Source organism: Furipterus horrens, unplaced genomic scaffold (assembly GCF_987537825.1).
Source record: "Furipterus horrens unplaced genomic scaffold, mFurHor1.1.pri manual_scaffold_2, whole genome shotgun sequence".
In the NCBI taxonomy this organism is placed as follows: domain Eukaryota; kingdom Metazoa; phylum Chordata; class Mammalia; order Chiroptera; family Furipteridae; genus Furipterus; species Furipterus horrens.
This window is the reverse complement of record NW_028327172.1, coordinates 138,067,160-138,603,278: the sequence shown is the minus strand read 5'-3', so window position 1 is coordinate 138,603,278 and position 536,119 is coordinate 138,067,160. Positions and strand designations below refer to the sequence as shown.

Genomic DNA, 536,119 nt, shown 5'->3' with positions numbered 1-536,119 from the left:
AGCAAACAGGACAGAAACAGTGGAGAGAGGCTTAAACTACAGAATGGAACTAGGTTAGATATAAGATTTTACGACAGTTAAGTGATCAGGATTACATTGTATGTGTGTATTGTTAATAATAGTGCTCTAGCTTGAATATTATAACTAGTGGTTCATATAGAACAGGATTTTGTCTATAAGTAATAGATACCTTTTTCCTGGGACCAGTCTACCATGATCATCATATTCTCAAAGGCATATGTGAACAAAAATGCTAAGAATTACTATACTTGATTTGATGTGGAATAACCTTCATTCCCAACTTCAGAAAATTATAATCCAGATTTTTTAGGAAGTGGGGCATTCGATGCTGCTGATACTCACAGTTTAGTAAACTGTCCAGAGCCCCTTCCACCTTTTTCTTTCCATGACTTCTGAACTCTTCTCCCATCTTCTCTCTTCTCACAGCATGTAGGTTTCTTCCTGCCCAGTGGGTCAAGTGAGATGAGAATGTTAATCTATTTGATATGATGCTCTGGAAAAAGTAAAATAAGGGTGTTAGTTTGCCATACCATCCGGAAAGTTGATGCTTATTGAACAGGTCAGTTTTGGCCCCAAATGTCCACTGTGATTACAGTCCCAAATCTCAGGGCATTTTAAGAGACAAGTTCTAAGAAGGGCCTACAGTGTTGAGAATAGGGGTTTCTCTTTCTCCTTCTTCTTAAAAAACAAAACAAAACAAAACAAAAAACATTTATTGAATAATGTCAGTAGGAAAAATGTCCTTTCTCACTCTGGTGAGTTCAGTGAGGTGTGTGTGCATCACATATTTAAAGGTATCTAGCTGGCTAGCTGCTTTAATATATCTCTTTAAAAAGAAATAACCTGTCTCAGCTCAACACTGGGGCTTCAAAGCTGAGTATCTGTCTTGCTCCAGCTGTATTTCCTGAGCCTACAATAGAAGATGGCATATGGTGCTCAATAAATGACTAAATTAATTAATTTTATGTTAGAAAAACTCAGTTGTAAGAAAAATTAACCACTTTTTGATTCTACAGAGAAAAATAACACAAATTAAATCAACAAATAAAATGACTTAAATATCAGTTTTAACCTCCTCCTTCTCCAAGATTCTTAAGAGAACCAGGCCAAACATGAGACCCAGGATGCAGGGAAGCTAGCAGCCCTGTCCTCATGAAGGCCTGCCCAGAGGCTGGCCAGGCTGGCACCTAGAAATTTAGATTTCTGGGAAGTTCCTACTGCCTACATGGTTTGTACAAACAATGTGGTTTGTGTTGAACACAGGCTTTCCTTCTGGGGTCTGGAACTTGGCTGTGTGCCAGGTAGGGATGCCCACAGCACAGGAACCCAACGGAATCTCAGGGCACTGAGTCTGCTGGCAGCCTCTCACTTGTCCCAGAAGTCCATGCTGGGGAGTTAAGTGCTCCCCTGTGATTCCTCTGAGAGGGGACATTGGAAGCTGGTGCCTGATACTCCCTGACTTTTCCCCTGGAGCCTTTGCAAATGTTGCCTTGTGCTTTCCCTGTAATAAATCAAAGCCATGAGCCCTCCTAATGCATCGGCAAACTGGGGGTTTTGAGGACTCCAATCCACCTAGCAAAACAAGTCTGTGTTTCCTCTTGCCAACTTTTCCTCCCTTTGAACACAGAAATGGCTAAACTCTGTTTTATACAATAAGTTGCCTATTATTACTAATAACAATAAACTTGTGTGCCTAAGTGCATACAGATGAACCTGAACAGTCACCAGCATTGCCTTCTGTCTCCATGTGGTTATGCCTGTCTTTCTAAGCTGAGACCTTTCTCCCCAGCGCTCTGGGCCTGGTCCCCAGGGTGGGACTGTGAGGACCCCCTGGGCTCCCAGGCATGCTCTGGGCAGAGGTGGCACTAACCGCCACCCTCTGAATCTCTCCAGGACTCTTCCCTCCGCACTTGTGTCCAAATGACTACTTTACTCAGATTTATTATTTAGTGCTTGTTTGAATAGCGTTTCTTCTACTTTAAATCAAACCTGCTCAGGCGAAACTTTGTTTCTGCTAACCTCTGCTTACTGGCCTGAATTTCTTGCTTATAAGAGAAAGAAAACAAGAAACCGCTCCAGGCAATCGCACATCCAGATGCTTGTCAGCCTCGAGTAGAGAACAGGAGTTATAGAACTCCGTGAGAGGTTGGAGCCCCCACAGCTGAGCGGGTATTCGCAGTGAAGGCATGTAGGCGAACTGCAAAGCAGTGGTGGTGGCAGCTGTGTTATTTTTCACGAACTTTGTACCTCTGTTCTGCTGGTGATGAAGAGGAATGTTCCTTAACTAGGACGGATATGGAATGAGTTATCAAACTGTTGAACTCCAGGGCTGGGCCTGGGGGAAACGTGGGGTCGGGGGCTCAGCCTGGCGGCGGGAGGAGGTCTCCGCGGGGATGCTGAAGGTGTCCTCCAGGCTCCAGGGGAGATGCAAGACCAACTTGGTCCGCGCCTGGGGTGTGCCTGCGCTGCCCACCCTCGAACGCCAGGAGCGGCGCTGCACCTCAGTCTTCAATCTTTGCGCAGCTTGGGTAGGGGCGTGCCTGTCTTTCTCAGCAGCATCTGGTGCAGCTCCTGCACGTGGATGTGGCCCAGGAACTTTGCCAGCAAAGCCACCCTGGGCCAGCACGAGCCGCACTGGAGCAAGTACGAGGGCACCGACTCCCCTCCCCGCTGCTGCCTTCTGGCGCTCCGCTGCTCCGCCCCTAACCGCTGCAGCTGCGTTTACTCACCTTTCGTCGTCATCACCAGGCTCAGGTCCTGAAGCTCAACGTAGCCTTCCCCAGCACCACGTCCCCCAGTGCTTGTGCCCGCGCGGCACCTGTGCCCAGGGTTCCACACATACCGGCGCCAAAGGCAGCACGGGCCGGGCCGGGGGCGAGCAGATGCGTTCGGGCGTCCAGGGGAGCACCAACGGCGGGGCAGGGGGTAGGGGTGCGTGGACAAGCTAGGGGTGCATGGGCAAGCTCTGACGGAGGTGCCTGCGCCAGCCGTGGGGAGGCGCGAGGGAGGCGGGTGGCACGCGGACGTGCTGCGCGTTTAGGTGCCTACGCCAAAGGCATTGGACCGGGGGCGCGTGGACGCCCTCCAGCAGGCCTAAAGGGGAGGGGGTGGGGCGCGAGGACAAGTTACGTACGGGCCAGGTGCCTGTGCCAACTACACGGTTTGGGGCGAGTGGGAGGGAAGGGGTGGGGCGCGCGGGGGCGTGGAATCGCTGGGGGCCCAGGTGCAGGCTCTCTTTGACTCTTGGGCAGGTAATTCTCTTTCTTGGCCTAAGGTTCTGTACTCTAGGGAGCATTATACACAATGGTTTTTAAACATTTAGTGGAAAATTTAAAGGAGTAGGATACTCATCAATCAAAACCGCATGTAGAAGCCAATGTAAAACATATGAGAATGGAGTTTTTCTGGTGAAGTTTGGGTGGAGCAGGCTGGGTTCCTGCTGTCTACTGCTATTGATTTCCTGTTGGGGAAAGACAGTATTCTTGGGTACTTGACTGGTTGAGAACCTCTGACAAACACCGGAATATCATTGGAATTGAATATAGTTTAAACTACCGTGGTTAGTAATGAGGCTTTATACATGTATTTTATTTTGGGTGCTCTATGCTACTCATAAGAGTAGATCTCATCTTCCAGGCATTTTCATTTCTTCCAGGATCCTCATTTCATTTCCCTACCCCTCCGGGAGCTTAAGCAGGAGGTAGTGGCCATCCTTCTCATATGAGCAGCCTTTAATACAACATCCCTCCTGTATGAATACAGCACATCTAGAAAGAACCACAATTGGTTTCTCATTGTTATTGAAGTTGACTTCTGTAGTTTTCTGTTGTCCTCAAAGTGTCCTTGGGGAAGGTCCTCTTCCCCTGGAGGCTTCCTTCAGATGTTCTTCTGTTGCTCCTGAAGGCTAGCCAACGTTTTGTACATCTCTGTGCAACTCTGAGTCTCAGATGTCTAAAGCTGGGCACACCTAGGACATTGTGCTCAAAAAATGGAAAATGGAAGGGAGAAACACACATTTTCTTTCTTTTTTAGTGTATTTTATTGATTGTGCTATTACAGTTGTCCTTTTTTTTCTCTCTCTCTCTTGTCCCCCTCTGCCCAGTACCCCCTTCCCTCCAGCAACCCCCCCCCACCTTAGTTCATGTCCATGGGTCACGCATGTAAGTTCTTCAGCTTCCCTATTTCCCTTACTATTCTTAACATCCCCCTGTCTATTTTGTACCTACCAATGATGCTTCTTAATCTCTGCACCGTTTCCCCTATTCTCCTCCTTCCCCCTCCCAGCTGATACCTAAGATTCTGTTCTTGTACTAGTTGTTTGCTTAGTTTGTTTTGTTTTTGTTTTTAGATTCGGTTGTTGATAGTTGTGAGTTTGTTGCCATTTTAATGTTCATAGTTTTGATCTTCTTTTTCTTAAATAAGTCCCTTTAACATTTCATGTAATAATGGCTTGGTGATGATGAACTCCTTTAGCTTTACTTGGTCTGAGAAGCACTTTATCTGCCCTTCATTCTAAATGACAGCTTTGCTGGATAGAGTAATCTTTGTTGTAGGTCCTTGCTTTTCATTACGTTGAATATTTCTTGCCAGTCCCTTCTTACCTGAAAAATTTCTTTTGAGAAATCCACTGAGTCTTATAGGAGCTCCTTTATAGGTAACTCTCTGCTTTTCCCTTGCTGCTTTTAAGGTTCTCTCTCTATCTTTAATCTTTATGATGTGTCTTTGTGTGGTTCTCTTTGGGTCCAACTTGTTTGGGACACTTCGTGCTTCCTGGACATATATGTCTATTTCCTTTCCCAGATTAGGGAAGTTTCTTTCATTATTTTTTCACATAAGTTTTCAATTTCTTGTTCTTCCTCTTCTCCTTCTTGCATCCCTATAATTCAGATGTTGGTACTTTTGGAGATGTCCCAGAGTTTTCTTATTCTCTCCTCATTTTTTTGAATTCTTATTTCTTCATTCTGTACTGATTGACTGTTTATTTCTTCCTTATGTTCTAATTCAATGATTTGAACCCCGGCTTTCTTCCCTTCACTGTTGGTTTTCTGTGTATTTTTCTTTATTTCACCTAGTGTAGCCTTCATTTGTTCCCTTATGGATTTGTCTCAGTGAGTTGTCTGAGCATCATTATCACCAGTGTTTTGAACTCTGTATATTATAGGTTGGCTAACTCCTGTTCACTTCGTTCTTTTTCTGGAGGTTTTCTGTTTGTTTGTTTGTTTGTTTTTAAGGTTTTCTTTATTTTTAGAGAGAGGGGAAGAGAGGGAGAAAGAGAGGGAGAGAAACATCAATGTGTGGTTGCCTCTTGTGCACCACCAACTGAGGCCCTGGCCCACATCCCAGGCCGGTGCCCTGACTTGGAATTGAACCGGCTACCCTTTGGTTCACAGGCCAGTGCTCAATCCACTGAGCCACATCAGCCAGGGCTTTTTCTGGAGTTTTGATCTGTTCTTTCATTTGAGCAATATTTCTTTATTTTTAAAGTATATTTTATTGATTATGCTGTTACAGTCTTTTTCTATTTCTTTTCCCTTTGCTCCTCTCTGCCCAGTACACTCCTTCCATTCAGCAATTCCAGCCCCCCGCCCCCCCCAGTTCACGTCCATGGGGCATGCATATTAAGTTCTTTGGATTCACCCTTTCCTATATTATTCTTAAATTCCCCTATTTTGTACCTACCAGTTATGCTTCTTAATACCAGCATGATTTCCCCTTTTCTCTTCCTTCTCCCTCCCAGCTGGTAACCCTCCAAATGATCCCCATACCTGTGATTCTGTTCCTATTCTGGTTGCATTCTTAGTCTGTTTTTGTTTTTATTTTTTAGGTTCTGTTGTTAATAGTTGTGAATTTGGTGTCATTTTAGTGTTCATAGTTTTGATCTTCCTTTTCTTAAATAAGTCCCTTTAACATTTCATATAATAATGGCTTAGTGATGAGCTCTTTTAGCTTTACCTTGTCTGGGAAGCACTTCATCTGCCCTTCCATTCTAAATGATAGCTTTGCTGGATAAAGTAATCTTGGTTTAGACCCTTGCTTTTCATTACCGTGAATACGTCTTGCCAGTCCTTCTTGCCTGCAAAGTTTCTTTTGAGAAATCAGCTGATAGTCTTATAGGAACCCATTTGTAGGTAATAACTCTTCTTTCCTCTTGCTGCTTTTAAGATTCTCTCTTTATCTTTAACCTTTGACATTTTAATTATGATGTATTTTAGTGTGGTCCTCTTTGGGTTTAGCTTGTTTGGGACTCTGTGCTTCCTGGACTTGTATGTCTATTTCCTTCACCAAATTTGGGAAGTTTTCCTTCATTATTTTTTCACATAAGTTTTCAATTTCTTGCTCTTCCTCTTCTCTTTCTGGCACCCACATGATTTGTATTAGATGTTGGCATGTTTAAAGTTGTCCTAGAGATTCCTAAACCTCTCCTCGTTTTTCTTCAATTTGTGTTTTTTTTCATTCTGTACTAGGTGACTCTTTATTTCTTCCTTTTGTTCCAAATCGTTGATTTGAACCCCAGTTTCCTTCCCTTTACCATTGGTTTTGTGTGGATTTTCCTTCATTTCACTTAGCTTAGCCTTCCCTTCTTCCTTTCTGCATTTGCTGTACTCAACTATACCTGTCAAGTCTGGGAGTATCTTTATCACCAGTGTTTTGAACTCTGTGTCTGTTAGGTTGGCTATCTCCTCATCACTTAGTTCTATCACTAGGACCTTGATCCATTCTCTCTTTTTGGCCATACTTCTCTGTCTCCTCATCTTGACAGGCTCCTGTGTTCGTTTGCCTCTGTGACTTAGGTAGAGCTGTCACACCTGCTATGTTGTGTTTTACCACTTTGTGGCACTGTATGTGGCAGAGGGGTCTGAGAGGGAACAATGCTGCTTGCTATGCCCTTGCCCCTTTTCCAGGCACTTCTCCCATTTCTCATATGTGACTCGCACCCCTCTAGCTGTTGCCCTGGTGATGGTTCCTAGAATGGGTGGGCTTGTGTATGTTCTAGGACTATGGAGGCCCTCTAAGCAGACTCTCCTGAGAGACCAGCGGTTTCTTCTGCCACCCCAGCCCCCACTGGTTTTTACAGATAGAGGCTATGAGGCTTTATTTTCCTGGCGCTGGAACCCTGGGCTGCGCATTCTGGCCTGGGGCTGGGATCGCTCCCCATGTGTCCCTCCCAGTTTTTATCTGCCACATATGAATGTGGGACTGTTCTTGCCAACACTGCCTCACCATCACTACATCTCACCCTCTCCATTCTGGCTCCCCAGCTTTGCCCTTTCTGCCCATCTGGATGAATATTTCTTCTTTAAATCCTTGGTTGTCAAACTTCTATACAGTGCTATTTTCTGGCAGTACTGGTTGATTTTGTTTTGAGATCAGTCGTGATCCTTCTTATGGTTGTGCGAGGAGGCAAAGTATTCCTACCTGCACCTCCATATTGGCCAGAAGTAGACACGTTTTCTTATTGGAATTAAATTTCTCTGGGAGGACACCAAGGGAAATATAAACACAGACTGACTGAAATCAAAGCACCATTTAAAAAACAAACAAACAAAAAAGCTCAATGGTCTAGGATTACTACTCTCTTATTGAAAGCAGCTTTAGGACTAGACAAAACAAACACAAAATTGGAGGAGGGTTATTAAATGGGAACTTGTCTGTGCTATATAGGAAAATTTTCTACTTGGTCACTTCATAAAGAAATACATAGAGAAAGATGAAAGGGTATTTTTTTTCTTAGTGTTGACACAATGTGTAAGACTCAATGGAGGAACTTCTTAAAATTGCAAATTCCTACATTCCTTCAAACCCAGAGATTCTGCTTTACCAGGTCTTGCATGAAATATTCCAGGTGCTTCTACTAGGGATGGTTCCAGGAGGTTATTCTGACAACCATCTCTGATTGTATCCTAGCTACTAAAGTGAAGACAGGATGGAGTCCAGGGGCTTAAGTCCACTCCTGAAAACTGATTAATGAAAAGGACCCTCATGCACATTTCTTATTTCCCACAGTGGCTCTCCTCTCCAAAATTGTATTAGGTGACTGCATAGTAGTAGTTTTCTAAGAAAAACCAAATTTTAGTATTATCATTTTAGTGTTGTATATCATTATATAGTGTTAGCTCTAAATGTATCACAATATAATTGAATCATTAGGTTATTCTTTTTGAAATTAATTGGCTCTCTGTTCTCTCTGCCCATTTAAAATTAGTTGAAGAACAAAAGGTTTACACATCCACTGTGACACCAGAATATATGAGGTTTGGAAAGTTCAGGAAAACAACTGAAGTTATTCACTAGTCTTTTGAATATTAGGGCATCTCCACTCACTGGTTCATTCACATTTTCCTCCACCCCCCACCCCAGCCCTCCACTTTATTCAGACTTCAACCCACAAGGGCAATCCTACCATCTCCCAGGGCAGCCAGATGAGACTCTTAGCCACTCCTGGCACCAACATGACTTATGCCATTTAGAAATTTGCAGCAGTCCTCTCCCATTCTGGATATAAACCAGTCACCACAGGGACAGCAGACAAACTCACCCCCTCTGCCTGCAGCTCCTCTCCTCCAGCCTGGCATCTCGTTTTCCTTTGCACCTTCTCCCTCTGGTTGCTTGCACTGTTGGTCTTATAGGGGAGGAAAAATAAGTTTCCCTCTACCCTTCTGAGTTTTTGGCTGAGAACCTGTAGTACAAGACAGATTAACTAGAGAAAAACTGAGGTTTATTAACGCAGAGACCTCATGTATACATGGATGCCACTCAGGAAAAGATGAGGAACTCTCCAAGGTGGCTTAGAACACAGACCTAAAGGTGAGGGGGACTTAGGTCTCCCAGATGAAAGGAAATGATTTTCAGAAAGGATGAGGGCCCTTAGAAGAATAGATGGGAGGCATGATAGTTTGTGACAAAATATATCTTGGTGTGGTATTGACTTCCGGTCTCCAGTGATGAGAGTCCATCTTCCCTGGCTGAGGAAGCTGCTCAGCAGGGGATTTATGACAACTGAATTCCTTTTGGAGGATCTGTCTGTAGGCAGATGCAGGGAGTTCAGAGAAAGCCTTTCCCTGCATTTTTCTGTTTTTCCAATGTCTACAGCTCAAAATACTCCATATACCAAAGTGGCATATTTTGGGAGGTCAATTCTGCTCTCCTTCTCCAGGAGTGTGCTGGCCTAGATAGGTGGGAGCACTGGGTGTTACAGAGCAAGATGCCTCTGGGCAGAGTCCCTGGCCCTTAGTCCTCCTTTCTTTGAGTGGATGCAAGAATTCTCAATGCTGAACAATGATAAAAAGCCTCCTTGCAGAGAGTTCCTTCACTCATTTCTTCATTTGTTCATTCATTTATTTGTTCTACAAATAATTGTTGAGTGCCTACTTTGCAGCAGGCATGTTCTTGTAATGAGGAATACAGAGTTGAACAAGACAGACAAGGTCCTTGCCCTCCCTTGTGAAGCTTATATTCTAGTGTGAGAAAACAGACAAGGAAGAGAGGGAGAGGGAAGGAAAGAAAAAGGGAGGGAAAAGGAAGAAACTCAGAGTTGTGATGCTGAGAAGGGAATTAACATAAGACAATGGATGGTGTGACTGTGGACTGTAGATTGGGTGGTCAGGGAAGGGCTGTCTCAGATTAAATGTCTGAGCTCTGAATGTCAAGAAATTGTTCATGCTAATATCAAAAGGAGGGTCATTCAGGCAAGAGGGACTATGGCCTCAGGGAATATAAATTTCAGATCAGACCAAAACGTATATAATTAACAGTATGGTTTTGTGCTCTCATTTAATAACTTTTCAAACATCTTTATTTCCCTTATTCATATCTCTGTCAAAATGTTTAATAGATTCAAATGTGGAGAAATACAGCTCAGCAGCAAACATGAGATAACTGAGAAAATTTTAGCTGCTGAATAGAATAGTCACTTCCTTGGTAATTAATTTGCCACTTTTCCTAGGCAGGAATCCTACCTTTTCTTGTAATCACAATAGGAAAGAAGAAGAAGAAAAAACCAACCAGTCAGCCTCAAACCAAGAAACCAAACACAGGCCAAAACATCTCACCTCGCCCCACATAGAAATAACCCCTATTACTCCTTAACTTCAGCAATGAGAGAAGAGATTGACATCAGGGGATGACATCACTGATTGCAGCAAAAGAGCAGAGAAGAGGCGAGGCTTTGGAAAGAATGCCTAAAGAACTACACCTTTTCTCCTTGAGTGTTTAGGTCACATGTACAATCAAATACTAAAAATATACCAGCTATAAATTGTTTGACCAACTCGCCTAATGGACTGAATTGTGTCATGCCAGAATTCATATGCTGAAGCCCCAACTCCCTCATGTGACTGTGTCGGAGAAGGGGGTGTGAAGGAGGAGATTGAGGTTAAATGAGGCCAAAGGGTAGAGCCCTGACCCAGTAGAACTGGTGCGCTTATAATAAGAGGAGAAGACGGCAGAGCTGAGCTCTCTCCACTGTGTAAGGACACAGTAAGAAGGCAGCCATCCATAAGCCAGGAAGAGAGTCCTCACCAGAACCGGACGGTGCCAGCACCTTGATCTCAGACTTCCGGCCTCCAGAACTATGAGAAAATAAATGTCTCTTTGGTAAGCCATCCAGTCCTTGGTATTTTGTTATGGCATCCCTAGCAGACTAAGATGTCACCTTACCTCTAGTTGGCATAGTGATGGTCCGGTAAAATGAGTGAGGGAGCATGAGCCCTCTCCCCCCAAATCCATGTTGGAAAAGGAGCTAATGACTCAAGGTTTAGTGTAGAATAAGACGAACAGTCTCTATTTTTATAACCTGGAATTAATGTATTGTTTAAACCAAAAGTTTAGTAATAGTTTAAAATAGTTTTTTCATTTGTAGCAGGCCATTTGAAATGTTCATTGAGTGAATAAATGGATATACGAATATGATACCACTAACCCATAATAGGTAAGGCCTGTACTTTTGCATTTCCCCCTGGAATTGAGGTTAGCTTTGTGTTTGACCAAGACCAGGCCCATAGCAAGTGGGTGTGTGTCAGCTATGCCCTCACCAATGATCTCAGGGCTGCAGGATGACTTTATTAGGGAACTCTAGACCCATTTGCCTTCATTGGTCCCTTCCTTTATTAAAAAAAATAAAAATTACATTTTAGAATGGCATTCTTCTTATTTTAAAAGAAATGAACATGAAAACTTTGTCATGACCCCATAAAATTGTCATGAGCCCTCAGCACTGTGCCCTGACAGAGGGGTCCCTTCTCTGTTTCTGGGTTCTGACTTTGACTTCCATCACCTGTAAGCTGTGAGATTTGGGAGAGTCACTTGGTCTCCTTATCTATAAAAATGAGATGAATGAAGGTGTAACAATATGAAGAAAAATATTTCTTGTTAGCAAGAAACTTGTTTGGTTGTGGGGAGACTTCGATAAGTGTCTTAGGATGGGGTGTGCTGGACGAATAGCACATTGTCTTGTGCCGGGTGCTGGGTGTTGGGTGCCGGGAGCTGGGTGAACTGGGGCTTAAGACAGCAGTTTGCTTCCTCAGAGGCCTGGTAAAGGAATTTTGGAGGGTCAAGAACAGAGGTGTCGAAGGGAGAATCTAACGAAGAGGCTTCTCTTCTTCATCTCCTCAGGATATCTTAGTGATATTTCCATTTCTCTTCAAAGCTTTCTGAGAGTTGAATCTATTTGTGGAGAATTAAAGATGCTGAGTTCTGCTCTGAGGTGAGCTTGAGTGCAGAACAGAAGTGGCAGCTCCTGAGTTACCTGGGAAGCTCTTAGCCCAGCGCCTGGAATGCCCAATGAATTCTTCCTTTTAATATTTCATCCCAGTGCAGGACTGAAAGCTCTTTTCTGCTTCATTGGCAACACCTATACCATGTTTAACAAATACACTAGCCTAGATAATGATCTCGGGCAATGAGTCATCTGGGGATGCTTTTGTGCCTTCTCCTGTAATGGATGCTTATCAGTGTCTGGAGACATTTTCGGTTGTCACAACTGGGTGGAAGAGTGCTACTGGCATCTATTATTTACGGAACGTGGGTATTACTCAACATTCTGCAATACTCAAGACAGCCCTGACAACAAAGAACTATCTGGCCCAAAATGTCCATAGTGTCAAGATTGAGAAACCTTGATATAGAGCCTCTCCTCTAATGACCACCCCATGGAATAAACAATAAGGGAGCAATGTTTATAGGGTGCTGTGAGGTTAGCTGACTCCATCATTTAAAGAAAAAATACAAAGCAAACAACTATATTTATAAGTTTCATTCTCTCCACTGCCTCAGATAAACTAATAACTAACTAACTTTAGTATATAACTTGCTAAATAAGTTACTTTTTTCCTATGATCGAAAAGCAAATGTGATTTTCCAGTCATAGGAACCTAGCTACGTTAGGCGGTGAAGATTTCTATCTTCCTCTAAGCTACCATTGCCCTCTGCTGGAGAAGGTTATGACTGCTGCTTTAAGTGCTGAGAACAAGAAATAATTGACCCTTGGTCATTTAAATCCAGCAGGTGTCTGGGCCACTAACTTTTTTCTTTGAATTTGTGATTGCCTAAAAAGGCTGGGTTTATACTAGTTTATAGGATCAGTTTCTTTCTTATGTAGTACCCTAAAATTTTAGACATTGGATAATAATTAAATGTTCCTCATTCTGTATAAGCACAGAATTAACTCATGAAAGAGTATCAAAGCTTAATGATAGAAATAACAGAAGCAGATCCTAGGATATCCTTTAAAATATTTTTAAAGAATTACTTATTTTTAGAGAGAGGGGAAGGGAGAGAGAATGAGAGGAAGAACAACATCAATGTGTGGTTGCCTCTTGTGCGCCCCCAACTGGGCACCTGGCCCACAACCCAGGCCAGTGCCCTGACTGGGAATCGAACCGGCAACCCTTTGGTTCACAGGCCAGCACTCAATTCGCTGAGGCACACCAGCTAGGGCTGAAAATTTTGATTACTTTAAAGTCATAGAAAATTTGGGAAAAATATAGAAATGTGAAAGGAAGAAAAATTATGTGCAGTCCCACTTCCAGAAAGAAAAAAAAAAAAACTTTTTTACATTTTGGAATATTTACTTCCAGTCCTTTTTTAGGAACATGAAGATGTTTTTTAAAATGTTCTTGACACACAGGAGACTTCCGGCCAAGATGGAGGCCTAGACTGACACTCTCTGTTTCCCTTCACAACTAAGAAGGAATACAACTAATGCAAAACCAGAAATAACCAGAAGTTCCAGGAAATAAATGGAAGTCCAATGTATGAAGTTATAAAGAAGTGGTGCTCATCTGAATGGGTAGGAGGGGTGGAGCTGGGGTGGAGAGGTCAGGCTGTGCTGGCAGTGGCAGCAACAGTGATGGCAGTGGGACAGAGGTAAGCACAGACACCCATATTTAAGGGGAGGCAAGAATCATCTGGTGAGTACCCCCGGCTGCAGACCAGACCCATCAACATTGTAATTCCAATGCCTTGGATTGTGAGTCCCGGAGGGGGTGGGGATAATGGAGGAGACTCGCAGTCTCTCAGTGGAGAGTGAATGACAGGAATCCATCTTAGACCCCCACCCCCACAGAAAACACCACAGCATGGTAAGAAGGGTTGCCCGGTTGTGACGAGTGTATGGGGCTCTGCCCTCTATAGCGTAGAAGGTGTGACAGCCCCACCCAGGAAGCAAAGGTAAACACAAAATTGTAGGATGGCACAGGTCATGATAGAGATCCCAGTGTCGCAGCTGACCAGCCAGCAAATATCTAATCTAATGAAGCAGCAGATAGGAAATCTTTCTGAGGCACAGTTCAGAGCTTTGGTTATATGAATACTTACAGACCTGACAGCAGATCTTAAACAAGACAGGGAAGGAATGAAAACTAGTCCTGCTGAGATGAACAACAACACATACGAAACTAGTGAGGGAAAGAAAACCAGGGATCAAATCAACAAATTGGAACATAGGGAAGGAACAAACAGTCAACCAGTGCAGAAAGAGGAAACAAAAAGTGAGGAAAATGTGGAGAGGCTCAGAAACCTCTGGGACAGCTATAAGCGGGCCAACATCTAAATCATAGGGTTGCCAGAAGGTGAAGAAGAAGAACTAGAAATTGAAAAGTTATGTGAAAAAATAATGAAGCAGAACTTCCCTATCTTGGGGAAGGAAATAGGCTTACAGGTCCAGGAAGCACAGAGAGTTCCAAAAAAACTGGACCCAGGGAGAACCACACCAAGACACATTATAATCAAAATGTCAAAAATCAAGGATAAAGAGAGAATCTTAAAAGCAGCAAGAGAGAAGAAGAGAATCATGTACAAAGGGGCCCCACTAAGACTATCAGCTGATTTCTCAAAAGAAACTCTGTAGGCAAGAAGGGATTGGCAAGAAATGTTCAAAGGAATGAAAAGCAAAAACCTACAACCATGATTACTCTATCCAGCAGAGCTGTCATTCAGAATAGAAGGGCAGAGAAAGTGCTTCCAGGACAAAATAAAACTGGAGGAGTTCATCACATCCAAACCACTGTTATATGAAACGTTAAAAAAACTTGTTTAGGAGGAGGATCAAAACTATGAATATTAAAATGAAAACTGTATCACAACAACCAACAATAGAAGCTAGAAAATCAAAACAAAGACAAACTAAGTAGGCAATGAGAGTGGGAAAAGAATTATGGGTATGGGGAACATTATGGGGGGAGGTCAGTGGGGAGGGGAAAGAGGAGAAAGGGAGGGAGATGGTACAGGAATTAAGAAGCATAGTAGGAGGGAGTGGAGTAGACGGGAAGATGTTGAGAAGAACTATATGCACAACCAATGGGCATGGACTAAGGCGGGGGGACAACTGGAGGGAAGGGGGGGTCACTGGGTGGAGGGGAACAAAGGGAAAAGAAATTGGGACAACTGTAATATCATAATCAATAAAGCATATTAAAAAAAAACCTCCAAAAAAATATGTTCTTAATTCTTTGATTTGCCCAGTTGTTACATACTATGGTAGATAAAAACTTGTGTCCTGTTTTTTGTTTTTGTTTTTGTCTCTTCAGACATCATAATTGTGTTTCCATGTTATTATGAGAATTTTTTTGTTACTTTGAGGGACATGTGGATGTGTCACCCAGTTCCACTTTCCAGGGGAGGACTTGGTGCCCCAGCTGCTGCCTTTGGCTGCCACCTCTCAGGGTTTGCCTCAGCTATAGGGAGCCACTTTTACCAGGCTTGTGCCCTTCCCAGCACAGCCCACATCTAGGGACTGGCAGAGGCAGGTATAATGGCCCAGCAATTTCAGCCCAGTGGGGAAGAACTCTGGTGGGCCCTTTTGGCTCTGGAGCTCCCCAGGGAGTCAGCTGAGGCTGGACCTCTGTCTCTGGCCAGTCCTTGCTTCTCCTCTTATCTTCCATGGCTGTTCATTGAAGGGCACTTCCAGAATACAACCGGAATACACACAAAATTCCTTCTTACCATCTGCCTCCTACAGAGCATACCTTGTGTGCCCATAAATTCTAATTTTTGAAATCAGTACTGTTTACATATATGTAAAAATATTAGACTTTTGGTCAAGATGGAGGCATAGGTAAATATGCTTCTCCTCCTCACACAACTACAGAAAAAATTACAACTAGACCACAAAAAAAGATCACTCGGAACAGTCAAAAAATCAAGCCGTGTGGAAGTCTGACAACCAAGGATTTAAAGAAGCCACATTCATCCAGACGGGTGGGGGTGGGCAAGGAGACACAGAGACGGGCAGAGAGGCATAAAGATGCGATGTAGAGGGAGAGGCAGCGAAACAGGTGGTCCCACATTCACAGGTTGTAGATAAAAATTGGGAGGGATACCTCGGGAGCATGGGATCCCAGCCCCAGGGCGGACCACACAGCCCAGGGTTTCAGTGCCAGGAAGATAAATCCCCATAACTTATGGCTGTAAAAACAAGTGGGGGTTGGGGTGGTGGATTTTCAGGAGACTCCTCTTAAAGGGCCTGCACAAACTTAGGACTTACATACAGTTGATTCCCTTTTCATTTTGCTGATGTTTTCTTTCGCTGAGCAGAAACTTTTTAGCTTGATATAGCCCCATTTGTTTATTCTTTCCTTTATTTCCATTGCCCTAGGAGATATATTGAAGAAAATATTGCTGTGTGGGATATCTGAAATTTTCCTGCATATATTTTCCTCTAGAATTTTCATGATGTCATGGCTTACATTTAAGTCTTTGATCCATCTTGAGTTTATTCTGGTGTAAGGTATAAGTTGGTGGTCTAGTTTCATTTTTTCCCATGTACCTGTTCAGATCTCCCAACACCATTTGTTGAAGAGGCTATTTTTACTCCATTTTATGCTCCTGTCCCCTTTGTCAAATATTAATTGACCATAGAGATCTGGGTTTATTTCTGGGCTATCTATTGTGTTTCATTGATCTATATGTCTGTTCTTATACCAGTACCAGACTGTTTTAATTACAGTGGCCTTGTAATATAGTTTGATATCTGGTATTGTGGTTCTTTCTACTCTGTTCTTCTTTCTCAAGATTGCTGAGGCTATTTGGGGTAGTTTCTGGTTCCATATACTTTTTTGAAATATTTGTTCTAGATTTGTGAAATATGTCATTGGTATTTTAATAGGGATTGTATTGAACCTATAAATTGCTTTGGGTAGTATGGACATTTTAATGATGTTAATTCTTCCAATTCATGAACATGCTATATGCTTCATTTATTTGTGTCTTCCTTAATTTCTTTCTTCAGTGTTCTTTACTTTTCCAAGTACAGGTCTTTTATCTCCTTGATTAAGTTTATTCCTAGGTACTTTATTTTTCTTGTTGCTATAGTAAATGGGACTTTTCCTCTGATTTCTGTCTCTGGTATTTAATTGTTGGTGTACAAAAATGCCTTCAATTTCTGGATATTGACTTGTATCCCACTGTTTTCCTAAATTCACTTATTAGGTCGAGTAGTTTTTTGGTAGAGTCTTTAGGGTTTTCTGTGTACACTAGCATGTCATCTTCGAATAATGAGTTTTACTTCCTCCTTTCCAGTTTGGATGCCTTTTAATTTCTTTTTCTAGTCTGATTGCTGTGGCTTAAAAATTATTTTTGAAAGCAGGTTCTGCCAATATCATAGTGAATTGGTTTTTGTAGTGAAAATTTTGTCCTCCTATCATGTGAACAATGTTTGATCTTAACACTTGAAAATGTTTTATCTGAGGTTAATTCCAATCATGAAACCAGACTATACACATATGTATGTAAATGTACACATGCTGTATCTGAGGATATCCCATTAAGCAAACATGACAGCTTCTCCTTAAACCCTGGCACTTGATTCTTTCCAAGTATATGAGGGTGGATAATGTTCTAGCAAAGATATAGATTTTCTATATATGAACAGGTATTAACCCCATTCAGCTTGCTGAAATTATATTGCCATTACTCAAGCATTTTTAGAATTCTGTAAAAATTTGCCGCAGGAGACTAAGTCACATCTTTTTAAATGGAGATAGTCCGTTATAGCAAATCTTCCTCTCAGAGTATATTTAATCATTAGAAACACCCAAAAATCATTTGAAATCAGACCAAGCTTATTAACATTGTTTAGCAGGAGAAAAATTAAACATGAAAGAATCAAAATAAGTGAACCGAGTAGTACTTTTTTAAAAATTAAACTGTGAAAAAAGGAGAATTAACATTGAAGCAGAAATTGATGAATTAAGAAACAAAAACATAATTATTGATCAATTCCAAAAATATTTTTCAGAAAAAAATAGGAAGTAGAGAAATATCTGGCAAATCTATTTAATAAAAGAGAATATATACATAAAATTTATAAAGGAGAAAGGAGATATAACACATATAGAAAAGTTTGGTTTCTTTTATTATGTGAGAACACTATGTGTGGTTAACTGGTGTGTTCTCTGGGAATTCGAACACAGTCAGCAGGTGGGTTTTCCATACCTGCATGTGCATACCCACCTCTGTGACCCATTTGATATTTTTTTCCAGTCGGCCAGGCAGTTGTGGCATTTCCACTTCACTTGGTGTGGGCTGTTGATTTCTCTAAGCTTCCAAGAGTCATCCTTGCACCTGGGGACCTTCCTAGGGTGATAAACCTTTATCCTGGGAGAGTGTGTTCCCATTACCAATAAACTCTCCCTAATCCAAATTTAGTCTTCATAACTGTACTGGTATGTTTGAGCTGAATTTTTCCCTTTTGTGTGCAAAAAAGGTACTATAATGGTCTCTGAATAAGGACTATCCCAGTAAATGTTCCAGGATGAAGAAAGGTGAATGGAGCCCCAGCAGAGCTGCTTTCCAAAGACCTGCCATCTTGCAATAATGACAATATTCTTGACCCAATCTTAAAAATCAAGATTAAAAGGCTTATCTGGATTATTCCAAAATGTGTTTTGCTTTTGCATACATAAAATGTCACCTGATTTGTTCTTATATTCAGTGTTTATAAATACAAGAGTAATGGCTTAATTAGTATCTCTGCTAACTTAAATTACAGGTTTTATTGTAGAACATAACGCGTCTGTGGGGGAAATGGGAACTGAGGGAAGCAGTAAGTTCAAATGTTCCAGGTTTTGTAATAAAGTGCTGATTATTTTTATAGAGATTAACCAACTCCTTTTTAAAAACGAATTGTTTCATGCAATAATAGTACTATCTGGAATTCTCTTCCAAACCCCACATAGAAAAGTGAAAAGAAGAGTAGCACATTCTATCTATGGAGCACTTGTGTGCACAGCTGTACAGGCTGTGATTGTACAAGGGCACCAACATATCTAGGGGTGTGGTTCACATTGTAAACATGATTATTTGCATATTTATTAAGAAAAATTTCCAACAGATGGCAGTAAAGTGTCTTGCTTGAACAAAATCAGAATATTACAATTTCTGCCAAATGGAAGTATAAAGTGTCTTGAGGACAGTACACCTTTTTCCATGCACATAAAGATATCATATAGACTAGTGGTGGCAGTGCTTACTGTGTGCCAGGGCCTGTGCTCACTCACCCTTGCTTAATCCTCAGGATCCTATGAAATGGGTGCTATGAGGAACTTACAGAAAGCCAAAGAGTCAGGTTGTAGTAGTTTTGAGATTCTAATGTGGGTCTCTAACTCTAGAGTCTGTCCTCTTTTGCACTAGTGAAGATATTTCAGAGAACTATGGCCTGGGGATTTAAGGAGACTTGACTACAGAGCACCTTGCTGCCCTAATACTCAGTCCAGCCTGCCACCTGTTCTGCTGTGTGCTTACTGCAGTGCTGGATACCATTAGGGACTGAAGAGCAGGGCAGACATCAGTCATCCTAGGAGAAGGTCATAGTTGAGTTGGTAAAGAAAAAATGGGAGAATGATGACATTCTCTTAGGCTTTTTAACTACATACATTTGTATGATTTAAATTATACATGCTACAGAAATTCAAAAAAACAGAGAAGCCAACATAGGTTACAGTAGTTCTCAAAGGTCTGTCAATAGGTGAGTGGCTAAAACTACTATGGGACCTTAACACAATGGAATACTACTCAGCCATAAAAAAGAAGAAAATTTTACCCTTTGCAACAGTATGGACGGGCCTGAAGAACATTATGCTAAGTGAAATGAGCCAATCAAAGAAAGACAAATACCATAAAACTTCACTCATATGTGAAAACTAATGAACAAACTGAACTAACAAGGAAAGTGGTGTAGGAAACAAGGACATAGTGACTCCCAAACCAGTACAAAATCAGTAATAACAAAGGGCAAATGTAATTAAAGGATCTCTGAGAGGGGAGTTGACAGCACTGGCATATCTACAAATCACAATAGGGGCATTTAGATAACCATGTTAGATTGTAACTCCGGAGTAACCGGTAATGGAGAAACGGGGAAGGGGGAGCTAATTGCGTTAGGGCGGGGAAGCTAATCACTCACACTTTAGGGTGAGGAAGCTAATCACTTTAGGGTGGCAATTTTAGGGTGGGGAAGCTAAGACTATAAAACCAGCCATCTTTGTCTACTTGGTGCGCGCACATTTTCCTGGCTGTGAGGGTGCGCCCGGCTCTGCAGATTCGTGAATAAAGGCCTCGCTTTACTGGTCAAGTCCTGTGTCCCAGTTTTTATTGTGAGCGTTTCTCACAGTGGGGACAGACTCATAGATGGAGAGCAGGATGACAGCTATTGAAGGGGGGAGATTAGAGGGTGGAGGGATTGAACAAAAAGGAAAAAGGACTCATGGACATGGATAACAGTGTGGTGATTGCTGGGGATGGAGGTATAATGGGACTAAAAGGTAATATAAAAAAATACAATAAGGATTAAATTTTAAAAATAGTTCTCAAAGAATTGAAATTCTTTATATCAAAAATACGTTAAGTAAGCACCATTAGTAATGTATACATTTCATATTTTAGTATAAATTCTAGCAAGACTGCATTACCACAAATTCTATATGCATAGGAAAGGCTATAAAATGTTAAAAAATGAAAATTAAAAGAAAAAATAAAATATGTAAATATCTATATCAAATGACCTTGCAAAATGACATATTATTAGTATAATATTCCTGATCCAAGGTTATAAAACTGGTAAGCCATAAATAGCACTCAGTTTAAAATCTCTATAGTAAACACTAGTCAATCATTAATAAAAGCAAGCCATTTATACATATTTTATAGTGATCCCTAATCTATCATTGAGGAGACCTTTTCCCTAAACCCACTAAAATGAAAACAAAAACGTTAAAACTCCATCTTCTGTGAAACAAGCAAACTGCTATAACTTTTGCTTTTTATTTTTAAATAGCATGTATAACATTAATACACTTTTCTAAATTTTTTCTATCTGTACAAAACTCAAAAAGGAACTCGGAACTATATTAACAGTTAATGACAATTATTTTCTTGGTTGTGAGATTTCGAGTGCTATTTTTTCTTTTTAATTTATCCTTTCATATATCCTAAATTTTGTAAAAAACTTACTTTTACAAACAATAAAACTCACTGTTCTTTAAAGCAATTATCACTGAATATGTGTCCAATTTTATGGTCTACCAAGACCTTTTAAAAACAAAACATTACTAGCAAATCAAATTTTAAATTTACCCTTAAACAATGGGTAAATGCAATAGTTACAGTTAAGATTGTCATTTGATCTGTTTAATCTCTGAAACAGAGTAAGTACAAATCACTCTTTTCTAGATGGTGGTGTGCAAATAAGCCAGAGTATACACAAGCCTCAACATTTGCTAGCACCTAACTCAATCAAAGGGTTGGCGATTTGAAAACACAGCAACTACATCCTTTGTTCTTTTAAGGTCAGTTTCTAAACTTGACATCTTGGATGGGAGATAGCCTGACCCAGGAATTTAAGGTCAGGGTTTATGTTAAGCAGGACCTCAAATCAAGTTTAGAAACAGCAGATCTTTTAATGGTTCCTTTAAGGGGAGAGTTTGAGAGGAAAAGTTTAGAAAAATATGAGGTCATCATTTGTTTTTTATATTAAATGAAACATGCCTGTTTTGTATTCAATATCTTGTGCCTATTTTGCACACTGTGTCCAGGCAAATGTGTTGACATTAGAAAACTCCATGAGGGCAAGAAATGTAGCTTTTCTTTATCATAAATCATCTGGTATAACTCCACTTATTTAAGAGTATGGGGCCTGCTCTGTCCACTTGCTTGATTTTTGGCCCAAATGTATAATCTGTCATTGACTGTCATTGCCCATAAGTGACATATTGGATTGCACAGAACGGGACAGTTTACAAAATTGTTAACATGCATCATTGCAGATTATTTTCACAAGCATCTTATTAGTGAGCTGAGCAAGTATCATCACCCTTACTACTTAACAGATATGACTAGAACCCAGATTTTCAACATCTCTTTCAGGCATCACTGATAGGCATCTATATTTCCACAACAGGTGAACTAAATGAACAAAGGTCAACCAGTAGTAAGATTCAACCAATTCTATTCCTAAACTGAAGTCCTTAAAATAAATTGTTCAGCTAAACGAGATATCCTAATAATAGTTGAATTTTAAATAAATTGATGGGGGTGGAGGAGGGTGGACAGTGAAGAGAGGGTTGGTCTGCTCAGAGAATTAAAACTAACAAAATTCAAGCCAGGGGTGAAATATTAAAGAACATCAGCAGCAGGAGACACTTTTTATTTTAGCACAAATAGAAAAATTTTTTTGTTTTAAAAAGTCTCATAATAGACTTTAAAAAACCAAAATTTCATTTTCTTTTAAGTGTTTTATGTCAAGAAACATTTCATAGCATAAATTTTCCAAATTGCATATGATTAAATTGTAGCACCCATCCATACACTATGAAATATTTATTACTTTCGTAGTTTAGTACTATTTGATAGGTTATGAAATGGTGTGTGTGAAGTGAAAACCTTCAAGTACAATATAGAATGGCTAGAAATACATTATAAGAAATTCATAACATCGGAAGAGATTTTATCCTATATAGACCAGTTTCTTCATTACCAACATGGTCATTAAGAAAAAAAGGTCTTAATGTAAGGAAGATGAAAACTACCTTTATTTTCTGAGATTCTTAAAAGGTTCATAAGACAAGCAGACAGACAGGAGAGAAAAATGAAAGGTACAAATCTGGGACTAAAGATACTTTCTTATGCAATAAGTCAAAGAAATCACTGCAAGGAAACAAAATAGGCCCAAGGAAGTATTAAAAAGTAAAACTGCAAGCAATTCTAGGCTGTATAAGACAGAAAGAAATGGTATAATTGTGGGTAAAATGACGTTCTAAAAGATGCAAAAAGCCATATGCACTGATAGGAAATGATTATAGAGATGAATCCAGAAAATACCCAAAGTAAATGGGTAAGAAAGCCAGCCAGACTGGAAGCACTGTGGCAAAGGGGCTCCCTGATTATCATTCTTCTCTCCAGTCTTCCAAAGGGAGGTCACTGTAGGGACTGTCCCTTTAGATCAAAAGACACACACATGCCAACTAATCAGATTCCTAAATCTAATCACATATTCCCCAAGGTCAGAAACACAGTAAATAGGAAAAATGAAAAGGACAATTCTAATGCTATTTTTATTTAAAATTTCATTGAAACCCCCTCTCACTCCATTTTAGCTTCCTAAGTGAATAAAGATGCATGTAAAGTCTCAGCCTGATGGTGTTCTTTTCAAATATGTCTGTAATCTCTGAAAATGTGACTTTTGAAATTTGGGAAAGTGACTAGGACAAGGGAATAATGATGACCCGTTTTACATGCCTGTTTCCTTGTTTATTCATGAGCAAAGCTAGACTTAGAAACCTTTCAATGAAAGCAGAAAGCATGTCTGCAGTCCTATAATGCTTAATGCTGATTTCTGCCTTCTCCAGCTCCATGAAAGGTAAGAAACAGTTTAGGCAGGGTAAGAAAACAGCTTAGAAAACTTGAGATGAAAAGTTTCCTCTTTCAGCTATTTTCCTTCTATAACCTACTATGGAATTTGCAAGGCCAGTTTTCCTTGCCTGTGCCTGCAAAGAATTGGCCAAAACAACTGAGTTTTTGAATACCACCTTTTATCTGTCTAGTTGGAGATGTGGTGTGTGTGTGTGTGTGTGTGTGTAGTTTTTAATAGAACAATAACAAATGCCTTAAAGTTCTTGAATGTCTTTTTAAATCTACCTTTAGATTAAATCCTGTGTAAATGACCATGAAACATTTCTCATAAATTCAAGCCACTAATTTTTAAAGTATTACATAAATTTAGAAAATATTATCTAAAGGTATTTCACATTGAATAAATCTAGAATGTAATAATTCAGATATTTAGAAAGAGGTTTAACAACTTTTATTCATAACTACTCTGCTCTGAATCTGAGTAGAAAAATGTAACTTTGCTTAGTTAGTAGGTGGTTGATAGCTGTCCACTCTCTGCAAAAGTGTATCTGAATATCCAGGAGAATAATACCTGAAAAAGAAAAAAATTTTATTAGATACTGGTGAAAAGATTCAGCACAGTAAGCGCCAAAGATTCAATATGAGGTTATTATCTGAAATAATTCTATAAATGAGACCTCTGAATAATTATGCTCCACTAATGCTTTGTGCACAAGTTTAGAGACTATCAAGAAAAAGAACATGAACCCACAAGACTGTGCTAGACAAATAACAAAACATTTAAGGAATATCAAAGCAGTGACAAAAAAATGGGTATCTTAAATCCAGTGATAGTACTTTATTAAAGCGATTTTGTTTTTATTATATCAAGTGACTGAGGTTTCTTTAATGACCATAGCTAATAGATTATTTATCATAAGTTAGGCAACACTATCATTACTAATCAAGTTCTGCATCTTGATTGTCTTAGAGATTATTCTCAAGTTATATTTTAATCAGATCTGGTCACCCATAAAAACACATTTCTGGGAGCATACTTCATATTAAAGAGCTATTTCATAAGTGGTTTACAAGTATTCTATTACACAAATATAGGAAATTAATTTCATTTGTTTTAGGCATCTATAGTACTATAAATTTATATTTATAAATAGAACATTTTATGAAACATTTAGTCTAAAAGTATTAAATATGTCAGTTAATGCATGGTGGGATGCTTCATATACCATGGACAGAATTTACATGCATATAAAATTATGTCAAATAAAATTTGGTAGACATTCTAGAATAAATTACTTAAAAAAATCTAAAGTGTAATTTAAAAATTTCCAAAAACACTTAAAATAAGTAAGTCTCCTAAGGTGTTTTCTCCAGATTAAACCTAATGTTTGAGACTTGCTTTGTCCTTTGTCAGTTATCTTTATCCTCAGAAGGTTGATTTAAAAACTCATAATTGATAGTATACTAATTTCTTCCACAATTTGTCAAGTTACAGTGGACAAAACAGAGCTGCATTCTTCTTGATAGTGTGCTTGTACAGATAGTCATAGTTAAACAGGTATATACATATTGTATAAACATAAAAAGCTACTTTAAAGAATGTTTTCACTCTAAAGGCCTCCTACTCTGGAAAAAATTGTCCCTTCAACAGTGGACCTCTTGAAAATAGTCATACACTGGGGAATTCATAACTGTTGCTCTACGTTAGTCCCAAATTTTAAAGTAGTCTCAACTTCTTAGGCCTTATACAATACATATGTCAGACACAAGGTAGGTATTTGTTTATGTAAATGGCAAGGAATAGATTTTTTAAAAGAACCAAACTTTGAAAATTGTGCTGCTATTTGGTAGCTGTTAACCATATACTCCTCATAAAAGAACTAAAATGAACCTCCAAAAAAGAGGAAATTCCTTTTCTATGCCTGTCAACCACTGCTATCCCAGTTTACCTCTAAAGGGCCTTTAAGAGTATAAGTGAATTAACCTCACCCTAGACCGTGTAGAATTTGGGATATTATACAGTTACCACATCAGAAATGTGCCAAATGGAAGACTGTATGCATGCCTCCCTCCCCAAATTAAATGTTTCCTAAAAGCATCTTCCTCTCCCCAGTTTAGATGAGATCCAGAAGACAAAGGAGTTCCCAGAACACCTCTGGCTGTGGAGTGGACAAGAACTAGAACTTAGAGATTCTAACATCTGGTCCTAGGTCCCTTCTATCTCATACCAACTACCTTTATTAGAAATTTTTAAAGACTACTAAAATTAGAAGGCAATAGGAAGTAAATGTTTAGGCTAATAAGAGCAGAGAGATGTAACCATTGATAAGCTGTCTTATAAAGAATAATTAGTTCTGAAATAGTTATAAAGTGATTCTTGAGAATAGGATTGTAAAAACAAAACTATTTTAAGATTATATTTGCCTCTTCATAGAAAGACATTTCAAAGGTTTCTATAAAACACCATTTTATAGAACCTAATGCTTTAAAAAATATATCAGAAACTTGAAAAAGTTAGCTAACCAAAATTCTTCATGATAACTAGTCAATTTTTAAAATAAAATTCAAGATTACAGAATGTTAGAAGTTAAAAATTTACAATGATATTTTGACAAAGCACCAAATTAGGTTCTATATAACAGAAGAGCTTTTTAGTTTCCATTCATGCCCTGTAAAGTAATCCTAGAAAGATTTCTATTCAAGAAAGTACTTTACCATTGGTTAATTCTAGTAGTTCATTCCATTTGGGGAGCCCTTTAGTTTGCTTTTTTTCATTTTTCTATAATTTTGTTTATGTTAGAATATTATATTAAAAGTTATTTTAAACTTACATGAAATAACATTCTTCCTAAAGGGATGTGTAAATGTGTAAAATTTCATTTTATCTACTTATCGAGAAAAGATTTTCATATTTCCTTCATTTAGTGGTCTTACATATATATGTTATGTAAACTTTTGTTAATCATTATATTTGTAAATTATATATGTTAGATATACATTTTATGATATGCTATTTCTTTTGTATATTTTATATGTATTATTATTTTCAAAGCTAACTTATTGGAAATATTTGGTCAAGGAGTTCTCATAAACCTCCCAAAAGTACCTAAACTTACATCTTTGAAAAGAATTTTACTTGCAGAATATATGTGAATAGAAAACAAATTATCTTAAATTTATTTCTGTTTTTAAAATCAGTGTTATCATATGTAGGAAAAACCACTGATATTAAATAGGAAGAATAGTTTATATGACTTTTATAAGTTTATATGTGTTTTAAAATTGAAATTCTCTAATATCCTCCAATATTAATTAGCAAAAATAAGAAATAAGTGTAGAAGTAGATAAATATGGCTTTTAATTCTGCATGTATTGTGGGTATTTTTCACATAATAAAAGGAAAGTTACCTCCTTGGTAACTTTGGAGTTAATGGTATGGTTATTTTAGGCTTATAAGATTTGAGACTTAGGTTTAGTGCTTTACAAATCAACCTCATTTAAAAAAATTAATCTTGAAAGTAGCTTCCTGCTCCATTACTGTGGAGCACCTGCATATTATAAACGACATTATTTATTTAAGTTCCTTTCAAATACAGACAGTAACTTTCTTTCTGATACTCAACATCTCTTTTCTATTTGTAATACTCCTATTAATACAAATGTGAGCTTAATAACAATAATATGCAGGGGATTTTGAAAATCAGAATCTATAAGTCCTTTCTAAATCAGGTTCACATTAAAGATTCATTTAATCTGAACTCTGTATTTGGGTAATCTTTCATAAAACATGTCTTAAATTAGTACAGAAGTGTCTCATATGACATTGCAATTGACTTGGAAATGTGTATATCAATCAGAACCTAATTTAACTTGAGGTAAATAAAGTGGTCAAGAGCAGAGGTAAAGGTGTACATTGGTCTTATGTAGTATTTCAAAGTCCACATTTTGACAAAGTGAATATAAAATCTATATTGGAAAACAGAAAAACCACATTATAATATTGACCTTCTCAGAGTCTATTTTTCCCACCTTACTATTTCCTCTGGGTAGCAGTTGTTAATACTGTTGATGTATTCCTGAAGAAGAGATCCAGGTTCTGCTTTTATCTCTTGAACCTTTTTAAGTCCACCACTTGTTACAAAAAGTCGTTGAGCTTTGCTATCATGTGGCAGCACCTTTAAAAGTGAAGCACATTAAAATGTCACCTTTTCTTTTCCAAGTTGGATTGTTACTACTGAAAAGCAACAATAGTGTAAAAGAGAATTTATGCCCAATATACCTGTAACAATGAGCCCGAATTTGCTTATGATTAGAAGTAAAAATCAGTCTTTCTAGAAATGTATGAACTTTTTATGTTGTGCAGATGGAATAAAGGCAATGAACATGAGTGGATAGTAGTAGCTTCTTTATATAGTATTATAACTGACTAGTCAAATAAACTTGACCCCATTCATTTTTATTAATTTTTAAATCAACCTTAATTACTTTTATGTTCTATATATTAAAAACAACTGTGTGTGTTTGTGTGCATTTGAGTGCTTAACATGTGCCTGGAATTGAGCTGAACTCTTCGTATAACCTCTCATTTAACTTTACAATGACCCTATGAAACAGGCACTCTTATTATCTCCATTTTATGGGTAATCATACCAAGGTTTAAAGAGGTTAAGACTTTGCTAAAGATATTACAGTTCCCAAATATAAATCCAGGTACCCCAACTCCACAGCCTGAGCTCAGAGCCACTATGGGATACTCTTTCCACAGACCCCATTTTCTTAAATCAAATCCCCTGAGGACAATTTAACCAGTCCTTGATAGCTTAGGGTCACCGTCCTGGTGACCAATGGCTGCGGCAACGCAGTCATTCTCAGCCTTTGCTATCAGCTGTCAGGCCTGCTGGCTGCTGGCCCTGCTAGCAGCTTGACCTTCCTACCCTACTACTTTTAATCTGCAATCATCTAAGAAATATTTAACAGCTACATTTGTTTAGATCGTTCATAAAATAAGTCAATAAACTTCAAATGACTGTCTGAGAGCATCTCTAGTAAGTGCATGAACTTTGTGAAAAATATTTCAGTGGCTCAGCGATCTTTCTCTTTTTCTTTTAAAGACCTTTTCAGTGTTCCCAGATGAATGAGACTAATAGATAACCGGGAAAATTACTAAAAGTTACTTAATATAAATTATCTATATTATGATGTTTTTATGTGTTGACATACTGTATATACTCCCTAGGAACATTAAAAAAGATGGTACAGAGATTGTGAGGAAAAAGGAAATGTGAATTTTATTAATTTATGTTTCTATCCCTGTCAATATAATCAGTGAATTAAGTAGGAGAACCCTGCCCCCATCTTACAGAAGAAAACATTGATCCAACAGAAAAAAAAAAACGAAAAAAGTTAATTTATTTTCATTTTCTTCCCCCACTTCCATGCTAAATGCACTTCTTACCTTACTGAACTGTCCAACCACATGCTTCAGAATATTAGGAGGAGCATCAAACAGAAATGGCTCAAGGGCTGGTAAATAGGTGCATTTTTGTAAAATATTCTTTATGGCTTTTTTACTCTATTGAAATACAAAGCAAAACACATACCAAAGTAAGCAATCAATTAAATCTTCACAAAAATTTATGTCTCATGTCCCAGGAATTTGAAAATGAAATCAATTTCCTGGTCTAAGCAGCAGTTGTTTTATTTTTTTAAATGCAAAATGAACATTTTAAATTTTAATTTACTTATATCCAGTAGATCTAAAATATATAAATTAGTTGAATATATTATTCATGATGAGTGAACTCAACTCAAAATACTTCACAATGGAGGATCTTGCTTAGTGAAGTTTCTTTTTTTATTCAATCTTTATTGTATCGTTTTTCCCATTACCATTTAGTCCCTTTATACCACTCACTCCCCAGCAATGACAACAGTTGTTTTATTTTTAAAAAATAGTTGTCAGAAAGACTCCTATCTTTCATTGGTTTTATCATAGAATATCCTGCCAGTTATCTTTGTGTCAACTTTTAAAATGTAGAGTGTATTATTGAGCTTTTAAAATACCTATGAGAAAATTAAAATTATAAATCATAAAGCTCTAGACTGAAAATTAATAATGTATTACATTTTATTAGTGTAAAAATTTGTATATATGAAACTCTGAGTTAGCTAATGCCCTACTCCTTCCTTCTAATCAACAAATTTGAAAAAATACCTAGTTTACTATAGAAAGCCATTATCAGGTGTTCTATATTCTCCAGAAGGCTCATGGCTTATGGGTATGTAGTCAGAAATATTCTACTATATGCAGTATTCAATGAGCATTTGTAGATACACTGCTATTGATCACTAGTAGAAATTGCCCCACTCACAGAAGCAAAACAAATCTACTCAACTATAGAGGAAAGCTCTACAAAAGGGGGTGGGTGTATCACCCACAAGCAAAAGAATAGGTACCCACAGGTACCTTTCCTACTGTCCCCCAGCACTCTGTATTTCATGGTGACACCATGTGGTGGTGCCAAAAGTGTGGCTGAGGAAGGGCTCTGATATAATTGCAGCACATTCCTGCAGCCAGCTCTAAGGCCATGGCTCTTGTGATTCTGTTTCTTTGTATTAAAGCCTGCCCCCTTCACCTTGGAAGGCTTCACGACTGGGTTTATCTACAGCTATTTTCCACTAGAAATCCACATCTGCTTGTATGTATGTGGTTTATGCTTCAGTCCATTTTTATAGCCTTTCCTCCGATCACCTGTTCTCTCTCTGAGGCCTTAGCTGACCTGGTCTTCTGGGATCTTGCTCTTCAACATTTAGCAATGCTCTTGAATGTCAAGGAGTATTTTGCTTTTCACATCATGAATTTTACAGTTGATAAATGGATTCAGCAAAAAACTTTCATCACATGTGTGCTCTCCAATTAAAAACTCTTGAATTTATGGTTTCCCAGAGACTGAGGCTAAGCAGTCTTGTAATCTCTTATCTCTTGACATACTTGTCCTCAAATATTGTTTTATAAACTAGATTAAATGAAACAACAAATTATGTAATGCAACCCAAATTTTGTCCACATGTAGTATAACATAAGTTATACCTTTGTGAACCAACTTAGGACCACAGTGACCCAGCAGGTCAACAAATTTAACTTAACTGGTGTCAAGGTCTACTAACAGGATAGCAGAGATCACATTCACTGTATCATGTGGACAGCCTGACTCTTAACAGTTCCAAATTGGTGATGTACTGTCAAGTTATTAATCAAGAGCCCTAGAGGATTAGATTCTAATGACCCTAGAAATTCACTGAGCTGTACTATCCTTTGTTAAGAAATATATTAGATTTATGATTATACGAACACAGGTATATACTTCTATATAGGAATGTATGTCATGATTAATAATCAGCTGTATTGTCCAGCATGAAAAATATTAATATATTAATTAAGATTTTGTTTACTTGCCAATTTCTGGGCTTAATATTTTTAACAACTTTATTGAGATACAACTTACATACTATAAAGTCATTCATTTCAAGTGCACAATTCAATAGATTTTTAGTAAATTTACAGAACTGTGCACTATCAGTACAATCTAATTTTTGAATATTTTATCATCCCAGATAGAAACTTCATGCCCATTTGTAGTCATTCCTTATTCCTTCACCCCACTTATCCCCACCATCCCTAGGCAACTACTAATCTAATTTCTGTCTATAAATTTGACTTTTCTGGACATTTCATATAAATGAAATCACATGATATATGAACTTTTGAGTCTGGCCTTCTTCACTGCTATTGATCACTAGTAGAAATTGCCCCACTCACAGAAGCAAAACAAATCTACTCAACTATAGAGGAAAGCTCAACATGAAGTTCATCCATGTTATAGCATGTATTAGTATTTCATTCCTTTTATTGTTACTAGTATTCCATTATACATATTTATCACACTTTGTTTATCCATTCACCAGTTGATGGACATTGGATTGTTTCCTCCTTTGGCTATTATGGATAATGCTGCTATGAAGATTCATATACAAGTCTTTGTGTAAACAGATGTTTACATTTCTCTTGGGAAAATACTTAGGGATGGAGTATTTGGATGCTGATGGTAAATTTATGTTTTAACATTTTGAGAAACTGCTGAACTGTTTTTCAATGTAACTATAACATTTTACATTCCCAATAGTAATGTAAGGAGGTTTAAGATTCTCCGCATGACGATCAATACTTGTTACTATCCATTTTATTAATTATAGCCATTCTTGTGGGTTTGAAGTATTATCTCATTATGATTTTGATTTGCATTTCCCTAGTGATTAATGATGTTTGACATCTTTTCATGTGCTGATTGGCCATTTTTATATTTCCTTTGGTGAAATTTCTATTCAAATCTTTGCCCAGTGTTTAGATTATTTGTCTTATTATTGACTTGCAAGAATCCTTTTATATATTTTTGAATATGTGCTTTCTCAAATATGTGACTTGCAAATATTTTTCCAAGTCTTTTCATTTTCTTCTTAATGGTGTCTTTTGAAGCATACAGGTTTTTAATTTTGATGAAAACCAATTTGTCAATATTTTCTTTATCACTTGTGCTTTAGGTGTCATATCTAAGAAATCAATGCCTAATCTAAGGTACAAATATTTACTCCTATGTTTTCTCTAAGAGTTTTATAGTCTTAAACTCATATTTATATCTATGATCTATTTTAAGTTATTTCTTGTGTATGGTATGAAATAAGGATGCAGATTAATATTTTTGTATGAGGATATAATAATTGTCTCATTATCATCTGCTAAAAATATTATCCTTCTTACATTAATTGTCTTGGTACTTTGTGAAAAATCAATTGACCAAAAAAGAGCCTACTTCAGATTCTCAATTCACTTACACTGGTATATATGTCTTTCTGTAAGCAAGTACCACACTATCTTTATTACTATAGCTCTGTAGTAAGTTTTGAAATTAAGCAGTGTAAGTCCTTCTTTTTCAAAATTGTTTTGGATAGTATGGGTCCTTTGCATTTCTATGTGAATTTTAGAATCACCTTTTCAATGGGGAGTGGGAGGGGGGCAGCGAAGCCAGCTGGGATTTTGATAGAGATTGTATTGAATATGTAGATCAATTTGAGGAGTATTGCCATCTTAACAATATCTAATCTTCTACTCCATGAACATGGAAAGTCTTCCCATTCAGATTTTCTTTAAATTTTTTTTCAGTAATGTTTTGTAGCCTTCAGTATACAAGTCTAATACTTCTTTTGTTAACTTTATTCCTAAGTAATTTACTCTTTTTGATGCTATTTTGAAATTAAGAAAATATATTCACATCTGAATTGATCATTATTAGCCTATGGAAATAAAATTGATTTTTATATTTTGACCTTATACCCTATGACTTTGCTGAAGTCAGTACCTCTGGTATTTATGTGTGTGTTTGTTTATTCCATAGGATTTTCTACATACAAGATTATGTCATATTTTGGATTTAAAATTTAATAGCCTTTAGTAAATGTGCTTTTTGTTAAGTTATTGCTGTAAGCAAAGTAAAATAGTTCTTATTTTTTAATTCAGTAAATCAAGTAATATCTTACTTTAAATTAATGAACAACAGATTATAAATTTTGCTAATGTCACCACATTTAGTAGCTATTGTTTATCCTTAGACATACATAATATATGATGACATCAGAGAAGGAACCATGGGTTATCTATCTATTTAGGGCAACTTGAGTTTGAGTCTGGTTTTCCTATGAACCATCATAACACCTACGGTTCTATATTTATTCATTTTTCTGTCAATTCTAAAAACTGACTCTGTCCACACTGATCAAAGCTGTTGTAAAAACCACAGTGACTAGCAACACTGTATTTCACCTCTTAACAATACACATAGAAATAGTAATTAACAAAATAAAATTGTCAGTATAAATACTTGATACCATTTCAATTGTTCTTCACAAAAATTAGAGGAATAATAAAAATTATTTATTGTTGCTTTGCTTATGGATGATTTTTAATAAAAACTTTAAAATTAAAAAAAAATGTTTTTTTTATTCAAAAGTGAATGTTGTTCTGAAAGCATTTTGGCCAAAAGAGTTATAATAAAAGGGGAACGTAAGAATAAATTTTGTGACCTTGGATTAGGCAAAGCCTTGTCAGGTATGACTCCGACTGCACAAGCAACAAAAGAAAAAAATATATAAATTTAATTTAATCTAAATTTTAAAGTACCATCAAGAAAGTGACATGATAATCCATAGATTGGGAGAAAATACTTATAAACCATACATCTGATAAGTACTTGTATCCCCAATATATAAAGAACCTTTACAAGTTGAGAATAACCTAATTTTTAAATGGGCAGCAAAGGGTTTGATTAGATCTTTTTCTAAAGAAGATGTATAAATGGCCCATAAAAACGATAACATTTTTTCGACATCATTAACCATCAGGGAAATATCAATACAAATCAAAACCACAATGAGCTATGAATTCAGACCCACTAGGATGGCTATAATAAAAAAACAAAGATAAGTGTTTGCACAACCCATGGGCATGACCTAAGGGGGCATTGGTGGGGGAAAAGAGGGTACTGAGCAGAGGGGGGCAAAGGGGGAAAAACTGGGACAACTGTAACAGTATAATCAATAAAATATACTTTTTAAAAAGTTCATCAATTGTTAAGTGGATAAACAAAACATGGTATATAATACAATAGGATATTTCTTTACAATAAAAAGGAAAAATAACAATATATGCTATATATAAGAATGAGCCTTAAAACTAATGCTAAGGGAAAATAGCCAGGCACAAAAGGCCACATATATTGTATGATTCCATTTAAATTAAATGTCATAAATTAATTAATTAACTAATTAATTAATTAAATGTCCAGAAGAGACAAATATACAAAGACAAAAAGTAAATCAATGGTTGCCTGGTGCTAGGTAGGGAAGATACAACAGAGTGACAGCTAAGGGGGGAATGAAAGTGTTCTAAAATTAGACTGTGGTGTGATCACACAATTTTGTGAATATACTAAACACCAAGGAATTGATCACTTTAAATGGGTAAATTATATTTCAATAAAGCTGCTGAAAATTAAACAGAACAATCATTATGATAAGAACACAATAAATCAAATAATGGCCTTAGAAATAGTTTTATAACTAAGGTAGTAGAATGAATTTATTCAAATGCCAAAAATAACATGGAACATTTCAATAGGATGTCTCTAAATCAAGACAAGTTGAAAATGCAATCACCTGAATAGTTTAAAAATACATGTAGGTAAGCTCATTAAATAAAAGATGTTTTGTTTTTGTTTTTGTTTTAGTTTTTAATAAGGTATTTGAAATAATACAGGCACAGGTAGATAGTAAGGCTATATGAAAATATGTAAGAAATTCCAAGGGGCTGCTCATTGGTTCTCTTGGATTGGAACCAATTAGAGAATGCTTAAAATAAGCTGACATGCCTTTGGGACAAAATAAACTTCAACATGGCCTTATAATTTGAAAGCTGCCGCCGAGTAACAAATGAGAAATACCATAAGACAGTTCCTGAAGCTCTTGGTTGCATTTTTCCCTACTGAGATAATGTCAAATCAAACAGACTTGGACTTTCATAACAACTGACAGGATCCAAGAGACCTTGATAAAGAAGAAAAAGAATGATGGATACCTACATTAAGAAAATCTTTGGCCCTGGTAGGGTAGCTCACCTGGTTACAGCGTCATCCCAATACACCAAGGTTGAGGATTCAATCTCTGTTCAGGGCATGCACAAGGTGCAACCAATGAATTAATAAATAAGTGGAGCAACAAATTGATGTTTCTCTCTCTCTTAAATCAATAAGTTTTTAAAAAGAAAATATTTGGATGGGCTCAAAGCCTTGGAAGATTGCTAATGAACAATAATTGATAAAGATCCCACTTTTAAATTTAAAATCCAGTGTATTTCTTGAAAATAAATACTGTATCAAATGTAGGCAGAATTTAACTTACTGTTGTTAACTTCTATTAGTAAACCTAAATGTTTTACTAAAACCACCTTTGTTAAAACAATAAAAATCATCTTAACTACAGTGATATTTATACATAATATCATAATAATTTAAAAGTAGGCAAAAGTAGGTTTACAGTTGTGGGTATGCAAAACAGTTTATTCTTGTATTATTTGTTAATGTATTATTTATTTGTATTATAGCTGTAAACCTACATTTGCCTATCCCTATACAGTGCTACCTAAAAAACTATTTGCAAGGGTTTCTCGGCCATAATTACTATTGACTCCACTATTAACTATTCATGCTCTAGCTCATGGATTCCTTTATTTCCAATACTTACAGGAAAATAAAAGTTGTTAAGTGCTGGAATCTGAGAGTGATAGTGTATTTGATTATGTATTTGTTGATAATCTAGAAGTTGAATATAATTACTATTATAGCCTGGGTAGCACAGCTTATGCCTAAAGAAACCTTGCAGAGGAGCCAGGTCACTGGTTCACTAGAAGGGGCAGGAGGATGAGAAGTGAGAAAGAGGGAAAAGGAAAGAAGAAGAATCTGTGGGATATGGGAGGAAGAAAAGACGATAATGATAATGGGTTAAAGAAATTTGAGGGCAAAAGAGGACTACATATATAAGCTAAAATTACATATATGTAAATAAACTGTCCTGAACAATTCAAAACTGAAAATGGGGCTGTGATTTCTCAACCAGAAAGTCAAAGAATCACAGAATTCTTAAATGGGAAAAGACCTTAGCACATTGTCAGCCTTATTCGTCCTACCAAGCATTGCCAAGGAATGCACTAAACATTGGAGAAATAGAAGGGAAGCCCCAAATCTACCAAATCATTGCTTTGATCCAGAAAGTCTTGTAAAAACTGAAAAAAACACTCATTTAGAAATCAGCTTCAATGAATTTGTAGAGAAATAACATGTAAACATAACCAAATATACATAAATTCACTTCTATAAAATGTATGTTGATAAATGATTCACTATAACTTTCAGAATCTCTGAACTTTACAGTTCTAATAAAATTTCTGCCTCATTGTATCATCTAAAGTTGTTTCAGCAAATATGTTTTTTTATTTGTTAATTTATTGTTTTAATTAAAATTTAAATATAATTTAATTTACTGTTGTTAATTTTATTTTGAATTATCATCTTTTCTGTGCACTTCTTTCAATAAAAGTTGATTCTAAAAGCTGTTTTAAAAAAGTTACATGTTTTCCTAACATGGTAGTATGATGGGAAACGTTTCCTTTTTTCTTTTTTTAAAGATTTTATTTATTTATTTTCAGAAAAAGGAGGAGGGAGGGAGAAAGAGAGAAAAGAAACATCAATGTGTGGTTGCCTATTGCATGCCCCCAACTGGGGACCTGGCTCACAACCCAGGTGTGTGCCCTGACTGGAACTGAACCTGTGACCTTTTGGTTTGCAGTCTGGCGCTCAATCCACTGAGCCACACCAGCCAGGGCGGGAAACATTTTCTTTCTTTGAAATTCTATAATTATTAAACAACCCCTCTTACTTTATACTCATGTTTTGTGAATCATTTCAGTAGCTAGTAATACTTTTTTCAGAAAGCTGGATTTTTTAAATGCATATTTAAAAATGTTTACTTTAGTGAATACTATGGACATTTTTCTTTTAAGGAACAAATTTAAGACATATCATTAAAAGACCAGGCAGACTTGCGGAGTTAGGAGAGGTAGATCATGGCTTCAGGAACACCTCCTGCTCAGTGGCATTGTACGTTTGAAAGCACCTTAAATTCCTTTGGACTCAATTTTATTAATGCAAGATGGGCTACAGTTCTCTGCAGCTAATTCTAACTCCAAAATTCTATTATTCTTCAATTCCTATTCTATAAGAAAAGTCAGCAAGAATGTAGAAGGCAACAACTAGACATTCATTTTACAAACAACTTTGCACCTACAGAAAACTTTCTTTAAAATGTATCCCTGATTTTTAGAGACAAGGGAATCCCATTTTCAAAGAAGAGTCTCCACAGGCAGTTCTTCTAATAAATTTGTTATTTCTTGACTCATAAAAGCAGTATTATCCATAATGAAAATGAAACAATTTCAAATTACATATTTTTAAGAATGCGTCAAAATCTTCACAAAACAATAAGAATTAAGCACTTACTTTTACTTGAAGATCCTCAGAGCTTTCTGTTGACATGTACAAAGAAAGCAGAACTGGCAACGTGTTTGTGACGGCAACAGCCCGTGCATGCTCCGGGGTGTGTCTCCCAATCTGTCCCAAGGCCCAGGCAGTAGCAGCCTTAATATGATCTTCTGATTCTTCCGACAAACAGACTGATAACTGGGGCACACCCTGCAGCGTTGATCAAAAGAGCAAGTGTTATGACTCTAGAGCAGGTTTAAAGAGTCTTCCATGCCTCTCAAACATTAGAAAAAATCATTTTGGCCTTGATCCTTTTTTCCTAGATGGTTCAATAAATGAACACATCGAAGTCAATAATATGACTAGAACTAATTTACTTTAATTATGTGTTACAATTCAACTAAACTAAGACTATCTCTACTGGCGTTTACTCCCCAAATAGATAGGCACTTAATCAAATAACAGATGCCACAGATTAGTACACAGGCAAAACCAAATTCCACTGTGACAAATTTAAAATGCTTAGGTTTTTCTTATTTTCCTTTGTTAAAGAAGTTAATTTGGAATTCCTTAAAATTGCCTTTTCACTAAGTATAATAATTCTGATAACAAAATAACTACTATGGATTTGAAATCCAATGAATAACATGAGCCAGAATTCTATTTAAATAACTTTTAGATTAAATATGTCCACTAAAATCTTTCCTGAAATAGTAAAAGATTTTTCATCAATTTTGGTCAACTTTAAAATGACAGTTTTGCCCATTTTAACATGACTAAATGTTAAAGTAGAAATAATTACTTTTGTTACATAGCGCGTGTTTATATTTTGCACTTTAGGACTCAATTTTATCTAAAGAATCAAAACCAAATTAACTAAAGAACCCCAAAGACCTTATAGTTTCTATATTTAAGGAAGACTCAAATAGCCAAATCAAATTATAGTTCCAGATTCTGTATAGGAATAATTTTTTAACTAATCTGAGACTATAATAATTATTACCTTAAATTTAGTACCACAAAAGTCAATGTCACATTGTTATGCTACACCATAGCAGAGGCCAAATGATCATATACACTTTTTTCCCCTGTACCTTTAAATTCGGTTATTAAGACCAATTTTCTTCATTGGCTTCTTTTTTCCAACTAAAAATGTTTGTCAATACAAAAGGTCAGATCTGTCTTCAGAATGAGACAACTCTCCAGAAAGTTCATATTCTGGGACATAACAAGACTGAAGGAGCAGGAGGAAAAGAAGTCAGCCTCTTCCACCCCAACCCCCAAACTCTTGACTTACTGGCCTTGGTTGTTATGAATACCAAATGAAGTAAGAAACATGAATGTGCTTTGAAAATTATAAAGCATCATTTAAATGTGAAGTCCTGTTTATTACTAGTCCTCACAGTATTATGTAGGAAAAAGAAGGACACAGTACTGTGTGGTTCGCCTCAAACTACTGCTGTCACCTTCATCTTCAACTGACAGACCACTGGGTGGGAGAGGCCAGCAGCAACCCTAGGCCCAAGAAGGGGAGTGCCTCCTTGTTATTTTGGGGAGGAAATAGAGGAAGCAGAAGCAATTGTTGCTTCTTTCATCATTCTTCCTATGTGTAAGCTTTCTGACAAGCCACAAAAGAACCAAGAATCAAAAATCCTAGTAATATCCCCACAGTGACCCTTCAGGAAACAGCACTGCTGTTCTAGTCTCTATCATAGTCTTCGGTAATAGAAGAACAAAATAAATGTGTAGGCTAAAAAGCGAGGAAAGCCAAGAATAGGTAGAAAATAAAGATCTGAGGCTCCCTTTTATTCTGAGGATTAGCGGGGAATTAAAAAACAGAAATCCACACTTCTGTTTAACATAGAACAGCAGGTTTTCTATGCTGATAAGAAACACATACCCTAGAGAGTTACCAGAGACACTGTTAGCAAACAGCCTGTAAGAGTTCTTCAGGAAATCTATCTTTAATCATCCAATCAATATTTCTGAGCACCTACCATGTGTCAGGGCTGCATTGTATGGTGGGTTAATACCAAGTTATAAAATGAGACGGGGCCAAATTCCTAAGGCAAGGACACAGTCTATGTGCTTTGAATTGCCCCCATCTAAGAAGAGAAATGAGTTCATGAAAGCTGATGAAAGCAGATAGAAAGGGATGCCCTAGCCATTGTCATCCCCTACCTGAATGTCAGGAAAGGGGAGAATGACTACTGGGCATGTAATGCCTTTAATCAAAGCATGCTTTACATTTTGTAAATATATACAGTCGATCCTTCAATGTAAAATACACTGAATATTTCAAAACAGGTAATCCTAATACTCAGAGGTATTGATATTTTGTAGATATTAAATACTGATGAAAACTTTAAACTGCCTACAAAATAAACCTTATTCTAGCATTGCTTTCAGAAACTTACTAATAAGCCTTGGAAAGAAGCTGAAAAAGTCTTCAGGTTTCTTTCACTCTGGTCAGTTAGATTTTATAATCTGTTGGAGAGTATTACTGTGATTCTTAGAATATCTTCCTACAATAACTAGAAGAAAACCAAGCAAGAACCAACCTTGGAAATGATCACTGCCATTGCCAGGTTCTCAGAATGAGCCGCCACATAACCAAGCATCATGATGCCGGGCAGCCTTATGTTTCCTTTGCAAGACCCGATGCAGTCAATGATGGCAGCAACTCCTCCTGCGTTATCTATCAAGTGCGAAAGCTAAGGGAAAGGAAGGAGAGCTAAGCAAGTGTGACCTGAAAGCATAAATTATCTTTAAATATTACTTTAGTATCGCCAAACAATTTTTACTTAGAACCTAAAAACACCTGGTAAGATTTGAAATATGATTTACTGAAATTACTTATTAAAGAGATATACAAGTATAATAATCCTATTTTATTTTATTTTTTAAAGATTTTACTTACTTTTTAGAGAGAGGTGAAGGAGAGAGAAAGAAGGAGAGAAACATTGATCGGTCGCCTCTCACACGTCCCCAACCAGAGACCTGGCCCGCAACTCAGGCATGTGCCTGGACTGGGAATCGAACCAGCAACCTTTTGATTCACAGGCCAGCACTCAACCCACTGTGCCACACCAGTCAGGGCATAATAATCCTATTTTAAATGTACAAATATATTTACTGTGTGGCGCTTACTCTGTGCTTAAATTTTTCATACATTGATGGCACAACTTTTATCCCTATTTAATGGCTGTCAAAATTCCTCTCCTAGACACAAATTCTAGGGCTAGTTCATAACTAGCTAACTACTGAAAGCCCCAATCACAATATGTGAGTATGAAGCAGATTAATCATTGAATGCTGAATGACAATGTCAGACTTGAAATAGTCTAACCTAATTATCCCCCCTTTACAAACAATGATTACTATGATTCAATCATAAAAATTTCAACCAAGTAAAGATGCTAGGTGAAATAAAGAATGAAGACTTTTAAACTTTAGTAAAATGAAATTGATTGGTCAAAATATACACAGAAAAAGGTACAACGTCAGAATCCACCCAGGCTGGCTCATCTCTATTCCTTTGTCATCTAAGGACTCAGAGTGGGAACCCCCATGTTAGGGTAGTTACACTGGGTGGGGGACCTGGTGGTCTCTCCCACCCTGGAACCATACAACCTCTCACTACTCTCAGCTGATCTAAAATGACAATAATGGCAAAGGACTACAGTCCCCACAATCTAGAAATGAAAAAAACAGGAAACGATTAAAAACTGAGGTTTCTGTCTCAAACTCCATCAATGTTATCCAGTAGGGTTCTCAACAAGGGGCGCTTTTGTACTTTGGGAAACATTTGGCATTATATGGAGACACGTTTGATCCTCATAGTGTGGGAAGGCATGCTACTGGCAGGGTCCAAGGAGGCTACTAATTACCCACCCTGCAGTGTACAGGACAGTGCCCCACAACAAAGAATCCAGTCCAAAACATCCATAGCGCTCAGGATGAGAAACCCTGACCTAACCAAACCATGAGGCACAGCACCCAGGCCTTTTACACAAATTGATGTTTTCCTTAACAATGAAAACTGACTAATATTTTTGCAGTTAAAGCTTTTTTCCTTTTTTCTTTTTTACCTCAGGTGTATGTTTTGCAATCTCTCTAATTAAAGTAGAAGCATTTTTCTTCACGTAGTCATCTTTGTCCTTCAGACAGGTAAGTACAACCGGAAAAATCTCTGCTTCAACTACCATTTCTGCCAGATCCACAGAATGTTTTGAGATCTGACTGAGAGCTGAAAGGACCTGACGCTGTCAAACAAAAACCAAAATAAAACAAAACATCATGTAGAATCCACTGCAGAATTCAGATATAATTGAAACAGCTTCGTACATAGTAAAATTCCTTTATAAAAAGAAAAAACAATTACATATCCAATATAACCTAAGATTTCTGAGTCTTGAGATATTCTCATCCTAGTCTTATACCTAAATACTCAATTTCTTAAATCCCCTAATTTCCAAATTAAATGTCTTAGTTTTCTGTGGACTATTTAAATGTCTATCACAGATGATCAAAAAATATGACCTTTGGATAAATATTATTTTTTAATTATGTAATACTTAAATTGTTAATTTACAATACATGTGATAATATAGTACAAAAAAGATCAGGCAGAACTAACAAATGCTGATAACATTTTGAAGAATTTTTCATTGCTTAATTAACATTAAATTTTTAAAAAACTTTTAGGATATAACTATTAGCATTTACAGTAGTCCCTCTCTATATCGCGGTTCACTTATCGCAGCCTCACTGTTATCGCAGGATTTTTAAAAATATTATATTTAATTATTTATCGCGGATTTTTGGCTACATCGGTACTGTATATGTAAGTTGTTAAAGTTACATAGGCTTAAGAGTGTAGACTATGTTTAAGAACATAAGTAATGTTTATAAAAGTATGGAAAAGGTTAATAAGGGAGTGGGAAAGGTTAATAAGGGACTGGGAACAGTTTGTAAGTGTGTGGAAAGGGTTTATAAATCCTTAAAATATATATAAATACTAAAATAAATGTAAGGTTCCTACTTCGCGGATTTTCACCTATCGTGGGGGGGTATAGAACGTAATACCCGCGATAAGTGAGGGAATACTGTAAAAGTATAATTGGTGAAATAATTAACTGAAAATCAGAATTTAGAAAGTTATAAAAATACAAATATGATAACTTTCATAAGAAACTTAAATATATAGTGGTGAGCTAGAAAAACTTTTAAGTGCCTTTCCATCCTCAGATTCAATCATTATGTAATTCCTTATTTTAGTGATTAATGTTAATACTGATGCTACCTCTGATATTTAGCATTGCACATATTTTTCCCAGTCATGTCTTTATTGTCTAATCCTTACACCATAATTTTCATATATTAAAAGACCAAATACATAATACAGTCACATCTGTTTTCAACAATAATTTACTAATTATTTTTGAATGTATAATATTAATCTATACACATTTCCATTTTCTTAGATTAACAGAAGTCTGTTTTTTAACTTATTTTTAAATACCTTCAATTGAGCATCAGGGTTCAGAATCATCTGGGCTAAGTGAGCGATAGCTCCTGCATCCACTACTGTCTGTGCTAACTCTGGAGAATGCTTTGCAATATCACTGAGGACCGAAGCAGCAATCCTTTTCAAAGCAATTTCTGGCTTCTGGATACAGAGTACTAGAAGAGGAACTGCTCCCGCATCCACCACAGCTTGTGACAGTTCTGTGGGTCCAAGAAAAGTAATTAAGTGAGTATGGGTGACTGACCTTTGTGCAAGCCATTTTTCACCCTGACAGATACAGCAAAGAAAAAAAGGGGAGGGTGTACTTCAATGTCTCTACATCTGCATTTCAAATCAGCCTTCCTGGTTTAATCAACCACGTGGACCAATCCAGAGCTGAAAAGCATACAGGTCAATAGGTGGACCTCCATTTACATGAACACATTTGAGGTAGATTAGGCTGAAAAGGCTTGCTGTTTTTTTTTTTTTTCAGAGGGTAAGCAAAGGTCAGCTGTTTAAACTCTGAAAGTTCTGCACTTTTCAACAGGCAAGTATTTTATGCATGGTTTACAATAAGAGAAAATTAAAGCACCAAAAATTTACCAACCACAGTAATTAAGCAGTATTTTGTACTATCTACATGAGTAAACAGTAATATGAATGTTGTGCTAATAATGTTGATTTTTAAATTCCATTCATCTTACAGTATTTTTAAAAGATTTTTAAAACTTCATACAAAATAAAAAGATGCATATTATATATATAAAAAAATTTCAAGACGATGTCTACAATTAAACAGCATACCTTAATATATATAAATGTTAATGTTTATTTAGGTAAGGGGATAAATTTATCTGAACCATTTTACTTGTCAGAAATAAACATCTTTGGAATACAGATGTTGATTTACTTGTGTGTCCAAGAATAAATAGCTATAAAAATAACATATTTTAGATCATAGATAATGAGAGACAGTCAAGCAGATCCATATAATACACATGTAAAAAGAAAGTCTTTTGAGAAGCATAAAGCACAATACATAGTTACAAGATTCTATTTTCACTTTCTCTGGTTTTCCTTTTTTTGTCCTCCCCCAGCGTTCTGGGACCTCAATAGCCATGAGGCCAGAGAGTGGCTCAGGCCATGGGGTCTGGTCCCAGGGCAAGGACTGGAGCCCAGGCATGCATATCTGGGGCAGCAGGCCTCCCACAATTCCCAGAGGGAGGGACAGGGGCTCAGGTTCAGGCAAAGGCATTATTTGTCATATCAAAAAACCTCAAATATTTGGCAGGAACTTAGAGGTTAAATTATGGTAGTTTACTTAATAGATTCTCATTCAACAGGCAACTGGGAGCAGCTGGGAAGACCCCAGCCAGCTGGCGTAGGATACAGATGACTTCCGGATCTTCTGTGGAGATCTGGGCATAAGGTGAAGGATGGCATCTTGGCATGTGTCTTCGGCCATTTCCCACTCTTCCTTAAGGCTAAAGTGATCTATGACAAGTACACAGGCAAGACCAGGGGCTATGGCTTCCCTACCTTTAAAGACCCCAGAGACAATGTACATGCCACGCATGTGATGAATGAGAAGTATGTGGTCTCGTGCCCCATCAAGCTGCACAGAAGCATGTGGAAGGGACAGAACCTAGGTGTGGTGTGCAAGAAGCAGAAGCAGAAGGAGAAGTTGGGCTTGAGATAGGGTCTGTGGCTGGGCACCTGCTCCCATCTGGCCGGGGTGCTTTGAGAAGCCTAAAGCACAATACATAGTTCTTTTTGGAAAACCCTCAAGTATCCATCTACCCATCACCCTCAAAACCAGTTTCAACAAACTTCTGTTCATTTCCAAATTTTTTAAAAATGCCACAATAACATTGGCATGAATAAAGTTTTTTATTCTGTGGAATTCTTTCCTTAGGATGAATTCCCAAAGCAGGCTTTTTAGAATAACCATAAACTATTTTGTGACTTAGATTAGTTTTACCAAACAACTTTCCACAAGTTTGTACAATCTGTAGTGTCTCCACCAATGGGCATAAACATTATCAAGTCCTCTCTAACCTTCAGTATTAATACAAATACCTTTCATTTTTTGAATATTTACCACGTGCCAAGCACTGTGCTAAATGCTTCACATGTATTGTCTCATCCTCACAACAAATCTCGAGGGAGCTTCTTTGAGCATCCTACAACAGATCCCTGAAGTAACTCTGAAGTAGTTACCCTTTTTTTTCAGATGAGGAAGTAAAGGTTCAGAAAGTCTAGAAGCCATAACCAATGTCACATACCAGCTAAGTGGTAGAACTTGGACTCAAATTCAGGTCCTGTCTAATGCCACAATGCTCTTAACCACTTGGCTCTATTTCTGCTTTACTCTTTTTTTCCCCCCCAAAGAATAAGAGGCGGGGAAAGATATTTGCACTATGTTTTAATATACAGTTCTTGATTACTAGAAAAGTTGGTCATTTTCATATGCTTGTTAAACTGCATATTCTTGTTGTGTTATTTGTTCATATTATTTAGCAATTCTGTTCCCTATGTGTTTTTTACTAACCAGGTGTGTCAACACAACCTTCACTCAAGAGGTCCAGGCACTAGGCTGTCAGTTTGTAAGAGAAGGTGGTCCTCCTTTTCCTCTTCCTTCCTGCCCAATATAGGCTGAATACAAACATGGTCTAGAAAGTCATGTCCTTATCTTTTTAACATTACTCACTCATATGATATGGCCCCTGGCTGATGTGGAATACCCTATATTATGAGTAAGAGTGAAGACTCAATTCCACTGAGGGGTGACAAACTAAAATTAATTTAGAGAATTACTTTTTGAGAATTTAAGAATTTGAGAATTAATATCTCATTTGCCCCATTTCCTGCCCCCCATCTACAAATTTCTCTTCTGTTAAGATAAAGACTAGATTTTGTGTGTGTGTGTGTGTGTGTGTGTGTGTGAGTTTGTAATCCAAACAACTTGGGCATCATTCAAAGCTTATCTCCCAAAATGTATAGAAACATTATTAAAAACTCACCTATGCTTTACTAAGCAAAGCCAGAATAGCCTAATAAATATTAACTTAAATAATTCTGTTATAACATATGCTCCATTACCTGCCTTATGTGTTGCAGTATTTCCAAGTGCCCAGGCTGCAGCCTCTTTGACGCCAGGGTCAAAATCTTCCAAGCATATCACCAGCGTATCCAGTGCCCCACAATCAACTATTGCCTGAGCTAGTTGAGGAGAATGTTTACCAACTGCTCGTAACACAAAGGCAGCTGCTTTCTTGTAAAAACGCTGCACGGGTAAAATAGATAAAATTCAAAGTGAGTTGAGCACTTATATAACAAAAAGTTTAAAAAGACCAAAATCAATATAAAAATTACATTAATATAATAAAGCTCAGCAGCTTCTAAGTAGAAAAGAAAAACATCTTGCAACATTTTTATTTTTTGATGTTCTTTATTGCTTTTGTTCAGTAACTAAACAAAAACAATGTAAGTCTTCTATTACATTTTAAATATTTTACTCTAAACATGGTTTTATAAAATAAAATATTATATTTCCTGCAAAATATATGTCCTACAAATTCATCAAATAATGAAATTTTTATGTATCTGCATTACACTAAAGGCATTTGACCCACAGGAACTCAGATTGTCAGAAAGTACAATCAAACTGTTGACTGACAAATATGTTTACTTTACTTGCCCTCAGACTCTAAGCCTGGTGGGCCTTTCATGACCTCAACTAATCTTTCTGGTGTTCTAAGTTATCCTGAAGTAACAACCATGTTTTGAGATGCACTTATCAACCATTGAATAGACATAAAGGCAAAACATTCATGATACATTTTAAAACTTTTCCTGGCAAAGAAACTAGTCAAACAATGGGATGTAATATTTATCCTTTTTTAGAAGTGCTTTTTTAAAAAGATAAATACAAATGACTTACCATTATATGAATTTTAAGTAGTGCTTCACATTTATAATATTTTCTACATATAAATTTTATTAGATTAAGAAATAAAAACCAAAACATCATTTTCTTTATATAGCTATATAAAGAAAATGATGCTTAGAAAATTAAATGCTTAGAAAGTATACTCTGCTGTAACTTTCACTGTAGTTTTATGGTTCACATAATGACACAGTAATGGTCTTCTAATTCCTCCTTTTATTGATAGAACTCAGTTAATCACATATTTTAGATTCTGTTTCTATTTCCATACAGCCACTACTAAAAAGTGCCTGGGACTCATGGCACCTGTTTCGAAAGCATTCTATTTATTTAGGCTAAAATATTAAGATACAAAATAATGTATAGGAGAGAGAAAATACATCAAGTATATTTTTAGCATTAAATCTCAAAACCTAGCATATATTGGTGACATAAGAAATATGCTTTTTAGTAATGATGTTTTTATTTTATATATTTCTTTAGTTTCTTAAATGTAAGATATATAGTTTTAAAATTCTTGTTGTAAAGTTTAATTTTATATGTCAGTAACCAAATAGCTACTAATTTATTGTAAAAATGAGAATAGAGTTTTAAAGTAGCTTTCTACAGATTTTCTTATAATTGTGGGAAAAAAATGGTGACACATTTCGTATCATTACATTAAACTAATTTGACTTTTTATGTTATAGAATTTTCTAATTCATAATTTATTGGGTATTAATAGTCACTGCTAACTACAGTGCCTATAATTTACACTTTCTGATCTCATTCCCCCTTTCTCCTAATTTCTGCTTACTCAAATCCCTCTCTTCTATCTTATCTCTCACCAAAGGAATTTCCTTAAAAAAAAAAAAAGTAAAAGGACTTTGTTCCTCATAAAGAGAGATTAAATCTCCTGTGAGAAATGAGTTAAAGGACTGGTAGGTGGAGACAGAAGCTTGTGAATAATGCTTCACATTCTCATTTTCTTGTCTTTTTTCTGCCTTAATACTTTGTCTCTGTATAACTAGTGGACATCATTCACACAGCAAACTTCTATTAAGAACCTTCTATGTGGGATACCAAAATACATACTCTGCCCTCAAAGGAAGGAGTTAAGCATTCAGGAAGAAGAAGGTCTAACACTAATTGATGATAGAAGGAATATCTACAAGAAAAATAAAATTTCTTTTGACTCCTTGTAGAGTTAAAACAGTCATTAGTAAATGACTCTCCAATTTATAAAAATGAGGCAAGTTTTTCAACAAAAGGGTTTGTGTTTACTTTTTTAAATGCTGGTAAAATACACGTAACATAAAATTTACCGTTTTAACCATTTTAAAGTATACAATTCAGTGGCATTTAGTGCACTCACAATGTTGTGCAACCACCTTTGTAGTTCCAGAATATTTTTTTGAAGATTTTACTTTATTTTTAGAGAGAGGGGAAGGGAGGTAGAAAGAGAGGGAACTATCAATGTGAGAGAGAAACATAAATCGGTTGCTTCTTGCAAGTGCCCCAGCCAGGGACCAAGTCCCCAACCAAGCATGTATCCTAACTGGCAACCGAACCTGTGACCTTTCCCTTTATGGGACAACACCCAGCCAACTGAGCCACACCAGTCAGAGCTATAGTTCCAGAATATTTTTTATCAATCCAACAAGGAACTCCATATGTGTTACGCAGCCATTCCTCATTCCCATCTCCCTCAGCCCTGGGCAACCTCTAATCTGCTTCTGTCTGTGGATTTGCATGTTCTGGATATTTCATATCAATGGAATCATATAATATGTAGCCTTTGTGTCTGGCTTTTTTCTCTTAGCATAATATTTTATGTTGTAGCATATATCATTACGTGATCCTTTTTATGGCTGATAATAGTCCACTGTATAGATATATAATATTTTGTTTATCCTGTAGTTCTTTTGGCTACTGTGAATAATGCTGCTACGAACATTTGTGTACAGTTTTGTTTGAACACCTGTTTTCAATCATTTTGGAAACATAACTAGGAGTAGAATTTCTGGGTCATATGGTAATTATGCTGAAGTTACTGAGAGAATTGCCAAGCTGTTCCAAGCAGCTGCACCATGTTGCACTCCTACCAACAATGTTCAAGGGGTCCGATTTCTCCACATCTTCGCTAACACTTGTTATTTTCCTTTTTTAGTATGGCTGTCCCAGTAGGTAATGTGCTATCTCATTGTGGTTTTGATTTGCATTTCGTAATGACTAAAGCTGTTGAATTTCTTTTCATGTTTGTGGGCCATGTGTATATGTTCCTTGAATAAATGTCTATTCAAATCTTTTTCCCATTTTTAATTGGATTGTTCATCCTTTGGTTACACAAATATGAATGTGATCTTAAAGATATTTCAAGAAAGATATATTCCTAGGTTATGATAAACTAGCAAACTGGAATGAACAGTCCAAGACCCCACCTATAGGAAGGTCCTTAACTACTGTTAGGTGCTGTTAGGTGGCTCTGTACAGAAACATAGAGTAGAACCAGAGAGAGGGCGAAACATATATTGGGGCACTCTTAGATGATCCTTAAAAGGCCTGACATGCTTGCATACCTGGTAAAATTCTTTATCAGACCTTCCATTAAACACATTCTTCCTTTTGGTTGTCTCTCCCCCTTGCTCTAAAGCAATCTCCTATAGTTACCATTAACCAAATTTCATCTGTATATAAAGATTTCTGTAAACAGCTTTTTGTTTGCCTAAGGCTTTATATTCCTAAGACTAATTCTATAATTTTAATACTCTGATACACAGAAATATTGCTTTATGTCTAACTTCATTACATTTTTAAATCTGTTAATACCATAATGGAAAAAAGCTGCATACCAACTTCAAAGCAGAATGCCCTAAAGATATTATGTTCAGTTTAAAGAATTGAAGGTGTATCAACATCTTAATAATTCTAAGGCCTATAACCTTGTAAATGTACCCAAACTATCAAAATTTTTAAGTCAAAAACATAACTTAAAAAACAATTTTTACATTCTGCTCAGCCAATGAATAAACAAGCTGTGGAAGGATGTCGCCCTTCACAACCGCTTCTGCTAGGTCAGTATTATAATCAGCCAGTCTCCCAAGAGCCAAAGCAGTAGTCTGTCGAATCGTCGGGACCACATCCAGAAGAAGAGGCCGCAGCAAAGACATCACACCTGAGTTAAATTATGAAAGAACAGAAATAAGCAAAATTTAAATTAAAAAGCAAACACAATTCAGCGTATATGCAAATAAGAAAATGAAGGGGAAAATCAGCAAAAACAAAAAATTAGCCACTAAAAACTAATGGGATGTTTAGAAGTATATAACTGGCCAAGACACAGAATAACACAACCTGTAATTATCAAAGTAGCATAGTGTGGAAATAAGAACAGTTCTGGGTTTAGAGAAGAGTTTAAATCCCTGATTTGGCAAATAGTAGCTGTGTGACCTGACGGGGCTGTCATGACGAATGTGAAGAAAGGTTGTGAAGCACATAGCATAATGCCTAGCACGTGGAGGGGTGAAGGGGCTAGATTTCCCCTGCTTCCCTCCCCTGGGCTTTGCAAATCCTATCTTTCAGGGCTCAGTTCAGATCCTTTTCCTCTCAGTGAAGTCTTTCTTTTCTTTTTCTTCCTGATTCCAACTGTTGGGTCTTTTCTCTGATTCCAAATGAAAGAGTTTATTGCAGAAATTTTATCAGGATCTACCTCAGAGCCAGGGGAGCTAGGAGTGTCATTTGTCCGGGGCCTCACATTCATGAAGGGCTGCAAATCGGATTTCTGTCATTATCTCCAAATAAATAAATTCTTTGATGTAAGAAAGTATATCATATTATCAGCTCTCACAACATTCATTTTAGGGTTGAGTACATAATAAGTATCTCATCCTCACAATAATAATAAAAGTAGCTTATATTAATGGAGCATTTATATGATTGCATTATTTTAAGGATTTGTTTTCCATATTATTAATTTACTGACCTCTCGTAACAAACCTATGATGTGGGCCCTATTATTATGTCTACTTTACAGATGAGGAAATTGAGGCTGAGAAAGTTTTAAAAATTGTCATACTTCTAATAAAAGGTGGAGCAAATTTAGAAATTCTGACATTCTTGCCCTGACCACATGGTTCATTTGGTTGGGCATTGTCTGGCAAGCAAAAGTTTGCTGGTTCAATTCCTGGCCAGGGCACATGCCTGGGTTGTGGGCCTGGTCCTTGGCTGAGGCACTTGCAAGAGGCAACTGGTTGATGTTTCTCTTCCTCTGTTTCTCCCTACCATTCCCCTTCTCTAAAGTAAATAAATAAAATCTTTTTGAAAAAGAAATTCTGACATTGTTATTGATAACTGCTAAATAAATAATATTTATTTAAAGTTGAGGAGGTAGGGGAAGGGAGACAAATAATTGCATTTTGGTCATCTTATTGGATATTCCAACTCTTTATATTAACTCTGCCTTACAAGAAAATCTGTAAAACAGTCAACTGTTATTTGTGCTTTAATGATGGTGTATTGGTCTAAGGTTACAAGAAAGGTAATGATGTAGTTCAAACTCTAACAAAGTGACCCTTGACTTTCTAAACTTTACATAATTTACAGCAGGCTATTCAACTGATGTTACCATATCTTTTCTATAAAAATATATTCCAGTGATCTATAAAAGCATATATTATAAAAGAATAATGTTATATCCAGAAACATTTGAGACAGAATAAAAGGGAACACTTAAAATAACTTTTAGTATTGGACTAAAGTATAATAAATAGCACTAGCAAATAACATAAACAGAGAATAATGATGCTTATCTCAGATACATTTAATGATGAGACCTGTGGCTTTTCATAGTTTCCAATTTCATTTAGTGATCATTTTTCTGTCTAGGTTGGCTTGGTTAGATCATATACAAGGCCACGGTTGCAAGTTTAAATCTCACATAGGCTGGTTAACTTTGCAGGCACAAAGCACTCCTGCTCATGCCTAGGTCATAGGTCCTGCTAAACAAATCAACATGTCTATGCTCATAAGTGTTGTTTATATTATTATCTATACTTTTTTCATGGAGATAATTTCTGAAATATCTCACAACAAAAAGTTTAAAGTACAGAGTAAGGTATTAGCATTACTACCAAGTATTAACATGGGTTCTTTCTAAAAAGTTGGGTTTAAAGCAACTTGTCAATCTTTTCTTTGTAGTTCACTTTATTACTTAATTTTTAGTTTGTTTCTTAGTTCTGGTTAAATAACATAAAAATTACCACTTAACCCATCTGTAGTGTACAATTCAGTGGTACTAAGTACATTTCAAGTGATGTGTAATAATCACCACTATCTAGAAACTGTTAAGCTGTTTCTACAGAAGCTTCACCATTTTACATTCCCATCAGTAAGGTGCAAGGGTTCAAATGTCTCCACAGCCTCACCAATGCTTATTTTCCATGTTTTTAAAAAAATAATAGCCATCCTACTAGGTGTGAAGTGTTATCTCATTGTGGTTTTGATTTTTAAATCCCTAGCATTAATGATGGTGAATGTCTTTTTATGTGCTTATTGGCCATTTGTACATCTTCTTTTTTGAAATGTCTATTCAAGTCCCTTTCCCATTTTCCGTTAGGTTATTTGTTGTTGTTGAATATAATGACATTTTTGATAATAAATATGCATCATTTAAAAAAGAAAAGCTGCCCTGACTGGTGTGGCTCAGTTGACTGGGTGTCTTCTCACAAAGTGAAAGGTCACTGGTTCGATTCTCAGTAAGGGCTCATGCTTGGGTTGCAGGCCCGCCCAGGTAGGGGTGTGTGCCAAAGGCAACCAAATGATGTTTCTCTCTCACACTGATGTTTCTCACCTTCTCTTTCTCCTTCCCTTCCTCCTCTCTAAAAATAAATAAATAAAATCATTTTTTAAGTAAAATAAAAAAAGAAAAGCTAAATCTGTTAGGATATATTTAAAGTTTCATAATAAAGAGATTAAAGAAGCCAAAAATATAAAGCAGCATATGTTTAGAACAGTTTCAAAAGAATCACAATTTAAAAAAAAGAAAATAATAATTTATGGTTTATATTATTTTTTTCTGATGATTCTGTTATTTCCTTTTTTTCTCATTTGATAAATTTATGTAAAGGAGTAGTTTATTGTCTGTTGAAATATAATTGGAAAATCAGTCCATACTGAGTTATTCAACCTATTTTAAATTAAAATCTCAAGAACTTTGAACTTTTATGTTAATGATTTGATGAATTTATCTATCTAGGTCTACAATATTTAACTTAATTATGTGTTTATTATTACAGTATTTAGCTAATATACCAAGTCTCCAATTTTGGAAAATTTCAGTTTGCAATTTTAGCAGTAAACTATTTTATCCCTGCAAAAGGTATTTCACTTGTCCATATATTAGGAATTTTCTAATTTATATATTTTTTCCTCCATTTCTCTACTGTATCTGGCCCAGGAAAAATAATGTTAATAAAATGACACATAATTTCATTCCTTCTGTTCCTGTATTCAATATCCGAGTTAGGCTTCTACATGGAAACTTCTATCACACTTTTTCTATATTGATTAGTTTAGACAGTAACACAATGAGAATTTTCAAAAATTTTTAATATTTGAACCTATAAAAGTAACAGCCCTGGCTGCTGTGGCTCAGTGGATTGAGCCTCGGCCTGCGAGCCAAGTGTCGCTGGTTTGATTCCCAGTCAGGGCACATGACTAGGTTGCAGGTCAGGTCCCCCGTTGGGGGCACGAGTGAGAGGCAACCACACAGTGATGTTTCTCTCCCTCTCTTTCTCCTTTCCCCCCTCTCTAAAAATAAATAAATAAATAAAACAAAATAATTAATTAATTAATTAATTAAAAAAAAAAGTAACAGCTAAAATTTCCGTTTAAAAATATGTTTGTCTTGGGGGTAGGGGCAGGTAGAGAGGGAAAGTAGGGGATAAATGGTGATGGAAGGAGCCTAGACTAGACTTTGGACAGTGAACACACAATATACAGATGATGCCTTATAGAATTATACGTTTGAAGCCTATATAATTTTAATAACCAATGTAACCCCAATAAATTCAATAAAAATAAATAAAGTATCTTTGTCTGAATAAGAGTATTCTTATTAGAGAAAATAATGTCCCAAATTTCTAGTCCTTAAATTGCCTCTTAGTACTTTATAATCATTAGTCCCCAGGGACATGCTTTTTTAATCTCTTACACAGCTCAAGCATGGAGACTGTTATTTAACGACACATTTGTCCTGAAAATACAGATAATGATGCAAGAGACACTGAGCTGAAGTAGTGGGGAGTGGAGAAGAGAAGAGAGGAGAGGAAAGGAGAGGAGAGGATAAATGAAGTATATATACCATAAAAAAAATTTTTACCTTAACTGCTTGTCCATTAGGACTCCATAGTAACTGATCCTTGATGAGCGAATGCATGAAATTTAGAGTCCATAAATTACAGCAGTCTGAATAGTTGCTATAATATCTGATACGTAGGGTCTCTAGGCAGCAGCGAATAACCTCATTGGGGTCTCCACTGAAGGAGCCAACAAGATCTATCTAATGTCTAATATTAAAAATAATTCATATATTATACTCTAATATCTATAAAACAATTTAGTCTACTCTATACAAATTGATAAAATAGTGTAAAACTATTTTTGAATTTAACTTATAGGATAAATCTTTACAATTCTCTCCCTCTCCCAATTTTATAGCTTTGAGTTCCTTTTCTATTTTTCTTGTTCCAGTGCCATACTGGCTACATTGCTGCTAATACACCAGTTAGACCCAAAACAAAAACAACCTTGCTGATCCTGCCACAATCATTCATTCAAAAAACAGATCAGGGTTTACCAGGTGACAAGGAATAGAACTACATATATGTGTTAAGCAGCTCCCATTCTCAAGAAAGAATCAGGTGGAGGAGATTGTAAAATAGTCTTAAAATGATCATAGCTCACTCTTTTAATTCCTTTCAATGCAACATAGGCCTAATTATTTTGATTTTACATGCTAAAAGTATATAAAAATTAGGAACGAAATGTCAAACATTTCCAAAGACAAAAAGAAATTATTCATTTTCATATTGCATATATACATATATACTCTCACAAAAACAGAATTTATTTATTAAAAATTGTATATTTATTATTACATGTTTAAACTTCAGTCACCTTCACAGTACACTCCATTTGATGCAATACACCTATTGAGATGTTTTTTTCCACTGCTCAAAGCAGTTTTTTAAAAGTATATTTTATTGATTATGCTGTTACAGTTTTCCCAATTTCTTTTCCCTTTGCTCTCCTCCACCCAGTAGCCCCCTTCCCTCCAGCAGTCCCCTCCCACTTAGTTCATGTCCATGGGTCGTGCATATAAGTTCTTTGGACTCACCCTTTCCTATACTATTCTTAACATCTCCCTGTCTTTTTATACCTACCAATTATGCTTCCTAATCCCCACACCATTTCCCCATTTCTCCCCCTTCCCCCTCCCAGCTGGTAACCCTCCAAATGATCCCCATACCTATGATACTGTTCCTATTCTGGTTGTTTGCTTAGTTTGTTTTTTTTAGATTCTGTTGTTGATAGTTGTTTGTTGTCATTATAATGTTCATAGTTTTGATCTTCTTTTTCTTAAATAAGTCCCTTTAACATTTTATGTAATAAAGGCTTGGTGATGATGAACTCCTTTAGCTTTACGTTGTCTGGGAAGCATTTTATCTGTGTGCCCTTCAATACTAAATGATAGCTTTGCTGGATGGAGTAATCTAAGTTGTAGGTCCTTGTTTTTCATCACTTTGAGTGCTTCTTGCCAGTTCCTTCTTGCCTACGCAGTGTCTTTTGAGAAATCAGCTGATAGTCTTATAGGAACCCCTTTGTAGGCAACTCTCTTCTCTTGCTGCTTTTAAAATTCTCTCTTTATTTTTAACCTTTGGCATTTTAATTATGATGTGTCTTGGTGTGATCCTCTTTGGGTCTAGCTTGTTTGGGACTCTGTGCTTCCTGGACTTGTACGTCTATTTCCTTTGCCAAATTAGGGAAGTTTTCCTTCATTATTTTTTCACATTAAGTTTTCACTTTCTTGCTTTTCCTCTTCTCCTTCTGTCATCCCTATGATTTGGATGTTGGCACATTTAAAGTTGTCCCAGAGGTTCCTAATCCTCTCCTTATTGTTGTTCAATTCTTGTTTCTTCTTTCTGTTCTGGGTGAATGTTTATTTCTTTCTTTTGTTCCACATTACTAATTTGAATCCTGGCTTCCTTTCCATCACAGTTGGTGCCCTGTATATTTTTCTTTATTTCACTTTGTATAACCTTCACTTCTTCCTTTATTTTGTAGCCATACTCAATATTTTCTCTGATCATCCTATCACCAATGTTGAACTCTACATCTGATAGGTTGGCTATCTCTGTTTCATTTATTTCTCTTTTGTGGTTTTGCTCTGTTCTTTCATTTGAGCCATATTTCTTTGCCTTCAACTTGGCCACTGCCCTCTGTTTGTTTCTGTATATTAGGTACAGCTGCTTTGACTTCATGCCTTGGTAGTATGACCTAATATAGTAGGTGTTCTGTAGGGTCCAGTGGCACAGCCTCCCCTATCACCTAAGCTGGGTACTCGAGGTGCACCCTTTTTGTAGGCTGAGTACACCCTTACTTTGTAGTTGAAACTTGGTTGCTGTTGGCAGGTTTATGGAAGGGATTTACCCAGACCAGTCAGCTGCAAGGACTGGCTGTGGCCACTGAACACCAACCTCTGTGGAGACTCAATTGTGTAGGCGTAAAGTGGTGGTGCCTTGACGTGGTTTGTAGCTATCCACTGGGTGCGCTGGCCCTGGGGTTTCCCAGGTGGTGTAGACCAACGTCAACCTCCATATGTGTTTTGCCCCGGGCACCCTGCCTGAGCTATAAAGCAATCTAAGATTGCTGCTGCTTGTGCTGGGCTTGGTGATTCCCAGGTAAAGCCAAGCTGGCTGCTGCTAGTGCTGGTCCTGGAGCTCACTGAGGCCAACTGCTGCTTGTTCCATAGGATTTAGGAAGCATGATCCAAGACCAGACAGTCCTGTGAAAAAGCAGTTTGGGTGGGCACATAAGTTGGGTTGTGTGGAGTCTCTGGTGATCTCCAGGGTGGGTCAAACAGTGTTAGCCAGGTTGATGGAGTCTCAGATATGCACCAGCTTGCAGGCTCCATCTCCATAGATGTGGTTTCTTTAATTCTGTAGTTGTCAGACTTCCATTCAACTTGATTTCTGACAGTTCTGGCTGATGGTCGCTCTATATTTTAGTTGTAATTTTGATGTGGTTGTGCAAAGAGGCCATCCATGTTTGCCTATGCCACCATCTTGCTGGATTCTCAATTTACATGTACTTTAGATGAAATGATTGGAACTTATATAAAGAAATCTAAAAATGAGCCTTTACTATAGTTTTCAAGTGAACGTGTAAGTTCCACAAATATAAACCTTTATTTCCAGCTAAAATCTCTCTCCTGGGCTCCAGAGCACTGTATGTCCAAATTGCTTACCATAGTCACTGGCACATAAATATCCCAGACACACTTCAACCTCAACACTGTTAAGAGTGAAATCACCATTTTCCTCTGCTTTTTGTATCCTCTTTCTCCAGTAATGAATGGTGTTAATGTGCCTAAGCAACCAGAAGCCTGGGGGTCATCCTGAACTCATCTCTCTCCTTACTGCCCCTTGCCCCTGCCCCCTTCCACTAAGCCACAAGTTCTGCATATCGCTTATCTGGCATGACTGCTACAGCAAAAATTGATACCTGGTTTCCTGATCTCATTTTAATCCCTCCAATCTGTTCTCCACACTACTGTGAAGATCATCTTTTAAAACATAAAAAGGGTCTCAATGTTACTCTAATTAAAATTCTTAAATGGCTTTCTATCAATTTCAAGACAAATCCAAGCTTCAGATGAGGTCCTTCATAATTAGCCTATTTTCCTCTCTAAACACTGACTTTTCTCTTCCTTGTCTTATTATCCCAAGAAGTTCCAATCATACCTAAACATTTGCCTTTTCTATCAAAAACATACTGTATTTTCTCTTGCCTCTGTGCCTTTCCACATAATTTCCTTCTACCTGAAGTCACTTTCCCCTTCCCCTTCTCAGCCTGGCTAACTCCTGGAAACTCTTCCTAAAAATCTCCTATAAACAGCACCTTTCACTCCCAAAGCCTGAGTTAAGTACCCTTCATATGAGCTCCATATGTCTATCTTTAGATGCTTATCAAAGAATATTTTATTTATGTATATATCTCTCCATTAGCAAATAAGCTCCTTAAGGGCTTTCTGTTTTTGCATGATCGGCATCTAAACATTCACCTGGTACTTGTACACTCAATAAGTGTTTATTGAATGATGTATGAACAAGCTGTGAAAATTAATATAGAGAGAATAAATAGGACAGTTCTAAAAGGACTGTCTGCTTCAAGATGTTTCATGAGTAATATCTGAAGAGGAAAATTTTAGAAGGTGGTCAGTTAAAAAAATATATCTTCAGATACATTAATTTTTACATCATTCATACTCCACCTACTCTAAATTCTTTTTAGATCATCTACTCTAAAATACATGTGTGCAAAGATAATTATTAAGAGCTATGTGGTGGAGACAGGGACTGACAATTTTAAGAGAAGCATGGGTTAGGGAGAGTTGCTGCAGTTGAGCTCTGAACACAGCACTGAGTTTTATGGTGGCAAAAGTAAAAGGGGAAATACTTTGTGAAATAAAAGAAAGTAGGAACAGATTTTTTTCCTGAAATTTCATACCAAGGACTTGCTTGACATATAATAGTTAATAAAGATTGGTTGAATAAAAGAGTATATGTATCTCCATATTAAAAACACTTCATAACAAAATGGACAGTATCTTCAATGACAGATTTAAAGAAGCAACGGGAAAGTTGTCTTTTTTAAAATTAAGACCTTGATTTAAAAATTGAACAGAGGGCGCATTGTTAGACTAATTCTACAAAGGCATTTCTATGAAAAACTGATATAATCTAGTAAATGTACATAATCTAATAGTGATTATGACTAGACAGAGACAGAATATATGAAAATATGGATAGAGATCATTTCCTTTGGAGGCACATACATACATACACACAAACGTAAGTGTTGCTTGTTTTCACCTAGACTTTTAATAGAACTTGAATAACAATAAAGTTTAAGTTGAGCTACCCTTTTGATAGAAAACATGGGGCAAATGGCAAAACCAAATCATTATTTACTTGGAAAATTAGGGAAGTCTGACTTGTGTTCAGATGCGCCATCCTACCCACTACAAGGAAAGGCCAAATTTTTTCTCAAGGTGGGGCCCTGGGTTTCCCCTACGGTCAGTATATCGACTCAGCAGAAACCCCAAAGTTCTACCCCAAAAAAAACATGGGAAAAAAATCCTTCACATAAAGTATGATTAAATGAAAAGCAAAGGGAAGTGTTAAGTATACAGTCACATCAATCAACCAACATTTATCAAGTGCCTCCCCCTTCATTGTGCTCTACCTCAAGTGTTCTCAAAAAGCCCAGGAGAAAAGGCTCTGATGAGGTTGCCTCTGCACCTTCCCCAATCCTGGCAGGCTCTTAGTCCAACAACCCTCTGAAGTACTTACTCCCTTGGATCTCAACTCCCAATGATTACACACTTTTCTCTGGGTGCTTTAAATGAATTTCTGGTTTGATAAAGCTTTTCCCTAGAAGCCACAGGAAACTGAAAGGTCTGCTAAAGCTCTGAGGCCAGTCTAACCATAAATACAACTCCTCCCTCAAGCCTCCAGGGGTTTATCAAAGTTAGTCACATGACTGAAAAAGAAAGCTTGATCAGAATATATAATTGATAATACATATAGTGGCTCATTCAAAAGCATTTTAATATCTGAGTGATTTTAAAAAAGAATAAACCATATGAATGTTTAATCGACTATTAAGAAAAGTTTTGTAACAAAAGTTATAGGTTATTTTTAATTAGAGGAATAAATACATTAGAATATCATTATCTACTTAAAATAACTAAAGAAGCGCTTGAATCTAGAAAACATGAACTATGTTAAAATAAATTTCTCAGGAAAAGAAAAATCTTAGTGTCCTGTCAAGATATTAGTCATCCTGGTGGCAATAACTTTAAAATGTTGTTATATTCCTTTTGTATCCTATCCCTTTATAAGCCAGACTATAGGTGGCTATTTAAAATGTCATATTTAAGTCACTTATACTTTGGTGATCACTTAGCCTAATAGTTTGAACTGATTAAATTCCATAATATATTCTATATTGTACACTTATGGGAAGAGAAAACCTGCCACTATTATACTAAAACATATTATTCTGTATCTTAAGTGTTATCTATAGTCCCATATTTCAGTATCAAAATTTCAATTTAATGTCAATCATGTTCCCCTTTTAAAAAGGCAAGGTGACATGCACCGGCACCCGGATAAAACGGGTCTCATTAGGGTAGATTCCCACTCACGTAAGATAACTTCCAGGCAATTACTTTGGCTTTGACTTTCAACCTGACATTTGCCTGGTGGCGATAAAGACGGAAATAGGGACGTTGGGCCTCTCTCACACCCGTCAGTAAGCTTCACCCTCTCAGCCTCACTCCCAAAGGCCCGCTCAAGAGTCTGAACGCGTCTTCGCGGTGAGTTGGAGGAATTTACGGACGCCGTGCTCCAGTCCCCGCCCTTCTCCTCCCCAGACCTCAGCCGCGGGGGAGGGAGGTGGGATGGGAGGCCGGGGTGAGGAGAGGGTCGAGGCGGGGAACCGGGGACTCAGGGCGGCGACTGGCCGGGGATACGGGTGACGGGCGAGGGAGGGCCGGGGACTCAGGGTGACCAAGGCCTCGAGGCGCTGAGCAAGGCCGAGGCACCCGGTGACACAGCCCCGCAGGTCCGAGGCGGCGCGGGTTCAGGCGAGGGCTCACCCGCGTTCTGCAGGGTCTCGATGTTTTGGGGTCTGGTCGCCAGCTCTGCCACCATCTGCACGAACTGAGTCCGGGCCTTCTGGTACCGCTTGAACACTGCGGGGAGAGAAACGGTGGGGCCGGCCGCCCTGTCGGCCCTGCCCCCGCCGCCCCCAGCCGTCGGGGCGGCCGGCCCAGCCCCTACCTTGCAGCACCTGCCTCTGACTCATGGCGCCGCCCCCGCAGCTCCCCGCCCGCCGCAGGCTTGTGGGCGAACAGACGCAGCTGCTGAGACGGCCACTCGTCCTGGGTCGGGAGCCGGCGCTGTCTGTGTACTCCCGCCTCCCGGTCAACCGACCGGAACCGGAACGCGGCAGTCTGGCTGCAACGGACAGTCCGGGGAGTGACGTCACGGCCGCGGGGGTGGGTGGGGGCGCATTTGGGAAGACGGCCAGCCCCGGGGGAACTCCGCCTGCAGGGGCGCCCCCGACGTGCCAAAGGCGCCCAGCCGCTGCAGGAGTCGTGCCCCGTCGGGTGTCGCTACCCCGATGAGTAGGGCGTCCCCGGGGGAGTGGTTCTGTGCAAACGGACCCCAGACCCGCGTTGCCGCCTGACTGCGTGCAACTCGTCCGTCCAGGAGCACCACGCGCGGGGAAAACTCCGCGCAAGTGCAGGGAAACAAGGAAACAATGCCACATGTGACACTGTATGATCTGGTAAATACATTGTCGTCAATGCAACCTTCAACTCAAACGTTCTCCCCTTTAGTCCAGCTTTTATATACCTGACATTTCGGTTTTTCATATTTCTGGTGGGTCAATGATGTTCATACACTTAATTATATTGCATTGAAAGCACTGGTAAGCCGTCCTAAATATTCAAGGAGAAAAGCAGACGAGGAAACTACGTGATAAATGTCCTGTCTCCCACGACTTTCTCTTCCTACTACTAGCTTTTCTGTTTTCTTACTTTTGTGTGATTTTTAAACGTTTCGGTTTGTCTTTTAAATTTAGGCTTCATTTGTTGCTTGGGGTAGGGTGGAGAAAGACAGAGAGGGAGAGAGAGAGAGAGAGAATAAGAATATCTTCACCTGGAAAAAGTCTTAATTCAAATTATATTAACCAGACGTCCCTAGCTTATATAACTTTAAGTCTTTACAGAGTTTCTTATAACAAAAATTAGGTACTTAGTCTATTACTGGTTTCTAGCTTCTCTAAACACTGTATACCAAATGTTTCAATCACAGATGTCAATTTAAAATGTTTCTCCATCAGAAACTACAATTTCACCAGGTGTCAAGTGAATAGATAGCCACAGCTACTGCTGAGTAAGTGCCAAGATAGGAAACCTCTGGATATCTCTTCTTCAATAGAAGGAACCAAGCAAACTTAGTTCTTGGAGATCTCATTCTTACTTGAGCACTCTGATGATGTCCTGATATTGTGTGGAGCCTCAAAAAGTTGGGGAATGGACCAGCAATCAGAGAGAGAGCAATATGTGTATTCAGTAAGGCAGGTTCCTGTCTTTTGCTCTGCAGTTCAGAAGAAGCCCATGATATCCACAATCTCTTTACTTAACTCTAAGGCATAAGTTTCACAATGATCACCACATTTCTCTAAGGAAACAGATGCTTTGAAATTAAAGACGTTAACCCTGGCTGGTGTGTCTCAGTGGGTTGAGGACCAGCCTGTGAACCAAAAGATTGCCCGTAAAATTCTTGGTCAGGGCACATGCCTGCGTTAATCATATGTAACTTAAAAATCATCTTTGCATTCCTCTATTTATGAATACGAGACTCAAAAAGATGACAGTATAAAGCCAGTTGAAAAATCCTGTTGTTTTTCTTCAAAAATCTGCCGTGAAAATTCAGAAAATCCCATTATCATAGGAATATATTCTACATATGCCTAGAGGAAATTTTAGTTTTAACCTACATATATTTTTTCTTCAGCACCTAGTTACATATTCAGCAGCCTGCCCTGTTTTAAGGGCTGTAATTGCTCTAAGCCAGTGATTTTCAACCTTTTTATCTCATGGCACACGTAAACAAACTAATTACTAACATTCTGTGGCACACCAAAAAATATATATATATTTTGCCACTCTGACCAAAATATAGGTATAATTTTGATTCATTCACACTGGATGGCTATTATGCTGGCTGTTGTCTTTTCTTTTTTAGCTAGTATAATGATAGGTTTTAAAGCATGCTATTCGCAGGCCGCCTTTATCCACTTAATATTACAACATAAGGCTTTCCCCATGTTTTAAAATTGCTTTGCCAGTATTCTTTGAATGGCTTTATCATATTCCATCAAATGATTGTTCCATAACTCACTGAAGCAGCCCACAGCACTAGACATGAAATATTGTGAGTAATGCTATGATGAATATCTTTGTGCATACATCAGGGGATCATTTGTAGACGACGGTCTTTTTTTTTTTTTTTTTAATTTGACAATCTAAGGGAAGAGGTCAGTGCCCCTAAATAAATAGTCAGGTGTTACATGTTTTAAAAATTCTTGTGACACACTAATATGCCTGCTAGGGCACACCAGTTGAAAATTGCTGCTCTAAGCACACTGTGGAAGCAAAGAGGAGGGTAATCTAGGTGAAAAGGTGAGACTACCTAAAACATCACTTAATTAATGAAAATACTGCTTGTTTTTAAAGAATAATTAGCTGTTGTATCAAGGTATGAAATCTCCTAAATAATTAAAACACATCGTTAGCATTTAAATAGGCATTCATTTGGCAACTGCACGTAATTCAAATTATGAGAATACAGTAATCATTTTGCCAACACCAAACCTAAAATTAATGAAATAACTCCATATTTACATATTTTAATGAAAAATAAAGGCATAACATAACCCCATAACCAAGTTAATGTATTCAAAATATTATCTATAATGAGGAAAGCAAACAGGTTACATCTTAAATGTTACATTGCTACTCTTTTGGGGGAAAAACATCAGGATCTTACATTTAGGTCTCAGCAGACCATCCAATTCTGCCATCAAATTTGTCAGCTGGGCAGAAGACTCTCAAACACTTCGGGCCAGGAGGGGAAGATTAACATTTCTATGCTTGTGTCTTATTTCTCATTCTTTGTTTTCGAGACTTTTTAAGTCAACTCTTTCCATTTTAAAGTTCAAAGTTTTTGCGTTTCTTTTAGTGTTAAGGTCTATAAAATATTAAGGTGACAGTGATTTAGCTGGCCCCAAAGTTCTGAAGATACACCTGTATCTTCTCCACTAATTCAGTGGATGTAGAGAGTTTTTCCCACTCCCAAAGTAGACCGTAGTTAGGGAAGTTACACACAAGAATAATTAATCTCCAAAGGCACCATATAGCACAAAGTGATTGATATTTAAAATTGATGCTTCTAATGTAGAAGTCTGTAATACAGCATACATTTTCTAAGACAACGGGACATACATAAAAATCATATTGCCGCTGGGGTGAGTGTGTGTTGAATGTCATCTTAATGAAGACTTAGATTTACATGGATGTTCTTTAAAAATTGTTCCTAAACCTCCTACAACCAGATAGAAATCTATAAGTGCCGGGCCAAAGTCTGTCAGCCGCTCCCTCTCAATACCACCCAGGCCCACGACCACTTTAAAATCTTGGCGTTGTTGGCTTTCTCTCGGAGAAGGTACATACTATTGCTTTCCCACATTTTTATTAGTACAGGACACGCAAGACAAAGATGGGAGGACCACAGAGGAAAGGAAAGAATCTGTGACGCCCACTACGCCCCGCAGAGGAGCAAGGATCTGGGAGGACGCTGCATCCCGCCTCGATGCCAGCCCCCAGCCGAAAGCTCTGCAGACCTGGACACAGAAGTGTCCCTGCGCAGCGTGGGCGCGGAGTCCTGGGTTCCACTGCACTGGCCCTGGCAGACCCCTGCGTTCAGTGTTGGCAGGGTTGCCGGGGCTGGAGAGGACGGGAAGGCTGTAAACCAACCCGACCTCCCTGACCTCCAAGCCTCTTCCTATGTTCCGAAGTTTCTAGAACCCAACGAGCACCTCCGTGCTCTCCGCGCACCTTCTAAGGAGGAAGAGGCACCAGGAGCCTGTTGGCAATGGAGTCAGGCTGTCGATCGGCTTACAACCTAGCGAGGCCCCCACGGCGAGTCTCTGGATTGGCAGCAAAGGGGGCGCGGGTGGGAGGACTGGCAGCGAGGCGGGAGGCTGTGGCCGCAGGGCGCGAGTGCGGAAAAGCGGCGCAGGCTCCTCCAGGAGGCGTCCGCCCGCGGGGCCTCCCAGGGCCCCGGGAGCTTGGGCGTGGGTCGGTGGGTGCCCCTCTCTCCAGCTTCCTCGCAGCCCCGCGGGCTTCAGCACAGTGGGACACCGGTGGGGGGCGGGTGCGGAGAGGAGAGATGAGGAAGGCCTCTGTTCTTTCGCTTTGCTTTCACGGGCAAGCCTGCAGAGGAACCGCACCCTGCGCGGGCTGCCCTGGAGCGCCCGACACGAAAGGGGGAGCCTGGAGCAGGCGGAGGCGGGACCCGAGAACCGAGGCCTCGAAGCGCTGCTGCAGCTAGACAAGCTCACGGGTGGCTGCTCACGTCTGCCTTGCTTCCCGCTGACATTCTGCCCTCGGGATTCAGAGTCCTGCTTGGGAGTCAAGGGTGGGGAGTCTTCAGACTCTCGCTGACCAGAATGGGGTGTGGGTATCGTGCACCACCTTACATCAGCCAGCTCCTTGGACCCTAGACCACTTTGCGTAGTGTGATGGGCTACGATGCGGCGTGCAGATGATGTTTATTGAGTTGTACACTTGAAACCTGTATGGTTTGGCGAACCAGTGTCAGCCCAATAAATTCAATTTTTTTTTAAATGTAACGGGTGTCACAAAAAAAATTGGCTATTTCAAAATGCATTGCCTTAGTAATTTTTCAATATCCAATACTAGCCCCATAAGTGTTCCTGTTGAACTGTAAGGTAATTAATTCCATGTGTGTGCGCTATAAAAGTAAGGAAGTAACTAAAATCTCATCTTACTTATGGCTGTTCAGCCAGTCTTCAGACACTTTTGGTGGGGAAACTGCAAAGTTACAACTTCTGATTTACAATTTATCATTTTCCTTAGAATTCTGGAAACATCTGTCAGGTATTTTTAGTACAATTCCACAACATTTGAAATATAGTTGGGTAAAAATACAATGAATGCAGATATTTGATTAATGCCACTAGCCTGGAAAATGTTCCATTGAGTTCATTAAAGATATCCAAGTTTTATAGTGGTAATTAGTAAGGTTTTGTTTTTCTAATGAGGGTTGTTGAACTTCAGGAATGCTCTGGAAATTCAAGTATTTGCTGTTATGTTAAAAGGACTCTGGGGCATACAAAGATAACTAAAACAGATGCTTGTCCTTAGGGAGCTTTAAACTTAGAAATTTCAGCACGAATGAAATTTCAACTGAATCAACGAAAAACACTCAACTAACTTAAAGACTATTTAAAGCCAGGACACTTATTAAGAGTGAGGAAATTTAGCAATGCACATATTTCCTGAGTTATCCTACTCACTAAGTAAAAGACTTTGGTAGATACTTTGGAAATTTTTCTTCAATAAAAATCGATTTTAAACACTAACAAAAGTTCTATTAAAAATAAATCAGTATCTTGCAACCACAGAAAATAGAAATGGCAGAAAAACTCATAAGGGTTAATGTCAGTCATTTTCTTTATGCATCAGAGGACTCAGTCCACACTGCTGAGGGGTATTGTGGTTCATCTAATGAAATGAACCATCCACTTCTGTATAACAAGTATATGGATATAACAGGAGTGTTATATTATGAATTTCATGCAGAATATTCATGGCAAAGACAGAAGATAGTAGCTTTTGCCTGTGGCTCTAACCCAGAGGAAAGCCACCATTCCCGAGAGCAGACACAGCCATAATAAGCTTTTGTTTTTGTCGATATTACTAGAAAGGGGGTGGGCATCTGGTGTTGACCTCTTTCTTTACCACCATCCTTATTTCTGATGTCAAGAAAAGCTTTCTAACAAAGTGGCCACCGACAAAGAATTCCAGCTCAAGGTGCAGAAGAGGGCACCTGGGGTTTGGCGACTAAGCAAGGCGCCCCTCTGTCAGGGGCTCGAGTGCCGGTTCGGTGTGGCGGACGGGCTCTGCAGTGTGCGCTCTCAGCTCACTCCCAGAGCTCCTCTTGTCTGCCTGAGGGGCAGGACCAAGCCCTGGGACCTGGCTTTTGAGTGGAGCTGAGGATTCTGAAGGGTGAGTTTTCGGGCGAGGGCGAAAGATGTCTAGGAGAGTCACCCCCGTAGCTGTAAATGCTCCACCCTACCCCCAAGGTGTAGGAGGCGGCAGCTGTACCGGTTGCGGCAGAAGCAGCCTTGGCTGCAAATGACCCTTATGTGGTTGCTACTGGCAACCGAGCCTCTGCGAGCGCGCAGCCACACAGTCCCTGGAAGGAAGGTGGTGAGGGGAAGCGGCTTCGACCCGTGGTTGGGCAGGCTGCCCAGAGGACTCTCCCTTCAGCCCCCGCACTGCCGTTTTCGGGGCCCTTGAGTCCAGCCGTGCGTCACGAAGGGCCAAAAGGCTCTCTGGGTAGGGTTGTCACTGCCTCGGGACTATCAAATTACTGTCCCCCTTCGTGAATGTAACATGACAGCTGGGCCTCGAAGACCAGGTTCGTTTTGTGATATCCCAACTTGTATTTTCGAAAATAGCACACACTAACTCAAACAAAAAACAAGCAATTAGGGAAAATTTTTAAAGTTGGCATGCTAAGAATATCATATTTTTTGTGATTGCTTTCATGGAGCAGCTTGGAATCTATGGTTTTAGTAAATGAGGCATCCAATGTAAAATAAAACTCAAAACATTTAAAATTATATTGTCATTAGAGCATTTATAATAATTGAAGCCATGGGTACAGAAGTGATTGCTTTGTGAAGATAGGTGTAATAACAAAGAGAAAAAGGAGACTTGGAGAATAGGGAGATTTAGTAGCATTTCAGTGAAGCATGCAGAGGTGAGCAGCGGGAGTAAATAAAGCTGAGTATTACCAGGAATGCCTGACCCGTTGAGCCCCACGAGGGTGGGATGACATCTGCCTTTCATTTCTGTTACAGCAGCACCTACCCAGTGCCAGGCCATAGGCACCCGGTGCATAATTTCCTAAACACAGTCACGTGTTGTGGGAGGGCAGGAAAGCTACAGATGCCGTGGGCTATGACAGCTGGTGGGCTGGGATGTGAGCCTGCCTGCAGGACGGCAGCCAGTGAGTGAAGCAGAGACAACAGCGGACGGCTTGTCTTCCCAAACATTTGGCTGAGAAGAGGGATGCGGTAGCAATTAATGGGAGATGCATTCCTAGCATTTTTTATTTTACGATGAAGAATGTGAGTTTTTATATGTTAAAGGGTAAAGGTAATGGAGGAATTTACAAAAGGATGAAGTTAGAGGAGAAGGGAGACTGACAGAGCAAGGCCCCCAAGGAGGCAGATGTGGGTGCCCCCCAGAGCAGGGATGGGTTCGTTTCAGGATGCCAGGAAAGTAAGGGGGGAGAAAGGACTGAGTGATCACAGAGACTTTTCTGGTGGAGGAGAGACTTAGGAAGAGCTCATCTGATGACCTCTGTTTTTCTCTGTTTAATAGGCTTTGATTTGGAAAGCTACTCTGGGAAAGAGATACAATGTGTAGAGAAGAGTACACTTCAGAAAAGCTCAAAATGCCTGACAAAAAGCAAATAATATCTTTCCTCAAAGGTGGGTAGATTGAAAAGAAATGTGAATGAAAACCAAGGCGCTCTACTGTTAATAGGTATGTCACAAAAGTAGAAGAGGAGGCTAATCATTTCCCCCAAATTATTAAAAGAAACAGCAACAACTTTTGGAGAAAAGTGAAGAAAAAAATTAAGAAAGTGGCATGTAATTGCAGAAAGGTGTGAACGTTTACAAACCCTTTAATCACACAGGGTACTAAAAGGACCAGCAGGAGTGTTCTCTTTTATTAAAAGAATAGCAAGAGAGAAAGGTCACCTCAAAAATCAGGGGAGCAGGGATGATTACTACTTAATTTAATAGTTTAAAAGATATAAGATTTGGTGACAACAATTAGCAATATATTGAAATGTGGGAGACCACCGTGGAATAGGAAAGGATTCGATGAAGTTCTGTTTCAGTAAGGAGCATCTAGTTAAATACTTAGGACCTAGTGACTCCATTCCATGATAATATTATTGTCTGAAGACCTAGGCATACCATTTTGAATGATTCTTGTAGATTGAGACAGTGCCCAAGATTAAGTTACCAAATAGTGGCTGCATTTAACAACAGACACACACAACAAATAGAAATGCATGACCTTGAATATTAAAGAATTTTAGACCTGCTAAGCAATATGTTTATATATATGGAGAAGAATTATTAGGAAAACAGATTTGAGAATATTTTGTTTGAAGAGAACATTGGAGAGCAGTAAGAAAAGTTCCTGTCCTTCTATAACCATTGCAAGTCTGGGAAACCAAAGGGAAGCTAACAGGAGTAATGTGATTTGAATTAAGTAAGAGTTTGATTTTGTAATAGAAATGAAGACCTTGCATTTGCTACTGATGGCTGAATCTCCCCTGGGAAACTTTTTGATCAGTAAACTCATTTATTCCTTGATTTTTCCCATATTCTCCCTGAGCCCTTAACATATGCCATACAAATTTTTAAGTGCTGGGGATATTGCTTTGGCAAAGATAAACAAAGTGCCTAGTCTCATGAAATTTATTTCTAATAGAAGGGTCAATACACAGTGTTGCCCTTCACACTTCAAATTCATGGCTCAGAATGGCTATTGATCTCCAGCTACTGCATCTTTATTCCAGGCAACAGGGCAGAATAAAAAGAGGGAGCTTTTTCAGAATATCCACAGAGCACTGTGCTTACACATTACTGGCTTAAAGCTTAGTCATGTGGCCACACCTAGCTGCAAGAGAGGCTCAAAAAATGTAATATAGCTGAGTAACCAACACAGAAGAGAGAGATGGTTTTTGAAAACTAGCACTCTATACCACACTCTGTAAGGAAAGATTAGAAAAGTTTAAACTTCAGGAATAATCATGATAAAATTTCATAGCTCTTTGCAAGCATATATGAAAAACGTATACAAGCAGGTCTGTAATAATCTTTTCTTAAGCAAACAGGACAGAAACAGTGGAGAGAGGCTTAAATTACAGAATGGAACTAGGTTAGATATAAGATTTTATGACAGTTAAGTGATCAGGATTACATTGTATGTGTGTATTGTTAATAATAGTGCTCTAGCTTGAATATTATAACTAGTGGTTCATATAGAACAGGATTTTGTCTATAAGTAATAGATACCTTTTTCCTGGGACCAGTCTACCATGATCATCATATTCTCAAAGGCATATGTGAACAAAAATGCTAAGAATTACTATACTTGATTTGATGTGGAATAACCTTCATTCCCAACTTCAGAAAATTATAATCCAGATTTTTTAGGAAGTGGGGCATTCGATGCTGCTGATACTCACAGTTTAGTAAACTGTCCAGAGCCCCTTCCACCTTTTTCTTTCCATGACTTCTGAACTCTTCTCCCATCTTCTCTCTTCTCACAGCATGTAGGTTTCTTCCTGCCCAGTGGGTCAAGTGAGATGAGAATGTTAATCTATTTGATATGATGTTCTGAAAAAAGTAAAATAAGGGTGTTAGTTTGCCATACCATCCGGAAAGTTGATGCTTATTGAACAGGTCAGTTTTGGCCGCAAATGTCCACTGTGATTACAGTCCCAAATCTCAGGGCATTTTAAGAGACAAGTTCTAAGAAGGGCCTACAGTGTTGAGAATAGGGGTTTCTCTTTCTCCTTCTTCTTAAAAAACAAAACAAAACAAAACAAAAAACATTTATTGAATAATGTCAGTAGGAAAAATGTCCTTTCTCACTCTGGTGAGTTCAGTGAGGTGTGTGTGCATCACATATTTAAAGGTATCTAGCTGGCTAGCTGCTTTAATATATCTCTTTAAAAAGAAATAACCTGTCTCAGCTCAACACTGGGGCTTCAAAGCTGAGTATCTGTCTTGCTCCAGCTGTATTTCCTGAGCCTACAATAGAAGATGGCATATGGTGCTCAATAAATGACTAAATTAATTAATTTTATGTTAGAAAAACTCAGTTGTAAGAAAAATTAACCACTTTTTGATTCTACAGAGAAAAATAACACAAATTAAATCAACAAATAAAATGACTTAAATATCAGTTTTAACCTCCTCCTTCTCCAAGATTCTTAAGAGAACCAGGCCAAACATGAGACCCAGGATGCAGGGAAGCTAGCAGCCCTGTCCTCATGAAGGCCTGCCCAGAGGCTGGCCAGGCTGGCACCTAGAAATTTAGATTTCTGGGAAGTTCCTACTGCCTACATGGTTTGTACAAACAATGTGGTTTGTGTTGAACACAGGCTTTCCTTCTGGGGTCTGGAACTTGGCTGTGTGCCAGGTAGGGATGCCCACAGCACAGGAACCCAACGGAATCTCAGGGCACTGAGTCTGCTGGCAGTCTCTCACTTGTCCCAGAAGTCCATGCTGGGGAGTTAAGTGCTCCCCTGTGATTCCTCTGAGAGGGGACATTGGAAGCTGGTGCTTGATACTCCCTGACTTTTCCCCTGGAGCCTTTGCAAATGTTGCCTTGTGCTTTCCCTGTAATAAATCAAAGCCATGAGCCCTCCTAATGCATCGGCAAACTGGGGGTTTTGAGGACTCCAATCCACCTAGCAAAACAAGTCTGTGTTTCCTCTTGCCAACTTTTCCTCCCTTTGAACACAGAAATGGCTAAACTCTGTTTTATACAATAAGTTGCCTATTATTACTAATAACAATAAACTTGTGTGCCTAAGTGCATACAGATGAACCTGAACAGTCACCAGCATTGCCTTCTGTCTCCATGTGGTTATGCCTGTCTTTCTAAGCTGAGACCTTTCTCCCCAGCGCTCTGGGCCTGGTCCCCAGGGTGGGACTGTGAGGACCCCCTGGGCTCCCAGGCATGCTCTGGGCAGAGGTGGCACTAACCGCCACCCTCTGAATCTCTCCAGGACTCTTCCCTCCGCACTTGTGTCCAAATGACTACTTTACTCAGATTTATTATTTAGTGCTTGTTTGAATAGCGTTTCTTCTACTTTAAATCAAACCTGCTCAGGCGAAACTTTGTTTCTGCTAACCTCTGCTTACTGGCCTGAATTTCTTGCTTATAAGAGAAAGAAAACAAGAAACCGCTCCAGGCAATCGCACATCCAGATGCTTGTCAGCCTCGAGTAGAGAACAGGAGTTATAGAACTCCGTGAGAGGTTGGAGCCCCCACAGCTGAGCGGGTATTCGCAGTGAAGGCATGTAGGCGAACTGCAAAGCAGTGGTGGTGGCAGCTGTGTTATTTTTCACGAACTTTGTACCTCTGTTCTGCTGGTGATGAAGAGGAATGTTCCTTAACTAGGACGGATATGGAATGAGTTATCAAACTGTTGAACTCCAGGGCTGGGCCTGGGGGAAACGTGGGGTCGGGGGCTCAGCCTGGCGGCGGGAGGAGGTCTCCGCGGGGATGCTGAAGGTGTCCTCCAGGCTCCAGGGGAGATGCAAGACCAACTTGGTCCGCGCCTGGGGTGTGCCTGCGCTGCCCACCCTCGAACGCCAGGAGCGGCGCTGCACCTCAGTCTTCAATCTTTGCGCAGCCTGGGTAGGGGCGTGCCTGTCTTTCTCAGCAGCATCTGGTGCAGCTCCTGCACGTGGATGTGGCCCAGGAACTTTGCCAGCAAAGCCACCCTGGGCCAGCACGAGCCGCACTGGAGCAAGTACGAGGGCACCGACTCCCCTCCCCGCTGCTGCCTTCTGGCGCTCCGCTGCTCCGCCCCTAACCGCTGCAGCTGCGTTTACTCACCTTTCGTCGTCATCACCAGGCTCAGGTCCTGAAGCTCAACGTAGCCTTCCCCAGCACCACGTCCCCCAGTGCTTGTGCCCGCGCGGCACCTGTGCCCAGGGTTCCACACATACCGGCGCCAAAGGCAGCACGGGACGGGCCGGGGGCGAGCAGATGCGTTCGGGCGTCCAGGGGAGCACCAACGGCGGGGCAGGGGGTAGGGGTGCGTGGACAAGCTAGGGGTGCATGGGCAAGCTCTGACGGAGGTGCCTGCGCCAGCCGTGGGGAGGCGCGAGGGAGGCGGGTGGCACGCGGACGTGCTGCGCGTTTAGGTGCCTACGCCAAAGGCATTGGACCGGGGGCGCGTGGACGCCCTCCAGCAGGCCTAAAGGGGAGGGGGTGGGGCGCGAGGACAAGTTACGTACGGGCCAGGTGCCTGTGCCAACTACACGGTTTGGGGCGAGTGGGAGGGAAGGGGTGGGGCGCGCGGGGGCGTGGAATCGCTGGGGGCCCAGGTGCAGGCTCTCTTTGACTCTTGGGCAGGTAATTCTCTTTCTTGGCCTAAGGTTCTGTACTCTAGGGAGCATTATACACAATGGTTTTTAAACATTTAGTGGAAAATTTAAAGGAGTAGGATACTCATCAATCAAAACCGCATGTAGAAGCCAATGTAAAACATATGAGAATGGAGTTTTTCTGGTGAAGTTTGGGTGGAGCAGGCTGGGTTCCTGCTGTTTACTGCTATTGATTTCCTGTTGGGGAAAGACAGTATTCTTGGGTACTTGACTGGTTGAGAACCTCTGACAAACACCGGAATATCATTGGAATTGAATATAGTTTAAACTACCGTGGTTAGTAATGAGGCTTTATACATGTATTTTATTTTGGGTGCTCTATGCTACTCATAAGAGTAGATCTCATCTTCCAGGCATTTTCATTTCTTCCAGGATCCTCATTTCATTTCCCTACCCCTCCGGGAGCTTAAGCAGGAGGTAGTGGCCATCCTTCTCATATGAGCAGCCTTTAATACAACATCCCTCCTGTATGAATACAACACATCTAGAAAGAACCACAATTGGTTTCTCATTGTTATTGAAGTTGACTTCTGTAGTTTTCTGTTGTCCTCAAAGTGTCCTTGGGGAAGGTCCTCTTCCCCTGGAGGCTTCCTTCAGATGTTCTTCTGTTGCTCCTGAAGGCTAGCCAACGTTTTGTACATCTCTGTGCAACTCTGAGTCTCAGATGTCTAAAGCTGGGCACACCTAGGACATTGTGCTCAAAAAATGGAAAATGGAAGGGAGAAACACACATTTTCTTTCTTTTTTAGTGTATTTTATTGATTGTGCTATTACAGTTGTCCTTTTTTTTCTCTCTCTCTCTTGTCCCCCTCTGCCCAGTACCCCCTTCCCTCCAGCAACCCCCCCCACCTTAGTTCATGTCCATGGGTCACGCATGTAAGTTCTTCAGCTTCCCTATTTCCCTTACTATTCTTAACATCCCCCTGTCTATTTTGTACCTACCAATGATGCTTCTTAATCTCTGCACCATTTCCCCTATTCTCCTCCTTCCCCCTCCCAGCTGATACCTAAGATTCTGTTCTTGTACTAGTTGTTTGCTTAGTTTGTTTTGTTTTTGTTTTTAGATTCGGTTGTTGATAGTTGTGAGTTTGTTGCCATTTTAATGTTCATAGTTTTGATCTTCTTTTTCTTAAATAAGTCCCTTTAACATTTCATGTAATAATGGCTTGGTGATGATGAACTCCTTTAGCTTTACTTGGTCTGAGAAGCACTTTATCTGCCCTTCATTCTAAATGACAGCTTTGCTGGATAGAGTAATCTTTGTTGTAGGTCCTTGCTTTTCATTACGTTGAATATTTCTTGCCAGTCCCTTCTTACCTGAAAAATTTCTTTTGAGAAATCCACTGAGTCTTATAGGAGCTCCTTTATAGGTAACTCTCTGCTTTTCCCTTGCTGCTTTTAAGGTTCTCTCTCTATCTTTAATCTTTATGATGTGTCTTTGTGTGGTTCTCTTTGGGTCCAACTTGTTTGGGACACTTCGTGCTTCCTGGACATATATGTCTATTTCCTTTCCCAGATTAGGGAAGTTTCTTTCATTATTTTTTCACATAAGTTTTCAATTTCTTGTTCTTCCTCTTCTCCTTCTTGCATCCCTATAATTCAGATGTTGGTACTTTTGGAGATGTCCCAGAGTTTTCTTATTCTCTCCTCATTTTTTTGAATTCTTATTTCTTCATTCTGTACTGATTGACTGTTTATTTCTTCCTTATGTTCTAATTCAATGATTTGAACCCCGGCTTTCTTCCCTTCACTGTTGGTTTTCTGTGTATTTTTCTTTATTTCACCTAGTGTAGCCTTCATTTGTTCCCTTATGGATTTGTCTCAGTGAGTTGTCTGAGCATCATTATCACCAGTGTTTTGAACTCTGTATATGATAGGTTGGCTAACTCCTGTTCACTTCGTTCTTTTTCTGGAGGTTTTCTGTTTGTTTGTTTGTTTGTTTTTAAGGTTTTCTTTATTTTTAGAGAGAGGGGAAGAGAGGGAGAAAGAGAGGGAGAGAAACATCAATGTGTGGTTGCCTCTTGTGCACCACCAACTGAGGCCCTGGCCCACATCCCAGGCCGGTGCCCTGACTTGGAATTGAACCGGCTACCCTTTGGTTCACAGGCCAGTGCTCAATCCACTGAGCCACATCAGCCAGGGCTTTTTCTGGAGTTTTGATCTGTTCTTTCATTTGAGCAATATTTCTTTATTTTTAAAGTATATTTTATTGATTATGCTGTTACAGTCTTTTTCTATTTCTTTTCCCTTTGCTCCTCTCTGCCCAGTACACTCCTTCCATTCAGCAATTCCAGCCCCCCCCCCCCCAGTTCACGTCCATGGGGCATGCATATTAAGTTCTTTGGATTCACCCTTTCCTATATTATTCTTAAATTCCCCTATTTTGTACCTACCAGTTATGCTTCTTAATACCAGCATGATTTCCCCCTTTCTCTTCCTTCTCCCTCCCAGCTGGTAACCCTCCAAATGATCCCCATACCTGTGATTCTGTTCCTATTCTGGTTGCATTCTTAGTCTGTTTTTGTTTTTATTTTTTAGGTTCTGTTGTTAATAGTTGTGAATTTGGTGTCATTTTAGTGTTCATAGTTTTGATCTTCCTTTTCTTAAATAAGTCCCTTTAACATTTCATATAATAATGGCTTAGTGATGAGCTCTTTTAGCTTTACCTTGTCTGGGAAGCACTTCATCTGCCCTTCCATTCTAAATGATAGCTTTGCTGGATAAAGTAATCTTGGTTTAGACCCTTGCTTTTCATTACCGTGAATACGTCTTGCCAGTCCTTCTTGCCTGCAAAGTTTCTTTTGAGAAATCAGCTGATAGTCTTATAGGAACCCATTTGTAGGTAACTCTTCTTTCCTCTTGCTGCTTTTAAGATTCTCTCTTTATCTTTAACCTTTGACATTTTAATTATGATGTATTTTAGTGTGGTCCTCTTTGGGTTTAGCTTGTTTGGGACTCTGTGCTTCCTGGACTTGTATGTCTATTTCCTTCACCAAATTTGGGAAGTTTTCCTTCATTATTTTTTCACATAAGTTTTCAATTTCTTGCTCTTCCTCTTCTCTTTCTGGCACCCACATGATTTGTATTAGATGTTGGCATGTTTAAAGTTGTCCTAGAGATTCCTAAACCTCTCCTCGTTTTTCTTCAATTTGTGTTTTTTTTCATTCTGTACTAGGTGACTCTTTATTTCTTCCTTTTGTTCCAAATCGTTGATTTGAACCCCAGTTTCCTTCCCTTTACCATTGGTTTTGTGTGGATTTTCCTTCATTTCACTTAGCTTAGCCTTCCCTTCTTCCTTTCTGCATTTGCTGTACTCAACTATACCTGTCAAGTCTGGGAGTATCTTTATCACCAGTGTTTTGAACTCTGTGTCTGTTAGGTTGGCTATCTCCTCATCACTTAGTTCTATCACTAGGACCTTGATCCATTCTCTCTTTTTGGCCATACTTCTCTGTCTCCTCATCTTGACAGGCTCCTGTGTTCGTTTGCCTCTGTGACTTAGGTAGAGCTGTCACACCTGCTATGTTGTGTTTTACCACTTTGTGGCACTGTATGTGGCAGAGGGGTCTGAGAGGGAACAATGCTGCTTGCTATGCCCTTGCCCCTTTTCCAGGCACTTCTCCCATTTCTCATATGTGACTCGCACCCCTCTAGCTGTTGCCCTGGTGATGGTTCCTAGAATGGGTGGGCTTGTGTATGTTCTAGGACTATGGAGGCCCTCTAAGCAGACTCTCCTGAGAGACCAGCGGTTTCTTCTGCCACCCCAGCCCCCACTGGTTTTTACAGATAGAGGCTATGAGGCTTTATTTTCCTGGCGCTGGAACCCTGGGCTGCGCATTCTGGCCTGGGGCTGGGATCGCTCCCCATGTGTCCCTCCCAGTTTTTATCTGCCACATATGAATGTGGGACTGTTCTTGCCAACACTGCCTCACCATCACTACATCTCACCCTCTCCATTCTGGCTCCCCAGCTTTGCCCTTTCTGCCCATCTGGATGAATATTTCTTCTTTAAATCCTTGGTTGTCAAACTTCTATACAGTGCTATTTTCTGGCAGTACTGGTTGATTTTGTTTTGAGATCAGTCGTGATCCTTCTTATGGTTGTGCGAGGAGGCAAAGTATTCCTACCTGCACCTCCATATTGGCCAGAAGTAGACACGTTTTCTTATTGGAATTAAATTTCTCTGGGAGGACACCAAGGGAAATATAAACACAGACTGACTGAAATCAAAGCACCATTTAAAAAACAAACAAACAAAAAAGCTCAATGGTCTAGGATTACTACTCTCTTATTGAAAGCAGCTTTAGGACTAGACAAAACAAACACAAAATTGGAGGAGGGTTATTAAATGGGAACTTGTCTGTGCTATATAGGAAAATTTTCTACTTGGTCACTTCATAAAGAAATACATAGAGAAAGATGAAAGGGTATTTTTTTTCTTAGTGTTGACACAATGTGTAAGACTCAATGGAGGAACTTCTTAAAATTGCAAATTCCTACATTCCTTCAAACCCAGAGATTCTGCTTTACCAGGTCTTGCATGAAATATTCCAGGTGCTTCTACTAGGGATGGTTCCAGGAGGTTATTCTGACAACCATCTCTGATTGTATCCTAGCTACTAAAGTGAAGACAGGATGGAGTCCAGGGGCTTAAGTCCACTCCTGAAAACTGATTAATGAAAAGGACCCTCATGCACATTTCTTATTTCCCACAGTGGCTCTCCTCTCCAAAATTGTATTAGGTGACTGCATAGTAGTAGTTTTCTAAGAAAAACCAAATTTTAGTATTATCATTTTAGTGTTGTATATCATTATATAGTGTTAGCTCTAAATGTATCACAATATAATTGAATCATTAGGTTATTCTTTTTGAAATTAATTGGCTCTCTGTTCTCTCTGCCCATTTAAAATTAGTTGAAGAACAAAAGGTTTACACATCCACTGTGACACCAGAATATATGAGGTTTGGAAAGTTCAGGAAAACAACTGAAATTATTCACTAGTCTTTTGAATATTAGGGCATCTCCACTCACTGGTTCATTCACATTTTCCTCCACCCCCCCACCCCAGCCCTCCACTTTATTCAGACTTCAACCCACAAGGGCAATCCTACCATCTCCCAGGGCAGCCAGATGAGACTCTTAGCCACTCCTGGCACCAACATGACTTATGCCATTTAGAAATTTGCAGCAGTCCTCTCCCATTCTGGATATAAACCAGTCACCACAGGGACAGCAGACAAACTCACCCCCTCTGCCTGCAGCTCCTCTCCTCCAGCCTGGCATCTCGTTTTCCTTTGCACCTTCTCCCTCTGGTTGCTTGCACTGTTGGTCTTATAGGGGAGGAAAAATAAGTTTCCCTCTACCCTTCTGAGTTTTTGGCTGAGAACCTGTAGTACAAGACAGATTAACTAGAGAAAAACTGAGGTTTATTAACGCAGAGACCTCATGTATACATGGATGCCACTCAGGAAAAGATGAGGAACTCTCCAAGGTGGCTTAGAACACAGACCTAAAGGTGAGGGGGACTTAGGTCTCCCAGATGAAAGGAAATGATTTTCAGAAAGGATGAGGGCCCTTAGAAGAATAGATGGGAGGCATGATAGTTTGTGACAAAATATATCTTGGTGTGGTATTGACTTCCGGTCTCCAGTGATGAGAGTCCATCTTCCCTGGCTGAGGAAGCTGCTCAGCAGGGGATTTATGACAACTGAATTCCTTTTGGAGGATCTGTCTGTAGGCAGATGCAGGGAGTTCAGAGAAAGCCTTTCCCTGCATTTTTCTGTTTTTCCAATGTCTACAGCTCAAAATACTCCATATACCAAAGTGGCATATTTTGGGAGGTCAATTCTGCTCTCCTTCTCCAGGAGTGTGCTGGCCTAGATAGGTGGGAGCACTGGGTGTTACAGAGCAAGATGCCTCTGGGCAGAGTCCCTGGCCCTTAGTCCTCCTTTCTTTGAGTGGATGCAAGAATTCTCAATGCTGAACAATGATAAAAAGCCTCCTTGCAGAGAGTTCCTTCACTCATTTCTTCATTTGTTCATTCATTTATTTGTTCTACAAATAATTGTTGAGTGCCTACTTTGCAGCAGGCATGTTCTTGTAATGAGGAATACAGAGTTGAACAAGACAGACAAGGTCCTTGCCCTCCCTTGTGAAGCTTATATTCTAGTGTGAGAAAACAGACAAGGAAGAGAGGGAGAGGGAAGGAAAGAAAAAGGGAGGGAAAAGGAAGAAACTCAGAGTTGTGATGCTGAGAAGGGAATTAACATAAGACAATGGATGGTGTGACTGTGGACTGTAGATTGGGTGGTCAGGGAAGGGCTGTCTCAGATTAAATGTCTGAGCTCTGAATGTCAAGAAATTGTTCATGCTAATATCAAAAGGAGGGTCATTCAGGCAAGAGGGACTATGGCCTCAGGGAATATAAATTTCAGGTCAGACCAAAACGTATATAATTAACAGTATGGTTTTGTGCTCTCATTTAATAACTTTTCAAACATCTTTTTTTCCCTTATTCATATCTCTGTCAAAATGTTTAATAGATTCAAATGTGGAGAAATACAGCTCAGCAGCAAACATGAGATAACTGAGAAAATTTTAGCTGCTGAATAGAATAGTCACTTCCTTGGTAATTAATTTGCCACTTTTCCTAGGCAGGAATCCTACCTTTTCTTGTAATCACAATAGGAAAGAAGAAGAAGAAAAAACCAACCAGTCAGCCTCAAACCAAGAAACCAAACACAGGCCAAAACATCTCACCTCGCCCCACATAGAAATAACCCCTATTACTCCTTAACTTCAGCAATGAGAGAAGAGATTGACATCAGGGGATGACATCACTGATTGCAGCAAAAGAGCAGAGAAGAGGCGAGGCTTTGGAAAGAATGCCTAAAGAACTACACCTTTTCTCCTTGAGTGTTTAGGTCACATGTACAATCAAATACTAAAAATATACCAGCTATAAATTGTTTGACCAACTCGCCTAATGGACTGAATTGTGTCATGCCAGAATTCATATGCTGAAGCCCCAACTCCCTCATGTGACTGTGTCGGAGAAGGGGGTGTGAAGGAGGAGATTGAGGTTAAATGAGGCCAAAGGGTAGAGCCCTGACCCAGTAGAACTGGTGCGCTTATAATAAGAGGAGAAGACGGCAGAGCTGAGCTCTCTCCACTGTGTAAGGACACAGTAAGAAGGCAGCCATCCATAAGCCAGGAAGAGAGTCCTCACCAGAACCGGACGGTGCCAGCACCTTGATCTCAGACTTCCGGCCTCCAGAACTATGAGAAAATAAATGTCTCTTTGGTAAGCCATCCAGTCCTTGGTATTTTGTTATGGCATCCCTAGCAGACTAAGATGTCACCTTACCTCTAGTTGGCATAGTGATGGTCCGGTAAAATGAGTGAGGGAGCATGAGCCCTCTCCCCCCAAATCCATGTTGGAAAAGGAGCTAATGAGATTGTGGTGACTCAAGGTTTAGTGTAGAATAAGACGAACAGTCTCTATTTTTATAACCTGGAATTAATGTATTGTTTAAACCAAAATTTTAGTAATAGTTTAAAATAGTTTTTTCATTTGTAGCAGGCCATTTGAAATGTTCATTGAGTGAATAAATGGATATACGAATATGATACCACTAACCCATAATAGGTAAGGCCTGTACTTTTGCATTTCCCCCTGGAATTGAGGTTAGCTTTGTGTTTGACCAAGACCAGGCCCATAGCAAGTGGGTGTGTGTCAGCTATGCCCTCACCAATGATCTCAGGGCTGCAGGATGACTTTATTAGGGAACTCTAGACCCATTTGCCTTCATTGGTCCCTTCCTTTATTAAAAAAAATAAAAATTACATTTTAGAATGGCATTCTTCTTATTTTAAAAGAAATGAACATGAAAACTTTGTCATGACCCCATAAAATTGTCATGAGCCCTCAGCACTGTGCCCTGACAGAGGGGTCCCTTCTCTGTTTCTGGGTTCTGACTTTGACTTCCATCACCTGTAAGCTGTGAGATTTGGGAGAGTCACTTGGTCTCCTTATCTATAAAAATGAGATGAATGAAGGTGTAACAATATGAAGAAAAATATTTCTTGTTAGCAAGAAACTTGTTTGGTTGTGGGGAGACTTCGATAAGTGTCTTAGGATGGGGTGTGCTGGACGAATAGCACATTGTCTTGTGCCGGGTGCTGGGTGTTGGGTGCCGGGAGCTGGGTGAACTGGGGCTTAAGACAGCAGTTTGCTTCCTCAGAGGCCTGGTAAAGGAATTTTGGAGGGTCAAGAACAGAGGTGTCGAAGGGAGAATCTAACGAAGAGGCTTCTCTTCTTCATCTCCTCAGGATATCTTAGTGATATTTCCATTTCTCTTCAAAGCTTTCTGAGAGTTGAATCTATTTGTGGAGAATTAAAGATGCTGAGTTCTGCTCTGAGGTGAGCTTGAGTGCAGAACAGAAGTGGCAGCTCCTGAGTTACCTGGGAAGCTCTTAGCCCAGCGCCTGGAATGCCCAATGAATTCTTCCTTTTAATATTTCATCCCAGTGCAGGACTGAAAGCTCTTTTCTGCTTCATTGGCAACACCTATACCATGTTTAACAAATACACTAGCCTAGATAATGATCTCGGGCAATGAGTCATCTGGGGATGCTTTTGTGCCTTCTCCTGTAATGGATGCTTATCAGTGTCTGGAGACATTTTCGGTTGTCACAACTGGGTGGAAGAGTGCTACTGGCATCTATTATTTACGGAACGTGGGTATTACTCAACATTCTGCAATACTCAAGACAGCCCTGACAACAAAGAACTATCTGGCCCAAAATGTCCATAGTGTCAAGATTGAGAAACCTTGATATAGAGCCTCTCCTCTAATGACCACCCCATGGAATAAACAATAAGGGAGCAATGTTTATAGGGTGCTGTGAGGTTAGCTGACTCCATCATTTAAAGAAAAAATACAAAGCAAACAACTATATTTATAAGTTTCATTCTCTCCACTGCCTCAGATAAACTAATAACTAACTAACTTTAGTATATAACTTGCTAAATAAGTTACTTTTTTCCTATGATCGAAAAGCAAATGTGATTTTCCAGTCATAGGAACCTAGCTACGTTAGGCGGTGAAGATTTCTATCTTCATCTAAGCTACCATTGCCCTCTGCTGGAGAAGGTTATGACTGCTGCTTTAAGTGCTGAGAACAAGAAATAATTGACCCTTGGTCATTTAAATCCAGCAGGTGTCTGGGCCACTAACTTTTTTCTTTGAATTTGTGATTGCCTAAAAAGGCTGGGTTTATACTAGTTTATAGGATCAGTTTCTTTCTTATGTAGTACCCTAAAATTTTAGACATTGGATAATAATTAAATGTTCCTCATTCTGTATAAGCACAGAATTAACTCATGAAAGAGTATCAAAGCTTAATGATAGAAATAACAGAAGCAGATCCTAGGATATCCTTTAAAATATTTTTAAAGAATTACTTATTTTTAGAGAGAGGGGAAGGGAGAGAGAATGAGAGGAAGAACAACATCAATGTGTGGTTGCCTCTTGTGCGCCCCCAACTGGGCACCTGGCCCACAACCCAGGCCAGTGCCCTGACTGGGAATCGAACCGGCAACCCTTTGGTTCACAGGCCAGCACTCAATTCGCTGAGGCACACCAGCTAGGGCTGAAAATTTTGATTACTTTAAAGTCATAGAAAATTTGGGAAAAATATAGAAATGTGAAAGGAAGAAAAATTATGTGCAGTCCCACTTCCAGAAAGAAAAAAAAAAAACTTTTTTACATTTTGGAATATTTACTTCCAGTCCTTTTTTAGGAACATGAAGATGTTTTTTAAAATGTTCTTGACACACAGGAGACTTCCGGCCAAGATGGAGGCCTAGACTGACACTCTCTGTTTCCCTTCACAACTAAGAAGGAATACAACTAATGCAAAACCAGAAATAACCAGAAGTTCCAGGAAATAAATGGAAGTCCAATGTATGAAGTTATAAAGAAGTGGTGCTCATCTGAATGGGTAGGAGGGGTGGAGCTGGGGTGGAGAGGTCAGGCTGTGCTGGCAGTGGCAGCAACAGTGATGGCAGTGGGACAGAGGTAAGCACAGACACCCATATTTAAGGGGAGGCAAGAATCATCTGGTGAGTACCCCCGGCTGCAGACCAGACCCATCAACATTGTAATTCCAATGCCTTGGATTGTGAGTCCCGGAGGGGGTGGGGATAATGGAGGAGACTCGCAGTCTCTCAGTGGAGAGTGAATGACAGGAATCCATCTTAGACCCCCACCCCCACAGAAAACACCACAGCATGGTAAGAAGGGTTGCCCGGTTGTGACGAGTGTATGGGGCTCTGCCCTCTATAGCGTAGAAGGTGTGACAGCCCCACCCAGGAAGCAAAGGTAAACACAAAATTGTAGGATGGCACAGGTCATGATAGAGATCCCAGTGTCGCAGCTGACCAGCCAGCAAATATCTAATCTAATGAAGCAGCAGATAGGAAATCTTTCTGAGGCACAGTTCAGAGCTTTGGTTATATGAATACTTACAGACCTGACAGCAGATCTTAAACAAGACAGGGAAGGAATGAAAACTAGTCCTGCTGAGATGAACAACAACACATACGAAACTAGTGAGGGAAAGAAAACCAGGGATCAAATCAACAAATTGGAACATAGGGAAGGAACAAACAGTCAACCAGTGCAGAAAGAGGAAACAAAAAGTGAGGAAAATGTGGAGAGGCTCAGAAACCTCTGGGACAGCTATAAGCGGGCCAACATCTAAATCATAGGGTTGCCAGAAGGTGAAGAAGAAGAACTAGAAATTGAAAAGTTATGTGAAAAAATAATGAAGCAGAACTTCCCTATCTTGGGGAAGGAAATAGGCTTACAGGTCCAGGAAGCACAGAGAGTTCCAAAAAAACTGGACCCAGGGAGAACCACACCAAGACACATTATAATCAAAATGTCAAAAATCAAGGATAAAGAGAGAATCTTAAAAGCAGCAAGAGAGAAGAAGAGAATCATGTACAAAGGGGCCCCACTAAGACTATCAGCTGATTTCTCAAAAGAAACTCTGTAGGCAAGAAGGGATTGGCAAGAAATGTTCAAAGGAATGAAAAGCAAAAACCTACAACCATGATTACTCTATCCAGCAGAGCTGTCATTCAGAATAGAAGGGCAGAGAAAGTGCTTCCAGGACCAGATAAAACTGGAGGAGTTCATCACATCCAAACCACTGTTATATGAAACGTTAAAAAAACTTGTTTAGGAGGAGGATCAAAACTATGAATATTAAAATGAAAACTGTATCACAACAACCAACAATAGAAGCTAGAAAATCAAAACAAAGACAAACTAAGTAGGCAATGAGAGTGGGAAAAGAATTATGGGTATGGGGAACATTATGGGGGGAGGTCAGTGGGGAGGGGAAAGAGGAGAAAGGGAGGGAGATGGTACAGGAATTAAGAAGCATAGTAGGAGGGAGTGGAGTAGACGGGAAGATGTTGAGAAGAACTATATGCACAACCAATGGGCATGGACTAAGGCGGGGGGACAACTGGAGGGAAGGGGGGGTCACTGGGTGGAGGGGAACAAAGGGAAAAGAAATTGGGACAACTGTAATATCATAATCAATAAAGCATATTAAAAAAAAACCTCCAAAAAAATATGTTCTTAATTCTTTGATTTGCCCAGTTGTTACATACTATGGTAGATAAAAACTTGTGTCCTGTTTTTTGTTTTTGTTTTTGTCTCTTCAGACATCATAATTGTGTTTCCATGTTATTATGAGAATTTTTTTGTTACTTTGAGGGACATGTGGATGTGTCACCCAGTTCCACTTTCCAGGGGAGGACTTGGTGCCCCAGCTGCTGCCTTTGGCTGCCACCTCTCAGGGTTTGCCTCAGCTATAGGGAGCCACTTTTACCAGGCTTGTGCCCTTCCCAGCACAGCCCACATCTAGGGACTGGCAGAGGCAGGTATAATGGCCCAGCAATTTCAGCCCAGTGGGGAAGAACTCTGGTGGGCCCTTTTGGCTCTGGAGCTCCCCAGGGAGTCAGCTGAGGCTGGACCTCTGTCTCTGGCCAGTCCTTGCTTCTCCTCTTATCTTCCATGGCTGTTCATTGAAGGGCACTTCCAGAATACAACCGGAATACACACAAAATTCCTTCTTACCATCTGCCTCCTACAGAGCATACCTTGTGTGCCCATAAATTCTAATTTTTGAAATCAGTACTGTTTACATATATGTAAAAATATTAGACTTTTGGTCAAGATGGAGGCATAGGTAAATATGCTTCTCCTCCTCACACAACTACAGAAAAAATTACAACTAGACCACAAAAAAAGATCACTCGGAACAGTCAAAAAATCAAGCCGTGTGGAAGTCTGACAACCAAGGATTTAAAGAAGCCACATTCATCCAGACGGGTGGGGGTGGGCAAGGAGACACAGAGACGGGCAGAGAGGCATAAAGATGCGATGTAGAGGGAGAGGCAGCGAAACAGGTGGTCCCACATTCACAGGTTGTAGATAAAAATTGGGAGGGATACCTCGGGAGCATGGGATCCCAGCCCCAGGGCGGACCACACAGCCCAGGGTTTCAGTGCCAGGAAGATAAATCCCCATAACTTATGGCTGTAAAAACAAGTGGGGGTTGGGGTGGTGGATTTTCAGGAGACTCCTCTTAAAGGGCCTGCACAAACTTAGGACTTACATACAGTTGATTCCCTTTTCATTTTGCTGATGTTTTCTTTCGCTGAGCAGAAACTTTTTAGCTTGATATAGCCCCATTTGTTTATTCTTTCCTTTATTTCCATTGCCCTAGGAGATATATTGAAGAAAATATTGCTGTGTGGGATATCTGAAATTTTCCTGCATATATTTTCCTCTAGAATTTTCATGATGTCATGGCTTACATTTAAGTCTTTGATCCATCTTGAGTTTATTCTGGTGTAAGGTATAAGTTGGTGGTCTAGTTTCATTTTTTCCCATGTACCTGTTCAGATCTCCCAACACCATTTGTTGAAGAGGCTATTTTTACTCCATTTTATGCTCCTGTCCCCTTTGTCAAATATTAATTGACCATAGAGATCTGGGTTTATTTCTGGGCTATCTATTGTGTTTCATTGATCTATATGTCTGTTCTTATACCAGTACCAGACTGTTTTAATTACAGTGGCCTTGTAATATAGTTTGATATCTGGTATTGTGGTTCTTTCTACTCTGTTCTTCTTTCTCAAGATTGCTGAGGCTATTTGGGGTAGTTTCTGGTTCCATATACTTTTTTGAAATATTTGCTCTAGATTTGTGAAATATGTCATTGGTATTTTAATAGGGATTGTATTGAACCTATAAATTGCTTTGGGTAGTATGGACATTTTAATGATGTTAATTCTTCCAATTCATGAACATGCTATATGCTTCATTTATTTGTGTCTTCCTTAATTTCTTTCTTCAGTGTTCTTTACTTTTCCAAGTACAGGTCTTTTATCTCCTTGATTAAGTTTATTCCTAGGTACTTTATTTTTCTTGTTGCTATAGTAAATGGGACTTTTCCTCTGATTTCTGTCTCTGGTATTTAATTGTTGGTGTACAAAAATGCCTTCAATTTCTGGATATTGACTTGTATCCCACTGTTTTCCTAAATTCACTTATTAGGTCGAGTAGTTTTTTGGTAGAGTCTTTAGGGTTTTCTGTGTACACTAGCATGTCATCTTCGAATAATGAGTTTTACTTCCTCCTTTCCAGTTTGGATGCCTTTTAATTTCTTTTTCTAGTCTGATTGCTGTGGCTTAAAAATTATTTTTGAAAGCAGGTTCTGCCAATATCATAGTGAATTGGTTTTTGTAGTGAAAATTTTGTCCTCCTATCATGTGAACAATGTTTGATCTTAACACTTGAAAATGTTTTATCTGAGGTTAATTCCAATCATGAAACCAGACTATACACATATGTATGTAAATGTACACATGCTGTATCTGAGGATATCCCATTAAGCAAACATGACAGCTTCTCCTTAAACCCTGGCACTTGATTCTTTCCAAGTATATGAGGGTGGATAATGTTCTAGCAAAGATATAGATTTTCTATATATGAACAGGTATTAACCCCATTCAGCTTGCTGAAATTATATTGCCATTACTCAAGCATTTTTAGAATTCTGTAAAAATTTGCCGCAGGAGACTAAGTCACATCTTTTTAAATGGAGATAGTCCGTTATAGCAAATCTTCCTCTCAGAGTATATTTAATCATTAGAAACACCCAAAAATCATTTGAAATCAGACCAAGCTTATTAACATTGTTTAGCAGGAGAAAAATTAAACATGAAAGAATCAAAATAAGTGAACCGAGTAGTACTTTTTTAAAAATTAAACTGTGAAAAAAGGAGAATTAACATTGAAGCAGAAATTGATGAATTAAGAAACAAAAACATAATTATTGATCAATTCCAAAAATATTTTTCAGAAAAAAATAGGAAGTAGAGAAATATCTGGCAAATCTATTTAATAAAAGAGAATATATACATAAAATTTATAAAGGAGAAAGGAGATATAACACATATAGAAAAGTTTGGTTTCTTTTATTATGTGAGAACACTATGTGTGGTTAACTGGTGTGTTCTCTGGGAATTCGAACACAGTCAGCAGGTGGGTTTTCCATACCTGCATGTGCATACCCACCTCTGTGACCCATTTGATATTTTTTTCCAGTCGGCCAGGCAGTTGTGGCATTTCCACTTCACTTGGTGTGGGCTGTTGATTTCTCTAAGCTTCCAAGAGTCATCCTTGCACCTGGGGACCTTCCTAGGGTGATAAACCTTTATCCTGGGAGAGTGTGTTCCCATTACCAATAAACTCTCCCTAATCCAAATTTAGTCTTCATAACTGTACTGGTATGTTTGAGCTGAATTTTTCCCTTTTGTGTGCAAAAAAGGTACTATAATGGTCTCTGAATAAGGACTATCCCAGTAAATGTTCCAGGATGAAGAAAGGTGAATGGAGCCCCAGCAGAGCTGCTTTCCAAAGACCTGCCATCTTGCAATAATGACAATATTCTTGACCCAATCTTAAAAATCAAGATTAAAAGGCTTATCTGGATTATTCCAAAATGTGTTTTGCTTTTGCATACATAAAATGTCACCTGATTTGTTCTTATATTCAGTGTTTATAAATACAAGAGTAATGGCTTAATTAGTATCTCTGCTAACTTAAATTACAGGTTTTATTGTAGAACATAACGCGTCTGTGGGGGAAATGGGAACTGAGGGAAGCAGTAAGTTCAAATGTTCCAGGTTTTGTAATAAAGTGCTGATTATTTTTATAGAGATTAACCAACTCCTTTTTAAAAACGAATTGTTTCATGCAATAATAGTACTATCTGGAATTCTCTTCCAAACCCCACATAGAAAAGTGAAAAGAAGAGTAGCACATTCTATCTATGGAGCACTTGTGTGCACAGCTGTACAGGCTGTGATTGTACAAGGGCACCAACATATCTAGGGGTGTGGTTCACATTGTAAACATGATTATTTGCATATTTATTAAGAAAAATTTCCAACAGATGGCAGTAAAGTGTCTTGCTTGAACAAAATCAGAATATTACAATTTCTGCCAAATGGAAGTATAAAGTGTCTTGAGGACAGTACACCTTTTTCCATGCACATAAAGATATCATATAGACTAGTGGTGGCAGTGCTTACTGTGTGCCAGGGCCTGTGCTCACTCACCCTTGCTTAATCCTCAGGATCCTATGAAATGGGTGCTATGAGGAACTTACAGAAAGCCAAAGAGTCAGGTTGTAGTAGTTTTGAGATTCTAATGTGGGTCTCTAACTCTAGAGTCTGTCCTCTTTTGCACTAGTGAAGATATTTCAGAGAACTATGGCCTGGGGATTTAAGGAGACTTGACTACAGAGCACCTTGCTGCCCTAATACTCAGTCCAGCCTGCCACCTGTTCTGCTGTGTGCTTACTGCAGTGCTGGATACCATTAGGGACTGAAGAGCAGGGCAGACATCAGTCATCCTAGGAGAAGGTCATAGTTGAGTTGGTAAAGAAAAAATGGGAGAATGATGACATTCTCTTAGGCTTTTTAACTACATACATTTGTATGATTTAAATTATACATGCTACAGAAATTCAAAAAAACAGAGAAGCCAACATAGGTTACAGTAGTTCTCAAAGGTCTGTCAATAGGTGAGTGGCTAAAACTACTATGGGACCTTAACACAATGGAATACTACTCAGCCATAAAAAAGAAGAAAATTTTACCCTTTGCAACAGTATGGACGGGCCTGAAGAACATTATGCTAAGTGAAATGAGCCAATCAAAGAAAGACAAATACCATAAAACTTCACTCATATGTGAAAACTAATGAACAAACTGAACTAACAAGGAAAGTGGTGTAGGAAACAAGGACATAGTGACTCCCAAACCAGTACAAAATCAGTAATAACAAAGGGCAAATGTAATTAAAGGATCTCTGAGAGGGGAGTTGACAGCACTGGCATATCTACAAATCACAATAGGGGCATTTAGATAACCATGTTAGATTGTAACTCCGGAGTAACCGGTAATGGAGAAACGGGGAAGGGGGAGCTAATTGCGTTAGGGCGGGGAAGCTAATCACTCACACTTTAGGGTGAGGAAGCTAATCACTTTAGGGTGGCAATTTTAGGGTGGGGAAGCTAAGACTATAAAACCAGCCATCTTTGTCTACTTGGTGCGCGCACATTTTCCTGGCTGTGAGGGTGCGCCCGGCTCTGCAGATTCGTGAATAAAGGCCTCGCTTTACTGGTCAAGTCCTGTGTCCCAGTTTTTATTGTGAGCGTTTCTCACAGTGGGGACAGACTCATAGATGGAGAGCAGGATGACAGCTATTGAAGGGGGGAGATTAGAGGGTGGAGGGATTGAACAAAAAGGAAAAAGGACTCATGGACATGGATAACAGTGTGGTGATTGCTGGGGATGGAGGTATAATGGGACTAAAAGGTAATATAAAAAAATACAATAAGGATTAAATTTTAAAAATAGTTCTCAAAGAATTGAAATTCTTTATATCAAAAATACGTTAAGTAAGCACCATTAGTAATGTATACATTTCATATTTTAGTATAAATTCTAGCAAGACTGCATTACCACAAATTCTATATGCATAGGAAAGGCTATAAAATGTTAAAAAATGAAAATTAAAAGAAAAAATAAAATATGTAAATATCTATATCAAATGACCTTGCAAAATGACATATTATTAGTATAATATTCCTGATCCAAGGTTATAAAACTGGTAAGCCATAAATAGCACTCAGTTTAAAATCTCTATAGTAAACACTAGTCAATCATTAATAAAAGCAAGCCATTTATACATATTTTATAGTGATCCCTAATCTATCATTGAGGAGACCTTTTCCCTAAACCCACTAAAATGAAAACAAAAACGTTAAAACTCCATCTTCTGTGAAACAAGCAAACTGCTATAACTTTTGCTTTTTATTTTTAAATAGCATGTATAACATTAATACACTTTTCTAAATTTTTTCTATCTGTACAAAACTCAAAAAGGAACTCGGAACTATATTAACAGTTAATGACAATTATTTTCTTGGTTGTGAGATTTCGAGTGCTATTTTTTCTTTTTAATTTATCCTTTCATATATCCTAAATTTTGTAAAAAACTTACTTTTACAAACAATAAAACTCACTGTTCTTTAAAGCAATTATCACTGAATATGTGTCCAATTTTATGGTCTACCAAGACCTTTTAAAAACAAAACATTACTAGCAAATCAAATTTTAAATTTACCCTTAAACAATGGGTAAATGCAATAGTTACAGTTAAGATTGTCATTTGATCTGTTTAATCTCTGAAACAGAGTAAGTACAAATCACTCTTTTCTAGATGGTGGTGTGCAAATAAGCCAGAGTATACACAAGCCTCAACATTTGCTAGCACCTAACTCAATCAAAGGGTTGGCGATTTGAAAACACAGCAACTACATCCTTTGTTCTTTTAAGGTCAGTTTCTAAACTTGACATCTTGGATGGGAGATAGCCTGACCCAGGAATTTAAGGTCAGGGTTTATGTTAAGCAGGACCTCAAATCAAGTTTAGAAACAGCAGATCTTTTAATGGTTCCTTTAAGGGGAGAGTTTGAGAGGAAAAGTTTAGAAAAATATGAGGTCATCATTTGTTTTTTATATTAAATGAAACATGCCTGTTTTGTATTCAATATCTTGTGCCTATTTTGCACACTGTGTCCAGGCAAATGTGTTGACATTAGAAAACTCCATGAGGGCAAGAAATGTAGCTTTTCTTTATCATAAATCATCTGGTATAACTCCACTTATTTAAGAGTATGGGGCCTGCTCTGTCCACTTGCTTGATTTTTGGCCCAAATGTATAATCTGTCATTGACTGTCATTGCCCATAAGTGACATATTGGATTGCACAGAACGGGACAGTTTACAAAATTGTTAACATGCATCATTGCAGATTATTTTCACAAGCATCTTATTAGTGAGCTGAGCAAGTATCATCACCCTTACTACTTAACAGATATGACTAGAACCCAGATTTTCAACATCTCTTTCAGGCATCACTGATAGGCATCTATATTTCCACAACAGGTGAACTAAATGAACAAAGGTCAACCAGTAGTAAGATTCAACCAATTCTATTCCTAAACTGAAGTCCTTAAAATAAATTGTTCAGCTAAACGAGATATCCTAATAATAGTTGAATTTTAAATAAATTGATGGGGGTGGAGGAGGGTGGACAGTGAAGAGAGGGTTGGTCTGCTCAGAGAATTAAAACTAACAAAATTCAAGCCAGGGGTGAAATATTAAAGAACATCAGCAGCAGGAGACACTTTTTATTTTAGCACAAATAGAAAAATTTTTTTGTTTTAAAAAGTCTCATAATAGACTTTAAAAAACCAAAATTTCATTTTCTTTTAAGTGTTTTATGTCAAGAAACATTTCATAGCATAAATTTTCCAAATTGCATATGATTAAATTGTAGCACCCATCCATACACTATGAAATATTTATTACTTTCGTAGTTTAGTACTATTTGATAGGTTATGAAATGGTGTGTGTGAAGTGAAAACCTTCAAGTACAATATAGAATGGCTAGAAATACATTATAAGAAATTCATAACATCGGAAGAGATTTTATCCTATATAGACCAGTTTCTTCATTACCAACATGGTCATTAAGAAAAAAAGGTCTTAATGTAAGGAAGATGAAAACTACCTTTATTTTCTGAGATTCTTAAAAGGTTCATAAGACAAGCAGACAGACAGGAGAGAAAAATGAAAGGTACAAATCTGGGACTAAAGATACTTTCTTATGCAATAAGTCAAAGAAATCACTGCAAGGAAACAAAATAGGCCCAAGGAAGTATTAAAAAGTAAAACTGCAAGCAATTCTAGGCTGTATAAGACAGAAAGAAATGGTATAATTGTGGGTAAAATGACGTTCTAAAAGATGCAAAAAGCCATATGCACTGATAGGAAATGATTATAGAGATGAATCCAGAAAATACCCAAAGTAAATGGGTAAGAAAGCCAGCCAGACTGGAAGCACTGTGGCAAAGGGGCTCCCTGATTATCATTCTTCTCTCCAGTCTTCCAAAGGGAGGTCACTGTAGGGACTGTCCCTTTAGATCAAAAGACACACACATGCCAACTAATCAGATTCCTAAATCTAATCACATATTCCCCAAGGTCAGAAACACAGTAAATAGGAAAAATGAAAAGGACAATTCTAATGCTATTTTTATTTAAAATTTCATTGAAACCCCCTCTCACTCCATTTTAGCTTCCTAAGTGAATAAAGATGCATGTAAAGTCTCAGCCTGATGGTGTTCTTTTCAAATATGTCTGTAATCTCTGAAAATGTGACTTTTGAAATTTGGGAAAGTGACTAGGACAAGGGAATAATGATGACCCGTTTTACATGCCTGTTTCCTTGTTTATTCATGAGCAAAGCTAGACTTAGAAACCTTTCAATGAAAGCAGAAAGCATGTCTGCAGTCCTATAATGCTTAATGCTGATTTCTGCCTTCTCCAGCTCCATGAAAGGTAAGAAACAGTTTAGGCAGGGTAAGAAAACAGCTTAGAAAACTTGAGATGAAAAGTTTCCTCTTTCAGCTATTTTCCTTCTATAACCTACTATGGAATTTGCAAGGCCAGTTTTCCTTGCCTGTGCCTGCAAAGAATTGGCCAAAACAACTGAGTTTTTGAATACCACCTTTTATCTGTCTAGTTGGAGATGTGGTGTGTGTGTGTGTGTGTGTGTGTAGTTTTTAATAGAACAATAACAAATGCCTTAAAGTTCTTGAATGTCTTTTTAAATCTACCTTTAGATTAAATCCTGTGTAAATGACCATGAAACATTTCTCATAAATTCAAGCCACTAATTTTTAAAGTATTACATAAATTTAGAAAATATTATCTAAAGGTATTTCACATTGAATAAATCTAGAATGTAATAATTCAGATATTTAGAAAGAGGTTTAACAACTTTTATTCATAACTACTCTGCTCTGAATCTGAGTAGAAAAATGTAACTTTGCTTAGTTAGTAGGTGGTTGATAGCTGTCCACTCTCTGCAAAAGTGTATCTGAATATCCAGGAGAATAATACCTGAAAAAGAAAAAAATTTTATTAGATACTGGTGAAAAGATTCAGCACAGTAAGCGCCAAAGATTCAATATGAGGTTATTATCTGAAATAATTCTATAAATGAGACCTCTGAATAATTATGCTCCACTAATGCTTTGTGCACAAGTTTAGAGACTATCAAGAAAAAGAACATGAACCCACAAGACTGTGCTAGACAAATAACAAAACATTTAAGGAATATCAAAGCAGTGACAAAAAAATGGGTATCTTAAATCCAGTGATAGTACTTTATTAAAGCGATTTTGTTTTTATTATATCAAGTGACTGAGGTTTCTTTAATGACCATAGCTAATAGATTATTTATCATAAGTTAGGCAACACTATCATTACTAATCAAGTTCTGCATCTTGATTGTCTTAGAGATTATTCTCAAGTTATATTTTAATCAGATCTGGTCACCCATAAAAACACATTTCTGGGAGCATACTTCATATTAAAGAGCTATTTCATAAGTGGTTTACAAGTATTCTATTACACAAATATAGGAAATTAATTTCATTTGTTTTAGGCATCTATAGTACTATAAATTTATATTTATAAATAGAACATTTTATGAAACATTTAGTCTAAAAGTATTAAATATGTCAGTTAATGCATGGTGGGATGCTTCATATACCATGGACAGAATTTACATGCATATAAAATTATGTCAAATAAAATTTGGTAGACATTCTAGAATAAATTACTTAAAAAAATCTAAAGTGTAATTTAAAAATTTCCAAAAACACTTAAAATAAGTAAGTCTCCTAAGGTGTTTTCTCCAGATTAAACCTAATGTTTGAGACTTGCTTTGTCCTTTGTCAGTTATCTTTATCCTCAGAAGGTTGATTTAAAAACTCATAATTGATAGTATACTAATTTCTTCCACAATTTGTCAAGTTACAGTGGACAAAACAGAGCTGCATTCTTCTTGATAGTGTGCTTGTACAGATAGTCATAGTTAAACAGGTATATACATATTGTATAAACATAAAAAGCTACTTTAAAGAATGTTTTCACTCTAAAGGCCTCCTACTCTGGAAAAAATTGTCCCTTCAACAGTGGACCTCTTGAAAATAGTCATACACTGGGGAATTCATAACTGTTGCTCTACGTTAGTCCCAAATTTTAAAGTAGTCTCAACTTCTTAGGCCTTATACAATACATATGTCAGACACAAGGTAGGTATTTGTTTATGTAAATGGCAAGGAATAGATTTTTTAAAAGAACCAAACTTTGAAAATTGTGCTGCTATTTGGTAGCTGTTAACCATATACTCCTCATAAAAGAACTAAAATGAACCTCCAAAAAAGAGGAAATTCCTTTTCTATGCCTGTCAACCACTGCTATCCCAGTTTACCTCTAAAGGGCCTTTAAGAGTATAAGTGAATTAACCTCACCCTAGACCGTGTAGAATTTGGGATATTATACAGTTACCACATCAGAAATGTGCCAAATGGAAGACTGTATGCATGCCTCCCTCCCCAAATTAAATGTTTCCTAAAAGCATCTTCCTCTCCCCAGTTTAGATGAGATCCAGAAGACAAAGGAGTTCCCAGAACACCTCTGGCTGTGGAGTGGACAAGAACTAGAACTTAGAGATTCTAACATCTGGTCCTAGGTCCCTTCTATCTCATACCAACTACCTTTATTAGAAATTTTTAAAGACTACTAAAATTAGAAGGCAATAGGAAGTAAATGTTTAGGCTAATAAGAGCAGAGAGATGTAACCATTGATAAGCTGTCTTATAAAGAATAATTAGTTCTGAAATAGTTATAAAGTGATTCTTGAGAATAGGATTGTAAAAACAAAACTATTTTAAGATTATATTTGCCTCTTCATAGAAAGACATTTCAAAGGTTTCTATAAAACACCATTTTATAGAACCTAATGCTTTAAAAAATATATCAGAAACTTGAAAAAGTTAGCTAACCAAAATTCTTCATGATAACTAGTCAATTTTTAAAATAAAATTCAAGATTACAGAATGTTAGAAGTTAAAAATTTACAATGATATTTTGACAAAGCACCAAATTAGGTTCTATATAACAGAAGAGCTTTTTAGTTTCCATTCATGCCCTGTAAAGTAATCCTAGAAAGATTTCTATTCAAGAAAGTACTTTACCATTGGTTAATTCTAGTAGTTCATTCCATTTGGGGAGCCCTTTAGTTTGCTTTTTTTCATTTTTCTATAATTTTGTTTATGTTAGAATATTATATTAAAAGTTATTTTAAACTTACATGAAATAACATTCTTCCTAAAGGGATGTGTAAATGTGTAAAATTTCATTTTATCTACTTATCGAGAAAAGATTTTCATATTTCCTTCATTTAGTGGTCTTACATATATATGTTATGTAAACTTTTGTTAATCATTATATTTGTAAATTATATATGTTAGATATACATTTTATGATATGCTATTTCTTTTGTATATTTTATATGTATTATTATTTTCAAAGCTAACTTATTGGAAATATTTGGTCAAGGAGTTCTCATAAACCTCCCAAAAGTACCTAAACTTACATCTTTGAAAAGAATTTTACTTGCAGAATATATGTGAATAGAAAACAAATTATCTTAAATTTATTTCTGTTTTTAAAATCAGTGTTATCATATGTAGGAAAAACCACTGATATTAAATAGGAAGAATAGTTTATATGACTTTTATAAGTTTATATGTGTTTTAAAATTGAAATTCTCTAATATCCTCCAATATTAATTAGCAAAAATAAGAAATAAGTGTAGAAGTAGATAAATATGGCTTTTAATTCTGCATGTATTGTGGGTATTTTTCACATAATAAAAGGAAAGTTACCTCCTTGGTAACTTTGGAGTTAATGGTATGGTTATTTTAGGCTTATAAGATTTGAGACTTAGGTTTAGTGCTTTACAAATCAACCTCATTTAAAAAAATTAATCTTGAAAGTAGCTTCCTGCTCCATTACTGTGGAGCACCTGCATATTATAAACGACATTATTTATTTAAGTTCCTTTCAAATACAGACAGTAACTTTCTTTCTGATACTCAACATCTCTTTTCTATTTGTAATACTCCTATTAATACAAATGTGAGCTTAATAACAATAATATGCAGGGGATTTTGAAAATCAGAATCTATAAGTCCTTTCTAAATCAGGTTCACATTAAAGATTCATTTAATCTGAACTCTGTATTTGGGTAATCTTTCATAAAACATGTCTTAAATTAGTACAGAAGTGTCTCATATGACATTGCAATTGACTTGGAAATGTGTATATCAATCAGAACCTAATTTAACTTGAGGTAAATAAAGTGGTCAAGAGCAGAGGTAAAGGTGTACATTGGTCTTATGTAGTATTTCAAAGTCCACATTTTGACAAAGTGAATATAAAATCTATATTGGAAAACAGAAAAACCACATTATAATATTGACCTTCTCAGAGTCTATTTTTCCCACCTTACTATTTCCTCTGGGTAGCAGTTGTTAATACTGTTGATGTATTCCTGAAGAAGAGATCCAGGTTCTGCTTTTATCTCTTGAACCTTTTTAAGTCCACCACTTGTTACAAAAAGTCGTTGAGCTTTGCTATCATGTGGCAGCACCTTTAAAAGTGAAGCACATTAAAATGTCACCTTTTCTTTTCCAAGTTGGATTGTTACTACTGAAAAGCAACAATAGTGTAAAAGAGAATTTATGCCCAATATACCTGTAACAATGAGCCCGAATTTGCTTATGATTAGAAGTAAAAATCAGTCTTTCTAGAAATGTATGAACTTTTTATGTTGTGCAGATGGAATAAAGGCAATGAACATGAGTGGATAGTAGTAGCTTCTTTATATAGTATTATAACTGACTAGTCAAATAAACTTGACCCCATTCATTTTTATTAATTTTTAAATCAACCTTAATTACTTTTATGTTCTATATATTAAAAACAACTGTGTGTGTTTGTGTGCATTTGAGTGCTTAACATGTGCCTGGAATTGAGCTGAACTCTTCGTATAACCTCTCATTTAACTTTACAATGACCCTATGAAACAGGCACTCTTATTATCTCCATTTTATGGGTAATCATACCAAGGTTTAAAGAGGTTAAGACTTTGCTAAAGATATTACAGTTCCCAAATATAAATCCAGGTACCCCAACTCCACAGCCTGAGCTCAGAGCCACTATGGGATACTCTTTCCACAGACCCCATTTTCTTAAATCAAATCCCCTGAGCACAATTTAACCAGTCCTTGATAGCTTAGGGTCACCGTCCTGGTGACCAATGGCTGCGGCAACGCAGTCATTCTCAGCCTTTGCTATCAGCTGTCAGGCCTGCTGGCTGCTGGCCCTGCTAGCAGCTTGACCTTCCTACCCTACTACTTTTAATCTGCAATCATCTAAGAAATATTTAACAGCTACATTTGTTTAGATCGTTCATAAAATAAGTCAATAAACTTCAAATGACTGTCTGAGAGCATCTCTAGTAAGTGCATGAACTTTGTGAAAAATATTTCAGTGGCTCAGCGATCTTTCTCTTTTTCTTTTAAAGACCTTTTCAGTGTTCCCAGATGAATGAGACTAATAGATAACCGGGAAAATTACTAAAAGTTACTTAATATAAATTATCTATATTATGATGTTTTTATGTGTTGACATACTGTATATACTCCCTAGGAACATTAAAAAAGATGGTACAGAGATTGTGAGGAAAAAGGAAATGTGAATTTTATTAATTTATGTTTCTATCCCTGTCAATATAATCAGTGAATTAAGTAGGAGAACCCTGCCCCCATCTTACAGAAGAAAACATTGATCCAACAGAAAAAAAAAAACGAAAAAAGTTAATTTATTTTCATTTTCTTCCCCCACTTCCATGCTAAATGCACTTCTTACCTTACTGAACTGTCCAACCACATGCTTCAGAATATTAGGAGGAGCATCAAACAGAAATGGCTCAAGGGCTGGTAAATAGGTGCATTTTTGTAAAATATTCTTTATGGCTTTTTTACTCTATTGAAATACAAAGCAAAACACATACCAAAGTAAGCAATCAATTAAATCTTCACAAAAATTTATGTCTCATGTCCCAGGAATTTGAAAATGAAATCAATTTCCTGGTCTAAGCAGCAGTTGTTTTATTTTTTTAAATGCAAAATGAACATTTTAAATTTTAATTTACTTATATCCAGTAGATCTAAAATATATAAATTAGTTGAATATATTATTCATGATGAGTGAACTCAACTCAAAATACTTCACAATGGAGGATCTTGCTTAGTGAAGTTTCTTTTTTTATTCAATCTTTATTGTATCGTTTTTCCCATTACCATTTAGTCCCTTTATACCACTCACTCCCCAGCAATGACAACAGTTGTTTTATTTTTAAAAAATAGTTGTCAGAAAGACTCCTATCTTTCATTGGTTTTATCATAGAATATCCTGCCAGTTATCTTTGTGTCAACTTTTAAAATGTAGAGTGTATTATTGAGCTTTTAAAATACCTATGAGAAAATTAAAATTATAAATCATAAAGCTCTAGACTGAAAATTAATAATGTATTACATTTTATTAGTGTAAAAATTTGTATATATGAAACTCTGAGTTAGCTAATGCCCTACTCCTTCCTTCTAATCAACAAATTTGAAAAAATACCTAGTTTACTATAGAAAGCCATTATCAGGTGTTCTATATTCTCCAGAAGGCTCATGGCTTATGGGTATGTAGTCAGAAATATTCTACTATATGCAGTATTCAATGAGCATTTGTAGATACACTGCTATTGATCACTAGTAGAAATTGCCCCACTCACAGAAGCAAAACAAATCTACTCAACTATAGAGGAAAGCTCTACAAAAGGGGGTGGGTGTATCACCCACAAGCAAAAGAATAGGTACCCACAGGTACCTTTCCTACTGTCCCCCAGCACTCTGTATTTCATGGTGACACCATGTGGTGGTGCCAAAAGTGTGGCTGAGGAAGGGCTCTGATATAATTGCAGCACATTCCTGCAGCCAGCTCTAAGGCCATGGCTCTTGTGATTCTGTTTCTTTGTATTAAAGCCTGCCCCCTTCACCTTGGAAGGCTTCACGACTGGGTTTATCTACAGCTATTTTCCACTAGAAATCCACATCTGCTTGTATGTATGTGGTTTATGCTTCAGTCCATTTTTATAGCCTTTCCTCCGATCACCTGTTCTCTCTCTGAGGCCTTAGCTGACCTGGTCTTCTGGGATCTTGCTCTTCAACATTTAGCAATGCTCTTGAATGTCAAGGAGTATTTTGCTTTTCACATCATGAATTTTACAGTTGATAAATGGATTCAGCAAAAAACTTTCATCACATGTGTGCTCTCCAATTAAAAACTCTTGAATTTATGGTTTCCCAGAGACTGAGGCTAAGCAGTCTTGTAATCTCTTATCTCTTGACATACTTGTCCTCAAATATTGTTTTATAAACTAGATTAAATGAAACAACAAATTATGTAATGCAACCCAAATTTTGTCCACATGTAGTATAACATAAGTTATACCTTTGTGAACCAACTTAGGACCACAGTGACCCAGCAGGTCAACAAATTTAACTTAACTGGTGTCAAGGTCTACTAACAGGATAGCAGAGATCACATTCACTGTATCATGTGGACAGCCTGACTCTTAACAGTTCCAAATTGGTGATGTACTGTCAAGTTATTAATCAAGAGCCCTAGAGGATTAGATTCTAATGACCCTAGAAATTCACTGAGCTGTACTATCCTTTGTTAAGAAATATATTAGATTTATGATTATACGAACACAGGTATATACTTCTATATAGGAATGTATGTCATGATTAATAATCAGCTGTATTGTCCAGCATGAAAAATATTAATATATTAATTAAGATTTTGTTTACTTGCCAATTTCTGGGCTTAATATTTTTAACAACTTTATTGAGATACAACTTACATACTATAAAGTCATTCATTTCAAGTGCACAATTCAATAGATTTTTAGTAAATTTACAGAACTGTGCACTATCAGTACAATCTAATTTTTGAATATTTTATCATCCCAGATAGAAACTTCATGCCCATTTGTAGTCATTCCTTATTCCTTCACCCCACTTATCCCCACCATCCCTAGGCAACTACTAATCTAATTTCTGTCTATAAATTTGACTTTTCTGGACATTTCATATAAATGAAATCACATGATATATGAACTTTTGAGTCTGGCCTTCTTCACTGCTATTGATCACTAGTAGAAATTGCCCCACTCACAGAAGCAAAACAAATCTACTCAACTATAGAGGAAAGCTCAACATGAAGTTCATCCATGTTATAGCATGTATTAGTATTTCATTCCTTTTATTGTTACTAGTATTCCATTATACATATTTATCACACTTTGTTTATCCATTCACCAGTTGATGGACATTGGATTGTTTCCTCCTTTGGCTATTATGGATAATGCTGCTATGAAGATTCATATACAAGTCTTTGTGTAAACAGATGTTTACATTTCTCTTGGGAAAATACTTAGGGATGGAGTATTTGGATGCTGATGGTAAATTTATGTTTTAACATTTTGAGAAACTGCTGAACTGTTTTTCAATGTAACTATAACATTTTACATTCCCAATAGTAATGTAAGGAGGTTTAAGATTCTCCGCATGACGATCAATACTTGTTACTATCCATTTTATTAATTATAGCCATTCTTGTGGGTTTGAAGTATTATCTCATTATGATTTTGATTTGCATTTCCCTAGTGATTAATGATGTTTGACATCTTTTCATGTGCTGATTGGCCATTTTTATATTTCCTTTGGTGAAATTTCTATTCAAATCTTTGCCCAGTGTTTAGATTATTTGTCTTATTATTGACTTGCAAGAATCCTTTTATATATTTTTGAATATGTGCTTTCTCAAATATGTGACTTGCAAATATTTTTCCAAGTCTTTTCATTTTCTTCTTAATGGTGTCTTTTGAAGCATACAGGTTTTTAATTTTGATGAAAACCAATTTGTCAATATTTTCTTTATCACTTGTGCTTTAGGTGTCATATCTAAGAAATCAATGCCTAATCTAAGGTACAAATATTTACTCCTATGTTTTCTCTAAGAGTTTTATAGTCTTAAACTCATATTTATATCTATGATCTATTTTAAGTTATTTCTTGTGTATGGTATGAAATAAGGATGCAGATTAATATTTTTGTATGAGGATATAATAATTGTCTCATTATCATCTGCTAAAAATATTATCCTTCTTACATTAATTGTCTTGGTACTTTGTGAAAAATCAATTGACCAAAAAAGAGCCTACTTCAGATTCTCAATTCACTTACACTGGTATATATGTCTTTCTGTAAGCAAGTACCACACTATCTTTATTACTATAGCTCTGTAGTAAGTTTTGAAATTAAGCAGTGTAAGTCCTTCTTTTTCAAAATTGTTTTGGATAGTATGGGTCCTTTGCATTTCTATGTGAATTTTAGAATCACCTTTTCAATGGGGAGTGGGAGGGGGGCAGCGAAGCCAGCTGGGATTTTGATAGAGATTGTATTGAATATGTAGATCAATTTGGGGAGTATTGCCATCTTAACAATATCTAATCTTCTACTCCATGAACATGGAAAGTCTTCCCATTCAGATTTTCTTTAAATTTTTTTTCAGTAATGTTTTGTAGCCTTCAGTATACAAGTCTTATACTTCTTTTGTTAACTTTATTCCTAAGTAATTTACTCTTTTTGATGCTATTTTGAAATTAAGAAAATATATTCACATCTGAATTGATCATTATTAGCCTATGGAAATAAAATTGATTTTTATATTTTGACCTTATACCCTATGACTTTGCTGAAGTCAGTACCTCTGGTATTTATGTGTGTGTTTGTTTATTCCATAGGATTTTCTACATACAAGATTATGTCATATTTTGGATTTAAAATTTAATAGCCTTTAGTAAATGTGCTTTTTGTTAAGTTATTGCTGTAAGCAAAGTAAAATAGTTCTTATTTTTTAATTCAGTAAATCAAGTAATATCTTACTTTAAATTAATGAACAACAGATTATAAATTTTGCTAATGTCACCACATTTAGTAGCTATTGTTTATCCTTAGACATACATAATATATGATGACATCAGAGAAGGAACCATGGGTTATCTATCTATTTAGGGCAACTTGAGTTTGAGTCTGGTTTTCCTATGAACCATCATAACACCTACGGTTCTATATTTATTCATTTTTCTGTCAATTCTAAAAACTGACTCTGTCCACACTGATCAAAGCTGTTGTAAAAACCACAGTGACTAGCAACACTGTATTTCACCTCTTAACAATACACATAGAAATAGTAATTAACAAAATAAAATTGTCAGTATAAATACTTGATACCATTTCAATTGTTCTTCACAAAAATTAGAGGAATAATAAAAATTATTTATTGTTGCTTTGCTTATGGATGATTTTTAATAAAAACTTTAAAATTAAAAAAAAATGTTTTTTTTATTCAAAAGTGAATGTTGTTCTGAAAGCATTTTGGCCAAAAGAGTTATAATAAAAGGGGAACGTAAGAATAAATTTTGTGACCTTGGATTAGGCAAAGCCTTGTCAGGTATGACTCCGACTGCACAAGCAACAAAAGAAAAAAATATATAAATTTAATTTAATCTAAATTTTAAAGTACCATCAAGAAAGTGACATGATAATCCATAGATTGGGAGAAAATACTTATAAACCATACATCTGATAAGTACTTGTATCCCCAATATATAAAGAACCTTTACAAGTTGAGAATAACCTAATTTTTAAATGGGCAGCAAAGGGTTTGATTAGATCTTTTTCTAAAGAAGATGTATAAATGGCCCATAAAAACGATAACATTTTTTCGACATCATTAACCATCAGGGAAATATCAATACAAATCAAAACCACAATGAGCTACGAATTCAGACCCACTAGGATGGCTATAATAAAAAAACAAAGATAAGTGTTTGCACAACCCATGGGCATGACCTAAGGGGGCATTGGTGGGGGAAAAGAGGGTACTGAGCAGAGGGGGGCAAAGGGGGAAAAACTGGGACAACTGTAACAGTATAATCAATAAAATATACTTTTTAAAAAGTTCATCAATTGTTAAGTGGATAAACAAAACATGGTATATAATACAATAGGATATTTCTTTACAATAAAAAGGAAAAATAACAATATATGCTATATATAAGAATGAGCCTTAAAACTAATGCTAAGGGAAAATAGCCAGGCACAAAAGGCCACATATATTGTATGATTCCATTTAAATTAAATGTCATAAATTAATTAATTAACTAATTAATTAATTAAATGTCCAGAAGAGACAAATATACAAAGACAAAAAGTAAATCAATGGTTGCCTGGTGCTAGGTAGGGAAGATACAACAGAGTGACAGCTAAGGGGGGAATGAAAGTGTTCTAAAATTAGACTGTGGTGTGATCACACAATTTTGTGAATATACTAAACACCAAGGAATTGATCACTTTAAATGGGTAAATTATATTTCAATAAAGCTGCTGAAAATTAAACAGAACAATCATTATGATAAGAACACAATAAATCAAATAATGGCCTTAGAAATAGTTTTATAACTAAGGTAGTAGAATGAATTTATTCAAATGCCAAAAATAACATGGAACATTTCAATAGGATGTCTCTAAATCAAGACAAGTTGAAAATGCAATCACCTGAATAGTTTAAAAATACATGTAGGTAAGCTCATTAAATAAAAGATGTTTTGTTTTTGTTTTTGTTTTAGTTTTTAATAAGGTATTTGAAATAATACAGGCACAGGTAGATAGTAAGGCTATATGAAAATATGTAAGAAATTCCAAGGGGCTGCTCATTGGTTCTCTTGGATTGGAACCAATTAGAGAATGCTTAAAATAAGCTGACATGCCTTTGGGACAAAATAAACTTCAACATGGCCTTATAATTTGAAAGCTGCCGCCGAGTAACAAATGAGAAATACCATAAGACAGTTCCTGAAGCTCTTGGTTGCATTTTTCCCTACTGAGATAATGTCAAATCAAACAGACTTGGACTTTCATAACAACTGACAGGATCCAAGAGACCTTGATAAAGAAGAAAAAGAATGATGGATACCTACATTAAGAAAATCTTTGGCCCTGGTAGGGTAGCTCACCTGGTTACAGCGTCATCCCAATACACCAAGGTTGAGGATTCAATCTCTGTTCAGGGCATGCACAAGGTGCAACCAATGAATTAATAAATAAGTGGAGCAACAAATTGATGTTTCTCTCTCTCTTAAATCAATAAGTTTTTAAAAAGAAAATATTTGGATGGGCTCAAAGCCTTGGAAGATTGCTAATGAACAATAATTGATAAAGATCCCACTTTTAAATTTAAAATCCAGTGTATTTCTTGAAAATAAATACTGTATCAAATGTAGGCAGAATTTAACTTACTGTTGTTAACTTCTATTAGTAAACCTAAATGTTTTACTAAAACCACCTTTGTTAAAACAATAAAAATCATCTTAACTACAGTGATATTTATACATAATATCATAATAATTTAAAAGTAGGCAAAAGTAGGTTTACAGTTGTGGGTATGCAAAACAGTTTATTCTTGTATTATTTGTTAATGTATTATTTATTTGTATTATAGCTGTAAACCTACATTTGCCTATCCCTATACAGTGCTACCTAAAAAACTATTTGCAAGGGTTTCTCGGCCATAATTACTATTGACTCCACTATTAACTATTCATGCTCTAGCTCATGGATTCCTTTATTTCCAATACTTACAGGAAAATAAAAGTTGTTAAGTGCTGGAATCTGAGAGTGATAGTGTATTTGATTATGTATTTGTTGATAATCTAGAAGTTGAATATAATTACTATTATAGCCTGGGTAGCACAGCTTATGCCTAAAGAAACCTTGCAGAGGAGCCAGGTCACTGGTTCACTAGAAGGGGCAGGAGGATGAGAAGTGAGAAAGAGGGAAAAGGAAAGAAGAAGAATCTGTGGGATATGGGAGGAAGAAAAGACGATAATGATAATGGGTTAAAGAAATTTGAGGGCAAAAGAGGACTACATATATAAGCTAAAATTACATATATGTAAATAAACTGTCCTGAACAATTCAAAACTGAAAATGGGGCTGTGATTTCTCAACCAGAAAGTCAAAGAATCACAGAATTCTTAAATGGGAAAAGACCTTAGCACATTGTCAGCCTTATTCGTCCTACCAAGCATTGCCAAGGAATGCACTAAACATTGGAGAAATAGAAGGGAAGCCCCAAATCTACCAAATCATTGCTTTGATCCAGAAAGTCTTGTAAAAACTGAAAAAAACATTCATTTAGAAATCAGCTTCATTCAATGAATTTGTAGAGAAATAACATGTAAACATAACCAAATATACATAAATTCACTTCTATAAAATGTATGTTGATAAATGATTCACTATAACTTTCAGAATCTCTGAACTTTACAGTTCTAATAAAATTTCTGCCTCATTGTATCATCTAAAGTTGTTTCAGCAAATATGTTTTTTTATTTGTTAATTTATTGTTTTAATTAAAATTTAAATATAATTTAATTTACTGTTGTTAATTTTATTTTGAATTATCGTATTTTCTGTGCACTTCTTTCAATAAAAGTTGATTCTAAAAGCTGTTTTAAAAAAGTTACATGTTTTCCTAACATGGTAGTATGATGGGAAACGTTTCCTTTTTTCTTTTTTTAAAGATTTTATTTATTTATTTTCAGAAAAAGGAGGAGGGAGGGAGAAAGAGAGAAAAGAAACATCAATGTGTGGTTGCCTATTGCATGCCCCCAACTGGGGACCTGGCTCACAACCCAAGTGTGTGCCCTGACTGGAACTGAACCTGTGACCTTTTGGTTTGCAGTCTGGCGCTCAATCCACTGAGCCACACCAGCCAGGGCGGGAAACATTTTCTTTCTTTGAAATTCTATAATTATTAAACAACCCCTCTTACTTTATACTCATGTTTTGTGAATCATTTCAGTAGCTAGTAATACTTTTTTCAGAAAGCTGGATTTTTTAAATGCATATTTAAAAATGTTTACTTTAGTGAATACTATGGACATTTTTCTTTTAAGGAACAAATTTAAGACATATCATTAAAAGACCAGGCAGACTTGCGGAGTTAGGAGAGGTAGATCATGGCTTCAGGAACACCTCCTGCTCAGTGGCATTGTACGTTTGAAAGCACCTTAAATTCCTTTGGACTCAATTTTATTAATGCAAGATGGGCTACAGTTCTCTGCAGCTAATTCTAACTCCAAAATTCTATTATTCTTCAATTCCTATTCTATAAGAAAAGTCAGCAAGAATGTAGAAGGCAACAACTAGACATTCATTTTACAAACAACTTTGCACCTACAGAAAACTTTCTTTAAAATGTATCCCTGATTTTTAGAGACAAGGGAATCCCATTTTCAAAGAAGAGTCTCCGCAGGCAGTTCTTCTAATAAATTTGTTATTTCTTGACTCATAAAAGCAGTATTATCCATAATGAAAATGAAACAATTTCAAATTACATATTTTTAATGCATCAAAATCTTCACAAAACAATAAGAATTAAGCACTTACTTTTACTTGAAGATCCTCAGAGCTTTCTGTTGACATGTACAAAGAAAGGAGAACTGGCAACGTGTTTGTGACGGCAACAGCCCGTGCATGCTCCGGGGTGTGTCTCCCAATCTGTCCCAAGGCCCAGGCAGTAGCAGCCTTAATATGATCTTCTGATTCTTCTGACAAACAGACTGATAACTGGGGCACACCCTGCAGCGTTGATCAAAAGAGCAAGTGTTATGACTCTAGAGCAGGTTTAAAGAGTCTTCCATGCCTCTCAAACATTAGAAAAAATCATTTTGGCCTTGATCCTTTTTTCCTAGATGGTTCAATAAATGAACACATCGAAGTCAATAATATGACTAGAACTAATTTACTTTAATTATGTGTTACAATCCAACTAAACTAAGACTATCTCTACTGGCGTTTACTCCCCAAATAGATAGGCACTTAATCAAATAACAGATGCCACAGATTAGTACACAGGCAAAACCAAATTCCACTGTGACAAATTTAAAATGCTTAGGTTTTTCTTATTTTCCTTTGTTAAAGAAGTTAATTTGGAATTCCTTAAAATTGCCTTTTCACTAAGTATAATAATTCTGATAACAAAATAACTACTATGGATTTGAAATCCAATGAATAACATGAGCCAGAATTCTATTTAAATAACTTTTAGATTAAATATGTCCACTAAAATCTTTCCTGAAATAGTAAAAGATTTTTCATCAATTTTGGTCAACTTTAAAATGACAGTTTTGCCCATTTTAACATGACTAAATGTTAAAGTAGAAATAATTACTTTTGTTACATAGCGCGTGTTTATATTTTGCACTTTAGGACTCAATTTTATCTAAAGAATCAAAACCAAATTAACTAAAGAACCCCAAAGACCTTATAGTTTCTATATTTAAGGAAGACTCAAATAGCCAAATCAAATTATAATTCCAGATTCTGTATAGGAATAATTTTTTAACTAATCTGAGACTATAATAATTATTACCTTAAATTTAGTACCACAAAAGTCAATGTCACATTGTTATGCTACACCATAGCAGAGGCCAAATGATCATATACACTTTTTTCCCCTGTACCTTTAAATTCGGTTATTAAGACCAATTTTCTTCATTGGCTTCTTTTTTCCAACTAAAAATGTTTGTCAATACAAAAGGTCAGATCTGTCTTCAGAATGAGACAACTCTCCAGAAAGTTCATATTCTGGGACATAACAAGACTGAAGGAGCAGGAGGAAAAGAAGTCAGCCTCTTCCACCCCAACCCCCAAACTCTTGACTTACTGGCCTTGGTTGTTATGAATACCAAATGAAGTAAGAAACATGAATGTGCTTTGAAAATTATAAAGCATCATTTAAATGTGAAGTCCTGTTTATTACTAGTCCTCACAGTATTATGTAGGAAAAAGAAGGACACAGTACTGTGTGGTTCGCCTCAAACTACTGCTGTCACCTTCATCTTCAACTGACAGACCACTGGGTGGGAGAGGCCAGCAGCAACCCTAGGCCCAAGAAGGGGAGTGCCTCCTTGTTATTTTGGGGAGGAAATAGAGGAAGCAGAAGCAATTGTTGCTTCTTTCATCATTCTTCCTATGTGTAAGCTTTCTGACAAGCCACAAAAGAACCAAGAATCAAAAATCCTAGTAATATCCCCACAGTGACCCTTCAGGAAACAGCACTGCTGTTCTAGTCTCTATCATAGTCTTCGGTAATAGAAGAACAAAATAAATGTGTAGGCTAAAAAGCGAGGAAAGCCAAGAATAGGTAGAAAATAAAGATCTGAGGCTCCCTTTTATTCTGAGGATTAGCGGGGAATTAAAAAACAGAAATCCACACTTCTGTTTAACATAGAACAGCAGGTTTTCTATGCTGATAAGAAACACATACCCTAGAGAGTTACCAGAGACACTGTTAGCAAACAGCCTGTAAGAGTTCTTCAGGAAATCTATCTTTAATCATCCAATCAATATTTCTGAGCACCTACCATGTGTCAGGGCTGCATTGTATGGTGGGTTAATACCAAGTTATAAAATGAGACGGGGCCAAATTCCTAAGGCAAGGACACAGTCTATGTGCTTTGAATTGCCCCCATCTAAGAAGAGAAATGAGTTCATGAAAGCTGATGAAAGCAGATAGAAAGGGATGCCCTAGCCATTGTCATCCCCTACCTGAATGTCAGGAAAGGGGAGAATGACTACTGGGCATGTAATGCCTTTAATCAAAGCATGCTTTACATTTTGTAAATATATACAGTCGATCCTTCAATGTAAAATACACTGAATATTTCAAAACAGGTAATCCTAATACTCAGAGGTATTGATATTTTGTAGATATTAAATACTGATGAAAACTTTAAACTGCCTACAAAATAAACCTTATTCTAGCATTGCTTTCAGAAACTTACTAATAAGCCTTGGAAAGAAGCTGAAAAAGTCTTCAGGTTTCTTTCACTCTGGTCAGTTAGATTTTATAATCTGTTGGAGAGTATTACTGTGATTCTTAGAATATCTTCCTACAATAACTAGAAGAAAACCAAGCAAGAACCAACCTTGGAAATGATCACTGCCATTGCCAGGTTCTCAGAATGAGCCGCCACATAACCAAGCATCATGATGCCGGGCAGCCTTATGTTTCCTTTGCAAGACCCGATGCAGTCAATGATGGCAGCAACTCCTCCTGCGTTATCTATCAAGTGCGAAAGCTAAGGGAAAGGAAGGAGAGCTAAGCAAGTGTGACCTGAAAGCATAAATTATCTTTAAATATTACTTTAGTATCGCCAAACAATTTTTACTTAGAACCTAAAAACACCTGGTAAGATTTGAAATATGATTTACTGAAATTACTTATTAAAGAGATATACAAGTATAATAATCCTATTTTATTTTATTTTTTAAAGATTTTACTTACTTTTTAGAGAGAGGTGAAGGAGAGAGAAAGAAGGAGAGAAACATTGATCGGTCGCCTCTCACACGTCCCCAACCAGAGACCTGGCCCGCAACTCAGGCATGTGCCTGGACTGGGAATCGAACCAGCAACCTTTTGATTCACAGGCCAGCACTCAACCCACTGTGCCACACCAGTCAGGGCATAATAATCCTATTTTAAATGTACAAATATATTTACTGTGTGGCGCTTACTCTGTGCTTAAATTTTTCATACATTGATGGCACAACTTTTATCCCTATTTAATGGCTGTCAAAATTCCTCTCCTAGACACAAATTCTAGGGCTAGTTCATAACTAGCTAACTACTGAAAGCCCCAATCACAATATGTGAGTATGAAGCAGATTAATCATTGAATGCTGAATGACAATGTCAGACTTGAAATAGTCTAACCTAATTATCCCCCCTTTACAAACAATGATTACTATGATTCAATCATAAAAATTTCAACCAAGTAAAGATGCTAGGTGAAATAAAGAATGAAGACTTTTAAACTTTAGTAAAATGAAATTGATTGGTCAAAATATACACAGAAAAAGGTACAACGTCAGAATCCACCCAGGCTGGCTCATCTCTATTCCTTTGTCATCTAAGGACTCAGAGTGGGAACCCCCATGTTAGGGTAGTTACACTGGGTGGGGGACCTGGTGGTCTCTCCCACCCTGGAACCATACAACCTCTCACTACTCTCAGCTGATCTAAAATGACAATAATGGCAAAGGACTACAGTCCCCACAATCTAGAAATGAAAAAAACAGGAAACGATTAAAAACTGAGGTTTCTGTCTCAAACTCCATCAATGTTATCCAGTAGGGTTCTCAACAAGGGGCGCTTTTGTACTTTGGGAAACATTTGGCATTATATGGAGACACGTTTGATCCTCATAGTGTGGGAAGGCATGCTACTGGCAGGGTCCAAGGAGGCTACTAATTACCCACCCTGCAGTGTACAGGACAGTGCCCCACAACAAAGAATCCAGTCCAAAACATCCATAGCGCTCAGGATGAGAAACCCTGACCTAACCAAACCATGAGGCACAGCACCCAGGCCTTTTACACAAATTGATGTTTTCCTTAACAATGAAAACTGACTAATATTTTTGCAGTTAAAGCTTTTTTCCTTTTTTCTTTTTTACCTCAGGTGTATGTTTTGCAATCTCTCTAATTAAAGTAGAAGCATTTTTCTTCACGTAGTCATCTTTGTCCTTCAGACAGGTAAGTACAACCGGAAAAATCTCTGCTTCAACTACCATTTCTGCCAGATCCACAGAATGTTTTGAGATCTGACTGAGAGCTGAAAGGACCTGACGCTGTCAAACAAAAACCAAAATAAAACAAAACATCATGTAGAATCCACTGCAGAATTCAGATATAATTGAAACAGCTTCGTACATAGTAAAATTCCTTTATAAAAAGAAAAAACAATTACATATCCAATATAACCTAAGATTTCTGAGTCTTGAGATATTCTCATCCTAGTCTTATACCTAAATACTCAATTTCTTAAATCCCCTAATTTCCAAATTAAATGTCTTAGTTTTCTGTGGACTATTTAAATGTCTATCACAGATGATCAAAAAATATGACCTTTGGATAAATATTATTTTTTAATTATGTAATACTTAAATTGTTAATTTACAATACATGTGATAATATAGTACAAAAAAGATCAGGCAGAACTAACAAATGCTGATAACATTTTGAAGAACTTTTCATTGCTTAATTAACATTAAATTTTTAAAAAACTTTTAGGATATAACTATTAGCATTTACAGTAGTCCCTCTCTATATCGCGGTTCACTTATCGCAGCCTCACTGTTATCGCAGGATTTTTAAAAATATTATATTTAATTATTTATCGCGGATTTTTGGCTACATCGGTACTGTATATGTAAGTTGTTAAAGTTACATAGGCTTAAGAGTGTAGACTATGTTTAAGAACATAAGTAATGTTTATAAAAGTATGGAAAAGGTTAATAAGGGAGTGGGAAAGGTTAATAAGGGACTGGGAACAGTTTGTAAGTGTGTGGAAAGGGTTTATAAATCCTTAAAATATATATAAATACTAAAATAAATGTAAGGTTCCTACTTCGCGGATTTTCACCTATCGTGGGGGGGTATAGAACGTAATACCCGCGATAAGTGAGGGAATACTGTAAAAGTATAATTGGTGAAATAATTAACTGAAAATCAGAATTTAGAAAGTTATAAAAATACAAATATGATAACTTTCATAAGAAACTTAAATATATAGTGGTGAGCTAGAAAAACTTTTAAGTGCCTTTCCATCCTCAGATTCAATCATTATGTAATTCCTTATTTTAGTGATTAATGTTAATACTGATGCTACCTCTGATATTTAGCATTGCACATATTTTTCCCAGTCATGTCTTTATTGTCTAATCCTTACACCATAATTTTCATATATTAAAAGACCAAATACATAATACAGTCACATCTGTTTTCAACAATAATTTACTAATTATTTTTGAATGTATAATATTAATCTATACACATTTCCATTTTCTTAGATTAACAGAAGTCTGTTTTTTAACTTATTTTTAAATACCTTCAATTGAGCATCAGGGTTCAGAATCATCTGGGCTAAGTGAGCGATAGCTCCTGCATCCACTACTGTCTGTGCTAACTCTGGAGAATGCTTTGCAATATCACTGAGGACCGAAGCAGCAATCCTTTTCAAAGCAATTTCTGGCTCCTGGATACAGAGTACTAGAAGAGGAACTGCTCCCGCATCCACCACAGCTTGTGACAGTTCTGTGGGTCCAAGAAAAGTAATTAAGTGAGTATGGGTGACTGACCTTTGTGCAAGCCATTTTTCACCCTGACAGATACAGCAAAGAAAAAAAGGGGAGGGTGTACTTCAATGTCTCTACATCTGCATTTCAAATCAGCCTTCCTGGTTTAATCAACCACGTGGACCAATCCAGAGCTGAAAAGCATACAGGTCAATAGGTGGACCTCCATTTACATGAACACATTTGAGGTAGATTAGGCTGAAAAGGCTTGCTGTTTTTTTTTTTTTTCAGAGGGTAAGCAAAGGTCAGCTGTTTAAACTCTGAAAGTTCTGCACTTTTCAACAGGCAAGTATTTTATGCATGGTTTACAATAAGAGAAAATTAAAGCACCAAAAATTTACCAACCACAGTAATTAAGCAGTATTTTGTACTATCTACATGAGTAAACAGTAATATGAATGTTGTGCTAATAATGTTGATTTTTAAATTCCATTCATCTTACAGTATTTTTAAAAGATTTTTAAAACTTCATACAAAATAAAAAGATGCATATTATATATATAAAAAAATTTCAAGACGATGTCTACAATTAAACAGCATACCTTAATATATATAAATGTTAATGTTTATTTAGGTAAGGGGATAAATTTATCTGAACCATTTTACTTGTCAGAAATAAACATCTTTGGAATACAGATGTTGATTTACTTGTGTGTCCAAGAATAAATAGCTATAAAAATAACATATTTTAGATCATAGATAATGAGAGACAGTCAAGCAGATCCATATAATACACATGTAAAAAGAAAGTCTTTTGAGAAGCATAAAGCACAATACATAGTTACAAGATTCTATTTTCACTTTCTCTGGTTTTCCTTTTTTTGTCCTCCCCCAGCGTTCTGGGACCTCAATAGCCATGAGGCCAGAGAGTGGCTCAGGCCATGGGGTCTGGTCCCAGGGCAAGGACTGGAGCCCAGGCATGCATATCTGGGGCAGCAGGCTTCCCACAATTCCCAGAGGGAGGGACAGGGGCTCAGGTTCAGGCAAAGGCATTATTTGTCATATCAAAAAACCTCAAATATTTGGCAGGAACTTAGAGGTTAAATTATGGTAGTTTACTTAATAGATTCTCATTCAACAGGCAACTGGGAGCAGCTGGGAAGACCCCAGCCAGCTGGCGTAGGATACAGATGACTTCCGGATCTTCTGTGGAGATCTGGGCATAAGGTGAAGGATGGCATCTTGGCATGTGTCTTCGGCCATTTCCCACTCTTCCTTAAGGCTAAAGTGATCTATGACAAGTACACAGGCAAGACCAGGGGCTATGGCTTCCCTACCTTTAAAGACCCCAGAGACAATGTACATGCCACGCATGTGATGAATGAGAAGTATGTGGTCTCGTGCCCCATCAAGCTGCACAGAAGCATGTGGAAGGGACAGAACCTAGGTGTGGTGTGCAAGAAGCAGAAGCAGAAGGAGAAGTTGGGCTTGAGATAGGGTCTGTGGCTGGGCACCTGCTCCCATCTGGCCGGGGTGCTTTGAGAAGCCTAAAGCACAATACATAGTTCTTTTTGGAAAACCCTCAAGTATCCATCTACCCATCACCCTCAAAACCAGTTTCAACAAACTTCTGTTCATTTCCAAATTTTTTAAAAATGCCACAATAACATTGGCATGAATAAAGTTTTTTATTCTGTGGAATTCTTTCCTTAGGATGAATTCCCAAAGCAGGCTTTTTAGAATAACCATAAACTATTTTGTGACTTAGATTAGTTTTACCAAACAACTTTCCACAAGTTTGTACAATCTGTAGTGTCTCCACCAATGGGCATAAACATTATCAAGTCCTCTCTAACCTTCAGTATTAATACAAATACCTTTCATTTTTTGAATATTTACCACGTGCCAAGCACTGTGCTAAATGCTTCACATGTATTGTCTCATCCTCACAACAAATCTCGAGGGAGCTTCTTTGAGCATCCTACAACAGATCCCTGAAGTAACTCTGAAGTAGTTACCCTTTTTTTTCAGATGAGGAAGTAAAGGTTCAGAAAGTCTAGAAGCCATAACCAATGTCACATACCAGCTAAGTGGTAGAACTTGGACTCAAATTCAGGTCCTGTCTAATGCCACAATGCTCTTAACCACTTGGCTCTATTTCTGCTTTACTCTTTTTTTCCCCCCCAAAGAATAAGAGGCGGGGAAAGATATTTGCACTATGTTTTAATATACAGTTCTTGATTACTAGAAAAGTTGGTCATTTTCATATGCTTGTTAAACTGCATATTCTTGTTGTGTTATTTGTTCATATTATTTAGCAATTCTGTTCCCTATGTGTTTTTTACTAACCAGGTGTGTCAACACAACCTTCACTCAAGAGGTCCAGGCACTAGGCTGTCAGTTTGTAAGAGAAGGTGGTCCTCCTTTTCCTCTTCCTTCCTGCCCAATATAGGCTGAATACAAACATGGTCTAGAAAGTCATGTCCTTATCTTTTTAACATTACTCACTCATATGATATGGCCCCTGGCTGATGTGGAATACCCTATATTATGAGTAAGAGTGAAGACTCAATTCCACTGAGGGGTGACAAACTAAAATTAATTTAGAGAATTACTTTTTGAGAATTTAAGAATTTGAGAATTAATATCTCATTTGCCCCATTTCCTGCCCCCCATCTACAAATTTCTCTTCTGTTAAGATAAAGACTAGATTTTGTGGGTGTGTGTGTGTGTGTGTGTGTGTGAGTTTGTAATCCAAACAACTTGGGCATCATTCAAAGCTTATCTCCCAAAATGTATAGAAACATTATTAAAAACTCACCTATGCTTTACTAAGCAAAGCCAGAATAGCCTAATAAATATTAACTTAAATAATTCTGTTATAACATATGCTCCATTACCTGCCTTATGTGTTGCAGTATTTCCAAGTGCCCAGGCTGCAGCCTCTTTGACGCCAGGGTCAAAATCTTCCAAGCATATCACCAGCGTATCCAGTGCCCCACAATCAACTATTGCCTGAGCTAGTTGAGGAGAATGTTTACCAACTGCTCGTAACACAAAGGCAGCTGCTTTCTTGTAAAAACGCTGCACGGGTAAAATAGATAAAATTCAAAGTGAGTTGAGCACTTATATAACAAAAAGTTTAAAAAGACCAAAATCAATATAAAAATTACATTAATATAATAAAGCTCAGCAGCTTCTAAGTAGAAAAGAAAAACATCTTGCAACATTTTTATTTTTTGATGTTCTTTATTGCTTTTGTTCAGTAACTAAACAAAAACAATGTAAGTCTTCTATTACATTTTAAATATTTTACTCTAAACATGGTTTTATAAAATAAAATATTATATTTCCTGCAAAATATATGTCCTACAAATTCATCAAATAATGAAATTTTTATGTATCTGCATTACACTAAAGGCATTTGACCCACAGGAACTCAGATTGTCAGAAAGTACAATCAAACTGTTGACTGACAAATATGTTTACTTTACTTGCCCTCAGACTCTAAGCCTGGTGGGCCTTTCATGACCTCAACTAATCTTTCTGGTGTTCTAAGTTATCCTGAAGTAACAACCATGTTTTGAGATGCACTTATCAACCATTGAATAGACATAAAGGCAAAACATTCATGATACATTTTAAAACTTTTCCTGGCAAAGAAACTAGTCAAACAATGGGATGTAATATTTATCCTTTTTTAGAAGTGCTTTTTTAAAAAGATAAATACAAATGACTTACCATTATATGAATTTTAAGTAGTGCTTCACATTTATAATATTTTCTACATATAAATTTTATTAGATTAAGAAATAAAAACCAAAACATCATTTTCTTTATATAGCTATATAAAGAAAATGATGCTTAGAAAATTAAATGCTTAGAAAGTATACTCTGCTGTAACTTTCACTGTAGTTTTATGGTTCACATAATGACACAGTAATGGTCTTCTAATTCCTCCTTTTATTGATAGAACTCAGTTAATCACATATTTTAGATTCTGTTTCTATTTCCATACAGCCACTACTAAAAAGTGCCTGGGACTCATGGCACCTGTTTCGAAAGCATTCTATTTATTTAGGCTAAAATATTAAGATACAAAATAATGTATAGGAGAGAGAAAATACATCAAGTATATTTTTAGCATTAAATCTCAAAACCTAGCATATATTGGTGACATAAGAAATATGCTTTTTAGTAATGATGTTTTTATTTTATATATTTCTTTAGTTTCTTAAATGTAAGATATATAGTTTTAAAATTCTTGTTGTAAAGTTTAATTTTATATGTCAGTAACCAAATAGCTACTAATTTATTGTAAAAATGAGAATAGAGTTTTAAAGTAGCTTTCTACAGATTTTCTTATAATTGTGGGAAAAAAATGGTGACACATTTCGTATCATTACATTAAACTAATTTGACTTTTTATGTTATAGAATTTTCTAATTCATAATTTATTGGGTATTAATAGTCACTGCTAACTACAGTGCCTATAATTTACACTTTCTGATCTCATTCCCCCTTTCTCCTAATTTCTGCTTACTCAAATCCCTCTCTTCTATCTTATCTCTCACCAAAGGAATTTCCTTAAAAAAAAAAAAAAGTAAAAGGACTTTGTTCCTCATAAAGAGAGATTAAATCTCCTGTGAGAAATGAGTTAAAGGACTGGTAGGTGGAGACAGAAGCTTGTGAATAATGCTTCACATTCTCATTTTCTTGTCTTTTTTCTGCCTTAATACTTTGTCTCTGTATAACTAGTGGACATCATTCACACAGCAAACTTCTATTAAGAACCTTCTATGTGGGATACCAAAATACATACTCTGCCCTCAAAGGAAGGAGTTAAGCATTCAGGAAGAAGAAGGTCTAACACTAATTGATGATAGAAGGAATATCTACAAGAAAAATAAAATTTCTTTTGACTCCTTGTAGAGTTAAAACAGTCATTAGTAAATGACTCTCCAATTTATAAAAATGAGGCAAGTTTTTCAACAAAAGGGTTTGTGTTTACTTTTTTAAATGCTGGTAAAATACACGTAACATAAAATTTACCGTTTTAACCATTTTAAAGTATACAATTCAGTGGCATTTAGTGCACTCACAATGTTGTGCAACCACCTTTGTAGTTCCAGAATATTTTTTTGAAGATTTTACTTTATTTTTAGAGAGAGGGGAAGGGAGGTAGAAAGAGAGGGAACTATCAATGTGAGAGAGAAACATAAATCGGTTGCTTCTTGCAAGTGCCCCAGCCAGGGACCAAGTCCCCAACCAAGCATGTATCCTAACTGGCAACCGAACCTGTGACCTTTCCCTTTATGGGACAACACCCAGCCAACTGAGCCACACCAGTCAGAGCTATAGTTCCAGAATATTTTTTATCAATCCAACAAGGAACTCCATATGTGTTACGCAGCCATTCCTCATTCCCATCTCCCTCAGCCCTGGGCAACCTCTAATCTGCTTCTGTCTGTGGATTTGCATGTTCTGGATATTTCATATCAATGGAATCATATAATATGTAGCCTTTGTGTCTGGCTTTTTTCTCTTAGCATAATATTTTATGTTGTAGCATATATCATTACGTGATCCTTTTTATGGCTGATAATAGTCCACTGTATAGATATATAATATTTTGTTTATCCTGTAGTTCTTTTGGCTACTGTGAATAATGCTGCTACGAACATTTGTGTACAGTTTTGTTTGAACACCTGTTTTCAATCATTTTGGAAACATAACTAGGAGTAGAATTTCTGGGTCATATGGTAATTATGCTGAAGTTACTGAGAGAATTGCCAAGCTGTTCCAAGCAGCTGCACCATGTTGCACTCCTACCAACAATGTTCAAGGGGTCCGATTTCTCCACATCTTCGCTAACACTTGTTATTTTCCTTTTTTAGTATGGCTGTCCCAGTAGGTAATGTGCTATCTCATTGTGGTTTTGATTTGCATTTCGTAATGACTAAAGCTGTTGAATTTCTTTTCATGTTGGTGGGCCATGTGTATATGTTCCTTGAATAAATGTCTATTCAAATCTTTTTCCCATTTTTAATTGGATTGTTCATCCTTTGGTTACACAAATATGAATGTGATCTTAAAGATATTTCAAGAAAGATATATTCCTAGGTTATGATAAACTAGCAAACTGGAATGAACAGTCCAAGACCCCACCTATAGGAAGGTCCTTAACTACTGTTAGGTGCTGTTAGGTGGCTCTGTACAGAAACATAGAGTAGAACCAGAGAGAGGGCGAAACATATATTGGGGCACTCTTAGATGATCCTTAAAAGGCCTGACATGCTTGCATACCTGGTAAAATTCTTTATCAGACCTTCCATTAAACACATTCTTCCTTTTGGTTGTCTCTCCCCCTTGCTCTAAAGCAATCTCCTATAGTTACCATTAACCAAATTTCATCTGTATATAAAGATTTCTGTAAACAGCTTTTTGTTTGCCTAAGGCTTTATATTCCTAAGACTAATTCTATAATTTTAATACTCTGATACACAGAAATATTGCTTTATGTCTAACTTCATTACATTTTTAAATCTGTTAATACCATAATGGAAAAAAGCTGCATACCAACTTCAAAGCAGAATGCCCTAAAGATATTATGTTCAGTTTAAAGAATTGAAGGTGTATCAACATCTTAATAATTCTAAGGCCTATAACCTTGTAAATGTACCCAAACTATCAAAATTTTTAAGTCAAAAACATAACTTAAAAAACAATTTTTACATTCTGCTTAGCCAATGAATAAACAAGCTGTGGAAGGATGTCGCCCTTCACAACCGCTTCTGCTAGGTCAGTATTATAATCAGCCAGTCTCCCAAGAGCCAAAGCAGTAGTCTGTCGAATCGTCGGGACCACATCCAGAAGAAGAGGCCGCAGCAAAGACATCACACCTGAGTTAAATTATGAAAGAACAGAAATAAGCAAAATTTAAATTAAAAAGCAAACACAATTCAGCGTATATGCAAATAAGAAAATGAAGGGGAAAATCAGCAAAAACAAAAAATTAGCCACTAAAAACTAATGGGATGTTTAGAAGTATATAACTGGCCAAGACACAGAATAACACAACCTGTAATTATCAAAGTAGCATAGTGTGGAAATAAGAACAGTTCTGGGTTTAGAGAAGAGTTTAAATCCCTGATTTGGCAAATAGTAGCTGTGTGACCTGACGGGGCTGTCATGACGAATGTGAAGAAAGGTTGTGAAGCACATAGCATAATGCCTAGCACGTGGAGGGGTGAAGGGGCTAGATTTCCCCTGCTTCCCTCCCCTGGGCTTTGCAAATCCTATCTTTCAGGGCTCAGTTCAGATCCTTTTCCTCTCAGTGAAGTCTTTCTTTTCTTTTTCTTCCTGATTCCAACTGTTGGGTCTTTTCTCTGATTCCAAATGAAAGAGTTTATTGCAGAAATTTTATCAGGATCTACCTCAGAGCCAGGGGAGCTAGGAGTGTCATTTGTCCGGGGCCTCACATTCATGAAGGGCTGCAAATCGGATTTCTGTCATTATCTCCAAATAAATAAATTCTTTGATGTAAGAAAGTATATCATATTATCAGCTCTCACAACATTCATTTTAGGGTTGAGTACATAATAAGTATCTCATCCTCACAATAATAATAAAAGTAGCTTATATTAATGGAGCATTTATATGATTGCATTATTTTAAGGATTTGTTTTCCATATTATTAATTTACTGACCTCTCGTAACAAACCTATGATGTGGGCCCTATTATTATGTCTACTTTACAGATGAGGAAATTGAGGCTGAGAAAGTTTTAAAAATTGTCATACTTCTAATAAAAGGTGGAGCAAATTTAGAAATTCTGACATTCTTGCCCTGACCACATGGTTCATTTGGTTGGGCATTGTCTGGCAAGCAAAAGTTTGCTGGTTCAATTCCTGGCCAGGGCACATGCCTGGGTTGTGGGCCTGGTCCTTGGCTGAGGCACTTGCAAGAGGCAACTGGTTGATGTTTCTCTTCCTCTGTTTCTCCCTACCATTCCCCTTCTCTAAAGTAAATAAATAAAATCTTTTTGAAAAAGAAATTCTGACATTGTTATTGATAACTGCTAAATAAATAATATTTATTTAAAGTTGAGGAGGTAGGGGAAGGGAGACAAATAATTGCATTTTGGTCATCTTATTGGATATTCCAACTCTTTATATTAACTCTGCCTTACAAGAAAATCTGTAAAACAGTCAACTGTTATTTGTGCTTTAATGATGGTGTATTGGTCTAAGGTTACAAGAAAGGTAATGATGTAGTTCAAACTCTAACAAAGTGACCCTTGACTTTCTAAACTTTACATAATTTACAGCAGGCTATTCAACTGATGTTACCATATCTTTTCTATAAAAATATATTCCAGTGATCTATAAAAGCATATATTATAAAAGAATAATGTTATATCCAGAAACATTTGAGACAGAATAAAAGGGAACACTTAAAATAACTTTTAGTATTGGACTAAAGTATAATAAATAGCACTAGCAAATAACATAAACAGAGAATAATGATGCTTATCTCAGATACATTTAATGATGAGACCTGTGGCTTTTCATAGTTTCCAATTTCATTTAGTGATCATTTTTCTGTCTAGGTTGGCTTGGTTAGATCATATACAAGGCCACGGTTGCAAGTTTAAATCTCACATAGGCTGGTTAACTTTGCAGGCACAAAGCACTCCTGCTCATGCCTAGGTCATAGGTCCTGCTAAACAAATCAACATGTCTATGCTCATAAGTGTTGTTTATATTATTATCTATACTTTTTTCATGGAGATAATTTCTGAAATATCTCACAACAAAAAGTTTAAAGTACAGAGTAAGGTATTAGCATTACTACCAAGTATTAACATGGGTTCTTTCTAAAAAGTTGGGTTTAAAGCAACTTGTCAATCTTTTCTTTGTAGTTCACTTTATTACTTAATTTTTAGTTTGTTTCTTAGTTCTGGTTAAATAACATAAAAATTACCACTTAACCCATCTGTAGTGTACAATTCAGTGGTACTAAGTACATTTCAAGTGATGTGTAATAATCACCACTATCTAGAAACTGTTAAGCTGTTTCTACAGAAGCTTCACCATTTTACATTCCCATCAGTAAGGTGCAAGGGTTCAAATGTCTCCACAGCCTCACCAATGCTTATTTTCCATGTTTTTAAAAAAATAATAGCCATCCTACTAGGTGTGAAGTGTTATCTCATTGTGGTTTTGATTTTTAAATCCCTAGCATTAATGATGGTGAATGTCTTTTTATGTGCTTATTGGCCATTTGTACATCTTCTTTTTTGAAATGTCTATTCAAGTCCCTTTCCCATTTTCCGTTAGGTTATTTGTTGTTGTTGAATATAATGACATTTTTGATAACAAATATGCATCATTTAAAAAAGAAAAGCTGCCCTGACTGGTGTGGCTCAGTTGACTGGGTGTCTTCTCACAAAGTGAAAGGTCACTGGTTCGATTCCCAGTAAGGGCTCATGCTTGGGTTGCAGGCCCGCCCAGGTAGGGGTGTGTGCCAAAGGCAACCAAATGATGTTTCTCTCTCACACTGATGTTTCTCACCTTCTCTTTCTCCTTCCCTTCCTCCTCTCTAAAAATAAATAAATAAAATCATTTTTTAAGTAAAATAAAAAAAGAAAAGCTAAATCTGTTAGGATATAAAGTTTCATAATAAAGAGATTAAAGAAGCCAAAAATATAAAGCAGCATATGTTTAGAACAGTTTCAAAAGAATCACAATTTAAAAAAAAGAAAATAATAATTTATGGTTTATATTATTTTTTTCTGATGATTCTGTTATTTCCTTTTTTTCTCATTTGATAAATTTATGTAAAGGAGTAGTTTATTGTCTGTTGAAATATAATTGGAAAATCAGTCCATACTGAGTTATTCAACCTATTTTAAATTAAAATCTCAAGAACTTTGAACTTTTATGTTAATGATTTGATGAATTTATCTATCTAGGTCTACAATATTTAACTTAATTATGTGTTTATTATTACAGTATTTAGCTAATATACCAAGTCTCCAATTTTGGAAAATTTCAGTTTGCAATTTTAGCAGTAAACTATTTTATCCCTGCAAAAGGTATTTCACTTGTCCATATATTAGGAATTTTCTAATTTATATATTTTTTCCTCCATTTCTCTACTGTATCTGGCCCAGGAAAAATAATGTTAATAAAATGACACATAATTTCATTCCTTCTGTTCCTGTATTCAATATCCGAGTTAGGCTTCTACATGGAAACTTCTATCACACTTTTTCTATATTGATTAGTTTAGACAGTAACACAATGAGAATTTTCAAAAATTTTTAATATTTGAACCTATAAAAGTAACAGCCCTGGCTGCTGTGGCTCAGTGGATTGAGCCTCGGCCTGCGAGCCAAGTGTCGCTGGTTTGATTCCCAGTCAGGGCACATGACTAGGTTGCAGGTCAGGTCCCCCGTTGGGGGCACGAGTGAGAGGCAACCACACAGTGATGTTTCTCTCCCTCTCTTTCTCCTTTCCCCCCTCTCTAAAAATAAATAAATAAATAAAACAAAATAATTAATTAATTAATTAATTAATTAAAAAAAAAAAGTAACAGCTAAAATTTCCGTTTAAAAATATGTTTGTCTTGGGGGTAGGGGCAGGTAGAGAGGGAAAGTAGGGGATAAATGGTGATGGAAGGAGCCTAGACTAGACTTTGGACAGTGAACACACAATATACAGATGATGCCTTATAGAATTATACGTTTGAAGCCTATATAATTTTAATAACCAATGTAACCCCAATAAATTCAATAAAAATAAATAAAGTATCTTTGTCTGAATAAGAGTATTCTTATTAGAGAAAATAATGTCCCAAATTTCTAGTCCTTAAATTGCCTCTTAGTACTTTATAATCATTAGTCCCCAGGGACATGCTTTTTTAATCTCTTACACAGCTCAAGCATGGAGACTGTTATTTAACGACACATTTGTCCTGAAAATACAGATAATGATGCAAGAGACACTGAGCTGAAGTAGTGGGGAGTGGAGAAGAGAAGAGAGGAGAGGAAAGGAGAGGAGAGGATAAATGAAGTATATATACCATAAAAAAAATTTTTACCTTAACTGCTTGTCCATTAGGACTCCATAGTAACTGATCCTTGATGAGCGAATGCATGAAATTTAGAGTCCATAAATTACAGCAGTCTGAATAGTTGCTATAATATCTGATACGTAGGGTCTCTAGGCAGCAGCGAATAACCTCATTGGGGTCTCCACTGAAGGAGCCAACAAGATCTATCTAATGTCTAATATTAAAAATAATTCATATATTATACTCTAATATCTATAAAACAATTTAGTCTACTCTATACAAATTGATAAAATAGTGTAAAACTATTTTTGAATTTAACTTATAGGATAAATCTTTACAATTCTCTCCCTCTCCCAATTTTATAGCTTTGAGTTCCTTTTCTATTTTTCTTGTTCCAGTGCCATACTGGCTACATTGCTGCTAATACACCAGTTAGACCCAAAACAAAAACAACCTTGCTGATCCTGCCACAATCATTCATTCAAAAAACAGATCAGGGTTTACCAGGTGACAAGGAATAGAACTACATATATGTGTTAAGCAGCTCCCATTCTCAAGAAAGAATCAGGTGGAGGAGATTGTAAAATAGTCTTAAAATGATCATAGCTCACTCTTTTAATTCCTTTCAATGCAACATAGGCCTAATTATTTTGATTTTACATGCTAAAAGTATATAAAAATTAGGAACGAAATGTCAAACATTTCCAAAGACAAAAAGAAATTATTCATTTTCATATTGCATATATACATATATACTCTCACAAAAACAGAATTTATTTATTAAAAATTGTATATTTATTATTACATGTTTAAACTTCAGTCACCTTCACAGTACACTCCATTTGATGCAATACACCTATTGAGATGTTTTTTTCCACTGCTCAAAGCAGTTTTTTAAAAGTATATTTTATTGATTATGCTGTTACAGTTTTCCCAATTTCTTTTCCCTTTGCTCTCCTCCACCCAGTAGCCCCCTTCCCTCCAGCAGTCCCCTCCCACTTAGTTCATGTCCATGGGTCGTGCATATAAGTTCTTTGGACTCACCCTTTCCTATACTATTCTTAACATCTCCCTGTCTTTTTATACCTACCAATTATGCTTCCTAATCCCCACACCATTTCCCCATTTCTCCCCCTTCCCCCTCCCAGCTGGTAACCCTCCAAATGATCCCCATACCTATGATACTGTTCCTATTCTGGTTGTTTGCTTAGTTTGTTTTTTTTAGATTCTGTTGTTGATAGTTGTTTGTTGTCATTATAATGTTCATAGTTTTGATCTTCTTTTTCTTAAATAAGTCCCTTTAACATTTTATGTAATAAAGGCTTGGTGATGATGAACTCCTTTAGCTTTACGTTGTCTGGGAAGCATTTTATCTGTGTGCCCTTCAATACTAAATGATAGCTTTGCTGGATGGAGTAATCTAAGTTGTAGGTCCTTGTTTTTCATCACTTTGAGTGCTTCTTGCCAGTTCCTTCTTGCCTACGCAGTGTCTTTTGAGAAATCAGCTGATAGTCTTATAGGAACCCCTTTGTAGGCAACTCTCTTCTCTTGCTGCTTTTAAAATTCTCTCTTTATTTTTAACCTTTGGCATTTTAATTATGATGTGTCTTGGTGTGATCCTCTTTGGGTCTAGCTTGTTTGGGACTCTGTGCTTCCTGGACTTGTACGTCTATTTCCTTTGCCAAATTAGGGAAGTTTTCCTTCATTATTTTTTCACATAAGTTTTCACTTTCTTGCTTTTCCTCTTCTCCTTCTGTCATCCCTATGATTTGGATGTTGGCACATTTAAAGTTGTCCCAGAGGTTCCTAATCCTCTCCTTATTGTTGTTCAATTCTTGTTTCTTCTTTCTGTTCTGGGTGAATGTTTATTTCTTTCTTTTGTTCCACATTACTAATTTGAATCCTGGCTTCCTTTCCATCACAGTTGGTGCCCTGTATATTTTTCTTTATTTCACTTTGTATAACCTTCACTTCTTCCTTTATTTTGTAGCCATACTCAATATTTTCTCTGATCATCCTATCACCAATGTTGAACTCTACATCTGATAGGTTGGCTATCTCTGTTTCATTTATTTCTCTTTTGTGGTTTTGCTCTGTTCTTTCATTTGAGCCATATTTCTTTGCCTTCAACTTGGCCACTGCCCTCTGTTTGTTTCTGTATATTAGGTACAGCTGCTTTGACTTCATGCCTTGGTTGTATGACCTAATATAGTAGGTGTTCTGTAGGGTCCAGTGGCACAGCCTCCCCTATCACCTAAGCTGGGTACTCGAGGTGCACCCTTTTTGTAGGCTGAGTACACCCTTACTTTGTAGTTGAAACTTGGTTGCTGTTGGCAGGTTTATGGAAGGGATTTACCCAGACCAGTCAGCTGCAAGGACTGGCTGTGGCCACTGAACACCAACCTCTGTGGAGACTCAATTGTGTAGGCGTAAAGTGGTGGTGCCTTGACGTGGTTTGTAGCTATCCACTGGGTGCGCTGGCCCTGGGGTTTCCCAGGTGGTGTAGACCAACGTCAACCTCCATATGTGTTTTGCCCCGGGCACCCTGCCTGAGCTATAAAGCAATCTAAGATTGCTGCTGCTTGTGCTGGGCTTGGTGATTCCCAGGTAAAGCCAAGCTGGCTGCTGCTAGTGCTGGTCCTGGAGCTCACTGAGGCCAACTGCTGCTTGTTCCATAGGATTTAGGAAGCATGATCCAAGACCAGACAGTCCTGTGAAAAAGCAGTTTGGGTGGGCACATAAGTTGGGTTGTGTGGAGTCTCTGGTGATCTCCAGGGTGGGTCAAACAGTGTTAGCCAGGTTGATGGAGTCTCAGATATGCACCAGCTTGCAGGCTCCATCTCCATAGATGTGGTTTCTTTAATTCTGTAGTTGTCAGACTTCCATTCAACTTGATTTCTGACAGTTCTGGCTGATGGTCGCTCTATATTTTAGTTGTAATTTTGATGTGGTTGTGCAAAGAGGCCATCCATGTTTGCCTATGCCACCATCTTGCTGGATTCTCAATTTACATGTACTTTAGATGAAATGATTGGAACTTATATAAAGAAATCTAAAAATGAGCCTTTACTATAGTTTTCAAGTGAACGTGTAAGTTCCACAAATATAAACCTTTATTTCCAGCTAAAATCTCTCTCCTGGGCTCCAGAGCACTGTATGTCCAAATTGCTTACCATAGTCACTGGCACATAAATATCCCAGACACACTTCAACCTCAACACTGTTAAGAGTGAAATCACCATTTTCCTCTGCTTTTTGTATCCTCTTTCTCCAGTAATGAATGGTGTTAATGTGCCTAAGCAACCAGAAGCCTGGGGGTCATCCTGAACTCATCTCTCTCCTTACTGCCCCTTGCCCCTGCCCCCTTCCACTAAGCCACAAGTTCTGCATATCGCTTATCCGGCACGACTGCTACAGCAAAAATTGATACCTGGTTTCCTGATCTCATTTTAATCCCTCCAATCTGTTCTCCACACTACTGTGAAGATCATCTTTTAAAACATAAAAAGGGTCTCAATGTTACTCTAATTAAAATTCTTAAATGGCTTTCTATCAATTTCAAGACAAATCCAAGCTTCAGATGAGGTCCTTCATAATTAGCCTATTTTCCTCTCTAAACACTGACTTTTCTCTCCCTTGTCTTATTATCCCAAGAAGTTCCAATCATACCTAAACATTTGCCTTTTCTATCAAAAACATACTGTATTTTCTCTTGCCTCTGTGCCTTTCCACATAATTTCCTTCTACCTGAAGTCACTTTCCCCTTCCCCTTCTCAGCCTGGCTAACTCCTGGAAACTCTTCCTAAAAATCTCCTATAAACAGCACCTTTCACTCCCAAAGCCTGAGTTAAGTACCCTTCATATGAGCTCCATATGTCTATCTTTAGATGCTTATCAAAGAATATTTTATTTATGTATATATCTCTCCATTAGCAAATAAGCTCCTTAAGGGCTTTCTGTTTTTGCATGATCGGCATCTAAACATTCACCTGGTACTTGTACACTCAATAAGTGTTTATTGAATGATGTATGAACAAGCTGTGAAAATTAATATAGAGAGAATAAATAGGACAGTTCTAAAAGGACTGTCTGCTTCAAGATGTTTCATGAGTAATATCTGAAGAGGAAAATTTTAGAAGGTGGTCAGTTAAAAAAATATATCTTCAGATACATTAATTTTTACATCATTCATACTCCACCTACTCTAAATTCTTTTTAGATCATCTACTCTAAAATACATGTGTGCAAAGATAATTATTAAGAGCTATGTGGTGGAGACAGGGACTGACAATTTTAAGAGAAGCATGGGTTAGGGAGAGTTGCTGCAGTTGAGCTCTGAACACAGCACTGAGTTTTATGGTGGCAAAAGTAAAAGGGGCAATACTTTGTGAAATAAAAGAAAGTAGGAACAGATTTTTTTCCTGAAATTTCATACCAAGGACTTGCTTGACATATAATAGTTAATAAAGATTGGTTGAATAAAAGAGTATATGTATCTCCATATTAAAAACACTTCATAACAAAATGGACAGTATCTTCAATGACAGATTTAAAGAAGCAACGGGAAAGTTGTCTTTTTTAAAATTAAGACCTTGATTTAAAAATTGAACAGAGGGCGCATTGTTAGACTAATTCTACAAAGGCATTTCTATGAAAAACTGATATAATCTAGTAAATGTACATAATCTAATAGTGATTATGACTAGACAGAGACAGAATATATGAAAATATGGATAGAGATCATTTCCTTTGGAGGCACATACATACATACACACAAACGTAAGTGTTGCTTGTTTTCACCTAGACTTTTAATAGAACTTGAATAACAATAAAGTTTAAGTTGAGCTACCCTTTTGATAGAAAACATGGGGCAAATGGCAAAACCAAATCATTATTTACTTGGAAAATTAGGGAAGTCTGACTTGTGTTCAGATGCGCCATCCTACCCACTACAAGGAAAGGCCAAATTTTTTCTCAAGGTGGGGCCCTGGGTTTCCCCTACGGTCAGTATATCGACTCAGCAGAAACCCCAAAGTTCTACCCCAAAAAAAACATGGGAAAAAAATCCTTCACATAAAGTATGATTAAATGAAAAGCAAAGGGAAGTGTTAAGTATACAGTCACATCAATCAACCAACATTTATCAAGTGCCTCCCCCTTCATTGTGCTCTACCTCAAGTGTTCTCAAAAAGCCCAGGAGAAAAGGCTCTGATGAGGTTGCCTCTGCACCTTCCCCAATCCTGGCAGGCTCTTAGTCCAACAACCCTCTGAAGTACTTACTCCCTTGGATCTCAACTCCCAATGATTACACACTTTTCTCTGGGTGCTTTAAATGAATTTCTGGTTTGATAAAGCTTTTCCCTAGAAGCCACAGGAAACTGAAAGGTCTGCTAAAGCTCTGAGGCCAGTCTAACCATAAATACAACTCCTCCCTCAAGCCTCCAGGGGTTTATCAAAGTTAGTCACATGACTGAAAAAGAAAGCTTGATCAGAATATATAATTGATAATACATATAGTGGCTCATTCAAAAGCATTTTAATATCTGAGTGATTTTAAAAAAGAATAAACCATATGAATGTTTAATCGACTATTAAGAAAAGTTTTGTAACAAAAGTTATAGGTTATTTTTAATTAGAGGAATAAATACATTAGAATATCATTATCTACTTAAAATAACTAAAGAAGCGCTTGAATCTAGAAAACATGAACTATGTTAAAATAAATTTCTCAGGAAAAGAAAAATCTTAGTGTCCTGTCAAGATATTAGTCATCCTGGTGGCAATAACTTTAAAATGTTGTTATATTCCTTTTGTATCCTATCCCTTTATAAGCCAGACTATAGGTGGCTATTTAAAATGTCATATTTAAGTCACTTATACTTTGGTGATCACTTAGCCTAATAGTTTGAACTGATTAAATTCCATAATATATTCTATATTGTACACTTATGGGAAGAGAAAACCTGCCACTATTATACTAAAACATATTATTCTGTATCTTAAGTGTTATCTATAGTCCCATATTTCAGTATCAAAATTTCAATTTAATGTCAATCATGTTCCCCTTTTAAAAAGGCAAGGTGACATGCACCGGCACCCGGATAAAACGGGTCTCATTAGGGTAGATTCCCACTCACGTAAGATAACTTCCAGGCAATTACTTTGGCTTTGACTTTCAACCTGACATTTGCCTGGTGGCGATAAAGACGGAAATAGGGACGTTGGGCCTCTCTCACACCCGTCAGTAAGCTTCACCCTCTCAGCCTCACTCCCAAAGGCCCGCTCAAGAGTCTGAACGCGTCTTCGCGGTGAGTTGGAGGAATTTACGGACGCCGTGCTCCAGTCCCCGCCCTTCTCCTCCCCAGACCTCAGCCGCGGGGGAGGGAGGTGGGATGGGAGGCCGGGGTGAGGAGAGGGTCGAGGCGGGGAACCGGGGACTCAGGGCGGCGACTGGCCGGGGATACGGGTGACGGGCGAGGGAGGGCCGGGGACTCAGGGTGACCAAGGCCTCGAGGCGCTGAGCAAGGCCGAGGCACCCGGTGACACAGCCCCGCAGGTCCGAGGCGGCGCGGGTTCAGGCGAGGGCTCACCCGCGTTCTGCAGGGTCTCGATGTTTTGGGGTCTGGTCGCCAGCTCTGCCACCATCTGCACGAACTGAGTCCGGGCCTTCTGGTACCGCTTGAACACTGCGGGGAGAGAAACGGTGGGGCCGGCCGCCCTGTCGGCCCTGCCCCCGCCGCCCCCAGCCGTCGGGGCGGCCGGCCCAGCCCCTACCTTGCAGCACCTGCCTCTGACTCATGGCGCCGCCCCCGCAGCTCCCCGCCCGCCGCAGGCTTGTGGGCGAACAGACGCAGCTGCTGAGACGGCCACTCGTCCTGGGTCGGGAGCCGGCGCTGTCTGTGTACTCCCGCCTCCCGGTCAACCGACCGGAACCGGAACGCGGCAGTCTGGCTGCAACGGACAGTCCGGGGAGTGACGTCACGGCCGCGGGGGTGGGTGGGGGCGCATTTGGGAAGACGGCCAGCCCCGGGGGAACTCCGCCTGCAGGGGCGCCCCCGACGTGCCAAAGGCGCCCAGCCGCTGCAGGAGTCGTGCCCCGTCGGGTGTCGCTACCCCGATGAGTAGGGCGTCCCCGGGGGAGTGGTTCTGTGCAAACGGACCCCAGACCCGCGTTGCCGCCTGACTGCGTGCAACTCGTCCGTCCAGGAGCACCACGCGCGGGGAAAACTCCGCGCAAGTGCAGGGAAACAAGGAAACAATGCCACATGTGACACTGTATGATCTGGTAAATACATTGTCGTCAATGCAACCTTCAACTCAAACGTTCTCCCCTTTAGTCCAGCTTTTATATACCTGACATTTCGGTTTTTCATATTTCTGGTGGGTCAATGATGTTCATACACTTAATTATATTGCATTGAAAGCACTGGTAAGCCGTCCTAAATATTCAAGGAGAAAAGCAGACGAGGAAACTACGTGATAAATGTCCTGTCTCCCACGACTTTCTCTTCCTACTACTAGCTTTTCTGTTTTCTTACTTTTGTGTGATTTTTAAACGTTTCGGTTTGTCTTTTAAATTTAGGCTTCATTTGTTGCTTGGGGTAGGGTGGAGAAAGACAGAGAGGGAGAGAGAGAGAGAGAGAATAAGAATATCTTCACCTGGAAAAAGTCTTAATTCAAATTATATTAACCAGACGTCCCTAGCTTATATAACTTTAAGTCTTTACAGAGTTTCTTATAACAAAAATTAGGTACTTAGTCTATTACTGGTTTCTAGCTTCTCTAAACACTGTATACCAAATGTTTCAATCACAGATGTCAATTTAAAATGTTTCTCCATCAGAAACTACAATTTCACCAGGTGTCAAGTGAATAGATAGCCACAGCTACTGCTGAGTAAGTGCCAAGATAGGAAACCTCTGGATATCTCTTCTTCAATAGAAGGAACCAAGCAAACTTAGTTCTTGGAGATCTCATTCTTACTTGAGCACTCTGATGATGTCCTGATATTGTGTGGAGCCTCAAAAAGTTGGGGAATGGACCAGCAATCAGAGAGAGAGCAATATGTGTATTCAGTAAGGCAGGTTCCTGTCTTTTGCTCTGCAGTTCAGAAGAAGCCCATGATATCCACAATCTCTTTACTTAACTCTAAGGCATAAGTTTCACAATGATCACCACATTTCTCTAAGGAAACAGATGCTTTGAAATTAAAGACGTTAACCCTGGCTGGTGTGTCTCAGTGGGTTGAGGACCAGCCTGTGAACCAAAAGATTGCCCGTAAAATTCTTGGTCAGGGCACATGCCTGCGTTAATCATATGTAACTTAAAAATCATCTTTGCATTCCTCTATTTATGAATACGAGACTCAAAAAGATGACAGTATAAAGCCAGTTGAAAAATCCTGTTGTTTTTCTTCAAAAATCTGCCGTGAAAATTCAGAAAATCCCATTATCATAGGAATATATTCTACATATGCCTAGAGGAAATTTTAGTTTTAACCTACATATATTTTTTCTTCAGCACCTAGTTACATATTCAGCAGCCTGCCCTGTTTTAAGGGCTGTAATTGCTCTAAGCCAGTGATTTTCAACCTTTTTATCTCATGGCACACGTAAACAAACTAATTACTAACATTCTGTGGCACACCAAAAAATATATATATATTTTGCCACTCTGACCAAAATATAGGTATAATTTTGATTCATTCACACTGGATGGCTATTATGCTGGCTGTTGTCTTTTCTTTTTTAGCTAGTATAATGACAGGTTTTAAAGCATGCTATTCGCAGGCCGCCTTTATCCACTTAATATTACAACATAAGGCTTTCCCCATGTTTTAAAATTGCTTTGCCAGTATTCTTTGAATGGCTTTATCATATTCCATCAAATGATTGTTCCATAACTCACTGAAGCAGCCCACAGCACTAGACATGAAATATTGTGAGTAATGCTATGATGAATATCTTTGTGCATACATCAGGGGATCATTTGTAGACGACGGTCTTTTTTTTTTTTTTTAATTTGACAATCTAAGGGAAGAGGTCAGTGCCCCTAAATAAATAGTCAGGTGTTACATGTTTTAAAAATTCTTGTGACACACTAATATGCCTGCTAGGGCACACCAGTTGAAAATTGCTGCTCTAAGCACACTGTGGAAGCAAAGAGGAGGGTAATCTAGGTGAAAAGGTGAGACTACCTAAAACATCACTTAATTAATGAAAATACTGCTTGTTTTTAAAGAATAATTAGCTGTTGTATCAAGGTATGAAATCTCCTAAATAATTAAAACACATCGTTAGCATTTAAATAGGCATTCATTTGGCAACTGCACGTAATTCAAATTATGAGAATACAGTAATCATTTTGCCAACACCAAACCTAAAATTAATGAAATAACTCCATATTTACATATTTTAATGAAAAATAAAGGCATAACATAACCCCATAACCAAGTTAATGTATTCAAAATATTATCTATAATGAGGAAAGCAAACAGGTTACATCTTAAATGTTACATTGCTACTCTTTTGGGGGAAAAACATCAGGATCTTACATTTAGGTCTCAGCAGACCATCCAATTCTGCCATCAAATTTGTCAGCTGGGCAGAAGACTCTCAAACACTTCGGGCCAGGAGGGGAAGATTAACATTTCTATGCTTGTGTCTTATTTCTCATTCTTTGTTTTCGAGACTTTTTAAGTCAACTCTTTCCATTTTAAAGTTCAAAGTTTTTGCGTTTCTTTTAGTGTTAAGGTCTATAAAATATTAAGGTGACAGTGATTTAGCTGGCCCCAAAGTTCTGAAGATACACCTGTATCTTCTCCACTAATTCAGTGGATGTAGAGAGTTTTTCCCACTCCCAAAGTAGACCGTAGTTAGGGAAGTTACACACAAGAATAATTAATCTCCAAAGGCACCATATAGCACAAAGTGATTGATATTTAAAATTGATGCTTCTAATGTAGAAGTCTGTAATACAGCATACATTTTCTAAGACAACGGGACATACATAAAAATCATATTGCCGCTGGGGTGAGTGTGTGTTGAATGTCATCTTAATGAAGACTTAGATTTACATGGATGTTCTTTAAAAATTGTTCCTAAACCTCCTACAACCAGATAGAAATCTATAAGTGCCGGGCCAAAGTCTGTCAGCCGCTCCCTCTCAATACCACCCAGGCCCACGACCACTTTAAAATCTTGGCGTTGTTGGCTTTCTCTCGGAGAAGGTACATACTATTGCTTTCCCACATTTTTATTAGTACAGGACACGCAAGACAAAGATGGGAGGACCACAGAGGAAAGGAAAGAATCTGTGACGCCCACTACGCCCCGCAGAGGAGCAAGGATCTGGGAGGACGCTGCATCCCGCCTCGATGCCAGCCCCCAGCCGAAAGCTCTGCAGACCTGGACACAGAAGTGTCCCTGCGCAGCGTGGGCGCGGAGTCCTGGGTTCCACTGCACTGGCCCTGGCAGACCCCTGCGTTCAGTGTTGGCAGGGTTGCCGGGGCTGGAGAGGACGGGAAGGCTGTAAACCAACCCGACCTCCCTGACCTCCAAGCCTCTTCCTATGTTCCGAAGTTTCTAGAACCCAACGAGCACCTCCGTGCTCTCCGCGCACCTTCTAAGGAGGAAGAGGCACCAGGAGCCTGTTGGCAATGGAGTCAGGCTGTCGATCGGCTTACAACCTAGCGAGGCCCCCACGGCGAGTCTCTGGATCGGCAGCAAAGGGGGCGCGGGTGGGAGGACTGGCAGCGAGGCGGGAGGCTGTGGCCGCAGGGCGCGAGTGCGGAAAAGCGGCGCAGGCTCCTCCAGGAGGCGTCCGCCCGCGGGGCCTCCCAGGGCCCCGGGAGCTTGGGCGTGGGTCGGTGGGTGCCCCTCTCTCCAGCTTCCTCGCAGCCCCGCGGGCTTCAGCACAGTGGGACACCGGTGGGGGGCGGGTGCGGAGAGGAGAGATGAGGAAGGCCTCTGTTCTTTCGCTTTGCTTTCACGGGCAAGCCTGCAGAGGAACCGCACCCTGCGCGGGCTGCCCTGGAGCGCCCGACACGAAAGGGGGAGCCTGGAGCAGGCGGAGGCGGGACCCGAGAACCGAGGCCTCGAAGCGCTGCTGCAGCTAGACAAGCTCACGGGTGGCTGCTCACGTCTGCCTTGCTTCCCGCTGACATTCTGCCCTCGGGATTCAGAGTCCTGCTTGGGAGTCAAGGGTGGGGAGTCTTCAGTCTCTCGCTGACCAGAATGGGGTGTGGGTATCGTGCACCACCTTACATCAGCCAGCTCCTTGGACCCTAGACCACTTTGCGTAGTGTGATGGGCTACGATGCGGCGTGCAGATGATGTTTATTGAGTTGTACACTTGAAACCTGTATGGTTTGGCGAACCAGTGTCAGCCCAATAAATTCAATTTTTTTTTAAATGTAACGGGTGTCACAAAAAAAAACTTGGCTATTTCAAGATGCATTGCCTTAGTAATTTTGCAATATCCAATACTAGCCCCATAAGTGTTCCTGTTGAACTGTAAGGTAATTAATTCCATGTGTGTGCGCTATAAAAGTAAGGAAGTAACTAAAATCTCATCTTACTTATGGCTGTTCAGCCAGTTTTCAGACACTTTTGGTGGGGAAACTGCAAAGTTACAACTTCTGATTTACAATTTATCATTTTCCTTAGAATTCTGGAAACATCTGTCAGGTATTTTTAGTACAATTCCACAACATTTGAAATATAGTTGGGTAAAAATACAATGAATGCAGATATTTGATTAATGCCACTAGCCTGGAAAATGTTCCATTGAGTTCATTAAAGATATCCAAGTTTTATAGTGGTAATTAGTAAGGTTTTGTTTTTCTAATGAGGGTTGTTGAACTTCAGGAATGCTCTGGAAATTCAAGTATTTGCTGTTATGTTAAAAGGACTCTGGGGCATACAAAGATAACTAAAACAGATGCTTGTCCTTAGGGAGCTTTAAACTTAGAAATTTCAGCACGAATGAAATTTCAACTGAATCAACGAAAAACACTCAACTAACTTAAAGACTATTTAAAGCCAGGACACTTATTAAGAGTGAGGAAATTTAGCAATGCACATATTTCCTGAGTTATCCTACTCACTAAGTAAAAGACTTTGGTAGATACTTTGGAAATTTTTCTTCAATAAAAATCGATTTTAAACACTAACAAAAGTTCTATTAAAAATAAATCAGTATCTTGCAACCACAGAAAATAGAAATGGCAGAAAAACTCATAAGGGTTAATGTCAGTCATTTTCTTTATGCATCAGAGGACTCAGTCCACACTGCTGAGGGGTATTGTGGTTCATCTAATGAAATGAACCATCCACTTCTGTATAACAAGTATATGGATATAACAGGAGTGTTATATTATGAATTTCATGCAGAATATTCATGGCAAAGACAGAAGATAGTAGCTTTTGCCTGTGGCTCTAACCCAGAGGAAAGCCACCATTCCCGAGAGCAGACACAGCCATAATAAGCTTTTGTTTTTGTCGATATTACTAGAAAGGGGGTGGGCATCTGGTGTTGACCTCTTTCTTTACCACCATCCTTATTTCTGATGTCAAGAAAAGCTTTCTAACAAAGTGGCCACCGACAAAGAATTCCAGCTCAAGGTGCAGAAGAGGGCACCTGGGGTTTGGCGACTAAGCAAGGCGCCCCTCTGTCAGGGGCTCGAGTGCCGGTTCGGTGTGGCGGACGGGCTCTGCAGTGTGCGCTCTCAGCTCACTCCCAGAGCTCCTCTTGTCTGCCTGAGGGGCAGGACCAAGCCCTGGGACCTGGCTTTTGAGTGGAGCTGAGGATTCTGAAGGGTGAGTTTTCGGGCGAGGGCGAAAGATGTCTAGGAGAGTCACCCCCGTAGCTGTAAATGCTCCACCCTACCCCCAAGGTGTAGGAGGCGGCAGCTGTACCGGTTGCGGCAGAAGCAGCCTTGGCTGCAAATGACCCTTATGTGGTTGCTACTGGCAACCGAGCCTCTGCGAGCGCGCAGCCACACAGTCCCTGGAAGGAAGGTGGTGAGGGGAAGCGGCTTCGACCCGTGGTTGGGCAGGCTGCCCAGAGGACTCTCCCTTCAGCCCCCGCACTGCCGTTTTCGGGGCCCTTGAGTCCAGCCGTGCGTCACGAAGGGCCAAAAGGCTCTCTGGGTAGGGTTGTCACTGCCTCGGGACTATCAAATTACTGTCCCCCTTCGTGAATGTAACATGACAGCTGGGCCTCGAAGACCAGGTTCGTTTTGTGATATCCCAACTTGTATTTTCGAAAATAGCACACACTAACTCAAACAAAAAACAAGCAATTAGGGAAAATTTTTAAAGTTGGCATGCTAAGAATATCATATTTTTTGTGATTGCTTTCATGGAGCAGCTTGGAATCTATGGTTTTAGTAAATGAGGCATCCAATGTAAAATAAAACTCAAAACATTTAAAATTATATTGTCATTAGAGCATTTATAATAATTGAAGCCATGGGTACAGAAGTGATTGCTTTGTGAAGATAGGTGTAATAACAAAGAGAAAAAGGAGACTTGGAGAATAGGGAGATTTAGTAGCATTTCAGTGAAGCATGCAGAGGTGAGCAGCGGGAGTAAATAAAGCTGAGTATTACCAGGAATGCCTGACCCGTTGAGCCCCACGAGGGTGGGATGACATCTGCCTTTCATTTCTGTTACAGCAGCACCTACCCAGTGCCAGGCCATAGGCACCCGGTGCATAATTTCCTAAACACAGTCACGTGTTGTGGGAGGGCAGGAAAGCTACAGATGCCGTGGGCTATGACAGCTGGTGGGCTGGGATGTGAGCCTGCCTGCAGGACGGCAGCCAGTGAGTGAAGCAGAGACAACAGCGGACGGCTTGTCTTCCCAAACATTTGGCTGAGAAGAGGGATGCGGTAGCAATTAATGGGAGATGCATTCCTAGCATTTTTTATTTTACGATGAAGAATGTGAGTTTTTATATGTTAAAGGGTAAAGGTAATGGAGGAATTTACAAAAGGATGAAGTTAGAGGAGAAGGGAGACTGACAGAGCAAGGCCCCCAAGGAGGCAGATGTGGGTGCCCCCCAGAGCAGGGATGGGTTCGTTTCAGGATGCCAGGAAAGTAAGGGGGGAGAAAGGACTGAGTGATCACAGAGACTTTTCTGGTGGAGGAGAGACTTAGGAAGAGCTCATCTGATGACCTCTGTTTTTCTCTGTTTAATAGGCTTTGATTTGGAAAGCTACTCTGGGAAAGAGATACAATGTGTAGAGAAGAGTACACTTCAGAAAAGCTCAAAATGCCTGACAAAAAGCAAATAATATCTTTCCTCAAAGGTGGGTAGATTGAAAAGAAATGTGAATGAAAACCAAGGCGCTCTACTGTTAATAGGTATGTCACAAAAGTAGAAGAGGAGGCTAATCATTTCTCCCAAATTATTAAAAGAAACAGCAACAACTTTTGGAGAAAAGTGAAGAAAAAAATTAAGAAAGTGGCATGTAATTGCAGAAAGGTGTGAACGTTTACAAACCCTTTAATCACACAGGGTACTAAAAGGACCAGCAGGAGTGTTCTCTTTTATTAAAAGAATAGCAAGAGAGAAAGGTCACCTCAAAAATCAGGGGAGCAGGGATGATTACTACTTAATTTAATAGTTTAAAAGATATAAGATTTGGTGACAACAATTAGCAATATATTGAAATGTGGGAGACCACCGTGGAATAGGAAAGGATTCGATGAAGTTCTGTTTCAGTAAGGAGCATCTAGTTAAATACTTAGGACCTAGTGACTCCATTCCATGATAATATTATTGTCTGAAGACCTAGGCATACCATTTTGAATGATTCTTGTAGATTGAGACAGTGCCCAAGATTAAGTTACCAAATAGTGGCTGCATTTAACAACAGACACACACAACAAATAGAAATGCATGACCTTGAATATTAAAGAATTTTAGACCTGCTAAGCAATATGTTTATATATATGGAGAAGAATTATTAGGAAAACAGATTTGAGAATATTTTGTTTGAAGAGAACATTGGAGAGCAGTAAGAAAAGTTCCTGTCCTTCTATAACCATTGCAAGTCTGGGAAACCAAAGGGAAGCTAACAGGAGTAATGTGATTTGAATTAAGTAAGAGTTTGATTTTGTAATAGAAATGAAGACCTTGCATTTGCTACTGATGGCTGAATCTCCCCTGGGAAACTTTTTGATCAGTAAACTCATTTATTCCTTGATTTTTCCCATATTCTCCCTGAGCCCTTAACATATGCCATACAAATTTTTAAGTGCTGGGGATATTGCTTTGGCAAAGATAAACAAAGTGCCTAGTCTCATGAAATTTATTTCTAATAGAAGGGTCAATACACAGTGTTGCCCTTCACACTTCAAATTCATGGCTCAGAATGGCTATTGATCTCCAGCTACTGCATCTTTATTCCAGGCAACAGGGCGGAATAAAAAGAGGGAGCTTTTTCAGAATATCCACAGAGCACTGTGCTTACACATTACTGGCTTAAAGCTTAGTCATGTGGCCACACCTAGCTGCAAGAGAGGCTCAAAAAATGTAATATAGCTGAGTAACCAACACAGAAGAGAGAGATGGTTTTTGAAAACTAGCACTCTATACCACACTCTGTAAGGAAAGATTAGAAAAGTTTAAACTTCAGGAATAATCATGATAAAATTTCATAGCTCTTTGCAAGCATATATGAAAAACGTATACAAGCAGGTCTGTAATAATCTTTTCTTAAGCAAACAGGACAGAAACAGTGGAGAGAGGCTTAAATTACAGAATGGAACTAGGTTAGATATAAGATTTTATGACAGTTAAGTGATCAGGATTACATTGTATGTGTGTATTGTTAATAATAGTGCTCTAGCTTGAATATTATAACTAGTGGTTCATATAGAACAGGATTTTGTCTATAAGTAATAGATACCTTTTTCCTGGGACCAGTCTACCATGATCATCATATTCTCAAAGGCATATGTGAACAAAAATGCTAAGAATTACTATACTTGATTTGATGTGGAATAACCTTCATTCCCAACTTCAGAAAATTATAATCCAGATTTTTTAGGAAGTGGGGCATTCGATGCTGCTGATACTCACAGTTTAGTAAACTGTCCAGAGCCCCTTCCACCTTTTTCTTTCCATGACTTCTGAACTCTTCTCCCATCTTCTCTCTTCTCACAGCATGTAGGTTTCTTCCTGCCCAGTGGGTCAAGTGAGATGAGAATGTTAATCTATTTGATATGATGTTCTGGAAAAAGTAAAATAAGGGTGTTAGTTTGCCATACCATCCGGAAAGTTGATGCTTATTGAACAGGTCAGTTTTGGCCGCAAATGTCCACTGTGATTACAGTCCCAAATCTCAGGGCATTTTAAGAGACAAGTTCTAAGAAGGGCCTACAGTGTTGAGAATAGGGGTTTCTCTTTCTCCTTCTTCTTAAAAAACAAAACAAAACAAAACAAAAAACATTTATTGAATAATGTCAGTAGGAAAAATGTCCTTTCTCACTCTGGTGAGTTCAGTGAGGTGTGTGTGCATCACATATTTAAAGGTATCTAGCTGGCTAGCTGCTTTAATATATCTCTTTAAAAAGAAATAACCTGTCTCAGCTCAACACTGGGGCTTCAAAGCTGAGTATCTGTCTTGCTCCAGCTGTATTTCCTGAGCCTACAATAGTAGATGGCATATGGTGCTCAATAAATGACTAAATTAATTAATTTTATGTTAGAAAAACTCAGTTGTAAGAAAAATTAACCACTTTTTGATTCTACAGAGAAAAATAACACAAATTAAATCAACAAATAAAATGACTTAAATATCAGTTTTAACCTCCTCCTTCTCCAAGATTCTTAAGAGAACCAGGCCAAACATGAGACCCAGGATGCAGGGAAGCTAGCAGCCCTGTCCTCATGAAGGCCTGCCCAGAGGCTGGCCAGGCTGGCACCTAGAAATTTAGATTTCTGGGAAGTTCCTACTGCCTACATGGTTTGTACAAACAATGTGGTTTGTGTTGAACACAGGCTTTCCTTCTGGGGTCTGGAACTTGGCTGTGTGCCAGGTAGGGATGCCCACAGCACAGGAACCCAACGGAATCTCAGGGCACTGAGTCTGCTGGCAGTCTCTCACTTGTCCCAGAAGTCCATGCTGGGGAGTTAAGTGCTCCCCTGTGATTCCTCTGAGAGGGGACATTGGAAGCTGGTGCCTGATACTCCCTGACTTTTCCCCTGGAGCCTTTGCAAATGTTGCCTTGTGCTTTCCCTGTAATAAATCAAAGCCATGAGCCCTCCTAATGCATCGGCAAACTGGGGGTTTTGAGGACTCCAATCCACCTAGCAAAACAAGTCTGTGTTTCCTCTTGCCAACTTTTCCTCCCTTTGAACACAGAAATGGCTAAACTCTGTTTTATACAATAAGTTGCCTATTATTACTAATAACAATAAACTTGTGTGCCTAAGTGCATACAGATGAACCTGAACAGTCACCAGCATTGCCTTCTGTCTCCATGTGGTTATGCCTGTCTTTCTAAGCTGAGACCTTTCTCCCCAGCGCTCTGGGCCTGGTCCCCAGGGTGGGACTGTGAGGACCCCCTGGGCTCCCAGGCATGCTCTGGGCAGAGGTGGCACTAACCGCCACCCTCTGAATCTCTCCAGGACTCTTCCCTCCGCACTTGTGTCCAAATGACTACTTTACTCAGATTTATTATTTAGTGCTTGTTTGAATAGCGTTTCTTCTACTTTAAATCAAACCTGCTCAGGCGAAACTTTGTTTCTGCTAACCTCTGCTTACTGGCCTGAATTTCTTGCTTATAAGAGAAAGAAAACAAGAAACCGCTCCAGGCAATCGCACATCCAGATGCTTGTCAGCCTCGAGTAGAGAACAGGAGTTATAGAACTCCGTGAGAGGTTGGAGCCCCCACAGCTGAGCGGGTATTCGCAGTGAAGGCATGTAGGCGAACTGCAAAGCAGTGGTGGTGGCAGCTGTGTTATTTTTCACGAACTTTGTACCTCTGTTCTGCTGGTGATGAAGAGGAATGTTCCTTAACTAGGACGGATATGGAATGAGTTATCAAACTGTTGAACTCCAGGGCTGGGCCTGGGGGAAACGTGGGGTCGGGGGCTCAGCGTGGCGGCGGGAGGAGGTCTCCGCGGGGATGCTGAAGGTGTCCTCCAGGCTCCAGGGGAGATGCAAGACCAACTTGGTCCGCGCCTGGGGTGTGCCTGCGCTGCCCACCCTCGAACGCCAGGAGCGGCGCTGCGCCTCAGTCTTCAATCTTTGCGCAGCCTGGGTAGGGGCGTGCCTGTCTTTCTCAGCAGCATCTGGTGCAGCTCCTGCACGTGGATGTGGCCCAGGAACTTTGCCAGCAAAGCCACCCTGGGCCAGCACGAGCCGCACTGGAGCAAGTACGAGGGCACCGACTCCCCTCCCCGCTGCTGCCTTCTGGCGCTCCGCTGCTCCGCCCCTAACCGCTGCAGCTGCGTTTACTCACCTTTCGTCGTCATCACCAGGCTCAGGTCCTGAAGCTCAACGTAGCCTTCCCCAGCACCACGTCCCCCAGTGCTTGTGCCCGCGCGGCACCTGTGCCCAGGGTTCCACACATACCGGCGCCAAAGGCAGCACGGGACGGGCCGGGGGCGAGCAGATGCGTTCGGGCGTCCAGGGGAGCACCAACGGCGGGGCAGGGGGTAGGGGTGCGTGGACAAGCTAGGGGTGCATGGGCAAGCTCTGACGGAGGTGCCTGCGCCAGCCGTGGGGAGGCGCGAGGGAGGCGGGTGGCACGCGGACGTGCTGCGCGTTTAGGTGCCTACGCCAAAGGCATTGGACCGGGGGCGCGTGGACGCCCTCCAGCAGGCCTAAAGGGGAGGGGGTGGGGCGCGAGGACAAGTTACGTACGGGCCAGGTGCCTGTGCCAACTACACGGTTTGGGGCGAGTGGGAGGGAAGGGGTGGGGCGCGCGGGGGCGTGGAATCGCTGGGGGCCCAGGTGCAGGCTCTCTTTGACTCTTGGGCAGGTAATTCTCTTTCTTGGCCTAAGGTTCTGTACTCTAGGGAGCATTATACACAATGGTTTTTAAACATTTAGTGGAAAATTTAAAGGAGTAGGATACTCATCAATCAAAACCGCATGTAGAAGCCAATGTAAAACATATGAGAATGGAGTTTTTCTGGTGAAGTTTGGGTGGAGCAGGCTGGGTTCCTGCTGTCTACTGCTATTGATTTCCTGTTGGGGAAAGACAGTATTCTTGGGTACTTGACTGGTTGAGAACCTCTGACAAACACCGGAATATCATTGGAATTGAATATAGTTTAAACTACCGTGGTTAGTAATGAGGCTTTATACATGTATTTTATTTTGGGTGCTCTATGCTACTCATAAGAGTAGATCTCATCTTCCAGGCATTTTCATTTCTTCCAGGATCCTCATTTCATTTCCCTACCCCTCCGGGAGCTTAAGCAGGAGGTAGTGGCCATCCTTCTCATATGAGCAGCCTTTAATACAACATCCCTCCTGTATGAATACAGCACATCTAGAAAGAACCACAATTGGTTTCTCATTGTTATTGAAGTTGACTTCTGTAGTTTTCTGTTGTCCTCAAAGTGTCCTTGGGGAAGGTCCTCTTCCCCTGGAGGCTTCCTTCAGATGTTCTTCTGTTGCTCCTGAAGGCTAGCCAACGTTTTGTACATCTCTGTGCAACTCTGAGTCTCAGATGTCTAAAGCTGGGCACACCTAGGACATTGTGCTCAAAAAATGGAAAATGGAAGGGAGAAACACACATTTTCTTTCTTTTTTAGTGTATTTTATTGATTGTGCTATTACAGTTGTCCTTTTTTTTCTCTCTCTCTCTTGTCCCCCTCTGCCCAGTACCCCCTTCCCTCCAGCAACCCCCCCCCCCACCTTAGTTCATGTCCATGGGTCACGCATGTAAGTTCTTCAGCTTCCCTATTTCCCTTACTATTCTTAACATCCCCCTGTCTATTTTGTACCTACCAATGATGCTTCTTAATCTCTGCACCGTTTCCCCTATTCTCCTCCTTCCCCCTCCCAGCTGATACCTAAGATTCTGTTCTTGTAACTAGTTGTTTGCTTAGTTTGTTTTGTTTTTGTTTTTAGATTCGGTTGTTGATAGTTGTGAGTTTGTTGCCATTTTAATGTTCATAGTTTTGATCTTCTTTTTCTTAAATAAGTCCCTTTAACATTTCATGTAATAATGGCTTGGTGATGATGAACTCCTTTAGCTTTACTTGGTCTGAGAAGCACTTTATCTGCCCTTCATTCTAAATGACAGCTTTGCTGGATAGAGTAATCTTTGTTGTAGGTCCTTGCTTTTCATTACGTTGAATATTTCTTGCCAGTCCCTTCTTACCTGAAAAATTTCTTTTGAGAAATCCACTGAGTCTTATAGGAGCTCCTTTATAGGTAACTCTCTGCTTTTCCCTTGCTGCTTTTAAGGTTCTCTCTCTATCTTTAATCTTTATGATGTGTCTTTGTGTGGTTCTCTTTGGGTCCAACTTGTTTGGGACACTTCATGCTTCCTGGACATATATGTCTATTTCCTTTCCCAGATTAGGGAAGTTTCTTTCATTATTTTTTCACATAAGTTTTCAATTTCTTGTTCTTCCTCTTCTCCTTCTTGCATCCCTATAATTCAGATGTTGGTACTTTTGGAGATGTCCCAGAGTTTTCTTATTCTCTCCTCATTTTTTTGAATTCTTATTTCTTCATTCTGTACTGATTGACTGTTTATTTCTTCCTTATGTTCTAATTCAATGATTTGAACCCCGGCTTTCTTCCCTTCACTGTTGGTTTTCTGTGTATTTTTCTTTATTTCACCTAGTGTAGCCTTCATTTGTTCCCTTATGGATTTGTCTCAGTGAGTTGTCTGAGCATCATTATCACCAGTGTTTTGAACTCTGTATATGATAAGTTGGCTAACTCCTGTTCACTTCGTTCTTTTTCTGGAGGTTTTCTGTTTGTTTGTTTGTTTGTTTTTAAGGTTTTCTTTATTTTTAGAGAGAGGGGAAGAGAGGGAGAAAGAGAGGGAGAGAAACATCAATGTGTGGTTGCCTCTTGTGCACCACCAACTGAGGCCCTGGCCCACATCCCAGGCCGGTGCCCTGACTTGGAATTGAACCGGCTACCCTTTGGTTCACAGGCCAGTGCTCAATCCACTGAGCCACATCAGCCAGGGCTTTTTCTGGAGTTTTGATCTGTTCTTTCATTTGAGCAATATTTCTTTATTTTTAAAGTATATTTTATTGATTATGCTGTTACAGTCTTTTTCTATTTCTTTTCCCTTTGCTCCTCTCTGCCCAGTACACTCCTTCCATTCAGCAATTCCAGCCCCCCGCCCCCCCCAGTTCACGTCCATGGGGCATGCATATTAAGTTCTTTGGATTCACCCTTTCCTATATTATTCTTAAATTCCCCTATTTTGTACCTACCAGTTATGCTTCTTAATACCAGCATGATTTCCCCTTTTCTCTTCCTTCTCCCTCCCAGCTGGTAACCCTCCAAATGATCCCCATACCTGTGATTCTGTTCCTATTCTGGTTGCATTCTTAGTCTGTTTTTGTTTTTATTTTTTAGGTTCTGTTGTTAATAGTTGTGAATTTGGTGTCATTTTAGTGTTCATAGTTTTGATCTTCCTTTTCTTAAATAAGTCCCTTTAACATTTCATATAATAATGGCTTAGTGATGAGCTCTTTTAGCTTTACCTTGTCTGGGAAGCACTTCATCTGCCCTTCCATTCTAAATGATAGCTTTGCTGGATAAAGTAATCTTGGTTTAGACCCTTGCTTTTCATTACCGTGAATACGTCTTGCCAGTCCTTCTTGCCTGCAAAGTTTCTTTTGAGAAATCAGCTGATAGTCTTATAGGAACCCATTTGTAGGTAACTCTTCTTTCCTCTTGCTGCTTTTAAGATTCTCTCTTTATCTTTAACCTTTGACATTTTAATTATGATGTATTTTAGTGTGGTCCTCTTTGGGTTTAGCTTGTTTGGGACTCTGTGCTTCCTGGACTTGTATGTCTATTTCCTTCACCAAATTTGGGAAGTTTTCCTTCATTATTTTTTCACATAAGTTTTCAATTTCTTGCTCTTCCTCTTCTCTTTCTGGCACCCACATGATTTGTATTAGATGTTGGCATGTTTAAAGTTGTCCTAGAGATTCCTAAACCTCTCCTCGTTTTTCTTCAATTTGTGTTTTTTTTCATTCTGTACTAGGTGACTCTTTATTTCTTCCTTTTGTTCCAAATCGTTGATTTGAACCCCAGTTTCCTTCCCTTTACCATTGGTTTTGTGTGGATTTTCCTTCATTTCACTTAGCTTAGCCTTCCCTTCTTCCTTTCTGCATTTGCTGTACTCAACTATACCTGTCAAGTCTGGGAGTATCTTTATCACCAGTGTTTTGAACTCTGTGTCTGTTAGGTTGGCTATCTCCTCATCACTTAGTTCTATCACTAGCACCTTGATCCATTCTCTCTTTTTGGCCATACTTCTCTGTCTCCTCATCTTGACAGGCTCCTGTGTTCGTTTGCCTCTGTGACTTAGGTAGAGCTGTCACACCTGCTATGTTGTGTTTTACCACTTTGTGGCACTGTATGTGGCAGAGGGGTCTGAGAGGGAACAATGCTGCTTGCTATGCCCTTGCCCCTTTTCCAGGCACTTCTCCCATTTCTCATATGTGACTCGCACCCCTCTAGCTGTTGCCCTGGTGATGGTTCCTAGAATGGGTGGGCTTGTGTATGTTCTAGGACTATGGAGGCCCTCTAAGCAGACTCTCCTGAGAGACCAGCGGTTTCTTCTGCCACCCCAGCCCCCACTGGTTTTTACAGATAGAGGCTATGAGGCTTTATTTTCCTGGCGCTGGAACCCTGGGCTGCGCATTCTGGCCTGGGGCTGGGATCGCTCCCCATATGTCCCTCCCAGTTTTTATCTGCCACATGTGAATGTGGGACTGTTCTTGCCAACACTGCCTCACCATCACTACATCTCACCCTCTCCATTCTGGCTCCCCAGCTTTGCCCTTTCTGCCCATCTGGATGAATATTTCTTCTTTAAATCCTTGGTTGTCAAACTTCTATACAGTGCTATTTTCTGGCAGTACTGGTTGATTTTGTTTTGAGATCAGTCGTGATCCTTCTTATGGTTGTGCGAGGAGGCAAAGTATTCCTACCTGCACCTCCATATTGGCCAGAAGTAGACACGTTTTCTTATTGGAATTAAATTTCTCTGGGAGGACACCAAGGGAAATATAAACACAGACTGACTGAAATCAAAGCACCATTTAAAAAACAAACAAACAAAAAAGCTCAATGGTCTAGGATTACTACTCTCTTATTGAAAGCAGCTTTAGGACTAGACAAAACAAACACAAAATTGGAGGAGGGTTATTAAATGGGAACTTGTCTGTGCTATATAGGAAAATTTTCTACTTGGTCACTTCATAAAGAAATACATAGAGAAAGATGAAAGGATATTTTTTTTTCTTAGTGTTGACACAATGTGTAAGACTCAATGGAGGAACTTCTTAAAATTGCAAATTCCTACATTCCTTCAAACCCAGAGATTCTGCTTTACCAGGTCTTGCATGAAATATTCCAGGTGCTTCTACTAGGGATGGTTCCAGGAGGTTATTCTGACAACCATCTCTGATTGTATCCTAGCTACTAAAGTGAAGACAGGATGGAGTCCAGGGGCTTAAGTCCACTCCTGAAAACTGATTAATGAAAAGGACCCTCATGCACATTTCTTATTTCCCACAGTGGCTCTCCTCTCCAAAATTGTATTAGGTGACTGCATAGTAGTAGTTTTCTAAGAAAAACCAAATTTTAGTATTATCATTTTAGTGTTGTATATCATTATATAGTGTTAGCTCTAAATGTATCACAATATAATTGAATCATTAGGTTATTCTTTTTGAAATTAATTGGCTCTCTGTTCTCTCTGCCCATTTAAAATTAGTTGAAGAACAAAAGGTTTACACATCCACTGTGACACCAGAATATATGAGGTTTGGAAAGTTCAGGAAAACAACTGAAGTTATTCACTAGTCTTTTGAATATTAGGGCATCTCCACTCACTGGTTCATTCACATTTTCCTCCACCCCCCACCCCAGCCCTCCACTTTATTCAGACTTCAACCCACAAGGGCAATCCTACCATCTCCCAGGGCAGCCAGATGAGACTCTTAGCCACTCCTGGCACCAACATGACTTATGCCATTTAGAAATTTGCAGCAGTCCTCTCCCATTCTGGATATAAACCAGTCACCACAGGGACAGCAGACAAACTCACCCCCTCTGCCTGCAGCTCCTCTCCTCCAGCCTGGCATCTCGTTTTCCTTTGCACCTTCTCCCTCTGGTTGCTTGCACTGTTGGTCTTATAGGGGAGGGAAAATAAGTTTCCCTCTACCCTTCTGAGTTTTTGGCTGAGAACCTGTAGTACAAGACAGATTAACTAGAGAAAAACTGAGGTTTATTAACGCAGAGACCTCATGTATACATGGATGCCACTCAGGAAAAGATGAGGAACTCTCCAAGGTGGCTTAGAACACAGACCTAAAGGTGAGGGGGACTTAGGTCTCCCAGATGAAAGGAAATGATTTTCAGAAAGGATGAGGGCCCTTAGAAGAATAGATGGGAGGCATGATAGTTTGTGACAAAATATATCTTGGTGTGGTATTGACTTCCGGTCTCCAGTGATGAGAGTCCATCTTCCCTGGCTGAGGAAGCTGCTCAGCAGGGGATTTATGACAACTGAATTCCTTTTGGAGGATCTGTCTGTAGGCAGATGCAGGGAGTTCAGAGAAAGCCTTTCCCTGCATTTTTCTGTTTTTCCAATGTCTACAGCTCAAAATACTCCATATACCAAAGTGGCATATTTTGGGAGGTCAATTCTGCTCTCCTTCTCCAGGAGTGTGCTGGCCTAGATAGGTGGGAGCACTGGGTGTTACAGAGCAAGATGCCTCTGGGCAGAGTCCCTGGCCCTTAGTCCTCCTTTCTTTGAGTGGATGCAAGAATTCTCAATGCTGAACAATGATAAAAAGCCTCCTTGCAGAGAGTTCCTTCACTCATTTCTTCATTTGTTCATTCATTTATTTGTTCTACAAATAATTGTTGAGTGCCTACTTTGCAGCAGGCATGTTCTTGTAATGAGGAATACAGAGTTGAACAAGACAGACAAGGTCCTTGCCCTCCCTTGTGAAGCTTATATTCTAGTGTGAGAAAACAGACAAGGAAGAGAGGGAGAGGGAAGGAAAGAAAAAGGGAGGGAAAAGGAAGAAACTCAGAGTTGTGATGCTGAGAAGGGAATTAACATAAGACAATGGATGGTGTGACTGTGGACTGTAGATTGGGTGGTCAGGGAAGGGCTGTCTCAGATTAAATGTCTGAGCTCTGAATGTCAAGAAATTGTTCATGCTAATATCAAAAGGAGGGTCATTCAGGCAAGAGGGACTATGGCCTCAGGGAATATAAATTTCAGATCAGACCAAAATGTATATAATTAACAGTATGGTTTTGTGCTCTCATTTAATAACTTTTCAAACATCTTTATTTCCCTTATTCATATGTCTGTCAAAATGGACTGTTTAATAGATTCAAATGTGGAGAAATACAGCTCAGCAGCAAACATGAGATAACTGAGAAAATTTTAGCTGCTGAATAGAATAGTCACTTCCTTGGTAATTAATTTGCCACTTTTCCTAGGCAGGAATCCTACCTTTTCTTGTAATCACAGTAGGAAAGAAGAAGAAGAAAAAACCAACCAGTCAGCCTCAAACCAAGAAACCAAACACAGGCCAAAACATCTCACCTCGCCCCACATAGAAATAACCCCTATTACTCCCTAACTTCATCAATGAGAGAAGAGATTGACATCAGGGGATGACATCACTGATTGCAGCAAAAGAGCAGAGAAGAGGCGAGGCTTTGGAAAGAATGCTTAAAGAACTACACCTTTTCTCCTTGAGTGTTTAGGTCACATGTACAATCAAATACTAAAAATATACCAGCTATAAATTGTTTGACCAACTCGCCTAATGGACTGAATTGTGTCATGCCAGAATTCATATGCTGAAGCCCCAACTCCCTCATGTGACTGTGTCGGAGAAGGGGGTGTGAAGGAGGAGATTGAGGTTAAATGAGGCCAAAGGGTAGAGCCCTGACCCAGTAGAACTGGTGCGCTTATAATAAGAGGAGAAGACGGCAGAGCTGAGCTCTCTCCACTGTGTAAGGACACAGTAAGAAGGCAGCCATCCATAAGCCAGGAAGAGAGTCCTCACCAGAACCGGACGGTGCCAGCACCTTGATCTCAGACTTCCGGCCTCCAGAACTATGAGAAAATAAATGTCTCTTTGGTAAGCCATCCAGTCCTTGGTATTTTGTTATGGCATCCCTAGCAGACTAAGATGTCACCTTACCTCTAGTTGGCATAGTGATGGTCCGGTAAAATGAGTGAGGGAGCATGAGCCCTCTCCCCCCAAATCCATGTTGGAAAAGGAGCTAATGAGATTGTGGTGACTCAAGGTTTAGTGTAGAATAAGACGAACAGTCTCTATTTTTATAACCTGGAATTAATGTATTGTTTAAACCAAAATTTTAGTAATAGTTTAAAATAGTTTTTTCATTTGTAGCAGGCCATTTGAAATGTTCATTGAGTGAATAAATGGATATACGAATATGATACCACTAACCCATAATAGGTAAGGCCTGTACTTTTGCATTTCCCCCTGGAATTGAGGTTAGCTTTGTGTTTGACCAAGACCAGGTCCATAGCAAGTGGGTGTGTGTCAGCTATGCCCTCACCAATGATCTCAGGGCTGCAGGATGACTTTATTAGGGAACTCTAGACCCATTTGCCTTCATTGGTCCCTTCCTTTATTAAAAAAAATAAAAATTACATTTTAGAATGGCATTCTTCTTATTTTAAAAGAAATGAACATGAAAACTTTGTCATGACCCCATAAAATTGTCATGAGCCCTCAGCACTGTGCCCTGACAGAGGGGTCCCTTCTCTGTTTCTGGGTTCTGACTTTGACTTCCATCACCTGTAAGCTGTGAGATTTGGGAGAGTCACTTGGTCTCCTTATCTATAAAAATGAGATGAATGAAGGTGTAACAATATGAAGAAAAATATTTCTTGTTAGCAAGAAACTTGTTTGGTTGTGGGGAGACTTCGATAAGTGTCTTAGGATGGGGTGTGCTGGACGAATAGCACATTGTCTTGTGCCGGGTGCTGGGTGTTGGGTGCCGGGAGCTGGGTGAACTGGGGCTTAAGACAGCAGTTTGCTTCCTCAGAGGCCTGGTAAAGGAATTTTGGAGGGTCAAGAACAGAGGTGTCGAAGGGAGAATCTAACGAAGAGGCTTCTCTTCTTCATCTCCTCAGGATATCTTAGTGATATTTCCATTTCTCTTCAAAGCTTTCTGAGAGTTGAATCTATTTGTGGAGAATTAAAGATGCTGAGTTCTGCTCTGAGGTGAGCTTGAGTGCAGAACAGAAGTGGCAGCTCCTGAGTTACCTGGGAAGCTCTTAGCCCAGCGCCTGGAATGCCCAATGAATTCTTCCTTTTAATATTTCATCCCAGTGCAGGACTGAAAGCTCTTTTCTGCTTCATTGGCAACACCTATACCATGTTTAACAAATACACTAGCCTAGATAATGATCTCGGGCAATGAGTCATCTGGGGATGCTTTTGTGCCTTCTCCTGTAATGGATGCTTATCAGTGTCTGGAGACATTTTCGGTTGTCACAACTGGGTGGAAGAGTGCTACTGGCATCTATTATTTACGGAACGTGGGTATTACTCAACATTCTGCAATACTCAAGACAGCCCTGACAACAAAGAACTATCTGGCCCAAAATGTCCATAGTGTCAAGATTGAGAAACCTTGATATAGAGCCTCTCCTCTAATGACCACCCCATGGAATAAACAATAAGGGAGCAATGTTTATAGGGTGCTGTGAGGTTAGCTGACTCCATCATTTAAAGAAAAAATACAAAGCAAACAACTATATTTATAAGTTTCATTCTCTCCACTGCCTCAGATAAACTAATAACTAACTAACTTTAGTATATAACTTGCTAAATAAGTTACTTTTTTCCTATGATCGAAAAGCAAATGTGATTTTCCAGTCATAGGAACCTAGCTACGTTAGGCGGTGAAGATTTCTATCTTCATCTAAGCTACCATTGCCCTCTGCTGGAGAAGGTTATGACTGCTGCTTTAAGTGCTGAGAACAAGAAATAATTGACCCTTGGTCATTTAAATCCAGCAGGTGTCTGGGCCACTAACTTTTTTCTTTGAATTTGTGATTGCCTAAAAAGGCTGGGTTTATACTAGTTTATAGGATCAGTTTCTTTCTTATGTAGTACCCTAAAATTTTAGACATTGGATAATAATTAAATGTTCCTCATTCTGTATAAGCACAGAATTAACTCATGAAAGAGTATCAAAGCTTAATGATAGAAATAACAGAAGCAGATCCTAGGATATCCTTTAAAATATTTTTAAAGAATTACTTATTTTTAGAGAGAGGGGAAGGGAGAGAGAATGAGAGGAAGAACAACATCAATGTGTGGTTGCCTCTTGTGCGCCCCCAACTGGGCACCTGGCCCACAACCCAGGCCAGTGCCCTGACTGGGAATCGAACCGGCAACCCTTTGGTTCACAGGCCAGCACTCAATTCGCTGAGGCACACCAGCTAGGGCTGAAAATTTTGATTACTTTAAAGTCATAGAAAATTTGGGAAAAATATAGAAATGTGAAAGGAAGAAAAATTATGTGCAGTCCCACTTCCAGAAAGAAAAAAAAAAAACTTTTTTACATTTTGGAATATTTACTTCCAGTCCTTTTTTAGGAACATGAAGATGTTTTTTAAAATGTTCTTGACACACAGGAGACTTCCGGCCAAGATGGAGGCCTAGACTGACACTCTCTGTTTCCCTTCACAACTAAGAAGGAATACAACTAATGCAAAACCAGAAATAACCAGAAGTTCCAGGAAATAAATGGAAGTCCAATGTATGAAGTTATAAAGAAGTGGTGCTCATCTGAATGGGTAGGAGGGGTGGAGCTGGGGTGGAGAGGTCAGGCTGTGCTGGCAGTGGCAGCAACAGTGATGGCAGTGGGACAGAGGTAAGCACAGACACCCATATTTAAGGGGAGGCAAGAATCATCTGGTGAGTACCCCCGGCTGCAGACCAGACCCATCAACATTGTAATTCCAATGCCTTGGATTGTGAGTCCCGGAGGGGGTGGGGATAATGGAGGAGACTCGCAGTCTCTCAGTGGAGAGTGAATGACAGGAATCCATCTTAGACCCCCACCCCCACAGAAAACACCACAGCATGGTAAGAAGGGTTGCCCGGTTGTGACGAGTGTATGGGGCTCTGCCCTCTATAGCGTAGAAGGTGTGACAGCCCCACCCAGGAAGCAAAGGTAAACACAAAATTGTAGGATGGCACAGGTCATGATAGAGATCCCAGTGTCGCAGCTGACCAGCCAGCAAATATCTAATCTAATGAAGCAGCAGATAGGAAATCTTTCTGAGGCACAGTTCAGAGCTTTGGTTATATGAATACTTACAGACCTGACAGCAGATCTTAAACAAGACAGGGAAGGAATGAAAACTAGTCCTGCTGAGATGAACAACAACACATACGAAACTAGTGAGGGAAAGAAAACCAGGGATCAAATCAACAAATTGGAACATAGGGAAGGAACAAACAGTCAACCAGTGCAGAAAGAGGAAACAAAAAGTGAGGAAAATGTGGAGAGGCTCAGAAACCTCTGGGACAGCTATAAGCGGGCCAACATCTAAATCATAGGGTTGCCAGAAGGTGAAGAAGAAGAACTAGAAATTGAAAAGTTATGTGAAAAAATAATGAAGCAGAACTTCCCTATCTTGGGGAAGGAAATAGGCTTACAGGTCCAGGAAGCACAGAGAGTTCCAAAAAAACTGGACCCAGGGAGAACCACACCAAGACACATTATAATCAAAATGTCAAAAATCAAGGATAAAGAGAGAATCTTAAAAGCAGCAAGAGAGAAGAAGAGAATCATGTACAAAGGGGCCCCACTAAGACTATCAGCTGATTTCTCAAAAGAAACTCTGTAGGCAAGAAGGGATTGGCAAGAAATGTTCAAAGGAATGAAAAGCAAAAACCTACAACCATGATTACTCTATCCAGCAGAGCTGTCATTCAGAATAGAAGGGCAGAGAAAGTGCTTCCAGGACCAGATAAAACTGGAGGAGTTCATCACATCCAAACCACTGTTATATGAAACGTTAAAAAAACTTGTTTAGGAGGAGGATCAAAACTATGAATATTAAAATGAAAACTGTATCACAACAACCAACAATAGAAGCTAGAAAATCAAAACAAAGACAAACTAAGTAGGCAATGAGAGTGGGAAAAGAATTATGGGTATGGGGAACATTATGGGGGGAGGTCAGTGGGGAGGGGAAAGAGGAGAAAGGGAGGGAGATGGTACAGGAATTAAGAAGCATAGTAGGAGGGAGTGGAGTAGACGGGAAGATGTTGAGAAGAACTATATGCACAACCAATGGGCATGGACTAAGGCGGGGGGACAACTGGAGGGAAGGGGGGGTCACTGGGTGGAGGGGAACAAAGGGAAAAGAAATTGGGACAACTGTAATATCATAATCAATAAAGCATATTAAAAAAAAATCCTCCAAAAAAATATGTTCTTAATTCTTTGATTTGCCCAGTTGTTACATACTATGGTAGATAAAAACTTGTGTCCTGTTTTTTGTTTTTGTTTTTGTCTCTTCAGACATCATAATTGTGTTTCCATGTTATTATGAGAATTTTTTTGTTACTTTGAGGGACATGTGGATGTGTCACCCAGTTCCACTTTCCAGGGGAGGACTTGGTGCCCCAGCTGCTGCCTTTGGCTGCCACCTCTCAGGGTTTGCCTCAGCTATAGGGAGCCACTTTTACCAGGCTTGTGCCCTTCCCAGCACAGCCCACATCTAGGGACTGGCAGAGGCAGGTATAATGGCCCAGCAATTTCAGCCCAGTGGGGAAGAACTCTGGTGGGCCCTTTTGGCTCTGGAGCTCCCCAGGGAGTCAGCTGAGGCTGGACCTCTGTCTCTGGCCAGTCCTTGCTTCTCCTCTTATCTTCCATGGCTGTTCATTGAAGGGCACTTCCAGAATACAACCGGAATACACACAAAATTCCTTCTTACCATCTGCCTCCTACAGAGCATACCTTGTGTGCCCATAAATTCTAATTTTTGAAATCAGTACTGTTTACATATATGTAAAAATATTAGACTTTTGGTCAAGATGGAGGCATAGGTAAATATGCTTCTCCTCCTCACACAACTACAGAAAAAATTACAACTAGACCACAAAAAAAGATCACTCGGAACAGTCAAAAAATCAAGCCGTGTGGAAGTCTGACAACCAAGGATTTAAAGAAGCCACATTCATCCAGACGGGTGGGGGTGGGCAAGGAGACACAGAGACGGGCAGAGAGGCATAAAGATGCGATGTAGAGGGAGAGGCAGCGAAACAGGTGGTCCCACATTCACAGGTTGTAGATAAAAATTGGGAGGGATACCTCGGGAGCATGGGATCCCAGCCCCAGGGCGGACCACACAGCCCAGGGTTTCAGTGCCAGGAAGATAAATCCCCATAACTTATGGCTGTAAAAACAAGTGGGGGTTGGGGTGGTGGATTTTCAGGAGACTCCTCTTAAAGGGCCTGCACAAACTTAGGACTTACATACAGTTGATTCCCTTTTCATTTTGCTGATGTTTTCTTTCGCTGAGCAGAAACTTTTTAGCTTGATATAGCCCCATTTGTTTATTCTTTCCTTTATTTCCATTGCCCTAGGAGATATATTGAAGAAAATATTGCTGTGTGGGATATCTGAAATTTTCCTGCATATATTTTCCTCTAGAATTTTCATGATGTCATGGCTTACATTTAAGTCTTTGATCCATCTTGAGTTTATTCTGGTGTAAGGTATAAGTTGGTGGTCTAGTTTCATTTTTTCCCATGTACCTGTTCAGATCTCCCAACACCATTTGTTGAAGAGGCTATTTTTACTCCATTTTATGCTCCTGTCCCCTTTGTCAAATATTAATTGACCATAGAGATCTGGGTTTATTTCTGGGCTATCTATTGTGTTTCATTGATCTATATGTCTGTTCTTATACCAGTACCAGACTGTTTTAATTACAGTGGCCTTGTAATATAGTTTGATATCTGGTATTGTGGTTCTTTCTACTCTGTTCTTCTTTCTCAAGATTGCTGAGGCTATTTGGGGTAGTTTCTGGTTCCATATACTTTTTTGAAATATTTGCTCTAGATTTGTGAAATATGTCATTGGTATTTTAATAGGGATTGTATTGAACCTATAAATTGCTTTGGGTAGTATGGACATTTTAATGATGTTAATTCTTCCAATTCATGAACATGCTATATGCTTCATTTATTTGTGTCTTCCTTAATTTCTTTCTTCAGTGTTCTTTACTTTTCCAAGTACAGGTCTTTTATCTCCTTGATTAAGTTTATTCCTAGGTACTTTATTTTTCTTGTTGCTATAGTAAATGGGACTTTTCCTCTGATTTCTGTCTCTGGTATTTAATTGTTGGTGTACAAAAATGCCTTCAATTTCTGGATATTGACTTGTATCCCACTGTTTTCCTAAATTCACTTATTAGGTCGAGTAGTTTTTTGGTAGAGTCTTTAGGGTTTTCTGTGTACACTAGCATGTCATCTTCGAATAATGAGTTTTACTTCCTCCTTTCCAGTTTGGATGCCTTTTAATTTCTTTTTCTAGTCTGATTGCTGTGGCTTAAAAATTATTTTTGAAAGCAGGTTCTGCCAATATCATAGTGAATTGGTTTTTGTAGTGAAAATTTTGTCCTCCTATCATGTGAACAATGTTTGATCTTAACACTTGAAAATGTTTTATCTGAGGTTAATTCCAATCATGAAACCAGACTATACACATATGTATGTAAATGTACACATGCTGTATCTGAGGATATCCCATTAAGCAAACATGACAGCTTCTCCTTAAACCCTGGCACTTGATTCTTTCCAAGTATATGAGGGTGGATAATGTTCTAGCAAAGATATAGATTTTCTATATATGAACAGGTATTAACCCCATTCAGCTTGCTGAAATTATATTGCCATTACTCAAGCATTTTTAGAATTCTGTAAAAATTTGCCGCAGGAGACTAAGTCACATCTTTTTAAATGGAGATAGTCCGTTATAGCAAATCTTCCTCTCAGAGTATATTTAATCATTAGAAACACCCAAAAATCATTTGAAATCAGACCAAGCTTATTAACATTGTTTAGCAGGAGAAAAATTAAACATGAAAGAATCAAAATAAGTGAACCGAGTAGTACTTTTTTAAAAATTAAACTGTGAAAAAAGGAGAATTAACATTGAAGCAGAAATTGATGAATTAAGAAACAAAAACATAATTATTGATCAATTCCAAAAATATTTTTCAGAAAAAAATAGGAAGTAGAGAAATATCTGGCAAATCTATTTAATAAAAGAGAATATATACATAAAATTTATAAAGGAGAAAGGAGATATAACACATATAGAAAAGTTTGGTTTCTTTTATTATGTGAGAACACTATGTGTGGTTAACTGGTGTGTTCTCTGGGAATTCGAACACAGTCAGCAGGTGGGTTTTCCATACCTGCATGTGCATACCCACCTCTGTGACCCATTTGATATTTTTTTCCAGTCGGCCAGGCAGTTGTGGCATTTCCACTTCACTTGGTGTGGGCTGTTGATTTCTCTAAGCTTCCAAGAGTCATCCTTGCACCTGGGGACCTTCCTAGGGTGATAAACCTTTATCCTGGGAGAGTGTGTTCCCATTACCAATAAACTCTCCCTAATCCAAATTTAGTCTTCATAACTGTACTGGTATGTTTGAGCTGAATTTTTCCCTTTTGTGTGCAAAAAAGGTACTATAATGGTCTCTGAATAAGGACTATCCCAGTAAATGTTCCAGGATGAAGAAAGGTGAATGGAGCCCCAGCAGAGCTGCTTTCCAAAGACCTGCCATCTTGCAATAATGACAATATTCTTGACCCAATCTTAAAAATCAAGATTAAAAGGCTTATCTGGATTATTCCAAAATGTGTTTTGCTTTTGCATACATAAAATGTCACCTGATTTGTTCTTATATTCAGTGTTTATAAATACAAGAGTAATGGCTTAATTAGTATCTCTGCTAACTTAAATTACAGGTTTTATTGTAGAACATAACGCGTCTGTGGGGGAAATGGGAACTGAGGGAAGCAGTAAGTTCAAATGTTCCAGGTTTTGTAATAAAGTGCTGATTATTTTTATAGAGATTAACCAACTCCTTTTTAAAAACGAATTGTTTCATGCAATAATAGTACTATCTGGAATTCTCTTCCAAACCCCACATAGAAAAGTGAAAAGAAGAGTAGCACATTCTATCTATGGAGCACTTGTGTGCACAGCTGTACAGGCTGTGATTGTACAAGGGCACCAACATATCTAGGGGTGTGGTTCACATTGTAAACATGATTATTTGCATATTTATTAAGAAAAATTTCCAACAGATGGCAGTAAAGTGTCTTGCTTGAACAAAATCAGAATATTATAATTTCTGCCAAGTGGAAGTATAAAGTGTCTTGAGGACTGTACACCTTTTTCCATGCACATAAAGATATCATATAGACTAGTGGTGGCAGTGCTTACTGTGTGCCAGGGCCTGTGCTCACTCACCCTTGCTTAATCCTCAGGATCCTATGAAATGGGTGCTATGAGGAACTTACAGAAAGCCAAAGAGTCAGGTTGTAGTAGTTTTGAGATTCTAATGTGGGTCTCTAACTCTAGAGTCTGTCCTCTTTTGCACTAGTGAAGATATTTCAGAGAACTATGGCCTGGGGATTTAAGGAGACTTGACTACAGAGCACCTTGCTGCCCTAATACTCAGTCCAGCCTGCCACCTGTTCTGCTGTGTGCTTACTGCAGTGCTGGATACCATTAGGGACTGAAGAGCAGGGCAGACATCAGTCATCCTAGGAGAAGGTCATAGTTGAGTTGGTAAAGAAAAAATGGGAGAATGATGACATTCTCTTAGGCTTTTTAACTACATACATTTGTATGATTTAAATTATACATGCTACAGAAATTCAAAAAAACAGAGAAGCCAACATAGGTTACAGTAGTTCTCAAAGGTCTGTCAATAGGTGAGTGGCTAAAACTACTATGGGACCTTAACACAATGGAATACTACTCAGCCATAAAAAAGAAGAAAATTTTACCCTTTGCAACAGTATGGACGGGCCTGAAGAACATTATGCTAAGTGAAATGAGCCAATCAAAGAAAGACAAATACCATAAAACTTCACTCATATGTGAAAACTAATGAACAAACTGAACTAACAAGGAAAGTGGTGTAGGAAACAAGGACATAGTGACTCCCAAACCAGTACAAAATCAGCAATAACAAAGGGCAAATGTAATTAAAGGATCTCTGAGAGGGGAGTTGACAGCACTGGCATATCTACAAATCACAATAGGGGCATTTAGATAACCATGTTAGATTGTAACTCCGGAGTAACCGGTAATGGAGAAACGGGGAAGGGGGAGCTAATTGCGTTAGGGCGGGGAAGCTAATCACTCACACTTTAGGGTGAGGAAGCTAATCACTTTAGGGTGGCAATTTTAGGGTGGGGAAGCTAAGACTATAAAACCAGCCATCTTTGTCTACTTGGTGCGCACACATTTTCCTGGCTGTGAGGGTGCGCCCGGCTCTGCAGATTCGTGAATAAAGGCCTCGCTTTACTGGTCAAGTCCTGTGTCCCAGTTTTTATTGTGAGCGTTTCTCACAGTGGGGACAGACTCATAGATGGAGAGCAGGATGACAGCTATTGAAGGGGGGAGATTAGAGGGTGGAGGGATTGAACAAAAAGGAAAAAGGACTCATGGACATGGATAACAGTGTGGTGATTGCTGGGGATGGAGGTATAATGGGACTAAAAGGTAATATAAAAAAATACAATAAGGATTAAATTTTAAAAATAGTTCTCAAAGAATTGAAATTCTTTATATCAAAAATACGTTAAGTAAGCACCATTAGTAATGTATACATTTCATATTTTAGTATAAATTCTAGCAAGACTGCATTACCACAAATTCTATATGCATAGGAAAGGCTATAAAATATGTTAAAAAATGAAAATTAAAAGAAAAAATAAAATATGTAAATATCTATATCAAATGACCTTGCAAAATGACATATTATTAGTATAATATTCCTGATCCAAGGTTATAAAACTGGTAAGCCATAAATAGCACTCAGTTTAAAATCCCTATAGTAAACACTAGTCAATCATTAATAAAAGCAAGCCATTTATACATATTTTATAGTGATCCCTAATCTATCATTGAGGAGACCTTTTCCCTAAACCCACTAAAATGAAAACAAAAACGTTAAAACTCCATCTTCTGTGAAACAAGCAAACTGCTATAACTTTTGCTTTTTATTTTTAAATAGCATGTATAACATTAATACACTTTTCTAAATTTTTTCTATCTGTACAAAACTCAAAAAGGAACTCGGAACTATATTAACAGTTAATGACAATTATTTTCTTGGTTGTGAGATTTGGAGTGCTATTTTTTCTTTTTAATTTATCCTTTCATATATCCTAAATTTTGTAAAAAACTTACTTTTACAAACAATAAAACTCACTGTTCTTTAAAGCAATTATCACTGAATATGTGTCCAATTTTATGGTCTACCAAGACCTTTTAAAAACAAAACATTACTAGCAAATCAAATTTTAAATTTACCCTTAAACAATGGGTAAATGCAATAGTTACAGTTAAGATTGTCATTTGATCTGTTTAATCTCTGAAACAGAGTAAGTACAAATCACTCTTTTCTAGATGGTGGTGTGCAAATAAGCCAGAGTATACACAAGCCTCAACATTTGCTAGCACCTAACTCAATCAAAGGGTTGGCGATTTGAAAACACAGCAACTACATCCTTTGTTCTTTTAAGGTCAGTTTCTAAACTTGACATCTTGGATGGGAGATAGCCTGACCCAGGAATTTAAGGTCAGGGTTTATGTTAAGCAGGACCTCAAATCAAGTTTAGAAACAGCAGATCTTTTAATGGTTCCTTTAAGGGGAGAGTTTGAGAGGAAAAGTTTAGAAAAATATGAGGTCATCATTTGTTTTTTATATTAAATGAAACATGCCTGTTTTGTATTCAATATCTTGTGCCTATTTTGCACACTGTGTCCAGGCAAATGTGTTGACATTAGAAAACTCCATGAGGGCAAGAAATGTAGCTTTTCTTTATCATAAATCATCTGGTATAACTCCACTTATTTAAGAGTATGGGGCCTGCTCTGTCCACTTGCTTGATTTTTGGCCCAAATGTATAATCTGTCATTGACTGTCATTGCCCATAAGTGACATATTGGATTGCACAGAACGGGACAGTTTACAAAATTGTTAACATGCATCATTGCAGATTATTTTCACAAGCATCTTATTAGTGAGCTGAGCAAGTATCATCACCCTTACTACTTAACAGATATGACTAGAACCCAGATTTTCAACATCTCTTTCAGGCATCACTGATAGGCATCTATATTTCCACAACAGGTGAACTAAATGAACAAAGGTCAACCAGTAGTAAGATTCAACCAATTCTATTCCTAAACTGAAGTCCTTAAAATAAATTGTTCAGCTAAACGAGATATCCTAATAATAGTTGAATTTTAAATAAATTGATGGGGGTGGAGGAGGGTGGACAGTGAAGAGAGGGTTGGTCTGCTCAGAGAATTAAAACTAACAAAATTCAAGCCAGGGGTGAAATATTAAAGAACATCAGCAGCAGGAGACACTTTTTATTTTAGCACAAATAGAAAAATTTTTTTGTTTTAAAAAGTCTCATAATAGACTTTAAAAAACCAAAATTTCATTTTCTTTTAAGTGTTTTATGTCAAGAAACATTTCATAGCATAAATTTTCCAAATTGCATATGATTAAATTGTAGCACCCATCCATACACTATGAAATATTTATTACTTTCGTAGTTTAGTACTATTTGATAGGTTATGAAATGGTGTGTGTGAAGTGAAAACCTTCAAGTACAATATAGAATGGCTAGAAATACATTATAAGAAATTCATAACATCGGAAGAGATTTTATCCTATATAGACCAGTTTCTTCATTACCAACATGGTCATTAAGAAAAAAAGGTCTTAATGTAAGGAAGATGAAAACTACCTTTATTTTCTGAGATTCTTAAAAGGTTCATAAGACAAGCAGACAGACAGGAGAGAAAAATGAAAGGTACAAATCTGGGACTAAAGATACTTTCTTATGCAATAAGTCAAAGAAATCACTGCAAGGAAACAAAGTAGGCCCAAGGAAGTATTAAAAAGTAAAACTGCAAGCAATTCTAGGCTGTATAAGACAGAAAGAAATGGTATAATTGTGGGTAAAATGACGTTCTAAAAGATGCAAAAAGCCATATGCACTGATAGGAAATGATTATAGAGATGAATCCAGAAAATACCCAAAGTAAATGGGTAAGAAAGCCAGCCAGACTGGAAGCACTGTGGCAAAGGGGCTCCCTGATTATCATTCTTCTCTCCAGTCTTCCAAAGGGAGGTCACTGTAGGGACTGTCCCTTTAGATCAAAAGACACACACATGCCAACTAATCAGATTCCTAAATCTAATCACATATTCCCCAAGGTCAGAAACACAGTAAATAGGAAAAATGAAAAGGACAATTCTAATGCTATTTTTATTTAAAATTTCATTGAAACCCCCTCTCACTCCATTTTAGCTTCCTAAGTGAATAAAGATGCATGTAAAGTCTCAGCCTGATGGTGTTCTTTTCAAATATGTCTGTAATCTCTGAAAATGTGACTTTTGAAATTTGGGAAAGTGACTAGGACAAGGGAATAATGATGACCCGTTTTACATGCCTGTTTCCTTGTTTATTCATGAGCAAAGCTAGACTTAGAAACCTTTCAATGAAAGCAGAAAGCATGTCTGCAGTCCTATAATGCTTAATGCTGATTTCTGCCTTCTCCAGCTCCATGAAAGGTAAGAAACAGTTTAGGCAGGGTAAGAAAACAGCTTAGAAAACTTGAGATGAAAAGTTTCCTCTTTCAGCTATTTTCCTTCTATAACCTACTATGGAATTTGCAAGGCCAGTTTTCCTTGCCTGTGCCTGCAAAGAATTGGCCAAAACAACTGAGTTTTTGAATACCACCTTTTATCTGTCTAGTTGGAGATGTGGTGTGTGTGTGTGTGTGTGTGTGTAGTTTTTAATAGAACAATAACAAATGCCTTAAAGTTCTTGAATGTCTTTTTAAATCTACCTTTAGATTAAATCCTGTGTAAATGACCATGAAACATTTCTCATAAATTCAAGCCACTAATTTTTAAAGTATTACATAAATTTAGAAAATATTATCTAAAGGTATTTCACATTGAATAAATCTAGAATGTAATAATTCAGATATTTAGAAAGAGGTTTAACAACTTTTATTCATAACTACTCTGCTCTGAATCTGAGTAGAAAACTGTAACTTTGCTTAGTTAGTAGCTGGTTGATAGCTGTCCACTCTCTGCAAAAGTGTATCTGAATATCCAGGAGAATAATACCTGAAAAAGAAAAAATTTTTATTAGATACTGGTGAAAAGATTCAGCACAGTAAGCGCCAAAGATTCAATATGAGGTTATTATCTGAAATAATTCTATAAATGAGACCTCTGAATAATTATGCTCCACTAATGCTTTGTGCACAAGTTTAGAGACTATCAAGAAAAAGAACATGAACCCACAAGACTGTGCTAGACAAATAACAAAACATTTAAGGAATATCAAAGCAGTGGCAAAAAAATGGGTATCTTAAATTCAGTGATAGTACTTTATTAAAGCGATTTTGTTTTTATTATATCAAGTGACTGAGGTTTCTTTAATGACCATAGCTAATAGATTATTTATCATAAGTTAGGCAACACTATCATTACTAATCAAGTTCTGCATCTTGATTGTCTTAGAGATTATTCTCAAGTTATATTTTAATCAGATCTGGTCACCCATAAAAACACATTTCTGGGAGCATACTTCATATTAAAGAGCTATTTCATAAGTGGTTTACAAGTATTCTATTACACAAATATAGGAAATTAATTTCATTTGTTTTAGGCATCTATAGTACTATAAATTTATATTTATAAATAGAACATTTTATGAAACATTTAGTCTAAAAGTATTAAATATGTCAGTTAATGCATGGTGGGATGCTTCATATACCATGGACAGAATTTACATGCATATAAAATTATGTCAAATAAAATTTGGTAGACATTCTAGAATAAATTACTTAAAAAAATCTAAAGTGTAATTTAAAAATTTCCAAAAACACTTAAAATAAGTAAGTCTCCTAAGGTGTTTTCTCCAGATTAAACCTAATGTTTGAGACTTGCTTTGTCCTTTGTCAGTTATCTTTATCCTCAGAAGGTTGATTTAAAAACTCATAATTGATAGTATACTAATTTCTTCCACAATTTGTCAAGTTACAGTGGACAAAACAGAGCTGCATTCTTCTTGATAGTGTGCTTGTACAGATAGTCATAGTTAAACAGGTATATACATATTGTATAAACATAAAAAGCTACTTTAAAGAATGTTTTCACTCTAAAGGCCTCCTACTCTGGAAAAAATTGTCCCTTCAACAGTGGATCTCTTGAAAATAGTCATACACTGGGGAATTCATAACTGTTGCTCTACGTTAGTCCCAAATTTTAAAGTAGTCTCAACTTCTTAGGCCTTATACAATACATATGTCAGACACAAGGTAGGTATTTGTTTATGTAAATGGCAAGGAATAGATTTTTTAAAAGAACCAAACTTTGAAAATTGTGCTGCTATTTGGTAGCTGTTAACCATATACTCCTCATAAAAGAACTAAAATGAACCTCCAAAAAAGAGGAAATTCCTTTTCTATGCCTGTCAACCACTGCTATCCCAGTTTACCTCTAAAGGGCCTTTAAGAGTATAAGTGAATTAACCTCACCCTAGACCGTGTAGAATTTGGGATATTATACAGTTACCACATCAGAAATGTGCCAAATGGAAGACTGTATGCATGCCTCCCTCCCCAAATTAAATGTTTCCTAAAAGCATCTTCCTCTCCCCAGTTTAGACGAGATCCAGAAGACAAAGGAGTTCCCAAAACACCTCTGGTTGTGGAGTGGACAAGAACTAGAACTTAGAGATTCTAACATCTGGTCCTAGGTCCCTTCTATCTCATACCAACTACCTTTATTAGAAATTTTTAAAGACTACTAAAATTAGAAGGCAATAGGAAGTAAATGTTTAGGCTAATAAGAGCAGAGAGATGTAACCATTGATAAGCTGTCTCATAAAGAATAATTAGTTCTGAAATAGTTATAAAGTGATTCTTGAGAATAGGATTGTAAAAACAAAACTATTTTAAGATTATAGTTGCCTCTTCATAGAAAGACATTTCAAAGGTTTCTATAAAACACCATTTTATAGAACCTAATGCTTTAAAAAATATATCAGAAACTTGAAAAAAGTTAGCTAACCAAAATTCTTCATGATAACTAGTCAATTTTTAAAATAAAATTCAAGATTACAGAATGTTAGAAGTTAAAAATTTACAATGATATTTTGACAAAGCACCAAATTAGGTTCTATATAACAGAAGAGCTTTTTAGTTTCCATTCATGCCCTGTAAAGTAATCCTAGAAAGATTTCTATTCAAGAAAGTACTTTACCATTGGTTAATTCTAGTAGTTCATTCCATTTGGGGAGCCCTTTAGTTTGCTTTTTTCATTTTTCTATAATTTTGTTTATGTTAGAATATTATATTAAAAGTTATTTTAAACTTACATGAAATAACATTCTTCCTAAAGGGATGTGTAAATGTGTAAAATTTAATTTTATCTACTTATCGAGAAAAGATTTTCATATTTCCTTCATTTAGTGGTCTTACATATATATGTTATGTAAACTTTTGTTAATCATTATATTTGTAAATTATATATGTTAGATATACATTTTATGATATGCTATTTCTTTTGTATATTTTATATGTATTATTATTTTCAAAGCTAACTTATTGGAAATATTTGGTCAAGGAGTTCTCATAAACCTCCCAAAAGTACCTAAACTTACATCTTTGAAAAGAATTTTACTTGCAGAATATATGTGAATAGAAAACAAATTATCTTAAATTTATTTCTGTTTTTAAAATCAGTGTTATCATATGTAGGAAAAACCACTGATATTAAATAGGAAGAATAGTTTATATGACTTTTATAAGTTTATATGTGTTTTAAAATTGAAATTCTCCAATATCCTCCAATATTAATTAGCAAAAATAAGAAATAAGTGTAGAAGTAGATAAATATGGCTTTTAATTCTGCATGTATTGTGGGTATTTTTCACATAATAAAAGGAAAGTTACCTCCTTGGTAACTTTGGAGTTAATGGTATGGTTATTTTAGGCTTATAAGATTTGAGACTTAGGTTTAGTGCTTTACAAATCAACCTCATTTAAAAAAATTAATCTTGAAAGTAGCTTCCTGCTCCATTACTGTGGAGCACCTGCATATTATAAACGACATTATTTATTTAAGTTCCTTTCAAATACAGACAGTAACTTTCTTTCTGATACTCAACATCTCTTTTCTATTTGTAATACTCCTATTAATACAAATGTGAGCTTAATAACAATAATATGCAGGGGATTTTGAAAATCAGAATCTATAAGTCCTTTCTAAATCAGGTTCACATTAAAGATTCATTTAATCTGAACTCTGTATTTGGGTAATCTTTCATAAAACATGTCTTAAATTAGTACAGAAGTGTCTCATATGACATTGCAATTGACTTGGAAATGTGTATATCAATCAGAACCTAATTTAACTTGAGGTAAATAAAGTGGTCAAGAGCAGAGGTAAAGGTGTACATTGGTCTTATGTAGTATTTCAAAGTCCACATTTTGACAAAGTGAATATAAAATCTATATTGGAAAACAGAAAAACCACATTATAATATTGACCTTCTCAGAGTCTATTTTTCCCACCTTACTATTTCCTCTGGGTAGCAGTTGTTAATACTGTTGATGTATTCCTGAAGAAGAGATCCAGGTTCTGCTTTTATCTCTTGAACCTTTTTAAGTCCACCACTTGTTACAAAAAGTCGTCGAGCTTTGCTATCATGTGGCAGCACCTTTAAAAGTGAAGCACATTAAAATGTCACCTTTTCTTTTCCAAGTTGGATTGTTACTACTGAAAAGCAACAATAGTGTAAAAGAGAATTTATGCCCAATATACCTGTAACAATGAGCCCGAATTTGCTTATGATTAGAAGTAAAAATCAGTCTTTCTAGAAATGTATGAACTTTTTATGTTGTGCAGATGGAATAAAGGCAATGAACATGAGTGGATAGTAGTAGCTTCTTTATATAGTATTATAACTGACTAGTCAAATAAACTTGACCCCATTCATTTTTATTAATTTTTAAATCAACCTTAATTACTTTTATGTTCTATATATTAAAAACAACTGTGTGTGTTTGTGTGCATTTGAGTGCTTAACATGTGCCTGGAATTGAGCTGAACTCTTCGTATAACCTCTCATTTAACTTTATAATGACCCTATGAAACAGGCACTCTTATTATCTCCATTTTATGGGTAATCATCCAGGTACTCCAACTCCACAGCCTGAGCTCAGAGCCACTATGGGATACTCTTTCCACAGACCCCATTTTCTTAAATCAAATCCCCTGAGCACAATTTAACCAGTCCTTGATAGCTTAGGGTCACCGTCCTGGTGACCAATGGCTGCAGCAACGCAGTCATTCTCAGCCTTTGCTATCAGCTGTCAGGCCTGCTGGCTGCTGGCCCTGCTAGCAGCTTGACCTTCCTACCCTACTACTTTTAATCTGCAATCATCTAAGAAATATTTAACAGCTACATTTGTTTAGATCGTTCATAAAATAAGTCAATGAACTTCAAATGACTGTCTGAGAGCATCTCTAGTAAGTGCATGAACTTTGTGAAAAATATTTCAGTGGCTCAGCGATCTTTCTCTTTTTCTTTTAAAGACCTTTTCAGTGTTCCCAGATGAATGAGACTAATAGATAACCGGGAAAATTACTAAAAGTTACTTAATATAAATTATCTATATTATGATGTTTTTATGTGTTGACATACTGTATATACTCCCTAGGAACATTAAAAAAGATGGTACAGAGATTGTGAGGAAAAAGGAAATGTGAATTTTATTAATTTATGTTTCTATCCCTGTCAATATAATCAGTGAATTAAGTAGGAGAACCCTGCCCCCATCTTACAGAAGAAAACATTGATCCAACAGAAAAAAAAAAACGAAAAAAGTTAATTTATTTTCATTTTCTTCCCCCACTTCCATGCTAAATGCACTTCTTACCTTACTGAACTGTCCAACCACATGCTTCAGAATATTGGGAGGAGCATCAAACAGAAATGGCTCAAGGGCTGGTAAATAGGTGCATTTTTGTAAAATATTCTTTATGGCTTTTTTACTCTATTGAAATACAAAGCAAAACACATACCAAAGTAAGCAATCAATTAAATCTTCACAAAAATTTATGTCTCATGTCCCAGGAATTTGAAAATGAAATCAATTTCCTGGTCTAAGCAGCAGTTGTTTTATTTTTTTAAATGCAAAATGAACATTTTAAATTTTAATTTACTTATATCCAGTAGATCTAAAATATATAAATTAGTTGAATATATTATTCATGATGAGTGAACTCAACTCAAAATACTTCACAATGGAGGATCTTGCTTAGTGAAGTTTCTTTTTTTATTCAATCTTTATTGTATCGTTTTTCCCATTACCATTTAGTCCCTTTATACCACTCACTCCCCAGCAATGACAACAGTTGTTTTATTTTTAAAAAATAGTTGTCAGAAAGACTCCTATCTTTCATTGGTTTTATCACAGAATATCCTGCCAGTTATCTTTGTGTCAACTTTTAAAATGTAGAGTGTATTATTGAGCTTTTAAAATACCTATGAGAAAATTAAAATTATAAATCATAAAGCTCTAGACTGAAAATTAATAATGTATTACATTTTATTAGTGTAAAAATTTGTATATATGAAACTCTGAGTTAGCTAATGCCCTACTCCTTCCTTCTAATCAACAAATTTGAAAAAATACCTAGTTTACTATAGAAAGCCATTATCAGGTGTTCTATATTCTCCAGAAGGCTCATGGCTTATGGGTATGTAGTCAGAAATATTCTACTATATGCAGTATTCAATGAGCATTTGTAGATACACTGCTATTGATCACTAGTAGAAATTGCCCCACTCACAGAAGCAAAACAAATCTACTCAACTATAGAGGAAAGCTCTACAAAAGGGGGTGGGTGTATCACCCACAAGCAAAAGAATAGGTACCCACAGGTACCTTTCCTACTGTCCCCCAGCACTCTGTATTTCATGGTGACACCATGTGGTGGTGCCAAAAGTGTGGCTGAGGAAGGGCTCTGATATAATTGCAGCACATTCCTGCAGCCAGCTCTAAGGCCATGGCTCTTGTGATTCTGTTTCTTTGTATTAAAGCCTGCCCCCTTCACCTTGGAAGGCTTCACGACTGGGTTTATCTACAGCTATTTTCCACTAGAAATCCACATCTGCTTGTATGTATGTGGTTTATGCTTCAGTCCATTTTTATAGCCTTTCCTCCGATCACCTGTTCTCTCTCTGAGGCCTTAGCTGACCTGGTCTTCTGGGATCTTGCTCTTCAACATTTAGCAATGCTCTTGAATGTCAAGGAGTATTTTGCTTTTCACATCATGAATTTTACAGTTGATAAATGGATTCAGCAAAAAACTTTCATCACATGTGTGCTCTCCAATTAAAAACTCTTGAATTTATGGTTTCCCAGAGACTGAGGCTAAGCAGTCTTGTAATCTCTTATCTCTTGACATACTTGTCCTCAAATATTGTTTTATAAACTAGATTAAATGAAACAACAAATTATGTAATGCAACCCAAATTTTGTCCACATGTAGTATAACATAAGTTATACCTTTGTGAACCAACTTAGGACCACAGTGACCCAGCAGGTCAACAAATTTAACTTAACTGGTGTCAAGGTCTACTAACAGGATAGCAGAGATCACATTCACTGTATCATGTGGACAGCCTGACTCTTAACAGTTCCAAATTGGTGATGTACTGTCAAGTTATTAATCAAGAGCCCTAGAGGATTAGATTCTAATGACCCTAGAAATTCACTGAGCTGTACTATCCTTTGTTAAGAAATATATTAGATTTATGATTATACGAACACAGGTATATACTTCTATATAGGAATGTATGTCATGATTAATAATCAGCTGTATTGTCCAGCATGAAAAATATTAATATATTAATTAAGATTTTGTTTACTTGCCAATTTCTGGGCTTAATATTTTTAACAACTTTATTGAGATACAACTTACATACTATAAAGTCATTCATTTCAAGTGCACAATTCAATAGATTTTTAGTAAATTTACAGAACTGTGCACTATCAGTACAATCTAATTTTTGAATATTTTATCATCCCAGATAGAAACTTCATGCCCATTTGTAGTCATTCCTTATTCCTTCACCCCACTTATCCCCACCATCCCTAGGCAACTACTAATCTAATTTCTGTCTATAAATTTGACTTTTCTGGACATTTCATATAAATGAAATCACATGATATATGAACTTTTGAGTCTGGCCTTCTTCACTGCTATTGATCACTAGTAGAAATTGCCCCACTCACAGAAGCAAAACAAATCTACTCAACTATAGAGGAAAGCTCAACATGAAGTTCATCCATGTTATAGCATGTATTAGTATTTCATTCCTTTTATTGTTACTAGTATTCCATTATACATATTTATCACACTTTGTTTATCCATTCACCAGTTGATGGACATTGGATTGTTTCCTCCTTTGGCTATTATGGATAATGCTGCTATGAAGATTCATATACAAGTCTTTGTGTAAACAGATGTTTACATTTCTCTTGGGAAAATACTTAGGGATGGAGTATTTGGATGCTGATGGTAAATTTATGTTTTAACATTTTGAGAAACTGCTGAACTGTTTTTCAATGTAACTATAACATTTTACATTCCCAATAGTAATGTAAGGAGGTTTAAGATTCTCCGCATGACGATCAATACTTGTTACTATCCATTTTATTAATTATAGCCATTCTTGTGGGTTTGAAGTATTATCTCATTATGATTTTGATTTGCATTTCCCTAGTGATTAATGATGTTTGACATCTTTTCATGTGCTGATTGGCCATTTTTATATTTCCTTTGTTGAAATTTCTATTCAAATCTTTGCCCAGTGTTTAGATTATTTGTCTTATTATTGACTTGCAAGAATCCTTTTATATATTTTTGAATATGTGCTTTCTCAAATATGTGACTTGCAAATATTTTTCCAAGTCTTTTCATTTTCTTCTTAATGGTGTCTTTTGAAGCATACAGGTTTTTAATTTTGATGAAAACCAATTTGTCAATATTTTCTTTATCACTTGTGCTTTAGGTGTCATATCTAAGAAATCAATGCCTAATCTAAGGTACAAATATTTACTCCTATGTTTTCTCTAAGAGTTTTATAGTCTTAAACTCATATTTATATCTATGATCTATTTTAAGTTATTTCTTGTGTATGGTATGAAATAAGGATGCAGATTAATATTTTTGTATGAGGATATAATAATTGTCTCATTATCATCTGCTAAAAATATTATCCTTCTTACATTAATTGTCTTGGTACTTTGTGAAAAATCAATTGACCAAAAAAGAGCCTACTTCAGATTCTCAATTCACTTACACTGGTATATATGTCTTTCTGTAAGCAAGTACCACACTATCTTTATTACTATAGCTCTGTAGTAAGTTTTGAAATTAAGCAGTGTAAGTCCTTCTTTTTCAAAATTGTTTTGGATAGTATGGGTCCTTTGCATTTCTATGTGAATTTTAGAATCACCTTTTCAATGGGGAGTGGGAGGGGGGCAGCGAAGCCAGCTGGGATTTTGATAGAGATTGTATTGAATATGTAGATCAATTTGGGGAGTATTGCCATCTTAACAATATCTAATCTTCTACTCCATGAACATGGAAAGTCTTCCCATTCAGATTTTCTTTAAATTTTTTTTCAGTAATGTTTTGTAGCCTTCAGTATACAAGTCTTATACTTCTTTTGTTAACTTTATTCCTAAGTAATTTACTCTTTTTGATGCTATTTTGAAATTAAGAAAATATATTCACATCTGAATTGATCATTATTAGCCTATGGAAATAAAATTGATTTTTATATTTTGACCTTATACCCTATGACTTTGCTGAAGTCAGTACCTCTGGTATTTATGTGTGTGTTTGTTTATTCCATAGGATTTTCTACATACAAGATTATGTCATATTTTGGATTTAAAATTTAATAGCCTTTAGTAAATGTGCTTTTTGTTAAGTTATTGCTGTAAGCAAAGTAAAATAGTTCTTATTTTTTAATTCAGTAAATCAAGTAATATCTTACTTTAAATTAATGAACAACAGATTATAAATTTTGCTAATGTCACCACATTTAGTAGCTATTGTTTATCCTTAGACATACATAATATATGATGACATCAGAGAAGGAACCATGGGTTATCTATCTATTTAGGGCAACTTGAGTTTGAGTCTGGTTTTCCTATGAACCATCATAACACCTACGGTTCTATATTTATTCATTTTTCTGTCAATTCTAAAAACTGACTCTGTCCACACTGATCAAAGCTGTTGTAAAAACCACAGTGACTAGCAACACTGTATTTCACCTCTTAACAATACACATAGAAATAGTAATTAACAAAATAAAATTGTCAGTATAAATACTTGATACCATTTCAATTGTTCTTCACAAAAATTAGAGGAATAATAAAAATTATTTATTGTTGCTTTGCTTATGGATGATTTTTAATAAAAACTTTAAAATTAAAAAAAATGTTTTTTTTATTCAAAAGTGAATGTTGTTCTGAAAGCATTTTGGCCAAAAGGGTTATAATAAAAGGGGAACGTAAGAATAAATTTTGTGACCTTGGATTAGGCAAAGCCTTGTCAGGTATGACTCCGACTGCACAAGCAACAAAAGAAAAAAATATATAAATTTAATTTAATCTAAATTTTAAAGTACCATCAAGAAAGTGACATGATAATCCATAGATTGGGAGAAAATACTTATAAACCATACATCTGATAAGTACTTGTATCCCCAATATATAAAGAACCTTTACAAGTTGAGAATAACCTAATTTTTAAATGGGCAGCAAAGGGTTTGATTAGATCTTTTTCTAAAGAAGATGTATAAATGGCCCATAAAAACGATAACATTTTTTCGACATCATTAACCATCAGGGAAATATCAATACAAATCAAAACCACAATGAGCTACGAATTCAGACCCACTAGGATGGCTATAATAAAAAAACAAAGATAAGTGTTTGCACAACCCATGGGCATGACCTAAGGGGGCATTGGTGGGGGAAAAGAGGGTACTGAGCAGAGGGGGGCAAAGGGGGAAAAACTGGGACAACTGTAACAGTATAATCAATAAAATATACTTTTTAAAAAGTTCATCAATTGTTAAGTGGATAAACAAAACATGGTATATAATACAATAGGATATTTCTTTACAATAAAAAGGAAAAATAACAATATATGCTATATATAAGAATGAGCCTTAAAACTAATGCTAAGGGAAAATAGCCAGGCACAAAAGGCCACATATATTGTATGATTCCATTTAAATTAAATGTCATAAATTAATTAATTAACTAATTAATTAATTAAATGTCCAGAAGAGACAAATATACAAAGACAAAAAGTAAATCAATGGTTGCCTGGTGCTAGGTAGGGAAGATACAACAGAGTGACAGCTAAGGGGGGAATGAAAGTGTTCTAAAATTAGACTGTGGTGTGATCACACAATTTTGTGAATATACTAAACACCAAGGAATTGATCACTTTAAATGGGTAAATTATATTTCAATAAAGCTGCTGAAAATTAAACAGAACAATCATTATGATAAGAACACAATAAATCAAATAATGGCCTTAGAAATAGTTTTATAACTAAGGTAGTAGAATGAATTTATTCAAATGCCAAAAATAACATGGAACATTTCAATAGGATGTCTCTAAATCAAGACAAGTTGAAAATGCAATCACCTGAATAGTTTAAAAATACATGTAGGTAAGCTCATTAAATAAAAGATGTTTTGTTTTTGTTTTTGTTTTAGTTTTTAATAAGGTATTTGAAATAATACAGGCACAGGTAGATAGTAAGGCTATATGAAAATATGTAAGAAATTCCAAGGGGCTGCTCATTGGTTCTCTTGGATTGGAACCAATTAGAGAATGCTTAAAATAAGCTGACATGCCTTTGGGACAAAATAAACTTCAACATGGCCTTATAATTTGAAAGCTGCCGCCGAGTAACAAATGAGAAATACCATAAGACAGTTCCTGAAGCTCTTGGTTGCATTTTTCCCTACTGAGATAATGTCAAATCAAACAGACTTGGACTTTCATAACAACTGACAGGATCCAAGAGACCTTGATAAAGAAGAAAAAGAATGATGGATACCTACATTAAGAAAATCTTTGGCCCTGGTAGGGTAGCTCACCTGGTTACAGCGTCATCCCAATACACCAAGGTTGAGGATTCAATCTCTGTTCAGGGCATGCACAAGGTGCAACCAATGAATTAATAAATAAGTGGAGCAACAAATTGATGTTTCTCTCTCTCTTAAATCAATAAGTTTTTAAAAAGAAAATATTTGGATGGGCTCAAAGCCTTGGAAGATTGCTAATGAACAATAATTGATAAAGATCCCACTTTTAAATTTAAAATCCAGTGTATTTCTTGAAAATAAATACTGTATCAAATGTAGGCAGAATTTAACTTACTGTTGTTAACTTCTATTAGTAAACCTAAATGTTTTACTAAAACCACCTTTGTTAAAACAATAAAAATCATCTTAACTACAGTGATATTTATACATAATATCATAATAATTTAAAAGTAGGCAAAAGTAGGTTTACAGTTGTGGGTATGCAAAACAGTTTATTCTTGTATTATTTGTTAATGTATTATTTATTTGTATTATAGCTGTAAACCTACATTTGCCTATCCCTATACAGTGCTACCTAAAAAACTATTTGCAAGGGTTTCTCGGCCATAATTACTATTGACTCCACTATTAACTATTCATGCTCTAGCTCATGGATTCCTTTATTTCCAATACTTACAGGAAAATAAAAGTTGTTAAGTGCTGGAATCTGAGAGTGATAGTGTATTTGATTATGTATTTGTTGATAATCTAGAAGTTGAATATAATTACTATTATAGCCTGGGTAGCACAGCTTATGCCTAAAGAAACCTTGCAGAGGAGCCAGGTCACTGGTTCACTAGAAGGGGCAGGAGGATGAGAAGTGAGAAAGAGGGAAAAGGAAAGAAGAAGAATCTGTGGGATATGGGAGGAAGAAAAGACGATAATGATAATGGGTTAAAGAAATTTGAGGGCAAAAGAGGACTACATATATAAGCTAAAATTACATATATGTAAATAAACTGTCCTGAACAATTCAAAACTGAAAATGGGGCTGTGATTTCTCAACCAGAAAGTCAAAGAATCACAGAATTCTTAAATGGGAAAAGACCTTAGCACATTGTCAGCCTTATTCGTCCTACCAAGCATTGCCAAGGAATGCACTAAACATTGGAGAAATAGAAGGGAAGCCCCAAATCTACCAAATCATTGCTTTGATCCAGAAAGTCTTGTAAAAACTGAAAAAAACATTCATTTAGAAATCAGCTTCATTCAATGAATTTGTAGAGAAATAACATGTAAACATAACCAAATATACATAAATTCACTTCTATAAAATGTATGTTGATAAATGATTCACTATAACTTTCAGAATCTCTGAACTTTACAGTTCTAATAAAATTTCTGCCTCATTGTATCATCTAAAGTTGTTTCAGCAAATATGTTTTTTTATTTGTTAATTTATTGTTTTAATTAAAATTTAAATATAATTTAATTTACTGTTGTTAATTTTATTTTGAATTATCGTCTTTTCTGTGCACTTCTTTCAATAAAAGTTGATTCTAAAAGCTGTTTTAAAAAAGTTACATGTTTTCCTAACATGGTAGTATGATGGGAAACGTTTCCTTTTTTCTTTTTTTAAAGATTTTATTTATTTATTTTCAGAAAAAGGAGGAGGGAGGGAGAAAGAGAGAAAAGAAACATCAATGTGTGGTTGCCTATTGCATGCCCCCAACTGGGGACCTGGCTCACAACCCAGGTGTGTGCCCTGACTGGAACTGAACCTGTGACCTTTTGGTTTGCAGTCTGGCGCTCAATCCACTGAGCCACACCAGCCAGGGCGGGAAACATTTTCTTTCTTTGAAATTCTATAATTATTAAACAACCCCTCTTACTTTATACTCATGTTTTGTGAATCATTTCAGTAGCTAGTAATACTTTTTTCAGAAAGCTGGATTTTTTAAATGCATATTTAAAAATGTTTACTTTAGTGAATACTATGGACATTTTTCTTTTAAGGAACAAATTTAAGACATATCATTAAAAGACCAGGCAGACTTGCGGAGTTAGGAGAGGTAGATCATGGCTTCAGGAACACCTCCTGCTCAGTGGCATTGTACGTTTGAAAGCACCTTAAATTCCTTTGGACTCAATTTTATTAATGCAAGATGGGCTACAGTTCTCTGCAGCTAATTCTAACTCCAAAATTCTATTATTCTTCAATTCCTATTCTATAAGAAAAGTCAGCAAGAATGTAGAAGGCAACAACTAGACATTCATTTTACAAACAACTTTGCACCTACAGAAAACTTTCTTTAAAATGTATCCCTGATTTTTAGAGACAAGGGAATCCCATTTTCAAAGAAGAGTCTCCGCAGGCAGTTCTTCTAATAAATTTGTTATTTCTTGACTCATAAAAGCAGTATTATCCATAATGAAAATGAAACAATTTCATATTACATATTTTTAAGAATGCGTCAAAATCTTCACAAAACAATAAGAATTAAGCACTTACTTTTACTTGAAGATCCTCAGAGCTTTCTGTTGACATGTACAAAGAAAGGAGAACTGGCAACGTGTTTGTGACGGCAACAGCCCGTGCATGCTCCGGGGTGTGTCTCCCAATCTGTCCCAAGGCCCAGGCAGTAGCAGCCTTAATATGATCTTCTGATTCTTCTGACAAACAGACTGATAACTGGGGCACACCCTGCAGCGTTGATCAAAAGAGCAAGTGTTATGACTCTAGAGCAGGTTTAAAGAGTCTTCCATGCCTCTCAAACATTAGAAAAAATCATTTTGGCCTTGATCCTTTTTTCCTAGATGGTTCAATAAATGAACACATCAAAGTCAATAATATGACTAGAACTAATTTACTTTAATTATGTGTTACAATCCAACTAAACTAAGACTATCTCTACTGGCGTTTACTCCCCAAATAGATAGGCACTTAATCAAATAACAGATGCCACAGATTAGTACACAGGCAAAACCAAATTCCACTGTGACAAATTTAAAATGCTTAGATTTTAAAACCTCTTATTTTCCTTTGTTAAAGAAGTTAATTTGGAATTCCTTAAAATTGCCTTTTCACTAAGTATAATAATTCTGATAACAAAATAACTACTATGGATTTGAAATCCAATGAATAACATGAGCCAGAATTCTATTTAAATAACTTTTAGATTAAATATGTCCACTAAAATCTTTCCTGAAATAGTAAAAGATTTTTCATCAATTTTGGTCAACTTTAAAATGACAGTTTTGCCCATTTTAACATGACTAAATGTTAAAGTAGAAATAATTACTTTTGTTACATAGCGCGTGTTTATATTTTGCACTTTAGGACTCAGTTTTATCTAAAGAATCAAAACCAAATTAAAGAACCCCAAAGACCTTATAGTTTCTATATCTAAGGAAGACTCAAATAGCCAAATCAAATTATAATTCCAGATTCTGTATAGGAATAATTTTTTAACTAATCTGAGACTATAATAATTATTACCTTAAATTTAGTACCACAAAAGTCAATGTCACATTGTTATGCTACACCATAGCAGAGGCCAAATGATCATATACACTTTTTTCCCCTGTACCTTTAAATTCGGTTATTAAGACCAATTTTCTTCATTGGCTTCTTTTTTCCAACTAAAAATGTTTGTCAATACAAAAGGTCAGATCTGTCTTCAGAATGAGACAACTCTCCAGAAAGTTCATATTCTGGGACATAACAAGACTGAAGGAGCAGGAGGAAAAGAAGTCAGCCTCTTCCACCCCAACCCCCAAACTCTTGACTTACTGGCCTTGGTTGTTATGAATACCAAATGAAGTAAGAAACATGAATGTGCTTTGAAAATTATAAAGCATCATTTAAATGTGAAGTCCTGTTTATTACTAGTCCTCACAGTATTATGTAGGAAAAAGGACACAGTACTGTGTGGTTCGCCTCAAACTACTGCTGTCACCTTCATCTTCAACTGACAGACCACTGGGTGGGAGAGGCCAGCAGCAACCCTAGGCCCAAGAAGGGGATTGCCTCCTTGTTATTTTGGGGAGGAAATAGAGGAAGCAGAAGCAATTGTTGCTTCTTTCATCATTCTTCCTATGTGTAAGCTTTCTGACAAGCCACAAAAGAACCAAGAATCAAAAATCCTAGTAATATCCCCACAGTGACCCTTCAGGAAACAGCACTGCTGTTCTAGTCTCTATCATAGTCTTCGGTAATAGAAGAACAAAATAAATGTGTAGGCTAAAAAGCGAGGAAAGCCAAGAATAGGTAGAAAATAAAGATCTGAGGCTCCCTTTTATTCTGAGGATTAGCGGGGAATTAAAAAACAGAAATCCACACTTCTGTTTAACATAGAACAGCAGGTTTTCTATGCTGATAAGAAACACATACCCTAGAGAGTTACCAGAGACACTGTTAGCAAACAGCCTGTAAGAGTTCTTCAGGAAATCTATCTTTATTCATCCAATCAATATTTCTGAGCACCTACCATGTGTCAGGGATGCATTGTATGGTGGGTTAATACCAAGTTATAAAATGAGACGGGGCCAAATTCCTAAGGCAAGGACACAGTCTATGTGCTTTGAATTGCCCCCATCTAAGAAGAGAAATGAGTTCATGAAAGCTGATGAAAGCAGATAGAAAGGGATGCCCTAGCCATTGTCATCCCCTACCTGAATGTCAGGAAAGGGGAGAATGACTACTGGGCATGTAATGCCTTTAATCAAAGCATGCTTTACATTTTGTAAATATATACAGTCGATCCTTCAATGTAAAATACACTGACTATTTCAAAACAGGTAATCCTAATACTCAGAGGTATTGATATTTTGTAGATATTAAATACTGATGAAAACTTTAAACTGCCTACAAAATAAACCTTATTCTAGCATTGCTTTCAGAAACTTACTAATAAGCCTTGGAAAGAAGCTGAAAAAGTCTTCAGGTTTCTTTCACTCTGGTCAGTTAGATTTTATAATCTGTTGGAGAGTATTACTGTGATTCTTAGAATATCTTCCTACAATAACTAGAAGAAAACCAAGCAAGAACCAACCTTGGAAATGATCACTGCCATTGCCAGGTTCTCAGAATGAGCCGCCACATAACCAAGCATCATGATGCCGGGCAGCCTTATGTTTCCTTTGCAAGACCCGATGCAGTCAATGATGGCAGCAACTCCTCCTGTGTTAACTATCAAGTGCGAAAGCTAAGGGAAAGGAAGGAGAGCTAAGCAAGTGTGACCCGAAAGCATAAATTATCTTTAAATATTACTTTAGTATCACCAAACAATTTTTACTTAGAACCTAAAAACACCTGGTAAGATTTGAAATATGATTTACTGAAATTACTTATTAAAGAGATATACAAGTATAATAATCCTATTTTATTTTATTTTTTAAAGATTTTACTTACTTTTTAGAGAGAGGTGAAGGAGAGAGAAAGAAGGAGAGAAACATTGATCGGTCGCCTCTCACACGTCCCCAACCAGAGACCTGGCCCGCAACTCAGGCATGTGCCTGGACTGGGAATCGAACCAGCAACCTTTTGATTCACAGGCCAGCACTCAACCCACTGTGCCACACCAGTCAGGGCATAATAATCCTATTTTAAATGTACAAATATATTTACTGTGTGGCGCTTACTCTGTGCTTAAATTTTTCATACATTGATGGCACAACTTTTATCCCTATTTAATGGCTGTCAAAATTCCTCTCCTAGACACAAAGCCTAGGGCTAGTTCATAACTAGCTAACTACTGAAAGCCCCAATCACAATATGTGAGTATGAAGCAGATTAATCATTGAATGCTGAATGACAATGTCAGACTTGAAATAGTGTAGCCTAATTATCCCCCCTTTACAAACAATGATTACTATGATTCAATCATAAAAATTTCAACCAAGTAAAGATGCTAGGTGAAATAAAGAATGAAGACTTTAAACTTTAGTAAAATGAAATTGATTGGTCAAAATATACACAGAAAAAGGTACAACGTCAGAATCCACCCAGGCTGGCTCATCTCTATTCCTTTGTCATCTAAGGACTCAGAGCGGGAACCCCCATGTTAGGGTAGTTACACTGGGTGGGAGGCCTGGTGGTCTCTCCCACCCTGGAACCATACAACCTCTCACTACTCTCAGCTGATCTAAAATGACAATAATGGCAAAGGACTACAGTCCCCACAATCTAGAAATGAAAAAAACAGGAAATGATTAAAAACTGAGATTTCTGTCTCAAACTCCATCAATGTTATCCAGTAGGGTTCTCAACAAGGGGTGCTTTTGTACTTTGGGAAACATTTGGCATTATATGGAGACACGTTTGATCCTCATAGTGTGGGAAGGCATGCTACTGGCAGGGTCCAAGGAGGCTACTAATTACCCACCCTGCAGTGTACAGGACAGTGCCCCACAACAAAGAATCCAGTCCAAAACATCCATAGCGCTCAGGATGAGAAACCCTGACCTAACCAAACCATGAGGCACAGCACCCAGGCCTTTTACACAAATTGATGTTTTCCTTAACAATGAAAACTGACTAATATTTTTGCAGTTAAAGCTTTTTTCCTTTTTTCTTTTTTACCTCAGGTGTATGTTTTGCAATCTCTCTAATTAAAGTAGAAGCATTTTTCTTCACGTAGTCATCTTTGTCCTTCAGACAGGTAAGTACAACCGGAAAAATCTCTGCTTCAACTACCATTTCTGCCAGATCCACAGAATGTTTTGAGATCTGACTGAGAGCTGAAAGGACCTGACGCTGTCAAACAAAAACCAAAACAAAACATCATGTAGAATCCACTGCAGAATTCAGATATAATTGAAACGGCTTCATACATAGTAAAATTCCTTTATAAAAAGAAAAAACAATTACATATCCAATATAACCTAAGATTTCTGAGTCTTGAGATATTCTCATCCTAGTCTTATACCTAAATACTCAATTTCTTAAATCCCCTAATTTCCAAATTAAATGTCTTAGTTTTCTGTGGACTATTTAAATGTCTATCACAGATGATCAAAAAATATGACCTTTGGATAAATATTATTTTTTAATTATGTAATATTTAAATTGTTAATTTACAATACATGTGATAATATAGTACAAAAAAGATCAGGCAGAACTAACAAATGCTGATAACATTTTGAAGAACTTTTCATTGCTTAATTAACATTAAATTTTTAAAAAACTTTTAGGATATAACTATTAGCATTTACAGTAGTCCCTCTCTATATCGCGGTTCACTTATCGCAGCCTCACTGTTATCGCAGGATTTTTAAAAATATTATATTTAATTATTTATCGCGGATTTTTGGCTACATCGGTACTGTATATGTAAGTTGTTAAAGTTACATAGGCTTAAGAGTGTAGACTATGTTTAAGAACATAAGTAATGTTTATAAAAGTATGGAAAAGGTTAATAAGGGAGTGGGAAAGGTTAATAAGGGACTGGGAACAGTTTGTAAGTGTGTGGAAAGGGTTTATAAATCCTTAAAATATATATAAATACTAAAATAAATGTAAGGTTCCTACTTCGCGGATTTTCACCTATCGCGGGGGGGTATAGAATGTAATACCCGCGATAAGTGAGGGAATACTGTAAAAGTATAATTGGTGAAATAATTAACTGAAAATCAGAATTTAGAAAGTTATAAATATACAAATATGATAACTTTCATAAGAAACTTAAATATATAGTGGTGAGCTAGAAAAACTTTAAGTGCCTTTCCATCCTCAGATTCAATCATTACGTGATTCCTTATTTTAGTGATTAATGTTAATACTGATGCTACCTCTGATATTTAGCATTGCACATATTTTTCCCAGTCGTGTCTTTATTGTCTAATCCTTACACCATAATTTTCATATATTAAAAGACCAAATACATAATACAGTCACATCTGTTTTCAACAATAATTTACTAATTATTTTTGAATGTATAATATTAATCTATACACATTTCCATTTTCTTAGATTAACAGAAGTCTGTTTTTTAACTTATTTTTAAATACCTTCAATTGAGCATCAGGGTTCAGAATCATCTGGGCTAAGTGAGCGATAGCTCCTGCATCCACTACTGTCTGTGCTAACTCTGGAGAATGCTTTGCAATATCACTGAGGACCGAAGCAGCAATCCTTTTCAAAGCAATTTCTGGCTCCTGGATACAGAGTACTAGAAGAGGAACTGCTCCCGCATCCACCACAGCTTGTGACAGTTCTGTGGGTCCAAGAAAAGTAATTAAGTGAGTATGGGTGACTGACCCTTGTGCAAGCCATTTTTCACCCTGACAGATACAGCAAAGAAAAAAAGGGGAGGGTGTACTTCAATGTCTCTACATCTGCATTTCAAATCAGCCTTCCTGGTTTAATCAACCACGTGGACCAATCCAGAGCTGAAAAGCATACAGGTCAATAGGTGGACCTCCATTTACATGAACATATTTGTGGTAGATTAGGCTGAAAAGGCTTGTTCTTTTTTTTTTTTTTTCAGAGGGTAAGCAAAGGTCAGTTGTTTAAACTCTGAAAGTTCTGCACTTTTCAACAGGCAAGTATTTTATGCATGGTTTACAATAAGAGAAAATTAAAGCACCAAAAATTTACCAACCACAGTAATTAGGCAGTATTTTGTACTATTTACATGAGTAAACAGTAATATGAATGTTGTGCTAATAATGTTGATTTTTAAATTCCATTCATCTTACAGTATTTTTAAAAGATTTTTAAAACTTTATACAAAATAAAAAGATGCATATTATATATATAAAAAAATTTCAAGACGATGTCTACAATTAAACAGCATACCTTAATATATATAAATGTTAATGTTTATTTAGGTAAGGGGATAAATTTATCTGAACCATTTTACTTGTCAGAAATAAACATCTTTGGAATACAGATGTTGATTTACTTGTGTGTCCAAGAATAAATAGCTATAAAAATAACATATTTTAGATCATAGATAATGAGAGACAGTCAAGCAGATCCATATAATACACATGTAAAAAGAAAGTCTTTTGAGAAGCATAAAGCACAATACATAGTTACAAGATTCTATTTTCACTTTCTCTGGTTTTCCTTTTTTTGTCCTCCCCCAGCGTTCTGGGACCTCAATAGCCATGAGGCCAGAGAGTGGCTCAGGCCATGGGGTCTGGTCCCAGGGCAAGGACTGGAGCCCAGGCATGCATATCTGGGGCAGCAGGCCTCCCACAATTCCCAGAGGGAGGGACAGGGGCTCAGGTTCAGGCAAAGGCATTATTTGTCATATCAAAAAACCTCAAATATTTGGCAGGAACTTAGAGGTTAAATTATGGTAGTTTACTTAATAGATTCTCATTCAACAGGCAACTGGGTGCAGCTGGGAAGACCCCAGCCAGCTGGCGTAGGATACAGATGACTTCCGGATCTTCTGTGGAGATCTGGGCATGAGGTGAAGGATGGCATCTTGGCATGTGTCTTCAGCCATTTCCCACTCTTCCTTAAGGCTAAAGTGATCTATGACAAGTACACAGGCAAGACCAGGGGCTATGGCTTCCCTACCTTTAAAGACCCCAGAGACAATGTACATGCCATGCATGTGATGAATGAGAAGTATGTGGTCTCGTGCCCCATCAAGCTGCACAGAAGCATGTGGAAGGGACAGAACCTAGGTGTGGTGTGCAAGAAGCAGAAGCAGAAGGAGAAGTTGGGCTTGAGATAGGGTCTGTGGCTGGGCACCTGCTCCCAGCTGGCCGGGGTGCTTTGAGAAGCCTAAAGCACAATACATAGTTCTTTTTGGAAAACCCTCAAGTATCCATCTACCCATCACCCTCAAAACCAGTTTCAACAAACTTCTGTTCATTTCCAAATTTTTTAAAAATGCCACAATAACATTGGCATGAATAAAGTTTTTTATTCTGTGGAATTCTTTCCTTAGGATGAATTCCCAAAGCAGGCTTTTTAGAATAACCATAAACTATTTTGTGACTTAGATTAGTTTTACTAAAGAACTTTCCACAAGTTTGTACAATCTGTAGTGTCTCCACCAATGGGCATAAACATTATCAAGTCCTCTCTAACCTTCAGTATTAATACAAGTACCTTTCATTTTTTGAATATTTACCACGTGCCAAGCACTGTGCTAAATGCTTCACATGTATTGTCTCATCCTCACAACAAATCTCGAGGGAGCTTCTTTGAGCATCCTACAACAGATCCCTGAAGTAACTCTGAAGTAGTTACCCTTTTTTTTCAGATGAGGAAGTAAAGGTTCAGAAAGTCTAGAAGCCATAACCAATGTCACATACCAGCTAAGTGGTAGAACTTGGACTCAAATTCAGGTCCTGTCTAATGCCACAATGCTCTTAACCACTTGGCTCTATTTCTGCTTTACTCTTTTTTTTCCCCCCAAAGAATAAGAGGCGGGGAAAGATATTTGCACTATGTTTTAATATACAGTTCTTGATTACTAGAAAAGTTGGTCATTTTCATATGCTTGTTAAACTGCATATTCTTGTTGTGTTATTTGTTCATATTATTTAGCAATTCTGTTCCCTGTGTGTTTTTTACTAACCAGGTGTGTCAGCACAACCTTCACTCAAGAGGTCCAGGCACTAGGCTGTCAGTATGTAAGAGAAGGTGGTCCTCCTTTTCCTCTTCCTTCCTGCCCAATATAGGCTGAATACAAACATGGTCTAGAAAGTCATGTCCTTATCTTTTTAACATTACTCACTCATATGATATGGCCCCTGGCTGATGTGGAATACCCTATATTATGAGTAAGAGTGAAGACTCAATTCCACTGAGGGGTGACAAACTAAAATTAATTTAGAGAATTACTTTTTGAGAATTTAAGAATTTGAGAATTAATATCTCATTTGCCCCATTTCCTGCCCCCCATCTACAAATTTCTCTTCTGTTAAGATAAAGACTAGATTTTGTGTGTGTGTGTGTGAGTTTGTAATCCAAACAACTTGGGCATCATTCAAAGCTTATCTCCCAAAATGTATAGAAACATTATTAAAAATTCACCTATGCTTTACTAAGCAAAGCCAGAATAGCCTAATAAATATTAACTTAAATAATTCTGTTTTAACATATGCTCTATTACCTGCATTATGTCTTGCAGTATTTCCAAGTGCCCAGGCTGCAGCCTCTTTGATGCCAGGGTCAAAATCTTCCAAGCATATCACCAGCGTATCCAGTGCCCCACAATCAACTATTGCCTGAGCTAGTTGAGGAGAATGTTTACCAATTGCTCGTAACACAAAGGCAGCTGCTTTCTTGTAAAAATGCTGCACGGGTAAAATAGATAAAATTCAAGGTGAGTTGAGCACTTATATAACAAAAAGTTTAAAAAGACCAAAATCAATATAAAAAGTACATTAATATAATAAAGCTCAGCAGCTTCTAAGTAGAAAAGAAAAACATCTTGCAACATCATTTTTATTTTTTGATGTTCTTTATTGCTTTTGTTCAGTAACTAAACAAAAACAATGTAAGTCTTCTATTACATTTTAAATATTTTACTCTAAACATGGTTTTATAAAATAAAATATTATATTTCCTGTAAAATATATGTCCTACAAATTCATCAAATAATGAAATTTTTATGTATCTGCATTACACTAAAGGCATTTGACCCACAGGAACTCAGAGTGTCAGAAAGTACAATCAAACTGTTGACTGACAAATATGTTTACTTTACTTGCCCTCAGACTCTAAGCCTGGTGGGCCTTTCATGACCTCAACTAATCTTTCTGGTGTTCTAAGTTATCCTGAAGTAACAACCATGTTTTGAGATGCACTTATCAACCATTGAATAGACATAAAGGCAAAACATTCATGATACATTTTAAAACTTTTCCTGGCAAAGAAACTAGTCAAACAATGGGATGTAATATTTATCCTTTTTTAGAAGTGCTTTTTTAAAAAGATAAATACAAATGACTTACCATTATATGAATTTTAAGTAGTGCTTCACATTTATAATGTTTTCTACATATAAATTTTATTAGATTAAGAAATAAAAACCAAAACATCATTTTCTTTATATAGCTAAGAAAATTAAATGCTTAGAAAGTATACTCTGCTGTAACTTTCACTGTAGTTTTATGGTTCACATAATGACACAGTAATGGTCTTCTAATTCCTCCTTTTATTGATAGAACTCAGTTAATCACATATTTTAGATTCTGTTTCTATTTCCATACAGCCACTACTAAAAAGTGCCTGGGACTCATGGCACCTGTTTCGAAAGCATTCTATTTATTTAGGCTAAAATATTAAGATACAAAATAATGTATAGGAGAGAGAAAATACATCAAGTATATTTTTAGCATTAAATCTCAAAACCTAGCATATATTGGTGACATAAGAAATATGCTTTTTAGTAATGATGTTTTTATTTTATATATTTCTTTAGTTTCTTAAATGTAAGATATATAGATATTAAAATTCTTGTTGTAAAGTTTAATTTTATGTCAGTAACCAAATAGCTACTAATTTATTGTAAAAATGAGAATAGAGTTTTAAAGTAGCTTTCTACAGATTTTCTTATAATTGTGGGAAAAAAATGGTGACACATTTCGTATCATTACATTAAACTAATTTGACTTTTTATGTTATAGAATTTTCTAATTCATAATTTATTGGGTATTAATAGTCACTTCTAACTACAGTGCCTATAATTTACACTTTCTGATCTCATTCCCCCTTTCTCCTAATTTCTGCTTACTCAAATCCCTCTCTTCTATCTTATCTCTCACCAAAGGAATTTCCTTAAAAAAAAAAAAGTAAAAGGACTTTGTTCCTCATAAAGAGAGATTAAATCTCCTGTGAGAAATGAGTTAAAGGACTGGTAGGTGGAGACAGAAGCTTGTGAATAATGCTTCACATTCTCATTTTCCTGTCATTTTTCTGCCTTAATACTTTGTCTCTGTATAACTAGTGGACATCATTCACACAGCAAACTTCTATTAAGAACCTTCTATGTGGGATACCAAAATACATACTCTGCCCTCAAAGGAAGGAGTTAAGCATTCAGGAAGAAGAAGGTCTAACACTAATTGATGATAGAAGGAATATCTACAAGAAAAATAAAATTTCTTTTGACTCCTTGTAGAGTTAAAACAGTCATTAGTAAATGACTCTCCAATTTATAAAAATGAGGCAAATTTTTCAACAAAAGGGTTTGTTGTTTACTTTTTTAAATGCTGGTAAAATACACGTAACATAAAATTTACCGTTTTAACCATTTTAAAGTATACAATTCAGTGGCATTTAGTGCACTCACAATGTTGTGCAACCACCTTTGTAGTTCCAGAATATTTTTTTGAAGATTTTACTTTATTTTTAGAGAGAGGGGAAGGGAGGTAGAAAGAGAGGGAACTATCAATGTGAGAGAGAAACATAAATCGGTTGCTTCTTGCAAGTGCCCCAGCCAGGGACCAAGTCCCCAACCAAGCATGTATCCTAACTGGCAACCGAACCTGTGACCTTTCCCTTTATGGGACAACACCCAGCCAACTGAGCCACACCAGTCAGAGCTATAGTTCCAGAATATTTTTTATCAATCCAACAAGGAACTCCATATGTGTTACGCAGCCATTCCTCATTCCCATCTCCCTCAGCCCTGGGCAACCTCTAATCTGCTTCTGTCTGTGGATTTGCATGTTCTGGATATTTCATATCAATGGAATCATATAATATGTAGCCTTTGTGTCTGGCTTTTTTCTCTTAGCATAATATTTTATGTTGTAGCATATATCATTACGTGATCCTTTTTATGGCTGATAATAGTCCACTGTATAGATATATAATATTTTGTTTATCCTGTAGTTCTTTTGGCTACTGTGAATAATGCTGCTACGAACATTTGTGTACAGTTTTGTTTGAACACCTGTTTTCAATCATTTTGGAAACATAACTAGGAGTAGAATTTCTGGGTCATATGGTAATTATGCTGAAGTTACTGAGAGAATTGCCAAGCTGTTCCAAGCAGCTGCACCATGTTGCACTCCTACCAACAATGTTCAAGGGGTCCGATTTCTCCACATCTTCGCTAACACTTGTTATTTTCCTTTTTTGGTATGGTCATCCCAGTAGGTAATGTGCTATCTCATTGTGGTTTTGATTTGCATTTCGTAATGACTAAAGCTGTTGAATTTCTTTTCATGTTTGTGGGCCATGTGTATCCGTCGTCGGCAGCCGTCCATCTCGAGAGATGATGGTGTAGCTTCTTAAAAGTCTATCTGCACCGCCGAGAATGGCTGTGCAGTCCGACTCGGGAGTGACACGGTATCTGTCTCCTCCCGTGTTGAATCGACATCTTGCGATGACGCTGGAGTGTCCTCTCCAGTGAAGCTGAAGCTACAGAGCCTGGGCAGGGTAATATGGAGGGTCTGCTGTTGCCCATGCAGCAGACCCCCCCTCTCTTCGCAGCTGAAGGGTCCAAGGGAAAGACGGAGTCAATACAGCTTGGCTTCAGGTGCGCCGCAGGAGTTGCCGGTGTTGACTACAACGTCAAACCGCTTTAGGGACTCCGGCTCCAGATTTTCTGTTGGGGTTTACTCCCTTAGCCTTTCCCCTGAAGAGGTATGCCGCAAGGCAGCGGAGGTTTTTTGGAGTCAGAGTTTTCCTTCTCTGATGTGCCCTGACTGGAAGATCGAACCAGTGACACTTAGCTCGCAGGCCGACGCTCAATCCACTGAGCCAAACCAGCCAGGGTAACCATGTGTATATGTTCCTTGAATAAATGTCTATTCAAATCTTTTTCCCATTTTTAATTGGATTGTTCATCCTTTGGTTACACAAATATGAATGTGATCTTAAAGATATTTCAAGAAAGATATATTCCTAGGTTATGATAAACTAGCAGACTGGAATGAACAGTCCAAGACCCCACCTATAGGAAGGTCCTTAACTACTGTTAGGTGCTGTTAGGTGGCTCTGTACAGAAACATAGAGTAGAACCAGAGAGAGGGCGAAACATATATTGGGGCACTCTTAGATGATCCTTAAAAGGCCTGACATGCTTGCATACCTGGTAAAATTCTTTATCAGACCTTCCATTAAACACATTCTTCCTTTTGGTTGTCTCTCCCCCTTGCTCTAAAGCAATCTCCTATAGTTACCATTAACCAAATTTCATCTGTATATAAAGATTTCTGTAAACAGCTTTTTGTTTGCCTAAGGTTTTATATTCCTAAGACTAATTCTATAATTTTAATACTCTGATACACAGAAATATTGCTTTATGTCTAACTTCATTACATTTTTAAATCTGTTAATACCATAATGGAAAAAAGCTGCATACCAACTTCAAAGCAGAATGCCCTAAAGATATTATGTTCAGTTTAAAGAATTGAAGGTGTATCAACATCTTAATAATTCTAAGGCCTATAACCTTGTAAATGTACCCAAACTATCAAAATTTTTAAGTCAAAAACATAACTTAAAAAACAATTTTTACATTCTGCTCAGCCAATGAATAAACAAGCTGTGGAAGGATGTCGCCCTTCACAACCGCTTCTGCTAGGTCAGTATTATAATCAGCCAGTCTCCCAAGAGCCAAAGCAGTAGTCTGTCGAATCGTCGGGACCACATCCAGAAGAAGAGGCCGCAGCAAAGACATCACACCTGAGTTAAATTATGAAAGAACAGAAATAAGCAAAATTTAAATTAAAAAGCAAACACAATTCAGCGTATATGCAAATAAGAAAATGAAGGGGAAAATCAGCAAAAACAAAAAATTAGCCACTAAAAACTAATGGGATGTTTAGAAGTATATAACTGGCCAAGACACAGAATAACACAACCTGTAATTATCAAAGTAGCATAGTGTGGAAATAAGAACAGTTCTGGGTTTAGAGAAGAGTTTAAATCCCTGATTTGGCAAATAGTAGCTGTGTGACCTGACAGGGCTGTCATGACGAATGTGAAGAAAGGTTGTGAAGCACATAGCATAATGCCTAGCACGTGGAGTGGTGAAGGGGCTAGATTTCCCCTGCTTCCCTCCCCTGGGCTTTGCAAATCCTATCTTTCAGGGCTCAGTTCAGATCCTTTTCCTCTCAGTGAAGTCTTTCTTTTCTTTTTCTTCCTGATTCCAACTGTTGGGTCTTTTCTCTGATTCCAAATGAAAGAGTTTATTGCAGAAATTTTATCAGGATCTACCTCAGAGCCAGGGGAGCTAGGAGTGTCATTTGTCCGGGACCTCACATTCATGAAGGGCTGCAAATCGGATTTCTGTCATTATCTCCAAATAAATAAATTCTTTGATGTAAGAAAGTATATCATATTATCAGCTCTCACAACATTCATTTTAGGGTTGAGTACATAATAAGTATCTCATCCTCACAATAATAATAAAAGTAGCTTATATTAATGGAGCATTTATATGATTGCATTATTTTAAGGATTTGTTTTCCATATTATTAATTTACTGACCTCTCGTAACAAACCTATGATGTGGGCCCTATTATTATGTCTACTTTACAGATGAGGAAATTGAGGCTGAGAAAGTTTTAAAAATTGTCATACTTCTAATAAAAGGTGGAGCAAATTTAGAAATTCTGACATTCTTGCCCTGATCACATGGTTCATTTGGTTGGGCATTGTCTGGCAAGCAAAAGTTTGCTGGTTCAATTCCTGGCCAGGGCACATGCCTGGGTTGTGGGCCTGGTCCCTGGCTGAGGCACTTGCAAGAGGCAACTGGTTGATGTTTCTCTTCCTCTGTTTCTCCCTACCATTCCCCTTCTCTAAAGTAAATAAATAAAATCTTTTTGAAAAAGAAATTCTGACATTGTTATTGATAACTGCTAAATAAATAATATTTATTTAAAGTTGAGGAGGTAGGGGAAGGGAGACAAATAATTGCATTTTGGTCATCTTATTGGATATTCCAACTCTTTATATTAACTCTGCCTTACAAGAAAATCTGTAAAACAGTCAACTGCTATTTGTGCTTTAATGATGGTGTATTGGTCTAAGGTTACAAGAAAGGTAATGATGTAGTTCAAACTCTAACAAAGTGACCCTTGACTTTCTAAACTTTACATAATTTACAGCAGGCTATTCAACTGATGTTACCATATCTTTTCTGTAAAAACATATTCCAGTGATCTATAAAAGCATATATTATAAAAGAATAATGTTATATCCAGAAACATTTGAGACAGAATAAAAGGGAACACTTAAAATAACTTTTAGTATTGGACTAAAGTATAATAAATAGCACTAGCAAATAACATAAACAGAGAATGATGATGCTTATCTCAGATACATTTAATGATGGGACCTGTGGCTTTTCATAGTTTCCAATTTCATTTAGTGATCATTTTTCTGTCTAGGTTGGCTTGGTTAGATCATATACAAGGCCACGGTTGCAAGTTTAAATCTCACATAGGCTGGTTAACTTTGCAGGCACAAAGCACTCCTGCTCATGCCTAGGTCATAGGTCCTGCTAAACAAATCAACATGTCTATGCTCATAAGTGTTGTTTATATTATTATCTATACTTTTTTCATGGAGATAATTTCTGAAATATCTCACAACAAAAAGTTTAAAGTACAGAGTAAGGTATTAGCATTACTACCAAGTATTAATATGGGTTCTTTCTAAAAAGTTGGGTTTAAAGCAACTTGTCAATCTTTTCTTTGTAGTTCGCTTTATTACTTAATTTTTAGTTTGTTTCTTAGTTCTGGTTAAATAACATAAAAATTACCACTTAACCCATCTGTAGTGTACAATTCAGTGGTACTAAGTACATTTCAAATGATGTGTAATAAGCACCACTATCTAGAAACTGTTAAGCTGTTTCTACAGAAGCTTCACCATTTTACATTCCCATCAGTAAGGTGCAAGCGTTCAAATGTCTCCACAGCCTCACCAATGCTTATTTTCCATGTTTTTAAAAAAATAATAGCCATCCTACTAGGTGTGAAGTGTTATCTCATTGTGGTTTTGATTTTTAAATCCCTAGCATTAATGATGGTGAATGTCTTTTTATGTGCTTATTGGCCATTTGTACATCTTCTTTTTTGAAATGTCTATTCAAGTCCCTTTCCCATTTTCCGTTAGGTTATTTGTTGTTGTTGAATATAATGACATTTTTGATAATAAATATGCATCATTTAAAAAAGAAAAGCTGCCCTGACTGGTGTGGCTCAGTTGACTGGGTGTCTTCTCACAAAGTGAAAGGTCACTGGTTCGATTCCCAGTAAGGGCTCATGCTTGGGTTGCAGGCCTGCCCAGGTAGGGGTGTGTGCCAAAGGCAACCAAATGATGTTTCTCTCTCACACTGATGTTTCTCACCTTCTCTTTCTCCTTCCCTTCCTCCTCTCTAAAAATAAATAAATAAAATCATTTTTTAAGTAAAATAAAAAAAGAAAAGCTAAATCTGTTAGGATATATTTAAAGTTTCATAATAAAGAGATTAAAGAAGCCAAAAATATAAAGCAGCATATGTTTAGAACAGTTTCAAAAGAATCACAATTTTAAAAAAAGAAAATAATAATTTATGGTTTATATTATTTTTTTCTGATGATTCTGTTATTTCCTTTTTTTCTCATTTGATAAATTTATGTAAAGGAGTAGTTTATTGTCTGTTGAAATATAATTGGAAAATCAGTCCATACTGAGTTATTCAACCTATTTTAAGTTAAAATCTCAAGAACTTTGAACTTTTATGTTAATGATTTGATGAATTTATCTATCTAGGTCTACAATATTTAACTTAATTATGTGTTTATTATTACAGTATTTAGCTAATATACCAAGTCTCCAATTTTGGAAAATTTCAGTTTGCAATTTTAGCAGTAAACTATTTTATCCCTGCAAAAGGTACTTCACTTGTCCATATATTAGGAATTTTCTAATTTATATATTTTTTCCTCCATTTCTCTACTGTATCTGGCCCAGGAAAAATAATGTTAATAAAATGACACATAATTTCATTCCTTCTGTTCCTGTATTCAATATCCGAGTTAGGCTTCTACATGGAAACTTCTATCACACTTTTTCTATATTCATTAGTTTAGACAGTAGCACAATGAGAATTTTCAAAAATTTTTAATATTTGAACCTATAAAAGTAACAGCCCTGGCTGCTGTGGCTCAGTGGATTGAGCCTCGGCCTGCGAGCCAAGTGTCGCTGGTTTGATTCCCAGTCAGGGCACATGACTAGGTTGCAGGTCAGGTCCCCCGTTGGGGGCGCGAGTGAGAGGCAACCACACAGTGATGTTTCTCTCCCTCTCTTTCTCCTTTCTCCCCTCTCTAAAAATAAATAAATAAATAAAACTAAGTAAATAAATAAATAATTTTAAAAAAAGAGTAACAGCTAAAATTTCCGTTTAAAAATATGTTTGTCTGAGGGGTAGGGGCAGGTAGAGAGGAAAAATAGGGGATAAATGGTGATGGAAGGAGCCTAGACTAGACTTTGGACAGTGAACACACAATATACAGATGATGCCTTAAAGAATTATATATTTGAAGCCTATATAATTTTAATAACCAATGTAACCCCAATAAATTCAATAAAAATAAATAAAATATCTTTGTTTGAATAAGAGTATTCTTATTAGAGAAAATAATGTCCCAAATTTCTAGTCCTTAAATTGCCTCTTAGTACTTTATAATCATTAGTCCCCAGGGACATGCTTTTTTAATCTCTTACACAGCTCAAGCATGGAGACTGTTATTTAACGACACATTTGTCCTGAAAATACAGATAATGATGCAAGAGACACTGAGCTGAAGTAGTGGGGAGTGGAGAAGAGAAGAGAGGAGAGGAAAGGAGAGGAGAGGATAAATGAAGTATATATACCATAAAAATTTTTTTACCTTAACTGCTTGTCCATTAGGACTCCATAGTAACTGATCCTTGATGAGCGAATGCATGAAATTTAGAGTCCATAAATTACAGCAGTCTGAATAGTTGCTATAATATCTGATACGCAGGGTCTCTAGGCAGCAGCGAATAACCTCATTGGGGTCTCCACTGAAGGAGCCAACAAGATCTATCTAATGTCTAATATTAAAAATAATTCATATATTATACTCTAATATCTATAAAACAATTTAGTCTACTCTATACAAATTGATAAAATAGTGTAAAACTATTTTTGAATTTAACTTATAGGATAAATCTTTACAATTCTCTCCCTCTCCCAATTTTATAGCTTTGAGTTCCTTTTCTATTTTTCTTGTTCCAGTGCCATACTGGCTACATTGCTGCTAATACACCAGTTAGGCCCAAAACAAAAACAACCTTGCTGATCCTGCCACAATCATTCATTCAAAAAACAGATCAGGGTTTACCAGGTGACAAGGAATAGAACTACATATATGTGTTAAGCAGCTCCCATTCTCAAGAAAGAATCAGGTGGAGGAGATTGTAAAATAGTCTTAAAATGATCATAGCTCACTCTTTTAATTCCTTTCAATGCAACATAGGCCTAATTATTTTGATTTTACATGCTAAAAGTATATAAAAATTAGGAACGAAATGTCAAACATTTCCAAAGACAAAAAGAAATTATTCATTTTCATATTGCATATATACATATATACTCTCACAAAAACAGAATTTATTTATTAAAAATTGTATATTTATTATTACATGTTTAAACTTCAGTCACCTTCACAGTACTCTCCATTTGATGCAATACACCTATTGAGATGTTTTTTTCCACTGCTCAAAGCAGTTTTTTAAAAGTATATTTTATTGATTATGCTGTTACAGTTTTCCCAATTTCTTTTCCCTTTGCTCTCCTCCACCCAGTAGCCCCCTTCCCTCCAGCAGTCCCCTCCCACTTAGTTCATGTCCATGGGTCGTGCATATAAGTTCTTTGGATTCACCCTTTCCTATACTATTCTTAACATCTCCCTGTCTTTTTATACCTACCAATTATGCTTCCTAATCCCCACACCATTTCCCCATTTCTCCCGCTTCCCCCTCCCAGCTGGTAACCCTCCAAATGATCCCCATACCTATGATACTGTTCCTATTCTGGTTGTTTGCTTAGTTTGTTTTTGTTTTTATTTTTTAGATTCTGTTGTTGATAGTTGTTTGTTGTCATTATAATGTTCATAGTTTTGATCTTCTTTTTCTTAAATAAGTCCCTTTAACATTTTATGTAATAAGGGCTTGGTGATGATGAACTCCTTTAGCTTTACATTGTCTGGGAAGCATTTTATCTGCGTGCCCTTCAATACTAAATGATAGCTTTGCTGGATGGAGTAATCTAAGTTGTAGGTCCTTGTTTTTCATCACTTTGAGTGCTTCTTGCCAGTTCCTTCTTGCCTACGCAGTGTCTTTTGAGAAATCAGCTGATAGTCTTATAGGAACCCCTTTGTAGGCAACTCTCTTCTCTTGCTGCTTTTAAAATTCTCTCTTTATTTTTAACCTTTGGCATTTTAATTATAATGTGTCTTGGTGTGATCCTCTTTGGGTCTAGCTTGTTTGGGACTCTGTGCTTCCTGGACTTGTATGTCTATTTCTTTTGCCAAATTAGGGAAGTTTTCCTTCATTATTTTTTCACATAAGTTTTCACTTTCTTGCTTTTCCTCTTCTCCTTCTGTCATCCCTATGATTTGGATGTTGGCACATTTAAAGTTGTCCCAGAGGTTCCTAATCCTCTCCTTATTGTTGTTCAATTCTTGTTTCTTCTTTCTGTTCTGGGTGAATGTTTATTTCTTTCTTTTGTTCCACATTACTAATTTGAATCCTGGCTTCCTTTCCATCACAGTTGGTGCCCTGTATATTTTTCTTTATTTCACTTTGTATAACCTTCACTTCTTCCTTTATTTTGTAGCCATACTCAATATTTTCTCTGATCATCCTATCACCAATGTTGAACTCTGCATCTGATAGGTTGGCTATCTCTGTTTCATTTATTTCTCTTTTGTGGTTTTGCTCTGTTCTTTCATTTGAGCCATATTTCTTTGCCTTCAACTTGGCCACTGCCCTCTGTTTGTTTCTGTATATTAGGTACAGCTGCTTTGACTTCATGCCTTGGTAGTATGACCTAATATAGTAGGTGTTCTGTAGGGTCCAGTGGCACAGCCTCCCCTATCACCTAAGCTGGGTACTCGAGGTGCACCCTTTTTGTAGGCTGAGTACACCCTTACTTTGTAGTTGAAACTTGGTTGCTGTTGGCAGGTTTATGGAAGGGATTTACCCAGACCAGTCAGCTGCAAGGACTGGCTGTGGCCACTGAACACCAACCTCTGTGGAGACTCAATTGTGTAGGCGTAAAGTGGTGGTGCCTTGACGTGGTTTGTAGCTGTCCACTGGGTGCGCTGGCCCTGGGGTTTCCCAGGTGGTGTAGACCAACGTCAACCTCCATATGTGTTTTGCCCCGGGCACCCTGCCTGAGCTATAAAGCAATCTAAGATTGCTGCTGCTCGTGCTGGGCTTGGTGATTCCCAGGTGAAGCCAAGCTGTGAATCAAAGCTGGCTGCTGCTAGTGCTGGTCCTGGAGCTCACTGAGGCCAACTGCTGCTTGTTCCATAGGATTTAGGAAGCATGATCCAAGACCAGACAGTCCTGTGAAAAAGCAGTTTGGGTGGGCACATAAGTTGGGTTGTGTGGAGTCTCTGGTGATCTCCAGGGTGGGTCAAACAGTGTTATCCAGGTTGATGGAGTCTCAGATATGCACCAGCTTGCAGGCTCCATCTCCATAGATGTGGTTTCTTTAATTCTGTAGTTGTCAGACTTCCATTCAACTTGATTTCTGACAGTTCTGGCTGATGGTCGCTCTATATTTTAGTTGTAATTTTGATGTGGTTGTGCAAAGAGGCCATCCATGTTTGCCTATGCCACCATCTTGCTGGATTCTCAATTTACATGTACTTTAGATGAAATGATTGGAACTTACATAAAGAAATCTAAAAACGAGCCTTTACTATAGTTTTCAAGTGAACGTGTAAGTTCCACAAATATAAACCTTTATTTCCAGCTAAAATCTCTCTCCTGGGCTCCAGAGCACTGTATGTCCAAATTGCTTACCATAGTCACTGGCACATAAATATCCCAGACACACTTCAACCTCAACACTGTTAAGAGTGAAATCACCATTTTCCTCTGCTTTTTGTATCCTCTTTCTCCAGTAATGAATGGTGTTAATGTGCCTAAGCAACCAGAAGCCTGGGGGTCATCCTGAACTCATCTCTCTCCTTACTGCCCCTTGCCCCTGCCCCCTTCCACTAAGCCACAAGTTCTGCATATCGCTTATCCGGCATGACTGCTACAGCAAAAATTGATACCTGGTTTCCTGATCTCATTTTAATCCCTCCAATCTGTTCTCCACACTACTGTGAAGATCATCTTTTAAAACATAAAAAGGGTCTCAATGTTACTCTAATTAAAATTCTTAAATGGCTTTCTATCAATTTCAAGACAAATCCAAGCTTCAGATGAGGTCCTTCATAATTAGCCTATTTTCCTCTCTAAACACTGACTTTTCTCTCCCTTGTCTTATTATCCCAAGAAGTTCCAATCATACCTAAACATTTGCCTTTTCTATCAAAAACATACTGTATTTTCTCTTGCCTCTGTGCCTTTCCACATAATTTCCTTCTACCTGAAGTCACTTTCCCCTTCCCCTTCTCAGCCTGGCTAACTCCTGGAAACTCTTCCTAAAAATCTCCTATAAACAGCACCTTTCACTCCCAAAGCCTGAGTTAAGTACCCTTCATATGAGCTACATATGTCTATCTTTAGATGCTTATCAAGGAATATTTTATTTATGTATATATCTCTCCATTAGCAAATAAGCTCCTTAAGGGCTTTCTGTTTTTGCATGATCAGCATCTAAACATTCACCTGGTACTTGTACACTCAGTAAGTGTTTATTGAATGATGTATGAACAAGCTGTGAAAATTAATATAGAGAGAATAAATAGGACAGTTCTAAAAGGACTGTCTGCTTCAAGATGTTTCATGAGTAATATCTGAAGAGGAAAATTTTAGAAGGTGGTCAGTTAAAAAAATATATCTTCAGATACATTAATTTTTACATCATTCATACTCCACCTACTCTAAATTCTTTTTAGATCATCTACTCTAAAATACATGTGTGCAAAGATAATTATTAAGAGCTATGTGGTGGAGACAGGTACTGACAATTTTATGAGAAGCATGGGTTAGGGAGAGTTGCTGCAGTTGAGCTCTGAACACAGCACTGAGTTTTATGGTGGCAAAAGTAAAAGGGGAAATACTTTGTGAAATAAAAGAAAGTAGGAACAGATTTTTTTTTCCTGAAATTTCATACCAAGGACTTGCTTGACATATAATAGTTAATAAAGATTGGTTGAATAAAAGAGTATATGTATCTCCATATTAAAAACACTTCATAACAAAATGGACAGTATCTTCAATGACAGATTTAAAGAAGCAACGGGAAAGTTGTCTTTTTTAAAATTAAGACCTTGATTTAAAAATTAAACAGAGGGCGCATTGTTAGACTAATTCTACAAAGGCATTTCTATGAAAAACTGATATAATCTAGTAAATGTACATAATCTAATAGTGATTATGACTAGACAGAGACAGAATATATGAAAATATGGATAGAGATCATTTCCTTTGGAGGCACATACATACATACACACAAACGTAAGTGTTGCTTGTTTTCACCTAGACTTTTAATAGAACTTGAATAACAATAAAGTTTAAGTTGAGCTACCCTTTTGATAGAAAACATGGGGCAAATGGCAAAACCAAATCATTATTTACTTGGAAAATTAGGGAAGTCTGACTTGTGTTCAGATGCGCCATCCTACCCACTACAAGGAAAGGCCAAATTTTTTCTCAAGGTGGGGCCCTGGGTTTCCCCTACGGTCAGTATATCGACTCAGCAGAAACCCCAAAGTTCTACCCCAAAAAAAACATGGGAAAAAAATCCTTCACATAAAGTATGATTAAATGAAAAGCAAAGGGAAGTGTTAAGTATACAGTCACATCAATCAACCAACATTTATCAAGTGCCTCCCCCTTCATTGTGCTCTACCTCAAGTGTTCTCAAAAAGCCCAGGAGAAAAGGCTCTGATGAGGTTGCCTCTGCACCTTCCCCAATCCTGGCAGGCTCTTAGTCCAACAACCCTCTGAAGTACTTACTCCCTTGGATCTCAACTCCCAATGATTACACACTTTTCTCTGGGTGCTTTAAATGAATTTCTGGTTTGATAAAGCTTTTCCCTAGAAGCCACAGGAAACTGAAAGGTCTGCTAAAGCTCTGAGGCCAGTCTAACCATAAATACAACTCCTCCCTCAAGCCTCCAGGGGTTTATCAAAGTTAGTCACATGACTGAAAAAGAAAGCTTGATCAGAATATATAATTGATAATACATATAGTGGCTCATTCAAAAGCATTTTAATATCTGAGTGATTTTAAAAAAGAATAAACCATATGAATGTTTAATCGACTATTAAGAAAAGTTTTGTAACAAAAGTTATAGGTTATTTTTAATTAGAGGAATAAATACATTAGAATATCATTATCTACTTAAAATAACTAAAGAAGCGCTTGAATCTAGAAAACATGAACTATGTTAAAATAAATTTCTCAGGAAAAGAAAAATCTTAGTGTCCTGTCAAGATATTAGTCATCCTGGTGGCAATAACTTTAAAATGTTGTTATATTCCTTTTGTATCCTATCCCTTTATAAGCCAGACTATAGGTGGCTATTTAAAATGTCATACTTAAGTCACTTATACTTTGGTGATCACTTAGCCTAATAGTTTGAACTGATTAAATTCCATAATATATTCTATATTGTACACTTATGGGAAGAGAAAACCTGCCACTATTATACTAAAACATATTATTCTGTATCTTAAGTGTTATCTATAGTCCCATATTTCAGTATCAAAATTTCAATTTAATGTCAATCATGTTCCCCTTTTAAAAAGGCAAGGTGACATGCACCGGCACCCGGATAAAACGGGTCTCATTAGGGTAGATTCCCACTCACGTAAGATAACTTCCAGGCAATTACTTTGGCTTTGACTTTCAACCTGACATTTGCCTGGTGGCGATAAAGACGGAAATAGGGACGTTGGGCCTCTCTCACACCCGTCAGTAAGCTTCACCCTCTCAGCCTCACTCCCAAAGGCCCGCTCAAGAGTCTGAACGCGTCTTCGCGGTGAGTTGGAGGAATTTACAGACGCCGTGCTCCAGTCCCCGCCCTTCTCCTCCCCAGACCTCAGCCGCGGGGGAGGGAGGTGGGATGGGAGGCCGGGGTGAGGAGAGGGTCGAGGCGGGGAACCGGGGACTCAGGGCGGCGACTGGCCGGGGATACGGGTGACGGGCGAGGGAGGGCCGGGGACTCAGGGTGACCAAGGCCTCGAGGCGCTGAGCAAGGCCGAGGCACCCGGTGACACAGCCCCGCAGGTCCGAGGCGGCGCGGGTTCAGGCGAGGGCTCACCCGCGTTCTGCAGGGTCTCGATGTTTTGGGGTCTGGTCGCCAGCTCTGCCACCATCTGCACGAACTGAGTCCGGGCCTCCTGGTACCGCTCGAACACTGCGGGGAGAGAAACGGTGGGGCCGGCCGCCCTGTCGGCCCTGCCCCCGCCGCCCCCAGCCGTTGGGGCGGCCGGCCCAGCCCCTACCTTGCAGCACCTGCCTCTGACTCATGGCGCCGCCCCCGCAGCTCCCCGCCCGCCGCAGGCTCGTGGGCGAACAGACGCAGCTGCTGAGACGGCCACTCGTCCTGGGTCGGGAGCCGGCGCTGTCTGTGTACTCCCGCCTCCCGGTCAACCGACCGGAACCGGAACGCGGCAGTCTGGCTGCAACGGACAGTCCGGGGAGTGACGTCACGGCCGCGGGGGTGGGTGGGGGCGCATTTGGGAAGACGGCCAGCCCCGGGGGAACTCCGCCTGCAGGGGCGCCCCCGACGTGCCAAAGGCGCCCAGCCGCTGCAGGAGTCGTGCCCCGTCGGGTGTCGCTACCCCGATGAGTAGGGCGTCCCCGGGGGAGTGGTTCTGTGCAAACGGACCCCAGACCCGCGTTGCCGCCTGACTGCGTGCAACTCGTCCGTCCAGGAGCACCACGCGCGGGGAAAACTCCGCGCAAGTGCAGGGAAACAAGGAAACAATGCCACATGTGACACTGTATGATCTGGTAAATACATTGTCGTCAATGCAACCTTCAACTCAAACGTTCTCCCCTTTAGTCCAGCTTTTATATACCTGACATTTCGGTTTTTCATATTTCTGGTGGGTCAATGATGTTCATACACTTAATTATATTGCATTGAAAGCACTGGTAAGCCGTCCTAAATATTCAAGGAGAAAAGCAGACGAGGAAACTACGTGATAAATGTCCTGTCTCCCACGACTTTCTCTTCCTACTACTAGCTTTTCTGTTTTCTTACTTTTGTGTGATTTTTAAACGTTTCGGTTTGTCTTTTAAATTTAGGCTTCATTTGTTGCTTGGGGTAGGGTGGAGAAAGACAGAGAGGGAGAGAGAGAGAGAGAGAATAAGAATATCTTCACCTGGAAAAAGTCTTAATTCAAATTATATTAACCAGACGTCCCTAGCTTATATAACTTTAAGTCTTTACAGAGTTTCTTATAACAAAAATTAGGTACTTAGTCTATTACTGGTTTCTAGCTTCTCTAAACACTGTATACCAAATGTTTCAATCACAGATGTCAATTTAAAATGTTTCTCCATCAGAAACTACAATTTCACCAGGTGTCAAGTGAATAGATAGCCACAGCTACTGCTGAGTAAGTGCCAAGATAGGAAACCTCTGGATATCTCTTCTTCAATAGAAGGAACCAAGCAAACTTAGTTCTTGGAGATCTCATTCTTACTTGAGCACTCTGATGATGTCCTGATATTGTGTGGAGCCTCAAAAAGTTGGGGAATGGACCAGCAATCAGAGAGAGAGCAATATGTGTATTCAGTAAGGCAGGTTCCTGTCTTTTGCTCTGCAGTTCAGAAGAAGCCCATGATATCCACAATCTCTTTACTTAACTCTAAGGCATAAGTTTCACAATGATCACCACATTTCTCTAAGGAAACAGATGCTTTGAAATTAAAGACGTTAACCCTGGCTGGTGTGTCTCAGTGGGTTGAGGACCAGCCTGTGAACCAAAAGATTGCCCGTAAAATTCTTGGTCAGGGCACATGCCTGCGTTAATCATATGTAACTTAAAAATCATCTTTGCATTCCTCTATTTATGAATACGAGACTCAAAAAGATGACAGTATAAAGCCAGTTGAAAAATCCTGTTGTTTTTCTTCAAAAATCTGCCGTGAAAATTCAGAAAATCCCATTATCATAGGAATATATTCTACATATGCCTAGAGGAAATTTTAGTTTTAACCTACATATATTTTTTCTTCAGCACCTAGTTACATATTCAGCAGCCTGCCCTGTTTTAAGGGCTGTAATTGCTCTAAGCCAGTGATTTTCAACCTTTTTATCTCATGGCACACGTAAACAAACTAATTACTAACATTCTGTGGCACACCAAAAAATATATATATATTTTGCCACTCTGACCAAAATATAGGTATAATTTTGATTCATTCACACTGGATGGCTATTATGCTGGCTGTTGTCTTTTCTTTTTTAGCTAGTATAATGACAGGTTTTAAAGCATGCTATTCGCAGGCCGCCTTTATCCACTTAATATTACAACATAAGGCTTTCCCCATGTTTTAAAATTGCTTTGCCAGTATTCTTTGAATGGCTTTATCATATTCCATCAAATGATTGTTCCATAACTCACTGAAGCAGCCCACAGCACTAGACATGAAATATTGTGAGTAATGCTATGATGAATATCTTTGTGCATACATCAGGGGATCATTTGTAGACGACGGTCTTTTTTTTTTTTTTTTAATTTGACAATCTAAGGGAAGAGGTCAGTGCCCCTAAATAAATAGTCAGGTGTTACATGTTTTAAAAATTCTTGTGACACACTAATATGCCTGCTAGGGCACACCAGTTGAAAATTGCTGCTCTAAGCACACTGTGGAAGCAAAGAGGAGGGTAATCTAGGTGAAAAGGTGAGACTACCTAAAACATCACTTAATTAATGAAAATACTGCTTGTTTTTAAAGAATAATTAGCTGTTGTATCAAGGTATGAAATCTCCTAAATAATTAAAACACATCGTTAGCATTTAAATAGGCATTCATTTGGCAACTGCACGTAATTCAAATTATGAGAATACAGTAATCATTTTGCCAACACCAAACCTAAAATTAATGAAATAACTCCATATTTACATATTTTAATGAAAAATAAAGGCATAACATAACCCCATAACCAAGTTAATGTATTCAAAATATTATCTATAATGAGGAAAGCAAACAGGTTACATCTTAAATGTTACATTGCTACTCTTTTGGGGGAAAAACATCAGGATCTTACATTTAGGTCTCAGCAGACCATCCAATTCTGCCATCAAATTTGTCAGCTGGGCAGAAGACTCTCAAACACTTCGGGCCAGGAGGGGAAGATTAACATTTCTATGCTTGTGTCTTATTTCTCATTCTTTGTTTTCGAGACTTTTTAAGTCAACTCTTTCCATTTTAAAGTTCAAAGTTTTTGCGTTTCTTTTAGTGTTAAGGTCTATAAAATATTAAGGTGACAGTGATTTAGCTGGCCCCAAAGTTCTGAAGATACACCTGTATCTTCTCCACTAATTCAGTGGATGTAGAGAGTTTTTCCCACTCCCAAAGTAGACCGTAGTTAGGGAAGTTACACACAAGAATAATTAATCTCCAAAGGCACCATATAGCACAAAGTGATTGATATTTAAAATTGATGCTTCTAATGTAGAAGTCTGTAATACAGCATAACATTTTCTAAGACAACGGGACATACATAAAAATCATATTGCCACTGGGGTGAGTGTGTGTTGAATGTCATCTTAATGAAGACTTAGATTTACATGGATGTTCTTTAAAAATTGTTCCTAAACCTCCTACAACCAGATAGAAATCTATAAGTGCCGGGCCAAAGTCTGTCAGCCGCTCCCTCTCAATACCACCCAGGCCCACGACCACTTTAAAATCTTGGCGTTGTTGGCTTTCTCTCGGAGAAGGTACATACTATTGCTTTCCCACATTTTTATTAGTACAGGACACGCAAGACAAAGATGGGAGGACCACAGAGGAAAGGAAAGAATCTGTGACGCCCACTACGCCCCGCAGAGGAGCAAGGATCTGGGAGGACGCTGCATCCCGCCTCGATGCCAGCCCCCAGCCGAAAGCTCTGCAGACCTGGACACAGAAGTGTCCCTGCGCAGCGTGGGCGCGGAGTCCTGGGTTCCACTGCACTGGCCCTGGCAGACCCCTGCGTTCAGTGTTGGCAGGGTTGCCGGGGCTGGAGAGGACGGGAAGGCTGTAAACCAACCCGACCTCCCTGACCTCCAAGCCTCTTCCTATGTTCCGAAGTTTCTAGAACCCAACGAGCACCTCCGTGCTCTCCGCGCACCTTCTAAGGAGGAAGAGGCACCAGGAGCCTGTTGGCAATGGAGTCAGGCTGTCGATCGGCTTACAACCTAGCGAGGCCCCCACGGCGAGTCTCTGGATCGGCAGCAAAGGGGGCGCGGGTGGGAGGACTGGCAGCGAGGCGGGAGGCTGTGGCCGCAGGGCGCGAGTGCGGAAAAGCGGCGCAGGCTCCTCCAGGAGGCGTCCGCCCGCGGGGCCTCCCAGGGCCCCGGGAGCTTGGGCGTGGGTCGGTGGGTGCCCCTCTCTCCAGCTTCCTCGCAGCCCCGCGGGCTTCAGCACAGTGGGACACCGGTGGGGGGCGGGTGCGGAGAGGAGAGATGAGGAAGGCCTCTGTTCTTTCGCTTTGCTTTCACGGGCAAGCCTGCAGAGGAACCGCACCCTGCGCGGGCTGCCCTGGAGCGCCCGACACGAAAGGGGGAGCCTGGAGCAGGCGGAGGCGGGACCCGAGAACCGAGGCCTCGAAGCGCTGCTGCAGCTAGACAAGCTCACGGGTGGCTGCTCACGTCTGCCTTGCTTCCCGCTGACATTCTGCCCTCGGGATTCAGAGTCCTGCTTGGGAGTCAAGGGTGGGGAGTCTTCAGTCTCTCGCTGACCAGAATGGGGTGTGGGTATCGTGCACCACCTTACATCAGCCAGCTCCTTGGACCCTAGACCACTTTGCGTAGTGTGATGGGCTACGATGCGGCGTGCAGATGATGTTTATTGAGTTGTACACTTGAAACCTGTATGGTTTGGCGAACCAGTGTCAGCCCAATAAATTCAATTTTTTTTTTAAATGTAACGGGTGTCACAAAAAAAAACTTGGCTATTTCAAGATGCATTGCCTTAGTAATTTTGCAATATCCAATACTAGCCCCATAAGTGTTCCTGTTGAACTGTAAGGTAATTAATTCCATGTGTGTGCGCTATAAAAGTAAGGAAGTAACTAAAATCTCATCTTACTTATGGCTGTTCAGCCAGTTTTCAGACACTTTTGGTGGGGAAACTGCAAAGTTACAACTTCTGATTTACAATTTATCATTTTCCTTAGAATTCTGGAAACATCTGTCAGGTATTTTTAGTACAATTCCACAACATTTGAAATATAGTTGGGTAAAAATACAATGAATGCAGATATTTGATTAATGCCACTAGCCTGGAAAATGTTCCATTGAGTTCATTAAAGATATCCAAGTTTTATAGTGGTAATTAGTAAGGTTTTGTTTTTCTAATGAGGGTTGTTGAACTTCAGGAATGCTCTGGAAATTCAAGTATTTGCTGTTATGTTAAAAGGACTCTGGGGCATACAAAGATAACTAAAACAGATGCTTGTCCTTAGGGAGCTTTAAACTTAGAAATTTCAGCACGAATGAAATTTCAACTCAATCAACGAAAAACACTCAACTAACTTAAAGACTATTTAAAGCCAGGACACTTATTAAGAGTGAGGAAATTTAGCAATGCACATATTTCCTGAGTTATCCTACTCACTAAGTAAAAGACTTTGGTAGATACTTTGGAAATTTTTCTTCAATAAAAATCGATTTTAAACACTAACAAAAGTTCTATTAAAAATAAATCAGTATCTTGCAACCACAGAAAATAGAAATGGCAGAAAAACTCATAAGGGTTAATGTCAGTCATTTTCTTTATGCATCAGAGGACTCAGTCCACACTGCTGAGGGGTATTGTGGTTCATCTAATGAAATGAACCATCCACTTCTGTATAACAAGTATATGGATATAACAGGAGTGTTACATTATGAATTTCATGCAGAATATTCATGGCAAAGACAGAAGATAGTAGCTTTTGCCTGTGGCTCTAACCCAGAGGAAAGCCACCATTCCCGAGAGCAGACACAGCCATAATAAGCTTTTGTTTTTGTCGATATTACTAGAAAGGGGGTGGGCATCTGGTGTTGACCTCTTTCTTTACCACCATCCTTATTTCTGATGTCAAGAAAAGCTTTCTAACAAAGTGGCCACCGACAAAGAATTCCAGCTCAAGGTGCAGAAGAGGGCACCTGGGGTTTGGCGACTAAGCAAGGCGCCCCTCTGTCAGGGGCTCGAGTGCCGGTTCGGTGTGGCGGACGGGCTCTGCAGTGTGCGCTCTCAGCTCACTCCCAGAGCTCCTCTTGTCTGCCTGAGGGGCAGGACCAAGCCCTGGGACCTGGCTTTTGAGTGGAGCTGAGGATTCTGAAGGGTGAGTTTTCGGGCGAGGGCGAAAGATGTCTAGGAGAGTCACCCCCGTAGCTGTAAATGCTCCACCCTACCCCCAAGGTGTAGGAGGCGGCAGCTGTACCGGTTGCGGCAGAAGCAGCCTTGGCTGCAAATGACCCTTATGTGGTTGCTACTGGCAACCGAGCCTCTGCGAGCGCGCAGCCACACAGTCCCTGGAAGGAAGGTGGTGAGGGGAAGCGGCTTCGACCCGTGGTTGGGCAGGCTGCCCAGAGGACTCTCCCTTCAGCCCCCGCACTGCCGTTTTCGGGGCCCTTGAGTCCAGCCGTGCGTCACGAAGGGCCAAAAGGCTCTCTGGGTAGGGTTGTCACTGCCTCGGGACTATCAAATTACTGTCCCCCTTCGTGAATGTAACATGACAGCTGGGCCTCGAAGACCAGGTTCGTTTTGTGATATCCCAACTTGTATTTTCGAAAATAGCACACACTAACTCAAACAAAAAACAAGCAATTAGGGAAAATTTTTAAAGTTGGCATGCTAAGAATATCATATTTTTTGTGATTGCTTTCATGGAGCAGCTTGGAATCTATGGTTTTAGTAAATGAGGCATCCAATGTAAAATAAAACTCAAAACATTTAAAATTATATTGTCATTAGAGCATTTATAATAATTGAAGCCATGGGTACAGAAGTGATTGCTTTGTGAAGATAGGTGTAATAACAAAGAGAAAAAGGAGACTTGGAGAATAGGGAGATTTAGTAGCATTTCAGTGAAGCATGCAGAGGTGAGCAGCGGGAGTAAATAAAGCTGAGTATTACCAGGAATGCCTGACCCGTTGAGCCCCACGAGGGTGGGATGACATCTGCCTTTCATTTCTGTTACAGCAGCACCTACCCAGTGCCAGGCCATAGGCACCCGGTGCATAATTTCCTAAACACAGTCACGTGTTGTGGGAGGGCAGGAAAGCTACAGATGCCGTGGGCTATGACAGCTGGTGGGCTGGGATGTGAGCCTGCCTGCAGGACGGCAGCCAGTGAGTGAAGCAGAGACAACAGCGGACGGCTTGTCTTCCCAAACATTTGGCTGAGAAGAGGGATGCGGTAGCAATTAATGGGAGATGCATTCCTAGCATTTTTTATTTTACGATGAAGAATGTGAGTTTTTATATGTTAAAGGGTAAAGGTAATGGAGGAATTTACAAAAGGATGAAGTTAGAGGAGAAGGGAGACTGACAGAGCAAGGCCCCCAAGGAGGCAGATGTGGGTGCCCCCCAGAGCAGGGATGGGTTCGTTTCAGGATGCCAGGAAAGTAAGGGGGGAGAAAGGACTGAGTGGTCACAGAGACTTTTCTGGTGGAGGAGAGACTTAGGAAGAGCTCATCTGATGACCTCTGTTTTTCTCTGTTTAATAGGCTTTGATTTGGAAAGCTACTCTGGGAAAGAGATACAATGTGTAGAGAAGAGTACACTTCAGAAAAGCTCAAAATGCCTGACAAAAAGCAAATAATATCTTTCCTCAAAGGTGGGTAGATTGAAAAGAAATGTGAATGAAAACCAAGGCGCTCTACTGTTAATAGGTATGTCACAAAAGTAGAAGAGGAGGCTAATCATTTCTCCCAAATTATTAAAAGAAACAGCAACAACTTTTGGAGAAAAGTGAAGAAAAAAATTAAGAAAGTGGCATGTAATTGCAGAAAGGTGTGAACGTTTACAAACCCTTTAATCACACAGGGTACTAAAAGGACCAGCAGGAGTGTTCTCTTTTATTAAAAGAATAGCAAGAGAGAAAGGTCACCTCAAAAATCAGGGGAGCAGGGATGATTACTACTTAATTTAATAGTTTAAAAGATATAAGATTTGGTGACAACAATTAGCAATATATTGAAATGTGGGAGACCACCGTGGAATAGGAAAGGATTCGATGAAGTTCTGTTTCAGTAAGGAGCATCTAGTTAAATACTTAGGACCTAGTGACTCCATTCCATGATAATATTATTGTCTGAAGACCTAGGCATACCATTTTGAATGATTCTTGTAGATTGAGACAGTGCCCAAGATTAAGTTACCAAATAGTGGCTGCATTTAACAACAGACACACACAACAAATAGAAATGCATGACCTTGAATATTAAAGAATTTTAGACCTGCTAAGCAATATGTTTATATATATGGAGAAGAATTATTAGGAAAACAGATTTGAGAATATTTTGTTTGAAGAGAACATTGGAGAGCAGTAAGAAAAGTTCCTGTCCTTCTATAACCATTGCAAGTCTGGGAAACCAAAGGGAAGCTAACAGGAGTAATGTGATTTGAATTAAGTAAGAGTTTGATTTTGTAATAGAAATGAAGACCTTGCATTTGCTACTGATGGCTGAATCTCCCCTGGGAAACTTTTTGATCAGTAAACTCATTTATTCCTTGATTTTTCCCATATTCTCCCTGAGCCCTTAACATATGCCATACAAATTTTTAAGTGCTGGGGATATTGCTTTGGCAAAGATAAACAAAGTGCCTAGTCTCATGAAATTTATTTCTAATAGAAGGGTCAATACACAGTGTTGCCCTTCACACTTCAAATTCATGGCTCAGAATGGCTATTGATCTCCAGCTACTGCATCTTTATTCCAGGCAACAGGGCGGAATAAAAAGAGGGAGCTTTTTCAGAATATCCACAGAGCACTGTGCTTACACATTACTGGCTTAAAGCTTAGTCATGTGGCCACACCTAGCTGCAAGAGAGGCTCAAAAAATGTAATATAGCTGAGTAACCAACACAGAAGAGAGAGATGGTTTTTGAAAACTAGCACTCTATACCACACTCTGTAAGGAAAGATTAGAAAAGTTTAAACTTCAGGAATAATCATGATAAAATTTCATAGCTCTTTGCAAGCATATATGAAAAACGTATACAAGCAGGTCTGTAATAATCTTTTCTTAAGCAAACAGGACAGAAACAGTGGAGAGAGGCTTAAATTACAGAATGGAACTAGGTTAGATATAAGATTTTATGACAGTTAAGTGATCAGGATTACATTGTATGTGTGTATTGTTAATAATAGTGCTCTAGCTTGAATATTATAACTAGTGGTTCATATAGAACAGGATTTTGTCTATAAGTAATAGATACCTTTTTCCTGGGACCAGTCTACCATGATCATCATATTCTCAAAGGCATATGTGAACAAAAATGCTAAGAATTACTATACTTGATTTGATGTGGAATAACCTTCATTCCCAACTTCAGAAAATTATAATCCAGATTTTTTAGGAAGTGGGGCATTCGATGCTGCTGATACTCACAGTTTAGTAAACTGTCCAGAGCCCCTTCCACCTTTTTCTTTCCATGACTTCTGAACTCTTCTCCCATCTTCTCTCTTCTCACAGCATGTAGGTTTCTTCCTGCCCAGTGGGTCAAGTGAGATGAGAATGTTAATCTATTTGATATGATGTTCTGGAAAAAGTAAAATAAGGGTGTTAGTTTGCCATACCATCCGGAAAGTTGATGCTTATTGAACAGGTCAGTTTTGGCCGCAAATGTCCACTGTGATTACAGTCCCAAATCTCAGGGCATTTTAAGAGACAAGTTCTAAGAAGGGCCTACAGTGTTGAGAATAGGGGTTTCTCTTTCTCCTTCTTCTTAAAAAACAAAACAAAACAAAACAAAAAACATTTATTGAATAATGTCAGTAGGAAAAATGTCCTTTCTCACTCTGGTGAGTTCAGTGAGGTGTGTGTGCATCACATATTTAAAGGTATCTAGCTGGCTAGCTGCTTTAATATATCTCTTTAAAAAGAAATAACCTGTCTCAGCTCAACACTGGGGCTTCAAAGCTGAGTATCTGTCTTGCTCCAGCTGTATTTCCTGAGCCTACAATAGTAGATGGCATATGGTGCTCAATAAATGACTAAATTAATTAATTTTATGTTAGAAAAACTCAGTTGTAAGAAAAATTAACCACTTTTTGATTCTACAGAGAAAAATAACACAAATTAAATCAACAAATAAAATGACTTAAATATCAGTTTTAACCTCCTCCTTCTCCAAGATTCTTAAGAGAACCAGGCCAAACATGAGACCCAGGATGCAGGGAAGCTAGCAGCCCTGTCCTCATGAAGGCCTGCCCAGAGGCTGGCCAGGCTGGCACCTAGAAATTTAGATTTCTGGGAAGTTCCTACTGCCTACATGGTTTGTACAAACAATGTGGTTTGTGTTGAACACAGGCTTTCCTTCTGGGGTCTGGAACTTGGCTGTGTGCCAGGTAGGGATGCCCACAGCACAGGAACCCAACGGAATCTCAGGGCACTGAGTCTGCTGGCAGTCTCTCACTTGTCCCAGAAGTCCATGCTGGGGAGTTAAGTGCTCCCCTGTGATTCCTCTGAGAGGGGACATTGGAAGCTGGTGCCTGATACTCCCTGACTTTTCCCCTGGAGCCTTTGCAAATGTTGCCTTGTGCTTTCCCTGTAATAAATCAAAGCCATGAGCCCTCCTAATGCATCGGCAAACTGGGGGTTTTGAGGACTCCAATCCACCTAGCAAAACAAGTCTGTGTTTACTCTTGCCAACTTTTCCTCCCTTTGAACACAGAAATGGCTAAACTCTGTTTTATACAATAAGTTGCCTATTATTACTAATAACAATAAACTTGTGTGCCTAAGTGCATACAGATGAACCTGAACAGTCACCAGCATTGCCTTCTGTCTCCATGTGGTTATGCCTGTCTTTCTAAGCTGAGACCTTTCTCCCCAGCGCTCTGGGCCTGGTCCCCAGGGTGGGACTGTGAGGACCCCCTGGGCTCCCAGGCATGCTCTGGGCAGAGGTGGCACTAACCGCCACCCTCTGAATCTCTCCAGGACTCTTCCCTCCGCACTTGTGTCCAAATGACTACTTTACTCAGATTTATTATTTAGTGCTTGTTTGAATAGCGTTTCTTCTACTTTAAATCAAACCTGCTCAGGCGAAACTTTGTTTCTGCTAACCTCTGCTTACTGGCCTGAATTTCTTGCTTATAAGAGAAAGAAAACAAGAAACCGCTCCAGGCAATCGCACATCCAGATGCTTGTCAGCCTCGAGTAGAGAACAGGAGTTATAGAACTCCGTGAGAGGTTGGAGCCCCCACAGCTGAGCGGGTATTCGCAGTGAAGGCATGTAGGCGAACTGCAAAGCAGTGGTGGTGGCAGCTGTGTTATTTTTCACGAACTTTGTACCTCTGTTCTGCTGGTGATGAAGAGGAATGTTCCTTAACTAGGACGGATATGGAATGAGTTATCAAACTGTTGAACTCCAGGGCTGGGCCTGGGGGAAACGTGGGGTCGGGGGCTCAGCGTGGCGGCGGGAGGAGGTCTCCGCGGGGATGCTGAAGGTGTCCTCCAGGCTCCAGGGGAGATGCAAGACCAACTTGGTCCGCGCCTGGGGTGTGCCTGCGCTGCCCACCCTCGAACGCCAGGAGCGGCGCTGCGCCTCAGTCTTCAATCTTTGCGCAGCCTGGGTAGGGGCGTGCCTGTCTTTCTCAGCAGCATCTGGTGCAGCTCCTGCACGTGGATGTGGCCCAGGAACTTTGCCAGCAAAGCCACCCTGGGCCAGCACGAGCCGCACTGGAGCAAGTACGAGGGCACCGACTCCCCTCCCCGCTGCTGCCTTCTGGCGCTCCGCTGCTCCGCCCCTAACCGCTGCAGCTGCGTTTACTCACCTTTCGTCGTCATCACCAGGCTCAGGTCCTGAAGCTCAACGTAGCCTTCCCCAGCACCACGTCCCCCAGTGCTTGTGCCCGCGCGGCACCTGTGCCCAGGGTTCCACACATACCGGCGCCAAAGGCAGCACGGGACGGGCCGGGGGCGAGCAGATGCGTTCGGGCGTCCAGGGGAGCACCAACGGCGGGGCAGGGGGTAGGGGTGCGTGGACAAGCTAGGGGTGCATGGGCAAGCTCTGACGGAGGTGCCTGCGCCAGCCGTGGGGAGGCGCGAGGGAGGCGGGTGGCACGCGGACGTGCTGCGCGTTTAGGTGCCTACGCCAAAGGCATTGGACCGGGGGCGCGTGGACGCCCTCCAGCAGGCCTAAAGGGGAGGGGGTGGGGCGCGAGGACAAGTTACGTACGGGCCAGGTGCCTGTGCCAACTACACGGTTTGGGGCGAGTGGGAGGGAAGGGGTGGGGCGCGCGGGGGCGTGGAATCGCTGGGGGCCCAGGTGCAGGCTCTCTTTGACTCTTGGGCAGGTAATTCTCTTTCTTGGCCTAAGGTTCTGTACTCTAGGGAGCATTATACACAATGGTTTTTAAACATTTAGTGGAAAATTTAAAGGAGTAGGATACTCATCAATCAAAACCGCATGTAGAAGCCAATGTAAAACATATGAGAATGGAGTTTTTCTGGTGAAGTTTGGGTGGAGCAGGCTGGGTTCCTGCTGTCTACTGCTATTGATTTCCTGTTGGGGAAAGACAGTATTCTTGGGTACTTGACTGGTTGAGAACCTCTGACAAACACCGGAATATCATTGGAATTGAATATAGTTTAAACTACCGTGGTTAGTAATGAGGCTTTATACATGTATTTTATTTTGGGTGCTCTATGCTACTCATAAGAGTAGATCTCATCTTCCAGGCATTTTCATTTCTTCCAGGATCCTCATTTCATTTCCCTACCCCTCCGGGAGCTTAAGCAGGAGGTAGTGGCCATCCTTCTCATATGAGCAGCCTTTAATACAACATCCCTCCTGTATGAATACAACACATCTAGAAAGAACCACAATTGGTTTCTCATTGTTATTGAAGTTGACTTCTGTAGTTTTCTGTTGTCCTCAAAGTGTCCTTGGGGAAGGTCCTCTTCCCCTGGAGGCTTCCTTCAGATGTTCTTCTGTTGCTCCTGAAGGCTAGCCAACGTTTTGTACATCTCTGTGCAACTCTGAGTCTCAGATGTCTAAAGCTGGGCACACCTAGGACATTGTGCTCAAAAAATGGAAAATGGAAGGGAGAAACACACATTTTCTTTCTTTTTTAGTGTATTTTATTGATTGTGCTATTACAGTTGTCCTTTTTTTTCTCTCTCTCTCTTGTCCCCCTCTGCCCAGTACCCCCTTCCCTCCAGCAACCCCCCCCCCACCTTAGTTCATGTCCATGGGTCACGCATGTAAGTTCTTCAGCTTCCCTATTTCCCTTACTATTCTTAACATCCCCCTGTCTATTTTGTACCTACCAATTATGCTTCTTAATCTCTGCACCGTTTCCCCTATTCTCCTCCTTCCCCCTCCCAGCTGATACCTAAGATTCTGTTCTTGTACTAGTTGTTTGCTTAGTTTGTTTTGTTTTTGTTTTTAGATTCGGTTGTTGATAGTTGTGAGTTTGTTGCCATTTTAATGTTCATAGTTTTGATCTTCTTTTTCTTAAATAAGTCCCTTTAACATTTCATGTAATAATGGCTTGGTGATGATGAACTCCTTTAGCTTTACTTGGTCTGAGAAGCACTTTATCTGCCCTTCATTCTAAATGACAGCTTTGCTGGATAGAGTAATCTTTGTTGTAGGTCCTTGCTTTTCATTACGTTGAATATTTCTTGCCAGTCCCTTCTTACCTGAAAAATTTCTTTTGAGAAATCCACTGAGTCTTATAGGAGCTCCTTTATAGGTAACTCTCTGCTTTTCCCTTGCTGCTTTTAAGGTTCTCTCTCTATCTTTAATCTTTATGATGTGTCTTTGTGTGGTTCTCTTTGGGTCCAACTTGTTTGGGACACTTCGTGCTTCCTGGACATATATGTCTATTTCCTTTCCCAGATTAGGGAAGTTTCTTTCATTATTTTTTCACATAAGTTTTCAATTTCTTGTTCTTCCTCTTCTCCTTCTTGCATCCCTATAATTCAGATGTTGGTACTTTTGGAGATGTCCCAGAGTTTTCTTATTCTCTCCTCATTTTTTTGAATTCTTATTTCTTCATTCTGTACTGATTGACTGTTTATTTCTTCCTTATGTTCTAATTCAATGATTTGAACCCCGGCTTTCTTCCCTTCACTGTTGGTTTTCTGTGTATTTTTCTTTATTTCACCTAGTGTAGCCTTCATTTGTTCCCTTATGGATTTGTCTCAGTGAGTTGTCTGAGCATCATTATCACCAGTGTTTTGAACTCTGTATATGATAGGTTGGCTAACTCCTGTTCACTTCGTTCTTTTTCTGGAGGTTTTTTGTTTGTTTGTTTGTTTGTTTTTAAGGTTTTCTTTATTTTTAGAGAGAGGGGAAGAGAGGGAGAAAGAGAGGGAGAGAAACATCAATGTGTGGTTGCCTCTTGTGCACCACCAACTGAGGCCCTGGCCCACATCCCAGGCCGGTGCCCTGACTTGGAATTGAACCGGCTACCCTTTGGTTCACAGGCCAGTGCTCAATCCACTGAGCCACATCAGCCAGGGCTTTTTCTGGAGTTTTGATCTGTTCTTTCATTTGAGCAATATTTCTTTATTTTTAAAGTATATTTTATTGATTATGCTGTTACAGTCTTTTTCTATTTCTTTTCCCTTTGCTCCTCTCTGCCCAGTACACTCCTTCCATTCAGCAATTCCAGCCCCCCGCCCCCCCCAGTTCACGTCCATGGGGCATGCATATTAAGTTCTTTGGATTCACCCTTTCCTATATTATTCTTAAATTCCCCTATTTTGTACCTACCAGTTATGCTTCTTAATACCAGCATGATTTCCCCCTTTCTCTTCCTTCTCCCTCCCAGCTGGTAACCCTCCAAATGATCCCCATACCTGTGATTCTGTTCCTATTCTGGTTGCATTCTTAGTCTGTTTTTGTTTTTATTTTTTAGGTTCTGTTGTTAATAGTTGTGAATTTGGTGTCATTTTAGTGTTCATAGTTTTGATCTTCCTTTTCTTAAATAAGTCCCTTTAACATTTCATATAATAATGGCTTAGTGATGAGCTCTTTTAGCTTTACCTTGTCTGGGAAGCACTTCATCTGCCCTTCCATTCTAAATGATAGCTTTGCTGGATAAAGTAATCTTGGTTTAGACCCTTGCTTTTCATTACCGTGAATACGTCTTGCCAGTCCTTCTTGCCTGCAAAGTTTCTTTTGAGAAATCAGCTGATAGTCTTATAGGAACCCATTTGTAGGTAACTCTTCTTTCCTCTTGCTGCTTTTAAGATTCTCTCTTTATCTTTAACCTTTGACATTTTAATTATGATGTATTTTAGTGTGGTCCTCTTTGGGTTTAGCTTGTTTGGGACTCTGTGCTTCCTGGACTTGTATGTCTATTTCCTTCACCAAATTTGGGAAGTTTTCCTTCATTATTTTTTCACATAAGTTTTCAATTTCTTGCTCTTCCTCTTCTCTTTCTGGCACCCACATGATTTGTATTAGATGTTGGCATGTTTAAAGTTGTCCTAGAGATTCCTAAACCTCTCCTCGTTTTTCTTCAATTTGTGTTTTTTTTCATTCTGTACTAGGTGACTCTTTATTTCTTCCTTTTGTTCCAAATCGTTGATTTGAACCCCAGTTTCCTTCCCTTTACCATTGGTTTTGTGTGGATTTTCCTTCATTTCACTTAGCTTAGCCTTCCCTTCTTCCTTTCTGCATTTGCTGTACTCAACTATACCTGTCAAGTCTGGGAGTATCTTTATCACCAGTGTTTTGAACTCTGTGTCTGTTAGGTTGGCTATCTCCTCATCACTTAGTTCTATCACTAGCACCTTGATCCATTCTCTCTTTTTGGCCATACTTCTCTGTCTCCTCATCTTGACAGGCTCCTGTGTTCGTTTGCCTCTGTGACTTAGGTAGAGCTGTCACACCTGCTATGTTGTGTTTTACCACTTTGTGGCACTGTATGTGGCAGAGGGGTCTGAGAGGGAACAATGCTGCTTGCTATGCCCTTGCCCCTTTTCCAGGCACTTCTCCCATTTCTCATATGTGACTCGCACCCCTCTAGCTGTTGCCCTGGTGATGGTTCCTAGAATGGGTGGGCTTGTGTATGTTCTAGGACTATGGAGGCCCTCTAAGCAGACTCTCCTGAGAGACCAGCGGTTTCTTCTGCCACCCCAGCCCCCACTGGTTTTTACAGATAGAGGCTATGAGGCTTTATTTTCCTGGCGCTGGAACCCTGGGCTGCGCATTCTGGCCTGGGGCTGGGATCGCTCCCCATATGTCCCTCCCAGTTTTTATCTGCCACATGTGAATGTGGGACTGTTCTTGCCAACACTGCCTCACCATCACTACATCTCACCCTCTCCATTCTGGCTCCCCAGCTTTGCCCTTTCTGCCCATCTGGATGAATATTTCTTCTTTAAATCCTTGGTTGTCAAACTTCTATACAGTGCTATTTTCTGGCAGTACTGGTTGATTTTGTTTTGAGATCAGTCGTGATCCTTCTTATGGTTGTGCGAGGAGGCAAAGTATTCCTACCTGCACCTCCATATTGGCCAGAAGTAGACACGTTTTCTTATTGGAATTAAATTTCTCTGGGAGGACACCAAGGGAAATATAAACACAGACTGACTGAAATCAAAGCACCATTTAAAAAACAAACAAACAAAAAAGCTCAATGGTCTAGGATTACTACTCTCTTATTGAAAGCAGCTTTAGGACTAGACAAAACAAACACAAAATTGGAGGAGGGTTATTAAATGGGAACTTGTCTGTGCTATATAGGAAAATTTTCTACTTGGTCACTTCATAAAGAAATACATAGAGAAAGATGAAAGGATATTTTTTTTTCTTAGTGTTGACACAATGTGTAAGACTCAATGGAGGAACTTCTTAAAATTGCAAATTCCTACATTCCTTCAAACCCAGAGATTCTGCTTTACCAGGTCTTGCATGAAATATTCCAGGTGCTTCTACTAGGGATGGTTCCAGGAGGTTATTCTGACAACCATCTCTGATTGTATCCTAGCTACTAAAGTGAAGACAGGATGGAGTCCAGGGGCTTAAGTCCACTCCTGAAAACTGATTAATGAAAAGGACCCTCATGCACATTTCTTATTTCCCACAGTGGCTCTCCTCTCCAAAATTGTATTAGGTGACTGCATAGTAGTAGTTTTCTAAGAAAAACCAAATTTTAGTATTATCATTTTAGTGTTGTATATCATTATATAGTGTTAGCTCTAAATGTATCACAATATAATTGAATCATTAGGTTATTCTTTTTGAAATTAATTGGCTCTCTGTTCTCTCTGCCCATTTAAAATTAGTTGAAGAACAAAAGGTTTACACATCCACTGTGACACCAGAATATATGAGGTTTGGAAAGTTCAGGAAAACAACTGAAGTTATTCACTAGTCTTTTGAATATTAGGGCATCTCCACTCACTGGTTCATTCACATTTTCCTCCACCCCCCACCCCAGCCCTCCACTTTATTCAGACTTCAACCCACAAGGGCAATCCTACCATCTCCCAGGGCAGCCAGATGAGACTCTTAGCCACTCCTGGCACCAACATGACTTATGCCATTTAGAAATTTGCAGCAGTCCTCTCCCATTCTGGATATAAACCAGTCACCACAGGGACAGCAGACAAACTCACCCCCTCTGCCTGCAGCTCCTCTCCTCCAGCCTGGCATCTCGTTTTCCTTTGCACCTTCTCCCTCTGGTTGCTTGCACTGTTGGTCTTATAGGGGAGGGAAAATAAGTTTCCCTCTACCCTTCTGAGTTTTTGGCTGAGAACCTGTAGTACAAGACAGATTAACTAGAGAAAAACTGAGGTTTATTAACGCAGAGACCTCATGTATACATGGATGCCACTCAGGAAAAGATGAGGAACTCTCCAAGGTGGCTTAGAACACAGACCTAAAGGTGAGGGGGACTTAGGTCTCCCAGATGAAAGGAAATGATTTTCAGAAAGGATGAGGGCCCTTAGAAGAATAGATGGGAGGCATGATAGTTTGTGACAAAATATATCTTGGTGTGGTATTGACTTCCGGTCTCCAGTGATGAGAGTCCATCTTCCCTGGCTGAGGAAGCTGCTCAGCAGGGGATTTATGACAACTGAATTCCTTTTGGAGGATCTGTCTGTAGGCAGATGCAGGGAGTTCAGAGAAAGCCTTTCCCTGCATTTTTCTGTTTTTCCAATGTCTACAGCTCAAAATACTCCATATACCAAAGTGGCATATTTTGGGAGGTCAATTCTGCTCTCCTTCTCCAGGAGTGTGCTGGCCTAGATAGGTGGGAGCACTGGGTGTTACAGAGCAAGATGCCTCTGGGCAGAGTCCCTGGCCCTTAGTCCTCCTTTCTTTGAGTGGATGCAAGAATTCTCAATGCTGAACAATGATAAAAAGCCTCCTTGCAGAGAGTTCCTTCACTCATTTCTTCATTTGTTCATTCATTTATTTGTTCTACAAATAATTGTTGAGTGCCTACTTTGCAGCAGGCATGTTCTTGTAATGAGGAATACAGAGTTGAACAAGACAGACAAGGTCCTTGCCCTCCCTTGTGAAGCTTATATTCTAGTGTGAGAAAACAGACAAGGAAGAGAGGGAGAGGGAAGGAAAGAAAAAGGGAGGGAAAAGGAAGAAACTCAGAGTTGTGATGCTGAGAAGGGAATTAACATAAGACAATGGATGGTGTGACTGTGGACTGTAGATTGGGTGGTCAGGGAAGGGCTGTCTCAGATTAAATGTCTGAGCTCTGAATGTCAAGAAATTGTTCATGCTAATATCAAAAGGAGGGTCATTCAGGCAAGAGGGACTATGGCCTCAGGGAATATAAATTTCAGATCAGACCAAAACGTATATAATTAACAGTATGGTTTTGTGCTCTCATTTAATAACTTTTCAAACATCTTTATTTCCCTTATTCATATCTCTGTCAAAATGGACTGTTTAATAGATTCAAATGTGGAGAAATACAGCTCAGCAGCAAACATGAGATAACTGAGAAAATTTTAGCTGCTGAATAGAATAGTCACTTCCTTGGTAATTAATTTGCCACTTTTCCTAGGCAGGAATCCTACCTTTTCTTGTAATCACAGTAGGAAAGAAGAAGAAGAAAAAACCAACCAGTCAGCCTCAAACCAAGAAACCAAACACAGGCCAAAACATCTCACCTCGCCCCACATAGAAATAACCCCTATTACTCCCTAACTTCAGCAATGAGAGAAGAGATTGACATCAGGGGATGACATCACTGATTGCAGCAAAAGAGCAGAGAAGAGGCGAGGCTTTGGAAAGAATGCTTAAAGAACTACACCTTTTCTCCTTGAGTGTTTAGGTCACATGTACAATCAAATACTAAAAATATACCAGCTATAAATTGTTTGACCAACTCGCCTAATGGACTGAATTGTGTCATGCCAGAATTCATATGCTGAAGCCCCAACTCCCTCATGTGACTGTGTCGGAGAAGGGGGTGTGAAGGAGGAGATTGAGGTTAAATGAGGCCAAAGGGTAGAGCCCTGACCCAGTAGAACTGGTGCGCTTATAATAAGAGGAGAAGACGGCAGAGCTGAGCTCTCTCCACTGTGTAAGGACACAGTAAGAAGGCAGCCATCCATAAGCCAGGAAGAGAGTCCTCACCAGAACCGGACGGTGCCAGCACCTTGATCTCAGACTTCCGGCCTCCAGAACTATGAGAAAATAAATGTCTCTTTGGTAAGCCATCCAGTCCTTGGTATTTTGTTATGGCATCCCTAGCAGACTAAGATGTCACCTTACCTCTAGTTGGCATAGTGATGGTCCGGTAAAATGAGTGAGGGAGCATGAGCCCTCTCCCCCCAAATCCATGTTGGAAAAGGAGCTAATGAGATTGTGGTGACTCAAGGTTTAGTGTAGAATAAGACGAACAGTCTCTATTTTTATAACCTGGAATTAATGTATTGTTTAAACCAAAATTTTAGTAATAGTTTAAAATAGTTTTTTCATTTGTAGCAGGCCATTTGAAATGTTCATTGAGTGAATAAATGGATATACGAATATGATACCACTAACCCATAATAGGTAAGGCCTGTACTTTTGCATTTCCCCCTGGAATTGAGGTTAGCTTTGTGTTTGACCAAGACCAGGCCCATAGCAAGTGGGTGTGTGTCAGCTATGCCCTCACCAATGATCTCAGGGCTGCAGGATGACTTTATTAGGGAACTCTAGACCCATTTGCCTTCATTGGTCCCTTCCTTTATTAAAAAAAATAAAAATTACATTTTAGAATGGCATTCTTCTTATTTTAAAAGAAATGAACATGAAAACTTTGTCATGACCCCATAAAATTGTCATGAGCCCTCAGCACTGTGCCCTGACAGAGGGGTCCCTTCTCTGTTTCTGGGTTCTGACTTTGACTTCCATCACCTGTAAGCTGTGAGATTTGGGAGAGTCACTTGGTCTCCTTATCTATAAAAATGAGATGAATGAAGGTGTAACAATATGAAGAAAAATATTTCTTGTTAGCAAGAAACTTGTTTGGTTGTGGGGAGACTTCGATAAGTGTCTTAGGATGGGGTGTGCTGGACGAATAGCACATTGTCTTGTGCCGGGTGCTGGGTGTTGGGTGCCGGGAGCTGGGTGAACTGGGGCTTAAGACAGCAGTTTGCTTCCTCAGAGGCCTGGTAAAGGAATTTTGGAGGGTCAAGAACAGAGGTGTCGAAGGGAGAATCTAACGAAGAGGCTTCTCTTCTTCATCTCCTCAGGATATCTTAGTGATATTTCCATTTCTCTTCAAAGCTTTCTGAGAGTTGAATCTATTTGTGGAGAATTAAAGATGCTGAGTTCTGCTCTGAGGTGAGCTTGAGTGCAGAACAGAAGTGGCAGCTCCTGAGTTACCTGGGAAGCTCTTAGCCCAGCGCCTGGAATGCCCAATGAATTCTTCCTTTTAATATTTCATCCCAGTGCAGGACTGAAAGCTCTTTTCTGCTTCATTGGCAACACCTATACCATGTTTAACAAATACACTAGCCTAGATAATGATCTCGGGCAATGAGTCATCTGGGGATGCTTTTGTGCCTTCTCCTGTAATGGATGCTTATCAGTGTCTGGAGACATTTTCGGTTGTCACAACTGGGTGGAAGAGTGCTACTGGCATCTATTATTTACGGAACGTGGGTATTACTCAACATTCTGCAATACTCAAGACAGCCCTGACAACAAAGAACTATCTGGCCCAAAATGTCCATAGTGTCAAGATTGAGAAACCTTGATATAGAGCCTCTCCTCTAATGACCACCCCATGGAATAAACAATAAGGGAGCAATGTTTATAGGGTGCTGTGAGGTTAGCTGACTCCATCATTTAAAGAAAAAATACAAAGCAAACAACTATATTTATAAGTTTCATTCTCTCCACTGCCTCAGATAAACTAATAACTAACTAACTTTAGTATATAACTTGCTAAATAAGTTACTTTTTTCCTATGATCGAAAAGCAAATGTGATTTTCCAGTCATAGGAACCTAGCTACGTTAGGCGGTGAAGATTTCTATCTTCATCTAAGCTACCATTGCCCTCTGCTGGAGAAGGTTATGACTGCTGCTTTAAGTGCTGAGAACAAGAAATAATTGACCCTTGGTCATTTAAATCCAGCAGGTGTCTGGGCCACTAACTTTTTTCTTTGAATTTGTGATTGCCTAAAAAGGCTGGGTTTATACTAGTTTATAGGATCAGTTTCTTTCTTATGTAGTACCCTAAAATTTTAGACATTGGATAATAATTAAATGTTCCTCATTCTGTATAAGCACAGAATTAACTCATGAAAGAGTATCAAAGCTTAATGATAGAAATAACAGAAGCAGATCCTAGGATATCCTTTAAAATATTTTTAAAGAATTACTTATTTTTAGAGAGAGGGGAAGGGAGAGAGAATGAGAGGAAGAACAACATCAATGTGTGGTTGCCTCTTGTGCGCCCCCAACTGGGCACCTGGCCCACAACCCAGGCCAGTGCCCTGACTGGGAATCGAACCGGCAACCCTTTGGTTCACAGGCCAGCACTCAATTCGCTGAGGCACACCAGCTAGGGCTGAAAATTTTGATTACTTTAAAGTCATAGAAAATTTGGGAAAAATATAGAAATGTGAAAGGAAGAAAAATTATGTGCAGTCCCACTTCCAGAAAGAAAAAAAAAAACTTTTTTACATTTTGGAATATTTACTTCCAGTCCTTTTTTAGGAACATGAAGATGTTTTTTAAAATGTTCTTGACACACAGGAGACTTCCGGCCAAGATGGAGGCCTAGACTGACACTCTCTGTTTCCCTTCACAACTAAGAAGGAATACAACTAATGCAAAACCAGAAATAACCAGAAGTTCCAGGAAATAAATGGAAGTCCAATGTATGAAGTTATAAAGAAGTGGTGCTCATCTGAATGGGTAGGAGGGGTGGAGCTGGGGTGGAGAGGTCAGGCTGTGCTGGCAGTGGCAGCAACAGTGATGGCAGTGGGACAGAGGTAAGCACAGACACCCATATTTAAGGGGAGGCAAGAATCATCTGGTGAGTACCCCCGGCTGCAGACCAGACCCATCAACATTGTAATTCCAATGCCTTGGATTGTGAGTCCCGGAGGGGGTGGGGATAATGGAGGAGACTCGCAGTCTCTCAGTGGAGAGTGAATGACAGGAATCCATCTTAGACCCCCACCCCCACAGAAAACACCACAGCATGGTAAGAAGGGTTGCCCGGTTGTGACGAGTGTATGGGGCTCTGCCCTCTATAGCGTAGAAGGTGTGACAGCCCCACCCAGGAAGCAAAGGTAAACACAAAATTGTAGGATGGCACAGGTCATGATAGAGATCCCAGTGTCGCAGCTGACCAGCCAGCAAATATCTAATCTAATGAAGCAGCAGATAGGAAATCTTTCTGAGGCACAGTTCAGAGCTTTGGTTATATGAATACTTACAGACCTGACAGCAGATCTTAAACAAGACAGGGAAGGAATGAAAACTAGTCCTGCTGAGATGAACAACAACACATACGAAACTAGTGAGGGAAAGAAAACCAGGGATCAAATCAACAAATTGGAACATAGGGAAGGAACAAACAGTCAACCAGTGCAGAAAGAGGAAACAAAAAGTGAGGAAAATGTGGAGAGGCTCAGAAACCTCTGGGACAGCTATAAGCGGGCCAACATCTAAATCATAGGGTTGCCAGAAGGTGAAGAAGAAGAACTAGAAATTGAAAAGTTATGTGAAAAAATAATGAAGCAGAACTTCCCTATCTTGGGGAAGGAAATAGGCTTACAGGTCCAGGAAGCACAGAGAGTTCCAAAAAAACTGGACCCAGGGAGAACCACACCAAGACACATTATAATCAAAATGTCAAAAATCAAGGATAAAGAGAGAATCTTAAAAGCAGCAAGAGAGAAGAAGAGAATCATGTACAAAGGGGCCCCACTAAGACTATCAGCTGATTTCTCAAAAGAAACTCTGTAGGCAAGAAGGGATTGGCAAGAAATGTTCAAAGGAATGAAAAGCAAAAACCTACAACCATGATTACTCTATCCAGCAAAGCTGTCATTCAGAATAGAAGGGCAGAGAAAGTGCTTCCAGGACAAAATAAAACTGGAGGAGTTCATCACATCCAAACCACTGTTATATGAAACGTTAAAAAAACTTGTTTAGGAGGAGGATCAAAACTATGAATATTAAAATGAAAACTGTATCACAACAACCAACAATAGAAGCTAGAAAATCAAAACAAAGACAAACTAAGTAGGCAATGAGAGTGGGAAAAGAATTATGGGTATGGGGAACATTATGGGGGGAGGTCAGTGGGGAGGGGAAAGAGGAGAAAGGGAGGGAGATGGTACAGGAATTAAGAAGCATAGTAGGAAGGAGTGGAGTAGACGGGAAGATGTTGAGAAGAACTATATGCACAACCAATGGGCATGGACTAAGGCGGGGGGACAACTGGAGGGAAGGGGGGGTCACTGGGTGGAGGGGAACAAAGGGAAAAGAAATTGGGACAACTGTAATATCATAATCAATAAAGCATATTAAAAAAAAAACCTCCAAAAAAATATGTTCTTAATTCTTTGATTTGCCCAGTTGTTACATACTATGGTAGATAAAAACTTGTGTCCTGTTTTTTGTTTTTGTTTTTGTCTCTTCAGACATCATAATTGTGTTTCCATGTTATTATGAGAATTTTTTTGTTACTTTGAGGGACATGTGGATGTGTCACCCACTTCCACTTTCCAGGGGAGGACTTGGTGCCCCAGCTGCTGCCTTTGGCTGCCACCTCTCAGGGTTTGCCTCAGCTATAGGGAGCCACTTTTACCAGGCTTGTGCCCTTCCCAGCACAGCCCACATCTAGGGACTGGAAGAGGCAGGTATAATAGCCCAGCAATTTCAGCCCAGTGGGGAAGAACTCTGGTGGGCCCTTTTGGCTCTGGAGCTCCCCAGGTAGTCAGCTGAGGCTGGACCTCTGTCTCTGGCCAGTCCTTGCTTCTCCTCTTATCTTCCATGGCTGTTCATTGAAGGGCACTTCCAGAATACAACCGGAATACACACAAAATTCCTTCTTACCATCTGCCTCCTACAGAGCATAACTTGTGTGCCCATAAATTCTAATTTTTGAAATCAGTACTGTTTACATATATGTAAAAATATTAGACTTTTGGTCAAGATGGAGGCATAGGTAAATATGCTTCTCCTCCTCACACAACTACAGAAAAAATTACAACTAGACCACAAAAAAAGATCACTCGGAACAGTCAAAAAATCAAGCTGTGTGGAAGTCTGACAACCAAGGATTTAAAGAAGCCACATTCATCCAGATGGGTGGGGGTGGGCAAGGAGACACAGAGACGGGCAGAGAGGCATAAAGATGCGATGTAGAGGGAGAGGCAGCGAAACAGGTGGTCCCACATTCACAGGTTGTAGATAAAAATTGGGAGGGATACCTCGGGAGCATGGGATCCCAGCCCCAGGGCGGACCACACAGCCCAGGGTTTCAGTGCCAGGAAGATAAATCCCCATAACTTATGGCTGTAAAAACAAGTGGGGGTTGGGGTGGTGGATTTTCAGGAGACTCCTCTTAAAGGGCCTGCACAAACTTAGGACTTACACAAACCTACCCCTGCTGGGGTTCAGCACCAGGGCAACACAACAGCTGGAAGGGCATCAGTGGCATATGGGGAGAAAGTAAAGTGATTTGTAAACAGGGCGAGTGCTGAGAGGCAGCTTCCTCCTGGGTAAACATCCAGAAGCCAGACAGCACCATTGTCCTCTCTCCGGGCCCTCCCTACAGAGAGCCACAAAGTGGTGAAATGGGTTGCTCCACCCTATACAATTTACAGGTGCCTTTTCTACAATAGGCCATGCTACTAAGACAGGGAGTCAAGCAGTTCCACCTGGTACACAGGGAGGCTGCCAAAATGAGGCGATAAAGAAATATGGCCCAAATGAAAGAACAGAACAAAACTCCAGGAAAAGAACTAAACAAATGTAGGTAACCAACCTATCAGATGCAGAGTTCAAATACAGGTTATCAGAGTGCTCAGAGAACTCATTGAGTATGGCAACAGCATAAAAAAGACCAAGGCAGAAAGGAAGGTTACATTAAGTGAAATAAACAAAAATCTATAGGAAACCAACAAGTGGAAGGGATGAAGGCAAGATTCAAATCAACAATTTAGAGCATAAGAAACAAAAAGGCATTCAATTAGAAAAGCAAGAAGAAAAAAGAATTAGAAAAAAACAAAGATAGTCTAAGGAACCTCTGGGACATCTCCAAACATACCAACATCTGAATCATAGGGCTGCTAGAAGGAAAAGAGGAAGAGCAAGAAATTGAAAGCTTATTTGAAAAAATGATGAAGGAAAACTTTCCTAATTTGGTGAAGGAAACAGACATACAAGTCCAGGAAGCACAGAGTCCCAAACAGATTGGACCCAAAGAGGACCACACCAAGATACATCATAATTAAAATGTCAGAGGTTAAAGAGAGAATCTTAAAAGCAGCAAGAGAAAAGCAGAGTTGCCTACAAAGGAGTTCCTATAAGACTGTCAGTGGATATTCAAAAGAAACTTTACAGACTAGATGGGGCTGGCAAGAAATATTAAAAGTCATGAAAAGCGAGGACCTACAACCAAGATTACTCTATCCAGCAAAGCTATCATTTAAAATGGAAGGGCGGATAAAGTGCTTCCCAGACAAGGCAAAACTAAAGGAGTTCATCATCACCAAGCCATTATTACATGAAATGTTAAAGGGACTTATTTAAGAAAAAGAAGAAGACTAAAATTCTGAACATTCAAATGGCAACAAATTCACAACTATCAGCAACTGAATCTAAAAAACAAACTAAGCAAACAACCAGAACAGGAACAGAATCATAGGTATGGAGATCATTTGGAGGGTTATCAGCTGGGAGGGGGAAGGATGAGAATGGGGGAAATGGTGCAGGTATTAAGAAGCATAATTGGTTGGTACAAAATAGACAAGGGGATGTTAAGATTAGTACAGGAAAGGGTGAAGCCAAAGAACTTATATGCACGACCCATGGACATGAACTAAGGGAGTGAATTGCTGGAGGGAATGAGTGTACTGGGGGGAGGGGGACAAAGGGGGGCAATTGGGACTACTGTAACAACATAATCAATAAAATATATTTTAAAAATATTAAACAGTACAAAAGGGTATTCAGTGCACAAGAAAGTCTTCCCCTGACTCTGACCCTACTCCTGCATTGTTTTCCCCAGAGGCAAACTATGTTATCTGTTCTGAGAGTATCTTAATGGGGCTAGGCTGTACACATATGAATTTTGAAGCTCTGATGGGTAATTTTATATGTCATTTGCCTGGATACAAGATGTCCGCATAGCTAGTTAAACACTATTTCTGTGGAGTGTGTTTCCAGAAGAGATTAGCATTGAACTGGTGAACTGAGTAAAGGGGGTTGGCCCTCCCCAGTGAGGGTGGGCCTTGTCCAATCTGTTGAGGGCCTGACTAGAACACAAAGCTGGAGGAAGGGAGAATTCACTCATTCTCTGCCTGTGTGAATGGGAACATTGATTTTTCTGCCCTCTATGCTCCTGGTTCTCAGTCGTTCACACCTAGACAGGAGTCAACACCATTGGGCATCTGGCTGTCAGCCTTTGAACTACACCACTGGCTCTCCCGGGTCCCCACCCTGCACATGTCAGATCATGGGACTCCTCAGCCTCCATAATGCATGAGTCTATACTTATAATAAAGCTCTTTTTAAAGGTAACCATCCATCCAACCATCCAACCAACTATCCTATTGGTTCAGATTTTCTGGAGAACCTTAATACAGATACATATCACTTTAAAAGCTTTCTATTTTGAGATAATACTATATTTACAGAGAGTTGTAAAAGTAGTATAGAGCTCCCTTGTCTCCTTCATGCAGCTTCCTCTTATACCACCTTTTACCACTTTATTCACCTCAACTAAGAAACTAACAGTTGTGCAATACTGTTAATCAAACTACTACTTTAATTCAGCTCTCATCAGTTTTCTATCCCTGTCCTTTCTGGACAGCGTGGGACCCCATTTTGCATTGAGCATATCACTTTTAGTGGCTTCCTAGTATTCCTTACAGATGTTCTAGAATTACCACACTTGTGTTGGGCTCAAACTAATTCTGCTTTTTGTTTTGTTTTTTAATGCTAAATAACACACTGGTTTGCAGTTTTTTAAATAAAATTTGTTCTCAATTTCAGATTCTTCTTTGAGGGTACAGGGTATGACCATTATTTTAAGGATATTGATTTAAATTTGCCTCCTGTGATTTGTCTGTTCACTTCAGGAACACACCATTGCACCTTTTCCACCATCCTTTTGTCAGCAGTGATGCCCTTTGATTTGACCTAAAGAGATATGTGCTGTTTTAATTCCCCTCTTCTAGCCTTTTAGGACAATTTCCCACAAGGTCAGTCACATCCAGTGTAAGTCTATTCTTGGACGGGACACCCAGAAGGCCTCCTTCTCCTTCTCTCTGGGCTGGGTCCCGTCCAGCCTCCTGTGCAGCTGTCACCCTGGGGCTTCCCTTTGCTGTAAGTTTTGGCACTCCCTTTAACCATCTCCTGAGCTGGTATCTTACTTAGCCTGTGTTCCCCCAGAAAGCAGAGCCTGAGCCCCAGGCTTGCATGCAGAGTGACCCCAGGGAGCAGGGGTAGGAGCAAGAAACAGGAGGGAAAGGCATATGAGTGTGTTGTTGCAAGATGAGGGAAACTGTGTAAATTGGCCTCTGCCCCTGATCCTGGTGCAGGGCTCCTGAGATCTTTGTCATTTCCTTAGTGATAAGAGCACCAGGAATGTCATTTGTTCTAATATTTGGTCTTTTACCTCAGTTTCTGACACAGAGCTCTTAAATCCCTTGGCTTTTTCTGGTGATAAGAGTATCTTTTGTTCTAATAAGGTGACTCTGGGATTCACTTAAAAATAGTCTGGGCTTGGAACGGGGGCAGATAATAGGAGATTGGCCAGTATTATCGATAAACTCATTGATAACTGTTAAAGCTGAGTAATATGAACATGGTAGTTTATCGCACATTCTCTCAACTTCTCCATGTTTGAAATTGTTCATAATGAAAACCCTTTTAAAAATGTGCCATTCCAGGTTAGAGTTGTGTATCTGATGGTAGGGAAGGTGGAGAGGGCACAGGAAGTTTGGCATTGATGTTAATGAACGACAGAAACTCCAGACATCTCTAGGTACATAATTGTGTTAAGACAGTGCATCTGAGGGGCAAAGAAGACAGTCCATTAAGAAAAGCGGACATCTTCTTCCAACACCTGCTAGTTCCAGACTTCCCAAGGCACACTTGTCATTGATGATGAGAACCTGTCATCTTTAAGAAATAAGTCCTAGTGATTATTTCACCCTTTCTTTCAAAAGGAACAGAATCAAGCCTGAAATATGTCCCTCAAGGAATGGAGGGGCACAAGGCCAGAGGATGGGCCATTTGTCTAAGTTCCCTGTGCATTCCCCGAGTGGCCGACAGGGCAGGGGGAGCATTTAAGTGGGATTATCTGAGCTCTTTGCTTCTGCAAAGATGGATGGTTTCTGAGTGGAAGCTCTTCTCATCACAGTGAGCAGGCATGATACTGAGTAAAATAATGTTCAGCGAGAACATCGCCAAAGCCCTAATGAGAAGCTGTTGACAGAAACATTGCTTTAACATTCATCAAAAAGCCAATAAATGTCAAGAAAGGGACTAGCGATGCAGCAGCTCATAAATTCCTTCTCCAAGGGCCTCTAGAGGGGAGTTTTAGGACAACAACCTGCTCTTTTTCCTGAACATTTCTTAATGAACTTCTAGGGAGTCTAGAACAGTTACGGGGTAGCTTACCCTGATAATTTTGGGGGGATATCAACAGGGAGGCTGCTCCAGCTTTTGGTCAGAGGATCCTGTTTTTGGTACCCGTGCTGGCTAGGTCTGTACTTCTGAGTCTTTCACACCTTGTCTGTGTGATTTATAGTTGGTAGGTAACTGAGAGTCAAGATGCCTTCCAACTGGATAAGCGTAAGCTTTACGTAGATGATCCCGTTTTCTCACCAAAGAGTCCAAATTGATTGTTCCTCTTGAGTCCCATAATACTTATCATCTAGGGTGCTCATTTAGAAACCAGCCTATTGCTCCATAGCAACAGGTCTTTTGTTGTTAAGTTTTGTTGTCACTTTTTTATTAGGGGAGGGAATGTTCACCGAGTTGCTGAGTTTGGGTTCTTGCAGTGGCAGACCCTGAATCAAGGACTGTGAAGTTTGTTTATATGGAAAGTGATCCCAGGAAGCAGAGGTGAGGGCATGGGCCAAGGTCAGGCAGGGAAGGAGAGAAGCCGATGAAAACATTAATGATCAGGTCGGTGCTGTGGTAACGGGGCTCAACCCTGCTGGTCCTTCTGAGGAAACACATCTTAGAACTGTTCCCTCAGATGACAGGGTCCTGGGGCATTTAGCCATGGGCGTCTGCTGTTGCTTGAGGGGTGTTCCTGGAGGCTCTGATTCCCCCTACTTTAGGTTGGCCTGTTTAAGTCTGAGCAAGCTCCTGGATGCCAAAAATCACCCACAGAGAGGCAGAGAGACTAAAGGGCTTGGGGGAATGACTTAGGCTGCTCAGGCTGCTCTAATAAAATTGCCCAGACTAAGAGGCGGAAACAGACATTTATTTTCTCTCAGTTCTGGAGGCTGAAAGTCTAAGATCAAGGTATTACAGGGTTGGTTTCTCCTGAGGTCTCTTTTCTTGGCTTGCTGACAGCCACCTTCTAAGTCCTCCCATGGCCTTCCCTCTGTGCATGTACATCCTTAGTGTCTCTCCCTCTTCTTATAAGGACACCCATTTTATTGGGTTAGGGTTTCATCCCTATGACTTCATTTAATCTCATTACCCCTTTAGAGGCCCTTTCTCCAAATACAGTCACATTGGGGGTGGGGGCCTAGGGCTCTAACACTTGAACTTTGAGGTAACACAATTCAATCCATAATATGGGGAAGCTCTTACCTGTGGAAACTGTCCACCACAGCTGCAGGTAAAATGGAGGTGGGTCGTGGGGATGAGGGTGTGGGGAACAGGTCATCAGCAACATTGCTCCAAATGTGTAGTTCAATTTAATTCTCCCAACCACTTAGAAGGTAGGTGTTGTCATTATCCCTATTACAACAATGAAGAAACTTAAAGAGGTTAAACAACTAGCCCCACAACACGAAGCTAGTCATAGGGTTGGGCTCAGAGCAAAGCAACTGTCTGACTCCTGTTCCTTGATAACTATTTTGTATTTGAACTTGAATGAGGTCGTGACTTATCTCCTAGACTAAGTTCCCAGTGTGTCAGAGTTGTCGTATACAAAAACCCCATCCCATAGTGCCTAGCACAGTAACAAATACAATAATTTTGGTTTAAGATTCAAATAAGCATGTTAACCACTTTAATAGATTCTGTGAAGAACAAATCTATTAGATAACTTCACCCCTTGCCAACCAACCATACATTGCATATATTTATTTGAAGAATGTGTTATCACCAGCAGTGCAATCATTTGGATAACAAAACATGTTTCTGCTGTGCTTTAAAGAAAGAAAACAAGGTTTACAGAACCCCTGGGTCTGGGTTCACACGTGAGCAGTGCGACTTTCTAATATTGACCTACATTTACAAAGAGATGATTACAAATTTCCCGGAACTACAAAGAAAATGCTGATTCAACTCATGTTCTGCTCAGCCATTTAACTTTCCCAAACTGATTTAGAAAATGTGGTCAGAGAATTAAAAACAAAAACAGAAAAATCTGTCTGTATCATGTAGCCTGTACAGGGAATGTACCCTAGCACATTGAATTGGATCAAACAAGTCTGCCTTGTGCTGGGCAGTCTCTAGGCTGACAATTTATAAAATGAGTAAGGATTGATCTGGCCCTGCAGGGATGCACACTTTTGTTAGGGGGCGGGGGGCAGGAAGGATGATACAGGGAACTGTGAATTAAAAACAATAATTCAATGTGCTTTATGCAGAACAACAGAAGTACAATCTCTGCAAAGTGATGCAATGATGTGGTGGCCGCCTCCAAGGAGGTAAGAGGGGCCACAGGACACCTGGTGCAGGAATCACAAGCCCGTGCTCCAGGGCTAGATCACCTGGCCTTGAAAACCCCGCTCCTCTGTACAGGCTACATGATACCAATAGGTCTTCAAAATTCTCAGACCACATTTCCTAAGTCAGTTTTAGAAAGTTAAGAAGCAGAGCAGAACATGCTCCTTATTAGCTGTGTGAAGATAGGCAAGTCATTTAATATCACTGTGTCTTTGTTTCTCATCTGTGTAATGGGGTTCATAAAGCCTACTTCACAGGGCTTTTGCACGAAAGTACTAATAACTGCAAAATGCTTAACACAGTGCCTGGCATGGGGCATCACTACAGGAACCTAAGCACTGATCAGTTCTAAGTCACATTCCACTTTGACCAGAACTCTTTTTCTTTTTCTAAATTCCTAGAAATGTCTAAAACTGGTCATTACCATCTCCATACAGAATTTGGTAAAGTAAATATTTAGAACATAAAACGGAAATACTTCTTAAATTTGTAAAAAACAACTTGCAAATTGTTTGTGGGTTGTACTGAAACATTCCAGAGCAGAACGGAGATTTGAAGGAAACAGCAATATAAAACCAGTAAAGACCTCCGAAAGGCTGCACGCTAGAAATGTAAACCTGATTCACTCACCTCTCCCCCTCCCCCATATCCCTGTGGAACAACACCCCTCCCCCGCGGCCTCCACACCAGGAGCCTGCGTGGGCTGGGCAGTTCCATTCAACAGCTACTGCAGGCACAGCCTGAATGGCATGCAGCTTTTCATGCTCCTCTCTTTGGGACCCAAAAAATAAGATTTGAGCTCCTAGATATGAAAGAAAAACCCTTGCAAGGCTGACTGAAATTTAATATTTCATTAACTGTAACATGTCAACTTTAATAATGTTGAATTTAATTCTTGCCTACTTGATGGTTGCCCAGAAATAATCAGTTAATAAAATATATATTTTTAAGTTTAAAAGCAAATAATTTAATTTCCTTTCCTAACGTAAAGAACTATATTTACTGTGGAATATGGGTGTACAGTATTCCCTCAACTTACCGTGGGTGTTATGTTCTAGACACTCCCCATGATAGGTGAAAATCTGCGAAGTAGGAACCTTACATTTATTTTTGTATTTATATATATTTTAAGGCTTTATAAATCCTTCCCACACACTTATAAACCATTCCCAGTCCCTTATTAACCTTTCCCACTCCCTTATTAACATTTTCTACACTTTTATAAACACTACTTATGTTCTTAAACATATTCTACAGTCTTAAACCTATGTAACTTTAACAACATACGTATACAGTACTGCAAAATCCCACGATATGGTGAAAAATCCATGATAAATAATCAAATATAATATTTTTTAAAATCCCACGATACAGTGAGGCTGTGATAAGGGAACCGCGATATAGAGAGGGACTACTGTACTCTGATGTTTAACATGATAGGTGGGGCTTCCCAAGGCTTGAGCACCGCGGGCTGGGGAAGGACCTGAAACCTGCCCACGTGGAAGATTTGAAGGGGCTCCCGGAAGCGCTCACATCTCCTCACAGCCCTCTCCAGGCCAATGATGACTGTTCACACTTCCATCACAAAGTCCCAACTGCTCCAATATAGACTCTGCCAGGGAGAGATCCGTCACTCCCCACCTGATGCAGTGGTTCACACATTTTTAGCATGCAGCAGAATCACTTGGAAATCTTTTTTTTAATGCTTATTTTTGGGTCCGAATAATCAGAATTTGTGATTCAGAGGTCTGGTGCAGAGCTCAGGAATCGGCACTTGGACGGTCCAGATCACCCATGGGCCACACTTGGAAACACTGCTCTTAGTGCAGTGGGTTTTCCAAGGAAGGAACAAGGAAAGAGGGCTGGCTGAGTAATGCACCTGGACAAAAGTAAGGGTAGCTGCCAGGTTTGATAGAGGTCTGCCTAGTGTAGGGTTTTCCTAGCCATGACACCAGAGGGTTCTGGTGTGGCCTGAAAATCTCTGGGTGTCTGTGATGGAATTATTGTTTTCAAGTGTAATCAGAGGTCCTCAATGCAAAAATACACATTCTCCATTCACAAAAGAGCATTTTCTTTGAACAAAAGCTTCTTGTTTCAAGTTCACAGCAAGTTTCCAAACCCAAAAGTGTAGAACCCAGAATGTCAGAACTAAGAGGGAAAGTGTCCGATGGTGTCATCTTTAGGACTGGGAAACTGAGGGCTGAAAGACTTCACATCGCTCGCACACAGTGACCCAGCTAAGTGGTGGCAAACTGGGGACTCACCGCTCTTTGTGTTCAAATTCGTGCTTTGACTGGCTTCTTTCAAGTGCACTGGTAGCCTTTCTCTCCAGGATGGAACAGAAATCGGTAAGTTGGGAGGAATACGGTGTGGGAGTCAGGAGCAGGCTTCAGAACCACACAGGTCCAAGCCCACGTGCTGGCTTCCCCGTGGCAAATGCCTTAACTCCTCTGAACCTCCTGGATAGCAGGGCACAGGAAGAGCTACTGCACAGGACTGCTCAACAGCAGCTTAGGATCATTCAATCACCAAGTTCTCTGGTAAAGTTAACCAGTCATTCACTCCATTTGTTTATATTTTCCCAGGCCCAAGCCAGCCTTCGGAATGGTGTCTTGCTCAGGTGAGCACCTCTTTCACTGACTTCCTAGCCCCTGCACTGCTGGGTGGAGCTCAGCACAGCTCCCTGAGAAGTAAACTGGTACAGAGTAAGATGGATATACCAGACTTTCCAAAGGCAGTCATCATCTGTGGTTACCAGAACATTTTCACTCAATGTCCCAGTGGAAGGAAGCAGATACAAATTAACCTCGAATTTATATTAGCCTTGGGATGAATTATATGACATCAGAGGGTGGGTTGCAGACTTTCTTTCTGGATGACTTTATGCACCGGAGACTATAAAGATTTATTGCTAGTCCCTGAGAGCGCCATCAGCTAACTGGCTGCGAAGGAAGCCCAGCAGCACCAGGACTGCATGGTTTGAGGGTATCGTGTAGCTCACACAGGCAGTGGAGAGTCAGCTTTTGCTTTTCATTTGCCAACTGTGTGAGAAAGCTTTGTTACTTTCTTGAAAGCCCAGAGTGTATAACACTCTCTCCTCAACACTGCATGATCTGGCGACTGACTGCCAAGACAGACCGCCTGGAGAGAGGGTGCCCCGGGGCCCCACTGACAGCACTGTTTTGAGCAAACCATGAGAGCTCCATCCTTCATGACCTAGTTTAGAGCTGCAGCCAGCTCGTTATTAGCTTTGTAGTAAAAATCCCACTAGTAGTCTGCCAGTAATTCAAACTGGATGTCCCATGTGCACTGGCAAAGTTGTGTAGCAAGGAGTACCTGGTCTGTTATTTTGGTTGGAGAGTTGCCATGCAGCGCAAAAGTCATTTTTTCAAGCTGGCCTCCCCGTGAGGTAGTGTGGCCAGGAGAAAGGGCATGCATCGCTTTATTAGGCAGGTAGCGTTTGGAACCTTCACTCTATCCAGTGTTGGCTGGGACCAAGTTGGCCTCCACTAATTACTCAAGTATAAGATGGAGATCATTGTGCGACCTGCTCCACTGGGTGTGGGGGGGGACTGAAGGAGAGTGGAGCACATGCCAGCTGTCCAGCAGGTGGTAACTCTAATGATCTTCCTGCTCAGGATGGGCACTCTTAGACAAGTTCTTCCTTTCCAAGAAAACACTTTTTTACCTCTCTAAACTGGCAAAGAAAAAATGCCAGTCTCAGTGGAAACCTGTGAAAACGCTAGCAGACAACCATAGCAAGAAATGCCTGCCCCGAGTGAGAGCCACTGGTTAGAACCACACAGTTCTCATCTTGGCTGAGATACTAACCACATTTAGGGTCACATTATACTCTTAGTTAAGATATATTGGGCAAGCTTGAGGACAAGAGATTAGAACATTTCATGGGCCATAATGAAGCAGAAGCCAGAAAGTAATCTATTTAGGTCCTAATCCAAGCTCTTGCTCAGCTGAGGGACTCAATTCCTGATGCTACTGTGGGTTCTCACCAGAAGCTGAGTAGTTTGGAAGTGTGATTTTTAGTGGGCAGGATGTGTGTTCTGTGTACTTCCAACTTCTCTTGATGTTATTATCCTCAGGATTAGCTCAGGGTCCTGGTTTCACAGTGGCTCCAATGGCCAGGACATTCCTTACACAAACATCAGGCCCCTAGTGTATGTCCATAGTATGGGCATACAAAACAAGAAATTGATTTTTTTCCCCTCAGATAGCTTACAGCCTGGTTAGGAAGATAAAATTACCAATCTTTCTAACTAGTTAATCTTTTAAATTCACATAAGATTATCCCAAAGCCATAGGCATGATTATTTCTCAATAGAACGAAGATGTTCAGTATATAGAATATGTCATGGAGATTTGAAATGGCTCACGTGTCTGGGGCAACCAGAACTCCCCCACTTTAGGGAACATTTCTGATAACAGAGGCAGGTTGGCATGCTTCTTTCATGCCTAATTTTATCATCACCTTCTCCCATGTCAGGGTGATCCCTCACTTAAGGTCCTGCAAAGAATTGTATCAAATTCCAGGCTTTCCACTGTAGCTGGCCCAGCATAGGTGCTCACTACCCTTAAATTAGCACTTCCTTTGGCTTTGTGCTTCACCCTTTCCCCATGGAATCACACAGGCCACACACAGTGAAGCCATTATGAATGTTAAAGAAGCAGTCTGTCTTCTGTTACCATCAGGAGGCAGCAGTGGTTGGGGATCAGATAGGGGAGGGGGCGTCCTGAACGCTGCTAGTGGGGCCCAATTGCCCTCCATCCTCTATTAAAGTGGCCAGTTCACTGTGACCAGACGGGTTTTCTCTTCTGCACAAAGGCCTTGATTCCCTCCTGCCCATCCTGCAGGGCCACATTGTCCACCATGGTCTGGGAGGCAAGGTGGTAGGCTGTTCTAAGGTCCTGGTGCAGCTGCTTGTAGAAGGTGGCCTTGCCCAGAGACACCACAGGACGGCTCAAGGAAGCGATCTTTCTCGCAATTCTCATGGTCTCGCCCTCCAGCTGCTCTTCCGGCACAACTCTGCTGAGCAGCCCATGGAGCAGGGCCTCCTGGGCAGAAATGGGCTCCCCAGTAAAAAGCATTTCCAAGGCGACCTGGGGGAGGAAGCATGGGCAATTCTTAAGGCACACTCCTTCTGACCCACTGCCACCTAAGTCCCACCCTCTCCATTTCATTCTGCAGAGGTGGTGGGTGTCCTGACTTCCTGGCAACCTTGGTCCAGTTAGCAGGTACAGATGGTCTTTCCAGGAGCAAGGAGAGGGCGGGACCCTCCGTGCCCCCTTGCTCCTTCCCCAGAGCTGAGCTCCTAGCCCTGCAGAGGCAGATGACTTGAGCTGCCTCTTTCAAGAGCCAAGCACAGGACAGCGGCCATATCTGATGGGAGGAAACTAAAAATGCCGCCACAGCAGCGAGGGCTGTTGCCTCCCACAAGCCAGTGTAGCGGCTGCTTTCCAGAAGAAAGGGCATGCTCAGGGAAGCCACCCCCTCAGTCTGCTTTGAAAGAGCAGCCTCGTCTCCCAAAGAAGGAGGAAGGGTGAAAGGAAATGCCTTCCACAGACAGGTGGAGGGCCTGGCATGATTTTTTTAAAAATATTTTATTTATTTACTTTTAGAGAGGGAAAGGGAGAGAGAAAAAGAGGGAGAAAAACAGCAATGTGCGAGAGGTACATCAATCGGTCACCTCTTGCACGCCCCCAACCATGGACCCGGCCCACAACCCAGGCATGTGTCTTGATTGAGAATCGAACTGGTGACCCTTAAGCTTGCAGGCCAGTGCTCAATCCACTGAGCCACACCAGCCAGGGCTAGCATGATTTTAATTTACAAGGAGAGGACATCCCCTTTCCACAGTACTCTCCCCCCAGATTTTCAAGGCCTGGAGAAAGGGGTAGTACCCCTTCCTCACTCTCTCTAGTTTCCTTGGTTCTGTTGCCTGCCACATATTTGCCTCAATTTGTAATTCTACAAAGCTCACCTTCTTGAAACTCAGAGTTATGATTTAACAGAGGGGTTTCCAGGTGCACAAGAAACACAGTGCCTCTCCACTCTCTCCCCTCACTCACTCCTGCAGCCCAGCTGGCATCTTTCCTGTGCCTTGAACACGCCAAGCATGCCGTCACCTTAGTCCCTGTACTTGCCATTCCCTGGCCTGCAGTGCCCTGTCCCCAGATGTCCTCATTCATGGCTTATTCTCGCATCTCCGTCAGGTCTCAGCCCACATGCCACCTCATCAATGCGGTCCTCCATGACCACCCTATTGCAACTGCAAATCCAGTCTCAGCACTACCCCCCTTTTTGACTGTACTTTAATCCTTTGTACTTTCATCATTTAACAGACTATATACTTTACACACTGATTTGTTTATTGTATTATCTCTGTTGCTGGCATGTAAACTTGACTAGGGCAGAGATTTTTCTTTTATTGTTCTGTTCATTTCTGTATCTCCAGCACCAGAAGAATGCCTTGCATACAGCAGGCAACCTACTAAATATTTATTGAGTGATTTAATGAATGACTGGATGGAGGCAAACACAGTATAGCAGCAGTGACAGTACAGTTCTTTGGAGGCTAGGTCAAAGGTGATACTGCTTGCCCTGCAGGGTGGCTCAGCTGGTTGAATCATCATCCTGCATGCCTAAAGGTTGGGGGTTTGATTCTTCCTAGGGCACATAGCTGGGTTGCGGGTTCGACCCCTGGTCGGGACACAGGTGGGAGGCAACCTATGATGCCTCTCTCACATGTCCCCCACCTTTCTAAAATCAATAAACATATCCTTGGGTGAGGATTTTTAAAAAGTTAATACTGCTTCCATGTGGCTCTTTCCCTTGGCAGCTCAGCCTGAGAACCAGCCAGCCGCCTTGCCCTGAGGAAGCCCAAGCTGCACTGAGAGGGTATGCTAGGTGTCCCGTCCCGTCGGAGTTCCCTGTACGGAGGCATCAGTGAGCAAGTCTTACACTGCTTGCTTGCCCCCAGCTGTCGCTCCCCCCCCACCTTAAAGTCCTCCCAGCTGAGGCCACAGATATTGTGGAGCAGAGATCAGCTTTCCTCACCGAGCCCTGAGCCCTGCCCAAATTGCAGATACATGAGCTGAACAAATCGCTGTTGTCTGAGCCAACAGGAGGAGGTGGTTATGCAGTGAGAGATAATGGGAACAGCTTAAATTGTACATAAGCTACCGCGCATCATCACAATCTTTACTTGCTGTTTAAGTTTCTTGGTAGAGGGCCCTGAAACTTCAGGTGTGAGAGCACTTAGATTATGGTTTATAAATATCAGTGTCACTGTGTATTTTGGACCAGATAATGTTGTGTGGGTTTATCCTGTGCATGGTAGCATCCCTGGCCTCTGTCCATTGGGTGCCAGCAGTATCCCCCACCCCCAGCTTGTGACGATCAGAAATGACTCCAGGCATTGCCAGATACTCCCAGGGCCAATATTGCTGCTAGTTTAGAACTACCGATTTCGATTTCTTTTTAAGTTATGAGACTAGATTATGCTTCTGCTATCCTGGCACCTCTCCCTCTGTCCAGAAGATCATTAAAGCTGTGCACGAAAGAAGTTTTGACTGGAGTGGGGTCAGGGCTAGAGACCTGGACTGAGTTCCTGGCTTATATTCAGCTTCCTAGGTCACCCCTGCCCAGTTTATGCCTCTCTCTGGGCCTCAGTCTCCTCACACACCTGGTGGGGTCCTACTGTTTAGCACCATGTTGGTTTGCGGGGACTTTACCCAGGCAGAGTGGGTGATGGAACAGCATTCCCCAAGAACAATCTTTACTTACTATTTAAGTTTCTATGTAGTGGGCCCCTGAAACTTCAGGTGTGAGAAAAGAAAATACCTCCTTTTCCCTAAATCAACTCTTATCGCCTTTTAGGGAGCACTTCTTGGGTCCCCCTAACAAGTTGGTGATTTAATACTTCCTCCTCCTTGGCTATTTGCATTAAAAACCACAAAAAGGATTGGAGGCCAAGGCTCACCCCTAAGGTAGTAGAGCACATGCCTGGATGTCCCTGAGGCCACTTACTAACCACTGACCTTAAGGGAACCATTTACCCCTCTGAGTCTGTTCCTTTACCTGAAACATAGGAGTAAGACCACCATACTCCTGCAGACTTGTAAAGATTAGAGAAAATATATTTATAGCTTTCACTACAGTGCTGGGCACTCAGCAGGCACTTAATTAGTGCAGCGGCTATTATTCACATGCTTGTTCCAGCTGTAGATTTGTGTTTTAGGGACCATGGCCCATGAAAGGGGTGATTATTTAAAGCAGAGGAGCCTTCCAGACCCCTCCAGTCACACCTGTGACAAGAACCATTTGGTGGCAGTGGTGGCAGTATCTGGAGCTGGAATGCAGGGGGACTCAGAGGACAATGAAACAGATGGATCACGGGGCTAATTTATTGGCTGGGAAGCCTGACAAGTAAGTTAAAGTGTTGAGTTAGTTGTTCTCAAGGTGCTGAGGACACTTGTCTCAACTCTGACAGCCACACCGATCACTGTTGGGGTGCAGGTTTTGGTGCCTCCAATCTGGGTGGGCCTGAGACCCTGCATTTCTCCAGGCTCTGCGGTGAGCTGCACACCAGCTGAGTGGCAATGCCTTAACACTCTTTCCAGCTTCAAAGTTACACTCTGTTCTAATTGAATCAAGAAATCAGATTCTACAAATACACCTGTTATTGTGAGCCAGTAGGTGGAAGGAAGTGTTCATACGGCAGAGAAATGACCGATCTGGGGTGAGGGGGTTCGGCTCTTTCATGTGCTCTCCTGTGATGCCAACAGCTTGAGGCACTGGCTCGTTTCTGAAGGCCGGCTCTGACAGGGGAAGGGAGCTACTGTGCCAGGCAGGTTGTTTTTATGGTGCCATAAAGGTAACTTATTTAACTCATGCCAGAGGAGAGAAGCACTTTACAAACGTGGAGAATTATTCATGCCCAGGCTCAGTCTGGCTTGAACACAAGGGCTCTGAGCCACCGTTCCTGCTCCCAGGCAGCCTTCTGTCTGTGGCACAGCTGAGCAGTTTCCAGTGGTGACCAGCAGAGGGTGCCAGTGACCCATATGTGTGGCCTCAGCCTGCTCTGGAAAGGCCTAGCTTCCCCAACCACACCAATTTACAAAAGAACCTGCTTGCTTCCCTGTGGATGTGCAGCGGGACACGTGCCCAACACCCACACAAGTCCACAGGCCTGTGTATGAATGTGTTCTTGCAGGTGAGTCATACAATGATGACAGGTAGGTGTGTTTCGTTCAGGTTTAGATTTTTGTGAATCTCCAGTTTCCCTCCTAAAGGGTGAGATCCCAGGTGAAATCTGCAGGCCAGAAGCCTGGCAAAGGCCTTTGGTGCCAACAGGCTTTTCATCCCACTGAATTCTCATTATCAGTACTGTAATTTCAACTCATTAGTACTGACCCGAGACTATCTCTCTGCTTCATGCCTCCAAATAGCCCAACATTAATGAGCCCCACATGCAAGAACTTCTACACAGGAGTCCCCAACTCCCTGTACCAGTCTGTGGCCTTTTAGGAACGGGACTGCACAGCAGGAGGTGAGCTTGAATGTAATGCCCTTGAATCATCTTGAAATGATCCCCCTGACCCCAGTCTGGAAAATAATCTTACGCGAAACCAGTCTCTGGTGCCAAAAAGGTTGGGGACTGCCACTTTCAGACGGCTGACTAGGAAAACACTGAAGACTTCAAAACAAGAATGCTACAACTGACTCTAGTAATTCAGAGGCCTCCGGGGGATCAGAATGGGAGGAGCCCAGAACAGAGATCTGCTGGGACAGAAGTGGAGATTCTCTGCCCATCTTCTGAGTGGGCCTGGCACTGCCAGAACTTTCTGTGGGAGAAAAAGTTGCTTTGGTCTCACAATGTCCTGCCCCTTAATCTCTAATGCAGGACAGTCATGCAACATGATTCTGAGAATAATTGGAATTCCTGGGAACTTAAGTCCTGTTTTTGCCACATTTTCCCTCTCTTTCTTCTCAAAAACTAATTTAAAAGTTGACAAATGTGATATATGTTTAAGTTTTTAGGGGTCAATTATAAGCCTTGATTTTAAAAGTTTGTTTTAAGAGAGAATGGATTCTTATCCTGTCAGTAGGACAATCATTATATATATATATATACACACACATATATGTAATTATTTTTTTAAATCCTCACCTGAGGATACATCCATTGATTTCAGAGAGTGATGAAGGGAGAGAGACAGAGAGAGGAACATTGATAAGAGAGAAACACTGATCGGTTGCCTCCTGTACACACATGGACCAGGGACTGAACCTGCAACCTAGGCACGTACCCTGACCGGAAATTGAACCCATGTCCTTTCAGTTTATGGGATGATGCTCCAACCAAGCCACACCAGCCAGGGCAAGACAATCATGACATAAAGGTTTCATATACTTTAACATGGAACCTTCCAGAATGTTGGGTGTTGAATATGAACAGCTGCAGGTAGGCTAACCAGGCAACAGCCTTTTACTATGCAAAAGGCCTCATGATATGATTTGCACAATTATAAGGTGGTTTATTAATAAGCTCTGACGATACGTTTGTAATGAATACATTTTGATGTACTGGCTCAAAGTAGGGACTTTATACACACACACACACACACACACACACACACACACACACACTTAAGGTAAATGTGTATCCTGACAGAATCAAAACATCCCTTGGGCCAAGGACATTTAAGCAAGTTCTGTTTGACAGGCCACTACTTGCAGCTGCAGAGACCACATTCAGCCAGTGTTCATGTGTGTGTGCTTGTAGGCACCTGTATTCAGAATCTCCTCAAAATACACACCTCTGTAAACAGTAATGAGGAAGAACCATGGAAGAAAGGAGTGCTTCTCTAAATGCTTCAGTCCTGGAACTTGATTTCCCTTGAGTCTCATTCCTTTTGTGCCTCAGGTATATGAGCAACTGCGAATTTTTTGTAGTAGATGCTCAAATGGATATTCTAGAAAGCAATTTAGTTCCCCACTTGCTATAGCATACAACTCCCCCTTTTTTAAAACAGATTCTCCATTGAGAATGAGTATATATATTTTTCTAGAACAAGGAACCCACTGGTTTCAACTTGAGATGCTCAGTAAATATTATTTTATGACGTTATAGGTAGGGGAAAGCTTTATAAAGAAAATGGATTTCACTTTGGTCAGCAACGGCAGAACTTTTAAAATATGGCTCCTGGGGCAGCTTCAACATAGCAGGCACAGGATGTTCATGCTCCTGAAATACGACCATCATAAAGCTGACACACTCAGTATGGCAGCTGCTTTCTGTCCTTTCTCGAACAAGACAGACTGTCAGCAAACAATAAGCCAGCAACACTTGTATCCTGGCCTCTTGATACTGGCATGTGTCACCAAGCTATTACATCTCATGGGCAATGTTTCAGTGTAACAAAACTGTCTCAGCTGCATTTCAAATAAGATTATAAAAAATGTGCCTTTATGAAAACAAACAAAGACATCCAAAAATGTAAGTAGCCGAACTGAGGGGCAGGCCAGAGTGAAATGCATATCACAGAGTGAAGTGCTCTGTGAGAAGCTGCACATTCTGTCCCCCACACAAGACGTTAGAAGGGACATTGAGGCACATCCGGCCAGCTATGCTTTGTGCAGAATGTCCTGATTCAAATGGTGCTTTAACAAGTAAATTCTGGAACTAACCCTCATGTACACTGGAGGGTTACAACTAGATAGGGGGCTGCATGGGGTCAAATTACCTTTCTTGGCACCGCTCTCCCCAAGGCCACCCCAGGAGTGGAGCAGAAGAGCCCGATGTTCACACCTGGAGTGGCAAACGAGGATTTGTCACTGGCCACAGCAATGTCACAGCTGGCCACCAGCTGACACCCAGCAGCAGTGGCCAAGCCGTTCACCATGGCAATCACAGGGACAGGGTGATTCTGGATCAGCATCATGACCTGAAGGAGCAAACACACCCAGTTCACATCTGTGCGAGAGTAAGGTACAACATTAATGCTTATTTTATATGACTTTCCTGTTTTCAGAGCATTTTTGATATCCATTAGTGTATCAGATTCTATTTCTAAAAAGAAGGACAAAAGAAGGCACCAAGAGAACTAACTTGCATTGATATTGACTATGAACCAGACTGTGCCATTTAATTCCTGAGAACGCCAGAGGGAAGGAACACTGTGTCACAGCCAGGACTCAAGGCTCAGAGTGGAAGGAGCAGGCGTAAGGCCACAAGATCCAAAATCTGCAAGTGGTGCTGTGGGGTCTGCACCAGCATCTGTCTGACTCCCAGCCCTGGCCTCTTCGGGGTTACAGCCCTCTCCTCTCCAACTGCTTCCCCAGCATCCCCCCAGGAGAACAAAGCTGATCTTCTCTCTGGGGAACTATATAGCTCTGCTCTCAATGAGCCTGTGTGGAGCTCTAGTGTTAAAAGTCTGAAAGTGGTATTTGGAACTTCCTTGAAAACTTAAAGATGGAAAAGAGACTGGAAGGCAGTTTCTTTAGTAATTACTTCTCAAATTACTACTATGAGAGTTTCTCAATTCTATTAAAATGGTGGGGAGCACCCTGCTGTCATTAAAATGAACAAAATTACTACAACCGTGCCATTGGCACAGAGAGGGCAGCCCAAAACTCGCTCATGTGATACCCCCTGCCCCTCCTAAGTCTCCAGAACTTTAATTCATTTTTGCAGCTTATGAAATACTTTGATTTATTTCTCCACTTCTTCATGACACTCTACACAGATTGTGTTGCTATGGTAACTTCAATTTATAAATGGTTGTTCTTTGAACCCTGGAAGGGAGGGAGGAGAGGCAGAGAGGAGCTTCATATGGGCTTGTTTCCCATGATGGCAACTCAAAGAAAAAATGACCTTCATTCATTTTTCCCAAGGAACTTACCTTTGTCTTTATAAGCATTTGATATTTGTCAGCTTTATTATAACATAGCCAATTATATGTTTAAGGATACGCCATCATATTCTATAGTTGTGGCTCTTGACTTTTCTTGAGGGGTCACCTTTGAGAATCTAAGTGCTAGTGACCCTTTTCATAGAAGCATGCACTTATATGTACCCGTACCCCATACTGTTCATGGGTTATGGGGTTCATGTACCATAGGTGAGAATGGGGATGGTCAGTGACAGAGCTAGTTCACAGTGAGCTACAGTAACAAGGCCAAGGCAGTACAAGAACTGCAAAGAAAGACAAAATTTTGTTTTAGCTCTGAGTGTCACCTGTCACCCAATGAACTTTACTTATGAAAAGTCAACTGACTGTGATTAGAGTTGAACAGTTTGACTCTTGTTTGCCACCTACGAAAGGCTAGGATTTTAAACTGCCTGGTCGGAAAATACTTAGGTAATAATTTAAAATATTCATACCTTTGATCTAGGAATTGTACTAATAAGAAGTAATCTGAAAGAGTAAACAGCTGTCTGGACAAAGATATTCACCAAATCATTACTCTATAATAATTAAAAATAATAAATAATATAAACATATAGAAATAAGGAAATGGCTACATTAACCAGACTACATTTCTTTCACAGAATGCTATATTCTCATTAAAGTGAAATTTTCTAAAGAAATATCAGCATGATTGTGTGGGCCTGTGTAGTGGTCTAGAGCCAGGCTGCTGGGGTTTGTGCCCAGTCTATCACTTACTCTCTGCCTAATCTTCAGTCTTCACATCTGTAAAATGGGTATAATAATAGCACCAACTTTACAGAACTTGAGAATTACATAAATTAATACATCTAAAGTACTCACAATATTATCTGGAACATAGTAAGCATTCATGTTACACAATTACACAATGTAATCATATCTATGTATGATTACTCAGACAAATATGTACATGTAGAAAAATGATTAAAAAGAAATGTAGTGAATATTTTTGTTAATTATAGTTCTCTCTGGGTAGTGGTATGATCATGGTATGGTATAAATAATTTATTTTCTTCCATTTACTTTTCTAGGTTTCCAGAATTTTCTATAATAAGGATTTATTACTATTATAATTAGAAAATTTTAAAAATTAAGTTAGAGAGCAATTCAGAGAATAAAGCAGCTATATAATTGATCCCATAACAGTCAAGAATTGATTATTCCTTCTATTTTACCTCCTGGATTTAACTCTGCCCTAGCCTCATTGAACAGCATTGCTGAGGGCTCCAAAAGTCAGAGGTCCCATCCCATTGTCATTTCTGTGGTGGGGTCTGAGGAGAAGGAGAAGAATCTCCTCCTGGGCTGGGGTTTCCACTATCAAACTTCACAGGATAAAAGAAGACAGACAAGGATAGGTGTCTAGTGAAAGTCGCCACATCAGTTCACAACAGTTACTACCACTCTTCTATCATCAAGTGTGTATTCTCATTCTCCATTTGTCCTATTGCTGATTTTTAATAATTAACTATCATGCTGTACTTGTGGTCTGTAACAAATCTGTTATAGATTTGAGATACTAAGCTAATTCAGCGATCTTTATCTTCCTTTCTGAAATCAAATTTTCTCATGCATGAACCCAACATGAAATATCTAGCTCATTCTGTTCTAATCTGCCTGTTGATTACACCTGGAAATTGAAATCTTGCACAAGTTTATGGCGCTCATATTTATTTAGAGAATTTGATTTTCTTAGAATAAAAATGTTAAAGAAATCAATGTATTTTCACTCCAGTGTGACTACATCACAGCTAAATCTTATTTAGGCACTGGGTCTTTTTCAGTGGGCCAGAGGCATCTAGCAGTTGGAAGCTTTCACAAAATCTGGTATTTATCCTCTGAAGAAGCCCTGTCTCCCTGTGGCCCTTTGGTAACCTGTTCAGATCCCAGTTCATGTAGATCCCCCAGCAGAATAATAAAAGCAGTTCCTTTTGGCAGGATGGAAGGACTCTACTGGTTATCTTTGATGATTTTCTATTTTGGTCAAACATACTGGGTATTAATAGGAAAATGACTTTTAAAGCATCAAGCTTTGGCAAAAACAGGAGCAGAATGTTACATAATCATTAATGTGAAACAAAAGACCTAAGTCTTAGCTCTGGTTTGCTTTCTCCTCTCTATGAAGCCTCAAGTCAATCACTTTTCCCGTTTGTCCCTCCGTGAAGTGAAAAAACTATAATCTGATCTCCAGAAGGGTTTCTGGGAAATGGCAAGGAAAACAAACAATGGTCAAGAAGGTAGCTTAATCACCTTCCAGTCCCTGCCCATCACTGCTCACCTCTATCTTGTCTATATAGTAGGTATTGTTATCTATTTGTTGAATCCTAAATGACCAAATGAATGAGTGAATAAATCTATGCATGGTGAAAAATTAGGCTAAGTTATCTTAGGGCCAGGTTATGAAACTGTTTTATATGTCTTGTTTCTCAACTAGATTTCCATTTTCAGTTTGGTAGGAAACTTTTTTCTTTCTATTTCCCTCAATATCTTGCAAGCATCATACATATAGCAGGTGCTCAATAAATACTCCTGAAATGAACACTGTGTTACATAAAGTTGGATTCTATATTTAATTTTTGATTATCCAGGGGTTGAAATGATACATTTATAAATCATCTCAAACTTTTTGTTCTTTCTCCTCTATATCTGTTGGCAGTTCCTCCCTTAATATGGTTAAATAGAAGTGAAAATGAAGAGGTTAATTTTCCTACTTGGAGGTGGTGATTACAAAAGTTAGTTGAAAGAAGGGTTTGAAAATAATTTTTAAAATCATTATTGTTATTCCATTTATGAATGTTCTCTCTTTCCCATTAACAGAGTTGTTTGGTTAAAAAAATTTTTAATTATAATCTTAGGTTCTTTCTAACGAGAGACATTTCCACCCTTTACCTCTTAAAACACATAGACCAAGACATACCCATGAAGCTCAAAATGGCAGCTATCAATACCAGCATATATTTCACTTTCTTTGGCATAACACAGTATCAATAGCAAACTATGGGCACTTCTTAAAAGTCAAAACCAAATTGTTGCATGGATCAAGGATTCACCCTGACCACAGAAGTTTCCATAGTTCTACAGTAGTTAGGTCTCAGAGATAAAAACTTACCTGTAAACTAGGAGCCTAATTCAATCTTTAATATGTATAATTATCATTTTCAGGTTTGCAATGCAGGCTTACCTCAGAACAGGTTTGAAATACTTCAGTGTGATATCCTGGACCCTGTTCATCTGTCAGTTCCTTTAAATCATGCCCTGAAGAAAATACAGGCCCCTCAGCTGCAAATGTTTCCAGTTGAGAAAATAAAATAAGAAGGTGTAAACAGCAGAGCTGAGAAGGTCACTTACTTGTCTACGGAATAACTTTAATGAACAATTGTATAAATGCTGTGGACACATAGAGAAAGTTAATGGCCCAATTTGGTAAAAATAATTTTCAGTTAACTTGAAAAGTTACAGGCAGTATTTTGTGATGACAATTCAAGGTGAGGTACCTGTGCTCTAAATGGTCCCCGGTGGACACCAATAACAGCATGCTATTACACAACGGAGAGGGCTCCGGAACCAGGGTGAATGGAGTTCTTTCGGAGCTGTCCCTCCAGCCTCAGTTTTGTGTTTGGACTTGGCCTGGCCTGAAAGCGTTGAGTCATATAGGTCCATCAAAATCCACTGTGCCTTTGGTAGCATCCTTGTCATTTAGTCTACAGACAATGGCCACCCATATGGGTTGTAGTCAGGAAGGTCACAGTGTGAAGAGAAACTCTTTATTTTTTACATGGGATTTGTAATTAATGACAACAAAATGTAAGTCCACTGATAAGCTGATAACACTTTCTCATGTTTTCCTTTTGTTGTGGCTCTTTTGGTAGGCAATGCTATCCCCTTTAAACAGGTGAGGACATTGTGCCATTCAGGAGTTAGCTGCCTTTGTTGCATACAGGTAACATCCCCATGGCTGATGAACAATATCGTCCTATTTCTCTTCCATTTGCCATGTAAAACAGTTGAAAATTTATATTCAGCCATAGATAAGAAGGTAACATCCTGAGTATCTGCCTCCAGAAATACTGATCCTTAATTTCTACATCAACAACAAAGAAATCACAGAGCATCATCCATTTTATTTTTCTGTGGATGCTTTAAGATGCTGACAGTGATATTATTTATACCACCACTATCATTACTAGATAATTCAGTAAAAGTTTTTACTGGAAAAGAGCAAGGAAAGAAATGAGCAAACTAGGGCACCCTTTCTGGAACCACTGAAGACTACAGATACTGGTTGAAAGTTTGGTAGGAACACAAAAGGCAAACCAATCAAATGCCTGAGCAGCCTGGTCCCAGCTGAGATGGCAGGCTACCCAAAGGATCAGTGATTAAATCCATCTTATCAGGTCCAGGAGGAAACCAATCATCTGATTTTGATGGGAAGACCAGCACAGCCAAGTGCGACAATGTTTCATATCCAACAAAAAGGAAAAGACACATATTTTCACTGCATAGTAATCTTTGCTGTCATTTCCAACTAACAGCATTAGGAAAAACTAACTAAATAAATAATGTCAAAAACAGGGAAAAAGTAGTATTAGGACCAAGCACGCCACTACTCAAGAGTTTTTCTTTTTTGTTGTTTTACCTATTTATTGTTCTTCCATATTTACTCTGTTACTTTATTCCGTGGCTGTTTTGCCATAACTGAGTAATACCATATGCACTAACATTCAATGAGAGTCCACTTAATCTACAACATATTTTAAATGAACAATGCCTTTGTAAATTTTTATAGTGCTTAAAATGTTATTTTATTGTTTTTTTATTACCATCCCCCCCCATTTCACTCCCCCTCCTCGAGAGTTTTTCATAATTAATGTTCTTGTCTTAAAGGAGCTTCCAAACAATTCTCCTGTTAAATGAGGTAATGCCCCACTTAACCCAAGAATTTTGAGAAAAGTCTTCTGGAGACTGCAGAGCCTTAAGGATGGAGATCAGATAAGTACCTGAAATGATAATGACTTTCAGATCGTTGCTTTCAGCTTCATGAAGAATGTCGCTTCGGAGAGATTTCAGCATTTCCAGCGACAGCGCATTTCTCTTCTTTGGATTGCTCAAGACAATGTTCCTGCGAAGAACATTTTATAATTACTGGGTCATGCACCAGTCAAGACAAGTGAGGACCCCTGCAATCCCTTTCTAATATTGGAGCTATTTTTAAAATACTAGAAAAGAAAACTGCTGGTGCTTAGAGGCAATTGAGGTGGTCTGTCAACTCTGGAGTTACAGCTAAGTCAAACAAAACAAGGAGACTTCCTGAAATGCAGGCTGGGTTTTCTCTCTCTTCCCTTGATTTGTTTCTCTTTTTTCTCCAGGTTTGCTGTCAGAAACATTGCTGCCCTCTCCACTGAAAGGGCAAGTCAGGGTTGTTCCAGAATCATTGCCACTCACACTGAGAGGCTCCACAGTTTGTAAGACAGCAGCAGGAGCGAGAGGAATCTTACACACAGGGCCACCTTCAACTTCTCCCTGTTGCCCTTCAGAAAAATATTAGAAGAGCCAAGAATAAAATCTGCCGTGGACCTCCCACCCATGCACCCCCATGGAACAGGCAGCCAAGGCGCAGCTGCCCATACACACATATGACCACATTTTTCCATCTTTTATAGTGGCATCCTGTAATTCTGCACAATAATTCATGCTGTCTGAGAATGGATGATATGTGAAGAACAAAAGGACAGAACATACAGCAACAGGGCTCTTGTGGACATGGCATCTCAGTAGAAGCTGGTATTAAAAGGCCTGCTTGCTATTTCAAGTATGCTGATTAAAATAACCTGTATCTTCTTCTTACAACCTATATGTAGAAAAGTCTTATTTTTGCTGTTATATGGAACAAGCATCAACAGTAACTAGACTGTTATATATTTTATATCTGTTTCCCATCAGTTTCCACCCATGTTTCCTGTCTTCCTTATTCTTTTCCAAATCTGATATTTTTCCTACTGCTATGTGTCAGCTTGGATTGCCCATAAATAGTCTCCTGTGCCAGTTTTCTGGAAAATCACTTTGATGACTGAATTTCAGTGCAACCCCATTTTCTTTGGAATATCATTTCCGTTTTGCTGCCACATTTAGGTGGCTTTGATATTCATCATTGTTTCTCATCTAATGCTGTCTCCTAAGTACAAAAATGACTTGCAGCTGATATGCTGATAGACTCCAAAACCTGGATTTGGGGGGTGGGGTGAGGGAGACATTGGCTAGAGAACTGCTGATAAACCTTCGAGTAAAATAATGAGTGTGCTTGTTGTAGCAGACCTAAAAAGCTGCCATCCTATCCATGACATATGTTTAAATTAAATTCTAACGCCTCAGGCAAAATTGTGTAAAAAGATGCCAGCCTGCAAAGGCCTGAGCTGCATGGCAGTGTCTGTTCATGTGCGTCCCATCAATCCTTCAGCTTGTGTGTAACACACCCTGTCAGAGTGCTGTAAGTTGCTGAGTTCATTTTTCAACCCAGTATAACCAGGCTTCTGTTCTGCCACTCCAGCAAAACTATTCTCACCTCTCAGCTCCTAATGGTCTGAACCAAATCCAGCTGCCATTTGGATTATATTCTCCTTCTGGAAACACATTCCTCCTCTCCAGGCTTTTTGGTCCTTCTCTACTTCTTCCCCAGGCTCCTAGCCTTCTGCTAACCCCTAAATGCCAGTCATTTTCAGAGCTCCCTCTTGTGCTTAGAGCAGTACCCAGTTCATAGCTGGCCCTCACTACAGGACAGTGGTGTTGCTGAGGGGAACAGCTTTGAAAAAGGACACTCAAAGCTTGACTGAGTTGTTGGATTTGGGGGCTTCCTTCATACTAAATGAGTCCCAGCGTTGATGATAGGTGGTTCTAATCATCTGTCTCCCTTTCTGATTCATGTTTAACACTGGAGAACTCAACCAGGCCTCTTTTTATCACGTGGCTGCTATGGCACAAGTCAGGCTTCTGACCAGTTAGAACCGGATTTGCAGAAGCAGAACTGCCCTTGAAAACAGGCAGGACGATCCGACCCCTGCCTGGGCCCTCTTCCCGCTATGACCCTCCAAGTGAGCAGACCACTAGGATAATGGGATGTGCTCATGTGGAATCACTTCCTCTTCCAAACCCTGCTTCGGTTACCTGAAACCCTAGAATTCCCTGGCTGTGCCCCAGGGTGACCAAGAGGAGTTGTCTATTGGGAGTGAGAGGCCAGAATATGTGCTCGTGGATGGGATAGCTGCAGGCCTATGCACCAAGCTCCTGGCAGAAAGGAGGGGTGAAGAGGCAGGAGGGGGTAAGCAGAGGTTGGGAAGAAAAAAAAACTGTAGGCCAGGGGCTGGCTCTCCACTTCTTGGGGACTCCTAGGAGCCTGAGGATTGTAAATTCAAACATGGCCTTTGAGGTTTTATGAAGGCCTACTTGTCAGGGCAGGAGAAGAACACATTTAGCAGTTAGTTTGGTTTGTAACTTATACTTAGATATGCTATATGGGTCTTCGCTAGGCCCTTGACTGGCCAGGCAAAAGTCAGTATGAGGCCTGGATGGGGCCTGGAGCCCTTCAACCTTTACTTCATTGTCCAGTTTCTGTTGTGTACACAGGTACGGTTTTAAGGGTTTTTGGGTTGTTGAGCCGAAGGGCACAGCTTAGTACACTGTGTCCTTCATCCTGTTTATTGTCCTGGCACTTCTGGGTGAAGGCCTAGGAGCAGCTCTGCTAGGCCTAATCTGGCCTTGGAGCCAGATCAAGTTCGTGAGGCACAGAACTCTCTAGTTAAAGGGTTTCTCAAAGTCCACAGCAGCGATGGGGCCACCAGCAGAGCTGCCCACACTGAGCCTGAGAGGCTGATGACAACTCGGCTCAGTTGCACTAAGAGTTTAGGGGGAGTGAGAGGCAGTTCCATTTGAAGTCCTCAGGTGTGAGTCTTGCAGGGTCCCAGACTCTACAGTGCCCAGGCAAGGGACTAGTCTAAGCACTATATCCACTATTCCTTCCCGCTGAGCTACCTCGCGGGCCGGACTGCGCAGTGACAGATAACCGCGGGTCCAAGGCGGCGGGGCGCTGATCACACTAACAGAGCCTTCGTTGGACTCTGCGCGGGGTGACGGGACGCGGGGCCTGGCCTCCTCCTCTGTGTGTCTCTCCCCGTGTCCCCGCCAGTCCACCCCGCCTGGGAACAGCCCCATACGCCTGCGGGCGCAGGCCGCTTCCGGACGGCCAGGGCGCCCGCGGCCCCGCCGCTGACCTGATGCCGTCCCGCTGCTGCACGCTGGTGGGTCGCTGCCCCGGCGCCGGCTGCCCGGCTCCGAGCGGCCCCCTGCTGCAGAAGCCGGCGGCACGCGGAGCCCACAGGCCGCACCGGAGCCACTCGGGCACCTTTGACCCGAAGGCCCGCAAGCCCGCAACGGCGGCCATAGCAGCCAGAGACGCGCCCCGAAGGCCGGGCGCCCCGAGTGTCGCGGGCGCTCTGAGGGGCGCTGGTGTGAGTCCTGCCGCCGCGCTTCTGCCGCGCGTAGAACCGGCTAGATCCCAGTCCTAGACCTTGATGGGATTCTCCCCGGCCGGATCCCTCCGCCGCCGCCCCGCCCCTCGGCCTACCACCCAACCGTCCACGGCGCTCCGCAGTCCGGCCCCGGCCCGGCCCATTACCGCCCCGCCCCACTCGGGACCCTGGAGCCCCGCCCCTAACCCTCCACCCTCGACCCTGCCCCAGACGGCCCGCCCCCCGCACCTTTCCCCTCCTGCTTTTCCTGCACCTCCCCTGACCCCGCCCCCACTCGCTCCTGGCCACTGGCGCTCCGCCCCCAAGGGGCTCAGGGGTGGAGCCTAGGGTAGAGGGCTGGGGCTCGAAGTAAACCCTCTGGTGCTCAGCACGGTTGGTTTCCCTTAGCGTGGCCTGATAAAGAGATAGAAAAAGGCGAGGAGTCCGTTGGTCTATTCCTTTCTGCACCAACACCAGGAATGTAGTGGTTGGTCTAGATTAGAAAAATGAATGTTATCAGGTGGTGAGTGGTGTGACTTATGGACACCACTTTGTTGCTTCCCCTCCCCTACAGAAAACTGCCCAGGCCGGGCAGATGATCACAGCTCAGGACTTGAGGGGTAACCCACTCAGGCATTGACTTTTGAATGCGTTATAGTCTCCCTTCGAGAAGCCCTGGGATCTACATTTACCTCGGGTCTTTCAAATGCACCAGGGAGGGAATGAGAGGCCCTTATCAGGATCTAAGTGGCTGCCATGAGACAGGGCATATTCTGCAGTTAAAAGCTTAAGCGTGATGAGAATGTTCTCATTCTTAATTGTTAGTTAACTGCTTTCTGTAATCATTAAATTCTCAGAGTCTGGAGATTTGCAGGACACTTAGAAGATAAGGTTTTGGCCTTCAAAGATCTAGGGGAGACACCATACCAAGACCCTCCATATCTTTCATACTAGAAGTTTTGCAAGAATAACAGTTGTACAAAAGCATACTAAAATGGGGCCATTGAGATTGTATGGTGGCTTAAATGGTCACACATTGCGTTCCTCTGAGTGAGACTCTCTTTAATTTTCAGCTTTGTAATTAAACAGAACACATGTACAGAAGGATAATTTGAAATATCAATTGGTATTACCACCGCTTCATTTCCTTGGTCCTCGCTCCATTCAGGCAGCTGGGGTATTCTCATTCATTGCCTCCAAAGAAGAGGGGGTCTGACATAATTCAGAGACGAACAGGGGGCACTTCTTGGCTTTTGAGTTCTAAAATCTCAGCATAGAGGGGTTGGAGAAACACTAAACAGGTATAATGGTTTAAGGTGGAGGGCACCGATAAGTCAGAACAAGGCTTTCTGCCTGCGACCAGATTAAGGTCTCCCAGGTTTGGGGGCAAGGATAGGGAAAGTAGGCCTTGCAGGAAAATCCAGAAGAGGACAACTGTTGTAGGATTTGGGAAAGGGATGGACCAAAGGCTCCTGAAGAAGTGGGACTGGTGGGAAGCCTCAGCTAGGGTGGAGGCAGGCTTGCTCATTGTCCTTGTTAGAAGCCCAGGGGAGTCATGAGACTCCAGGTAGCATGGAATGCCTGGGCAGATAGACCTGAACAACTCCCAGAATTTCACATGGCCCAGTGTGATGCCGTAACAACAGACTGGTCCCTGTCTTCTGACACGGATGCGCAAACAGCTGAGAGAGGTGTGGACCTGAGGAGGCTTTGAGGTGGGGGAATGAAAGACGACTCAGCCAGTGTGCAGTGACAAGTTGAAGACAAGGTGGGAATGAGGACATGTTGGATGGATGCCATCACCTGCAGGTAGGCTAGAGTATGATGAAGTAACAAAAACAGCGACAAAACAAGTCTTAGTGGCTCAACAACAAAGCCTTATTTCCTACTCACGCTATAGGTCTACTGCAGATCAGCTGAAAGCTCTGTACCAGGCCAGCGCGGTCCTCACCCAGGAACCTGATGGAGCAGCCTCTGTCTGGAAAGTTGGCAGTCTCTGTGGCAGAGGAATTTTAAAAAAGGAATGGGGAGAAGCATGAACTGGCATTTAAAGCTTCCTTCTGGAGATGCCATGTTTCATTTGCCAAAGCAAGTCATGTGGCCACACTTCAAGTGTATGAGGAAGTATAACCCTGCCATGTATTTGAAAGAAGAGAGCTGGAATCTTTTTGAGCAATGACTACCTAATAGCTAACACAACCACCGAAGTGCAAAGTCTTGGTGTTATAAACTAACTCATACTTAACACAGGGATCGGAGACAGAACTCCAAATTGGCTTAGTATAAGTTTCTGCCATCAGGCAGAATGAGGATTTGAAATGGACATTAAGATCATAAATAAAATGAACTTAAATTTCTAGAACACCTGAGTGTCTGCCCTGGGATTTATGTTTATCCTCTTAGTCATGTCAAGTGCTGCAGAAGAGGCAGAGCATGCTACCTGAGGGTGCAGATCATGCAGGATCAAAAAGTCTGATCAAATTGATCACCATCATGGTCCAGAGTTCACCACCAGAGGACGTTTCTCACCTTAGTACTAAGATAGTACTGTCTCATGGGCTCTGCAGGAGAGGCTCATCTCCCCATGAGAGCCATGGGGAGTAGTGGAGTTCAAATGGAGGGATGTTGTCCAGAGGATGGCTTGGGTACCAGCTCTGCTACAGATCTGACAAGCAAAGGTTCTTTAGAGTTCTTGGAAACTAATACCTGTGCTTTAAAAAAAGTCACACTCTGGGATTTTCTCTCTTGGTTTTTGAACTTCTTTGGTGAGTGTAGTTTTCTGTGACAGTGTAGGGAACAATCTATGACAGTGAATGAAAATTCAAAACTCCTGGATTTTAATGAGGTTTTTAATAAATCTAGTTGGCCCTTCAACTCTGGTGCTCATGGCAATCTGTAGAAGGAAATAATTTTATCTCTTTGGGCAATTGCTTTTAGAGGGCTCAGTTACTTAGAGTGGAAACATTCTGGATGGTCCAGAATCATATCATTGAAGTCATTTGTCAAAGCCACCTGCTTTTCTGAGATTCAAGTCTAGATAGGCTCAAACTCGCATCTCAGATATCATTATTGGCAAGGATAGGGAGTGGGTGGTAGATGGAGCTTTCTGACATTACTTACTGCTTGTTTGTGTGTGCCTTTGTTAAATATGTTATATATGTATTAAATTTTTAAAAATTTGGGGTGTGGGGGGTGAAGGGACTGCTTTATCCCAACATAGGAGTTGGAGTAAAGGAGAGTACTGGAATATTGGGTTTCGAGAAAAAGAAGGAATTAGGAGGCCTCAGAGCCTGAAAGTCACAGATGACCATGAAATGTTTTAGGCACAACACCCACCTGCTTTTGCATTTTACTTAATCATACATAGTGACAGCTGCTCTTTAAGAAGCCCCTGTGTGCCAGTGCCTGCACACTGTGCCTTACTGCAGCCAAATGCAGCTGGCTTGTGAGGCAGGTGTCATCATCCCGGTTCCGAGAGGCTCTGTCCGCCCTGCTCACACCCTGCACAGTAGTGACGAAGTTGTGACTGGGTGCTGGAGGTCACCTGAAGGATGTGCTATGTGGTGGTTTCCATGCTCATCTAAATTCCTACACCTGCTCTCCCAATCCTTTCATGTCTCCTTCCTCCCCTCATTTCTCCCAGAGCCCAGAGCTCTGCTTTGAGAGTGGCAAGACACACAAAGAGCAAAGTGAAGATGGACGGCTGGGCTGGGGCATTATTCGAGCACACTTGCTGAAAAGCTTGTCCAGCCTTCAGCAGTGCAAGAGTCTTTTCATTTAGGCTGTTTCTCCAGGCTCCTTCTGCCTCTCATTAATTTTGGTAGGAGCTGCTCGTCTTTTTTCCCCCTTGTTCAGTGCCCTTCTAATCTATTTCTGCACGTGGGCCTTCTCCCTGACACAATTTGATTTCCAGGTCGCTAGCAGGCTTCTCTCTGCCTTTGATTTATATGCTCCTTTCCTGTGCCACATGTCTTTGCCATATAGATGTGTCTTTGCTACTTCTCACATTTCCTTTAAAGACCCACAGATGCCTGGCAGAATGTTCCAGACATAATGCAGAATAAACGAGAGTTCTAGGGAGCCTGGTGTCTCAGGCTTGATGTAGGAATGAAGGAAGTTTCAGAACTCCTCGGGGTGCAGAGAAAGAAAAGTTAAGTGCAGATTTTTAGCTGCATGTGGAAAGGCTTTTGAACTTTTTATTGATTTCAGGCCCTTCTAAGACAGGCTTGTAAAGACATAGTTCAGAGGTACAATGTGAAAGGTCTGGGAGCTTACCTTCAGTGGTGAACCCTCTGGCATCTGGCTGCCTCCCAGTACGAACCTTCACCCACATCTGTCCCCTCTCCCCTCCCCAAAAAGTCATAGGAAGGTCAAGCACCCATAAACCAGAGATGTTTCAGACTTTGTTTCACATAGCTGCAGATGCTTTTCAATGTCCGTTTTAGTTTTTATTTATAATTTACCAGTCATTATCCAAACGTCTTTTCCAACCCTAAAATTTCTTCACAAAGACCCATCCATGCCTTAAGCTGGGTGAACATTTAGCAACTACATGGGCCAGAGGGGCAGTTCAAGGTGAAATTAACTTCCTGTTATCCCCACTTAGCAAATTGTCTAGTTGGTTCAGATGCAAATGAATCCAGTAATTTTAGGTAAAAGACATGGAAAAATGATATAAATTGAGGAACAGGAATGCGTTTCATACATCATGGCTATAGATAACATTTTGAGTGAACTTGTAAGGTGAAAGGGTCATAATAATGGCCTTGATGGAGACTTTCTAGAGGGCGAGGAGTCCTCTAGGAGGTGAATGTGAAACGTTTGATCCATAAAATGGTGCTGGAGAAAGACAGCCAGGCAGGCGGAGGCTGGTGAGAAAGAACAAGTGCCAGGCCTACCACAGGGGCAGGAACCCCATGGTTCTGGTCTTCATGTTTCCCCCATCACACCACACCTCCCAGTAATTATAATCCCAGCACTGGAAGAGAAGGGTACATTATGCTTCAGTACTGTAAGAAAACAGGAAAACAATGGAAATCCTGGCATCAAACAGGTTAACCTTCAGCCAAATGGAACATTCCACTGTGACTGTGGAGTGATCTTTTGCCCCAATATTCCAGAGAGCCTCGACAGAGCTATGGTGGTGGTGGTAGTGGTGGTGGTGGTGGTGTGTGTACGCGTGTGTGCCTCAGCGCCCAAGCAAACGGATGTGCTGGGAGAAGCCCTTGGAGGGAAGGAGGGGGTTTGCTTGACTGGAAGAGGCATGCTTTCTTAATTGGCTTCTGGAAGGGAGGGTTGGGCAGGTTAAGTTATTGGTAGCTACTAGCTTACTAGTAGTTTAATGACCTTAGCAAGTTATCTCTGAGCCTATGCGAAGGACTCCAGAGCTTATAAAAGCTACAGCTGACTTCTCTGTCATTCTGGAGGAGAGCTTTGAACACATTACAGAGTGAAAAACATTAAGAGAGGATGATGTGAGTCAGTTTTCCCCATGTGGCAGCCTTCTAAGTCTGTGTGCATATGGAAGCCTTGTGCAGAGCTGAATGGCTCTAAACTTCAAGGGTCTTTTTTTTCGAGATGTAATTGACATATAACATAGTTTCAGGTTAAAATATAATGATGTAATATTTGTATATAATGTGAAATGATCACCACAATCAGTCTAATTAACAGCTATTACCACATAGTTTCAACATTTTTTCTTGTAATGAAAACTTTTTTAATTAAAAATATTTTTATTGTTGACACAGTTACCAATATTCCCCACTTTCTCCCACTTGTCCCCCTCCAGCCAGCCTCCCCCACCCCCAACCTTCACCACAATGTTGTCTGTGTCCATGGTCTATGCCTATATGCATATACATTCTGTGGTTAATCTGTTATAGCCCCCCCCACACACACACACTGCCTCCCCTCTGAGATCTGTCAGTCTGTTCCATGTATCCATGCCTCTGGTCCTAATTTGTTTGTCAGTTTATTTTGTTCATTAGATTCCACATATAAGTGAGATCATGTGGTATTTGTCTTTCTCTGACTGGCTTATTTTCTTGGCATTATAATCTCCAGGTCTATCCATGCTGTTGCAAAGGGTAAGAGTTCCTTCCTTTATTTTACAGCCACATAATATTCCATTATGTAAATGTACCACATCTTTTTTATCCACTCATCTACTGATGGGCACTTGGGCTGTCTCCAGATCTTGGCTATTGTAAATAACATTGCTATGAATATCATGGAAAATTTTAAGACTTACTCTCTCAGTAACCTTCAGATATAAAACAGGACGTTATTAACTATAGTCATTATGCTGTACATTACATACCCAGGACTTACTTATTTCATAACTGCATGTTTGTACCTTTCCACCACCTTCAGCAATTTCACTCACCTCCCACTCCTGGCTCCTGGCAACCACCGATCTTTTCTCTGTATCTATGAGCTGAGTTGTGTTTTCTTTTGTTGTTGTTGTTTTTTTTTAGATTCTACTTGTGAGAGCACATTGTTTTTGTGTGTTTGTCTGACTTATTTCACTTAGCATACTGCCCTCAAGGCCCATCTATGTTGTCAAAAATGGCAGGAATTTCTTCATTTTTTTATGGCTGACCAGCATATATATGTATACATACACATATATATACACCGTATTATCCATTGATGAACACTTAAGTTGTTTTCATGACTTGGCTATTGTAAATACTGCTGCAATGAACATTGGGGTGCATATATCTTTCTGAGTTAGTGATTTTGTTTCCCTTTGATGAATACCCAGAAGTGGAATTTCTGGATTATATGGTAGTTCTGTTTTTAATTTTGAGGAACTTTTTTTACTGTTTTTCATACATAGTGGCTGAACCAATTGATATTCCCAACAACAGTGCCCAAGAGTCTCTTTTTCTCCACCTCCTCACCAATACATATTTTTTTTTCTTTTTGATAATAGCCATTCTAAGAGGTGTGAGGTGATATCTCAGTGTGGTTTTGATTTTCACTTCCCTGGTGATTTGTGAGGCCAAGCACCTTTTCATGTAACTGTTGGCCATCTGGATGTCTTCTTTGGGAAAATGTCTATTCAGATCCTCTGCCCAGTTTAAAATCAGATTTTCTTTGTTTTTTGTTTTTTGTTTTTGCTATTGAGTTTTATGAATTCTTTATATTTTTTGGATAGTAATCCTTTATCAGATATATGAGTTGCAGATATTCCTCCCATTTGGTAGGTTTTCTTTTTATTTTGTTGATTTCCTTTGCTGTGTAGAATCTTTAATTTGATGCCGTCCCACTTATTTATTTTGCTTTTGTTGCCTTTGCTTTTGATGTCAAATCCAAAAAATTAATGTCAAGACCAATGTCAAGGAGTTTACCACCTGTGTTTTCTTCTTACTGTTTTAGGTCTTATGTTCAAGTTTTTAATCTATTTGAGCTGCTATTGTTTTTACATAACATAATGTAGTACAATTTCAAAGTAGGTGAGAGCCAGTAACTTTCATTTGAATTTCTGTGTTTCTCTCTTAGTCAGAGCTACCTTGAGCTCTAGGTGCCTTTATGTTGCCTTTCTCTTCCAAGCCCCTCCCCCTCCCCACAGTGATACCTTCATATTCCCTCCACTGCACCCCCACCCCTTTCTCTATTCCCTTAAGTGTCTCTTCTTTCCCATTCCCCAAGTGAAGAGAATCAATCTAATTAAACGACTGTTTCTGGCCCTATTTATCACTCCTATCTAATCAGGTATTGTCCTTGTTCCCCAAAGTTAAGAGGTCCCAATCCAAATCCATTCTCTGCCCTCGCTTGCTCACATGTCTTCCTTTTATTCCTACATGGACTCAAAGCTTTCATGTCTCTTTGAACACTTTCTTACCCTTACCTTTCCCCCAGACTGTGGGAGTTTGGGTGAGGTTGTTCCAAACTACATACTGACCACCGTCCCCTCCCATGTTTCACTCCCATGCCCCGTTAAGACAGTTGCAGTCGCCTCCCAATATGGTCCCCTCACCTCTAGTCTTTCCCCTGTAATCCATATAGTGGCCAGATCAGCTTCCTCAGAGCGCTTCTCTCCATCATCCTCTTTGACAGCTGCCTAGGTGCAGTCACCAGGGTCTCACCTGGCAACTGCAGAGGTCTCATAACTGGTGTCCCAGAGCTGCCCATGTCCCCTTCTGGTGCATCAGAGTGATGTTTATATGTTTTAGACACCGTCAAGTTGCTCCCCAGCTTTCTGTGTCACTTAAAATCCAGGCTCATTGCCATGATTTGTAAGGTTAGCATGAACTAGGGTCCACTTCCCTCCATGCCACCTCTTGCTCCTACCCTCCACACACATCAGGATTTTTTCAGTCTCTTGAACTCATGAAACTCCTTTCTTCTTCAGGCCTTTATGCAAGCATGAAAGATTCATTTCCCAAATCTCTACCTGGTCATCTCTCATGTACCTTCAGGTCTCAGTTCTAATGTCATTTTCTCGAAGATGACTTCCCTGACCCTCAATTTCAATTAAGTTTCCAGCCCCTCATTATTCTCTTGTTCTTCATCATCTTCTTTATCCTAATCTTTAATCAGGTATTTATTTGTATGGATACTTCTTTGTTATCTCTCCCTGCTATAAGCTCTGTGTTAGCAGGGCCTGTGTGTATTTTCTCACCACCCTGTACCCAATGCCTTGTGCCTGCCACAGGTAGACACTCTAATATTTGTTGATTAATGCAAAGAGTAAATGAGCTTCTCTCCTCTGCTCAAATACCTTCTCTGGCTCCCACAATGTCACCCAGAGAATTTTGTATTTTAAAATTTATTTCAATTATAGTTGACATCAAGTTTGTTTGATCTTAATTCACATCTTTACTGTTCATAAATTCATGATCCCACAAAACAAAACTCCTTGCTATTATTTTCATAACTCCTGCATTTTCCTACTTTAATGGCTTCATTTTAGTTAAAAGATTTCATGAGCGAACCAATTAATGACTGGCTCTACATTAGATCCAGTCTACAAGGTCCATGTTAAACATAACATCTGCCATTTATTTATTTGTTTGTTTAAGATTTTATTTATTTATTTTTAGAGAGAGGAGAAGGGAGGGAGAGAGAGAAAGAGAGAGAAAAACATTGATGTGAGAGAAACATCAATCGGTTGCCTCTTGCACGTGTATCCCGGGGCCTGAAACTGCAACCTAGCCATGTGCACTGACCAGGAATCAACCAGCAACCTTTCATTTTGCAGTACAGTGCCCAACCAACTGAACCACACCAGTCAGGGTGCTGCCATGAAGCCTTTTAGATGCCACTAGCAGGAATTCATTTTGCTTTCTTCCAACCTTCCATAGCACTTTCTCTGCAAAATTAAAGGGATTTGTTGCTTTCTGCCTCCCTTTTCAAGTTTCTTTCTACATGTCTGATCTTCTTTACTAAACCATGTGTTTCTTGAGGGCGAGCTCTAATCACCTTTGTATCTGCTACCACAATGCTTCAGCGATAGCAGGTGTTCAATAAAGACAAATGATTATGGATGATTGATTCAAAGTGATTATGATTTTTCCAAGAACTTAAATGGTAGTTTCCTTTAGAAAGGTGGGGGTGCCCTAACCAAGCAAAAGTATAGAGACAGCACTACTTCGATTATTTCTAAACTGTTTTAAAGGTGATGGGGCTCCTTTTGAATTCTATCTCACTGGTCATATTGACCATCTGTGGATGACAGAAGAGAAATGTAAAGGCATTTTAGTGGGCAAAGTAAGAGAGTTTGCAAATCGGATCCTAAGATTGCACCTGGTCAGAGAGACAAGGCAAGACAACACTAGCTTTCCCTGAGTGAGGGGCCCTAGCTGTGATCATGGACTATGGCTATAACATGGATATTGTGGGTCTTCAAATGAAGAAGGTTTGGGAGTGTGCTATGGACTGAACTATAACTGCAAAATTTCTCTGTTGAAACCCTAAGCCCAATGTGATGGCATACTGAGATGGGGATTTGAGGAGGTAATTAGGTTTAGATCAGCTCATGGGAGACGGGCCCCCATGGTGGGATTAGTGTCCTTATATGAAGAGGAAGAGAGAACAGAGCGCTCTCTCTGTCATGTGAGGACACAGTGAGAAGGCAGCCATCTGCAAGCCAGCGAGAGGGCCTCACTAAGAACCTGGCCATGCCAGCACCCTGATCCAACTTGCAGCCTCCAGAACATGAGAAAATAAGCCTCTACTGTTTAATCCCCCAGTTCTGTGCTGTTGTGTTAGGGCAGCCCAAGCAGACTAGGACTGTGTGCAGGGGCGGGGCTGCCGTTCAAGCTCTTTTCCCTTTCACGGAGAAATTGATATTTAGGTAAGAAAATGCTGAAACTTAAGCTGTGAACAGAAAATGGGATTTCAATCCCCTATCAAATCCTCTGATTTTGTTTTCTTACAGTATATGTGATGTTTCAAAGTCTTATCTTACATGTACTGAGAAAGCACCACTATTCTTTTATAACGACAGGTACATTGACAGTAAATGTCTTTCATTAGTGTGTTTGAATCAGAATTTTATTTCTGTTTTTGAATGAAATCCTTTCCATTTTAAATGCTGGGACATTATGTGGGACATAAGCTCTGAGAACTCTGTCATCTGGGATAAACTGATTTTTTTCACTATTGGTCTAAAGCATTCATTAGGATTAATCCAGAGCTGTCTACACAACAATAACCACATATACTGCTATCTGGGGCATCTGAACGCCAGGACTTAGATGTGTCAAACTATTGCTTTCCTGATCTTTGTCACTGTCTGGTGCTATTTTTACAGTTTTAAATGTACATGTTTGTTTATTTAGATAAATGAAATTTGAATAAACTGAATACATTGGCAGAATTTGAGGGTGCAATTTAAAGTGGTTTAGGCTGAAATAGAAACTCCTCCTTTCTCGTCTTCCACCCCTCCTCCACTCTCTCTGGTGCTTTGTGCTATTCTGTGTGTATTGGTGTGTGGGGGTGTCTTTGCAAAATTATATTCTATATAAATTTAAAATGGGGCTGAGTTTCACATCTGGGTCAACATGATGTAGCCATGATATCATAAGTGTCTTCCTCCTCACCCTCCTAATTAGAAATCATAGGCATCTCAGAGAAGGCTTTGAACTTTCACAGTCCACGGAAGTAGAGAGGTCCTAGTTTATATCTAAGTTACATATATTTTCTAAATTTATATATTATATAACATACAATATAAAGTTGGAATAATACAGTGTGATGTTTTAGAAACTGCTTATACAACCTGTTTTTTTCCACTAATAAATTAAAAATACTTCCATGACACTAAATATTCTGCTACAAATGATTTTAATAGTATCATACTATTGTATCATATATCGCTCTCATAATTTATTTAATCTACCTCTTCTGACAGACACTTAAATTTTTTCTTATTTTAATATTATAAATAATACCACAATGAACAACCTTTTTCATAAATCTCTCTAATATTCCTCTAGGATGAATTCCTAGAAGCAGAGCTGCTGGATCAAAGGATATGAACATATTTGATGGCCTCTGGTACCTGTTGCCAAATTGTCTTCCAGAAACTTGTTTTTCTGTTCTCAGGTGTTTTAAAGAGAAAGGGTATGAACTTGGATCAAACTTAGAAATCAGCTATCAATACTCACTGGATGCCTTACATTGCACATGTATATACAGCTTTGTAAAATGAACATTTTTCAAGCATTTTGAAGGCTTTTGCATTCATAACAACTAAGGGAAATGTGACAGAACAGGAAAATCGAGAATCCTACAACTTTATTGGTTAACCATCCCAGATAGTTCACTGATTGATTAGCAAGAACTCTAGAGAAGGACCCAAATGTTATAACTTTGAGGTTAGACACTCAATAACTTAAGAAACAGTGTGAGAAATGCTCACAATAAAACACCGGGACACAGGCCTTCAGCAGCAAAGCGAGGCGTTTATTCACGAGTCTGCAGAGTCGGGCACACAGCCAGCCAGGGGCATGCACACCAACAAAATGGAGCTGGCTGTTTTTATCCTAACGTGAGTAAACTACACCCCTTCCTCCCACCCCTTCCTTCTCATCTGGATACTCCAGAGTTACAATCTAACTAAATTAACTGAGAGTGATAATTAACTCAGGGTGATCTGGTTATAGGTCTGTCTCCAGCTTTTCTTTGAAATTTCCCTATCTTGTTTGCTGGGCTGTCTAGCTACATTTTCCCATTTCCTGAAGTTTGGTGATGAATATCTCCCCCACTTTGATCTCAGATATCCTTTGTCCTCAGAAGCATTTGTGCTGAGCTGCGGAGTGCCCCCTTCCTGACTTGGAAGTGTGCTGATACTGTTAACTCTGGCTCAGAGACCCACTGATTCAAGGTTTAATTGCATTTGTCCTTTGCTGCTAATTATTTTCTACTGGTTTGAGAGTCACAGTTTCCTTGTCCCTTACAAAAGCATTTTATAAAATGCCTGTTTCAGTATTTAGGCAATCTCAGTAATTCGTGCCCCTTTGTAACATAAGAGATGTTTCTTCTTGCTCAAGGGACCGAAACATAACATATGTCAATGTAAGAAACATTCGAACCTGAAGAGAATTTTTGGTGAGTTTGTTTGAGCCAAACTGATGACAATTGCCAGGAAGCAATATCTCAATGGATTGAGAAATGCTCTGGAGAATGACAGTTTAGCACCTTATGGTATATATTACAATCAAAGGAGGAGACATCAGGGAGGTGGGAGAAAGCAAAACAGGGGTGGTGGGGACATCTGGGATTGGATAAAAGGTAAAATGATAGACAGATGCTTCTTCCCTTTTGTTTTTTGTAAGGCTGCCACACAGGCCTCCCCTGAGCTTGGGTTAGTTAATATGTGGCTCCTTTTCTTTCATACGTAGCATCACCACCACCACCACCCCTTTTCTTTAATTTGGGAGAGAGAGAGAGAAACATTAATGTGAGAGACAAACATTGATTGGCTGCCTCTCGTATGTGCCCTATGGGATCGAACCACAGTCTTCGGGTATATGGGAGCATGCTCTAATCAACTGAACTATCTGGCCGAGGCATCATCTCCTCTTAACTTTGGAAAGGGTTTTGTTTTGTTTTGTTTTTGTCTGCATTGTGTTTTATATATGAAGGGATGAAGGAACTTCATATGACCTTCTTCAGTCAGATATGCCTCCTTGGTTTTGGTTTGTTTGTTTTTTTCAAAAATGTTGCTTCTGTGAGAAACACCTTCACCCTGTCCAAAACTCAAGAAATGGACTTGGAGACAGAGTCATCGGCAGCCGTCCGTCTCGAGAGACGATGGTGTAGCTTCTTAAGAGTCTATCTGCACCGCCGAGAATGGTTGTGCAGTCCGACTCGGGAGTGACACGGTATCTGTCTCCTCCCGTGTTGAATCGACATCTTGCGATGACGCTGGAGTGTCCTCTCCAGTGAAGCTGAAGCTACAGAGCCTGGGCAGGGTGATATGGAGGGTCTGCTGTTGCCCATGCAGCAGACCTCCCCCTCTCTTCGCAGCTGAAGGGTCCAAGGGAAAGACGGAGTCAATACAGCTTGGTTTCAAGTGCGCCGCAGGAGTTGCCGGTGTTGACTACAACGTCAAACCGTCTTAGGGACTCCGGCTCCGGATTTTCCGTCGGGGTTTACTCCCTTAGCCTTTCCCCTGAAGAGGTATGCCGCAAGGCAGCAGAGGTTTTTTGGAGTCAGAGTTTTCCTTCTCTGTTGGAGACAGAGTATAGCGAAAGTAAGTCTTTAATGGGGTTCTTGCAAGATCAGGTGTCTGTCTGGTATGCAGGCACACCCTGTGGAGATACAGTGGGGGCTTTTATTTTTTAGCTTGCAGGTCCCTTCCCCCAGTTTCTCATTGGCTGAGTATTATGGGAGGTATAATCTTTCGGATCATGTCTAAAAATGATTGGCTATTCCCTCCTCCCTTTGTTCTCCAAGGCATTTGTGGCAAGTCGTGGAAGTCCCCAGCCCCTGCCATTTCCTCTCTCATGGATCCTGTTCCCTCTTTGTACTCCAGTTTCCTCAGAGACCCTCAACCAACATTTTGTGGTTGGGCATGTCCGCTATTCTGTTGTGCAAGCTGGCCACCACTTGTTTTCCATTAACTATACTACCCTGAAAATACACCATTAAAATCTCTATACCTTACACTTCTATCCATCATTTTGCATTCTGTCTGTCTTCCCCCTGTCTCCCCGCTCTGACTCCCTGCCATGACTTCCTGCCATTGCCACTTCCATTACACCCTTATCGATACATGAACTGAGCCTGGAATCAAGACATCTAGGTTCTAGTAATCTCACTTCTTAAGACTTGTCTGCTCATTTATCAAATGTGAGTTAAGCTAATTGGAACTGTTACTGAAAAATCGGAGCTGGACAGTAGATAAAGCGGCAAACAACACCTTGAATTCAGGAGTATTGCAATAGGAGGAAAGAGACCTTAGTATAGATCTGGGCTCAGCTCCAAACACAGCATGGGCATGTGGGATTTATAGTCAAGGAGTAAGTGGGGGTTGGTGGCTAGAAGATTACTAAGAAGAAACACCAGGAGTGGGGGGATTTTGACTAAACAACCCAAACAGGATTCTTGCTGAAGGCTGGCCAGGTCATCAGACGTCACCTGGGGGATGGTGGAGGCTGAGGAATCGATCAGATAGTGAGACTGGTGAGATATGAAGGGTGATCAGATATGGAGGATGGAGGCTGTAGCTAAACCAACTTAGTAGGATTCTCGCTAAAACTGAACAACACAGAGATGAACACAGAAGTCCAAGAATTGAGGCCTGGTTGAAAAAACACTTAGGAGGCGCTGTGCAGAGTTTGGTCAAGGAGGGACTCTTTGTCAGGAAGTTTTCAAATTGTGTCACCAGAGAAACCTAGGGCTTCTGAGGAGGGCCCTTTGGAGTTCGGGTTGCGAGAGGGCCGAGTACAGCCCCGACCTCACCATCAGCTGGACAGCTCCACCCTAATCTGAGCACATCTGTCTGATACGTTGGATCTTACCCAAAACTTCCTTGTTTGTTTTAAATCAGTAGACTCTTTTCTTCAAACTTGGAAGACTGTGAAACCAGGAGATGCGTGAGGACCCTTCCAAATACGTCACTTTAGGATTTTGAGTCAGCCTAAAGCAAGTGAAGGGCTTAATTTTCTTCCAACAGACACTCCAGGGAACTCTGCATGAGCAGGAGAGAGGCTTTTCATGAATTACAGAAACTCAGTATGCTCTGTTTGCCTGTTTCTTTTGTTAGAAGCAGGTCCTTCAAGGACAGGCCCTTCCTTTAAGTGGATTTCCACAGCCAGCACTGAGAGTCGGTATGTGCGCTCATCTCTCCCCCCCTCCAGTGATAATAAGTATGCATCACTGCTCCTGAGTTCGCATTTCACAGCATCCAGTCTGTGGGGGCTCTGATTACTCATCCATTTCCACAACACATGCTGTAGTATGATTAGTGCCTGTTCTGCAGAAGAGGAAACTGGAACACGGAAAGGATGAGCAACTGACCTCAGATAGCACATGTTGTCTATCAGGGGGCGTGAATCAGGACTGGAGCTTCCTAAAAACAGTTCCCTCTGGGGAGGATCTAGTCAAGGAAATGGTATAAATGCCCCTGGACACGGACAACAGGGTGGAGATTGACTGTGGGAGCAGGGGTGGGGGCAGTGGGTGGGGCAGGGGAGAGCAACGGGGGAAAACTGGGACAACTGTAATAGAACAACTATAAAAATATATATTAGAAATAAAAAAAAGACAGTACCCTTCCTGCTAAATGCTACTCTGCCGTGCAGAGACTTAGTTCTTTTTTCTGATCTCTTGATGGCACCCGGAGTGCTTCTATCGTTTTATTTTCTTCTGGGAAACTAGCCCATCAAGTTTGGCTGCAGCGCCCCAAGAGAAAGCTTCTGGACTTGAAGGGCAGGACCTCAGAGTCAAAAGACACACCTCAGTGCTCTGGGAGGGTGACGCCACCTTTTCCGCGGGGCCCCATAAAAGGAGAAGACAAAGAGGTTTGCCCTTGTTGCCTGCTCCTACCTCTCAGACTCTGCATCTCTGTTGCCTTGCAGACAGGCGTGTGCTGCAGCAAAGGGACATCACAGAATAACCCAGAGACAACAAAGCATGAGACTAAGTCTCAAATAACCTTTAAACTCTTGGTCATCATTCACAACTTAAAAGCCCTGGCCTATTTCTTATGCAGGAGCTGAGTGTGTTTGAAAGGGAAGGAGTTTTAAGTTAACTTAGGATGAATGCTAAGAGGCACAGCCCAATGGACTCAACAAGCAAAGTTTATGTATCATTAGGCTGGGCCTCCCGACCTTTCCCATTTTGTGGCACAAAGAGAGAACATAATATGTACTATGGTTGTAGAGTATACTGGCAATGCCACTGGCCACCCACCCAGGGTGACTCCACCACAGGCCCCACCAGTCCAGCTGAGGGTGGAGGGATCAACATTTTACCCCCTCATGCTGGCTGTTGCCCAACACCAGCAAACTCTGCCAAAGAAACAAGAGTTGGGAGTAATCACAATGATGTGAGAATGGTGTTTTCCATGAAAGGAAGAGAGAGAAAGAGAGAGAAAAGAGAAGAGAAGAGAAGAGAAGAGAAGAGAAGAGAAGAGAAGAGAAGAGAAGAGAAGGAAGGGAGGAAGAAAGAAAAGAAAAGAAGAAAAAAGAGAGAGAGAAAGAAAGGAGAGGGAGGGAGGGAGGGAAGGAAGGAAGAAAAGGAGGAGACTGGAGTGAGTCTCTGGTGTGGATACCCTGAACAGGGCATCGTGAGGGGACACTTAAAATAAGGTCTGCCCTCACGGCACAATTTCATTATACAATACAGTGTCGTTAGCTGTAGTCACTGTGCTGTACAGTGAACGTCTAGGCCTTTTTCATCTTGCATGACTAAAACTTTGTATCCTCTGGCCAACATCTCTTCATTTCCCCTGTCCCAGCCCTGGCAACCACCATTCCACTCTCTGCTTCTGAGTTTGACTTTCTTAGATTCACGTCTAAGTGGCATCATGGAGTATTTGTCCTTCTGTGTCTGGCTTATTTCACTTGGCATGTTGTTCAGCCTTAAATGAAGGAAATCCTGCCATTTGCAACAACACGAGGGATGCCATACACACATTTTACACCACCAAACTGAAAAGTCAGCCTCTCAGTGAACAACGTCCTGTTTAGGTTATCTCAGAGCAGCAGCATCCCCACGAACAAGGAGACGTGGAGTCATTAGCTGTACACTGCTCATGCCTGCTTCTAGACTGGCTTTCCCTAAATAAGGAAAATCTGCCTGGGAGGTGAATTCCAGTGTCCGGCACAAGGTTTTCCATGACACCTGAGCCTCCCCATCCCCTGATGCTGCTGGTGCCAGTGGGCACGTTCCTTCTGTCTTTGTGGAGTGGGGTGCAGGCATACTGCTGAGAGAAGTTGGGGTCCCCATCCAGGACCCTGTTGTTTGCTCATGGCTGACTGCCTCCTCCACAAGCCCCTGCTGGGCCCCAGGTCATCTCAACTCAGCTGCCCTGACTTGGTTTTGGCCTTGACCCTCCACCTCCTCTATGTGTCTCCTCCTGGACTTCTCTCCACTCTGATGGGACCTATAGGCTATTTCCCCCTTGGTTTTAGCTGGTCCTTTTCTGGTTCAGATATTTTATTTTATTTTTATTTTTTTTTAAACAGTTTTTATTTTTTTGTTTGTTTATTTATTTATTTATTTACTTATTTGTAGAGAGAGGGGAAAGGAGAAAGAGAGGGAAAGAAACATCACTGTGTGGTTGCCTCTCACTCGCGGCCCCAACTGGGGACCTGACGTGCAACCTAGTCATGTGCCCTGACTGGGAATCGAACCAGCGACACTTGGATCGCAGGCCGATGCTCAATCCACTGAGCCACAGCAGCCAGGGCCTGGTTCAGATATTTTAAAGGTAGGTAACATCCACTATTTTTCTCACCAGCTTTCCAAACCAGTTGGAGAAAGGAAAGTTAGTCCTAGTATATTTTCCCTTTTCCATCCGTTCCTTCCTGCCTCCTTTCTCTCTCTGAGACTGGATGTGCTGTGTCAGGCGGAGGCCTTGACTCATCTGTGTCAGGATGGAGCGGACATTCTGCTGTAACGCTAGCTGGGTTTAGGTTCTAAATAGTCTTTTTTTTTTTTTTTTTGGCTCCTCCTGGTGTCTGGCATGTGGTCAGCGCTGCTGTGACTGCAGCAGGCATGGAGCCCAGTGGGGAGGCCGGACACAAAGGTGACCCCTCCAACTGCTTTCTGGGTGGTGCCTGGAGCACAGCAGTCCCTCCTTGTTCCCTAGAGCCAGCTTGGCCCTGGTCCTTTCACTTCGTGCCGTGCCAGTTCCATTTATGAAAGGACAGTTCTTTATCCGGGGCCAAGTGCAGCTTCCTCTCCACCAATCCTCAGAGGTGCTCCTTGGTCTAGGGAATGTCTGTGATGCAAAACCATCACCCCTGTGGATTGGGGTGAAGTTTAACGCAAATTTGCATAGAGGGCAGGGAATGGAGCCCAGGTTTCCCATTGGGTTTGGCTTTGGGGCTGCCATGCACACTCAAGCCTGAAGCTGGTGTCAAGCTAAGGCTGGCCTTAGAGCCCCTCTGTCTGGGACACCCAGGAGGCTTCCCAGACTTTCCATTATGCAGTCACATGTCATAATGTCAGAGGGAAATATCTGCATATGCCATTCATATACTGGGACACAAGCCCCTGTTATAGCATCACTTTTGTCTCCTCCCTCTTAAGGAGCCACCTTGAAACCCAGCAGGAGTTTTTCCAAACTAGAATCTTAAAAGTCTGTCAAAGACACCCATAAACTCCTTCTCTGCTTCATCCAGTAGCATGTGTGCAATGCATTCTGTGCCTCTTAGGAACATTCTGAGTGATGGTAAAGAAGGTCCAGGAAGGTTAAGGAACAGGCGTGGGGTGCTCAAGCCTTAGTCCATGCTGAACCCCAAATATCATCCTCTTTGTGTAACTGTCAGGCGTGGCTGGAGTCTGGCAGATTCTTTGCATCGAGCTGTCGATGTTGATTTGTAAATTGTTAGAAATGTGTAAATGAGTGGGCAGCCTTTCATTGGATTGCCATCCTACCCAGGCTTTCCTCTCGCCAGTACTTTCACACTCAGCGGGCTAGGAGTTCAAAAGACTTCCCTCCTGACTTGGGCTTCATGCAAATTCCACACCTGCTCCGTGCAATTTCATACAAGTGCAGTGCATGATCCGGCCCTTTGCACCTCGAGTTCTGGAAACAAAGACACCTCCATGCAGCGACTTCTCGGAGGTGCTACTGAGGGGACATCAGAACAGCTGGGTGCCTGAAATAACAGGCAGTTCCCAAAGTACACACACATAGCAAGGATTTTGTGATTTTTAAAAATTATTATTTATATGTTTATTGTGGTAAAAATAAATATAATAAAATTTAGTATTTTAATAATTTTAAATTGGACAATGTAGTGGCATTTAATACAGTCACAATGTTGTATAAAGATCATCATCACCTATTTCTGAAGCATTCCCATCATCTCACCCCCCAAAAAGACTCTGTACTCACTGAGTAGTAGTTTCACCTTACTTTTCCCTTTCTTCTCCTTGCAGCCCCTGGCAAGTACTAATCTTTTTTTTCCTCTTTGATTTTGTCTACTCTAGACATTTATATACATCTCGTCGTCGTCGGCAGCCGTCCGTCTCTAGAGACGATGGTGTAGCTTCTTAAGAGTCTATCTCGTCGTCGTCGTCGTCGGCAGCCGTCCGTCTCGAGAGACGATGGTGTAGCTTCTTAAGAGTCTATCTGCACCGCCGAGAATGGCTGTGCAGTCCGACTCGGGAGTGACACGGTATCTGTCTCCTCCCGTGTTGAATCGACATCTTGCAATGACGCTGGAGTGTCCTCTCCAGTGAAGCTGAAGCTACAGAGCCTGGGCAGGGTGATATGGAGGGTCTGCTGTTGCCCATGCAGCAGACCCCCCCTCTCTTCGCAGCTGAAGGGTCCAAGGGAAAGACGGAGTCAATACAGCTTGGCTTCAGGTGCGCCGCAGGAGTTGCCGGTGTTGACTACAACGTCGAACCGCCTTAGGGACTCCGGCTCCGGATTTTCTGTCGGGGTTTACTCCCTTAGCCTTTCCCCTGAAACATAACATAAAATATTAAAATATGTGGCTTTATCTGCCCACTTTCTTTTATTTATTATAATGTTTTCAAGGTTTATCTATGTTGTACATGTAACTCAGAGATACTGCAGCTTGGCTCCAGGTCACTACAATAGAGCAAATATCACAATAAAACAAGACACACAACTTTTTTAGTTTCCCACTACATGTAAAAGTTATGCTTGCACTATATTGCAGACTATTGTCAGTAGCATTAGGTCTAAAACCTTAAGTACAAACCTTAATTTAAAAATGCTTTATTGTTAAAAATACAATGATTTCTTTCTGGCTTTTTCACCCAGAAAGAAAACATAAAGTGGTGCTTATAATACTTTGATGCCAGAGATGCCTCCAAGTAAATAGCATCCTTGCAACAATGCCAAGGGGGGCCAGAGGTGATGAGCAGCCGAGGGAGGGCCTGGAGGTACTCACTAGAGTCAGTGCTCTCCTTCCAGGAGGGAAACCCTGGTGTGCTGATAATTCTGCCTGAGCTGTGCCCAGTGCCTGGACTTTGACCAGCTGCAAAGAAGGGGTCTGGATGCAAAGAAGATGGGGGACTCTGGATGCCAGTTATGTTCTGAGGTCTTCCTAAGCTGTTCCTGAGGGTCTTTCCGGACACAGTTCGCAGTGCAGCCGGGCCATGCAGAACTGGCCCAAGTTTGCCTGAGCAGCCTCCTCTGCCCAGCACCTGCCTTTCTTTCTTGGGATCTCAGTATCCATTCCACTTAACACCCTCTGTCTCTGCAGAAGGAGTGGTGGGGGAGAAGGTGTGACTGCAGAATCCAGGAGGCCCTCTGAGGAATCAGCTCTACTGCCAACACCTAATTACACAGGGAACGACGTTTCCTTCAGATGGCACAGGTTTGGCTGATCAGGGAGTCCTAGTTCTGAAAGTCCTGTACCTGTTCACTGGGTGAGGGTCTGCTGCTTCTTTCCCCTACTCTGTCCTTTCTTCTTCTAGTGTGAAGACAGTTAGAAGAATCAATGACTATTATTGAGCTACTGTGTAGCAGGCATTGTTCTCTGACTGGGGATAGAGCTGTCATAAAACCTTCCACATGTATACTCCTTACAGTTTGCAAAATGTTTTCAGTTCAACTGTCGTTTTTTTCCTCTCTTCATGCATATCATTATTGTGGTAAAAGACACATAATATAAAATTTACTATCTGAACCATGTTTACCTGTACAGTTCAGTAGTGTTAAGTAGTTTCACATTGTTGTGAAACAGATCTCCAGAACTTTTTCATATCGTGAAAGTAAAACTCAGTACCCATTAAACAATAGCTCCCCTTTGGTCCTCCCTCCAGCCCCTTGCAACCAGCATTCGTCTTTCTGTCTCTGAATTTGACTACTCTAGATATTTCACCTAACTGAAATCATATAGTCTCTGTCCTTTTGTGACTGGCTTACTTCACTTAACATAATGTTCTCAGGGATCATCCATGTTGTAGCCTGTGTCAGAAATGTTCTCTCTGGCCCTGGCTGGCGTGGCTCAGTGGATTGAGTGCCAGTCTGCAAACTGAAAGAAACCAGAAGGTTGCTGATTCGATTCCCAGTCAGGGCACATGCCTGGTTGTGGGCCAGGTCCCCAGCTGGGGCAATGCGAGAAGCAACCAATTGATGTATCTCTTGGACATTACTGTTTCTCTCCCTTTTCTTCTATCTCCCTTCCCCACTCTCTAAAAGTAAAATAAATGAAATATTAAAAAGAAAAGAAAGGAAATGTTCTCTCTGGCTCAGGGCTGCAGGGAGTATTGGAAGTCTAATTTTGGACAGTTTGTGTGCAGTGTAGCACAGTAGTTCCCAAAGTGTATCTTTGTTGCATGGATAGGACTAGTTCCTTAGACATTATAGTTCTGTGGTCCAATAGGTCTGGAAAATGCTAAATGTAAGCAAAGTAATATAGGCTGCTTTATTGCAGAATTCCTCAGAATCCTTAATCTGCTAATTCAGTCATCAAATCAACACAAATCTATATATTGCCCATTGTGTGTGTGGTATTATGCGAGGTGATGGGAACCCTGACGCTGTTACAGGACCCTAGCCTATGCTGTTCTGGAACAGCTGTGGGGTCCAATTGCCCACTGCCAAGAAGCATGACTCCCAATACAAAAGTTTGATGGAAAAGGAAAGGGGATTTATTTAAGTTTTACAGATTCAGAAAAATGGTGGGTTCCTACCTCTCTGTCCCACTCCCTTTAAAACACCCCCAAAACACAGTACTGCCACCCCCTGCCAAACCAGGCCAGTTTCAGAATACACCAGTCAGAGGTACCATCTTTCAGAAAAGCAGAAGTCCACGGCTCTACATTCCCGGTCATAGTTCAGCATTTCAGGCATCTCCCACTAATCCATGCTTGGCTAAGCAGATCCCCGCAATTCCAGCCTCATCAGCTGTAGCACCATGTTCTCCAGGCAGGTTTCCCAGTGGGTCTCCTCTTTCTCACTCCAGATCTTGTGGCTTTCCCCTTATACACCAGACCTCCTAGCCGATTCCCGTCTACACCCTTTCAAACCCTATGGCTTCTCTCCACACCCTCACGGCTCTCCCTAATTTTAAATGCTGACCCAGAGTACCATACATCATTGTTATGAAAAGTATCTTAAGCCTACTATTCACCCTTTTACCTGGGGGCAGCATAGCTATTATCTAGCTATCAGCTTGCCATAGATATGCAAAGTACCTTAAAAGCTGTATTATCTCCTTTCCCCATCCCCAGAACCTGTGGAGGACTTTGAGGATCCCTCCCCTGATCTGTTACAGGATGAGAAAGAAGTGGCTGTTGTCCTTGTGAAGTTTAGAAGCTAGCAAAAAACAAACCTTGAACCCACTAAGAATGCAATTGTAATGATAAGTGCTGCAGGAGAGAAGCAGGGTGTAGAGAGAGTATTTACATTATGTCTTAATGGAGTCTGTGGAATCAGGGATGGCTTTTGAGGGGAAATGATGTTAAAGATAAGATGTGAAGAAGGAAAAGATGTGAACCAAGTGACAAGGGTGGGTACAGAGCCTTTTAGGCAGGAGGACAATTTATGCTAAAGTTCTGAGCAGAAACGGGTTGGGCCTCTCTGCTGTGTTTTGGAAACAAATCTGACCAGAGAACTCTTCCTCCACACCCTCCCCATCCTCTGATGCCTTGTGGGACTGGAATTTTGCTTCCCTGTTATAAATTGATCCCTGGGAGAGGTGCAGGAGACTTGGACTGTGCTTGCCACCTGCTGTCATTAGTTGTCTCAGATGAAAAGCCCTTAACTTCTTTGAGTTTCACTTTTCTTATCAATAAAATTAGGGCAGCTGACCTGATTCGGAAGATCCCCTCCTGCTATAGCATGCTATGAATGCATCTCAATTTCTTAGGGTAGAGAGAGAAGGGAAGTAAAGCTAATTGTAAACAGGGGGATTTTTAGGCTGGAAGGGAAAGAATTTGAAACCAGCAAGGCCAGTGTCTGTTCTGCCTGTCATCTACCAGACCCAATAAGCAGAGACAGGGATTGAATCTTTATGGGTGCTTTATTCAGATAGTTGGCAAGCCAAAAAGACAGTGGGTTTGTACCCTAACAGACTGTCTTTAATTCCATCACAAATGGGCCCTTTTTATAAGAAGAGTGTAGGTAAGGGGTTTGGAATTCAGGGAAAAGGTTAATCGGATAAAAGCTGCAGAATTCTTTCATCCGTGTCCTGGGCTGTGGTCCTTGTGCCCTGGGTGGTGGTCTTTGTGTCCTGGGCCTGGTCATCACATCCTGGAGCACAATGGGTCAGATACCATCTTGATTGCTTGCAGTCCTCCTAAGGCCCAAAGGTGGAACTGTTTATGACTCCTAGAGTCAAGATGGGTCATACCTTCAGTTCCTGAAACAATAGCTTTTTACATACTGTCAGAACATGGAGGCAGCTGAATGAATGCACACCAGGACTTTTGGTATATGCTAATCAGGCTGGCCCTGGACTTAGCCGTTTCCAAAGGATATGCTGATGGACTTAACAGTTCCCAAAAGATATGTTGATGGACTGAAACCATTCCCAGGGGAAATGGTAATGAACCTAGCCCGATATGTTAACTAACCTGGTGTGTGCGTGTGTGTGTGTGTGTGTGTGTGTGTGTGGTGGGGGAGCAATGAGCTGTAAATGATCTACTGAATACGTTGATAAACAAACTCACCCTCACCAAAATGTGTGGTTGACAAGTATTTAAAAAGTGCCTGCAGAAGTGCAGGTGGGACTCCTACAGGCCCATGAGGAGGACCAGGAGTCCCCATTCCCTGTTCCCCATTCCCCTTGCTCCTACGGGCCCTTGAGTTCGTCCAGGAGCTGCCTCTCCCCTCCCCTCTTCCCCGTTTTCCCCTCAATAAACCCACTGCCTAATCCCACAGTGGTCTCTGGGTGATTTCTCAGAGCAAGTCTGCCCGGACACATACATTGATTACTAAGCTTATTAGCTGTTACCTGAAACTAAAATTTTCCAACATTTGAGTTCCCCATCAAATTCAGTGCTGGGCAGGATGAGATAGAAAAAGGCAGAGTGGTGGCCCTCCTAAAGCCTGAGGGGACTCAGTGGAGAAGCTGTGTACCCCCTTGAACCCCTCCTCAACATGCATTTATTGGACCGCTGCTGTGCGGTTACAGGTCCTTCTCTGGGTCCCCAGGGAAATCTGGAGTTCGCCTGCCCTCACCCCATTTGCTCTCCTCTTGCAAAGACAAGATTTCCAGGAACATGAAGCCTAAAGGACTCTAGTAGGGACAAAGGGCTCTGATTCTCATTGGACAGACCAGAGGCTGCCCAGTAATTGACTGGCATCACTTCCCGCCAGCCCTGTCCTCATTCTGGAAACACAGAGACCCTGGAGTGGGAACAACAGCTTGGAACCATGGAGAACCCAGCGGACATCCCCAGACAGGGCACTTTTAGAAGGTCATTTATTTTATAAAGTAAAATACTTGCTCAGAATGCCAGCAGTCTTGTTTTTCAAAATTCCGCAGGTTGAGAAAAGAAGACCCGCCTGTGGCATCAGTCTGGAAGTTAAGAACCAATAATGAATAAAAACTGTTATCTCCCAGGATCCCTGTTGCTCTCGCTCTTCCTCCCACTTTCTCAGCTCACCAGGACAGATCCTTTGTTCTGTGTCTGCCTCCCTGCCCCAGAAAACAGACACTGGCTTTTCTGTGGCTCTCGGGTTACTTCACTCCAAGAACTCTGTGTGAAGCTGCTCCCCGCTCCGAGGAAAACAGAACACTATTCCTCTCTTTGACTTGTGGTTCAGAGTTTTCTGAGTGTCCCCACCCCAGCCCCACAGTAGATGTCTGTGCTGTAAAGGTCCTTCTCTCTGTGCGGCCATGGCATTCGTTTGCTGGGGCCTCCCTAACAAAGCACCGCAAACCAAGTGGCTTAACAACAGCTATTGTCTCACAGTCTGGAGGCTGTATGTCCCAGATCAAGGTGCCATCAGGGCTGGCTCCTTCAGAAGGCCAGGAGGGCTTGCAGATGGCCATCTTCTCCCCGTGTCCCTTCTACAGTCTTCCCTCTATGCGCATCTTTGTGTCCAAATTTTCTTGTCTTATGAGGACACCAGTCATATTGGATTATGCCTCACTCTAATAACTTCATTTAACCTGATTACTTCTGTAAAAACCCTTCCTCCAAATGAAGTCCCATTCTGAGGTACTGGGAATTAGGACTCCAGCATATGGATTTGGGGGAAGTGCAATTCAACCTGTAACAGCCAACGTCTCAAATGTCACTGAGCCTACGGCTTACTCGGGAGCTTGTTAGAAATGCAGGTACCAGTGAGACAGTACAGTTTCGAATTTAATAAATTTGGTGTGGTGTGCCACCCCCTCTCCACAGTCTCTCCCCAGACTTCATAGTGTGAACCCAGCACATTGCTTACTGTAGGCCTATAACAATGTTGTGCCAACCACCTTGTGCTGCAAAAAAAAAGACATTTTTGGTGCCTAGCTTTCCCTCAGTCCCCACTGCAAAGCCATGTCCTACCCACCTGTTGTCACACACCCTCTTTAATTTTCCTGGGAGGACCCTGTCACATCTGTAGGTTGCCAGGCCCACTATGACTGACCTTGCCCTCTCGAACTAGCAGGCGGGTAGTGTGATGGTTCAGGCTTTGGTGAAATAATTCCTCCATGATAGGTGAGGTTGTGTCTTGGAGTTTGGATCCTAACTATTCTGCTTAATGGCTGGTTGGCCTTGCACAGACTTCTGGGCCTCTCCGAGCCTGAGTTTATTCACCTCCGCATTGAGAAACCTCCTGGTCCAGCAGAGGGCTACCATATGAACTGAGCAAAAGGTACATCACACAGTACCTGGTATATAGAGAGGGCAGGCTCACTCAGATTGTTGGAGAATTCGGTCACCTGCCATTGTAGGATTCAAGTCCTCACCCTTGCTTTACTGCGAACCGAGGCCCACTCCAGAGCGCCTAGAGGCCATCTACGTTTCTTCTCATGGGGCCTCCTTCCTCTTCAGGCTAGCAATGGTGCACTGAATCCTTCTCGTGCTTTGCATTCTCTGACTACCTCTTCTGTTTGTAACGGCTCATGTGATTATATTGGACCTATCCAGATCATCCTATATTAAGGTCAGCTGATTACATCTGCAAAATCCCTTTTGCTGTGTAGGGTAAGATATTTGTGGATATGATAGCATATTCACAGTCTCAGGAATTAGGGTATGGACTCTCCTTGGGGACCATAATTCTGCCCAGTGAGAGTATTCCTGAACGGCTTTACCCCTGGACCACAGGACAAGGCATATTTTGTCTATGTACAACTTCCCCTTCATGCTGTAATTATGTTTTGTTTTCTCCAGCACAACCTAGTAATGTGTAGTGGATGTAAAGCTGACCCCCAATCATCTGTGTCAGTCTTCCTTTGTGGCCCAATCCCTGTGGTTTGGGTGGGAAAGATGTTCTATAAACACCCGCCAGCTCTAGAAATGGGTCCTTGTTTTTCTAAGATAGTCTCAGGCACACTGACTGGTTCAGAGATGGGCGTGTGACCAACAATGGTCCATATCAGAATGATGTTCAGGTCTCCTTGTCTAGACAGGGAAGGATATCTTCCTGTTCTGTGGGACTGAGGCAGCTTATCTTAGGAGCTTATGTTTGGTCATCTGATAGCCAAAGAAGAGAGAGCCCTGGCATGAAACCAGGACAGGAAAACAAACAGGGATAAAAGATGAAAGGAAAGTATATTCTTTGCAATATACAAATATTGAATCATTACATTATATACCTGAAACTAATACAATGTTGTATGTTAATTACACTGCGATTTTTTTTAATGTGTGTTCTTTGTTGAACTGCTGGATCAACCTTTACCTAAAGTCCACACCATCTTTGGGCTTTTCATTTATGTGAACCAATAAGTTTCTCTTATTGTTGAAACCACTCTGAGTTAGGTTTGATCCTACCTGCTATTAAAAGCACCCCAACAGACAGAACTTGTTTAATAATTGACAATTTTACAGAGTGGAGTAATGGATGGGTCCACCAAGGGAGGTGTGATCTGCCCAGTATTTACCTCCCCCTCCACAAAGACTTCTGAAAACGTAGCCGGGTTGCACCACAGGGTCTGCCGCCCTTGGGCTCCACTGATTTGCAGTCAACAGTGGAATGAGGAGAGGCCCTGGCCACGCAGGAAAGAACACCCAGTGAGGAGAAGCGGTCAGACAGGGAGCTCTGGACCACAGGGGACAGCCCATCTCTTCCTGCCATCACACTTTTCAGAGAGAAGTGACACCTAACAGGGAAGGAAGACTGTTTCTTGATTGGTTGAGTGAAGTACTGGACAGTGCCTGGCACACGAGGGCTCTAGTAAAGAGTTGCATAGTCTGGGTCCTGGGAGATGGACTGGGCTCTAGAATGGGGATGATTCACCAGAGAGCAAATTTGTGTTCTTCCTCTTCTTCAGCAAGGACTGTGCCTAAAAACCACCTCGTTGTTACGGGCTGAATTCTATCCCCTCAGAATTCATATGTTGAAGGCTTAACCCCTGGTAACAATATTTGGAGATAAAGTCTTGACAGAAGTAATTAAGGTTAAATGCAGTCATTGGAGTGGTTTTTAATTCAATATGATGGGTGTTACAAGAGGAGGCCATTAGGACTCATAGCCAAAGGGAAGACCAAGTGAGGACACAGGGAGAAGATGGCGTTTAAAGCCAGGCAGAGAGGCCTCAGGAGACATCAATCCCAACCACACCTTGATCTTGGACTTCCAGCCTCAAGAACTCTGAGAAGACAAATGTCTGCTGTCACCCCTGTCCAAAGCCACGCCTGGTATTTTGTTATGGGAGTCATTGCAAACTAATATACCTTGGTTGAATGGTGTTCTCCTAAAAGATATGTCCACCAGAACTTGTGCATATTACCTTATCTGGAGAATTGTCTTTGCGGTTATAATTAAGGATCTCTATATGAAAGCATTCTGGATTAACCAGGTGGACCCTAAATTCCATGACAGGCGTCCTTATAAGACACAGAAGAGAAGAGGAGAAACACAGAGAAGGCCGTGTGAAAGGAGGCAAAGATCAGAATCATGCAGATTCAAGCCCAGGAATGCCGCAGATTGCTGGGAGCCGCCAGAAGCTAGGAGACAGACACAGAAGATTCTTGCTCAGAGCCTCCAAGAGGGCCAACCTGCAGGCATCTTGATGTCACACTTCTCACCTCCAAAATGGTGAGAGGATACATTTCTGTTTTATTATTGTTTGTTTGTTTGTTTGTTTTTAAGCCACGCAGTGTATGGCCGCTTGTTTTGGCGGCCCCAGGAAACAAGTTCAGCCGAGAGCTTATGTTTGGGGCACTCCAGGCTAGTTAGTCCCCAGGAAGCTGCTACCCTGCCTCCAAGCACCCTAGCAACTTATGCATGGCTCTGGCTGGGTGGTGGACAGAGATTGCCAGTGGGATTGAGTAGAACCAGTTTCCAGCAGCAGACCCCAGAGTATTCTCTGCTCAGATGGTGTGAACCTCTTGGGGTGAGGAGGGGAAGGAAGAGCCCCATAAAAAGAATACATGGATTTCCTGTTAATGAGACAGGGCCTGAGTGACAGAGGGGTTAAAGTAAAGGGAAGTGACCATATTTACATGATAATGGGAAGCATCCTACAGCTTGCACAGGGCTGGACTTTCCCCAGGTGCGTCTGTTCTGCTCATCTCTGCTCCTGCAAACACCTTTCAAGCATGCGTTTTTGTAGTGCAGGAACTCCAGTGCTTGAAATAAAACAGTTATTATAATTGAAGCCAGAGGTGGGGTGGTAGAAAAAGTGCTGTGCCCCTGCCCCACCGCGGAGCTGAAGTCCATGGCTGACACCCACCCCAGGCTCCTTCCACGCTAAAACCTGGACCCTGCAGACCGCATCGAGCCAGATGGCTGCCTGGTGGCTGCCAGGTGGAGGAGTCGCCGCTTGTTACCGGAGCATCTATGGCCAGGAATCAGGTGAGGAGTTCCTAATGTCTCTGGCAGATGTGGAGGTGGGTTTGCCAGAGAGTGGGTCCAGGTTCCTCTTCCTGCTCCAAGATGACACAGCAGTTGGCTTCTGGTCTTCTCTCTTTGTTTAGCAAATTCTTCCCTGGTTTTCCCTGCACTCATGCCCACTTCATACACTGAGTGTAAGGTAAGGGAATATGGAATTATGCTTTAAGGGGGTAACCTGATGCCTGGAGGGGCTGGAACTGACCCAAGGACATATAGTTATCCAGGAACCATCCTTCGACAATGTGAAGCCCAAAGCAGGGCAGGGAGGCCATGATCTGCCACAGGACCCCACAGATCTTAAAATAATGATCTGAAAAGATTGTACCAAGTTGTAAGCTGGTGACTCCTCAGGACTTGTCCTACCTTACTCCTCCCTTCTCCCTTCCCCACCTCAAGTGCCGCTCTCTGGCTGGAGTGGCAAGGTAACCCCTGTCCCTGGGTCCCCTACTGTGGCTATCAGAATGCATGTAGAGCAGTTTGCCTCTGTAGGGGCCACCCTCCCCTCAGGATGCTAACTATGCTTGTTCCATTGGCTTGAGGGCATTTGCCATATTTCTGGCCCCAAATGCTCAAATTGCTAGTGATTGCCTCAGGAAAAGATTCTGTACTGGAGACTCCTGTGCACATGGAGAAGGAATAGGCAGAGGAACTAAGAAATGTGGTCCTTTACAAGTTCTGCAAGGGTAACAGCCAATGAAGTCATCTCTGTGGGTTCAATGTGGGTAGAAAGGTTAGTTTTGAGTGAGGGTGGAGGCTTCGAACAGAAATGAAAGGATTTCTTTTTCTTAGGTGTCAGCTCAGTTGAAAGCAGGTCCCTGTTTCCTTGGTTCTGGTTGACGTTACGAGGAAGTCTGTCTCCAGGTGAGGGGCGGAAGGCTGGCAGAGGTGTGATGTGGCGGACACTGGGGCCAGTGTTTCAGAACCACAAGGTGACTTCACAGCCTGGTGTCCTGTTCTTTCTTTGCTGCTCACACCCTGCTTGGTGGAATGCTGGTTTTTAACTCCATGGACCTGCATTTTTCTAAGAATAAATAAAGCCAGACCACAAGTCTCACTCTCCGCAAAGCCTAACGAAATCAACAGAAAAATTCTCACTGTTGTGATCAAGCATGGAAAGGAATAAAACCTCACACTATAAGCTTTGAAAAGTGGTTGCCAAGGAAAGAAACATGATACCTAGAGTAGCTCCTATCTCCATCTTCCCTCCATCTCTGGTCTCCCAGAACAGGATATAAAAAGCAATCAGGATTACCAGCTACAGGAAAGTGGCTATGTCTGCAAAACCCCTGTAGCCAAACTGTAGCTCCCAAGAGTAGACACAAAAGTGATTTGACAGCCTTGGCTATTGTGGCTCAGTGGACTGAATGTGGCCTGCAAACTGAAGCGTTGCTAGTTTGATTCCCAGTCAGGGAACATGCCTGGGTTGCAGGCCAGGTCCTCAGTTGGGGGTATGCAAGAGGCAGCCAACGGATGTTTCTCTCCCTCTTTTTCTCCCTCCTTTCTCCTCTCTGAAAACAAATAAATAAAATATTTTTTTTAAGTGATTTGATAGGAAGGAAACAGGCCACAGAGAATTCAGCCATGGTCTAAGAGAGAAATAAAAATTTGGAACAGCAAACATGCAAAACTAATAAAGGGAAAAAAAAGGAAGAAAGAAACATCCATGCAAATTGACAGATGAAGAAACCCGTCCAGAAAAAAAATTGAATCAAAGGAACAGAAGTAAATTTGAATGCCTGTAACATTTTGTGCTGTGATTCCCCCAGACCCCCTCTGATAGTCCAGGTTGCCTGCTAACAGCTCTTCGCTGTCTTCTTTGCTCCGGATGCCAAGCAGCTCTCCCATCCCCGGGGCAGCTGGAAGACACTGACTGCCTGATGACAAAGGCTGCCCCCTTTGTCTTAAGGTGGGCCCAACCCAGTGGTGTAGTTCAGGCTCCATCCAGAGGGCTACCTGGTAGGGCCCACAAATGTACAAATGACTTGGTGGGCAACACTAGGAAAGCACGTGGAAGGGATGGTTCATTGCAATTGGGAGTCATGGGGCAACTATTTTTCCACAAACACAGAAGCTCTTCTTTCTTCCAAGAAGAAATATTTCTTGGTGTGGCTGTGAAAGGAGGCATGTCTACCCAGGTACTGGGTCTCACTGACACTTTTCCTGGGCCTGGCATCCAAGCCTCACATCAGCGGACTGTGGGTGGTGAGCAGGTGGAACTGGTTCTCTGGGCAAGGGTGGTAATGAGGTCATAGTGAGCCATCCCTCCTGTGTGTTTATGTCAAAGCCTGGTGCATCTGCATTTCTTCCAGATGACAAGCAGGGGACACACCTGGGGACAGTCTGACTCCTGCTGATGCCATCTTCTGTTCCCAGATACTTCCCTCACCCCGGTGTATGAGGCCCCTTTGTAGGGGATGTCTTCTGTTGTGGGAGTCAGAGCACCTGTCCCCCAACGTAGAACACTACTGAGGCTCCATCAGACAAAGGCAGCGGCAGGAGGGTCAGCCTTGCCCTCTGGTTGAATAGATGATCAAAGGTGGTTAAGGAGAGGTGTCTGAGACATTGTGCAGTGGTTTCTCCTGAACAATAGGTCTTCACATAGAACCTGGCCTGGTCCTGTGTGTGGCTCACCTTGGTGGCACCCTCTCAGTGTGACCTCAAGCCTTCTCTGTGGGGCTCCTCCGCACTCCTCCCTTCCCCCGTACCTCCTCTTCCTTCTGACATCAGACATTCTAGCTAGGCTATGTGTATATATATTTGAATTAGTCAGGCTTCTCCAGAGGAACAGAACCCAGAGGATATATAGAGATAGATACAGAAAGAGAGTTGTTATGAAGAATTGGCTCATGCAATTATGGAGGCTGAGAAATCCCATGATTTTCTATCTGTAGGGTGGAGGCCTGGGAAAGCCAGCAGTATAATTCCAGTCCAAACTCTAAGGTCTGAGAATCAGGGGTGCCAATGTCGTCCCAGAGCCGGAGAAGTGGATGCCCAGCCGAAGCAGAGAGCCGATCACCTTTCCTCTGCCTTTTTGTTCTACTCAGACCCTCAGCAGAGGGGATAGTGCCCTCCCACCCTGGGGAGGGCAATCTTTACTCAGTCTACTATTCAATTGCTAATCTCTTTGGGAAACGCACTCACAGACACACCCAGAAATAATGTTTTACCAGCTATCTGGGCATCGCTTGGCCCAGGAAACCTGACACATAAAATTAACTGACACTCTTTTCCTCAGGGTTTTATTAAGAATGCAGATGCTGCTCAGAACAGCTGTCACCAATCAGCTATTTTACTTCTTGATGAATGACCATCACACTTCAAAGCTAAGCTTTAGGAGAACATAAGACTGTGCTGGTGCACGAAGGGGGAAAGGAAGGACACAGACGCTTGGGTGGGCAGGAGGAGGAAGCTGAAGACTCGCTTTTTCTACTTTACAGGTCCAACTTTGGGGCAGATGTGGATTAGAGGGCCACTGGGAACAGGGGTCCATGAGGACCCTAGGCACCTCTACCAAGGCCCATGCCCATACCCAGCTTCACTCTGGTTTTAAAACAAGATCAATGCAGTGGGGAGCCGGGAGAACTCTGGGGACTCTGGTGGAACCCAGCCCGCCTGGCTCTCCACCCTGTCAGTTATGAAGCAGGAAGAGCCCAGGAGCACAGCCACGCTGGCCTCCTGCCCGTGCAGCCTGGCTGCCGCCCGAAGACCCCTCCTGTGAGATGCTATGTTATCAGGCTTGGCTCTGGGACTGGATTGTTTTCTTTCCTTTTTAAGGATGTTTGAAGTCCTTTGATGAGCAGGTATTTATATTTCATGTTCTTTCATGCCAAATTAGCGCTTATTATTATTATCTAGAATTACAAAAACATTTGGTGTTTTCCAAGTTTAGGCAGATAGCTTCAGAATCTAAGACTACCTTGTTTTGCACAATGGGGAGGGGTCCAAAACAGTCATATGTGGGTTGAATTTCAGACAATTTAGTGATAATAAAACTCGCCCAGTAAGTGAACAAAAGGAAACTCCTGATGGATTTTTGAGGGGGGTGGAATAAAATAATTCACATTCTGTAATGAGTATAATGGCCTTGATACTAGACAATTGGTGTGGTAAATTGAGGTTTTGGGTTGGCGTTTTCTAGGGTAAGACATGCCTGTGATGTAAATGTTCACTTGCCTCATACCCTCTACATCATTTTCCTGTTTTATTTTTCTTCCATTATTTTCCTTGGCCACTTTCATTTTAACTGGACTGTGACTCACATAACAAATCAAGTGCATTAGAAGCCAGACCAAGACATTCAGGGACAGTCCCAAGAACCCCAGGGCTGGCTGTCACCCCAGCTCCAGGGGAAGCCATCCGTTTCCTCAGCCAGCCCAGCTGGTGAAGGTAATTACAGTTGGAAGTTATTGTAAAAGCCACTGGCACAGTGAGGACAGGTTGAGCCACCCCTTTGTTTTCAGCCCATACCAAGGAGACTGCATCTGCTCACAGCCCCATCCTACAGCGCAGGTGGAAACTACTGCCCTAGAGATCTTTAGAGGTCATTCTTGAAGATGGGCCTTCACTGTTTTAGGTGGGTCTCGTCTGGAGGCAGGGGTTGGGGGGCAGTTCTCCACATTTTGCCCCAGGTTCTTTCCAAGCCCAGAGGTCTCTCATTCTAGATTCTACAAGGAGCTGAGGGCAGTAGGAGCCACAGTCCTCATGACAGCAGAGAAGAACTGGTGACTCATGAAGCTAGTTATGATTTTAAAGTGTAAAGCAGCTGGTTCATCTTCTCTCCTCCAAGAGGGAGCAGTCAGAGCCCTGGTTTAACAGAGGCCTCAGGTGTCCAAAAGAACAAAGGGCACTCAGCCTGCAGATCTGGTTTGAAAGCTGCTTGTGCAAGCGGCCAGGGCAGGGCCACCCCCGTGTCTCTCGACCCAGCCCTCCCACAGCCTGCAGTCCCAGGGGGGCCGTGGGCTCTGGGGTGAGGCCAGAGGCCAGCAGGGGTGTGCTCATCTCCATGACCAAGCAGCCCAGGAATCTGAAAGGTAGATTCTTTTCCCTCTTGTTCCACACATGTGTGTTTGTGGGTGTGCTTGTGTGTGTGTGTGTCAAGTGAAAGCCAGAGTGAGAGAGAGAGAGACAGAGAGAGAGAAGGCTTGAAGGGCATATGGCCTCCATCCCAAGTGCCTCTATTTCACTCAATTTGGAGTAGGGAAGTACTAGAGGCTTAAGTCGGTTGTTAGTTCACTAACAAAGAAAGAAGCTTCAAGCAAAGTTTGAAACAGACTAGCACAGACTTCTGTGATGGGAGGCAGAAATTCTAAAAGGAATGTCATATAAAAGCTGCCCTGTTTCATTTGACTTGGTGATGGGGAACAGAGAGGAAAAGGTGAGCTCACTTGGGAGCTGATTCAGGAGAGCAGAGATAGGATGAGGGCAGATTTCATTTTGCAGCTTTGTGACTTTTCAGGAGGTAGGGATATATCTGCTTGGTGCCTTCCCCAAAAGCAGGCTGAGAGTAGTGTCCCAATTTCCTGGATTGGGCATGAGATGGGGCAGGGAGCCCAGGCAGCCTTTCTGGAAGAAGTTAAAACAAAAGCCAAGGCCAGCCCAGCGAAAAAACAAGGGATGGCAGGGTGGTTTCACCTTGTGAGGCAACTCTGACCCAGGATGCTGTGTTGAGAAGGATTCCGAGTCTCTATGTAAACTGTCTTGCAGATTCCATCAAGCCTGTCATGGGAGATCCAGAAGGTCTTCAAACAGTAGGCTGACCAGCTCGTGAGGAGGCTGTCTACATCTTTTCCTTATCCAGGGTCACACAGAGCTCTGATTCCTGGGACTCAGGACACTTTTCTCTCTGAGCACAGCCACATCTGGGCTGGAGGCAGGAGCAGGACAGAGCCTAGAAGGCTGAGCTCAAATCTCCTCCTGGTCAGCTGACACGGTGGGGCCTCTTCTCAGGAAATGCTGGCAGGTTGGGACAGTTGTTTGATGTTGTCCTGGGGACAGGGGCTTAGGTAATGCTGTGTGCACTCCTCCCCCAGAGGGCCAGGCTTGGAGTCCAGAATAGAAGGTGGTCTCTGAACACCTGACCAGGGACGGCTGCTGGCCATCTTGCACAGAGCTCAGGGCATTTTGTTTGGAATTAAACGAACTGAAGCATTTAAAGCCATTACGGCAGTGCTAATACATACTAGGTGCTCAATGGATGTTAATTTACTTTTTCTTTCTCCCTTTAAAAAAGTTTCAGTAAAATGTGTATAACATAAAATTTGCCATTTTAAGCATTTCAAGGTATTCTGTTAGTGGCATTAAGTACATTACATTGATGTACAACTATCTCCACCATCCACGTCCAGAACTTTCTTATCTTTCCAAACTGAGTCTCCATACCCATTACACACTAACTTCCTATTTCTTCTCCCCCCAGTATCCTGGCAGCCATCATTCTACTTTCTGTATCTGTGAACTTGACTACTCTAAGAACCACATATAAGTGGAGTCACACAGAATTTGCCCTTTTGTGACTGGCTTATTTCACTCTGTGTAATGTCCTCGAGATTCATCCATATTGTAGGGTGCGTCAGAATTTCCTTCCTTCTTAGAACAGCCCTAATATGGATAGAGCACATTTTGTTTATTCATGTAACTGTTGATGGACGTTTCAGTGGCTTCTGCCTTTGGGCTGTTGCGAACAGAGCTACTAGGAACATAGGTAGAAACCTATCTGTGTGAGTCCCTGCCTCCATTGTTATTGTGAATACACCCAGGAGTGGCTCCTTTATCCTTTGAAACACTATTAGCAAATTTGACTCTCAAGAGCATTAATAGATATAATGCAGTTGGGAGTCTGCCTGCCATTGTCTGTACCCACCTCAGACGACTGCTCACTCTGCCCCTCTCTCAGGGTCCCCACATGAGACCCGCAGCCCAGTCCCTGGACGGGTCCTTGCTCACCCCAGACAGCCTTTTAATCTCCCTCTGCCACTGCCTACCCCAGTCTGGAACATTTAGGGACCAGTCTAAACCCCTCACTTTACAAGGCCTCCTTGGAACATGGGCTGCAGCAACAGCCTTCCAACCCAGGTCCGTGCCCTCTATCCTGGCTCCTGCAAGTGCATCTTCCGCCCCGGCCCCAGATGTCGTGATGCAGCTCTGACCCTGTCACTCGCTGCTGCCTGCGCTTCACAGGATGAGCTCTGGCCTGGCCGCACTTCCCAGTTCTTGTGATTGCCACCTAGTGCTTCAGAGTTTTGCCCTTTGGGTGCCTTTGTTCACAAGGTCCCCTCTGAATCTGAATGCCATCCACATGCCACCCCCAGCTCACCCCTCTAATATTTACCTCATCCAATTTATCTTTTAATACTCTGCTCAAGGATCTGCTCCTCCTTCCTGTGAGGCCTGGCAGAGCAAGAACTCACAAATGTCGGACAGATTCTCAAGGGAGCGGCATTCCCAGGCTTCTCTCTCAAGGTGAAACACAGGCATGATTTTAATGTTCTTTTAGAAGCAGGGTCATGCCTACAAAGGCTGTGGGCTCAGTTACGTCCCGTGGGCATCCATCCCCTCCTCAGCTGGACAGCTGAAGAAGGTTCTCAGAAACACCAGGACATCTTTAAAAGTCACTAAAGAGTGCTCGGCTGGAGGCTGCATGTGACACAGTGAGGGCTGGTGGTTTCTCTTTAAGGATTTATTGCACAAACCTACATGCCTAGCCCTAGGTGTATGTTTATATCCGTAGTCTTGCGGCTTTCTCAGTAGCAATGAAGAGCACCGCCTCTCTGATTAGTCCTCTGGCCCACAGGGTCCCCTAGTGTGGGGGCCAGAGCAGAGCTAAGCTTTCCTCTGTCCTGGGAACAGCGCCTGTTTCATCGAGGCTGTGACTTACATATTAATAACTCCGTTTCTTGCTGCCCTCAATCTGGGAGGTTAGACATCCCCCATGGACTACTTGCCCTACATGTGAGCACACTCTTCCTTGTTCTGTGCAACAGTTCAGGCTTAAATATTACCCTTTGCAAAGAAGAGTGTAAATGCTAGAGTGAAACAGCACAGAGCCGAAAGGGTTGTAAATTACAAGTAGTGATGACACCATTTTCTCCATAATGCCTGCAGAGCAATGAGCACCGCATACATATTAACCCCGTGTGTGGGGGCTGCTTAATCTCCTTGGAAGGGAGACTTCAAATGCAGTGGCCCTGGTTTTAAAAGAAGGCCACTTTAACGTGTGAGAGCCCATTCCGTCATGAGGAAGCCAAACCATCACGATATGGATGGAACCATTTAACCTCAGAGTCATGGGCAGTCTGTGTCTGACAATACTTTTTCTGTCTTCCGAATGTTAAAAAGAAACATCTCACAAAGCCCTGTGTGAGGAGGACAGGGCTTCCCTTCGCTCTAGGCCCTCCAGCTGAGGATCCATGGAAATGGGCATCTGTGTGCACACCAGCCTGGTATGGGCCTCCATGCTGGTTCTCATTCTGTTCGAAGTCCCATCCTAGTCTGGGGTGCCAGGAGAGCCAGATCAAGGCCCTCAGTCCAGCCCAGGGAGGGGAGTCACTTCATGGGAGTGGGGAGGAAACTTCTTAACTTCTGGTGTTTTCTGCTATGTAGAGGGAGCCTCCCTAGCGTATCACTCTGCTTTCCTTCTGTCATGTCACTTCCGCGGGGAAGAAGAATTACATCAGCAAAGAGAAACTGGGTCTGCAGAGTCCAGGTATGTCCTGTTTGTGGAGAACCAGCCTGCCTGCAGACAGCACAGGTCTGCTCTGCCCCCTCCTGCTGTAAACATTCTAGGGGCAAGCCCCCTGCACAGGGAGGATCTGCTCTGACACAACACAGCCTAGGATGGGGTGGGTGGGGCTGAGTGAATCTAGGTTAGTATTAGGAAGCCACTCGCTTGCAGATATTAGAAGCCACATTTTCCAAGATTAATTTCATCAGTCATAAAGGTCTCCATCTGCTTGGCTTCTTTGATTTATTTCTCAAACACAACTTGAAGAGAGAAGTGGTGAAGACTGGGAGAAGGATGGGGAAGATAATTAAATTTCAGATGTTTTAAACTTCTCAGTGGCAGTTTTGGGTAAGAAGTTGGATGTGGGCTCTGTTACTCAGAGGGTCTTGAGGAACCCCAACATTTAGAAGGGTGTGTAGGAGGACACCCACCGAAGGAGACAGACTGCGGGCTAGTCCTGGCAGTCACTGACTACAGGACAGTAGCAAAACATCTTTTTTTATTATCCAGCAGGGTTTGAGGCTGCCTAATACAGACAACTTCCTTTGGAAAACTCTGCATAGACAGCCTAGCCTTATAAAGAATGATTGTTTGATTATATTTGGGAGAGATTTTCATATCTTTTAGGACTTTTTTTCTCTATATACAATAACTAGTTGTCAATCACTTTTCTTTTGAGGGCAAAGAATGCAGGAGCCTTTTTATTCATTACAATTGATGCCTTTTGAAAAAGGACCCCTTAATTACTGTTTATGGGGCACAGAGCTTTTTCAAAGATACCCATCCTCTCCTAATACACACAGCTGCGCTTTAGAGCCTGATTTTTCACCCAGCCAAAGGACCCCACAGGGATCCATTATTCATCGCAACCTCTGCCTCTCCACATCTTTCATAATGGAACCACTTCCCTGCAAAGCTCCTGCTGGCTGAATCCCATTCATTCCCATGAAAGGGGCTGCCGATATCTAAAGTTCATTTCAGGAAGGTTATATAATAAGAATGGGTAAAATAACATAATCTCATTTTAAAACATTTCCTTCCTCTGTTCTGCTGTTGAAATCAAACAATTCCAAGTTCCATCTGTCCTGTAAGAGGTCCAGACTGTACCATGTGGTTTTGAAACTGTTTCCTTTGTTTCAGGGCACCTCTGGTGGGGTTCCCGCCCCTCCTGGATGTATTCAGACTGATCCTTGGATTTGCAATTCCAGAAGCAAAATAATGAACCAGAATTGTATGAAAATGTCGCTCTGCCCCCACGATCAGTACCTAGCACTGGGAGAGAAGTCAAGCTCCAGAAGGCAGAGTGGATTTTTATTTAAAGAAACATTTTCAAAGTTAATATGAAAACACACAAGTATATCATAAAACGACGACAGCCATCCAAATGTGAATCAATTGTAGCGTGCTGATGTGCTCGAAGGTGTGTCAGTCTTTTGCCCTCCCAGAGGCTCTGAACAACCAAGGCTTTGTGTGCTACTACAGGCTGCCCTGAGAGACCCACCCCTCACAGGATCTCAGTCCTGGATGAAGTGGGAGGAACCGCCCCCTGCCGCTCTTCCCCACCGTTCCCTCCTGGGTTTCCAACTTGCCCACTCCCTTCCCTCTGGCTTCTAGTCAAGGGCTGGCAATTTTTTCCTCTAAAGGGCCATGTCTTATCTGTTCAGGTTGCTATAACAGCTTTTGTGCTGGGACTTCTGCTTTCTTTCTGCTTTTGGATTTAAACTAAAACAGAGATTCTTTCTGTGTCACAAGTCTGCTGAACTTGAGACTGAAATACACCATTGGCTCCCCTGGGTCTCCAGGTTGCCTACTCACTTGCGGATCTTGGATCTTATCTGCCTTCGTAATGTGAACTTATTCCTTATAACAAGTCTATCTATGTATACATGCTACTCGTTCTGTTTCTCTGGAGAGCCATGACTAATAAAACCCCTTCCCACCCTAATTATCTGAAGCAACCCTGGCCTTTTAGTTCCCTGAAATCACTAAGTCCCTTTCCCCTCCTTTGTGTCCTGACTAAAGCCTAGTCTTCCTCAAGTGTCAGCTTAAGTATGACTTCCGTAAGGAAGCCTGACCCTTCTGTCCATCCATCCCCACTCACTACCTAGGTGAAGTCCTGTCTCTCCTGATACTTACCATGACTATACTTTAAAAGTTTAAATAACTTAAGTAATTAAAGGTTTATTTGTGATTTTACCCACTCAATGCCTGTCTTTCCCAGATGATACATTCCCTGAGGGCAGAGACAGCACTTTCTTGTTCAACACTGTGGCGCAAGGCTGTCTGCGGCTGGATGAATGGTGCCACGGACCCCTGTGCCTGGGGCTGGTATTACACCTGAAGTGATTATGTTCTGCAGAAGATGACAGAAGTGTCAGGGTAAGGTAAGAAAATAAATAACCTGCCTTCTTTAACCTGTGTCAAGAAGTGTAAATCCTGAAGAGATTGGTGGTTTTAAAATTTAGTTAGAAAAGTCAGTATTTTCCTGTCATGGCTAAGATACAAGTCAATCTAATTAAGGTGACAAGGTGTCTTCTAGTTGGTAATTTTGCTTGCTGTGGTTTTTAGAGTGTGTTTATAGCTGGGTGATAATAAATGACTAAGAGTCAGAACAGATGAAATCCTAATTCTTGTCTCTTCACTTTTATCCAACTCCATTTTCCCTAATGACTTCCATCTGGGGACAAACATGATTCATTACTTGTGTTTTTAAGTTGAAATGTATAAATTGTAGCTCTCTGGTATGCCTCATTATTTTCACTTCGCAGAGCCTTCCTATTCAGCCATGTTGCCCTGGAGCCCTGCAGCCTCCCTGGATGCTGGACAAAGTGAAGCTGAACTCACTGACTGGGTTTCCCACCCGCGAGCCACAGCAGCGTTTCTGAAAAGCCTTGCAACTCCCTCCTTCCATGGCTTCTGCCTCTTGCCTCCATTATTCCTCCCACACATAGACTTGGCCGGTTTCCATTGGGGGTTTAGAGTGGAATATTTCATTCTTCTATTGTGTTCTAAATTCTATTTAGAAGTCTCCAAAGGACACAACATGAAATCAGTTGAAGAAGGGTCCCAAAATAATAGTGAACTTTGGTAACATAGGAGGCCATTCATTAAATCAGTTAACAAATATGTTTTGAGAGTCTTGAGATCTGTGCTATAGTAAATGACTGAGAGTGATAAAAGTATAGAATTATCTCTTTGTTCCCTACTTAATTCATCGGCAGCCGTCCGTCTCGAGAGATGATGATGTAGCTTCTTAAGAGTCTATCTGCACCGCCGAGAATGGTTGTGCAGTCCGACTCGGGAGTGACACGGTATCTGTCTCCTCCCGTGTTGAATCGACATTTTGTGATGATGCTGGAGTGTCCCCTCCAGTGAAGCTGAAGCTACAGAGCCTCGAGAGACGATGGTGTAGCTTCTTAAGAGTCTATCTGCACCGCCGAGAATGGCTGTGCAGTCCAACTCGGGAGTGACACGGTATCTGTCTCCTCCCGTGTTGAATCGACATCTTGCAATGATGCTGGAGTGTCCTCTCCAGTGAAGCTGAAGCTACAGAGCCTGGGCAGGGTGATATGGAGGGTCTGCTGTTGCCCATGCAGCAGACCCCCCCTCTCTTCGCAGCTGAAGGATCCAAGGGAAAGACGGAGTCAATACAGCTTGGCTTCAGGTGCGCCGCAGGAGTTGCCGGTGTTGACTACAACGTCAAACCGCCTTAGGGACTCCGGCTCCGGATTTTCTGTCGGGGTTTACTCCCTTAGCCTTTCCCCTGAAGAGGTATGCCGCAAGGCAGCGGAGGTTTTTTGGAATCAGAGTTTTCCTTCTCTGATGTGCCCTGACTGGAAGATCGAACCAGCGACACTTAGCTCGCAGGCCAACGCTCAACCCACTGAGCCAAACCAGCCAGGGCCCCCTACTTAATTAATATTTATTAAATATTTGTCATATGAAATGCAGAAGATGGTGTTGGAGCTGGAAAGTCTGACACGCTAAAGTGGAGAGTATCAGGAAGGAAGGAAAGAATAAAGCCAGCTAGGAAGCTTGGTGTTTTTTGGTTTGAGGTACTGCATGCCTGCATTGAGAGATGATTAAGATCCATTGGGCTCATTCCTGCTTAGCTTTCTTTGTGTGGCTGCCTGGAATGCTATTCCCCCAAATATCTCCATGGCCAACTTTCTCACCTTCTTTGAGTCTTTCTGCAAATGTCATTTTCTCAACATGGCCTCCTTATCTGCTATGTTCTGAATTTTATGTTTCCCCCCAAATCCATATGTTGAAGCTCTAACTCCCAAAGTGGAGATGGGGCTTTTGGCAGATGATTATGGCCCAAGGGTGGAGCCCCCATGAATGGGATTAATGCCCTTATACAAGAGACTCCAGGGAGTTCCCTAGCCTCTTCCACTCTGTAAGGACTCAGTGAGAAAACTATCATGTATGAACCAGGAAGTGTGCTCTCACCAGACATGAGTCTTCTGGCACCCTGATCTCAGATTTCCAGCCTCTGAAACTGAGAGGTATATATAAATGACTGTTGTTTATAAGCCACCCAGTTTATGGTATTGTTATAGCCCCCCATATGGACTAAGCCACTCACCATGCTATTTAAAATTGCACACCTTACCCCTCTGCCACATTTCTCACCACATGCTAAGTTCCCTTCATTCTTTCCAACGTTTTCTTTTTACTGCACTTCCAATATACAGTATGACACACATTTACTTTGTACCTTAGTTATGTTTTCTGCACCTACTAAAATATATATTTAACAAGGATATATGTTCGCTGTTTTATTCATTGATGTATTTTAAGTGCCCAGAAAAGTGCCTGCTTATGGTGGATACTCAATAATATGTGCTGAACAAATGCATGATATGGTAACAGATTTTTAGCGAATAGACTTTTATCTACCTTGAGAAGCATCATTACATTGAAATAAAAAAATAATTTACCTATAAACATCTGTTAGTTGGTGCTTGTTCCTTTTGTTTCCTGGTTTTAAGTAGCTGAGAGAGAACCTTGAGGTGGTAATTTTATTGCTAATGGAAATGCTAAATTTGCATCCAAGTGGCAGGTGTGTACCCTTTCTGGCTGGTGCTGGTTCACACTTCACATGCTAAAGACAAGAAATGAGTGGAAGACGCAGGACTTCAGGTGGGACTCAAATGCTGAACGTGAGGTAAATGAAGGCTACAGGAAGGATGTTCTGGGCAGGGGCATGGGGAACTGAGGTGAAATAGGAGGGAGGGGTCGGATGCTGAAAACCTGGAAGCTGAGCAGAGGAATTTCAGTGTTTTGTGGAGAGTCATGCAGAGACAAGGGTGTGGCCTGGATAAAAGTTGTTTTAGAAGAGTCACATGGCTGCTATACATAGGCTGGGCTGCAAGATGGAGTCAGAGAAAGTCAGAGAAACCTGCTGCAGAGTCATTACCCACAATCAAGTGAAGGTCTGAACAAGGTGATAGTAAAGAGTAATCTGAGAGATTTTGAGAGAAACAACTGAATTTTCCCCAATTGTTATTATGAAAATTTTCAAACATACAGAAATTTGTGAAGAACAGAATATTGCTATAGATATATACATGTGCGTATAGTTGTATTGTGTGTTTGTGTGTGTATATCACATATATATGTATATATATATATATATATATATATATATATATATATATATATTTACCTAGATTCAACAACTAAGACAACAGAACTTTAATTGGATTTTATTTCATTTACCAAACTCCTACAAGTCATAGGTTACAGTAGGTACATTATCTATATAGAATAATATTTTTTCAATTAGATCTCAGAATCAACATATGATCCTATTTTGCACTATAATTTCAATAGTCAAGATAACAATACCATTTTTAGTGTACTTACTCCTTGAATATGAACCTTCATATGAAGTCACAACTCATTAAATTAATGAGGAAGGCAGCGTGATGCTGTTTGGCTCAATGCATCTGTGACTGTAATCTTTGCCAGCAAAGTAATTTTTAAACATTCATGTTAGCTGGGTTGAAATAAAATTTTTTTGTTTTCTTCCTCTCTAAAGAAAATAAAGTTTGATGTGGTTAATATTTTATGCCCAACATTCTCTGAGGTTGAAGGGCTCATTCATGTTTCACCTTTAGAAGCATCATTACACTGAAACCTCCCACGTGGGGGAGAAAAAAGAAACAAGTAAGAGTGAAGTATGAAGGTGAAAATACTGAGGGAAATGAAGCTCTCAGTCTGGCATCTAGTTATTTTTTATTTCTAGGTTTCCTTCCCTTAGTCCCTTGTTTTAGGTTGTTTTTGTTGCTGTTTCTTTGTTTCTTTTTTCAGTCTTAAATGTCTGACCCATTGTTCCTCTCTATGTCTATTGATTCTTAGGCTGGGGAAATGCTGTATTCTTGTCCCTCTTGTCATTCAACAGTTCTGTGGGTTATTTGTTAAAATGCCAGTTCAGTACATTCAAACTTTACCAGTGTTTGTTTTAAAACTATACCTCCGACTCACTAAGGTGGTAATGAGGGCCTTTGAATTTTTTGTGTAATGAAGCTCCCTGGGAAGAGTCAAGAGAAATGGTCTGACATTGAGTTTTGGAGCTATAGATTATTATATTATTTGGGGTTCCCAGCTATTTAGTTCCCACCATCATTGTTCCTGGGCATGTGTATTTCTCGTTCTGAGGGGGTAGGACAGTGGTGTGAGGTGTCACAGTGCTTCAGAACAGAATGCTGGGGCCACCCAGCTGAGAGAGACGCATGGGACCTACATGCCAAACAGTCAACTCTGGAGGTCAAGGGCATGAGGGAAGGGATGGAGTGTTCTCTTGCTTATTTCTTTGAGAAATTCCATTCTTCTCTACACATAATTTGTCAGTCAACTCTTTATTTTTCTGGCTAATGAAGACAGTACTCTGTTCCTTTTTCCTATTCTTTTGCAATTCACTTTTATGAGCCCAAGTAATGCATGAAAACATTCTGTTTTCATTTATAAAGTAAATTCTATACAGATAAGAGACAAAAAATCCCCTTTAACTGCCCCCCACAACCTAAATCCTTCCCCAGAGGTAGTCACTGTTATCAGTTTGTATAAATCTGTCCAGATTTTCTTGTATGCATTTGCATGACCATATTTACATAGAGAAATATATAGTTTTGTGGGTGTATTTACATAAATAATGTCATCCTTTCTGTAGTGTTCTGTTGAGCTTCCACTGAATAATATGTCTTCTTGAAGTCTTTCCATAAGATTTTTATGCAGTCTCTTCCGTATAAATCTACTTCATTCTTTTTCCATGGCTACATTGTATTTCATGGGTACGCCAAAATTTAACCAATTTCCCTAATGATGGCTATTTAACTTGTTTCCTTTTTTAAAAATCTGAAGCACTATAATAAACATCCCTTGCTTCTTTATGCACATACTTGAGCAATTCTCTAGGACAGATGGAAACTGGCACAGACACTTGAAAGTGACGTGCTGGTTGAAAGTCATGGACATTTCATAAAAATAGTTATTACCAAATTGCTGTCCCAAAAAAGTGGGATTAGTGCACCACCCGAGTATGAAGAGAATCTATTTCTTCACCTTGGCTAAGGACAATCTTGAATTTTTACCACTCTGTCCTGCAAAGACATAATAACTCACTGTCAGTTATAATTTGAATTTTTCTGAGAATCAGTGGGGGTGGAGCAAATTTATTAGCCACTTTTCCGCCATCATTGTTTTTTTAAGATGCCTTAGATGTTTCTTTTAACAAATATGTGCATGCATCATTACAGAAAGTCGTGTGTTATTGAGGGGGTTGAAATGGAATGCTTCCATCTGGCACCTGGCCCATCTTATAAGAGATATATGGTAGCTGTGTTTGGGGTCTGGACTCTGGGGCCAGGGGAGATGCTGTCACTTTTCTAAATGGTTTGAAAACCTTGCAGTTATTAATTAGTAAGTGTGATGACTTTTAATGACAGAATTCTCTTTACTTTTGAGGCTTTATGATGCTGAGTCAGGTTTAACTACTTGCCCATATCTCTTTTACAAGGTCTGATTCTAAACTACTGGTCTGCCGAAACTTTATGGCTCCTGATTATCCTCTTCTGTTTGGTTTTCATTAACCGGCAGAAATATCAAGGGCTTTACTGAGGCCTTCTCATTATCAAGGGCAGATCTAAGGATATTATTCTCCCAGGTACATTCAGTCCTGTCACTTAGCATTTCCTCTGGGCAGGACATGTTTTCATGCCCTGATCGCTTGACTTCCAAAACACGTTTTAACTTTTACCTAGACCCTCTGCTTCTGCATACCCACCAACCACAAACCAGCTAGAATCACCTTAGGGATGCTTGGGCTCAGTGGCAGATACCACTGGGCACAGCTGAAGGCTTGAGAAACCCCTTGGACTGGGAGCCATGGGAGCTCTCTGGTTGGTTTCCCTTGCCTGACTCCTCTTAGAAGGGCCATCTCTGTTTCACGGTCCTCTGCTTCACGATTCTCTGCTTCATGATCCTCTGCTTGCCACACCAGTGCTGCTTACCCTCTGACCCTTCCTAATCCAACCCAGCTGTTTACCCTCAGCCTCCTTCCCAGGGTCTGGAACCTAACCCCGAAGCTTTCTCTACCTACCTAAGGAGACTGAGCTGGTATCTTCTGCGAGGCCTGGGCAGTGTTTGCCACTGAGCCCAAGCATCCTTTGAAACCCAATAGTTACACACCTTGTAAGCTATTTCCTGGCTCCCACCCCAAATATGCACTGACAGTGAGCAGTTGAATGCTTTAGTGACCAATCATTGGTATGATTTCAAATTACCATCTACTGTTCTGTCCAGAACCTGTTTGGCCAGGTGAGTGCTGTCTACCTTACATGGTAAGGTCTTAAAACTGCAGAGTGAGAGAGACCAGTTTTATGCAAATCTCTTTTTACAGTGCTTAGCCCAGAACCATAAGCAATTAGGTACTTAATAAATACTTCTTGGTGGTATAATTCTATAGGGAATTTTTTCTTTAATTGTGTATTTCTTGAATTTAGGTTGGTGGAGTAGGGGTAGAATGGTAGTGATTATTATTATTTTTAAAAAGATTTTATTTATTTAATTTTAGAGAGCGGGTAAGGGAAGGAGAAAGAGAGGGAGAGAAACACCGATGTGAAAGAGAAATATCAATCGATTGCCTTTTGTACGTGCCCTGACTGGAGACTGAACCCACAACCCAGGGATGTGCCCAGACTGGGAATTGAACCAGTGACTTTTCACTTTGCAAGATGACACTCAACCAACTGAGCCACACTGGTCAGGGTGGTAGTAATTATTTTTAAAAGCTTTTCCAGAGTATGAATTTCCAATTTTCATATGCCCGGTTCCTTAGAGGATCTGATTTGAGGCATAGTTCTGGAAATGTAAATCATATTTACACAGCCAGGTCATATTTAGTCCCAGAATGAATTGCTGTGAACAGATCTGAACAAACACAGTGAGGTCATACTGTTCTTGGTGTCAGGTTATTGCAGGTCTGCTTTGGGTACTTGTCATCTTGAACCAAAAGAACAGAAATGGTGCAGTCTTTCCCTGTCCCTGTGCCTTCCCTGACTCTCTCAAGTCTTTATATAGCCAGGGCACCTAGCCTTGTGACAAATTTTCCTTCTTAAACAGTAAAAACACACAATTTGAAGAATTTTTTTAAAAGTGTGATACATATTTGTTAGTGGGTGTGTGTATTGTTGTTTTTAAAGACTAGCTTTTTGTTTTAGAGGAAGTACATAGGATTTGGAATCAGAAAAATCTATGGGTTTTTTGTTGTTGTTTGATTTAGTTTAGGCAATTTAACCTTTCTTAGTTTCAGATATCTCACAATAAAATAGGTGAAATAACATGAAAAAAGAAAAATGTAAGTAGACTAATATATTGCTCCTCGTAGCTTTATGTTCTCCCTTACAAGGCACTATCAGAGTGTCACTGAGCCTGTTGATAGGACCTGGCTCTGGAGACTGAGACATTCTAATCCTGGCCTGCCTAGTGACTCACTTTGTGACATGGGACTGTTGATTTTCCTGTTCGTTTCAGAATTGGAAGATGGGAACCATAGCATCAGCAAGGATAATGTCTGCCACTCTAAGTGACCCAGAAGAAAAAGTTGTTGCATAAATACAGAATAGAAAGGATTTGCCCCCACACTAAATGTCACAGCTTAAAAAAAGAATTCAGGACTTCCTGCCTCATGGTCTAGTGCCCTGGCCAGATGTTTGGTGAGAGAGGAAGTAGAAGGAACCAGCTCCAAGAAACTGTCTGCTCTTGCAAGTGGCCAGTTGGCCTGGCATCAAGGGACTTCCCCAGCCACTTTGAGAAGCTGGGTTCTTGCTGGCTCCATGAACAACCCCTGGTGAGAACCAGGGACGCAGCTGCTCAGGGGCTGGATGCGGGCGGAAGCTCACACCAGCTGTGCCAGTGCTTATGCCCTTGTGCTCCCAGGGCCTGCCACGGGCTTGAGCCTGGTGTGAACAGAGGTGGAATAAGGACTCTAATTGGAGGAGAGGGAGAGAGGGGTGGGTGGTAGTAGGAGTGGAGTAAGGGGGAAAAAAAAAAAGAGGCCAGGGGAAAAAAAGTGGGCTCTCTTGTCCCATTTAACTTAATTTTTATTTCAAAAATCTTTTCCTGTCACTTTGTTCCGGGCTGTCTCTTCCGCTCTGCTTCCTGATTCTCAGACTGTTGGCTTTGGTGTGTCTGATCTCTCTGTTAGCTTTGCCCTTTGTCTGTTTTCCAGTTCTGCAGCAGAGATCCAGGTAGTTTTTGTTCCCACTCCTGCTGATTCCTGCAGTTTCTAGAACATACTTCAGAAACAGCGCTCCAAGAATTGGGTGAAAAGCCCTATTTATTTTTTAACAGGAACATTTTTTTTTTTTTATTTCTCTTAAAAATAAAAACACTCTTTATCGTCCTCTGATTTCTCTAAGTCTCATTGTTCATTTTATCTAATACCAACTTCTGCCTTTTCCCTCTCTCTTTCCCCTCATTGTGAGTTGTTTTTTTTCTCTGGTGACAGCTTTATTGAGATATAATTCATGTAACATACAAGTCACAAGTGTTCAATTCAGTGGTTTTGAGTATATTTAGAAATTTTTTTATCTATCTCCATAATCAATTTGATATCATTTTCATCACCCCAGAAAGAAATCCTGCACCTCTTAGTCATGTCTCTGTGGATTTGCCTGTTCTGGACATTTCAGATGAATGGATTCATATAGTATTTGGTCTTTTACTAGTAGTTTATTTCACTTAGCCCTGGCTGGTTTGGCTCAGTGGATTGAGCGTCGGCCTGCGAGCTAAGTGTCGCTGGTTCGATCTTCCAGTCAGGGCACATCAGAGAAGGAAAACTCTGACTCCAAAAAACCTCCGCTGCCTTGCGGCATACCTCTTCAGGGGAAAGGCTAAGGGAGTAAACCCCGACAGAAAATCCGGAGCCGGAGTCCCTAAGGCGGTTTGACGTTGTAGTCAACACCGGCAACTCCTGCGGCGCACCTGAAGCCAAGCTGTATTGACTCCGTCTTTCCCTTGGACCCTTCAGCTGCGAAGAGAGGGGGGGTCTGCTGCATGGGCAACAGCAGACCCTCCATATCACCCTGCCCAGGCTCTGTAGCTTCAGCTTCACTGGAGAGGACACTCCAGTGACATCGCAAGATGTCGATTCAACACGGGAGGAGACAGATACCGTGTCACTCCCGAGTCGGACTGCACAGCCATTCTCGGCGGTGCAGATAGACTCTTAAGAAGCTACACCATCGTCTCTCGAGACGGACGGCTGCCGACGATTTCACTTAGCCCAGTGTTTTCAAGGCTCATCCATGTAGAATGTGTCCATACTTGGTTCTTTTTTATTGCCAATACCCCGAGATTTAGTGAGTCCATGTGGCACAGATGAGGGTCAGGGCACGAGTCAGAGGCCATGAACAGGAAGATACGTCACATGGAAAAGAATGCAAAGTAATAGATTATTGAAATACATTGTGAGCCTTTGCCAAAAATAATGCTGAAATCATATTGAGGAGCATTAAGTACACCTGCAGGGGATAAGACAAAAACTCCAGAATTCATGAGTACCCCGTCCAGAAAATTATTTCCATACATATCTTAATGCTCCCAAACACTCGCCTCTTGTGCCTTTCTCTCTTCTCCCCTCTGGTCTTTCTGTAGAAAGGAGTAGCACGAGAATGTACCTACACCTGTGTATTTCAGTTCCAGTCTTGGTCAACAAGGAAGGAAGAAGGAGGGAAATGATTTCATTATTGGGAATTTGAAAGGGCCACATGACAAAGCATTAGGCAATAGCTATATTGAGTTGGTTTGCAACCAATGAATGCATAAGTAAGTGCAACAACAAATTGATGTCTCTTTCTCTCTCTCCCCCTCCCTTCCTCTCTCCTTTTCTCTCCCTCTTTCCCTTCCTCTCTCTCTAAAATAAATAATAATAGTAATAATTTCTTAAGTGAGTAGGAGGTGACAAAGGCTCAAGACATTGATAAGTGACAGCTTCCAGACTAACGAGAATTGAAGCCTGATGCCAGAACAAGATAGAGGATTAGCAGGCACAGGAGCTGGGAGCAAATGTTGGCAGGTATGTGTGATGAGAGAATCAAGGTAATGGTGCCTTGCATTAACTTTATCCTGGTGGAGGTCAGAAACCTTCCTGAGAGTCCCCATTATAATACTCGGATTGTAAACCACGTTATGATAGTACAAGAGAAATATCTGACCATTTTTAAAGTCAAGATTGAAAGTCATCGGTATTAATGTGAACCATAAGCTAAATAAGGAATATATTAGCAGGGTGGGAAAGTTTCCCTCGTGCAAAAATATCTCAAGAATTATAGTAATAGCTATAAAATCCATTAAAGTTAAATATAATTACTTGATTAACGTGGCTTCAAAACATTAGTAATAAAGAGAGAAAGGTCCTTTTAAAGCTTTGGGATGGCTGGCATTAGGATATTTTGGGATTGGAAAGAAAGAAGAAAAGCCAGAGTATAACTTACCACGATCCATTGTCAGGTGATACACCGCTGTGAATTCTGAAATCCTGAGGCTCACGCTCAGCCTGATGGCTCTCATCTATGTGTCGTGTTCTCTCAAGGTCCTAAGGGACATTGCTTATGCCCCTGGAGTTTTATGGACTCACAGCAACAATTATTTTCTTTACAGTCTTCTGTAACCCTAGGACCCAGAGCAGGGAGGAGGAGATTATGCTAACAGCTGCCAGTCTTTATTCAGAATTCATTCTTCATTCAAATGTGGAATGAGCAGGTATTACCATCGGGGAGGTTAAGCTGGGTGCTGGGGACAAAACCATGAATAAAATTGTCATGGTCCTGGCTGTGGACTGAATGTGTCCCCCTCCCCATTCATATGTTGAAGTCCTAACCCTCATTATGGTGTTTGGAGGTGGGGCCTCTGGGAGATAATTAGGTCATGAGGGCAGAGCCTTCAAGGATGGGATTAGTGTCCTTATAAAAAAGACCCCAAAGAGCTCCCTCACCCCTTCACGTGAGGACACAACAAGAGACAATTGTCTATGAACCAGAAAGCAGGTCCTTCCTAGACACTGAATCTGCCTGTAAGCTTGATCTTGGACTTCTAGCCTCCAGAACTGTGAGAAATGAATGTTTATTGTTTATAAGCCACCCAGTGCACAGTATTTTTCTTACAGCAGCCTGACCTATGTCCTGCTCGTGGAGCGCTTTGTGCTTGGGGAAACAGGCATGAACTGTGCATTCGGCTGTAATTGCAGGAAGTGCTGTGAGGACCATGAAGGTGTTTGAGAGTGTGTTAAGAGGACCCTACCTGAAGTGGAAACTTGCTTTAACACTCTGATGAGCTCATGGTGCCTGGGTCTTTCCTCCTTTAAATGAATTCTCATCCCTCTTACATATAAACCTTTGTCAGGCTGCCCCACCACTTTCTCAGAGCTGGTCTAAGTATATCCCATCATAGGCAACAGTCATAGTCTGAACTCAAGCTGAGATCCCTATTGTCTGTGTGACAGGAATTTCTACAGTTTTCTTTCTTTTTAAAATTGTGGTGAAAAAAAATACATGAAAATATTTACTTTCTTAACCATCTTTATGTACATAGTTCAGTGGCATTAATTACTTCATATCGTGCTATTATTATCACTACCATCCATCTCCAGAACTTTCTCATCATTCCAAAATGAAACTCTGTGCTCATTAAACTAAACTCTGCATTCCCCCTCCCCAGCCCCTAGCACTCAACGTTCTACTTTTATGTCTATAAATTTGACTACCCTGAGGTACCTCATATGAGTGGAATTATACAGTATTTGTCCTTTTGTGACTGGCTTATTTTACCTAGCATAACGTCCTCAAGGTTCATCTATGTTGTAGCATGAGTCAGAAATTTGTGTATATATGTGTGTTTTAATAAATTGTAAATACTTAGACTAAAACTATTGTCACTATGTTGTCAGGGTTCCTGCAGGAAACATACACTTTGGTATATTGACATAGATATTGAGCAGAATTTAATGAAGGGACTATTTATAAGGATGTGGGCAGGGGTTAGGGAAACAAACAAGGGGTTCTTAAGCTCCCTAGAGCTGGCAACAGTGGGGAGCTGCTACCACTCCAAGGCTTGCAGAGGTGAGGGGAAGTGATGATTACCAGAACCTGAAGGAACAATTGTGGCTGGAAGAATTGTGGGCCACCAGACAGAAGCTGGAGCCTTGGGGAAAGCGGAAAATAGACTCACCATCTTCCTCTTCTCTAGTCCCCCAATCTTCTGCGGGTGTTTGCACTACCGAAACCAGCCATGAACCAGGGGGCAAGATTGGCCTCCCAGGCACAGAGCAGAGTGGAAAAGAGTAGAGGCTGAATCTGGAGGAGCAAACAGTGTATCCAGTCTACTTGAATTCTACAGGGAGTTGTGTGGCATAAGTAGGGCTGCAAATGGAGGAGCTGAGAACAGGGGTGGGCTGTGTTCCTCTAAGAGAAAAAGAGCGGTATAGGTGATACTGAGAAGGAAAAATAAGTCTGGAAGGAAAAAGAGAGAGGAAAGGGGTGGGGGGAGGGAAGAGAGAGAGAGAGAGACAGAGACAGAGAGAGACAGACAGAGAGAGAGAGAGAGAGGGAGAGAGAGAGAGAGAGAGAGAGAAACACTAGGAAGAACCCTTAAGAGGAAGAAGAGGGGATGTCTAAAGAGGAATTACTGCACGAAGAGCTAAAACTCATTTTGCAGTGTTTTTGAGGGACCTTTAGTGAAGATATGCATTATTTTCAAGGCTTTGTAGAGTTTTGAATGTTACACTATGTTGGGACATAGGAACAAGAAAGTCCAGTATTACCTGGTGTGGTTGGCAGAATAACAGCCCCCAATCATGTCCACATCCTAATCCCCAGAACCCGTGAATGTGTTAGGGTATGTGGAAATGAGGAATTAAGTTTGCAGATAGAATTAAGGTTGCTGATGAGGTGGCCTTGAAATGAGATTATCCTAACATATCTGGTTGGGCCCAATGTCAGCACAAGGATCCTTAACTGGCGCGGAGGGAGACAAATGAGTCAGTGTCAGACAAGTGCCATGTGAGAAAAACTGGACGCCATTTCAGACTTCCAACCTCCAGAGCTCTAAAAGAATAAATTTGCACTGTTTTAAGCTACTGGGTTTGTGGTAGTTTGTTATAGCATCAATAGGAAACTAATACACTGGGTTTTGTGAGTTTGGGGTGAAGTTAGCTAAATTTTGAATTCAAAACATGTTGTTGTTTCTAATTACCTTAAATACTGTTTAAAGCTAAATTTGCAAACTTTACCGGTGAGAGGTTTAATTAAGCTTCCTTCTATGAGCTAAAAAGTGCACTAGTTGAAGCAGGGGCTGGGCCTTTACACCTGCTTCCTGTGTGCAGTGGATCTGTTCTTTCTCTTATCCTAATCCTCAGGGAGCTGCTCTAATTCTAACTCCTTGATTGATGGAGTGTCTGTGAGCCTCATTTTGTGTCATAATTGGTTTCCTTTGAGAGACCAGGCCTTCCAAGCCTCCACAGTCTATATTTAGGCTCTCCTTATAGGTGGATTAATATGTAATCCATCATGCAAAGGTTTTGCTCTTCTTTGTGGCCTCTTTTATTTTTTTGCCTGCACAGACTCACATTTCAGTCTTTTTGGACACAAAGACAGCAAACTCATGGCTGTACTAGTTAGAAGACTGGCTTTTTGTCAATAGATGTCACCCATAGAATAAAAGCTTCAATCTCAGGCATCTGCAACAGGTATGTTTCTCTATGTTAGCATTTCCACATCTGAAAGAGGCATGTTCAGGCATCGCTGACAGGACTACAAAGAAGTTCATCTCCTCAGGAGGAGAACTTAGCACTATTTAATACGACAACATCAAATGGGTCTCCTGGTCTGAAGTCAAGGTGTCAGCTTGGCTGCGTTCCCTTTGATCCATTAATCCAATTTCAGTGACTCTACTCTGAAGAAACACCCCTTGAAATGCGAAACAATGTATGAAAAGGTTATTGAATGTGGCATTACTTACGATAGCAATATATTAAAAGCACAGTCAAAGTTTCCGTCCATAAGAGACTGGTTGGATCACTCATGGAATAGCCAAGTAATAGAGTATTATGCAGTCATAAAAAGAATAAAGAGATCACTAAGAGCTGGAAGAATGTCCAAGGTACCTTATTAAGTGTAAAAAAAGCAGCATGAAAAAGAATATATAAGGCAGGCTACCATTTGTATAAGAAAAAGGGAAGGGGAAAGGGTATGTGTGGGGTGTGTGTATGTGTGTGTGTGTGTGTGTGTGTGTGTGTGTCTTGTTTTTGTTACCGGGGATACCTGAGTCAGGGGGCTTCCCCTCCTTGGTTCTTGCCTTGCTTGCAAGAGAAGAATGCAGGCAAGAGACAAACATGTATAGTGGAACTGAAATAGCAAGTTTATTTATAAAACACACACAAGCAAGAAGCTGCAAGCAGACACCCAGCTAGTCAGGATGCCCTACGTTTAGAGGAGATAAAATTGTTAAAGTTTGCTTTATACATTTGAGCCAGAAGCTACAAGCGGGCACTCTGTTAATGAGTGCCCTGACTATTGGAGTTCAGGGGTTATATACTTTAGCCAGCTTCTAGGTGCCCCCTCCTTTTCTCCTCTTCCAGACTTTGAGATTAATTTACAGTTATAAAGGTTTTCTTTCTCAGCGAGTGAAATTGCTACAGAGGCTTCCTTTCCCAGCTAGGGAAATTGTTACAAAGGCTTTCTTTCCCATGGAAGTGATGTACACAGAATCTCAAAGGCTTCCCTCCTCCTCCATGCCTTAGCTTACTATCTATCCTACCTGACGTTTGTACAAGAATCACGGGAAAGATAAACCAGGAATGAGTGAAAACGATCACCTATAGGGCATAGGTGTGAACAAAGTGGAAGGAATAAGGATGAGAGAGTCAGTGACACCTCTAAGTATATCTTTTTTTTTTTCTTTCTCTTTTGCAGATTTGGCTTTTGAATCCTGTATTTTAAATATTCAAAGAATAAAATCAAAGAGGATTTAAAAGCCACCTTAATGTTGAGTGTGAACAGAAATAAAGGAATCTAACTGGTTAGCAAATTGATGACAAACAACACAGGTAAGAATCACGGGTGTAGTCATACCTCGGTACTCGCGGGCTTCAGAACTCATCAAACCCCCTACTAGTTGCATTTTGACAAGAAATAAATGTTTCAAGAACTTGACACTTGCTCGGGACTCATCACACTTGCTAGAACTTATGTGAGTCATGATGCTGCCCCACAAGAGAAAACGCTTCATCGTTCGGCACTCGTTGGTTTCAGCGCTCTCCATGAGTTCTGGAACGAATTAACGATGAGTACTGAGGCACCACTGTCACTTTTTCTTCTAAATCCTCACTTGAGGATGTCCTTATTGACTTTAGAGAGAGGGGAAGGGAGGGTGAGAGAGAAGGAGAGATACATAGATGTGAGAGAGAAACATTGATTGGTTGCATCGAACCCATAACCTTCTGGTTTACAAGACAATGCTCCAATCAACTGAGCCACACCAGCCAGGGCACAAGTAACTTTTGAAGCCTGTACTCTTACTAGTAGGATATATTCTAAGAGAAAAAAAAATATGCAGGAAGCTTATGAATTAGGCTTGTAGCTAATAGTAATATCAGTGTCATCATGCTGGAACTTTTTTGTGTATATTGTAGGACACAGCAAATGAGTAAGTAGATTGATTATATGGGGTAACCGAAGACTCTCGCTGTAGAAGGAGGGAGGTGACACCAAATGGAGAAATGGAGGTCTCAGTATGAATTCATGATTTTCGGCTCTATCTGCTGTCTAGAAAGTGGACATTGGCTAAAGCTGTGAAAATAGATTTTATTCAGTAACTACTGACTGTAAGGAAAGGGCTGAGGTTTGTGCAGACTGACTTGGGGTTTTAAGGGGAGAAGGAAGGACTGGGAGTGGGGAAAGAAAGAGGCACAAGTAAACAATGACAAAGGCCGGTCAGTGGAGGTGTGATTAGGCCATGTGTGTCTGCTACCTGGCAGTGATCAAAGTTAAGAGCCTATCCTCCCACAGAAACTGGGAGACAGAGGCCCTCATGTTGACATTTCAAAGAAATAGCTTTCAGGGCCTTGAGAAAGACACTTCTGAGTCACAGGAGATACATGTACATCTCAAAGGGACAGAGGAAGGATTCACAGTTGGAAGCCCTTTTTAGTAAATGCTCTAAGAAAGTGTGGTCAGGGGCCTATCACAGGTGTTGGCTGGAAGAACCAGTAAATGCTCATGGCAGTGTTGAGCTTTCCAGGCAGGCATTTAAGGGAGGGCCTGGAGTCATCCCACAGGCATGGCCTTCCTTATGCTGCCTAAAGCCGTACTAGAGTTCGGTCATCTCTTAGTGCAGAGATATGGATGGAGTCTTTGGGTGCTAGGACTTCTGCAGTTCTCACTATTGATAGTGCCTTGAAGCAATGTCACCTGAGGACCAATGGACACACTAGTACTCAGATCTTGGTTTCTAAATGCCATTTCCCCCTAAAATTCCAGATCAGGGACAGGGAAGGTACAATGTGTTTGGAATATCTTCTCATACCAGAAAACAAGACAGTGCTCAAAGACCCCGGGCAGGACCAGCTACATAATTTGCAGGGCACAATGCAAAATGAGAATGTAGGGTGCCTTGCTGAAAAATGACAAAGACTGCAGGACAGCTCAGCAAAACCTTGAACCACACACGGGGGTTTCTAGGAGCAGAGTCTTGTGTAACTGTGGGGATCACATGCCCAGAAAGGTGATACTGTTAATGAGAGATGTATTCAAGTTCAGGAGAGCCAGCTTGAAGGGGCTCCCACTGATTAACTGTGGGACAATTTGAGCTCTAAAAAAATAATAATTATGACAATGGATTATAGAACACAGACTTACAAAATAATCTATGAGTTATAGTGATACTAAATAGGTATGTGTGCAGGGAAAGGAAAATTTTGTGCAGAATGCCAGGTAATACATGTAGACAGAATAACAGAATTAGAAAATTACCACTTTTTCAGCCACCAATGTAATAATGAAATTAAAACCATTGGGTTAAAAATTGCTTGGGGGCAATATATTTGCACAGTTTATAAAGTCTCCCTTTATAAGCCCACAGATTACTTATTAACTACAAATGGGAAGAGATAACTTTACAATAGAGATCTAGCAGAAACCATCTTAACCAAGATATTGACTGAGCATGACCAATAACTAGACAAGGTTATCATGCCCAATCTTCATGTGATACAATGAAAAGTACATCATGTAGAATTTTTCCTGAAGTGTTTAACTTGAATCTAATCATGGAGAAATGAACAAATGAGAATTGTGGGACATTCTACAAGGCTAGTGGCCTAACTTCTTCAAAAATGTCATGAAAGAAAAAAATCCCCAAAATATAGAGATCTGTTCTAGATGAAGAAAGCTAAGTAGACATGAGAACCAAGTGAAAAGCATGAGCCTTGATTGTCCTAGATTGAAAAAGAAATTTAAGACATTTAGGGGACAGCTTGGGAAAGTGGGGTTTGAACTGCACACTGGATAATACTACTGTGTCAGTGTTAAACTTCTTGGGTATGATGATGGTATTAGTTATGGTTTGGGTTATGGTTGTGTAGTAGAATGTCTTTGTTCGTATAAGACACCTGCAGAAGATTTTAGGGTGAAATTCCCTGGTATCCACAACTTAGTTTCAAATAAAAGGGAGAGGGAGATGGGGGGGGGAGGGAAGTGAGGGAGAGAAAGATAGAGAGGGAAAGTGAGTAGTGGGCCTGGGGAAGAAGGGGAGAGAGGGAGAGGGCAAATAGGCATAATGGTAACAGTGTTTGAGTCTGGGTGATGAGTAGATAGCTGTCTTTGTATCAATGTTATTCTTTCACTTTTCTGTAGGAGAGATATTTAAAAGAAATAAAATGTTAGGGGGAAAACTTTTTCTAGCTAAAGCCACATGTTGGGAAGGAACACAGTAGTACATCAAGGGCAGAAAACCTCTCTCATGGATTGTTAGTACGCTTCAAGCAGCCACACTTGCACCTGACACTTCAACATCATTTGCACATCTCCTGGGTCTGTGCGAGCACATAATTAGTCAGGGTGAGCAGAGCAGTGCTGACAGGTGACAATGTAAGATCAGCACCTGTATCCAGTGTGACCTAACCGGAAGAACTGAGACTGATATTGGTAGACCAGTTGGCCAGGGGCTGAAGTCCCTTCTGTGCTATGAGAAAGCAGGGAAGTTGGTGCAAGTTCAAGCTTAGACAACTTCTTTGGATCTTATATGAAAATTGGTGGAAATACCTGTATATCTACTTTACTTATGCAATATCTCAAATAATATATAAAATAAAATATTCTCATTTCATAAATTTATCTTATAGTTTATTTTATAGATTTTTATTCTGGACATATTGATAGCTTTTTTTTTCATATATGAGCTGTTTTTAGTTCTATTACAATATGTGTCCTATAAACAGAGAATTTATAATCATCCTCCTTTACACAATTCCTGTCAAGAAAGAGGTGGTGGTAGAAAGCAGTGTATTTAAAATGATCTTGCTGAGTTAGTGAGAGGACTTCTTTTCTGTTGGGCTTCAGTGAGAACCAATTGTGTATTTCGAACTTGCTTTTCCTCCAGGACCTGCATCCTTTCAGGGCTGGGTGCAGTAGGACGTGTGCACATCATATCACAAAATATCTTCTGGGTGAATCAGCCTAATGGATAATAGGGATATTCCTGGCAGCTATTCCAACACCAAGGTGGCTAGTAATTACCATACACTCAGGTGATTGAACCTCATGTATATGTTCTGCCAAACCCAGTAAGGTGCAACCCTAACTCTGCTTCCCCTTAGCTGAAGTCCAACATGCCACAGCCATTCCAGTGGTATCTGTGCAAAGGAAAATGTGATGGAGAGAAAATCCAAGAGGAAAGAGACAGTGGCCCTTAACTTACTATAGTTAAAATATCTTACTCAAAAAAAGAGAGAGACAAAGAGACAGAAGAGAGACAGATACAGACAGGGAGACAGTCTATCAGTGTTTGTTACATCACACTGGAGGCAGAAATGTGTATCAAACAGGCAGAAATGCGGGTTTGAACAGATGGTGGAAGGTGATGCAGAGGTTAGAGAGTCACTTCACAATTGCATGAATGGATGAGTTCTCCGAAATCAAAGTGCAGAGAAAGGAAAAGGACTGAGGACAGAATCATGGGTAACACCTATATTTTGTGTGAAGAGATGGTTATAAAGTATTGGGCCAAGACACTGATTAGAGCCAGGATGTGAGGGATGAACACAACCAGGTTGGTTTGGGTTTTTCTCATAAAAGAAAGATTTTTGATAATACGTACATTTAAATATTTAAACCCAGATATATACCTATGTGTATAGCTCTTATACAATGATAAAATCAATGCATATTAAGTACTAGCAAAATCTAAAACTCATAAAATAGAAACTGATGTTCAATATGACAGATGGTATTGTTTTGTTAAAATAATTACAACTTCTATTTCTATGGTTGAGATTTTACTTGTTGGTTTGGTTATTTTGATTTTGAGCATACTGCCCACCATTTGGATAACTGTCATGGTCTCTGTAGAGATTTTTCCTTTTAGCAAAGTTTATTTTATATCCCCTATTCATTATTTAAAAAAGAAAGTCAAATAGTGGATACCAAATATGATGGCAAAAGTCTTTTTAAAAATACCATTTAATAAAGTTTATTCATTGATTGTTTACTCTGATCTGGTGGGTGTCCTCATCATGGAATTCTTACTCCACATCAATCACAATGTGAATATATAGCTGAATGTTAGAATTGTTCTTTAGAGTTTTGTGTGCTTATACCACCACGTGTATTTTGATGATTAAATTCTCCCACAATTTTTCTCCAAATTACTGCAAGACCCTCATCTCTATAGCATGGCTTCATATGGCATTCATGTTCTTAAAGGTATAAAGAAGAGGACAAAAACATAAAACCAACTAAAATTGGATGGTGGAGGGACGGGAATAGAGGAAAGGTATACTAATTCACCATTGCTCAAAATAAGGTATCAATACTCTTGAAGGAATGTATGTACCAAACTTTCCACATCAGAACCCTTAGGGAAGAGTGTGATGTGGTACAGGAGCATAGGTCTGGGAGTCAGACAGCTCTTAATTTGATTGACATGCTCACTAGCTTTGACATTGGGAAGTTATTTAAATTAATCACTTTGATTTCTTATCTGTTGAGAAGTGTTACAATGATTAAATGAGGCTAGGTAGCTAAAATGCCTAAAACTGTATCTGCTACACACTTGATGTACAGTAATAGTGGTTATTATCAGTTTCAGATATTTAGTAGGACTGGAATAAATGTGGAACTCAAAAAGCTTGCAGATTAGGTAAGTAAGGCTGAGAGGTCTGTTGGCTGTAAACATAGGGATGGCTGTGTCAAAACAGACCAACAAAAGGGTGAGAATCGGTATTTCAGGCTACTCAGATTTTATGTATCCAGACTATTGCCAGTTCTAAAAATCTGACATGCAGTGTGATGTCTCACTGTATTTGTGTCAAGATAACATGCTTGTCTCCGACTGTCCAAAAACCCAGTGTTAGTCATAATCATATCATTTGTAAGTTTCATTATCAATTTAGGGAAAGTCTTGGGTACACAGTCCATTACTGGGGATTAAAATGATTAGCTCTTTCATCTTTAAGAATTATAATCCTTTTGGTCTTCTTCAGAGCTTCTCCTCTTAGCCTATTTATTATTTTTTATTTACTTTTTAAGTTGATTATGCTATTATAGTTGTTCCAAATTTTCCCCCTGTGCTCCCTTTCCCCTAGTCAATCCCTACACTGTTATGCACGTTCATGGATAATGCATGTATGTTCTTTGTCTAGTCTTTTTACCTTCTTTCAGCCAGTCCCAGCCTCCCCCTCTCCTCTTACAGCTCTCAGACTGTTCCTTGTTTCTGTGCCTCTGGTTCTATTTTGCTTGTTAGTTTATTTTTTCCCTTAGATTCCAGTTATAAGTGAGATCATACGGTATTTGTCTTTCATTGCCTGGCTTATTTCATTAAGCATAATAGTCTCCAGTTCCATGCATGCTGTCACAAAAACTAAGAATTCCTTCTTTTTTACTGCTGCATAGTATTCCATTTTGACAATCTAGTCAAAAAAGTTGGGTCACTTAGCTCGTTACAACCAGAGAGATGGCACACCATGGGAACCGTGGGCAGGTCAGTAAGAAGATGCTAGAAAGGACTTTCAGATTGGGCTTGTGTTAGGTAATCTGGGGAGAGTTTGAGCAAGTGGGGCTGTGCTGTGGATTGGTTGATGTCAGAAGCAAGGATAATTCTGTGATTAGGCACCTTAATCATTTTTATCTAGAAAGGGAGAGGGGCAAAGAGAGGCTAAAGCAGTCATTGAGAAAGGAGCAGCGGTCACATTAGCCAGGAACGGGGGCTACTTGGTCATTTTGCTATTTCAGACCGTGTTCTGTGTTCAGACATGGGTAGGTGTGGTCCTGTTTTGGTCTTGACCTGTCATAATTATAGAGGGGCTCATCTGATGGTGTTCTGTGGAGTCATTTTGGTTCAACAAGAGAACCCTACCTCTGAATGCCAGGGCAGCCCCTGGCGGCGCCAAAGCCTATCTGATGTTGCCTGTCCAGCTCCTGAAGGTCAGAAGCAGGTTTTTTCTTCCTCGGGGTTGGAGGAGAAAGGCCGGAATGCGACCTAAGCAGAGATACAGAACCCTTTGATTTTATGTGAAATATAATTATAATGTTGTCCTGGCTGGTTTGGCTCAGTGGATTGAGCGTCGGCCTGCGAGCTAAGTGTCGCTGGTTCGATCTTCCAGTCAGGGCACATCAGAGAAGGAAAACTCTGATTCCAAAAAACCTCCGCTGCCTTGCGGCATACCTCTTCAGGGGAAAGGCTAAGGGAGTAAACCCCGACAGAAAATCCGGAGCCGGAGTCCCTAAGGCGGTTTGACGTTGTAGTCAACACCGGCAACTCCTGCGGCGCACCTGAAGCCAAGCTGTATTGACTCCATCTTTCCCTTGGACCCTTCAGCTGCGAAGAGAGGGGGGGTCTGCTGCATGGGCAACAGCAGACCCTCCATATCACCCTGCCCAGGCTCTGTAGCTTCAGCTTCACTGGAGAGGACACTCCAGCGTCATCGCAAGATGTCGATTCAACACGGGAGGAGACAGATACCGTGTCACTCCCGAGTCGGACTGCACAGCCATTCTCGGCGGTGCAGATAGACTCTTAAGAAGCTACACCATCGTCTCTCGAGACGGACGGCTGCCGATATAAGTATTCCATTGTGTAAACATACCACAGCTCTTTTATCCACTCATCTACTGGTGGTCACTTAGGCTGTTTCCAGCACATGGCTATTGTAACTTATGCTGCCAAGAATATAGAAGTGCATAAGTTCTTTTGAATTGGTGTTTTGGGATTCTGGGATATATTCTCAGCAGTGGAATCACTAGGTCAAAAGGCAGCTCCTTTTTAAATTTTCTGAGGAAATTCCATACATACTATTTTTCACAGTGACCACACCAGTCTTCATTCCCATCAACAGTGCACTAGGGTTCCCTTTTCTCCACATCCTCACCAGCACTTGTTTGTTGATTTATTGATGACAGCCATTCTGACAGGTGTGAGGTAATATCTCAATATGGTTTTAATTTGCATATCTCTGATGGCTAGTGATGTTAAGCATTTTTTATATGTCTGTGGGCCATCTGTATGTCCTCTTTGGAGATATGTCTATTTAAATTCTTTGCCCATTTTTTAATTGGTTTATTTGTCTTCCTGGTGTTGAGTCATATGAGTTCTTTATATATTTTGGAGGTTAAACCCTTATCTGATGTACCATTAGCAAGTATGTTCTCCCATACAGTGGGTTCCCTTTTCATTTTGCCAATGGTTTCTTTAGCTGTGCAGAAGCTTTTTAATTTGTTGCAGTCCCAGTTGTTTATTTTTCCTTTATTTCCCTTGCCTTAGGAGATATATTGGCAAAAATATTGCTATGTGAGATATCTGAAATTTTACTGCCTATGTTTTCCTCTAGGACTGTTATGGTATTGTGACTTATATTTATATCTTTTATTCATTTTGAGTTTATCCTGGTGTATAGTGGAAGTTGGTGGTCTATTTTTATTTTTTTGCATGTACCAGCCCGATTCTCCCAACACCATTTGTTGAAGAGGCTATTTTTACTCCATTGTATGCTCTTGTCTCCTTTGTCAAATATTAATTGACCATAAAGATATGGGTTTAATCCTGGGCTCTCTTCTGTTCCATTGAGCTATGTGTCTGTTCTTATGCCAGTACCAGACTGTTTTGATTACTGTGGCCTTGTAGTATGGTTTGATAACATGTATTGTGATCCTTGCAACTTTGTTCTTCTTTTTCAAGATTGCTGAGGCTTTTCAGGGTCATTTTCGGTTCCCTATAAATTTTGGTAATATTTGTTCTAGATCTGTGAAATATGCCATTAGTATTTTAATACGAATTGTATTGAATCTATAGATTGGTTGGGTAGTATGGAGATTTTAATGATGTTAATTCTTCCAATTCATGAACACAGTATGTGCTTCCACTTATTTGTATCTTCGTCAATTTTTTTCTTCAGCATTCTATAATATTCTGAGTACAAGCCTTTTACCTCCTTGATTAAAATTATTCTCAGGTACTTTATTTTTCTTGTAGCTATAATAAATGGGATTCTCACCCCCACCCCCAGGATGTCTTTCTGATATTTCATTGTTGGTGTATAAAAATGCCACCAATTTCTGAGTATTGACTTTGTATCTCACTGCTTTGCCAAATTCATTTGTTAGGTCAATTAGTTTTTTTGGTGAAGCCTATAAGGTTTTCTGTGTACAATATAATATTGTCTGCAAATAATGACAGTTTTACTTCTTCCTTTCCAATTTGGATGCCTTTTATTTGTTCTTGTCTGATTGCTGTGGGTTGGACTTCCAGTACCATGTTGAGTAAGACTGGGGAAAGCAAACGCCCTTCTCTTGTTCCTGATCTTAAGGGAAACACTTTTAGTGTTTGCCCATTGAGTATTTTGTTGGCAGTAGGATTTTGCATATGCCTTTTATTATGTTGAGGTATGCTCCCTCTATTCTCACTTTGCTGAGTGTTTTTATCATAAATGGGTGCTGCATCTATCGATAAGATCATGTGGTTTTTGTCTTTCAATTTCTTTATGTGAATTATCACATTTATTGATTTGTGAATATTGCATTGTCCTTGCATCCCTGGAATAAATCCCATTTGATCATAGTGTATGATCTTTTTAATATATTCTGGTTTACTATATTTTGTTGAGGATTTTAGTATCTATGTTCATCAGAGATATTGACCTGTAATTTTCTTTCTTTCTTGTGTCTTTACCTGGTTTTGGAATTAGGATAATACTGACCTCATAAAAAAGTTTGTAAATCTTCTTTACTTTTGAATTTTTTGGAATAGTTTGAGAAGGATGGGTGTTAGTTCATCTTTGAATGTTTGGTAAAATTTCCCTGTGAAGACATCTGGTCCAGGACTTTTGTTTGCTGGGAGTTTTTTTATTACTCCTTCAATTTCATTAGTTGATATCAGTCTGTTGAAGTTTCCTGCGTCTTCTTAATTTAGTCTTGGGAGATTGTATGATTCTAGAAATGTGTCTATTTTGCCCAGGTTGTCCAATTTATTGGCATATAAAGTTGTTCATAGTATTTTTTTACAGTCCTTTGTATTTCTGTGGTATCCATTGTTATTTCTCCTCTTTAATTTACTACTTTATTAATTTGGGTCCTCCCTTTTTTTTTCTTGGTGAGTCTGGTTAAAGGTTCATCAATTTTGTTTATCTTTTCAAAGAATAAGCTCCTACATTCATTGATCTTTTGAGTTGATTTTTTAGTCTCTATGTAATTTATTTCCCCTCTGATCTTGATTATTTCCTTCCTTTTACTCCCTTTGGGCTTCGTTTGGTGTTTTCTAGTTCTCTTAAGTGTAGGGTTAGATTGTTTATTTGAGATCTTTCTATCCTCTTGAGGTAGGCCTGTAATGCTATGAACTTCCCTCTCAGGTCTGCTTTCGCTGTGTCCCATAGGTTTATTTGAGATCTTTCTATCCTCTTGAGGTAGGCCTGTAATGCTATGAACTTCCCTCTCAGGTCTGCTTTCGCTGTGTCCCATAGGTTTATTTGAGATCTTTCTATATCCTCTTGAGGTAGGCCTGTAATGCTATGAACTTCCCTCTCAGGTCTGCTTTCGCTGTGTCCCATAGGTTTTGGGTTGTTGTGTGTTCATTTTCATTTGTTTACAGGTACCTTTGATTTCTTATTTGATCCCACTGATGACTCATTCGTTATTTAATAACATGCTATTTAGTCTGCATGTATTTAAATGAATTTGAGGTATTTTGTTTGTTATTGTTTTTACTGAGGTCGATTTCTAGTTTCATGCCATTGTGATTTGAGAAAATGCTTGGTATGATTTTAATTTTCTTGAATTTGTTTAGACTTATTTTGTGTCCTACCACGTGGTCTACCATTGAGAATGATTCATGTGCACTTCAGAAGAATGTATATTCTGTTGCTCTGGGATAAAATATTTTGAAAATATCAGTTAAATACATTTGATCTAGTGTGTCATTTAAGGCTGCTTTTTCCTTGTTGGTTTTTTGTCTGGAAGATCTATCCCATGGTGACAGTGAGGTATTAAAATCCCCTACAGTGACTGTATTACTGTTGATCTCTTCCTTAAAGTCCACCAAGATTTTCTTTCTATATCTAGGTGTTTCTATATTGGGCACATATGTGTTTATAAGGGTTATATCCTCTTGTTGGAGTGTCTCTTTAGTATTATGTAGTGACCTTGTTTGTCTCTTTTTATGGTCTTTGTTTTGAAGTCTGTTGGGCTGACCAATAAGTCCATATGATTTTTTTTCTGTAAAATAAAAGAACAATTTTCATTTTTATCAATAACTTTATTGATTTGGTTATTTTGAGTATGTCACCTACCTCCTGCATGGTGTAATGTTGATTGTTCTCAATTAATGTCTCAATTTTATTGCTATCAACTTCAACTGGTATACCCAACCTTGGAGCATCATCCAGTGAGAAATCTCTAGCATGAAACTTCACAAAGCACTTGTGACTCATTTGATCAGTCACAGCACCTTTTCCATATCCTGTACAAATCTTTTTTTTGCATTTCAGTTGTGTTTTTACCTTTCTTGAAATAATAAAGCATAATATGCCAAAATTTTGCATATTTTCTTCAGTCTTCAATATTAAAATGGCTACACAAAAATTCACCAATTTTGATGTTGTTTTTTTAAAAATGCTGATATGACACGGTATAATCTAACAAAATTGTATGAATAAAATTAAATATAACTAAGTGCTACTGGAGCCATCTTACAGAAGAAAACAAATGAAAATTTTGGTCAACCCAATATTTGTCAGATATAGCTACTACTACCCCAGTTTTGTTTTCATCTCTATTTGCATGGAATATTTTATTTCATCCTTTCACTTTCTGTCTGTGTAAATCTTTTGTAGACAGCATATATATGGGTTATGTTTTCTTATGCATTCAGCTACCCTGTGTCTTTTGATTGGAGCATTTAATTGATTTACCTTTAAGATTATTATTAATAGGTACTTGTTCATTGTCATTTTATTCCTTTATACCTATGTTTCTCTCTCTATTACTTCTTCTTCTTAAAGCATTCCCTTTAACATCTCTTGCAATGATGGTTTAGTGTTAACAAATTTCTTTAGCCTTTTTTTTTTCTTCTTCTTCTTCTTTTTTTTTTTTTTTTTTGTCTTGAAGCTCTTTATTTCACCTTCAATTTTAAATGATAGCCTTTCTGGATAGAGTAGTCTTGGTTGCAGATCCTTGCTTCTCATTACTTTGAATACTTCATGACAATCCCATCTTGTCTGAAGTGTTTCTGTTGAGAAAGCAGCTGAAAGTGTTTTTGGAGCGCCCTTGTAGATAACTGACTGCTTCTCTCTTGTTGCCTTTAAGGCTTTCTCTTTGTCTTTTAATTTGCCATTTTAATTATGATGTATCTTGGTGTGGGTCTCTTTGGGTTCATCTTGTTTGGGACCCTCTTGCTTTCTGAACTTGTGTAACTTTTTCCTTCACCAGGTTAGGGAAGTTTTCTGTCATTATTTCTTCAAATGGGTTTTCTATCCTTTGCTCATGTTCTTCTCCTTCTGATGTCCCTATGATGTTGATATTCTTACATTTCATGTTGTCCCAAAGTTCCCTTAAACCATCCTCAATATTTTTAACTCTTTTTTCTTTTTGTTGCTTTAATTTTTTTTTCTTTCTACCTTGTCTTCCAAATTGCTGATTTGATCTTCTGCTTCATTTAGCCTGCTTTTAATTCCTTCTAGTGTATTCTCATTTTAGATATTGCAGTCTTCATTTTCAAGTGGTTTTATTCATGGTTTCTAGGTTCTTTTTCATGTTGCTGTAGTTCCCCCTGAGTTCCTTGTAGTTCTCACCAAGTTCCTTAAGCATCCTTATAAGCATTACTTTGTCTATGTCTAATAAATTGCTTCCCTCAATTTCAATTAGCTCTTTTTCTGGGGATTTCTCCTTTTCTTTCATGTGGGGGTTATTTCTTTGTCTCCCCATTTTATCTGACTCTTTTTGTTTGTTTCTATGTATTAGATATATGGTTTGACTCCCTGTCTTCATGGGGTAGCCTTATGTGGTAAGAGTCTGTGGGACTCAGTGGTGAAGTCTCCTTGATCTCCTGAGCTTGATGCTCTTAGAATGCCCCTTGTGTGGTTTATGTGAACTCTCCTGTTATAGTTGGGTCTTGATTGTTGTTCGCTCATTTATTGGTAGGTTCTCTCTTCTAGCTGGCTGACTGAGAGGCTCAACCCCAAACACGTCTTATATGCTGTTGTATTGGTGCCGACACAACAAAGCAAAACAACACAGAAAACAAAACCCACAGAAGCAAAAAACAAACAAACAAAACAAAACAAAATACAAAACCCAACAACCACAGCAAAATCAACAGTAAAAAGGCAAAGACTAATAAAAGTGGAAAGAAAAATAGAATATTATAAGAAAAACAAGAATATAAGACCAAAGGAAAGAAAAATCATTATAAGAAGATGGAGGGGAAACCATAAGAGTAAGGAACAGGAACAGGGAATCACCACAAAAGAACAAAAAAGGGAAAAATAAAATTTAAAAAGTAATAAGGAAGGAAGAAGGCAAAATGGAATAAGAAAGGGAAGAGTAAAATATGTGATTTGAAAGAAAAATAAGAAAAAATTAAAGAAAAAGAAAAGACGATAGAAAGCTATGTAAAGGAAAAATAGCAAAAATAACGAAAAAGAAGGAAGTGGAATTCATCTCAGCAGAGTTTAGTGCTTGCCTGATGGGTTTTTCCTCTGGATACAACGCTGATGTTTTCTGAAGCTGGTAAAAGCCAATGTCAGATTCTATCCACTTCTAGCTCTAGGCAGCCTATTCCAAGCTACAAGCAATCCACAGTTTGTGGCTGATTCCTCTGGGCTTGGCTGTGTCAAGGATGGGCCTTACAGCTCTGTAAGTTGGCTTTTAATCAGCACAGGGCCCAAGGGTGGGTCAGCTAACAACTGAAAGGCACTGGAGGACCTGCCTCCACCTGCTTCTTCCTGCAGTCCTGCTGTTAGTCTAAGTCTAGCTGCTGACCCCTCTGTTTCCGAGAGGACTTCTGGTGGACTCGGGAAGATGGGGCCCCTGGATCTCCTGCGGAAGGTGCTATTCAGACTTCAGGGAAGATGGTGGGTGTGCTCCCCAGTCCCCTCACTACATGTGTGAGTCTGTCTCAGGGTATTTCCCTGAACTCAGCAGGGCAAAGCCCCTAGTAGGGTAGTGGGTGGCGCCTCCAGGGCTCAGAGTTTGGGCCTGCGGAAACCTGGAGGGTGTTCCTAGGCTCTCCCATGAAAAGGAAGCGCCAGTCTGGTTCCCAGGAAAGTGTATGGAGGGGCCACGCCATAAAGCCAATATCTAACATTCCTGAGTCCGCCTGTGTTGCTGTCTCATCAGCAAGGGATAAGATGCAGATAAGGGGAAGTAGGAAAAAAGAAAAAAAATACATTTTAAATGATGTAGGATGGGGCAAGCAGGATTCCAGAGAGTGGGGCCATTGTTTTCCCCCTGGGAGGGGCTTCCTCTTCTCAAGAAAAATGGCAATGGCAATTGTGGTATGGTATTATACCTAGCCTCCCACTGCAGCCTCTCCTCGTGTGACTCCAGATTGTGCTGCCCTCCCTTTCTAGGAGCCCAAGGTGAGTGGATATGAATGCAAAACCTGTGTGTTGGCCCCCTAGAACGAAAGAAAGGAAAAAAAGAAAAAGAAAAAAGGTGCCTTTGTTTCCATTAGGCTCCGTTTCTTTCTGGTGGGCAAAAAAACCTGTGGATACTGCGTGAGTGCGTGATTTCAGCACTGGCGCTCTGTGCTTGGGAGCCTGGTATGAGGGCCAGGTTCACTTGTCTCCTGGGGAAGCTCCCACAGCTGTGTGGCAACCTTGGCCCATGAAAACAGCGCTGCCCATTTTATGTCCCTGCCCATTCTACTGGTCTTGAGGCGATTTTTGCCCAATCTTGGTTAAGTATCTCCTCTTCAGGGAGCCTTGAGTTGTTTATATTGGGAGGATGTTCCCCTTTTTATTTTTATTTTAAGCTTGGCTCTGGGAGTTGGTGTGAGATAAATTATTCCTACTCCGCCATCTTGCCACCTCTTAGCCTTTCTTAAAGAACTAAGTACTACTGTTTCTTGTTGTAAGAATGTAACAGACATGTTTTCCCAGATCACTGGGGAGTGGGGAGAAAACCGAAGGCGGTGTGACAGAATGCACTCTCCGCAGGGACCCCGCCAGAAGGGGTCAGGAAGTGCAGATTGAAATCGCAACTAAAACCACCTGGCAGCCTTTCCACACCCTCAGGCAGCACTAAAGAATGAGTGCAGCGCCAGCGTGTATCGCCCTGGCTAGTGAACATGGCAGTGCCCCACCCCACACAAAGACGTCATGTGGGCAGATGTGCATGGTAGCCATTCGTCCCAGTTCGCTGGGAATTTGTACACTTCTTGCATAGGATTGTGGGCCAGACTTTAAAAGTGGAGAGACCTGGCAGCTCTGGCTCTTTCCTTCCCCTGGGAGCCTGGTTATGGGATGGGGGTGTTGTATTAAATGTGATCAAGGGCGCGGAAGTAATTCCAGCAAGGAGAATGAGTTGGTTGGAGGGCTGCCGTACGCTCTGGCAGGTCAGCAGTGAGCGGCGCAAAGACCTCTCCTTTTATTGAGTTTTACAAGTATAGAAATCAATAGGGAGGGTAAGGAATGAGCTCACAGGCACATTCCAATATTGGTTACAATATACAATTACTTACTTGGGATTACAACAAAAGGAGGTTAATATATAAACTATAAAGAATGCTTCCTGACAAGCAAGACTATATATCATCTATAGATTCAAAAACAGAAAATAACAGGAATTCAGTCATCTATTCTTTTAAGACTATGGGAACAGCAACACTGTTCCTTAAACATTAACAGAAAGCACGCAGGGTTAAGCACTACCTGTGCTTGGCTTTGTTTGGTTTCCTTGTCAACATCAGGGAAGATGGAGTACTCAGCAAGATTTCTTTTAAGTCACAGAGTGTCTTGAAACCCTGAGGCCTGATCAGTCAAAGATTGTCGGCACTAGCAAGTCCAGCTCGCCAGCTCGGGTCATAGAACACCTGGACCAAGAGGCATGAGAACATGCCTCAGTTTAGGAACCTTGATTTCCAGCATAACGGGGGTCAGACCATTTCCAGGCTGGCGGGCCTTTGAGACCACATGGTCTGACAAGCCCCACATCCCTCCACAAGGCAAGAAGTGGTGGGCGGAAAAGGGCAGCATGGTGGGAGAAGAATGCCAATACCACAGACTTCAAAAGACATGTGGAGCCAAACTGTGACTGGGAATGACAGCTAAGCCAACTGTATTTCTCAAAAGATGGTATATTTTTGAAATGGGAAAAGGGATTCCAGCAGCATTCTTGAACTGAGCTGGCAAGGGATGGTGGGCTTATTTGCCTTTATGTGTTTTAAGGGAAATAAGCTTTGAGGCAGAAGCCCATTATTATTCTGAAATTATGTAGCCTTTAAATAAACAACCCCTTTCCTTTTTCACCAAAGTTCTGCCTCTGGAGTATATTGGTGGTGGGCAGCAGAACCCCACATGCTTGTGTGGTAACAAGAATGAAGAATTCAACCCTAATCATATAAGGGCAGAGGTTAAGTTCAAGCAAAGTTGGCTTCAGTCCATGCTCTGTGACTTAGCAGTTACTAGATATTTTTGATCACAGGTTCCTCACCTGACAAATAAGGACTAATATTACTCACGTCTACTGGATTGTGGTGAAAATTAAATGAGATAATGGCTCTAAAGCTTTGGGCCCATCAATAGCAGTATCAGTAGCCTTATGACCATTATTCATGTCCTCCCAATCCTCTCACCCCAAGTTGAAGAGCTCTTTGCAAGATCAGAGTTCTTTGGCGTACAAAAAAGTTATTTCATGAATGTTTGAAAAACAGACTGTTGCAGCAGATTGGATCCTAACCATATCTGAGAAAGTTGGAGAAGAACTTTAAATTATAAACTTACTTTATCCAGTATAAAAAATACTGAAATTTCTGGACACAGGAAAAAAATGTTAACCTAAATATGTGATTATCATAATTTCTTTTGTCTTTAATGAACACAAATGACTTCCAAAGATTATCCACAAATGCATTTATTGAGAGGCTGCGTGGTGCAGGAGTGCTGCCGGTAACAAATGTAGAACATAAGCAAGTCACTGTCTCTCTCTTGCTTCAGTTTCCTCACCTGGAAATGAGATGATATTTTTAACTCAGGAAGGAAGAATGGTTGGGTGTATGTGTGGGATATTTCTGCTGTCACCGTGGTTGTAGGTATATGGTAGCCAGCTTCCAAGATGACCACTGATGATTCCTTTCCTGGTGTTCACACTCCTTTGCAGTCCTTCCCTTATTGTAGCAAAGTTGGTCTGTGTGTCCAATAGAATTCAATAGAAGTGAAAGTCTACCACTTCTGAGATAAGGTTAGAAAAGGCAATGCAGCTTCCTTTGTTTTTTGTCTCTCTCTGTGTCTTTCTCTTCCTCTGTTTGCTTTGTGGAAAGCCTTATCATAAGCAACCCCATTGAGAGGTCAATGTGGTGATGAACTAAATCCTGCAAACCAGATTCCTAACCTACAGAAACTGTGAGATAATAAATGATTATTGTTTTCAGTTGCTAAGTTTGGAGTAATTTATTATGTAGCAATAATTAACTCATACAGGGTGTGACTTGCTTTAAGTGTCCTGCAGTCTGTAGGACAGTCCTACTCAGTGAGACTTATCCCATCCTGCTATAGACTGGAGTTTTGTGTCCTCCAAAATTCATATGTTGAAACCTAATCCTCAAGGTGATGGTATTAGGGGTCCTTTGAGGGTGACTAGATCATAAGGCTATAGCCTTTATGAATGGGATTAGTGCTCTTTTAAAGGGACCCCAGAAAAACCCTCACCCCTCTGCCATAGGAGGGCATAGCCAGAGGACAGCTGTCTATGAGCCAGGAAGCAGGCCTTCGTTAGACACTGAGTCTACCTGTGCCTTGATCTGGACTTTCCAGCCTCCAGAATTATAAGAAATTATTGTTCATTGTTTAAGTCACACATTCTATGGTATCTTTGTTATAACAACCTGAATGGACTCAGACATACCCCAGATGCCAAAGGCGTCTCCCAATACTGCATGATCTCTTCCATCTTGAATTGTGTATGATCAAATTTTGTGAGTTAAAAGAAAGATTTAAAAAAAGGTAATCATAAATTGCTATGCAATGCTAATATAAATTTAAATGCAGGTATCCAGTGGCCCAATGGGTTTTATTTGGATATGTCCTGCAGAAATTCCAGCAGATAGTGCTCAAAATTGTGTACAAGGATGCTTCTTTGTTTGCAATACCAGAATGCTGAAAATAACCTACATGTCCACCAACAGAAGAATAGTCAAATAAATTATGGTAAGTCAAGAATATTATGCAACTCTTAGCAAGAATAAAGTTGATCTACATTAAAATGAGCTCTAAAGTATGTTGTTAAGTGAAAATCTAAATCACAGACTAATATAAATGCTATACCATTTAGGTTTTTAGAAAGAATATACTGTATGTTTCTAAGTGTACAGAAGTAGGTAAGATGTGAAATGATTCACCTTAAACTCTTAACAGGAATTCCTAAGGGGAAAGGAACTGTGTGGCGTGGAACTGTAACTTTTTATTCTTTTTACCACTGTATTGTTTGAATATTTCACAATAAGCATTACTTTTGTGATGACAAAATGTTTTAAATTATTATGTTCAGTGATATAGGTATAACATCCTCTGTACTTTTGGTACCATTTACGTGCTACAATCTAATTTTCATTCAAAGGTGGGACTAAGTGCCAAGTGGCTTTGTTTCTGGTCTGAGTAATATGGAATTAGGGACTGAAGCCAAGAGGCCTTTTGCCTGGGATTTGTTACAAACAACTCTTGTTTAAGATGTGAAGAATTTAAGACATTGTTTTCCCCCACAATCTATAAACACCTTAGTCAGGACAGGAAATGTACACTCAAGGAATTACTGTGTCAAAGACACATTCTATAAAAGAATGGGAAAACCTTGTGGTTTTTTAGGGTATGGAATGAAATTGTTGGAAGGAAGCCAAGAAAGTGACACATCTTACTTGTTTCTGGCTGAAAAACCCTTAAATCATTGATACTGTTCATCAAAGTGTTTTGGGTATTAGATACTATGAGTAGATTAATTTATTTCCCAACTAATTTTATTTTTTTCATATTTTATTAGCAAATGAGATATAGCGCCTGTGCATTGTATAAATCTATTCTACTTTTTATTAAAACTATTGAAAAAATATCCCTTGCCTCATCTCACCTGAACAGTAGTTTGGCCCCTAGCATACACAGGCTTGGATTTATTTTTAATATCTTTATTTAAGTAATTTCCCTCCAACTGAATCAAGGCAGAGGATAAATCTTTTATTTCCATCATGTTTTTTTGAATGTAGTTGACTTTTCACTTTATCTCACTGAGTCTTAGTTTGGTCATCTGAAAAATATAAGCAATTACTATAAGAGTCACATGTATTCTTTGTATACTGTATGTTATATACACATGTATATAGATGAGAGCACTTTGTAGATAGTAAAATAATTTTAAAATGCTACCTACTTAGTTCCCAATTTAACTTATGGGGTTGAATATTTTTCATAAATCTAAGATAGAATAAGTTTGTGCATATAAGAAAGCATATTAACCCTAAGTCAGAAGAGTGAGAAGGGAAGATGTTGAACATGTGGTTCTTAGACTCAGAGTAAAGGTCTGACCTGGAAGGAGGGATTTGGGAGCTATCAGCCGATCATGGTGGTTGAAGTCAAAGGTGCATTGTCACGTAAGGGGAATGTGTAGAACTAGAGGAGGTGAGGCTGACCTGGGGCTGAATTCAAACTAATAGTAGCTATTTAAGGCAGAGGTCTTTAAACTGGATAAAGTACTCATTTTTATTTTTATTTTTTAATATACATAATTTTATTACAAATTAAAAAAACAACAACAACAAATTCAACGTTCTAAAAAACCCAAAATTTACTATTGATACTAATTGCTGAGTTTGCTGTGCTACCGTACACAAGTCAAGAAATTAAAGAAATCATTAAATATTTAGAAACATTTAACATCAAAGCCTTAAAATCTAATTGTATGTAATAGCCCCTCAAAAAGCTACAACCTGCATTTTGAAAAAAGTATTTTCTCTACAAAGATTCTTACCAGCTGTACAAAGATCTGTGCAGTTATTATACTGAAGCTAATATTGAGCTGCACTTGAATTCACATTCTTGGCAAAACAATTGCTTGAGCGCACACACATACTCCATACACATCATTACTGGATAGCTTTTTATTCTTCATCTTCATCCTCTTCCTCCTCCTCTTCCTCTTCCTCCTCATATTCTGGTTCGTTCTTCTTTGAGCCTGTTGGTCTGCCAGGACCCTCCTTTCCCACTTCACTTTTGCCTTTGGCATGGTATGCAGCAATATCCTTTTCATGCTTCTCCTTTAGCTTAGCTGCTTTTTGTTCATATGGTTGCTTATCTTTGGCTGACTGTTCAGACCACATTTCACCCAATTTTTTTGCAGTGTCCCCAATGGATAAACCAGGGTGTTCACTTTTGATCTTTGGGCAATGTTCAGAGCAAAACAGGAAGAAGGCAGATGGAGGTTTTTTGGGAGCACTGGGATCCTTTCTTATCGCCTTTGGGAGGAACATAATTTTTCCTCTCTCTGTCATAGCGAGCTTTGCCACTCTGCCATATCTTCGAATTTTGACTTTTCCTTCACAGACATGGTCTTCCATCTCTCCGAACATTTCTTGGAGAATTCAGAAAAGTTTACGGAAGAGTCTGGGTGTTTCTTCTTGTGCTCTTCCCGGCAGGTTTGCATGAAGAAGGCATAGGAGGACATCTTGCCTCTCAGCTCGTTGGGGTCTCCTTTAGCCATGGTGACAGATGGCATCTACCTGGTGGTAGGTTTTCCTTAGAGTCCCACTGAGACTTTCCTCACTGGGCTCTGGTGTGAACTGGTTTTTCACTTACCCAACCCTCAGGCTCGAAAGTACTCTTAAGGGTGTGTGAAGACTTTCTAAGAGGTACATGAGCATGGATGTTTTAAGGAAATCCATTTCTAGATCGTCAGCTTCCATTTCCAATAATTCCTTTAATTGCTCTGCCTGAAAATGTGCCTATGATGGGGTTAGGGAGGGGAGGACAGTGTCTCCTTTCTTCCCCCTTCTCAATTTCCTTTTTCCCACTTTCTAACACCATCAAGTTTTATTTCTCATGAAGGTGAAACCCAGTTGGGTCTTTCTACTGGGTGTCCATGTTCTCCAGCAGACATGTAGGGACCCAAGCTCATCCCAGCCATGCCATCTTCCACACTTGACATTCAAAGTTGCTCTGGAAAGAGAAAAGAGCATAGAGCATAGAGAATTGCCTGTGGGAGGTTTATGTGGGCCAGGACGGGAAGTGGCTTGCTATGAGCAGAACTTGGTCACATGAGCACACCTAACTGCAAAGAGGCTGGAAATGTGATGTGGCAGCGTGCTAAATTAGGAGATGGGTCTGATAAGTGTGCCACATTATTCTACCCACTCATTTCTATTACCTACTTGGTAATAGAATCTTATCTTAGCCTCTCAGGACCCTGTCCTCTGTGTAGACTGGTATCTTGATTAGGGTACTGCCTAGATTTCTGGTCTAACCTATTTCCAACCTGATACATTTAAGTCTCAGAGTTTTTTTATAGAGACTGTAAGGCAGTTATTCCTGCTTATAAATCAAGTCACAAAATGCCTAAATTCTTGGCTTGCAAAGGGTCAGAAGAGAGGGGAAGTGTTAAGGGTTTGAAGATGTGACAGGCAACAGGACCAAACAACTTCTAATGAAACACAAGCATTTCATTTTTCCCTTGGGGTTCTCTGCTGTGATGACCATTGTCACCACCATAGTTACAGGGACTTTCTCCATGAACATCCTACCCGCAATGTAAACAAACCTGACTTCACACAGGACAGCATTTTCAGAAAGACTGTTCTTCATTTTAAGGGAGGACAAATGGAAATGAACAGGGTATTGTGTGTAACCAGAGGCCACTGGTCGCACATAGCCACAGAAGGATTCACTGCATACTCTCCCTTTTAAGTGCTGCCCCTCATAGCCAGCATGGCTTCTCAGTGTGGACTAGCAGGTTTGGCCCAACCCTAGACACTATTCTAGACTTTGATATCTCAGTCTTGGTCTTCGTGATATGTCACTTTGGCTTACTGATGGAGCTATCTTGTTAGCTTTGGTGCCCTATATTTAAAATGCAAATATAAAATCTTTAAAGGTTTAAACTCTTGTCTTACATTCATAACTTTTTTTTTTTTTTGGTTAAGAATTTTTCTGAGGAACCTAGCAACAACAAGGAACTTGTTCAGAGAACATGGAAACAGTAAAGGAAGTTAAAGGGTTTTTAGTGATGGTACATCCAAACCATGAAAGGAGTTGGCAAATCATCTAAGATTATGTAGTATATCTTTTTCTTGTAGAAATATTCATGTCTACTAGGTGCTGGATTTACCTTTGCTGGGAAGGTTGAATAATGACAAATTATTGCTATTTGATTCTTCATTTTTAAAACTTCATATAGACTACTACCTTTATATTTTAGAGACTTGTTTCATATTCAGTTTTAACTTAGTTGGAATTTGGTTACATTTAATAAAATTGAGATTTAGTGCATACACTAAATTTCACACCACTAAGCCCCTCTATACTATAGAGCTTTTGTGGCATTTTACACATGAAAGTTATATTATTAAATGACTTGTGTTGAATATTGTTTCTATCATGGGGTTGCATTTCCACACAGTTCTGATAAGGTGTAGGTCCTGCCAGTGAGAGGCACACACGGCATTTGGATGGCACAAGGAGCAGTGATTGACACGAGGGTTTGACAGACATATATTTTTGTAGTAAAGCTGGACACTAGAAAGTGCCCTGACAGTAACCAGCTTCTAAGCTGCAAGGCAGCTGTGACATTGGCGGTGGTTTCCTGTCACTTCCTGCAGTTTCTGATTCTGTGTGCAGCAGCTTCCTGATGTCCACAGCTGCTGGCAGAACCTGAGAGCTAGTGGTGGTCCCTTTTCAGTCTTCACCCATCCACTCCTTCCACAGACTTTGCACATGTCTGATTCCCTATATTAAATATCTTTCTGCTGGTAACACCTGAGTAGTTCCTTTTTTCCTCACTAAACCATAACTGAGATATTATTAGTTTTATTGAATTAATAAAAAGCTTACATTTAATAATAATACAATAAGAGCCAACAATTTGTTGAGCATTTACTAACTACTAGTTATTCGGCTAAGACCTTATTTAGTTCTCTTAAGAACCCTTTGAGGTAGTTTCTATTACTATTCTCATTTTTCAGATGAAGAAACTGAGGCAGAAGGTTATTTACTAACCCAGGTCTCAGAGATATCAAGCAGCAGAGTGGGAATTTGAACTCAAGCTGTCTGAATCCAGAGAGTATTCAATGACTCCACACTATACAGCCCTTCCCCCTGCACAAAAATGTTTACTTCAGGTCCCCAATAAAGCCTACTTCAGGTCTGAAACCAGAAGTGTTCTGGAATTCAGAAGTTTCGATTTTTAGAAGGGAGATGCAGCACATATACTGCATGTTAGTTGTGGGGCAGTATAAAAGGGATCTGGGATGGGACCTTGTAATCAAACAGTTCTGCAACAGGATGGGTGTTCATATTAAGTAAGATAAAGGCCAAAAATACCCAAAGGAAAGTTCAGTTGCTACCAAGTGAGGTAGGTGCCAAACTTCGGGGAAAAAAACTTTTGGTTTTCAAACCTTGGTGGATTTCAAAATTGCAGATTAGGAATTGTGGGCCTGCGATTATCACTAAGTATAAGCAAATATAGTTTACTTGTGACCACCCCTCCTCTCTTTTTTTAGCCAAAGCATGTGGGCAAGGACTTATTTATCATCTGTTTAAGTCAAATGTAATTGCAAGTATATTTACTTTGCAGACACCAAAAGGTTAAGGTCATCATGTTGTTTCACAAAGCTCAGCATATCATCCCACCTCAAAGGACAGAACCAGACAGAATCAGCAACTTAGTTGTGAAAAAGAGTACTTTAGAATCTCTTAGTTAACCTTGTTATTTACTGGGGGTGTGTGTGTGTGTGTGTGTGTGGTGGTTTGGGGGCTTAATTTTTTTTCAATTACAGTTGACATACAATGTATTAGTTTTGGGTGAACACCATAGTAATTAGACATTTATATACACCTTGTTCTTTTATAACTTGTCCAGCTTATATAGCATTTCTGTTACTATTGATAGTTATTTATTTTTTAAGGTTTTAGCACAAATATAGCTAACTGTAGTTTTAGCACTTATTTTTAATCAATTTATTCCAGTTATCTGCATTTTGGTAACAAACCACCCTACAAACCACTCTAAAGTCAGTGGCTTAAAACAATTTATTATTGCTCTCATGGTTCCATGGGTTGACTGGGCTCATATGAGTCATTCTCATTTAGGGTTTCTCATGGGTCACAGAGTTGGGACTCAAAGCATCTAAAGGCTTAACTGTGCTGGACATGCAAGATCGCTCACCCACGTGGCTAGCAGTTGATGCTGGATGTTGCTGGAGGCTCAGCAAAGGTTCATTCAGACCACCTATATGTGTCCTCTCCATGTGGCTTGGGCCCCTTCCAGCATGGTGGCTGAGTTCTGGAGGGTTAGTGTTCCAGAGACCCAGGTGGAAGCTGCAAGACTTCTTATGATCTAGACTTAGAAATCACTTAGCATCATTCCCACCCTCTGCTTTTGGTTGAAAGTAAGTCATGGCCAATCTAGATTCAAGAGAAGGACGATATGAAAGGATGTAAATATTGGATGCATGGTTCACAGGTGGTGGGGGCATCTTTGAAAATTAGCTACCACACAACTTATATAGATATATGCACAAGAGTTTAAAAGTTAATTTAAAAATCATTTACATAGAAACAAAAGTTTTATTACCCTACAACAGAGACAAAAATGCCTTGAAATTGTAGTTCAGTTATTTCAATATCTTACAATACTTTTTAATACACCTCTTCTTGATGAGACAAACAAATTACAAACAAATGACATGACATCTAAGTGGCCAAATGGAGAGGTAAAATATGGCAACTATAAGCTGAGCAGGCAGAAGAAATTCTCAAAAGCTATAAAAACATAAGGAGACATTTTTCAAATGATAGGCATCATTATAGGTTTTTGGGAAACCATGATAACCATTTTGGTATGTAATTAGGAGGAGGGTGGCTTGTGAGAAAAAAAAGCAGAGGAGATAATGAGAGGCGGCCTTTGTAGTTGAAAACTAGTCATTCCTGCTTTTTTTCTTTTTGAGTCACAGACACTTTTGAGTATAGGAGAAAAGTTAGAAAATTTTCTCCCAAAATGGATATTTGTATACCTTTGTTTCCTCTTGCATTCTTTCCTCCCTATCTTTCTCCTTCCCTTCCTTCACTCCTTGTACAATAACTTGTAGAGAGCTGATTCAGTATTGGATACTGATCTGGACCAAGGGATAGACTATGGAAGAAGACAGATAAGTTTCCCAATCTCATGGCATGTATATTCTTAAGAAGACAGAAAAAATGAAACAAAATGGCACATCAAATAAAAAAGACAATCTCACAAAGTTATAAGTAACAAACTGCATACACAACATCTTGCATACAATTTTATGGGGTTCACAATCATTCCATGGATTTGTTTTCCTTGCTCTGCAATCAATAACTTCTCTTTTAAACCAAAGGATAACTTTTTAATATGAACAGTGTGGATGTGGCTGTTTGATCTTCATTGCTTTTTCACTTATACTGAATACACAGATGTTGACTTTTTGTTTTTTTCCAGCCATGAAGAACAACTATATGTAGCGGCAGTGGGATTGACTTTCCTAACTGATTATGGAGCATTGGTTCCTTAAGAAATTTCAGAAAATACTGCTGCTTGTGAGGATGAAAATGTGTCCTGCAAGGCTTTCTACAGCTTTACAAAAAAAAAAAAAAAAAAAAAAAATATCCCTCCCTTAGGAAACTATCTGCTTACCTCTTAAAAAAAAATTAAATGGATCAGATAGCTGTGGGTTCACATTTTGAAGTCTCAGTTTACATGCGTCTCTAAGTACCCACCCTTTCATCCATATTCTGAAGATGAGAGTGAAGGATGGATGGTATGCTTCGGAGAATTTTTTTTCTCTATGTCCTCTGTTTTTACGTTCCCACCACAAATTGTACCTCTGGCCTTAGTTATTCTGGCATCCTGTGGGGGATTCAAACATATACTTACGCTTTTGGAAACATTTTAACTTATTTTCATTAGCATAACATATATCTTTTGCAAAAGTGAGATGCAAATACCCATCTATTGTATTCCATTAGTTGTAGTTTTACACCTTTGGTATTTGTGAAGTATTTTAATTGGTAACACAAACTGTTAATCCATTCATCTTTTTACTTTTGGTGCTTTACTGATATCAAGCTTTTACCCTTTCTTCAGATAGAGGGTATTTTAATATCTGGCATTTCACATTGGAGTTAATATAATCATGGAGTGAGTATAATCTAAATACACTCATTCTTTTCTATATTGTTTATGACTGCTCTCATGTTTACTATCTTTTCCCTTTGAAAAAATTTTCTCATTCTGATTTAGAGAAAAAATTATTCTATCTTTATTTCCTTTAAAATCATTGCATGCCCACCACATGGCAAGTACTACCTGGAGATACCTTAGTAAGCAAGAAAGATAAAAATAAGTGTTTATACTTTAACAATACCTCTAAGATGCTTAATAATACCTCTAAGATGCTTAATAATAAAAGTTATGGCAAGTCACAGAAATTATACCTAAGAACAAATCAAGTTTTATATTGAGGTGACATGACTCACTGATGACACTTGGGGAAAAAATGTGGGGATTTCTGAACTCTTAATAATACCATAGCATCAGAGTGCAATTATTGAAGTATAAAATTGAGTCAATGGTGTTCATAATGAAGTCCAAAATAAAGTTAAAAAAAATTACCCATATAATTTATGAAAAAACATATCTGAAATATCTACTTCATGTTGCCAAATCCAGGGTTGTTTATCCAAATTCCCATGAACTCATTAACTAGAGACTTGGGATTCTTGTTTATGGTGTTTGCAGTGATGTCCCTTGAGTAACATCTCTTTGCATGTCTCTGTAGTTCCCAGGGTCTCCTTAAATGATGAGAGCTGAACCAAAACATGGCAATTTATTTACTTATTTGAGATTTTATTTATTTTTAGAGGGGAAGGAAGGGGTACAGAGAGGGAGAGAAACATCAATCAGTTGCCTCTCATATGGACAATCCAGTTGCCACTCATGCGCACCTGACTTGGACCAAACCCACCCATAACCCAGGCATGTGCCCTGACTGGGAATTGAACCAGTGATCTTTCAGTTTGCCGGATGATGCACCAACTGAGCCCCACCGGTCAGAACAAACCATGGCATTTTAATTCAATAACTGTTTATTGATGGCCTCTTATGTGCAAAGAAATCTGCGGGTTCAGTGGAACTACAAAACTGTGAATGGGGGCTTCTGCCTTTCAGAAATTCAGGATATCCCAGTCTGGGTGATAGCTAATCAGAGCATTAGCTATCTGAAGAAGTGTCTGGATGTTGAAAAAAAGTTTCCTATGTCCTCCCAACTCCTGATCTACTTTTACCCCAATTCATATATCAATTTATGCCATTTTTTATATCAGCATCATAAAAATAAACACTAGTCTTCACAAATCTGGTTTAAATGAGTGAATAAAAAGACCCAAAGGGAAGTATAAGTTTGTATTTTCTCAAAAGGGCACAAGAAAGATCATACTTGTGAGCTAGGAGCCTTAGAGACAAAGACTTAATCTTACATACAGTTCTTAAAGTTTGCATCTTGAAGATGTGACTCTCCTTCCATCCCTCCTCTCCCATACTGCTCACAGCACCCAGTTTCTTAGCGCAAGTTTTCACCAGCTGGAAAAGAGAGATAGTAACAACCATGCAGAGTTGCCAGGTTTAGTAATTCTAGTTCCTGGAATCAAGGACAGGAAGCCTTTTAGTGATTTGTACACCCTGACTTTTCTAACTTCTATTGAATAAATCATTTAACTGTCAGCTAAATACAGCGTTGGAAAGTTTACATCATTCATCTTTTTATGGAACTTCTTACTGGAAGACTCTGGAGATTACGACTCTTGACAATTTCTGTGAAATTAAAAAGCTGACCTAGAGAAAGATGGGACAAAAGATGAACATTTGAGAACTTTTCAGTAGCAATGGGATCTTATACAGTAGCCTATTTTAAAGTAGTGCTGATTGGAACACTTAGATTAAGTTCCTGCAAAATGAGAGAAATATGAATTTTGTCAAAAGCAATGCCATTTTATTAGACGAATGATTCCCTCGTACACTTAGTAACGACCAAGCATTTGCTTGTTTCAAGTAATAGCCCTAAGAGGCAGGTACCATTATGCCACTTTAAGATGAAGAAACTGAGGCAAAGAGAAAATTAAATAGGCTGTCTAAGGTGTGACGGCTGCTAAGTAGTTGAGGCAGAACTGAAACCCGAGGCGATCTGGCTGCAGCGACCATGCTCTTGGTTACTACTCTGTTGACCTCACGCCTGGTCCCAGCCATTCCTTGACCTGCCCATTGGACATCAGCTTGTGTGTCGTGTTCCTGCAGTGCTTCCGAGGTCCCCAGTGCGCCCCAGGCCTCGTCCCTCTCTCCCTCAGCGTCCAGGGGTCACAGCCTCAGAGCCCCGGCTGCCGGCTGAGGACGCGGTGAACCTGGCCGCGCGCCCCGGCGGGAGGCGGGAACGTGGAGCGGCGTGCCGCGGGGAAGCGGCGCCCGGGCCGCGCCAAGATGGCGGCGGCCGCGGCCACCGTGGAGACGGTAGTCGGCGGCCGGTGAGGCGGGCGGGGCTGGCAGCGCGGAGGCGGGGTCCCCGGCTAGCCGCCCTGGAGGCGGGGGCCGTTTCCATAGCGGCGGCAGGAGGTGTCGCGCCGGGGAACTTCCTGGTGCCCGGGCTAGGCTACGCCGGGATCCTCTTGGAAGGGAAACAATGGGGCGGAGGGCACTGCGGTAGCCGACGCCGCGCCGGGACCTGCTCGGCCACCGGGACTCCCCGCTGTGCCCCCTGCACTGCCTCCGCTGGGACCGCCCGGAGGTAACTTGATTTCCTCCTCTCCCACCGCCGGTGGCCGGCAGCCCGCGGCGTCTCCCCGGGTTTCCTTCGGGGCAGGGACTCTGACTTGGTCCCGGGGAGCCGGACGCCGCCATTCCCGGACCCGGGGGAGGTGGACGGAGCTGCGGTGCCTCCTCCGCGCTCGCGGCGCGCAGGCTGCGGAACCGTGTGTGGGGCCGTCCTGTCGCCCCTCTGGAGCCTTGATTGTGGGGTTCTGCGGGTGTGATTGGCAGGTTGGCGGGCGCTGGGGCGCTGGGGCGTAGGGGGCGTGCGGGGCGGGTTTGCCGGGTACTGCGCGGGACGACCGCTGGCTGGTGAAGGGGGCTCGTGGGAGCGGCCGGGTCGGGCAGATCGCGGGGGTGGGGAGACCTGCTGCCCCTTGCCCCCAGGCCAAGTTTCGGCCCCTCGGGAGACGTGTCTCCCTTGCAAGTTTCACTTGCGTCTTACAGAGTCCCAGTGGGCAAGACGGAGGCAAACTTCGTGCTTTTAAATTAGTGCCTGCTTGGTGCGGAACTTTGTTTCCACTAGGCAAGGGAAGGATGGGGTGAAGGAGGGACTCGGGGAGCCTGGAAATCGGTGTGTCTTTGCAAAGTTTGCGGAATAGTTTGGAGCTAACCGCCTTGTGACAGTGTGGCGATCTAATGTGTGAGCATGGTTACTCACAGGTGTTTTAATGTCAGAAAATGCGAGGAATCCAGGAATCCACTGGTGGACATGTCTATAAATTGAAGATTGAACTCTCCCTGCTTCCCCTCTCATTTTAATCCACAGATGCTTTGTAGTCTACTGACTTTAACAGGAGTTGAATGAGACTTATGGGGGCTGGGAAAGATTTTTGAATTGGCAACACCCAGTCATTGGAAATGATGTAACACACGTGGAAAGGAAAAGTGAGGACATGATCTTGAATATTTCATTTTCTGGAACAAAGTGATTTCAATAATATAAACCACTTATAAAGAAAATTAAGTCTTTGGGATAGGTATTGTAATATTTTGTAGCTCAGAAAAGTTTGACAGAACTTCACATATCACCTTGGTCAACTTCCTTATCTATTGAATCTCTGGGAAGTTCTGTTAGAGGGAAATCAGGGTGCTTCTCCCCCCCTCAAGTCACCTTAATAAGAATTAAAATTAGCCAGTATCAAAGGAACGGTGGTTTATTTGCTCTTGTTTCTTACTCCATCAGACTCTAAGATTAAGAAAACATATTTCTAAGTTTGCTGTTTTTTAATAATAAAGTTTGTAGACATAGTCTAAGCTTATTACTTAAAATGGATGTTAGTCCTGTTTTTTTCTTTATACAATTGAAATATGTCTAAAGAAAAAAATTATACTCATAAAAGTAGAAAGAAATTAAGTTTTAAAGGAAAACCATGGTTTTAATTTCATGTACACGCAGCCTGAGTTAACAGAAATTCTTTTGCTGATTATGTATTTAAAGAATTGAGTTGTCACAAAGGCATTCAAAGAAGCATCATGTACCAAACAGTAAGTCTTGGTGTTGGTACCTTCTTATCTGTTTTTAGCTAAATTGTCAGTGAGTCTTGCACTTGTTTTTGGTAAGGATATACCATTATCAGTTTGAACAGTGTTTTAATGTGAAATTGCTCCTAGTAAGGACAACTGCCATTGGTTAAACAAGCCATTAAGTAGAAGTGATGGCTTTGGCACCATCTGCTAATGGAATGGTCATCCTTAGCATTATTGGGAACCAAGACAACTTCCTGGCAAGTGGCTCCACACTGGGCTGGGCCTCCAGTGCTAAGCAGAGGTTGCGCTGGTCAGTCTTTGACACAGTGTGCTCATCTGTCTCAAGTTACTGTGACATTTTGTAGCCGGTGAAAATGGGTGAAAAAGAGGCCAGTAAATTCAAGTTAGTGGCAAATTGAAAAAAAAAATTACTTTGGTTATGGAGTGTTAGGAATGAAATGACAATTTTAAGCAGCAGAAGACTTGGCAACAATACTAAAACTTCGGGAATTGCTACTTCAGGTAGAGAGAGACAAGTGATTACATTTTGTGGTTGATGTTTGCAACTTCACTTTAACCATTCTTGTTTTGTTTTAGTGCAGTGTGATTTTTGGAGGGCACGTTGCATTATTAGATGTGTTTTACTTATATTTAGAGACTCATATTTTTCCCTTTTAAAAAGTGTCTCAATTTTATACAGTGGTAGTCCATACAAAGGTAATATTAATTTAAAAGAATTCTGCCTTCTAGCACACTTCATTATAGTATGTGGGAATAGGGCATGGGAATTAAGAGTCACGAACAGTTGGATTCTCAACTGGTCTGTGCCTTTTCCAGGCTATATCACTTCATGTAAATATTTACATTTTAAAGCTTATTATCATTATTTGTAAAATTGGGGGAATCATAAATTCAAGTTTGTTTCTTCAACAGCTATTTCTTGAGTGCGTTTTGTGTACCTCAGGACCTTGCATTAGGTACCTTGTTTTCAGCAACAGGGTGCGTAAGTCTTTTGAAGTAAAGTACAGGGAGTTCTGAAACCTATAACTAGGGAAACTGACTTGATTTGGAGGTGGCAGGGCAAGCTTTCCTGAGGAAGTGGTTTGGAAGACCTGATGGATGAGGAGGAGGTGGTAGGTGAAAAAGGGAGGTGGCTGGGTGAGACACTGAGGATGGGAGAAGGGTATGTACACAATCCCTGAAGAGGCTGTTGTGAAGGTTAGATAAGTATGAGTGTTTATTAGTGCTCTACATGGCACAGAAGCAAGCACTACTAGTTGTATAGAGAAGGCTCTTTGCACCATACTTTCATCATCTTGTGCCATAGCCATTAAAGAAAGGCAGTCAATCTAGTTGACTCTAACTTCACTAGACCTGGAAATGACTGCATAATTTGATATCTACTGCTATAACTCTGGCACCATTACTTGTTAGTTTTGATATCTGTAAACCTGGGATTTAATGTTAAATAAAAGATTCTTTGATTTCTTTACAGAGATACTACCATTTGATATCAGTACTGTGTTATATAAGGGGGACCTCCCAGAAAACCAGAATTATCTACTGGAGGGCATGCTCCTTGTAGAACAGGCTTCCCCTGCTAGGTGAGTGTTCTAGGAACCCATCTGTATCAGTGTACCAGTTGGAATTGTTGTGAGAGATTGCATCCTGCTTCAGTGATTTATTGAAGATTTTTTCAATGTTTGCCCATTTCGTAATGAGAGATTTATGAGTGCACCTGTCCATGCTGCACTGAGTGTTCAGCAGTTTTTGATCAAAACAGCATGACCCTCGTCTCCCACCCTCCCTATTCACCTGATAGCGCCCTTCTTTTTTTGTTCCCCCGATGAAAAAAGTCCTCAAAGGGAAATGTTTTGCTCATGTGGAAGAGGTGAAACAAAAAAAGACAATCAAAACAATGAAAATCAACGTGTTCAAAAACTTTGGAGCAGTAGAAAAAAATGTCTTGGGAGGTGTATTGCATCAAATAGAGAGTACTTTGAAGATGACTGAAGTTTAAACATGTAGAATAAGTACAGAATTTTTAATAAATAAATTCCAGGTGTTTTGAGTCCCCCCTCATACTGATATCAATATAGTATTTTGATTTAACCCTCATGGCATTTTCCCTTAGAAGAGCTTACATTACCTTATTTAAAATATCTACTCACAAAACAGTAGTATCAATCTACGCTAAAATAAAAAATAAAGTGTTTAGTAAATGGCATATAGTTTCATTTGCTTCTAGGAAGATCAGGAGTGATTGGAGTTTCATGTCTTATTTGCTTAAGTGTTTTTGGCCCTAAAGGCATTAATTATTCTCTGATAGAGGTACACATTGCACCTGTGTGTTGCTGACATTGATGAGTGTAGAAAAAGTTTAATTTTATTCTGGAATTTTCTTTCCACTGAATTAGCAAGTAAATTAAAAATGTTAGAGTAATGTTTTTCTTGAAATAAGTGAAAGGGTATCATTTTAAACTTCTTAATGTATGAGTTTCAGTTAGTAATGTTATATATATCACTAAAGGCAAATTAATATTTTATAATGGAATTAATGCAATATTTATAAGCCAGTTATCTCTCTGGGTTTTTTGTTCCTGTTTCTTTTTGTTTGGCTTTTGTACATTTTAAGGTTCATTAGCCTATCTTTGGTAAGATAAGAGAAGATAAGGTGAAGTAAGATTTGGAAAAAAATTGAATAGATGAGGGGTTGAAATTTATAAAGGTTAGGTATGTGTGTGTGGGCCAGTGCTTGTTATAAAAATTAATGAAGTGGCATAATGACTATTGACATTAGTGTTTAAAAATTTAAATTAAAAAAATCTATTTGTCTCACCTGTTCTATGCCTCCTCCCCCCCACCCCCTACCCCCCCCACCCGCGCTTCTAGGTTTGTTTTGGGTTGATTTTTAAAAAATAATTACTTCATTTCCTTTTTAAAATTAGCTTGGGATTATATATTCTTTTACTATTCCTTTAGTGTTTGCCTAAGAAATTCTAATATGTATTTTAGACTTATCAAAGTGCAATATTACTTGAAACTTTCACTCTTTTTCCAGGTAATGCAAGGCCTTTAAAACATTAAAGCCACTTTTCTTTCATTACCTATTTCATTGTTACCCATTTTCAAGTGTGTGTGTATACCCAAAGATGTTTTTCTATTGCTCCGTGCTATTATGCTATTGTTATTCATTTAAACTTACTGTATTTTCTTTTTTTCATTCCTTCTTGCATTAATGACCTTCCATTTGGAATAATTATTTTTTCTGTCTGAAGAATACCCTTAGTATTTTCTTTCAAGTAGATTAGTATTGAAAAATTTTCAAACTTTTTGTTTGATAATGTTTTTAGTTCACCTATATTCTTGAAAGATTCATTTTGCTCACTATAGAATTCTAGATTGGAGCTATATACATACATATATTTTTATCTACATTTTTGGAGAAGAGATTATTCTAAAGTATTTGGCGTTATTTCTATTGAGAAGTAAGCTGCAGTTTATTGCTTTTTTGTTTGTAATTTGTTTTTTTGTCAGACTGTTTTAAAGATTTTTTGTCTTTTGATTTCAGATGCTTTTCTCTTTTCTTTCTCTTCTTTTCTCCCTTGAGGTACACACCTTTTGATTCTGTGACTTGATGTACTTCAGTTCTGTATAGTTCTTACCATCATCTCTTCAAATATTGCTTCTTCCCCATTCTCTAGCTTAATCCTTCTGGAATGTCAATTATATACAGTGTTGGATCTCACTGAATCATCTATGTACGTCACTTGTCTTCTATATTTTCCATTCTTTTGTTTCTTTTTTCCGGATATTTTCTTCTGGCCTGTCTTCTAGTTTGCTAAATTCATCCTCATCTCTGTCTAATCTGCTCTTACATGTATTCTGCGGGTTTTTAATTTTGATATATTTTTCATTCTCAAGTTTCAATTTGACTGCTATGCACTTCAATAGTTTCTAATTCCCTATCAAAATGTTCAATCTCTGCGCAAATCTCTTTGGACAGAGTAAGCATGATAACTCCCTTCCGGAGTTCTATAGGGTTTTTTCCCCCTGTGGTCTGTTATTTCTCGAGGAGGCTCATCTCCTTATGTGCTTGCTTATCTTTGGTTGTGTACCATTTATTGTATTTGAAAAAATATTTCTTGAACTAATTATAGATTAGGTAAGGATTTTTCCATTGCTTTTTCAAGGCAGTTAGGATCACCTTTATCCAAGCTGAGATTTTATTTTATTTTTTGAGAGTCTGTACAAGGGGCTGGTTTAGTTTATTTCTGGACTATCCCTTCTCCTGGGATTCAGTTTTTTGAGGTCTTATTTGAAAGCAGGGGGTGGTTTCTTTTGTGGATCTTGTTCTCTGATATTTTGTCTTCTTAGCCTGCAAGTTTGCCTAAGTGCAGTTTAGCCTCTCAGGCACCTCTTTTGATTAGGCAACAATTCCAGTAGTAAAATGCCATGCTCTCCATTCTGGATTCCTGTTGCCTCTTTGACTATAGCTAGTAATTCCTCATTATTTTGTTAGCTCTCCCTCCCCGCCCCCCCAACCTTAAAAATTAGGTATATTATACATATAACAATGTATATACATTGAAGAATTTTTATAAATGGAATTAAGTGTATAATCCTACTCACTTAATATATAGGACATCTTTGTCACCCACCCCATAAGGCTCTGTCACTCCTTCCCAATCAATACCACCTTCCTTCTCTGCCTCAGCTAACAATTACTCAATTTTCTGTCACTGTAGCCAAGTCTTGCATTTTCTAGTTTTTCATCAAAATGGTATCATACAGTATGTCCTGTCTTGTGTGTCTGGCTTCTTTCATTCAACATTGTGGTTTACCAGTGAGAGTCAACTATGTTGTTACATGTAGCAGAAGTGTTTCTTTTTTATTGCCCTGAACTTATTCTGGTTACTGTCGACACCTGAAAAATTGTCCCACACCTCAGTGACTTAAATGATGAAAATATTTATTTTCCTTATAAATCTGCAGTTTGGGCAATGCTCATCTCTGCTTCATTTGATTTCAAGTAGGGCTGCTTGAAGGCTGAGTCTAGTATTGTTTGAAAGTTTGCTTATATGTCTGGTGGTTGATGACAGAACATTAAATGTGGCCAGAGCATGCTCACTACATTGTGGCCAGGTTCCAAGAGCAAGCGTCCCACCCACATGTGGGGAGAAGTGGGGTAAAGAGCCAGTGAGCTGTTTTGCTTCTTAATGACTTGACCTTTAAGCCTATGCCGGATTACTTCCACTGCAGTCTATCTTTGAGGCAGTATGAGCCTACCCAGATTTACCGAGACAGGAAATGGATTCTACCTCTTGTTGGGGAGAGGCAAGATTCTGGAAAAGGCATGTGAGACCAGCAGTACTTTAGTGATCATTATTGGAAAATACAGCTTGCCAAGGTAGTAGCCTAATACATGACTATATCAATTTATTTGTTCACTCTACTCTTAATAGACATTTGGTTTGTTTTCAGTTTTTGGCTATTATAAAAGCAGCTATGAACATTTATATATATAGATATTTTGTTGGACATATATACTCCCTTCTTTTGGGTATATTCCTAGGAATGGAATTATTGAGTAATAGGTGGAAAAAATATATAATCTCTATATATTCTCTCTCTATAATATATATTCATATATAGCTTTAATAGTTATTATCAAAGTTTTCCAAAGTGGTTGTACCAATTTATGCCCTCTTGTATTTTAAATAATTTTTAAAGTATACTTTATTGATTATGTTGTTACAATAGTTCCAATTTTCCCCCTTTTCTCCCCTCTGCCCAGTAACCCCCTTCCCTCCAGCAATCCCACCCCCCTTAGTTCCTGTCCATGGGTCATGCATATAACTTCTTTGGCTTCACCCTCTCCTATATTATTCTTAACATCCCCCTGTCTATTTCATACCAACCCATTATGCTTCTTAGTCCCTGTACCATTACCCATTTCTCTCCCTCTCCCCTCCCAGCTGATAACCCTCCAAATGATCCCCTTACTTATTATTCTGTAGGAACAGAATTCTGTAGGAACAGGATTTTGTTTTTATTTTTTAGATTCAGTTGTTGATATTTGTGAGTTTGTTGTTATTTTAGTGTTCATAGTTTTGATCTTCTTTTTCTTTAGTAAGTCCCTTTGACATTTCATGTAATAATGGCTCAGTGATGATGAACTCCTTTAGCATCACCTTGTCTGGGAAGCATTTCATCTGCCTTTCTATTCCAAATGATAGCTTTGCTGGATACAGTAATCTTGTTTGTGGGTTGCTTTTCATCACATTGAATACTGCTTGCCAGTCCCTTCCTGCCTGCAAAGTGTCATCTGAGAAATCAGCTGATAGATCTATAGGCACCCCCCTGTAGGCAACTCTCCACTTTTCTCTTGCTGCCCCCAGGACTCTGTCTTTATCTTTCACCTTTGGCATCTCAGTCATGCTGCGTCCTGGTGTGGTCCCCTCTGGCTCCAGTTTGCCTGGGACCCTCTGTGCTTCCTGGACCTGTAGGTCCATCTCCTTCACAAAATTTGGGAAGTTTTCCTCATTTTTTTTCAATTCTTGCTTCCTCATTCTGCACTGGTTGACTGTTTTTTTCTTCTTCCTTATGTTACAAATCATTGATTTGAACCCCAGTTTCCTTTCCTTCACCATTGGTTTTGTGTGGATTTTCCTTTGTTTCACTTAGCATAGCCTTCACTTCTTCTCTTATGTGTTTGCCATACTCAAGCATATCTGTCAAGCCTGTGAGCATCTTTATCACCAGTGTTTTGAATTCTGCATCTGTTAGGTTGTCTATCTCTTCATCTGTTAGGTTGGCTATCTCCTCGTCACTTAGTTCTCCCACTGGAACCTTGATCCATTCCCCCTTTTGGGCCATACTTCTCTGTCTCCTCATTCTGACAGGCTCCTGTGTTTGTTTGCCTCCATGTCCCAGGTAAAGCTGTTGCTCCTGTTTATGTTGCCATGGGCGGAGCCTTAGGGATTTGTCAGTACAGGGCGACCTGTTTCACCACATTGTGGCGCTGTATGTGGGGGAGGGGTCTGAGAGGGAACAATGCCACCTGCCCCTTTTCCAGGCACCTCTCCCACTTCCGCACCAGACTGGCGCCCCTCTGGCTGCTGCCCTGGATGTTGTTCCAAGAGTGGATGGGTCTGCGGATGTTCTAGGACCGTGGGGGCCCTTTAAACAAGCAGACTCTGCTGAGAGACTGGCAGTTTCTGCCTCTGCCCCAACCCCCACTGGTCTGCACAGTCAGAAGTAATGAGGCTTGATTTTCCCTGGTGCTGGGACGGTGGGCTTCGAGGTCCGGTGAGGAGCTGGGAATGCTCCCCAGGTGTCCTTCCTGACTTTCTGAAACATGTGATCTGCCCGCCTGCTGCTGCCGCCGCCACCGCTGCCGCCGCCACCACCATACCACGTCTTCTCTGCCCTGGCTCTGCCCCTCCTACCTGTCTGGATGAGTATTTCTTCTTTATATCTTTGTTTGTTGGACTTCCATGCAGTTTGATTTTCTGGAACTTCTGGTTGTTTCTAGTTTTGAGGTAGTTATGTTCCTTCTTAGTTGTGGAGGGAGACGCAGCGTATCTGTGTACGCCTCCATCTTGGCCGGAAGTCCATCAAAAGATCTCGTATTTTTAATAATTTTAAAATATACTTAATGTATATTTGTCTAGCTTTTTATTGTCTTTAAGAAAAAGGTTAATCTGTAATACCTGGCCTATCATTGTTGGAAATGTGTGTCCCTTACCTTGTCTTTTGTGTCATTTTTCATGTGTTTGTGTTTTACTTTCCCAGTTAGATTGTGAAGTAATAGACTAATTTTTTAAAAAGATTTTATTTATTTATTTTTAGAGAGGAGAGGGGAGGGAGAAACATCAATGTGAGAGAGAGATGTTTATTGGCTACCTCTTGTACACACCCCAAGCAGGGACTGAACTGCCAACCCAGGCATGGCCCTGACCATGAATCCAACTGGCAACCCTTCTCTTTGCGATATGATGACCACCCAACTGGGTCACACTGGTCAGGGCAGTAATAGACTAATTGTTAACACAGTATTTTAGAATATGTATTCAAATTACTGTTAAGAGTAGTTACCATTAGCAGACTATCTACATTAGTTATCTACATTAGTTACTTAGGAGAAAAATTTGTGAAAGAATTGCTTTTTGGGGAGATTGAGCCCCACTCCTCATCAGTTTGTATTACACTTTGTTTTTGACCCAACTTTTTATTACCACTTTTAATTCTAAGCTCCTTCCTCTGACTAGCTTGGCAAATATTTTCCTATTACAAAATGCTTTCCTCCAAAGTTGATGATTTACTGTCACTGAGGAATGCCAAAAGAATGTTGTCTAGGTTCTCCCCTAAAACTTAGGGTTACCTTTGATTATTTCACTGTTGATAGTCATTTTTACTTTCTTTCATGTGTCATTTCAATCTGGGCCATTTTTTAAAAACATAACCAACATTTGGGTCTAGTTCATTTCAGTTCACACCAGTTGTGATGGATTGATCCTGTTTATAATGCTAAGGAAGTTAGAATCTTTCTTAGTTATCCGGTGAATTAAAGTAAGTTTTTAGGTCATAAATCTTACAGTGCTAGAAGAACTTAAACATTGTGTTTCAACTCCTTACTTTATACAACAAGACCAAAAATGGATCAGTACTAATACATATGTCAAATATATAAGATATTTTGTTTGCCAAAACATTTTTTTCATGCATACATAATCCATGACAATTTTGAGTGATAAGCAGGTTGGAAATTTTAATTTAGTTTTACAGGTAAAGAAAATGAGGGTCAGAGAACTGATGTGACTTGATCTGAATTTCTAGAGCTAGTCAGTGGCAGAGCTGGACTGGACCATTTGTATCTAGGACTTCTTATATATTGAATAAATGTTTTTTGTTTTTTTGCAAGGCCTACGTCTATCATTAACCTGCTGAATTCCAAGGTTATTTACATTCTATACAAATTTACCTCTCTTCAGCTGTATATATGTACTGTATATTTTTGGCCCCTAAGTTTTCTCATTTTTATTGGCCACAGGGCCTTTGCATGAGTGGCAGCTCTTAAGTCCATCTCACTCTGGTTTCCCTTGGTACTTTCGTCCTGAATGTGTTCTGTTAGCACAGACTGGTCGGTACCAGGTTTTTCTTGATTGTTTTATCTCAAGCTCCTTGAGAAGCGTTGGATTATTGTATGGCTGACTTAGTATTTACTGAATGGATGGATGGGTACAGTCTTGTGTTTAGAATCCAACTACAGATAAATTTCTTGACAGTAGATCCTAGAGTCAGGTCTACTTGTCTTTATGTTTCTCATGCCTTCTGCTATAGTGCATGTTATTATATAATAGTTGGCAGTTTGGAATTTTTAACTGACTTTTTAAAGGATGCCAGGCTCCTGAAAATCAGATACTATATCTTTCATTTTAGCTTTTATCTGTAAAGCTCAGGCATTATGTACAGTTCTGATAGGATATATCAAGAGAATTAGGCAAATATAACATATAAACATATTATAAGCCACTTTTGAAAGGCTCTGCCTCTCTGAAACAGATAAGTAAGGTCATTTGTTTTCCTAAATACCTAGAAGTTGAAATGTTGACTAGTGTAAGGCTACTAGAATTTGATCAGTCCTTCCGGAAACCTAACTTAAATTCTACCTACAGATGGGGAAATTAGACCTCATTCTTATCTGATGCTTCATTAACATACACGTGTAAACAAACTGGAGGAAACCAAACAATTTCTCATTTTGCCCATCTCATTCTCTGATCTTAACTAGCAGGAAGTACTTTGTTGATTTAGTGAATAGGATAAACAAACCCCCTTTCACTCTAGCAATGATGGATTTGCTTTACTTCTCTTGTGCTGGGAAAATACTTAAAGCTGTGGGAATTTAGCATCGTGTTTCAGCATATATAAATTGCAGAAAAAGCCTTTTTTTTAAAAAAAAAAAAAGCCCAAGAATTGTGAAGGTACAGTGGTGAGAGACTTTATGTGTCAATAAATAATGACCTTAATATTAACTAAAATTATTTCTTTATCTGGAATGAGAGTATGTTATGGGGATTCTACCCTGACATATAAATTTCAACTAATAAACTGTGAAGCTGAATTAAGAAAGAAAGGTATTAGAATTACTGTGATGCAACTTATATAGGAACAGGGTCTTTGTTTTGTTTTCTTCAGAGTCTAGAGCACTGCCTGACTCATAATATCTGCTCAGTAAATATTTATTGAATGAATAGTAAATTTATATATTATCTGTCTTTAAGTTTAAAAACTGAACATTAATCATTTAAGTATTGGTTTATAAGCCTTTGGGAAAATAAATTTAAATTGGTTGAGGCATCGTTTCTGATTACATCTTGCTGATTTTTAGAAAGTTGCATAAAGCACATTACAGAACATTCATCATTAAATTTCTTTGAGACATTTTAAAATGATGCATGATAACTCATTACATGTAAATTAACAACATTTCACTTTGAGTCAATCCCTTATTATTGAACATTTAAGTTGTTTATAGTTTTTTTTTTTTGCTGTTACATACAGTGCTTCAATGAAGGGAATTTTCTTAAGGTTTTTCTTGGGATGGCAATTCAATGAATAGCGATTTAGCAAAACAGGATCTAGGATTTTTTACTAGAAAATGAACTTGTATGACACAACTGTGAAGGTGAGATTAGAAGCTTCAGTGATAAGACAGCTGAGATCAGACATCACAAATGGTACAATTCTTTGAGTAGGCCAGCTAGTTCTACATGTAGATAATGAATAATCATCTGTCTTTCACCGAAAGCTGTCTTGCAAATTGTAGTGGAACTGGCTATCACTTGTATTTGTCTTTAACTTTTAAAAAGTAAATGAGTCACTGCAACTATTTCTTCCTCTTAAATGTGGTTTAAGATTATAAGTGTGTTAAACTCCTTTATGACATTTACATGTTACTTTTATTTATAATCATTTCATTCCTGAATGTTGGAAAATTTTTGCTTTTACATATAAAATATTATATTATATTTATACAAATATGTGTTACATGATGTCCATGCTCTCCCCTCCCTCAACTTAAGTGATAGAACATTACCAGCACCTCTGGGATTACATGTCCCACTACTCCTCCACCTTATTGCTGTCCTCAGAAAACCGTCAGCCTTAGCTCTAGGGGTCCAGGATTCTCTTGCTTTTCTTTATAGTTACCTTATATATTGTTAATTTTACATACTTTGGAACTTTATATAAATAGCATCGTTATATGTGTGTATGTATGTATGTGTGTGTATAGTCACAAATTTAGTGAATAAAATGTTTCAGTAAAATTAAAACTCACAAATTTACCTGCATTTAAAGTTAACATATTTATCATCTGCATTAGTCTATCTGTTGCTATAATAAACAACTGCTAAATTTCAGTGGTGTACTACCACAAGCATTTAATTCTGGCTCACTGGTTTGGTAGTTTCTGTTGGGTTTGGCTGGGGTTGGCTGGGTTTGGCCATAAGCTGTGGGTTGTGTGCAGTTACATGCCAGGTATCTATGCATTCTGAGACCAGCAGCTACCTGGGGTAAAGGGGGGAGGACAAGAGAACATAGACAAGCTCAATGCTCTTAAAACCTCTAATAACTGGTACAGTGTCAGTTCTGCCCACTTTTCAATACGTCGTATGGCCAGGACCCCAGATCCATGAGGTGGCTCCCAGGGAAGCCGTGGCAAGGGAAGTGAGTAAAAGAAGACATATAAACAAAAGCTGGTGTTTGCCACATCTTCTTCCTGAATAACTGGAATATTTTCATTTCTATTACCTCCCTTCTAGTTTACATGCTATTTTTGCTCAATATTTAGGTGCTTTTTGTAACTCCTAATTTAGATTATATCTCTACTATTTGTCTGCATCTATTCATGTTTACAGGTTTCTTTTTTATAATTTTCTTTTCCAATTACAGTCTTTTTGTTTTGATGGTTTCCTTTGCTATACAAAACCTTTTTAGCTTCATATGGTCCCATTTATTTTTTTTATGTTACCCTTGCCCAGGAGATATATCAGAAAAAAATATTGCTAAGAGAAATTTCAGAGCGTTTACTGCCTATATTTTCTTCTGGGAGTTCTATGGTTTCAAATCTTACATTTAGGTCTTTAATCCATTTTGAGTTTATACATCTATATGGAATAAGAAGATGGTCTAGTTTAATTTTTTGCAAGTATCTGTCCAATTTTTCCAACAGTATTTATTTATTTATTTATTTATTTTCCCCAACAATATTTATTGAATAGAGTTTCTTTACCACATTGTATGTTTTGCCTCCTTTGGCATGTATTGACCATATAGGCATGGATTTATTTCTGGGATCTCTACTTTGTTCCATTGATCTATATGTCTGTTTTTAGGCCAGTAACATGCTGTTTTATTGCTACAACCTTGTAGTATAGTTTGATATCAGCATGATTCCTCCAACTTTGTTCTTTCTTAAGACTGCTACGGCTGCTTGGGGTCTTTTGTGATCCCATGTAAATTTTAGGATTATTTGCTTTACTTCTGTGAAATACGCTATTAGTATTTTGATAGGAATTTTGTTGAATCTATTGATTATTTTGGGTAGTATGGACATTTTAACAATATTAATTTTCCCTTTCCATGAGCACGTATATGCTTCCATTTATTTGTATCTTTAATTTCTTTCTTTAGTGTCTTATAACTTTCTGAATACAGGTCTTTTACCTCCTTCCTTGGTTAAATCTATTCCTAGGTATTTTATTTTGTTTTATTTTATTTTTTGATTCTATTTTAAATGAATTTTTTTTTTAGTTTCTCTTTTTGATAGTTCATTATTAGTGTATAAAAATAACTGAATTCTGGAGATCAGTAGATTTTTGGTGGAATCTTTACAGTTCTCTATGTTGAGTGTCATACCATCTGCAAATAATGGCAGTTTTGCTTCTTCCTTGCCAGTTTGAATGCATTTCATTTCTTCTTGTCTGATTGCTGTTGCTAGGACTTCCAGTATAGTGTTGAATAAGAGAAGTGGAAGTGGACATCACTCTCTTGTTCCTTATATTAAGAAAAACATTTTTACCCTTTCCCCACTGAGTATGTTATTAGCTATGGGTTTGTCATTTAAGTCATTTATACTGTTGAGGTATGTTCCCCCTGTTCCCACTTCGCTGATAGTTTTTATCATAAATATGTTCTGGGTTTTGTCGATGCTTTTTTTGCAAGTATTGATATGATTGTTATCCTTCATTTTGCTTAGGTGGTGTATCACGTTAATTGACTTACAGATTTTGAACCAACATTGCACCCCAAGAATAAATCCTACTTAGTGATGGTGTATGACCTTTTTAATGTATATGTATTGCTGGATCCAGTTTATCACATATATTGGCTTATAAGTATTTTTTGTTGTAATGTCTATGTCAGGTTTTTGAATCAGAATAATTCTACCCCTCCCTAACTCCCCACCCCACAGTTGTCCCTGTCCATGGGTCCTATACATGTTCCTTGACTAGACTCTTTCCCTTCTTTCTCCTGTTATCCCCCTCTCCCCCCCCTCTAATCACTGTCAGTTTGTTCCTTGTTTCCAGGCCTCTGGTTCTATTTTGCTCATTTGTTTGTTTTATTCATTAGGTTCCTGTTATAGGTGAGATCGTATGGTATTTTTCTTTCACTGCCTGGCTTATTTCACTAAGCATAATACTCTCCAGTTCCATCCAACTGTCATGAAAAGTAGGAGTTCCTTCTTTCTTTCTGCTGTGTAGTATTTCATTGTGTAAATGTACCACAGTTTTTTGATCCACTCACTTACTGATAAGCACTTGGGCTATTTCTGGCACTTGGCTGTTGTAAATAATGCTGCTCTGAACATAGGGGTGCATTGAATTGCTGTTTCAGGATTCTTTTTTTCATTTTCTTTTTGTATGTTTTATTGATTATGCTGTTACAGTTGTCCTAATTTCTTTTCCCTTTGCTCCCCTCCACCCAGCAGTCCCCACCTCCAGCAGTCGCCCCCCAGTTTATGTGCATGGGTGATGCATGTAAGCTCTTCTCAACATCCCCCTGCCCACTCTGCACCCTCCTACTGTGCTTCTTAATTCCTGCACCATTTCCTTCCCTCTCCCCCTTCCCCCTCCCAGCTGACCTCCCCCCACATGCTCCTCATACATATGATTCTGTTCCCACTCTGGTTGTCTGCTTAGTTTGCCTTTGTTTCCATTCCCTAGCTTCTGTTGTTGATAGTTGTGATACTGTTTTCATTTTAATGTTCATAGTTTTGATCTTCTTTTTCTTAAATGAGTCCCTTTAACATTTCATATAAGAGGGGCTTGGTGATGATGAACTCATTTATCTTTACCTTGTCTGGGAAGCACTTTCTCTGTGCTTGCATTCTGAACGATAGCATTGCTGGACAGAGTAATCTTGGTTGTAGGTCCTTGCTTTTCATCACTTTGAATATTTCTTTCCAGTCCATTCTTGCCTGCAAAGTTTCTTTTGAGAAATCAGCTGACCGTCTTATGGGGACCCTTTGTAGGTAATTCTCCTCTTCTCCCATGCTGCTTTTAAGATTCTCTCTTTATCCTTAACCTTTGGCATTTTGATTATGATGTGTCTTGGGAGGTCCTCCCTGGGTCTAGTTTGTTTGGGACTCTCTGTGCTTCCTGGACCCACATGTCCATGTCCTTCCCCAAATTAGGGAAGTTTTCCTTCATTATTTTTTCACATAATTTATAAATTTCTTGTTCTCCCTCTTCACCTCTGGCAACCCTATGATTCAGATGTTGGCACGTTTAAAGCTATCCCAGAGGTTTCTAAGCCTCTCTTCATTTTTTAAAAATTATCATTTCCTCCTTCTCTACTGGTTGATTTTTTATTTCTTCCTTATGTTCCAGTTTGTTGATTTGAACCCTGGTTTCCTTTCCTTCACCACTTGTTTCATGTGGATTTTCCTTCTTTTCACCCAGGATAGCCTTCATTCTTTCCCTGTCCTGTTTAACCTTGTCTGTCAAGTCTTTGAGCATCTTTATCACCAATGCCTTAAACCATGTGTTAGATTTGCTATCTCCTCATCTGTTAGGTGCACTATCTGCTCGTTGCCTAGCTGTGTCACTGAGACATTGATCTGCCCCCCATTCTGGGCTGTACTTTTCTGTCTCCTCATCTTGACAGCTTTCTGTGTTTACCTCTGTGATTTGGGTAGGGCCGTTGTACCTCTTACATTATAGGGGGGTGGAGCCTTAGGTTCTTGTTAGTGCTGGCCACCTGTTTCATTCGCGTTTTGATGCTGTATGTAGGGGAGGGGTCTGAGAGGGAACAGTGCTGGGTGCCGCTGCTCATCCAGGCACTTCTTCCCCTTCCCGTACTAAGCAAGCTGCCTCCTTTTCGAGTCTGGCAGCTTCTTCCTCTGCCCCAACCTCCACTGGCTTTCACATTCAGAAGCAATGCAGCTCTATTTTCCCTGGTGCTGGAACCGCAAGCTATGTGGTCTGGTCTGGGATCTGTCTAGTTTGGGGCTTGGATTGCTTCTCCGGTTTAAACTGTATGACTGTGATTTTCGCCACAGCTGCAGTCGCTGTACTGCTAGCCCTGCTCGCTGTGCTCCCGCCAGTTGCCGCTGCCTCTAGCCGTGCTTCCACCAAGCACCGCCCCCACAGCCACTGCGCCACTCCTCTTTCTCTCCATCCCGGCCCCACCCCTCCTACATTTCTGGTTGATTATTTCTTCTTTATTTCTTTGCTGAACTTCCCTATAGTTTTGATTTTCTGTCTTTTTTTTTTTTAATTTTCTTTTTTAGTTTTGAAGTGGTTGTAAATTCCTTCTTAGTTGTGAGGAGACGCAGCGTGTGTATTTACGCCTCCATCTTGGCCAGAAGTGCTTCAAGATTCTTGATTCTTGGGGTATATTCCCAGCAGTGTGATCGCTGGATCAAAAGGCAGTTCCATTTTTAATTTTTCTGAGGAAATTCCATGCGTTTTCCACAGTGGCTGCACCAGTCTGCATTCCCACCAACAGTGCACCAGGCTTCCCTTTTCTCCGCATCCTCGCCAGCACTTGTTTGTTGATTTGTTAATGATGGCCATGCTGACAGGTGTGAGGTGATATCTCATCGTGGTTTTAATTTGCATCTCTCTGATGGCTAGTGATGTTGAGCATCCTTCATATGTCTGTGAGCCCTCTGTATGTCCTCCTTGGAGAAGTGTCTGTTCACGTCCTTTGCCCATTTTTTAATTGGGTTGTTTTTCTGGTGTTGAGATGTATAAGTTCTTTATATATTTTGGAGATCAAACCCTTGTCTGAGGTATCATTGGCAAATATGTTTTCCCTTACGGCTGGTTCCCTTTTCATTTTGCTGATGTTTTCTTTAGCTGTGCAGAAGCTTTTAAATTTGATATAGTCCTGTTTGTTTATTCTTTCCTTTATATCCCTTGCCCTAAGAGATATATCCGTGAAAATATTACTGTATAGGATATCTGAAATTTTACTGCCTATGTTTTCCTCTAGAACTTTTATGATGTCATGGCTTATATTTAAGTCTTTTATACATCTTGGGTTTATTGTGGTGTATAGTGTAAGTTGGTGATCTAGTTTCACTTTTAATCTTTTGTATTTCTTTTAGACTCTATTTTGTTTATTTCTGCTTTTATCTATTATTTCTTTTCTTCTCTTTTTGGACTTCGTTCTAGTTCTTTTAAATGTAAGGTTAGATTATTTATTTGAGATTTTTCTTGTTTCTAGAGGCAGCCCTATATTGCTGTGAATTTCCCTCTTAGGACTGCTTTTGCTGTATTCCGTAGATTTTTGGGTTGTTGTATTTTCATTTTTATTTGTCTGAAGGCTCCTTTTGATTTCCTCCTTGATCTAACTGTTAACCCATTCATTGTTTAGTAACATGTTATTTAGCCTCCATGTGTTTGTGTGTATTTTCATTATTTTTCTTGTCATTGATTTCTATTTTCATGCCATCGTGGTCAGAGAAGATACAATTTCAGTCTTCTTAAAATTTATTGAAAGTTATTTGTGGCCTAATATGTGTTCTGTTCTGGAAAATGTTTCATGTATACTTGAAAAGAATGTATATTCTCCTAATTTGGGGTGAAATGCTCTGAAAATATCAATTAAGTCTGTTTGGTCTAATGTGTCATTTAAGGCCACTGTTTCTTTGTTGATTTTCTGCCTGAAACCTCTATCCATTGATTTCAATGGGGTTTTAAAATCCCTTACTGTGACTGTATTACTATTGATCTCTCTCTGTCAATCAGTATTTGCTTTATATATTTAGGTTCTCCTATGTTTGGCGCATATATATTTACCCAGGTTGTATCATGTTGGATTGTTCCCTTTATCATTATGTAATATCCTTCTTTGTCTCTTATTATAGCCTTTGTTTTAAAGTCTATTTTGTCTGATATAAATATTGCTTCTTTTTTCAATTTTTATTTGCATAAAATATCTTTTTCTATCCCTTTACTTTCAGTCTGTGTCTTTCGATCTGAAGTAAGTGGGTCTCTTTTAGACAACATATATATATATATGGGTCTTCTTTTCTTATCCCTTCACCCACCCCATGTCTTCTGGTTGGAGCATTTAATTCATTTACATTTAAAGTGATTATTGATAGTTATGTAGTTATTTCCATTTTATGATTCAATTTATGCGCCTTTCTACCTCCTCCTTTTCCTCCCCCTCCTTATTTTCTTATTCTTATGCTGCTGCTTCTTCTGTTTCTGCTTCTTCTTCCTCTTCTGCTTCTTCCTCTTCCTTTTCTTTTTCTTCTTCTTCTCCTTCATCTTTCATCTTTGGTGTGGGCCTGTTTGGGTCCATCTTGTTTGGGACTCTCTGTGCTTCCTGGACTTGTGTGTTTTTTTCTTTTTTACCAGTTTAAGTAAGTCTTCAGTCATTAGTTATTCAAAAAGGTTCTCAATTATTTCCTCTCCTCTTTGTCATACCCCTATGATCTGAATGTTGTTAAACTTGCTATTGTCCCACAGATCCCTTAACCTATACTCACTTTTTTAGATTTTTCCCCTGTTAACATTGGGTGTTTTCTGCTACCTTGTCTTTGAAATCATTGATTTGATCCTCTGCTCAGTCTAATCTGATGTTGACTTTTCTTTGAATTTATTTTTCATCTTAATCATTATATTCTTCATTTATGACTTGTTCTTTTTTTATGGTTTCTGTGTTCTTTTTTATTCTCACTCTTTGTTAAAGTTCTCACTGAATGAATCTATTTTCCCCCTGCATCCTTTAGAATCCTTGTAACCTTTGTTTTGAATTATGTATCTGGTAGATTGCTTGCCTCCATTTCATTTAGTTCTTTTTCTGAAATTTTTGCTGTTGGTTCATTTGGGGCTGTTTCTTTGTCTCCCCAGTTTGGCTGCCTCGCTGTGTTTGTTTCTATTTATTAGGTATACCTGCTTTTCCTCCCAATCTTGGTTGGGTGACCTTATGTAGTAGGTGTCCTGTGGAGCCTGTAGGTGCCCAGTGGTACAGTTTCTCTGATCATCTAAGCTGGGTGCTACAAGAATAGCCTTCATGTGGATTATGTGTGGCCTATGTTGTAGTTGAGCCTTGATTGCTGTTGGCATATCCATGGGTGGAGCTGACCCTCAGGCTGGCTGGCTGGCTGGCTGGCTGTGAGTATTGGCCATAACCATAATATTTTACATGACTTTAATTAATTTAAAATTAAATAGCTACGTGTTATCTAGTGGATACAGTATTGGACAATGCAGCTTGGTAATGGGAGATTGTCACATGTCTCTAGGGTAGTTACTTACTCCACTCCTGTGCTCCTATTTATTTATTTCGTCTTTGAATTTCTTGTGAACTTTGCTATGCATTTAAAAGGATAATTCTTTTATTTTATCAAGCATTTTTAGGTGTCTTGTAACAAGATGGTTCACAAGCCATTTGGACACAAGAATTTTGGAAACAGATCTTGATAGCTTTAGGTTTAGTTGATGTTCTTTTCTTGAATGATAAGATTGAAAAGTTCATAGCCGAGTATTAGAAACTGCTGAAGTAGAAACTCATTATAAAGTTAAAAATGATGAGAAATAATTATTTTGTCATCCTTCTTATTCTACAAAGAATTTAAGTATGTTAAAAGATAAATATATTAATAAAAACATAGATACTCTTTATAATCAATTTCTGTTTCTTTAGGATTCACTTACTCTTTTGGAACTGTAGATAAATTTGATTCTTTGTTTTTAATTTGCATTTTTTTCATTGTGGTAACATATATGTAAAATTTACCATTTTAACCATTTTTAAGTGTACAGTTCAGTGACATTAATTACATTCACATTGATTTACAACCATGATCATCTATCTCCAGAAGTTTTCTCATCTTCCCATACTGAAATTCTGTACCCATTAAACCCTAACTCCCTATTCCCCCTCCCCAAGTCCCTGGCAACTACCATTCTACTACCTGTCCTTATGAATTTGACTTCTCTAGGTACTGCATATGTGGAATCATAGAGTATTTGACTGGATTATTTCACTTAGCTTCATGTCTTGAAAATTAAATTTGATTTTTTAAAAATTATAATTTGTGATGAGAGTAAAAAAATGGAGACCACATCAGCTGTTATTGGAGACTGGAGTCCGTCATTTATTTTTTTCCAGAGGATAAATCATTGTACAGTGAAATAAGTTTATGTTAATTTGGTCTCCTTGAAAGAATGTTATTAGAAACAATAGAATGTGATACCATATGTTTTGGTTTATAATTCTATTAAACTTAAGTTTTATTTTATTATTTTATTTTTTTCTAACCTCAACTGAGGACATGTTTTTATTGCTTTAGAAAGAGAGGGAAGGGGAGAGAGAGAAAAACACCAATGTGAGAGAGAAATATTGATTGATATCCTTCTCCTATGCACCTTGCCCAGGGATCAAACCCGCACCCTTGGTATGTGCCCTGACCAGGAATTGAACCTGTGACCTTTTGGCCTACTAGACGGTGCTCCAACCAACTGATCCAGCCACACCAGTCAGGGCATTAAATTTAAGTTTTAAAATAATTAAAGTTGGGTCTGTTCAGCTAATTCTGGAATAGATTGTCAGGTGTTACAAAAATCAGAAATTCTTCCTTGGCTGGGTAGCTCAGTTGGTTGAAGCATCACTCCAGTGCTCCAGGGTTGTGGGTTCAATTCTTGGTAGAGGCACATACAGGAATCAACCAGTGAATGCATAAATAAGTGGAAAAACAAATTGATGTTTCTCTCCCTCTCTCTTCTGTCTGTCCCTTTCCCTTCCCCACCTTCCTTCTCTCTCTAAAATCAGTAAGTTAAAAAATATGAAATTCTTTTACATACTTCCAGAGGTCTTAACTGTCTAAAAGTGGCTGAAATTATTTTAAGGCTATGTTTAGTGCTGCAATAATCAAAAGGTTATGGTAGCATTTTTTTTCCTTTTATCTAGACCTTGAGTTCCTTATCAGTTCCGGTTATCCTTAGGCCTGTTGTAGCATTACCATTCGTGCATATCAAGTTTTGTCACAAAAGTTGGAGGAGTTACTTGAAAAAACCCATATTAGAGTTATAAGAAAATAAGAATATGAGAATGAGAATAAACAGCAATGGCTCAAGTTCCTGGAAAATAAGTTTAAAGGCCAGATTTTGCAGAAAATTTGCTTTTTACATGAAGTTGTAGATAAGGTAAGTTACTTTTTCCCTCTTGGATGGTGTGAAGAATAGCAAGTAAGATTTTTTTTTCTTCCTTGTTTGTCCTGTGGGAGGAAATAGCATTGGGGGCAGAGAAGGGGAATGTGAAAATTTTCTTAGTGCCAATGAACTGCTTAGTTGCTTAAAAGAATTGGTATGCTACATACTTTGAAAGTAGATGGGAGAATCTATATTTCAAAGCTGTGGTTAACATAATGGATCTTGAACAAATGAATTTAGTTATGAAATATTTAAAATGTTTCTAAGAATTGCTCTACGACATTTTACATTAGTTCCAATTTATGCATTGTCATGTATTTATAAAGTACCTTTATCACTTCAGATGGTAAGGTTATTTGCACATGTGTATTACATCTCTAGGAAAAGAATCCCAGGATTTTCCTCCCTGTGTGTTTTTGTCTTTCTTCTTCGTGCTCTGTGATACCTGCTGTGGTTGTCAGTACAATGAAACCAAACTGACAGGACAGTAGCAGGTTATTCTGCCATTTTTCTAGATCTTTGAGTTACATATTAAATCTGGGGCTGATTACTCCACACTTGTTCAGCCTGCCTGTAAGGTTCAAATTTTTCCCAGCTACGTGGTCATCAATAATTTTAAATTTGCCAGTGTAACTTAACCATGCTTTATTATCACAGTTAGAAACTGGATGACTTTGGAGCATCGCCTAATAAGAACCTGGTGTTTGCCTCTCTTTGCATTGTTGATACTCTTGAGGACATTCATGTGCACCACGATGGTATGATGAAAGATGGCAGAAAGAGCTTGAGTTTACTATTTTTTTAAAGCATTTTTTCAATTTTTTATCTTAATTTTTATCCTTACCTGAGTACATTTTTAAAAAAGTATTTATTTATTTTTAGCGGAAGGGGAAGGGAGGGAGAAAGAGAGAGAGAGAGAACATCGATATGTGAGAGCAACATTGATTGGTTGCTTCTTGCATACACCCAACTAGGAACCTGGCCCACAACTAGTCACAGCCCTGACTGGGAATCTAACCAGTGACCTTTCAGTTTATGGGATGACGACTAACCCACTGAGCCACACCAGTCAGGGCTTGAGTTACTATTTGTAGTGCTGAAAAAACTCTTGATGGCTTAGGAACTGCAATTCATGAATAAGTATTTATTTGTCAACTTATGAGCAGTATACAGTGCTTTGGGTGACTTCAGTCAAGATGGGGGCATAGGCAAACATGGCTCACTGCCTCACAACCATATTAAAATTACAACTGCCCCACCTGGGAAACCCCAGAGCGTACACACCCAGTGGACAGCTACAGACAATGTTGGAACACCACCATCCTGCCTCTGCACAGCTGATCCTCCATGGAGGGCAAAGGTTGGTGGTCAGGGGTCACAGCCAGTTCTTGAAGCTGATTGGCCTGGGTAAATCCCTCTCATTGACTTGCCAATAGCAACCAAGGCTCAACTACAAGAGGAGGGTGTACTCAGCCCACAGAAAGAGCCCACCTTGAGTATCCAGCTTGGGTAATAGGGGAGGCTGTGCCACTGGACCGTACAGGACACCTACTACATTAGGCCACACTACCACGGCAGGGAGTCATAGCAGCTCTACCTAATACATAGAAACAAACACAGGGAGGCTGCCAGAATGAGGAGACAAAGAAACATGGCCCAAATGAAAGAACAAGTCAAAACTCCAGAAAAAGAATTAAACAAAATGGAGATAAGCAATCTATTAGATGCAGAGGTCAATATGCTGTTTATAAGGATGCTCAAGGAACTTAGTGCGGACCTCAACAGTATAAAAAAGATCCAGTCAGGAACAAAGGACACACTGACTGAAATAAAAATTTACAGGGAAACAATGGTAGAGTGGATGAAGCCTAGAATCAAATTAATGATTGTGACATAAGGAAGCAAAAAACAACCAATCAGAAGAACAAGAAGAAAAAACAATCCAAAAAATGAGGATAGGGTGAGATGCCTCTGGGACAACTTCAAGAGGTCCAACATTTGCATAATAATGGTGTCAGAAGGAGAAGAGAAAGAGCAAGAAATTGGAAATCTATTGAAAAAATAATGAAAGAAATTTCCCTAATTTGGTGAAGGAAATAGACATGCAAGTCCAGGAAGCACAGAGAGTCCCAAACAAGGTGGATGCAAAGAGGCCCACTCCAAGATACATCATAATTAAAGTGCCAAAGGTTAAAGATAATGAGGGAATCTTAAAAGCAGCAAGAGGAAAGAAGTAAATTACCTACAGGGGAGTTCCCATAAGACTGTCAGCTGATTTCTCAAAAGAAACTTCGCAAGCTAGAAGGGATTGGCAAGAAAAATTCAAAGTCATGGAAAGCAGGGACATCCAGCCAAGATGGCTCTACCCAGCAAAGCTATCATGTAGAATCGAAGGGCAGATAAAGAGCTTCCCAGACAAGAAAATAACTAAAGGAGTTCATCATCACCAAATCCTTATTATATGAAATGTTAAAGGGACTTATTTAAGAAAAAGAAAATCAAAACTATGAATAATAAAGTGGCAATATCAACAATTGAATCTAAAAAACAAACTTAAGCATAAGAAGAACAGAGACAGAATCATGGATATGGAGAGCGTTATAATGGTGTCAGATGGGAGTGGGGTGTTGTGGTACTGGTGAAGAGGTGAGGGGATTAAGAAATACAAATAGGTAGTTACAGAATAGCCATGGGGATGTACAGTACGGTATAGGAAATTGATTAGCCAAGGAACTTATATTCATGACCCAGGACATGAACAGAGGTGTGGGCATTGCCTGAGGGAGTGGGGAGTGCTGGGTGGAGGGGGTCAACGGGGGAAAAATTGGGACAACTGTAATATTATAATCAATAAAATATAATAAAAAAACCCCAAAGTACTTTGATGTTGCCATTTTGAAATTTTAAGTTTAAAATAAAAAAATTCTGATCTATAGTAAACAAAACAAAAAGTCACTGGGCAAAGAGATTAGACTTTACAAATATAAGTAAATAAACTCCTGGGTCATCTGTGAACATATCATTTACTTTTTATATTTGTAACATGGGCTTGCCTTCTCATGTCATCATTCAGGAACATCACTGAGGAGCTAGCATGTTCAACCTTGTTGTTCCTGGGAGGGCAAACAAATCTAGTAGCTCAGTGAAACCCCATCCAGAAAGTGTACTCATAGTGAGAATCTTTCATCATGTATTCTAAAACTAACATGTAGATAATATGTTTTAGATTTTCCATATAACTTCTCATTTCCTTTGGGATCATTGGGTTATTTGGAAATGAAAATCATTTAATAGTATCTACTGCATGGATAAAGAGGAAAGCTTGTGGGGTGGGGGTCAAGGGTTTATGTGGCAACTGAATATATGCCACTGCTAATTATAGTACGTGAGCCATACTGTGCATATGGAATTGTAAGTTTGAAAATTTATACTTTTCATGTATTTTACATACATAAGTATATAGATGGGGGAAGCATTATTTCTTCAAAAAAATGTTATCCTAACTTGAATATGTTTCAGAAGCAGAGGTCCTTAGCATTATGCTATTTTCTTAATTGGTTTAGAAAATAAAGTAACCATCATTTCTTGTGATTACAAGAAGTAGCTTATCAGTTTATGAAGGAAGCTACACATTAAGTAGCACAAGTGTAAATTTTATATCTAATATGATCTTATTTTTGGAATTTCACATATTTGATTTGGGGAAGTATTTATGCACCCACTAAAGATAGCATTAGTATTGATTTATGCCTCATTTAAAAATAATTAACCAAGAAAGATTTCTAATGTAAATTTTAGCAAAGGATTAAGTATATTTATACTAATACAGAGTGATGTTTTGTGATATACCCAAGTGAAAAGAACCAAATACAAAATTTTGTATGTAGTGCTTATAAATTATATTTAAAAAGTGCTTACCAGAAAATGCCTTGAAAAGAAATATGCCCCAAATGATTGGGTAGATGTAGTAGCATTGTGTTGTGATAGAATTTTTTTTGTACTTTGTTGTTGTTTTCAAGTTTTTAAATCAATGAGACCATATTACTTTCATAGTGAGGAAAATGTCCATTTTTAGAGAAAATCTATAGCAATAACTTTTGTGATCTTTATTTGGCGGTGTATATAAATCATTTATATGCAATTGAAATAAATTTAGCAGGTGTGATGTGCTATATTTACCCTAGTTGAAGTGCTTTCTTTCTATGAGTTATTTATTTGGTAATGGTGGAGGGAATACATTTTTAGTAACATGGGTTAATATTATGTTTAATAAGATAAAGGACATTTTAATTAGTTTCCGTGTGGTAATTACTTGATATGTTTTATTTACTTTTGAGGTAACTTCTTACAGAAAAAGGGAAATATGAATCTAATCATGATGTTCTAAAGATTAGTTGCTAATTTTTTATATGTAGATGACACCAAGGGGTTGTTTTAGAAAGAGAAAATTTTGAAACTAAATTATTTCCATCTTCTTTTAGAAAACTTAATTTTAAATACCTTACAAAATATGATTTATTTCTCTTTGTTTTTTTTTTTTCTCACTAGGACATGTATTCCTCCAGGAGACCTTGGACAGCAGATTTTGGTTTAATATCTGATTGGGACAACATACAGAGACGTTTCCAGTCATGAGTGAGTGTTCTTTATTTCATTTCAGTGGTCTCAGGAGCGTTTGTGGTGTTGTACTTAAAAAAAAAAGAAAAAAATTGTTACTGGGCCAATTGGAATTCTGTCACTTCATCCAAGAGATTGAATAATCTATTTCAGCTCAGTACTGTGCACTTGTCTCTATTTAAACAAGGAGATACTTTTTGATGTTTGGTTTATTCTAAGAAGTTAGATGTGTTAAGGATATCGGTGTCATTAGCTTCTTGGCTGATTTATAGTTCAGTGGTCTAAAATTTTCTGTTGACTGGTTGTTGGAAAATGACTCATTAAAAATATGAGGAGGGTAAATTGCCAGTAGACCTTAATCAGCAGATATTTTTTTGTGTTAAATTTGATCATTGTGTAACATGGGTTAATATTATGTTTAAGCAAAAAAGTGTTTTGTTTTGTTTTTAAAGGATAAGAAAAGTCTCTTTATCCAAGTCTTTGATTGAGCAAGGAACCAAATCTATTTTATAGACCTACCAAATCTGATACAGATTTTATCTTCTCAGTTGTATATGGAATGCTTGCTGTCATTTCTACAATTTCTGCTTGTGAACAGAACTGGATTTTACTATTTTGTGTTAACTGTTTACTTTTAGACAGTGAGGGAAGAGTTAAGATTTTACCCTGTCGTAACCCTATGATAGCTTAGATGTACTTTAAAAAGTACAGCTTTTGTGATTATGAAAATTTTGGGATGGAATGAGCATTTCCTTATTGTAATAATATTAGGGAGTTTAAAGTTTTTCACATATTATTCATACTGTTTGTACAGGGTTGGACAAAAGTAGGTTTACAGTTGTTTGTATGGAAAATAATACAATAATTAATAAGTAATAATACAAGAATAAACTGTTTTGCATACTCACAACTGTAAACCTACTTTTGCCCCACCCTGTATTTACCTTGCTATGACAGGAGTAGCTTTTCTTATCAACAATTTAAATAATTAGTCAATTGATGAATGAAAATGAAGTTGTTATTGTAAAGTCTTTGAGTGCTTTCTACTAAGAATTATATTACAAGAAATAAGTAGCCTTTGACTTTTCAGACTTTTCAGTTGTGCACATTTTCAGTGTTATATTTTGAATAAACAAGGGTAGTTGCTAGATGAGTTAAAATACAGATAAAGAAAGAAGCAGCTTTTGTCATTTCAGCTCCATTCAGATGCCGTTTTGTGAGAATGTTTATCTGATGCCACAGCATACTGGTGGGCTGCAAGAATTTTTAAAATATGCAGTACCTGACTATTTGGTCAGAAGCACTGACTTCTTTTGCCTTAAATTGTTAAAGAAATGACAACAGCCAATGTAGCAGTAGTCATCTGGTGTGAATTAATCAAAATTATACCTACCTTTTTTGTGAGATTGGCAAAAATATATTTTTGGGTGTGCCACAGAATTTTAGTAATTAGTTTATGTGTGCCGTGAGATGAGAAAGTCTGAAAATTGCTTATCTAGTGTAAAGTGACAGCTCTAGTAAAGGTGGCGATATGAGTTTGTGAAAACTAAGAGAATTGCCAAGATTCTTAACTTAAAAATGCTTACGTTTTTGAAATTTAACTAAAATTTGTTTTACTCTGTTAACATCACTGTTGTAGATGGTGAATTCTTTGAGGACAGGTACCATGTGTCTTTCCTTTTTGAGTCTCAGTGTCTGAGGCTCTTGTCTTGTACACAGCTGCCCTTAAGGACCCAGAGCCCTGTGGCGACCAAGGCAGAGGGATGGTGGCTTCTGAACCATTACAGCGTTTTATTTGTAAATTACAATGGTTGTATCTCATTTGCAAGATTTTAAATTGGTTCTTTTTTATATCCACTAGTTCTTTTCTTGCCTCTGATTGTTTTTATTTAAAAAATTTCTGGTTCTTTTGTTATTCTTTTACCTCATTATGAGTCTACCACATGCTTATTTTAAAATCTTTTTTAGATCACTGGGTTATTTTTAAATTTTATCTCCAGTGAATTTATATTGTGGTTGTTGATATTGTTGGTGTTTTCTTTGTGTTTTCTTTATGTTCTGTAACTTTGCAGGCACTCTCTGATGGGAATTTTTTTTTCCTTCCCTTATGTTTCTCTCTGTCTTATCTCTTTTTGTGATTTTCCCTGCTAGTCTAACAGATTTACAGTTGCTTCTTGTTTGGCTTTCGAGTTCCCAGATCAGAATAAGGTGTTGTTAATGGATGACAGACCTGTCCCCACGGTGACGTTGGGCATGTCACAGACTCAGTCACTGAGTCAGCTGGCATCAGGTCAGCAGCTTCCTGAGCTGTAGCCTCAGTGCAGTTAGCAGAACTCCTTTTCAATCTGGTTTCATAATCAGGGGGAAGTGCCACCCCCGTTTCTGGTTTTAACCAGAGTCTGGCTACTACCCCTGTTTCATGTGGAACCCTCATATTTACAGTTACCTATAGGATTAGCTTCCTACTGCCTTTTCCTGCTTTGGGGCCCAGAGCCTAGCAGACCTCTTGGCTTCAGCTTGGCTCACACTTTGTGTTCCTGTTAGAGTTATGATCCATAGAGATATTTAACATGTTTTGGGGCATAGGTATGTTATTTTGGTCATTTGTTTTTATATTTATCTGGAATTTCTTCGTGTTTGTTGCAAAGACAGGGGAGCCATAAAGAATGAACGAATGCCATTCGGAGTTTAACCACTGGCATTACAATAAAGCCCAAAGTCCTTACTTCACATTTAAGATTAAAAAGAAAAATCAGTTTCTACTTAGTTCTCTAGTTCCTAGAGTTCCTCTCTGTCATCTTGTACCACTTCACTGGTTAGGTGAGTCCCATCGCACTTCCTCTCCACAGCACTTTGCTTGCCTTATTCTGGCACCTATCATACTGTATTAAAATCACCTGCCTATTCATTCTAATCTAATCTATAAGTTCCCTGAGGGCACAGGCTTTTATTGCTAGTGCTAAACTATTCCATGTGTTATTTGTAGGTGAAATTTGAACTATTGCCCTGAGAGAGAGAGAGAGAGAGAGAGAGAGAGAGAGGGAGAGAGTCATAAGATAAAGCATTCCAAGTAGGTGGAGCAGTATAAGAGAGGCATGAAGATTTGACTACACAGAGGCGTTAGCAAGTAGTCGAACAGTCTGGAGTATAGAGATAGGGCCATATACATTTTCCAGGAATCCAGGAAGTTTGGAATTTATCCTGTAGGGCTTTAGGAACTATTTATGGATTTCAATTAGGAAAACACCTTAAGATTTCATTCTGCAAAAATTACTCTGATAAATAGACGTTTTTGTAAGAAGTAAATTAAAAAGATCAGTTACAAGCAGTATTTCCCTTTTCTAGCTTTGTTCTTAGTTTTTAGCTCTTTTCGGGCTCTCTTTGAAATAGTCTATGAGTTCTCTTTCTTGTTCTTGCTGATTTGATGATTTTGCCGAGTGATAGACATGATCCTTGAGTAGACCATGTAACCATAGCTAAGGGGATGTTCTTTTGGTTACATTATGCTGCAGTTTCCAGGGAGTGGAAACTGAATATATCAGAGTTCCTGTTTTGGAAAAAAAATGACTAGAAAAGCAATATTTTAAAAATAGGAAGATACAGCCCTGACCAGTATGGTTCAGTTGGTTGGAGGGTTGTCCCTTAACTGAAAGGTTGCAGGTTTGATTCCCTGTCAGGGCACATACCTAGGTTGCAGATTTGATCCTGGGTTGGGTGCAGTGCAATCCCAGGTCTGGCTGAGCAATCCCTGGTCTGGTTTCATGTGATCCCCAGTCTGGGTGCATCTGAAAGGCAACCAACCAATGGATACTTCTCTCAGACATGAATGTTTCTGTCTCTCCTCTCCCTAAAAGCAATGAAAAGTCCTCAGCTGAGAATTAACAAAAAAGAAAAAGAAGACACCTCATTAACATCCAGATAGAATTTCCAAACCTAGATTTGGGTGATAATGATACATAACTAAATAATTTTCAGTATTTCTCTAGAGAGAAGAAAGGTTGGATATTTGTATGTGTGAGTGTTGTTCTCCACAGGATCTCCTAAGCCTTCCCACATCATCAGCTGTGTAGGACATGCTTGTCATTAGCTGTGCAGCATGTGTGATAAACTGTTGAAGCTGTTTGGGGCTTGCAGGTGACTGGCTCTGACACCTCAGGCCAGGCTGCCCTTTGTGTCCAACTGCCCTGCAGGCTGAGGGGATACATTTCTCCACACACCCTGAAACACTAGTTGGGATGCCCTCACTATAAGGCCTAGAGAATTTGTTAAATGCTTTAAGATATTTTTCAGCTTTTAGTCTAGATCTTTATAAATTCTGAGGCTCAGTATTTATCTCATGGAAAATGTATTATATGATGCTACTATGATATTTTGCGTTTCATTGTGAATGGTTAACCTTATTACAATCCACAAAAAACCTTTTTATTTTCATTGAATTGTTCTTGTTTTTCTGTACTTGCATATTTTTCTGTATTGCTTAGCACTTATCAAAAATATTCAAAATTCTGTTTTATTATTAGATGGTGCTAAAGATGAAGTAATGTTGTATTTAAAGTGTGACTCATTTGAAGTGCACCTCTTAGATCTTTAATGGAGATTATCACAAGAGTGGTTCATGTAATGCCCAACAACATTTAGACGATGATTTTGGTGGAATATGTCTTTAAAAAGCCAAAAAGAAAGCACCAGAAAACAAAATGATTAATTAGGGTACTACTTAATTTTTTCTTTCCAAGTTTTAAGTTAAAAAAAGTAAAGCCTATTTGCTCTATTTAAAAAAATTTTATCTTTACTTCTGTATTTTATTTTACTTTCTTCAAGAAGGGTTTGTTTTGTAACTAATTACATGACATATTTCCTAGGAGAGTCTTTCTGGATGTTAATTCTCTTCTGACTGGGCAGTCCAGGAGTGAATCTATTATGTTGGAGTGTTTAATCCTGGCCTTTGGCTTAAATAATGGAGTTTTTTTGAGGTCACTTCTGGATATGAAACATTTCTCATTGATCTGAGGAAAAAGTAATGACAGTAGATAATTTGAAATGAAGTGTGTTTGTCGCTTTCCAGCAGAGGAGGAGTAAATACCTTCATTCACTGGAGCAGGTACACTAAGAGTTCATGCTGATGTGAAGAACAATTTGTTTTAACATTTGTGAGAGCATGCAGAGTCATAAATAGTTAAGTAGATTGCTAAACCATTTATTTAATGTTATTATGCTATTATTGTTCAAAAGCCATATTATTTATGTAACTTTTGTAGGCCTGCCATTAACATTTTTCTTTTAGATCTATAATATATTGCATAATATAGATAAACTTGGTATATAAATCAACTTCAATTAAAATTGTTTAGTACGACATGAACCAGGGTACTTCAAATGATCTTTTATTCTAGTTTTAAGATACACTATTCTTATTGGAAATATTTTAAAATTCCATTCTGAGAGAATAAGTTGTCCAGCAGCCATCTTCTTCCAGTTCCTGGAGTCTTAGAGATCTGGGTTGGCTTTGCTACTAACTTTGCATGTATGTGGCTTGACTTCTGTCTTTACATGTCTCCTTATGTTCTACCACATGCAAAGTAAGGTAGAATATATAATATCTGCTTAACTATAACTTAATAGAAGGTTCAAAAAACAAATATGTATACATGTATTAAGTTTATATACTTAACAATAGTTGGTCTTGTGTATTTTCCTTAGGCAATAACTTTCTGTTATTTTCTTTATATGATATATAGATGTAGATGAAGTATGATGTATTTATGTATTAGGAAAGTAGGAAGTAGGTATTACCAGTGTTGGAAGAACATTGCAAATTTGTTTACTTGTAATAATTGTGGCACAAGAAAATTTGAATTTGATTTTCAAATGTGCTTGAATTTGTTTTAACTATAGTAACAGAAGTTTCTATGATGAATGATTGATTTGGTTGTTAAGATATATTTCATTGGCACGCTGTATTATCGGAAATCTTGTTTCTGGTGGTAGAAGCAACCGAGAAGATATATAAAAGAAGGTTTCCTTACTGCTAACTACGGGGAAATCTTAATTGCTTTAGAACTCCTTTGGATAAGGAAAGATGCTGTCTTTGTCCAGACATGGAAACAGTGGGCCATTGTAATTAAAAAAAAAAAAAAAAAAAATCAACCTTACACCTTTTATAGGAACTTTGTACCTATATGTACCTATAGGTATATGTACCTGTATGTAGGGGGAACTTTGCCCAGGAAGAAAAAATAGCCCACCCCAAACTTTCAAGGTACCCAGACTCACTTTGTTAAAAGGAACTCAGATCCAAATGATTACTTACTAAGAGTATCTCTGCACTTAAGAAAGACACTTGAAATGTTTTATTTTTGTTATGAAAGTGGAGTCATTACTCTCTTTCCCTTAAAATGTGATGTAGAAAATGTTAGTCATTGGAGCTTTTAGTCTCCCTGGAAAATATCAATATGCTTTTCAGGCTTAGTGCTGAGCTGCATCCTGATGGGAAAAACAATGTCTACATCTGCAGCTTGTTCTTAAGCCATTTTTTTCCCTTTGATTACTGTGTATCTTCTCAGCAGGTAAAATTCTACCTTTGATTTCATGAAATTCTATCTTTTCTTCCCAACCAGTCCAACTTTATTCTTTCAATAGGATCAATTCTTTATTTGTGTTTTAAATTTCTGAATATGTATTTTGAAAAATACATATTATTTATTTTGGAACCATTTGAGACTAGGTTGCATTTACTATGCTTCTCCTCTATCCATTTTGTATTTCATTGTGTAGTTCTAAAGAACAGGACATTCTCTTATGTAACTAACGTAGAACTATTAAATAGATTTAGCTAGTCTACAGTTCTTTTCTCCAGTTGATAGTTTCCCCAATAACGTCCTTTAGAGCAGTTTTGCTGCTCCAGGACAGGATCCAGCTGAGTGTTATTCACACAGTGCATTTAGTTGTCAAGGTTTTTCAGTTTCCTCTAATCTGCAACAGTTCCTCAGATTTTTTTATCTTTCATGATATGGTGTTTTTGAAGAATATAGACTAGTTCTTTATTGTCTGAGTGTTTCTCTATTGAGATTTGTCCTACCATGTGTGAGTGGTTTAGGGGCGGGCAGTGTTCCTTCAGGAAAAGAAAGGAAGACTGCCTATTGATCTCTCTATTTCCTTCCCATTTAGTTCTTTAGCAAAAAAGATTTCCCACTTCTTTAACTGAAATAGAATTCAAACTTCTTGCATAAGAACAGGATTTATTGTTCTGCTTTACTAGTTCCTGTCTTGCTTTTATTGCAACGGCCTGAGAAAGAGGGCAATGAAATATAGAATATTTGATGACCTTGAAAGTAGACCTTGGCTTTTATCAAGAGAAATTCCTTTTTGCACAATTTCTGTTTTGAGTTATGTTGACAAAATCTCAAGATGTTGTTGAACAAATACTATCAAGATATAAGGTATAGTACTATTGAATTGTTTTGTAACAGTAAACCAGCTGCGGCTCTTCATATATAAATTGAGATTGCTTTACTAAAGATAAGCTTTTCTCATTATGTGGCACCTCCTTGTTAGTAAATTTTCTTCAGCTAAAAATAGAAGAAATGAACATATCAAGACGATCATTCTCATTAGGTTTTAGAGATTTATGGGTTATATTAGCATTTAATGTGAAACGTCAGGATACTTAACATCCATAGTTATGACTCTTAAAATTTTAATAATTGCAAGGTGTATTGAAAGCTAGAAAATGAATTTGGAATATTAGGCAAAATATAAGAGATTGAAATATTGTTTTTTAGACAACTTTGAGACACATGATGCTATAAATTAATTTCTTAAAATGTTTAAAGAGTGATGTTTGAGTTAATTTTAGAACAAATTTAAAGGAAGAGATTATGTAATTTTGAATAAATAATAATTATATTTTTATATTTTACGAACAGATACTTAATGAGCACCTCCACATATACTGTGTTGGTCTTTGGGAATATAGGCAAGAACAAGACATGACTCTGGGCCTCACAGCTATTGGGGAAGACAGGTACTGCACAGGTAGCACACTATTATTGATACAGAAAGAAAATGCAGGAGTTTGCAGGAGCAAAAGAATGACCCGCAGGAAGGGCAGGAAGACCACCATTAGAAAATCATTTTTCTGTTGAGGCCTGGTTAAGGGAAAATGAAAAGGGAGAGGGTTCTAAGCAGGGGAACAACATTTGTGAAGACCTGGAGTTGAGAGGTTGATATTAAAATTAAGAAATTAAGGAAAATTCAGCCGGTGTGGCTCGGTTGATTGAGCGCTTGACCTGTGAACCGAAGGGTCGCTGGTTCAATTTCCAGTCAGGGCACATGCGTGGGTTGGGGGCTGGGTCCTGGTTGGGGGCATGTAAGAGGCAACTAATCAATATTTCTCTCAAACATGGGTATTTCTCTCCCTCTCTTCCTCCCTTCTTCCCCTCCCTCTCTAGAAATGAATAAATAAAATCTTGAGGAAAAAAAAAGAAACGAAGGAAAATTCAGCATTGGTTGAAGTAGGTGTTTGGAGGAGATTAAGTTTGTAACTTTGGTTTCATTTAACACTCAACTGTTGCCTTCATTTTATACTTAATTTTACCTAATTGTATCTAAATCTGCTCTCTTCATTTTCCCCAATCCACACCCTTTTGTTTTAAAGTATAATATAACTTTAAGCTATACACATTTTGGAAATGGGGGAAATATTAAGTGTAACCTCACTATATTAAAGCAACCATTGCTTTTTTTGCATATAACCCTCTGGTATTGCCCAGATAGTATATATTTTATATAATTGAATTCATAGTTTATATGCGATTTTATATTTGGACTTTTAACATTGAATTGTGTTTAGACAGTTGTATTTCTGTAATTTTTTTTATAATTAGAATTCACAAATATCATATTCCTTAAAGGTAATGATGAATCATTTCCCTATATTTTGGTTATTTAGGATGGCACAATTTTTAAAAAGTATTTGTGGAGTGAATGTCACTGGTGAATTTACCCCTTTTCTTAAAAGAAAAAGAGAACCAAAACCAGAATTAATTTCTTAGGCTAAATTTATAATATGGAAATGTTTTTGTCTATGTCTTTGGGTCTTAATTAAAAGAGGAAAGAGGAGGTGAGAGTTTGGGTCCCAGAAGCAATCCCCTAAGATACTAAGGGAGACCTGAGTTAAATTTTGGGGGAGTCAAAAGTTAACACATGTGGATTTTCAACTGCATGTGGATCGCCTCCTCTAACCTCCATGTTGTTTAAGGGTCAATTTACTATGTTTGGTCTTTAATCCACACTAATTTTCTATTTAAGGGTACATTCTCCTGTCATCCTATACTTACTTGGAGAAGTCATCTCAATTGTAATCCAGTAATTAATTTTGTATGTGTTTAATGCTAGCTTCTCTTGGTAGAATGGGAGGAGTTGATCACTCCTGTAATAACCTTCAACTGGTACTGTACCTCTAAGGTATCTACTGGACATTAGGCACATTAAGTGCTTGTTACATTTTGTATGGATGAACACAATTTTATTGCCTTAAAATGCATTTATGGTTTGCAGTCAATACATTCAGATTTTCTAGATATTGTGAAATATATTGGGTAATATATTTTTATTTCTCACATTTGTGAAGCATATTTTGCACATAATTACAACAGTTTCACTGAACTACAGAGCTGCGAAGTTTCTTGGTTGCTTTTTATAAGTAAAATGAATTGCCCTTTGGTAAAGTATTTTTAAAAATTGGTTTTGAAAGAACTGCTAACTTAATTACATCAAGTATTTCTGTTCATAAACAGTTACTATCATCTAATATGCTTTGAGATTATGTGAAAGAAGGATAATGTCTGTCATCCATAAACATATATTGTGTGGTTCTTTCCACATCCTACGATTTCAGGACATTGTGAGGGTAGTTGATTAGTTTTTGATGTTAACTTTCATTTATTTATTTTTTAAATAGTTTATTTTTTATTGTATTTATTCCATTACCATTTATCCTCCTTTTACCCTCTTCCACCTCCACTGCCACACCCCCTGGTGATCACCACACTGTTGCTCATGTCCATGAGTCCTTTTTCTTTTTTCCTTGATTTCTTCAGCCCCTCCCCACCAGAGCTGTCAGCCTGCTCTCTATTTTGCTTGTTAGTTCAGTTTGTTCATTAGATTACACATATAATTGAAATCATATGGTATTAGTCTTTCTCTGACTGGCTTATTTCACTTAGTATAATGTTCTCCATGTACATCTATTCTGACGTAAAGGGTAAAATTTTTTTTTTTTACGGCTGAGTAGTATTTCATTGTGTAAATGTACCTTAGTTGTTTTATCTCCTCATGTATTGTTGAGCTGTTTCCAAATCTTGACGATTGTAAATAATGCCGCAATAAACATAGGGGTGCTTATGTTCTTTCAACTTAGTGTTTGAGATTTCTTAAGATTAATTTCTGGAAGTGGTATTGCTGGGTCGTAAGGTAGTTCCATTTTGAATTTTTTGAGGTAACTCCATACTGCTTTCCACAATGGGTACACCAGCCTGCATTCCCACCAGCAGTGCACTAGGGTTCCCTTTTCTCCACATCTTCGCCAGCACTTGCTGTTTGTTGATTTATTGATGATACCAATTCTGACAAGTGTGAGGTGATATCTCATTGTGGTTTTAATTTGAAATTCTCTGATGATTAGTGATGTTGATATCTTTTCATGTCTATTGGCCATCTGTATGTCCTTGTCAGGTCCTCTTCAGGTCCTTTGTCCATTTTTTTATTAAGATTGTTTGTTTTTTTGGTGTTTTATAAGTTCTTTATAAATTTTGGATATTAACCCCTCATCAGATGTATTATTGGTGAATATGTTCTTCCACTCAGTAAGTTGTCTTTTCACTTTGTTGACAGTTTACTTTGTTGTGCAAAACCTTTTTAGTTTGATGTAGTCCCATTTGCTTATTTTTTCTTTTGTTTCCCTTGCCTGAAGAGATATATCAGAAAAACTATTGCTATGAGCAATATGCGAGATTTTAGTGCCTATGTTTTTGTCTAGGATTTTTATGGTTTTGAGTCTAATACTTAAGTCTTTAATCCATTTTGAATTTATTCTTGCATGTGGTGGTGTAAGAAGGTGGTCTACTTTCCTTTTTATGCACTTATCTGTCTAATTTCCCAACACCATTTATTGAATAAACTACCTTTAGCCCATTGTATGTGATTGCTTCCTCTGTCAAATATTAATTCACTATAAAAGTGTGCGTTTTGGGTTCTCTGATCTGTTGCATTAATCTGTGTCTGTGTTTATGCCAGTGCCATGCTGTTTTGCTTACTGTGGCCCTGTAGTGTAGTTTGTTATCACGTAGCATGATCCCTCCAACTTTGTTCTTCTTTCTCAAAATTGCTGTGGCTATTCAGGGTCTTTTGTGGTTCCATATACATTTTTGGAATATTTGTTCTAGTTCTGTGAAATATGTCATTGGAATCTTGAAGGAATTGCATTGAAACTACAGATTGCTTTGGGTAGTATGGACATTTTAATGATGTTAATTCTTCCTATCCATGAACACAGGATGTGCTTCCACTTACTCCTATCTTCTTCAATTTCTTTCTTCAGTGTCTTACAATTTTCCAAGTACAGGTCTTCTACATCCTTGGTTAAATTTATTCCTAGGTATTTTATTCTTTTTAAAGCAATTCTGAATGGGATTGTTTTCTTAATTTCCCTTTCTGATAGTTTATTTATTGGCATATAAAAATACAACTAATTTCTGGTATTAGTTTTATATCCTGCTACTTTACTGAATTCATTTATCAGTTTTGGTAGTTTCTTGGTGGAATCTTTAAGGTTCTCTATGTGCAATATCATGTCATCTGCAAATAATGACAGTTTTACTTCCTTTCCAACTTGGATGCTTTTTATTTCTTCTTCTTGTTTGAGTGCTGTGGGTAAGACTTCCAGTACTATGTTGAATAAGAGAGGTGAAAGTGGACATCCCCACCTTGTTCCCAGTCTTAGGGGAACACTTATAGTTTTTCCTCATTGAGTATGATGCTGGCAGTGGGTTTGTCATATACGGCCTTTATTATGTTTAGGTGTGTTCCTTCTATTCCCACTTTGCTGAGAGGTTTGTGTTTTTTTTTAAATCATAAATGGGTTCTGGATTTTATCAAATGCTTTTCTGCATCTATTTATATGATCATGTAGTTTTCATCTGTCATTTTGTTTATGTGGTGCCCTCCCTCCACTGGAGCCAAGGGTAAGTGCCTGCAAATGAAATTTTGTGTTTGGCCATTGAGAGGCTCTCTGTGTCTCTAGCTCTCTCTCTGGTAGACAGAAACCCTGATGCTTTTCACAACCAGATGTTATTTGAGTTTCTTTGCTGGTTCTGGTGCTTCAGCCTGGAGAGCCCAGCTTGGGATTTAGACCCCACGCTTCTGTGGGCGAATCCCCTGGCTGCTGAAATATCCCGCTGGCACTTCAGCTTCTGCCCGTGGGAGCCCATCCAGCCCTCTAGCTCCTCAGCACTTCCTACCAGTCCTGTGGTGATGTGATTTCTTCCATAAGCCCTTGGCTATAAGGATTCTCTCCAGCTAGTGTTTAGTTGGTTATTCAGGATTTTTGTTTAATTTAGTTGCAATTCCTTTTTGGTCCTGTGGGGAGGTTAATATAGCTTCTACCTACTCCGCCACCATCTTGGATCCTGACAATATCAACTTTTAAATATCCAGTATGAATTATTAGGAATACTGTAAAAGCACCTGAACATTATTTGGACAGAAAATAGTATAGGTTTTAGGTAGAAAAAAAAACAACTTTTAAAAAATAAACAACATATTGTGTAGTTTATATTGATGAATTTGTAGAGGTTTATTTTAAAAATTCTAGAAAAAGGTGATTATATCCCACTGTTAAAATTTAATTAGAATGACAAGGAAATGAACTGATTTATTAACCCAAAGGAGACCAGTCAGAAATGGGTTTATAGTTTAATATTCAGTGGTCTTTTCTGTTTGCAGGCCAGATGACATCTGGAATATTTGTAGATCATTTTTGTTAGAAGAAGTGTGGCCTCTCACATTTTTTTCTTCTCATTTATCTACATGTCCTGAAAAAGATGACAGTTTTATTCTGAAGTGTATTTCCAGGAAAGCCCAAAATGTTTTCTGAAAAAGGGTTAGAAAAAAATCTGAATCAGTGCCAAGAATGGGAAGATGCTTGGTGGTTATTCACATGATCAAAAAGTTGTAGATGTAGAGCACAGTGCAAATACTCTTGTCTGCGTTGATTGTATAAAAATGATGTTGATGAAATATTTTAAAATGTGAAAACATATATCACTTCAGTAAGAGTATGCATAATATTACCCCACTTTTATAAAATCAACCAAAAAGTACATGGAAGAATATAAAAGCTTAGTAGTGCTTATATCTGTGTGGTGGACCTAAGAGACATTTTTATTTTCTTTTGGCATATTTTTGGATACTTATTTTCTACAGTGAACATGCATTATTTTTGTAATAAAGAATACTATTAGAGATATATATTGACAAAAATAAGAAAATAGAGACTTTTAAAGTTTGTAATTCAGGATTCTAGGGAGTTGGGATTTGGTTTGAATTACTGATAACATTATTTGTTATGAATAGTAGTATGATTTTGCGTTAGAATAATTCTGATTCTTTTGTCCTTAACACTTAGAGCAAAACAAGATGCTCCAGTGAACTTTGTTAATGCTTTTATTATAATAAGTGAATGAGAGAAAGGATACAAAGGAAACCAAATTCAGTCTGGTTCTTTCTTCTTTTTTTCTCTCTCTCTCTCTCCCTCCCTCCATTCCTTCCTCCCTGCCTCCCTCCCTCCCTCCCTTCCTCCCTTCCTTCCTTCTTTCTTTCCTTCCTTCCTTCCTTCCTTCCTTCCTTCCTTCCTTCCTTCCTTCCTTCCTTCCTTCCTTCTTTCTTTTCTTCCCTCCTTCCTCTTTTTTCTCTCCTCCCTCCCTTCCTTCTTTTCTTTCAAGTAATGGTGGGAACAGATTTTTTCCCTTTACCTAGCTGTTTTTTCTTTATATCATTTACCATATAAGTCCAGTTATCCATCTCTTTTCATCTGAAAGAAGCTGCTTTCTGCCTTATATGTTGATTTGGAGAAAGGAAAATGGAGAATGGCATAATTTGGGATGTCCAAATAGGTGGGTAGTAGGGAGTGCTCATATTCTCAGCCTGTTGCCTTTCTCTCCTTGTTGTTGTCTCACTCCTGTTCTCTTGCAGGCATTCCCCCTTGTGCTCCTCTCTGGGAATGCTGGGTTTGGAAGTGATAGGGATGAAAAGTAAGTCAGCAGTTTTGGGGTTAGACAAAAGTTAGTGGTTTGGGGGGTATATGTATAACAAAAATACAAATGTGGAAAACAAAATTGAGTTCAGAAATTTCTGTTAAAAAAAAAGAATCAGATCACAGCTGTTTGCAGGCAGCTCATTGCAAGGGAAATGAACATTTTTTATTCACCAAGCCACCTTGGATCTCTTTGTGTATATAGGTGATTATAATTTTTGTCTTAAGCACTCTCTCCAGTTAAACTCTGTACTTTTTGGTTAATTTTGTATTATTTCAGATAAAGTCTGAAGAGTAGGATGTAGATTAAATATCTATTATAGAATTCCTTTGTCATTTTTTAAAAGGATTTTTGAGAACAGTTTTAGATTTACAGAAAAATTGAGTGGGAAGCCCAAGAGTTCTGTTATACCCCCTCATAATACTCTCCACCTTCCCATTTCCCCCAGTTATTAACATCTTGCGTTACTTGGTACATTTACTGCCAATTGATGAGCCAATATTGATATATTACTGTTCACTAAAGTCCATCATTTACATTTGGGTTTACTTTCTGTGTTGTACATTCTATGGATTTTGACAGATGTATGATGGACGTATATCTACCCTTACAATTTCATAGAGCAGTTTCACTGCCCTAAAAATTCCCTGAGCTCCACCTGCTCATCCTTCTCTCTCTTTTCTCAAACCCTTGGCAACCACTGATTGTTTTACTATCCGTTAGTTTTGCCTTTTCCAGAATGTCATATAGTTGGAATCATACAGTATGTATAATTTCAGATTGGCTTTTTTTAAACATTGACTTTGTTCATTTAGCAATATACATTTAAGGTTCCTCCACGTCTTTTTTTTTGACTTGATATCTCATTTCATTTCATTGCTGAATAATATTCCATTGTCTGGATGTACCAAAGTTCCTCCAAATACCCACTGGAGAACATCTTGGTTCCTTCCTAGTTTTGGCAATTATAAATAAAACTGCTATAAACATTCATGTGCAGGTTTTTGTGTAGATAGACGTTTTCAGCTCAGTTGGGTAAATAACAGGGAGTACAATTGTTGAATAGTATGGTAAGACTGTTTACTTCTGTAAAAAACTGCCAAGCTTTTCCAAAGTGGGTATACCATTTTACATTCTCACCAGTGAAAGAGTTCCAGTTGCTCCACATCCTCAACAGCATTTGGTGGTGTCAGTGTTACGGACTTTAATTATTCTAGTAGGTGTGTGGTGGCATCTCATTGTTTGAAATTTCCTAAAGACATAAGATATTGAGCCTATTTCATATGCTTACTTGCCATCTATATAGTATATTTTTTGGTGAGGTGATATGGCTTTTCAAAAACCAAAATGTAATTCCTTTAAAAAATAGTAAAATTTATTGTCTGTAGAAAAGTATAGCAAAAAAAACAAGAACAAAAAACAGTAAAAATTAATACATAATGCCACCTTTCAGAGGAATAATTATTGGTTACATTTTGATATTTTTTCTTTGTGCACCCATCTCTTTATCTATCTATCTATCTATCATCTATCTATCTATCTAAATGTAAATGGTAATAGTAGAGTAATAATATTTTGTACTTTTCAAGTTTATTTATCCACATGTAATTAGCTTTTCTTGTGTCATTCTTCTAGAATAGTGGTTCTTAACCTGGGTTGAATGTTGGGATCATTTAAGAGAGCTTTTAAAATTTGTGATACTCAGGCTGTACCCTAGGACAATGAAGTCAAAATCCCTGTGGATGGACCCAGGCATCATACTTTTAAAACTTCTCAGGCAACTTCAGTATATACTGAAGATTGAGAACCCCTGGACTAGAATATAATAGAATCATTTTAAAGAAAAACTATAATTACCAAAATATTATATAAAACATCATACTCTTTTTATAAAGTTTAGGACAGCCAAATACACACACACAACACAAATATACAGATATATTTATAGGTGTAGATATAAAGGAGCTAAAGGGAATGATAGGTAGCTACAGGATAAAGGATGATTCTTACTTTGGGCTAGAGAAGGGGGATGATGAGTTGGTGGTTGGTAGGACTGTAGGTTAAATGTTGATTATTTTTAAGGTCCTAGTTTTTGTTTTGGGTAATTGCTTTCTGGTGTTTATTAAATTATTAAATATAATTAAACAAGTGAATAAATAAAGCTGGGCTGTGCATGGATCAGTTATATGACCCAAGGAATATGATTAAACCAATTTTTTGTTCTAGAGGCCCAATAAGGAAAAAAATAATGATCAAAAACTGTTACATCATCCTTGTAAGTATAATTACGTTTAAGTATCACAGTGGTTTGATACCCAGTGTCATTCACTTAAAAAATGAATAAACTATTCCTTAGTAGACAGAAATTTTAATACTTTCTTTTTTTTTCTGAAATTATACATTCATTCCACTTTCCTCACAGAGTTTTATCCTAATGCCATTGGTCAACAACAACAAACATATGATAAATTTTGATACTTATTTACTATAAAGTAATATTTTATTAGAAACTCATATCTTAATAAGGGGAATGGGCTGTTATTTATCATGCCTTGATTAAAAGATGTGTTGAATTGTCTTTGTCCACCACCTCCCATGTTTTACCCTTTGGAGCACTGCGCCATAATAAGATGGGTAAAGGTTGGCCTTTTACTTATAAAATGGGAGAAAGGAGATTGTGTAAATGGAGATGGGAATGCAATAACCCTGCTGTAGGCATGTTTTTAAGCAGGTCAGCTTTAGCAATAAGTACATATGGGAGTTAAGGATCTAGAAATTAATTCTTTTAAGATTATCCCTGTCAAAGTAACCACAGAGGTTTGTCTGCTTTTACCAGGAAGGTTCAGAATGACATGTGGGGTGAAAGAAGCAGAGATGAGAATACCTACATGTATATATGTATACATATTACACACAGTTAATTCAAACAGCAGATATAGAAATATGTAATTCTTTATATCTTTCTCATCCTTTGAAATTACTGTTTTGTATGACTAACATACATAGATATAAATACATATGTATCTTTTATAAACAGATAAATATATATTGAAATATGTAGTCAGGATTTAACTTCTGATCTTGAAATAATTTTAAACTTAGGAAAATGTTGCAAGAATAACACAAATTCTCCTATATTCTTATACCTGGATATCTCAAATGTTACTACATTTGCTTTCTCATTCTATATTAGTATTATTTTTTTCCTCAATCATTAAAGAGTAAATTAAAGTATTTATCCCTAAGTACTTCATACTTCAGGGTGTATTTCCTAAAATCCAGGATGTCTATTGCATAACTACTCTGTAATGATCATAGTCAGAAAGTTTACACTGATAATCTATAGCTTGAATTTGAATTTAATCCATTGTCCCAAAATGCCATCATTTCCCCTCATCTTTTTCTGCTCCAGTATCTAATCTGGGATCATGTGTTATATTTACTTACCTTGACTCTGTACTTTCCACTCTCTGATCTGTAATAGGTCCTCAGTCCTTCTAATCTTTCATGATCTTCACATTTTAGAGCACAGCTCAGTTATACATATTAGAATATGTGCTCAAATATTTTTATGGATGCAGCGTGTCATGAAACAATGAGAAGAGAATGAGAGAAGAAAAAGCTCTTGGTTGCTTAGCAGAAGGTAAGGACTGACAATATTGTAACAGTGTGTCCAGACCGATTGCTATATGATTTTCATTTTCAAAACCAGCACTGATATCAGTGAGATAGGTGATGATGAGAACTGAAATTTAGGGAAACATGAATATAGATATTTCAGCCTCTTCATGGATCAGACATAGAGCATAGTTGACTGAGAGGATCATATCCTATGTATCCGCTTCCTTGCATAGAAAGAGAAGAATACTGAGAGAAAGCAAAGCTAACAGAAAAATACCTCTCAAAAACATTATTATTATTTTTTTCCCGGGAGAGGAGAAGTGATTTCTCAGGAGCTGGAAATGCAAAGATATAATTCCAGAGAAACTTAACGCCTATTTCATGTTCAGGACTGCCTTGGGAAACAGGACAAGAAATAAAAAGCATTAGGGGAACTTGATTTTAGGAGTTTGATTTAAATGTTGATTTGTCTATACCAGGTTATCAGAGGAATTTGTTAAAGAGCACTGTTTTGACTTGAGCTTTAAAACTTGGTCTTTGACCGGTGCAACCTCTTGCTTTGATTAGTTTGCAAGTACAAACGTGGTCTTTAAAGATACTATGTAGTTAGTATTAATGCCCTGTTTTGTTCTCCATTTGCAAATATTTTCTCACTCATGGATTTGTAGCACTGATGTCTTAAATTAACTCCCATATGGAGAATACATTATAGGTGGAGATATATGCATATGTTATAGTACCTCTTCTTTGAAGGGCTGAAAATGTCACCCTGAATTTTACAACTACATTTTTACAGAAGAGACTTGGTGTCAAAGAAAGCAGAAGAAGCCACTGAATTTTGGAGCCTGTGTTTTACAAACCTTGGTTGATTCACTGTATGCCTCAGAAGTGTAACTGAAAAATGGGAAAGTAACAAAAAAGCCTGTAATTGTGTGGAGGCAAAGAAACTGCCTTTGATTTGCTCTGGGAGTCTTTTTATGGTACATTAAGAATATCAAAATAATAAATGGGAAGGGAAGAAAACTCAGAGGGAAGTTGGTAGCACAAGAAGGGGAACAACTTGCTGGTGGAGAGTCACTTTAGTAAATAGTAACATTTAACCATATTAACTTAAATTTCAGTTTTCTCTTTCAGTTAACTCTGAAGGTTTACTTTGAAAAGGGTTGCTATGTGAAATACAGAACATGTAAGAAAGGTATTAAAATTTAATTGAGCATTGTTGCAACTTGGCTGTTAAAACTCATGGCAGAAATGGTGGTTATACTTGATTTGAAATTCTCTGGTCCATGCCTCTGATGGCAAGATCAACCAATTTATATACCTCTTTGGGGATTTCTAGTGTGCAGTGTGAACCTAGAGTTCTCTTCATCTACTAGGATTGACAGAGGTGTATGTGTGAGGAGGGGGAAAGGAATTTAGAGGATATTTTTTGAGGTACTGTATCGTTTATGCAGATCTGGGAGCTTGGAGTTAGCAATATAAGTTTTATTTTTATCTACATTTTATTTTCTGTGTTTCAAATACAAGATTTTTGAGGAATTGGAAAATATATTAAGGCTTTGACAGTGCAGGGTATTTTTGTTAACTATTTCTGAATGTGTTTTTAAAACTTGCACATAGCATCTGCGATCCACTATATGAAAATTTATAGCATAGCACTTTATTTTTCTTGTCATGACTTTTGTGAGAAAATGATTTCACTGTGCTTAGTGATTTATAGAAAAATTATCTACATTTTGTTTTGTTTTGTTTATAACTTAATGCTTTGCAAAGTCATACATTTGGGACTTTGAGGATGTTGGTTTTCACATGTGCTGAAAGTCACTTTGAATCCATCATTTCAAGAAGATACAGCCTATCTTTTCATTGTTCCTTATTAACTGCTTCAGAGCCTTCATGGATTGCTAAGCAAAACGTTTATTTCTCTGAAGTTGAACTGTGTTCCTTCCTGAGCTTCCTGAATGCAGAAATGCTGTGAGCTCTTGGTGATGAGACCTGTTGGATTTCTGGAAGAAGCAGCTGGAGTCTTTTTGGCTTGTTAATGACTAGCAATGATTCAAGTCTTGCAGACTGTAAAGGAGCTGGTGACACCATCAAGGCAAAAGGCAGCCACAGTGAAGGAAGGTAGGAACATCATTAGAATGAACAATCGGAGCACTTTAAGGCACTCAGATTTTTACAAATACGGACCTAAAGAACGGAGATAAAAAAGGAGTTTTGAGTTATCATATATGTTTTTGCGCTTCTGATACATTACGGTATCTGAAAAGAATCAGGTAATGGCATAATTGTTAACATTAGAATACACATTAGAGGCATATTGTTATATTAAAAGGTATGAAGAGTAAGAAGTTATGACATATCTGCTGTAACAGTATTTTTCACATGGTAAAGGTACTTGCCTTATATATTTCGGAGGCAGAAGAACAATTTATATAATCCTCTTTCTTTTAATTTTAAAGTATAAATATTCATGGTAAAAATCAGAAGGGAACAAACTAGGATTCTGCCTACAGCAGGGCAAAAGAACTAGATGGTTTTTATTATTGTGAATAGCTGACAAAATAGTAGTTATAAATATGAGCTAGACAGTGAATGGTAGATTTTATTGCATTTTTTCAGTGAATAATTAATTTTGTCTGTTTATGATTATATGCTTAATCATTGCTGTTTTATATTTAAAATGCTTCTATATTTATAGCCTGTCTCAGTTTGGGATATGCTGAATACATTTTCAAAATCTTTTTAAATTGCATGTCTGACTTACAGTTCTTAAAATGAATTAATGCAGATATATCTTGGAAGAAATACTTGTATATTTTTCTTTTTAAATATTTGAAAGAGTAAATTTTCAAAATGACAATTAGGAATTGATTTTAAAAATATAAGCCATTAACTGAATTTATAATACTGGCAATTTTACTAACTTCATCTATGGTTTAAAACCAGGTGATTGATAAATATATATTTTATATATGTGAAATATATCTTTATGTATTTGAATAGCATAAATATAACTTAGATGATATAAAGTATAAATTATTTTGAATTTTTAAAAACTTGATATGATCTGTGTTTAAAAGTAAAGCTTATGAGATTCCTTAGGTCCTATGTAAAATGATTTAGGGTGATGGTATGAAATAATATTGTGACATACAGTATAATCAGCCAATAGAATATTACAGCTGAAAGAAATCTTAGAAACCTTCATATCTATTCTCATTTTATGGGGATATATGACACTTACATGGACAAAAATGCATCCCAAAACCCAGACACTATTGTCATTTATCTTTGAAAATATCATGGTATTATTTAGAATACAGTTATTTACCTCCTGTTTTCTACTGTATTTCTCTGCCCATTTCTTTTGACATAGAAGACTGTATTTAAGTCTCTGAATAGCAGGATTTTAACAATTAAGCATTTTTTGAAAAGCTTACTGCTTTTACTATTTCAGGAGAATATAAATTAGTTAATTTAATACCAATCTATTGGAATATTCATACAGTTTGACCTTTACAGTAAAAATTTTTTATTGGAATATTTCTTCAACTTTATATTTTCAGTGACAATCATGGTTACTTGGAATAGACCCATGGAAAAGAATAATATTTTTTTCCTTGCCTTTCAAAATGGGTGCATGCGCGCGCGTACACACACACACACACACAAATAGTGCGATCACATTTAACAGGAAATGCCATATGAATATAAAAAAAATAGTACTAGAAGATATTATGTACTGAAGTAGTAGAACAGCTTTTGTTCTTAGATTTTTTCATTTTTTTTAGACAGAATTTTCTATGACCTGGAAAAACAGAAGCACTTACACATACATTTTTTTCCCCTTGGAAGCTTGTTTTTCAAACCTATTTTAATAGTATTTAAAATCATTTAGGAAGTAACATATTTACCATTTAATCTCTTGCAAAATATTATTACATTATACCAGTTTTTAATATTGATAAACTTCAAAGTCCTACAGGCAGATATAAAATGATGACCCATAAGAAGAATGTTTGACTTAGTTTTTTAAAATGTATAAATTTGATGGATATTGAGAGAGCAATATTTCAAAGTATCGTATTCACATTTAATATTAGAATATTAGTAAGTAGTATGAAAATTGATTTGTGAAGGAAAGTATCAAAGTTGGGGATGAAATAATTATGACAAATAATTTGAAAGGTTTCATTAATTAGTTTTTCTTGGTATGAGGTAGTAAACAAACTTGATATAATTTATTATCATTAAGAATTATTTTGGGGAAGGAGGGAAATTATGAAATATTCATGACTATTTTCCCTAAAATTTTCAGAACATCTGCCAAATCACTGCTTTGTCATTTAGTTAAATATCTTAATCTAATCAGTTTTTAATGAAATCCAGTGCTAAGAGTTCATGTTAATGCTCTTTAAGGAACTTAGAATTTTGCAAGAGCTATGTTATAAGAAGGGTTGAGAAATAATGTTATTTGAAGGATAATTTTAGTGGATCCACATTCTTTACTATAATGATGCAGTGGGGAACTGACGGAAATGATGGACATTTGTAAGATAGTTGAACACCTTTTCAGGTGTTCAGTCTTTGCAAGATACTGTCCTAGTCACCGGGGATAGAAAATAAGATAAGATCTCTTTTATTCCGGGAATACAGCGGACACTCAGCTATTTATGGGTGGGAGGCTAGGAAGGAGGAAAAAAGGCAGGAAAGAAGGAAAGGTAGGTACATTTGTTAAGCCAGCCTAGTCTAATAAGAGCGGAATACGGTAGTGGGTTGTACTGCCATGAGGTCGTCATGGGCAGAGTTAAAGCAATTTATCTTGTGAACCAGAGAAAGGGATGGATTCTGTGCCAAACATACGGGTTTTCTTCTGATATGTCCTAGTTAGCCCAACTTGAATGGGTTGGGAAGGCAAAACACCATGCAGCAGACCTATGTAAAATCATACAATCTCTGCAAGTGTACATTAGGCACAAATGTAATCATAGTAGCTGTATATTATTGAGGAGTCTGGTTTTCTCCTTTAAAAGCTTCATGTTTATTTGGACGAATAGGCCGCATCCTACCCTCTCCTGTGCAGCCCCCCCCCCCCCTCCAGCCACAAGCACCCAACAAGCCCTCTCCATTGGTGCTCCCTGGAGTGCGCCCCCCCCCCCCCCCAATCCTCTTGCTCACCGCCAGCTTCCTCTCCTTTGGCTCTGGCCCCTGGGCCCAGTGAGTCCATCCTCGCCCCCACCCCGTTAGTTCAGGCTGGATTGTGTTCCCTTTGCTGTGCGCTCTCTGGCCCCACCCCTCGTCTTTGGCATGGGTACCTCAGCCGAAGTGCAACCACGCTTCTTTCCTGCAGGCCGTCCCCAACTCGCGCCGGCGCCCTGGAGGGCACCGCGTGCCCCTTACCGCTTTCTCCAGCCTGCTGTGTGCTCCCTGGCCGCCTCCCCCTCACCTTTTGCACCTGGGCCCCCCCGTGTGCCCATGCGCCCCATCCCTTCCCGCCCCCTTCGCGCCCCCTGCAGTTGGCGCCAGCAGCTTTATACGAGCTAGTCCATGCACCACCCCCTGCCACTGCGTGCCGCCCCCACCCTGTTTCTTACATTGGCGTCCGCTGAAGGGCATCTGCACACCCACCACCCACAGTACACTCCCTGGCCCCCTTGCCTTTGGAGCCAGCACCTTGGACTCAGCATGTCCATACCCCATTTTCTGCTGCCCCTCCCCCGTTGACACCCATTGGAGGGCGCCACACACCCCGCCCTCTGTGAGCTCCATGGCCAACCCCCCTTGCCTTTTGCGCTGGCACTTGCGTCCCCAGTGTGCCCACGGGACCCGCACCTTATGCATGGGCAATCCTTCCTGGTGAAGGGATGAGTGTGAGACAAGGCAACTGGGCTTGTAACTGACAATGGTCAGGATGGACCAGGACGTTCTGACCACACTGAAGATCTTCATCATGGGGAAGACTGGCGTGGGCAAGTCTGGTCTGCTCTTGAGGGTCGCAGATGATACTATATATATAGATCCAGAACTTGCAGCAACAATAGGTGTTGACTTTAAGATGAAAACAATTTCAGTGGATGGAAATAAGGCTAAACTTGCAATATGGCAGTGAGGCAGTGTGGGAGACTACTAGAATAGAAGCGAAATTGTGTTAAACCTTGGCTGAGTTCCAATCCGCTGTACTGCTCCTCCAGGTCCTTCCTCTTCTTCAGCCCTGGGCATGTAAATCAAGCCGTAACCTGATGCAGGTCCGACTGCCTGCCGCTTTGAAAGCCAATACTGGAGAGGCAGGTGCTGATGTAAAGGAAAGTGGTTTATTCAGATACTGGCCATCTGGAAGATGGGGAACTCTTGTCTCAAAGCCCATCTCCACAGTACAGGCAGAGGATTTTTTTTTTTTTTTTTTTTAGTGAGAGGGGAACAGAACAAAGAGATCATGGGAGGGGCTTGAAAAGTTCTTTACATGCAGGCAAGCACAGTCCATTCTGATAAGGCAAGTGATGGTCCTGATTGAATCATCCTGGTTTTACCTTTGGAGATCAGCAAATCTCCCAGAGCTGGAATGCCTGAAGGTGGGAGTCTTAATCTTTTGAAGTTAGTGCCTAGGATCCTTTTACAAATGTGCTACATATTAGTCAGAATCAGAAACAATGTCAAAAGAATGGTGGGGTGGGTTCCAGTTTCCCACTGTTACAAAGCTGGTGCCACAGCAGCTGTCAGCAGAATGGAGACCAGCAAGAAGACCCTGGGGTAGGAGCCCACCTCCCATCCCAGCAATCAGACGCCCATGAGAGCAGAACTTCCAGGCAGTTGGTGTGGCAGCAGCGCCTCTGAGACGCTTCACAGTTAATAACTGATTGGGCAGAGATGAATCCCACCTCACCTACACCAACTCCTGCTCAGTCCCTCCTAGTGGCTTTTCAGGCTGCCCTGCAGCACAGCTCAACTCGGATTCTTGTTCCTGGCTGGACACCAAGAGCAGCTCTGTATTTGTCTTGAGGCCAGAGTGGCGCTGCCTTCAGATCTGTCCCCACTTCCCAGTCTGGTCCAGGCCCCGCTGACTTCCACAGCTCTGGTGTGGACTCTGGTTCTTTCTTTGGAGCAGGCTCAGGCTCTTCCTCTGCATCCACCTCTGCCTCTGGGGCAACGTTAGAGGAATTGGGGCTCATTTCTGGGGAAGAAAAGGCCACATTCTAAAACACCACAGCAGATTGGATATTAGCTGCTGGACCAAGTGCCTGTCTCCACCCCAGCAGATTTCCTGGAGGAATTCTAAGTCTGTAAGAGCTCCAGCTACTCGTGCCTGGATGCTGGAGCTTTGTTGGGGAGCACGTGGTGACTAGTAGTCTGACTAGCCCCACATTTGTCTGGTGAGCCTGTCCTCATAGGACTTTAGTTAATACAAGAAACACTTTAAATGCAAATAATGTATGTGCCTGTATTGGGAGAATTTGGCTTTTCCACAGGTGTGCACACACACACATACAAATGGCACAGATACTACATGTGTTTTGAGTGGCAGATTTTACCTTTCTGGGGATCATTCAGTAGCACAATTCTCAAGTAAGGCTTTTGTGAACCTGGTTTTCTTAATTTATTTTTTTATTGAATGTATTGGGGTGACATTGGTTAACAAAATTATACAGGTTTCAGGTGTACAATTCTATAACACATGATCTGTATATTGTATTGTGGGTTCACCCCAAGTAAGTCTCCTTCCATTACCATTTATATCTTTCCATGCTCCTTATACCCTCTTCTACCTCTCCCTACCCCTCTTTCCCCCCTGGTAATCACCATACTATTGTCTGTTATTATTTTTATTAACTACAAATGTGATATGTCGTCGTCGTCGGCAGCCGTCTGTCTCGAGAGACGATGGTGTAGCTTCTTAAGAGTCTTATCTGCATCGCCGAGAATGGCTGTGCAGTCCGACTCGGGAGTGACATGGTATCTGTCTCCTCCCGTGTTGAATCGACATCTTGCGATGACGCTGGAGTGTCCTCTCCAGTGAAGCTGAAGCTACAGAGCCTGGGCAGGGTGATATGGAGGGTCTGCTGTTGCCCATGCAGCAGACCCCCCCTCTCTTCGCAGCTGAAGGGTCCAAGGGAAAGACGGAGTCAATACAGCTTGGCTTCAGGTGCGCCGCAGAAGTTGCCGGTGTTGACTACAACGTCAAACCGCCTTAGGGACTCCGGCTCCGAATTTTCTGTCGGGGTTTACTCCCTTAGCCTTTCCCCTGAAGAGGTATGCCGCAAGGCAGCGGAGGTTTTTTGGAGTCAGAGTTTTCCTTCTCTGATGTACCCTGACTGGAAGATCGAACCAGCGACACTTAGCTCGCAGGCCGACGCTCAATCCACTGAGCCAAACCAGCCAGGGTAATTGAAACAGAATAATTAGCTGTAATGTTATTGGTGGATTTGTGGGTTGTTTAGTCTTTTGCTGTTACAAACAGTACTAAGTGATGAATGTCTTTTATTTAGAACACCCTATATCTACAAGATAAGTTTATAAAAGTGGATTTACTGGACCAAATGATATACCCTTTTAAATTTCTAGAGCTATTGATAACTAATACCTATAAAAGTTGTACTGATTTACACCCTCATGAACAGTATATGAGGTTCTGTTTTGCTATAGTCTATCACAGAATGTCAGTAAAATGTTTATGTACAAAAACAAAAAAATGCCTCATGTTTATTTGGATAAAAACATTTTGAAAATAGTACATGTTTCTCTATTTTGTTAAGCAGAAGTATGCTTACTATAACTTAACCTTGTATTAATTATTCAGGTTCTTTATTAAAAAATTTTTGTAGGTTACAAATCCTAATGACTATGTTTATTTAAACTATTCTTAAAATAAGAATAGATTAAGGGTGGGATCCTGAAGGTTTCTCCTATGAGTGAAATGTGAACTTTGATATCTGTGCTAACCTTCTCATTTCCCACTTTCATGCTTCAGCATCTTTCCATCCTCTAGGTTATTACAATAACCTCATTTATTGTATTTGATAAACTTGCACTAAACATTGACCACTTCTTAGATGCAAGGGTACAGAGATATATCCTCAAGCTCATATGCAAGTGGTAAGAGACAAAAGTCAATAATTAATATAGTATCATAAGTGTTGGAATAGACAAGGTGTCATGGGAACCCCACAGGGAACTGACCCTGGTTTGGTAATTAGGACAGTGAAGGAATTCAACTCTTTGATGAAGTGACAGATACTCTCATTTGAGCCAAGTATCAAAGGATGCATAGAGGCTAGCTAGCTAGTAGGAAAAAAAGAGAGCGTGTATAAGCATTCCAAGTAAAATAAATAGTGGAGGGAACTCAGGTGCCCAAATATGAAGAGACTTCTATAACATGTGAGAAGTTTGGAAATATTCTTAAGAGATAGTGGGAGAAGAGAAGACTGGTCATGTTGTATTTAGTCATTTAACTCTGTATTCCATCCTTCCATACCATGAGATAGCTTTCTGAAATAGCTATCTGAGACAATTCGCCATTGAACCTGAATTTGGACTTAGCTTATATTTCCAACTATGTCACTAGATCTCTTCATTCCCTGACTGTGCCAGTTACACCAGAATGCTTGTCTGTTCCCAGACTTGGGGCTCCACAGTGACAACAAGCCCTCCTGCTCCTCATCAGATCCTCATCCGATATGCCTACAGGGCTCCAATGCCACCCCCACCAAAGTGCTTCCCTGACTTTTTCTCCCCTCGCCCCTCCCAGTCAGAATTGGTTATTTCTTTCTTTGTATTCTCTTAGCATTTTACTTTTATCTCTAATACTACACTTTTAAAATTATATTGTACATTGGATTATATTTATTGAAGTGACCAATAAATGTTAATTGAAATAAATGTTTTGACTTCCTGGACATTTTTGCTTCCATTCTGCTTTTAGTTGTGTTTTAGATGATTAAGAATGTCATAAACTGATCTTTAAATAAGTGAAATATTACAGCTAACAACAAAGCAATGGACAGGGAAATGCTTGATTGCCCTCTGCGTTATTTTTTAATGGTCTGATAATGGTTTTCAACTTATATTTAAAATATATGTTGCTATACATGTTGACTATTTAAGCTTGAGAAACTGAAGCCATAGAGTCTAGTATAGTTTAGTTTTTTTTGAAGTTCTTTATGATAAATAAAAACTTAAATGCTCTTTACCAAAAAAGAAGATACCATGATAAGAGTTATTTACTGAAAAGTTAAGAAATGGCTGCTTGTAGCAAACACTGTCATTGCCCACTCAATCTCCATTCTCCCTTAATTTTTTACTAATAACATAATAACATTGGTTTTGTTTTTGGGTGATACTGTGCTCATTTAAAAAAACACATCAACATGTGACATGCTTGGCACACCTTCCTCCAAAGAAGCCCTTCTTTTCCCTAATGTGGGACATTGAAAATTTAATCCCTGCCTTTTGTCACCTAGTGGTTATGGATTGAATGATGCCCTTTAACCCTCTTTCCAAATCTGTTGCCCCCAGAATACAACAAGGACGCCAGCCTGTTAAACCAAGCATGCTGTTGTCCAGGGACAGCCAACTGACCTGGAGTCTGCACGATCCTTCCCCATGTGGGAAGGCCACCCTCCCTGCTACACCCCCACTCTTATTAGGGATTTCTAGACCCAAGGGTAGGCAGGACGACGACCATGTCCAGCTTGAAGCAGCTAGAGAAGCTCGAGACCTTCGCCCATTGTCCTTTATAAGATTATAAAGGGTCTTAAGTCGGGGGGGGGGATTGTTATTTTTTTGTTATAAAAAAATCAATCAATTAATTATTTTAAAAAATAATATAGGAAAGAGTGAAGCCAGAGAACTTGTATGCACAACCCATGGACATGAACTAAGGGGGGTGTGATTGCTGGGGGAAGGGGGGTACTGGGCAGAGAGGAGCAAAGAGGAAAAAAAATTGGAACTATTCTAACAATATAATCCATAAAATATACTTAAAAAGAAAAAAAACAAAAAAATACCCACCAACAAATAAAATCTATTTCCTGAGTTGTAAGCAAAAGCTTGCTGGGGATTTCTGGGCAAGTTTTTCTGTCTGAAATTTCTGGAGTTGTAGCAGCCATGATGTGGCCACGAGTCAACATTTGTAAAGTGCTTAGAACAGCACCTGGCACTAGTATGTGTTTATTAAATAATCAAATGTGCATAGTGTTCAGATTTATTATGCTCTATAATTTATTAATGTGTAGTGATTATATGTTTGTCTTTTATACATCTTTATTGTCTTTTTGAGAAAAAAATTTATACCAACCTGCTCAAATGCATTTTTTATTCTTATATTTGACCACAATTGAGAATAATGTTTTTGTTATTCTTGTCTAAAAACTTATTGTGAGTTCACACTGCTTTCGGGGTGGGGCAGTCTCCTTCGTCAGGCATTTTGGGAGTTCCAGCCTGCCCTTCCCAACTCATTTTTCACTCTGCCATCAGTTCTAGCCCTTTGTCCCATTGTTTAGTTAATCAGTGCCTTTGTTATTAAAAATATTTAATGGCGATGGTTTCATCTCTTCAAATGGTATATAAGCTCTCCCAGAATGTGTAGTATTTTTATCTGTGCATTTAGTAAATGCTCAGGGTATGCTTGTGTAATAAAAGAATCTTCAGTGGGAAGGAGTCTGTATAATAGCTGTTGTCACTGTAGGTCATTACCGCACAACATGCAAAGCACCATTTGGTGACACATTTGGTGATTTTCTGGATAACACATTCTCCCCCCGCCCCCTAAAAGATGTTATTTATTTATTTATTTAGAGAAAGGGGAAGGAAGGGAAAAGAGAGGGAAAGAAACTTCAATGTGCAAGAGAAGCGGTTGCTTCTCCCATGCCCCCAACTGGGGACCTGGCCTGCAACCCAGGCAGGTGCCCTGACCAGGAATTGAACCAGCAACCTTTAGCTTTGTGGCATGACACCCAACCCACTGAGCCACACCAGTCAGGGCTGGATAACACATTCTTAAAGGATACTGATAAAGGATCTTGGTTTACTTCTTTAAATTATTTTTCATATTCTTTGCGCTGCTCTTTGTTGTTTCTTTTTGTGTTTTTCCTGATTATACTCAAATGTTTACACATAAAGTAACAAAGGGAAAAAAATCAATCAAAAGAAAAAAAAAATACTGTCCAATATAATAATCAAAACTTAATTTTTATGTTTCTATAATAATGGCATCTAAGTATAATTTAGGTAATTTTTCACTTTAAACAGGTTTATTTTCTTCATATGAGGAAGCAGTATAAAAACTTTAAACTTCTGTAGAATAGCATATGCCTGTGGTGTAGCAAGGCCATATGGAATCCTAATTTGTTATAAGTTGCTTAATACATAACAGGAGCAGTGGCAAAGCCATAATTATCTATGGATAGCTGCATTTTGGATTGCACATACTGTCACAAATATAATTGGTTGTACAAGTTACCTTGTTATTGTCTTGATGGAGAAGAGTGGATATTGTAAAACGAATAACGTGAGTCAAATTTATGTATGGTCTAGTAAGAGTAATCAGAGATAACTCAGACATCTTCTCTGAGATGTTGAGTCAATATCCTATGTTGGAAAAACCAAAAAAAAAAAAAAAAAAAAAAAATATCCTATGTTGCTTCCTAGGACAGGGGTACTAGGTTCTATGTGACAATGATTTGGAGTAGCCCTTTGCGTATATCTCTACTTGCTACCCTGAAACATATATACTTAGTTACTTTTTAAAGTGCTTTTTATTAAGCTGTGAGCTTCTTGAGGGCAAGGGCCACAGTTCATTATTTTCAAGAACAGTTAATTCTGAAGAATGCAGTGGCTGATGAGCTTGCCTGGTTTTTGTTTCTCTATAGCTTATCATCAAAGTGATGAATGCACATATGGATAAGAGATAATTGTTCTATTTAATCAGTTACCTAATTAATTAGGGGATTCTGTTTTTACTCTATATTATTTTATTACTGTAACAAACTGCCCAGTAGATATTATAAACATTCTCTAGAGAACAATTAGGTTTGCCATGAGTTATTCTTCTTGGAGTGCTACCATTATCTTGATAGAATTTAAATGTAATTTGAAAGTTCTGCAGTGTCTTCATTCAGATAACTTGTTACCCTTTAAAAATAGGCTGCTGGAGTATTTTTCTCTCCCATTTAGCAGACACCAGATGCAGTGATTAATAAAGGTCATTATGCTACTTAGTCATGGAGAGCTTTTAATGACTGTCACCTGAACATCTGCTAGTTTCATCACTGCAGTTACTGAAAACATCTAATACAATATAGATGCTGTTCCTGGAAAATCTGATGTAGGCTAATCTAGTTATTACTTAAGAACATCTTAATATTCTTTTAAATAAATGTGAGAAAGCCCTTGTCTCTCTATAGAATGAGCAATCCAAAATGCCAGTGAAAAACTTTTGAAATGGTTGTACTTTAATCCTGATACCCTTTGGGCTGAATTCTCAGTGTCTAGGAATTGTCTCTGTGCAGAATCGGATGTCGGGAACAGTGACCTTCTCATGCATTCTAGTTACCACGTGAAACCTTGACTGGAAGTATGAGGTTTGAAGTGGAGTTGAAAGAAAGGAAAAGTTTACTCAGACCTTGCTGGGAGAAAGTTGAAAAATGAGAAAGAATATATTGATTATGGGGTTTTCAAAAATAGAACTAAGTACTTTTTTATTGTGAAATAATTACAGTGCTTGATTTGGCAGCACATACACTAAAATTGAAATAATTACAGATTCACAGGAAGTTGCAAAGCATGGTACTGAGAGGTATTGAGGGGAACCTGAATGAAGATATATTATAGGACTGTAGTTAAATATCAAAACCAGGATGTTGACATTGGTGCCATCCACAGACTTGATTCAGATTTTACTAGTTTTACTTGCATGTGTGTGTGTAGTTTATGCAGTTTTATCACATGTGTATTTATGTAACCACCACTTTGATCAAGATAAAGAATTGTTCTATCATCCACAGAGCCACCCCTTTATAGCATACCCATTTCCCTCACCCTTCCTACCCTTCCCTAACCCCTTGCAACTAATTTGTTCCCAGTTTCTATAATTTTCTAATCTTGAGAATATTATATAAGCGGAGTCATATTATCTTTCTTTTGGGGATTTATTTTTTCCACTCAGTTTCCATGCAAATTGTTTCATGTATCAACCGTTTGTTTCTTTTTATTGCTGAGTGGTATCCCACACTGTGGGTGTCTCAGGGTTTGTTCAACCATTCACCCATTGAAGAATATTTGGATTGTTTCAAGATTTTGACTATTACAAATAAAGCTGCTGTGGGCATTCATGTACAGGTTTTTGTGTGAACAAAGATTTTCATTTCTCTGGGATAAATATCCAGGAATGTGATTGGAGGATTGAATGGTAAGTAGATTTCTAGTTTTTCAAGAAACTGCCAAGAGACCAATACTGTCATTTCCCTAAAACTTATTTACTAATGCCTGATAAAACAGATACCAAGAAAGTAGTCAATTTATAATGATTGTGTTCTACAGAATTCCATGTCTACAGATTAAGAGACAACCAAGTGAAAATTTGGCAAATATAACAGACAAGTTACAGAAATACAAATGGCAGATTACATATGAAAAGATTTTGAATGTCACTAATAATTAAAGGACTGCTTATTGTTAGCCTCATGTTGAGATGCAACTAATTTAAAATCAGATGGCGCAGCTGAAGCAGTGCAGGGTAAGAGGGCTCTGTAGGCCAGTCGTAGTGGTCAAGTAATGCCTTGAGTACCAAGCTGTTTTCATTTTTCTCCTTGGTCACACTTAATCTTTGTTCTCATGCTTGCAAGATAGCTGCTGCATCTCTGTCCTTAGATCCAAGAACCAGATCAGAAGAAAAAGGAAAAGGGGGAGTCCAGAATGGATATCACTGGGAGAAGGAAAGCGAAAGCTTTTCCTGAAATCATCAGCCATCACATGGGTATCACTGGCTACAGGTTGGTGGGGCAAAGCAAGTATTTTTTTTTAACTGGAAACATTACAGCTGAAAAGATTAGGGGTTCTATTAAGGAAGATGTGGGGATATTGGGTAGGCAACTAACAGTGTTTGTTGGAGAATGTAGATATAAACAATGATGAAATATCACGTGTGCCCAAGACTGGCAAAAATTTTAAAAAATATGAATAATATACAGTGTGATGAAAGAGGTACTAATACCATTGGTTGTAAGAAAACAAATCAATATATCTTTTTGACTGTCAGTTTGGTATTTCTTTATCCAAATTAAAAATGGTGTTTCACCTGGCCCATCAATTCAAACTGTGACTCTCTTCTATTAGAAATACTGTTACTGCATATGGTTACAAAGATCTTCACTGTAGCATTATTTGCAATATTATCAAACCCCTAGGAACTATCCAACCAGCTGTCAGTAGAAGTACAATACAGCCAGTCACTGAAAAGAATAAGCTTGAATTATGTGAACATACCTGGAAAATAGCTATGAAATATATATGAATAGACAAAATTGCAGAAGAGTATGGTTTCATTACCTGCCCTTCAATACATAGGTATGTGTTCATATTGTGTGTGTGTATGGTGTGACTATATATGTTGTGGAGTATGCAGAAAAGAAAGACTTTATGGCAACACACCAAAACTGGTTAACACTGGGAATGGGTTAGGGAAAGGGGCAAGGGGGAAGAGATTTTACTTTTTAAAAATTTTTTATACACAACTGTAATTGTTGAATATTTTACACACATGTACTAGCTGTTCAGTTAGAAAATGATATTCTACAATGATTTGTTTTTCAGATGCTTGAAGCATAAAGTTGTATATTTTTAACTATTCTGGATGAAACTACTTAAATTTATTTTGCCATTTTATGTCATAGAGTATACTAAATATTTTTCTTGGTAACTGTTGATCTAATATGGTATTCAGGGCTGCTGAAATTCTCAAAATAGATTTAGATTAAATGCTTTTTTAACTCTTGCTGATCAATTTTTTAACTTTCTGACTCTTTAGGTGTGTAGTTATTTCTTGTATATTATCAGTGTACCAGCGACACTTAGCTCGCAGGCCGACGCTCAATCCACTGAGCTAAACCAGTCAGGGTACATCAGAGAAGGAAAACTCTGACTCCAAAAAACCTCCGCTGCCTTGCGGCATACCTCTTCTGGGGAAAGGCTAAGGGAGTAAACCCCGACAGAAAATCCGGAGCCGGAGTCCCTAAGGCGGTTTGACGTTGTAGTCTACACCGGCAACTCCTGCGGCGCACCTGAAGCCAAGCTGTATCGACTCCGTCTTTCCCTTGGACCCTTCAGCTGCGAAGAGAGGGGGGGTCTGCTGCATGGGCAACAGCAGACCCTCCATATCACCCTGCCCAGGCTCTGTAGCTTCAGTTCCACTGGAGAGGACACTCCAGCGTCATCGCAAGATGTCGATTCAACACGGGAGGAGACAGATGCCGTGTCACTCCCGAGTCGGACTGCACAGCCATTCTTGGCGGTGCAGATAGACACTTAAGAAGCTACACCATCGTCTCTCGAGACGGACGGCTGCCGACGACAACGACGACGATTATCAGTGTATCTGTCTCTTATAGTCCTTCATATTTCCCATTTTCTGCTTTAATCTTATTTGACTTGGGACTGAAGTAGCCATCAACCTGCTTTTAATTTTGTCTAAAACTAGTTCTGAATAAAAACAGGATAAATTAGATCTGAATGAAGGTTTGGGGAGACTTTATAGGTAAATTACACAACTTTAATTTCATTGTTGTTCAAACAGTATTTCTCACTGTTTAGAGGCCTATTTTTTCTTGTTTGGTTACCATTGAGTCTCAGCTATGGTTTAGTTATTTGAGATGACTTGAAATGTAAAGTTTGCTAAACCTGGGAATCGAAAACAGATAACCCAATTGTGTGGCTCCTTCTTTTAGAGAAACATATTATTGCAGTAAAGAAAGGAATAGAATGTTTATGGGTAGGTTTATATAAGAAAAAGCCCCTGAACCTTCAAATATTTGCATTGTTTTCTGTTCCTTAATGATAAGATAATTCTTGCCTTTGCTGACAACTTAATAATTAATCCTTGTAATAATAGTGTCTAGAGCACACAAATCAGACTGAGGTTTGAATCCAGGTGTACTAGCTAAGTGAACTTTTTGATCCTCAGTTTTCTTAGATTTAAAAGTTGACTTTGATTAATATTAGTATATATTTTGCAATTGCCTGGGTAACACATTCAGCAATTATTGTGAGCATTAAGTAGAAATAGTTTCTGTAATGTATGTGGCACACAGTGACTATTGAAATACTGTAGTGACTACGTATTGGATAAAAAAGCAATGGTCTATTTACACAATGGAATACTACTTGGCTGTAAAAAAGAAGGAAATCTTACCCTTTGCAACAGCATGGATAGACCTGGAGAGTATTATGCTAAGTGAAATAAGCCAGTCAGAGAAACGCAAGTACCATTACATGTGGAATCTAATGAATACAATGAACTCACACAAAATAGAAATAGACTCATAGGTACAGAGAACGAAGGGGAGGGGAAGCTGGATGAAAAAGGTGAAGGGATTAAGCAAAAAAAGAAAAAGGAAAAGAAAACCTCATAGACACAGACAGCAGTATGGTGATTACCAGAGGGGAAAGTAGGGTGGGGGAGGTAGACATGGGTAAAGGGGGATAAGTGGTGACAGGAGACTTGGCTTTGGGTGGTGAACACACAATGCAACATACAGATGATGTATTATAGAATTGTACAAAACCCATATAATTTTGTTAACCAATGTCACCCCCATAAACTCACTAAAAATTTTTAAAAATTATGACTGTTATTGTAGAAGATAATGTGAAATTTGAAATTTCCATAATGTATTATGGGGTTTTTTTATTTGAAGAGAACAAGACTTTATTTTTTCACTTGATTTTATAGAATTATTATTCTTTGTGCAAAAATCTTGGACAACACAAAACACACAAGGGGAAGATTTTTAAAAAATCTTCATTACTAGTAGTTTCATTACTCAAGAAAGATCCCTGTTAATATTCAATTGTCTATCATTCTAATCTTTTTTTCTTTGTGCAATTACTACTTGCTCTACAGGTTTGGTTCTAAATTCTTAAAACAGCCTTGCATGCTGTGGTTGTATCTCAATTTTACAAATAAGGGAAATGAGGCTGAGAGAGGTTAAGATCAATTGCTGAGAAGTGTTAGTGGTGGTACCCATTATCAGGACCGGTGCACCACTGGGACGAGATGGGGCTCCCCTCCTTCCCTAGTTGAAAGCAGTCCTCTCCAGAATCAATTTATAATACTTTGTGTTTGTAAGGGGTTGATCAAGGTTTAGCTTGTACATTATTTAAGAAAGCAAAATATGTTTGGGCTTAGTGCATTGTTTTTCCATATTTTTTATAGTATAATATTACTTAGATGATGTGTATGCTTTGAGCACCATCAATGTTAAATTGTAATGCTTGAGGTCAAAGTGAGATTTTGTACTAGTCCAGAGTGATCGTCACTTTCTAAGGGGCAGAGTCTTATTACAACAGTGCTTGGGATGTACTGTGTCTACACTTGGATGTTGAATTACTGAGTGATTTGGAAAGTAATTTTAAAGTTGCACTTTTATTTTTCTCAAAAAGTGACTGTTATACACAGTGGGGCAAAGTAGGTTTACAGTTGTAAGTATGTGAAACACAGTTTTTTTTGTATTATTAATTACTGTATTATTTTCCATATGAACAGCTGTAAACCTACGTTTGGCCCACCCTGTATTCTTATTTTATAAGTTTTGAAATTCTGATTTTTCTCTTCATGTGTTTTTAAGAAGCAAAAACTGTTATTGGGTCAGTAACTATTGCCTTTAATATAAACATGCTAAAGCATTTACACATTTATTTAAAATTTTTAGAAACTCCCAGAAAAACTAGGTTTTATATATACTGTATGTACTGCATATACAGCACCTTAGGTACATACACACATAGGCAAATCTGTTTTCTGAAGGGGACTTATCTTCATTGCTTTATTACACTTGTACCTTTTTATTAGGGAATTTGGTAATCTATTATTTCCAATATTTTGAAAATTATACTGTCATGATTCTAGAAGTATGTAACCAAGCTTGATTTAATGTCTTGTATTGCTTTTTAATTATTTTTTCAGAAGTAGAATTAAAAAAAAATAATGTTAGTACTTTATCTGAATGCATCATCTAGGCAATTATAAAATGTATTAATATTATGCAATATAAGCTATGGTTAATTTTAGACATTATATTTTCAATTTAAACATTGCCAAAAACATTCCAGAAAAAATTCACTGTATTTGCTCTGTATTTGTAGCAGAGTTCTTTATGTATTTATATATAACTTCAATGATGTAACTTTCAATTTGATTAGGATTATGTAGATATAGTTTATATAAAGTTAATGAGGTGAATTAAATGTGATTATTTGTAGAGGTGTGAAGTTGTTATAGAGCTGGGTGTATTTGGGGAAGAAGTACAGTAATTATGGGGTGTGTGGATGGGAAGTGGTAGGAGGAGATATTTGCAATTTCACAGCCTCAGACTGGGACCAGACTGTTAAGGGTTGTTTCAGAAACACTGGGATTTATCTTGAGACATCCAGATGTAGACATCGAGAAAACAGCAAAATGAGTTTAGTATTCAGGTAGAATAGTGTGGAGACACATAAATATAGGATTATCATTTTGGGAATGGATGTAATCAACTATTGAAGACAGGGAGAGAAGAGAAGGAGAGAGAACCTAAGGGAATGCTGTTAGAAAGGAGACAGACCTCTATGATGATGGTGTTCTTCTGTACACGAGCATTAGCACCCGTATTTGTCCAAGTGGAAGTTAGTCAGGGGAAAGGGGCCAAGACTTCTGAGGCCTTTTGGTATCTGACTTGACCTGTTACTTCCCCGTAGGCTCTTGCCAACTTTACACCCACTTCGTTTGTACCTGTGCAGCTAGCTGTGGCTGGAGAATACACCACAATTTTCTGGCTAGTTGTACTTTAAATTCATGATCTTGAACTTTAGGTGGACTTTTACTGTTGCCTGGTAGTCATACTACGTTATTCTACTTCATTCATGAAAATAACTATCTCAGTTTCCCCCATTTTTCTCAAACCTTCAACATCTATTTCCCATATCCAATTCTCAGTTTATTATCTTGCTTCCTTCTTTACTGAGAAGCTTGACGTTAATTCCTTCAATGGGCTAGAGCAGCGGTTCTCAACCTTCCTCATGCCGCAACCCTTTAATACAGTTCGACATGTTGCAGTGACCCCCAACCATAAAATTATTTTTGTTGCTACTTCATAACTGTAATTTTGCTACTGTTATGAATCATAATGTAAATATCTGATCTGCAGGATGTGTTTTCATTGTTACAAATTGAACATAATTAAAGCATAGTGATTAATCACAAAAACAATATGTAATTATATATATGTTTTCCAGTGGTCTTAGGCGACCCCTGGGTCGTGCATGCAAGTTCTTTGGCTTCACCCTTTCCATATTATTCTTAACGTCCCCGTCAGTTTTGTACCAACCAATTATGCTTCCTAATCCCTGCACCATTTCCCCATTGCTCCCCCTTCCCCCTCCCAGCTGATAACCCTCCAAATGATCCCCATACCCATGATTCTGTTCCTATTCTGGTTTGCTTAGTTGGATTTTGTTTTTATTTTTTAGATTCAGTTGTTGATGGTTGTGTTCGTTGTCATTTTAGTGTTCATAGTTTTGATCTTTTTCTTAAGTAATCCCTTTGACATTTCATATAATAATGGCTTGGTGATGATGAACTCTTTTAGCTTTACCTTGTCTGGGAAGCACTTCATCTGCCCTTCAATTCTAAATGATAACTTTGCTGGGTAAAGTAATCTTGGTTGTAGGTCCTTGCTTTTCATCACGTTGAATATTGCCTGCCAGTCCCTTCTTGCCTACAAATCATCTTTTGAGAAATCAGCTGATAGTCTTATAGCCATCCCTTTGTGGGCAACTCTCCACTTCCCTCTTGCTCTTTTTAGGATTCTCTCTTTATCTTTCACCTTTGGCATTTTAATCATGATGTGTCTTGGTGTGGTCCCCTCTGGGTCCAGCTCTCCTGGGACTCTTCGTGCTTCCTGAACTTGTATGTCTATTTCCTTCACAAAATTTGGGAAGTTTTCCTCCATTATTTTTTCACATAATTTTTCAATTTCTTGCTCTTCCTCTTCTCCTTCGGGCACCACCATGATTTGAATGTTGGCATGTTTAAAGTTGTCCCAGAGGTTCCCAAGCCTCTCCTCATTTTTTTCAATTCTTGTTTCCTCATTCTGCACTGGTTGACTGTTTTTTTCTTCCCTATGTTCCAAATCATTGATTTGAACACTGGTTTCCTTCCCTTCCTCATTGGTTTTGTGTGGATTTTCCTTCATTTCACTTAGCTAGCCTTCACTTCTTCTCTTATGCATTTGCCGTACTCAAGCATATCTGTCAAGCCTGTGAGCATCTTTATTACGTGTTTGGAATTCTGCATCCCCTTGATCCATCCCTTCTTTTGGGTCATATTCCTTTGTCTCCTCATCTTGACAGGCTCCTGTGTTTGTTTGCCTCTGTGTGTTACGTTGTAAGGGGTGGAGCCTTAGGGATTTGTCAGTACAGGGTGACCTGTTTCACCATGTTGTGGTGCTGTATGTGGGGGAGGGGTCTGAGAGGGAACAATGCTGCTTGCCCAGCACTTGCTCCTTTTCCAGGCACTTCTCCCACTTCCGTATGGGACTGGTGCCCCTCTAGCTGTTGCCCTGGTTGTCATTCCCAGAGTGGGTGGGTCTGTGGACGTTCTAGGATCATAGGGGCCCCTTAAACAAGCAGACTCTGCTGAGAGACCGGCATTTTCTGCCTCCGCCCTAACCTCCAGTGGTTTGCACAGTCAGAAGCAATGAGGCTTGATTTTCCCTGGTGCTGGGACAGTGAGCTGCATGGTCTGGTGAGTAGCTGGGAATGCTCCCCAGGTGTGCCTCCTGACTTTTTAAAACATGTAACTGCTTTTCCGCTGCTGATGCTGCTACTACCATCATACCACGTCCTCTCCACCCCAGCTCCACCCCTCCTACCTGTCTGGATGAGTATTTCTTCTTTATATTTTTGTTTGTTGGACTTCCATGCAGTTTGATTTTCTGGAACTTTTGGTTGTTTCTAGTTTTGAGGTGGTTGTATTCCTTCTTAGTTGTGGAGGGATATGCAGTGTGTCTGTCTACGCCTCCATCTTGGCTGGAACCATATGTCTTTTTTGGTAACTGTTCCTCAGTTCTTCCTATGACTAAGAAATTGCCTAGTTTTATTCAAGCAGATGGTTTTAAGTTTCTCTGTAATATATTGAATGAAGTTGTGAATGAATAAACTGAGCATAGCATGAAAACAATTAGCATGCAGAAAGTTTAGTATGGAAAGGAAAAATATACAGCAAAGGTAATCTAATGTATGTATAATTAATAATAGCCATGTTTGATAATGAGTTGTATGCTTTAGCTTTATTAATCCCTTAAAAATGCTTTTGAGGACATGAGAAGTTTTCTAGAATTCATTTAAAATCCTCTAGTTATGATGTAAAATGAAGTAATCAATGGGCTTTTTCTTCTTTCATGCAAGGAATATGAAAAATTTAGGTCCTCAGTTGGTGGTACCCCTGAATGAAATTGAGAGCGACATTGATAGGCTCAAAAGTATTGAATGTGATTAATTTATTGTTAAACAGAGGTCTAGAGAGACTCTTCCTGATACCTCTGTACATTAAAATTTCCCAATGTGAATGTGAGTTGGTCTATTTTTCCTTTTAATTCTGTTAAGTTTTGCTTTGGATATCTTGAAACTATGTTATTTATACGTATATCTTCCTATGGGTCTGTTCTTGCTAAGAAATGTTCCTTTATATCTCTAGAAATGATTCTTGTCTATGTCTACTTAGAAGTTATATCAACTTCTTTAGATTCATGTTTGCATGGTGTATCTTTGCCTATTTTTTTCACCTTCAAACTTTCTGTGTTCTTATATTTAAGATGTGTCTATATATGTTTATATTTAATCTGATAATTTTTATCTTTTAACTGAAGTGTTCAATCTGTTTACATATAATACTGTCATGTTTGGGTCTAAATATGACTTCCTGTTTATATTTTCTCACCTGTTTTAAATTATTTTTCTGTCATGTCTTGCCATTTTCTAGATTATTCAAATATTTTTATTATCCATTCTAAGATTTATTGCCTGGTTAGTTATAAATTTCTTTGCTATTCTTTAATGTTACCCTAGATTGCTTTGCTCATCCTTGACTTACTAGAATATATAAATTAGTGCTGTTACCCATTTCCCAGAAAAATCTAAAGACCTTAAAATACTTTAAGTCCATTTATGTGCTGTTAGGCGTTTTTCATGTATGTTTTAATTCTACATATATTGTGAATCCTGTGTATTTAATATCCCTATATTTACCTTTTCCATTACTATTTCTTTCTTCATATCTGTTCTTCTGTCAGTGCTTATATTCTGCTTGAAGAACTCCCTTATTTATTTTAATGTATGTTTGCTGGCCATTAACTATCTCAGATGTCGTTTGTCTGGAAATATCATTTTTAAAAAATTCAATTTGAAGGATGTTTTTAAAATTTTTTGAAATTCTAAATTGCTGTTTATTTTCTTCTAGCACATTAAAAGTGTTAATTTATTGTCTTCCAACTGTCATAGTTTCTGTTTAGAAATTTGCCATTAGTCTTCTTATTGCTGTTCTGTTGAAAGTTCTCTGTCTTTTTCTCTGGCTGTTTTGAAGATTTCTTCTTTATTTCAGAAGTTTTACTCTGATATATCCAGGTGTTTTTTTCTTTGCATTTATCCTGCTTGAGGTTTATTTTGCCTTTTGAATCTGTGAGTTAGCATTCTTGCTTATTAGGTCTTTAAAACTGCTTCCATGCCCGTATCTCTATATTCCCTTTCTGGGACTTCAGTTGCATGTGTCTTAGACCATTCCCTGGTGTCCCAAATGTCTCCTGTGCTCTTTTGTGTATTTTCCACCGTTTTTCTCTTCTTGTTTCAGCTTAGAGATTTTCTAGACCATTAATCCTCTCTTTACCTGTGTCTAATCTGTTAAGGCCGTCTGTTGAATTTTTAATTTTAGTGATTGTATTTTTCAGTTCTAGAAAGTTCATATTCTTAAAAAAAAAAAAGATTTCAAGTCTTTGGTGAGATTGTACATCTTGTCATCAGTTTTCCTGAATATAATTATAGAATTTAAGAGAAATTTTGTGTCTGATACTGCAATATCTGTCTTACCTTGTGGGTCTGTTTTCTTTAAAAAAAAATTATATTTTTTAAATCTTCTCTTGAGGGCATTTTTTCATTGCTTTTAGAGAGAGAGGAAGGGAGAGAGAGAGTGAGAGAGTGAGAAAGAGAGAGAGAGAGAGAGAGTGTGTGAAACTGTACCTGACCAGTGATTGAACCTGCAAACTAGGGATGTGTACTAACCAGGAATTGAACCTGCAGTCTTTCGGTGCAGAGGACAACACTTCAACCAACTGAGCCACACTGACCAGGGAGTTTTTCTTTTTTTAAATTTTATACTCTTTTTTTTTTTCATATGCCTGGTAACTTTTTATTGAATAGCAGCTATTATATATGAAAAATTTGTTGAGGTTTTGGACAAACTTTTAGCTTCTGGCAGGCAGTTAAAGAACAGACAGAGAAACTTTGTTTATCATGTTTAAGCTATTGCAAGTCTGTGTTTTAGTATTTTTAAGGTTTTGTTTGTTTAGAATTCTCCACCAATCCTAAAGTATGGTCACTCAGGGACCTCAGATGAAAATCTGGGGTGCCTACCAGGTTTCTGCCTTCTTGATGGGTCTTCAACTCCAATTTTTATCTTCCCAGGACTGCCAGAAACTCTGTTTAGCTTTTTAACTGTTATTGCTATTCTCTACGTGGCTTCTCAAATTCTGTGTTGCTTTTGAATTGGCAATACATTGCGGAGTTAAGCAACCTGAGGTTTTAGACTGACCTCGCTTTGCTTTCTTTCCTCTGGGGATCTTGGCCTTCAGGCCCTGGCTGTCTTAAGTGCCCTGAGTGCCAGTGTTTGTCTTTCCAGCCCTGGGAGATTTGAAAACTGGAATTTTCTTCCTCTTAGCATTTTCATCTGGGGTGGACATTATTGGTACGCTTCCTTCTGCACTCTTGCTACCTCTCTTCCTTCAGCGTTGCTGTCTGTAATACAGGTGCCGTGGCTGGAGATCCAACAGCCAGTCTTTAGACCAGGAGGTGACTTTGAGGCTGGGAGCCTTAAAGAGAATACTAGAGAAGAAACATTGAAAAGCCTGAATCCTGTTGACACTAGAGTTCTCATATCAGACCTGGAGAACTTAGATCTCAGTTTCTCAGATATCGGAAGAGAAATCCAGTATCTTCTCTTGTTTTAGCCTTGCTATTTTAACTTTGTGTTTTACCTAGACAAATCTAATGCTAATTAACAGAGCAAATTGACGTAAGTATATATTTGCATTAACATATTAAGGGCCATCAATTTTTAGTCCTTTACATAGTTGTTACATATATAACACATGACATTCACTGAGTGAGTGGTTTCATGGATAGGCATGTATCTCCCATACTTGCTTCAATACCATTACTTTAATTCCCACACAAAAATACGTGGAGATCTAAGTAGTGAAAGTAATGTTGCTATACAGAAAGTAGAATTCAAGTGGTGTTATTATTACTGCAAATTACTTACAACATACTTACCCAATGATCCCAATAGATTTGCGGTTCTCAACCTGTGGGTTGCAACCCCTTTGGGGGTTGAACGACCCTTTCACAGTGGCCGCCTAAGACCATTGGAAAACACATGTATAATTACATAGTTTTTATGATTAATCACTATGCTTTAATTATGTTCAGTTTGTAACAATGAAAATGCATCCTGCATATCAGATATTTACATTACGATTCATAACAGTAGCAAAATTACAGTTATGAAGTAGCAATGAAAATAATTTTATGGTTGGGAGTCACTACAACATGAGGAACTGTATTAAAGGGTCGTGGCATTAGGAGGGTTGAGAACCACTGCAATAGATTATACTTAGGAATTCCTGTACACTGTCCTGAAACAATACTTTCTTTCCATTCCACGAATATTATTCCATGGACAAAATACGATTGTAGACAAATGTAGTGGGGGAAATAAAAAAAGTAAGGGATGATTGAAAAATATTCAGAAATTAGTGAGAAAATGTAGAGGGTGAAAGAAAAAGAAAACGTGAAAAATGACACTAAGCTTTTGAACTGAAGGTCTGTCATGGTGGTGCCGTTGGTTGAAAAAGGCAGTTTAGGAAAGGGTTTCTTGCAAGAAAATAAATGTTTCATTACTTAAGGTTAAGAATTTGTTCAGTTGGCATGCTTCCTCTTGATGTGTATGAATTCTCTGCATAATGTGAATTGTATAACATCAGTATAAAAGGATTTCTTGACCTTTTCTACCCTATGGATATTACAGAATTTTACCAAACCTTTGGTTGCAGTTGTACCCGTATATTTTATATAACTGCTTTCATCCCTGGACAGTATTTCAGAGACTGGTCTTAAAACCATTTACAATTCTTATGTATGTGGCAAAACTATGATCCCATTGAAAATAGGAATTCAACATAAAGCAGCATTATTTCCTTATTATGACACAGACTATAATTAGCATCTTAGGACTTACTATAGTATCTGTTCACATTTTTGAGGTATACATTTAAGAATGACTCACTATCCTGACTCACTTGCTGAAGTTTACTGTCATTCAAAAGCTCTTTCATTCTGCCTTTTTTTTTCCTGGCTTTAATTTCCCCCTTTGTGAATAGAATTGCTGTAGCAAGTATCACATTGCTGAATATAACCTTTGTTTTTTCTTAATTGGTGTGTATATGCCATGCCTGGAAGCATATTCAAAGTGTGTTACTTACGGTGGCTGGCATTTTGTTGTTTAGTCTTGGCAGGAAGTACAGTATAGTGAGAGCTGGTAATATGTAAGAGTGGCTAGACAACAAACTCTTTTTTGTTAATAGGATGAGTGTATAAATACTATATAATTTACTTTAGTGGAAGTATGCATCTGTTGTTTAGAAAGGTACTATAAATTTGGTTGTAGCCACTAAAAGCCTGTTCCGGGAAGTACAAATAGGCCTAGTAAATATTTCAGCTTAACAATTGAGCTGGCCAAACCAAATTATTTCTAAGAATACTTGATCAAACAAAATTGCAGGGAAATCATTTGAATAGTCCTTAGACCTAAACAAACCACTGTAGAAATTCATTGAGTTTTGCTAGACTATGTATAGATGTTAACACAGTTATGTGCACAAGATTTGGAGACAGGTCTGGGTGTGATTTGTGACATCACTACTTAATGGCTGCAATCATGGGCCAAAGATAACCTTTCTAAGTTTCACTTTTCTCCTCTCTGCAGTGATGGGTCTGTGTTACTGGGGTTGTGATAGGATTACATTAGAAATTCTTGTTCATTCATTTAATCATTCAATATGTTTAGTGAGTATCAATCATGTGCCTGGCGTTGTACTAGGCACTAGTTTCCTGCAGTAACTAAAATGATGTGGCCCGATCTGTGGGTCCAGTGGAGAAGACAGAAAGCAAACGAGTAAACAAATAATTAAAATAATTTAAAATTCTGGTATTTTCTGTGAAAGAAGATATCAAGGCGCCATGAAAGAGAACAGCTGAAGGAAAATCTTCCTGAATAGGTAGCTCTGAGGCTGAGGCAGGAAGAGTGACATAGTGGAGAGGAGAATTCCAGACAAAGGGAATAGAATGTGGGGTGGCCCTGAAGCACCCACACAAGAAGGGATTTATTAGGAACTGAAAAATGGCCTGTGTGGTAGGAATATTACTTGCAAATGATGAAGAGTGGGATAAATAGCTATTCATGATCTGTGTGGTGCCTGGCCCATGGTGTGTGATTAATGTTAGTTGCTATCGTTGTTATTACTCTAATGATACCTTATTTTATTTAGAGGTTACTTAATGGGCTACTCCTGCGGCGCACCTGAACCCAAGCTGTATCGACTCCGTCTTTCCCTTGGACCCTTCAGCTGCGAAGAGAGGGGGGGTCTGCTGCATGGGCAACAGCAGACCCTCCATATTACCCTGCCCAGGCTCTGTAGCTTCAGCGTCATCGCAAGATGTCGATTCAACACGGGAGGAGACAGATACCATGTCACTCCCGAGTCGGACTGCACAGCCATTCTTGGCGGTGCAGATAGACTCTGAAGAAGCTACACCATCGTCTCTCGAGACGGACGGCTGCCGACGACGACGACTTAATGGGCTATCACTTAAAACCTTGAAGGAATCAAATAGCTCCTAAAGTAGATGCCACAGAGTCAGTGTATTTAAACTCGTGCACTATTTAGAGAGACCTTTAGGCTCTCAGAGCTAGGTGGTGATTATTTTTCATATTGTTCACATAAATTTAGTTATTTGATTTTTAAAACAGCCAAACCTAGAAGTGGCAAATTAGGGCATGAATTTAGAGGTTTTCCAAAAGCAGCACATTTTAGTGTAAAATTCACAGGGATTGATTATTAAAAATGTGAGAAGAAATCTTTTGGCTTTTTTTTTGATTTATTGAGACATTATTTACATACCATGGAATTCATTCATTTGAAGCACAGAGCTTGATGAATTTTGGTAATTCAGTCATATCACTACCACCACATGATATAGAAAAGTGCCAGCAAAAATCCTAAAAATTTTTCTTTCCTGTGTCTCTTTGCCCTCATCACCAACCTCTGGCAGCCACTAATCTGCTTTCTGTCATTGTAATTTTATGTTTTCTAGAATTTCATTTTAATAGAGTCATACATTATGTGTTTGACTCCTTTTATTCATGTTTTTACATGTATTAGTAATTTGTTCCTTTGTATTGTTGACTAGTATTCAGAGTAGAGATTAACCACACTTCATTCATTCATTCACCCGTTTATGGACATTTGGGTTGTTTCTAGTCTTTAGCTATTATGAGTAATGCTTGTGTGAACATTCACATAAGATTATTTTTGAATATATGTTTTTGTTTTGGGTAGATACCTGGGAGTTGGATTACTGGGTAGTAGTATGGGAAAGTTCATATCTAACTTTATGAGATATTTCTCTTTTCTAATGTGGCTATATCAGTTTTATTCTCACTGGCACTGTATGATGGTTCTAGATGCTCCATATCCTTGTCAAACTTGGTATTATCAGTCTTTTTACTTTTAGCTGTATTCATATCTCAATGTAATTTTAATTTACACCTTTTTAAATGTTTCTTGGCCATTCGTACTTTTTCTTTATGAAGATATCTGTTAGGTATTTGAAGTGTCCATTCAAATCTTCTCATAAAAAATGTGCTGTTTGTCTTCTTGCTTAGTTATAAGAATTCTTTATATATTCTGGGTACAAGCCCTTGACAGATGTTTTATAAATATTTTCTCCTAATCTGTAGCTTGCAATTTGTTTTCTTAACTCTCTCTCTCTCTAACAGTTGTGTCATGGAGTTTATTTTTTTATTCTTTTATTGTATTTTTTCCATTACCATTGATCCCCCCACCCACCCCACAGTCATCACACTGTCGTCTGTGGCATGAGTTCTTTCCCCCTTTTTCCTTTTTTTGCTCCATCCCTCTACCCCCACCCAGAGCTGTCAGCCTGCTCTCTATGAGTCTGTGTCTATTTGGCTTGTTAATATTCATTAGAGTCCACATATGAGTGAAATCATATAATAATTGTCTTTCTCTGACTGGCTTATCTTTGCGACAGCATGGATGGACCTGGAGAACATTAACTATATCTCTTGAAGGGCAGTAGTTTTTCATTTTGATGATACCTACTTCATTTTTATTTTTTAACTACAGTTGACATACAGTATTATATTAATTTCAGATGTACAACATAGTGATTAGACATTTATATAACTTACCAAGCGATCACCCAGATAAGTCTAGTACTGATGAGATCTATTTTAATTTTGATGAGATTTATATTTATTACTACAACCCAATGTCACAAATATTTTCATTTAGAAGTTCCATAGTTTTTGCTTATACATATAGATATGACTTACTTTAAATTAATTTTGCATACTGCTGAGGTAAGGTCCAAAGCTTATTATTTTTCCCCATATAGATATCTAGTTAACCAGCACCATTTATTGAAAACTTTTTCCCACTGAATTATTTTGACACCTTTGAGACTATGAGTTGTTGCTGTCATTTGTGACCAAAGATAAAGGACTTTACACAAAATACATTAACACCTTAAGTTGCTTTTTGAGTTTAAGAGCTTAAATGAAAGGTGGGAAAAAAGACTTGCAACCAATAATGAAAAAAAGTAGTAAGTGCTGAAAAAAATAGTGTCAGGGAGGATCCAGCACAGATGTATTGACATCTGTGAAGAGTGCAGAACATATTAAAAACATTTCAAAAAGCGCAATGACCAGATAGTTCTGCTGTTGAGAGCATGTCATATAATGAAAACAGCAGAAAAAAGCATGTATGTTCCAAACTCTTTTGCTTCTTTCTGTTTTTGATTTATTTATTTATTTTTATTTTTTAGCAGAATTATCTTCAACAGAAGAGGGAATGGACAGAAATGAGAGGTAATTGAAGCCCAAGACAGGTTAGGATAGTAAAACTCCTTAAGTTCAAATCTTTAGGATTAGATGAGTTAGTTTTAGATTATTTTGGAATAATTGTATATAGTTTTTTATATATGCTTTATTGATTATGCTGTTACAGTTTTCCCAATTTCTTTTCCCTTTGTTCCCCTCCATGCAGTGACTCCCCTCCCTCCAGTTGTCCTCCCACCCCTTAGTCCATGCACATTGGTTGTGCATATAGTTCTTCTCAACATCTTCCTATCTACTCCACTCCCTCCTACTACGCTTCTTAATTCCTGTACCATCTCCCTCCCTTTCCCCCTTCCCCCTCCCAGCTGACCTCCACCCAATCTGTTCCAATATGTATATAGTTTTTTAAAGGTAATGAAATGTGGAGAATGTACCTGAAGACTGGACTCAGAAGAGGAGCAAACATTCTGAACTTCATATTAATTTTAATCAGAATTTTATTTGGTTTTATTAAATAATGGCTATGATTGGGTTTTAAAGAAAACTATCTTTGGGAACCTTTCTGGGTATAATAAGAACAAACCAACTCAACTTCCTTTTTTTGTTGTCACTGAAAGACAACCCAAGGAAATGTTGAAGATGGGTTTTATATGGATGTTCGAAAGGTGTTTGATCAAGTTTTCTGTGATGCCACCAAAGACTAGGAGTGATAAGTCACATAAGGATTGTATAATTGATTGATGGACCATATTTATGTTTATGTCAGTCAGAGTGAAGACCTTTGCTAGTGTGCCCTAGGGGCTTAGCTTATTCAACAGTTTTCTAGAGGCTAGGATGAAAATTTAGTTATGGTCATTGGATTTATGAAGGAAGTTGACAGTTTGAAAAAGCTTATGAAATCCATTCTTAGAAAATCGTTATAGTCTCATAATGAACTAAATAAAAGGAAAGTTTTAATTAAAAATGACAAGAAGCCAAGTTTTACACTGAGATTGAGACAGCTCCTCAGAGAGTTCTGGGAGATTTTCAATTAAGTATATGCTAAACATGAGCCCTTTAAATTGACTTGCCAGCCAGAAAAGGAAAGTGAAAGGTTTGGTTGCTGATCAAGGGAGGTAATAGAGTTATTCTCCTTACATCAGACTTTTTCTAGGGTATCATGTTGAATTAGGGTGTCCGATTTCAAAGGGAAGTTGAATAAATGTCATACCTTGCACAGGGTGAGTATCTCAGTGATTGGTATTTATAGGCTTGTCATGTAAAAAAAGCCTAATTTTGTTTAGAACTAAAAGGAAGGACAATGGTCTGATTTGTGAGATTTTCATCTCTAGAAGCATTAAAGGAGAAATTAAGCAGTGCTTACTAAGGATGTGACAGGGGAGATATTATCATTGGTGGGAGGTTGAGCTAGATACAGTTTGATATTTCTTCCCTTTCCTTTAACTTAATTTTTTTTTAACTTCTTAGATACCTTACAGTTAATTTTATCAATTTTGTCCTTAATATTTTATTAATAATAAATATCTTATTTATATAGTACTTAAAGGTTTTAAAATGCTTTTATGATGTAGCCCAAATAAATGTGATGGTCACAGGAATTCTACAAGCTAGGTAGGAAATGTTTTACACTTTTTAGACAGTTGCATCTTAATGACGTAGAGTATGAATTTTGGATTCCAGACCATCTGGGCTCTGAATGCTTTCCTTTCCTCATCTGTAATTTGGTGATGATAATAGTGACTATACCATAGGGTTGTTCAGGTTTATGTATGACCATAGGTTTGAGAATATATACTTAGAACATTATACTATGCTTACAACAGTATCTGACATGTAGTAGACAGTAAATGTTAGATAATGACCTTGTCATTATCATCTTATTTCTCTTTTACAAGTAAGGAGAGTGAAACTCATGCAGGTTGTGACTTGCCTAAGCTTACATCAATAATAAGTGGTAGAACAGTTATTGAGAATTCTGCTGATTTGGACAAAAAATTAGAAATGAGATCCAATTACTAGCATATGGACTAATTTTTTGATGTGGTATTGATTTCAGTTAATTTGTTAAATGCATCTGTTAGACTGCTGTGAAACAACTGACTGTAAATTTTGGGAAAGCTCAGGTTTGCATGTTTCCATATATACACGTATTCTAGACATAATTCAGTAGAAAAGCCCTTTCTAAAGCATATTATAAATGGAAATAACCACATTTTCCAAAAGATTTCTGGTGCCTGATAGCATTTAAAAGGAAGTAGGCAATTAACTTGAGTTCTGTTGGCATTCCAGTGTACTTGCCAAGCAGTTTAGCTTCTAGTTTCCAGATGTGCTTAGATTTCTAGAAGAAAATAAGTCAGACTGAAGGCATCTCTTAGAAGAAAAATCCAAATTGGTTTTCATTTATAATTAAAAATAATAATCTCACTAAAATTCTGTTCTGTCTTCAGATAGTTACCTCTTATAATTAATTCATGAAATGCTCTAGTTTTGTAGTCATGTTAGAAACAATTCGTGGTGTACAGTAACATAGGTGTCCCCTGTAGATTGTGTGTGGTGTGTTTCAAGAAGGATTGTTACGTTTGCATTTTTCTCATTGCTGGTTAGTTTCTAGGTTGAACACATCTCCTAAGGTAAGGATTCTTTTATTACAAAGTTGTAAACCTCTTGAGGGCAGTAATATGTCTTAATAATCTGTTTTTCTCATTACTTGCAAAGACCCCTGCACATAGTGAGTTTGTGAAATTGTCAATGCATTGATGGCTTTATTGGAAAATAAAGAACTCACTAGATTGGCTGTATTAAAAATGGTCAATTAAATTAACTTACCATTCACAATGATAGCGAAGTAATCTATTTGTCAGCAAGTTTATTAAAGCTATGTTCTTGAAAGGGACTTCTGTTGGCAAGACTGCATTTGGTAAAATCAGTGTCTTATGAAAATGTGAGGTAAAGGGAAAAAATACCCTCTAAAGGGCTTTAAAGGAACTTCAAAAATACTACGAATGAGAGTCCTATAAGAAATCAATTTTAAAACCCAGATTTATCAGAAGTAAAAATATTACTTGATAATTGAATCAGTCAGGAAAGTAGTGTAATCTACTGAGGCAGATTCTCCTGTAACTTTTGTTATTTAACTTGTACATATTTTTAAAGTATTTGAACCAGCTCTTAGTAGCATAAAATGTAATGACTTTAGCATTTGTATTATTCTTTAATTTTTGCAGTTCTCAGCAAAATGCTAAACCTTTTACAAATTATTGCAGTGAATAAGGATATGCTTTTCTGGGCCAGGTTTTCTATTCATATATTGAGAAGGTAGAATATATATGCTTAATCTTCCCTCTCTGCCCCGCTGCGGCCCCCCTGTCTGCACGGGCTACTGGACGATAAAGTGTTAATTGGATTTCTTTTTTTAAAAAATGATTTTACATTATATATTTTAAAATATGCTTTTTGTTACAGTTGTCCCAATTTCTTTTCCCTTTGTTCCCCTCCATCAGGTGACCCCCCTCCCTCCAGTTGTCTCTCTGCTTATTAGTCCATGTCCATTGGTTGTGCATATAGTTCTTCTCAACATATTGAATCTACTCCACTCCCTCCTACTATGCTTAATTCCTGTACCATCTTCCTCCCTTGCCCCCTCCCCCCTCCCCACTGACCTCCCCCCAGTATGTTCCCCATACCTATAATTCTTTTCCCACTCTCGTTGCCTACTTTGTTTGCCTTTGTTTCGATTCCCTAGCTTCTGTTGTTGGTTGTTGTGATCCAGTTTTCATTTTAATGTTCATAGTTTTGATCCTCTGTCTCCTAAACAAGTCCTGTTAACATTTCTTATAACACTGGTTTGGATCTGATGAACTCCTTCAGTTTTACTTTGTCCTGGAAGCACTTTCTCTGCCCTTCTATTCTGAATGACAGCTTTGCTGGATAGAGTAATCATGTTTGTAGGTTTTTGCTTTTCATTACTTTGAATATTTCTTGCCAGTCCCTTCTTGCCTGCAGAGTTTCTTTTGATAAATCAGCTGATAGTCTTATTGGGACCCCTTTGTACGTAATTCTCTTCTTCTCTCTTGCTGCTTTTAAGATTCTCTCTTTATCCTTAATTTTTGACATTTTGATTATGATGTGTCTTGGAGTGGTTCTCCCTGGGTCCAGTTGCTTTGGAACTCTCTGTGTTTCCTGAACCTATAAGTCTATTTCCTTCCCAAAGTTAGGGAAGTTCTGCTTCATTATCTTTTCACATAATTTTTCAATTTCTAGTTCTTCTTCACCTTCTGGCAACCCTATGATTTGGATGTTGGCCCGCTTATAGCTGTCCCATAGGTTTCTGAGCCTCTCCTCATTTTCCTCACTTTTGGTTTCCTCTTTCTGCACTGGTTGACTGTTTTTTTCCTTCCCTATGTTCCGATTTGTTGATTTGATCCCTGGTTTTCTTTCCCTCACCACTAGTTTTGGTGTTTTTGTTCATTTCAGCAGGACTAGCCTTCATTCCTTCCCCATCTTGTTTAAGATCTGCTGTTAGGTCTGTAAGCATTTGTATAACCAAAGCTCTGAACTGTGCCTCAGAAAGATTTCCTATCTGCTGCTTCATTAGATTAGATATTTTATATCTGGTCAGTTGCGCCACCGGGATCTCTATCATGTTCTGTGCCATCCTGACAGTTTTGTGCTTACCTTTGCTTCCTAGGCGGGGCTGTCACACCTCCTATACTATAGGAGGTGGAGCCCTGTGCACTCGTCACAATCAGGTGACCCTTCTCACCACACTGTGGCATTTTGTGTGGGGGTGGGGGTCCAAGGTGGATTCCTGCCATTCACTCTTTGCTGAGAGACCAGGAGCCTCCTCCTCTGTCCCCACCCCCTCTGGGCCTCACAGTCCAAGGCAATGGGGTCTGCCTTCTCCGGTGTTGAAATTGCAAGCTGATGGGTCTAGTCCGTAGCCAGGGGTGCTCCCCAGGCGTTTCTCGCCTCCCCTTAAATATGGGTGTCTGTGCTTACTACCATTGTCACTGCTGCTGCTGCCACCAGCACAGCTTGACCTCTCCGCCCCGGCTTCACCCCTCCTACCCATCCGGACGAGCACCACTTCTTTATAACTTCATACATTGGACTTCTATTTATTTTCTGGAACTTCTGGTTATTTCTGGTTTTGCGGTAGTTGTATTCCTTTTTAGTTGTGGTGAGAGATGGAGCGTGTCAGTCTAGGCCTCCATCTTGGCCGGAAGTCTGAGTTGTTAAATTTTTACTAAGTTAATTTTGTTTTATTTATGGCCTTAAAGTACTCTCTAATGCCTAAATCTTTTCCTTTTTTCTATTTTCCTGCATACACTTAACTTTTGCTCCAAGAGACTATCTTATCCTCTAATTATAGTGAGTGGGATAATATGAAAAAAAGAAGGAGAAGGAGAAATGACTTAATTTTGAAACCTGTCCTCACTCTCCAACATGACTGTTGAGATGAGTGCTATTCAAATAGATGTACCTGTTGCTGTGCACTGTAGCTTTTCATTAAGACATCATGGCTTTGTCTCTGTCCAAATGGCACGTTTCTGCCATTCTTTTAAGGCCTGGTTCAAATGTTGCCTTGCAGGTAAAGTCTTTTCCTGACTCTGCTTCTTTTCCATTAGCTTCCCCTTAGTATTTTTAAAAGACTTCTATTAAGGGGTATTTATTACATTATTTATAGTTGATTCGTTATGTGTCTGACTGCCTCAGGAGACTGATCTTTTGAAGAAACTTGTTTTATTGGTATTCACAGTAACTGGATATAGTGGCAATAAATGATGCTGAATAATTTTGAATTAATGAATATCAGAAAATTTGATCTGTCTCAGTTTTCAAAGGGAAAGCTGGTCTCTATATTCTTTTTATTATTATTATTTTTTTACATTTAATATTAATTTGTGTTAGTTTCAGGTGGACAGCATATTTGTTAGACAATCATATACTTTATAAAGTGTTCCCCCTGATAATTCCAGTACCCAACTTGCACCACACATAATTATTACAATATTACAGTATTATTGACAGTACTTAACATCCCCATGACTATTTTGTAACTACCAATCTGTACTTCCTTATCCGTTCACCTTTTTTACCCAAAGCCCCATCCCCTAACCCCAACCCCACGTTCTGGCATTTGTCAGCCAGTCTATTCTGTGTATATATGAGTCTGTTTCTGTTTTGTTTGTTCGTTTATATTGTTCTTTAGATTCCACATGTAAATGAAATATTGTGGTTGGTATCTTTCTCTGATTGATTTATTTTACTTAGCATAATACCTTCTAGGTCCATCCATGCTGTCGAAAATGGTCTTTATAATCTTAGTCTGATCTTCATTCACTCATATAACTGATTGCTAGGTATTCCAAATGGTTAACTTTTTGCATCCATGGAGACAGGGCAGAATTATTTTGATGACCTTAGATGACTATTTCTTTTTCCAAAAATTATTTTGTAACTTGCTATACAAACCTCATAGAAAACTGGAGCGCAAGTTTGTTTTCCAGCTTTTTATTTAAAAAAGCTTAAAAATATGTCTGGAATATTTAAAATTTTTTTCTAACTTATGGTATCAATGGAATCTGTCTTTATATTTTTAAACATGTATTTTATAATAAAATTAATAGAAGTATTTTATTGATCAGAAAAAAAATGAAATTGTAGGAAAAAAATAAAATTATCCACATTTCCTTCTCTTGGAAGTTAAAATGTTTGTTAACATTTTGGAGTATTTCATTACAGTCCTTTTTTCCTTTTTTAAAAATTGTTATTCTATTACAGTTGTCCCAATTTTTCCCCTTTGTCCTCTTCCACCCAGCCTGCCTCCTGCATCCTCAGTCAATCCCCACACCATTGCCCATGTCCATGGGTCATTCATAAACGTTTTTTGACTAGTCCCTTCCCCTTCTTTCCACCATTATGCCCCTGTCCCCTCCTCTCTGGCCACTGTCATTCTGTTCCATGTTTCCATATCTCTGGTTCTATTTTGCTTGTTAGTTTGTTTTGTTCATTAGATGCCTCTTATAAGTGAGATCATTTGTCCTTCACCAACTGGCTTATTTCACTTAGCATAACACATTTCAGTTTCATCCATACTATGTCAAAAGGTAGGAAAGAGTTCCTTCTTTCTTTCTTCTGTGTGGTATTCCACTATGTAAATGTACCACAGTTTTTTGATCCACTCATCTACAGGTGGGCACTTAGGTTGTTTCCAGCACTTGGCTATTGTAAATAGCACTGCTATGAACATAGGGGTGCATAGGTTCTCTTGAATTTGTGTTTCAGGATTCTTACAGTATATTCCCAGTAGTAAAATTGCTGGGTCAAAAGACAGTTGCATTTTTAATTTTTTGAGGAAATTCCATACTGTTTTTCACAGTGGCTGTACCAGTCTGCATTCCCATCAACAGTACACTAGGTTTCCTTTTTCTTCACATCCTTACCAGCACTTGTTTGTTGATTTGTTGATGATGGCCATTCTGACTGGTGTAAGATAATATCTCATTGTGGTTTTAATTTGCATCTCTCTGATGGCTAGTGATGTTGCGTATCTTTTCAAATGTCTATGGGTCATCTGTATGTCTTCCTTAGAGAAGTGTCTGTTCAGGTCCTTTGCCCATTTTTTAATTGGGTTGTTTGTCTTGTTGGTGTTGAGTCATATGAGTTCTTTATCTATTTTGGAGATTGAACCCTTGTCTGAGGTATCATTGGCAAATATGTTTTCCCATATGGTCAATTCCCCTTTCATCTTGCTGATGTTTTCTTTAGCTGTGCAGAAGCTTTTTAATTTGATGCAGTCCCATTTGTTTATTTTTTCCTTTATTTCCCTTGCCCTAGGAGATATATTGGCAAAAATATTACTGTGTGGGATAGCTGAAATTTTACCGCGTATATTTTCCACTAGGACTTTTATGGTATTGTGACATATTTAAATTTTTTATCCATTTGAGTTTATTCTGGTGTGTGGTATAAGTTGGTGGTCTAGTTTCATTTTTTTGCATGTACCAGTCCAGTTCTCCCAACAACATTTATTGAAGAGGCTATTTTTACTCCATTTTATGCTCCTGCGCCCTTTGTCAAACATTAATTGACCATAGAGACCTGGGTTTATTTCTGGGCTCTGTAATCTGTTCCATTGATCTCCATGTCTGTTCTTATGCCAGTCCCAGACTGTTTTGATTACAGTGGACTTGTAGTATAGTTTTATATCACGTATTGTGATCCCTCCAACTTTTTCTTCCTTATCAAGATTGCTGAGGCTAGTAGGAGTCCTTTTTGGTTCCATATAAAATTTTGGATTATTAGTTCTAGATCAGTGAAATATGCCCTTGGCATTTTATTAGGAACTGTGTTGAATCTATAGATTGCTTTGGGTAGTTTGGAGATTTTAATGATGTTATTTCTTCTAAATCATGAACATGGTACATGCTTCCGCCTATTTGCACAAAAAGGTGAGCCTTTTAAAAAAGGTGGGCTTGTAGAATTTCCCATGTCAGGGTAAAAGCAGCAACGGTTAGGAGGGAGATAAAATTTTGTATTTTTTGAGCAGGGAGTGGAAGGGTGGTAACATTCTTGTGGCTGGCTTATCCAGTGTTTCTTTTGGCCATCTGGTGTCCTTGGGATCCCTGGCCCAGGTCCCTATGGTGTCTCAGTGTTACCACAGCAGATCCCTCAGTTCAGAACTGCTTAGAAAATAATTTTCTTTTTGAGGCCGTTACATTGTATGTTTTGCTTTGTTTTGTTTCACTCTGGTCATAGGACTTACTGTGTTTTTGATAATGAGTAGAGAAAACAAAGCTACTTTGATAGGCACAAGCTAGCTAGCTAGGCTCACTCACTAGGCAGGTGACCCACTTTCATACATACAGTCCATGATTCAGATTCATGCCTCGGGAAGACTGCCAGTTGTTACACATCATGACCTTCAGGAGTTCCTGCAATGTTGAAATTTTCAAATGCTAAGGATGAGATGAGGGCAACTCTGAGAGGGAAAATCCTAGAAAACCTCATATTCGAAGAATAAGAAGAATGGAAGGAATTAACACAGGATATTGAGGTAAAATAGAAAGAGAGTAAGAGAACTGGGGGGAAATTGTACGATTTAGGCAGTGAATTTCAAGACTAAGGAAATATTTTACATTGTCAAATCCAGCTGAGATGTCCAACTAAAGGTCATCTTTTTCAGGTCTTTCCCAACTTTCCTAACCAGAGCCCATTTCTCCCTCTGTCATGGTCTCACAGCATACTGCCTGTATTTCCCTTGAAGCCTTTATCACAGAGTGGTGTTTGAAGTTTCGGCTACCTCGGGCAGGTTCCCTGATCACCCGCTTCCATGGCAGGGTCCTGAGCACATGCTGGCCCTCCATCACTGCTGAATAAACAGAGGACTACAACAGTTGTGGCTAATTACAGAATTATTTTTCAAGTGTTGTCTCAGTTTAAAGCTAAGGAAACTTTATTACCTACCCTTCTGGTAACCAACAAAATGCCAGAAGTGAAGAGGACTTGTTCCTTGGTCCTAGACAGTTATTTATTGAAGATACTATAATATTAATGTGCTACAGGCTGGTTTTTCTCTGACTCATATTGAAGATTATTTCATTTATGTTTGGTATTTTTATAAGTCAAGAGCTAAGAATTTGTGAAGGTGTCTGCTCTTTCATTAAATTATGCATATTTATGTTCCAAGATGATATTCAAATTGAATTGACATAATTATTTTAGCAAGTGGATGTTGTGCGAAAGAGCTGTGCCTCCATTGAGGCAATGATGTAATAAATTTGTTTCCCATTCCTTTAGCTTTTATGAACAATATTGATTTTGCTTTATTAACATTTCTTTGTCAGGAAAATACTGAAGTCTTTGTACAATATTTATATATTGTATCTTAGGGTTAATGAATTTTCACTCTGAAGAACATATGTATTGTATATATATATAAAAAAAGATGTGGTTTAAAGGGTTTGGAAAAAAGTAACAGTAGGGTTGGGTTATACTGACTAGAGAGTACAAGGCAAAGACAGAAAGCCACTGATGGGAAGCGCATGTTTTCCTGTTTTCCGCCCAGGGCCTGGCAGTTGATAACTAATACAGCATTAAAAAAATAAGCTTGATTGTATCTAGTTGTATATGAAAACAATTTTAGTTGTCCCAATTTAACATTTGCTTACTTGTTTATAATAATCAGATATTATTGACATCTGTTTTATATCCTTAAAACTCTATGGCTGTTTCATGGTATCAGTGGAGTAAAACCTTGGGGACTTGGGTATGTGAAAATGTACAGGAGCGAGTAATATGGGAAGTCATCATTTGCAGATCTTGGAAGGTTTTTCTTTTTGCTGAAGGAAACATCAGCACATGGGGGTTTCAATACATGGAAATCCACGCGCCTACTTCCTGGTCACTGTGCATCTGTTGTTGTCCTTGTGCCTTATGAGTTTAGAGGTACACAGACACATTTCTCTCCCTCTTTCTCTCTGTCTCTCAACTTTTGCAAGACGGTGGGCAAAAGGACAGACTTTGGAGGCTTCCAGACGCAGGTTTGAATTGAGGCTGTGATACTAATGTAGCTTTGATTAAGTTGCCTGACTTCTGTTTTATTTTTCTCATCTGAAAAATGCAAATGATAATAGGGCTATTTGAATATTAATGAGACAATGTATATACCTTGCACTGTGCCTGATAGACAATGACAGCTCAACAAATGTGAGCTGTTAATAAGCAAACTATTCTTCCTTCCTGAGTAGTCCTCATTTTCTTTACAGTTTTTCTGTCCTCTTTTCTATTCAGAAACACCTCCTTGGCTTCCTGTTGACCAGTGGATATTTTCCTGGCCTCTTTCCCTTATATAATGCTACTTTGAAGAATCTGTTGACAGATTATCTTGATCAACTTTTGTCCATTTGCTTTCCGTTTTATTGTTTCAAAGGCACTCTGGAGACTTCATGCCTTTTCCCAGGTTCCACTTCTAACCTTCAAAGCTGAGTGATCTTTGCTAGTTAATTAACTTAATAGTTCTCTCATCTATTAAACAAACAATAATGATACCTACCTCATAGTATTAATATGGAGACATTAAGTGAAATAATATATATGAAATGTCTATATTGTGCAGAATAAATGCTAGCTAGCTATGATTTAGGAGCCTAGCTGCCTAGTTGATACTTAATTCATGTAGACTCATATATGTGTAGCACTTTTGACACCTGTTAATGTAAAATAAATCTTATCCAGATCAGCCTAATACAACATTGTTAGCACAGTAACGGTAACAGAATGTAAATAATACATATCGTATTAAACACATACACGTGTGAGATACTTGTAATTTTCTTAGGATTTGTTTGGTGAGGTGTGTTGAATGCAGCTGCATTTTGTGAGAATTAATGTGGTACTGTGCTTGGAGCTGAGGGGACTCCTTCTTCTTTTTAAAATGATTAATTGAATGACAGTTTCAGTGTGATACGAGTGCTTGTATTTATTAGGTCCTAAATTCCTGGCTTTTGATGGCCTTATGATCCAATTTGAACCTAATGGCATTCAGGGGCCAAGTAATACTTGCATAGCTCATACTTTTGTTTATGTATTAATACAGTTCTTCCTGTGTGCTACTCAGATGTTATAGGTAATACTTAGTTTTTGCTCTTGTATGCCATTTTAGATACAATTTGGTATTTGTTTATCAGTTTTTAATTTAAAGAGTTAAGTTATCATTGGGTTGAGAATAGGGTTTGCCAAACTACTGTTAGGGTTGGTGGTCTATGAATTCTCTCTTATCCTCTTTGTCTTACATCTGGTGCATAAGAATTTGCTATAATTACATCATTTCTTCAACCCCTTGGGCTGAATTCACAAACTTTTATTGTAACGAATATGACTGTACATGCTTACAATTCTGAATGAGCTGAAAGAGTGGTGAGAGCTAAGTAAATGTTGTAGATTCAACAGAATGCTTTCTGTGATCATAGAAATTACATATGAAGGTATTTGATTTATTATCAAGTAAGATAATAAAATATTTTAGTAAAATTAACATCAGTATCAATTTGGTACATCATCTGTCAATTTTTTTAATGTTCCTCAATTACTTCCTGTTATTTTCCTAAAACGCACTAAACATGATAGGGGCAGTACAGTTGCTTATAGTCACAAAAAATATTTTATGTTAATGGTTCTTGGATCCTCTACAACACCACTGGTCTCCGTTTTGCAAAGATAATTGACAATTTAGTGTGATAAGATTGGAAAGCTACTGGAACTCAGAGAACAAAACTGTTAAAGAATTCACAAGAATTCACAGGGATCAGATAGATTTGTTTCTAAGAAAGGAAATGTAAGGACTAGCAGAAGTAAGAGGAAATATAAAAGGATCACCCACTTAAACTTCAGCAAAATAGTTTGGTGGTTAGAAACAGGGCTTTGAAGTCAGAAAGCCTGACTTTTTAAGTCCTGCTCTGCCACTTACTTACCATAGGACCTGAATGATGTAACCTCTCTACACCTTAGGCTCTCCATACGGAAACTGGGAATAATCATAAAACCAACAGAGTAGGTGGTTTGCCGTGAGGATTATGTGAGATTATGTATAGTAAAATGCCCAGCGTGGTGTCTGGCACACAGTAAACTCTAGCTAAACAGGTTATAAAGTATCCACAGACAAGCAGTTGTTACAGACCAGTCTTGTGTCATCTATTAAAATGATCATACTGGCAGAAATGCAGCTGAAGTGTAATCTGGAGTTTGCCAGCAAGTGTAGGTGGATTTAAGTGAGTAAAATGACTCATACCCTTGTTTTGCTTCTAAGTATCTGTTGTTGGCAATTTTGTCATTCAGCCCTGCCCCCTAAATGGGAATTACACTCAGGTTCAACAACCAGTAATTATGTTTGTCAACAGTAGTTATGGTATTTATTTAAATAATATTGTATCACTTCATATCTTTTTTTCTCTGTGAATCATTTTACACATAAACATAGGGGTTACTGGTCTGATTGGGAGTTCTAGGGAACCAGTAGTGATATTCTCCTTGAGAAGTAAGGCACAGGAGACTGATGGATGGAGATTAGAATGACCCCTCCTGGTGTTTGCAGGACACATGGCATTAGATCTGAAGTGAAAGGGTTTATTAGCCTGTCTTGACTTACACAGACTTACCCCTGGGGTGACTAGCACAACCGAGCCACCCCAAGCCTCCACCCAGGACAGATGCCTTCCTGCCTGGAGAGCAGGGGGTGGCTGAGAAGGGCAGGAGCTTAGCCAGCTTGCTCTGGTGCTCCTTTCAGACTCCTTGACCCCAAATATCCTGCCCCTCGGAGAGGAGTAAGGGAAGAGTGGGGAGAGAGTTCTTGATATTACCCCAGCTGAAGTCCCTCCATCTGGACTGGGGGCATGCTGGAAGCACACAGCCAAGCCCACGTGGCCTTCCAGAAAGGAGAGTGAGACTGTGAAGATCTGAGTAGATTGGGAGCAGAGAAAGGGAAGGTGTGTGGACAAGAGTAAATTGGAACACAGACACAGCAAACAAGCCTCTGGTTTCCTTCATCTTTTAAGAGGCCTCGATATGCATTCATTCATTCATTCATCTCTGTCCATCTGTCTATTTATCCATCCATTCATTCCTTAATGGATATGAAGGATTAGTAATCAGAAATGCTAATCAGAAATAGATTGTGACTTCTCATGTTTGAATGTTACACTCCACAAAATTTTAAATGCTATCATGAAATAGAATTTTAAAAACAATAAAATATATGAGAAAGTTAAGAGTCTTTAGCAGAGGTATACTTTGCAATGAAGCTATATCTGGAAAATAGCTTATGAATTTTGTTTTAAAAACAAATTGATAAATTGTGCTTACCTAGTTGAATAATTCACATTAGTAATTAATTTTGAGTAATTTTTCTTATCCTTTTAAGAAATATTTAGTGAGCAGTTACTATGTGCTAGGCACTATGATAGATTCTAGAGATACCAAAATGAGATACTGTCCTTTGTTCATGGAAATTACAGTTAAATAGAAGAGATGTAATATTAAATATTAAATAAAATATACTGAGTACTAGATTGGAAATACAGTAGATCAAAGAAGCAGGGGCTAGTCAGTTCTGCCTTGATGGCGCTGGGCGCTGGTAAGGCAAGTCATCTAGAAACAGCCTACAATTCGTGATCGCTTGAGGGAAAAAAATGATCTTCTCTTTTATGATAAATCCTTGTCAGGAATTGTTTCTAGGACTTAAATAGTTTCTTATGTTTATAGAAATTAGGAAGCAATTAATAGAAGCCTACCTAGAATTGTTGTTAAAACTATAATTTAAAATATTTTGTTATGCTCCATGTTTTAAATATTGGAGATGTGTCCTATTCTTCAACACCTTAAAATATATGCTTACAGATGAAACAAACAACCTACCAATTTTAAAGTGTTGATTTTTTTATTTGTGAAAAGAAGAGAAGGACCTGGAGATCTGTGGGGGACTGTGAGAGGGAGGTTGAGGTGACAGTGGGAAACTAATGGAAGAGAAATCATTTGAGTAATAAATTACAAATGTACTAACTAAAGAAGGCAGGTGGATGCAACTTCCCTGCATGGTCTCTGCAGCACTAGCAGTTCTGCAGAGGTCCTGGGGGTCCTTGGAGTAAGGAGGGAAAAGAACTTTGCTACACCCCTCCTAAACCCCATTCACCCTTCTTGCTTAAAAAATTTAAAAACTATTAATTTAAAGCATGATATAAAATGTTGATAAGACTGCTGATAGTGATATATTGAAAATATTTTGAACTGAGAAGTATAAATCACATTCACACTGATAATTAAAATAAAAGCTAAAATTGAAGAGCATTTAGGATTACTTTTTTTGACCACTTTTATTTTTATCAGATAATGCATATTAAACCAGAGGAATATGAAGGTGTATATGGATACTTGAGTGGCTCTTCTGCAGAGGAAATCTGGGCCTTTTTGAGGACTTTAGAGTTTATGGCTTTGGTTCTTTCATGCATTTAGCTTTCAGTTTTTGGCTGTTCCCTCCTTGATCATGATTATTTATACTGTTTTTATAATTGCAGCTGTGATCAGTGATCAGAATCTTTTGTTGTTGTGTTGTTCCCAAGTGAACATGAGGAGAGAAAGAAGCCAGATGATTTTTCTAAGATTATTGCACTGTGGGGGAAGGAAAGAGATAAATGGGTTTTTGAGATTGTGCATTTTTTGATAAGGCATTTGTTTAACATGGAATTAACTGAGTTATGAGAGATGGGAATGGGACTGGGCTGGAGTGCAAAGGAGTGTTGAATAATAGACTCACCCCTCTCCCCCAGCCCAATGAAGGGGATAAAAGTGGCAGGAGATTCTAGATCAGTTCTTCTCATAGGACCACAGATGGTGCTTTTGGCTTAGGCTACCTGAGTACCCCCAGACACTATTTAGGAATAAGCTTTCTTGCAATTAGGGCAGTTATTTGTAATTTTCAGGTGTCTATATTTAATTTCATCTCACAGAGAATGACCTGTTAAAATAAGCAATGTTTCATGTTCTCTTATAACTGGTGTACTTTCCTTTATTTTGTTTTTAGTTGTATTTTGCAGTTGACCAGCTTAATTCTCCTTATTCCTCCTTTAAGCATTCCTTCCAGCCTGAATATAGAGCACAGCAAAATGAATGCTGAAGTTTTAGCAGTGGTGCCTATGAAGATTTTATCATTAAAAGAATCTTTATTCTTGAAGTATCTTAGTGTTATACAGAGGAAGCCATCTAAATAACTGAAACCATTGCTTAAGCACTGCTGATTCATAGACCTTTTGAAAGATGTGATGGAATTAAGGAACTCAAATCCTAAACATGAGTAACTTATTTAGATTACTTAAGAGAAAAAAAACATGTGCCATATGAATACATTGAACTTGAAATGAAAGTTATCAGGAACTGAGGCATGAAGCAGCTTCAGGGATGGGCTGGCTGTGTTTTAGGCTAAAAGGTCTCACTGATGATGACTCTGCTTTGCCCTGCACATCAGGTACTGTTTTCCTCTCTGCAACAGCGGCCTTTTCTCAGCTTACCAGAATTTTGCTTTTTCATTTTTTCAGCTTACCTCTTTGGTCACTATTGACTATTAGTCTCTTTATCTTCTGATATTTCATTTAACTCCCATTACAAATTGACTTTCTCAGTTTATCCCAGTTCAAATTCCTAAGAGAGGATTGGTTGGATAAATTATGTTAATGTATTGAGAAACTTGACACCTATTAAGAAACTTGAGGTAGATGCACTGATGTATTGGAGCCAGCCTGAACTCTGTGTTCAGTGACATCACCTTGGTAGGTTGGTATTGGCTACCATAGTAAGAGTATCACAGCATGGAAACTGGCAGATACCACAGATCTGGGCTCACTGCCTCTACTTCTTGCCTCCAAGAACCGGTTGCTAAACCTTTATTGGCCCACTCCTGGGGAGAGCTGTAGATGTTGATACGCCCAATCTCTAAGATGTGCTGATAAACAAGAGAGTAAGGTGTTGGATTACTTATAAGATGATTCTAGTTTTTGAATAGGAAAGAGATATTTAAATATATGTGTGGGTGTTTGTGGGTGTGCATGTGTGTGCATACATGCAGATTCTTGTATGGTATAAAGTACTTTTGGTAGGTAAGAGTAGCTGCATCTAGGATGGGGGTTAGGTTTGGAGTGGTGTGTATATATGTGTGCGGATCAGAGTTTAGATTTAGATACTTTGTCTATTCTGATTATAAACATTAAAAGCCAATAAAATTCTCATGTAATTATAATAATGTCAATATCATTTACTTCAATCTGAAATATGATGAGATATGTAGGAAGGAAATATAATACTAATGTCAAAAGTATTAAGGTCAAATTAACTCACTTTTTTCATATGCCATCAAATCATAGCCATGTCCCTTTTTACGTTATTTCATATTTGACTGACTTAATATTCTCTGTTATCAGATTTCTAATAGTCTCTCACCCTCTTTCTATGTGTCTTTTCAATGTAAGATTCTACTGTATTGCTAGTAAGATCCATGATCTATATGTTGCTTAGAATACAGTTTCTTATTGAAGACACTTTGTATTCCCAATTCTAATGCAGGCTAGTTGTTCCCCAGGCAACTATACAGCTGGCATTTGGAAATGTCTAATTTAGGTTCCTGAGATTTCATGGATACTGTGTCTATCCGTCTTTTTCATTCTGTTGAATAAAAAATTATTATGACACGTGTTAACAATAAAGAATCTTTATCCAGGACTATTGCAATAGGTGTTGAGACTATCACAATAAGGGGGAGAGATTGGGCTCAACTGCAAAAACAGTAAGCACAAGTGGGGCTTTATAGCCAACGAGCAGAGTGGGGAATTTGGTAGATGCAAAATTATGAAGAGGAGACATCAAGGGTAGGAGGCTTCTTGCTAAAATGACTTAACAGGATTCTTGGTAAAGGCAGGCCAGGTTGATCAGATATTAAGGGCGGTGCGTGAGGGATCTGACCAGATGTCAAAGGTGATCAGATATCAAGGGTTGGGGTCTGGGGGCGGGGGCAGGTATCACTCAACTGACCTAGCAGGATTCTTGGTACAACTGGGCTAGGAAGGCGGAATACAGGATGGGAAACCTAGGTTGGGGCCTAGTTGAGAAGAGGGCTCTGTGGAGGCTGATTGACATTTGCACAAGAAGAGTGTCACTGTCAATTCTTTTGGCTGGTGTTATTTTGGTTTTCTGTAGTATATTCTCAAAGCCTTCTTAAAAGAAACATTGCAAGGCAGTGAGCTTTCAATTCTTATTGCTGCTGTAACAAATTATCACAAACTTGGTGGCTTGCAACAACAGAAATTTATTTTCCTGCAGTTCTGAAGGCCAGAAGTCTGAAATCAGTTTCATGGGACTCAAGTCAGCTGGGTGTCAGCCGGGCTGGGCTGGTTCCTTCTGGAACCCCTAAAAGATAATCCATTTCCTTGCCTTTTCTACCTTTTGGAGGCCACTTGCTTGCCTTGGCTCATGACTTCTTCCTTCCTCACATCAGCACAACCTCTTTGCTTTCATCATTGTATCTCCCACTTCCTCCTTTGACCTTCTTGTGTCTCTTTTATAAGGTGTCTTGTAATCACATTGGTCCCACCTTCGTGATACAGGGTACTCTCCCCATTTCAAGATTCCTACTTACATATATCTGCAGATTCCTTTTGCCATATAAAGTACATTCAAGGTTCCAGAGATTCAGATGTGGACATATCTGTGTGTGGGGGGGTCATTCTTCAGCTCACCATATCTTGTGATTTTATTTTTTCTTCATGCTTAATAGATCATTTTTTTCCCCAGAACTTTGAAAATAGTGCTTCCTTGTCTTCTAACTGATAAGAAGTTTGATGCCAGCCTGATTCTCATTCCTTGGTATAAGACTTGACATTTTTTCCCTTTCTCTAAGCTTATGAGATCTTTTGCAAACTGGTTTCCAAATTGTGGGCTTCTGCCCTTTTCAAAGAAGGAAAGAAGAAAGCAATAAGGGGAAGAAGGAAAGAATAAATAGAATAAAAATGTTCACAGTGCCATCCTGCAGTAGTTATACATATTGTTACATAAAACATTTGTTTCATTTGTATACGAGTGGTGTGTTAAGAATTTCCAAAACCTTCCCAAATTTAGCATGTATTTGCTTAGTGTCTAAAACAGGAGCAGTTTTCACATTAAAAATTATCATTAAAATTGTGCTATGATATAAAATATATTTGAGGAGGAGAGCATTCCTACTTAGCTTTAATGTTTTAAATAAACATTTTCTTTGTTGCTCTATGACAAACTTTGTTAAAATTAATAAATAGGAGTGGCTAATTTTGAAGTACAAGAGTAAGGCGTATTCTGAAGCTGCTTGCTTAAAGCCCCTGTTTGTTACTAACTGGAATGCTGGGTGTAGGCTGGTGTGGTTCATGCTTGGGATCTAGCCTGAAAGACATGTTTTTACCCTCAACAAATATCATCTTTGTTTGAATGTCTAAGGGCCATGGAACCACAGCTAGGTCTTTTTTCTCCCTTAGAATGTATCTCAGACGTCTCCTTTCTTGTGCTTCTTTCACCAATAGTTTAAAGTACAGCTGCCTTCCATTTTCCTGTTTCAGTTTGTTGGGAATGTGTGAGGGTACCACCTAACACTCTTGGTGTGCTTGAGAACTGTAAAATACTAATGAAATCTTGGAATAGATAAGTTTACTCTATGAGGACTGAAGCTGTTGTTAATTTCCAAGACCAGCCTGGGTATCTAACAAATGGTAAAGTAATTTTAAAATTAAAATTGTTGGTTTATGTATATTTAAAGTTCTTCCTTCAAAATGTACACCAGGAAAAAATAGTCTGCTGTCAATCTTGTTTTATTGGATTGAATTTGAAATTTAACAGCTTTGAATGAATTGTTTATTAGAGTTTGGGGTTAACTGAGTAATACTGTTACAATATCTGCTTTTAAAACACGTAATTCAGGAGGATACTTGATTTTTAACAATTATTGTGTTTAAGTGAAATTAGAGATCTTCTTACAACATTGTAGAACGCTTCTTGAAATGCTATAGCCATCATTTTCTTCCATAAATTTGGGCCCAGAGATGTTTTCTTATATTATTATTATTTAATCCAAACATCTTTTTATCCTTGCTTTAAAAAAATTTGCCTTTTAAGCTTTGAAACATTGCTGTAGTAGATGTAAAGTCAGTAAAAATAATTTGATTTGATTTGGCTTGAATAATGTAATAGGATTTTAAAATTTGATAATGACATGTGCTCTAAGTACCAAGTAGCACAGCTGTCACTGTTTAATAGGTGCCTGGAACTTCATGCACACTTGCACACAGATAAAAGACAGCTGTTGATATCCCTGTGATCAGGGCAGACTCTTTGTTCTTGCAATGGAGTTTCTAAATAAGCAATTAGAGTGAAACCAAAGGGAATGCTTGAGTGTAATTCTTTATTATTATTATTATTTTTTTGCTTTTTAAAAAAATTATATTTTATTGATTATGCTGTTACAGTTGTACCAATTTTTCCCCCTTAACCCCCCGCCAATCCCCACCCCTTTGTTCATGTCCACGGGTCATACATATAAGTTCCTCGGCTTCTCTATTTCCTGTACTGTACTTTACATCCCCGTGGCTGTTCTGTGACTACTTATTTATACTTCATCCTCTCACCTCTTCTCCCATTTTCCCAAATTCCCCTCCCATCTGGCAACCACCAAAACTCTCTGTAACCATGATTCTGTCTCTGTTCTTCTTGTTTGCTTAGTTTGTTTTTTAGAGTCACTTGTTGATAGGTATGTGTTTTTTTGCCATTTTATTGTTCATAGATTTGATCTTCTTTTTCTTAAATAAGTCCCTTTACCATTTCATAGAATAATGGTTTGATGTTGAGTGTAATTCTTAATGAACTTCTCAACTATATTCAGACAGTATGAAACATAATTTAACTATAGCAAGTTCTGCTTAAGGATACTACTTCTTATTCTAAATAATTGTTTCACAATGTGAATTATTAAATAATGTCTCTAAACTTAGTGTCAAAAAAGATTGGCATTTCCATGTAGTCTCTTTAAAGGAGCAGGTTTGGCTGTATTTTATAAAATTAGTTTGACTTTAAATTAGCTCTCTTTTTATACCACATGCATTAATATTAAAAAATTTTCTCCCCCTACAAAAATACCAAGATAAAGAATTTCTAAAAAAATTTAAAGATATAGAACATTAATTTGATTTAGAGTCAAGCCAACTCTTCTAATCATGTTAAAGTATATCATCTTTCTCCCATAATTAGGATAGTTTCATCCAGTTCCAGTACATCTTCTGTTATATGGTTGGGTTTTCTTCTCTGGAAATCTCTAGAGTGGAGATGATTCTTCTAAAGCTTTACATTTACAGTTTGCCACAATGACATTTTCTTGGGTTACTTTGCCTCACTTCCCAACTCCATACCATGTCCAGTTTTTGCCTTTATTTTTTTAAGCTTTTCATTGTTAAGTTGGAAATACAGTTGCAACTCCTACAACTGGTAGAAGGAATAAAGTACTGGTATAAAATATATTCATAGAAAATGCTCATCCATTTAATTGGCCTAATCACTGTGGAAATTCATGCTTAGCTATTCTGATAATGGAAGTGAAACTTATTAGTAGTCAGGTTTCCTTGTTTAACTTCTGTTGATTAGCTTTCCCTTTCCTTCTGTAGAAATGTGAATGTAGTTTTAAAGCTGGGCAACAAAGAGGAAAAAGGAATTGACAAAGGTTCATAAATCTAAAATAGGATAATGAATTATGTGTATAATTGAGTTGATTATCCCAGAGTTCTGATTGCATTAATTCACTGAAAATCTAAATAGTCTGTATTTTTGTTATTTTATTGAAGCTTTCTATTATGTATCCCCATCGGCCCCAAAGGAGAGCATATTGACACACTTTATATCTAACTGAGAAAAGCAGTGGCATAAGCATTTTTTTACTAAATAAACTCTTAAAAAATTTACAGAGTCCTGTTTTGCTATTTTTACTATTATAAACAATCTTGTGCTTTTTTGATTATCTCATTGACATAAAACCCTAGCGGTGGAAATGTTGAGTAAAGGATATGCGTCTTTTTAAGATTTTTGATATGTGTTAGCAAATTGCTTTCCAGAAAGACTTACGTATTTATGCTTCTACTGTCAGTGTGAGGTACTGCGGATTTGCCCACACTGTTGTCAGCACTGAGTAATATCATTGCATTATTTGGTTAGTCTGCAATAGGTGCACAGGGATATTTTAAAACTAGTGTATCTTTAGCTTCTAATGACTTTGATTTTTTCCCCATGTCTTGGCTTTTAAATTTAGATTTTATTTTTATCGGAGCTATACTTGGTTTAAAGATTCAGCAGCCTGTGAGACTTATTTTGAAAACTAGCGGGCTTCCATGTTCCTCCCTCCTCACTGCCAAATCCCCTAGGGCTGATTCTTTTTTTGTTTACTTCTAGAGTGAGAGACAGCGCCTCTCTATTGCCACTTCCTGCTTCTGTAGCTTGAGGAATCATCTGTTGGTTTCCTACTTTGGATTTGGTTTTCTTCTGGCTCTGAATCAACCTCTGCTACACACCTGCACACCCCTTCAGCACTCTTTAACCCCTTCCTTCTCTCTCCTCAGGAATTGCCATTGCTGAGCCTTTGAGGCAGGGGCTTTAAAGAATCTCTACGATCATCTTAGTCCGGTTTTAGGAGGAATGGCTGTGTGTGTTCTATCTGCCATCTTTAACTGGAAGTCCTTTTATTTGTGTCTTTGGTAATCACTTTTATAAAGTAATGCTTATATGGAGTCAAGACTGCCTGGATTTGAATCCTGGCTTTGCTGTTGACTAGTATTGAGACCTTAGACAAGTTGGTTCAAATCTCTAAACCTCATTTTTTTTTCATCTCTGTAATCAGATTAATATAAAATTAATATAGATTGTTGTAAAATGCTCTTCACAGTAGAAGTATCAGCTGTATCTTACTATCTGCCAGGCCCTGAGTAAGAATACAAACATAGTTGTCCTTGCTGTTGTTACTCCTGTGAATTTCTTATTCATTACCTTGACTCAGTCTTCCAGGGGAATGCTTGTCTTTTATTACTTGATCAGAAGTGCCATTTGGATAGTCTGTCATTGGTCTTTTATTTTAATTCATGATACTTGGGATATGTAAATCCTATTTATATTGTTTTATGTTATGATCTCTACTTTTGTTGTTATATTTGTGTTTTTGAAAGATACCTGGTGGTAATGAAGAAAGAAAGGGGTTTGTGTGTGTGCGTATGTATGGGGGAGGGGAGTAAAACTGGAAATTATTATTTTTTGGGGGTAATTGATAAAGGGGACCTTGGAGACTAAATGAAGAAATTATTTTTATCATGTAAGAAGTATATCTTGCACTTTTTTTTTTGGTGGGCAAATTACTTTAATTTTTAAAAGCCATCTTGAGTGCTCTTCTCATCATCTACTGAAATGGATTTCATTGAAAACCTAGGGCTTGTAGTTTCAGTTCCTCCTTTAATACTTATTTCTTTGAAATTAGATCCAAAATTGATTCCTGAGTGGTAAGATTCATCATATCCACTAAGTTAATGCTATGTTAACAAAGTTGCTTTCTTTTGAATGTTATATATAATATTGAAATAATATTTATGTTGATATTTCAATATTGTAGTTACAGATACGTAACTTATCCTTTTAAGTTTATTTGATTTTTGTCATTTTAGGCCAGTATGTGTGTTTATTTTATTTGTATCTGTTTTATAATTAAACAACTTTATGATTCTTTAAATAATAGTTCATCTAAATTTTATCTCTCCACAGATTCAGACCAGGATGTAGCACTCAAACTTGCCCAGGAGCGAGCTGAAATAGTTGCTAAATATGACAGAGTAAGTATTCATATTTACTCTGTTTTATTAGGAAAAAATCATATAAATAGAAATGGATTTGCTTTTTAGAGAGCTTGATTACAGAACCAGTCTGTTTACTTCATGTGACTGCTGAGGTCATAGTTTTTCTTTGACTTCATCTCTAAATGTTCTCTTCCTCTGTGCCTCTGCTCCAGCCACACCAGTCCCTTGCTATTCTTCAGCACACCAGCCATGCTTCTGACACAGGGTCTGGGCACTGGCTATTTCTTCTGCATAGAACACATAGATCCTGGATATTCTCATGCCTCATTGCCTTACCTCTTCCAGATTTTCACCCAGATGCAAGCTTAGTGAAATCTCTTCTACACTCGGCACTCTGTGTCCCCTTCTTTTATTTTTCACCATAACATTTATTACATCAACATACTATATATTATACTTTGTTTGTTGACTGCTCTCACTCCTAGAATATAAACTCTCAGAAGGTGAGAATTTCTTTTACTTGATTTACTCTTTCTTGTATTCTAAACACCTAAAAAGCTTCCTGACTCATACTAGTCAATAAATATTTTAATAAGTTGGTATATGGAATTAAATACCCATTTTATTCATAACTTATATGTGCTATTAAAAATTTACCCTGGATCTGAAATTTTAAATTATTCATTTATATATACTCTCCATTAGCATTTTATCCTTAAATTACTTATGGAATCTGGTTTTTAATGCTCTAGGAAATCACAATTTAGATTTATGTGTCTCATTATTTCCTTACCTCCTGAGGCCTATGAGTTGCAGCAGTGATTTGTAAATGTCATGTTTTATATTTATATCACTTGCATGTAATTTTATATCAGTTATTTTTTATTAATGTGAGAATAACAGGAGCATGGGATTAGAGAAAGCCATCTGGACTGTGCCCTCCTTCCAGGGAGACATACAGGCAGCGCTCAACTCCATGGCTATGTTCCCGGAGTTTGTTTTTAAGTTGGTCATTTGGAACATCAGACAGTTACCCATTACTGTGATTAGATTTTAGGGCAGTTGTCTAAAACCTAATTAACTTACTTAACTGCTTAACTAATTTAAAACAAATAGAACTATCACTTGTTCATGCTTGCATGCAGTTTTTTTTTCCCATGCAGCTAATACTTAGTGACCAGGCATTGTGCTGGGTCCTGGGGATTCACACTACAGACATGAGTTAGAGCAGTTTTTGCTCACAAAAGGCTCATGGCTTACTTGGAGAACACACAAGCAATTACAAAGTACACTCAGATGCAGGGGTTCACGAGACAGTTGAATATTGAGGGTGAAATTTGAGGGATTGATATAGAGTTTTATCTGGGGTTCCTGCACCAACAGTGCTAGTTAATAGCCTCAGGGGTAGAACAAGAGAGCAGTGGCTGAGGACAGAGGTCTGGACACATCGACAGTTAAGAGATACTGTGAAAAAGCCACCAGAGGAAGGGCTAGAAAGGGATCAGGAGAACCAAGAGAGGTGGTGTCATGGAGGCTGAGGAATGGAAAGTGAGCCACACTGCCAAGTGCTTCGAAGAAATCCAATTGAAAAGGAATGAAGAGTGTCCACTGGTTTTACCAATGAGAGGTCGTATTTGACCTTGGCAGGAATCATTTCAGGGCTGATGTATCTGCAAAGTGAAAAAACAGAGGGACAAAGTGGATAGCCCATCTTCTGAGAAGTTTGGATGAAAAGACAAGAAATACTTTTTTTTCTAAGACATGTTCACTCAAAAACTTTAAAGTTTGATGGTTTGTTCTTGAGTGACTTTCTTATTCTCCATTGCTCCCTCCTTCCCAGGTACTCACAGGAACCCAAGTCTGGTCAAAGTTTAGGTATGTGTCAGCTGTTGCTGACATATAGTATCTTCCAAAGTTTGTAACTAGAAAATAGCGATGATATTGCTAAAAACTGCTCTTACTGTTAAAAATAACTTCTTTTTTGGTCTTTTTATTTAAAAATTATTCAATTTTACAAGTTTCCAATAACACCCTTCTTTGTTCACTGTTATAGGGACGAGAAGGTGCAGAGATTGAACCTTGGGAAGATGCTGATTACCTTGTTTACAAAGTCACAGATAGATTTGGCTTTTTACAGTAAGTTGCGTAGATTGATAGCTAACTTTTTTATTATAATGCTTCTGTGGACAGATGTTATATTGATTTTGTTTTATTTATTATTATTATTTTTTAAATCTTCACCCAAGATTATACTTAATGATTTTAGAGAGAGAGGAAGTGAGAGAAAGAGAGAGAAACATCTATGTGAGAGGGAAACATTTATCGGTTGCCTCAGATCCACAACCTAGGTCTGTGCCCTGACGGGGAATTAAACCTGTAACTTTGGTGTATGGGACGATGCTCCTATTTTTAATAGCACTGTTGTGAATAAGATTCCAAGACTTGTCTTGCAACTTACTTTTGTTGTTAAATTCCTGGCATTTTTAACCTCCATGATTGAAATTCAACTATTTTGTAAGAATGCAATCTTTAATACATATTTGTTATATTTTATCAAGAACAGTAAGTGGAATAAATGAGTTGCATTAATAATTTAGCAGAACTAAATGGAAATTAATAACAATTTATATTTCAAAAATAATTATAAAACATGTCATTTTAGATAAATGCATTTTAAAAATAATGAGCAATTAGAACTTCAGTGTTATGCAGCCTAAAATTGAGCAATGAAAAAAAATGCCATGAATCTTCCTTATAGTTGTAAATGTATTCGTGTTATTGCTTCTCAAATTAATTCCATATATTCTGAGTATGTTATATAAAGAGTTGAGAGAGGTCTAGACCACTATAAAGTAAAGTGGTTAAAAGGATTTTGACTCTTAAAAACATGCTGTAAGTGATAAGAATCTCCCTGTTCCGGTTGTGGCATTGTTTAGTCAGATTCCCATAGGCTGGAGACTTCTCTTCATTTCTATAGCTTGTTTGGTCCCCTACAGTTCAGTGATTAACTTCTCATTCAAATGTATTTTTGCAGTCTTGTATATTTTCCTATTGATAATAGGAAAAAGCCAGAGATTTTTATTTTATGATATATGATTAAAGTTGAGAGAAAAATATAATTTCCTATATAGTTCATAGCAGTAATGTATAGTACTCAACTTATTTTTTCCTTTTGTTCAGATTTCTTGCATTTAAATAGTATTGGTTGTCTGATGTTTTTCTCAGGGTAAAACAAGCAAACAGACAAACAGTTGTCTAAGTTAAAGAATATATGCTTTTCCTGTGGCTTCACTGGCTTAGTTAACCATTTCATGCCTCATGTACAAAACAGAAATTATTAACTGCTTTACATACCTTACAATGTACAGGAAGCTTTGAAGACATAAAATAATAGAATACTATACCAAGGTAGACAAATATAAGGTGTTATACCTAATGACATTAGCATACCCAAAATATTCTCTTGAGTAGTTATAATTAGAAGACTGAACTTCAGCAGACAAGCAGAGCAGTATTTAACTATGATGAAAATACTGTTCTTAAATTAACACCTCCCCACTTCCACTTTTTTAAATTTAAGTAAATCAAGCTTGACTACAAATGTGGCAGGAAATGAGCACACATTTGTGTGGGTTAATAAGCAGGTCTGAGGTATATGAGGAAAGTTTTGGAGGACAATTTGAGCCTTTAGCACTGTCAGGATCAGTGGGTCCCAAACTCATGAGCTGGGAACTGTTTGTTTTTTAAAAATAGATTTCTGGGGTCTATCCCAGATTTTGATTTAGTAGGTGGAATACAACTCAGCTGATTTGGATCTCCTCAGTGTTCCTGATGGCAGTGACCTATTCTAAAGATGCGTTAATCATAAAATAGTCTAATATAGTCCCAAATACATATGAAAACTGCATTCCAAAAGGATCTAGTAATTACCTAAATTCTTTTTTCTTGTTGCTTTGAAATAATGTAAGCAAGTTTCTGTCCCAAGAGCCTAGTCCAAAAATCAGTAATTTTGTGCTTGTTTTTTATCCTCTGTGCCGAGGTTCATTTGGCACTAGCAGGGAAAAAGTCAGTCAATAATTTATAATAATAAGATTAATTAATATTCATTGAGCACTTACTGTGTAACAGGCACTGTTTTATGCTTTTTACATGGATTAACTCAATTATTCCTCTCAGAAACTCTTTGGGATAAGTATTCTTCCTTTTAAAAAATATCAGTTTTTTAGATGAAAATGAAGCAGGAAGAGATCATGCAGCTTGCCCAAGCTGTGCTGACAGTGTGTCGGACCTGGGATGTGGACCTTGGCAGTCCTACAGCAGAGCCTGTGTTCTGAACTTCTGTATTGCCCTGCCTGTTCCTGCTCTCCCGTATTTTTAATGAGAGAGACCCAGAAGAAGGCTTTGAAATGCCTAGAAAGAAAAAGGGGGCAAACAGAGTGCCTAAAGAGAGGGATACTGTTTGAAGCGATCACGGGCACTGAGGCGTACGCTCAAGATAGCTAAGCTCAGCACTTCTTTAACAACGAAGCCCATTGATACCGGTTCTCCTACTCCCTGTCGCACTGGAGTTCCTTTTTATTTACTCCATGGTGCTGTCCTCAGGCGGGCGGCTGAATGAGAATAATGAAACATAGAAATGGATTTTAGTGTAATGTTAGGCTTTATTAAATTTTACCAAAATCATTGATTTTTGTTAAAATATCTCTCATTTCAATAAATGGCTTTCTCCGGAGGTCGCTGCTGGTGGCTTTTAATTGCTTGTCACTGTAGACTGGAGTTTTTTGTGCTGTTGAATAAAGTCACATGGCCTAGGTGTTTAGATATTGCTCCTTGTCACACTTTGATCAAAAGAGCATTTTTTTTCTGCTTAGTTCTTTGCAATTTTTGATTGGATCTCCAATGAAATTGGGTTTTAAGTGCCAGTGTCAATACAATGCAGTGGCAAAAACTAACTTTGTAGCCTTCTCTGAAGATTGCTAACTTCATATCTAATTATAGTTTTAGTAAGTTAAATTACTTGTTATGATCTGTAATGAAAGATGATGGTAATTAACAAATGCAGTACAGGACTAACTTGGTTCTATAACAGATTTCACAATAAATATGAAAACAGTTGCCAAACCAGCTTGGCTTGGTGCTGGAACAGGAATATCTTTGTTAAGTACTCAGAAACGGGGAGCTGTCCCCAATCTGTATGCCTGTGTTTGCACTGCTTTTGGAGAATGGAGAAATCAAGCTTACTTAAAAAGCTGGAGAACTTTAAACACTTTAATCAAAAATAGCCAGTGCAACTACTCTGCTCAACAAAGAATGCTTGGTATTTGGATTATGATAGATAATGCTTTTAAGTCACAAGTTATTAATAGAAGAAATAGAAGGAAATTATACTAAAATAAAATAAAATAAAATTAATACCAAGCTCAGGTTTTCAACTACTTATCAAAATATATATATTTGTAAAAGTTAGCTGACTGCAGCTTATTATAACTGTATAAGTATTGGAAAATCAGAATAAAGGTCGTTTTTAAAATAATATCTTTTGATGACAAGGGCTTGAGAACTCTTTCTATTCATCTAATAATTTTGACTGGAGTAAATGTAAATTTAGACAAAATTGACTACAAAAGTAGAAATAAAATTTAGTCAGTGTATTCAATTGAGCTGATTTTAACAAGTTAACTTTTAAATTTCCAAAATGAAAGTTTATCTCAAGTTATAGAAATACTCCATCTGAGCTATTTAAAAAATTACAGGCACATATACTTTAATTAGTAATTCTAAATTTATTAGCAGATGAAAAAGTATATACAGTTAAGTTCTCTCTTTTTGGTGATGACAGTGTTGTTTTACTTACTGTATTTCTGTGAGGCATAGCTTCTTACTGTCAGCTTGCTGTTTTCTTTGAGCTGCTTCTAGGTGATTCTTTCTCTTAGAGGACAAACCTTTGTTTTCTAAAACAGGGCGAGGCAATCGTTTTCTGTGAAGAGCCAGATATTAGGTATTTTTGGCTTTATTGACCCTTTGTCACAGCCATTCACCTCTACCACTGTAGCATGAAAACAACCATGCGTGGCAGATCCATGGTCTGTAGTTTCCTACCTAAGAGAATACTCCACTCACCCAGATCTTGGTCCCTTTTTTTCCCCCTACTTGAAGGATTTTTAGGTGGCAAGGTAAAGATGCATACATGCATGCAGGCATGTGTTCATCCTTCCCTTTGTACATTCATCCCGCAGTATTAGTGTATTCTTCCGCTGTGGCAGCACCTATGCCTGAGGCTGGTGCAGTGCTTTACATGTGTATTCTAGACATTGTGTGTAGCTCTCATTGAGGCAGCATTTCCTTGGTTTCTCCTCCAAAGGCTGTGGAAATCAATGTATGCCAATATAGAAATTTGAGGAGGAGGAGTTTTTTGGAGATGAGTGTTATGCACACAGAAGATTTTGTATAAAAGGTTTTAAGTATGGAGCAACATGCAAGAAAGTCTGTAGAGGAACACTTGACCACCTTTTTGAATTCTATCATCCTTCAATGAAGTCTCAAGACTTATTACAAAATTCAACATCCATTCATGAAAACTCTTAACAAAATGGGTAGAGAGGAAATGTGTTGCAACATACTAAAACCATATATGACAAATGCACAGCCAAGATCATTCTCAGTGGGAAAAAGCTGAAAGCTTTTCCTTGAAGATCAGAAACAAGACAAGGATGCCCACTCTCACCACTTTTATTCAATATAGGACTGAAAGTCCTAGCCAGAGCAATAAGGCTAGAATAAAAAGGCATCCAAATCAGAAGAAAAGAAATAAAACTGTCTCTACTTGCAGATAAGATCTTATACATTGAAACCCTAAAGACTCCACCAAAAAAACTGTTAGAACTAATAAATTTATTAAAGTTGCAGGATACAAACTCAATATACAAAAAAATCAATTGTGTTTTTCTAACACAATCTGATAGTAACAAACTATCAGAAAGGGAAGTTAAGAGAACAGTTTCATTTATAATTGCATCCAAAAAAAAAAAAAAAAACCTAGGAATCAATTTAACCAAAGAGGTGATGGATCTGTACTCTGAAAACTATAGGACATTGATGAAAGAAATTGAAGAATGGGTTGATAGTTCATGCTCAGGGATTAGAAGAATTAATATAGTTAAAATGTCCATTCTACCCAAAGGAATATACAGATTTAATGCAATCCCTATCAAAATTTCAATGGCTTGCTTTACAGGAATAGAATAAACAGTTCTAAAATTTTTATGTAATCACAGAAGACCTTGAATTACCAAAGCAATTTCGAGCAAGAAGAACCAGACTGGAGGCATCACACTTCCTGGTTTCAAACTATATTACAAAGCTATAGTCATCAAAGTAGTATGGTATCAACATAAAAACAGACATATAGATCAATGGGACAGAATTGAGAACCTAGAAGTAAACTCACATATACATGGTAAATTACCATATTTTTCACACTATAAGACGCACCTGACCATAAGATGCACCTAGGTTTAGAGGAGGAAAACAAGAAAAAAAATATTCTGAACCAAATGGTGTACTAAAATATTTAATAAAATATAACAGTAATATTTCAACCATGTAAAGTGAACAGCAGTCAAAAGAGGTATTAAGAACCATCATCACTGTCATTAACAAATTAGGAGAGACTTCAAGGTTCAAGTACTCTTCTAGTTTTCTGGGAACCCCAAGAACTCATCATCGCTAGTGTCAGAATTTATGAAGCTCAGTTGCTCACAATCACTGATATCACTTTCTTCACTATCTTCATATGTGATACTATCTTCAGTTCCATCTAAGGCATTGCTAATGCCACATTTTTTGAATGATCATACAACGGTTTCATCCTTCACTGACAGGTCAGGTAATAACACATCGTGGTCTGTGATGCAATATTTGCTCCATAAGACACACAGACATTTCCCCACACTTTTTTAGGGGAAAAAAGTGCATCTTATGGAGTGAAAAATATGGTAATTTATGACAAAGGGTGCAGTAATATACAATGGGGAAAGGATAGTCTCTTTAATAAATGGCGTTGGAAAAACTGGACAGCCACATTCAAAAGAATGAAATGAAACCACTATCTTACATCATACACAAAAATGAACTTAAAGTGGATTAAAGACTGAATATAAGACCCGAAATCATAAAATTTCTAGAAGAAAACATAGTAAACTTCTTGACGTTGGTCTTGGTTATGATTTTTTTGGATTTGACACCAAAAGCAAAGGCAACAAAAGCAGAAATAAACAAGTGGGACTATATCAAACCAGTTTCTGTACAGCAAAGGAACCTATCCACAAAATGAAAAGGCAATCTACCAAGTGAGAGAAAATATTTGTAAATCATGTATTTGACAAGAGGTTAATATCCAAACTATATAAAGAACTCATATAACTCAATAGCAAAAAAAGAGAAAGACAAAAGCAAATTATTTGATTTAAAAAATGGACAGGGGATCACTAATCATCAGGGAAATGCAAATTAAAATCATAAATGAGATAATCACCTCATAGCAGTTTAGAATAAAAAAGACAAGAGATAGCAAGTGTTGATGAGGATGTGGAGAAAGGGGAACACTCCTCCACTGCTGGTGGTAATGTAAATTGGCACAGCTACTATGGAAAGAAATATGGAAGCTCCTCCAAAAATTAGAAATAGAACTACCATATAATTCAACAATTCCACTTCTGGGTATTTATCCAAAGGAAATCAAATTGATATCTTGAAAATATAGTTGTTCCCCTATGTTCTTTGCAACATTGTTTACAATAGCCAAGACATGAAAACAACCTAAGTGTACACTGATGGACAATATATCTTTATAGCATTAAGTGACATAAATCAGACCGAGAAAGGCAAATACTGCATGATATCGCTTATATGTGAAATCTTAAAAACACAAACAAACTCATAGATACGGAGAACAGATACATGGTTGCCAAGGGTGGGGGTTGGGGGTCGGGGGTGATGGATGAAACTGGTCAATAGGTATAAATTTCTAGATATAAGTAAGTCCTGAGGATTTAATGTACAGCATGGTGACTAGTTAACAATACTGTATTGTATGTTTGAAAGTTGCTAAGTGAGTAGATCTTAAAAGTTCTTATTACAAGGAAAAATTGTTAAAAAACCTATAAGCATGTATGCTGATGTTAAATAAACCTAATATAATCATTTTGCAATATATTTATACATACATATATGAAATCATTATATTATAGCCTAAAACGAATACATTGCTATATGTCAATTATGTCTCAATTTTTAAATAAAATTTTAAAATGCATATTAAAAATGTTTGGATAGTAGGAGGTTGATAACTGTTTGGGGATCGTGATGGGGACTGGATAGACAACCAGATCCTGGTGGGGTTGCAACAGGGCAAAAGGAAGTTACGTTAAATATTGGGTTGGATAAAAATCTAAGACTAGGTTTATGTAGCCCTGGATTTTGACTAAGGCTGACCGTGGCTGTGTATGTATATTCTGGCATTCCTCTCTCACAAGGTTTCAATAGCATGATTTGAGGTTAAGGTAGAGCAGTGTGCTGTGTGCAGTCCTGTCTCATCTTGAATTTCAGAAAGGAATTGCTTCTGTGGGACCTGCCAAACATGGGCCATGTAGTCTGAGCAGATGATCAGCATCATTCCACAGACAAGTGCAACACTTGGTCCTGAGTCAGGATTGAGGATAGGTCTGTCAGGCTTGTTTGGTAATTAGGAGGACACCAAAGAAATGCACCCAGCAACTTCAAAGAACTCCTGTGACCTCTGATTGATTTCGTTTGCAGTTAGGAATGTTTAAATAAACAGTTGTCAGGATCTGCTCAAATCAGTTATACAAAAAGGTTGATGTTGCCCACGGTAGCGTATTAACCCCAGAAACATCATTCTTGGTGTGCACAAAGAGTGCCAGATGTTTGTTTGTTTGTTTTTTAAGTATATTTTATTGATTATGTTGTTACAGTAGTTCCAATTTTTTCCCCTTTGCTCCCCTCTGCCCAGTAACCCCCTTCCCTCCAACAATTCCACCCCCCCTTAGTTCATGTCCATGGGTCGTACATATAAGTCCTTTGGCTTCACCTTTTCCTATATTATTCTTGACATCCTCCTGTCTATTTTGTACCAACTGATTATGCTTCTTAGTCCCTGCACCATTTCCCCATTTCTCCTCCTCGCCGCTCTCAGCTGATAACCCTTCAGAAGATCCCCATACGTATGATTCTGTTCCTATTCTGGTTTGCTTCGTCGGATTTTGTTTTTATTCTTTAGTTTCAGTTGTTGATAGTTGTGAGTCTGTTGTCATTTTAGTGTTCATAGTTTTGATCTTCTTTTTCTTAAGTAAATCCCTTTGATATTTCATATAATAATGGCTTGGTGATGATGAACTCCTTTAGCTTCACCTTGTCTGGGAAGCACGTCATCTGCCCTTCCATTCCAAATAATAGCTTTGCTGGATAGAGTAATCTTGGTTACAGGTTGCTTTTTATCACATTGAATACTGCTTGCCAGTCCCTTCCTGCCTGCAAAGTGTCCTCTGAGAAATCAGCTGATTGTCCTACAGACACCCCCCTGTAGGCAACTCTCCGCCTCTCTCTTGCTGCCCCCAGGACTCTGTCTTTATCTTTCACCTTTGGCATCTCAATCATGATGCGTCCTGGTGTGGTCCCCTCTGGCTCCAGCTTGCCTGGGATCTTCTGTGCTTCCTGGACTTGTATGTCTATCTCCTTTGCATTTTTGGGAAGTTTTCCTCATTTTTAAAAATTCTCACTTCCTCATTCTGCACTGGTTGACTGTTTTTTTCTTCTTTATGTTCCAAATCATTGATTTGAACCCCAGTTTCCTTTCCTTCACCATTGGTTTTGTGTGGATTTTCCTTTTTTTCACTTAGCATAGCCTTCACTTCTTTCTTTATGCGTTTGCCATACTCAAGCATATCTGTTAAGCCTGTGAGCATCTTTATCACCAGTGTTTTGAATTCTGCATCTGTTAGGTTGTCTATCTCCTTGTCGCTTCATTCTCCCACTGGAACCTTGATCCGTTTCCCCTTTTGGGCCATACTTCTCTGCCTCCTCATTCTGACAGGCTCCTGTGTTTGTTTGCCTCCTCCGTGTCCCAGGTAGCGCTGTCACTCCTGTTACGTTGTAAGGGGCGGATCCTCAGGGATTCATCAGTACTGTGCGACCTGTCTCACCATGTTGTGGTGCTGTATGTGGGGAAGGGGTCCGAGAGGGGACAGTGCTGCCTGCCCAGCACTCGCCCCTTTTTCAGGCACCTCTCCACTTCCGCACTGAACTGGCACCCCTTTATCTGCTGCCCTGGCCGTCGTTCCCAGAGTGGGTGGGTCTGTGGATGTTCTAGGACCATGGGGGCCCTTTAAATAAGCGGATTCTACTGAGACCGGCAGTTTCTGCCTTCACCCCAACCCCCATTGGTCTGTACAGTCAGAAGCAATGAGGCTTGATTTTCCCCAGTGCTGGGACTGTGAGCTGCAAGGTCCTGTGAGGAGCTGGGAATGCTCCCCAGGTGTGTCTCCTGACTTTTTAAAACATGTGACTGTGCTTTCTGCTGGCCTGCCACTGCCGCCGCTGCCGCCATCACACCACATCCTCTCCGCCCCACCTCTGCCCCTCCTACTTGTCTGGATGAGTATTTCTTCTTTATCTTTGTTTGCTGGATTTCCATGCAGTTTGACTTTCTGGAACTTCTGGTTGTTCCTAGTTTTGAGGTAGTTGTATTCCTTCTTAGTTATGGAGGGAGATGCAGTGTGTCTGTCTACGCCTCCATCTTGGCCAGAAGTCCGGATGTTATTATTCTTTCAGGGTGTCACTGCTGACCTAATTACCTAGGAAGTACATTCCAGTGGTGTTGACAAGCCCTCTTCTGCCCATAAATGAAGAATGGATGGGTACACTTTTATTTTTATTTTTAAAATTTAATCTGTATTATATTTTTTCCATTACCATTTAGTCCCCTTATACCTGCCTCTCCCCAGCAATCACCACCACTGTTGCCCATAAAAATATGGATAACTTCATGAATTTGTGTGTCATCCTTGCGTAGGGGCCATGCTAATCTTCTCTTTCTCGTTCCAGTTTTAGTTTATGTGCTGCCAAGTGAGCATGGATAGGTACACTTTTAAACCAGAAGTTATAACTGTATCATTCATACATCATAGGCCCTATTAATAAGGATTACAAATTAGCAGGGAAATTCAGACTAAGAACATAATGAGAGCTATAAACAAAATCAAGGTGTCCCATTCAGAAAAGGTGAATGTTCACTTTACAGTAGAAAAACAGCAAAAGGTTTTTTATATTTAATCCTCAAAGTTTCTTGTCTTCTTGAGAATTGATTTTTCATCCTTTTCATATACTCCTGCATAATCTGAAGATCTTGTTGATCTTAATTCAAACTCACTGGCTTAGAGATTTTTTAATGTCTCCACATTAGGCTAGGTGTGATTAAGTGAAAATGTTTGTTTCCTTATCTATGAAATGAGGGTTTGAACTATCTCTCTTCGACCTCTTTCAAGTATTACACTTTTTTTGTCAGTTGTAGCTTAATGGTTCACCTAAGGACTTGTCAGAGTAGCAAAGAGTGCCCTTTCAATACCAGACTCTTGAATACAAATGTTTTGCACTCTGGAAAGAGGTATTATTTGATGTCAAGAGAAACTAAAGCAAGAATATGTACCTATCATTGCCAGAACATCAACACTACTGAGATAGCAACTAGAAGCACATAACTTTGTTTGTGAATAGCACATGTTTTTATATTACTGACAGTGAAGATAAGAGTCTCAGAATATTTTATATTAGAGATGACATCACAAAATTACTGTGTCAGAAAAGTGAATTTCATTTGTTACTGTATGTAAAAAAAATCATCCCTGTTGAAGTTTTCACAAATGAAGATTTCCTTATTTACCAAATAAATTTTTTTTTTAAATTCATAAATCTGTTGGTGGCAGTTTTATTTTTTTATACAATGTTTTAAAAACAATTATTTATTATAGACCATGGTTTGAGCCAGAGAGTGGAGGTGATTGATAGTCTAGAGGGTGGTGAACTGTGGCCAAATTACCACCTGTTAATGTAAAAGTTTAATGGGAACAAAACCACACTTGATTTACATATTATCTGTATCTGCTTTCACAATACAACATCAGAGAGAGTAATTATGAAAAAGATTGTATGGTCCATAAAGCCTAAAGTATTCATTATTTAAATATTCACCTTTATAGAACAAGGTTGCTGGTCTAGAGCAGTGTTGTCCGGTAGAACTTTATGCATTGGTGGAAATGTCCTTTCTATATCTGCACTGTTCAGTATGGTAGCCTCTGTGTGAGTAAGTACCATGTGCTGGAAGTGTGGCTAATAAGAATGAGTAACTGGATTTTTAATTTTATTTAATTTTTATTTAAATTTTATTTCAAATTAAATAGCCACATGTGCCTAGAGATTACTTTATTGGACAGTACTGGTCTAGAAATTTGAAGATGGGGGACATTATTTTATATAGAACTCAGTGGAATAGGAGTTGTGTAACTTTTGTGCTGATAAAGTGTATCTATTTGTTTATAATTTTTTCAAAGTTTGCTATGATTTCAACTATTTGACATGTACTGTTTTTTTGTTTTTTTTTTCTCTCCTCTCTCTCTCTCTCTCTTCAGTGAGGAGGAGCTCCCATATCATAATGCAGCTGTGGAACGGGTAAGGCCAGCTCTGCATTTACTTACAGTTACTGGTGAATTGTGTTTATCAGAGGAATAAAATCTGCCACCTTTCTGATTTTGTGTGCCATATTATATAATAATGGGGCAGTCATTGTTAAATTTTGACCCTAAGTATATCACTGTTAAAAAGTATTTAAATTAATGGTGAAATAATTTTAGGAGATTTGATGGGGCTTTCAATGGAATAGTTGAGAAAAGGAAAGGCATCAGTTATCAGAGATGATTTGATTTCTAGACAGGTAGTGCCCAGCCTAGGAGTGCTTCCTAATGCAGTGCCTTTAAAGAACATAGTTGCTTGGGACCCACCTCAGTTTGTTAAGTGAGACTTTCTGGGCAGGAGACTGGGCAGGTAATTTGTAAAAAGTTTCACAAGTGATTTCCATGCATCCTTTGGCTAATAGAGCACTACTCTAGACCAGTAGCTCTTTGCAACATAGCTGTTGCATGAGGTTTTAATCAACTTTCCCAAAAGCAACAGCAACAAAGTTTGCTATAGTCAAGTAAAGGTATTGACTTTTTAAGGACCTAGAGAAGTCTTATATATAGTAAACCTGTCACCCTTTGGTAACTGTCAGCTTATGTCTGATGACAAAGGAAGCTGAGCTTCAGATAATGGAGGTAAAATTACAGTTGGAATTTGGAAGATATTTTAGAAAATCTTTCTAAAATCAAAATATCCTGAAAATAAAAACTGTAGCATAACTTTGAGATATAGACCAAATTGCCAGTTTACAGAGTTCCTCATAGGTACTGCCTACATTTGAATTCTCTTGTGACTTCCTGATTTTCTCAGTATCATACCTTGATTTTTTGACAAAGGAATTTCTTTCTTTTTAATAGCTACATTCTTGCGTAGCACTGGACTAGGTACTGCCTAGAATATTTGGATCAAATAAGTCACAGTTTCTGCCTTTGAAATGCTTGCTGTCTGCCCAGTGACTAAAGGAAGGTCAAGCAGAGCAACACATAGATTATTGGTGGCTTTTGGGAGCATAATATTTCAGTATTAGTGAAATGAAATGGTAATGCTGGTGGTGGGGAAAGGAATGAATGAGAAAGAAGTGGCGAATAACAGTGAACACTTTCTAAATTCTGCCTTTGGTGAACTTTCTATCAGTCTACTTTGAAATGGGAACATAAGGATTTGTTTCCACTCTTCACTATTCTCTTGTCTAGTGCCCTGATTTCACTAATTCTTGGACTCCACTGATACCTCCACTGTTTCATTGTTGCTCCCCACATTCATGTCTTCATTCCCTTCTTTTCCCAGTTCAGTTCTACAGTCACTTGCATGTACCTTAACCTCCCTCGCTTCTCTTGCTTGTGGGCTAAACTACAGCCCTAGTTAAAACCAACTTTCTGCTGCTGCAGTGCCTGCACCCGCATGGCTAAGTGCACCTGGGGAAAGAACCATTCTGACTGGTTTATGATCACAAACCTCAGCTGGAGCATAGTGCCGCCTGGAAGTCATGCTGTTCCTCCCTAGTGAATGTCTGCTCTCCTTTCAACTAATGGAACCTTCTCTTCCCTCCTCAAGCCTCCAACACCTCCTTCTCTGTCTGTTTCAGCTAATGGCCATGCTTTCTATTTCTTATAAGAAAATAGAAACAACCAGAAGAGAACTTCCATGAGCTTCCACAACCATAGCTGCCTGCCTATCATCATTCATGCCTAACACTTTAGTTCCTGTGTGTGTATATGTTGTTCATTCTGGGACATCACTCAAGCTATTGTTCCCCCTCTCTCCTGAATTCTTTCTCTTTCAACTTAATAGTTCCCATCGGAGTAAAATCTGTTATTACTGCCATTAAAACAAAAAACAAAAAAAAAACTGCCAATCTTCTTTTGACCCCATCTCCTCTTCAGCTACTTCTCTGAATTCTACAGCCCTTACTCTTGAAAGAGGTGCCTATATATATATTTTCCATTTCTTTTCTGCAATTCTTCCTTGTACCCATTCCAATCAGATTTTAACTCCCACCCTAACCCGTTGCCATTATTAGGGTCTCTAACTTCCTCTCTACTGTTACATCAATTCCCAGTCTTCCTCTTGACATACTAGCAGCATTTGACATACTAGCAGCATTTGACATGGTTGGTTACTGTTTATTCTGATACATTCTCTTTTCTTGGACTTCAGAACTCACGTATTCTTTCCTCACTGGCTGCTCTCTCTCTCAGTTTGCTCTTGTCACCTCCTTGATCTCTATACTTGGGTGTACCTCATGTCTCAGGCTTTGAACTTCTTTTTCCTATCTGTTTCTTCCATGGTAATCTCATCTGGTCTTGGCTTTAAAGGCCACTATATGTTGATGACTTAGCTCTCTGAATCCCAGACTTATATATTTTTGTATATACATTTCAATGTCTAGACTTAGATGTCTGACATAGTATATACACTTAGATATCTAATAAATGTCCAAACTGGGGTTTCTGTTATTCTCTTCAAATGCATTCTATTAATAAACTTCCTTATCTCAGTAAATGGGAACTCTACCCTTCTAGTAGTTCAGTCTAAAAACTTCTGAGTTGCCCTGGCCAGTGTGGCTCAGTTAATTGGAGTGTCATCCCATAACGGAAAGGTTGCAGGTTTGATTCCTGGTCAGGGCACATACCTAGGTTGTAGGTTCAATCCTCAGTCAGGTGCTTGTGATCCCCAGTCTGGGTGCATATGGGAGGCAACAAATCAGTTTCTCTCTCTCTCTGTCTCTCTCTCTCTCTCTCTCTCTCTCTCTTTCTTTCCCCCTTCTTCTCTCTCTGAAAGCAATGAAAAAATAAATAAAATAAAATAAGAATTTCTGACTTACCTTTGACTTTTTCTTACACCATGTTTCATCTTTTAGCAGTTCTATGAGCTCTGCATTCCAAATGTATTCAGAATCTGATCACCAGCTTTACTTTTGCCACCTGGTCCACTGCCATCTCTCTTCTGGAGCTTCCAACTTCCTGCTTCTGCGACTATTCCTCTTTCTTCTCAGAGTCTGTCTGTTCACCAAAAGAGCCAGAAAGATAATTTTGAAATAAGTAAGGTCATGTCATTCTCCAATTGAAACACACTAAGAGGGAAAGTCCTTAGAATGGCGTGCAGCGCCCTGTATGACCTGGTTTGTGTGAAGTCTCTCATTTCTTCTCCAGCTGCCTTCTCTTGCTCCTCACTGGCCCCATGTTTTTTGAGCATGCCTGCCGTGTTCCTTCTAGGAAGCCTTTGTGCTGGCTGCCTCTCTTGGGGTGAGTGCTCTTTCCCCCAGTAGTGACAAGTCTTCTATAAGTCTCAAATGTCACCTTCAGAAAAATATCCTCCCTGGCTGTCATTTCTAAAATTGGGAACTGCCCCACATAATACTAATTATTTCCTTTCCCCTTTATTTTTCTCTTTAACATTTGTTATTTCACATACTAAGTATTTTACTTCTGTGTGTGTATGTATGTGTGTGTGTGAGTTTCTTTACTAGAATGTAATCTTTGAGAGTTTTTATATAAAAATCTGTTTTGTTCACTACTGTCTCCCCAGAGCCTACAACAGTGCACATAGTATGTTAGTATGTGTGCAGTAAGTGGTGGCTGAATGAATGACCAAATGAATGTAATGACTGTTTTATAATTAAATAGATTGATTTAAAGACTGGCTGAGATTGTTCCTTCAAATGTTAAATGTCCTTTATGAGAAATCTGGGAGAGAAGAACTGGAAGGTATCTTGTAACAAAATATATCCATATTTGGCAAAATATAAACCTGGCAACTCAGTATTCACTTCTCTCTCCAATGCCTACCCCTACCCCTTTTAAAAATAATTTCTTGGTCTAGAAAGTTGAAAAGTCTTGGAACCAGTGATGTATGATTTAAGAAATGTGACAGTAAAGAAAAGGAGAAATATAACACAAAAGCTAGTGGAAAATGCATACTTTAGGGAGGTTTTAAAAAAAAATACTTTATTTGGTTTTTAAAAGATATTTGCCTGTTCAATAAAAGACCTCCTACCCAATGCAATCAAGCTTGTAATTAATTAGTTGTTTAATCTCAGGAGTTTAATATAATAATAAATTGCTAGACAACTAATATTTGACAAAGGAGGAAGGAACATAAAATGGAGTGAGAAGAGCCTCTTCAACAAATGGTGCTTAGAGAACTGGACAGGGACGTGCAAAAAAATGAAACTAAACCACCAACTTACACCACACACGAGAATAAACTCAAGGTGGATCAAAGACTTAAATGTAAGCCGTGACACCATAAAAGTCTTGGAGGAAAACATAGGCAGTAAAAATCTCAGATATCCCACGTAGCAATATTTTCACTGATATATCTCCTAAGGCAAGGGAAATAAAGGAAAAAATAAACAAATGGGACTACATCAAACTAAAGAGTTTCTTCTCAGTAAAAGAAAACATCAACAAGATGAAAAGGGAACCAACAGTATGGGAAAACATATTTGCCAATGATACCTCAGACAAGGGATTGATCTCCAAAATATATAAAGAACTTATAAGATTCAACACCAGAAAGACAATCTAATTTAAAAATGGGCAAAGGACCTAAATAAACACCTTTCCAAAGAGGACATACAGAGGGTCCGAAGGCATATGAAAGAATGCTCAATATCACTAGCCATCAGAGAGATGCAAATTAAAGTCACAATGAGATACCACCTCACACAGGTCAGAATGGCCATCATCATCAAATCAACAAACAAGTGCTGGCGAGGATGCGGAGAAATGGGAACCCTGGTGCACTGTTGGTGGGAATGCAGACTGGTGCAGCCACTATGGAAAACAGTATGGAATTTCCTCAAAAAACTAAAAATGGAACTGCCTTTTGATCCAGCAATTCCATTGCTAGGATTATACCCGAAGAATCTTGAAACAATTCAAAAGAACCTATGCACCCCTATGTTCATAGCAGCGCTATTTATAATAGCCAAGTGCTGGAAACAGCCTAAGTGCCCATCTGTAGATGAGTGGATTAAAAAACTGGTATGTTTACACAATGGAATACTATGTAGCAGAAAGAAAACTCCTACCATTTGTGACAACAAGGATGGAATTGGAGAGTACATATTATGCTTAGCAAAATAAGCCAGGTGGCGAAAGACAAATACCATATGATATCACTTAATACAGGAACAAATGAGCAAAATAGAACCAGAGACAAGTAGACAAGGAGCAGACTGACAATGAGCAGGGGGAGAGGGGAGGGGAGGAGGGAGGAGAAAAGGAGAAGGGTCTAGTCAAGGAACTAGTATAAATGACCCATGGACATGGACAACGGGGTAACGGGGTGGGGATGGAATGTGGGAGAAGGGGTGGGCAGGGTAGGGGGGAGCAGTGGGGGAAAAAGTGGGACAACTGTAATAGAAAAAAATAAATTTTTTTAAAAGATCACTGTTTAAAAAAAAAGAAGCAATTGTTAAAAAATGACCTATGCACACCTTAATAATTTAACAGAAATAATTTTATATTCATTTGCCAGTCTTTTATTGAGGGAGGGGCAGGGTTCCAAGGCTGCTGATGGAGATTCCATTATACCTTTTGTACATAAACTACACTCATATTGCATGATGTGCCTTTTACAGTTTTGGTTTCTTTAAAGTGGAATGAGAAGTTTAAACAAATGCAGAGCAGTATAAAGCTAGAAACTTTAGTTTATCAGGATTTCTTCCAATGTTTTTTTGGTCTGAGTTTGGTTTATGTATTCTTCAGTAACTGCCTAGACTTAATGGCCAACTCTGCCATTTCTAGGGGACTAATAAAAAATTCTACTTGTATGACTTAGTTGAATAAAATCAAGGGAAATGATGGCCTTGCTGATGTCTAAAGTGTTTATTGATCTTTACTAAGCATCCACTTGAACCATGTACTTACTGCAATTTGGGAAACTGTACAGAATGCATAGTCAAGTAATCATGACTTTAGTTTCAGGTTTGCCAGTGTATTATTTTACAGAAGGAGATTCTTTGTTTAAAATAAGGATAGGAGTAGGCAGTCCCTCATAAGAGGATTATGTTGATATTTGTGAAGTGCTTTGGCTTCCTCCAAATAGTCACTTAAACAAATAAACACACTTATTATGTTTACTCTGCAGAGAACAAAATTATTAATAATGGATTATATTGTTACTTTGAGCTTATTGATGTTTTTAATAAGGAGGAAAGGATATCATGCATTTTCATGCATTTATTCCTTTATGTAGAGCAATACTTTGCATGGCTTACAAAATATTGAAGCCTATTCATATCTTTCGAAACTTTATTTAAATTTTATGTGATTTGAAATCTTACTCAATATATGTGACCTGTGGACTTCTCCATGTTACTGTCAAAACACAAAGCTTTTCTTCTTGTCCTCTCCTGACCTCTGCTGGTGAGGTCTGGGTGTGCGTATCTCTGGTCAACTTGATATTTTCTCAGGCATCCTAATACTCAAATAGGAGAGACCAAAAAGCATCTAAAGACTTAAACTTCATTAAAGTTCTAAGATTTTTTTAAAGAGTGGTTGTATTTTGCCCTGGCTGCTGTGGCTCAGTGGATTGAGCATCGGCCTGTGAGCCAAGAGTAGCTGGTTTGATTCCCAGTCAGGGCACATGAACAGTTGCACATCAGGTCCCCAGTTGAGGGCACGAGTGAGAGGCAACCACACAGTGATGTTTCTCTCCCTCTCTTTCTCCTTTCCCCTCTCTCTAAAAATAAATAAACAAATAAATTATTTTTTTAAAAAGAGTGGTTGTATTTTATTATTTTTAAAGTATATTCTATTGATTATGTTGTTACAGTAGTTCCAATTTTTTTTCCCCTTTGCTCCCTTCTGCACAGTAACCACCTTCCCTCCAGCAATTCTACCCCCCATAGGTCACGTCCATGGGTCGTACATATAAGTCCTTTGGCTTCATCCTTTCCTATAATATTCTTAACTTCCCCCTGTCTATTTTGTACCAACCAATTATGCTTCTTCATCCCTGCACCATATCTCCAATTTCTCCCCCTCCCCCCTCCCAGCTGATAACCCTTCAGAAGATCCCCATACGTATGATTCTGTTCCTATTCTGGTTTGCTTAGTTGGACTTTGTTTTTATTTTTTAGATTCAGATGTTGATAGTTGTGAGTTTGTTGTCATTTTAGTGTTCATAGTTTTGATCTTAAGTAAATCCCTTTGACAGTTCATATAATAATGGCTTGGTGATGGTGAACTCTTTTAGCTTTACCTTGTCTGGGAAGCACTTCATCTGCCCTTCCATTCCAAATGATAGCTTTTCTGGATAGAGTAATCTTGGTTGTAGGTTGCTTTTGATCACATTGAATACTTCTTGCCAGTCCCTTCTTGCCTGCAAAGTGTCTTTTGAGAAATCAACTGATAGTCTTATAGGCACCCCTTTGTAGGCAACTCTCTGCTTCTCTCTTGCTGCTTTTAGGATTCTCTCTATCTTTCACCTTTGGCATTTTAATCATGATGTGCCTTGGTGTGGTCCCCTCTGGGTCCAGCTCGCCCGTGACTCTCCATGCTTCCTGGACTTGTGTGTCTATTTCCTTCACAAAATTTGGGAAGTTTTCCTCCATTATTTTTTCACATAAGTTTTCAATTTCTTGCTCTTCCTCTTCTCCTTCTGGCACCACCATGATTCAGATGTTGGCATGTTTAAAGTTGTCCCAGAGGTTCCCAAGCCTCTCCTCATTTTTTTCAATTCTTGTTTCCTCATTCTGTACTGGTTGACTTTCCCCTGGCTGGTTTGGCTCAGTGGATTGAGCGTCGGCCTGCGAGCTAAGTGTCGCTGGTTCGATCTTCCAGTCAGGGCACATCAGAGAAGGAAAACTCTGACTCCAAAAAACCTCCACTGCCTTGCGGCATACCTCTTCAGGGGAAAGGCTAAGGGAGTAAACCCCGACAGAAAATCCGGAGCCGGAGTCCCTAAGGCGGTTTGACGTTGTAGTCAACACCGGCAACTCCTGCGGCGCACCTGAAGCCAAGCTGTATTGACTCCGTCTTTCCCTTGGATCCTTCAGCTGCGAAGAGAGGGGGGGTCTGCTGCGTGGGCAACAGCAGACCCTCCATATCACCCTGCCCAGGCTCTGTAGCTTCAGCTTCACTGGAGAGGACACTCCAGCGTCATCGCAAGATGTCGATTCAACACGGGAGGAGACAGATACCGTGTCACTCCCGAGTTGGACTGCACAGCCATTCTCGGCGGTGCAGATAGACTCTTAAGAAGCTACACCATCGTCTCTCGAGACGGACGGCTGCCGACGACGACTGGTTGACTGTTTATTTCTTCTTTATGTTCCAATTCATTGATTTGAACACTGTTTTTCTTCCCTTCATCATTGGTTTTGTGTGGATTTTCCTTCATTTAACTTAGCATAGCCTTCACTTCTTCTCTTATGCGTTTGCTGTATTTAAGCATATCTGTCAAGCCTTTAAGCATCTTTATCACCAGTGTTTTGAATTCTGCATCTGTTAGGTTGGCTATCTCCTCATCTTTTAGGTTGTCTATCTCCTCGTCACTTAGTTCTCCCACTGGCACCTTGATCCATTCCCCCTTTGGGGCCATACTTCTCTGTCTCCTCATCTTGACAGGCTCCTATGTTTGTTTGCCTCTGTGTCTTAGGTAGAACTGTTGCTCCTGTTATGTTGTAAGGGGTGGAGCCTTAGGGATTTGTCAGTACAGAGTGACCTGTTTCATCACGTTGTGGCGCTGTATGTGGGGGAGGGGTCTGAGAGGGAACAATGCTGCTTGCCCAGCACTTGCCCCTTTTCCATGCACTTCTCCCACTTCTGTATGGGACTGGTGCCCCTCTAGCTTTTGCCCTGGCCGTCATTCCCAGAGTGGGTGTGTCTGTGCATGTTATAGGACAGTGGTCTCAACCTTCCTAATGCCGTGACCCTTTAATACAGTTCCTCATGCTGTGGTGACCCCCAACCATAACTAAAGCATAGTGATTAATCACAAAAACAATATGTAATTATATATGTGTTTTCCGATGGTCTTAGACGACCCCTGTGAAAGGGTCCTTCAACCCCCAAAGCGGTTGCAACCCACAGGTTGAGAACCTCTGTTCTAGGACCATGGGGGCCCTTTAAACAAGCGGACTGTGCTGAGAGACCAGCAGTTTCTATCTCCACCGCAGCCCCCACTGGTTTGCACAGTCAGAAGCAATGAGGCTTGATTTTCCCCAGTGCTGGAACCGTGAGTTGTGCCATCTGGTGAGGAGCTGGGACTGCTCCCCAGGTGTCCCTCCTGACTTTTTAAAATGTGTTACTGCACTTTCTGCCGGCCTGCTGCTGCTGCTGCTACTGCCACCACCATACCGCGTCCTCTCCACCCCTCCTACCTGTCTGGATGAGTATTTCTTTATATCTTTGTTTGCTGGACTTCCATGAAGTTTGATTTTCTGGAACTTCTGATTATTTATAGTTTTGAGGTAGTTGTATTCCTTCTTAGTTGTGGAGGGAGACACAGTGTGTCTGTCTATGCCTCCATCCTGGCCAGAAGTCACAGTGGTTGTCCTAAGATTTCTTATTCTGGAAGAGCAGACTATTTGACATCCATCCATGAATTGTGTGTGTGTGTGTGTGTGTGTGTTAAGCCTTTACTATCTAGAATATTAATCATGTTAATAGTGAGAGGAGCCTTGGACGAGATACAAGAGAAGTTAGTATTATGTGGGTAATCAACAATTTTTAAGTGCTTACAGGTCTTGCATATGGTTGAAATTATAGTCTTAGACCACTGGAGGTTAAGAGGTAACAAAATATTGGTCCCAGTTTTAGTCCTTACAGCCTCCTTGCCCAAACAGGAGGGGCAATCCTGACCCAGAGGGGAAAGCAATTTTAGGTAAAGTATCAGATTGCACACTTCAATGTAAATTTAGTTCTTTGCTGAAAACAACTCTTGGGGGAAAAAGATACACAACAATGTAGCCTTTTTGTAGTCAGTAGAGGTAATGGAGAAATACTAGAGAATGTAGGATGGAGATTAAGGTCTCTGTATCATTTTTTCTTTTGATATATATGTTGTTCTAATATCTTCAGGAGAGTAAATTTTCTTATACTATGGTCTCCTATATTATTTAAAAAATCGCCATGATGAGCATATCTAGTACCCAGATCTTAGTCTTTTAATACCATTCCCCATTAAAAAGAACCACTGTATCTTAAAGAAATAGCTGGTGTAGGTCTAGGTAGAAAATGTATAAAATGAGCCTGAATTGTTTGTGCCAGATAGGGTATGTCTAAAGCATCCAGTTGAAGGGAGAAATCTCCAGTCAAAAAAGATGGGGTCAGCTACATTTGGGATAATTTGAATTTAAGAAAGAATAATGGTAATAATGGGTTATAGCACATTGATAAAAATAATCCTTTGTACCATCGTGATCTTAAAAAGTGTGGAGGAGCTAGGAAGGAAAACTTTTTAATAGAAAAATGTCAGTTAATCATATAGAAAGAATAATGGAATTAGAAGGAAGACCAAACATTATTTTACCACTATCAGAATCAGAATTGATTCAGACAGGGATTATCAACAGATGGTAAAACCACTGAGTAGACTTGTTAAGGAAGAGATTATCCACATTGTCTCCAAGTGTACCACACACATTACTTATCAGTTCTCTATTAGTTAATGCAGAAATTGGGCAAATACCACTTAACCAAGTGATCAGTGTTACATTATTGATAATGGTACAAATAAACATGATATGTCTCTGGATGTGATGTTATGGGAAGGACACAACATCTCCTGTGTCATATTCCTGCCAAAATATAGGAGACATGATCAGACAGATCCAGATAGTGTGGCCTGGACTTTTCAAAAATATCAGTGTCATTAAAGACAGAAAAAGGACAGGGGACTGTTCTAGAGTAAAGGGAAGTAAAGAGCTATGCCAGTAAGACAGTACATGATCATGATTGATTTCTGAATCTCCCTTCCCGTTCAACCTGAAGACAAACAGCTATGAGGAACACTTGGGACAAATGGGGAATTTGGTATATGGACTGTTTATTAGGAAATAATAATGGTAATTATAAACCAATTTTAATTTTTGGGGGTGCGATAGTGATATACTGATTGCCTATGGTAATGTGATTTTTTTCATGAGGTGATGCATACTTGAAATATTTGGAGACGAAGTATTCAAGATGTCTGTGATTTTCTATTAGATTAGTCAAAAAACAAAACAAATAACAAAAAAACCCACCCCAATATAAGTAGATAAAATCAGGCAAAATGTAATATTTAGTAGATTTTGGTGAAGTATATTTAAGTATATGGTGCACTGTTCTTCCTAGTTTTCTTTAGGTTTGAAATGTTTCAAAATAAAAATTGGGAAAAGTGAAAGATGTTTGTATAAAGTCAATAGAGTTATTTTATATCATTTTTGTGTAGACATCTACCATTAGTAGTGTTGCCAACATGATGGAATGATAGAATTTCTCTCATTATGCTACTTAAGAGATACTATTCTTATTCACCTTTGGTTAGTTCTGTATAATAAAGATTAAACTGCTATCAAAACTATTTTTGATTTTGGCCCTGGCTGGGTGGCTCAGTTGGTTGGAGCATAATGCCGTGCACAAAAAGGTTGTGTGTTTGATCCCCTGTCAGGACACTAGTACACATATGTGGCTTGTGGGTTCGATCCCCAGTTGGGGTGCGTATGGGAAGCAACCAATCAGTGTTTCTCTCTTGCATCACATCGATGTGGCCTCACCGCCCCCCCCCCCCGCCCCCAATAAACATATCCTCAGGTGAGGATTAAAAGAACTAGTTATGATTTTGGTGTATCCATGGGTATTCATTCTCCTTATCTCCTCTACCTCCAGGACCACAGAATGCTATTAATTGCAGTATAGTGCTGTTTACTTGTCTTTTCTCATGTGAATTGCATTTAACTTTAAAATGTTTGTTTAATGTTTCTTATATACCAGTCTTTGTTTTAGGTGATGAAATGAGAAGAGAAATATATGATATCATTCCTGTACTCAAGGAGTTGATACTCTAATACTACTAATATGTTTTGGGCATTTCAGCCAATTAAAACACAGGTTGTGCTCTAACAATAATCATAACAGTTCTCATTTTATAGAGAAGGAAACTAAGATACTTGCACCCGAATGAAACAGATAGGAAAAGACAGAATTCAGATTTGACCCAGGCCAACTGGGTCCTTAGTCCATTCCATGAAATACTAAGGAAACAGTTAATTTTGCTTGGAGCCTGGAGACAGTTGGGAAGGGTTCCAAATGTTGGACATTTGACTGGTCACAAGAGGATCATAGGGTTTTGCCAAATGATAGTGAAGAAGTCCATCACAGGCTGATGAATAGCAACATTGGTCAAAGAGGTATGAAAATATGTTGTGTGTTGGGAATGACAAATAGTTAAAGGTGGCCAAATAATAAAAGTAGCAGGAAGGTGAGTTGGGACCATATTGTGGAAATCCATGCATGTGGAAGTTTGAACATTTTTGGTAGTTTATGAATGGGTAGGCATTGAAGGATTTTAAAAATTGTGGTGGCAACGTGGAGGCTTTTTTGAAGACAGGGCTACCTGCAAGGGCTTACTGCATTCATCTAGGAATTAAGATGCTTGGACTAGAGCAGAGGGCATGATGGAAATGAGACATGGACGGGACCAGTAGAGTATAGTTCGGATGTGAGAAGGAAGGTAAAATGAAGACTAAAAACAACTTAAGGTTCTAGTTTGTTTGACTGAGTGGGTAGTGATGCTGTTATTTATGATAAGGAAGAGGAGGCAATAACAGCATGGTGAGGGAACTAGTTTTGGATATGTCGAGTTTCAAGCATTTGCTGAACTTGTAGGTTGAAATTCTAACTTGCTGTTATATTCTGTGTCGGTGTTATTTAGTCCATGGCAAGATGTAGTTCCTTGGCTTGTTTTTCCAAAGCACTTAAGTTCTCATTTGTCACATGGTTTTTAGTTACTTCTTACTTTAGAATACATTCTGGAATAGTCAGCTGTAGCATGTGTTGTGATAAAGTATATTTTATCCATGAATTATAGATTCATGAGTGGGGGAAAAAAAACTTTCATATCCATTCAAGTCTAATGTAGTTGAACTGACAGTATCACGGAGTTAACATTTAAACCTGATTCAACTACTGATATATGATTTTAAAATCCTACAGCCTGGGAACTTTTCCCAAGGTGTATCATTTTTGTTTTTTGCTGCAGGGGAAAGAAAAGCATGCTTAATGGTTCTTAAAATTGTGTGTATGTTTTGTCCTTGCATGTGAGAATTTGTAGCATTTAAAATCATTTACATATATATATGTGTATGTATGTATGTGTGTGTGTATGTGTGTGTGTATGTATATATATATGATAAGAATTCGAATACAAAAGAATGCCGTTACAAAAAAGAATAACTGCTTCTTAAAGTGATTAATTGATAATTTATAGTCATAAAAATGAAAGATAGCAAGAGACAGGCTAGATCTCAGCAGGGTTATTCCTGCCAGAGTGTGTTATTGCACTCTTGGGTTAGCTTGAATTATTTGGTGCTTTCCTGTTTTGGAGAAGAAGATTATGCTTTGAACAAGTCAGAGGAGGAAGTGCAGAGAACAAAAAAATACCAAGTGGCAGCTTAGATCAATCTTAATTTTTCATAGTTTGGCCTTCTCTAAAGTCACATTTAGCAGAAACATTAATTAGATTTCAGTGCCCCACTGAGTTTTAAAATTAAACATATTTCTGGAACCATCTGCAACATTTTATCACTAATAATATCACGAAGACTATGCTTAGTCTTTTGAAAAATAGAATTTATAACAGGATAGCTTTTGCTCACAAATGACCATCTTTTATTATGAAAAACCCATCAAAATTTTTATAAAGAGTTAAGTAATTTAAAGAGTTTTAAGAATATTCCTAAAAATAGAGTTCTATAAAAAGATTCTTATTGGTGAGGATCTTCTCCTAAATACAGGGTTTTCTTTAAAGTCTAAAACTATTGGTGGTGGGTATATGCCATATGCCTGTTTGAGGCTGGATTAAAACTACTGCTCTCATCCAAGAGTTTGATCGCCTGAACTAGAGCCGGGACACGAGGGAAGTGAGACAATAAGATGTGGGGCTGAAAGTGCAGCTCCTGAAACCAAGCTGCCCAACTTCAAACTCCCCCTTCAAATTGGAACTTACTAGATAGGGGAATTTGGACAAGTCTGTACCTTCTGTACCTCTGTTTCCTTATCTGTAAAATGGGAATGACTACTTTGACCTAAGAAGGTTGTAGTGAGCATACATTTTGAGCATAAAATGTATCCTCAGAATAATTTTCTTTCCCAGGTAGTCTTCCATTTCCATTGGATTTTATCCATATGCTTATTATACTTACAGAAGCCTCCAGAAAAGAAAATATGGGGATTGAGAAAAATGAACAAAATAGCAGAATCTCAGCTTACTTACAAGAGAAAATTATGCTGTTTTGTTCTCATGAAAATGAAATAATTAACTAAGTGCCAATTCTGTGCCCGGCACTGTTCTGGGCAGTGGGGAAACAGTGAGCTTCCCAGCCTTCCTGGAGCAGAGTAGGTAGGGGAGAATGTGGGTTAGGTGTGCAGGCATCTCGGCATTGAACCCTGGAAGGAGACAGACTCTCCTGGTCATGCGCAGAGGTCACCATAGATTTTCTTGGTTGACAAGGGTGCTTTTTGGTTTTTTTGGTTTTTTGTTTTTGCCCAAAAGGATGAAGTTCCAATTTACTTTCTGAGACTTATTGGGCTTCCAAGAAAAGTGACCAAGCTCTGTACACCTGGTTCTTTTTCTAAATTTACCAATGATCTAGTCACTCTTCTACCTTAGGAGTGAGCAGGAGATTGAATAGCGGGCCCAGTTCCTTAGGAAAACCATACCCCTCTTCTGGCTGGCAATTAAAGAAGTGAGGAAGAAGCACTTTCTGTACCACCTTGCCCATTCCCCAGCTTTGCCCCAAATTCCAATTTTTTTTAAATTTCTTTTTATTTTTTTATTTTTGGTTTTTCAATTACAGTTGTCCCCTTTTCTCCCAATTTCTCTCCCTCACCCAATCCACCCCCTCTCCCGCAATCATATCCCTCCCCGTTGTCCATGTCCTTGAGTCATTTATATATGTTCTTTGACTAAACCCTTCCCTTACTTATCCCCCTTCTCTCCCTCCCCCCTCCCCCCTATTGACTGCTATTCTGCTCTTTGTTCTATTTAGTTCGTTTGTGTTGTTCTTTAGTTTCCTGTATTAGGTGATATCATATGGTATTTTTCTTTCTTTGCCTGGCTTATTTCACTAAGCAAAATTCTTTCTAGTTCCATCCATGTTGTTGCAAATGGCAGGAGTTCCTTCTTTCTTTCTGCTACATAGTATTCCATTGTGTAAATGTACCACAGTTTTTTGATCCACTCATCTACAGATGGGCACTTAGGTTGTTTCCAGCACTTAGCTATTGTAAACAGTGCTGCAATGAACATAGGGGTGCATAAGTTCTTTTGAATTGGTGTTTTAAGATTCTTCGGGTATAATCCTAGTAGTGGAGTCGCTGGTTCAAAAGGCAGTTCCATTTTTAATCTTTTGAGGTAATTCCATACTGTTTTCCATAGTAGCTGCACTAGTCTGCATCCCCACCAACAGTGCAGTAGGGTTCCCGTTTCTCCACATCCTCGCCAGCACTTGTTGTTTGTTGATTTGTTGATGATGGCCATTCTGACAGGTGTAAGGTGGTATCTCATTGTGGTTTTTATTTGCATCTCCCTGATGGCTAATGATGTTGAGCATTTTTTCATGTGTCTATGACAAGAAAAAGAAAAGGCATCCAAATTGGCAAAGAGGAAGTAAAACTTTCATTATATGCAGATGACATGATAGTATACCTAGAAAATCCTATAAACTCCACTAAAAGACTACTCGATATAATAAGTGAATTTGGCAAAATAGCAGGGTACAAAATAAATATACAGAAATCTAAGGCATTTCTGTACACCAACAATAAAATATCAGAGACAGAAACAAAAAAGAAAATACCATTTACTATAGCAACAAGAAAAATAAAGTACCTAGGAGTAAACTTAACCAAAGAGATAAAAGACCTGTACTCTGAAAATTACATAACATTGAAGAAAGAAATTAAGGAAGATACAAATAAATGGAAGCAAATACCATGTACTTGGATGGGAAGAATCAACATCATCAAAATGGCCATACTACCCAAAACAATTTACAGATTCAATGCAATCCCTATTAAAATACCAATGACATATTTCACAGACCTAGAACAAATACTCCCTAAATTCATATGGAACCAAAAAAGACCCCGAATAGGAAAAGCAATCTTGAGACGGAAGAACACAGCAGGAGGAATCACAACACCAGATATCAAACAATACTACAAAGCCACTGTAATCAAAACAGTCTGGTCCTGGCATAAGAACAGACATATAGATCAGTGGAACAGAATAGAGAGTCCAGAAATAAACCCAGACCTCTATGGTCAACTAATATTTGATAAAGGAGGAAGGAACATAAAATGGAGTGAGAAGAGCCTCTTTAACAAATGGTGCTGGGAGAACTGGACAGGGACCTGCAAAAAAATGAAACTAGACCACCAACTTACACTGCACAGGAGAATAAACTCAAGATGGATCAAAGACTTAAATGTAAGCCGTGACACCATAAAAGTCCTAGAGGAAAACATAGGCAAGACAATATCAGATATCTCATGTAACAATTTCTTCACGGATACATCTCCTAAAGCAAGAGAAATAAAGGAAAAAATAAATAAATGGGATTACATCAAACTAAAGAGTTTCTGCTCAGCAAAAGAAAACATCAGCAAGATGAAAAGGAAACCAACCATATGGGAAAACATATTTGCCAATGACATCACAGACAGGGGACTGATTTCCAAAATGTATAAAGAGCTTATACGACTCAACATCAAGAAAGCAAACAACCCAATTAAAAAATGGGCAAAGGACCTGAACAAACACTTCTCCGAAGAGGACATACAGAAGGTCCAAATTCCAATTTAGTATGACATACAAGACTGTTTTCATTCAGCCTCATCTGTTGCTGAATTATGTATGTATTCCCTCACTTGCTGTGGGTATTACGTTCCAGACCCCCCCTGCAAAGTAGGAACCTTACATTTATTCTACACTCTTAAACCTACATAACTTTAACAACACACGTATACAGTACCGCAAAATCCCACGATATAGTGAAAAATCCGTAATAAATAATTATAGTATTTTTAAAAGTCCTGAGATACAATGAGGCCACGATAAGTGAACCACAATCTAGCGAGGGACTACTGTTATTTCAGAACTACATCTACCCATGCTTCTTAGAATATTCTTTCCCACATTGCACTTGATAAAAATCCTGATAATCCTTCAATTCCTTATGTAGAGCTCATCTTCTTTTACATCCCTTGGTAGATGTGACCACTCATTCTACTGTGATCTTGCTGTTACCCTTTCTGTCCCTATGTCGTAGCATCTGTCACAGCCCATGTGAGTCATCCTTAGCAAATGGTGGGCTTTCTTGTTTGGCGGCAACTATTACTTTTGTATAATTTTTCACTAGCATAGTAATAATTAAATATTAATCACTCTAGTCACTCCACAAATCAGTAAATACCAAATTCTTCTTTAAGAAACCAGTTCTGTCACTGAAAACATTAAAATGCTAAAATCGAGTAAAATGTGGGGAATAAAAAAGGGGAGAATAGAATTTTGAAGTTGTTTTTGTTGCTTCATAAGAGATATTTCAAAATATTAAAAAATTTCCTTTTGGTTTAAACTTGTAGAATATACAGGGTTTTTAGTGGTTAGTTTAAGCATGTTGGGAAATTTAAACAATTTCTTTCTCTTTACTCTAGCGAAGTACCTCCTGTGTATCTTAATTTTCACTATGGCATACTATTGATACAACCGTAAGATTACTAATACAACATTTTAAAAGTTAGATAGGATATTTGCTATGTGATATATAGCATAACTCTTTCAGTAGTCCTTTTTTAGGAACATTTTCTTTGACCTTTTTTTTTTGTAATTCATAAGAAGCCTTGAACAAATAGTAACAATAAATTTCAATTTTATTTTAGCAAAAGCACCTGGAAATTGAAAGAACTACTAAATGGCTGAAAATGCTAAAAGGATGGGAAAAATACAAGAACACTGAAAAGGTAATAAAAAATAATGTCACTTCCTGATGAAACTATACAAATTCAATGTGGGTTTTCCCAGTAAAAGTTTCTCTTTAATTATCAGACTATTACATTCACATTCTTTAAAATAATTTTTTAGTTTAATTTAGTGGAATCCCTCAAATTAGGAGTCTTTATGTTATCACAGAATGCCCAATTCAGATGGTTTCAACAATTAAGAGAATGTATTGGACAGTCCAGAGGTGGGCTGGGTGTGGAGTGAGTTAGTCCAGGTGCTCAATTCTGTTGCCTGGACAGTTTCTCTCTACCTCCCTTCTGCCTTGTGCAGTGTCAACCTCATCTGGAGATTGGCTGCCCTTTTGGATCACACTCATTGCAGTAGTCGCGGGTTTCATATCCTCATGTCATACTGCTCACAAAGAGAGGACTGGCTTCTGATATCTTTCCCTGAAACAGGAGCAGTTTCTTTTTCCAGAAGCTTCTAGCAACCTCTCCTTAAATCTTTTTGCTATGTATTGAGTTTGTGCTCAGTTTTAAACCACTTAAAAAATACACAACTATTCATATCAAAAAAGTTTTTAAATATTGGTTAACTGTGAGGTTTATGATGGTGGAAATTTTCTAAAGTTCTAATTTTGCCTAAAAGGTCAAATGTTATCAGTGGCACCAAATACTATCAGATATTTTCCTTAAAATGACAGGCTTCATTTATTTTTGAGAAAATGTTGAATACCCATATCTGAATAACTGTACTTGTTTAGTCAATCATTCTTTCAAGTAATAAGATGTTCCATGAAGAACGCAGTTGATATAGATCATGATTCAAACAGTGTTATAAGTGCTTTTTCTTGAGGCCACCATTGTACTTGGGTAACAGTAAAGTGCTCTGTGCATACTTCCCATGTCATCACTCAGAATATTAGTAAGTTATGTATTCAAGAGTTGAGATTTCAAAAAATTTATAATTTCTACTGCTTCATCTCAAGAAAAACTGACTTGTTTTCCACTGTGAGTGGAGACTACAGTGATCATGGCACAGTGCTGCTGCTGCCATGATTCGTGTTAAGGTGCCAGTAGTTTTATGACCATTGCTTTTCTGCTCTCCATGCAAAAGTCAGCAGAGTGAAGAAGGCAGCTCAGCGTTTAGTATCATTATGAGAACAGCTTTGACCTTATGGACAGTTCTTTGAGGATGGCTGGCATCCAAGTGTTGGTTTCTTGATAGTAAAATGGAGATAATCATACCCATTTCAAAAGAATGAAAAGTGAACGATTAATGTACGTACAGCACTCAACACATACCTCTCAGAGAATAAGTGCTCAGTAAATGTTGGCTACTGCTATTAGTTTTTGGAAGGAAGTTTGGACAACAAACAAACTTTAAAGAAAAGAAATCTTCAACAGTCTCACAGCAAAACATCTGAATTAACCATTAGGATATCTATTTCCTCACATTTTTTTTTCTATGTATTATTTTTTTCCTTTTTGCGTAGATATAAATTGTTGTATGTCAGCATTTGTCAATAAGAATTCCAGGGAAGGAAACCAGTTTATTAGATTCTAATCAATAGCACATAGAAGCAGAATTGCCTAAGGGTTAGCAAGAGACTCTGGAGCCAGGCTATCCTAGGTTCAAATCCCAGCTCTGTCGCTTTATTAGCTGTGTGACCTGGGGAAAGGTATTATACCTTTTTCTGACTTAGATTGCTCAGCTATAAAATGGGGATAATAATAGCACCTACTTCTCAGAGTTGTTTTGAGCATTAAATGTTAATTACTGTACAACACAGAGAGTAGTGCCTGACTCTTAGTGTGCGTTCAGTAAGTGTTGTTTATTACTACAGGAGAAAAGGGCTGTCTGGCTAAATACTTAAGTTAGGAAATCAGAGCTAAACATAGTTAAACAACATTTCTTTACTACATGACTTTTGAGAGTCTTTAATATTGTAATATGTGGTGGGAATTTTTTAGAGAGATCATAAATTGCATGAAACTTATTTAACCATGAAAATCTTTTTGTGCTAGGATATCTCATGATACTAACATCACTTTTCTTTTCTTTTTCCTTTTTTTTTATTGTTGTTCTATTACAGTTGTCCCATTTTTCCCCATTGTTCTCCCCTGCTCCACCCATTTCCCCCTGTCCCACGGTCAATCCCCACCCTGTTGTCCATGTCCATGGCACTTTTCTTCTAGAGCATCTTAAGTATCCTTATTTAAAATCTATTGGACTCTTATTTTATTTTTGTCAGGAGTGAGTTACTTGCTGATTTTATTATATGTATGTTTTAACATTAGGTTGAAAGTCAAGATGTGTTTTAAGAGGAATCAGTTCAAAATAGAATATTAGTTAAAATGCCTGTGCTCTTGTTTAATGTTTTATTGTGTCTCTCAGATTGTCCTAAAGTTGACAACTCTGCCTTCTGTCTTTGTGGAAAGATTGTTCAAGTGGTAATTACAGGATAAATTTTGGTGCATTGTTCCTATGCTTTAATCTCACATTCAGTCTAATAAAATATTTGTAGTTATATGGCTTTAGGTTCTTGTCTAATACACATATAGCCATAGTAGTATGTGAGCCTCTGTAAAATGAACAATTCTACTAGGCTGTTATTCTGCACAGCAACTCTGGCTAATTTAATTCCCAGTTAGATTTTAATGGAACTATTCCTTTGATGTATAATTTTAAAGCACTTTCCCACAACCATAATGCTGGAATTATTGGATGATATATAATATATGGTACAGTTCAGTGTGAAACAGAATGCACCTTCTAAAGGAATCACTGCTTACAAATTATACCTAGTTTTAAATTGCATTGAAGTAGAAAACTAGCATGTATTTTTCCTCTCTTCCAAGAGGAGTAGGTATAAGTTTTCTCTTCACAGATTCCTTACTTATGTAGCAGTAATACAAAGAAATTTATAGAAATACCTTGAAATAAAAATATACCCCTCACAGAGAATATTTGGATTTTTAGGATACAAGCTTTGATGAAAATGTTTTCATGAAAGCTGTTTGTGTTGCCTGTGTATTTGTGTTGCTTATGTACAATAGTATGTATTTTTAAAATATAGTTTATTAAATGAAGTTATCTTTGTTGAATGGAGCCTATTATGATTTAACTAGTCATGATGTGATTGTGTCTTAAGTTAAGTCAAAGTATGGTATGTATTACAGACACACATTTTTTTCTTGATCAAATAACTGAATGGACCTCTGTTGGTCAAATAACTAATGGACTAATATTAGTTTTACTGATGGGAAATGGAGGCACCACGTTTTGAAGTAAAATATACAAGGTCACACAGCTTAGTAACAAGAGATACTATGTCCAGACTTCAAGCTCCGTTCATTGTACCATTTTTTACGCTAGCTTTTTCTTTTAGTCTTTGTCAGTGAGAGGTCAGAGGGAGAGAGAATGCAGTTATGAGAGGCGGAGGTCCTGTGGACGGTTTAAAACTTTTTAGATCCAACTCAGTAGCCTCATGCCTATTTGGAGACAGAGATGAAAGAGCCAGTGGAGCAGAGATGATTAAAGAAAATGGGGGGGGGGGCTGTGAGGAGCATCAGCAGCTCTGAAAGGGAACTTGGCGTTTCACAGTATACGCTGCAGTTGTGAGAGTCGTATAAAATTGAGTCAAGCTTTCTGACAGGTTGACTCACTGACAGCCGTAGTGACATGGACTGGCACACTTACTGATGTTTCAGAATCACTCAGGTTTGAGAGTTATTGAAAACATTAAACGAGTTAATGGAATTGTTTTTTTTTAGTTGATGGATTTTTAAATGTATCTGTGATTGAAGTAGATTGCTTGATTTTATTGGTGAGTGAACAAAGATACTGAAAACAAAGGTAGATTTAAGGCAATCTTATTTATTTTTTCTTAAAAATTTTATATATTAATAAAATTGTAACAGAATTTTAAAGATAGTACTTTTCAAATTGGAATATTAAAATATGTTGTTAAAATCCAACATGTAGTAGTTCTGTATCATGGTTGTTAAGACCATGGCCTCTGAAGTCAGACTAACTGATACTCAGTTCTTCTATAGTTTATTAGAATGACCTAGAGCTAGTTATTCAACCTTTTCTCATCTTAATTTTCTCATCCATAAAATTGGGATGATAATAATAGTACCAACCTCTTTAGGAATGTAATAATATTACAGGGAATAAATCAATCTAGAACAGTGATTTTCAGCTGGAGTTCTTTAAGAATTTTTAAAACATGCAGTATGTACCTGACTAGTCATGGGCACTGACCTCTTTTCCCTTAGATCATCAAATTAAAAAATGACAACAGCCAACACAACAATAGCCATCTGTGTTAATGAATCAAAATTATACCTACTTTTTTTGTCAGGTCAGCAAAAAACGTGATACATTTTTTGATGTGCCACAGAATTTTAGTAATAAGTTTATGTGTTCCATGAGATGAAAAAGGTTGAAAATCACTGCCTTAGGTTGTCAAAGTAACAAATGACAACAGCTAACAATAGCTGTCTGGTGTGAATGTCCTGTCTTGAACCATAAACATATAGGCCTTATAATAGAGTTGCATCTTATTTTTGATGTTACATAATAAGGTTGCATCTGATTGATTACTTCTTGGTACCAGAAATCCTTATATACAAATTATAGGCACCTAGTTTTTTAAAAAAGTCATTTGGAGGAAAAAGGATGGGTAATTACTACTACTACTAGTACTACTAGTACTACTACTACTACTAGTACTACTATTATTATTATTACTATTTTTGTAAATGAAAATTACAAGGTCTGTCTGGAGAAAGATCAGCCATTGTTATTATAACGAGACTGGTTTGCACAACATTGATGTAACTTGGCAGCCAAGGAGAGTGGACTGAAGTGTGCAGATGTGAACAATGATGACTTCACTATACTAGTCAGTGGGGACGGTACATGCCCCTGAGTGAGCATGTGTACTGTGTGGCCCTTGCATTCAAAATAACTGAGCAAATAGAGCAACAATTCTGCATTAAATTTTGCATTAAGCTTGAACATCCCTCCATGGAAACTATTCAGATGATTCAGAAGCTTTCTGGGATGATGCAATGAGTGTAGCACAAATAAAAGTGTGGCATAAACATGTCAAAGATGGTTGAGAATCTGTTGAAAGTGATCTATGTCTGAAAGGCCTGCAACAAGCAGAGCACCTGAGAATGTTGAATGTGTGCAGGCTGCAATAAACAAGGATGGGGACTGATAGTGCTTGAACTAGAAGCTGATCTGGGGATTCCAAAAACTACTGTGTCCAAGACACAGGATCTTGGCATGAAAGGTGTTCTGGCAAAATTCGTTCTGTGGCTTCTGCTACCAGAGCAGAAGGAACATCATGCTGCATTTGCTAATGGCTTGATTCAAACCACTACCAATGGACCAGATTTAGTGCCCTCCAACTTCTGGCTTTTCCCAAAACTACAATCACCAGTGAAAGGGAAGAGATTTCAAACCTTTGATGAGATTCAGGAAAATACCATGGGGTAGCTGATGGTGATTCCAACAAAGGATTTTGCAGATTGTTTTGAACAGTGGAAATATGCTGAGAGAGATGTGTGAGATCCCGAGGTGTCTACTTTGAAGGGGACTGAGGCTTCATTGTCCTGTGTACAGTGTTTCTTGTAACTTCTTCAATAAATGTCTCTATTTTTCATCCGGATACTTTCTGGACAGACCTTGTATACCTTTTTGTTGTTGTTGTTAGGTTGACAAAAACTATCTTTTTTGGCGTGCCGGAGAATTTTAGTAATTAGTTTATGGGTGCCATGAAATGAAAAATGTTGAAAATCACTGATACGTTGCCTCCTAATAAATCAGAAAATGTTAGCACAACTGGTGTTACTAATATTGTTATTACTGTTTGATTCATTATTACCCTCACTCATCCTCACCTTCATTTGCCCTTCCTGGCAAATCCTTATGTATCCTTCAGTGTTGAGTTTATTGTCATCTTGTCTGAATGAAGTCTTTCCTAACTCTCATGCAGAATTTATCCCTCCCTTATGGTATCTCTAATACAGTCTTAGGATGAGAGGCACTGTGTTGGACCAATCAAAAGTGACCACCACAGCAGATTCGCTGCCCTCACCCTCAACACTTTATCCCTGAACTTTTTCTGGTTTCACCTTGGAATCTCATGTGTCCACTACATAAGGACTAACTGACACCTGATGTTATTTCTGCAGAACTAGACAGTGTAGTGCCTACCATTGTCCTTTTACCACCCTCATCCACCTCAGGACCTCTCCCATCAGAGTGGGATGCTCATCTCTGATAGCAACCAGTATATGTGGCTTTATTGTATTATAAAGGATTATCTGTTTATGTTATAATTATCTGCTTACATAATTATCTTCCCCACTATGCTATGAGCTCCACAGAACGTTTTTATGTTTGTAACCATAGAACCTAATAAGAGTTGGCTACAAAGCAGGCAGTCGTTAGTTTCTTTTTATAATGAGTGAATGAACGAATGATGGATATTCATGTATGAATTGGGACAATCAGCTATCACCTTCTACTAATAAATTCTGCTGCTTCAATAAAGCTGTTACCTCTAGGAGGTAGTGCAATTTGGCAGAAATACCCTGAAGTAGAGGAGTACGAAACTGAATTCTTTGGCCTAGGTGAACCACTTCTCTGTACCTTGGTTCCCTGAGTTGTTAAAGAATATATGAGATACTACTTTGTCCATTGAAAGATTTTTAACAGATGTAAACTGAACTATCATTCTGGAAAATAAGCAAATTTTATTACAAGTGTTGTGCTTTGATATAATTTCTCTTTGTTTTACAAATATTTAAGATAGTTGAAAATTTGTAAGGAAAAATATGTAACCATAAGTCATCCTGTCATATAACAAGTACTTGAAAAACAATAAGCATAATTTAAAATTCTTATTTTAGAGTTTCATAATTTATTCTTTTCTTTTTTTGTTTTTGTAATTTTTATTGAATTTATTGGGGTGACATTGGTTAATAAAATTATATAGGTCTCAGGTGTACAGTTCTATAATACATCATCTGTATATTGTACTTACTGTGTGTTCAGCACCCAAAGTCAAGTATGTTTCCATTACCATTTATCTTCCTCTTTACTTTCTTCTACCTCCCCCAACCCCACTTTCTATCTGGTAATCACCATAATGCTGTCTGTGTCTATGAAGTGTTTTTTTCCCCCTTAATCCTTCACCTTTTTCACCCAGCCCCTCAGCCCTCCATCTCCCCTACTCATCCCCCTAATAGCTGCCATTCTGTTCTCTGTATTTGTAGTCTTTTGTTTATATGTGACTTTTTGTACATGTTCTATTTCATTACCTCTCACAGCTTGAGTTTCAGATCCATCTTTTATATTTTTAAGTTTTAGGTACAGTTTTATTATCAATATTTTAATGCTTTTTGCTCTTGGATTTCCTTAATATTTTCCTGTTCCATGGATTTTAGTAAGTCCAGTTGAACAGAACAATGGATACTATATACACAATGGTCTTAAAAGATAGTCTTTTTTTTTTTTTTTAATAAAACGTTAAATCAGGTGGTTTTTTTTTTTTTTACTGGTAACATATATGTGCTGTTTGACAAGCTATTTAAGTTCTTTGTGATTTACTTTCAATATCTATAAAATTGGTACAATAGCTTCTCACAGAGTTATTGTTATGATTAAATGCGATAAATATCTGTAAATAGCTTAAACTAGTTTTCTGCACATAGTAAATGCTCAGTAGTTAATTTTAATTGTTACTGTTGATGATGATAGTGATAATGTACCAATATATTTTTTCACCCTTTTTCATATGTGCTTAATTGTTCATTTTAACCCTGAAATAGCACTGGGACCATTAATTTTTTCTTTCTACCTGAAATTCCTCTATTATTTCTTACCAATTTATCATGGCAATTTGATTTTTTTCTAAATCTCAATTAAATTTTAGAATGGATAATGGATAGTAATTTATGTATGACTAGTGAATGTAAAATTGAATGACAGCAATAAAATGTCAAAAGTTTTCAAGTAATATACTTTAAGAAATATGTGTCAGAGCTCTTATTTTACTCATTGAAATACATCTGTTTAATGGAGATTCAAGCCTATCAAAGTTAAACTATTTACCTGCCATCATATTCTACTTGACTATTAAAATTACAGTTTTTACATTTGTAATAATTTCCATGCTTTCTGATATTTATATCAGATGCTTACGGTGTAGCCTCTTTACTCTAGAAATTTAGGAGATTCCTTTGGATAAATTCCCAGAAGTGGATAGCTGGGTCATGGGTCAAAAGGCAGATCCATTTTTAATTTTTTGAGGTATATTCATACTGCTTTGCACAGTATGGCTGCACCAATCTACATTCCCATCAATGGTGCAAAAGGGTTCCCCTTTCTCCACATCCTTGCCAGTACTTGTTTGACGATTTATTGATGATGGCCATTCTGACAGGTGTGGTTTTAATTTGCATTTCTCTGATGATTAATGAAATCGAGCATCTTTTCATGTGTCTGTTGGCTACCTGTATGTTCAAAGGAACCCAAAACACTAATTTGAAAGAATATAAGCACCCTATGTTCATTGCAGCGTTATTTACAGTCGCCAAAATAAGGAAGCAGTCCAAGTGTCCTCAGTAGATGAGTAGATAAAACAACCATGGGACATTTATGCAGTGGAATACTACTCAGCCATAAAAAAGAAGAAAATTTTTACCCTTTGTGACAGTATGGATGGACCTGGAGAACATTGTGCTAAGTGAAATAAGCCAGTCAGAGAAAGACAAATACCATATGATTTCACTCATGTGGACTCTAATGAACAAACTGAACAACAAGGAAAATGGGAACAGGCTCATAGATGGAGAGCAGATGACAGGTGGAGAAGGGATTGAGCAAAAAGGAAAAAGGACTGTTGGACACAGACAGCAGTGTGGTAATTGCTGGGGGGAGGGAGGTAGAAGAGAATTAAATGATAATGGAAAATACACAATAAAGATTAAATTTTAAAAATTTAGGAGATAATTTGAAGTAACTTTTAGTGGATGATATATCTTTAAAAGCAGTTTATTACGAATTTGAGGTGAGTACATATGACAAACTTTCTTTTGGAAAATACATCACTTAATTTTTTACCACATTCAGTTTACAATTAATGGTGATAAATGTTGAGTACATGGTAAATGTTATAAGTAGCAGAGTCTAGTTTATACAAAGCCTTTCTGTATATATTCTTTCAGTCAGAATTGTTGCATGTGTTAAACATCTATGATTTTATTCACTATCTGCTGAAATTTTAAATTTGAGGCACGTTATGTTTATACCAAAATAAAATGAAATTTTGTAGTTATCTAATGAATCAATTTCACAATATTCACTGTTTCACAGAAGTTGCCCTGTAGTGTCACTCGTTTTACACTATATAATCAAAGTTTCTCAAGCTACATCATATCTGAGTTAACTAAAGCTTTAGTTTTTAAAAATCATAAGTAGTGTAGTAGTAGAAGGTGACGCTCTGCTTATTGATAGTTCACTGGCATTTCAGTTATTAGAACTTACATCTTATTTTCTTAGCCATTTATTAGAACTTATTTTCTTAGCCATTCAATTTAAATATCTTATTTTGATCATCTATCCTTACCTTATTTCTTAAGGTTTCTGCCATAATTTGTTAAATCATTTCCACATCTGCTTTTAAGTTTCCAAGTTTTATTATGAAAATTTTGTAGTGACCTTAGAAGGTCTATATGTTATTTTGAATAATTAGCCTTGAGGAAAAAGATATGATTACTAGATGGAGAAGTATATTGAGTCTTAAGATTCTTAGAGCATTAGCAGTGTACCTTCTAAGAACCCAAAAGTTGACAACACTGATGTGTTATGGCATATTTGATTCAGAAGTAATGGCTTTCCTTCTTGATGGAAATTTATCACTTGTTTTGTCTGATCAGATAGGATTAATGTCATTGAGGAAAGGACAAAGGTTTTCCTGAAGAAATTATTAAGAATAGAAAAAAGAAGGAAGAGGGAGTACGTGTATGTAGGGGCAGGGTGAGGAGAAGGGACTGAAGATTGTGGGTGGAATTAATTGAGATTGTGAGCTTGCTGCGTTCTAGAGAGCCCCAGAGAGACTGGGAGAAGGTGGTGGGAAAGAGATTAGGGTTAATAGCACTCACCATACTCCCTGAAGATACTCCTGGCACTAGGCAAACTTTTTGCTATTTGGAGCCTTTTAGGTATAGATTAAAAGGAAGAAAGTGTATCCTAGTTAATAATATCAACAGGGAATGTTCACCACTTTAAAAAAGCAATGATTATGCTTTCATACCACTTAGGGAACACTTTTTTAATGAATGGGATCAAAATATTAATGTACTTGGCTATTTAACATCAACTTGTTTATTTTCTTACTTTCTGTATATATGTCTCCATGTTAAGATCTGAAAAGTAGAGATGATAGGATCCAAATATGCCGTGTTAAATTGTGTCATTAATTATCACGGATACTTTGAAAATAAAAGGCTAACAAATAATTAATTTGACTTAAGGAATCAGACCAAGCTTTTGTCAGTTTGTAATTTCAATTTGTTTCTTTTAATAAGTTTCATAGGAGAATTTACAAAGGGATCCCACTCCAGCTCCGAGGTGAAGTCTGGGCTCTGCTTCTTGAGATCCCTAAAATGAAAGAAGAAACCAAGGACCTTTATAGTGTGAGTATCTGAAACCAACCTGTTATTTTGAAATTCAAAAGTAAAATCCATTTCTTTTAGCATTCAAGGTGATGTGAGATATTCCTATAATCATTTAAAATGATATTAAAATGATACTACATTGGGTTTTATAGGCCTATTATCTGTTTTCTTGATTGTTTTGTTTATTGAAGCCTACTTCCTAAATTTCAAATACTTAAGTGAAAGTGTTATTTTGTATGTCAGTCAGTTAGTATTAAGTGTTTTTCAAATACTTGAAATGATCAATGAATGTTGAGCCATATTCATAAGAAAAATTGACTAAGACCTCATTGTAGCTGCTTTTTTGCAATATAGTATTAATAGAGATTTACAGTGTCACTTTTAGAGTTATGGGAAAATAATAGCAGAATTCAGTTTATCCAGCAACTACCTGTATATGATTGATCATTTTCTTCTAAGCATGAAAAATAATTTTTCCTGAAGATTATTAAGGTATCTCTAGATTTTATTATTTATTAATAAAGTTAAACTGTGATTCAGTCATTAGTCATGTGTTCCTTAAATTACTCCATGCCTTAAATTTACTTCTTTTTCATTTCAGCTATATTCCTTCAGAATCTAAATTTTATATCAATCTTTGAAAGGAATAAGAAATTTAGGTCTGAAAATCAGTTTGAAATATGTTACTCAGAATATGTTTATAAATGGAATAAGTTACAATAAATGGAACAAAGAAAAATTATAATTTAAACCCAATTTCATTTATAAAAGGGGCTTTGGAATTCTCTTTTGATATTTTCATTTTAATATATGTGAAATTTCATCAAGATGAAGGTAATAAATACTGGTTAATTTAAAGAATTACTCATTTTTATAACTAATAGATTTTCAAAATTAGCTGATTGGACCCTACACAGACTATAAGTTTATTCTCATATTTTAGAGTTTCAAATATTTTTATTTATTTTATTTTAATTTTTTAATAAGCTTTTTTTAATTTTTAAAGATTTTATTTATTTATTTTTAGAGAGAGTGTAACAGAACCCCTGGGCTGCTCCGATTGAAACAGAACCCACGGGCTGTTTAGTTAGGGGTCCGATTGCCCGCCGCCAGAATCATAACTCTGAATACCAGAGTTTGGTGAAAAGGAAAAGAATTGTTTATTTACACATAGTCCTGCCTCCCCCTCCCAGACCTGGCCAGTCTTAGGAAAGTCAGAAACACCGTTTCCCTACTTCCTAGGCACAGTTCAGCTTTACCAGCAGCTGCCAATCACTCAGTTCTGATTGGGGAGGTCCTTTCTGTGCTGTGGTGCCCTCCAGCTCTCAATGCAGAACCGCCTGGATTCTCAGCCTCTTTGTAAACTGTCTCAGCCTCCTTGCAAACTGCCTTCTTCCTGCAAACCGCATGGATCTCCTCTCCTTCTCCAAGCAGCCTGGCAAGAGCCTCTTCTTAAAGCCGCCTGGAGACCCCTGCTCCAAGCCAGATGGAGGGAACCCACAAGAGCCAGAGAGTGCGGGTGTGAGGACCAGAGAGAGCCTGAGAGAGAGAGCCTCCTAGAGCCAGAGCCAGCCCAAAATGTCCGCAGCTCCTTCTCTCTCCCCCTGCATCCTCTCACGCAGTGGGTGTTGCAAACAGTTCTCACCATTCACAGAACCCTACTTAGGCTCTGTCTGCTTCTTCCGTACCAGCTCACAGTCCAAGATCCCTCCCATCTTCCTGAGTCTTGGAAGTAAAGTGGATCTTTACAACAATGTATCCAGCCACTAGCTGGATGCAAGGGCATCCTGAAAGCTGCTTCCTGCTCCCTCTCTCCCAGCCGCAAACTCTGGGGTTTGTTTTTGGACTCCCCTGTTTCTGTAACAAGAGGAGAACGAAGGGAGAAAGAGCGGGAGAGAAACATCAATATGTTGTTGCCTCTTGCCCACCCCCAACTGGGGACCTGGCCCACAACCCAGGGATGTGCCCTGACTGGGAATCAAATCGGCAACCCTTTGGTTCACAGACCAGTGGTCAGTCCACTGAGCCACAACAGCCAGGACTAACATTATTATTTTAGTCTGTTGATTAAATATTTGCTTTTAGTGTCGTAGTTGGACAGCCAGTGTTGAAAATGATGCCTGAGAGAAGATACAAAATTTAACCTAGCACCTCCTAAGTGTTCCTGGCCTGTGATATGTGCTCAGTAAATACTAGCATGCTGTATGTATTTCCTAGGGCTGACAAAGGACTACAACTGAGTGGCTTCAAATATTGTAAATTTATTCTCTCACAATTGTGGAGGATACAGTCTGAAATTAAGGTGTCAGTAGGACCCTACTCTCTCTCAAGGCTCTAGGGAAGAATCCTTCCTTGACTCTTCTAGATTCTGGTGGTTGCCAGCAGTTCTTGTTTGTCCTTGACTTACTTCTGCTTCACTCTAATTTCTGCCTTTCTCTTCAAGACATGGCTTCTTCCCTGTGTGTGTTTTTGTGTCTGTCCTCATAAGGACACCTATCATTGGATTTAGGATCTACCCTTATCCATCCAGTATGTCCTCATCTTAATTTTATTTCATCTGCAAAGACCCTATTTCCAAATCAGGTCACAGTTTCTAGGTAAACATGAATTTTAGAGAGAGACTGTTCAACCCAGTATACCTGCTAATGTTAGAACTGTGATTTTCAGTTATGTATATTAGAACTTTTCTACATAGAATAAGACTTTTTTTCCAGTGACTGGTTATTATGAGAGAACCATTTACAAAAACTAATCATACAATAACAACAATAAGAGAAATGACTTGCTCACCAAGACTTTCAAGCTTATAATGTTCAACATTATCATAAACATTATTTTTACTCTTTGAGTTTCTCTCAGCATCATTATTCAATGACTTGCTCAGTAAGACTTTCAAGTTTATAATTTTCAACACTATCATAAACATTATTTTTAGTTTTTTAGTTTCCCCAGCATTATTATTCAACCAAGACTTCCTTTTCTGGTCAATCTTTCTTCCTCTCCCTTTGCAAAGGTCATATAAATTGTTCTCTTCAAGTTGGAAATTTAGTAGAAATAAAACTAACTTTGCTTTTTAAAAATATATATACTGTATTGATTATGCTATTACAGTTGTCTCAATTTTTCCCCCTTTTCCCCTCTTCCGTCTGGTACCCCAATTCCCTCCAGCAATTCCCCTCCTTAGTTCATGTCCATGGGTTGTACATATAAGTTCTTTGGCTTCTCCATTTCCTATATTATTCTTAACATTCCCCCTACCTATTTTGTACCTACCAATTATGTTTCTTAATCCCTGCACCTTGTCCCCCATTCTTCTCCTTCCCCCTTCCAGCTGATAACCCTCCAAATGATCTCCATACCTATTATTCTGTTCCTGTTCTGCTTGTTTGCTTAGTTTTTAGATTCAGTTGTTGATAGTTGTGAATTTGTTACCATTTTAATGTTCATAGTTTTTATCTCCTTTATCTTAAATAAGTTCCTTTAACATTTCATGTAATAACTGCTTGATGATAATGAACTCTTTTAGCTTACCTTATCTGGGAAGCACTTTATCTGTCCTTCCATTCTAAATGATAGCTTTGCTGGCTAGAGTAATATAGGTCATTGCTATTCGTCATTTTGAATACTTCTTGCCAGTCCCTTCTTCCCTGCAGAGTTTCTTTTGAGAAATCAGCTGATCGTCTTATGGAAACTCCTTTGTAGGTAATTCTCTGCTTTTCACTTTCTGCTTTTAAGATTCTCTTTTTATCTTTCACCTTTGGCATTTTAATTATGTGTCTTGGTATGGTCCTCTTTGGGTCCAACTTGTTTAGGACTTTCTGTGCTTCTTGGACTTATATGTCTATTTCCTTCACCAAATTAGAGAAATTTTCTTTTGTTATTTTTTAAAATAAGTTTTAAGTTTCTTGCTCCTCCCATTCTTCTTCTGGCATTCCTATGATTCAGATGTTTGTATATTTGGAGATGTCCCAGAGGCTCCTTATACTATATTTAAAAAAAATTTTTTTTTCTTTCTTGCTGTTCTGGTTGAATGCTCATTTCTTCCTTATCTTCGAAATCATTGATTTAAATCCCAGCTTCGTCCCCTTCTCTGTTGGTTCCCTGTAGATTTTTCTTTATTTCACTTAGTGTAACCTTTATTTCTTCCTGGGTCTTTTATTATGTTGTTGCCATAATCAGTGAGTTCTTTGAGTATCCTGATTACCAGTGTTTTGAACTCAGCATCTGATAGGTAGTTATCTCTGTTTCATTTAGTTCTTTTTCTGGGGTTTTGTTCTGTTCTTTCATTTGGGCCATATTTCTTTTTCTCTTCAATTTGGCAGCCTCCCTGTATTTTTGTGCACAGTATTAGGTAGAGCTTCTTTGACTCCCTGTCTTAGTAGAGTGGCCTATTGTAGAAATGGTGGAGCCTTAGGTAATCACTAGGGCTGGGAAACCTACTTCACTGCTTTGTGACTCTGTGAGGGAGGGCTCAGAGAGGGTACAATTTCACTGTCTGGCTTCTGGAGATTTCCCCGGCAATTGCCGTGTTTCCCGTCACTTCACCCACTTCCCATATGCAACTTGCAGTCTTCCAGCTGTTGCCCTGGTGGTGAATCCCAGAGTGGGTGGGTTTATGTACATTCTAAGTCTGTGCCAGGCCTTTAAGCATAGTCTCCTAAAAATCCAGCAGTTTCTTCCGTGACCCCAACCCCCAATGGTTTTTACAGCCAGAAGTTATCGTGATTTATCTTCCTGGCACTGGAACCCTGGGCTGTGCGGTCTGGCCTGGGGCTGAGATTGCTCATCCCAAGGTATCCCGCCTAATGTTAACCACCACACGTGAATGTGGGACCACCTGTTCTGTCACTGCCACCTCTCCAGGCCACACCATGTCTCTGTGCCTCTCTGTCCCTCTGACCTGTCTGGATGAATATGTTTTCTTTAAATCCTTGGTTGTCAGACTTCTATACAGGTTGATTTTATGACAGTTCTGGGTATTCTTTGTTTCAAGGTCTAGTTTTAATTCTTTCTATCCTTGCACGAGGAGGCGAAGCATGTTTACCTATGCCCGCATCTTGACCAGAAGTTCTAAAACTACCTTTTCTTAACCTACTAAAGTTTTTCTCAGATTGTCATATTGTCCTGTCTCCTGACTTGGTGTTCTCATCTATTCTCCTTTTCTTTTAATTGTATCTCATCATTAGTGATGATATATCCTACAGATGGTAGAGGTTCAGCCTATAGAGGTTAACAATCTCATCTAGAGTCTTAGTGGGGCTTAATAATCTTGTAGGCCAAACTCACAGTGCTAATTTTTCATCTAACTGCTTCCATAGTACTTCTGCCCTCAGTTTTATAGGTTCATTATTTCCTATTTCTTTTAAATAAGATGTTTATTCTTACATTATTATGACACTCATGGATCTCAACCCACCCAGTCTCAGAGATAACTGTAGAAGCTGCTAGCCTCCTTTCATTAAGATAAGAAATATGCTTGATTTCTGCACATGTGTTCTGCACATTAACTTGTAAACAGTCTAGGGCATAAACAATCTTTCTGACCATTTTTATTTTCTGACTCAACTGGTTTTATTTCTATGATGAGTGTTTCATTTTTGTTTTCTGATGCTGGATTTTCTTGTCTTCTAGAGAAGCTGATATAGATGTGTTTGGGTGTCTTTCACCCTTTCACTTATATTTTAAGTTCTATTTTATCATGTCTTATCAAACATTTTCTTTCTGTGTTTTGACATCTTATCTTTTACCAGGAAGCCTATGAGCAACAATTGAACCTTTTTTACTTACCAATTACCCCTTTTCCTCAGATATTTAAAGAACAAATATATAAAGATTATTATTTTTAAAGCTAAATTTTTGTAATGTATTCTGGACTAACTTCTATCAGAAATAACATACAATAACATTTTAGTGGTTGTATGATTCCAGTAAATACTGTAAATACTACAAGTATCCTCCTTTGTCTTTGGATCTCTGAAGTGTACCATGGTTACTTTTCCTGTTATAAAAAGTTACAAAAGCTGCTGTTCTCTGAGCTCCACCTTAAAGCACAGAACTACAACATGGAAAACACTTAACATAAACATACATATCCAAGATAGCCCTCATCTTTTCAGTGTTAGGTTAAGTCAGGAATTAACAGTTATGTTTTTATATGTATTTTTTGTAATTGATTTTAGCAAAAATATATTTTACCGGCACATGGTAAATGGGTCAATAAAACATAGGCATAGAGGTGCTTAATTATACTTAATTACGGGTAAGTATAAATTATATAGATTTTAATCTCCCATCTGGTTAAACATGGGTGATTAAACATACTCATTTAGTGCCCCTAACTTGTGAAATGCCACTACATTGGCAGCAGAGAGTGTTTTAAAAGGGAAACTTATAAGGAAGAGAAAAGAGTAAAAGAGAACAGCTGCCAGTTTTGGGAAACCAGAATTCAGACAGATACTTACTAATCTTCGCAAACCTGAGAAAACTAATCATATGCTAGTGGTAAGAAATTGGAGAAGTACCTGATTTATATCTCAAAATCTCCAAAAGTCTTAGTAATTGCCAATCCAGGTACCTTTGGAGTGGCAGTAAAAAAGTCTCTTGCAGAAGCAGTTAGAGCCCCTGAGTCCCTTCCAACCTGGGCAGCAGCCTGGAAGTTTACTGATTTGAGAGGATAAAGCAGAGGGCCTCTGGACCAGAGAGAACACAGACCCTGTGGAGGGCGTGGCTCCTGTAGTGAAAGCACAGAGGACTTGAATATCCTGAATTTGGGGCATTGCAGCCTTTCCCTCTACTCAGCTCCCAGGACTTTGGCAGCTTGATGCCTGTCTTTCTGACAGGAGAGCAGAAGAGCCTTCGTTGGGGAATCTGACCAGCCTGAGAAAATAAACCCGAAGATACCGACTTCTGGAGAACGCCAGTGAACCTGCCCAGCCAGTGAGGATGCAGTTATGAATCCCCACCTCTGCACACAGAGCTTTCTATCAGCTTTTGGTCTCCTACTTTTAACTATGAGGAGACACTGAAGTATCACTCTTCATTTGAAGAAAAGTAGCTAATACGAAAGTCAAATGAGAACAAACAGGAAAAAGCAACCTGTAATAAACAGACTAGAGCACAAGAAGAAAACAGAAAAAGCTATTACTAATATCTTCAGAGGGATAAAAACAGATATTGCATCCATAAAACAAGTAAAGAATGCTATAAAAAGGAACATTTGAGAATAATGAAGAGCTTATGAACATAAAAATGATAATAGAAATGAAAGATCCTATAGGAGGGTTTGAAAATAACAATTGAAGAAATTTCCCAGAAAGTAGGTTATAAAGTCAAAGCGATGGGAAATAATAGAGAAAATATAAGAAAATTAAATGACAGCCCAGGAGATCCCACATTGTAATAAGAGTTGCAGAAACAGAAAATGGGAATGTGGGAGGGGTGGCTGGAGAAATCAACAAATGAATTACAAAATTTTCTCAGAACTGAGAGATGTATGAGATTCTAAGATTGAAAAGATCCATCAAGTGTCCAACCTTATGGATAAAAATAGATACAAACCAAGGACAGAAATGTGAAGTTTCTGACACGGAGAAATAAACTCCTATAAGCTTCTAGAGAGAAAAAACAGACTTCCTATAAAGAAGCAGGAATTAGGATGCAAATACTGGAAATTAGAAGACAGTGAAGGCAGTGCCTTTTGAGCAAAAAGCATTTCCAGCTTAGAATTCAAAATAGCCAAATAGTTAAGAAAGAAGATAGCTATCAGATATTTAAAGTTTCAAAAAATATATCTTCCATACACCCTTTTACAGGAGCTATTGGAGGATATTCTCCTGCAGAACAAGGGGATAAACCAGGAAAGAAGATGTGAAATGTTTCCTGTTTGCTGTAGGAAACAGGAGACCTGAGCGAAGGGAGGCCTTGCGCAGAAGGTGAAGGTAGACCCCAGACACCTGCTGTGCAGCAGCCCAAACTAGGGCAGGTCAGAAAACTCTGCCAGCAATGTCTGCAAGAAGTTGAAAATGACAGAATATCCCTTCAATTTGAACATCTCCAGAGATTTATGCAACTTTAAGAGTGAATTAGCGACAACTATGTAGAAAACAAGCAAATCAAGAAATAATGCAATGATCAGCTCCACCGAAGACAAGAATATTGTGTTGGAAAGAACATAAAAGTCATAGTAGACTGTGTGACTCTGCTGTGAAGAGCTTTTGCATAGTTCTAGCAATGCAAACTCCAAAAAGTTCTCTATCCAAAATTAAAATCTACCTCTATTGATAGGATATTAGAAAAAAGAGGTGATGGGAAAAGGGAGGAAATGGGCGAAGGGCATGAACGGGAGAGAAACTTTTCATTGTGTGCCTTTTTATGTTGTTTTCATGTTTGAACCATGGGAATGATTTTCCTAAACCAAAATAACTTGAAATGAGAATTATTTTACTATTTTTCATGGATTTTTCAACAGCTGATTTTCATAAAAATGTGCTTTCTTCCCCTCTTTTTCCTCTTCAGAAATTAAAGCACAGAGCCCGTGGTTGTTCACCTGATATCAGACAAATAGATCTTGATGTCAACCGTACATTTAGGGATCATATTATGTTCAGAGACAGATACGGTGTTAAGTAAGTGAAGTTTAATATTATGCAATATAAATAGCACTTATAAATAGTCTCTATAAAAATTGTTATTAACTTAAATGTGAGTGTCGAATGCCTCATAAAGACTAATCTTCATTCAGGTCCTAAAGTTTTAAGCTTTTGCAGATTATTTGGTTCATGTTGTATGAAATTAAGGTTCACATTTAAGTTAACATTTAAAATTTTTGACATAGTTGGTGCTATAAAACTGATAAAGAATTATTTTATGATTTGTGACTTCTTAAAAATAATGATTGTGTTGCTTTTCAAGAACTGTGTCAGTGATAAATAATATCCCTATAACTTTGACCCTATGCATAGATGAAACTAAGAGAAAAAAAAAGCAGACAATGAATGAATGAAATGTCGATCACAATTTATGAATGAAAAGTAGAGTTTTGCTGTCCACTGTATTGGTTAGGATTCAACCAGAGAAACAGAAACTAGTCAGAGATATCATACTGAAGAGCATGACATACTGTGAGAAATTGGCTTACACGGTGGTGGGGCGCTGGTGAGGGAGGTCCAAGATCCATAGAGCAGCCATCAGGAAGGGCAAGTGGGACTCCTGGGCATGAGCTGAAGCTGCTGTCCTCAGGAGGGATTTCTTCTTCAGGGAAGCTACAGATCTGCTCTTACAGCCTTTTAACTGATTGAATCAGGCCCACCCAGATTATCTAGGATGATCTCTGTTATTTAAGGTCAACTGATTATGGACTTTAATAACATGTACAAAATACTTTCTTTATAGCAACACCTAGATTAGTGTTTGAATAACTGGGTATTATAGCCTAGCCAAGCTGACCAAGTTGACCATCACAGTCAACCCTTGTCAATTTAATTTCCAAATAAAAACAGTGGCAAAGTTATACTTTGGCCTAACTGTTCTGCTTATGACTGATTGTTAACCCTTTCGCCACATGAGGATGTACGTTCACTTTTCTGCTTTGATATGCCGTAAGCTAATGACTATAAAATAAAGTTAACTATTGTTAAAATATCTCATGTAAGATGAGTAGGGAAAAGAGAAGGGAGAAAACAAAATATTTTGAACATATATACAAATATATACCAAAATAAAAAAGAAATACTCATTTATAGTCATTGTTTTTGCTACTGGGCATGTGCCCATAGCTGGTTTATAACACTCTTTCTGCTCTCCATTCCATATTTCCTTTGCCCTCAGCAGGTACCTCTGCTGATTGTGGTTATGTACCTGGTGGAATACCTAAGCTTTTATTCCTAAAGGATCTGGACTATTAGCAATTCAGCCAGAATTGGATTGTTATAGTTTTCTATTGACTTTAATCACAGATTTGGTAATGCTAAGAGACACCGTAAATGTTTTCCTGTATTTTAGACATACTCTTCCTTACATCCATCATTTAGTAGCAACTCAATATCCCCTTAATAATCAGTACCAATCAACTCAGCCAATACAGTCACCTCCTTCTTTGCCTGTTGATTCAGAGGCATGAGGAGCCCAAAGTTTCTGGGTGGCAATCTCAACTTCCAGTTTAGTGGAATTGTGTCTCCTTGTGGATTTTTGAAACAAATATCTCCAGACTGCCAGAGGGCCTAACGTTCCTGGGAAGGGAAACAAACATTTTGCTAGTGGAATACTAGAAATAATAGTGGGTGGAGCTCTTCCCATTTCCACCCCTTCAGTACTGGATCCCTGAATGTTAGCTATGGGAGAGACAGCACCATATACTGGAGGCTAATTTAGAGCATATTCAGCCTCCTGGAGGATGTTGCCCCAGCAATACCGGCATTGCACCGCTGGCCCTGTAACACTGGTCATTCCATGGTTCTGTCAAGCCAGCTGCTTCCATGGGGATGATTTTATAGTGAGAATAGTTCAATGAAAGAAGGCAACACATTTAAGAAATTGTGAGGCCATTTGTGTTTTTTGGTATAAATTCTTTCTAGCAAAATGAATGTTTTCTAACCTCAAATTTATCCTATATAGAATATTGTTAAAATTTGAACTTGGGATCATTTCTTTATTACAATAGTAATTTTATCTAGATTATTTATTTTCAGTCAACCCGTTTTTTTTTTAAGTTTATAATTTTTAAAATGTGTGAAATAACTAAGTTGTGTTCAATATGAATTTCCTTTTCTCTAGGCAACAGTCCCTGTTCCATGTTCTTGCTGCATATTCTATTTATAACACGGTAAGTTGGAGCATGCCTGCCCGTAGCTTTTTGAGGTGTATTCTGAGGAATGGGAGGAATCTTTCAGCACTCCCTTCCTCATGAGGCCCTTCAGGGCTGAGTTTCTTCATCTCAGGACTAGATGGTCTCCACATGCTTTGAGCTCTGTGGATCTCTTACAGTAACCCTGGGTCGCAGAGCAAAGCTGATTTGGAAGTGGGAAAAACCACAGCATGTCAGTGAATCTCACTGTTTTCCTCTTTCTCCAGACTGTTTTATTATTCTGGTATTGTTTATTTTGTTTTTATTTTATAGAAATAAGACTGAAAATGAACAGGGCTAGAAGGATAGGAAGTTGATTGATTAATTTTTGCTTTATATTTTATCCATTTAGTGAGGTTCATCTAGGATACTACCTGTGCCTACTTGCTATTCCCAGGCTAAGACTAACTCTTCTGATAATGGAACATGTTTTTCTTTAGATATTTATCATTCTATGGGGAGATGATATTTGGGGAAAGATCAGTTAGGATTGAACCTAATTTAGATGTTCAATAAATGCTTGTTGACTAGGTTTCAGAGAGGACAGCCTTGAACCTTGAGATATGTAATTTCTATTATAATGAAAACCTTTAAGTTCCAAGGGACAGAAATTCTCCAACCAGAGCAAGTTAAAAGGAGCTTATTAAAGAGACTTCTCATAGAAGCAATAGTTGGGCTTCATGGAAGTTAGAGCTGGAAAGTGAGAAGCCTTCAGTGAGAAAGAGCTACACTTTTTCTCTCTTCTACTTGGGCCACATACTGACTCTGTAAACTGTTTATTCCAATATTCCTCTCTCCAGATTGCTTTCTTTGCCTACCTATCAATTTGACCATGGCTAAAATTGCATCCATAGATTCACAGTGAACGCTCTATTCAAGCACACCTCATCATCTGATTACAGTCTCTGGGGCTTTATTCAGATTTCCTAGAAAGAGTTTATGATTAGCCAGTACAGCCAATTAATTTTTCCCTTGGGGTGAGGTGTCCTCTTCTGCTCCATCAGCTTTGGTTTATGTGCCACCAACATGAATGCCGAAGGCCACGTTATAAGCAGGGAACATGGGAAGAATGGGCAGTTCTCAGGGAAGGGGCATAGGTTGGATACGTGTCTGCAAATGCATGTATGTAAAGGCCCAGAAATCTAGAGGCGGCCAGACAGTGAATTGGGAACTGTAGGAGTTTTTGCATCTGAGCACAGAGTAGGAATATTGAGCTGAGAAGCATACATAAAAACGAAAAAAAAAAAAAAAAAAAACTTAGTGCTCTTTACAGAGGGTATAACAGTATAGGGGGCAATAAAAATACATTTAGGTTTAGACTGTTCACACCTGTACATTTATTCTTGAATACCACTTTATTCCTTTTTAGTATGTGGCTCAATGCTATGGAGATTTTAATCTTTTTCTGTAGAATTGCTCATTCAATAATGTGTTTGGGCATTTTCTGATTATTTTATAGGTCAGTTTTTTATTTGTGCATATGCATGTAATTTGATCTTAAAGCACCCCGTTTCTTCTCATTTACTCTTCAGGAAGTTGGATACTGTCAGGGGATGAGCCAGATCACAGCTTTACTTCTTATGTATATGAACGAAGAAGATGCCTTCTGGGCCTTGGTCAAACTCTTCTCAGGCCCCAAGCACGCCATGCATGGTAAGGAAGCCCCATAGTTTATCATGAGCAATAAGCAAGAGAGGGAGAAAAAAGTCAAACTGTGGGAGATGCCTGGTAGAGTTAAGTACAAAAACTTACTGTCAGGGGGCTTGTTCAGTTAATTACTTTTTGTTACAAATTTTTTATTTCATTCTCCTTTATTGAACTCTTTAATAAATTTTCCTGGTCACATTTATATTCCTTTGTGTTTACCCCAGAGTATATTGTTGACATTTAAACATTCTTTTCTTACTTGCCCCTACAATCTGAAGAAACTAATTTAGGTTTGGAGCAATTTTAGGAAAAGCTGTATTATTGGGAGAAAAAAAACAGACGCCTTTTGATCAAAACTTTTAGATAATCATGCCATTATCATTTCTGTGAACTGTTTATTATTGATTAGATATTGTGATATATAACTCTTTGTCAAAGACTATTCATTGAAAAATGATGCTTAAGGTGTTTAAAGAAAAGGTACATAATAAAGTAGTTTCGTATTAAAAGTGTGTGTTTTAGTTCTTTCATCCATAAAATAGATTGCATTTTGCATAAAAGGCTGGTAACACATTCTGGGCAGTGTTTTGGTTTTCAAGTTAATAGATTGATTTTAATAATCATGTCCTTATATTTGCCAGGCATATGCAATAAACTTTATTTAAGGCTTTGGATTACAACTTGTCTTAGAACTTAAGGTGACATCTGTCCATATAATACAAAGTTATTGTCCCAGTGCTATCCATGTGATAATACCAACTAAAGCCAAAAGCTAACACTAATTACTGTAAGAATGGGTCATGTAAGCCCTGTGAATATTTAAACTTTATGTTGTGGGGAACCTGCCAGATATTTAAAGTGATATTTTAACATTTCAAAATCATGACCTTCCAGAGTTTATACTTTATTAAATTTCACATTCTTACCATGAGTTTTTTGTGTGGGGTATTTTGTACATGTGTGGTCTGTGCGCGTATGCACAAATGCGCACATGTGTGTGTTAGCATTTGGCTGTGTCCCTCAGTGTTACTTGCTATTTTTAAAAATAAATACTGTGTTCAGGATAACTGTTTCTGGATACTCTGACCTCATGAATAGACTCCAAAAGTGTGACATATTATATTGAATTGCCATCCAATAGATAGTATCATTTTAAAAAGCATCTTGAAGAAAAATAACTGCCTTTGATCAATTTTTATTTTGCTTTACTGTGGGATGATGTTGCTGATATATGTTGAAGTACAATGGAATGTTTTAATTTAAATATATGTAATTATGTAGAAGACTGTCTAATTTCTTTGCATTTCTTATATGTAAGTATCACTTATAAATATACACAATAAAGTGAGGGCTGAAGAAAACAAGATTTAAAATGTCAAGTCTGGGATGTCACAGAAAAGTGAAGAAAGATCAGGTGTCTTAGCTAGTATTTCTTGTGAGGGGTACTGCCTTTTTAAAAAAATCAGATGTCTTGAAATTCTCCCAGCTCCCATTTCTATCAAATTGACCATGAGAATGGCACAAAGGATGTGGATATATATTTTTTTTAAGTGAAATTATTTCACTGGAAAATATTACTAAGGGAGGAATAAGATCTCTATCTACGGAAATTTTTACATACACCTTTGAAAACTGAGAAGTAGTTAAGAAATAGCCCTTCCCCAAAGATTATAAAGCAGTGTTTCCTAATAGTATGTGAGAAGTATAGTTTCACTTTTCGGAAACAGATGTTTTGTGGTGGGGTGAAGCGGGAAGGTCTCCAATATCAGAGAAGTCTGGAAGACCGAGTTACACAAAGAAAAATGTTTTTTTAGTCTATAAAACAACTTAGAAACATTAAGAAGCTCATATGCATCATGAATATCCAAGGAGGGTATATATAACATAGAGCATTTACACTAGATTTTTTTTAAGAAATATAGAACATCTATTAACATCTTTCAAAGTTATATAGAATCCAGGTTCTTAAATACATATATGGAAAAATTATAAATCCATTAAGTATATATCCTTTTTAATGGATTGTGTAGAATATCTGAAAGGAAACCGTGAATAAAAATAGATGTGAAGTTCCGTGAATGAAATACACAAAATTAATACTGAATTACTATTTACAATTAGTTGCAGCCTAGAAATCTTATATTATATAACCAGTTGGGATAAAATACCATTTTTGATGTAACATTAATCACACAGTGCCAGTATATTTCAGCTGCTGTAAAATATCACTTATAGAAAGGATTAAAAAGATAAAAACTATGAAAGCATGATATTAATGAAATTTTTAGAGTAAACCTGAAAAAAGTAATAAAATGTTTGTTATGTAATGTATTAACAGTAAAACAAAATGATAACAAATCAGGATATGTCCCAAGATTTTAAGAGAACAAATATTCTTAATAAATGGCTTATTTTTATTTTTTTCTTAGCTTCGTAGTTTTCCTTTTAATGCAGAAATGTTCTATTCTACTTTATATTTTATAAGGTCATAGGAGATCTTTAGAATATAAATACTAGACTACAGGTTTTATTAATCAAAGCTAATACACAAAAATTTTTTTGTGTGTGGGAAAAAATATTTGGGTTACTACTGGATTTATTTATTTATTTTTGACAGTTAAAAATGAAAGTAATGTTGCATTTTTAAATAGGAATTTTTATTGGTCTTGTTTAAGAAATACTTTTGTGTTTGTATTCTAGGCTTTTTTGTCCATGGTTTTCCTAAGCTCTTGAGGTTTCAAGAACATCATGAAAAAATACTGAATAAATTTCTGTCGAAGCTTAAGCAACACTTGGTAGGTAGATGTGACATTGATTGAAACCCATGTACAGCAAGAATAAAGCTAGAACTCTGGTTGGTGTGGCTCAATGGATTGAACACCGGCCTGCAGACTAAAATGTTGCTGTTTTTTTTTCCTAGTCAGGGCACATGCCTGGGTTGTGGGGGCCAGGTCCCTGGTTGGGGGCATGTGAGAGGCAACTGATTGATGTTTCTCTATGTTTCTTACCCTCTCTTTCTCCATCCTTTTCCCTCTCTCTAAAAATAAATAAATAACATCTTTTTTTTAAAAAAAAGAATAAAGCTAGAAGAATTGAGTGCACCCCTTGGTCCCAATTACCTTATTGATCTGTAGTGTCCATTTCGTTTACTATGCAGTCATAATTCCCAGTTGTTTAAAAAGCATTGGATTTGTGAAATTTAATATTGATAAACTGTCACAGCCCTAACTCAAACTTCTTTTATGCTGATATATATAAACCATACAGCTTTAAGGATGTGTGATATTTCAGTAAATTTGAAGGTATTTTAATTACACGAAAAGTATTTTAAGGGTTATACAAACTCGTTCTTAGTGAACCATATATATGCTCTATGATATGAAAGCACAGTAGTTCAGTAAAGCAAAGATACTTCACTATAAGCTGTATTAAAGAGAATCAAAATATTGTATTACAATCCTAAGAAGGATTTGATTTTCAAAAGTAAAAATAAGAAGAGGAAGTAAGAAGATAAAAAAATAGAATTATTCCAGCAGCATGAAAAATGATCTGTAATGAAGTGGTTTTATGTTTAGCTTTGATAGCCACCTCCTTCAGCCTTCCTGACTTTTAGTGTTATGGGTAATACTTTGTTTACGACAATCCAGAAATTATAAAGTCTTTGTTTTTTCAGGATTCTCAAGAAATCTACACAAGTTTTTATACAATGAAATGGTTTTTTCAATGTTTCCTTGATCGTGTGAGTATTTATTTACGAAAATCATAAAATTATAAATACCAGACAGGGCAAACTATTAATCTTATTTCTGTTTTGTTTTTAATTTATAGACCCCCTTTACTCTAAACCTCAGAATATGGGATATCTACATCTTTGAAGGAGAACGAGTTCTTACTGCTATGTCTTATACAATCTTAAAATTACACAAAAGTAAGAAAACATTTAACTATAAAGATTTCACAAAAATCTAGCCATGTTTTAACTCTAATTTATCATTCTGCACTCAACTTCATTTTCTTTTAGTAATGAGTTTAAAAATTCCTGAAAATGTGAAGAACTTATCTTCAGTTGGTAGTTTGCTTTCATTGATTCTTATGACTAGAAGCTTACCTCATTGCAAAGGTCTTTGATTCTTTTCTCTATATCGGTTTTATTTTTTATTGTTTTCGTACTTAAACAGTAGGGTGCAATGTACTGGTTTTGCTAATAATATCAATCATATTAAATATTTGTTTCCCCTGGGACTCCATTCTTCCTTTTCATCAATCTGAATCTCAGCTTTATACAAGGAGAGGAGAGAGACCAAAGAAACCAGGTGCCTTATTTAAAAGGTCTAGAGAGGACATTTTCCATTACTATTTCCTTTATCCAGGAAAAAAGCATCCAGCTTCAAGGTGTAGAACAGAGCTGGGAACCCTCAGCTCATCTCTCTGCTTGACTGCATTGTGGTCCCTGGGGCAAGTACAGTCTGTGACTATAGTTGCCTTAATGCAACAAGGCTTTAAAAAGTCAGCAGTTGCAATATTTCAAAGGCTCTATGAATTTGATGTATTGTGCCTTATTTTAAAATCAAGAAATTAAGAGTTTTTCTTCATGAAATGAAGAACCTTATTCATCTTAATGTCTCAATTCAATCTTAAAACATATGTGACTTCTTTTGTAACTATGCAGAGAATCACAGAAAGCTATAGACTGCATGTGCACTTCTCATTCAGCCACACAACACAGTTTCATGTCCCCTGTGTTCTGCTCTCTTATGTTGTTCTCGAACCATTTGTCTGTTCAGCTTCCCAACTAAATTATGATCTAATTATGTACAGTAGTCCCTCTCTGTATCGCAGTTCATGTATCGCGGCCTCACTGTATCGCGGGATTTTTAAAAATATTATATTTAATAATTTATCATGGATTTTTCGCTATATCGTGGGATTTTGTGGTACTGTATATGTATGTTGTTAAAGTTACGTAGGTTTAAGAGTGTAGAATATGTTTAAGAACATAAGTAGTGTTTATAAAAGTGTGGAAAAGGTTACTAAGGGAGTGGGAAAGGTTAATAAGGGACTGGGAATGGTTTATAAGTGTGTGGGAAGGGTTTATAAAGCCTTAAAATATATATAAATACTAAACTAAATGTAAGGTTCCTACTTTGTGGATTTTCACCTATTGCGGGAGGGTCTAGAATGTAATACCTGCGATAAGTGAGGAAATACTGTATTTGGGATCATGTTTTGTAGTTTTTTTCCCTGCTGTGTCTGGCATTGTTCTAAGTACACATTAGGTACTTTAATATAAGAGTGTTTGATTGCTTACCTGAAAAGTATGGACTTCACAAGCACCAGATTATCCAAATTTGAGGCATAAGTGAAAACTCCCTTTAAAATCACATCTGTATCACTTACTTGGAAAGAAAAGGATTCAGAGGTATTGTGGTTTGTTCCTCTGACACCCAAATCCTTTCTCTCCCAACACACAAACCACAGCACCAAAGCAATTGACAGTGAATTGTCTTTAAGACTCTTTAACCGCAGGAAATAAATCAATTTCTCTCAGTCTCTCCCTTCCCCTTTCCTCCTTCTGGATTATTAACTGACCAAGATACAGAACAAATGTATGCTTTTTATTAAGATACATACTTACTAGTTTAATGTTCTCTAAACATGAGGAGTAGAGATATGATGTTCTATTTCTCCATAGCTCTCTCCTCCCTCTTAAAGTATGTTTTACTTATATGGCTCTTGTTTAATTTTGACAAATAAAAAGTTTCTTCACCCTTTGTAAATAAATTTGAAGCATAACAATTATTAATACTTTATATACTATCATTTCATGAGACTAAAGCTGTCAAAAAAACTATTTGCCTCTATGTCTGTTTTCTTAGGAAGAGAAAGCTCAAAGACGTAAAGGAAGTTCTTTCACTGCCATATAAAGTTTCAAAAGCTGTGCATGGGCCTCGTTACCAATAGTTAGCTGAAGTTCCCAAGGTTTTCTCTTGGTTGTTTGCTGATTGCCTTAACAACATTAAGAGACAGTGTTACTGGAGCTTCACCACATAGTGGTTTTAAATAGTTAAAAAAAAAAAAAAGAAAAAGAAAAAAAAAAAGAAACAACTAAATACCCAAATTTAAAATTATAGTGCATGCATACAATAGACTCTTATAGTTATTAATAATGATGGTATAAAATTATACTTGTTAAAATAAGAAATATCAACGATATACATGTACATTATTGAATGGGAAAAAAACGAGGTGAATATCATGAAAATGTAATTTACTTTTTAAAATGGATACACATGTACACACATCTTATAGTGCAGTAGCTAATAGGATCTTACCTGATTTTTACTTTCTGTTTGTATCTGTAATTTGAATTTTTCCAATAAAATTAATTTTATAAAAATATAATTAGTGATGCAGAGTTTTCTGAATTTCTGAAACAATAAAATATAGACCTAAAAGTGTATTTGGAGCTCATGCCAATAAAACAGAAAGAACTCTTGTCATCTTAGATGGTCTGCGTTTTTTGTATCTAAAGAAGCTCGTATTCTTTTAATATTAATGACTACATATGGTTATTCTTAAAACAATGAGAAGGTATTTAGTAGTATTCACATCCCTACCCCTGACTGTAAGAGTGCCTGCTTTTCTCTGTGACTGCTTTAATATCATAAAATATTTTTGTTATTCTGAGTTTCAGTGATATTCACAATACCATATTTAATTTGTTTGTGTGCCCTTTAAAAATATATGTACTATACCAGAATAGCAGAATAGAATACACTACCTTCTCAACGTAAAGTACCTGTTGACATAGCATTTTTATTTCTTTCCTCCTTTCTTAGAACATTTAATGAAATTGTCTATGGAAGAACTTGTAGAATTTCTTCAGGAGACCTTGGCAAAGGACTTTTTTTTTGAAGATGACTTTGTAATAGACCAACTTCAGATTTCTATGGCAGAACTAAAGAGGGCAAAATTAGACCTTCCAGAACCTGGTAAGAAATATCCAAATACTTTATATCTAAATTATAATTAAAATTAAAAGATACAGCACAATTAACACAGGCCGTTTCTGTTTCAAAACATGAGCATTATACATGCTTGTGGTGATATAATGTAAATCAGTGTTTTCCCAGCTGTGTATGACTTTATTCTTATTTTAAGAAAAGAAAATAAATGTATTAATTAAATCTGCCTCTTCTAATAGCATAATGTACTATCATTACTTAAATTTAGAAAGTTTGGTTGAAAAGTAATATTGTTAAATTTTGTCAACACTTTTTCTGTTCAATTGAGATGATCATGGGTTTTTTCCCCTTCATTTTCTTAATGTGGTATATTAAATTGATCAATTTTTATATGTTGAACTATCCTTGCATTTCAGGAATATGTTCCACTTGGCCATGGTGTATAATCCTTCTACTATGTTGCTCAACTCAGTTTTCTAGTATTTTGTTGAGGAGCTTTGCATCAGTGTTCATAAGGGATATTGTTCTGTAGCTTTCTTGTAGCGGCTTTGTCTGGCTTCATAGAATGTGCCTAATTTATAAATTAAACTTTACAATAGGTATGTATGTATAGGAAAAACATAGTACAATATATATGGGATTGGGTATTATCCGCAGTTTAAGGCATCCACTGGGGGATCCTGGGACATATTCCCTATGGATAAGGGGAGACTTCTATATTTTCTCAGGAACTTGTTCACTTTCTGTTTCTGTATGTATTTGTATAAGATTTTGAAAAGAACTTTTCAAACATATACAACAGTAGGAAAAATGTTAACGAATCCCTTCCTCTATTTATTCACCACCCAACTAATTAACAATTTTAAAGTGAAAATAAAGACATAATAGATCCCATATATGACCTATAAACCAATTCCATATTAGAATTTTTTCAGTTGTACCCAAAACTCTCTTAACTATTTTTCTCCACCAGGATTTAAGCAAGAACCTTACTTTGTTTTTGTTTGATATATTTCTTAAGTCTCTTCTATGCAATAGCCTCTTCCTTTTCCTCACTCCTCATTCTTACTGTTTATTTTTCTCTTTTTTTTCAATGACATTTTGTTGAAAAAAATCAGTCCTTTTATCTTGTGGAATGTCCACTTTCTGGAGTAGTCTAGTTTTTCTTTCCTATAGTCATTTGACTCGTTCCTCTAGCCTCTATATTTTGTGTAAGAGAAGTTAAATGTAGAAGCTTAATTAGAGTCAGGTTGAATAGGTGGCACATAAAAACTAATTTTATTAATAATAGAGATACTTAGTTTGAACCCTGGGTAAAAGGTGGTGATAAGCAGATCTCTCATTTACAAATAAGATTTTTTAATTATAAAACTTTTAGCAAGTAGTCTTTGTCATAATGTTTTGATACTGTACAGATACCCAGTTTCCTTTTCATCTTTCCCTGGATGTTTTTAGTTTTCATTGATAATTCTTGCCTAAAACCAGTATTTCATTAGAAACTGCAAAACAGTAACTTTAAAATTAGTATTTCTTTTTCATTTATCAGCACATTTTCTTCCGTAACAGAGAGTCTTCCTTCCTTCATCTACAGGGACTCTAGGGTTACTTTAAAATGTATTTCCTACTGAAAAGGCAGAATAAATGCTTAATTGTTTTCTCTTTATCCCTTTTCAAAATTAGGAGTTGATGTTCTTGATTATCTCCAATGGCAACAAATGACGTTGCTTTCTCATTGTGAATGAGTGGAATTTGACTTATTCTAAATGTTTCAGTCGGATGTAACTATTGTTTTGTTCAGACTGTTCCACATTTGGCCAATGGGATCTCCCTTAAACTGACTCCTGTTTCATTTGACCCAACACTAGTAGTCTTTGAATACTTCCTTGCTTTTATATGCAACAAGTATTTCTGTCTTATCTTAAAAATCCCCTGTTCCTCAGTTTTATTACACAAATAATACACAAATATATCCACATAAGAACTCCAGACACTTTTTGAAGTATGCTGAGTGACCTGCCATTACTTACTTCATTGTACTTCTGTTGTTTCCTTCAAAGGAAGCTACCAGCCAGCAGTTTGGGGCATATTCTTCTAGTCCTTTTCCTTTGCTTTTACATATAAACTTATATGTAAACACATACACTTACATAAATGCATATAGCTTTTCTTGTACATGTCTTATCAAAAAATGTTTCATTCAATTCCTAATTTGCTGACTTTATCCTTAATATCACTTTTTTAAAAATAGTCTTCATTTATTGTGAGTGCATCAAGCCTTTCCTTTATGTTGCTATTCTGATTTCCAACTATATCTGTCCTGTTTTGTTATTTTTTTGTTTTATTGATTAATTCTAGCATGCCTTTTGGGGGGGGGGGCACTAGTAATAAACATGTATAAGCAGTTATAATGCTTTAGCTCTCCATTTCTTCAAGTGAATCAACTATAAAGAACTCAGTTTAAATTAAAGTACTTTTGACAAGTGGAGTATTAATATGATTCAGATGATTTCTTGCATAACTCTGGCTAGTGTTTATTTAAATAGAAATATCCTTTTGTTGTCCTCAACTATCATCTACTCAAATGAAGCCATTTGCAGAGATTTTGCCATTTAGGGAAGTCCTTGTGGTTAGAAAGCTTATGTTGATCAACTATGACTGCCAAGTTGACCCACATTTATAGCTTATGACCTATATAGAAAAAAATTTTTTTTTAATAATTGAGCCATTTTTAAGTATCTTTTATTTTAAATATCAGAAAATTGAAACGGAAGGAACCTTTTTAAGAAAGAAAGCATTTGTTGCCTTGAGCTCTGGTACCTGTCTTCCTAGAATAATTTGGAAATTTTATTTTCTTTATTTATAGAAAAAGTTTTATAGCTTCAGTATTACATTTTCTCCTTTGTATGTTTTTCTTTTTTTTTGTAATATCAGTATAAATTTTTGACTGAACATAGAAGGAAAATGTTCATTTGTTCTCGTCCACAACAATAGTTTCTGTGGAATACAATTTTGAGTTCTTTCTCTCTCACTTCCAGATAATTGGTCTGTTTTTGAATTTCTCCCACCTGTTCCTCTCTAACCATTTCTTGTCTTCTTCCTTTACTGATTCCTTTTCTTGAGCTCGTCTTTTAAATTACCTGTCTGAAGTGGTGGTCTTTGCCTCTTTTCATTGTACACCTTGTTGCAGCTTCTTTGATCATTTTCCATGGTTATGACAGTCAGTTCAGAGACTTCCAACTCTGCACCTCCATCCATAGCTTTGTGCTGGAACTTTTGAGCTCCAGATTCATTTAACTGATACTTTAAATCAGTATCTTCACCCACCTTCCCCTCAAATACTTCAAACTTAATGTCTAAATTCCCATCCCACCTCCAACCTTTTCCCATTTTTCCTGTGCATTTCCTGTCATGGTAAAGTGGTCGATATTCATTCATCCTCTCAGTCATCCACAATCCTCCTCCTGTCCCCTCACTTACTAGCCCTCCATTTACCCTCAGGGCATTTAGTTGCCAAGTTCTGTGTTTGTTTTGATTCTTAATATCTCTGTAACATTCCCCTTCTCCCCACTGTCACTGCCAAAGTTGTATCATCTACCCTGGAAGCCCTGACTTCAGAGCTGCTCACCTCCTTGCTGAGCCAGAGTAACCTTGTGGAATAGCCAGCTCTCTGGCGCTTCCATGCTTGCCAGAGAAAATCCAAACTCCTTAGTCTGACATATAATACTCCCTTGGCCTGCTTGTTTTCCTACTTCCATCCACCTCACCTCCTGGCCACTTTTAAAGATTAGTAGTAACAGCCTACTTTCAAGTCCTATAATAGACTCCTTGCAAAATGCTTTCTTTACATGCACATATTATATTTTTTTCAACAGCACTTTGGAAGAAGGTATTTATCAGTGTCAGTTTGTTTGTTTTTTAATATACTTAAGGATAATTTTCCATGTGTGGCATTATGTAGGTTTTTAAATTAGTATTTGATTTACTAAAGATACAAATCCAGAAACCTAGTTCTTTATGTTTGTTGATTCGGCATGTGAACATTTTTTTCATATGTTTCAAAATTTTTGACTACCTTTACCAGAACAACAACAAAAAGGACAAAATGCACTACTGAAATTATTGAGGTGATGGAATTGTTTTATATTCTGACTGCATACAAAAACAAGTCAATTTTATTGTTAGTTTAAAAAAACAACAACCTGGCCCACTTTTTGAGGGTTTGTGTTTTCACTTTTATTTGTTTATATAATGGAAACCAGTGTTAATCATATATGTTTAACAATTTTTACATATGTATATGTGAATTACAGAGCTAGGAAACACAAAGTATAGACTTTTATTTTTTTATTTTTTAAATATGCTTTATTGATTTTGCTGTTACAGTTGTCCCAATTTCCCTTCCCTCTGCTCCCCTGCACCTGGTGGCCCTCTTCCCTCCAGTTGTCCTCCCCTTTTAGTCCACATGCATTGGTTGTGCATATAGTTCTTCTCAGCATCTTCCTGTCTATTCCATTCCCTCCTACTATGCTTCTTAATTCCTGTACCATGTCCCTCCCTTTCTCCCTTCCCCCTCCCTGCTGACCTCCCCCCAGTATGTTCCCCATATCTATAGTTCTTTTTCCACTCTCGTTGCCTACTTAGTTTGCCTTTGTTTCAATTCCCTAGCTTCTGTTGTTGGTTCTTGTGATACAGTTTTCATTTTAATGTTCATAGTTTTGATCCTCCTTCTTCTAAATAAGTCCCTTTAACATTTCATATAATAGTGTTTTGGATCTAATGAACTCCTTCAGTTTTACTTTGTCCTGGAAGCACTTTCTCTGCCCTTCTATTCTGAATGACAGTTTTGCTGGATAGAGTATTCGTGGCTGTAGGTTTTTGCTTTTCATTACTTTAAATATTTCTTGCCAGTCCCTTCTTGCCTGCAGTGTCTCCCTTGAGAAATCAGCTGATAGTCTAATTGGGACCCCTTTGTACATGATTCTTTTCTTCTCTCTTGCTGCTTTTAAGATTCTCTCTTTATCTTTAATTTTTGACAATTTGATTATAATATATCTCAGAATGGTTCTCCCTGGGTCCAGTTTTTCTGGAACTCTCTGTGCTTCCTGGACCTGTAAGTCCATTTCCTTCCCCAAGTTCAGGAAGTTCTGCTTCATTATTTTTTCACATAATTTTTCAATTTCTAGTTCTTCTTCTCCCTCTGGCAATCCTGTAATCTGAATGTTCGGTCTCTTAGAGCTGTCCCAGATATTTCTGATTCTCTTCTCACTTTCCTTGCTTCCTGTTTCCTCTTTCTGCACTGGTTGACTGTTTGTTCCTTCCATGTGTTCCGGTTTGTTGATTTGATCTCTGGATTTTATTTCCTCACCACTAGTCTCGTATGTGTTTTCATTCGTTTCAGTATGAATGGCTTTCATTCCTTCCCTGTCTTGTTCCAAATCTTTTGTTAATTCTGTAAGCCACCTTATAACTATAGCTCAGATTCCTCATCTGCTGCCTGGTGAGCTGCGTCACCAGGATTTCAATCGTGGTCTACTTCATTTTGACAGATTTGTGTTTTGCTTTGCTTCCTGGGCAGCCTGTAGGGGGCGGAGCCCCGTGTACTCATCACTACCTGGCGACCGGCGGGTTCCGCAACCTTTTTCACTGCGCTGTGGAGCTTTGTGTGGGGGCGGGGTGGGTTCCTGCCGTTATTCTCCGCTGAGAGATCGGGATCTGTCCCCCTGCCCTCTGGGCCTCTCCGTCTGAGGCAATGGGGGGGCTGCCTTTCCCAGCATCGGGGTCGGGAGCTGCCAGGACTCGACTGCAGCCTGGATTGCTCCCCCTGCCGCTATCCCCGCTGCTACCACAAACAGCACCACCCGATTTTTCTATTCCGGTTCTGATTTCGCCCGTCCTACCGTCCAGACGAGCACCGCTGGTTTATAACTTCATATGTCGGGCTTCCATGTAGTTTTATTTTCTGGAATTTCTGGTTATCTTTTGTTTTGAGGTAGTTGTATTTCTTTCTAGTTGTAGAGGGAGACCGAGCATGTCTGTCTAAGCCTCCATCTTGGCCGGAAATTCAAAGTATAGACTTTTAAAATGAAATTATTTCACAAAAATTTACTGAATTTATGTGGTATTAAACAAAATGTGTTTAAATAATTGTCTTTGTTCTGCTTCCCTTACTTTCAAGTTTTATCTGATGGGGGAAAAAGTCCAGCCTATGAACCTACCTATAATATTTCTAAAAATTTTTAATAGCCTAGCAATAATTTAGAAACCAAACTCTTTGATCACCTTGTTGAAGGTTATAATAGTATTTGAATTGTATATACTTTTGGCTGATGGTTTTTCAGATATAAATTTGAAAGCAGTAATTTTGTGATAGTATTTTAAAACTCAGCTGGACTTAATGTTTTATCTGGAAGGGAATGAGATGACTCTCCCAGAATAACTTTCCTGACAACAGCCCCCACCATTTCTTACTGAATACTGTTAGAGCACTCAGAGTACATATATTCTGTTGTTGAAATTTAAAAGTAAATGCTGCTCACAAGAAAGAGCACTTAGAGCACTTTCCTGTAATTATATGTCTAGTGTTGGATGCCAAAAGCTGTTAATGTATTCTGAGGCCATTAATCTGTAAGGCTTGTAGTAGGGTGTGATGTCCACTGGGTGGTGACAGAGACCTGAGTAAGATTAAAGATGGACAAGCCAAGCCTGGAGCGACCTAACCGGGTCTCTTTCCCTTATATTTTTAAGGATGATTAGAGTATTCTTTCTGTTGGCTTAAAAAAATCTACTACATGTTTTTGCCTTTATTCTGAAATATATCAAGTTATATCTCCCTTTTTTGAGTAGAATATCTTAATTGCTGGTATAAAAATACCACTTATGTGATGGTAACAGCAGTGAAAAAGATCATTAATGTGGTATTTTCACAAAAGCATCCCTATTACATCTGCTGGGAGTTCCGGTGCTCTCCTGCCCTTTAAAGAGTGGGGCAGTAGTAATGCCCCTGTGGTTTTAGGGGAAGGAGGAAAGAATAAAATTTTAGGCATGGAGCTATAGTAGGGTAAGCAAAACAATATTATGTCTACAGAAAAGCAGTCTAGAGTGAAAGTATGCATAATAAATATTAATACTTATTGCCTATTTTTAGTCATCTGTTTTGACATTAATTACGCTTGAATCTTTTAGTTACACTCAATTGCTTAGGGATGAAAGGAGATGGTTAAAACAAAGGCGAAGTGTAGCAATGTGTGTGTATTCAAGTAGTTTAAGATAGATCTAAGAGGCCTAATGCTTATTTGGCTCTGCTTGTGTGGAAAAAAAGTAGGGAATATTTATTAGCACACAAAAATATTGCTGTTGATGGCATTTGCCCTCCTTCTAGGAGTCATACAGTATATGCCTTCAGCTCAGTGAAAGGTAATTAATCTTCAAAAAAGAATCACCTTTATGACAAAGTCAAGTAGATTTTCTTCCTAATTTCATACTTGCAAAGGTCAGATTGCTCAGGTACAGCGTCCATGAGTCCCTGCTGTTGGAGTGGAAAGGCCTCTGCCTTGCCCAGTGTAAACATGAGCTTGTCCCCACTCATACATGGGAGTTAGAACCTACTTTTGGACAGGAGATGCTCACGCATCGATTCCCTGTGGCCGTCTCCATGTTCTCCTTCCCAGTCCCTACTGCCTCCTGCTTTCCTTCCTTCTCCTTCTGGTCCTCTCCATTGTTCACCTACCATGATCGCCATCCCACCCTCTTCCTTCTCCCCTTCCTTCTTTCCATGCCTCTTGCCCTCTCTTCTCTTTTCTTTCTCTGGTCACTTCATTCCATCGCTTCTCATTCCTCCTCCTCTTGAGAGACACAGTCCTACCCAGACAAAGTTGGACCTTTGCTGAGGTGCCAACAGTGTATGTAGGATTCTACACTGTTTAAAGATGCTGGGTCAGTTATGGGCGTAACCGGTACATGGCATAATCCAACAGTGTTACCAGTCTACAAATATTTATGGAAGATAGGTGTAGATATGGGATCCTGAGCCATGGATTAGTTCCACTTGTTAGTCTTTAGCATGCTCCCTGGTCACAAATCATTATAGAAAGCAGATGTGGCCTGACACTGTTTTAAATTAAGCAGATCCCAGCACTGCAGTCTGGCCCTGACACCTGTGAATATCCTTGCCCCTACCATGCAGGCCTCCTAGCGTAACTGCCATTACCATCTTTAAAATTGGGAGGAATTTTTTTTTTAAGCAGTTACATTTTGGGAGGCTCTTTCTTATGTTGCTGTCTACTGCCTCTTTCAGATTGCTTTATCCTCTTCCATGCTTATTGAAAATCTATGGGGGCAAAGCGCTGTGCTCTCTAAATGTCTTTGTACATTTGAGGTATTTGCCATGTATCTCTTACAGAGTCCTAGTTCCTAGATTGCCATTTAGGAATTAATAAGATATAATGTCATTCATTTTGTTAGCACTGAATTTTTTCCCTCCAAACCTGCTGCTATGTCTAGTTTCTTAACTATGTAGATCTTGGGTATTTGTAACCATTATGTTTCTGTAGTGTTTATATGAACAGTGTGTGATTATTCTAATTCATATTTGTTGTATATCAATGAATGGACATTTTGTCAACACCTTACTTATAATTCTGTTACAAAAGAAGTAGAAGTGACTTTAAGTCAATTTTTGTTTACTTGGGGAAAAGGGAAATATATTTGTGAAAGAACTTTAAGATGCTACTTTTTGGATATTTTAGAACACATTTTGGCTTCTTGACTATTCAGTAAATGGAACATGTTAAATTTTTCTTATGATATGTAGATGCATAGAATATTAATGTCTCTTAGAGAAATTATTGACTTGAATATAAAATATTCTTAAGTGTAATATGAATACTTTTCCTACCCTTTATATTGAATAATTAGATCTCCCACATAGGTATGTTATGTACCTTTCCATTTGTTTAATGCATGAAATTACCATCTCAGTCTTTATTACTTCCTTCTCAGCTTTTCTCTTACTTCTCTTGAGAAATACATGCCTTATCCTACATTTTACCGTGTCTTGTTAGTTTTTACCAATGTGTGCTTTTTATGTATGTAAAGGATTTAAAAATGAAAAACCGGGGTGGGCTGGGTGGGGGGTAGCAATGAGGGGAAACGTGGGACAATTGTAATAGAAAAACAATTTTAAAAAAAACTGTGGATGTTAGATTAAGAACAGCATGTGAAATGGCATTATTTTCCTCAAAGATGTTTAATTTTCCTCCTTAGTCTTCTTTCTTCCCTACTTTCTTCCTTCTACCCTTACTTTAAAGTGTTTTTTTTTAAATCTCTTCTCCCTTATTGGCTCCTTTTTATACCCTATTCTACTCTTTAGTTAGTCCAAACCTAGAATATCGCTTAAATTCTGGGTACCATGTGTACAAAGATGCCCTTTCATCTTTACCAGTGTGGATTAGTAGCTATAGCGGAATGTCTATGGAAAATGCTTATGGAAGCCAACCCCAAACCTAACCGTTTCTAGCAATAAGTTGGTGACTATCGGACAGAAAATGACATACAAGAATCTGCAAGCAGTGGAATGCTAGGTGCCCCTGTGGATCCGGTACTGCTGTGTCCACCTTCCACATTTGTTCAGTTGCCTTTTTGATGTGGTTGTGTAAAATAAATTTTAATTACTATAGCTGGTAGACATCGAAAATGTGCTAGCACCATAAGAGCAAATAATCATAAATATTTCGTTGTTTTAGAAAAAAATATTCATAAAATGTGTGCTTAATAATGCAAATCAGTTTTCAGATCCAGGAAGCAGACCTAAGAGTAGTGCCTTAGTCAGTGCAGGCTGTTATAACAAAAATGCCACAGACTGGGCTGGGTGGCTTACATATGGAAATTCATTTTTTCATAATTCTGTAAGCTTGGAAGTCCAAGATCAAAGTGTTGATAGGGTTGGAGCCTTCTCTCCTTGGCTTTAGATGGCTGTCTTCACATGGTTTTCCCTCTACCTTTCTGCGTCCTAATGATCTCTTCATATAAGGGCATCATCCATATTGGATTAGAGGCCCACTTCAGGAACCTCATTTAACCTTACTCATCTCAGTGAAAGCCTTACTTGCAAATGCAGTCATATTTCGAGTTACCAGGGATTTGAGCTTCCACATATGAATTCTGAGGGGACAGAATTCAGCCCATAACAACGAGGTGGTTTTTAGGCACAGACCTTGCTGAAAAAGAGGAAGAACACAAATTTGCTCTCTGGTGAATCATCCCCATTCTAGAGCCCAGTCCATCTCCCAGGACCCAGACTGTGCAGCTCTTTACTAGAGCCCCCGTGTGCCAGGCACTGTCCAGTACTTCACTCAACCAATCAAGGAGCAGTCTTCCTTCCCTGTTAGGTGTCACCTCTCTCTGGTGTGTTTGGAAAGGTGTGATGGCAGGAAGAGAAGGGCTCTCCCCTGTGGTCCAGAGCTCCCTGTCTGACCGCTTCTCCTCACTGGGTGTCCCTTCCTGCTCGGCCAGGGCCCTCTCCTCCCTCCACTGTTGACTACAACTCAGTGGAGCCCGAGGGCGGCAGACCCTGTGGTGCAGCCTGGCTAATTTTCAGCTTTGCAGAGGGGGAGGTAAACATTGGGCAGATCACACCCCACTTTGGGGCCCCATCCATTACTCCACGTAGGAGGCAGTAGTATTACGCAAATTCCATCATGAGGTCTCTACCTTGTGATCTAATTACCTTCCATACCTTGCCCCCAAATACCATTACATTGGGGTTCCATTTGGGGAGTTTCAACATGAGAATTTGGAAGGGGTGTGGATCACAGATGTTCAGTGTACAGTAGGTAACTAACCTTTGAAAAGTCTAATTTCAAGTGGATTTGGTTTCATGAGTTGTGAGTTGATATAGATCGAAACATTGAAAACAGGCTCTGAGTAGCCACAGTCTGGGCTAAGAAAAACATTTGAAGCTTTAAGGACAGGTTGATGTTGTAGGGAGTACACATGCAAACTGTAACAGATGTTCCTTTTTTTTTTTTTTTTAATGTTTTTTATTGATTATATTGTTACAACAGTTCCAATTCTCTCCCCCTTGTTCCCCTCCCCCCAGCACCCCCCTTCCCCAGCGATCCCCCCCAAGTCCATACCCCTGGTTCGTAAAAATTAACTATCCCCCCCCTCTCAAATATTAGGACCCTTTGTAATCTTGTAAAGGACAATGGGCGAAGGTCTCAAGCTCCTCTAGCTGCTTCAAGCTGGACATGGTCGTCGTCCTACCTACCCTTGGGTCCAGAAAACCCTAATATGAGTGGGGGTGTGGAGGGGAGGGTGGCCTTCCCACATGGGGAAGGATCGTGCAGACTCCAGGTCAGTTGGCTGCCTCCGGTCAACGGCGTGCTTGGTTCAACAGGCTGGTGTCCTTGTTGTGTTCTGAGGGCAACAGATTTGGCGAAAAGGGTTAAAAGACATCATTCAATCCATAACTACTAGATGACAAAAGGCAGGGATTAATTTTTCAATGTTCCATATTAGGGAAAAAAAAAGTTTCTTTGTAAGAAGGTGTGCTAGGCACATCTCGCCTGTCCAAAACCCTTTTGCCCATTATACTTAGTTTGGGCTGAGGTAAATAGTTTAGGTTTTTCCCCCTCTCAGACCTCTGGGCCCTTTCTGTCCAAGCCATTAGGATAGAAAGGAGAAACCCGTTTTAAAGTGAAGCCCACAGACCACCCCATTCTTCCCCAACCCAGCCATTTAGTTCAGCCAAACCGTTGAGTCTCAGGAGGCAGCGCTGCAGAGAGGATTAAGTGAGGCTTATGCGTACAGATAATCACTCAGGTAATGCGATCATAGGCTTATGTCCTTTGAAAACAAAAAACACGTGTTAATTTATGTAACATAACCCGCAAACAAGTCTCTAAATCTGGAGAAGAAACTTTTAAGACGGTTAGTTGCCCTGTTTTATACTCTACTACTGATCATTGTGATTTTCCTTGAATAATAATTTTTCTCCCTAAGGTTACCCTCCTTGTCTTTAAAGGGACTACATTAAGTCCATTTTTAATTTATCCTGTTCGTTTGCATAAACATAACAAGAGCAGCAAATGATCACTTATGATCTTTAGTTCTGCTTTGCTGGAACTTACCCAAGGAATATTTGGGGTGACCTTCAGTCTGTTCTTCAGGGCACAGAAGCTGTGCCACATATCTGGCATTCATCCTTGCCTGTACACACCTGTTTTTTCCAAGTCTTTCTGGTCTTTCCTTGTGCCTTAAGGTCCCTTCTAGCCATCTTTCAGGAAAACAACCTTTGTTCCTTCCCTGGGAAGATTGCTGTGGACCGCACAACCAACCATGGTACCAGGCCTTTTATCTCACAGGCTTTTATTACCTTTGAAAGTCATTCCCAGTTCCTCAGGGCTTTCTGGTAACAATCTGAGCCCAAGTATGTTTCCTTTAGGCTTGACATTCCAGTCAAAGACTTGGTCAAAAAAAAAAAAAAAAAAGAACCTCTGTTGACAACTGGTCTTATTAGTTCTATGCAAAGGAACTTATGTCATTACTTACTTGTTTAGAATGCCAAACTCTGGAGGGATCAAATAGGGAGAAAAATATACAACGTGAAGGAAAATCTTTGTCCTAATATTCACTGAACTGGCATTTCCATTCTTCATATTTTCATTTTTCCCCCACTAAAAAATTTTGGTTTGTTTTTCCATTACAGTTGTCTCACTTTTTTAGCCCTCTTGTTTCCCTGCACCCTGTCCCTCCCCTCCCCCACATTTAGTCCCCACTCAGTTGCACCTGTCTGTGGGTCATTCATATATATATATATTTTTTAACTTGACCCATCCCCTTACACCTTTCTTTTCCTCCCCCCCGCCCCCCTTGTTACTGTTAGTCTACTTCTTGTTTACATACCTCTGGTTCAATTTTGCTCATTTGTTTGTGTTGTTCATTAGTTTCCTGTAATAGGTGACAGCATAAGGTATTTTTCTTTTGTTGCCTGGCTTATTTCACTAAGCATAATTTTCTCTAGTTCCATCCATGTTGTTGCAAATGGTAGAAGTTCCTTCTTTCTTTCTGCTACATAGAATTCCATTGTGTAAATGTACCACAGTTTTTTGATCCACTCATCTACAGATGGGCACTTAGGTTGTTTCCAGCACTTGGCTATTGTAAATAGTGCTGCTATGAACATTGGAGTGCATAGGTTCTTTTGAATTGGTGTTTCGGGATTTTTTGGATATAATCCTAGCAATGGAATTGCTGGTTCAAAAGGCAGTTCCATTTTTAGTTTTTTAAGGAAATTCCAAACTGTTTTCCACAGTGGCTGCACCAATCTGCATTCCCACCAGCAATGCACCAGGGTTCCCGTTTCTCCGCATCCTCTCCAGCACAAGTTGTTTGTTGATTTGTTGATGATTGCCATTTTGACTGGTGTGAGGTGGTATCTCATTGTGGTTTTAATTTGCATCTCTCTGATGGCTAGTGATGTTGAGCATACTTTCATATGTCTATGGGCCCTCTGTATGTCTTCTTTGGAGAAGTGTTTGTTCAGGTCCTTTGCCCATTTTTTAATTGGGTTGTCTGTCTTCTTGGTGTTGAGTCGTATGAGTTCTTTATATATTTTGGAGATCAATCCTTTGTCTGAGATGTCATTGGCGAATATATTTTCCCATATGGTTGGTTTCCTTTGCATCTTGCTGATGTTTTCTTTAGCTGAGCAGAAACTTTTTAGTTTGATGTAGTCCCATTTGTTTATTCTTTCCTTTATTTCCCTTGCCTTAGGAGATATATCAGTGAAAATGTTGCTACGTGGGATATCTGAAATTTTCCTGCCTATTTTTTCCTCTAGGACTTTTATGGTGTCACGGCTTACATTTAAGTCTTTGATCCATTTTGAGTTTATTCTGGTGTATGGTGTGAGCTGGTGGTCTAGTTTCATTTTTTTGCATGTCCCTGTCCAGTTCTCCCAACACCATTTGTTGAAGAGGCTCTTTTCATTCCATTTGATGTTCTTTCCCCCTTTGTCAAATATTAGTTGACCATATGAACCTGGGCTTATTTCTGGGCTCTCTATTCTGTTCCATTGATCTATATGTCTGTTTTTATGCCAGTACCAGACTGTTTTGATTACCGTGGCCTTGTAGTATAGTTTGATATCGGGTATTGTGATTCCTCCTACTGTGTTCTGCCTCAAAATTGTTGTGGCTATTCGGGCTCTTTTTTGGTTCCATATAAATTTTTGAAGTATTTTTTCTAGGTCTGCGAGATATGTTGCTGGTATTTTAATAGGGATTGCATTGAATCTATAAATTGCTTTGGGTAGTATGGACATTTTAATGATGTTGATTCTTCCCATCCATGAGCATGGTATACGCTTCCATTTATTTGTATCTTCTTTAATTTCTTTCTTCAGTGTTATGTAGTTTTCTGTGTACAGGTCTTTTACCTCTTTGGTTAAGTTTATTCCTAGGTATTTTATTTTTCTTGTTGCTATGGTAAATGGGATTTTTCTTTCAGTTTCTATCTCTGAGTTTTTATTGTTGGTGTATAAAAATGCCTTTGATTTCTTAATATTGACTTTGTATCCTGCTATTTTGCCGAATTCACTTATTAGATTGAGTAGCTTTTTTGTGGAGTCTAAAGGATTTTCTATGTACACTATCATGTCATCTGCAAATAATGACAGTTTTACTTCCTCTTTTCCAATTTGGATGCCTTTTATTTCTCTTTCTTGTCTGATTGCTGTGGCTAGAACTTCCAAGACTATGTTGAATAGGAGTGGAGAGAGCGGACATCCTTGTCTTGTTCCTGATCTCAGGGGGAATGCTCTCAGTTTTTGCCCATTGAGTATGATGTTGGCTTCAGGTTTCTCATATATGGCCTTTATTATGTTGAGGTATGCTCCCTCTATTCCCATTTTGCTGAGAGTTTTTATCATAAATGGGTGTTGTACTTTATCAAATGCTTTTTCCGCATCTATTGATATGATCATGTGGTTTTTGTCTTTCATTTTGTTTATGTGGTGTATCACGTTTATTGATTTGCGAATATTAAACCATCCTTGCATCCCTGGGATGAATCCTACTTGATCGTGGTGTATGATCTTTCTAATGTGTTGCTGGATCCGGTTTGCCAATATTTTGTTGAGGATTTTAGCATCTATGTTCATCAGCGATATTGGTCTGTAGTTTTCTTTCTTTGTTGTGTCTTGACCTGGTTTTGGAATTAGGGTTATACTGGCTTCATAGAACGAGTTTGGGAGTCTTCCCTCTTCTTGTATCTTTTGGAATAGTCTGAGGAGGATAGGAGTTAGTTCTTTCCTAAATGTTTTATAGAATTCACTTGTGAAGCCATCTGGTCCTGGGCTTTTGTGTGCTGGGAGTTTTTTGATTACTGCTTCAATTTCGCTAGCTGTTATTGGTCTATTCAGACTTTCTGCTTCTTCTTGATTCAGTTTGGGCAGACTATAGTTTTCCAGGAATCTGTCCATTTCCTCTAGGTTGTCAAATTTCTTGCCATACAGTTGTTCGTAATAATTTCTTATAATTCTTTGTATTTCTGTGGTATCAGTTGTGATTTCTCCTCTTTCATTTCTGATTTTATTTATTTGGGTTCTCTCTCTTTTTTTCTTGATGAGCCTGGCTAAAGGCTTGTCAATTTTGTTTATCTTTTCAAAGAACCAGCTCCTACTCTTGTTGATCTTTTGAATTGTTACTTTAGACTCTATGTCATTTAATTCTGCTCTGATCTTGATGATTTCCTTCCTTCTACTTGATCTGGGTTTTGCTTGTTGTTCTTCCTCTAGTTCTTGTAGCTGTAGGGTTAAATTTTTTATTAGAGATTCTTCTAGCTTTTTTAGGTAGGCTTGTATTGCTATGAACTTTCCTCTTAAGACTGCTTTCGCTGTATCCCATAGGTTTTGGGTTGTTGTGTGTTCATTATCATTGGTTTCCAGGAACTTTTTGATTTCTTCCTTGATGTCATTGTTAACCCATTCATTATTTAATAGCATGTTATTCATTCTCCATGAGTTTGAATGTTTTTGAGTTTTTTCCTTGAGGTTGATTTCCAATTTTAAGGCATTGTGATCTGAGAAGATGCTTGATATAATTTCAATTTTCTTGAATTTATTGAGGCTTGTTTTGTGTCCTACCATGTGGTCTATCTTTGAAAATGTTCCATGTGCACTTGAGAAATATGTATATTTTGCTTCTTTGGGGTGTAAACTTCTATATATATCGACTAAGTCCATTTGATCTAAAGTGTTGTTCAGTGCCTCAATATCTTTGGTGTTTCTTTGCTTTGAAGATCTGTCCATTGTTGACAATGGGGTGTTAAAGTCCCCTACGATGAGTGTGTTGCTGCCTATATCTTTCTTGGAGTCTTTCAAAATTTTCCTTATATATTTGGGTGCTCCTAAGTTGGGTGCATATATATTTATAAGGGTTATATCTTCTTGATGGATTTTTCCCTTAAGTATTATGAAATGCCCTTCTTTGTCTCTTTTTATGGACTTTGCTGTGAAATCTGTTTTGTCTGATATAAGTATTGCTACCCCGGCTTTTTTTTCATGTCCATTTGCTTGGAATACATTTTTCCATCCCTTTACTTTCAGTCTGTGTAGATCTTTTGTTCTAAGGTGGGTCTCTTGTAGACAGCATATATGTGGGTCATTCTTTCTAATCCATTCAGCTACCCTATGTCTTTTAATTGGAGCGTTTAATCCATTTACGTTTAAGGTTATTACTGATAAGTACTTATTCATTGTCATTTTCCCCCTTTGTACTCGTGTTCTTCTCTGTTTCTCTCTGTTTCTTTATCTTTTTAGAGCAGACCCTTTAGCATCTCTTGCATTGCTGGTTTGGTGGAGATGTATTCTTTTAGTCTTCCTTTGTCTGAGAAACTCCTTATTTCGCCTTCCATTTTGAATGAGAGCCTTGCTGGGTAGAGTATTCTTGGTTGTAGGCCTTTGTTTTTCATTGCTTGGAATATTTTTTGCCATTCCCTTCTTGCTTGTAGTGTTTCTGCTGAGAAATCTGAGGATAGCCTTATTGGAGCTCCCTTGTATGTTATTAGTTGTTTCTCTCTTGCTGCTTTTAGGATTCTCTCTTTGTCTTTGGATGTTGCCATTTTAATTATGATGTGTCTTGAGGTGGGCCTGTTGGGGTTCATCTTCATTGGGACCCTCTGTGCCTCCTGGATTTGCGTGACTCTTTCTCTCCTCATGTGAGGGAAGTTTTCTGTCATTAGTTTTTCAAAGAGGTTTTCTATCCCTTGCTCTTCTTCTTCTCCTTCTGGAATTCCAATGATACGGATATTGTTACGTTTCATGTTGTCCTGCAGCTGTCTTAGAACCTCTTCAGTCTTGTTCAGTCTTTTTTCATTTTGTTGCATTGTCTGGGAGTTTTTGTGTACGTTGTCCTCCAGCTCGCTGATCCGATCTTCTGCTTCCTCTAGCCTGCTTTTAATTCCTTCTACTGTGTTCTTTAATTCAGAGATCGTATTCTTCATTTCCTCCTGGCTCTTGTTGATAGCTTCCATGTCCTTTTTGATGCTGGTATAATTCTCAGTAAGTTCCTTATAGTTCTTCTGGAGTTCACTGTAGTTTTTCTGGAGTTCTTTGTAGTTTCCGCTGAGCTCATTTAGCTTCTCCATAATCCATGTTTTAAATTCTGTATCTGATATGTTGCTCCCCTCTATTTCATTTAGCATTCTTTCTGGGGATTCTACCTTTCCTTTTGATGGGGGGTTGTTTCTCTGTCTCCCCATTTTTGTGATTCCTTTTGTTTGTTGGTGCTTCTTAGAATGATCTGCACTTCCTGGATCTGCCTCTGGTAGCGTCAGATCATGTACCAGACTGGCCCTAGGCAGCCTGTTGGAGACTTCCAGGGATCTACTGCCTTTGTCTCTCTTCTTTAGTTGTTACTATGACAGATGTTCCTTTTAAAAAGAAAAAATAATACTGCTCTGGAGAAGTTTTAAAATATTTAAAATTATTTCCTATGAACCAGGCTCTCTCTGCAGGCTGGTAAAAAGCCACTGAGTGCTGGAGAAGTGGGGAAGCTTAAAGTGCTCAGCATGAAAATCTCTACGGCTAATCCAATTTCGTCCCTTCCCAGCACATCTTGCAGGCATGAATTAGCCACTCTCTGGGTGCCTCTGTTTTCCTTGTCTTCTTAATGGTATGTTTTCAGGTTCCTACTCACCAACCTGAAAAGGGTGTTTTGACGATTGGCTGATACTGTTATCTGATAGAATATCAACCAGCCATTGAATTAGTCATTCAAGTAACTGAGTTGTGTGCCCGTAGAAAATTGTCCAAGTAAGGACTAAAAGAAAATTCGTAAATTCAGTTTTTCTATTAGAAAGGTCTTTATATCTTCCTGATAATTTGTGTTTGTTGGGGTCAGTTGCCTATAGGGAGGAAGGAATTCATATATTTATCTGAAACTAAATGGATCACTATTTGTGGAGCTGATGAAAACTTTTGGGGACACTAGATGGATCTTAATTTTTATTGTTAGTTTTTAACCAACTAAGCTGAATAATTGCGTACTTGTGAAAGTTTTTGACTTGGGCTGCCTTTGAGTCAACTCTTTTACCTGATTCCAGATATTTCCTATGAGACTAGTCAGAGCTGAACTGGAATGCTTCAGGTTAGTGTACATACAGCATTCATGAACAAAGAAAACTTTTTTCAATGACAAGTACTTTAAAATTCAGGCTATCACTTGAAATGATTGGTTCACATATCATGAAAACTCTTTATTACGAAAATGCATAGCATTATTGAATAGCACCTGCCTATTGCTGCCTGTAAACCAGGGGCCATGCTTTACTCTGCTCATCACTCACACCTAACACAGGAGCAGGTGCCTGTACTCTGCTTTAAAACATATCCTAGAATCAGCCTTTTGTCACTGCTTCCACCACACTACAGTGTGTAAGTAAAGAGAGGAGGCCCAGGAATCAGCTCTGGGTTTGAATTGTCAATCTGCCACTGACTAGCTGTGCACCCTTGGGCAAGTTCACTTCTGCCTCAGTCTTCTCACCTATAAAGTGAGAGTAATAGTAGTGAGCTATGTTATATGCTTATTGCTGATGCTGCATTTATAGCTTTTTGAGCAGTGCTGACACATGATAAGGGCTTAATGAGTATTAGCTAGTACTGTTATTATCTTTATTAATTATTACATAATCTAAGTCCAATCCATCATTCAAAGTGAACTTTATAAGACAGACATCAGATTATGTTAATCGCCCCACCCCACCCCACCCTGCCACTGAAAAGCCTTCAGTAATTTGTAATTAATGCGGAAAAAAGAAATCCAGAGCTCTTCAAAGCCCTGTGTGGTATGACACTTATGTTCCTCTGACCCCGTCCCCAGTCATTCTCCACCTGTCTCCCACTCTAGGAACAGAACACCTTGTTCCTATTGGAATTCTTCCCTGCTCTGCCCTGCCCCATCCCAGGTCATTGCACTTGCCTTGTCCTGGCCCTGTCCTTGTAGCTCTGCACAACTAGCATGTAAGCCCGTAGGGCAGGGACTCGCCCTGCTTCATCCATGGGTGGCCAGTGCATAGAGTAGTGCCTGGTTGCTCGATAGGTATGTACTTGTTGAATGGGCAAATGAATGAAGCAACTGAATTCCCAGTTCTAATACTTAGTGTGCCTTCAAATGTATAAAATAGAGAGCTTGCACAAATACTATGAAAGTAAAGTTAAATTTGGTTAAAACTATCAAAAATTTCTTTGGAGTTTAATGAACATGGCACAGTGGAAGAAAATACTGGGTCCTGGTTCTCATTCTGTTTGTGCCACTAAAAATCACTTGGCTTGCGGTCAGGACGGGAATCCTCTGAAAGCCCGGGGATCTGAGAAGCTGCCCAGCAGAGGAGAGTGGAAAAGCAGTGATGGGAGGCATCCTGAGCAGCTTTGTTTATATTTTCTTTATATATTGGGGTTTCATATGAAATTTGGTTTGAAAAACAAAGTCTGCTTCTAAAAAGTTTCAAAACCACCGAATTAGAAATGCACAAGGTTATTTTTAGCTTAATTGATTCTGGTAGATTAACTACTTAAGCTATTATATTGTTTCTTCATCATTCTCTTCTCCCTCTTCAAGGAAAAGCTCATTGAGTATTTTTTGAAATGTCTTAAAGAAAATTAAGATATGTGGGTAAATAACAAAATTGTGCTCACCAAGAAGTAAGCTATATGAAAATAAAGACCTGGTCTGCCTACTTACTACTAATACACTGATTGCTTAGCACAGTCCTAAGCAGAGCTCACTCAGTAAATATGTGTTAGATGGATGGACAACAGACGGGTGGGTATTGGAAGAGAGCAGCAACTGATTTTTAAGTGAGAATATATTATTTTGTAATAACTGGTGAAAATAGATCTTAAACCATGGAGTCTTTTATAAGTGAAATCTGTTATTTTTTTCAAGGCTATATTTATCAGGTATTCATATTGTAATAGATCATCTTGGAACACTGCTAAATGGCAAACTTATTGCACCTCTTTAATTCCTCATTTATTTCCTGATGTTATTTAAAATATAAAACTAAAAGTAGCCAATATGATTTTCTCTTTCTTTCTTTTTTCTTCTTTAAAGTCGGATCCTCTTAGAATATTAGCTTTAAAATAGAGCTTACTATTTATTTTTATGATGAGGTTATACAGTGGAAGATAATGATGATCATGATGATGACGATGATAATAGGCTATTTGGGGACAACTTTATCATAGTTTGTCATCAGTTGACTTTTAAATTTGGCAAATCTTCTTGAAGTTGATATGTTTTACTGAGATTTCAAAACCATTTTAGTCAAGATAAGCTAAAGTGAAGGTAATGGCAAAACGTTGACTCACTGACCTGCAAGGTTGTTTTAGGAATCGAAATGCCTTCTTCTTGAAAAAGCCTTGCCTTCTTGAAAAAGCATGTAACAGTATGTCTTAACAAAGTATAAGAATCATATGTTACACAATTGTATGAACTTTACTCATAAGGTTTATAAAATATTCCCATCTGCACATTGCCTAATAAGATTTGAATTTTAGTATGTTTTACTATCAGTCTCTCTAAATGCTTCTGTTAAGCCCCTATAACTCTGTGTGTGTGTGTGTGTGTGTATGAGTGCACACAGGAAAAGTATACAATCATTCATAGTGTGGTTCTTATATTTGATACTATTTACTCACATGTTTATGTTACTTACGAATTTATCTTTCCCTTTAGGTAAAGAGGATGAATTTCCAAAGAAACTTTTGGGACAGCTTCCACCTGAATCTCAGTTTGCTGGCATTAGTCACCTGAGCAATGGACAAGGCTTTGGCAGGTCAAGTCCCCATAAGAACATCAGAAGAGAGAGTGACTCCTCACCTCACAAGAAATCAGAGCATTCCCCTCACCATCAAAGTAGAGCTGGTACACCCGAGAGAGTGAGGCAGCTAAGGCAGAAATCAGTGGATGAGGATAGTAAAAAGCTTAAAGAGGAGGAAGATTTTCAAAGAAAACTTTCATCGGGTCCACAAGACAATGCCAGGCAGTATGATCACGCAGCTGCTAATCAAAACAGCAATGCTACTTCAAATATCAGGAAGGAATTTATGCCCAAGTGGAATAAACCGTCAGATGTTTCAGCTATTGAAAAAACTGCCAAACATGCCACTGAAGGCAAAAGTCGGTCAGTGCACCCCACACTGACACTCTCCATCCCCAGTCCTGCTGATCCTCGGGTATCCAATGCAAGGCCAAAGGTGAAGGTCTGGGATGTCGATGAAGGGAAACGGGGCTCGAATGCCTCACAGTACGACAATGTACCTGAGAACGAGAATGGCACATCTATTGAAGAGGCACTTGAAAGGTCTCACTCTCAAAGTCCAAGGAATATTGTTTACGCTCACAGTCCACGAAAGCATGCTGAGCCAAGTTCTAGTCCATCAAAAGTATCAGACAAGTTTACTTTTAAAGTACAGCCTCTAAGTTATGCAAAATATACAGCTCAGTTAGATGGGGAAGATCACGGGATGATGCACCCCCCATCTTACAGCAGTCCCCCTGTTTACCATGGAAGTTCTCCCAAACATATCCCTGCTGCTAGCAGCAGCTTTGTGTCTGCACAGTTCGGCCACGGCGCACAAATGAATCCTTCCAGGAGACCTTACGGTTCTGCTCTGTCCATCAGTGTTTCTCCAGAGAAGTTGCACAGCCGCCCAGCTCCTCTTGTCCTACCGTCTAGTCGAATAGAAGTTCTTCCCATTGATATCGGTGCTGTGGGATATGTGGGCAATTCCGGGTCCCCAAAGAATGGAAACTTCATCATTCCTCCAGTGGATTATTTGCCAGGCAACAGAAAATGGTCCGAAGCTGGTTACTCGTACAGACCTGAGAGATCTGGACAGTCACGGACTCAGGAAGCCAACCGTAGCCACTTCAGCAATTTAACAAAATATGCTGCCTTTCCACATGTACGCTTTCAGGACCATAACCTCCCCACAGTTTCCGTGGATAGTCCAGTGCGGTATAGAACTTCCCCAGCTTTCGAAGATACCAGTTCATCTGGGTATCCGTATTCAGGGTCCTCGGCTCCGGTGTATCACTTCAGAAACCAGGATGGCCCTTCTATTCAAGAATCAGTATTGCTGTGAGAATGCATCTGTACTTGCTTAAAACAAGAGAATAGAGACCATACAGAACCGACATTGCTATGTTTATAACTGCCAAAGCAGTATTTTATACCCTTGTAAACAACTCTCAACAATTCTTATGTATGTTAGTAATAAGAATAGATGGAAGTGTTTTCACCCCCATGTAGATGCTGCTTAAGGTGAGCATTTTAAATCACATCATCACCGAACCTGTTGACTTAACATGGAAACATAGCAATAGCATATAGGGATGCACGTAAAGTGATTATTCACTACTCAGTTTCATTTCTAGATTTCTCCAAAATCTGAACATGTTTACTCTTATCAGCCCATTCTATTTTGAGTAATGTTACAAAGCACTGAAAAACTGTGTAAAATAGATATTTTAAGGCTATATGTAGTGTATGTGTCTTTTAATAGATATAGTCATCTATGCATACACATTTGCGCACAGAACTAATGAAACATTAAAAAAAAACTTCTTTTAGTCTAGATTCATGGAATAATTTAATTTTATTTTCTTTAACTGGTCTTTTAATCAAGTTCTCTGCCCCCACCTCCACCCTCTCCCTCACATTTTTAACCCAGATCCTAAACTGACTTAAGGGTTTGTCCTGAGTTGATTAATTCAGATCTCACAAAATGCTCATATTTCTCATTCAGTTGCTAACATTTTCTTTCACTCTGAAAATTAAAGGCATTGGAGAGGAAGGCTGGCGACTTAATGGTGCTTGAAACTTGTGGCAGTTAAAGTAAGTTTATGGCCAAAGGTGCAACAGTGCTCAAATTGTACTGAGATGAGTGTTAGTGCCTCTGTGCCCGTTGTTCTGGCCTGACTCTGGCAAAGCTCAGAGCGGACTGTCCTTGCCAGATGCGGAGCCGTGCTGTGGTGCTGGCTTTAGCTCTCCTGTGGGCGGCAGTGGGAGAGGTCACAAGTTACTGTCCAGCAACAAAACAAATGGCTTGCAAATTCCTTTGAAAGCGGGATTAACCATTTGGTCACTTTTGCCCCTCAAGTTCCATCAGGGCTTCACTACGAAGCTCTGGGTGGTCCTTTACATGATTTTTTCTGGCACTCTTTTTTTTTAAAGAATATAGTCAGTGGATATTGCTGCACTTAGGCCATTAAATTATAAGTGTGTAAAATTGTAAAAAATGATCTGAATTATTAATAGAAATCTAAGATTTTGGTCTTTTTTAAAACTGTGACTTTCATAATTTCAAAAATCTCCTTTTTTCTTGTTCAGTGACAAAAATTTAGGTTCATGTTAAAAAGAAATTAACCATTTCTTTTTAAATATTCTATTTACACTACAGTTACTAAAACACTGATGGAGTTTGGAGCATGCCAAGAAAGTATGACTTTGTGTTTAATCGGCAAGCTTGTTTTCAACATGACCTTGCTCACATTTGAGTAATAGAGTAGAAAACCTAACATTGCTCTTCTTGTTGCAAGTTGGGGCTTTACACTTTCAAGGTACAGAAGTATGTCTTTTAAAATGAAAGTAACATTTGTTTAGCTAGTGAATGTGATAATATTTTTTATGTATATAATGAGTAATGTAATTTTAAGCAACTTGGTAATGATGTTATTAAATGGCAAAACAAATGCAGGGTGTTGGCAGGTAAGCACTACACTGAAGCGCAAACAAAACCCCGACATCACTGGGCTTTCAATTCAGATCATGTGAAGCTTAGAAATAAATGTATATTAAAATGTAGCCGAGGATATTAATTCTAATTTTTAAACCATGATTCTGTGACTTGCAATAAACCAAGCTGTACAATTTAGTTCATAATAGCAGCACCTGAGCTGCTCCCAAATCTATATATCAACAGTGGTAAATACTGTAGATGTATATATATATGTATGCAAAATATGTATGCACACACACTATTTTCTTATGTCATTTATGACTTTTTTATCTGTATACTTTTCGATGTGATTGTTTTTAACATGCTAAAAGTAACCCGTATATATTGTTTTGTGTCTTTATTTATTTTTTTAATATGGTAGAAATGCTGCATCCCTGATCCTTCTAAAGTTAATTCTCTTCTGAACAGATATTGCCCAGTGTTTGCCAACGTGACTTTATATATATCAAGTTCCGTTATATGCTTTATTAATTTCCATTAGTACTGTTTATAACTACAGCACCTTTCCTCTATATTATTTAATCTGCCATTATTAACAGAAATAAGGTATTATTTCCAGTCTTACCCGTTATAAAGTGTAGATCTCTATGTTACTTTTTCAAGTAGGAAAATTTAATTTGAAATTATTTTGCTACCATTCAACTTCACACTTTCAGGTTTAATTTTAATAAAGATAAATAATGAACAAATGATAAAAGATGAAATAATATTGGTAAAGTGGGTTAAAATATATTTATGAAAAACAAATTTGGTAAGAATTTTTATGGTGTGGAGACTGATTTTACTCTATAATTGCATGTACTTGTAAATATTTTGTTATGAAGTCTATATAGCAGTTTCACCTAAAACAGTAAGCGCTTTGGTATAGTTTTTATTTTTTTAATATTTAGTTTGAAAAGTTAAAGAAACTAGACCCAGGGTCTCAAATGGTTTTAAAAATTTGACTCTTTCAGGAGCTTGTTTCTTTTATAGGATTTTTTTTTTTTTTTTTAATGGTAGCTTTTTAAATCTGGGAAATACAAGTGAAGTCAAATATCAAAGTACTGTAAGGGAGGAAAAAAATATTTTTTGTCTACTTTTCCAGTTTCTCCAGTGGAGGCCCTGTACATTGGACTGACAAAAGGCAGGTGAACAAGAGTAAAACAGAAGTTTATTAATATGTGTACCATGCACTCAAATGGGAGGGCCCAGTGATGAGCAGCTCCAAGGCCACGCAAATGGAGGGTCTAGACACCCAGCTCAGTGTGGAAGGGTTCAGGGGAAAGGCACTTACAGAAAAGTAAGTGACTTTTTGGACAATAAATAAGCCTTTTGGAAAAATAGATGGGAGATACAATAGTTTGAGAAAAGTCTGGGTGTAGTGTCAGGAGAGATTAGAGTTGCCTGGGAAGGGGATTCATGACTACTGAGTTCTTTGGGAAGGTTCTGCTTTTTGGGGCAGATGAGGCATTTCAGGAACTCAAATACCTTCAGCTCAAAATCTTTCTTAGGCCAAAGTGACATATTTTGGGGTGGCATGTCCTGATCCCCTTCAGCATTAATGATAGAGGTTTCTTTTTCTAACAAAAACTAAGAGACTTGACATTTCTAGACAAGAAAAATGGATGCTTATAGAATGTGACATGATTGTTTTAACTTTTTTAATTTTAAGAAGTTAACACTAAATTTTTGTTATACTCAGTGTAACTTTAAAATTGACTTTCATATCTGTAGTTACCTCAGACCTCTCCCTCAGGGCCCATTAAAATTCAGGCATAAAAATAGTACCTCATCAATGCTTCCCTGAGATCTTGTTTCTTTTCATGTTGGAGAAACACATGCCATGTCCATAAATAGGGCTTTATTCACAGAGGACCTAAGCTTCATCTTCTGGAAATATTTGTGCTCGCAATTATCTTTTAGACTCACACTGTCTTTTAGTATGCACTTGATTGTGAGTTAAGATTATGGCTTTGAGATTGGTTTTTTTGGTTTGTTTTAATTGGCATTTAATGGATTGTAAATGTCCATTTCTAATATGAATATTCTATTGACAAGGTGATTTTAGTAAGTCAAACTTGACTTTTACAATGACACAAAATATTGCGTTTAGGTAGAAGGATTCCATTTAGATTTACGATTTTTACTTTCAGAAAGATTTTCAGTTAATTATAAATCTAAGGATAAGTTTCACCATATTATATATAAGAACACTTGATAAAGGAACAAATTTTAGATTTCATAGAGTGGACCACAACTCCTGCTGCTCTATAGAACTCTACGGAGAGCTTTAAAAAAAATTTTTTTTTTTTTTTTTCTACCCTTAAATCAGAATGGCTGAAGTAGATTCCAGGCATCAGGTAATTGTATTTTTCCCCCATTCTGTCAATTAAGCTATTTTTTTAAATCCCTCTAAAGTTGATTATCTTATATTCCCACTATGAGCTGTCTCAAAAATTCTTCACAGATCAGTTTGAGTTTAGAGACTCTTAATTTTAGGTAAGTTAGGAAAAACTCCACTGGAAAGATTAATATTACCAGCAATCTCTGTAAGTTTTGATGAACTACTGACAGTTGCAGAAAGTATAAATGGCTTCAGATGGAAAGAGGCGTAACCTTGTACTGCCTCTCATTATTGCTCACAACAGTGGTACAAAAGAGCTAGAGCCTTGTTAGAATTTCCATTTCCCTAGACAACCTCTGTCATTTCCTCAAGTGACATGCTGAAAAAAGGCCTTCAGTGTTTGGAAACCTGCCTGCATTTTCCCTGTGTGAGGAGCTGAGAAAATGCTTCTTAGCCTTGACCAGTCAGCATTTTATTAAGCACCTGCAGTGGACGGGTTGTCCCAGGAACTGTGCTAGACTCAGGTTTCAGTATCGCAGACATGTTTTTTCTCTCTCTCTGTTCAGTAGTGGAGACCTGCACAGATGGTTATTGTAAGCGCAGAAGGCCACAAGCTAAGAAGGTTGAGGAAGCATTGGGGGAGTTGCCTCAGCTGAGCCTCAGGATTTGTAGAGTGGACAGAAAATGGGGAGGGAAAAGGAGCATTTCTCCACAGGGATGGCATGAGCAACTACATGGTCTCCTGGGGAAAATGTGCCACTTTGATGTGTGGGTGTGGAGTTTCTCAGAGAGACCAGATTTGGGAGGACTTTGTAATGCCATTGAACTTGGTCCTGTAGATGAATTTTTCCATGGTTATGTTTACCTGTGTGGTCTCAAGAAGCGGTGGCGGCTAGAAGTGAGGGAACAAACTGAGAAGAAGTAGAGAAGGCTGCGGCAAGTGCTCTGTCTAAATGGTGGTAGAGAGGCCAGGGAAGAAGTTTCAAAGAAACGCTGATTAACTTGAGAACTAATTACTAAATAAAATAGGCAAGACTTGATAATTGTTTGAATGTCATCATACTAATCATAAGAAAAGTAGCTAAAATTACTACTTACTATATGTCTGGCCCATGCTTAAGCATTTTACCCATATTAGCGTACTTAATTCTCACAGTAGCTATGACATATGTATGACTATAATTCCCAGTAACAGATGAGAAAACTAAGGCACAAATCAGTGGAAGTAACTTAGTGACACAGTGGTAGGTAACAGCCAGGACTTGAATCCAAGTGGTTGGAATCTAGAGCCTGTGCTGCATTCCCCCACAAAAAAACTTTTTACGGAGGCATAATATACGTACCATAACAGTTAACCCATTTAAGTGTACACCTCAAGAATTTTTTAGTAAATTTACCAAGTTGTGCAACAAACCAATTTTAGAACATTTTCTTCACCTCAAAGAGATCTCTGGTGGCCCTTTGCACTCCATCTCCCTTCCTGCCCCAGCCTCAGGCAACTACCAGTCCACTTGACCTTTCTGATTGGCCTCTCCTGAACATTTCGTGAAAGTGGAGTCAGACAATATGTAGGTTATTTTTACATCTTAGTTTCACACTTAGCATAATGTTTTTGAGGTTTGTCTACGGTGTAGCATGTATTCATACTTTCCTTTTTGCTGAATCGTATTCCACTGTATGGCACTGTTGATTTGTTTATTCACTCACCAGCTGATAAGACATTTGGATTGTTTTCACATGCTGATATGACCATTTGTGTACAAGTCTTTGTGTGTACATGTTTTCATTTCCCATGGGTATATAGGAGTTCTGTTGCTGGCTTTTATGGTAAGTTTATGTTTAACTTTTTGAGAAACTTCCAGACTGTCTTCCAAAGTGTCTGCACCATTTTACATTCCCACCAGAAAGTAAAGATTTGGATTTCTTCTTATCCTCATCAATTCTTGTTATTATGTAGTTTTTTATTATAGCAATTCTAGTGAGTGTGAGGTGATATCTCATTGTGGCTTTGATTTGTGTTTCTCCAATAGCTAATGATCTCGACCGGCCTTTCTTGTGCTTCTGGGCCAAAGAAATGTCTATTCAAATCTTTTCTCCCTTAAAATTGGGTTGTTTTCTTAATATTTCACGGTAAGAGTTCTTACTGTATTCTGGATACAAGTTATTTACAAGACATATGATTTGCAAATATTTTCTGCCAATCTGTGACATGTATTTTCAATTTCTTACTGGTGTCTTTTGAGGTGCAAATGTTTTTAATTTTAATGGAGCCCAATTTATCAGTTTTTTATTGTTGAATCATGCTTGTAGCATTGTTTCTCTGCCTAACCCAAGGCTACAAAGGATTTTCTCCTATTCTAGATGTTTTATACTTTTAGCTCTTACATTTCAGTCTATAAGCCATTTTGAATTAATTTTTGTATATGGTATGTATGAGGTAAGGGTCTGAGTCCATGTGGATGTCCAGTGGTCTCAGCACCATGTGTTCAGAAGACTACGCTTTCCCCAATTAATTGCCTTGGTACCTGTGTCAAAAATCAATTGATTTGTGTGTATATATGGGTTTGTTTTAAGTTTTGAAATCAGGGAATACCTATCCTCCAACTTCTTTTTTTTTTTGTCTGTTCTGGGTCCTTGGCATTTCTATGTAAATTTTAGGATCAGCTTGTCAGTTTCTGAAAAAACAAAACAAAAAACCCTGGGATTTTGATAAGTATTGTTTTGAATCTGTAGATAAATTTTAAAATAATTTCTGTCTTAAAAATATGAGTCTTCCAATTCATAAACAAAGAATGTCCCTCCATTTTTTTTGATCTTTAATATCTCTCAGCAATGTTTTGTAGCTTTAGTATATGTCTTGTGCTTCTTTTGTTAAAATTATTTTCTGAGGTTTTATTTTTCTTGCTCTGTGAATGGAATTGTTTTCTTTGGAGCCAGTGTGCTTAAACAATTATTCTCTACTGCTGGAGAGGAAGGGTCAGGGTTGATTTGTACATTTCTCACATTGGGTGGTAGGGTGAATAGTGGGGGCACCACCTGATAAGAAGAATTCTGGAGAAGGACTAGGTCTAGGTTTAGTGAGAAAATGACATGATTTGACATGTAGAACATGAGGACTAGGGGATTGACAGCTGGTGTCTGACAAGCAGCTGGCAATTCGAGAGCGATGTGGGCCTTGCCAGCAGGTAGGAGGCAGAGCCATGGGAGAGGACTTGTTTAGGGAGAAGAGAAGATGAGCAAGCTAAGGATGGAGAGAGCCTGGGGGATCTCTGGCTCATAAGAGGTGCCAGAGGGAAAGGAGTGAACGAAGGACTCGGAGGAAACAGTCACGGGCTGGTTCTACAATATTTGAATGTCTGGTGACTGAAGATTGAGCTTTGAAGTCAGCCTGACTCGAGTTTGAACCTTGCTTCCATGGGCCAGCCCCTGTGTTTGGTCCTGGTGAAACTGTGATATGAAGGACAGCAAAATCCCTGTCCTCATGGAGCTTATGTTTTGATCCATTTCCTCAGCTATATAAAAGGAAGACTAGTATTTTTATTTCGTGGAGTTGTGGATTAAATGAGTTAATTTGCATAAAGCATTCAGTGCAGCATCACACCATAATGCTTTGGAATATTGTCTACACTCACACTGCACCCCCCTCCCCCCGCCACAGTGCCAGGTTCTAGTGAGCGAGAGGGATGGACCTTGACCTCGCAATGAGGGACACAGGCAGTGGAGTTACACAGGACACATGAGAGGGAAAGCACCTGGGCGATAGAGAAGTCAGTGCCACGGCTAGAGGAAGAGGTGTTCCAAGAAGAAGGAAATATCAGCAGTGTAAAATGCAGCAGAAGGGCCCAGTCACTAGGACGGAAAAGACTATTTGGGTTTGATAATTAGGAGCTCATTGTGTTCACATGCTGCCTTTAGAGCCACATTCGGAGAGTAGTGGGTGCAGGCACCGTGGAAGGTGATCGGCTCTCTCCCAAGGTGTGAGTGAGAAGGGATGGGCAGTTACTGACTAGCAGTGGAGGGCAGAGTGCGTGAAGGCAGGGGGGAAGGGAACAGTTATATTTACAGGGAAAAACGATGCTAATTAGAAATCCGTTTTGACCAGTCAGGCACGCTGAAGTCCTGCAAGTCAGCCCTTGGTTTTATTCCAGTTTGTCACTTTATGTGTTGATGAGTATTTAAACACCCATTATTAAACTATAATTCAGACTTAACACTTTAGTTTGGAGGAAAATCAGCATAATCTGAATATAGAGCAGGCTACATTAAGGTAACTCTTAAGTGCTGCCCATAATCATCTTTGACTTTGAAGAGCACAGGAAGTTTTGCTGTCTCGTGATGTACGTTAACTGGAGATGTGGTTCAGAAGTAGTATATACGTGCAAAAGATGGATAGGTAGTTTCTCTGTAAGCTAAATATGAATTAGCAACAAATTGTGGCTCCCTCAAAAGCTTAACTCAGTCTTGAATGAGTTAATAAGCTCAGCCACAAATTCATGCTGTGACTTTGGGTCCTCCCTGGGCCTCTGTTGGTTTTCTGATCTGTAAAATCTGGAGGTAGGAGGGGGGTTTGTGAAGGCTTCTCGCCCCAGCCCTAAGGGGAGGGTGTGCTGCCCAGAGGCCTGTTTATCTTCCTGCAGGGTACTGTGTCAAGTGTTAGGAAAACAGTGGTGAGCAAAGACCAGATGGTCCCTAGTCCCACGGAGCAGACAGTCTGGTGAAGAAGGCTGATGTTAATTATGTGGTTACCAACACAGACGAGCCACACCCTGGCCAGAATCAGGAAGGAGGAAAACCCAGTGCACTCCACACCTGTAATGATGGCAAGCACGGAGATGACGCGCATGAGAAAGGGGTGACTTGAATTGGACATGCAGGGGAAGTCACCCAGGTAGGGGCAGAGGAAAGCGGCTCACAGCCTCGGGGGATGCAGCAGCTCCCAGCACAGCCTGGGAGCAAAAACGCAGAGCAGCAAATAACTGACACAGCTCAGGTCGCTGACATGAGGACAGTTTTAAGTTCTCAACCTTGTCTATTCCCATGAGTGATGCCATTAGCTGCATTAAGACAGTCGTCGCCCTCCCGGTACACTGGCAGTTTAGTAAAGCAGACTGGAGGCCATCAGTCCTGTACTGCTGTCTGTGTTTGCCACTCGTTAGCTGTGTGACTTTGGGCAGGTCACATTCCCTTTCTGGGCCTCACTTTCCTCAGCTATAAAATATGGGCATCAGAGCTAGAATGGGTTGTGGAAACGACCTAAAACAGTGAATCTCAACCATGGCTACAAATAAGAATCACTTGAGAAGTTGCCAAAATATTATGTCCAGATCTACCCCAGACCAATTAAGTTCAATACCTACACAGCCCAACATTTAATGATTCTGGAATCTATCCCTTAGAACCTAAGAATGGTAGGCAATTGTAAAGGAATAGACCACAAGAAATCAGAGCCTTGGGCATGAAAGCTTTGATGAAAACCATGAATGACCTGCCTCTGTTAACAAGCGAAGTTTTTGACCACAGAGAAAGAAAGGAGATGTCACTCTGCCTCTTTATTTTTCTAGTTTCTATGTCATCTATTAACTATCAGGAAACAACCCTAAAATCATATTAGGAAATTTTTATTTAGAGTTTTTGAAAGGTGTAGTAGAAAGAATACAGGCTTGAAAACAAACTTGGGGGTGTCTTCACTTTTCCACTAACCTCGCTGGACATCAATCTCATGAATAAAATAGGGAAAATAAGATCTCCCTTTCAAGTTTGTTCTGAAGATCAATTCAGTATAATGTTCATGTAATACAGTGCCTGGAACATAAATGTTAAGTGATGAATATAAATGTTAGCATAGGGAAAGGGCTAATATTCTTATTTTAAAGAGCTTTTACTTCTTTTAGATGTATTAAGTACCCCCAACTGGAATATGGGCAAAGAATATTAAAAGAAAATGTACAGAGCCCTGACTGGTGTGGCTCAGTGGGTTGGATGTCATCTCACAAACCAAAGGGCCACTGGTTCAATTCCTGGTTGGGGCACATGCCTGAGCTGTGGGCCAGGTCCAGTTGGGGGCATCCGAGAGGCAAACAATCAATGTTTCTCTGGCACATAGATGTTTCTCTCCCTCCCTTTCTCTCTCTCTAAAAATAAATAATTTATTTTTTAGAAAAAAAAATATATAAAGAAGTGCAAAACTATTAAACACATGGTATACAAAACCATTAATTAGAGAAATTGAGATTTGAACAATGATTAACAGACAGTTGGCTGAGAAAACTGTGGTGCCCTGCTAGTGAGAGGAACACTGTGTTCCACAAATGCACCACTCCCCAAGCTCAGCATTTATATATTGCATTCGTTGGTCCCACAATACTACTTCTATGCACAGAAGTGCAAATGGAAATGTATACATAGAAAAGGATAACCTGAAAGCCCATCAATAGAGGACAGGTTAAATTAGGATATAACCATACAAAAGGATATTGTTCACCTTTAAAAATAAATATGTAGCTTGATATGTGATTGGCATGAAGAGATGTCTATGATTTATTGCTGAATGAAAAAAGCTGCAAAGCAGTACGCACATAGCACTTGGTTGGCATTCTAGCTTCTGGCTTCCTCCCAGACCAGCTTGGAAGCCAGACTGGGCAATGTGGTGCTGAAAGTCATTGTAGGCTGGGGAGGAGTGTCGCTAAGTGTAGGTTTAGCACTCATGGGCTGTCCAGGAGCACCATGGAAGTTTTGTGTGCATAAAAGCTCTGAAGCCCCTTACAGCAGTGAAGAAGGTTTGAGAACTGCTGGGCAGGCATCTGAGAATTAACTGTGTTGAAATAAAACAGGCTGGTGAGGAGGAACAAAGACCCCTAAAGATGGGAGCAGGGCGTGCCCCAGGTAGGTAGGAATGGGAGGTGGGAGCGAAGCAGAACATACGCTTTCCACTTGGGTTGCTGTTTAGGCTTTAACCAGGAATGAGCATGACAGGGCTTTGGGGAGAACTTGGCAAATGCCGGTCCTCAATGGAAAGACTCAAACTGCCATTCCCTCCTCTTAAACTGCTTGTCACTCCCACTTCTTTCAGTCAGGGGAGGAAAGAGGGGTCAGAAAATCAGAAAGGTTCCTGGGGCAGCCTTGAAATGCAGCAGGTGGTCACAGGCCGGTTGCCCTGAGACCGGGGACACTAAGTAGAAGGCATGCCCTGATTGCCCGAGGCTGCTGTGGCCGGGGATGAAAGGGCAGTCTTATTTTTACCATTGAAGCTGAAGATCAGTGATGCCCACTGAGTGAAAGTTAGTAATAATTCTTTTGAAAATTTATTTAGAAATATTAAGACCTGGGAATATGGGGGAGTGGGCAGGGAATCAGATGCCTCATTTTACCTTCCTGCTGATGAAGTCAATGTTGGACTTAAAGGCTTCTATTGTCAAGCCTGACTGGGAAGCCCATCTTTTTATCCCTGGCCAGCTCTGATCAGAAACAGTGGCAGATGGTTATTCATACCACAAAGGGATGGAGGAGGTTCTGAATCTGGACTTATCCCATCTTTTAAAAATTGCCAGATATTCCATTAGTCCAGGATAGCCTATTCCTTTGGATTTCATGGATCAGTAAATTGTTCTCCAAAATGTGAGGTACTATTGTAGAGTTGTCCATTTTTATTTTGTCAAACATTTATTTTAAATATTTTAAAGACTATTGTAACACATAAAAAAGAATAAAGAGCATCAACTCAGAAAAATCGACAGCCTTTAAATTGAATAGAAATACCCTTTTAAAAGGGTAGTGGTTTCTCCTCCTCCTCCTCCTTGTTCTTCTTCATCTCCTTCCCCCCATCCTCTCTCTGTCTTTCTTTTATAAACATCTCATTGCAGACTGGTGAAAACCCTGTATGGCTCAGCCCTGGTGCACTCATCAGCATATAATGACCACTGAATTGGTGTTTGTTTCAATACCAGATGATATGATTAGATTGCATGGTTTGTAGAAAATTGAACTCTTTAGCCAAACCAGATACTAAGCTTCTGCCCAAAATCAATATACTATTAGAAGTCCTGGAAACTAATAAACATACATGACTATTAATTTATGGACAGGTTGTTGGAAAATAACCTCAGAGAAGGAATCCAGGCTTGAAAGACTTTTGTAACACCAAATGGAGTTTATGAGTTTAATCAGAGTCCTGAGAAGGAATCTGTATAATGTATTTTAAAAAACCACTGTGATCTATCACTTACATCTGAGATAAGATGAGAGAAATGTAGGAAAGTAGGACTTAATTGAAGCTTAACAAGAAATTATGACACGTGCAAAGAAAACCAGATGTTATTTTATGATGACTTGTGTTGATAAGAAGCAGGAACACTTATCTATCCAGAGCCTGGTCACCTGGCAGCTTCACCTGAGGACAAGAGGCCAAAAGAAGCCTGGCCTAACCAAGTGAATGTTCATACTTAGGGTGGCAGAGCTGAAACACCATGCCTTACAATGATAGACCACACCCAAGTCCAGCAGGCTCACTCAGGTCTCCAGTGGACTCAGGCAAGGCAGTTCCTAAAGTTCTCCTCCTTTCCTGATGGACAGTTATGGATGAAGAAAGGAGGCCATAATTGTCCATTGACTCAGCCTTAAGCAAGGACCAGCCCTCACCTTTCTCCACTGCTACATCCCACAGCAAGTCAAAGGTGGAAGATGGACACCGTGTGCACCTTGCCTGCAGCCAGATAGCGCTCAACATGAGAGGGAAGAAAATAAAAACCTAGTTATGTGTAAAAGCCACCAGCCGATGACCCCAGGTGCAAATATTCAAGAGATGGCATTTTGGACCAGTTAATATGGGTGAAGAGAACTCAACAAAATTTAAGGTTTAATTGCATTACTGTGTAGATCAGCCTATGTAACAATGTCCCTAAGCCACTCACATCCATTCATTCATTCCACTCGGTGTTATTGAATGTCTTCTGTGGGCCAAAATTGTCCATCAAATAAAGTTACATGTGTTAACTATAATCCCAATTAAAAAACAACCAAAAACCCTAGTTAAAGTCTTCAATAACACTTGCTGAAACTAGTGCAAAACTTTCCACTCAACTGCGCAATCTCAAATCATACCTTTAATGCCCAATTTGGGTTATGTCCTTTTCCTGCTTAGTAGCCTCAGTGGCTCTCTATGGTCACTCAGCTGACTTTCAAGGTGCTTCATGTCATGAATATCTGTTCTTCCAGCAGGCTTTCCTGTCTGTTTTCTGGGGTCCCAGGGCCTCCCTTGAAATAACTCAGACAGTGGTGGTTTGGGGAGTCTCAAAGTTGGGTGTTTGTGCGAAAATAACTAAGGGGCTTTGCTGGCATAAGAGATCAACAAAG

General features: G+C 38.9%; 5 protein-coding genes, 4 long non-coding RNA genes, 1 other non-coding gene and 2 pseudogenes across 19 annotated transcripts; 4 read left to right on the top strand and 8 right to left on the bottom strand.

Moving 5' to 3' along the window:
• Window positions 1-27,625: 27,625 nt before the first annotated feature.
• On the bottom strand, window positions 27,626-61,034 carry LOC150019573 (sperm-associated antigen 6-like). The gene is made up of 9 exons (XM_090267363.1): window positions 60,882-61,034; window positions 49,948-50,114; window positions 46,114-46,297; window positions 43,027-43,232; window positions 41,594-41,767; window positions 40,064-40,216; window positions 37,521-37,712; window positions 28,817-28,933; window positions 27,626-27,640 (listed from the first exon to the last, which is right to left on the bottom strand). Exons 1-9 carry the CDS (start codon window positions 60,934-60,936, stop codon window positions 27,626-27,628), a joined length of 1,263 nt encoding a protein of 420 aa, XP_090123489.1. The 5' UTR covers window positions 60,937-61,034.
• Window positions 61,035-93,849: 32,815 nt separating this feature from the next.
• LOC150019572 (sperm-associated antigen 6-like) lies at window positions 93,850-131,585 on the bottom strand. The gene is made up of 10 exons (XM_090267362.1): window positions 131,165-131,585; window positions 130,909-131,088; window positions 119,975-120,141; window positions 116,140-116,323; window positions 113,053-113,258; window positions 111,620-111,793; window positions 110,090-110,242; window positions 107,547-107,738; window positions 98,842-98,958; window positions 93,850-93,957 (listed from the first exon to the last, which is right to left on the bottom strand). Exons 1-10 carry the CDS (start codon window positions 131,583-131,585, stop codon window positions 93,892-93,894), a joined length of 1,860 nt encoding a protein of 619 aa, XP_090123488.1. The 3' UTR covers window positions 93,850-93,891.
• A 32,287-nt stretch (window positions 131,586-163,872) lies between these two features.
• On the bottom strand, window positions 163,873-201,528 carry LOC150019571 (sperm-associated antigen 6). The gene is made up of 10 exons (XM_090268006.1): window positions 201,420-201,528; window positions 190,466-190,632; window positions 186,104-186,287; window positions 183,030-183,235; window positions 181,603-181,776; window positions 180,074-180,226; window positions 177,532-177,723; window positions 168,825-168,941; window positions 167,457-167,602; window positions 163,873-163,998 (listed from the first exon to the last, which is right to left on the bottom strand). The coding sequence occupies exons 1-10, from the start codon at window positions 201,472-201,474 to the stop codon at window positions 163,929-163,931; spliced, it is 1,464 nt and encodes a 487-aa protein (XP_090124132.1). The 5' UTR covers window positions 201,475-201,528; the 3' UTR covers window positions 163,873-163,928.
• Window positions 201,529-237,723: 36,195 nt separating this feature from the next.
• On the bottom strand, window positions 237,724-254,583 carry ECHDC3 (enoyl-CoA hydratase domain containing 3). Of its 3 annotated transcripts, none has more exons than XM_090266511.1 (5): window positions 254,294-254,583; window positions 251,030-251,151; window positions 249,214-249,311; window positions 244,830-245,030; window positions 237,724-238,181 (listed from the first exon to the last, which is right to left on the bottom strand). In XM_090266511.1, exons 1-5 carry the CDS (start codon window positions 254,461-254,463, stop codon window positions 237,870-237,872), a joined length of 903 nt encoding a protein of 300 aa, XP_090122637.1. In that variant the 5' UTR covers window positions 254,464-254,583; the 3' UTR covers window positions 237,724-237,869. The 3 variants fall into 3 exon arrangements, with proteins under 3 accessions (XP_090122637.1, XP_090122635.1, XP_090122636.1); XM_090266509.1 differs by lacking the exon at window positions 254,294-254,583 and adding an exon at window positions 251,475-251,632; XM_090266510.1 differs by lacking the exon at window positions 254,294-254,583 and adding an exon at window positions 251,475-251,632 and having other exon boundaries at window positions 249,214-249,287.
• Window positions 254,584-279,556: 24,973 nt separating this feature from the next.
• LOC150019569 (uncharacterized) lies at window positions 279,557-281,130 on the bottom strand. The gene is made up of 2 exons (XR_016509266.1): window positions 281,053-281,130; window positions 279,557-279,669 (listed from the first exon to the last, which is right to left on the bottom strand). It is a non-coding gene; the product is annotated as an uncharacterized LOC150019569 (long non-coding RNA).
• Window positions 281,131-282,643: 1,513 nt separating this feature from the next.
• Window positions 282,644-285,855, top strand: LOC150019568 (uncharacterized). 3 transcript variants are annotated; one of them, XR_016509265.1, is made up of 4 exons: window positions 282,644-283,349; window positions 283,872-284,108; window positions 284,937-285,076; window positions 285,689-285,855. It is a non-coding gene; the product is annotated as an uncharacterized LOC150019568 (long non-coding RNA). The 3 variants fall into 3 exon arrangements; XR_016509263.1 differs by lacking the exon at window positions 285,689-285,855 and having other exon boundaries at window positions 284,937-285,679; XR_016509264.1 differs by lacking the exon at window positions 285,689-285,855 and having other exon boundaries at window positions 283,867-284,108; window positions 284,937-285,679.
• An 8,030-nt stretch (window positions 285,856-293,885) lies between these two features.
• On the top strand, window positions 293,886-296,046 carry LOC150019567 (uncharacterized). The gene is made up of 3 exons (XR_016509262.1): window positions 293,886-294,286; window positions 295,088-295,250; window positions 295,635-296,046. It is a non-coding gene; the product is annotated as an uncharacterized LOC150019567 (long non-coding RNA).
• Window positions 296,047-297,905: 1,859 nt separating this feature from the next.
• LOC150019565 (uncharacterized) lies at window positions 297,906-336,564 on the top strand. Of its 4 annotated transcripts, XR_016509058.1 has the most exons (6): window positions 297,906-298,036; window positions 305,307-305,449; window positions 306,034-306,135; window positions 310,341-310,474; window positions 328,334-328,492; window positions 335,997-336,564. It is a non-coding gene; the product is annotated as an uncharacterized LOC150019565 (long non-coding RNA). The 4 variants fall into 4 exon arrangements; XR_016509060.1 differs by lacking the exon at window positions 328,334-328,492; XR_016509059.1 differs by lacking the exon at window positions 306,034-306,135 and having other exon boundaries at window positions 297,908-298,036.
• On the bottom strand, window positions 330,430-331,035 carry LOC150019566 (high mobility group protein B2 pseudogene; annotated as a pseudogene).
• Window positions 336,565-338,785: 2,221 nt separating the features above from the next.
• Window positions 338,786-524,226, top strand: USP6NL (USP6 N-terminal like). Of its 3 annotated transcripts, XM_090266506.1 has the most exons (16): window positions 338,786-339,330; window positions 342,316-342,424; window positions 366,053-366,139; window positions 438,053-438,120; window positions 440,138-440,220; window positions 451,785-451,824; window positions 469,929-470,009; window positions 480,603-480,710; window positions 489,207-489,316; window positions 491,463-491,511; window positions 493,065-493,185; window positions 495,880-495,974; window positions 496,853-496,918; window positions 497,008-497,107; window positions 500,019-500,171; window positions 521,381-524,226. In XM_090266506.1, exons 3-16 carry the CDS (start codon window positions 366,136-366,138, stop codon window positions 522,790-522,792), a joined length of 2,490 nt encoding a protein of 829 aa, XP_090122632.1. In that variant the 5' UTR covers window positions 338,786-339,330; window positions 342,316-342,424; window positions 366,053-366,135; the 3' UTR covers window positions 522,793-524,226. The 3 variants fall into 3 exon arrangements, with proteins under 3 accessions (XP_090122632.1, XP_090122631.1, XP_090122634.1); XM_090266505.1 differs by lacking the exon at window positions 342,316-342,424; XM_090266508.1 differs by lacking the exons at window positions 338,786-339,330; window positions 342,316-342,424; window positions 366,053-366,139 and adding an exon at window positions 385,986-386,178.
• LOC150019564 (small ribosomal subunit protein uS8 pseudogene) lies at window positions 361,882-362,255 on the bottom strand (annotated as a pseudogene).
• LOC150019563 (U6 spliceosomal RNA) lies at window positions 450,128-450,233 on the bottom strand. The gene has a single exon (XR_016509392.1). It is a non-coding gene; the product is annotated as a U6 spliceosomal RNA (small nuclear RNA).
• Window positions 524,227-536,119: the final 11,893 nt, after the last annotated feature.

What these genes read in the sequence shown, in the direction of transcription:
- LOC150019571 (XM_090268006.1), bottom strand. Translation starts at nt 201,474, where the DNA reads ATGGTGGCAGAGCTGGCGACCAGACCCCAAAACATCGAGACCCTGCAG. An exon ending in TACTGCAAGACATAATGCAG is followed by an intron (nt 183,236 to 186,103) that starts GTAATAGAGCAT and finishes TTGGACCCACAG; the next exon opens with AACTGTCACAAGCTGTGGTG. An exon ending in TGGCAGTGATCATTTCCAAG is followed by an intron (nt 177,724 to 180,073) that starts GTTGGTTCTTGC and finishes TCAACGCTGCAG; the next exon opens with GGTGTGCCCCAGTTATCAGT.
- USP6NL (XM_090266508.1), top strand. Translation starts at nt 386,106, where the DNA reads ATGATTCAAGTCTTGCAGACTGTAAAGGAGCTGGTGACACCATCAAGG. An exon ending in AAACCAAGGACCTTTATAGT is followed by an intron (nt 480,711 to 489,206) that starts GTGAGTATCTGA and finishes TTTCCTCTTCAG; the next exon opens with AAATTAAAGCACAGAGCCCG. An exon ending in CGAAGCTTAAGCAACACTTG is followed by an intron (nt 495,975 to 496,852) that starts GTAGGTAGATGT and finishes TTGTTTTTTCAG; the next exon opens with GATTCTCAAGAAATCTACAC.
- LOC150019572 (XM_090267362.1), bottom strand. Translation starts at nt 131,585, where the DNA reads ATGTGGCATTGTTTCCTTGTTTCCCTGCACTTGCGCGGAGTTTTCCCC. An exon ending in CGAGACCCTGCAGAACGCGG is followed by an intron (nt 120,142 to 130,908) that starts GTGAGCCCTCGC and finishes AATTTAACTCAG; the next exon opens with GTGTGATGTCTTTGCTGCGG. An exon ending in TACTGCAACACATAAGGCAG is followed by an intron (nt 113,259 to 116,139) that starts GTAATGGAGCAT and finishes TTGGACCCACAG; the next exon opens with AACTGTCACAAGCTGTGGTG.
- ECHDC3 (XM_090266511.1), bottom strand. Translation starts at nt 254,463, where the DNA reads ATGGCCGCCGTTGCGGGCTTGCGGGCCTTCGGGTCAAAGGTGCCCGAG. An exon ending in GAAAGTCATTATCATTTCAG is followed by an intron (nt 249,312 to 251,029) that starts GTACTTATCTGA and finishes AAACATTTGCAG; the next exon opens with CTGAGGGGCCTGTATTTTCT. An exon ending in TATTTCAAACCTGTTCTGAG is followed by an intron (nt 245,031 to 249,213) that starts GTAAGCCTGCAT and finishes TTGCTCCTTCAG; the next exon opens with GTCATGATGCTGATCCAGAA.
- LOC150019573 (XM_090267363.1), bottom strand. Translation starts at nt 60,936, where the DNA reads ATGGTGGCAGAGCTGGCGACCAGACCCCAAAACATCGAGACCCTGCAG. An exon ending in CGAGACCCTGCAGAACGCGG is followed by an intron (nt 50,115 to 60,881) that starts GTGAGCCCTCGC and finishes AATTTAACTCAG; the next exon opens with GTGTGATGTCTTTGCTGCGG. An exon ending in CTGAGGATCTTCAAGTAAAA is followed by an intron (nt 28,934 to 37,520) that starts GTAAGTGCTTAA and finishes GTATTTCAATAG; the next exon opens with AGTAAAAAAGCCATAAAGAA.